The following is a 515,266-nucleotide window of genomic DNA, read 5'->3' on the forward strand; positions in this document are numbered from 1 at the left end:
AGAAAAGCAGTATGCTAGAGAATAAAGTCCATGCATGGCAACATGTGCTACAAGAAGTCACTAGGAAAATAACTCTGCAGTAGCATAGGAAAAGCATTTATGCCACATATTACACAGTAGTATATAATGGGAGACAGTGGCTACAGAATTCAATCTCAGGAGTAAAATCAAAACTAGAATCACCCCAACACTTGTATGGTATAATATTCATTATCCCTTTCCAACAATTCAAATTTTATTTATAATATTTTTTTTGTTGAAAAATTCTGAAATTTTAATTTGAGCATTAATACTAATAGCTTCTTGGTCTTTGAGGGGGGTGTATGCAATCTAAAATGATCAATGACTATTAGCATGACTGGTCAAAACATTAACATTTCAGAATTTTTTCACAAAAAATGGAGCACAATTTTTACAAAAAAAAAGTTTCCACGTTTCAATCACATCCACCTACTGAAACTTACTCCTTTCCAGCTCTAAATTCCATAGTTCTAGTCCAAGTTCCATAGTCCAAGACAGAGACAAACACCTACAATATCGTCATCAAGCATTCTTAAAACTACAATACCCACCCGGGGCAGTGAGGAAACAGACTGACAGAGCGAGACGGGTACCCAGAAATCACCTACTACAGGACAGGCCCAACAAGGAAAATAATATAACACCACTGGCCATCACGTACAGCCCCCAGTTAAAACCTCTCCAGCGCATTATCAGCGATCTACTACCTATCCTGGAAAACAATCCCTCGCTCTCACAGACCTTGGGAGGCAGGCCAGTCCTCACTTACAGACAACCCCCCAACCTGAAGCAAATTCTCACCAGCAACTACACACCACACCACAGAAACACCAACCCAGGGACCAATCCCTGTAGCAAACCTCATTGCCTACGCTGTCCCCATATCTACTCTGGCGACACCATCAGAGGACCCAACCACATCAGCCACACCACCAAGGGCTCATTCACCTGCACATCTACTAATGTTATATATGCCATCATGTGCCAGCAATGCCCCTCTGCCATGTACATTGGCCAAACCAGACAGTCCCTACGTAAAAGAATAAATGGACACAAATCGGACATTGGGAATGGTAACATACAAAAGCCAGTAGGTGAACACTTCAATCTCCCTGGACATTCTATAACAGATTTAAAAGTCACTATTCTTGAACAAAAAAAACCTTCAGAAACAGACTTCAAAGAGAAACAGCAGAACTAAAATTCATTTGCAAATTTAACACCATTAATTTGGGCTTGAATAGGGACTGGTTGTGGCTGGCTCATTACAGAAGCAGCTTTGCCTCTCCTGGAATTGACACCTCCTCATCTATTATTGGGAGTGGACCACATCCACCCTGATTGAATTAGCCCTACCAACACTGGTTCTCCACTTGTGAGGTATTCCCTTCTCTTCATGTGTCATTATATAATGCCTGCATCTGTAACTTTCACTCCATGCATCTGAAGAAGTGGGTTTTTTACCCACAAAAGCTTATGCCCAAATAAATCTGTTAGTCTTTAAGGTGCCACTGGATTCCTTGTTGTTTTTATAGTTCTAGGATTATTACACTCCTAAAATATTAGGAGATATAAAAAAATTCAGCCACTCTTATCCTAGAGAAACAATGGGGCCTGAAGCAGTGCTGATAAGATGAATGTTTTGGAACATGGTCTTTAGAGTTGCCAACACTCCAGAATTGGTCTGGAGTCTCCAGGAATTAAAGATTAAGCTTTAATTAAATATTATGTCATGTGATTAAATCTCCAGGAATACGTCCAACCAAAATTGGCCACCCTAATGGTCTTACTTATTGCATCATATATATTAGTGAATCAAACTTCATTTTAGAAAAATAAAGTCCATCATAACCAGAATAAGAATAACTTTCAGAACACTAACACCGTCATCTACATATAACTGCCCCTCCATATATCCCCTCCCCCCATACACACACACACAAAAGAAACCCTGCTCCAGAGTTTCTATAACCCAAAAAGGGAGCAGAGCCAGAGACTCCATTAGGTACACTAGAGGCTTTACTATTGTCAATCTAATTTATGTGGAAGGTGCTCAGAAAATACAGTGATGAGTGACAGTATAAAACTCTAAGAGATAAGATAGATAAATGCTTTCAGGTTAAAAAGAGCAAAGTAGATTATAGAACTGTGTATTTCAATAAAAGGAAGACTTAAGAAGTATGACAGTCAGTTCTGTGGACTTTCCAAAGACTGAAAATATATACAATTCCTCTTGTTCCCCCACCCCACCCCATTAGCAGAGTCAGACTTAGTTGTGTGCTTATGCATTTAGTAGAAGTGCTGTGCCTTCCCTCTAGCCAACCTGACTCCTGACTGCTTACTAAACATTACAGGTCAGATTCCACCATCAAATTAGGAGTAACTTATTTCTCAGGTGGTCCCACTGAAATCAGTAGCAAGCCCAAAAATGCAAGACAAATAATTCCCATAAAAATGATGATTGATGTTTCTTTTGCAACTAATTACAACACAACCACCATGGCTAAGTAGATACTTGTGTTAATAAACAAATTCTCATCTCTGCCTCATGTTCAACCTCCCCCGACAATAGCAACAATGATGCCAAGTGGAATTTGAAAACCCCCAAAAGAAAATTGGTCTTAAATTCCCTCCCCCAAAGGAATAGGGAAGTTCTCTGCCTGGAAAGTCACTGGTAATAACGAGTGGCTATGGCTATAATTCTCCACTTCATCTGGAATATGCTAAACATAGAATTACAGTGTCCCTCCAGTGATCAAATGCACAAATTAAACTCTAAAACAATAAATAAAAATATTTTTTTTTAAATCTTCATTTGTACATTTACTTCTAGTTTGTTCTGCACTTGCTTATATCTCAAAACAGAATCTTACCTCAAAAAGTGAAAGGAATAATAAAAAAAGTATTTTACAGCTTTTGGCTTTCCTGTGTTATTTAAACTCTGTGGTAAAAGTTTACATATTTAGGTTTAATGATGTAGCTTAATTCTAGAAAAAAAATCTAGTTTTAGGAGACAAATTCCAGAGCACTGAGATTAACAATATCCAGTCACATAGGAATATAACAGCAGATAATATGGAAATCAAAGTATTATTATTACTACAGCACCTAGGAACCATGGTCATGGCCCAGGACCCCATTGGGCTAGGTGCTGTACAAACATAGAACAATAAGATGGTCCCTGCTCCAAAGAGCTCACAATTTAAGAACAAGACAAGATGTGCTCAAGTGTTTTGTAGGCAACATGGCAAAGGAGGGATTTGAAGGACAATGAATAGCTTTGCTGATATTTATGGGGTGTGTAGCGGTGTGGGACTTACCCATGCGACGCCTCCTGCTGGTTGTCTCTGGGAATTAGTTTGTCCAGCCTCCGGAGCGCCCTCTGCAGGCCGGTGTCCCACTCCTGCTTGGCCCCCATGTCCCTCCCAGACCCAGTGCCCCGTTCCTGGGGTCCTGCCCCTTGGAAGTAACCCCTTTCTCTCAGGGTTCCCCTCCCCAGGGAACCCCCACCCACTATCCCCACCTCGCCTCAGTATAAGGCTACGCCAGTCATTGTCTAGCCCCCACGCCCTGGGGCAGACTGCAGTATCAGCCTACTCATCACTGGCAAGGTTGCGTTTGGACCTGCTGCCTTTGCCTACCCTGGGCTGCCCTCTGCAACCCCCAGTACCCGTTGGCCTTCTGCTAGGCCGCAGCCTGGGGCTTTCCAGGCTGGAGCTCCCCAGCTCCTCTGCCTTTCCCCAACTCTGATCTACTCAGGTACTCTGCTCAGGTCCCTGCAGCCCAGTCCCTCCCTCTCAGAAGCTAGAGGGAGTCTGCTGAGCTCCTGGCTCCCAGCCTCTTATATAGGGCCAGCTGAGGCCTGATTGGGGTGTGGGCCAGCTGCAGCTGCTTCCCCAATCGGCCTAGTAGCTGCTTTCCCCTGCAACAGCCCTCTCCCAGGGCTGTCTTTAAACCTCTCAGGGCAGGAGCGGGTGATCACACCGCTACAGGGTGCTCCTCCCAAGTGTGAGGGGCAACCTGGGAGAAAGCACAGAGGTGCTCGTTTGGAAATTTAACAAATGGGTGATGAAAACTGGCATCATAGGTCAATCGGAGGCAGGAGATAACATCTCAATAGTGATTGAGAGAGGACAGGTAGTGTTGAGGTAGGTCATAAAGGGCCTTGAAAGTGAAGACAAGCAGCTTATGTTTGATGGAACAGAGAAGGGGAAGCCAATGGAGGGATGCAAAGAGAGAGGTGACATAATCAAAGCAACATGTTAGGGAAATGATCTTTGCAGTAGCATCCTGGATGTATATGACAAATACAATCTTGCAAGGCCAGAGAACAGGATGGTGCAGTAATCAAGATGTTAGATGAGAACTCAGTTGACAGTTTTACCTGTGTGGTTGAACAGAAAAGGCCATATTTTAGTGATGCTATGCAGAAAGAACCTACAAGACTTAAGGTATGTCTACACTACCCACCGGATCGGTGAGTAGTGATCAATATAACGGGGATCGATTTATCGCATCTAGTGTAGACATGATAAAAATCGATCCCCGATCGCTCTGCCATCGACTCTGGAACTCCACCGCAGTGAGAGGCGGAGGCGGAGGCGGAGGCGGAGGGAGCGGCAGCGGTCGACTCGCTGCTGTCCTCATGGCCAGATAAATTGACCTAAGATATGCCGACTTCAGCTACACTATTCACGTAGCTAAAGTTGCGTATCTTAGGTCGACACCCCCAAACACACAGAGTGTAGACCTAGCCTTAGACACAGCCAAGATGTGAAGACCTAGAGAGAGCCACGACAAAGATGACACACACACTCTACAGGCCTGGGTGTAGGGCAGGCTAGTAGTGTTGACCACAGTGATCAAGAGAAAGGAGGGAAGTCTTGGGGGAAAAGATTCAGAGCTCTCTTTTAACTATGTTGAGCTTGAGCTGATGGCTGGACATCCATGAAGAGATGTCAGAGAGACAGGCTGAAATTAGAATTTGGATAGGAGGCAGTCTGATGTAGAAAGGTAGATCCGTGAGTCATCAGCAGAGAGATAATCTCATCCACAAATACAAATTCAGTTACTAGAGATAAGGTATAGAGGGAGAAGAGAAGGGGATCAAGAACTGAGCCCTACAGAAATCCCACAGAAAACTGGAGAGGTAATGAGGAAGATCATCTTAAGGACACTGAAGGAATGATTAGAAAGGTCAAAAGAGAACCTGGACAACATCACAGAAGCCAAAGGAAGGACAAGATTTCCAGAATAGGAGGCAGCTGCCAGGTCAAGGATGAGGATGGAGTCCATAAATGTATACTTTTCCACATCATGTGTGGGAAAGTGTTGCTTTCAAGAATCTTATTTTGTATTTCTGGTTAACACTTGAATAATTCTGTAGCTAAGAGATATGTAAGCATCTTCCCCCAACTTTGTGTTGCCAAGTTATTAGTAAATTAGCATACGTGTTAAACTGGTCTAATATAAGCCTTGGAGGTGAATGAATACAGAATTGTTAAATTCTTCAGAGATAGGTGTTACAGCTTACAGCATGCTTTAGACAAATGCAAGGGAGATGCCTTTAAAGGTATACGAAGAAAGTACTGTTGTTACTAATCGTTAACGTTACTCCTTATGAGAGTGGAAGTAAAGCTAAGATTTTCATCTTGAGCAAACCAGTTCCTCAGCAGCATGAGTGTCACTCTGGACTCAAGCAGTCCATTGTAAATGAAAATCAATGAAATTTTGGAAATGAAGAATTACTTAGAGACAGATTGTGACTCCCTTACTCGTATTAATGGAAGACAAATCAGACTCCTGAAAGGAGTACAGTAACTCCTCACTTAACATTGTAGTTATACTCCTGAAAAATGCAACTTTAAGCGAAACGATGTTAAGCAAATCCAGTCTCCCTGTAAGAATTAATGTAAATGACGGGGTTAGGTTCCAGGGAAATTTTTTTCACCAGACAAAAGACTATGTATATATCACACACACATACACACACAGTATAAGTTTTAAACAAAATTTAATACTGGTACACAGTGATGATGATTGTGAAGCTTGGTTGAGGTGGAGGAGTCAGAGGGTGGGATATTTCCAGGGAATGCCTTACTGCTAAATGATGAACTAGCAATTGGCTAAGCCCTCAAGGGTTAACTCTCACACTCTACTGTACAAGGTAGCAGGAAAGGAGGGAGGGCAGACAGAGACACACACCCTGTATGTATGTGTGAGAGAGAGATGCGCATTTCCCCTTTAAGTATGAAGAGTGGGGTCAGAAGTACGCTTGTTAATTAGATCAGCAAGCTGAGACCGGACAGCAGCTGCAGCTGCTGCTGCCTGGAAGCTCCCTCTGTCGTGTGTCCCCCCTGATCTATGGAAGATGGGGTAAGCGGGGTGCAGGAGCAGGGGGACACCCTGACATTAGCCCCCTTCTTCCTCCCCCCCCCAGCAAGCAGGAGTCTCGGGGAGCAGCTCCAAGGCAGAGGGCAAGAGCAGCACATGGCAGTGGGGGGAGGGACAGCTGCAATTGCTAGCCTGCTGGGCAGCTGCTGCACAGAGAACTTAGGGAAGCGGGGAGCTGATAGGGGGGCTGTCGGTCCACCCTGGTTCCAACCACCCACCAGCTAGCTCCACCGGGCTGCTCTTCCTGCAAGCAGAGGACAAAGCAGGCAGCTGCCAAACGACGTTAGAAGGGAGCATTGCGCAACTTTAAACGAGCATGTTCCCTAATTGATCAGCAACGTAACAATGAAACAACATTAACCAGGACGACTTTAAGTGAGGAGTTACTGTACTGTAGTCTGGAATGGTTGAGAGCCACTGGGCTAGAACTCTGTGTCTAACTGCACACAATGGGCAGGTTACTTTCTGTATAACTCTCCCTGAGTACCTTCTCTGACCTGCAAGGGCTTTGGATCAGTCCCTACTTTTGACATCCTTTTGAGACAGGTTCCAACCCACTGAAGTCAATGATCATGTCCATAATGCCAGCTGGGAGGGACTATTGCAATGATGGAGAACAGAACTTGGAAAAAATGGTTACCTACCTTTTCATAACTGTTCTTCAAGATGTGTTGCTCATGTCCATTCCATTTTAGGTGTGTGTGGGCCACGTGCACAGTTGTCGGAGATTTTTTCCTTAGTAGTATCCGTAGGGCCAGCTGTGGCACCCTCTGGAGTGGCGCTCCCATGCGGCAGTATATTAGGCACCACCTCTCAGTTCCTTCTTACCGGCACCTCCAACAGAGGGGTAGGAGGGCAGGAAATGGAATGGACACGAGCAACACATCTCAACAACAAAAAAGTTCTTTCTTCAAGTGCTTGCTCATGTCGATTCCATTTTAGGTGACTCACAAGCAGTATCCACGGAGGTGGGCTCGGAGTTCACAGCTTTGTGACTTGCAGTACTGCCTACCAAAGCCAGCATTGTCCCGGGCCTGCTGGGTCTTTCCATACCTTTACGTCCCACTATCCACGGACGACAAGGTGGCCACTTTACAGATGTCCTGGGTAGGCATATGGGCCAGAAAGGCTGCCGAAGAAGCCTGTGCCCTGATTTGCCCTGCATTTCCTGTTTTGCCAGGACGTGAAGAGATACAACTGGGGAGTTCACCACCTGCGAGAGAGGAAACTGACCACCTCCGGATGAAGGGACCACTCGTGGTGAGATGAGAAAGTCCTGCTGAGGTGATCTGCCAAAGCATTCTTAGTCCATGGAAAGTGAGCGGCTATGAGATGGATGTCTGCAAGATGGATGTTGTGCTAAAGACAGAAGTTCCAGAGCCAGAGGGCTTCCTGGCAGAGGGTGATTGACCTGGCTCCGCCCTGCCTGTTGATATAGAAGGCTGTAGCTGTGTTATCTGTCAGGACCTAGACCACCCTCTCTTGAACCTGAGTAGAAAGGCTTGGCAAGCTAGTTGACCCACCTTGAGTTCCTTGACATTGATATGCAGGGAATAATTGTGACTGGACCAAGGACCTTGAGTGCTAAGTGTGCCCAGGTGGGCTTCCCATCCCAAATCCAAGGCGTCGGAGACAAGGGTCACTGACAAGGCCAGGGCTGTGAAGGGAACTCCTTCCAGCACTGACGTGGGATCCTGACACCAGATGAGGGACGATAGTATGCTGTCCGGAATCCTGACAACCTGGTCTAAGCTGTGCCAGTTGGAGACATAGACCGATGCCAGCCATGCCTGAAGAGGTCTGAGGCAGAGTCGTGCATGCCAGACCACGCAAGTACATGCTGCCATCTGGCCCAACAGTCTCAGGCACATGTGGGAGGTAGTGAGCGGGTGGGCCCACGGGCCTGTGATGAGGTCTGCCATGGCCTGGATCCAAGTCTCAGGGAGGAAGACCCTGGTCCGAGTGGAGTTGGGGACCGCTCTAATGAATTCTATGTGTTCTACTGGGGTTAAGGTTGACTTTTTCCTCATCTATTATCAACCCCAAGTCGCAACAGGTGGAATATACCAGATTGAGATGCCTCTGCAACTGATCCGGGGTCCGGCCCCTTATCAACCAGTTGTCGAGGTACGGATATATTTGGACTCCCCGACATCTCAGATAAGTGGCCACCGGCGCTATACACTTTGTGAACACTCTTGAGGACGATGAGAGACCAAAGGGCATTGCAGTGAACTGGGAATGGCACTTGTCCAACATGAAGCGGAGGAAGTGCCGGTGACCCAGGAAGATGGAAATATGGAAGTATGTGTCCCTTAAATCAAGGGTGCCGTACCAGTCTCCCAGATGCAGGAGGGAATGATGGAGGCTAGGGAGACCATGTAAAACTTCAACTTCTCGAGTGACTTGTTGACGCGACACAGGTTTAGGATGGGTCTGAGGCCCCCCCTTTGCCTTCGGAATTAGGAAGTAGTGGGAGTAAAATCCTCTTCCTTCCATGTTCTTAGGAACCGTTTCCATTGCCCCCAAGCACAGGAGATTTTTGACCTCCTGAATGAGGAGTTGCTCGTGAGAAGGATCCCTGAAAAGGGACCAAGGAAGGGGGTGGGAGGGATGGTCAGCTATAAACTTCAGGGGGTAGCCTGACAAAACTGTAACAAAAACCCAGCGGTCTGAGGTGACGCAGGACCAGGCTGACCGGAAAGGGCGGGATGGATCCAGTACTTTGGCTGAGGCACAGTCCTCAAGCACACCCTCAAAAATGACTGCTTCTCTTAGTCCCCTTAACCTGGTCCTTCCTCCTGTAGGAGCGAGACCTGGGAGCCCCCCAGGACTTAGTGTCTGGGAGAAAGCCACAGAAAGGACTTGAGAGAACTGTCGTGGGGCTCACTGATTGGTACTGGCCTGCTGCATGCCGAACATGACTTAAAGCCAGGAGTGTGGGGCATGCCCCGCTTGGGGCAAAGTCCCAACCGGGACTCTAACTTAGCACTATAACTAACTACTATGAACTATATACAACAACCAAAAGAACAAAGTCTATGAGGAAAACTGCTACTGCTCTTGCGATGCAAGAAAAGGCGCTCCAACCAACATGGGTGGTAAGAAGGAACTGAGAGGGCTCTGGGCTGGTGGCATCTGATATACTGCTGCATGGGAGTGCCACTCCAGAGGGTGGTGCAACTGGCCCTATGGATACCGCTATGGCAGAAATCTCCGACAACTGTGCACGTGGAATCAACATGAGCAAGCACTCAAAGAATCAGGAATTCTGGGCTACGACACAGATTTGTTTGTTAGCACAAGCAAATCACCTAACCTCTCTGGGACCCAAGAATACTGCTTATTTGCCACATTTATAAAGTACTTTTCATTCAAAATTCATTTCATTCATTTCAAAATCTCAAAGTGTTCTATAAATGCAAAGCATTATTATTATAGCCGTGATTTTCAGAAAAGCCTGAGTGAATTAGGCACCCATCTCCTATGGAAATTCCATTCCAAATCCTTTAGGCCCCTTTGAAAATCATAGTCTCTCACCATAGGTCCAAATTTACCAGTGGTATAAGTAGGTGTATCTCCATTCACTTCAGTGCAGTTGGCACATGTTTATGCCAGTCGTAAATTTGGCCCACACTTTATATCGGATTATCTGACAGTGTGTGAACTGCATTTTCCCATGTAACTAATTTCAATCTGAATTGTTAAACTGAATCCAGGAAGCTATTATCTAACTAGCTAGCCATTGAGCCACATAATAACAATGCTTTCCAAAAGTTTGACATGACATCCGTCATTTGAGTGGCTTTTAGAAACAATCCTGTTTTTTAAAAAAATGTTTAGAGAAAGTTTTTAAAATATCACATATACAACATAATTTGTTTTGAAGGAGTTATACTTTTCTGCCTCTTTAAGCTCTTTACTACTCCCTCATCTCATTTGCACTGCTGGAGATCTTTAAACCCACTCTCTTCAGAGTTAAAAACAACATAACAAGATTAGGCTGAGAGCCAGCAAATCAACTGTGTCAATGAATTTTCTGAATTCTAATTAGAGTGTCAGTTTTTAAGGCCTCCATTTTTTGAGTACACACAATGCTATTATTTTTCTTACCAGATCAGCAAAATAATTCACTATTTTAAAAGTATATTGCAAGATAGGAACAGTAAAAATTTAGTAATGATTAAATAGGCTGTGGAAAGTTATTAACAGACAGTTCTTCCAGAACAATATACATTCATTTAAACAAGTTCAAAAATAGATATGCTAAAAAAAGATAGCCATTCATACCAAGTAACAGAGAGGAATTTGATAAACAAGAGAGCATATACTTTGTAATCTAGTGAGAAATCCTTAAGCTAAGTAAGGAATTAATGGTGCATTCAGCTGACACTGGCTTTATCATCTTCATCATAATCGGTTCTTCGAGGAAAATAGGTTTCTTGGTCATGTCTTACACAGCCTTGTAAAGCAAATATTTTTTCAAGGCTCTGATTTGCCATAGTGGCAAGTGTGCTGATTTACTTCTCTTTATGTTGTTGGTAGGAAGCAGATTATCTAGTTTGTGTGCTCTTACCTGTACACATGCTAAGGTTCAAGCCTTTTCTACATGCAGAATGAACACAGATAGTCTCCTTTCTGCCTTTATCCCAGTAGGAAAGACATCAAATGTCACGTTGTTAACAAGGTACAATTACACACACAGCATCAGTGTGTGGGCTGCAAGTAGAATGAAGTTTTTATGTTAAGTGCATGCTGTAAATATAAGTTAGCATTAATCTATCTACTTTCAGAAACATTCCCTAAAGGAAAAAAAATCTAGTTAACTGTTGATTAGATGCGTTATGTGCTTTAAGCAAGTTCCTCACTTGTTTAAGTTAAGTGTACAACCTCTATTATTGTATTTATGCTTGTACGTGTCACATTACATATATCGCTATTTCCACTTTCTGCCAGAGCATTACACAGGTCACTTTTGTGCTGTGTTCTGTTCAGTTATTCCATGGCCAAATGAGGTTTCAAATGCTTACTCTACTATAACCTCTCTGTCCTACTCAAGAAGTGTTTCTCCAAATTTCTCCATCTAATATAGTATGAGGCTTAATCACTTAGCAGTGTAGTGGTTGGTTACCCAATAGTTTGGGGAAGAATTAGGCACAGAATAAGTCAGCATTCAGCCACATTCCATAATACTAAGGATAGCGGGAGAGTGGAGAGTTTAGTTAGGGGCTGACTTTTGTTGGGGAATGGTAGCTATTAGACAACAGTTGGTTAATGATCTCTCTAAAATATGTCTGAGGAACCTTGAGTTTTACATGGGGTAACTTTTTTAAATAAATCACAATACATTTTAAAAAGTAAAATTGTGTTTATAGATTTTTAATTAAGCACTAACTCACAAAGCATAAATAAATCAATGACAATGTTGCCAACAAAACAGTGAATATTGTTAGTAATGCTTTGATGTCCATTAGTTACATGACTATTTGCTGATAAGCAACATTTCTTCTGCTAGGTTGAAGGAACTATTAAAATACAGTTACAATAATAACTTGCTTAATTGTATATGGTGAAATGAAAATGTATCCATATTTTTCAAACAAAAGGTGACCTGACTATACCTCTTATAAGTTGTACATGTTTCTTCCACTCAAATATGATGTATAAAAGAATGAAGCAAAATTATGTCTTTTTAAAAAATTATTACACAATACCTGGGCACAGTCTGGCACATCTTTAATTAAGCATGCGGTCCACTGAAAACAATGGGACTATTTCCCTAAGTATCTACACATGTGGAGCATGCATGATAAACCAAGACTTGTCATTCACATTATCATTATCACTTCAAAATATGAAATACTACTGTGAAAACAAGAATGGCCTGCTGAGTTTTCACCATGTATGTTCCATACATACATGGTGAATATCTCCATATCTGTGGAGATACCGTGGTTTAAACAAAACATCAACTTATCAGACTTTCTGGAGATTTCACAGCCTGCATGAAGATTTGCAGAAGTCCTGACTATCAAGGCCAACGTTTTCAAAAGTTATTGACTTTGGGTGCCTCAATATTTGGATGCCCAAACTAAGATACTGTAAAAGGGGACTTATTTTCAGAAGGCGATGGTCAGCACTGTCTGCAAATAAGGCTTCTTTAAGGTGTCTTAAGATGAGCACCCAAAATCATGTGTCATTTTTGAAAATTTAAACCTGGGTCTTCTCTGCAGAAGGGAAAGTTAAAAACTTTCCCTTGTTCTAGCAAAGATGTTTCATATTGAAAATTCAAACAAAATACTTTTTTGGATATTTATCAATTGTGATGTTAAAATCATATTTCATATTATATTATCTAATCCTAAAATCACTTATCAGATAAAATGCAAGATGTATTCCCAAAGATCAATGCCCGAGCCATTAAACAAACAATGAGGTATTCAGTGATTTTTTTTAATCCGGTACTTTAGTAATATGTCTTACTTCTTTTCCAGTTACCATGACTTTGTAGTACAAACATAGAACATCAGCTCTAGCCAGAAATAGGAGGAGCAGAAGTAGGAGAAAAAGAATGTCACGTGATTGCTTTACAAACAAAATTCAGCTTCTTATAGTTAGCAAAGCAATGCTGTATCCCAGTTTCCTTGCTTCAAAACTTGGAAAGACATTACCAAATTATCTCAAAAACCAGTTATTTAGCTTTAATTATTAGTAAATAGAAGCCCTGTGGTTTTGACTGTTGTAAGCTATCTTTTAAGAAATGCTAATTTGTATTCTTGGCCAATCTGTAATGGAAGATAAATGTGTATGCAGCTACCTGTATGGAAATCATTCTCTAGCACAGGGGTAGGCAACCTATGGCACACGTGCCGAAGGCGGCATGCAAGCTGATTTTCAGTGGCACTCACAATGCCTGGGTCCTGGCCACCAGTCCGGGGGGCTCTGCATTTTAATTTAATTTTAAATTAAGCTTCTTAAACATTTTTAAAACCTTATTTACTTTATATACAACAATAGTTTAGTTATATATCACAGACTTATAGAAAGAGATCGTCTAAAAACGTTAAAATGTATTACCGGCACACGAAACCTTAAATTAGAGTGAATAAATGAAGACTCGGCACACCACTTCTGAAAGGTTGCCGACCCCTGCTCTAGCATTACTCCTCATATGTTATCAGGAAATATTAGAGGGAAGAAACCTTCCTTAGAGCAAGGCATTGTCAGTTGTCCTGGGAATAGTTCAAAGCAGTCTTAGTATTTTTGGATGGGCCTTTGAAATAATTCCCCCTGCCACCATGTAAAGGGCCTGTCCCTGTCCCTTGCATGGATGCACAGGATGAGGGTACATGGAACTGAGATTAGCTTTGATATTTCTTTGTCCCTCAAATGCTAGCTCTGGAACTGATCTACTAGCAAAAGATTTAAAAAAAAATGTGATACATTTGAGTATTACTAGCTGCAGTAGCATCAGCAGTACATTTTTTCCCTGATGATCTTTTCTCTAAGCTAAAGATTTCTTTTAAATTGGGGACAGGAGTGGGGTGAGGTGGCAGGAATAAAGGAGTTACAGGGCAAGAGATTCAGAAGAGACAATGGGAAAGGAAATGAGGGATAGATAAAGAGAGGTATGAGGGGAACATGGATGGCAGGGGGAGCAAGGCAGCAGCAGGACTGCAAGAGAGAACAACAGGAAGATGGGGCAAACAGCCAGACAGCAGAGACTAAAAGCATAGGGAGTCCAGATTGCTTATTAGATCTTTTAGTCCCTTTCACTGAACTGGTAAGTGGAATGTAGGATCTAGTCAGTTAAGGCTGTGCCATGTACAGCAGTAACAGTATTTTTAAGCTATTTTGAGAAACTTGCAGTCTTATTTTCTCTTTTACAAGTCATTAAAGCTATACTTCAAGGACTTTAACATCTCATTTGTTTTTTTAAATGACCTCAAAGACAACTGCTTTTATACAACTTTCACTAGATGTCACTAAAAAGTATGTGATTTCTCCATCTAATTTTACACTGAGCAACTTGATCTTAGGTTTCTTAATGCATTCAGAAGTAGCTAAAGTTCCTTATACAAGGAAATATGATTGACTGTTACAGTGACAGTAATTGCATTTTAGCAAAAGTAACCATTATAGTAATTTTCTTCAGGGAAGAGACAGCTAACTAACTTGGTAGCTTGTTACTTTGTAACACATTAACTTTGGCAAATTTAACATTAAAAAAATGTAAAAGGTTCACAGACACAACAATATGCAATAACTGCACTTGCAAAGTGTTTTTCATGCTATGTATGCTGTGGTACTTCGGAATATTACATATTAATAACACCAAACCATATAAAAATAAAGCATTGATTAAATCATGGACAGCACTGCTATCTCTATTGCCAAGTGTCTCACTTAAAAATTCTGTCTTTCTAGTATCAGGTTTCAGCACATTTTGAGACATTAATTTCTATATATCCACCAAGACAGGATATCAGCACTGGAGACAGCAATGACAGAATATTCTGGTAAAGCAAAGTAAAACAACAATGGCTCACGTCCTACCATTGAAAGATTGAAGCTAGTGAATTACAGACCAAAAAAAGTATACATATGACAAAAAATATATAAACATATGACATAGATATAGCAATATGATATATAGGAACAGTCATTCTTATGATAGATTACATGTTAAATCAGAATAATATTCATAAGATATTAATGAAACAGCATTAGCATTTATTTTCATGTATTTCTTCTAGGCACCACCTGAATACTAATTAGAAACTAACCCACTGAAGAGAATGTGGTGCTGCATGTATTGAAAAAATCTTTGCTCACTGCATTCTGGAAACATTGATGGCACAGTTTGCTGGGCATTTGTATGAAGGCAATATCTTTTCTGATAATATGAATTTTACCATTAAATTTGAGTATTTAATTTATATCAGATTTGTTTTAAAAAGCCTACCCAAATATTAAAAAATAATTCAAATATGATGCTATTTGGATTAAAGTACAGAGTTAAGAAAACTAATTCAAATATAAAATAATGCTTTTAAAAACAAAGCATTACATTACATGGTACCCGTATGCTAAAATTTTGGTGCTCATTACAGAGTATGGTACATGTGCTTATATTATATAATATTATAATATGCATATAATATAATATAATATGCTTTAGTCCATACATATTCACTATAACTCAGGTTAAACCAATTTATATTACAGCGTAGCTGTTCAAAACGAAGGACCAACTTTCATGGGAAATCCAAGGGCTTGAATCTCCTCTCACTTAGGGCATGTCTATACTACAAACTTTTGCGGATGTAAGTTATGTTGACATAAAGCTGGTACAGTTAGAACCTCATTCATACTTGGCTCTTTGCTTTGGTGTGGCACGTACTCACCAGGAGTGCATGTTTTGATGCACAGTGTGGTGCACCATGGGTAGTTATTCCAGTGTGCAACTCACCACCATCCAGCACATGGTGTTTTGGGAATTTTGGCAATGCATGGTGCAGCAGAAATGACAGGGGTGACAGATTGCGGGGTCAAGTTCCCATAATGCCATTTCCAACCAATAATTTTTGCACTTTTTTTGAAAATCCTACAAACCTGTGTGGGACTTGTTGCTTTTTGCCACGTCTTACAGAAGCCTGGAGCTTGCGCTATTGTCAAGTGTTGCAGACATGTGACACACAATCTTCCAATATTTGCAGAGCTGCAAGAAGAGGTGCAGGGAACACGATGCTTTCCTGGAGGTCAGAACGCTGTGAGACCTAGTGCGAACCTATTCAAGATTGTTGGTGGTGTTCACAGACCAGCTGCAAATGGTGGAGCACTGCTTCTGGCCCTTAAAAAAAAAAGAGAGAGAGCAGTGACTGGTGGGATCACATCGTAATGCAGGCTTGGGACCACAAGCAGTGGCTGCAAAACTTTTATATGCACAAGGCCACATTCCTGGATCTGTGTGCCAACCTCACCCCAGTCCTCCAGTGTAAGGACACTAGAATAAGAGAAGCACTAACAGTGGAGAAGTGAGTGGTGATTGCACTGTGGAAATTTGCAATACCATATTGCTACCAGTGAGTGGGAAATCATTTTGGAATTGGAAAATCCACTGTGGGTGGCCATTGTCATGCAAGTGTGTAGGGCCATTAACCATCTCCTGCTATGCAGGACTGACTCTCGACAATATGCAGGACATAATGGATGGATCTGCAGCAGTGATGTTCCTGAACTGTGGTGGAACAGACAGCACACATCCCTGTTTTAGCGCCAGACTACCTTGCCACAGAATACATCAACAGAAAAGGCATTTCTCTATGGCTATGCAAGCAGTAGTAGATCACCAGGGATGCTTCATAACATCAGTGTTGGCTGATCAAGGAAAGTGGATGATGCTTGCATCTTTAAGGACAGAGGACTGTTCAGAAAGCTACAAGTGCTGATTTTCTTGCCCAACTGGCAGATTATCACTGGCAATGTTGAAATGCCAATAGTGATCTTGGGGGACCTAGGCTCCCCCTAACTCCCCTGGCTCATGAAGCCATGCTCATCATGGCTCACCAGCACCAAGGAAAGATTCAACTACTGGCTCAGCAGGTGCAGAATGACAGTTTAATCTATCAAAAGCACATTCAACACCACCAGTGCCCCTTCACTCACCAGATGGGATTTTTTCTCATTGAGATCCAAACAGTTGTAGCTGCCTGCTTTGTCTTGTATAATATCTGTGAAGCAATGGGGGGAGAAGGGGGGTTGCTGCCTGGATGGACGACAGAGGTAGCGTGGCTCTCGACTGAATTTGAGCAGCCAGACACAAGGGCTATCAGAAGATCTCAATGTGGAGCTATACAACTCAGGGAGGCTTTGAAAGAGCACTTTAACAGTGAGACACAGTAATGCACTGGTGGACTGTGCTCCACCTGGCCCTGCAATTTGGGGATCTGTTAGGAATTCTGTGGTGCTTGGTGCACATCTATGAATATAGCACTTACAATGCACCTATTAATTTTATGGTGCCTGCTGTACCTTTATTATTACACTGTTTGCCAATTATCTTAAGAGCTGTGTCTCTGTGTACACTAACAAGTAAGTGGGTCCTTTCAATGCCACCAGCATATGTTGGGAACAAACTGTAAGGGACTGGGATGTAGGTGATCTGGTGTAGCACCAGTCACAGCTGGTCTGGGGTTCACACTTCAAGGACAGTAGTCAGTGAGCAGGGATCAGAGGAATCACTAGAGCCAGGTTCAATAAGCAAGAGTCAGAGTCAGGCCAGGGTTAGAGACTGGAAATCAGAGGTACCTCCAAGCTGGAGTCTCCACAATGCTCCCTGGATGTGAATCAGCATGCCCTCCTGGTGGCACTGTGGGAATGTCAGCCATCCCAGTCTCTCCAGACCCAAGTTCTAGTCCATGTCCATAGATCCTTACACAGCCCCCTCTTTCAGGGTGCCCTTCCTCTAGCTGGGCACTGGGTCTGGATTATCCAGGTGGTCATGATGAAACTTTACATGGTCAGCTGGTCCCCCGGAGTGCTCTTCAAGACTATAGCCCTCCCAATAAATTAAGTAGTACAGTCTCTCCCTCTGTAGTTTAGAGTAGAGGATAATGTGGAATATGTATTCCTCATGCCCTTGGACCTGGAGGCAGCTGTTAGGACTGATCAAGAAGGGTGTCCTCTGCATAAGGCTTCAGGAGGGATACATGGAAAAAACAGGATGTATCTTAAGGAAGCAAGGGAGCTGCAATTTGAATTTGCTGACAAATTTGGAAGGGTCCAAGGAACTGATGGTCTAGCTTGTGTGGTGGCCTGTTCATACAGAGGAGTTTTAGTGCAAGCCAGTTCTTTTGACTCAATGAGAACTTGGCCTTCCTGGTGTCGACAGCCTGCATACTGCTTGTAGTCCCTTTGTGTGTCTTTGAGGTGGTCCTTGGGCTCCTCCTGGATATGGTGAACTCATTGGATCTGGTTGGTGGCTGCTGGGTTCGGGGAGACTGGAAAGACCAGGTAGAAGAGAGGATAGAACCAGTAATTTGCAAAAAAGGGACTTCCCCATGGAGGCATGGTCAACATTGTTGTATGAGAACTCAATAGAAAGAAGGAGGGAGAACCAGTTATCTTGATGGTAGCTGACAAAGCACCTTAGGTATGGCTCTAATACTTGGTTCACCCTTTCCATCTGCCCATCTGTCTGGGGATAGTATACAGAGGAATTTAAAGTGAAAATGTCCATTAACTGGAGTGCTTTATGCCAAAAGCACGAGACAAACTTTGGGCCTTGGTCTGAGGTGATACAGTCCAGAACCCCATGAAGATGATCACAAGCACCACTAGGAGTTAATCCATTGTTTCAAAAGAGGGCAAGCTATTACAGCTAATGAAGTGCAACATTTTGGTCATTTGGTCTACAACAGTCAAGACCACTGTGTGGCTGTCAGAATCAGGAACTTCCACTATGAAATGTCATTACTGTATACCCATAGTTTCATGCAAACAAGAAATTCCCTTCTCATTTCCTCATGCCTGGCAGCCCATACCTACCATGACGAGCTGTGAGCGGCACCTTGCATATGCACTCCAAAACAGAAGTGTCAATAAGTGTCTTGTTTAAAATGTTTGGGGAGCAAGGGAAAGGAGTTCTAAATCTTAACTATCACATTCCATTGTAACTATACTGAGAATGACATCTCTGCATTTTTATCTGTACCTGCTGCTGTTATGGCCTTCAGGGGTTCCTCCTCCACTCCCGTGGAACACCTGAGCCAGATAAGGAGGCTGAAGTTGAGCTGTACTCTGAGCAAGCGATGGTCACTACTGGTGTTAAATCATGGTACTACTGAGATGTCTTAGACTATATTCTGATCAATAAGTGGCGCATTGTACATCTCCGTTCTTGTTCTTCACATTGGGCATGATCCCTGTCCACTTCCTCTTGGCCTTCTTCTTAAACGAGGTGTTACCAATGAACACTTCTTTCATTTCCCCGGTGTGTCTGTCCTGGGTTTTGGTACTTGAAGTTATACTCTTGTATCAGCTGTTGGAAAAATTTAGATCACACTTTATGAACTATTTGGAACAAATCATCATGCCTTATTTTGAAATCACCAGTTAGGAAAGTCTTCAGTGCTAGTAAGTACCGATGTGCTCTGAAATATCTGTCACCCTGTGGGAAAGATCTGCCAATGATTGATAACTCATTTTTCAGAATCAGAGGAATTACCAAATCCTCCTACTTCACAATGTTGTTGGTGTTACAATAATTCTTAAAGGCCCAACTGAGATCAGGGCCCTTTTGTGTTAAGTAGTGCACATGCACAGGAAGACAATCCCTGACTTAGTTCACTGTGCAACCACGAAGAAGAGAGGATGGTGGTCTTGTGGCAGATCTAGGACAAGAAATTGTGAGTGCTTAGTCCCCCAGATTGCAGTGCCCTTTTTTTCCTGGACAGAAGAGCTCTAGCTGTTTCACTGTGAACAAGGATTACTGGTGGCCCAACCTCCTTCCCCGCACTCCCCCTAAAAGATAGATTCTTACTTTCAGTAAGTTGTTCCTTGAACTCTCCAATACAAATGTAAAAAAACTTCACTCAGTCATGTCCTACAGCCTCTAACAATTTACCTTGACAGAACACAGGCACTCAGACATTTGAAACAGCTATTTGTCTTATATGGAAGTCAGAAGCTGGGTGCCAGAGTGTCTAGCATTTCAATATCAAGGTGGATTAAAGAGTATTATGGAAGCTTAAGTAGCTCTCAGGAAAGAGATTCCCATGGTTTTAAGGGCTCAGTCCACCAGAGCAGTTGCTCGCCTGCAATTTGGGTTGAAAGATCAGGGTTTCTCTTCTGGAAACTTTTATGGTGACCACCTGGGTTGTGCTTTACCCATTTGACAAGACATGCACACCTTGCTGAATGCTTCATTTGCCAGAAATATCAGATGACAATCCTCACCCAATTTCATGGGTACTGCTTAAAAAGTTCCCAAACATCTGATGTAGGCCAGCAAAAGGAGAAATGTTTAATAAAATATTACAAAACTTTCCACTTCATTGCAACCTATGTGTGCCTCAGCTTCCCACATACATTACATTGTTACCCAGTGGGGGGGAAAAAGGAAATAAATTTGCTACCAGGGCAGACTAAGGGAAGTGATACCCACCTATGGATCTTTCTGGGTGGAATGAAGAATCATTAAGGAACTGCTTGAAACCAACCCAGATTGAGATGGGGGTCAGAGAGACAATGCAAGCTCCAGTGATTCATGCAATTCCCCTACTTCCAGCAGGGAGGCTGAGCAAAGACCCCAACTCGAGAACAAAAGACAATTGTGAGGTGGGAGATTAAGTTTGGCTTCTAGAGGAAGCTGGGAGCGCTCTCACCTGGTAACTGACTACGGAGGTCAGACTAAGGGCTTGTCTTCATGTACAGCGCTACAGCTGCACTGGTCTAGCTGCACTGCTAGAGTGCTTTAGTGAAGGTGCTACTATGCTGATGGGAGAGCTTCTCCCCTCGGCATAGTTAAAACCCTCAGAGGCAGCAGCTATGTTGACGGGAGAATGTCTCCCATCAGGATAGTGCTGTTTACAAGGGATTTAGGTTGACATAACTGTCGCTCAGGGGTGTGGATTTTTCACACCCCTAAGCGACAAATTTATATTCAATATACTGTATATACTCGTTCATAAGCCGAATATTTTTGGTAAAAAAGTGACGTGTCAAAGAGCGGGAGTCAGCTTATAAACCGGTCTACACCAAAATTTGATGATTTCAAACTCTATGGAATCATTGAATTGAATATCTAATACAGGGATTGTCAACCTTAGGCCTGCGGCCCGCCAGGTGGGCCAGGCCGGTTTGTTTACCTGCTGCATCCACAGATTCAGCCGATCGCGGCTCCCACTGGACGCGGTTCACCGCTCCAGGCCAATGGGGGCAGCTGGGAACGGTGAACTGCGGCCACAGGGAGCTGAGGGGCTCCATGCCTGCAGACGCTCCAAGTAAACAAAACGTCCCAACCTGCCAGCGGCTTACCCTGATGGGCCGGGAGCCAAAGTTTTCCAACCCCTGAAATATAGGGTCGGCTTATGCAAGGGTCATACAGTTTTTGCTATTTTTACCTATCCATTTTGGGGGGTCGGCTTATAAATGAATGGGCTAATGAACGAGTACATACGGTAGGTCTGTAGTGTAGAGCTGGCCTATGAGAGAGGGACAGAGCCTGAAAATGGAGTTTCATTACATCTAGACTGGGGCTCTGGACTGACCATAACAGACTAAGTTTTAACCTTCATTTCTCTGTGCTAACCTAAAGGCTTCTCATGAGGTGTTCCTTTTCCCCTTCCTCTTATCCTAGAATAGTAAAGATACAAATGAAATAAATAGGAAGGACGGTCCAATGGTTAGGACACTGGCTTAGGACATGGTAGATCTGAACTCTAATTTCTGTTCCATGAAGGAAGTCCTGTGGGACTTTGGACAAGTCACTTAGCCTTTTTGTGCCTCAACTCCCCATCTGTAAAATGGAGATAATAATGCTTCCCTATCTCACAAGGATGTTGGTAGAATAAACATTGAGTGGTTTGCCGGCAGCATGCAGGGATCTTTCCCGGGGACAGCCATGACGGGGGTGGGACAGGGGCAGAGTTCATGCTGGCCAGATCGCCGGCAGCAGGAGCATTGCTTGGAACGAGAAAGGAGGGCACTGCTGTAAATTAAGCTTTAAGCAGCCAAAAGTCTACGGCTTACCATGGCAGCCTGCTAGCAGAATTCTGTTGTCTGGCCCCGCTTGTGTGATCTGTTCAGCAAGACCCCAGGCACTCAATGTGAAGACAGAAAATTCGACCTTGTACTGAGTGCACATGTGATAGGTATTATGCATGGTCTTGTTCACAGAGAAAGACTATATTCATTGTTTGTAAAAATGTATCTTTTTGAGGAATTCACTCCTTTTCCCATCCCACAGCTGCAAGTGTCTCCCAAGCTACCCCGGCATCCCCCTCCCAGAGGCTGGCGCAGATCAGGCTGCGAAAGAAAAGGACATGGGACGAGATGTTCTCAGGAGAGTTGGCCAGTTCTGCACAGCTTCAAGTTTCTTTTTGTCAATGGAAATTTCCACCTCACTGATTGTGTGCCCAAGTAAATTACCTCTTTTTGAAACAGTTCACATTTGGATTCAATTTCAGATTGGCAACCTTAAGGTTATCACAGACCATTTGCATCAGTTCTTGGTCAAAAGTTTTAGCATGCACCAGGACATGATCTAGGTATAGCAAACAAGATGAGAGGCATGTCATGCAATACTCTCTCCACTAACCTCCCAAAAGTGGCAGGTCCACTGCACAACTCAAAAGCTGTCACTACAAACTGCTACAGGCCTTATCCTGCTGTGAAAGCAGTCTTGTCCCTGTCCTTTGGATTTACTTCCACTTACCAATACCCCTTTTAAGATTAAGTGAGAAAAATCAAATTGAACCAGCTACAGCATCCAGGTCATCTACATATGCTAATGAATTCTTTAAAATGACTTCATTTACTTTTCTGTTGTTCACATATAATCTATGCTGCCACCTTTTGCCTTAACCAGCACTATGGGTGAGGCCCAACACCTGGTTGAAGGCTCAGATATGCCTTCCGGATACAGTTCTTCAATGTGATATAATGCCTCTTTCCCTCTTGGTTACTGGTAAATGGTGAGGCTGATATTGGGGTAAGCCAGCACATTAAATGCCTATCTTGTGCTGGACCAGTGCAATACACTTTCTGGTTAGGAATCAGGAGTTGTTTTCATCAAACAGAGTCTTAGATTGTTCTGCTGCCCCTAATTTAAATGTACAGCACTCACTGGAATAAGCCCAGCAGAAACTCTGGGAGCTCACCTCCATCTCCTTCCCTTTGTAGTTTTCTTCTATAGCAGCATTTACTGATCCACTGGTTCACATTTTACAATTGTGCATTGCCAGAAACGTTCAGCAGATGAACAGGAATCTGTTAGACTCAGATCCACAAGGACAGCTAAGACTCCCCAGAGACACTGGGTCTCAAAAGCAGGTTCAATTACTTCAATCTTTCCTTAGCTGCTGTTACGATTTCTGCCCTTGGAGGCAGGACAACTTGTCCACTGCAAACCAACTGCCTACAAATCATTTGTTTCACCTCAGCCACATCTTTAAAGGGAATTTCCACATTGTAAGACATTTCTTGGCACTGGCTACGTACGTGTTAGCCAAGGTAGTGAATGAGCTCATAATTGGTTTGGGTTTAATTATGGCTATCTAGTTCTCATGCTCAAATTCTAGCAATCCAATTTTCAAACCCAATAGTCCCAGTTTCTTGGATGGGTGCACATTTCCCAGGGACTGTCTCTATTTGAGACCAATTGAGTGGTTCTGTTTTGAGTGCCCTCTTCCCTAGGCTTTTTAGCATATCTGGTCTAATAATTGTTACATTTGACCCAGTATCCACTATTCCAATGAAGTTCACAGATCCTACTACACACTCAATAGCCAAAGTCCCATTACTGTTTAACTGTCCAGATTTAAATAAAAACCGTAGGGCTGATCTTTGTAGTGTCAAACTGTCCCTTCAGGTTGATGTCCCAGTGTTTCCTGAACTGGGAGAGGGAGCTTTCACTAGAAATTTGTGACACTCTGTTCTGGACACCTTTGTATTTATAATTGGCCTTTTTGTGACCAATTTTTTCCAAATATCAGCATTTAAATCAACTGCTGCCCTTAATTTTGTGTTATTGCCAATTTCCCTTGTTTTACAAGTTGTATGTATCACTTTTATCCTTCAAAAATGTCAGATCATATTAGATTCCCTTTTCCATCATATGTATTAAACAGTTTTTATTTGCAAGGGCTTATGATGATCAGCTTCTGTCTTCCTCACTACCAGTTGTTTCCTCTTCTGCTGCAAAGAATAATGCAAGTACCATGGCAATTTCCATAACCTCCTGGAGTATCTTGGTTCTCCTTTTGCTGAACCTGATCTGCAAGTCAGAGTCCAACTAAGCATCTATAAACTGATCCATTGTCAATTTATCCTGAAGTTCTGGTTGGTATCTGGATAGGCCAGGAACACAAGTCTCCTCAGTTCCTCTGCCAATTGAGTTGGAGACTCTTCTTTCTCATTCTAGCTCATAGCTGTGCCAGCTCAGATTGACGGCTGGCACCACACTGCATATTAAGGACTTTTATCCAGATCTGATACCCCCCAGAAAAGAGACTAAGGTAAATTCTGTAGCACTATCAGAGCTGGACCACCCTCTTTTTCTGCCCATCTGCTGAGCATACATTTGGGCTATGAAGTTGAAATAAGCCATAAGTGTTTCCCCTCTGAGAGTTACAAATGGAGTAGAAAACTGTTGCGATGTCCAGTCTTTCCCCTGTCTTTGTCTGCTCCAATTCCATATCCAGGCAGCTGACTTCCACTCTGGCCTGTGACCCTTTGATTTACTTCTCAAGGTGATTTCTCAGCTCCTTAAGTCATTATCGCAGATCACCTCTGCTGACAAGTTCCAAGGTGGCCAGAGCTTTACCTTACTTCATGGAAAAACTTCTGCTCTATGGCAGTCAGATGGCTGGTTACCTCATTGGTTCATCTTGTCATTCCAGATTGGGAGTTTTGCAGGTGTGCTTCCCAGTCTGTCCAAATCCTTTGTAGTTTGCTGCTCCAATAGAGATTTCATCTCCACCTGCAAGTCATCTCTCTGACCCTTCTGAGAAACCTCCAGATGCTGCTTTAATTCCTAAAATATCTGGCTCATGGTTTTAAATCTTGTTTTAACATCTTCTGTCTTTTTTTTATTCCTTTTGAAGATTTGATTTCTGCAAGCACCTCCATTATTTGTTCTATCTTTGTTCACCTTGAATGCCAATTCACAATTTCTTTCTTGGAAACAGGATCCCACCCTTGACAACAGTATTGCCCCTTCTGACTTGAGCAGTTAGCCAATTTAGGGGGTCTTGCAGGTTGTTTCCATTAGGAGGAAAATGACTGATGGAGTCAACTATTTCTCTGATGCAATCCTGTTTATTTACAGAGAGTGTACATAAAGTCCTATTTCCTGGTCACACTAACCTTGCCATTCTGGCTGTGTCCTTGGCTTTCATCTGCTTCTCTCCCATCTTCTCTAAAGTGTCTCACTACTTCTCTCTCACACACACAGCTCTACCAATCAATGCCCTAGCTCCTAAGATTGCTATATCAATCCTGAGGGAAACCCCTTGAGCCACACAGTTCAGATTCTGTTCAAGCCTTGCCATGTACTTGTGTTTTGGATGATTCTCCTATTGTGTCAGCTGTCCAGTTACTTAAAGGAGCTCAACTGCTTTTTACAGTTATCCTGAATGAAAGGCAGCTGGTATACCCACCAACTTCAATGAAGTTTAAACCAACCCATAACACCCACAGACTTTCTGCTGCAGAGGACCTCAACAAGGATCTATGCATGCTGGGTTATTCTGTCATAGATTTTAGGAAGAAACTAGGGTTATGTCTACACTGCGCCGCAGTTCTAACTTTGGGGGTGTGAATAGCAGTGTGCACAGAAGTACTGCATTGTAAGGGTATGTCTACACTGCAAGTAAAAGACCTTGGCTGGCCAGTGCCAGCTGACTCGGGCCCGCAGGGCTTGGACTAAGGGGCTGTTTAACCGTGGTGTTAACACCCAAGCCCCGCGAGCCTGAGTCAGCTGGTTTGGGCCAGCCACAGGTGTCTAACTGAGGTGTAGACATGCCCACAGCATCCACATAGAGGAGTTAGGGTATGACCTAAAAAGTTGCCTAGTTTGCGTTAGTGTAATTCTGTTTGAAGGGATTACATTAATATGAACTAGGAACCTTTTAAGTCATGCCCAGTGTCCACATAAGGGAGTTACAGCTCAGACCTTTGGTCTGCATTGCTATTCACACCTCTGTAGTCTGAACTGTGGGGCTGTGTGAGACTCTGAAGTGCAGTCTCTGTTAGGCTGGCAGTATAAATATCATACTTTTTGGCTAACCCCAAAGCCAAAAATACATACCAAAGCTTTCAAGGTTAGCATACCATCGTTACTGTGACATGGGATATCTATCCTAATGGTCGGAGCAGGAGTAAGGCTGGGTCAGCTACCAGGATGTCAGAGTCTGAGGCAGGCCAGAGGGCAAAACCAAGAGTCAGGAGACAGGCAGGGTCTGGTTATCAGATGATCAGCAGCACGTAATAGGAGCAGGTATTGCAGGGAAAACAGTCCAAAGCAGCATGAACCCAGTTACATAGACAACTGCCTGCTCCTCTGCTGGGTTTAAATAGGAGTTGTGAACCAATCAGGATGCCCAGCATTTTGTCAATCAGGTCCCAGGACTGGGGTCCTGTTTCAGTGTTCAGCTTCTCTTCTGACAACAGTGAGCAGATCAAGCAGGTAGTATGCTGGAACTTACTAAGTCCAAAGAGCCCTGTGGATCCGAATTCAAGACCTGTAGTCTGTAAAATATGCTATCCTGCTCTTGCCCACTCACAAAAATGCATAAAAAGGCTGCAATTTCGTTTCCTGTGACATCATAAATATATGTACAGTAAAAGCTGTTTTATTCAGCACTTCACCAAGCGGAAAGCTCTATAAACCGGCATTTCTGATCTGCATTGAAAGTCTGGTTTATAGTCTAGTTGGCACGGGGCTGGCAGGAGGGGTTACAAGGTGCTGGATCTGGGCGGCACTCACCTTGAGCAGCTCCCCAGAAGCGTCCTGTCTCCACTTCTGCCCTGAGCACTGGCTCTGCAGCTCCCATCGGCTGGGGACTGTGGCCAATGGGAGCTGTGGCGGTGGAGCCTGCAGGCGGAGGCAGTGAGCAGAGCCGCCTGGCCACGCCTCTGCCTAGGAGCAGCTGGGATGTATCGCCACTTCCGGGGAGTCACACGAGGTGAGTGCCACCCAGATCTAGCACTCCGAAACCCCTCCCATGCCCCAACCCCCTGCCCTGAGTCCCCTCCTGCACCCAAACTCCCTCCTAGAGCCCACGCCCTGAACCCCCTTCTGCAACCAGACTCCCTCCCTCTTAGTTAACCAGCATTTTGAGTAACCGGTACCCCCCATTCCCCCAACATGCTGGATAACAAAGCTCTTACTGTACTAGAATAAAATTGAAGTATTTTCTTCATGTCACCAGAACCAAAGGTAGAATTCTAGTCTTAATTTATTATTTTTGAAGGATACATTATTTAACATAGCATGTGTGGAACAGTCCCCATTCTCATATTTCTGATCTTTATCTAATTATCAAGCCAATCTGGCAAACTAAAATGTACAACTATTTACACTCCAAACTATACATTAACATACTTACGCTATTCTATCAATTCTTTGTCTTGCTTCCTTATTGTAACATATACAACTACAGAATAATAATAAGCATGCACACACCCATTATTATAAATCTGGTATAGTTCCATGCATTCCAAGGCTTATCTATAATATTGACAGGCTACTGATGGAAGACAATCTAAAACAGTTTCTACCAATTTAATAAGTTTAGCAGAGCTGAAAAGGAAAAATAAAAATGGAAATGTTGTACTATTTCTTATCATGATGAGTGCTTTTAATTTTTTATTTCAAATGAATGATTAACAGTTTTTATTTATGAAACAGTATAAATTACATGATGTATTGGTTTGTGAAGAAAAAACCCACAACAATATTCATTTCAGTTAATCACAATAAAGATTAAGCATTAAAAGAAGTATCATGGACATACTAGAGACCTTTTAAAAAGAATTGCGGGCTATAAATGCCAAAATACATGACAGTATTTTGTAAAACTTAATATTGCTACATTATACATGCTAAATGTCACACTATTAACAATTTTGTTTCAAAACATGGCTATGATCCACAATGAACTTTGACTGCAGCAGACAACATAGTGTCTGAAAGCAAAGAAAACTCCTAACTGCACAATCTGTTCTGGTAAGACAACATGAGTCCTAGAAAGAAACATCACTTCGCCTTTAACAAACTAGGTTGGATATTGTTGAAGCTCTAGAAAAATCTCAATAATAATAACAACTCCTGTGTATCATATCAACAATTCATAGATGAGGCTAGAGGGGATCACTATGATCATCTATTCCAGGGGTCAGCAACCTTTCAGAAGTGGTGTGCCAAGTCTTCATTTATTCACTCTAATTTAAAGTTTCGTGTGCCAGTAATATATTTTAACATTTTTAGGAGGTCTCTTTCTATAAGTCTATAATATATAACTAAACTATTGTTGTATGTAAAGTAAATAAGGTTTTTAAAACATTTAAGAAACTTCATTTAAAATTAAATTAAAATGCGGAGTCCCCCGGACGGTGGCCAGGACCTGGGCAGTGTGAGTGCCACTGAAAATCAGCTCGTGTGCTGCCTTTGGCACGCATGCCATAGGTTGCCTACCCCTGATCTAGTCTGACCTCCCGTATAACACATTTCAGAGAAGTCCTATGATCTAATGCCTGTTTGAATGAATACATCTCTTCTAGAAAAATATTTTAAAAAGTTACCAGTAATGGAGAATCCACAACAACCTTCGGTAAGTTTTTCCAATGGTCAATTACCTTCATTGTTAAAATTTGCACCTTATTTCCAATATGAATTTGTCTGGCTTCATTAGGGTGACCAGATGTCCCGATTTTATTGGGACTGTCCCGATTTTTGCTTCTTTGTCCAACCGATGTTTGGTCGGGACACTGGATATGTTGCGCTCCGCCCCGGCTCCGCCTCCCCCTCCCCCATTGGCTTCCTCCCCAAATCCCCGCCCTGGCCCCCCCTCTTCCCCAACCACACAGCATTCCTCCTCCCTCCCAGGCTTGCAGCATGGCGGTGGAGGGGGTGGCGGGGGTGCCTGGATCCTGGAGCTGGTGAGTCAGCTCCGGCACCAGGGCACCCGGCGGGCAAAGGGGGGCTGGCAAGGGAGGGAGACGGGGGGCTCAGCTTTGAGCCCCCCACCGCAAAAGAGGGCTCCTGCCCAGGCCGCTGCACCTGGGGCCGGGAGTGCAGCCTGGAGGCTGCTCCAGCCCTGCAGCCCGCGGGGTAGCGCGGTGGGTCTGGGCGGGGGGCAGCGTGGAGCGGGCAGGGGCCGGTTGGGCGGTGTGGGCCGAATCCCTGCTGCTGCCAGGGAGCCGTGTGCCTCTCCCTCCCGCTCGCGGCTGCGGCTCCTTCCTGGCGGGATGCGCCCCCCGGCCTGCTCCGGCCACATGCGGCACGCGTCCAGCTGCTCCTTCCCGGATGTGGCTGGGGCGGCGGGAGGCACGTCCCGCCAGGAAGGAGCCGCAGCCTTGAGCGGGCGGGAGAGGCACGGGGCTCCCTGGCAGCAGCGGGGATTCGGCCCCTGCCGCCCACCCGGCTCCTGCCCACTCCGCGCTGCCCCCGCCCGGATCCACCATGTGCCGCATATGCCCGTGGCGGGCTGGGGGGCGGGAGGCTCCGCGGGGAGGGCAGCGCGCGGGGCCGGGGCCTGCTAATGCCCCCGGCCCCTTTTAAACGCCTTTTTTTTTTTTTGCTCCACCCTCCCCTTTTTTTTCCCCTCCCCCCCATCCCGATATTTTGGACTGCTGATCTGGTCACCCTAGGCTTCATCTTCCAGCCACTGGATGTTGTTATACCTTTGTGTGTTAGACTGGAGAGCCACTTATCCTTTTTAAATATTGGCACAGTAGCTTTCTTCCAGTCATCTGGAATCTCCCCAGTTTTCCAAGAGTTAGTGAAAGATCAACATTAATGGTCTAGCAATCTCCTCGGACAGCTTTTTAAATGGATGCAAGTAACCCAGACCTGCTGATTTGAAAATGTCTAACTTTAATAGCTGCTGTTTAATATTTTCCTAAGTTACTATTGGAATGGAGAGAGTGTTTCACCATCACACAATATTTCTAACACATCTAGCTTCCCCACCCCCCCAAAGTACAGGACAAAAATTTATTGAGCACTTCTACCTTATTATTGACAATTTACCATTTCCATCTAGTAATGGACCAATAGCATTGTCAATAATCTTTTTGTTCCTAATATACTTTAAAAACATTCCTTTTTATTGTTCTTAACTTTGCTGGCCAGAGATTTCTCCTGGTGTCCTTTTTGTTCCCTTATCAATTTTCTACCATCTCTAGCTTCTAATTTATATTCATTTCTATCAACATCACTTTTTTCCATTTGTTATATACTGTTTTTTATTTTTATAGCTGCCTTCCCTTTCCTCTGAGCTAGATTTGTTTCTTAAACCAGTGCGTTCTTCTTTCTTGTTTGTGTGACACTGGCTATTGGAGCTTCTAATAAAATGTTCTTAAACAATCCAATTATTATTCAATTTTTCTGTGTAAAGTCTCTCCCCACTGATCTGGCTCATAATGTTTCCAACTTTGTGAACTTGGCCCTGTTAAAGCACAGAGACTACAGCAGACACTAACTAGTACCCTATCTTATACTTTAACTGAGAGATTAGCTTCAAAACCAAAAATTATCTTTCACATTTTGATTAAAATTATTTGCTACTGTTTAAATATTCAGACAAAATTTTGATACATGCTTGTTTTTAAGAAAGAGGAGAGTAACCAAATTTATCTCAGTATAACTCCTGTAAACTTAGTGAAATCACACTATGGAGGGATTTGACACATGGAAATTTAGCTTTAAAAGTGAAACTTTGCCCTTAATTTACTCAATCATCTTCAAGGATTGCATGGATCTCTAGAGATAGTTTAATACAATGTAATACAGGCCAAATCCTGTTCACTTGAAATTAATGGGGTTACTCACACGAGTAAAACAAGCAGGATTTAGCCAAAACACCTGGGCACAAACAGAGGCTAGCGTTTCAGCCTATTTTTGTTTTTATTTTTATCTATATATTCAAAACAGATATTTTTTGACAAAAATCCAATTTTTCATACAAATAATTTAGAATTCATGAATCATAGGTCAAATTAGGAACATTTCAGGTTACTTTAAAAAAAATATAATAGTGAGGAAAAACAAAGCAGGCCTCTTGTATTTGTATTTCAGCATCACTAGAGGCTAAATAGTCTCGTGCTTGGCTGGTGTGAGGGAAATGACTTGGAAGTGGGATTAATTCCTGCTGTTTAGACCATTTATCTTTTTTCACCAAAAGTCACTGAAATTTGTTTCTCATTTCTTCAGAATCTAACATTAAGAATTTCACACAGTGAGGGGAAGATATAACCCTCTGAATTATTGGATTAATCAGATAATAAATCTTGGATTGAAATTCAATACAAAAATCACAGGAGCCCCATGTTTCCCACCACATCTTAGAAATACCTCTGTGGAGACTGTAAATTAATTTTGCAGCACAGGATCCTGCATATGCTGCTGCTCCTGAGTACATAATGCTTGTTCAGTGATAAGTGTAGAAGCCGCAGAGGCACAGTTGAAATCTTCTGTGCTCCTGTTATGAGTGCTCTGTTGTGGAAAAAGGAGACAGCTCGTTTTCCCATTGTTCTCCTTATTTCCTCAGAAGGAATGAAAAGTGTTATCCACGCTCGTCTCCAGAAAAAGTGCTCCCCAACAGGAACAGAAGAACAAAACTAGGTATGATCAGATACATTTCATGCTGCTGCTGCTGCTCCTCCTGCATAACTGGGTAAACTCTGTGTAGAAGCACAAGTCCCCGGTACTATATCTTGCATGCTCACATAACACAGGGAAAGATCCATTAAAATGCTTATCAGATTGATTGACCCTGGAAGAGGGAAAAGAACCAGAAGTGTATAGGAAGAGGAGAATGGAAGGGAAAAGCCAGGAAAGAAAAAAAAAAAAAAAAAAAGAGAGAAGGGGCAACAACATAAAAGGGCAGTGGGAAGAGATGCAAACAAAGGGAGGAGACTGACATTGCATTGATGTTCTTCACATCTATTTGGGACAGAATTCAGCACTTTGCAACCGCACCGTAATGGCTACAGCCCTGAAGAGACAGCACTCAATCCCTGAGGCACTTTGCAAACACTTTCAAACATCAGCAGTGATCATTTCTGAGGGCTGCTCCTCATTCAGTTTTTGCATGGATTTAATTTATTTGGTAGAAAAACCAACTTAGTTAAATCAGTGCAACATTCTAGAGCAGATGCATTTATATTGATATACATGTATTTGTCAGTATAACTGCATCCATATTGGAGATGCACTGATTTAGCTAAATTGGTTTTATATATAAAAAAGTGTTTATTAGATTGATACAGGGCCGATGCAACCCATTAGGCGACCTAGGCGGTCGCCTAGGACACTAGCATTCGGGGGGCGGCATTTTGGGTCCTTCAGCGGCGGCCGGATCTTCGGCCACCCTGGTCATCGTCGGCATTTAGGCAGAGGGAGCTCGGGTAGGGGGTGTGTGGGGAGGGCCGCCTGCAGCAAGTGTGGGGGGGGGTGGCACGCAGGGGAACTCCCCGCCCCAGCTCACCTCTGCTCCACCTTCTCCCCTGAGCACACCACCCCGCTCTGCTTCTCTCCCTCCCAGGCTTGTGGCGCCAAACAGCTGATTGGCGACGCAAGCCTGGGAGGCGGGAGAAGTGGAGCGGCGATGGCGTGCTCAGGGAGGAGGCGGAGCAGAGGTGAGCTGGGGCGGGGAGCTGCCGCACGGCTCCCCGGGCCAGGGGGAGCTGCCGCTGGGGGGGCGCCTCAGGGCGGAGCTGCCGTGGAGGGATGCCTTAGGGCGGGGGGGGGGGGGGGGGGACTGGAGAGCTGCCACAGGGCTCGGGGAATGGGGGAAGGGCGCAAGATGGAAGTTTCACCTAGGGCACGAAACATCCTTGCACCCGCCCTGGATTGATATAGTTTGTTTTGGAAACTTTACAAAACAAGGTATGTGATATAAATGCCTTCATGCTGGTATAACTGCATCCACACTAGGGGATTGCTCACATTTAAATAAATAACTTCTTCTACTGATTTAGTTAAATCAGTGCAAAAAGGGAGTGTAAAGCAGCTCTGTCACGGGGTCACTCACCACACTGGTGGCTCCTGGTGGGCGTTTCGGGAATTAGCTTAGTACCAATGGGTGCGCCCTTGGCTAGTGGTGGCTCTCCACCTGCAGATCCGTTACGGCTCCTTCCTCTCGGTATCTTTGTGGCACAGCCCTCCAGCCATATCACCATCCACTTTCCCCCCTTCCGGGATTCCACAAAGGGATGCACGAGTCCTTTGCAGGACTGGGACCTAGGATCAAATTAATCCCTGGGGTTCCCATGCTGACACACTATCAGAGGGGAGGCAGTTTGCGTTCACTTGATTATGGTTGTGTTAAGGGGCTAAATTAACCCCAGGCAACGATAGCCATTCTAATCTGTACCAGTCACCATGGGCCCTATGTCTCTTGCACAGCTGGGGAATAAAAAGGGCATAGGGAGGCTCCAACTATGCTTGATTCTGCCTTGATAAGCCCCATGACTGCCCAAGATTGCCCTGATTGAGCAGCTCATGAGTTAGTAATATTCACTAGGTGGGGCCTTATGACTGTGCAAATAAGCCTTAGACCAATGATGAATCAGACTTTAGGATTGTAAACCCCATAAAGCAGGAACACAATCTTCTTTTAAGTTTGTAATACGACATGCACAGAAATGGCATTGTATAAATTATAAGTACAATAATGTTTAATCAGGATATATTGATCTTTTTTATATTTGAAATTGTTGGCAAAAATGTTGGTCTAAACAAAAATCTACTGAATACTGTCAATAAAAAATTGTTGAAGATATTAACAACCTATTTGCAGCTTTCTAAAATCTGAAGTCTTCTGGTTTTAGGGTAATAAAATAACCGCACTGAAGCAAACATTTGAAATACATTTTTATAGTATATAGAAAATACCTAATTATTATTTCTGCAGTGCTGACGTCTGTTTGAGGATCCCAAATAATCTCCCACACTTATTGTGAACATATCCTTAGAAGAGGCCATGTTTCCATATAATTCAAGAAAAACAATTTAAAAACATTAGTAAAAAGCCTTTATTTATTCCTAAAAATGGGCTATAACTTGCCTAAAAATAAACAAAAACAATCTTTAAAATAAGGTGATATCGATCTCTCTTTACTATAATTTTCAGCTCATGTGGCAATGTGATTAATATTTTGAAGAAGCTGAGCCAGGTGAAAATACAACCTGCAGAACAAGTTGCTTTTGAATATTGTGTTCTAGGAGACTATAAAAACTACAGATTAAATAGGGGTGTTGCAAAACTTAATTAATTAATGTTTGCAAATCATTCTGAAGTCCTTGAATAAAAAGCAACATACAAGGTGTTGCCACATGTCCTGATATTTCCCGAGTTGCACGATCTCATATTCAGTTTTACTTCTGAGGGCCTCCAAACAAAATGTCATCATGTGAGCTCTTTGGGGCAGGGAATGTCTCTTTAATAAGTGTTTATACAGTGTTGAGCACAATGGGATACACCAGTCCTTATTTGGGGTCCCTAGGAGATACCACAGTACAAATGAATAATTTTTTTTTAAATTTGTGTGCTTGTGCCCTTGTTAATTTAAGTAATGGTGATGGTTTGCCAGCTCTGTCCATTTAAATCCTTTTTATCGACAAAATGGATACAACTCAGGCAGTGTTAGTTAACTTTTCCTGCAGATTGATGGACACTGTTTCTCAATTCTGACCTGGAGATACCACTTCTGTAAGCGAAGGGGTAACCCTTAATCATCATGTTCTTTCAAACCTTGCTGCTCAAGTGGCCCAGAGCCTGGTTCTACACCAGGGGTCGGCAACCTTTCAGAAGTGGTGTGCCGAGTCTTCATTTATTCACTCTAATTTAAGGTTTTGCGTGCCAGTAATACATTTTAACGTTTTTAGAAGGTGTCTTTCTCTAAGTCTGTAACATATAACTAAACTATTGTTGTATATAAAGTAAATAAGGTTTTTAAAATGTTTAAGAAGCTTCATTTAAAATTAAATTAAAATGCAGAGCCCCCCGGACCGGTGGCCAGGACCCGGGCAGTGTGAGTGCCACTGAAAATCAGCTTGCATGCTGCAGGTTGCCTACTCCTGTTCTACATTATCAGGAGAGCTGGACTGAAGACATCCCAGAACACATGGCACAACTCCACAGTCAGCCTGTGGATACTTAGGGACTCATTACAAGGCATTAGATGTGTGTTTTCTCAGAGTTTGGCCAGAGTAAAAAGGATCTCCAGCTAGTCCTTGTTGCTTATGTACACGTTGGTCTCTGGAGTAGTGGACTCTGTACAGGGTCCTCTGGAAGGGCATCTCAGAGAACTATTTCACAGTTGTCATCAGCCAGATGGATACCTAGCATTAGGAGGAGAATACTGGTGATAATCTCTTTGTTCTCCCTATCTGTCTGCCTGCCTGTATCCACCTGTTGCCTCTTATCTTATACTGTGGGCTGGTCTTCACTACGGGGAAATTGATGCTGCTGCAATTGATACAGCAGGGATCGATTTAGTGGGTCTAGTGAAGATCCGCTAAATTGATGACAGAGCGCTCTCCAGCTCTCCTAGAAGAGTAAGGGAAGTTGACTGGAGAGTGTCTCCTATCAATGCAGCGCAATAAAGACACTGGGGTAAGTTGACCTAAGCTACGTCGACTCCAGCTACATTATTCATGTAGCTGGAGTAGCATAACGTAGGTTGACTTATCCCCGTAGTGAAGACAAGCCCTTAGATTGCAAGCTCTTAGGGGCAAGAGCTGTCTTTTTGTTCTGTGTTTGTGCCTAGCACAATGGGGTCCTGGTCTGTGACTGGGGCATCTAGGCCCCATCACAATACAAATAATAATAACAACTGGTGAAGGCCTGGGTCCTTCAAGCAAAAAGGAAGACGAGTGGTTAGAGTCAACAGTTTCCCGAGGGTACAGAGGAGGATCAGGAAGGCTGAACTGGAGAAGCAGCATAGACAAGTTGTGAGGACCAGCTTGGCATCAGTGGAGACATAGATACTATCCACTGGGATCCCCATTGCTGCCACCTCTTGGGTTGCATCACTTGATAGTAGGAATTACAGAGACTTGCCAGTACCACACATGTTGGAGGCCGCTGTGACAATAGCCACCTGCACACATCCACAAGGGGCAAGGCAGCCAGGCTTCACAGAGTATATCTTCATTGTAAAAAAGGTGTGTTCTTAATTTGGATTAGCTAACTCAAGTTAGCTATCTTGGGTTAAAACAGCAGTGAAAAGAAAGCAACTTGATTTTTTAACTTGGGTCAGCAGCTTGAGTTTGACGCAAGTTCCCTTACAGAATTTAACTGATGCTGCTAACCTGAGTTAAAAGTCAAGTTGCTGTGTCTTGATTGGTACTTAAACAAAGTTAGATAACCCAAGTTAAGAACACACCACTTTTTTTCTTCAGTTAAGACATACCCCCAGTAAAGTTCAGGCCCTGCTAGTGGAATGGGAGACAGTGACTGCTGAAGATTCTGCAGCCACTTGGGCATATGCCCTACTCTGAGAAGCAGGATCCTTCATGCTGGTGAAGGATTTGGTGGCAACCACTGTAGATAATTTAGTGTTACTAACTCTCACGATTTTATTCCAAGTTTTGATATATTTTCTGTTTTCCTTGAACCCTCAGTTCTTGGAGTCATGTAATTATTGGAATGTGACGTGAGCATTTATTTTAAAAATAGAAAGTTTCTAGCTCTGTGACTGCAGAGAAAGCTTGAAATCATGAACCCTAAAAGGCTCAAGAAGAATAAAAATAACATTTATTATTTTCTAAAAATCCATGATTTTTAAGTCAATATCAGGATTTTGATTCTGTGGCTCTAGCAGCTTTCTAGGGATCTTGGCAAGGTAAGGCATGGTGGGGACAGTAGGTGGGTGACTGGGGACAGATTATTGTTCCTTACAACTGACCAGGAGTAAGGCCTCAGAGGAAAAGGGTTGAGGACTGCTATGGCCTTTTTTGATGAGAGGAAAAACTGAAATGAATTAAAAAGAATAAAGCAAAACAAAAATAACGGGGGGGGAGGGGGGGGGAAGAAAAGAGAAAACCAAGCTACCCTCCTTCCCCTTTCTGCTGCTCCTTCCCTCACCACTCTCAAACCAAAATGGCACTGGTAAAACCCAGATAGACAGGTTTAGGATTAGATTTTTACTGGTAAATGTCAGTAAACATCAATTTCACCATACACATGCAACCCCCCCAAAAGAAAATATATCCATGAATAATAATAGAAATTTACAGAGGGTCAAACGTCAAAGTAAGAAGAATGCTGCTTGAGAATTTATTAGAGTTTGATTTTAAGGCTATTTACTTGATATATTTTGACGGGACATTGACAACTTGTGTTTTAACTGCTACAAATGTTAACTTTTTGTATCTCAACATCTACGGTAATTAAAAACCTATTGTCTGACCCCCCCACCCCATAATCAGCAACTGCAAACATTTAAATGGATTTTAAAAAGCTTAAAAATAAGCATTATTATCTGCCCAAACTATTAAAATAAAAATTCAAAGGATCCCTGGGACAGCACACCAAGGCTGAAGAGTCTGGGCAGAGATCTGACACCAGACAAGTTGACACCCGAGATAAGGGGGAGGAGGGAAGTAATAATTTAGTTGGGCTGGTCCTGCTTTGAGCAGGGGGTTGGACTAGATGACCTCCTGAGGTCCCTTCCAACCCGAATCTTCTGATTCTTTCCTCTGACTGCACTTGAAACGGCAAACGGGAGATAATCTAAGCGGGGGTGGGGAACAAGTAAAGTCGGGGCGGGGTGACGGGTGCAGCACCCAATAGAACATCCCGTGCAGTCCAGGGGCATGAAGGAGCGAGGGGAGGCGGTTAGAAACAGGCGCGGACTCACTCACCAAGGAAGGGGGCGCGCGCAGGTACGAGGCGCGGGAGCGTTTCTCCTCGCGCATAGGGGCGCCAGCGCCCCGCCCCAGCTGGCAAGGCGAGGTCTTGTGCTCCGCCCAGAGTGGTTCCGAGGGCTGTCAATTGGGGACGACTCGCGCACGCACCAAGTCGCGCGACAGGCCGCCGTGATTGGGAGAAGCGGGGGAGGGGAGCCAGGAGAGGAAACAAAAACAATCGCCCGGGCGCCGCCATCTTGGGTTCGTTCTGCACACCACACAGTGAATGGGTAGATATGAAATTACCACAGGCGAGCAGCAACAGCAGTACGGTACGAAGGACCGTTCGGGGCTGCCAGCCGGACGCTGGGGACGATAAAGCCGGCTCCTCCGTCCGTCGTCGCCTAGAGAAAAGCTACGGGCTTGGCCTTTCACTATCGCCGACCCCTAAACTCCGCTCCTGGGGGGGCCAAAGTTGGTGTGCGTCGCGCCGCCCGGGAGACGAGAGGGTCAGAGCCTGCAGCAGTTTCCTCAGAGCAAGGAGTGAGCTGGGGACAGAGCTAGGGGAGGGGGAGAAGAGGGGATTCCCCTCCCCTCTTTCCAACCCTCTGCCCAGGGCTTGCCTGGTACGTGGTGTGGGAGGCACAAGGAGAATGCAGTAAGAGTTCACCAGGCTTTCAACCCCTACCCATTGGGGGTTTTTTCTTCCTAAGACAGCAAAAGTTGGACTGAGTGGAAGATTGTCCAGGTTTCTCTCTTCTAACCACGTTGGGGGCAGGGAGAAAAATGTATCCGTGAGGAGTTGGGAGAGGGGTGTGCATCAAAGAGAAGAGCCACAAGTCCTGCTCACAGGAGAAAGAAAGCTGTCACCAGCCCGGTAAACACGGAGCTACTGGCCACATCCAATCATGTGTATATAATATTGATACCCTCTCCACCTCCATAGAAGCGGAATTCTCCTAGAAACACAGCAATCAAGGAAGAAGAGACTTGCCACGAGCCCATACATCACCCTCCTCCCCAGCGGCTGGAGACTGCATTTTTTTCAGTCATTCTTCACTGTTTAAACACCAAATATAGTCTCTTGGAGGGAATTCTTAAAGGAGTTTGAAATTCTGTGTAGAGGCAAGAATGTCTGAAATGTACAGCCTGTGTTGAACGGACAAGGAGAGGATCGTGGAAGTGGGAGGGAGGTGGGGGGAGAGAAGGGGAAACGTGCGGCTTTCTTTGACTGCAGGGAAGCCCAGAGATTTACCTTTGTGGAACTGTAAAGGCTTGTTTGTTATAAAGCTGTTGTTTCTCTCCCCGTCCTTCTGGTCACTACATCTCCCAGCATTATTAAAGTAAACGTTAATGCTGACCACGTGTGGCAGGTAACTTATTTTAGACAATTTTATAAAGAAACTGACAAGTTTACTATTCTCTCTATCAGTGGCTTACTTGTTTTTGAGTTTTGAAACGGAGATGGAACTACTTGCTCAAACACTACATGTATAACGGGAGTGAGGCCGAAAATATATTGTTTACTAATTTCAGTACAACTTGCCCGGTCCAACACGACGAGGGATACTTTACAGAGCTTGACGTGGGAAAAAAGCTGAACTGTGCTCTGAGACTCGGTTCTTTTCCTAAAAGACGGTTTCCGCTGTTGACTTTTTATGGATTTTTAACCTTTTTTTTTCCCTCCTGAATTGCATTTTTCCACCATTTGTACAGAAGCCAAATGACACGTGTATTTTGAAATGCGTCTCCAAACATATACACCCCTGTATCGGGGATCTCACTAGAAGGAGCTGGAGGGGTCGTCAGTATCTAAATAAGTCTGATTTTGTTTTGTGAACACTCTAAACTCCAAATATGTTGACTTAGATTGCTTTATAACGGTTAAATTTAAAGGTGGGATTTTTCTATTTGGAAGAACCAGGAAACAAGACAGTAGAAACACCACCTATATGTTCTAACTGTATTTCGAAAATGGGAGCTGCTACCAAGCTGGCGTTCGCTGTGTTTCTGATCTCTTGTTCGTCGGGTAAGTAAACTTAATTTGGTCAGTTTAAAGGTATCGTTGTGGGGCCAAAACTTGTGGGGTTAGCTAAGATTTACAAACTTCGATTAGCTTTCCCTTTTTGAGGATATTTGACTTGGAATATAGTTTCTCGTTGACCGTGATTAATTGTTTGAAGTGATAAGGTGGTTGAAGATGACAACTGTGGTGATAGCAGCTATTGTGTTCATCTTAAAATACCACAGTTCAGCACTTCTAATGTATGCCGTCTGTAAACTTAACATTAGTTTTAAATTAGTCCACTGCAGAGTCGATTGATGGAGTAAATTTAAAGCTAATCATTTAGACTAATACTGTAATTTAATTGAGTGGTCTCATGTTTAAAATGGTCAGGAAAATATAACCAAGTCACATCTCTAACTTCATTTAGATCAGATCTTATTTTGGGGTACTCAGTGGTGAGCTTCCGCCTCCATTAGTGTGTTTAAAAATAGTTACTATACTGAAAGCACTAACATGCTATATGGAGAGGGAGCTGTGCATTTGTGTATATGCACAGTACCAAGAGAATGAGGTAAGCTTCAAATCACTATCTAGATATTTTGCAAAACCTAACTTTTTCTTAGCTATCTAATACATGGTTCTGTTTTATAACTTTTAGATACAAAAGTCCAGTTTTAAATTTACTATTTTTAGTTACAGGAAATAAAGTGGTCCAAGAATTGTTTAGGCTTGTAGAAGCATTTTTCATGGTAGCAACCAGTGTTTGGAAATTGTTAATACAATTGTATTTATTTGAAACTATCCTTTTCTCAGAGCTACTGTGATCCACTGATCCTGGGTCTTGAAACTGATTTTCATTGTTTTTAGTTTTACAGCTTGTTCTATTGCTTTTTTTTTCTTATTCCTCTTTACTTATGTAGTGTTGTGTGAAAAAGTAAAATTACTTAGTATTCTTATAATTTTGATTTGACAACTGGTTTTATCTGATCATTTTCATTTTTCCCCCCATAGCTGCGTGGCTAGTTTTCTGTAACAACAAAGCTTTTTAAAAAAACTAGACCCCCTGTAATATATAGAATTTTGCTGAATGATATATTTCCTTGTGGTTATTAAATGGATGCAGTCTAGTCTTGTGTCTGTAGTGTTATTGATCAGTTCTGTGTGGGCTGAATTTGCTGTGAAATGGCGATCACTGCCAGAGATTAACCAAAAGAGTTGCATCTGTTTAAACAGCAGAACATGTTAAAGACAGCATGACACTTTTTAATATAAGAAAAATGATGCCAGATTTTTAACAAAATCATGATGGCTTGCGTTGAAGTAGGTAAAGCCCTTCTTGAGAGCCTCTCTATGAAAGTATGACCTTCAATTTTAATAAGGCTATGTGTGTGTGTATATATATATATATTTAAGTGAATTTCTCTTGAGTTCAGGAACACTTTCTACAGGGGACTCTTTAGTCTTGTTGCATTTTAAAGCACCTTTTATTTTCATTAGGCCTCTGCTTCTTCTCTTCACCCTGCCTGATTAGAGGACAGGATAGTACAGCACAGTGCAGTCCTTTCCTAGGAACCTGCCTATCCTACTTGCTACTCAATCAGAAGCATTCTTGACCCACACAGGGCAAACCTCCCTAGAGTACTTCTAGCCTCTATTGGTCTTGGTAACAGTAGACCTGAAACTGAATGTTAATTTTGTCCATGACAATGCAAGTAACTTGTACTAGGCCAGCAGGAAGCTGGTTAAAATATTATGGAATGCATTTCATAGCCATTGTAAAATATTAATGTCTTTAGTTATTCTGAAGTGTCATAGCAAATATTTCTGTTGAGTACTTCAGAGTTCATAAAGTATTCCTGATCTAGCTGTATAAATGGTTAATAATACATCCAGTCGTATTGTAACTCTTTTTACAGTTCAGAGTTTCTAAGATTACTTAGGCTTCTTAATGTGAAATAACATGAACACAGAGGCAGATGCAGTGTTTCTTCTGATCATGTTGATTTTATGTAGCATGAAATCTAGAATGGCAAAATTATAAATATATATTTTTTTAATTCTGAAGTTAGAATAAAATTATTTTCCCCACTAATCTGGATTTCTGCCTGAGCCTTTATTAAGTATGTTGGCCAGTGTGAAGAGACGTTTACAACTTAATTCTAAGGTTGCTATTTGATATTTCTTCATTGTGGTTGCAAGTCTCCAGCTCTTCTTGTGTGTTCAGTCAACGTCTTGGTCTACAAGCAATTGCTAAAGTTATGTGCACACCAATTCATCATAATCATCTGTCCTTTTTCAAATGAAAAGGTCACATTTCTTCTTGCAAGAGCTGGGGCTGGGGGCTGTAATTTTGGGGCATTTTGCCTTACTAAATACTGTTTTCAGATTAATTTGGGTTTCCTCACCTATTCTAAATCAATCAAAATCCAGCCCTTTTAACGGAAGAAACAGAAATATCTTTCACTCTAACATGAGTATGGAAAAGGATTAATGCCTTTTCCTCATGCCACCTTCCCCTTTAATACTCATTACTAAATCACAGTGACTACCCCAAGAGACAATCACATGTGGAAATGTATGCATCAATACAAACCACAGAGAGTAAGATGGAAACTAAATAGATACCTCATCAAAGCTGCCAGTGGTCCTTTAACATGCTATACATATAAATATATGTATACTTAAATTCAGCAAGTGATTTTTTTTTTTTTTTTTTTAAGGAAAACAAAGAAAAACAGGGCCCTATGGCTCTTGGATACACTTGCTATGCATCTCAGTATTAATGGTACAAGAAATAAAAAGCTGTACTCTGGGAACAAACTTCTCATTGTTAACTTGGAGGTGATTTAAAATTTCTTCAGAAAAGAGGGAAGTATGCTTCCTCCTGCCCCTCCTTTTTGCTAGAGTTTATACCTTAACATCAGGAATGCCAGGACTAGTCTTGCTTGGTTTTCTGGTATGTCTTGAAGCATGTGTATTGTGGTGCCTTGTCCCTCATCTTTTTAACTGAAGGGGAGTGGTTAAAACTTTCTGCAGAATTTCTTGACCATATGCAGTCGTTGGCAGTGTTAACAAAAAGGGTTTTTTTGTTTTTGTTTTTTTTTAACACTTAAACTAAAAAAGAAACCTTCCTCACCTGTAGCTTAGCTTTCACTGTCTTGATACTTGTGAAGTTGTCATTTCAATAATTCTCTAGCTTTGAGTCTTGTATCTTATTTAAATAAAGAAAGCGAGAGAGACTTCAGTTGCTAATGTTTTCTTTTCTTCTTTTTAGGCTGCCTTAAGCATGCCAAAGAAGTAAGCAAACAAAAGGGTGCTAGCCCAATTTTTCACTTATTTGAAGGTCATCCTCAATTTACTCAATTTTTGGAGAGGCTTTTGTGTTTCAAAGAAAATGGTAGATCGAAAATTATTCTGTAGTAAAAATATTTTCTATGCCCTCTTACAGAGACTACTCTTTTCCCTCCCCTTAGTAAAAGTTCGAATTTTTCAGATATCCGAGAAATAATTACTAAGAGTCTAATACCCTTAAAGGTTTAGAGGTACAATGTTAGCTATTCTTGAAGACCAGAAGAAAATGAGGATGAGTTCTTTATTTTACTAGTGAATAGAATTTTTCAGGCTCTCCTCCCCCTCCCTCCCCCCACAAGTAATCATGGCAGTACTTACGAATCCTGCCAACAGTTCAGGAGCATCATTTATGAACTTGACTCCAACCGTGTACTCCCAGTAATCAAGCTGTGCTTAGTGGTTGAACCCCCTAAGCACTTTCTGTAAAATAAAGTGATTAAACACTTTAAAGATGTACTGTACACACTTTTAAAAGTAGTACCAAGTTCCTATTTGTACATAAAAGAACAGTAGCAGAACAATTTTGGCTTTTCCATTCACCATTAGTGACAGATGCTCTTAACACGATCTCTGCAGCACTGTTGATAGTAGCCTTTTATGATAGTTTTCAAACATGGCTACAAACAGACAGGTGTGACTATAAATTAGGTTACAACCCTCTTGTGGCCTTACATTAATGTTATAGCTATGCTCAGAGTACAATAGAGTTCCTGAGGGGGGGTTTCTCTAATATTTTTGCTAATACACCTCTACCCCGATTTAACGTGACCCGATATAACACGAATTCTGATATAATGCAGTAAAACAATGGGAGGAGGGGCTGCGCAATCCGGTGGATCAAAGCAAGTTCGATATAACGCGGTTTCACCTATAACGCGGTGAGATTTTTTTTTTTTTTGGCTCCCGAGGACAGCGTTTTATCGAGGTAGAGGTGTAATTTTAAAAAATGTTAATATGGGACATGAAAGCAATATTACAATTGTGTTAACAGTTGTTTGAAAACTTCAGTATTGTTTTGGAAGAACTGCTTGGCAACTGTTTAATGAACACAGTTTTAGCTAGCAGAGTTCTATTGCTGTATATCTTCTACAGACATGTCTTTTTGTAAGAGTGGCTTAAGAATTACTGTTTCATATGCTCAGTGCTGTGGAAGCTTCTCTGTTTGAGGTGAAGGATACTATGTTGCAGCTGCAAAAGGATGACTGGCAATCCTGATATATAGGTCTTAATAGCTTTCAGCTGTTTTTAATAGCTTGCTTCAACATCTAAGTGGCATTCCTGCTCTTTATGCCAAAAAATTCCAAAAATTCCTCAGGACTTCATCTCAACTTGCATACGAATAAGAGGAAAAACAACTTTGTTTAACCTTTCCTAGCATATCTGACTTTGCTGCCAACCTCAAAAGTTAGAAATTAGTATGGGTGTCTTCTAAAGTGATTGATTGCTTTTCCTACATCTCACTTGACAAGGCCCTCACTTCCATTTTAAATTTCTGTCATATAAACAATGACCTGGTTCTCATTCTTTGCAACTTATTTCACTCTGTGTGAACTAGGTGTTCTTTCTGAAGTAACATCGCGCTTCTCTTTCTGAGTCCATGAAGCCACACAGTAGCATCAAAATGTTTTAATTTACACAGAAAACATGGGGAGGGGGGGGCAAATTTATTGGGAAGAAATAGTCAAGTCTAGTCATTTGGAGAACTATCCGATTTGGGATTAAAGTTTAATGTTTTTTCAAGGCAGCAATGTCCAGACCTGAAAGAAGAATTGAGCTAACACGGGGTGGAAAAAGGCGTAATAAACTGGGATGATAGAGGGTTCTGCAGGACACGCTTCTCTACCCTTTAAATCTGCTTTCTGTTAGTGCTTCTGAATGACAAGTTGATTAGTCAGTTGTTAGACCATGGGGAAGTAGCCAAAAAAAAAAGGGAGGGGGGCAGAAGTTTGTGGTCTAGCATCCAGAAAGTATTCTTGAGTGTTCCTGTTAAATGAGATCGACAGACTTCAAGTGCATCATTTTGTGTTTATTGTGCGTTACTTCAATAACGCCTTTAGATTGTGCACCGAAGGATTCCTTACAAGGCACCTTTCCTGTTCTTTCCCTCTGCAAACACTGTGATTTAAAATGGTACTGTAGGACTTAATTCTCAGTTACTTTCTTCCTCCACAGTGCTGAACAAAATTATCTTTTTTTAAATCTCAGGAAGTGCTATCCAACTTGGCAAGATAGAAGCTATCCCACAGAAAATGTAGGGTTATTACCATAGTGCTCAAATCCCAAACCCCTATAGCTAGACATGGAGGACATATATGTTAGTTAAACCAAATACTTTTTAATTCCTGAAAATGTTCCATGGCACATACCTACACTAGCTTGTTGTGAAGATACAACTCTGAAATAGTTTCAGTACAGTAGAATACTACTTGGCTACAAGGAGAAAAACTGCTGGAATTTTCATGGAACAGGGTTCTATAAATTGCTTATTTAGAGCAGTAGCTGGAAACACTTAAGTGTGGCTAGGGGAAAAAATGAACAGTTTGTTTACTACTGGAAATCTAAATCTTTTGGGTTAAGTATGAAACAACTGGAGATGATGGGAGAAGGCAACAACCTAGTGAGAAGCTCATTTCTCCCGCTCTGCCTTCCCTCAGCTGATGACATGGTGCTTGTTGCGGTTTGTTTGTTCCTGCCTTTTGGAGAGAAAAGGCAGTATCTTTTGTATCCACTTCTAGTTAGTAGGTGTCAGACAAGTTTTGAAAATGTATCCTTTTCTAGTAGCCAGGAGGAAGGAGCTTTCTGTTTTTTCTTTCAGTTCAATCTTCTTTTGCCTCCTTACCCCCAAAGTCTTGTGGAAGCTGTACCCACTTCACAGGTAGGGGGCTCTGGAAAGATGGGGCAGGATGGTTCTCATCCATTCTAAGCCCCCTGCATCCTTATTTATTTATTTTCAGGCTAGTCCTTTCCATCAGTGACACTAGGGCTCCCTTCTTTTAAACTTTTCCATGCAGCAGCATGGATGTGGCATATTTACAATTTTATTGTCAGACTTTTTTGAATAGCAGCAATGTAACCTGGAGTTCTTTGATTTTATCCACATCAGGAGAATGGAATTATGAGCAGCAGCAGATAGTTGAAACTTTATGCAGATTCAGGAAGCTAATGCTGCATGGGTTTGTAAGGTTACTTCAGCATTCCTAAAGGCTAGACACTCTAAAATCAAAGATGAAGTTCTGCTGAAACTCAAGTGGATGAGGTTTTTTAGGTTTTCTTGTTTTTTTTTTTCTTTTCTCTTTGAAGTTGAGGTTCCTCTTTTAACCTCGTTAAAATTAAATAGGATGTTCTGTGGTTCCCATACTTTTCCTTCTTCCTCAATTTCTGTACCTCTTCTCTTCCTCTTCACCCCCACCCCCAAAGTGATTAGTTATGAGTTACCGATGGTTATATAAGTTGGGGTCTGTCCTTTTTAGATATAGGTGAGTGCCCTTCCTGCCTCCTCTCAAAACAGCCTTAGGAAAAAGGAGTAAAAGCTACGAAATCCAGCCTCTTAAAGACACTAGCTGTCTCTTATGAAGGAGAGGCTAAATATATGGAACACCAGAAGCTGGAAAAAAATTTGAGAAAGCTCTCACCCATGGTTGCTAAATGGATGCACAGTTGAATAACCAGTACCATGTTTAGGGAGAATTTGTATTCATTGCTGTTAGCCATGGCCTCTTCTTTTCTTTAATAAAAAACCTGCAGCCTTGGATTATAGAAGTGGGCAAAAATCCTATACTCTTCTATTGTTTTACATAAAACACAATATAGGCTTCTGATGTCCTCTTTGGTTGCAAAATTTACTTCCACTCAGGAACCTGACTCCCTGTCCATCATTTTGTTATTTTAAGTCGGTCACTTCAGAATGACAGCTTTGACTTGGAAGGGTAACTTCCTTTCTGAAATAAACACTTAAAACAGTGAACCTAGTTCACATCTTAACTTTTGTGATGGTCCTCATTTCGGTGATTCTATTCATGCCTGTCAACTGGTGTAGCTCCAAGCTAAGTCCTGATCTACTGATCACATAATGTGAAATCGAGCTCAAAAATGTTTGTTTATTTTCCAATCACATTTTCTTTTACAAATTTTTGATTAAGAAACTACACATTGATTTTACCCAACTAATACCATTGGAAATAGTCACTCCAGACTGAGGCACCTGAATCTCAAAAACATAAATTATTCATAGGGCATTTTTTTTCATTTGGTTATCTCTAACCTTGAGCCTTAAAGCCTGCCCAAGCTGTTGTAGTTTGTCTTTGTATTTTAAAACTGCAGACAAGTGTTTGTTAAAGCATCCCTGCAAATGTGAAATCTAGTCAACTTTTGAAGAGTGATGATTTAGATATTGTGTATGCCCCCATGTTCCCTGGCCAGACCTTGTGGTTTTACAATCACTTTGCTAGTTTTAAAAAATAAAAATAAAAATTTTCCCACCTCTATTGATGTGGGAAAGAAACACACAAATAGGAATGGTTTGACTGACTAGAATCACTGTCATCAAATACATTACATAATCAGACTTAAAAATGGGTGCAGATATCTTAGTTGTACTAATCTTGGGTGTTAATTGGTAACACTAAATACTTTACACTGATATTATTTAAGTTGATATCCATTTTAAATGGCTGAAGGGTTTTATTTGTGATTTCATATCTCTCAGTTGCAAAGCACAAGCGTATTCATTGTTTCACAAAATTACAGAACTTTAAAGAGAATTGACAGATCTGAAATGGAGCAGAGATTATCTATGTAATTTAGCCAATAATATCTTCACTGCTTTTTCCTGTGGCGATATTTTAAACTGAGATTAGTGTGGGACAGGTTCTTATTCTTTTTTTCCTTTATGCTGCTTTTCCTGGTGAAGGTTGCCGTGGCAGCATGGAGAGTAGAGAGGCCCAGATCTCTTCCTTTTCCTCCGCAACAGGTTCCAGCTTCTCCTGGCAGATTCCCTAGCATTCCCAGGCCAGCTGGGAAATATAATCCCTCTAGTGTGTCCTGGGCTAGCCTTGGGGCTTCCACCCAGTGGGACATGCCCAGTATAGTTCCAATGGAAGCCTCCCAGGGGGCCTCTTTATCAGGTGCCTGAACCACCTCATCTGGCTCCTCTTGATCTGGAGGAGTAACGACTCTACTCTGAGGCCCTCTCGAATAGCTGAGCTCCTCACCATATCTTGGAGCAGTGGTCCTCAACCTTTCTGTTGCAATAGCATATTCATGTTCCCAGAAGAGTGTGGCAGGCGCCGGATGACCAGCCACCGAAATGCCGCCAAGAGGCGGCGTCTTTGAGAAGCGGCCTCGCCGAAATGCCGCTGAGAAGCAGCAGCATTTCAGCAGCGACGCTTCTTGGTGTTGCTGCTTCTCGGCGGCATTTTGGCGGTTGGTTGTCCAGCGGCTGTGCTCCTTGGCGGTGGGTTGTCCGGCAGAAGCGCTCCCTTGTCAGTAGGCAGGCGCACATAAATGCCCTGGCGGGCGCCATGGCACCCCGTGGCACGGCATTTGGGACCATTGTCTTGGAGGGTAATCCCAGCCACCCTGCAGAGAAACCTCATTTGTCACTTGTACCTGTGATCTCGTCCTTTCAGTCGTTACCCAAAGTTCATGATCATAGGTGAGGATGGGGACGTAGCGTGACCAGTAAATGCAGAGCTCCGTATGAAAACTCAACTCCCACTTCACCACCATGGGTCGGTACAGGGCCTGCATCACTGCCACCGCCACACCAGTCTGCTGGTTAATCTCTCGCTCCTGCTTGCCATCACTTGTGAACAAAACCTCTGGATACTTGAACTCATCCATTAAGGGCAACTACTCCCCCTCACCTAGAGAGCAGTCCACTTTCTTCCAGTTTGGGCTTCCCATGTCTACTCGGTCAGCGTCCCGTGCGTTAGATCCAACTCACCACCAAGTGGTGATCGGTTGCCAACTCTGTCCCCCTCTTCATCCAGTGTACAGAACAAATGGCCTTAGGTCCAGTGAGATGACTCTAAAGTCAAGGATTGATCTTTGGCCCAAGGTGCTCTGGTATCGAGTACATTTATGAGCAACCTTGTGTTCAAATCCATGAGTAGCACAGAAGTCCACTAAATCACCTCTCATCTCCAGATCAGGGAGGCCGTTCCTCCCAATCACTCCCCTCCACGTATCTCTATCGTTCCCTACATGAGCATTGAAGTCCCCCAGTAAAACTATAGTCAGTATGTGGCACTCGGTTGAGCATTGATTTCTACCATTTTTAGAAAGGCAGAGTATTCTGAACTGCTTCTTAGGCATGTAGGCGCAAACAGGGTTTTCTTCTCTGAGGCCCAAGGTCTCATTGAGGCAACCCTTTTTTCAACCAGGAAAAACTCCAGCTGCAGAGCACTCAGCTGGGGACTTGAGTATCTTCACACCCACGCAGGGCCTCTCACGTAGGGCCATTTCTGAGTAGGAAAGAGAGCACCCTTGATCGAGAAGTTTGTTTCGGGAGGTGAGGCCAACTATATCTAGTTGGTACCCTTCCACCTCTTCCACGAACTCTGGATGCTTTCCTGCCAGCGAAGTGACATTCTATGTGCCCAGAGCCAGTTTTTGTTGTGGAGGGCCAGTCTGTCGTGGTCTGTCCCTCTTGCTGCCTTTCTGGCACTGCACCCGACTCTTACCCTTTGCCTTGTGGGTGGTGAGCCCATGAGACAGGTCCACGTTGTCTTTTCAGACTGGGCCTGGCCAGGTTACATGGGATCCCCGATCACTAGATGCTCACCTGATACCACCCCCAGGGATAGGTCCCTAGTCTAGGCGAGGTTCGTATGATCATTTTGGGGCTTTCATGAGGGTCTTGAGGTGGATTATTTTTAGACTTGAACCTCCCCCCAGACTTTATTCCCCTAGGAGTGACCCTACCAGGAGCACGAGGCTCCAGACAACATAGCCCTGGGGTTCGTTGGAACACGCAAGCCCCTCCCACCATAACAAGGTAATGATCCTTGGAGGGATGTGGGACAGGTTATCAATTATAATTTTCATTAAAGATTTGATTCTTGAGTTTTGAATTTGGCAGGGAGACCAGTTCTAATTAGCAGCTTAACTAAAAATATTTGTGCTATATTAAATTTGATCCAAGAACTTGCTTGCAAGGCTTATACCACTGATTGCTTTTTAAAAGTCTGCTTATGTATTTACTTAATGGAAACGGGTCTTGTACTGATTAACGTAAATTTTGTTTAATTCATAGCTTGTGGCATACACTAAGAAAAGTGAGTTAATACTCATAATCCATCCTTAATTTGTGGTGTTCTGTGTTAGCATTAGTAAAATATCAGATTAATGCATTGAGTAAGACCTGATCTGAATTGTGGGATGATCTTCGCAATTCAGCTGCAATTATTTGAAAAAGACACGGAAAAGTAATAATGGACCTTTTATTAATTGTGGTAATTTGGAAAAGCCACAGCAGAACTATTTAAGAAAAATTTGCTGGAACAATGTAAACACTCAACTATTATGTTATGCCTGTACACTTTTTTTTGATAACCAGACAGTTTGGTGCAATTAGAAGGCTGTAACCAGAGTGGGACAGCCACCCGTGGTTCAAAGTCAGGAGGAGGAGCAGAAAAATGGCGGGGGGGGGGGGCAGTAGGGGTTAGAGCTTTGTAGCAGGCATGGTATTGCCATCCTTATTTCTGTGCTGCTGCTGGTGGCAGCACTGCCTTCAGAGCTGGGGGCCCGGTCAGCAGCTGCCATTCTCTTGCTGCCGAACTCTGAAGGCAGTGCTGGCGCCAGTAGCAGTGAGTAACGGTGGCAATATCCTGCCCGCTGCAGGGCTCTAACCGCTACTGTTTTTTCTCTCATCCCTCTCCCCTGCCCCCAGGCTTTGCACCCTGGTTACATCCTTGCCCAAAACTCTCCAAGATGATTTTAATGTATTACTGGGGGGGAAGTGTATGGTGGAAACATCAAAATGTATGCAAAATTCTGGACTATGCCAAGTAAGCCAATTTAAAACAAAAATTGCTGTGCAAGCCTAATAGTGCGAAATCTGCAACTTCTGCAATATTGTGAATGAAGTAGGACCTTAATTATGAACCATGTGTGCATGAAGAACAACATTTGAGACCATAAATTAACTTGCTTGCAGTTCCATTAAAAAGCCAAGAAATATTTTGATTCTTGCCAAACAAATGTTACTAATACTTCTCAAACTTGCAAACTGTACCACTTAGAACGTTAGGACACTTGATGTTCTACCACTCCTTCCCCCCCCCCTCAATCTTTAATGACACCTAGTAATATTTATAGACTAGGATTTACAAATAAGCGGAAAGGAGTTATGTTCCCGGTACCCCTTTTACTTTTACTGGGATTTGGGTATTTAGATCGCTCAGGCCCCTTTTGAAAGTTAAAGCTGTGATCTAATACATAGGGCTTGTCTCCACTTACTGTGGATTGACGCTGCAGTGATCTATCCACCGAGGATCGATTTAGCGCGTCTAGTGAAGACCTGCTAAATAGACTGCCGATCGCTCTCCAGTCTACACCAATACGAGAAGCATAAGGTAAGTCAACGGGAGCCAGCGTGGTGTAGACACAGCAATAAGTCGACCTAAGGTATGTCAACTCCAGCTATGTTGTTCATATAGCTGGAGTTGTGTAACTTGGGTCGGTTTAACCCCGTAGTGTAGACCTGCCCATAGTTTTCTTATACAATTAGAAGACTCTCATTAGTGGTAAATGAAACAGCACTTCTTTTGCTTTGATGCTGTTCACTGTATAACCAGGGTCTTGCTGTACTCAGAGAAACTGGGCCTAAATTCTGCAGCTAGGCCCTCATTTATGTGGCATAGTGATTCTTGATTGTGTGGTGCACAGATTTTTCTGCGCAAGATTCAAATTTTAAAGTTTGTATTGACTTAACTAACATGTAAACAATGCAGTTAGTACAATACTCAAAATGCATTGCGGAACTCCATTCAGTTTTATGTTGACAAATGTTAAATTGTTGAGTGTCAGGAATTGTATGTTGATGACACAATTGCATTGCAGATTTTACTGGGAGAAACCTACAAGAGTTGGTAGCTGGTAGTGGGTTTGTTGGAGTACCCAGATGGTATGTGCAAACGGCTCAAAACTTGAGAGATGAGGCTTCTGACACTGGAGAGGAGGGGATGCATCTCTTCTCCTTACAAAAAGAATGTGGGCAGAAGCTGGTTTTCTGCGCCAGCAACCCTTGAAGGACATGGGCTGCATGCCCCTGGAATCAAAGATTGCTGAACCAATATGCCTACTGGAGACATTTCAAGATGAAGTCTATAAAATGGTGATCCTGCCTTGCATTCCAGAGGATTTTTTGATCCTGAGTCGTCTCAAGGAAACCAGCCTACACGTTTCCTGGGGTGGCCTGCCACATCACTATTACCTTTGATTCACTCATCCAATACTATGCTTGTCCATTTGGATTTTCAACATTGTGAAAACTATTTACAAAAGTGGCCGATATGTGTGGTGGTAGAAAGCCAAAGATGGGGGTGAAAAAAGTAAACAAGCTTCCATTCTTGGTCTGAAACAATCCAAGGTTACTGACTTCAGGGAACATGATGTAATTTTTATTTAATTTCTTCCCCAGATTTGAAAGAGTGGGACTTACTGGGACAACTGTTGGGGATGGGAGTTTTGAGTGGGGAAAGTCCAATCTATTAGGTAGTTTTAAGGGTGGAGAAAGCTAGAGTTTCTTGAGGGCTTTTGCTACTGCTTTTGATTTGATATTTTAAAAATAAACATTACACAGTCAGTCACCCATAGTAAAAAAAGTCTCATGAATGTTTTATAAATCCTGTTTCTCAACCTTTTCCCATACTGGCACCAGATAGGGAACCCTTTTCATTTAGCAATATGACACTGATACTTGTTCATGACCTCCGTATGAGAGCCTATGCATCTGAAAAGAAGCTTTCATAGCAAGCCAGTGCTGATCAGTGACTGATTAAGCGCAAAGCCACATTTACCAGGAAAATTTTTTGCATGCTGTCTTAATTCAAACTATGTGCTCAGAACTTTGCCATAGGAAAATCAATGAACTTCAGTGTGTAAAAGGAGTTACTAATATCAAATGCCTATTTCTTCATGTAAAATAGTGAAGAGGAATGCATTGGTTGGCTTACCTCTGTTAATTTTCATAACGTTTAGAAACTCATTAAGTGCCTCTTTCAATTCCACTAGCATCTCTTTCCCCACCAAAGCTGCTTTGTATTGCTGGTCAGGAAAAAAAGGGACACAACTTTTACGAAAATTAGTATGAGCTTTTTTTTTTTCCCCTTCTCCAAAAATTGCAAAATTAGAAACTTTTCAACGAGCTCTAACTTCCTGGTGAATTGAATATGCCCCAATGGCTTCAGGTGAAAGACTGGATTCTAGTCACAAGGGTGCTGTTTTCCAGTTGCAACTGGGGCATCATCAATGAAGATACCAAGAGTGATGCCTGCAAGAACTGATTCTTGGAAAACTTCAAATTTCTTTTCTTGTTTAGCACACCTATCAGTGGACAACACAACAGGCAGTTCTATTTGAGGGACGATAAATGAGGACCGATCTTAAGGGAATATCTGTAGTTTCTGTCCAGTTGTACTGGCTCTTCTGAACAGCTGTTCCTGGATGTCTGCAGTTATATCATGAATTTATCTAATTGCATTACTGGAGAGGGTAATTATCTTGGCTTGACTGGCAACAGTAGATCCTAGCAGAACATTAAATAGCATCCAAAGCACATGGTACAATCCGTGTTTCCCCAATTGAGAAGCTTGGCAGTTTTTTCGGTTTACAGTGTCACCAAGTATGATGCTCAGAGGTTTGTGTGTTATAGCATGGCAATACTATAACACAATAGTCTTCTGAATTTGTAAATACATAAGCTTTTCTTTAATTCAGTAGTTTAATAATAATTTTATAGAGAGATGCTTGTCTCCAGTTGACCCCTTTTAGTGGGAATATGCATGCCCCAGAATCCTTTCACAATTACTATGAACACTTCTTTGAAACATTATGGTAGCTGATGTGCATTCTGGTTCTGAGTCCCCTAGAGAGGACCAGCAGCTCCATTGAAAAGAGAAAAAGAAGGTGCTTGGGACTGTCCTGCTTACCTGGCTTGGAGGAATAGTGCAGGGAGCATGCAATGCAATGCAATCCAATTAGCAGGGGCACAAGACAGTTGCAGACAAATTTCAGTGTGGCAAGTAAGGGAGATAAAACAAAAGGTTGAGCACTTGGCTGTGGTAAAATGGCAAATAATGCTCCATTCCATGGCATCATGGAAAAATGTCAAATTCCACAGCTGCAGAACGGCAGAAACCACATTTGAGATTAATGGGACAGTTAACACCATTTAAAGATTATTTTAAGCTATCTGAAGATTTAGTTGGGTCTGCACATTGATTTTATGCTTGGCTCACGTTTTCAAAGTTATTTTCAAGTGTAAGGATAAGATATATAATTTTTTTGTTTTTGTTTTAGTGAAAAGGTAAGAGTTTGCCTACAGCCACCATGAAACCTGTTTGCAGCCTTTTGAATATGAGAAACTGAACCAGAAAAAAGTACTTTTATTCTGGAATAAGAGTGCTTATGCAGGGAGTTATGTAGCCGTATATTTATACTGGTATAGTTGTAGTAATTGTCCCCGTGTAGACCAGTCCTCAGTGAGTGGCTAATCAGACCTGGATTGTCATTTTGGTAGCAACATCTGCAGTGTTGAGCCTGGTTTTTTTGAAAACTCGGAATTGTGGGGAATCAACACACGCTAATCTAGAAAATGGAACAGCAGGAGAAGCTTTCTTCTTTGATACCTAGTCGTTAGCTCAGCAGCGATGGTCAAATGATCTCTCTCCACCACATTCTGTCTTGTATTAGCTTCATGGCTTCATCCATCTTCAGACTTTTTGTTGTATGTTATTCTTCACTGTCTATCCAACTCATCCTCTGTTTTCTAGTTGTTTGCATTCTGAGTATTGCCATATATGGCATCGTTTCTAGGTCCATTTTTGTCATGTGTCCAAACCACTGCAATCTTCTTTCTTGAATGTTCTGTAACAGTGTTACTTCTTGCCCTAGCTGTTTTCTCATCACTTCATGTTTTTTTAGAATAAAAAACAAAACAGGGATACACAGTAAATGAACAGTTTCTCCTTATAAATATTGATTCACAAAAATTTAAAGGAAAGATTGTATTCCTCTGAAGAAGCGTCTTCAGAAAAGTGCTAGCTTGTCGAGGCCTCGTAGTAGTTCTGTGGGTCTTAATACATGCCAGATGTCTCATGTTTCTCCTAGTGCAGAGGCACAGCTTTAAAATTTTTTCCAGTTCCAATATTCATCTTCCCACCTGGGTTACAAACTAAAGGGTGAATGATCTTCTTGCAGAGTACCAAGAGCAAGGAAAGTTAGGGCAGATCTACAGTTAAAACGCTTCTCTAGCACGTCAGTGAAGATGCTGCTTCTACCAAAAGGAGAGCTTCTCCCGTTGGCATAGTTACCACCTCTTGCGGAGGTAGATTAACTATGTAGAGGACAAGCCCTCCCATCGACACAGCGCTGTCTAGACCAGAGGTTAGGTCGGTATAACTGCATCACTCGGGTGTAGATTTTTTTCATACCCCTGAGCAACGTAATTATGCAGATTGTAAGCTTATGGTGTAGACCTGACCTTGGTTCTCAACAGGGACATATGCTTTTTTCACCTATGAAACTTCATTCTTAGGCTGGCATGTAAAACCTACCTCAAGACTTAAGTTCTAGCATATTATTATGGAAGAATGCTTATCAATAACACTCGGCTTGGCCAAAAATACTATGGAGTAGGCACCTTAGGCGTGGCCTACAATCAGCAGTTTTACTGGCATAGCTATGCCTGTTAGGACTTCATACCAACATAATTATGCTGTCAAAAGCCCTGGTGTCAATGCAGATGTACCAGTTAAAAAAAAGTCCTTTTGCCAGTATAACTTTTTTCTTTTTTCTTTTGGGGATGTAGTTTAAGCTATACTGGCAAGAGTTCCTTTGCTAAAATAAGCTGCATCTCCACTAGGGGGCTGCCAATATATATCTATACTAGCAAAATTTTTTAATTATCAACACCGCCTCAGAAACACTTTGGAGGGAGAACAGTCCACGTAAGATCTGATGACCCTAAAAACTCCAGTTTGCTACCCTGTAGATCAGTGGTTCTCAAACTATTGTGCTGGTGACCCCTTTCACATAGCAAGCCTCGGAGTGTGATGACCCCCCCACCCATAAATTTAAAAACTCTTGTTTATATATTTAACACCATTATAAATGCTGGAGGCAAAGCAGGGTTTGGGGTGGAAGCTGACAGCTTGCAACCCCACATGTAATAACCTTGCAACTCCCTGAGGGGTCCCGACCCTCAGTTTGAGAACCCCTGCTGTAGATCAACAAAACAATTGATGACTCAACCAGAAACATGTTGCTCCTTGGCTGGGCGGTAGTCTCTTTGTTGTTGTTTGTTATACCAAGTCAGTTTCCATTGGTTTGTTATGGAGTTGGGTATATTGTAACTTGTTTACACTGTGTATCTTATCTATATTTTATATACATAGACTTTAATTACATGCAGGCAACTCAAGGAAATTGGCTAAGTCACACCAAGCAGCCACCCAGGAGCATCTGCCTTCATTGCTGTCTCTCTAGATCTTGAACTGTCCTGCCGCTACCACAGAACCTCCATTTTATGGCTGCCATATCACTCTCCACTCTTGAGCCAGAAAAGTAGTAGAAGTTTCATTGCTACAGTAATCACACTGTCCTTTGCTGATGTATTATTGGTCAGCCAATTCAGTACAGTGTGTGAATTGTGGAATAAACTTTCACACTACAGAATACATGAGCAGTAGTGTTTTTCAAAGACTCAGTGCTCTTAGTACCCAGCACACTTTTTAGTTTATATATGGAGATATTTGAATCCCATCAGTTAAACTGCAGAACAGAAAGTAACCAGCTGGTAATTGTTTCTTCATCTTCAGTATGATTCCCAAAGAGAGGCTTTTGGGCATTGTTATGGGAAGAATTATTCATATTTTCTTAACGTGAAGCTTGTTCTCTTTACTCTGTAGTTAAAATGTCTGGTTGGAAGCTTAAAGGTCAATTTTAAAGACCATTTTTAACAAGTGAATATTAGAGATTACAGTTCTTTAGAATACCAGCTGGTGGGGTGACCAAAGGACTTGCAATTAGTTGTTTGCTGCTGCCTGATAAGCTGAATTACCAACTCATAACTGTCAATTCTGAATTAGAGTATTGAAATATTTATAAATGCATTTGCCAAATGAAACATTCAACTGTTGTGATTGGAAATGAACTGGCATTGCATTAATATATTAAGATGGCTTTAATGTGGCATTGTTTTGTAATACCCTTGTAGAAGGATGAAAATACTTCTTCCTCCTTCCATTCTCCAATCTTTTCTTTTTATGAAGGCTTTTTTTTCCTGACTTGATTGCTCTAACATATATTTTTGTCCCTTAGTCTCATAGTTGAAGTTACTCCATCTTGGTGAAGTAACATTTAACTGTGGCTACAGAGCAGCTTTATAAGTAATAATACCTAGCTCTTATAGTAAATATGAAATCACTTCTCCATCAGTCTAACAGTATTAAGGATTAGTTGATTTTTTTTTTAACCTAAAAATGTGCCTTTTTAACATTATGTAACACAAGAATGATGTATCAAAGCTTCAGGTAACATCACAATTTGAAATATTTTACTCTGTTGCCTACTTGAAAGTGTAATACATGGACTTCCTAATCTGACGGTCTTTCTCCCTTGATTTGATTATCTCCTGACTGAAAAGATGCTTTGTATTTGACATTGACCATTTAAACTTTAACTAAATATTACATTAATATCTCATTTAGGGGTACTTGGTTTTTCTGTTTTTACTTGAAGCAGTCTTGTTATAATAGAAATCACAGTTGTTGTAGCGGGGTGGACACCTGCTCCTGCTTGAAAGGGCCTGAAACAGCCCTGGAGGAGGACTTGGGCTGATTGGGGAAACTGCTGCAGCTGGGCCATGCTCCAATCAGGCCCCAGCTGGCCTGTATAAGGAGGCTGGGAGCCAGGAGCTCAGCAGTCTCTCTCTGCACTGAGAGAGAGAGTGAGACAGAGTATCTGGGTGGAGCAGGGCTGGGGAAAGGCTGAGGAGCTGGGGAGCTCCAGCCTGGAAAGCCCCAGGCTGCGGCCTAGCATTGGGCCAAAGGTACTGGGGGTTGCAGAGGGCAGCCCAGAGGTAGCCAAGGCAGCGGGTCCAAACCCAACCTTGCCTGTGATAAGTGGCTGATACTGCAGTCTGCCCCAGGGCATGGGGCTAGATGGTGACTGGCAGTAGCCTGATACTGAGGTGAGGTGGGGTTAGTGGGTGGGGGTTCCCCTGGGAGGGGAGACCCAGCGTGTGTGGGTACTGCCAGGGGGCAGCACCCACAGCAAGGGGCACCAGGGTCCTGGACGGGACACGGGACCCAGTAGAAGCAGCAAGGCGGATCACTGGCCTGCAGAGGGCGCTCCGGAGGCTGGATTGAGCTGATTCCCCAGACGACCAGCAGGAGGCACCGCAGGGGTGAGTCTGGCCCCTTACAGTTGTATATTTCCGTTGTCACTCCACACTAAATAAGGATGAAGCCCGAGGTAGTATAATACAGCCAAATACCTCCAAAACCAGAAAACATCTTGGAACTATTCAAGATTACAGAATGTAGATTTAAGTCCAAAAAAACATAATTTAGTAGCAGGGGAGGAACAAAGACCTCATCAGTCTCTTAATTCTTATGAAACGTAACTTTATAGAAGGCTGTGCATTAGGGGAAAAGTAGACACTGATGAAGATAAATGAACTCCAACCGCTTCTAATGAGGATCTTTTTTTTATTTTTATTAAACTAGCAAGTAAAAAACCCTCAATTTATTAATTGACAGCGCTGAATTAGGCCTGTATTTAGGGCGACTAAACTGCCTATCTTTTATGGAGGCATTGATGTCACTGTTTAGTTTTACAAGTGTTTGTAGTGCATGCCCATGAATCTTCTATTATGCAAAGTATCTCCTCTTTAAGTACATAGAAAAAATAAAAAGCATTGTCCTTTCATATACACTTAAGATACTGCTCGTGGTGCTCTAAAAATTCAGACCCTTATACTCCACATGCACCCAGATTGCCAAAGGTAAGTGCCACAAATTTAAATAAACATGAAGTGTACAAACTATTTTTTCCACTTATCTTCTGTTGCTTTCACTCATGACAAACATTTTGGTAAAGCGCATATAAAATTTCCCAATCTGTATCTCTAATGAAAGTGTAGTTTTTAACACCAAACTAAACACACGGGAAAACAGAATCCTAAAGAACAGTAAATACTGGAATGGAACATCCAGAAAACATTTTAGGATAAGTACTTAAAGTTGTCTCAGATCTGGTTGGTAATTTAACTTTGCTGTGCATTGCCAATTTTTTTATTTGAGAAACTGCATGAAATTGTTTATTATACAAGATTTTAGAACTACTAATGTTCAGACTTGTCTGTGCTATGAGTGCAGTAGAAAAAGGTATACATTTTTAGCAAACTGGTCTTATATTTGTCGTCTTCACGTTAATGACTTGTTTCCAATACATCTTATAGCAGACATGAGTCAAATTTGATCAGATCGTTAATGTCTTTATTTTATTTGCTGCTTTCTGTCCAATGGGACTTTCACCATAGTGCAGTCTCATTGAGAATCTAATTTATTTACTAAACTTTTAAACTAAGCAGACTTGAAGCTTAGAAATCATTCTTCTGTTGTGCTGTTTGTAGAATTTACTTGATGGAAATGATAGATGACTTCACTGTTTCTGCAAAAAGAACAGGAGTACTTGTGGCACCTTAGAGACTAACAAATTTATTAGAGCATAAGCTTTCGTGGACTACAGCCCACTTCTTCGGGCTGTAGTCCACGAAAGCTTATGCTCTAATAAATTTGTTAGTCTCTAAGGTGCCACAAGTACTCCTGTTCTTTTTGCGGATACAGACTAACACGGCTGCTGTTCTGAAACCATTCACTGTTTCTGTTAATTCCTCTTCATCCAAAGTATTTTTCCTCTGCCTGTGCTTGAGTTGAGTTGAGGGTTATGTTTCTTCTGTAGTAGCGGATGACCTTGCAGACGATTAAACCAGTACTGTAATGGGGCAGTCACCCCGCTCCAGTTAGGAAGGGGTTAAAAGCAGCCAACGGAGGCTGGTTGGGTAAACAGCCACAGGTGTGGCTGCACCCAATTAGGGTACAGCTGGCCCTGATAAAAGGGCAGGCTCAGGTGGTCTTCACTACCAGCCGGATCGTTGGGAAGCGATGGATCCAGCAGGGATTGATTTATCGTGTCTAGGCTAGATGGGATAAATCGAACCCTGAGTGGTCTCCTGTCAACTTGTGTACTCTAGCTTGGCGAGAGGTGCAGGCAGAGTCGACGGGGAGCGGCAGCAGTCGACTCACTGTGGTGAAGACACGACGGTAAGTCGATCTAAGTACATCGACTTCAGCTACGTTATTCATGTAGCTGAAGTAGCGTAACTTAGATCAATTCTCTCTCTCTCCTACCCCTCACTCCCCCCACCAAGTGTAGACCAGGCCTGAGGGAGTGAGAGAACACTCTCGCTATAGTTGAAGAGCAGAGAGGACCAGGCTGCCTGGGAGAGCAAGCAGGGTACCTGAGGCAGAGCATGGCTGGGGAAAGGCAGGCAGAGCTGAGGCGCTCTGGCCTGGTGAGTCCCCAGGCTGAGGCCTTGCTAAAGGCCAGGGGAGGTACTAAGGCTGCAGGGAGGCAGCTGGGGCTGGAAAGGCAGAAGGTCCAAACCCCCTTGCTAATGATGTGTCCACTTCAGACTGCAGTTTGCCCCTGAGGGAACGGGCTAGATGAGGACTGGCAGTGGGTCACTGAGGCAAGGTGGGCTTAGGGGACTGGGGTTCCCTGGGGAGGGGAGACCCAGAGTGTGGGGGCACTGCTGTGGGACAGCACCCCAAGATAAGGGGCACCGGGGTCTAGGAGGGACATGGGGCCTGAAGTGATGTGGTGGAGATCGAAGAGAGCAGGTACCAGTAGGAAGACACCAGCCAGCAGGTGGCGCTCAGTCTGGAACTGAGCTAATTCCCGGATGACCAGCAGGAGGGGCCACGGCGGTGAGTCCCACTATGCTACAAGTACATAAAGATATGTTTGTGTGAAGTGTCATTAACTAATGAAGGGGGGAAAAAAAAGTGCCCTGAATTCTAGCCCTAGCAAGCAAGTTAGTGAAGGAAAAACTGTTTTCTAAAAAAAAAAAACCAAAACGCTTTGTTTTAAATTTTTACAGACATTACACTTTTTGCCACCTGTTCAGAAGTAGCTGATGGTACCCCAGTTTTTACAGTGGGTGACTTGCTCAAAGCCATACAGCAAGTCAGTGGCAGAGTACCCATGCAGACTACATATAAGGAATGGCTATTCCTTTTATTTTCCCTCTAGCTCGGGGATAGGCAACCTTTGGCACGTGGACTGTCGGGGAAAGCCCCTGGCGGGCCGGGCTGGTTTGTTTACCTATCATGTCAACAGGTTCGGCCGATTGCAGCTCCCACTGGCCACGGTTTGCTGCTCCAGGCCAATAGGGGGTGCAGGAAACGGCATAGGCTGAGGGATGTGCTGGCCGCCTTTCCCGCAGCCCCCATTAGCATGGAGTGGCGAACCGTGGCCAGTGGGAGCTGCAATTGGCCGAACCTGTGGACGTGGCAGGTAAACAAACCGGCCTGGCCGTCCGGGGACTTTCCTTGACGGGCCATGTACCAAAGGTTGCCGATCCCTGCTCTAGCTGCTGTTCTGCTCTATGTCCACCACTTCTTTTGGTAGTTGTGGCAGGGTTAAATATGTAGTTTATCCAGGAAGACCTTTTTCCCCAGCTGATGTAACAATTTTACAGGCTAACTTTTGGACTTAACATGCTTCAATGTTCAATTTTTAGTTAGTATTGAAAAATATACAGTGTTTACATAATGCTGTTATAATAAATGTTGAATACCCTTTTAAAGCAAAACACAATGTGTTTGTTCAGTGTCTTTTACCTTCAGTCTCTTACAGAAAGAATACCATGAAGCTTTTATTTTCTACCTGCACACTTCTCTTCCAGGAAACATTATTTTTTTTCCTTTTCCCCGTCTTCCTACCTTGTTAATCTAAGGCCCTGGCTACACTCGAAACTTCCAACGGCAGCACTTTGAAGTGTGAGTGTGGTTGTGCGCCAGTGCTGGGAGAGAGCTCCACGAGGGGATTAGCTTACAGTGCTGGGAGCACGGCTCCCAGCGCTGGGGCACTGTTTACACAGGCGCTTTACAGCGCTGTAACTTGCGGCGCTTAGAGGGGTGTTTTTACACCCCTGAGCGAGAAAGTTGCAGCGCTGTAAAGTGCCAGTGTAACCATAGCCTAAGAGTTACCTAAATGTACATATTGAGAAGTAACTTTGATTTTCAGACTTCTACTAATGATGTGTCCACAATGAGACCGTTTAAGAATCTTTGCCCCACAAGTAAAGTTTTATTAAATTCTTTGGGAGGATTTTTGTCTTCTAATTTTGTTCCAACAAATGGGGTATGGTGGGTTTTTTGTTTTGTTTTGTTCCCCCCCGCCCCCTTAAGAGATGAAGACAGGGACAATTAAAGCCATTGACAATATTGCCGCTATAAAAGATTGCTGACTGCTGCAGATCAGAAAAAAACCGCAGTTAGACTTACTCAATGCTTGTCTTAAACAAAATCTTGTCTTTTATGTTTGGCTTGAGAGTTAATGCTTTGGACATCTAAGGAGTAGCTTTGTTTACTGTGAAGTAGCAGGTCTTGTGTAGATGAACAGTTAGTGCGTGACAAGCTGGCATGTGAAGCTACAGTGCATTAACATGCTGCACATGAACTGTCCATGTGGACCCTGCTACTGTGCATCAAGTGTCCTCATCTGCATTGACCTTCTACCATTTCAAAGAGGAGCATTTTTGTACTATGCGTCTTTTTCAGTTTTTCCAAGTGTACATCAGACTGGAGACATGCACCACCATGTGGAGTAAGGAACCACTAGCATATGCAATCCCATGGTTACGCCTATACTTCTCAGCAAGCCCTCAGATAAACTTGGTAGTTGACTTCTTTGCTTGACCTTTGTTATGTTCCTATTGTATTCACCAGTGGCATGAGTTAGTGAGTTCATAAGGTATCCCAAAATGGGGATTTTGAGGTAAAACAAGTCCTTTTTTGGTGGAAAAGGACTTGTCCATATATAAATTAATTAATATACACTAGAACCTTGGAGTTTACGGACCCCTCGGGAATGGAGGTTGTCCATAACTCTGAAATGTGTGTAACTCTGAACAAAGCACAGTTTGGGCTTCAGATCTAACAACTGACATTCCAGGCCATGCTTCAGCAGCAGTTGAGCTCCTTCCTCAGCTCCAGCAGGCAGCATCTTTCAAGCTTGTCCCCTTCCCAGCTCTGTGTGTGTGTGTGCACACGTACAGTGCATCTCCCTGCTGGCTCCAGCGGCCTTTGGCTGGCAGCCCCAGTGTCCTCACCTTTCACTGTAGCTTTAAGTGGCTGCCCTGCATATAGGGATGGCATTGGAAACAGGCAGCCCAGATGTGTCTATCTTTAAGATGCAATACAGGCACAGCACAGTATTTGCTTTTTTTGGGGTGGGGGTAGTCTCTTTTGCTGTCTGTTTACTGCCGGTTTTTACATCGTGTGTGGTTGACTTGTCAGTTTGAAACTCCGTTCATATACTTGAGGGTCTGTACCATTCTAATTATTAATGGTGGCTGTACTTAAGGCAGTGTGATTTATTTACATCCAAAGGGGAAGACATTACTTCTAGAAGTGCTTTGTATATGATGAAACTGAGATAATACTAACGACTTCAGGAGTAAACACATCTGTTAGTTACTACACTATTTCCAGGAAAGAGAGCTTGAGATTGCTGTAATTGGACTTAATGCTTTGTTTCAAAGAAGTAGCTTTATATTGTGATGTTCCTCTGTGTGCATTTATTTCAGAGTAGTAATCTGACTATAAAAGAAAATCCCTTGGATTAATGCCTTGGATATTTTCTATAATGTCATGTGGGTTCACTGCAGCCTCTTATTCAGGGATAGGCGACCTATGGCACGCGTGCCGAAGGCGCGAGCTGATTTTCAGTGGCTCTCACTGCCCCTGGCCACCAGTCCGGGGGGCTCTGCATTTTAATTTAATTTTAAATGAAGCTTCTTAAACATTTAAAAAACCTTATTTACTTTACGTACAACAATAATTTAGTTATATATTTTAGACTTGTAGAAAGAGACCTTCTAAAAACGTTAAAATGTATTACTGGCACGCGAAACCTTTAAATTAGGGTGAATAAATGAAGACTCGGCACACCACTTCTGAAAGGTTGCCGACCCCTGCTCTTGTTCTGGAATGGATTAGCTAACTTCAGGGCTTACTTGCTCCTAGATGTTAATCTTGTGGACCTTTCTTTACCAAATCAGTTTATATTAAAAGATGACAGTGAAAGAGACCTTGTCACCCTTCCTGCTAATCTAACCGGATAAAAGGAAATATTTATTACATGTAACCTGTCAGTCTGAAACTTGCTGCTACACAATTATTATTGCATTTAGTAAATTTCAAAATTGGGTTAGATATTGTTAAGGAAAAATGCACCTATAGATGAAATAAAATTTCAAGAACTATCATTTTGTCAGGACATAAAGTGATCACTGAATACTTAGGAAGAAACTTACGCAATATATGATGGAGAATTAGGAGCATTATAGTGTGTTATACATCTTCCTGAAGCCTTTGTCATTGGTGACTGACCGAGGATACAGGATTAGATGACAGAATTCTCATTGGAACAGATTTTGTATTAAAGAGTTGATATTGATGTAGTCTCCAAAATATAATCCTTGGATCTGAAGAATATGAACTAGATCTTACAACATGAATTTCAGGGATAGTTAACAACGTGATAAACCTTATCTGTAACTTCTATATGACTGACTTACCCTCTGTATTCTCATCTTCCAAACCTTAACAAAAGTATCTGAAGTATCACGTTTTTGGCTAACACTAGCAATCCAAACTCCTATTTATTTTGGCTGTGGTAACTCCAGAAAGGCAGAAGTACTACCAGGGTAGAAGTTTTACATTTTGGTATTCGTTTATTTCTCTTGTTACGGCTCAAGTCAGTGGATGTGATATTTTCTTTCCCCTCAACTCTTCAGTGTTGGAAAGGAAACTAATTATTTTGTTTTTCTCTACTGTGCTCCCTCCCTTACAGCAGAAGGCTCTCTGGTATACTCTCATGACTTGCCTCCACACTCCCCTTTCAGCTATATCTGTTAGGTCTGTCTTCGTGCAACACTGTTGAGATAGCTCCTTACTACTTTTCTGGTGTCCTTTAAATGTCTGCAAACAGTCTCCAAGAACAATCCAGTCAAACTAAAATTCTTGCTCCATCTGTCACATAGTTCCTAATTCTTTGAGAGTACGTGTCCTCCTTGTTGCTTGTTTAAGCAGGCATGTAACCACCCTGCTCTTTCAGCACCAGGACCTGCTTTCTAGCTTGTCAAGGAAAAGTGATCCTGAGTGTTGGATAACACTGGTCTACACTTTTTGAGGAGTCGTCTGCTTCAGAGATAAAATGTTATTTATTATGTATTTTGATGTGCTGAATTCAAATATGACAATTAAAACAACTGATTGGCTGCTGTTTCTAAGATACTTAAGTTTTTACATTTTATGTCTATGTATATTGTGTAGATTGTAGAGTTTTAATCATAAATTGTAAACCTAGGTCTTTTCATGCGTTTATGGTTGCTTTACATGATATTTCACCTGTCCTGTTTATGTAACACTTTAAAAATCAGCAAAAGGTTTATAGAAATAAAATTTATTATGAAACAAAAGGCAAACAACTATTATGTACATAGTTTAGTCCTATTCAGTGTCTACTCGGCGCTTCTTGGCTTGTCTCTTGTATTCATTAAATGGAGCATCTCTTGTCACTGTCCAGCAATAGTCTGCAAGCATTGATGGGCTCCATTTGCCCTGATAGCGTTTCTCCATTGTTGCAATGTCCTGGTGAAATCGCTCGCCGTGCTCGTCGCTCACTGCTCTGCAGTTTGGTGGAAAAAAATCTAGATGAGAGTGCAAAAAATCACTCTTTAGTGACGTGTTGCAACCAAGGCTTTTGTATGCCTTGAGGAGGTTTTCCACCAACAACCTGTAGTTGTCTGCCTTGTTGTTTCCGAGAAAATGTATTGGCACTAACTGGAAGGCTTTCCATGCCGTCTTTTCCTTGCCACGCTGTGCATGGTCAAATGCATCATTTCAAAGCTCACGAATCTGAGGACCAACAAAGACACCTTCCTTTATCTTAGCTTCACTTAACCTTGGAAATTTTCCACGGAGGTACTTGAAAGCTGCTTGTGTTTTGTCAATGGCCTTGACAAAGTTCTTCATCAGACCAAGCTTGATGTATAAGGGCGGTAACAAAATCTTCCTTGATTCAACAAGTGGTGGATGCTGAACACTTTTCCTGCCAGGCTCCAATGACTGTCGGAGTGGCCAATCTTTCTTGATGTAGTGGGAATCTCTTGCACGACTATCCCATTCGCAGAGAAAACAGCAGTACTTTGTGTATCCAGTCTGCAGACCAAGCAAGAGAGCAACAACCAAATGGCCACAAAGCTGCCACTGATGTTGGTCATAGTTTATGCACCTCAAAAGTTGTTTGGAGGAGGTGCAGGGAAACCCTGAAGAAGTCAATTTAGGGGGATAGCCTGCTCATAGGGAAAGTTTTTCTCTGCCAATAGTGTGGCTTTTGCCCTAATCCTAAAGCAAATAAATGGAAGTTTTGGCAGATGTGCATGAGGCTTTCGGGTTGTAGTTAGAAAAAAAACTATTGTTTCAGGTGTGTTGAATACCTTTTTGTTCTCTTCAAAGGCTTTTCTTTTTGACCTTTTAGGCTTCTATATTTGTGATAGCACAGAGATGGGCACACTACCCGCGGGACCCTCCTGCCCGGCCCATGAGCACCTGGCCCGCGAGGCTAGCCCCCAGCCCCTCCCCCACGGCCTCAGCTCGCTGTGAGCTTCTTGGGCAGCGCAGCTGCAAAGCCCAGGCTGACCCAGTGCTCTGTGCTGCGTGGTGGCAATGGCGTGGCTGGCTCCAGCTGGGCAGCGCGGCTGTAGTGCCGCCAGCCACAGGCGCTCCAGATAGCGCGGTAAGGGGGCAGGGAGAAGGGGAGGTTGGATAGAGGGCAGGGGAATTTGGGGTGGTGGTCAGGGGGTGGGGGTGTGGCTAGGGGTCGGGGTGGTCAGAGGGCGGGGAACAGGAGAGTTGGATAGGGGAGGGGTCCCCGGGGGGCAGTCAGGAATGAAAGGAGGGGTTGGATGAGGTGGCGGGGGCAGTCAGGGGCGGGCGTTCCGGGGTGGTCAGGGGACAGGGAGCGGGGGGTGTGCGTGTGTGGATGGGGCAGGGGTCCTGGGGGGGGGGCTGTCAGGGAACGGGGGGGGTGGGGGGTTTGGATTGGCAGGAGTCCGGGGGGGGGAAATGCATAGCATACATAGCAGAGGGGCATTGCTGGCATATGATGGCATATATAACATTGGTGGACGTGCAGGTGAATGAGCCGGTGATGTTGTAGCTGATCTGGTTAGGTCCTGTGATGGTGTTGCTGGTGTAGATATGTGGGCAGAGTTGGCATCGCTGTTTGTTGCATGGGTTGATTCCAGACTTAGAGTTGTTATGGTGCGATGCGTGGTTGCTGGTGAGAATATGCTTAAGGTTGGCGAGTTGTCTGTGGGCGAGGACTGGCCTGCCTCCCAAGGTCTGTGAAAGTGAGGGATCATTGTCCAGGATGGGTTGTAGATCACTGACGCGTTGGAGAGGTTTAAGCTGAGGACTGTAGGTGATGGCCAGTCGAGTTCTGTTGGTTTCTTTTTTGGGCCTGTCTTGTAGCAGGAGGCTTCTAGGTACACGTCTGGCTCTGTTGATTTGTTTCTTTATTTCCTTGTGTGGGTATCGTAGTTTTGAGAATGCTTGGTGAAGATCTTGTAGGTGTTGGTCTCTGTCTGAGGGGTTGGAGCAGATGCGATTGTACCTCAGTGCTTGGCTGTAGACGATGGATCGTGTGGTGTGACCAGGGTGGAAGCTGGAGGCATGAAGGTAGGCGTAGCGGTCAGTGGGTTTTCGGTATAGGGTGGTGTTTATGTGGCCACCGCTTATTTGTACGTTGGTGTCTAGGAAGTGGACCTCCCGTGTAGATTGGTCCAGGCTGAGGTTGATGGTGGGGTGGAAGCTGTTGAAATCATGGTGGAATTCTTCCAGGGTCTCCTTCCCATGGGTCCAGATGATGAAGATGTCATCAATATAGCGTAGGTAGAGAAGGGGCGTGAGTGGACGAGAGCTGAGGAAGCGTTGTTCTAGGTCAGCCATAAAAATGTTGGCATATTGTGGGGCCATGCGGGTGCCCATAGCGGTGCCACTGGTCTGGAGGTATATATTGTCACCAAATTTGAAATAATTGTGCGTGAGGATAAAGTCACAGAGCTCAGCAATAAGTTGTGCTGTGTCATCATCAGGGATACTGTTTGACAGCTTGTATTCCATCTGTGTGTGGGATGTTTGTGTAGAGAGCCTCTACATCTATGGTGGCTAGGATGGTGTTTTCTGGGAGGTCACCAATGCATTGTATTTTTCTCAGGAAATCTGTGGTGTCACAAAGATAGCTGGGAATGCTGATGGCGTAGGGCCTGAGTAGGGAGTCCACATATCCAGACAGTCCTTCAGTGAGAGTGCCAATGCACGATATGATGGGGCATCCAGGATTTCCAGGTTTGTGGATCTTGGGTAGTAGATAGAATAACCCCGGTCGGGGCTCTAAGGGTATGTTGATTTGTTCCTGTGTTAAGCCTGGTCCCCACTAAGCCCCCACTTCGGACTAAGGTACGCAAATTCAGCTACGTTATTAACGTAGCTGAATTTGAAGTACCTTAGTCCGAACTTACCGCGGGTCCAGACGCGGCAGGAAGGCTCCCCCGTCGATGCAGCGTACTCCTCTCGGCGAGCTGGAGTACCGGCGTCGACGGCGAGCACTTCCGGGATCGATTTATCGTGTCTTAACCAGACGCGATAAATCGATCCCAGAACATCGATTGCCTGCTGCCGAACCTCCGGTAAGTGAAGACGTACCCTTAGTGTCGGGAGTGTCCTGAGTAGATGGTGCAGTTTCTTAGTGTATTCCTCAGTGGGATCTGAGGAAAGTGTCCTGTAGAATTTGGTATTGGAGAGATGTCTGGCAGCCTCCTTCTGGTAGTCAGAGCTGTTTATGATGACAACAGCACCTCCTTTATCAGCCTCTTTGATGATAATGTCAGGGTGGTTTCTGAGGCTGTGGATGGCATTGCGTTCTGCACAACTTAAGTTATGAGGCAAGCGATGTTGTTTTTCCACAATTTCTGCCTGTGCACGTCGGCGGAAGAATTCTATGTATAGGTCCAGACTGGAATTTCGACCCTCAGGAGGAGTCCACGTGGAGTTCTTCTTCCTGTGTTGTTGGTGGGAGGGTATCTGTGTATCAGTGCGCTGTTCAGTGTTATCTTGAAAGTATTCTTTGAGTCAGAGGTGGCGAAAGTAGGCTTCCAGATCACCGCAGAACTGTATCATGTTCGTGGGGGTGATGGGGCAAAAAGAGTCCCCGAGATAGGACAGACTCTTCTGCTGGGTTGAGTGTGTAGCTGGATAAATTGATGATATTGCTGGGTGAGTTAGGGGTACCCCTGTTGTGGCCCCATGTGGCAGGTAGGATTTTAGACTCTGCCCACATATCTACACCAGCAACACCATCACAGGGCCTAACCAGATCAGCTACAACATCACCAGCTCATTCACCTGCACGTCCACCAATGTTATATATGCCAGCAATGCCCCTCTGCTATGTACACTGGCCAAACTGGACAGTCACTATGCAAGAGGATAAATGGACACAAGTCAGATATCAGGAATGGCAATATACAAAAACCTGTAGGAGAACACTTCAACCTCCCTGGCCACACAATAGCAGATGTAAAGGTAGCCATCTTGCAGCAAAAAAACTTCAGGACCAGACTCCAAAGAGAAACTGCTGAGCTCCAGTTCAGTTCATTTGCAAATTTGACACCATCAGATCAGGATTAAACAAAGACTGTGAATGGCTATCAAACTACAGAAGCAGTTTCTCCTCCCTTGGTGTTCACACCTCAACTGCTAGCAGAGCACCTCACCCTCCCTGATTGAACTAACCTCGTTATCTCCATACTGATTTATACCAGCCTCTGGAGATTTCCATTACTTGCATCTGAAGAAGTGATGTTCTTACCCACGAAAGCTTATGCTCCCAATACTTCTGTTAGTCTTAAAGGTGCCACAGGACCCTCTGTTGCTTTTTACTGCTCTATAGGTATACCACACTTATCACTAGCATTTTGAAGGCTTTCCAGCAGTGTATTAAGCAACGTGACTGATGTCTGTTCTCTCATCCTCTCCCCAGGGGAAGAAGTATATGCAGTGGAATGTTGTCTTGGAGTTTTTTATAACAGCATGTGTATGTATGTGTGCTAGAGAAGGTAAGGTGAGGCTTGTGATGTTCCTTGGTTCTTATGGGAATTCATTCCTCATTGCACAGTCTGCACATCTTTAACCTTTCTAGACTCTTACTTTTGCTTCATAAATTGTGATCGATCTGGTGTTAGAACTTGGGTTTTCATGTACGTTGAACTAACGTGCTAAAATCAGTTGGTTCATCTTTTAATCACCAATCCATATTCCATAATGTATAAAGGTTTCAGCATGATTAATAGTACATTGATGGTTAACATTTATTATAGTTCCTGCAATTGCTGAGAGGGTTTAGTGTTGGTTGAATTGTATTACTATTTTTGATATTTTTCTAAATCAATTTGGAATATAAATGTTTATAAATTTGCCAGTTTCTTCTTGTACACAGTGAAAGAACTTTGCTTTGCAGATTGCAACATCCTGTGCATATCAAAAACATTTGTGAGTGAAAGTTTTATCACCTAAACGTGAACAGTTATAAATCCATTGGATCTTCTCCCTATGAAGTATTAAGGCTTAAATTTGTCATATTTGTTTGTTTGGGTTATCCCAAAATCTAACTATAGGTTAGCATCTAAACCGACCAATATTAACTTACAATATCTGTGAAAAAGATGATTTCCCCCCCCAGTTTGAATGTAAATAGAAGTCGTTTACATATGATAAAAGACTTTAAACTACATGAAAAACAGCACCAATGCATTAACTAAGGCCCTGATCCTGTAAACATTTACATATGCTTCGCTTTAAACACACGAGTTCTTAAATGAAATCCCATTTCAGTGGGACTACTCAGGTACTTAAATGTTAGTATATGAGTAAGTGTTTGCAGGACTAAAACCTAAAATAGAAGTTATTTAAGGGTAGGTCTACACTTACCTCTGGGTCCGGCGGTAAGCAATCGATCTTCTGGGATCGATTTATCACGTCTTGTCTAGACGTGATAGATCGATCCCGGAAGTGCTCACCGTCTACACCGGTATTCCAGCTTGGCAAGAGGAGTACGTGGCATTGACAGGGGAGCCTGCCTGCCGTGTCTGGACCCGCAGTAAGTTCGAACTAAGGTACTTCGAATTCAGTTACGTTAGTAATGTAGCTGAATTTGCGTACCTTAGTTCGAAGTGGGGGGTTAGTGTGGACCAGGCCTTAGATACAAACTTTTAATTGTGCTTCAGTTGTCATCAACATTGGTAGACTGGCAATAGCTTCCAGAGTACAAAACTTGTATGAACCTTTCCCTCTGGTATTTTATATTTTATTAAATATAAAAATCATTAAAATAATAAAAATAGAGAGACAAGAAAATTAAAAGGTGTCAATTTTCTCAACTCCATCATGTGCCTTATGTGAAATGCTTTTAGTATTTCAGTGCTTATACTAGCAGGTGGCCCAAAACCGTTGTTTTAACCTAAAATGAGTTGCAGTGATTTGTGAGATGGACTCTGAAAATAGCTTATTTTTTTTAATTAGTTGAGTAGTATCTCATTACCTTACAGCTAATTGGGAGGCAGCTTACTGACTTGGAGCACCTTCAATGCTGACAGTACCTTCCAGGAGCCACAACAGGTTCTCCTGTTCAGTGAACAGGCTTGCAGCCATCTGTAGATAGAACAGCCTGCTTTCAAGGGCTGGATGACCAAGGAGGCCAGTGGAGATGCTCCCAGTCCTTTCTTGGCAAACTGCCTTTCCAGAGCGCTAGAGTCAAGAGAAAAGTGAACACCAGGATGTCTGGCTACCTCCTCAGTTTCTTCTGACCCTCGTTTTCCTCCTTAACATTACATTTATGGAGTCTGGAAGAAAATCTCCAAAGCTGTAGGGCATTAGGATTAGACAGTGCTAGCTAGTTTTCCTTTAGGCATATTAGGTCTCATTTCCCCTTCCTGTGTGCACTGTGAATTCTCTGTAAGAATGGGGTCCTGGGGGGGGAGAGGGGGGAGGGGAGGAGGAGAGGGGTGTGTGGGCTGGAGGAGGGAGCAGGGCGAAGGTGTCCATACTGAGGCATCTTCCTTTTATCTGTTCTCCCATTCTTACTCTTAGGCCATGGTTAGTTATTTGCTGTTTTAAGCTTTTTTGAGAGCTTGGAGGAAGTGCTCCTTTGAGAAACAGAAGACCTTTTCTCCTGATCAAAGAGCAAGCCAAAGTCATATACCAAAAGTCCTGGATCTGTTGTCAAGACTTTACCTTGATACATTTTGCCATGTCTATCTAGCTTTAAGTTATAGATTCAGAGGCACTGAGAAATCTGAAGGCCTACCTCTGCCTTTTGGTGGATTTTTCAGTGTGTTTCCCTGAAAACTTCTTCCAGCTCACCAATAAACTCACTGGCAGAAGAACTCTGTTGGTACTGTTCTAGAGTAAGTTACAGACAAACCATAATCTTACTGTCACCCTATTTAAGGGCAAAAAGCTTTTGATCAACGCTGGCATGATGGAAAGAAGGTCTTATCAGAGCCAAAGAAATCTCTGCTCTTCCCCCTTCTGGGATTGCTCCAACTCCCACTGGTTTCCTAACATGTACTGTTACAAGACACTGTTCTGGATATCCCACCAGCCGACTGCCTCCAGGAACAGAAGTAAGCTTGTAGAGTATGCCAAATTTTTCTTAACCTCCAGGAAGGAGGCTGCCTCCTTTTCTTTCCTAGGGTTCATGTATAGTGACAGCCTGCTTGAGCAATTGGTGGAGTTTGAACCTGGGATCATAGTGCTAAAAATATAACTTAAAGCATTAGAGCTCAAGGAACAAGTTGCTTAGCTGGCAGCTGGTAGGAGTGACTTCCCCTGTGTTATGGGCAAGCCACTTTCCTAGTATGGGTTACTTTGGGTCCTGATGCAAGGAGAGCCAGTTGTTTCCAACTAAGGCCAGATCAGTCATATCTTGTAAATTCATCAGTATAAATAGTAGCTTTTCTTGATACTGTTGTATCCATTAGAGGGTCTAGCTAATAAATTAGATTTTGATCACCAAACACACAGTTCTATAGACCTTACATTATCCTTCTGAAGATTGAATGATCTCTTCATTCTACATTTCCTGGCTTCAAAGGGCCAGAAGGCTTCAAAGTCATCACACTCCAACCCAGCCATCTGAAAACTTGGAGGCTTGTGGAGTTTTCTCTCTCTTTTCAAGAGACAGAGCTTATTCTCTAAAGGCAACAGCAATATCCTGAGCAGAGAGTCTTCATTGCAAAATGGAGGGCGGCTGGTGGGGGAGGATATCGATGTAGGAATAAATTCTCCAAGATAGATGTTGGTGTCTCTTTTGATGCATGCTTTGGTAGAAGGATGCTGCAGTTCCAGAAAGCTGAGTAAAATCTCTGTATAACTATACATACATTAAGAGTTTTATTTAGGTTGCAAAGGTAAGCATCATAAGTTAGGAAACAATAGTTTCATGACAGAAGTTCCAAAACTGGATTGTGACTGCATCAGCAAAGGTGGTTGCAGCAATCCCCCAGTGTGTGGAGGATGCCATTTTGCTCCACACAGCACACATGGTGTGTATGAGGCCATGCTGCATGGGGATGCCATTTTGCTTTACAAAATGGGATTCTCCACACAGCTTGATCTCGCATGCACCATATATGCAAGGTCATGCTGTGTGGAGAATGCACAGCACGACATCACCCACATGGTACACGTGCAAGGTCACCCTGAATGGAGAACACCATTTTGCTCTGCAAAATGTCGGAGGATGCCATTATGCTCATCAAAATAGTGTTGTCATTGCTGCTTGGGGTCCTGAGAAGGAAATAAAATTGGGTCATGTTGGCAAAAAGTTTGGGAACTGCTGTTTTATGGTTATCTGTACAACCTTACTTCTGCTCCTTGTGCATATGCATTCTGGTAGCTGGCAGCAGGAGAAATTGCCTGCTAGTCCCATGTGCTTGCCAGAGAGATTAGCTCTCTTTTTCTTTGTTCACTACTCCCTCTATCTGCTGCCTAGTGCCCTTCCTCCTTGGGTGAACTCCTGCACCATATGGTGTCTCCTGAAATAGAAATAAGATGTTGGGGCCATATGCCAGGGCTGCGGTGGGAATGGAGTCTGTCCCTCATCTCTCCTCTTCCCCCAACCCTGCTGTTACACATATTCTGGTGGTTCCCAGAAGCTTGCTGCTAATTCTGCTTTGGCTGTGGTGTGGCCCTTAGTTTTAAGTTTCATGTGCAGTTGACTTTAGCATAGTTCAAAATTATAAGGAACTAAAGTGAGAAGGAAAATGGTGACTTTTAATAGTTCAGAACTCTTCTATTCCTGAATGGAATTTCATAGGACAAAGAAAACTGCGTGTAAGCTCTCAGGTTGTCATATCTGAAAGGCAGTATAGTCTTGTGGACAGAGCACTAGACTGGGATTAGGGAGACCTGGGTTCTTTCTGTTCCTGGCTCTGCCATTGACCTCTTCAGTGATGTTGGGCAAGTCACTTAACTGCACTATCCTGTCCTCTTCACCATCTGTACAGTGGAGATAATGTTATGAATATCCTTTTTGTGAAGTGTTTTGAGAGCTACTGATGAAAAGCACTATATAAGAGCTAGATATGTTTGTTTTATATTAATAAAATTTAAAATACTTAATGGGTGTACTTCAAGGTAATTAGGTGTTAGAGCATCTGAAAAAAAAAAGTAGGAAGAATCTTTTTATAAAGGAAAGTATTAAGTAGCCTAAATATATGGGAATCTGCTAGCTGTCCATATAATATTGGTATGTAATTGTTCTTGCCTACACATGGTTCTTAAAATGCCATTTTGGGTATGTATGCATGCACACACACACACTCTCATACTTACCTGAAAAATTCCATTACAAAAGTCCACATCTGTTGCCTCTACCCCTACTCTTTCCTGGGCAACATTTTAAAAAGTGGGACAAAGATTGATAGCTCTGTTGGAGAACATATGCTATCTTGTTTGGTTGTACATTAGAAGAATGAAACTAAATCCTTTTTTTTTTTTTTAAAGTATTAATGTCTAGATTAAAACATCCTTGGAGTTTCTAAAAAGTATAGATGTTACTTTGTGTGTTTAGTTATTCTATGTTGGATAATATTCTAGATAGAATATCTATGTTTATTGATAAAGAGAAATTGATGGCTGCCTAGCTGCAAATAATAAAAATCTAATTTCACTTGCTGTGTGCAAACAGAATACACCTTTACCCCGATATAATGCTATAATGCGACCCCCATATAACATGAATTTGGATATAATGCAGTAAAGCAGTGCTCGGGGGGGGGGGGGGGGGGGGCGCTGTGCACTCCAGCAGCTCAAAGCAAGTTCAATATAATGCAGTTTCACCTATAATGCGGTAAGATTTTTTGGCTCCTGAGGACAGCATTGTATTGGGGTAGAGGTGTATATTCTCAGCAATATACATATACACAGGTTTTAAATGGCCATTTTTTCCAAAGATGAAAACAAGTAATTGTAAAATAGGGAATTTTCATCTAAAGGGGGTATTTGCAGTGAGGTCCCATAGAAATCTGTTCTTGGCTCAGTGCTTTTTAACATCTTTATTAGTGATAGGGAAGAAGATATAAAAAAAATCTACAAATTGGTGGAGTAGTAAATAATGATGTGGGGAGGCCAACTAAACAAACCAACATGGATCACTTTGTACAATGGCTCATTTAAACATGAATTTTAATACAGCCAAATGCAAGGCTGTTATTTTATATAACTAGGGCAGTCTAGTAAAATTAGGGTAGCTGAAAAAAGTGACAGAAAGACAGTAAATAATCAGTTTAACATGATCTCCCACTGTGATATAGCTCAGAGGATGGATATATAAATGGGAATATTAACTAGGAGTAGGGAGTTGGTAGAATCTCTGTATAGGGCACTAGTGTGATTGCTACTAAAATAGGGTGTCCAGTTTCAATGTCCACGCTTCAAAAAGGATGCTGACAAATTGGAAAGGGTTCAGAAAAAAGTTAAAAGGATTATTTGACGTCTGGAAAACGTCTTGAGCTTCTTTAGTCTCTATTCACTTTATCTAAGAGAAGGTTAAGAGTTGACTTGAACACTCCTACAAGTACCTGTATATGAGAGATACTTGATAGTATATGGCTTGCTTAATCTTGAAGAAAAAGGCATAATGAGATCCAATAACTGGAAGCCAAAGCTAGACAATTTTAGACTAGAAATAATATGTACGTTTTTTAACAGTGAGGGTAATTAACCATTTTAACAGCTTACTTAGATATGTGGCGGTTCTCTATTACCTGCAGTGTTAAGACTATGTATAGCTCTGTAGCAGTGTCCCTGCCGGGCCCTCCTGGGCTGAGAAAGTCACACAGAGACCTTTTGGTGCAGTGCCCACCTGGTGATTTTATTTACCGGCTGTGCTCCCACTACCTTTCCACCCTACAAGTAGTCCCCCTTCTTGCAGTCCACCAGCAGGAGAGAGGGGGCAAGCGATCTCTCTCTGCTTCCCCTCACTGTCTTTCCTCTACTGCAGCTTTCCTATTTTCAGTCCCCTTCCCCTGGGGCTCTTACCCAGCCCCAGCCTGATGAGGCAGCAACTGTTCAAGCTTCCCCAATCAGGGTCAGGTGGTCTACCCAGCTCCAATTCACCTCCCTTAATTGGAGCTGGGGTGACAGAGGATTGGCTAAGCAGTTTTTTGCTTAGCATCCCATCACAAGTCCCAACAGAAGTTGTAGGCTGCTGCGAAAATTGCTGGGTATGATTCTTTGAACTATGTTGTATAGGAGGTCAGATGAAATTATTGTAATGGTTCTTTCTGGCCTTAAACTATGAATCTATACTTACTGCAGCAGCTATGGAATTAGTCAATCTGAGGGGTTCTGCAGGGGTAGGTTACTCCCACCATGCTAATAGTGGACAGACATAATTCTGTCCCTCTATGCTGCAAACCGGCTGAAGTTGCATGGTTAATTTGTGGGCCTTTCTAATGAATAAAAGGAAATTTTAGGCAAGCATTGATAAGCTGCTCTGTTTCTAGCCCTATTGGCTTCAGTATTTGTCCTTGCACCTGTTACTGGTCCAGAACTGTTGTAGTGTACTCGAGGCTCAATCTTAAATCTTTAAGGACCTTCTTTTTTGTCATCATCATCAGTTCAATTTACTAGCTACAGATACTTCCTTTGTTTAATAAATTAGTTGGCTTTAAATTCAAAATATTTTGATTTCTTATGTATCTGCACACTTAAGGTAGTCTTAAGTAATTTTTAAAATGCTGTCTTTGTGCATTTCCAATGGATTTTCAATTTCCATACAAATAGAACTTGACACAAATGATGAGGTTTTTAAAAATTAATCTGGTAAATAAGAAATACATCAGTCACCATTTTTAACATAATACATTTATTCAGTTTATTTACTTTACTTTGAGTTCTGCTGTATAATTGCTAAATAAATGTAGCCCTTGTGGCTTGCGAAAAGAAGCATCGTATTTAGTGTAAAGGCTATGTTTAGTTGCAAATTGCGTTTTAACGGTTACCAATGAAAGAATCAATATTTCTTTAGGAAAATAACGAAAAAGTACAAATGGAAAACAAGATTAAAATCAATCCATCTTGTCTAAAGGTAAGTTATCTGGATTCTGTGGTCTCTTTAATAGAGACATTGCCTGGTAAAAGGAGCATTGTATCCATGCATTTTTCCATGCTATTGCTGCATACTGCATTATATGATATGAATGTTCTATGTTCACTAGAGTAAATCTGTTTTTATGATGTTTAACCAATTCTTGTACTATAGTGCAAAAATGTTTTCGTAGTAGCTTTCAGATGATCTCTTGCTCCACCCCTCTAATCTCCAAAGGGAACTAATTTTTCCAGATTTAAATTTTCCATTAAGCATACTTTAAATCTTAACTATTTTAGCCTTTTTTGAGTCCAGATAGATAATTATTGGTCATTGATTACAGTAACATAAGCATACCTTTTTATTTAAAAAATTGGCTTGTCATATGTACATACGATGTTTTAAGTAAAAGTTGTTTCTCTTGATTTAGGAGGTGGTAAGATTGTGGACTAAAATGTGATTAATGTTCTTTGCAGATGTTGTTTTATATGCTTCAGAGGCTTTCTGAAGTAGACAGTCTAGACTGTCTGTCTGCATTCTGTTACAGCTTTGATCCTTAATTAAAACAGTTGTACTACATTTATCATGTTCCGTTTTTAACCTCAGAAAATTCTTAACTCTGATTTTATATATATTTTATTATATTTATGTATGTGTGAGGGCAATTGTCCTAGTAAAAACTGCTATTTAGGAGAGCTTTTATGCTTCATATATTCAGCAAGTAGCAAAAAATAGTCTTCTGCATCCCAAAAGCCTTGAGTTGAACATTCAGCTCTGTTTAGATACAGTAAAGTTATTCTTAAAGTAATAAGCGGTCACACACACACACACACACACACACACACACACACACACACACACACACACACACACACACACACACACACACACACACACACACACACACACACACACACACACACACACACACACACACACACACACACACACACACACACACACACACCAAAATGTTGCCATTATAATGTTTTTGTTCCTCCTGTGCTGGTAGTATGCCTAAAGAGATATTTGACTTTTGGTTCAGTCTCTGATGCTTTGGTTTCTCCCCCTCATTTGGGTCATCTATCCTTGTGGGGTTTTTTTGGTCAGAGCTCAGATACCACTGACCCACTTGCCTGTCACTTCTTCCAGCACCACCAAGACTATTTTCTAGCCCCTATTCTTGTAGTTGCGATGACTGAACAGCACTGCCTTCAGGTTTTAACAGGGTAAAGGGATTATACTGCAGCACTGCACATGGTGTAAGAACCTAAACAAATACAATAAACAACATCCGATTACCTTTCTGAATTGGGGCTTGGTGTTCTGCTTATGTAGAATTCATATTCCACCTCTATGTTGGGAAGCAAGAGACTTGGATTGAAAATGGAGTCAATGTCCCCCAACTAGCAGAACAAAACAATTTTATTCTATCCCTCTATATAAACTATCACTCTTGGTGATGCTTCATTAAATGCACTACGGTTGGAAATGTAGTTTGTCATCTTATGCCAAAAAAAATGAGTGTTTCTAAATAAGCAGCTAACCAAAAAATTAAACTTTCAAATCAGTAGCATGCAAATTCTCAATTTTAAAAAGGAACTTTCAGTACTCAAAATTAGTATTTGAACTTCATTAAGGCATTGAATAGTCACATGAAAAATTAAAACTTCATATTTGACTGTCAAACGGTTAATACAAGATCACTGTAACAGTGAAAATAGTGTGTATAAAAGTGATAAAAATGTATATCAGGATGCAAAATATATATATTGCATCCTGATATACATTTTTATCACTTTTATACTATATATATATATATAAAAATAAAAAAAATTGTTATAGGCCACACATTGCAGTAGCATCTAAACATCCCCATCAGTGATCAGGGCCCCATTGTGATAGATGCTATACAAACACAATGACCATTCTTGCCCCAGAGCGCTTACAATCTGTATGTATGGCAAGATGCAACAGATGGCTAAGACAAATAAATGACTATTTAATTTAGAAAAGGGTATTGTAAATGCATTCAAACGAGGGAGGAGAGTTAAGGTTGCACATTCGTGCTAGACTTTGGTACTGCCTGCCTTTAGTGTTGAACCATGCAACATTAATACTGAATTAAGTTATTAATTTGTATTTATTACATATAACGTTGAATTCTGTAACAATTACTATTTTGGCATCTTCTCTCTCCTCCCCTCCCCCCCCCCCCCCCCCCCCAAAAAAAAAAAGACCCAGTGTGTGGAGAGTCGTACTGAATGGGCAGAGCACGAGTCTGCATCTTAACTTGTATATCTAACCATGCTAGAAAAACATAACTGGCTATTTTTACTTCAGTGATCAAACAAGAAAATTGTAGTAATGAAATGCCAATATTAAGTTTTGTGGTGTTAATCTCAATGAAGTGAATGTGGCGGACACAATCCCCTGCAGATTTAGGAAGGGAGCATTATATCTGTTCATACATGGAACAATGTAAGAGCTTGAATTTAAACTTATTTCCAGTCTCTCTGGAAAGTCTAGGGTAACCAGAGAAGTGTCTAAACATAATATGTTGGCTTACTTTGAACCCTAGTTTGTGTGGAAAAGTTAACTTAGGAGCAGTTTCTTCAAGGGAAATGAGAGGAAAGATTGTCCTCTGTATTGGGGTTGTGATGAATCAGTGCCACCACTTTGCACCCTGTCACTGGGATGTGACTGAACCTCTTAACACACATGTAGGGCAAATATAGAAAAACTGGCTTTGGCCTTGTTGGATTGCCACACCTGAACTCTGATTATAAGCAGCACTCTCTTATCTGTTTTGTTATAGAACAGCCCCTCTACATGAACCATAAAGGAAAAGAAAAAGGTTGTTTATATCCTAAAATTCTCTGTGAAGAGGGTTATAGGTTTTGTGGGTGGAGAGAGGTCTTTGAACAGTGGGACATTGGGCTGCAAGCAGATGTCTTGAGGTTCTGTTGTGTATCTCTAGGGAAACTTTTACTCCTGGGGGAATTCTGCCGCTAAAAATTCTGCACACAATATTTTAAAATTCTGCAAAATTCTTCATATTTTATTTGTCAAAACACAATATAATCATGCCAGTTTCAATTATATTGGTAATTTATTTCAAAATATCTGTCCGCAAGTATGTATGTACCAGAATCTTTTTTTGGTCTGTATTGTTAATTTTCTTTTGACAAATAGATTCCTTACTAGACATATTTATATAAAACTTTGAGGTAATTCATTTAATTTACAATACTGAACTGTATTTCCAGCACTGTATTTTCATCAGAAGCAGTGCAAAGGCTTGGGACTTTCACTCCAGGCTCCTTCCCTCTCTCTCAGCACCTTCATTGCCCGTGAAACTGGAGGGTGGTTGGGTGAGGGGGAGAAGTATGGAACAGGAATTTTTGGTGGGGAGAGGCAGAATAGTTAGGGAGCCTCCCCCATGTAGAACCTGGCTGATCACAAGCCTCTCCCATTCAGTCAGGCACATCTGCTGACTGTCCCTGTATCCCCCACCATCCTGATGGGTCCCTCCAGCTTCCTTCCCCATCCTCATGGATCCCTACAGCCCTCTTCCGTGGTCCCCATGTGGACATTCACCCCACTCTTGTTCAGCCCCTGGCTCAACGCTGTCCCCCTCTAGCTCCTGAGCCCACTAGCATCCCCAATCTGTCCCTCCCGCTAGCCATTCTGAACCCCAGTCTGACACCCCCTCCCCTCCAGCAGTCCCTTGTGCCCCACTCTGTCCTAACCTGGCTCCACGGGCTAGGTGCTGTGATGAACTTCTAGTCTGGGCACAGAATTTTTTTCCCTGCAGAAAGTACATTCTGCCCCAGAGGTGCTGCAGTTCTCCCAGTCTGTTGCATTCATGCTGTTGGCTGTTTTGGCACCACAGTGGTCTCTGGTGGGTAAAAGGCAGAACTGCAGCACTTCTGGAGCAGAATGAATTTTTTTTATATATATATATGATAGAGCTTGATGCTCTTTCTCAATAAACAGGAAGCTGGTATTTCTCTGGTTTTTAGTAGACAGCTGAATTCCCAAGCCTTTTGTTTGTAGAGAAACACTGTATAGTCATGGACTTCTGTGTAAGTATTCCATATTAGAGAAGAAATCAATAACTTACCTAGTTGGTCAGCCCAGAAAAATGATAAAATAATTAGACCTCAGTGTAATAAGATAATTAGTCAAATCTTGATATAATTTTTTTGAGGCAGAGAATCAGGCGGAACTCTTTTCGTCTCTCCACACACATCTGAGTTTCCTTGGAAGCTTTCATTTCAATAGAATCATGGTAAAATATTAACATACAGAAATTAGATCATAAAAGCTGTTTGTTGGTTGTGGGTTTTTTTTTTTTTTTTTTTTTTTAAGTACTTAAACTGTATTTCAGGGCTCTCCTGTAAGGTTAAGTAAACAAAGCCAGCCTAGTAGTTGAATAAAAATAACTTTTTTTCTTCAGATAGGCCAAATTCTTCCTTGATTTGCACTCTGTAAAGCCAAGCCTTGTTGTATCTAATGGGGTTGTATGGAGTATCATAATCCTAATTAGATCTTGTATAGCTCAGCAGAATTTGCCATGACTGATTCTTTAATAGAGACCAGGTAGGTGAAGTAATATCTTTTATTGGACCAACTTCTGTTGGTGGAAGGGACAAGCTTTCAAGCCTCATCATTTTTTCCAGGTCTGGAGAAGGAAATGTGTCCAGGGTAAATACAAGCTGGGACAGGTTAAATATCAGCGGCTCACATGTTTATAGGAGAGCCCTTAAAATGAAGTTGGCACTTAACACCTCCGCAGTCTTGGATGGAGGGTTAGTTGGTGGCAGGGTTTGTTACAAGTTGCTGCAATGTGCCAAAAAGCCCAGTGTCAAGTCCATGGTTTTTAATGTCTAGTAGAGTTATGAATTTAAGTTCTCAGGCTCCTTCTTTTGAAGGTGTGCAGGTTTCTGCTGAGGATAAGGACTGAGAGGTTTATTAAGGAGTGGCTGTTTTGTGAAGTGTTGAGCTACTATTCCTCTAAACATTCATATGGTACTAGAATGAGCAAAGCAATATAATCCTGAATTTATCAGCATTATGTTCAGCAAGATTCTGCACAAGTTTAACTTCAAATCAGGAAATCAGTTTAGAATATGTTTAAGACCATCCATCCCTATTTAAGACCGCACTTAAGTGCATAAGTCCTGTTGACTTCAGTGGAACTTAAGCATGTGCCGAAGTGCTATCCAAAATAAGGTTTTCCTGAATCAGGGCTTTATATTGAAAGGGACTTCTTGGCTAATTATGTGTTTGTGTTTGTTTTAACATTAAAGATGTTGAAAGTATAGTTTCTACATCTTTATACCTTTTTATTTAAGACCATTAAAATCTGAATTCTGAACTTTTACAAGAAAGGTCTGAGGTGGTGATTTGTAAAAGAGGAATATTGTGTTGATTCGTTAGTAACCAACTCTAGTGTCTCTTATACAGTGCATACTTGTATTGCTGGAGAATTTTGGCTGAAGCATGTGGTGTGCACTCCAAATCAATTTATAATGTCTTCATTTTTCATCTTCTGTCTGTAAGAATCACACTGAAGTATCCAGTCTAACTGGAGTGGAGAATGTTGGCTCCTCACCTTTTCCTACTCTGTTTTCATTGTAGGGAATTGGGCTGTAAAAAACTACTATTTACCTTCTGTTGGTGGGTGAGGAGAGATGATGAAATTCTGAAATGTTCACGAATGTGCAAGTGTCTTCTCCAGAGACTGTCTGGAAAGAGTGATAAGTGTCCATCACTTGTCTGTGTCATTGTTATTTGTATGTGTAGAGAAGTAAATCACATTTTCAATTTTTTTTTTAACACTGAACATGAGAAATATTTAGTGATTTATGTTGGAACTTGTGGTGTACAGATTGTGATCTGATGATGAAACAGGAGAAATGTCGGTTAATAATTTTGTTTAACAGAATTGCAAATGGTGGTAAAAGGAACTTAGTTTCAGCCTTCAATTGGATCTACTTGAAAGAATTTGGCATGTCTTCACACATGGCAGCATGTGGTGGCATGGAAAAGATGTTAAGGTCCTCTATTCTAGAGTACTTTTATGTGAATATGATAGGTTTTACTCTAATTCTTATTTATTCATTTAATCTGAAGACTGGGAAATGACTTCCACTAAAAGAGAACTTTTAAACCTTGAAGGTCTTCTCTACAAAATATACTCCAAATACCTAGGTAATGCTCAGGAACTGCCTGAATCAGAGTTGCCAGTTCATGTACTTACGTACAGTTCATAAGCTCAGAATGCTAAAACAGCAGCTACCAAGCAGTACTAGGAAGTCCTCAAGAATGTAGCAAAAAACCTAATCAATCAGTTCCCTTCTGGTGTCTTAGGTAGGCTAGCTTGGTTTTTTTTCATTTCTGCTTCAGGAAGACTATATCCAGCGAGTCATTGCTCTTAATATTTGTGGAGTTTTTGCTCTCCTCATGCTTGTTTGTCTACCTAATAGTCAGATCATTTGAGAGTAATTCACTTGCATCTGAAGAAGCGAGGTTCTTACCCACGAAAGCTTATGCTCCCAATACTTCTGTTAGTCTTAAAGGTGCCACAGGACCCTCTGTTGCTTTTTACAGATTCAGACTAACACGGCTACCCCTCTGATACTTGAGTAATTAGTTTATGAAGCTCAGTTTATTCTGTTTCAGGGGAATGTAAAAGATTCTAGTTCCCATTTTACAGTGTATGAAAGTAAACAAAGCATCATTTTGCTCTGAAACATTACTATCTTAGTTTTATACTGCCACCCATCACCATAGTATCTGAGTGCCTTCCATGTAAAATCAATAGCAAATTCCATGGTGGACTTCATGGAGCCTCTGGCATGTCCTCCTTTTTGGGGTCAAAACTCTGCTTGGGATATTTTTTGGGGGGAGGAATGGGAGTTTGAATTATGTCACTTATAGTGGACAGGCCTTTCCAAAGAAGAAGCCATTGCAACATTTTCTAAAGATGGACAGACTCTAGATTTGCCTGATCTCTTCTGGAAGATTGGTGAGAGGATCTAGCTATGGAACAGAGAATGTTTTTGTTCCCAGCTTTTGCATGTTTCATCATGGACTTTGAGATGTGCATTGTCCCTGAGTGTGGCTGTAATGGTGTTCAGTAGATCAATGGGTCTTGGATATAGCTGGGGATTCGTGCATTACTTACTTAAACTGCATTGGAAGCTGATTGAAAACCAGTGGAGGAAAATATTACAATCGTTGTTCAACTGATGCTGCCAAAACGCCTCACTCTCACTATCCTGAGGGGATACTGCTTGCCGGTCACCTACAGTGGAATCCAAACTCTCTCTCACTCAGTGAGAGGGGTTACTTACCCTTCAGTAACTATTATTCTTTCAGGGTGGACCCCTCAACCCAACTTTCATCTCTGCTTTTTGGAGTTCTTGTCTCCTGTAGACTTTGACTTGTGAGGGGACTGAGGGAGGGTTGTGGCCACTCATGCCTTCACGCAAAAAGCATGAGGAGGCACAAGAAACATGCTGACAGATATGGCTCTTTTAAAGTAAGTGTGTGTGTGTGTGTGTCGGTCGCACACGAGGCATAGGCACACCTTCAGTCTGATCCACTCCAACCTCTCAATCAAGTGTTATTGTTGGGTAAGTATAGACATGAACTGAGGGTCAGTTATATTAACTTGCTGAGGTACCAGTTAGTTTTTGTTGTTGTTTTGTTAAAGCTGAAATCCAATAAATTAGATTTGCCCATTTGGGAAGTATAATAGACCAGTATTGGAAAGTAATATAATTAGGATAACCCCTTTTTGAGCCGGGGAGCCCTACCTTATTGAATTTACCTCTTAGATTCTTTTCAGTTCTGTTTCTATCTTGGACAGTATTTCTCAGATCTCAACCAATCGATAGTTGACTTAATATGCCCAGAACCACATAATCTGTGAATTGTTGATTTACATAAGTGTAGCTACCACAGATGTTCCAGGCACATATTGAACACACAACATGCATGTAGTCTTGTAAATGATTAGCATAGACCAGTGTTGCAGCTCACCAGCTATATGAAGGAACAAAAACAAATAAGGATATTTTTATTTAATTGCTTATCAATTTTTCATCTCCAATTCATTTATCACCCTTCAAATAATTCTCTAATGGTGTAAAGATGCACTTCTCTTAGGGCACTATTATAAATGTGGTTTCTGCTATTTCTTGTTTGGTTTGCTAGAGACTAGTTTAAAACAATTGTTTAAAGTATTTTAAAGATCTTTTAGGGTAACAAACTTGAACTAAAAATGAGAAATGTGGCTTGCCTAGTTAAAGTCCAAAATATGGTTACTTGAGGTCTTGCTAGAAAGAGTGTTTCAGTTATTTGCATTAAACACATACAATTTCTGAAATGAAAGCTTGTCACTTCTCAATCGTGGTAATCCTAGGAGTGGGGTGAGTCCAAGTGTCTGGTGACACTTCTGTTTTTGCAGCTTTGATGGATTTAGCAACTCCAGGGTCCACAGCTTAGACCATGTTCAATATCATGGTTTCAGGATTCACTGAAGGGGGCTGCTCTCATTTCTAGTGAATGGTTGCTAAATGGCTCTTGACTTTCAGCTGTTTCTCTACTACTACTACTACTACTACTACTACTTGATATCCAGTAGATGGCATCAGTGTATAACAGATTTCTTGTGTCTTAGTTGGAGGATTCTTTTTCATTTAAAAGACTGTATTTTTCTATATTACCCGGACTATTAATTGGAATTTCCCCTATTCGAAGCAATTTCTTTTTAATATTACAGAATTCTACGCCAGGTTAGATGCTTGTATCTATAAATAGTCTTTCCTCCTTGTGCTATGTAATCCGCATTTCTAGAGAGTGACAATCATTTGGAAAGGAAACCAAACAAATCCTTTATAGGTTTCAGAGCAGCAGCCGTGTTAGTCTGTATCCGCAAAAAGAACAGGAGTACTTGTGGCACCTTAGAGACTAACAAATTTATTAGAGCATAAGCTTTCGTGGACTACAGCCCACTTCTTCGGATGCATATAGAGTGGAATAAATATTGAGATATATACACACACATACAGAGAGCGTATGTGTGTGTGTGTGTGTGTGTGTGTGTGTGTGTGTGTGTGTTTATATATACACATATATATAAAATCCTCAATATTTATTCCACTCTATATGCATCCGAAGAAGTGGGCTGTAGTCCATGAAAGCTTATGCTCTAATAAATTTTAGTCTCTAAGGTGCCACAAGTACTCCTGTTCTTTTTGCAAATCCTTTATAGTTCCTATAAACTTAGAAGACCTAGTCATGCATTCTTTGATTTTATATATAAGCACTGCACCTCTTTTTTACAATAGAACAAGACATTATTTTGAAGGAAGAAGACAGGTTAACCATATATGGAGAATAGTGCCTTTTGGTAAGAGGTGTGCACAGCTTCACATCTGGGGTGAGAACTGTTGGTTGGGATCTTTTGAGGTATCAGGAAGTTTGATCTCTGGAAACTTTTTTAGTTTTGTCTGAGTCACACTGAAAATTATTTCCTAAACAGCTTATTTGACTTTGCATGATCTGTGAGAGTAAAGGATCATCTTTCAGGATAGGTTGTAGATCTCTGATGATGCGCTGGAGAGGTTTTAGTTGGGGGCTGAAGGTGACAGCTAGTGGTGTTCTGTTATTTTCTTCGTTGGGCCTGTCTTGTAGGAGGTGACTTCTGGGTACTCGTCTGGCTCTGTCAATCTGTTTATTTTCACTTCAGCAGGTGGGTATTGTAGTTTTAAGAATGCTTGATAGAGATCTTGTAGGTGCTTGTCTCTATCTGAGGGATTGGAGCAAATGCGGTTATATCTTATAGCTTGGCTGTAGACAGTGGATCGTGTGGTGTGTCCTGGATGGAAGCTGGAGGCATGTAGGTAAGTGTAGCGGTCAGTAGGTTTCCGGTATAGAGTGGTATTTATGTGACCATCACTTATTAGCACTGTAGTGTCCAGGAAATGGACTGCTTGTGTGGATTGATCTAGGCTGAGGTTGATGGTGGGATGGAAATTACTGAAATCCATGGTGGAATTCCTCAAGGGCTTCTTTTCCATGGGTCCAGAAGATGAAGATGTCAAGATGTCACAGATCTTGGGAGACAGACCTGTCCTCGCTCACAGACAACCCCCCAACCTAAAGCAAATACTCACCAGCCACCACACATCACTGAACAAAAACACTGACCCAGGAACCTATCCTTGTAACAAAGCCCGATGCCAACTCTGTCCACATATCTAGTCAAGTGACATCATCATAGGACCTAATCACATCAGCCATACCATCAGGGGCTCGTTCACCTGCACATCTACCAATGTGATATATGCCATCATGTGCCAGCAATGCCCCTCTGCCATGTACATTGGCCAAACCGGACAGTCTCTATGCAAAAGAATTAATGGACACAAATCTGACATCAGGAATCATAATACTCAAAAACCAGTGGGAGAACACTTTAACCTGTCTGGCCATTCAATGACAGACCTGCGGGTGGCTATCTTACAACAGAAAAGCTTCAAAAACAGACTCCAACGAGAGACTGCTGAGCTGGAATTGATATGCAAACTAGACACAATCAACAAAGGATTGAATAAGGACTGGGAATGGCTGAGCCATTACAAACATTGAATCTATCTCCCCTTGTAAGTATTCTCACACTTCTTATCAAACTGTCTGTACTGGGCTAGCTTGATCACTTCAAAAGGTTTTTTTTCCTCTTACTTAATTGGCCTCTCAGAGTTGGTAAGACAACTCCCACCTGTTCATGCTCTCTGTTTGTGTGTGTGTATATATATCTCCTCAATATATGTTCCACTCTATATGCATCTGAAGAAGTGGGCAGTAGCCCACGAAAGCTTATGTTCTAATAAATTTGTTAGTCTCTAAGGTGCCACAAGTACTCCTGTTTCTTTTAACAGTATCTTGAAAACTTAATTAAACATCAGCCTGGATCCTGTGAGTATGTACTTGGACAGCTAGCCTGAGTTGCTGCCTATGCTACCATGGCTGTACTGCTATGTTTAGCATACTTGCTTGAGCAGAACTAGCATGGGGACATCTAAATGAGCTAGGAAGCATACCTCTTAGCTCAAATGTAAGTGAACACTATGCCATTAATTGGGTTATTTTTTCAAGCTTTTCTTCACAACTGCAAGGGTTAGCCCTGGTCTACACTATGCGTTTAGGTCGAATTTATCAGCTTTACATTGATTTAACCCTGCACCTGTCCACACGACAAAGCCGTTTTTCTCAACTTAAAGGGCTCTTAAAATTGATTTCTGTACTCCTCCCCCGACGAGGGGATTGGTGCTGAAATCGATCTTGCTGGGTCGAATTTGGGGTAGTGTGGTCGCAATTTGACGGTATTGGCCTCCGGGAGCTATCCGAGACTGCTCCATTGTGACCGCTCTGGACAGCGCTCTCAACTCAAATGCACTGGACAGGTAGACAGGAAAAGGCCTGTGAACTTTTGAATCTCATTTCCTGTTTGGCCAGCGTGGCAATCTGCAGGTGAGTGCAGATCTCATCAGCAAAGGTGACCATGATGGAGTCCCAGAATCGCAAAAGAGCTCCAGCATGGACCAAACGGGAGGTACGGGATCTGATCGCTGTATGGGGAGATGAATCCGTGCTATCAGAACTCCATTCCAAAAGACGAAATGGCCAAACATTTGAAAAAATCTTCAAGGGCATGAAGGACAGAGGCTATAACAGGGACCTGCAGCAGTGCTGTGTGAAACTTAAGGAGCTGAGGCAAGCCTACTAAAAAACCAGAGGGGCAAACGGCCGCTCCGGTCAGAGCCCCAGACATGCCACGTCTATGATGAACTGCATGCCATTCTAGGAGGTGCAGCCACCACCACTCCAGCCCTGTGCTTTGACTCTGTCAATGGAGTAACACGCAACAGGGATGCAGGTTTTGGGGACGAGGAAGATAGCCCACAGCAAGCAAGTGGAGAAACCGTTTTTTCCCTGACAGCCAGGAACAGTTTCTCATCCTGGACCTGGAGTCAGTACCCCCCGAACCCACCCAAGGCTGCCTCCCAGACCCGCCAGGCAGAGAAGGGACCTCTGGTAAGTGTACCTTTGTAAATATTATACATGGTTTAAAAGCAAGCGTGTTCAATAATTAATTTGCCCTGGCATTCGCGGCCAGTATAGCTACTGGAAGTCTGTTAACGTGTCTGGGATGGAGCGGAAATCCTCCAGGGACATCTCCATAAAGCTCTCCTGGATGTACTCCTAAAGCCTTTGCAAAAGGTTTCTGGGGAGGGCTGCCTTATTCCGTCCTCCATGGTGTAGGACACTTTACCACGCCAGGCCAGTAACACGTAGTCTGGAATCATTGCATAACACAGCATATGGTCCCGCTGTTTGCTGGCATTCAAACAACATCCGTTCTTTATCTCTGTTATTCTCAGGAGAGTGATATCTTTCATGGTCACCTGGTTGAAATAGGGTGATTTTATTAAGGGGACATTCAGAGGTGGCTGTTTGCCCGTGGCTGAACAGAAATGTTCCCCACTGTTAGCCACGTGGTGGGGGGAGGGGTGAAGCTATCATCCCAGAGAATTGGGTGTGTGTGGGGGAGGGGACGGGGGGGGAGGCTGGGTTAGTTGGATTTGTGCTGCACGTTAATCCGAAAACCGCAGCCCCTCCTTTTAAATTGCCAACCCATTTTAAATGGCCAACCCAATGGCTGCTTGGTATGGGAAATGAGGGTGCTGCTGTTTGAAACCATTCCCAAATGTTATGAAGGTTAAAGAAGCCAAAAGATTGTGTCTTCCCATGGCTGCCTGCAAGCCGAATTCTGTTGCCCGCCCTGCGTGAGTGATCTCTCACACTAAACTGGCATACCCTCAATAAGAGGCAAAATGCGACCTTGTACCGAAAGCACACGTGCAATGTAATGTTAACAGCAAGATTTACCGTGAAAGTCTACCCATTGTTCTCTAAAATGTCTTTTTAACTACCACTCTCCCTTTTGCAGCTGGTGGAGGGGGAAAAAAAATGTTTCAGCGCTCACACTATCTTCTCCTTCCCAGAGGCTAGCGAAGATTAGAAGGCGAAAAAAACGCATTCGCGATGAAATGTTATCTGAGCTCATGCAGTCCTCCCACACTGAAAGAGCCCAGCAGAATGTGTGAAGGCAGACAGGGTCAGAGACCAGGAAAGCCCAATATGAACACGAGGACAGGTGGCGGGTTGAAGATGATAGGTGGCGTTAGCTTGGTGACAGAAGGCAAGAGGCAATGCTGAGGCTACTGGAGGAACAAACTGGTATGCTCTAGCATATGGTTGAGGTTCAGGAAAGGCAGCATGAGCACAAACCGCCGCTACAGCCCCTGTGTAACCAACCGCCCTCCTCCCCAAGTTCCATAGCCTCATCACACAGACGCCCAAGAACGTGGTGGGGGGCCTATGGGCACCCAACCACTCCACCCCTGAGTACTGCCCAAGCAACAGAAAGCTGGCATTCAATAACTTTTAAAGTGCAGTGTGGCCTTGTCCTTCCCTCCTCCTCCACCCCTCCCGGGCTACCTTGGCAGTTATCCCCCTATTTGTGTGATTGAATTAATAAAGAATGCATGAATGTGAAGCAACAATGACTTTATTGCCTCTGCAAGTGGTGATCGAAGGTGGGAGGGGAGGGTGGTTAGCTTACAGGGAAGTAGAGTGAACCGGGGTGGGTGGGGAGTCATCAAGGAGAAACAAACAGAACTTTCACACTGTAGCTGGCCAGTCATGAAACTGGTTTTCAAAGTTTCGCATCGCACCACGCCCTCCTCTATTCTGCTAACTGCCCTGGTGTCTGGCTGCATGTAATCAGCGGCCAGGCAATTTTGCCTCAACCTCCCACCCCGCCATAAACGTCTTCACCCTTACTCTCAGATATTGTGGAGCGCACAGCAAGCAGTAATAACAATGGGAATATTGGTTTCACTGAGGTCTGTCCGAGTCAGTAAACTGCGCCAGCGTGCTTTTAAACGTCCAAATGCACATTCTACCACCATTCTGCACTTGCTCAGCCTATAGTTGAACAGCTCCTGACTACTGTCCAGGCTGTCTGTGTATGGCTTCATGAGCCATAGCATTAAGGGGTAGGCTGGTTCCCAAGGATAATGATAGGCATTTCAACATCCCCAACAGTTAGTTTCTGGTCTGGGGAGAAAGTCCCTTGCTACAGCTTTTGAAACAGACCAGAGTTCCTGAAGATGTGAGCGTCATGTACCTTTCCCAGCCATCCCACATTGATGTTGTGGTCCACCAGTGCTTGCAGCACCATTGAAAAGTACCCCTTTCGGTTTATGTACTCACTGCTTCGTTGCTCTGGTGCCAAGATAGGGATATGGGTTTCGTCTATCGCCCCACCACAATTAAGGAATCCCATTGCAGCAAAGCCATCCACTATGACCTGCACAGACTCACTACCCTTGATATCAGCAGCTCTTTGATTGCGTTGCCTACTGGGATCACAGCAGCCCCCACAGTAGATTTGCCTACTCCAAATTTGTGCCCAACTGACCGGTAGCTGTCTGGCGCTGGAAGCTTGCACAGGGCTATCGCCACTCGCTTGTGAACTGTGAGGGCTGCTCTCCTCTTGGTATTCTTGCTCTTCAGGGCAGGGGAAAGCAAGTCAAAAAGTTCCATGAAAGTGCCCATACACGTGCAAAAGTTTCGCAGCCACTGGGAATCGTTCCAGACATGCAACACTATGCCGTCCCACCAGTCTGCTTGTTTCCCGGGCCCAGAGTCAGCGTTCCATGGCATGAACCTGCCCTATTAACATCATGATGTCCACATTGCCGGGGCCCGTACTTTGAGAGAAGTCTGGGTCCATGTCCTCATCACTCTCGTCACCATGCTGCCATCGCCTCCTCGCCTGGTTTTGCTTTTGCAGGTTCTACATATACTGCAGGAAAATGTGCGTGGTGTTTACAGTGCTCATAATTGCCACGGTGATCTGAGCGGGCTCCATGCTTGCCATGCTATGGTGTCTGCGCTGGAAAAAGGTGTGAAACTATTGTCTGCCATTGCTCTGATGGAGGGAAGGGTGACTGATGACATGGGTTACAGGGAATTAAAATCAACAAAGGGGGATGCAAACTGTGGGTTTGCATCAAGGAGAAACACACACAACTGTCGCACAGAATGGCCCCCTCAAGGATTGAACTCGAAACCCTGCGTTTAGCAGGCCAGTGTTCAAACCACTGAGCTATCCCTCCCCCCACTATTCACAGAGGGAGGGAGCGGGGAGCAAATGAATACAAATAAATACAAAACAAATCTGGTCTTTCTTGTTTTGATCCCCTCCATCTCTCTTATGAATCTTAGGCTGGCAGCAGACAGTGCCACACGACTGCTAGCCATCGTCGTCTCCTGGCTGCTCGCCAGAAGATGGTGCAGTACGACTTCAGGCAACACTGAATCTCCATGATACAAAACTTAAAAAGAGAATGACCTGGAGTCACTCCCATTTATGTCCAGGCGCCGCTGACCAACCTCACCGAGGTCGACTAAAAGAGCACCCAGGAGACAATGATGATGACTACCAGTTGTAATGCACCATCTGCTGCCAAAAGGCAATGAGCTGCTGCTGTGTAGCAATGCAGTACCACGTCTGTCATCACGCAGGAGATGTACGGTGAGGGTGAGCTGAGCGGACTCCATGCTTGCCATGGTATGGCATCTGCAGGGGTAAGGCAGAAAAAAAGGCTCAAAACACTTGTCTGCCGTTGCTTTCACGGAGGGATGGAGGAAGGGGGGGCCTGATGACATTTACCCAGAACCACCCGCGACAATGTTTTTGACCCATCAGGCATTGGGATCTCAACCCAGAATTCCAATTGGCAGCGGAGACTGTGGGAACTGTGGGATAGCTATCGCAGTGCAACGCTCTGGAAGTCGACGCTAGCCTCGGTACAGTGGATGCATTCTGCCGAGTTAATAGTCTTAAGTGGGGGGACACACAATCGACTGTATAAAATCGATTTCTAAAAAATCAACTTCTATAAATTTGACCTAATTTCGTAGCGTAGACATACCCTTAAAAACTTTTTTAAGAGCTGAGCTAATGAAGTAATCTCGTGACCCTAGGTGATGGAGGGGATGCTAAGACAAGGAAGTGAGGTAGCCTTTGAAAACTGGGTAAATTCTGCTGACTAATGCTGCTTTGGAATTTAAGACCACCATTATTTGACTAATACTTACTGATTAAGCTTTATCCTTTAGCCAATAAAATCTTTGGTTACAGCCAGATAATGAGAAGCTGTGCCAAAATTTGTTACTTATTTGGTAAGATATTTTCTAGCCTTTCTACAAATCTTGACAAGCTATGCGTCGTTCGGGCTACATCATTAAATTTAACAGAACCTTTGTTTTAGCTGCTATTTTATGTTTCAGCACCTGTTTAGAATGCATGCTAACTTTAAATATAAAAACAAGTAATGAGAAGAGAACTTGAATATTAATAATGGTATCAATATAAGAAGCTTATATGCAGCCTGATTTTTAGTGTTCAAATGTGCTTCAGCCTTCAGAATCTAGTGGTTTAACATTACATTATTTTTAATTCCAAATAGGTGCCATACTAGGCAGATCGGAAACACAGGAGTGCATCTACTATAATGCTAATTGGGAAAAGGATAAAACAAATCGCAGTGGCATTGAACCTTGTTATGGCGATAAAGATAAAAGACGACACTGTTTTGCTACATGGAAGAATATTTCTGGATCAATTGATATTGTGAAACAAGGTTGTTGGCTGGATGATATCAACTGTTATGATAGGTGAGAAAATTTTAACTATCTTATGTATAATAATGTTTTAAACCAAGTTTACCAGAAACAAGGCTAGTTAGGAGACACATTACAAGATACCAAACAATACATTGTTCACTATATTAGAAGCCAGTATTTTTGAATTTAGGTGCCTACAGTCCCCACTTAAATTTGTTAACAAAGCTTTTATTGTAGTTAAATATTTTATCTGGCATGTTGGAAGAATGGAGGGTGCCAGTAAGTAAAACAAAAACCTAAGAGGTTAACTAAGAGGGAGGGAGTTTGGGTGTGGGGATTAGGGCACAGGGTATGGCCTCTGGGAGGGAGTTTGGGTGCAGGAGGGGGCTCGAGGCAGGGGGTTGGGGTGCAGAGTGCAGGATTTAGGCAGCGCTTACCTGGGGTGGCTCCCCACAAGCGGTGACCTGTCCCTGTTGCTTCTAGGCAGAGGCACAGCCAGGTGGCTCTGTGCACTGTCCCCACCCTGAGCGCTGGCTCCGGGAACCACAGCCAATGGGAGCTGCAGGGTTGGCGCCTGCAAGGGAGGAGTGCGCAGAGCAGCCTAGCCACGCCTCCACCCACAGGCACTGAGGCCAGTGGCAGCTTCCGTGTGCTCATAATTTCTGAAAATCCTGGCCTTTTTTTGTGTAACTGATGACCAGTCAAATATGGTAAGCAATAACACACACAACAGGGTTGTATTGGGATATCAGTACGCATTGGTTGGGTCCTAGGCTGAATGCTAAAGATTACAACCATCTAATTGATCACTGTATGGTACTCTGAAGAATTCTTTTGGAACTACAAAATGTCTTTATACCACTGTTGGGAGAGGGAGGAGAAGGAAGAAAAGAATGCATTAAATTTATAGTATTGTCTTCGCATTACTAAAATGTTTCCAAAAAGCTTGAACAAAACTTAATAAAAAACCTAAATCTTACAAATCTTCATATCTTTAAAAAAAAAAAAAAAATCAACTTGTATCAGTGGAAGAAAGTGATATTCATTATAGTCCTCTTTACCTCATAAAGAGGTTTTATAGCTTTAAGTTAATCAGTAAAAAGCAGTTTTAGGAAAAATTGTAATTCTGATTTGCAAGTTCCAACTTGAGGTTTAATGTTATTACTATCAAACTTTAAAACTTTGAGGGATTTTCTACAGTGCTTATTGTTGGTCTAATTCTCACTGGAAATCCATGAGAATTTTGGCACTAATTACAAATGAGAGCAGACCCAGGAATTTTCGAGAGTGCTTGGAACTGCCTCACTCAAAGCTTCCTACGAAGATGAAAAAAGATTTGGAAGAAGTGAAAGGGTGTGGGAGCAGTGAAAAGTTGAAGAGGAGGAGGAGGAGTAAGACTTTTTGTGAGTAGACAAAATTGCACTAGCATAGTTAAACTGGGACAACCCCAGGTGGATAATCTTATCTCGGTGTAAGAGTGGCTTGTTCTTTTAAGACAGGTTCAAATTGCCCCATGTGAACATTCAGTTTTTGTACCAGTTAGTCTATTTTAGACCAGATGAGTCAAACTTAAGGGCCTGTCTAAACATGGAGTTATTCAGGAATAGTTGTTGCACTTCAAATTCATACTCTACCTTGATCCAAATTAACTTTCAAGTGTAGACAAGCCCTAAGTTACATGGAATTGCACCAGTTATGTTGATTAAACCCTAAATTTTCTAGAGAAAATAAAGGGAACTAAGGAAGTAGGATAGAATGCTAATCTTTTCTTTGTAGCATACTATACACAGCATTTAGGGAACAAAAATATTAAGATGTTAAAACTTTATAAATATTAAAAGACTTCACTCTGGTTCTTAAATAACCATTGCTTTTGGTAATCAATATTATCTAGTGCATTTCAGTAAACAATTCTTTTTTGTCTTTGTGCCAGGACATCACTGTTTTATTTATTATCGGAATACAAGATTTCTGAATAGTGTTCTAATTAGAAACATTGTAATATCTGTTGTTTATAACTTTGTTAGCTGGTGAAGGACTATTGCAGTTCACTGAACTTTTAAGCTTATGGTATACCAAACACCAAATAGTGCCAGACAAAGAATATCAAGCAATGAATACATTATGGCAGAAACAGTTGCAATTATAATAAGCAAGTCTTCAATTTGTATATAAAACAGCAGCCTTCGGCCATTTCTCCAACAGATTCAAACTCTTCCTAGAATTCTTCACTGTTTTTTGTTGTCTTACCTTCCCACTCCTGAGTTCTTAGGGGTTTCTTTGGTGGTTTTTCCTCACCAATTTATGGCATGTCTTTTCATGCATCATAGTTCTAGATTTTTACTGCAATGAGCTCTGGCTCTGGGCAAAGTTAATGTTTGGCTGCACAGAAATTTCCTGTATTCTTCCTTTTAAAAGGTGTTTCCCCCACAACAGCCTCACACTGAAGGATTCATGGATAAACTCAAGTCATTCAAAGTACTCATTTTATTTATTATGCCACATTTAAATTGGGTTCATGAATTGTTAAAATCTCCACCTATACTGCCCCCTCCCCCTGCAAGAGGAATTTTTGAATCCCAGCTTGCTGGTGTCTTTTTTGGGATGCTAGCATGTTTGCAACTTGCAAGGTTAAGAAGACTATCTCTGCATCAAGGTTGATCGATGTTATATTTCAGCAAATGGAAGTAGACCTGTATTGAAATATATTTTCTCCTCAATTTAGCATGGTATTCTGATAACACCATCTTAGTCTGGTGCATCACAATTTTCAAAAGTTCATTTCCAAGGTTAACTTCGTAGCTAATATATGCAATTATTTGCTCTTGTACAAAGGAAGTCAGTTTTAAATTAACAAAAATGACTTTTCTGGTGCTTTCTTACAGGACTGATTGTATAGAAAAGAAAGACAGCCCTGACGTGTTCTTCTGTTGCTGTGAAGGCAACATGTGTAATGAACGTTTTTTCTATTTTCCAGAGATGGAAGTAACACAGCGTAAGTTGGTTTAACATTCTAAAGAAATGGTTCTGCAGTATTGGCCAGAATACAGTTTCTGTATGTTTAGGAGAGAAGACTTTTTTTTCCAGAATATTCTGGATAGCTTCTGTTAGTTTCCCCTTTTCCAAACATATATGTGGAAGTGGTTTTTTGGTAACTATAGTGGTTTAGAGTTGGTTGTATTAGTCTATTGCCCAGATCAAATTATTTACACTAACTTTTTTTTTTCCAGCTTGAAATGAAAGGTCCATATTGTGGAACAAAACCATTCAAATTGCTAAAGCTATTCTAAGCTAGTAGGGGGCGTCTATCCTTGGCAACCTGTTCAGAAAAATCTGACCAGGAGGGCTAAATAGAATTAATTCATACTCTTTTGAAAATCTAAACAAAAATCCATTATTTTAAATCTCATCTTAGATGTAAGTAAATGCAACTGGTTGTGTTCGAACTGGCCATAATGCCATAGCACACCAACCTGTGCATGTACTGCTTTACAGATGCATGCCCTGGAGTAGGTATTTACTTTCTTGTAAAATGGTCTGTTTAACTTTGTAACTTATTAAATGAACTCATTATCATTGCTGGGCACACATGTAATTTAAAAAACAAACAAACACAAACAAACTGAAAGTCTGCTAAAAAGAACACACAAAAGTCTACTAAGAAAACTGCCTGGAAAGCCATTGAGCGCGCAAAAAAAAAAAAAAAAAAAATCCAGTGCATGATGTTTTTAAGTAATAACTTTAAAAATTTGCCAGGCTATTTTTCCATGCCTTCCAACTAAGGCGCTTAACTTGTTAAACACTAGTAGGTCTCCCTAACGATAAATATCGATTTGAAAAGTATGGTATATAAATAAATAAATTTACAACTCCCCGACCCTCCCCACCCCACACACCCTGCAAAAGCATCCATTAAAAGGGTGAGATGATCTGCATTCATCTATGTGAACAGTAGTGCTGCTTTATGGGTTATCCATAGAGTGAGTGGGTGTATAAGTAATTACTTTAAAAAAATTTATTTATATTAATTTTGTTCTCTTAAATATTTCAAATTAAGTTTGAAATTATGACAATGTTAGATGAAACTTAATATCTATTCATTTAAATGATTCCTCTCTCAATTGGTGGTTTGGATGTGTGGTTTCTTTTGAGGGGTTGGGGACGGGGAGTTAGTTCTCTTCCAGGTCCTAAAACAGTACGACCTCCTGATCACAGCAATAAAGCAGGATATCCAGCCAAAAAATTAATTGACCTATCACTTTGGTACTGACACTAGGGACTCATTGCACTCTTCCCCCGTCTCCCAAGTACAAAATATAGTAGAGATGCTCTACAAACTCCCCAAACCCATGTCATCCATGTATGCCTCTGAAAACAAAAGACTTCATCTTGAAGTTACTAGTAAATCCTGGGATAAAGAGCTAGAGCATCGTTTAAAGGCATTACAGTGGTCCATTTTATTACACAATGCAAAATGTGCTTCTGTAGATTTACGCTTATGTTTAATTCAAGAAAAAAATTATTTAGAATGAATTTGGTATGGAAAAGACTACAGAAGATTATTTTTCCCTTTGGATACATGCTGGCACTATGGTAAAAATAGGCTATAGTAATGTCCCCTTTCTATAGAAATAGGTAGACATTAGAATTAAAATTATTTTTGGATTTAACAATCAAACATAGTTTGAGAATTGCATATTAGAATATTTTGCTGCAAATTTTGGTCTCATTGGCACGGCATTCGTGGTACTTGAGAGGAATCATGATTACAAAGCGAATGATTTTACAGAGGTGGTAAAGTAAATCCATGTGCTCAGTAGGATAATGGTATTCAGACCTACCAGCCAAAGAGAGTCACTTTCAGCCACCCGGATCAGTGATGTGAATTTGAGGAAATCTTTTTGCTCTGTTAAAAGAAACATTTAACTAGGGAATGTCTAAAGGTCCAACAGCCTGTCCAAGCCTCCTTCCCCTGGCCTTTTTGGCTCTGCTTCCATGCTGCCTGACCCTATCTAGTCTGCATTGTTCTTCCCCATGACTTTGAAAGTATTGATTTCTTTGGTTTTATAGTTTAAGGTGAAGGTTTTTTTGCAAATTCATGTTAGCACTATGCTGCATGTTACAGAAGGTAATTATACATTTTATAATTTGTTTTCATGTATTGTGATGTTTGTATGAAAAAGCAAAATCAATAAATACTTTTGTAAAAAGATAATGCAAATTAGATAATAAAATATTAAGCAGTACATGTTTTGCTGAGGAAGTTTTAAAGAAGGTCAAACAATTGAACTTGTGGAAGTCGCTTGCTTTTCCACACCGCTTACTTAAATTACACCAAAGGAAGTGCTAGGGTGTACAAGCTTTCAGTGACCAGAAACAGTCAGTTCATTTCGCTTACTACAGATAATTCCTTGTATAATAAAGTAGTTGGCTTTTAAATGCAAAGCATGTTAAACTTTTTTTTTCTTAAATATCCAGCATATTGAAGCAACAGAGGGTCCTGTGGCACCTTTGAGACTAACAGAAGTACTGGGAGCATAAGCTTTCGTGGGTAAGAACCTCACTTCTTCAGATGCAAGAAGTGAGGTTCTTACCCACGAAAGCTTATGCTCCCAGTACTTCTGTTAGTCTCAAAGGTGCCACAGGACCCTCGGTTGCTTTTTACAGATTCAGACTAACACGGCTACCCCTCTGATACTCAGCATATTGAAGGTAGTTTGATTTTAAAAAACGCTGTTTTTGTGCATTTTTAATTGATTTCTGATTTTCGATTTCCATGCAAATGGAGCTTGACACAAATCACAAGTCAATTAATCATTTGATAAATAAATACGTTAGTCACCTTTTTCTAAGGTTTAAAAAAAAAAGGAAAAACTAAGAATCTGAACGCATGCATCTTAAGCTATATAATTGCTTAAATAAATGTATATAGATATAATGTAGCCTCCTGATTAGGAAAGAGAAGCATCACAGTGTAAAGGCTTTATTTCATTCAAGTCAGTGGTTTTTTATGGTTAATAACTGAGAATCCACTTTTCTTTAGGAAAATAACTAAAAAGTACAAACACAAAAGAAGAATACAATTGATTTTAAATTAAGATTTCCTTTTTGCTGATTTATATCCTGATTTAAAATTGATTTAAATAAACCCTGTAAAATCGTGCCTTGAGATATAGTTCCCAAAGTTTGAGCATCCACGGTGTGAATTTATTTTTCTTGGAATGGCAGTTTTGAGGATTTATTTTAGGAACTGCATGAATATTAAACTGTTTCTGATGGATAAGAGGAAGATTTTTCAAAAGCAACCAAGGAATTTAGGAGCATAAGTCTTTTCAATTGAACTTTAATTTACATGTTTTTGAAAATCTGATAAATCTTGAAAATCTGTATCTGGCTATTAAACTCTGTTGTGTTGAATTAGGTTCCGCCACTGTGTTCTGCTACTTAATAAATATGTTTGTTTATTTTGGAACTTAATAATCAAGTTTAGGTATTGGATGAGCTTGTTAAAATCTGTAATCACAGAAGATTAATTGTAACTTTTGTTCTTCAGCCACTTCCAATCCTGTTACACCTAAACCACCCTTGTTCAATACCCTGCTTTACTCGTTGGTGCCTATAATGGGAATTGCGGTGATCGTATTGTTTTCATTTTGGATGTACAGACATCATAAACTAGCATATCCTCCAGTACTTGTACCAACCCAAGTAAGTTGCTATATTGTAATCTTAATGTTTTAGAATCACTATTTTTAAAGCAATGTGGTGAGGGAGATGGAGAGGATGTTTTTAAATGATGTGACTGAAATCTGACTTCCTTTGCGTACCGAAGCAGGTACTTGGTTTTCCTTGCGTAAGGAAACTTATCAAAATCAAGTACTAGTAGGACTAGGTTCTGATAATTTTAGAGCCTAACAAGATTCAGTTCACCTTTTAACGTTTTAAAAAAATGAGCATATGCTTTCAAAAAACAAAAATTAAGTAAACATGTACATATATCTATTTTAAACAGTAAAGACTCAATATTATGGGAATATTGTGAAGTCATGTTCGAATTGTTTCCTTGATGTGAATGGACTACCTACTCGTCAGAGGGAATAAGGTGCTCATGATCTACTCCTGTTGGGGGTGTGTGTGTGTGTGTGTGGGGGGGGGGGGGCTTAAAAGTAAAAAAGAAGATAAAAACTGGTAACTAGCAAAGCAGAGGTTTAAAAAAAATCGGCTTAGACAGCAGTTTTGAAAAGTAAATAATTGAAGTGCAGTCATTGGATTGTGTACTAGTTAGCGTGGCTACTGCACAATTTGACTTTCCTCCCATTTTCTCTCCTTTTGTTAAACAAGCATTTTGCGTCTTGTTTTAAATTAGGTCCAAATCCTGCAAACGCTTCCGTATGTGCTTTAAATGGGAAGTGGTTTGAAGAACATGATCTTGGACTGTAAGTTATTCAGGGAAGGAGGCTAGCTTTTTAAAAAACAACAACTTTGTATAGTCCTAGCATGATGGGGCCCCAATACCTGATTGGCACTCTAGGTACTATTATAATATTAATACTAACTTAATTTATTTTATTTTTTTAGCGTGTGTGTAATAAATATATTCTGGTCACAAAGGGGCCACCTGAGATCAGCACCTCATTGGGTATTATAAAAACAGTAAGACCATCTCTCCCTGAGAGCTTACATCTCAAAAGACCAGACAAAGAGGTGAAGTGACTTGTCCAAGATCAAACATTGGATTGCTTTGCAGAGCTGGGAATTGAACCTGTATCTCCTGACTCCCAGTGCAATGCCCTATCCGCTAGAACAGTGGTTCTCAAATTGTGGAGTTTTGGCGAGCTCAAGCTTTGGTCCCCCCTCTGGGGTCGTGTATTGTATTTCTGTTGTCAGAAGGGAGTTGCAGAGCAATTAAGTTTGAGAACCCCTGAGCTAGAATACATTGCCTCCCGGGTAACAATATTGATTGATCTGATTGTAAAACAGACTACTTTTTGATCAGACCTAATCAAAACTTTACATATGCTTGTGCTCTGCTGACACCACTTTCAGTTGTACTAGAATTCCTACAGATTTTAGTGGTTCATACACTGAATGAGATCTGTTGGTTTGTTTCATTAGTAATAGATTGGGGGGGGGAAATCAATATTTGTCAAATGAGAAATTAGGAGGGGCCAACTTCTAATTCTAAAACAAGAATGTTCATTTTCATACTTCAAAAAGAGTATTGCGAACACCTCAGGATAATACCTATTGATACTTGGGCGGGTTTCATCATTGGGATCTGCTAGCATGTATCCTTCCACCGAATCTCATTGTCCTCAGTGGACTCCACACAAGTTTAAAGGTCCACTCTTAGCAGATCTCAACGTAGGATCAAGGCCAGAGGTGATAATACACTTAATGATCATTCTCAAAATCATTGCAAGAAAACCATTAGGTATAATAGATATTTGTACACAATATGTCATGTTCTCTTTATGCATGATGTCTAAAAAATTTGACAAGAGTCCTCAATGAATCTTTTTGAAGAGTAAAGTCAAGCTTTCAACAAAATGAGAATGCATCAAATTAATTTGCCTCTTCAGTGTACACTAACTTTGTAAATAGAGCACCTGTTGGATTTTTAAATTTGGTCTCTGCAAAAATTACCAAGGCAAAAAGGTATACACCTTAACATTTAAACACTTGCTCTCTTTTCAAGTCTACCATGCCAATGCCTTTTCTTCATCCTCCCTGAAGACACACATTTCTTCTACAATGCCCAAGAGAAGTGAGTCTATGGTAATTAATAAGTAAGCCCTGACAAATGTTATGCTCAAGCTCTCAGTGAGAGTGCACCTTTGTGTCGTGGATTGTCTGTTTTGTACAGCACTGGACACAACAATTCCAGATAGTGACTATTTGCATGTAAACGTCAATGTTTTAAATTGATATTGGTTGAACAACCTGTCAGTGCTCAATATTGACATTAAGGATTGCTGTATGATTTAGATAAGAAACTGTAGTGTTGGTTGATTAAAGTGCCTGTGTCAGCAAAATTTACGTGGAAATCTCATGAAAATAGAATTTATCGGAATGTTGTATTTCTTATCACTTCCAATCTCGCTGGACCTGGAAGAACAAAGACATGCAAAATTGGGGATAGAGAGTGAAGAAGTAGGAAAAGGAGGGTGAAACTATAGGAAGAGGTAGGAAACACAGTATAGGGAAAAAGAGAAGTAACTATAAGGTTGGAAAGTGAAAAAGGAACAAACACAGAAAACAATTTAGGAAGACATAATTGATGATAAGAAAGAAAAGGACAAAAATAGAAAAAGGCGGCAAACCACATTTAAAAAAAAATATTAAAACTTTGTTCACAATAAACAATACCTGACTGTTTTTAATTGGCATGCTTTTGGAGAATGCTGACAGCCTGGGTTTTTGTCACCCTGGCTGGTAGACATATGTCTTGCCTAGTATGACCATGTCAATGAACTGTGGGGGATGGGTGGGTATGGTTAGAATTAAGATTGTCAGTGATCTTAACTTTGTTTTCAAAAGGTGTATTTATATAAATGTAACCAACAGTTGTTAGATGAAAATTGTAATGACAGAGATGAAGGTTTTTCTCTGTAATGTTAGCAATACTTACATTCTGAACTTTGTTAAACCTGAGTTAGTTTTGTCTTGTCTGCTGTTGCTGTGCACAGATGTGGTAAATTGGGAAACTGGATTTGTAATTGTAAGCCTTTCTCTTGTCATTCAGTTGTCAAAGTAGGAATGCTCTTATCTACTGAAATAAATATACTACATGTCCATTTATAGTTACCTTAAGTATTTACAACTTGTTTGGAACTACACCGCTACCCCGATATAACGCGACCGGTAAAGCAGCACTCCAGAGGGGCAGGGCTGCACGCTCCGATGAATCAAAGCAAGTTTGATATAACGTGGTTTCACCTATAATGCAGTAAGATTTTTTTGGCTCCCGAGGACAGCATTATATTGGGGTGGAGATGTATAACTGTGTCAGGACAAATCTCACCTCAGTTAAACTTTGTACAACTTTTGGTTCAGGGGTTTAATTTTGGAAATGAGTTAAAGCTTTTACCTTTTCGCTTTTGGTTTTTACCTTTTTTGGTATTCGTATCTTACAATTAAAAGTAATATGTTTGTCGGGAGGGAAGGAAAGGTAGCATACCTAGTATAACACTTCTTGCCCATGTTTGAGCCACTAACACTTTAAATTTCATATTAATTATATATGGGACTAAAATGTAATTTATTCTCGGAGATATCCCCATATATAAACTGTTTAATATTTCATCATCTGGGTTTATTGTTTATGCTGTTAACTTCATGCCATAGTGTGGGTCTGCAGTGTAACCAAGTTAAAGCTTCTTTAGTTTTTAACTTTCTGATTTTCGTCATTGCTGTGCCTTTTAAATTTTTTAAATACCACATGAATGTAGCTTTTGCTACATTTTTTGTAAAAACAAAATCTAGAAAGGGCTGGTGCATGTGTGTGGGTTTTTAAATTTTTTTTATTCATTTTTATTTTGACAGTTATACCGCAAATGTATATTTATACAAGTGCTTGATCACACTGAACAGGAATTTCATTGACACTTTAGATTAGGCGTCAGTTTAAAAATTGTTCATGTAAAAAGCTTCATTTTTAGTGTTTAATGCTGGCGAAAATTGCCAGAGGTATAGCTTTGGAGAGTGAAGTCCTCTATCCACAGAACAGGGTGTAGAAAAAATGGCAGTTATCCAAACTTCTTTCCACTACCCTGCTGATTCCTCTGTTCTGGGGAGAATCACCTCTCTAGATAACCAAATAGTTCAATCTCCATACTCATTCAGTTGAGACCACTGTCAAGGATGTCAAATACCAGTTGTGGCTGTGGTGTGACTAGTGTCTGATCTAATAAATCTGAACATTTTACAGCTGAATAAAATGTCAAAAATTAAACTTTCTGCAGTAATGTAAAACAAGTTTCTCCATTCATTTATACTAATCCAGACATTTCACTAGGACTATTTCATACCTTTACAATAGCCCCGGAAAGTAAACATTGGAATTTTTTTATAGTTGTGTCCAGAATAAGAACCTCCTGTCTTGGAGCACAGGGTTTATTACTTCAAGATTAATACTTTTAACTTAGTCAGAGGACATCCTCTTAAAAGCTAGTCATTTAAGAGTTAAAAGGGTCAAGATCCTTGGATAACTGCACTTAAATACAGTAGTGACAAGTCAGAGCAGTAGGGAGGAATTTCTGATTACAGGAAGGAAGTAGTTAAGAGGTGAATTCTCCTTTAAGCTTAAAGTTTGTACAGAAAGATTCCCTAATTTAAAAAATGTATATTTATAACTGTTCTGTAGTTTTGTTGAAGGACTTAGTCTAAATTTCAGAGTAGCAGCCGTGTTAGTCTGTATCCGCAAAAAGAACAGGAGTACTTGTGGCACCTTAGAGACTAACAAATTTATTAGAGCATAAGCTTTCGTGGGCTACAGCCCACTTCTTCAGATGCATATAGAGTGAAACATATATTGAGGCCACACACACACACACACACACACACACACACACACACAGCATGAACAGGTGGGAGTTGTCTTACCAACTCTGAAAGGCCAATTAAGTAAGAGGGAAAAAAACTTTTGAAGTGATAATCAAGCTAGCCCAGTACAGACAGTTTGATAAGAAGTGTGAGAATACTTACAAGGGGGGAGAGTTTCAATGTTTGTAATGGCTCAGCCATTCCTAGTCCTTATTCAATCCTGAGTTGATTGTATCTAGTTTGCATATCAATTCCAGCTCAGCAGTCTCTCGTTGGAGTCTGTTTTTGAAGTTTTTCTGTTGTAAGATTGCCACCCGCAGGTCATCAATGTAGCGCAAGTAGAGTAGGGGCGTTAGGGGACGAGAGCTAAGGAAGCGTTGTTCTAAGTCAGCCATAAAAATGTTGGCATACTGTGGGGCCATGGGGGTACCCATAGCTGTGCCGCTGACTTGAAGGTATATATTGTCCCCAAATGTGAAATAGTTGTGGGTGAGGACAAAGTCACAAAGTTCAGCCACCAGGTTAGCTGTGACATTATCGGGGATAGTGTTCCTGATAGCTTGTAGTCCATCTTTGAGTGTAATATTGGTGTAGAGGGCTTCTACGTCTATAGTGGCCAGGATGGTGTTTTCTGGAAGATCACCAATGGATTGTAGTTTCCTCAGGAAGTCAGTGGTGTCTCGAAGATAGCTGGGAGTGCTGGTAGCGTAGGGTCTGAGGAGAGAGTCCACATAACCAGACAAGCCTGATGTTAGGGTGCCAATGCCTGAAATGATGGGGCGTCCAGGATTTCCAGGTTTATGGATCTTGGGTAGCAAATAGAATACCCCTGGTCAGGGTTCTAGGCATGTGTCTGTACAGACTTGTTCCTGTGCTTTGTCAGGGAGGTTTTTTTAGCAGATGGTGTAGTTTCTTTAGGTAATCCTCAGTGGGATCAGAGGATAATGGCCTGTAGAATGTGGTGTTAGAGAGCTGTCTAGCAGCCTCTTGGTCATATTCCAATGGCTGAGGTTATGGGGCAAGTGATGTTGCTTTTCCACAATTTCAGCCTTTGCACGTTGACAGAAGCAATCTATGTAGAAATCCAGTCTGTTTCGACTGTCCAGAGGAGTTCACACAGAATCCTTTTTTTTGTTGGGCTGGTAGGGGGCATTCTGTGGGTTCGTATGCTGTTCAGAGGTATGTTGGAAATATTCTTTGAGTCGGAGACGTCGAAAGTAGGATTCTAGGTCACCGCAGAACTGTATCATGTTCGTGGGTCTGGAGGAACAAAAGGAGAGGCCCTGAGATAGGACAGGTTCTTCTGCTGGGCTAAGAGTATAGCTGGAAAGATTAACAATATTGCTGGGTGGGTTAAGGGAACTACTGTGGTGGCTCCTTGTGGCATATAGCAGTTTAGATAATTTAGTGTCCAGAGACTTTAGGGCTTGTTTACATGCACATTTAGTTCACGGTAACCTGGGGTATGAGTTTTAGCCTGCCACAGACTAACTGTCCATGTGGACTCTGATGCTTGTAACTATTTGTTAATGCTTTTTTATCTAGTCCTCTTTGAATTGGGATTAAATCAAAGCTCTTTAACAGATTTAATGGACAGGAGCAGGGTCCACATACACAGTTCGTATGTGGCAATCTAGTGAGGGGTAGATTAACAGCCCTGTTTGCCACAAACTAATTGTTGATGTAGAGAAACTTAGGCCTTGTCTAAACTGGCAAGTTTCTGTGCGGTAAAGCAGCTTTCCTGAGGTGTACAGACTGCCAAGCCACTTAGTGCACAGAAACTGTGCAGTTGCAGCATTGTAAAAAAACCACCTTGACGAGAGGCGTACAGCTTTCTGGGCCGGGGCTACAGCGCTGCGGTGCCAGTGTAGACGTTCTGGTCAATTACAGCACTGCTATTGGCCTCGGGAAGGTGTTCCACAATACCTGTTCTCCCCTCTCTGGTCATCGGTTTGAACTCTACTGCCCGGCCCTCAGGTGACCAACTGTCATCCCCACTCAAATTTTTTGGGAATTTTGAAAGTCTCCTTCCTGTTTACTCGGTGATGCGGGCAGTCGTCTCAGTGAATTTTTCCAGGTGACCATGCCTGCTCCACATGCAGGTGATCCCCTGTTTGGAGCAATGCTGTGCTGCTGGACCTCATCAGCTTGGGGAGAGGAGGCTATGCTCCAGCTGTAGGAATTATGACATCTATGGACAGATTTCGTGATGCATGACAGGCCATGACCGGGACACACTGCAGTGCAGGGTCAAAGTGAAGGAGCTGCGGAATGCCTACCACAAGGCGAACTGCTGCTCTGGTGCTGTGCCCATGTGTTGCCGGTTCTACAAAAAGTTGGACGCAATACTCTGTGGTGACCCCACATCCAGTGCGAAGGCCACTGTGGATGCTTTGGTGGTTTGCGTGCCAGTCGAGAATGGACTGAATCAGGAGGAGGAAATCTTGGACGAGGAGGGGGAGGGTGACCCAGAGGCACAGGACGACTTGGAGGTCAGAGATGCATGCAGCCAGGAGCTCTTCTCTACTCTGGTGAAGGCTAGCCAGCGACAGCTGTCGGAGCCTGGCAAAGCGCAAACAGGAGAGGAGGCCCCTGGTAAGTGGCTTTGATTTTTGGGAATCGCTGAAGTGGTGTTGGGGACAGGAGGGTTGCAGAAAGCAGGCTTGTCTGTATGATGCGTGCCTAGTCTGAGCAGCAGAACAGGGTGTTGATTGACTCCCTCACTTCACGGGAATCTGCCTCAAATCTCCACGAAACTCTCATGGAAATATGGGCAGAGCTGCTTTTCTTGCCCCATTAAGGGTAACTTTCCCACGCCACTCTGCCATAACAGGGGAGTGCAGGGGGACCATTGCTGCATACAGGCGAGCCACATAAGGGCCAGGGTGGAAGCCGCAGTTTTGGAGGAGACTCTCCCTTGATTTCCTGCTCACCCTCCGCAGCGAGATATCTTCCATAAGGAACACAGCCTGTGGAAAATGTGGGAACGGTAATGATAAGGCCCCCCCTACAGAGCTGGCTCTCCCCAAGAGCCACATGCCCAGTGTACAGTACAGTCATGGAACACTGATTTCCTCTGCCCCTGTGGTTACTCACCATTTTGCGAGTCTTGTGGCTCATGTGTGCTTGACTGGGGTCAGCCAGTTAGTGATAGGTATGTGAATAGTGGCTGTGTTATAAATCACTGAATCAGTGGTCTGTGTGTTGTAAACAATACTGTTTCTGTAAAAGATTGCATTTTGGCTTCACAGATATGACCTAAGGAACCCGGCCTCCTTCTTTGTTATCGCTGGCTGAACAGCAGCACAGAATTAAAAAGCGGCCATGAAGAACTAAAGAGGACTTTCTACATGATGTCATGATGCACTCCACGGCAGAAAAACAAGAATTGAAGGAGTAGCGGGACAGCGAGAAGGGGGACCGAAAAGGAAAACATGGCGCGCCAGAACAAAGTGGCGGCTCATAAACCTGGAGCGCCAAACACACTCTCACTCCAGGTGCTACTAGCACTGCAAACCGAGCAGCCCCGCGCCTGCCCTCCCCTGCAGCCGCTGTCACAAAACTCTTTCCCATGCGCCCCCTAGACACCACAAACACCCTCTTATCAACCTCCTGGCTCCAGTCTGTACCTGCGGCATTCCATTCCTCTCCCATCACAGTCCTGCGCTGCAGACTCCCAGTACCCACTGCACTCAACACCTGTCTGTCTGCAGTTCAGTCCTGATGAAGTACAGTACCCACTGCACTGTACTCCAAAGGAGAAGGTTGGATATGATACCTGGACATACACAAATCTTTAATTGTTCTGGGTCCCCACCTCTTCCTGGGACCCTCTCGTCCCCCCCTCCCCCCCCCCCCCCCGCGCGCTCAGTGCTGACGTGTATATTTTGTTTGTCTTCCCCCCTCCGGTGGTGGTAGTTCTTTAATAAAAGAATTGTGTTGGTTTGAAAGTAATCTTTATTCTATTAATTGAAAGCAAACAGAGCCCTGCAAAGCAACAGGCAGTTTTCTTAAACCTTCATAGTGCATAGTCTGCACCAATCACAATCACCTCCTAGCTTTACAAGCACTGCACTCTCGAGCATAGCAACAAAAATTAGTGGCTTTCAGCTTCAAATTGCTGCCTCAAGGCCTCCCTCTAATAGCCCTGGTCTCTGGCTGTTCAAATTCAGCCTCCAGGTGCTGAGCCTCAGCAGTCCAGCCCTGAGTGAAGCTTTCACCTGTCCCTTCACAAATACTATGGAGAGTACAGCACGCAGCTATAAGCACAGGAATATTGTCATCAGCCAGGTCTAGCCTCCCATATAGGCCATGCCAGCAGGCCTTTAAAGAGCCAAAAGCATACTCAACCGTCATTCTGCACTTGCTCAGCCTGTTGTTGAACCACTCCTTGCTGCTGTCAAGTTGCCCCATATATGCCCACAGTGGGCATTTCGACTTCCCGTACGGTGATCTTCTGATCCGGGAAGAATGGCCTGTTCAGGAAGCTGCAAGCAGGGACTGTGTTCCGAAAGATGCATGCGTCATGCACCTTTCTCGACCAGCCTGTGTTAATGTTCATGAAAGGCCCAAGGTGGTCCACAAGCTCCTGGAGAACCATAGAGAAATACCCCTTCCGATTAATGTACTCGGTGGCTAGGTGGTCTGGTGCCAGAATTGGAATATGCGTACCATCTATCGCCCCTCCGCAGCTAGGGAAGCCCATTTGTGCAAAGCGATCCACAACGTCACGCATGTTGCCCAGTCACGGTATTTCGGAGCTGGATGCGATTAATGGCCCTGCACCCTTCTGTCAAAACGAGTCCAACGGTCGACTTTCCCACTCTGGTAACCAGTTCAATCAGTAGCAGTCGGAAGTAGCCAGCTTCCCCACACTTCTCCAATGGCAGGGCAGCTCTCATTCTCGTGTCCTTGCGCCGCAGTCCCATGAATGTGGCTTTCCTCATCCGAAAGTTCTGCAGCCACTGATCGTTATCCAGACGTGCATGTTTCCTGAGCCCAAAAGCAGCATTCCACTGTGATCAGCACCTTTGTGAGTGCCACAAGCAATCTCGTGTCGTAGCTACTATGTGTGGGGAAATCAATGCCTTTTGTAGTTTAAGGAATAACACCACTGCCACTTGTGACATGTTAGTGAGAGCCAGCAGCATACTGATCAACAGTGCGGGATCCACTCCTGCAGACTGAAGAGGCAGAGTGCACAGTACACAAATGGTTGAAAGATGATGCCAATTGTGGACGGAAGCACAGGGATTTCTGGGATGTGAAGCAGTGCATCACGGGGAATTTGGGACAGGACAAGGGGTGCCCTGCAACCCCCTCCACCTTCCCACAACTCTTAGCGGCAGAAGAGGAAGAGATACTCTGTGGGATAGCTGCACAAAGTGCACCGCTGCAAGTGCCACAAGTGTGAACACGCTATTGCACAGGCAGCTGACAGCGGTCTCACTTTCAGCGCGCTCTGAGTGGCGCTGTAACTCTGCCATTGTAGACATACCCTTAGTGTTTGTAGTTTAATATGAGTTCATTAGGGAGGGTCTAATACTTTTACAGATTCCTGTATTGTGTCACATCAGGAATTCTGCAGAAACTTCTCCTAATGTGTTTTATAAACCTATACAAAATCAGAATTAACTGGCTAGGCATAGTTCTGCAGAAAGGAATCTGAGGGTTATAATGGATCACAAATTGAATATGAGCCAACAGTATTACACAGTTGTGAAAAAAACTAATGTTATTCTGGGGAGTATTACCGGGAGTCTTGTATGTACGACATGGGAGGTAATTGTGCTGTTCTACTCTGTTTGACACTGGTAAGGCCCTCAGCTGGACTACTGTGTCCAGTTCTGGGTGCCACACTTCAAGAAATATGTGGACAAATTGGCAGGAGCCCAGAGGAAAGCATCAATAACGATAAACCGTGTCAAAATCTGAGCTCTGAGGAAAGGTGTGTTGGTGGTGGTGGTGTTGTTGGGTTTTGTTTTTTTTTTTTAAACTGGGCATGTTAGTCTTGAGAAAAGATGAGTGATTGGGGGCTCCCGATAAGTTTTCAGCTGTGTAAAAGGACAATGATCAGTTCTTCTCCATGTCCACTGAAACTAGAACAAGAAGTCACAGGCTTATTCTGCTGTGAGGGAGATTTAGATTAGGATATTTGGAAAAAAATTTCTAACTAGAAGGTTAAAGTTCGGAAACAGGCTTCCAAGAGAGGTCATGGTGTCCCCATTACTGAAGGCTTTTAAGAAGAGGCTATAAACACCTGTCATGGATGGACCTGCCTCAGTGAAGGGGGCAGGCCTAGATGACACTTCAAAGTCCTTTCCATTTATACCCTGGACTTCAGAAAAGCAGACTTTGACTCCCTCAGGGAACAGATGGGCAGGATCCCCTGGGAGAATAACATGAAGGGCAAAGGGGTCCAGGAGAGCTGGCTATATTTTAAAGAATCCTTATTGAGGTTGCAGGAACAAACCATCCCGATGTGTAGAAAGAATAGTAAATATGGCAGGCGACCAGCTTGGCTAAACAGTGAAATCCTTGCTGATCTTAAATGCAAAAAAGAGGCTTATAAGAAGTGGAAGATTGGACAAATGACCAGGGAGGAGTATAAAAATATTGCTCAGGCGTGCAGGAGTGAAATCAGGAAGGCCAAATCACACTTGGAGTTGCAGTTAGCAAGAGATGTTAAGAGTAACAAGAAGGGTTTCTTCAGGTATGTTAGCAACAAGAAGAAAATCAAGGAAAGTGTGGGCCCCTTACTGAATGAGGGAGGCAACCTAGTGACCGAGGATGTGGAAAAAGCTAATGTACTCAATGATTTTTTTGCCTCTGTCTTCACGCACAAGGTCAGCTCCCAGATTGCTGCACTGGGCAGAACAGCATGGGGAGAAGGTGACCAGCCCTCTGTGGAGAAAGAAGTGGTTCGGGACTATTTAGAAAAACTGGACGTGCACAAGTCCATGGGGCCGGATGCGCTGCATCCGAGGGTGCTAAAGGAGTTGGCGGGTGAGATTGCAGAGCCATTAGCCATTATTTTTGAAAACTCATGGCGATCGGGGGAGGTCCCAGATGACTGGAAAAAGGCTAATGTAGTGCCCATCTTTAAAAAAGGGAAGAAGGAGGATCCGGGGAACTACAGGCCAGTCAGCCTCACCTCAGTCCCTGGAAAAATTATGGAGCAGGTCCTCAAGGAATCAATTATGAAACATTTAGAGGAGAGGAAAGTGATCAGGAACAGTCAGCATGGATTCACGAAGGGGAAGTCGTGCCTGACTAACCTAATTGCCTTCTATGATGAGATTACTGGCTCTGTGGATGAGGGGAAAGCAGTGGATGTGTTATTTCTTGACTTTAGCAAAGCTTTTGAGACTAATAAATTTGTTAGTCTCTAAGGTGCCACAAGTCCTCCTGTTCTTCTTTTTGCGGATACAGACTAACACGGCTGCTACTCTGAAACTTTTGATACTGTCTCCCACAGTATTCTTGCCACCAAGTTAAAGAAGTATGGGCTGGATGAATGGACTGTAAGGTGGATAGAAAGCTGGCTAGATCGTCGGGCTCAACGGGTAGTGATCAATGGCTCCATGTCTAGTTGGCAGCCGGTTTCAAGCGGAGTTCCCCAAGGGTCGGTCCTGGGGCCGGTTTTGTTTAATATCTTTATTAATGATCTGGAGGATGGTGTGGACTGCACTCTCAGCAAGTTTGCAGATGACACTAAACTAGGAGGCGTGGTAGATACACTAGAGGGTAGGGATCGGATACAGAGGGACCTAGACAAATTAGAGGATTGGGCAGAAAAAAACCTGATGAGGTTCAACAAGGACAAGTGCAGAGTCCTGCACTTAGGACGGAAGAATCCCATGCACTGCTACAGACTAGGGACCGAATGGCTAGGTAGCAGTTCTGCTGAAAAGGACTTAGGCGTCACAGTGGACGAGAAGCTGGATATGAGTCAACAGTGTGCTCTTGTTGCCAAGAAGGCTAACGGCATTTTGGGCTGTATAAGTAGGGGCATTGCCAGCAGATCGAGGAACGTGATCGTTCCCCTTTATTCGACATTGGTGAGGCCTCATCTGGAATACTGTGTCCAGTTTTGGGCCCCACACTACAAGAAGGATGTGGAAAAATTGGAAAGAGTCCAGCGGAGGGCAACAAAAATGATTAGGGGTCTGGAGCACATGACTTATGAGGAGAGGCTGAGAGAACTGGGATTGTTTAGTCTCCAGAAGAGAAGAATGAGGGGGGATTTGATAGCAGCCTTCAACTACCTGAAGGGGGGTTCCAAAGAGGATGGAGCTCGGCTGTTCTCAGTGGTGGCAGATGACAGAACAAGGAGCAATGGTCTCAAGTTGCGGTGGGGGAGGTCCAGGTTGGATATCAGGAAAAACTATTTCACTAGGAGGGTGGTGAAACACTGGAATGCATTACCTAGGGAGGTGGTGGAGTCTCCTTCCTTGGAGGTTTTTAAGGCCCGGCTTGACAAAGCCCTGGCTGGGATGATTTAGCTGGGAATTGGTCCTGCTTTGAGCAGGGGGTTGGACTAGATGACCTCTTGAGGTCCCTTCCAACTCTGATATTCTATGATTCTATGATTCTATATTTCTGGGATTTTGTGTCAGGTGCTGCCAGGCTTTGCTTCAGGACTTCGGGGGCAAGAAAGGAGACCACCCATTGTTTTTTGTTTTTAGCAAAGGGATCATCGGGAAATCAGTTGGAACTTAGTCATCCTTTCAGTAGCAATAACCCCTACTGCAGGATTCATAAGTCTGACTTTGACTAATCTAGCCTTCAAGAAATACTTCATCTGGCTTGTTATATAGATATTGCTCAGGGTCTGCTAGGCAGTTTCCAAGCGCAGTTGAAGACCTGGTGCTTGGCCCTGCAGTGTGTGAACTATGAGAAGATAAAGACAAAGGGTGGTGGATAGGGATAGTTGCCATTAAGAATGAGTACCCTAAGTGTTTGAATTTTGTGCAATAGCACTCATTTAGCTGATGACCTGATTGATGATGCTGATGTCCAGATATAAGGACCCAGTCATTCAGGGCAATTAAAAAAACAAACACCATATAAATTAACGAAGTCTCAAAATTAATGCTTAATGAGTGTAGTGTTAATCGCAAGTGACATGCCATTTGGATCAAGAAGGGATGTGTGTGTGTGTGGGGGGGGGGGGGGGGGGAGGGCGTTTAACCTGGCCAAACAATCAACATTAATTTGAATCATTTTCTAAATTCCAGTAATTGAGTTCTCTGTTCCTCCTTTTTTACAAAACTTTTCAGTGAAAAATCCATAAATAACTATTTGGGCTTATTGAAAGAACCCTTAAGTATTTTCAAATGTCTTACATCTGTCAAACATTGCATTTCTAGGATCAGTTATTTAAATTGTACCCCCAGAAATACATGCACACATCTTCTAAATTAGTAGTACAAATCTACCATATGATGTGCTATTAAAGAAAGGTTGTTTCATTTCATACATATGGTTTTTAGTTACAATATAGCTTCTTAATTTTAGAAAATGCAACACTGCCATCTGGTGTACTCTTGTGACCACAGTAGAAAATAAGTTTTAGCAGGAATGTGAATGTTTTTCTAGTAGCATAAATCTTTCACATTGAAAAGTGGCAAATAGACTAATTAACATAATGCTGTGTAAATATGTGGACTAATGAGCGGTTGAACAGATGAGTAACAGTTGTGAAATCAGAGTAGCATATGAAAAAAGTGGATGGTGGACTATGTCCCATGCATGTTCTGTAAGTCTTCTATTTCAATACTGTTTAAAATATCTTTTGAAAAATAATTTTTTTGTCAAACTGGTTCTTCAGATACTTTAAAAAAGCAATTCTATGTTTAGTCATTTCTACTAACATCCTGTACTATTATTCTTTTACCTGTTTACTTTACTAACATGGCGTTCAGTGACTGATTTTATTATTCTAAATCCGTTAATTATCCAAGCAAAAATTGATAGCCCCTTAGATATTCTTTGTAACAAATTGTTTTATACAAACTAATCTTCTGTGTCACTTTTCTTATAAGATGCTTTTCACCTTGTTCTTGATATAATTAGTAACTTCCTTTGCCTGTTTTTTACAAGCACGCCTTTCATATAATGATTGAGGTAAGCTGTATTGATTTTTTGTTTGTTTGTGGAACTTTGTGGTCATGTAAGACCTTCTATTTCTTGTTGCTTTGATATAAATTAAGTTCTTTGCAATACTTTGTAGCGGTGCTCTCTGTAAGCATGCTGGGTCAAAATATAAACTTATTCTCCTAAAAATTACTAGAATTTCTTGTGCAATACAGTTGAATGTCTGTGGAGATTGATAATGGAATACACCACCTTTCACTTTTTTAGGTTCTAGGTCTGAATTTGGCATTTGAAATTTCAGAGGCTTATATGAAAAAAACAAATCACTTTAAAATGTCTGCACATAAAACTTCATTGACAATTGGCAGTTCCTTATTGGCAGTCTTCAGAGAGCCAAGTTCTAAATTGTTGTGGATACTGAACTTCACTCTCTTATAAGTGGTCTTGCTAATTCATAGTACAAACCCATTGGAAACATGATTTAGAGAAAATGGCACATTGCTTTTCACTGTTTTAAATAGCTTTCCTGCAAATTTTAAATTTTGTAAAAAGTTGGTAGAAATTTCCTTCCACTTACACCACTGTTCAGCTTAAAATGAAAGTCTTCAGGTTCAGAAGAAATTAAAATAGGAAACTTATTATTACTTACCATGCATACATTTTTTCAGCATTTACAGATATTTACTAATCTTTATTGCACCTTTGCCAAGATGCAGGGTTTGTTGTCTAAGCCATCTAAGACAGATGGCTATCCAGCCTCCTCTTGAAAACCTTCAGCGAAGGAGCATCCGCTACCTCCCTAGATGGTCTGTTCCATAGTCCTACTGTTCTTAAAGTTACAAAGTTTTTCCTGAGTTTAATCTAAATCTGCTAGACTGTTATTTGAACCCATTGCCGCTTGTCCTGTCCTCTATGGCAAGAGAGAACTGTTATCCATCTTTTTTTAATGGCAACCTTCAAGTATTTGAAGATTGCAGTCATATTCTACCCCCCCCTCCCCCCACACACACTTAATCTCATCTTTTCCAAACTAAACATAACCAGTTCTTCCAGCCTTTGCTCATATGGCTTGCATTCTATCCCTTTGATCATCTTTGTCATTCTTCTCTGGATCCTTTCCAGTTTGTCTAAGTCTTGTCTATAAATTGATTACCAAAATTGGACACTACTCCAGCTGAGGCCTAACGAGCGCCAAGTAGAGTGGAACTATCAGCTCTGTAACTTGCATGCTGTGCCTCTGTTAATGCAACCTAAAACTGCATTTGCTGCCCCCCCCTTTTTTTTACATCACCTTGCTAACTCACGTTGGGGGTTGTGATCCGTCACATATTCCCTGCTCCTCCTTTCCTCCTTTTTAAAGATGGTACTATGTTAGCCCTTGTCCAGTACCCATTTGTTATCCATGAGTTTGCAAATATTCTTGCCAGTGGCTCTAAGATTTCTTAAGCTAATCAGCACCCTGGGGTGAATAACATCAGGCCCTGCTGTCTTCAATTCATTCAAATTAGTAAGAAGATCCTATGTGTTTTTTACTTACCTTGATCTGCATCTCTTCCCCTTTTATTCTCTATGGTAACTTGATTAGTCATCTGGTCACATCATCATATTTTTTGTAAGAAGGCTGAGGGCTTGTCGATGCTACAAAATTAAGTCAATTTAACTAACTTAATTTAGGTCGACTTACAGCCACGGCAATTATTCAGTTGGCTATTGGTGTCCATGCTACCCTCCTTCTACTGGTGGAGAGTGGCTTCAACAGTATCACTTGCACAGGCTGAAGTGGAGTATTATGGGGCACTGACAGCCATGCGGGGCTGACAGCTGGAGCCCCCCACCGATTCGGGGTGACAGCCCCAGCTGTGAGCCCAGCACGGACTCAATTTCACAGTACTGGAGCCTACCAGCAATGAAATTGAGATTCTTGTCAATTAAATGGCTCAGGACCCCAGGCTGCTGACAGAATTATAGCCAACAGCTGAAGTAAGTAATGCAACACGAGCACTGCGTTGCCCTAACTACACCGCGCTATGCCTCTTGTAGAGGTGGAGTTATGTTGGTGTAGCAGACTACTTACTTCAGCCAAAGCAGCATACTAGTGTAGACACTACAATTATGTCAGTGTAGACTAGTGGTTCTCAACTTTTTTTTTGTGGACCACTTGAAAATTGCTGAGGGTCTTGGCGGAAAAGATCTTTCCAAATGTTGTTTGTACCATTAGTGAACTATTATAAAGCGCTTTGGATAAAAGCATTATATTTAAAAAAAACAAAACAAACAAAAAAAAACTTAATAATAATGTTTTTTATTTCTACAAATAAAAGCCCACAACTCCTAAGTTCCCGACCACCTTCATTTTTTGCAAATAATTAATTCCTGTTGGTCAGTACCAGATCCAAAATGGATGACCCTGTACTTGTTTCCTCCACATTCCGATTCAGAGCGTTGTCCCCTATACATGCTAAAAACTTGCAAGACATACTGTGTTTTTCTGTAATAGTCTTCCAACAGATATCAGGGAAGTTAAAATCCCCCATTAATACTAGCTCATATGTGTTAGCTAATCTTGTTACCTGGTTGTAGAATGCCTCATCTACTTCCTCTTCTTGATTTGGTGGTCTATAATAGACCCCCACCATAACATTGTTACTATTCTTTTCCCTTTTTATCCTCACCCAGTGACTCCCAGTAAGTCTGCTGCTCACTTCCTCTTGGACCTCGTCACAAGTGTAAACATTCTTGATGTACAGCACAATGCTTCCTCCTTTTTTCCCATACCCATCCTTCCAGAACAAGCTATATTCTTCAATACTGGTATTCTAACCAGGGGTGTTGTCCCACCAATCCTCTGTCTGTTTGCTTCTCTGGTGTTTGCTGCTCCCTAGGTTCGCAACCATAGTCTGGTGCAGTATTTAACTCAAATTAGCTTTACGACTTATGGGAAAAGTGGAGCTTAAATGTCTGAGCTTTTTGCCTCCTAGTCAGTTCATCAACTTTTGTCTTCTGCTTACTAGGTTAGCCAGTCAGTTAAGCTTTTCAGAAAATTTAGAGCCCTTAAGGCTACAAAGATCTTTTGAAAAGATTATTTAGAAATAATTATGCCTGTGGCACCTAAATGGTTTGCATAAACTAGAACTAGTTGGGACTCTTCCAATGGAACATTTGTCTATTTGGAAAAAGTTGATTTTTTCAAAAAGTGAAACACTTCATGGAAATATAGATTTTGATGAAATTTTGCTTCAGGAAAAATTAAACTGAGTGTTCCATTTTGAACTCTTCAGAAAGGAATGTTTGGATTTTTTTTTGTTCAAAATTATTTATTTTCAAATTTTTTTAATACCCAAATAAAATTCTAAATTGCAATAAAACTTGTCACTTTTGTCAAAACAAAAAATTTCAACCGAAAACTACTATTTTTTTCAGAATTTTGTTGTGTAGGAAACTGAATTTATTTTTTGTTTCAGAATGATTTTTTTTTTTTTAATTACAGAATTTCTTGGCACAGAAAATTCAGTTTCTGCCCTATAGAAGAATTGTATGTGTTCCACTGTGAAAACAAGAAAACATTTAATTAGAAGTTTAATTAGTTTTTGTTGCGGAAGAAATACTCTGTATACTGTGATTTAATATAAATATCACAAACAGTGTGGAGAATACATTCTCCTATCTGTGTACTTTCTGAATTTTTTAAGTAGTATGTAGCATTTAGTGGTTAGGAAGTGAAGTATTGCAGTGGAATTGTTTTTAATCACGCTTAGTAAATGGGAAGTTTTGAACATTCGCTTGCTATATGGTAAAGAGCGAATTCAGAAAATCTTAAATACTTCTAGATTTGGGAGAGGAACATTGTTCTAATGTCTAAACAAAGAAAGCTAGATCTGTGCGCTATTGATCGCTTGGTTACAGAGCTGCTTTAATTTGGGCAACTCACTAGGGCCAAGACTTCAAAAATGGGTGCCTAAAGTTAAACTTGTAAATCCATATTTAGGCATCCATGGGAACTGCTGAGTGCTCAGAACACTTGAGATAAACCTACTAAATTGGTACGAAGATTTGGATTTACAAATAATTTCAGGCTTTAACCCCTCTGCCTTAATTTCTACATCAGTAAAACTGGGATAACTTCTTCAAAGGTGTTTTGTAAAGGGATTTGAAATTATATGGAAGCCATTATAGGAGTGAAATTATACTTCATTGTGTTAGTGAATTTATCAATGAGACATAATTATTTCATTTTTAATGTCACATAGAAAATAATGTTAATGCCTAATCTTGGTGCTCTGTTTTTGTATTTACCAGGTTTATTTCTCTAATCAGCATTGTTTAAGTATTTTAAACATTTGTTTTAAGCATCCCCCTTTCTTTAAAGGTTCAGATTCTTACATGAAGGGTAACATTTACATGACTTAAGTGCTTTTGAAAATGGGACTTAGGTGTGTGTGAAAATTTTACCCTTAGTCTTTATTAGGGCTGTAGTTGTTCACTTCATTGCTATTGTAAAAATACTTGAAATTCTATCATAATTAAAGCTTGATTTTCATTCTCTTCAGTGCCTCTCTGCCTTCATATCTCAGAAGAATAAATATTAGAAATAGGTTAAGTTTCTATTTGTGTATTAATTCTCGGTGTGTCTGACTGAGTCCTGTTTCCTTCCTGTAAAAAAGGGTTAAAGATGGTTTGTTTTTGGCAGGATTTGACACCAAATGTTGTTTTAAATGTAATTGTCTTTATTTTTCTAATACTGTAGTCGTAGATCTCACACAGACTAGCTAGATTTTAATTATACACTTTTATCTGTTTTCAGGACCCTGGCCCACCACCACCTTCACCCTTGATGGGTCTGAAGCCTCTGCAATTGTTAGAGATAAAAGCTAGGGGAAGATTTGGTTGTGTCTGGAAAGCTCAGTTGCTTAATGAGTATGTTGCTGTCAAAATATTCCCAATCCAGGTATGTCAATGTTCTTGTTGTCCTATTGTAATGTAAAATATCAATATACAAAGCAAACTTTTCTGTATACAATAGGAAGTTGTCACCTCCCCAAATGTCAGTAACTATAAAAAAATTAAGTTCTCAAATACAGGAAATGTTTGCAGCTCAAAAGTGAACAAGGCAGATGATGGCATATCTTTTAATTGAACTAAAAAGTTATAATTAAATGCAAAATATGTGCTCTAATTCAACATTGGGGAAATGGAGTTAAAAGTTAAGAAATTCAAAAGACTGAGGTTCTGGTCCTGCAAACTCAAACATATTAGTAATTTTAAGCACTTTACTAGTCCCATTGCACCTGCTTCCATCCTCCTACTGGTTTTAGTAGTATTTAGCTGTTAGGTACTGAAAAAATGTGAACTTGCTAAGGAGAATTTTTGCTAATACTGTCTAAATTAAGTGGTCGTCATAATGAATGGCAATTGTTAGAGTAAATTGGTATCCTGAAAGAGATCCCAATAAAGTGGCTGTTCCAATTAGGCATGTCTCCATTAAGTGAAGTATACTGCAGTACTGGAAATGTTGAGCCATCAGCTGCATTTAGCCCTGCAGCTCTGGGGGGGTCCTGTTAAATTGTTAGAAGTGCAATCTCACTGGAAGGATCTTAAAGCACATTGAATTACGTTAATCGGAGTGTTACAGTACTTAAAAATACACTTTACCAGTTAAGGAGGGGTGAGTTGTACTTACATTTTCTAATAGGTAGATCCATATTGACTTGCTGATAAAACACATCTGTGGAGATCATCTTTCTCTAGTAGGAATTTCTCACCCCCAAATAAAATCCATTACACCTGGAACTTTGCTTAACTCAACTTAATGAAGAAAAGCCTGTTCCCACTTTTAAAAATTATATAATCATCTTATTAAAACTTCTATTGAACATAATTTTTGAGCAATGATCTTCAGCGTCAGGGTGGTTAATATTGCTAGCATTATCAAGAGCCAAGCATTATATCTGGTGGGCAATATGCAAACCCTTCACTCAGCTGACAGTGCCCCAGGCCTGACCTTAAGCTTCTCTGCTATTCCAGTGTGTGGTATCTATGGAGATTCATGCTGGTGCCAACCTGCATAGTAATGTTACAATAGACAAATTTCCATGGGAAACTACCAAATATAGTTTCCTTGTAACTTAAATTAGGTACATAAAGATTTATCCTATAATTTTATTAACTTTTTCTTGTTTTTGCCTGAAATATGTAGTGCAGATTTTAAATTACTTACCTAAATTTCAGACAAATACTTGTAATTTAAAATAATTTATCCAGTCTGTCAATATTAATATTTTGGAATGTGCCTTTCTTTCCATTGATTCAAATTTATACTGGGTCAAAACAGATTTTAATCTGTTATTCTAGAAGGTCAGTTAACTTTTCAGAATGAATTACAGTAGCAAACTTGTGACTTGTAGAAGAGTGGTTTTTTTTTTTTTTTTAATCAGAATATAGTAAATGTACTAACCTAATATCTGTGCTTGATTAAGGACAAACAGTCATGGCAAAATGAGTATGAAATTTACAGCTTGCCTGGAATGAAGCATGAAAATATCTTACAATTCATTGGTGCAGAGAAACGAGGCACCAGCATTGATGTAGATCTGTGGTTAATTACAGCATTTCATGAAAAGGTATGGTCAGTTTTGACAACAAATAATGTTTTTATCTATTTAGTTTCATTGTAATTTTATTAAAATCCTGTAGCCTATGAACAAGCTTAAAGAAAGGAAGGCTGTATAATTTGGAATTCCAGCCAATTTTTAAAAAGAACTGAAAGTAGTTTCACTTACCCAGCAAGCCCTCCCCCATTTTTGTAGCTTCAGAGATCATTATTTTCCTCTCACTCCCTTCCCCATCCAAAAAGCTAAGCCAAACCAAAACAGGTTTTGTCCTAGTAGAGAAGCTGAAAAAGTCACTGGCATTGATCCTTACCAGAGGAGGAAGATGTTTTCTGAAACAACACAAAAATATAACTTTATCGGTGTTTCACTCTGATTGTGGACCTTCCTAATGAAGTAGGTCTTCAAAAGTTTTTTTAACCAATGCCCATCAATTGAATTGAGTCATATATGAAATTTTTCTCACAAATTTAAATGGTTTTCTGTATGGAAAGCTCCCTACAATAAGAAATATCAGTGTGTGTGTGTATATATAGCAAAATAACAGCATTATTGTTACTACTGCCCCATCTAGCTTTTGTGATGTAACTTACATTTCTTGTAGTAGAATAAAAATATTTTCAAACATTTTTAATATTAGGACTTGTAAAATTAAAGCAGTGGTGTAATAGCATAAACAGCTAAGGGGAAATTTAGTGCTTTGCTATGACCCACGTAAAGTTAGGAAAGTTATTTCCTGTATCAGTCTTGTAAAAATCACATTTTTGATACCGATCTATTAAATTTATTTATGCATGTTATATCATACTAAACCAACAGATAAACATTTCCCTTTCTAAAAGGATATGGTCTAGTTAATTGCTCATGTCTGAATTTTTTTAAACTACTGCTGTTCTCTCTTAACAACCAAGATTACTGTCATTGAAGAACAGGAGAGAAAAAATTATCTTTTTCCCCCCAATTTTTGTACATTTGTCAGCATTTGGTTTGTTAGCAATTCAGTTCTTCTTCGAGTGATTGCTCATGTCAATTCCATTCTAGGTATGCACGCACCCATATATGCGGTCATCAGAGATTTTTGCCATAGCGGTATCCAGAGGGTTGGCTGTGGCACTCTCTCTTGAGTGCCGCGCTCATGCATTGGTATATTAAGTGCCGCCAGCCCTACGCCCTCTCAGTTCCACCTTTCTGCCTGTGGTGGTTAGTCGGAGCGCCTTTTCCTTGCATAGCAAGGACTAGCGGTTTTGTCGTTATTGTCTTCAAGCCGTAGGGCCTTATAAATAGTTTATTTCTAGTACAGTAACTCCTTGCTTAACATTGTAGTTATTTTCCTGGAAAATGCTACTTTAAGCAAAATAATGTTAAGCGAATCCAATTTCCCCATAAGAATTCATGCAAATGGGGGTGGGTGGGTTAGGCTCCAGGGAAACTTTTTTGCCAGACCCTCCCTCCCCCCTCTACATATACCCGATATAGATATAGAATAAGTTTTAAACAATTTAATACTGTACACAGCAATGATGATTGTGAAGCCTGTTTGAGGTGGTGGAGTCAGAGGGCGGGATATTCCGAGGGAATGCCTTACTGCTAAATGATTAACTAGCACTCAGCTGAGCCCTCAAGGTTAACACGTTGTTAATATAGCCTCATGCTCTACAAGGCAGCACAAAATGGAGGGAGGGGAGACAGCATGGCAGAGAGAGACTGAGAGACACACCGTGAGAGAGAGAGAGAGAGACACACATTGTCCCTTTAAGTACGCTGACCCCACTCTGAGTACACTCACTTTTTATGTAGATTAGCAAGTTGAGACAGCAGCTGCTGCCAGCAAGCTACCTCCTTCCTGAGCCTTGTCGTGTCCCGTCCCCCCAGCTCTGTGGAGATGGGGTAAAGGAGTGGGGAGGGGGACACCTTGACATTAGCACCTCTTCTTCCCTCCTCCTCCCCCCACAGCAAGCAGGAGGCTCCCAGGAGCAGCTCCAAGGCAGAGGGCAGGAGCAGCAGCACACGGCAGTGGGGGGAGGGACTGCTGAATTGCCAGGCAATTGATAGCCTGCTGGGCGGCTGCCACACAGGGAACTTAAGGGGGCTGCCAGTCGACCCTGGTTCCAAGCCCCCACCCGCTAGCTCCAACAGGCTACTCTTCCTGCAAGCAGTGGACAAAGCAGGTGGCTGCCAAACAACGTTATAAGGGAGCATTGCCCAACTTTAAACGAGCATTCTCTCTAATTGATCAGCAATGGGACGACGTTAAGTGAGGAGTTACTGTAACTAGTGTTTGAGTAGTGGTTAAGTAGCGTTGTTAGAAGTTAGAGTCCCAGCGGGGACTTCTCCCCAGTTGTGCATGCTCCAGGTTTTAAGCCCTGCTCGGACTGTAAATGTCCTATGCCTGTTAGTGACCCCCATAGCAGCTGCCTGAAGTGCTTGGGGGAATCGCATATGAGGGACAAGCATCGCATCTGTAAAAACTTTTGACCCAAGAACCAGAAAGAGCACATCACCCATTTGAAGGCCCTCCTCATGGAGTCTGCTTTCTCTCTGGCTTCCGAGCCTTCCCGGCTAGACTCTACCCCCAATACTTCGGCCTTGGTGCATAGTGCACCCCCAGCACCAGGCTTTGCCTGGCATCACTTTCTGTTGCCAGTGCCCCAAAAAAAGTCCAAGAAAGGCCATGGGGTATCGGGCAAAGGACCCAGTTTAGGCTGCCAGCCAACACTGGAGCCGTATGGGCCTGTCCGTCCCCCGCCCCCCAATGGGGGTCGCAGTCCTGGAGCTGCTGATCCCCAGAGCCGAGACAAAGCGCTCTGTCTCCACGCTGCAGATCTCCGGCTTCACAACCCAGGTCCTCTGCAGGTATTCCTAGATAACTAGCACTGTGATCGTGGTCTCCGCCCTCTTGATGTGGATCACCCGGGGGGAGATGCTGGTCACTGTATCCCCAGCACCATTCACCCTCCCGCTGGTCTTATCGGCACGGATCCCTATCCCCCGCACCATGGGAACAGTCTTCGTCCCACCACCCTGTACTGGTCCTATTCAAAATGCTGGTCTCTAGCAGCAACGGTTAGTTGCCAGATGCAGGCATCGACAGCCCCACCGTGGTCACGGGAAGAGGATTCCTCCAGCATGGAAAGGGAATTCAGCCCCTCGTTGAGACATCACGAGTGTGATTGGGCACTCAAGGCTGTGTCGACCTCTGTGATGTGAGCTTCGCAACATGGCCATTGGCCAGCACAGTGGCCCTACTGGAGTACATGGGGCATGTCTGTGATGCCAATGCCCTCTCTGAAGCCTCAGAGTAACAGCTGACTGCACCATTGGCACCAGGCTCGGTGCACAAAGTGCACTCAAAGGTCGGGGTAGAGGAGTGAGTGCCCACCCCAAAACCCCGCACATTCCTAGAATAGAATGGACATGAGTAACACATCTCAAAGAACAACAGTTACGAAAGATAGGTAACCGTTTTTTCCCCTTGAGCAATCAATCCATTTTCTCCTTTTGTGTGGGCTTTACTCACAGCCACAGGTGAGACACAGACACTTCTCTGGTTTTTAAAAAGTGATATTTAAAACCCAAAAAGTTGGCACAGGGAATTCAAGAGTAGTGTAGTATCTGAAAATATTTTTAACTCGTTTATAATTTGACTAGACTTTTAGCTCATAATATGAGAAAAGGTAAAGAAATGATCTCTCGCATAGATCCCCTCACTCTAAAAAAGGGCTCTGAATATCAATGTAATGCTTGTGAGAAAGTACATACATAATTCAACATTATGCTTGGGGGTGGATCCACAAAACTCTTGACTTTGTGCCCAGAAAATCGAATCACCCTGTTTTGAAAGCAAAGAAATTCCAGCATTTATCTCCAGCAGTGTGTTTAACTTGTAATATCTAATTTTTTTCTTTGACTGTTCTTTTACAGAATAGTTTCTTAATATCTATTATAAATTGTCTTCCTTCATCTCTATTCTTTTTTAGTTTAAAAATTTTCACATTTGACTCCTATTTATTTAATCTTCTAATAAATGAGGGTCAATGCCAAAGAAGACATTTTCACATCTTTTTAATTTTATTAAAGTGTTTGGTTATTGTATGAACTATAGATATATCCTGTAGGTGTTTGTTTGTTGTGTTAAGAGATGACCAATTGGATTGGAAATTATACCTTTTTTTCTAAATACCAACAGATTATACAGTAGAACCTCAGCGTTACAAACACCTAGGGGATGAGGTTTTTCATAACTCTGAAATGTTCGTAACTCTGAACAAAACATTATGGTTATTTCAAAAGTTTTTACAACTGAACATTGACTTAATACAACTTTGAAACTTTACTATGAAGAAGAAAAATGCTTCTTTTAACCATCTTAATTTAAATGAAACAAGCACAAAACAGTTTTCTTACCTTGTCAAGTCTTTTTTTATACTTTCCCTTATTTTTTAGCAAAAAGAACGAGGAGTACTCGTGGCACTTTAGAGACTAACATTTATTTATACTCAAATAAATTTGTTAGTCTCTAAGGTGCCACAAGTACTCCTTGTTCTTTTTGCTGATACAGACTAACACAGCTACCACTCTGAAACCTTATTTTTAGTAGTTTAACACAGTACGTATTTGTGTTTTGGGGAGCGGGGGGGGGGAAGGTTTTTTTGTTTTTGTTTTTTGGCTCTGCTGCTGCCTGACTGTGTACTTTCGGTTCCAAAAGAGGTATTTGGTTGACTGGTCAGTTTGTAACTCTGAGGTTCTACTGTATATGTAATCCTGCATGCTATGTATATAGGTTTATGAAACAGATATGATTCTTTGTATCTGTGTTCTGGGTACAGTTTATCATTAAGAAAATCTCTCCTTAAGGGGAAATACTGAGATTTACTTTAATTGTTTTTCCCTCCGCTGTACAGGGTTCATTAACTGACTTTCTCAAGGCAAATGTGGTTTCTTGGAATGAGCTGTGTCATATTGCCGAAACTATGGCTAGAGGTTTGGCTTACCTTCATGAGGATATACCAGGTCTGAAAGATGGACATAAACCTGCTATATCCCATAGGTATACTATATTTCAGATATTGCCTATTATCTCATGTAGTAAGCTTTAGCTTAATCGTGTGTACAGACATAGAACAATATGGCTATGAAATACTTTATAGTAGCTAAAATAAACATTTAAAATCAGATTAAGTAAAACAGCACTGCAACTTTGCACTTTCAAGAAAAATCTGTTCTAGATAACTTAATATTTTTATAATTTTGAAATGCAGCTGTTTTAAACTGCAAGTTAATGTGTCTGATTTAAAGTGTTCTGTGATTATAAATGTAAAGTGAATTACTACTGAAAATGACACAACTCTCAATGTGAGATATCCAGTAAACTGCTTAGGAAGCAGATCTCCACATATTTCATCTATCTCTTCATGTCCAGATGACTACTCTGTATCTACAGGCTGAGAATAGATACTTAATGCCAGTATTTCAGTATACAGTCAACTCTACTTTGCATTTACTATAGTACCTATTCAGTTCCCTGTGCTTGAGGTTATGCATATACCTGGATCTCAAAAGTAATTAGGCCTTGTTCTGTACCACTGATGTCTAATGTGAGTTTTATCATGGACTTATGTGAGTATCAGAGCCTTAAACCACCACCTGAGTTCTGTATGGGTGGAACCCTGAACTTGTCTGGAGTCAAATTTGACTTAGTTATTTGTGCTTATGTGCTTAGTTGGGTAGGGAAGCGGTTGGGAAACTTCTTGTAACTGTTAGAGGCATGTTGACTCTACTCTCTATTCCTAGTTAATCCACCTTCATACAGTTGTGAAAGCAAATGCGTGCTGTGATTATAAATGTAAAATGTTAGTATTTTCTGTAGGTTCGCTTTATAATTATACCCAGACAAATAACTAAGTTACTGCTTTGTATTCTAATTTTCACCATAACTAAAAGATACCTACATCCCTATGCTTGAGGTTAGAATAGAATTAAGATATGACTTAAACCTAAAAATATGAAAGTACAGAATTTCACAAAGTACCCCAAAACCTTAACTATACCTCCTTTAGTGATATCAATTAACATTTCATTTTTCCTCTAGTCCTTTAATGCCTGCTTTGTAAGATGTATTTTGGGATCAGGAGGTTGTCCCTCTTGTTTTGTTTTGTTTTTTTGTTTGTTTTTTAACTTGAGTGCACAGTTCATGACTCAAATTTTGAACAGTCACTATCTTTGTACAGTTTGTAGGTGAACTGCTGAAAATGCGCATCACCATTGGTTTACTATCCCCATTGTGTACACGCTAGCTCCAAGTATGACCTGTAGATTGTCTGATATTACAGAACTGTGATCTAACTGGAAGACCTTCTAGAGAGTGATGAGCACCTCAAAGAATCAGGTCCCTATTTAGCAGTTGGAATGACTGCCCATATTATCCTATTTCATTTAATCAGGAATTTGGAAAGTAGGCTTTATGGAGTGACAGTAACAGTTGGTGTCCTGGTCCATGAATAGGGCTCTTAGGCACTACAGTAATAGAGATAATAAAGCTAAAGTTGGTACAACCATTTAATTTTATTTATATCAGTGGGACTATTCAAAGTGTGTAAAGTTAAGCATGTGCGTAAGGCTTTGCAGCATCTGGGCCCAATGTCTATGGAATAAATATCCTGTGAATTTCATTTTGTTTGTTTGTTGTTTTTTCAAATGTTTGCAGTTACTGGAGGTTTATTCTAGCTCTGGATTTCCTAGCTCTTAAGGGTTTTTACCCTGAAGTTATTGAAATGTACTCTTCACCTTCAGAAAATTGGGAGTTTTGAGGGGCTAGGGAGTTGGTGAGAGTGGGATGCAGAGAAGGGGGGAGTTGGTCTGGAAAATCACTCTTAAAAATAGTGTGAATATGTGACTGGTGTGAGGTGGGAGATAATTAAGACACGGCATGAAGCTAAAATGGATTCTTGCACCATTTGTATGATGATATACTCCCAGTGTAGTTACTATGTACCTATTTACATGAGTAATGTCTTAAACCAGTCTTTCCCAAACCCTTGAAAGTGACACCCTGCTTCAGGAAATAAAACCAATCCCATCTCACTGTATGATGGTATGAAAGGGCTATACATTTTCTGTCTGCCATCCGCTTTGGGAAACATTGATATAGGTCTTCATCATGTATTTCCTCCTCCTTTCTTGCATGGTTTCAGCAATGAAATAGTTAAGTGTTGGTATTTAAAATATTAACAGGGCACCTGAATTGCCATCAACTTAAATGGGCAGTTCACACCACAGAGCTATTGTTTCAGACATTCTGGCAGATAGATGATTTTATATCTGTTACAGCTTACTTCACATTTTGAAGATTTTCCTTGCAATCTAAGACTGAATTTAAAATAAAGAAAACCACCACTCTGGAGATCAAATGAGATATTAGAGTGTTCCCCGGAACTAGTCTTTACCTAGTTGGCATGCTCCAAGCTTTGGGGAATCACTGTCTTAAGAAGTTTCTTTCGGGTAAATAAGAATTTTCAAAATCGGTACATGTCTCAAATATATAAAGATGCTATTTATTATCCAAACACTTAATTTTGATATATTTTAATTTAATAAAAAGTACTGAATCAGTTCCATATATAAGCAGGACATTTGCGCTGCTTTTATGTGCCAGCTAATACATGTCTAACATGTCAGACTTGTGCATTCTAATCTTTAGTGGTCCTATAAGATTGTAGTATGTGGAGTTCTTTGTTTGTCAGACTTAATTATTGAGTTAAAGGAGAATGGAAAAATGATTGGCGATCCTTTGATTCGAGGATGATCTCTACCATGGATTTTCATATGGGTCCTGAGATGACTCAGGAGTCCGATCCTGGAACAGCAAATCCACCCACAGTAGGTACAGACATTTTGTGGCAGGCCAGTGGCCTGCTGGGAGAAAGTTTATATTTTTTCTTTCCTCCCCTCTCTCCTTTCAGCTTCAAGGGCCACGCACTTCTCGAAGCAGGCCACTGCCTGATGGAGGATATTGGGGTCGGCCACTGCCTGATGGAGGTGCCATTGGGGTCGGTTGGTGGCTTGCTCTTCCCAGCTTGTGATGTCCACATCAGTTTTCTTAAGATACGCTTTCAGTGTGTCTTTTTAGCGTTTCCTCTGACCATGGGTGAGCTGAGAGTAGAGGACTTGTTTTGGGAGGCGAGAGTCTGGCATCCGCACACAATGTTCACTTCAGTGAAGTTGGTGCATGAGGATCATTGCTTCAATGCTGGTGACATTCGCTTCAGGGAGGATGCTGGTGTTAGTGCAGCAATCTTGCCACTTGACGTGAAGGATCTTCTGGAGACATCACTGGGGATATCTTTCTAAACTCTTGAGGTGCTGTCGATAGGTCACCCAGGTTTCACATCCATAGAGGAGTGCAGGAACAACAACTGTAATATAGACCTGGATCTTGGTGTCCTGCCTCAGGTCACAGTCCATGAAAACGTATCAGAGCAATTTCCCAAAGAAAGCACTTGCACACTGGATCCTGTGCTGGATCTCACTGTCAATTTTTGCAATTTGGGAAAGTTGGCTACCGAGGTAGCAGAAGTGCTCAACTGTCTCCAAAGTCTGACCCTAACTGGTGATTTGTGGTGGGTCATGTGTAAGGCCTGAAGCAGGTTGATAGAACACTTTAGACTTCTCAATATTGAGTGAGAGTCCTAGGCTTCGGTAAGCATGTGCAAGAAAATCCAGTATGGTCTGAAGGTCATTTTCCGTGTGTGCGAGGATGATAGTCATCAGCAGACTGAAGGTCAGTAATGGATGCCCCGAAGACTCTTTAGACTTTGAGCAGAGATGTTGAAGATTAAAGAGACGCTCATCCATTCTATATTAAATGTCAACTCCAATGGGGAGGTGATCTTTAACAAGGACCAAAATGACTGCTAAATGAATGGAAAACAGGGTTGGGGCAACAACACATCCTTGGTTAACCCCAGTTTTGATGACAAAAGGTTCCATCTCGGGTCATTACAGAGAACAGTGGCAGTCATCTGATCATGGAGAAGCCTTAGGACAGTAATAAATTTTGGAGGGCAGCCAAATCTGGCCAGCACCTTCCACGGGGCTTTGTCAAATCGATGAAAGCCACGTACAGGTCATGATTTTGCTTTGGAGATTTTTTCCTGGATTTGGTGTGCAACATTGGTTGTCCCGTGGGATGGTCTAAAACCGCACTGAGATTCCAGCAATATTTCCTCAGCAATGGGAAGTAATTGGTGTAAGAGGATATGGGCAAGAATTTTCCCTGCTGTAGATAGCAAGGCAATGGCTCAATAGTTTCCACACTCCGACTTATCTCCTTTCTTAAAGATTGTAACAATGTTAGCGTTTCTCAAGTCTTTTGGAATCTTCTCATTTTACCAGATATGAGGAAAAAGTTTGTGGAGCTTCCCTACCAGTTCTTCACCTCCAAATTTGTAGACTTCAGCTGGTATGCCATCTGGCCCTGCTGCCTTGTTGTTTTTAGTTTGCATAATGTCTCGTGTTATTTCTTCGAGGGTGTGGGGGGAGGAGGGGAGAATCAGCAAGAGATTCTCTTTCATGTCTTTGAGCTATAGATTCGATATTGGCATCAGAGACAGTTGACTCACAGTTCAGGAGTAACTCAAAATGCTCTTTCCATCTGGCTTTGGCTTCGCTGTCCTTAAAATATGTTGACCCAACTTGGGCTCCGAGTGGTGTGGGTCCATGGGATCATGGGCCATAAATGGACCTTATTGCCTGAAAGAAACTCTTCATGTCATGTTTATCAGCATAAAGCTCAATCTCCTTGGCCTTTTCTCACCACAACTTATTTTTGATGTCATGGATTTTCCTTTGGGCTTCAGCCTGGAGTTACTTATACAACTTTCTTTTGCTGGTGTGATATGTTGTTTTGCCACATTGTGATGAGCTTTTATTTTCTGGTCAAGCAGGCCCTGAATCTCAGCATCATTCTCATCAAACCAATCTTGATGATGGCGGGTGACCTAGCCAATGGACTCGGCACATGCTGAGAGAATGGCACTCTTTAATCCCTTTCAGAGATTTTCATTGTCAGCTGTAGGCATAGCGGCAAACTTCTCTTTGAGACACTGCTGAAGTTTCTCCTGAGTCACTATATCGTCAAGGGACTTAACGTTGAATTTCTTTTGTACTGATTTTGCCTGCTCATGATTCCTTGAGGCGATCTGGAAATTCATGATTGATCGAACAAGGCGATGGTCTGTCCAACAGTCACCAGTTACATGCATGACCCTCATGATGTGGACATCCTTCCAATCTCAAGCTCTAAAAGTAACATAGTCAAGATGGTGCCAATGCCTGGAGCGAGGGTCTCTCCAGGTGGTCTTATACTTCTCACTTTGTCTAAAGAGGGTGTTTGTGATCACACCATGTTCTACGCATTTTCTCAGGAGGAGGATGCCGTTGGAGTTAGCCTTTCCTACTCCTTTTCCGATAGTGCCATTCCAGAGATCTGAGTCGTGCCCGACTCTAGCGTTAATATCTCTGAGGAGAATGATCTCCTCCTCCTCCTCCTCCTCCTCGGGAATGCTGGTCAAGACTCTGTCAATATCTGTATAGAATTGTTCCTGGATATCCTCGATAGAATCCAGCTTTGGGGCATATGCACTGATAGCAGCAGCAGACTGGTTGTTGCTGAGCTCAAGACGAAGTCATAAGATGTTTGATTCCTAAAGGAAATTTTATAAGCTGACTGACAAATTTATTCCTGATTGCAAAACAGACACTATGAATGCACCTGTCCTCTGAAGATTTTCCTTTCCAGAAAAAGGTGTAGCCTCCACCTTCTTCTCTCAGTTGACTTTCATTTGGGTGCCTTGTCTCATTCAGGGCAGTGATGTCGATGTAATATCTCACAAGTTCCCTGGTGACAATAGCAGTTCTTTCTGGCTGTACATTCTTTGTTATCCATCAGGGTGCGAACATTCAAAGTAGCAAAAGTCATTCTTTTTATAGCTTCACAGGCAGAGTGATCCCATTGGATGCGGTAATCCAGCCAGGAGTGTATGAGAGAGCCTAGCTTTAGGGCAACTTTTCTAGTCCTCTCACCGTGGGGTGAGCAGAGGGGATCCTAAAGTAGGGTTACCATATTTTAATTTTTAAAAAGGAGGACACTCCATGGGGCCCTGGCCCTGCCCCAACTCCGCCCTTTCCCCGCCTCCAGCCCTGCCCCAACTCTGCCCCCTCCCCTGAACGCTCCGCCCCCTGCTCCTCCCCCTCCCCTGCTTCCCGCGAATCAAATGTTCGTGGGAAGCCTGAAACAGGGAGGCAGCAGGTAAGCTGGGGCGGGGTGCGGCGCGGCCCAGTCTGGCCCCCCTGGCCGAGCAGCTCCCTCCGGCGGCCGGCTGGCCCAGGCCAAGAGGCTCTGGCCCCGGCGTCTCCTGCCCGGCTCAGGCCCTGGGGCCCCCCCCGGCCCAGCACTGTGCCCCCGGCCCCAGCGGCCGGCCCCAGCCCCAGCAGCCCCGGCCCCGCACCGCTGGGCCCTCCCTCCCTATTTTCCCGAACATGTCTGGCTTTTAGGGATTTCCCCCCCAGACGGGGATTTGAGGCCCAAAAAGCTGGACATGTGGGGGAAAATCCGGACGTATGGTAACCCTATCCTAAAGAGGACTTCTCAGTTGCAACAGTAGCTGCCGAATTGCACCCATCTCAGTCCAGGTGCCAGACAACCATCTAACTATCACTGCCTACGTGCAGATTCGTAGCTAGGGATTGCCAGATTCACTAATCCTGTCCCCGTCACCACTAGTCCATTGCCGCAGGGCTTGAAAGATTGGAAAGATATTATTTCCCATGGTAGAAGCCTGCGCATGAGTTCCTTTTAATGTGGGGAAGCTGGTGCGGCTACAGCGACCACATGATCATGACAAGTTGGAGGTCTGGGACCCAGTGGCAGGGAAAGTCCGGGACGAGTGAAGATCTCCACTTGCTGCAGCCTTCATTCGCTTTCACAGCCGTTGAGATCCAAGGACCTTCTTCCACCTGATCCACTGTTGAGGACTTGGGGGAATTGGACTGTGCTTTGTCTGGGGTCTCCCCTCAGACCTGTTCCCCTTGAGAGACCCTACCAGGAACATGAAACTCCTGACAACTTAGCTCTGAAGATCATTGGAACACGCAAGCCCCTTCACCACAACAAGGTGTGACAGTCCCCAAAGAAGAATGGAAAAATAAAACGAGTATGTAAATGCTTGTATTTTCAAAACTTTGGGAATTTGATGACAATTAAAAATAACCTTGTCCCTTCAGTCTGTCTCTCCCTTATAAGATTCTGTTTCCCCTGTTATCTTCAGCGGATGTGCTGTTTTGAAGTTGTGATTTTTTTTTTCTATTAAAAAGTTTAGCCTTTTTAAGATGCCAAAAGCAACCTAGATGCCTGCGAGGACATGCTGAAACAATAGCCTGAGGGCCGCAGAAGCCTTTTCAGAAGCAGGGGGTTTTGTTTGCCCCAAGCAAGTACTCTAACAATTATTACCTTCAACAGTCTGAGTGCTCTTTTCAAAAAATTATATACACACTGTTTAAACAGCTCCCATTTTGAAGAAATAAAAAATTAAGTTCCAGGACTGTCATGGCAGCATTGAAAAAGAGAAAGGTAAAGAAAAGAAGGCTGAATTTTGAGGAGGGAAGAAATCCACATTAGTTTCCTGCAAATCAGATACTCCTAGAAAAGCAGTAGAAGGATACTTGAGGGCAAAGGGCGATGTTTTACGATCTCCTTGCACAACATACATTTATGTTCAGTGTGCCCAATTTGTTTTTTAACGGTAATAGTGTTATAATTGAGATTTTAATTACAGAAAAAAATCTCCTTATTCTGCTCCCACATTCAGACAGAAATCACCACTTCTAGTCTGAGAGCAAGCATGAGAATTTTTAGCTTCAAAGGTTGTTTTTGCTCCTAGTTTTCAGAAAAATCATTAATCTGGAAAAGGTCTGATAATAGAAGTATCTCTACCTAACCAGATGATAAGTTGATTACAGGATGTGTTCTGGTGACCATGGTTGGTGGTGGTGATATATTTTCTATTTTTGCATATTTAAATAACGACCCTATTCAGCTAATCAGCATGGTGTAATCAGTATCTGTAGCTATATTGTAAAATGTTCTTAAAATTACCTAAATGCATGTTTACACAAGCCCAAACATACTTTTACCCTTCAAACAAAATGAGTACCTCTCATAAGTTTGATTTTTAATAGGCACATCGATAGAAGAAAATGTGACTAGATACTCGAGTAAATTTCACCCTTGGAGTTCCTCTATGTTCGCAGGAGCTGATCATCAGTCCTGTGTCCCCATTGCTATCCTTCCAAATTGGAACGAGTAAATGGGTCTCTCTTTAGAACTGATTGCTGAATTGTAACCCCTTGTATCAATGAAAGATATTCTCTCCTGTTGCAGAATTCAGAGTTACCGCTGCAGTGCTCCTAGCTGCAGTTGACCCAGGTAGTAAAAGCCCATAATTAAAAACTGAACATGGATGAAAATACCACCGTGCTTGTCCTTTTTTTTAAGTCATCTGTCTTTAGTCAGAAGAGTAGTATCACTCTGTCTAACACATCTGCTTTCTAAGAATTTTCAAATCATGTTGGTTTACTTTTTGCCAAAGTTTTTTACTACTGATAACACTACAGAATTGATGGAGGTATGGATAAGTGAGTGTGCAGTCTGTCTGGATCATCATCAGATTTTTCAGCCACAATAAGTTCTGATTGTATAATGTGAAACTTCTTTGGAAGTGGTATAATGAGAGAAGAGGTAGTTACCCATTGAGCTCAGTTCTGGGAAGGAAGAGAGCTGCCCATTGGGGCTCAGGGAGAGCAGTGTCTGAAAGGTCTAGGCCCCTCGGGTGGGGAGTAGTGCTGGGAGCTGCTGGGAGTCCGTGCTACTGAGTGAATAAGCAGCAATTTCTTCTCTATGGCAATATTGCTCTGTAAACTTGGAGAATCTGGAGACTTGTAACAAGTGGCGGATGAAGTGAGCCACTCTGAAGGCAGTCATATCATCCAAGTTGGACTGAGGCCTGACTGACGTAGAATCATTCCTCCTTGGTAGGAGTTTGTGAAGCTTAAATAGAACTTTTAAGATGAAAGCGTTGATTGTTTTGGAGAGGAGCTCACTCTCTCCCCTCTGTAGAGAGTTGCAGTATCACTGTAGTGATCGCTTAGTGGTGAATGAGCTGGGAAGGAGCTCTTTCTTCCGCTCTTTTGGGATTAACAGAATGGCCCTAAAGACCGTGAGCTCTATTCCACACTTTCCCCAAAGGTGAGAAATTTAAAAGCATGTAGGCATTCCCCTTGAAGATGGTCTGCTCTCCTTCTCCCTCTCCCCCATTCTTCCCTCCCCTCCCTCCCTCCCCCCTCGATTGTCCTGGGTATCCTCATCTATTGCAGTCTAAATTAACTATCTTCTCTGAGAAGCAAACTCTCCTACTCTCCGTCTGGGGTTTGGCTCACACGAGTTCTGATTCTCTTGATACTTTGAATTCTGAGGGAAGGAGACCCTTGGAAGTATCTTATTGACTAAGGAACTTGTAGATAAGGATCTTGTGAATAGCAGGAGCAATATCTGTGAACCTGTATCATCAGACTTGGTGGATTATGACCATCTTTATTTTAATTATTCACAGTTCCCATTGGTTTTCTTTGTTGAAACCTCTTGTGGAGGCATTAGCAAGTATTAAGAGCTCTTTGAATGAAAAATTCTGTTGGGTGGATTATGAGAGGATTGGTCTAACAGGCAAGCTAGATGCCCCCCACTGGAGAAGGAAGAACCTAAAATTATAAATAATTTCTCTCATATTGATGATAGGAATATACAGAGCTTTATTACTGAGTTAAGGCTAAACTAAGAGAAATTGACACCTTCTTTTTGTCATCGTCGTCCTCTTGCCTTACCATACACAGGTTCTCTGAGGTTTCAGAAATCCTGTTTCTTGGTTTAAATACTTCCAAGAATAAGTTTTTTTTGTTTGTTTGTTTGTTTGTTTTTTTTGTTTTTTTTTTTTTTTTCCCAGGGGGATTATATTCAGGCAGACAGCCCCTTACAGATATTGATCTAAATCAGTTACAAGTTGATAAGGTTCATTTGGCATTTACTATCTAACTCTTAAGTTTATAAGGCACCTTTATTTTTGAAATGTGTATGAGGTGGGAGATGGAATTTTTTTATATTGGCACATAGCTTCTAGAATTTGGAATTTGAGGAAACCGCTAAAGCTCTGAGGTGTCTTCATCTCTAGAGTAGAAAACACGCTTGAGAGATTATTGCTCTATAGGACATTCTCAAAAATATAAGGTATAATTCTTCGGATCTACTAGAAGAGTCTGGTTCTTATTTATCTTATGAGAATACATCTCAAAATTTTACATCAACTTTTCCTCAGCTACTTCCTAGAACTTTTTTTGTACTATTTATTTAACTGGGTCTCCTAAGTTTGACCCTCCAGTCTTTTTTAGACCAATGAGCTTTACAATTCCCCTTCCCCAAAATAGTAGTGTTTTTCATGGAAGCCTTGAGATGGACTTCCTTTACATTCAAAATCTCCCACATAGATTACTCTTTAGAATACAGTGGTATTTGGAGATTAATCAAATTCTTAGTCAGATTGTTGGGTCTGTTTCTTATGTCTGACTGGATTGTCCAATTTCTCCCTTTACCCAGGGAGAGCTTTTGCCAGAACAATTTACATATTTTAGTTTTTTAAATTTTTGGAAACCTTTTGAATTGATTTATTTTTAACAAGAAACATGGTTAGTGAGTCTGAAATCCTAATCTTTCTTGGGTTTGAATCCTTTCTTCAAGGAGGAAATTGATTGTTAGTAAGGGGTCATATAGCTGGAGTACTTGCAACCTTAGTTTCCTTATGCCTGAAATCCTGGATTTTACCTTGGGAATCAAATTGTCAGGGCATTCAGGCTGTTTTTTTTTCTTCTTCCTGATCTCCAAATTTTAGTATTTAATATTCTTTTCCCCTCATTCTCCTCATCTTATTGGAGTAATTGTGGGAATGCCTGGATGAGCAAATTGATATAGCTTGTCTAATTTTGGGAGATTTTAATGCTTGAATAGGTCCTTCAACAAACTCAGTGTAAGGGGAAGAAAACACTGAGGAGATTTTTGAACTTCCCTCTCCGCTCTAGAGATCAGGTGGTTAACATTGCTGGTCAAATATTAAAGGCTTTGTTACACAAGTTTAATCTGATACCTGTAAATGGAAAAATGTGGCAGATAGGTGGACAGTTGGCCTATATTTCATCAAATGGTTCTAGTAGTATTGGGATTTCTGTAAATTTTCTTGCCCAGATAGTGACTGCCAACCTCTCTATAATTATGAATGATGTACCCTTTTTGGAGAGAGTTTTTATTTCCGATGGATGATGATGCCTTAATTACTCCCTTTGGAACAATGTGGTTGTAAAAGACTAAAATGGACTCCAGCCATTAATGACAAATTATCTAGGAGATTGGAGGACTGATGTTAGATTTTTCAGAGACATAATTAAGTCTGAGAATTCTTCTCAAATTTGTGAATCATACGAATTGCCGGTCAAGTCCTTACTGCCACTTTTCTCTAAATAAGTAGACTTTGGTTTTAATTATCCCAGAAATGCTTTCAAAGCTAAGCACACTTTGGTTTGACGTGGACTGCGTGAAGGAAAAGTCTGCTGTTGCATATATAGTTAATATCCCTCTCCTAATTTACTTCAGAAGTTGTTAGCTGTCAGAATAAGATATCGAGGTTTATTATGTAATGAAAACCAAGAATATCTGAGATCCTTATGTAACAATTTTGAAGCAGTAGCTAAAGCTAAAAATTATTCCGTGTTGTGGAACATGGTGGGCTCAGGCCTTGGTAGATATACTCCAGATGAACCCTATATTAATGATGAAGTCTGGATAGCACATTCCAACTCTTTTTTTTTTTTTTTTTATCCTAATTCTTCTATAGTTGGTGCAATGAGAAATCCCTTCTTTGATTTATAGACTCATAGGCATTAAGGCCAAAAGGGACCACTGTGATCATCTGGTCTGACCACTGCACATCACAGGCCATAGAACCTCACCCACCCACTCATGTACTAGACCCCTAACCTCAGACTGAGTTACTAAAGTCCTCAAATAATTATCTGAAGGGTTCAAGCTACAAAGAATCCACCACTTACTTTAGTTCAATCCGGCCAGTGACCTGTGCCCCATGTTCCGGAGGAAGGCCAAAAAACCAACCAACCAAACAAAAACCCCAGGGTCTCTGCCAATCTGACCTCGAGGGGAAAATTCCTTCCCAACTTCAAATAAGCCCTGAGAGTGTGGGCAAGATCTATCAGCCAGACACCTGGAAGAGAATTGACTGTAGTGACTCAGGGCCCTACCTGTCTAGTGTCCCATCTTTGGCTGCTGGAGATATTTGCTAGTTGCAAATGGGCCATGTACCATTGTAGGCAACCTCTTCATACCAATTCCCTCCATAAACTTATCACTCTGTCCTTCGATAAAGGACAATTAAATCCCGTCATTTATTTTAGCCCAACAATGGAAAAAAGTCCAGAGGAAGACTTTTTTTCCCTGTTGAAGTTATTCAGGAGACTCTTGATTGGTAATCACCACTTGGCTAAATTATTTACTGTCATTAATCATCTTGGATGGATTCCATCTGGGTGGAAGTCTAGTATTTAAAAAGAGGACAAATAATCCTGTTACCTAAAGAATTCTGCTTCATTCACCCTATTAGTCTGTTAGCTGTGGCAAGGAAAACTTACTCCAAATTCTCACTATCTAAAGTTGAAATGGGCTTCAGAGGCTAATTTACTATACAAAGAGCAGTCCATCTTTAGGGCAGATAGAGCCACAATTGATTATTTTCTTACATGATTTATAAATATATTGTGGTTCAGGGTACTAAATTATATGCTACTTTCATAGATTTAAAGATAGCATTTGAGTCTATTAACTGAGACAAACTTTGGGTGAAATTAAGAAAGATGGGTACCAATCTAAGACTGTTATATATTTTGGAGGTTCTACACCAGAGCAGTATGAAGTAGGAACTCCTGTTCGTATTGAAGTATGCCAGGGATGCCATCTAGCACCTTTTCTTTAAATTTAAGTATTAATGATGTGGTGGATGTTTTAAGGAAGAGCATTTCTCCCCATCACACATTACAGGTAGATCTATCTTGGTGTTATGTGCCTATTACATGAGTTTGTGATAAAGCCAGAAAAGGCCTGTGCCGATTATCTCGTTTTTCTTTTTGTAATTCTCAAGACCTAGTTTTCAACAAGATGAAGGTCATGATTTTTTGGAACGAACCCTCTGAAAATTGAGCGGAAGATAGACTGCCACCTTGTAAACAAGTATTTGCTTTAACTTATTTGGGCTATTGGTCCCCTTATCATAAAAACTTTAAAGGCCCTTATCTCTGCTCAAGGGGTTCTCTCCTTTTCCAATTCATGTGGCAGGAAGAGGCTGAATTTGAAGCACAATTTCGTTTTTAAAAGTCAAGAAAGTGACCAATAAGTACATTCTGTCCTGTATATACTGATACTTCCACATCAGATTTACTTATTTTACAAATTAGATTTTCTTAAACCAGAAAGACAATAAATTTATATTTCAAGAATGTACTGTACTCAGTTTTTTAATTTATCACGGTTTTAAAAATATTTAAACAGCATGATTTTAAGGTTGGACAGCCACACTTAACATTCATTGTCTCTTAGCTTTTGTTGTCATCCCTTTAATGTTGCTTAAATATACTCTTAGACCATAACTATGTTTTCAGATTATTATGCATCTGCAAGATCCTTTGTTTTGTTACATTAATACTTTTATTCTTAGACCTTTTAGATGTTGTAATATTTGGGTAATTTTTTCTTTTGTCCCCTTAATTTGAAGGGACATCAAAAGCAAGAATGTGCTGTTGAAAAACAACCTTACAGCTTGTATTGCTGATTTTGGTCTAGCTTTAAAGTTTGAGGCTGGAAAGTCTGCAGGTGACACACATGGACAGGTAAATTGATTTACATAAAAATTAAATAAATACTAACAATGCTTATATTTAAGTTTGTAGCTTGGAAGGTATTTAGTTACAAGGTGGTCACACACTTGGCTGCATCTGTAGGCTGAGCTGCTTGCACAAACGAGGAGCTCTTTGCATCTCTCCAACACCTCCCCATAAACTTTGTGTGCCACCCACCCATCCCCCTCTAAGTCTGGGATACCCTGCAACTCCTCCAATATCCTCCCATCCAGGTATGTGTGTGCTCCATTCCAGGGTCCCCCATTCTCTCTGCCATGCTAGAGGCTTTATCTGTCCCCCATACTTGCACCCCATGTCAAGATCCCTCATTCTTCTCTCTGTTCTGAGGGGCTGAGCACTTGCTACTGAAAGGCATTAATGGGTGCCATCAACCATAGATAATTAGAAGTCCTTGAAGCTATGGTTTTGCTAAACAGATGGCAGAGGCTTCCCCTTTTGATTTTCTAGTTTCCCCTAAAATTAGTAGGATTCCAGCCATTGATGCATAGAATGTTAACTGAAAATTTTGAAATGGATCAGATACGGTGTTCAAAAGGTATTATGTTACAGGCACAGAAATGCCCTGATGTTGTGTTTAAGGCCTTCACAATCTAAGCCAATTAAAACTCATGACAAAAGCATTGTGGAAAGGGCTTAAGTTGTGAATGGTGCCTTGTCTTGGCCCTTTGTACTAAATGAATTTTAACCAGAAGAAATGTAGCTTTCTTTTAGGTCTAATTCAGTAAATTAATTGATGTGATGTTTCAATTTCATAATTCATCATGGCCAACTAAAATAATTCTGTCTGAAGATCTTCCTTTCTTCAGTGTCATCTGCCTTCCCTCAACTGTCTTGGAGGATTTACTTATAGGAATCTGTGTGTGACACCTTTGATATTAATAGCAGAGGAAATGATGGTTTTCCAGCAACCAGGAAGAAAATAAGATACAGGGGAGGGGAGGGAAAGACCAGGTTTGCTGAAGGAAAATTAATGTTAAATTATTTATAAACATACATGCAGACTTTTATGCATTGTGGAAATCCACTGTGGGGGCCCAATCTGTCAAGGTGTTGAGCATCCTTAACCTCTCAACTCTGAGAGCTGAGGGCATGCAGCATCTTGCTGGATTGAGTCTAAAGTAAAGGCAATGACTACAACTGTGTGTTTTTTTTTTTTTTTTTTTTTTTTTTTTTAATGGGGGCGGGGGAGAGAATTGTACAGTAAGGTCAATCTGTCTTTTTGCTCATCTTGAAATAAACAATTTTTAGTGCAGTAACACTTTATGCTTGAATGTCTTTAAAAGGTTGGTACACGAAGGTATATGGCTCCAGAAGTATTAGAAGGTGCGATAAACTTCCAAAGGGATGCATTTCTGAGAATAGATATGTATGCCATGGGATTAGTCCTGTGGGAACTGGCATCCCGATGTACTGCGTCAGATGGTAAGCAAAATGTTTAATTTATAAAAATACATAGTTGATAACGCAGTATTTAAAACTTTGAATCAGCCGGGGGATTGGAGGGAAGCGGGAGTTGTGTGTATGTCTTTCATTGTCTTTTTTTTTTTTTTTTTTTTTTAAAGCTCTGAATTTCCCAGGCTTAAAATGGTTGATTTTGTAGGATACATGCAACATCCCTGTAATATGTATTACCCTAAATTACTTATATGTATCTCAGTCTTAATAAATCCTTTTAACATACCTTTTGTCTGAATTTTTTTTAAAGCATACATGAACCCTAAACAAGAAATTCAAAGAGAATCTCCCATGTGATACTTCTAATAAATCACAGTACTCTCCGGCTATTTTATGCCCCTTTGCAGCAGCATAAAGCAGCCAGATCATGCTGGGTTTACAGCTGCTTTATATCGCCAGACCAGTGGAAAGCAGCTGCTGAACACCGCAGTTTCCCCCTCACTCCTGTTCCCTACCTTTCCTTGTGCATACGTTCCCCCTCCCTCTTGTCTTCTCCACAGTCTATTGTGCACAAATTCTAACTTTTTCCCTCCTGCACCCTTCTGTTCCTCTGCGCATACTTTGTGCTGGCTCTTGCCCTCTTGCACCATTTTGTCCTCTGACTAGGTAAGGGGCAACAAGTAATTTTTGTAAAGAAAAATATTAAGGATTAAATTTAACCTTTTGTTGTTTTTTTCCATAATTGAAAGCTTGCCCCCCAGTGTACACTGGTGCATGAAATTTTCTTCAGAGAAACTTATGAAGAATTGCCCTGTCAAAATGGCCACTGCCTCTGTTTTATTCACAATAGGAATGAAGCCAAGCTCCTTGCAGGGAAGATGGTATTCCCTTAATGCTGTCAGAAGTCAGAGGGGAACATTGAGGAGCAGATGAATGGCAATAAGAGACAGCAGCTATTTTTCAAGAGGGCAGTTCTTCATGTAACTCCTTGAAAATTATCCTTCAGCTTAACCTGAAGCAGGAACGTTCAGTTATGAAGAGTAACACCAAAAAGTGTCCATTAATCTACTTTTTTTTTTTTTTTCAAATGTAACTTATCCAGAAGATTTCAGCAAATTTTAATTATATGGGAAGTTTGAAGAGTCAGTGTTGTTCTATTAAGATATTAGGGGAACAAAATAAAGGTCTGACATAGGGTTCCAAATTTCTTAACCTATTTTTAAAATTAATTTAAATTCATAAACTAACCATTTACTTCTGAATTCTCACAAAATTCATTGTTTACTCAGAGTAAGTGATGTAACTTTGGAGAGGAAAGGGTGTAATTTTCATATGTAACAGAATTCCTGCTCTTACGTGCAAAATTTCTTAGCCTTTATTATGGAGTCATAATTGGTGCTTCCTTAATTTAAGTTAGATGAATAGACAGTGGTTAGGAGGAATTCTATCTGTCCATCCTTCATATATTGTAAGAACTTTGAGCCAGGGAAACTTCTTTCTCGTGTGCTGCATGCTTTCCAGACAGACATTTGTTTTATGGTAGTACTCAGTTAATAATAATAATAATAATAATAATTAATAATAAATCTTTTTTTCTAAAAAGTCATCAGAAGTGACTTCAATACATACAAGGAACAAATCCTGCACCCTAGGATGGAGCAGGCCTAGTTCATTGCATTGCATGCACAGTCTGATCACATGTAAGAGTTGAGGGACTGGAGCATTCTCAGTACAGACAATGTTCAGAGAATTTACTAACCAGATTCTAAGTCTCGACTGAGCATGTGCAAATTGCATTTTTTTTTTTTCAAAGTCCAATTATTTGGATAAATATAAGTTTTGTGTTTTTTTTTTTATTTTTTTATTTTTTTAAAGATAAGCAGAAAGTGTATTCCTGACAGCATGGCTATCCTTCCCACCCCCCAAGTCAAATATTAAGATACTGTTCCAAAGGAAAACGTATTTTTCTCTAATCTTGTTCTCAGAAATGGCTAAACCATTTTTGCTGAAATTTTCCTCAAAAAATTTAGCCAGACACACACTTGATATAGAAAAATTCAGCCTGAATGATATAAATTTGGCCAAGTTTTATAAGTTGAGTTGTTCAGGCAATTTTTCCAAACCAAAACTTTTAAGAGGAAAAAGTGGGTTTCAACAAAATTTTCACCTTGAAGACATTTTGAAAAATATGTTTCAAAATTCTTAATATCGATGTTTTCTAAAGAATTCCAGTTTTGGGGTTCTATATAACTTTATTTCAAAATTTAAGCTAATCATTATTTTAAAAGTTAATCAGAATGGGTTTTATAATTTTGTAATCTTTCAAACTTTTTGATGGACTCAGACCAGGATGGTGGGGTTTTTTTTGTTTTTGCTTTTTGGTTTCTGAAAATGTGTGATTGATTTTTGTCAGTATTTGGAACAGGAAATTTTTTCGACATCTTGAAAATTGTCATAGGTCCAGAAAACTATTTCTTTTCTAGCTGTATAAGTAAATGGAAACAAGGTCTTAACATGGGAAGTGTTGGTCAACCCTAACTGTAGGCATTGCTACCTGTACTCCGTGTAATGCCAAGTTCATTTGTATACTGCAAACTTCTACTGCCATACCTATGTTACTTAGGTGTGTGAAAAGGTATGATCCCTGACCGACAGTTGTGCTGCCAAAAGTCCCTAGGGTAGACCTAGTTACACTAGTAAGAATGCCCTTGTTTCATTTTGGGAGGGGAGAGGATAGACTAGAATAGGCTCCATATAAGCTGCGTCCACGCTAGAAACACTTTGCTGGTATAGTGTACCTGCAAAATGCTTGTAATGTAGGCTCTGAATTTTGGTGGTGGGCCTACAGAGGTTACATTACAACCTGGTTTTGCACCTTTCTTTATTCTGAGCTTTCGTTGTTGCTGTTGTTTTTTTCCCCTGGATATCTTTTTACAATCTAGTTGCCCTTTGCCGTCAGCTTGAAGGGGATAAGTTACTATTAACGTAACTTCATGAGTTGAATGGTAGAGTTTTTTTAAGAACATGGCCACGCTCTTGATATGTAGTCTAGCATCCATTGCTTCTCAGGCTTCTCACATGGCAGCATCTAGTGTTGCCATTTTGGCATCATATGAGTTTTTCATGGCAATAGTGAGTAAATGGCTGTACAGTATTTTGACATAGTTATTAAATTTGTGGTGTACCAATTGTCTGAAAAGCAAAATTTATTTTCTTAAATATAGGACCAGTGGATGAGTACATGTTGCCATTTGAAGAGGAAATTGGCCAGCATCCATCCCTTGAAGACATGCAGGAAGTTGTAGTGCACAAAAAGAAGAGGCCTGTTTTAAGAGAGTGCTGGCAGAAACATGCTGTAAGTAGTAAAATAACCAAGTTCTGAAAGTATTACTGTGCTTTAACTGTAAAACTTTAATGAAATGATATTTGGTTTAATGCTTATCTGTGGACATTTTTCTTCTGATGCAATATTTTTATATAATTAGCTCTATTGAAAAATTAAACTGTATACTAATATGTTTTACAGTACTTTGTTTTTAAATGCAGCGCTCATACCAAAGGATTCCGAAGTATTTCATAAAAGTTTTAAACATCCTTGGTGGGTGAAGGGACTCTTCAACTTTAGTCCTAAGCAGTTCTGTGTTTTTTTTTGTTTTTTTTTTTCATATAAAGATGCATATTTATCCCCTTCACTTATTACTGAAATGATGCCACCTTTCAGGGGGTAATTTGGTGGCTGCCTTTAATACCACAGCAACAATCTCAGAAAGGTAGAGTGTCCCTGAAACTTCAAGGATAATTTAGGTGGGCAGAATGAATTGCCTACATTTGGGTTTGGGCTAGCTGTTGAGCGATGCCTCCACTTTAGGAAAAAGTGGCATGTCGTCTTCAGAATTCTGAATATTGTGACTCTTTTTTTTGTCTCCTAAAAATCAGAACACCTCATACCCTAGCCTGCTATTAGGGAGCAGCGTGCTATTTTTAAGTCATCATGGAATGAAGCATGCATCCACTGCCCGACTATATTAATACCCTGCTTGTACCCTTGTTTTCCTTGGAGTTATTTCGTTCAAATTTTGAACAGGACCAGTAGTTCTTAGATCTTTCATTATATTTTAAGATGGCAAAGTTACTAAAATATAATATAATATATATATGAGAGAATATTCTGTACTCGGGGCAGGATTTAAGTGCTTTGATGTGAATAAGGCATGGACAAACCTCAGTTCTGGCATTTCTTAACTTCTGAGTTCTTGACTTTGCCACCCTTAACATTCTTTTACTGTAGCTTTTTGTCATGTAACTTCCTGAAAAAAACAAATGTGATCATTCAGAACCATATGAACCTCCGCATGGTTCATCAGCAGGGTTGGGACTTTTAGATTCATAGCACAGATCTCATGCCACCTGAGCTAAGAGTAACTGATAGCCGGACTAGGTTGTTGCCCTCTGTGTTCCAGCTGCTACAGGAGAATGAAACAAACACTTTTGTCAGTGGACATCACAGCTATTTGCTAGACAGCATGGAAATGTTGAGACTCAGGTGTCCTGGGGTCTGTTTCAGATTCTGGAGAAGAGTTTGTGATTACAAGACTCTTCCACCCAGTCATCTTTCTACACTTGTACCTCCTTCTGGGCTGTATCCTACCCTTCTCACCCCTCTGCATTCCATTCAAGTTGGTTACCAGCAGAAGGAGCATTGAGAGCATGGGAAAAACAGTCTCTTTGCACTATTTTGGTGTCACAGGAGTTCTCAGGCTGCAGGAATTGGAGGAAAAGTCCTGCTTAGTCACTCTGAGGATGGTTCATGTTCTGTCCATTTGACATATAGGAGCTGTGAGGGGATGGAGCATACTCAGTGCAGACAATCTTTGTTAGAGACTTGCAGTTAAATTCACCAAACTTCTAGTGAACATGTGTGATCCCCTTGCCCAATTCAAGTACCTGCTTCAAAACATAGAACCTCTCAGACGTAAGATTTATTCAACATGGACAAATCAACATATTTTGCCTATCTTCATTCTGAATCAGTTGAACTGATTTAGCTGAAACTTTCTGTGCCCCCCCCCCCCCGAAAAAAAAAAATCTGAGGCATACAACTGGCATAGAAGATTTCAGCTTGAGTGGTTTAACTGAAAACAGGGCCTTATAATGAAAGTATAAGGCAACTCAGTTACCAGCTCCACTTATATATTACTTTTTATTTTAGGGAATGGCAATGCTCTGTGAAACAATAGAAGAATGTTGGGATCATGATGCAGAAGCCAGGTTATCAGCTGGCTGCGTAGAAGAACGGATTATTCAGATGCAAAGACTGACTAACATTATAACAACAGAGGACATTGTGACAGTGGTCACAATGGTGACAAATGTTGACTTTCCTCCCAAAGAATCCAGTCTATGATATTGCACTGGTTATGCATTCTGACCAACAGGATTCTGAACTGGAGCTGCTAAAGCTAATGAGACTGATTACGGTTGTTACTTTCTGTGTGAAATGAGGAATGGTAAGTTTTTTTGGGAATGTCAATAAGGAGACTTTTTTTCCAAACATGAATACATGAGACTTTACTGCATTCCCGTCCTGAAGGACGTTGACCTGAGAAGTGGCAAAATATTGTTAAGGAACTTAAATGAAGAATATGGACCTATCTGGGCTAATCAAGTGTTTTAAAAACTGACATCAGATTTCTTAATATCTGTCAGAAGAGACTAATTCCTTAAATGAACTACTGCTATTTTTTTTAAATCAAACATTTCATTTCAGATTTTAAAAAAGGGTAACTTGTTTTTATTGCATTTGCTGTTGTGTTTATATAAATGACTATTGTAATGCCAATATGACACAGCTTGTGAATGTTTAGTGTGCTGCTGTTATATGTATATAAACAAAAGTAATCAAGTGGGATATAGCAAAGAGGCTTCCAAGCATTACTTTAACCTCCCTCAACAAGGTATACCTCAGTTCCAAGTCTGCTAAATTATGAGATTGACAACACTAACAATTTGAATAATAAATTGATCCATGTTTTGTAAATGCTGTATTACAAATTCACTGTTATTTAAAAAAGGGTAAGCTATGCTTCATGCCAAGAGTAAATGGCCATTCCTAAAGCAGTGTTTTTAGCCCTTTCTTGTGCTAGCTTGTGTATAAAAAGTGCTGGGTTTGAAACAAAACTTTCTTCCTGTTTTTAGTTTAAAGCTTATCTCACGTTCAGTTCCCAAAATATTGCATACATTTTATTTTTACTATTTAGGTTTGCTGTGTCTGAGGAATATTTGAGCATGACTTTTTTTAATTTTATGTGAGCTATGACACTGGAAAGCTCTTAATTCTTATTCTTTCTAAAGAAGGCTTTTTCCTATTTATGTATGTAAAAAGTTCTGCATAGTGTACTTTGTTTCACTAACAGTATGCAGTGTGTTCTGTATCACTGTTTCAGGATCACCTCAGGAAGCTTAATTACCCGGAACTCCTCACTCTCTCTGCTTTGAGATTTGCAACTTCTCTACACTTAAGCTTGGTGCCATCTTGTCAGAGTGATATTTGATGTCTGTGATGCATAGGTTCATCCTGGAGTCATGTTAAAAATGATAGCCACAGACTTCTGATGTAACTGCTTAAAAATATTCAGGGATAACTTTAGTTATTATGCTATAATTTCAAATATGCAATGACTATTTAGAGGTAACTAATACCAACATAGGTAGCACAGTCTAGCAAAAAATAATAAAATTGCTTTCACAGCTGACTCCAACATTATTTTAGGGTTTAGGAGATCATGCCTTATATACTATGTAATGTAAAAAACCTGAATTGACTGTAGGTGCCAAAGTGCTTTTCAAAATTAATATTACATTAGTTATTTGATCCTTTACATTTATACAGATCAAAGTAAAAAAATTAACTTTCTAAAGTACTCAAGTACTGAACCAACAATAGCCAGTATTATGCTATGTATTTTGTCAGGTCATTTTTTTTTTTTTTTTAAATCATGCATCAGATTTTTAAGGAAGTTTTTAATGTCACAATCAGGAGCTCACTGTGAATGTTATCTTTAAACAGTTATTTGTAAAAACCACAGAATACACTCAATTTTACATATAATATGCACTTAATCTCTGGGAACAATACAATTATTTATAAACAAGACCTAGGTTACCATATTCTAAGCAGGGAGGGGGAAGAAGGGTAATAGTAACGTTCATGCATAACATACCACTCAATTCTGTTCTGCTTGCTGTTTTTCACTCTTATTCCTAGGGTTTCATGGTAGCCATAAGAATCCCTGCTTTAATGGGTTATTGGTACTGGTAGAGCAACTTGCTCATTTTGTTTATAAAACAAACTACTCATGCACCCATTTTCTTGATCTGGATTTTCATTTTGCTTCCACCTTCAGTGCAGGGATCTTAAACGTACATCAAGTGATCATGGCTAAAGAGATATGAACAAAACCAGTCATATTTTACTGAAAAACTTGTATTGCTTTCTGAAGTTTAAACCCCAACACTGGCAAAAGTAGGAGGAACAGCATGGATGATATAAGGATCAGTTATTCAAGATTCAATGCAGAAGTCATACCTAGCTACGGACATATGTCAGTATGAGCCTTGCATCCTGCATGCATGATCCTTGAACTTTTTGCTGGTATGGGCCCTGGTGGCCATGCTGTTTGGGGGCGCCTTTGGTGTTGCTAGTGCACTTTGTGTTTGCAAGTGATGTAGGTGAATCACAAAGCCTGACAATTTAATGGGATGATATTTATTTTCATAGAAATCCCCACAGGTGTGAATATTGTACTAACTGTATTTTCTGGATTTTTTTCTTCTTTTTTTTTTTAAAACAGCATAGTATAGTATCACACCCAAAAGGATGTTCATGGTAAAAGTGTTTTTATAATTGGTGGAATAACTAAACTTTGAGCTGTTCTTATACACAAGACTTCTGTTTTGCAGGGCATTTTAACCTGTGTGTGTTCCACTTATAGTACAGTAAATATAGATGTGTAAGTTAAAATGCTTGAGCCAGACTCATGAATGAGGATAAGAATAAATAAGAACTAAGCTAGTGAAAATATTCTGGCATTACTTACTAGCAGAAGTAGTGACCGTTGTCCCTCTTTGTACTTACAGCATGTGTGGTGGTGTATATGTACATGTATGGTCTATTCCAGTGGTTCACCCTGTATTTTGGCTTGTGAAGAAAAGTCAGTCCCTTGGCTCTCACTTCCAACTTGTTGGCTTTGCCTGTCTATTTAAATGATTGCTGTATAACTGCCACAGGACTGATGGATTAGCCAGTTTTTGGCTTTACTGGAAGTCCAAGCCCTGCATTTTTTAGTTTGTGTTAGCTACTAGGAAATTTTTATATCACATGATGCATGACTACTCTTTGTACACCTACTACATGTACCTTAGCATTTCAGAAGAAACTGTGTCTCAATTGTTGGAGTTACTGAACTAGCACTGTCATTCATGGTGACGTTCTGAAACAATAAATCAGGATTGAAATTCACCATTTTTTATCTATTTGAAATAGCAAAATTCATGTAGAGTAGCTTTTAAAGAGTCTTGGAATTCCAGCTAAAATGTAAGCAGTAACAGGAGTGAATATTTCTTGTTTGTACCAGGTTTCAACAGCATTGCTGATTATAGTTTAACAAGTGGGATTACCAGTTTCATCTTTTTCCAATTTCTCTTTTTAACTTCTAATGCATTTATTTTTATTAGGAACATTTGGTACAAAGTGCAGAAAGCTATATGCAGGTTTATGGGCAAAATGATACAAGTAGCATCCTTGATGGAACATCATTTACCTCAGATATTCAACCAGCAGTACTATTTTTTTTTAAGCAGTCTCAGTTCATATATTATTCGTTACCTCTCAAGATATTGGTAAGCAATTATTTTAGCTTTACTCTCTGTATTTGTCTGTTTTGGGCACAGGTTGTTGTACTACTGTCAGATTATACTTGCTATTTTTCTGCAAGTATCAAAAACAAAAACCCCAGCCCAGGATAAAAGTGATTGTTAAATATTGTACAAATAAAAATGTATGCTCTTTCTGCCCCTACCCCAAAAGTTAAATAAAAAAAAAGTGACTACTGTATGACTTGCATATGCCTTTTTTCAACTTTTCATATCTTCTCTAGGAAAAAATAAATCTAGGGAGCATTTTGTGTTGACACTTTACCTTCAGAAACCTTGCAGCTTGAAAAGGTTAAAGAAGGAAAACCAATTCTCTCCCCCCCCCCCTTTTTTTTTTGCGACATTTACAGCATTCCAGTGGAGAAGTAGAGCAGAGGCAGACTCTTATCTCTTGCATTTCTGACGTAGAAGGTAATCCTTCTCATGCATTAGTTACCATCCTTTCCTCACAAGAAGGACAAGGGAGAACTGAAGTGAATTCAATCAGGATATTTGTTAACCGAACTACTGCTAGGCATTTTCCCCCCATGCATAAGAGCTGAACCCAAGTGCTGTATAAAAGTGAAGAGCCCAAGTCCTAGGAGGTGGGGTCAGCAGAAAGTAGGTAATACCTTTTACTACAGTTGCTTGATATTCTTTGATATCCCCTTCTATCCACAAATGTTGGTTTTACTGCCCCTCCCTACCTAGGCAGCAACACTAACAAAATAGCACTAAAGAACTGTTGGTTTTTTGGATCCCTATGGATGTTTGGAGAGTAGGGTACTTCTGGTATGGCACTCCTGCATCAGCCTCAATCACAGAAAAACTGCTAGAAAAGTTAAGGGTCTTAGGTACTGCTAGTCTAATGTTTATCACCATTTCCCTTTTCTGGCAACTTTATGTGAAGGCCAGGTGCACCAGCTCTTTTTTGCTTTTGTCAGATTATTCCCATTCCTACTTGGTAGAAAATTGCAGAGCTGATAATTTGTAGGAGTGATGGTGTACTACCACCACTGGTGGAGCAGCTCTGTGATTATGATACTGAAAAGAGTTGCATCTTACTTTCTGGAAGTATTATCACCTGTAACTTCCCTAACTATTCTTTAGAAAAGAGTTCAGACTACAGCAAAATTGAAGCTTTTTATAAGGGAATAACCAATCCTTACTTAGAATGGATAACTCTTTTTCTAACTGAAGTTAAATGATCATTCTGGTGGTTATTGGAGCCTTCTTGCCATCTATGAACCAAGTAAACTGTCTCCAGCCTCCTAATTATAGGTTTAAAGAGTAGGGCTCTGTTTCATAACTTGAGTTGGGATATGAGTCAAAGGTGTTATGTAAATTGTGCATACAAAAATGTCCATGCTTCTTGTAGTTATATCCAAACAGAACACTAACTGTCAGCTTTTGTCTGAAAATGCCAAATGTGAGAATCAAATCAAGCCCCAAATCTTGATTTTGCACATAGTCTTAAATCTAGCACTGAATGTCTTCCTCCTCCCTAATGCTTGGGGCTTTGAGATGAATGCCATGGTCATTCCAGCCAAAGACCAATGTGAACTGCTTATACCCAAATGGATGAGAGATCTGAAAGGTAAAGATTCTTTGACTTTTTTTTTCCTTTGTAAGGTGCAGGCTACCTTCATCCAGGACTTTCCTCTCAGTTCTGATTCCTTCTTACATTTGATTCCCAGTTGAAAATTTCCAAAACTGAACATTTTGAAATGACATAACTGAAGGGATTTCATGGGTTTCTGCAAGGTCCAAGCCCTTCCACTGTAGCAGTGCTATAATTCAAGTGTTGCTATTGTACACACACTAGGTTTTATTAAAGGGGAAAAAAAGCCCCTCAACTCTAATCTTTCCTCATAAGCCTTGTGCATCAAATACACATCATTCAGTCCTTTAAAATTTTATTTGTCAAAGGTAGGTAGAAACTCTAGCATAGGGCCTCTGCTCCCCAGTCCTGTAGCCACCTTCCCTCAGACTCAACAGTGAGATTGCACCTGAACCTGCACTAGTGAAAAGGCTGGGTCTGCCCCAGAAACAACATTGGGCCTTAACCCTCTATGCTAGCCACACTAGCAGGTGTGGGGTGAGATGGTTCTGCAGGTGGTGCTCAGTTGGGGGTGCCTGGATGCAGAGGGACTTGTTTAGGGGTTCTAGATACTAGGGAGAGGGATTGAGGTGGCTGTAGCTCAAGTAGGGACTCTACATCTCAAGGATCTACTGCCACCCATAGAATTTATAATTTTCTTAAAGTTAATGGCCCTTAATTCTTGCAAAAGGATTTGTGCTAGCTGCCACTATCCCTGTATTTCTTCTATTAAGGATTTAAGCCAGAGTTTGAAAATATCTCTACAGTCCAATAGCTGGCTAGTTTATAAAGTAGAAGGAATAACAATTCTTCAGATAATAGCCCTGCATCTTCCAGCTAGAATTAGCAATCACAAGCAATAGCTGTAAATCATAGTGTGGTCATAATGTAGTGCTGGACCAGCATATAAGGCATACTACTTCCACTACCATCCTTTCTGTGGGGTGTTTAAATTGAAATGTTGTGGTGGTCTAAGATCTCTAGCAGTAGCAGGTGTTTGATACTGAATCACCTTAACAGATTTCAGTTTGAAACCAGACTTCACCATCCCTCTTTTTTTAATATAAGGATACAAGTAATAGTAGTGACTAGGTATGCACTCAAAATTAATGAGAGCTACTGTAGATTGATAGTTGATGCAACTAACTGTCTCACCACCAAGCAGCTTGCTTCAGTAGAAGGTAGACAGCAGTCTTAGTGAAAATGGAACTGATGGACACAAGCACTAACACCCTAGAACCAAAGTTTTTTTTCCCTCCCCCTCTCACTGGAAAGGAAGACAACAGTCCTTACTAGCCTCCAATCCCCTCTGAAAAGTCCTTTTACAGCTGGGAAATTCTATCAATTTGTCCCTCTAAGGCACAAGTATCACAGTAATAGGATGTACAATCATTCTTACATTGTTGAGCTGATAACTATTAAAGGGATTTAAAATGAGTTGAATAAAATTCATTCAACTCAAAATGAGGATTAATGTGCAAGTCAAAACTGGTGGGTTGTTCGTGTAGTTTAACTAAAATCCTGCTTGGTGCTAGCCAAACATCTGAACAGATAACTTAAATCCAGCTGAACTACAGCAATGAAGAGAGAAGTGTTTTTAATTGAAGACTAGAAAGTGTTTTAATCTGAGCCTGCTGTTTATATTCCCTGAACTAATTACCAAGGCATTAAACACATTCATGTTTATTTTCAGTATCACAACACTTCAGAAAAGTATACCATCTTTAAAAAAACATGCTCTAACTTCAAGTGTGATTCTGTATTCCAGTGAAATTATGCTGAAACCAATTTATTGTATTTCACTTCAATGTGGTTTTAGAAGCTTCAGAAAGTTCACAACCAACTCAATGAGGATGTTGCCCACTGTTTCACATCTGTTGGGCAGTTTGGGTACACCTGCAAAGCATCCATTATTTGATTATTGTCCAAAAGTAGCTTCATTAGTAGGTATTCTCTCTGAGCACGCAGAGGCAGTCCTTCTATTGGTTTTATTAACTCTAGTTGTAGCAAGTGTTCAAAAGCCTAAACAAAAAACCAAGCAGGTCTGAGTTAAACTTTTTCCAGACTACAACCATTGTGAATAGCCCACATTACAGAAGTAGTATCAACTACTATAGACAAATACAGTTGCTTATACTCATTTCAGTTATTCAGTTTTTGCAGGAACCAGGGCATTTAAGTTTTCTGGGCTTGATATACTAAATGGGATTTTTCAAAAAGTCTGAGCAGGATACACTAAGGCTATTCTAGAAAGTTCAATATGTTCCCATCAAATTTTGTATACACAACTCCCTGGTTGAATGGATTTTGTTCAAACCTGACTGGCTTTCCAGATCTCCAAAGGATCAATACAAGCTTGAAAAAGTGGTTTACTAGTTTTGAACATGTCATTTTTGCACTACCTCACAGTAAATACAGAATATATAGCCTTTTGTCAATGTTTTGGAGAATCATTTAGTAACTTATAGCTATGAACTTGGTTAAACTGAACAAAAATCAACTAAGACAAAGCTTAGGTAAGATTAAATAGTGAGTTGTCAGTTGCTTGAGCTCATCTAGAAGTGGAGAATTGAAAAGGGTGGTCCATCTTGAACTCTAGGCCATGAGTAGCATTTAAATTATACACATTTGAATTTCATTAAATGTTATATCTCAAACTTAAAACAACCCAAGCCAGATTGATAGAATTTACAGTATTAAAGATTAATAAACCAGATAGTTTAAAGGCATATAATGTACCATTAAACTTAATACAAATTATTTCTAGAGGATTTTTTGCATAACTCAGGAAGGAAGGAGATACTACACTTATAAATTGAACTCTGCATTTCATGACTTGTTTGATTTCTGGAACTTGAATGGCAATAGCTAGATTTATCATCTGATATAGACTACACGGGTAGTAGAGACGCCTTTCAGTTTGGGGCAGTTATTTCCCCCAAGAGTAGCAGCAAATGGATGAATCAATTGTGAAGGTTATCCCACAAGTAATTCACCCACCACAACTTACAAGAATTTCAGAAATCTGAGTAGTTATTTTTAAACCTATAAAGCCAGGCTCCCTTAATAAGGTGAGACTAACAGTACAGTCTTGGAGCAAATAAACTTAATCATCTTTTCATTCCCCAGGGGTAATGAATATATAAAAAACAGTTCAGTCAAGGGCTGCACCCTTATGGAAGAGGAAAAAATTTGTACTTACATGTACTTCCTTTCTCCCAAGGACTATGGTCCACAGATCTGTTATGAGGGCTCTTCAGGCAACTTGCACTTTTCCAGGCACAGCCATACCTGTCTGTCACTGACACAAAGGGGTGTGGCCACACTTGAAGGCCAAGTCAGTTTTCTTTTGACCCCCAAATTCTCAATCAGTTTATCCACCATGCTGCATTTTTGTGAAGGTGAGCAGGGGGACTAGAAACTGAAGATGAAAGGCTGGAGTCTCATACAACTCTAAAGAAGGGCCAGAGAGAAAGTAACTCATTCAGGGGTTGAAGTGAGGAGTGGCAGCTTCCCCCCCCCCCCCCCCCGCTCTGGTAGCAGAGAGGTCTGGATCTGCCAGAACAGACAAACTGACAGGGTCTTCAGGGGCTGGACCACACCCTTTTCTGCTAGTGAATGATAGGTCTAGTTTTATGTCCAAAAGATGCAGGCATGAAGAAGACTCACTGACAGACCAGTACACCTTAGTTCAAGACAGAAAAGGGAGTTTCAGCTCTTTACTGATATTAAGCTACTTTGAGTCCTGTTGGTTTGAGAAATATTGGAACTTAAACCTGTGACTGATTCAGGACTAAATACTACCCTTGTATCAGAGTAATTTGGGGGCAGCAAAAAAAACCCTACATGCCACAAAAAGGCAACGCTTTAGAAGTCTGCCAGGAACCAGAATATGGTCTCTGAATAAAAGGTTCTATATCAAGTGAAACATTTAATTATTTCCATTGACTAAAATAAATGACTGTCTAAATGGTCAATACTAAACTTATTCCTTGATAAATGGGCAACAGGTGCTTGTGTTCAGCTGTTCAACTCCTTAAAAAAAGTCCACTTTGGTAAGTATGTAATGCTTCTGTTTCAGTAAGTCAGATATTAGCACCCCCAAAATTTTGCCATTATATTTAACTATGGATAGTGAGATACAACACCCATACAGCAGATGGCAGTACAAGTACTACACAAGTGTGTGATTATTATAAGAGACTTTCTGATCTTTTCATTATAGAATATCAGGGTTGTAAGGGATCTCAGGAGGTCATCTAGTCCAACCCCCTGCTCAAAGCAGGACCAATCTCCAGACAGATTTATGGCCCCCTCAAGGATTGAACTCACAACCCTGGGTTTAGCAGGTCAATGCTCAAACCACTGAGCTATCCCATCACTTCATATAGCAAAATCCCTTAGATCTTTAGCTATGGAACAGATAAACATTTTTAAAAGTAGTTCCTAGGAAACTATACCCCGTGTACAGATCAGTATTTAGGTATGCAAGGAAACAAACTAAGGGTTTACCTTCATAACAACAGGTTTCTCAAAGTTGTACATCGAATGTGCTTTCCGTTGTATGAACTTCTGAAATTCTGTACCAAGGAAAACATTACTTGAGTAACAGAAAAGTGATATTTAGAGATTTTTAAAGTTGATGATACTTTCATCTCACCATTATAGACCATTTGAAAATTAAATGGCTCTCCTTCATAAACATCATTTAAATGTTTCATAGCTATAATTAGGCAGATTTCCAGCACAGACAAACCTATATGGAGAAAAAGGAAGATAGTGAGAACTTTCACACACACACATATATATATATATATATATATATATATATATATATATATATATATATATATATATATATATATATATATATATATATATATATATATATATATATATATATATATATATATATATATATATATATATATATATATATATATATATATATATATATATATATATATATATATATATATATATACACATACACATACACATATATACACACACACACACACACACACACACACACGGTTCTAGGCACATTAAAAATACAGGCATATTTACAATATAGAATTACTTTGATATTAAGAAGCACATCAACAATTCAAAATTGTTATATAAATTTTCAGGGTTGAACAAGAGCTGTGCAAACTGACTAGATTAAACTTCCTGCTTTCTTGTTAAAATGTGAATAAAATAGGTATTTAAAAATAAATTGACTTGCCTTTTTTTGCTGTTGCTTCAAGTTTTGTTTTGATTCTGATTACTTGATATAGTCAGCTTCACACAAGTTTGGGGAGAGAGAAAAAAAAGCCTCTCCTCACTTTTGCCCCAGTGAAACTAAGGGTAGGTCTACACAGCTGAATAAAGCACTGCCACAGCAATGCTTTTACATGGACTGTGTAGTTGCAGCTCCAGCACTGTAATAAAACCATCTCCGCAAGGGACATAGTAGCTACCAGCGCTATCTACGCTGCCACTTTACAGTACTGAAACTTGCATTGCTCAGGGCTGTGTTTTTTCACACCCGTGAGCAAAGAAAATTTCAGTGCTGCAAGTGGCAGTGTAGACAAGGCCTCAGACTTGTATGCTATCGAATGTAGTGCTATAGGAGTTAAATTCCAATTCTTCTGAAAGGCAGACAAATCAGCTGGCCCTGGATGCCTGTTGTAATGCTTTAATAGCTCAGGAAGTTTAGGAAAAGCTTTTTAAGATACCAAACAAGAGGCCTTCAATCTTAAGCCCTAGGGAAGATAAATGTCAACTTAACTTGCCCATTCGACAATTTCTTAATCATTCCTTTGATAAGCATATCACCGCCTCCTAATTACATTAATGAATTACTATATACACCAAGGTAAATGTGTCATAGTTGTGGCCACAGCAGTCCCAGCATATTAGACCTTCTCACCCACCTTGTCTCTCTTTTATTGGACCAATGTCTGTTAGTGAGACAAGCTTTACGGAGCTGAAGAACAGCACTGTGTGGCTCAAAATCTTCTCACCAACACACTGGTCCAATAAAAGACATTACCTTACTCACTTTGTCCCTCTACTTTTACCTCAGTAATAATTTTACATTGGGACATTTTTCTCAACTTACCATTTGTACATTTTCTGGGCTAGTTCAGCCCATCTCCTTAAAAACAAGGTAACTTCTGATTGATATTTGATATTTGCAGTTCACATTCTTATAAACAGGTATCTGTATTAAAAACTATCACCACTAGTAGTATCTCTCATGGAAGTCTCCGAAGGTAAGCCAAGGCCAACAATTTTGGGTTTATATAAACATGTATCTTTCCTTGTCAGACCACTAAACAAACGAGCATATTAAAAAAAGGAACTTCTCACCCATAAGCCAAATAGAAATGAGTATTACAGTGTGCTCCCTGAAAGTTTAAAAAACCAACACACACAAAACCTAGAGTGTCAGGCCACTAGGGACAAGTGAATGCTAGAGCTATGGCCAAGGTATTTTTAGCTAAAGTATTCCTCGACTTAGGTAAAAGCATAGAGAAAGTCAATCTTTTGAATATCCAGGACCTAAAGTTTGTGCATTTTAGATCAATCAGTGCCTTGAATTGTATCAGAAACAAGGCAGTGCAGTTCCAGAAGCACATCTGTAATATGCACCATTTATGAAATGCAGGGAAATATAGGAGCAACTGCATTCTGCTGTGGCTGTAGTTTTGAGTAGGCCTTAGTTATATCTTCAAGAGCAGCTCACTGCAATAATCCAATGGAGGTGTCCAAGCTATAGATTGTTACAGTGCCCACAACAGAGAAGCACTTTGAGATACTGAACATACAGAAACAGTTGAGGATCCAAAGAGACTTAGGTCACCAACTTTGGTAGCAAAAGTTCAGCACATGCCCTGCTGCTGCCGCCCTGTCCCCACAGCCCAAAGGACAGGAACCAACTCTCAGTTCAAGTTGATTCTTTAGTGTAGCACTAGCAGCTGTTTTATTTAAAGGAAGCCTCAACCAGCTCATTCATTTAAACCCATTTTGTTTAGACACTGGAAGAGTATTTACTAGACCGAAGAAAGGGAGAGAGAACTTCATATCATCAATATACTAATGGCACTATACCTCAAGCCATCTAACTCTTCCCTACTGATCTGACAGTGAGTGCTAAAACAGAATTGCAACTTATGGTCTAGGAAAGTGCTCCTCTGCCTCAAGGGTTACCACCCAACACTAACCTGGCTCCTTTTACAGAGAACATTGCTTCCTTCTCCAGCCATGAGGGAAGGCAGATGATCAGGGCAAGGAGCCTTCCATTGTCCATACTTTTTTTTTTCTGTAGATAGGGCACAGACAGAAGTACCCTAACTACAGCACTTTTGACAAGACCTACATTCTCATTTAAAAAAAACAAACCCCCAACTGTAAAAGTTCACTCATATCCAGAGACCAGGAGTGAAGATCTGATATGAAAGCATGGAGTACTTATTATATCAACCAACACTTAGACTACAGGACCAAAGACACTTAATTGTTTCAAAAGTAAGGAACAGGATGTAATGGGAAAGTAGTGGGGGGGAAGCCTACCCAGGGGCAGAGATGTTCACTTTAGTTCAGCTGCCGGGGGTGGGGTGGGGGGGAGACGACGGACTTGTGAGGAAGACGACACTGTTTCCTGAACAGTATTTGTCCAGTGCAAGAGGGGAACTTATGGTGATGGGAACTTAGCACCTTCAGGGCTTCTATATTCACAAATTATTAAAGTAAAATACTGGACTTTACCATGTACAATGTTTGCTTTTGAGTCCATTCTGCACAATTTGCTTGCTTCAAGAAGATCTGATCCAGTCATAAATGGGTGAGATATTGTTATGCTACTTAAAGCAAGCATCTGAAAATAAAGCAAGAAGTATTTTATTGAAATATTGATTACATTCCATACTCATGACAGTCGTATGTGAAAGTGGATATGCTTCCTAGAGTAATCAATTGGAAACATTTATAAATAAAGTTGATATATGCATTATTTTACCATGGAAGTTACAACACTAAAGGCAGCTAATAATCTGGCAGTTACTGCTAGGACAGTTCATTAATACAACTGACTCAGCTTGAGTTATTTGTTCTGAAAACGAGACTGGAGGAAGAAAAACCTTAGATGTGGGTAACAGTACAGCCGAGCCACATTTAGATTCCAAATGCAACAAGACAATAAGACACTAATGGCTCAAAAATTGATACAATGAATGGCTGAAACACAAATTTCAAAGAAGAACTGGCCTTAAGTGATACTCCTAATGAATTAGCTTTAGCTTGACCTTCAAGTGACTACGGGCTTGTCTCCACTTACATTTTATAGCGCTCTAACTTGTTGGCTCAGGGGTGTGAAAAAAAAAAAAAAAGTCACCCCCGAGTGCAGCAAGTCTCAGTGCTTTAAAGCACTAGTGTAGACAGGCTCCAAGCACTAAGAGCCAATCTCCTCGTGGAGGTGGATTACCAGGGAGACAGGTCTCCCAGTGCTCACGCGCAACCACACTCTCACTTCAAAGCGCTGCGGGAGCATTCCCACAGCAGCGCTTTGAAGTTTCCAGTGTAGACATACCCTATTCTACTAAGAGAAAGCTACTATGAACATTTCAGGATACTACTTTTGTACATTGGGAGGAGCAACTTGCCCAATGCACTTATAGAAAATTAAAGTTAGCTGATCCTGTGGAGCACAGAGACAAGGTTCCCCAATAAGTTTATATCTACCCCGCATGATACAAAAGTTATATTACAGTTTATATTTAATGTTTTTGTGGGCAGAACCCACTTGTCAGTTTAGAAGACATCCCAGAATTTTTAGAATGTAGTATAGAACACGTAACACTAATTTTAGAAAATTCAGAATACACTAAACTGATAGGCTTCAGTTACCAGCCATAGAAAAGTAACATTAAGAGGCTATTTGAGCCAGTAAGAATACAATGAAAATAGAAATTAATTTGTTTCAGACCAAACTGGTATCCCATACCACCACTGTACATTTGTTTTGATTTCAGAATGACAGTAGATGTACTTACTGATAGGCATGGTGCATGGCGGCAGTCAGATTTACCTTCACTTCTATTTTATAGAAATTCACAAGGCAAGTATTTAAGAAAGTTGCTGATAACTTACTCTTAAACACACAGCCAAGCAATATTCTTCAGTGGAACAGAAACCAATTTTAATATGCAGAAGATTTAAAGAATTAAGATGGTAGAGGGAGGAAACAGGCACGTTAAACAGGAGATTAAATCTCAGCCATAGTAGAGATTTACTTTTTTAAATTATAATACACACTTGCAGTTCTGTCCTGTTGCGTGAGCTATGGGTTTTATTGCAGTCTCCCACTGTGGATCCATATGAAGGAATGCCTGGTTTCTACCCTATTCAGTTAAGTGATAATCAAGAATATTCTACTTAATGTTATCCAATCCCATATCTTTCAGGTTTTGTCCCAGTGCAAGAATAGAGCATGGTGCTCTAAGCAAAGATAACACCGACAACTGTGTCAGTCCTTTGCTCCTATCTTCTCTGGTAGCCACTATATTCAGTGGCAGGAAGAAGGAACCAGAACTATCATTCATTCAAGGTATACAGGCATCAGTGCCTCTTTCTTGCCAGTTGAAGGACTGAGTTAGAGAAAAATCAGAGTGAGAAACAGCCAAGACTTCACAAATGACAACCTTAAAGTGAAATGGGAAACATGTAGAATAGAAAGAAGGCTATAAGGTAACTATACCAAAAGTGTTGTGAGACCTTTTCACTTATCCTACATTTATACCAGTGGAATTAGTGAGCGGTATATCTATAGAGAAGGGCTTACCTAGAGTGGAGTTTGGAGCATTGAATGACTGCACTGCAATTCTGCTATATCAATTTAGTAAATAATCACAGATGAAGGCATACAGAGACAGCCCCACGACTGCCTTGCAGCTGGTGGATACTTAAGTCCTCCAAACTCCTGAGGTGGTCATGAGGGAATGGGTCTTGGTAAAACCTGACTAACCTGCAGTTAGTTAAGTTTTACCAACAGGGTTAGACATCTAGGCTACAATCCCAAATTCAGTCATTTACTCTAGCCTTAAACAGCTTTACCGTTCTTGAAGTACTCAACTTTTCTGAATTCCTGAGTGAGCAAGACAAAACTTCAGGGCCCGTTCCACATTAAGGGAATATAAATTCCATTGAAGGGAATTGAAAGGTTCTTGACATAATTAAGTAAAATAATTTCTGAATTAAACTTAAGTAACAAACTGCAGGGGTAAGTAAAAGTGTGCTGATACAGGAAAAGATTTAAGGTAGAAAGATAACTAGCAAGGTCACCTCTGATTCTTTGCACTGAAGTCAGCAATTAACTAACTTGAGAGAAAGCAACCTCAGGGATACTTCTCCTACAGGTTCAAATGGCAGACAACTACATTCAAAATTAAGGGAAAGTCCCATTAAGGGGAAACTGGGCTGTGCTTGGGGTGCTGTAATGAGACTATCAGCCAAAATCTGTATTCCAACCTCCTCCTATTGCCAAAGAGTAAACTCAGGGCTCACCTTCAGTCCTTTCCCAAGGAAAACAAGACATTCAGGACATGCTAGAGAACAATCCGGCACCTCAGCATTTTTATTTTGACTAACTGGTAAAGGTATTCTAGAACCAGGTAAAGTTATGATATGAGGACAGCTTCCATCTCAGAGGCAGTTAGTTATTTCTTCACAGAAGCCTTTCCTCTTGGAGTGGAAACCACTTAGGCCCCAGACCTCAAAAGCTAGATGTTCCAAGCTGCAGAAGATGCTTTGGCCTCAGGATAACAGGTCAAATTTCCAGGGGAATATCAATATAGAGGACTGTAGCCAGAGCTCATGGTGTTGGACACTCAGAAGCAATAGATGCAGAGAAATTCTCAGCATGGTCCTGTTTAATTGTTCTTAGGCTAGATACCAGGGAGGCAGTAGCTCAATTCTCTGTCCCTATCCCCTGAGAAAGGATCTTTTCCCAAGGCAGTTGGGTTAAGTTCCTGTAGTGAAATCTGCGCCGTCTACCCTCGCCTGTTGACACAGCAAACCAGACCATAAAACTGTTGTTCAAAAGTGGTTCCAAACTCAATATGGCTAAGCAAATAGCACTTGGAGATTTAGATATTGAGGAGGGCAAGTTTATTGGGCTGACAAACTGCTAAAGTGAACTCTCCAGCCTGATAGGATGGTGGCATGTATAATGCAGAGAAACTTAGCTACCTGGCATCCAAAGGGAAGAGTAACACAGAAAGGATTTCTGGTTGGGATATGCACAGAGTTCCTCAGGTAAGCATGTGTACCATCTCTGGAAAATAAAGTTCTGCAGGGGCATAAGCAGAGTCTGACCCCCTGTGCCAAATCCATTCAGAACAGAGTGATTTATCTGCTGAAAAGTGTGGCTGACACAGGTAAGGAAAGATTCTAATGTCATACCTTGATATTTGGTTACCAAGGCTGAAAGCAGATAGGAATTCCCTGCAGAAGAGGTGTCTGTGGTCTGTAAGAGCGAAACTGTTCATGGACTAGAGAGGAGATTGAGGTTTCAATCACATTCTGGTAGAGATAAAATGTGAATACTTTTCCTCATTCAAGTTGGTTATGAAGGTTAAGGATTTTACAGAAAACCCACAAGTCAGAGGCAAGACCAAAGGGAGGGGCAGAAGTGGAAGTTCTGGTTACATCGTAAAGTGTTGGTATTGCCAATGTGTTAGCATGAGGGTGAAGAAAAGTGCAGATCCTACAGGTGCACAAAGCAAAGGAAGTTGCAAGGTGAGATGGCTTGAAGAATAGACAAGAGGGGTGGTTCCGATTCAGAATTTTCTACAGCACACCAAGTAGTTGAGTTTCAAAGTGAATAAGAAAACCTGTGCACTAGCAGACGATGGAATATCAGGAGTAAAATCCCGAGTCTCTGGTCAGGAAGTGGAGGTGTAGGGTAAGTGACAAGACAGATGGCCTTTTTGTTCAGAAGATCTCAGCTCTCTACCTCTACATTCCAGATCTGATGGGCAGGAGGATATCCAGGAAGGAACTGTGGCATATCCTAAACTAATCACTTCTTGTGTACAGGTAGTGAAGATTCAGAATTCCAGGCCTAAGAGAAAGATCTGAATTGACCTTCTAATGCAGTGGGGAGGCGGGGTTGGAAGTCTGCACCCCATCAGGGTAATCACTGGTGGGCTGCAAGACCGTGTTTACCTTGACCCTCCACAGGCACAGCCCCGTGCAGCTCTCAGTGGCAATAGTTTGCTGTTCCTGGCCAATGGCAACTCTGGGAAGCCGCGCAGGCCGCAGGGACATGCTGGCCGCTGCTTTTCGTAGCTCCCATTGGCCGGGAACAGTGAACTGCAGTCACTGGGTGCTGCGGGTGGCCATGCCTGTGGGATCGTTGATGTAAACAGTGGCTCGTGGCCCGCCACTGGATTACCCTGACTGGCCGCATGTGGTCTGCGGGCCAGGGGTTGCCCACCACTATTCTAATGAGATGACTGAAAAAGGGGTAGGGTGGTGGCCAGTAAGGCTTTATTTGGGCTGCTTGAGGGAAGCGTTCAGCAATGCAAAAAGGAGTTCTGGCTGTAGGGAATCTTCTTCAAAAAGAAGTGTGAAGGACTCCTGGACTGCCATGGAACAAGACTGCTTCCAAGAGGAGGACTGGTGTAAGCCCCTCCCCTCTGAAAACCTTGAGAACACTAAGAGGAGTTGGTCAATGGATATTTGAGCTTTGGCCAGATACTTCCCAAAAAGCTGCTTAGAGGGCAGCTCTACCAATTTGGTTTATGTTCCTCTCTCTACTTGATAATTAGGAAGCCAGATGTTGTGACAGCTCACCAGGGAAACCCACGCATCTGGCAGGAAAAGCCAGGATGGCTGAAGGCCACGTCACAAAAAGATACGAAGCCACCTGAATGGCCCCAGATAAGCCCAAGCAGAAAGCACTGGATGTTGAGGGAGACCAGGAAACCAAAACACCTTCAAGTCTACTTAGAGATCAAAATAGGCCTGCTAATCACATTTGAAAAAAACCTATCCAATAAGATGTTTCATGTAAAGCTCAATTAAACTTGTATGAAAAATTATAGCTCACAGGCTACTGTATTAGCAATATCATGAGATTTAACTTTTAGAAACATATCAATATGTAACATACCAATAGCATGTGAAGTGATCGCAGGTCTTTGCTGCAGTGGAAATGATTTCGTAGCACATCTTGCACTGTTCTGTCTTCTGAAAGAGACTAAAAATGGAATTTTTAAGATACACTGGTAAAATTAATGCACTGGTTCTTATCCAACTGGAAAATTCTTGGTCAACTAACCAGATCTATTTTTATTAATCAGTATTAATATTTATTGTGGAATCAGAACAAAATTCTGAAAAAACCACTGAAATTTTTCTTTAAGGGGGAAAGACAGGCTAAGCTCTGTAGAGAAGATTTCCGCAAGTATAACTTGAAAAGAGTGAAATTACAGTCCATTTGGTATTAAACTAGGCAGTAATACTAAATATGTTGAATCCTCTTCCAGCTCTGAAATACATATGGTGATCATTGTAAAACTTCCAGTTTATATATACACACACACCTATTGAAAAAATTTAGTGAAAGAAATTCATGGATTTTCTCATTTGTAGCCATATTTTAATGGTTTTAAAACCACATATGATTCTTAATCATTTAACTAGCTGTACACAAAGCAATTCAGCTTGCCTTTTCAGAGTAAGCTACCTCCTCTGGCCAACACTTTGTATATCAGCCTCTCAGCAGACAAGTTTATAGTCTCTTTAAATAAGAAATACTCCATTGTATTTCCATACTATTGACTCTTCAAATGGATCATTCAAATGCCACTCCCTCTCCTGAGATCTTACTTAGGCCTGGTCTACACTATATGTTTATGTCAACATAAGCTGTCTTGTGTCGAAGTAGCTGTGGAAGTGTCTTCACTTAAATTTGGCTCCCAGATGCCTCTACACCAATTTAACACCGCCTTGAGTGGCACAGAGTCATGGTTGATGTATTCAACATACTGTCAGCGTAGCTATTGCCTTGCTTAGGTTGACTTACTTTTTTCAGGAGCCATCCCATAATGCCCCACACTGACAATACAATTGATACAAGGAGTCAAGTGTGAGCACACAAGCAATTTAATAACCGTGGTGGCTGTATGCCAATATAAGTTAGGTCAACATTTTTGTAGAGTAGACATGGCCTAAGCGGTAGTTATATTTCAAGTCTGTTAAGTATAAACTCCAACTAACAAATTCTCCCTCAGCCAACTCTTTTGTACCTGAATCCAAAAATAAAGTAAACCTAACCTGAGAAGTTGCCATGACTATTTGATACCATGCTGCAATGTTTTGACCAGCTTTTCAAGCAGTCATCATTTTAAAAAAATTGCAACACAATCTAAAATATACAGTGTTGTAGCAGTGTTGGTCCCAGGATATTAGAGAGACAAGGTGGGTGAGGTAATTTTTTTTATTGGACCAACTTCTACTGGAGAAAGACAAGCTTTCGAGCTTACATGGAGCTCTTCTTCAGGTCTGGGAAAAGTGGAACATTGTTTAGCATACAGTAGTTAACACATTTCAAGGGACCATTCAAGGCTAAGTGGTCTATTAACACCCCGGTTAATGGAGGGGGTGGGGGGTTCCAAAGAGGATGGCACTAGGATGTTCTCAGTGGTGGCAGATGACAGAAGCAGTAATGGTCTCAAGTTGCAGTGGGGGAGGTCTAGGTTGGATATTAGAAAAAAACCTATTTCACTAAGAGGGTGGTGAAGCATTGGAATGGGTTACCTAGGGAGGTGGTGGAATCTCCATTCTTAGTGGTTAAGGCCCAGCTTGACAAAGCCCTGGCTGGGATGATTTAGTAGGAGTTGGTCCTGCTTTGAGCAGGGGGGTTGGATTAGATGACCTCCTGAGGTCTTTCAACCCTAATCATCTTCTATGATTCTAAGAAGACTGATAGGTCAGATACTGAGTGATTGCTTTATGAAAAGTGTTCACCCACAGGTGATGTGGGGTTTTTGTTTGTCCCCTACAACAGTTCATTCAAGAGCATAGCGATTGGTTTCACCCACATAGTTGTTGTGGGAGCATTTAGTGCACTGGATGAGGTACACCACATACGATAGGCATTTGTAGGACCCATGAACCGTGAAAGGTGTGTTGTGGAGGGTGTTGATCATTGTAATAGTGGAGATAGGTCAGCAGGTTTTGCATCTGTTGTGGCAGAATCTGGGGCTGCTTTGAGTTAGTGTGTCCTGATCTGTGGGATGGGGCACCAGAATGGAGGGACCAAGGGGCCATGGCCCTGTCACTTTTTGAAAATGGATAGGCATGGCCTGTCCACTTTTTGCCCAGGCCTGGCTCCTTGCCCCCCCTCTTTCCTCTGAGGCCCTGCACCCCAGCCAAGCTAGAAGCTGGAGCCTGGCCTGGCCAAGAGTGGCCTGGGGAGCCTAAGCAGCTGTGGGGAGCTATGGACCTGCCCTCTGCCCAGGGTTGGGGAGCGCGTGTCCCCCCCCCCCCGAACAGCCCCCTGGCAGTGTCCCTGCCTCCCCACAGCTGCCTGGGTGGCTTTTACCATGGTCCAGCTGCTGCTCTTCAGTCCCACCACGAGGCCAGACTGGAAGCTGGAGCTGGGCTGGGTTAAGAGCCGCACAGGCAGCTGTAAGGAGCCACAGACCTTCCACCTGCTCCTCCCCCACCCCCCAACCCCTTCCTTTTAGGCAGGATCTGTTACCAGAAGCAAGCTTCCCACAGTAGAGTAAGGAAGAGGTTGGAGGGTTGTTTGAAGGCCAAAAGAGGGGTTTTAGGAAAGATTTATTTCAGGATGGTGTCCCCATTGCATATGGGTTGTAGTTTGATGATTCCTGAAAAAAGCAAAGACAAGACAGGACACCATATAACCTATGGGTGAATGCTTTTCACAAAGCAACTCTGACTTATCAATCCTCATCTTTAAAGGAAATCTGCACCCTTTCCAAAGATGAGCATGGGATCTTAAATTCATAACTTTACTAAACAGTAAAAACCAGACTGAATAGACACTGGATTTATGGCTTATAAACAACCATCTATAACCCAGTAACACCCCCCTACAGGTCCCTTTCTCCTCTCCCCCCCCCCCCCCCCCCCCCTTCCCCGAGATGTAACAGGCATCTTCACCTTGAAATGTGTGTTAACTACTTATGCTAAACAATGTGTTCTGCCTCTTATTTAGCTGTGACACTTCGTACCTTTCCAGACCTGAAGAACAGCTGTGTACATGTGAAAGCTTGTTTCTCTCACCAATAGAAGTTGGTCCAATAAAAGATTACCTCATTCACCTTGTCTTTAATATTTTAGAGCACCATTCACCCCCAAAGAATCCAAAAGTGTGTGTTAATAAACCCTGCAAGTTGCTTATATTGGAATAATTTTATCCACTACTGCAATGCAGCCATCTTTGGGATGGAACTGAGACTTTTAAGGGCAAAGAAACATGACCACAATATCAAAGGGGTAGCTGTGTTAGTCTGGATCTGTAAAAGTAGCAAAGAATCCTCTGGCACCTTATAGACTAACAGACGTATAGGAGCATGAGCTTTTGTGGGTGAATACCCACTTCTTTGGATGGCCTGTCCACCACAATAAGAGGCGATATCAAGCATATTTAAATCGATCCCATAACAGATGCCAAAAATGCCCAGAAGAAGGGGCTAAAACCAGGTACTAAAGGGCTTTGTAATGTAGCCAAGAAGAGCATAACAAGATCCAATGGCTGAAAGCTGAAGCCAGAGAAATTCAAATTAGAAATAAGGCACTTTTCCTAAAATATATCAAGGCAAGAGGTAGATTCTCTATCAGTGTCTTCAAATGAAGATTGTTTAAAGCATATTTTCAGAAAAGACACAAACAAATAATTGAACTGGATACAGGGGTAACTGGGTGAAATGTAATAGTCTAGCCTGACCATGTGAAAATTATAGGCCATCTAGTGATTAGATCTGGCCTTAAACTTTATTAATTTAATATCTGTTCTTCATACAAAGTGCCAGGGGTTCTTTAATGGCCAGAAAAACAGGACCTCTAAGTTTCTTTTGAAAGACAGCACAAATCACCCTGTGGTTCTACTGCTATTCTGGGGCATTCTGACTCAATAGTTCAAAGTGCTATAAAGTCACTAGCACCATTACAGTTTCCAAATTTGTTTTCCCATCCACGTGCTGCTCAGTACCTAATTGCCTTGGGCTGTGTTAGATCTGTCAGTTTCAGATCACAGATGGTGAAATACAGCTAGAGATATACACATGTTAACAACAGCTTATTAAACAAAGTTCAAGGTTTAATTCACAATACAAGCTATATTATATGTACAGTCTCTCTGGGACACATGGTCAGTATAAACTTCATTCCCTCTCAAGGGAACTTCAATTCAAGCACAACCTGCTCAGCATTATTTCAGATGGCACATGATTCACTATTCACATGATGCATCATATCATCCTTTACTCAGATTAATAAAATTACTTGAAAATGGGCTCAGCCACTGGTCTGCTGACCAATATTGTTCTATTTGACAATGCCTAGCACAATGGGGACAGGGTTACTAGGAGCTATGATAATACAAACAGTTATAATCTGACTTTCTAAAAACTAGAGGTCTTAACTTTGAAGCAAAAAGAGAAAACATATGCTATTTCACATTTTATTTCTTTCTTAAATACTGAACACCAAAACCAAACAGGATGGTAAAGACAAAAAACACTATTTTAAACCACAGCAATTTAGCAAATTTATAAATTTTAACCTTTTCAAAACACTTCAGTGAGACAAGTTAATTACTTCATTATTACTACCTTTGTTTCAAGTTACCTGAACATTCTTATTCCATTTCTGTATGAAAGGCTTGTATAGAAACTCTGCAGGTAGATATAACTGTTCTTTAAATATTCTAAGATATTGTTTAAAATCAAATGAATTCATCAAATATATCTGTCGGTGGGAGAACCTTGACTTCACTCTCTTTTCCAGGAGTTCCAGAATATCCTTGTAAAAACAAAATTGGAGATATTCAGTGAAACAGTCTAAGATGAAAGTACAAACAGCATAAATAAAAAAACTGGATTAACAACATTTTGTTTGAATAATATAAAGCATGATTAGTAACAAACTTGCTAATTTGTAATATAATTGACAATGTTCCTTTTAAATGCCCAACTACAAGCTATTTACGTAAGTCACAGTAATTAGTGGCTGGGATACACAGTAATTTTTCCATAGATTAAGTAAATATTTCAATTACTTTGGGTTGTATTCAAGATACTTCAGCCACTGTACCAGGGCCGTAAACATGTGTAGGTTGGTGGCTGTCATTTCACACGTCTTTTGGAAGGCTGAACCTGATCTGGCCAGAAAAATTTCCAAGAGCCAACATTTCTCTTTTAGAAGAATAATTCTCATGTACCACACAAATATTAGGCTGCTTTTGAGCAGGAAGAATAATCTGATTTTTCTCTAGAGAGGTAACAAATAAGAGAAAATTGGCATTTGTCTATTAAAAGAAAAATTAAATACTGCTTCCCTATTACAGTGACATTTGGGTCAGAGAAGGATTACTTTGTTTCCAGTCTTTTTACTTTCCCTGAAATCAGGAAGGTTTAGGCTTGGTTAAAAATGCATGAAATCATCTCCCGAAAGAGAATGAAATCGAAACAAATTACAAGTACAGTAGTAATAGGACAAACACAATCTTTTGGACACCATCTGATGACCCACTGTATATCGGCCTCCAATTCCCATGAAATCTAATGAGACTCTACAAGAGATGGAAGATTTTTATAAAAAGGCTGATTTTAAACAGATGTTGCTCCTGAATCCAATTAAGATAAGTCACTGATAGAAAGTGTAATGGACTCTGGAAACAGTAACCTTTATAACAGAAGAGATTCTGTACATTAATAGGTCTAATATTAACGTGCCCATTAGACAGTGCCTTGAAACAAAAATCAGAAGCACCCTAAACTTGTTCTATTGCAGGCCCACTGTTTTTTGAGACAGTCTCCCCTTCCTTTTCTTGTGACCTAGTCATCTTTAACTGTTGCTTTAAGAGCATTGAAAAAAAATTAAAACCTTTAATAATATTTTTCTAGATTGTTAATGTTATGATCACATGAGTGTTTGATTGAAGTAATAGTTGTTTAACCAGCTTTTTAAATACACATGTAGTTTGTATTCCATGAAGACATACTGTATTGTAGGAATTCAGAGACTTAGTGTTTAATGATAATGCAAGACTGCTGTATAGTTTACAAAGTGAATGCAAGAAAAGCCTGAAAGATTTTACTCTCCTCCCCGCCCCTTCCCAAAATTAGTCTAGATCAGAAGTCTCTTCTTTAGTTAGTATGGCAGTGTTATAGCAGCAGTTATTGGTGAAAAAGGTTTGCTTTTTAAAAAGCGTTTGTCATATTTCATAGTGTGGTAGGAAGATAGAGTAGAAACTTGGATCAAACTACACTTGCTCATTAGTGAACAAGGAAAGAAAGAGACTAGCACCCTCTAGAACAAAAGATAGGTAACAATGTTAATCCTGATATTATTTTAGATGGAAAACTAATGAGAAATGGATTAACATGGCTCCTGCAAAGTAGTAAAAGAAGTCCAAGTTTACCCTCGTCTCAGGAATGTAACCATTTTTAAGTAGTAAAATTGAAGCTAACAGGGAACAAAAAAAGCAGAGATCCCAAAAGCCTAATTACATAATGAGGAAAGCCTGAAGATTGACAGCTGACAATTACTACTATTGAGTTTGTGGCCACATACTGTATGTAATCCCCGCAAAATTTAGTTTGTCTTACTTTTTAGTAGTTCTTTATATTATAAAACAACTATCAAAACAAAAATGTAACACTGGGTAATGCTTATCGTTATCCTGTGTTCCCCTATGTCTTAAGAGTGTTGAAGTTTATATATAGTTTTTCTTTAATTATCTGAAATGAAAGGGCATTCTTCTTTGACCGTGTCAATGTGGTTTGAGGTCATTTCTAGTGCTTATTCTAAATCTTTTTTGTGGGGGACACCAGTGATAAGTTGGTTACTATACCCTGAAGATGACCCTGTCCTCAATTCCATCTTTAAGTCTAGACATAGGCAACACACACATTAAGTGGGGTGACCACTGCTTTTCCTCCTGAAGTACAGTCTGGTTAAGACATAGGAGAAATTGACATAGCATTGACATTGTTTCTATGGCATTAGCTTTAATAGCTTATTGTGTTGTCCTTCTCTTTTTATAACTTTTGGTACATGTTTTGGTGAGATGCTTAATCTTTAAGACAGATATGGATTATTCTAAGATACAGGAAAAATTTGCTTCCTATTAAGTCTGAAAGAACCTCCTTCATTTTCTTAGTAAGAAAGGAATATGCTCCAGTAACCTGTTTTCCTACTTCTGTTCCCATTTGCTCTGAATATGTAGCATTTCGTGTCACTTATTTTGTATCTGTACTGGAATCAATTTTTAAAGTAAGCCAATATAACACTAGGTAAGGAGGAGAAGTTTCCAAAATTAGCAGAATGGTCTCCTTAAGGCATGAGTCTTAATAAAAATATGAAAAGCATATGAAACATTACAGATGTCAGCAACATAAGCTCTATAAAACAAAAAACCCAAACTTCTTACTTGTCTGCATGTAAGTCCAATAACGGTTACTGGAGTCTGTGCTGACTGGGATATATCAAAAAGGTTATACAGTAATGTCTGGTTCTTGTGATGAACAAAGAGGTCAAATTCATCCAGTATAAATAGCACTGGACAACTGCTATCTCGGTCACCTAAGACAGGCATTAAAACAGTCAGTATTAGTGAACTGGTAAGTACAGGACTATTCGACTTCTTACCATTGCAGCACTTTTGTTCTAGTGTGCCCTCAAGTTTTTAACCTGTTTATAAAAATCTTTGCTAATTCATAAGGCCCCCCCCATCTCACATATATTTGCTACACACCAGGATTATTGAGGATTATTTAGCTTAAAGTAGTGCGGAGGTTAAATTAGCTTGTCAAGATATTTTTGGGTTGCAAATAAAAACCAAAGTGAAAATGACAGACAGTTAAGACACCCATTTATCATTTTAATATTTTAAAGGCTATATCAATTCTCACCATGGGCAGACTGATAACAGCATTGCAAAAATCTACACAGACATCCACCTGAATGCATAGCAAATATCTGCTTTGGTAGGATGAACAATAAAACCTGCAAAATCTGACTGCATTCTGTTGGGGGGGGGGGGGGGGGGGAGGAAGGCGGTGTGAAGGAGACCAAAAATAAATAAATAAAAATAATAGTAACTGTTAAAAACCAACAGGAAACAGTTTAATACTATTTCCAGATTTTTTTTTTAAACCTGCCATCATTAGCCATTCTATAAATAGGAGGAAGAAGTCTTTAGTGCTGCTCCTGTAAATTAAGCTTAAGTATTTGATTCAACTATCACAATGCTTAATATGACCACAGTACTGTTCGTGCTATTGATTTTACAACCAAGGTTCGTTCTCATGCAGAAGTGCCTTGTACTATGGTCTAGAGCAGTAGTCACCAACCCATTGATTACAATCGACTAGTCGATCCTAGAGCATCTCCCAGTTGATAGTGATCTCCGGTGGTGCAGTGTGGCTGCTGCTAAGGCACACTCCCTGCCTACCCCAGCCCCATGGGTTCTCCCTCTGCGCACAGCTTCTGCCTGCAAGCACCGCCCCCATAGCCCCGATTGGTTGGGAGAGCTGTGGGGACAGTGCTTGCAGAGAGGGGCAACACACAGAGCACACTGGCCCCTTCTGGGAGCGGTGTGGGGTCGGGTAGGCAGGAAGCCTGTCTTACCTCCGGTGGCTCCCAGTTGGCAGCAAGCGCAGCGAGGCTAAGTGTTGCCCGGCAGGAGCCTGCACCCTAATCCCCTCCTGGAGCCAGCACCCCATACCCACTCCTACACCCCAAGCCCCACCCTGACCCCCCTCCCAGAACCAGCATCCCAAACCCCAGCCCTAACCCTCTCCTAGAGCCAGCATCCTGTACCCCCTCCTGTAGCCCAACCCCCTGCCCTAACCCCCCTCCCCCCAGAGCCCACACCCAACACTCTGCCCCAGCTCAGAGTCCCCTCCTGCACCCAAACTCCCTCCTAGAGCTTGCACCCCTCACCCACTCCTGCATCCCAACCTCAGCCCAGAGCCCCCTCCCACACTGCAAACCCCTCGGCTCCAGCTCAAAGCCTGCACCCCCTCCTGAACCCCAACCTGGTGAAAGTGAGTGAGGGTGGGGGAGAGAAGTGACAGAGTGGGGGGAATGGAGTGAGCAGGGCGGGGCTTTGGGGAAGGGGCAGGGTAGATCCTGGGTTGCCTTTAGATTCAAAAAGTGATCTTGGACATAAAAAGGTTGGAGACCACTGATCTACAGTGTGAGGTAATCTTTGATTTCTCTACAGCATTTGGGTGAAAGTTTGTTAAAACTCACCTGGGGTTTAAAGTCTTATACAAAATATTTACCTTTCTTTAAAGCGTCAAGAAGAAATGCAAGGTTTTCAGCAAAACTGCCCTAAAGGAAAGGAAGTCATAAAACTATATCAATGTAGGATAGGAAGGACCACAAAGGTAATTTAGTCCATTCCCTTGTGCTGAGGCAGAACCAAGTATAACTAGACCCATCCGTCACAGGTGGCTGTCTAATTTGTTCTTAAAAATCTCCAATGAGGGGTCCCTTGGTAATCTATTCCAGAATAGAACTATCCTTATAGTTAGAATGCACGAATATTTAGGCTAAATCTCCCTTGCTGCAGATTAAGCCCATTTTGTCTTGGTTTGCCTTCAGTGGACATGGGAAACAAATCTATCATAACCATCTTTCTAACAACATTTTACACAAGACTAAACATGCAGAGTTTTGTTTTTTAAACCTTTCCTCATAGGTCATGTTTTCTAAGCCTTCTGTCCTTTTTGTTACGCTCCAATTTATCCACATCTTTAAATGTGGTGCCCAAAACAATACTCCAGCTGAGGCCTCACCAGTGCCAAGTAGAGAAGAACAACTGTGTCCTGTATCTTACATCTGATACTTTTGTTAATACACCCCAGAACATTAGCCTTTTTTACAACTATCACATTGACTCATGTTCAAAATGTGTGATCCACTATTCTCCCCCAGATCCTTTTTTGCAATACTACTGCCTAGCCAGTTATTCCCCATTTGATTTTTCCTTCCAAAGTGTAGTACTTTGCACTTGTCATTACTGAATTTCATCTGGTTGATTTCACACTTCTCTAATTTATCAAATTCATTCTGAATTCTGATCATGTCTTTCAAAAACTACATGGTAGATTTCCAAGGTTACCCTTAAAAACAGAAAACTTCATAAGTTCAGACTACAAGAAAGTTTATCTTTTAAAAACTGTTTTGAAATGAAGCTATCTTTTAAGTTCTATGTAATAAGGAATAACTGCTTACAACATTACATGTTGTATAGCCATCTTCTTCTAAGCAGGAGACAAAAAATCTAACAACTGTTGTTCCTTCATAAGGACTTGTTCCATCCACCTTTTACTGCATGAAAGCTGAAAAGATTGACCCCAACAGAAAGATGCAAGAATGAAGTGAAGTAGGATAGAGAGAAAGAAAATTACAATAAACCAACTTGCAGCAGAACCTCACAGTTACAAACACCTCAGGAATGAAAGTCGTTTGTAATGGAAATGTTTGTATCACTGAACAAAACGTTATGGTTGTTCTTTCAAAAGTTTATAACTGAAGATTGACTTAATACAGCTTTGAAACTTTACTATGAAAAAGAAAAATGCTGCTTTGATTTTTCAGTAGTTTAACACTAAACAATGTGTTTACTATATTTGCTTTCCCCCCCCCCCCCCCCCTCTTCCTATCTCTGCTGCTGCCTGATTGTGTACTTCCAGTTCGGAAAGAGATGTGTGGTTGACTGGTCAGTTCGTAACTCTGGTGTTCATAACTCTGAGGTTCTACATACTAAGCAGTTTTCCTTTGTCTCTTCCTCCTCATACTACATACATAAAATATTAAAATTATAAATTCCTTGACCTAAGTAGATTTTACTTAATTAGCAACACGTGCACATTTAGCATGCAGTTTTCAAATCAGTTGTACCACAGGGGCTGCAGGAACATAGTACTTTTCAAAATAGTCAAAGAGATGAATTGCTGGAAAAGGTGCTCTATCCCATTGCCACCCCTCCCCTTACCCCCTTTCTTTCTTCCAGGGCACAAAATTGTGAAGGGGTAGAAAACAGATTATGGCAGCAGCGTTCAGGTGGAATGTCCAGTTACTCCTGGAGGAATTCGCACCCACTGTGCAATGCAGAATTTGCACAGAAATTAATGTTCTGTGTAGAATTTCTCTCCCCCCCCCCCCCACAAGAAATGGGCTGCAGAGCTGCTGGACAACATTAGGGGACTGCTGGGCTTGGGCGGGGGGGTGTAGGGTGTCTGGGCTGGGGAGAGAAGGGGTAGAGAAACAGGAACCGTGTTGGAGGGGTTTCTTTAACCCTTTACTCCTGGGGGAATTTTTTTGTCTGTATTGTTACAGACTAGTTGCTGACAGGTATTTTAAAATAAACTACCAAAATAAATTGAAATTGGCATGATTATATAGTGTTATTTTGACAGATAAACATGCAGGATTTTGCAGAATTTTAAAATATTGTGTGCAGAATTTTTAATTTTTTGGCACAGAATTAACTCAGGAGTAATCCAGTGAAACGAATATGGGTGAGAACTAAAAAAAAAAAAAAAAACTTGGCACAAGGACAAGACTATAACAAGAAAAGAAGGTCTCTTCCATTTAGTTACAGGTTAAATCAACAGGGTTAAGTTAATGCAAGTCACGGGGAAGGTGTATAGAAGGAGGGTGGGAGCAATCCTAGAAGGGAGTAAATTGCCATGTGTAGGGGGAGGGATTGGATGGTTTCTTAGCCCAAGGCTGGTGTATTAATGGTCTTTTCCCTCCAATGCGGATGAAGAATGGGATTTTATTTCTCTCGTTCTCTTGTCCAGTCCTTTTGCACTAGTTGTTTTTACTTATTATGCAGGGAACAAAAACGGACTAGAAGTACAGTGGAGAGGGTAAAGCTGTAGTGTCCCTGCTGAGGAGGCAAAGAAAAAATTAGGAAGGAGGGTTGAAAAAGTCCTTAGGTTGAGTTAATGACTGAGGTCTTTTTGCCTCCTGCTTCCTGGTAGGTGCAGTTGTAGAACTTGATATAATGGTGTTTTATTTCAAGTAAGTGGAAAAAGAAAGATGGGCAATGTTGCAATTGCTGTGTGTGCGCTAACATTAAATACTTTTGCTTTGGGCTCTTCCCACTATATATTACTCCTGTCACGAAAACTGCCTTGTGTTGGGGTGGGGGGAATTCTTTTTTCTGAGCTTCATAGATCATTTAGGTTAAGATACTCACTCACTAGTAAGGATACTAGTGTCAGAGCAAGAAACAGACAAATTAAGAAGGGTTTCCTAAAGGCAATATAGCCCAACAACAAGCTCACACATTTGGAAAAAGTTCTCTAACAAATAATCTTAACTTGTTTACTTACTGCCTCTCCCCCTCCCCCCCATCCCTAGTCACCCAAGAGAAGAAACTTATGGGTTTTAAAACTGATTAAGGGGGAGAACATTTCCAGGGCTGAAGCCCTTTATGGATTCCCAACCTCTTACCTTACTTCCCACCATATAAATTGGATTTCCATCCTTGGGAATTATAGTGGCACATGATTAAGTATGCAGCCTTGCCAATCTCAAGTGGCCCATCAGGAGGGATAGTGAGATGATCCTCTGACTGATCTTCTATTATGTCATTATATACTAGAAGACAGACCTTGGAGCACACACACCGAACAGGCCACCAGAGCAGCTCAGAAAGCAAAAGCATCACTGACTGAAGGAAGATAGCTGCAGTCTACAATTTGAGGCATTGTTTCAATTGTTCAATTTACACTGCTCTGATATTCTAATGTATTAGGAAAAATGGCTTTCCTGTGTAAGCAAAATGCATTCAGCTGAATATCTACACAAGATGAAAGCGCTTAGAGTATGTCTATGCAGCAGCTGAGAGGATGCTTCCCAGTAGAGTTAGACAGACACGTGCTAGCTCTGCTCAAACTACTGCACTAAAAATAGTGTGGTTGTTACTGCACAGATTGCAAACTCAGGCTTGCCACTCAAGTAGAAGCCCGCCCAAGCCACCACCTGTGCCACTATATCTATATTGTGGTTTTTAGCATGCTAGCTTGGGCTGAGCTACTGTTTGCCTTTTTACCCATGCTGGAAGACATAACCAACTGCAGTGTAAATATACCTTTAAGGGCCAATACTTCCAGAGGAACTCATCTAATAGACACAATCTAGGCTATGGGCAAGGAACAGGGGAACTTCTAAAAATGACAAAAGGAACAAGTTATAGTAACTGGGCTTAAGCACAAAGCAAGTATGCTAATGAACCTTGGGGAAACCAATCTGTAAGAATGTTTGACTAGCAAAGGACAAAGATTTGTTGGAACTCTGTCACTTGTCCTTTCTGGGACACAATAATGTGGACTCATGGGCAGAGAAGTTGAGACTGCAGGAGACTGCAAGACTGAGATTGTATTGATCAAACGGCTGGACATTTTAAAGTGCCCACCTAGCTAAGTTTTAACCGTATTGAGACCCCACAAATACTAGGTCAAAAGCCAGGAATCTACCACACTATCTTGTCTCCCTTAAGGTCAGAAGATAAGGGGCTTTTTTCTCCTCTGTAACGCACCCGGCAGACCTCAAACCCACTGTCATCATCCAATTCAGAATTTAAAGCCAAGCTTACTAGAAAGTAGTAAACTACAGTTTAACATGCTTCAGACTAATACTGCTAAAAATATTGCTAGTTGGTCAACAAATTTAAAATACTTAGTAAGTTATTGATCAATCCTTTATTTGTAAATAAATATTGTAGCTGATATTATCCAGAGCTCCAGTCCGTTAGTGGCAATACATTTGGAACTATCAATTCTCAACTCCACGCCTCATCTAGTTAGAGATTTTAAGACTGTCTTTTCATTATTTTGTGATGGAAATAGTTAAAATTTCTGATTAAAGATTTTTTTCAGAACAACAAGTTAACTGCATAAAAGTTACTATATATTGAGTGTAATACTGTCTAAGGGGGAAGGTGACCATCTACACTAATATGGTCACCACTGTTGAAGTTGTGATAAATCTTGTATAAAGTATGCCTTGTGAGATATCATTGGAAAAAGTTATAACCTGCTGAATACTATTATCTTGTTATAATGTGTATATCTACAGGATGTATAGAGTTATGAAATTTTGCTCTGTGTCTAACTCGAACATGTTGTAGGTCTGAGAAATGCCCACGTTAGCCACCTCTTTTCTACCCCATCTCTGGGCTGGGAGTTCTGACCAGGGAAATTTTGAACAAAAAGGACTGAGGTCCCCAAAGTTATTTGGGCAACCCAGAGAGACCTATAGAAAAAACTAGTAAACTTAACATTCCTGCAAACAATCTGAACTATATACTAATCCAACTGTAATGTGTTTTACCTTAAAGTGTCCACCTAGCTAAGTTTTAACCTTTTAATAACTCGTTTTCTTAGTTAATAGATCTTTAGTTGCTGTAGCCAATACTTGGTAAACTATCATTTTTTGTGTAAGGTCCTGAGCATCTATTCACCTGGGTATGTGACTGGCCCCCTGGGTCTGGAAGAACCTAATGTGTGGTGATTTTTGGTTTTAATAACCTTTCACTACAGAAGTCCAGTTTGTCTGGATGGTAATATAGGCTGGAAGGCTTAAGGGGACTCCCTGTGGCTCTATATTAAGCTGGTTCAGTGATCCAGAAGCACACATTTGTTGCTGGTTTGGTTAAATCTGGATTATAGAATAAACCATCAGTGTGGGAGTGTCAACCCAGTTTGTCAGTCTGAGCTGAAACTGGCACTCTCAGCTGTGAACAACAGGTATGGGGACACTGAGCATACATTCATAAATGCTGTCTGGTATTTTTTACTGTCAAGACAGACAGAGGCTTAGGAAATACTTTAACAGGTTAACATCCTTCTAATTCCATAAATCTCATAAATGATCTTGAATACTATTGATAAATTTTGAAAAGACAATTATGAGACGAGTAAGTCAGTCCATCAGAGTTTTGCAGTAAGGCCCAAACCCATTCATTTTAGTCTGGTCAATGGCTGGAAAAAGTTACTTATCTGGTGTGGTGGTTTTTCTGAAGGGAGATCTTTTGTTTAAGACTTAGAATGCTCATTTTTTTAAGTGGTGCCTAAAAGAGCAGCAAGAAGTTCATACTCACAAAAACTTTGTCTCCAACCACATTTTCCATTTGTAGCTGTCTTGTGATCTCCTTGAGAGCTATTTTATCATTTGTCTGTAAGAGTCCTAAAAGAAAGTGGTGATTATACAATCGAAGACTAAATTATCTCTTCTCTCTTCACCCCAGTGGTCATACCATTATGCAGCCAGTGAAGAGACTTATTCCAGCAACTTTTCCCCCCCAAGTGGAGCTTTCTACTATTTTTGCAGTAAGACTATCTGTACCTCTTGAAATGTTGCTTCAGACAATCTTTCATAACTGAACAATGGATAGCAGGCAAAGATTTTTATGAGAGCAAATATTTTGAAACATCTTTAAAGGCACTGTTGGTTGAAATTTACAGTAAATGAAAACCCATTACAACAAGCAAATATATAGTATATTTAATTTAAAGGAAAGAAATATTACTTGCCATTTAGATGAACTTGCAAGAGGTTCTCCCTCACTTGCTTTACTTCCATGAGCTCTTTTAAAACATGATTTAATAACTAGAAAAAATAGCATAATTCACATTAAAATAACTCCAGTATATTTTTAAAATTAAAAACAGTAAAATGAAGAAACAGAAAATAAAACAAGAGGATCACACATCTACTAAAATTGAAGATAATGCTTTGTGACTGAGCGAATCAAACTATTAGTTTGGGTTGAGGATATTCAAAAGAACATGAGTACTTCCTGTGTTAACTACATTCTTGACATCTAACATTCGCGTCAGAGGAAAAACATTTTCCAAGGAATTTTTCCTCAGGTTTTGAAAAAAATCTCAGTCTTTCAAATCAGATCAATGACCCCTTCTATATGGGCTCATCACTCCTTTTATCTTTAAAAAACAAAATGCAAAGATCCAGAACTTTGTGGCATAAAAGAAACTTCTTGAGGCACATGCTGTTGGCAGGAAAGATGACTGATACTGTGGTATTTGGCTAAATTAACTATTCTAGAACTTTTGTTATTTCCATGTTTCATGAGTTAAGTGGATTAGTAGTAGTATGAGTTCTTTGTGGGAGAATATAAAAAAGTATTGCCAATAATTTTCTAATTACAACATGCAGACTATTTTGTAGCTGTATCTAAAAATCCAATAAGGGAAAAAAGCTTTTTGAAAGATTCTAAAATGGTAGCTCTACCATTGTCATTTAGTAAATTACAGTAGCACCCAAAGGCCCCAATCAGGACTGGGCCGCATTGTGCTAGATGCTGTAAAAGACAAGGTAAGGACCTTAACTACTTGTGAAGAGTGGAAAATGTTATAAAAGACATATTACACACTAAGATAGGAAAGGGTGCACGAAATTAATGGCAGCATGCAAGGACATAAACCAACAATGTATATAATGTGATGATTCCAAAGAACAACTTTTTAAAAATCACCATTTTAAAGACTTATCTATGCTCTCAATTTTCTACCCAGCCCTTGGCAAGAACGGACCTTAAACATAAGAATTTTTATATTCTAGCATGAATTTAATATTCATTCATTAAATCTCCTCCCCCATTGCCTCCTCTACCCAACATCATTAGTTCCTTTTAAACATAGTATAGCTCTCCTGAAAATGCACTTCTTCCCTTTCACCTTCAAGAAGCTAACTAAATATACTTACACATTTCATTTGTCTTATGAATTAACTACTCACTTACGTAGCAAAAATGGGTTATATACTGGGAAGAAGGACCATAAGAACACTGAAGCTGGAAATTGTGATAAGGAAGAGAAGACTTTAGGGCCTTTAACTTTACAGAGCCCCAAGACACATAATTTAGACATTTGTCTGTCACAACCATGATCACTCTGCTTACATGTTGTATCCCTTTCCTCCATCTCAGCTATTTTAAGGCTGCTCTATGCAGAGTTTTTGTACTGGCCACATTTAGCTTACTTTCAGGTCTGAAGAGTGAGCCCAATGGTAGTGAAAGACTACTACTATTTAGCACTTCAAAAAGGTAAAGTGCAGTAGACAAAACCAATGACATGTTTGTATAAGCACTTTTATATAGCGAAATGTTTGTAAATATCCCCATCACAATACCATCTGTTAAAGGACTTTAGAAAAAAAGAAAGGTACTTTAGTTGTTAACCATACCAATTTTTTAAATGTTAGTATTATGAAAATTCAGCTATTTTATAGCTTACCAGTTTGAGACAAGTTATATTACAAAAGGTGTGTTTTTAGCCAAAAAGTTACAGTTTATAACAAATATATAATATAGCCTTTTCAGCTTTGTTACTCAGTTTGGTAAAACTGTAAATGCATGTACATAGCAACCACTTAAGTGTTATTCCACATATTCTGACTAAAGGCTCCCTATGAACATGGTGACATGATATACGTTACAGGAGATGCATCTATTAAATATGTACGCTAATCAAGTCCTATAGCCTATCGTAGGCTCCATCAAGCCCTTCCTGATGGATAGGACTGTTCTTGTGGGACTGCAGAACTCAAGGTGTCAAATAGTTCACAAATATTCTCTTGAATTGAATGGTTTCAATATCCAAGGTATCCACAGTTCCTACAATGCCTGAAAATCATCCATGAGTAGCCACAGTGACTGCCCCATCGGGGGAGAAGAAGAAGATTCTTGGGGATGGGAGGGAAGTTGGTGTCTCCCCCAGGCTTGTTTTGGCAGCTTGCCCAACTGCTCTTCTGGTTCTGGCAAAGGGGCCCTACTGGTGCCAAGGAGAACTGGTAATCACCTCCTCCTCATGGAGATATGTGATGGGAGGACTCTGGGACCACTGGGATAGCAATCACCATGATGGCATATTGTACCAGTGTTGGTCAGGTTGTGGATAGCCCATCCACTGCCAGTCTTATAAGAGACCTTAGTACTGGGCATCCTTAGGGTGGTGTTCCATCTCTCCTGTCTCCAGCAAATCCCCTCCCAAAAAGACTAGAACAGCCTGATGAGGGATAGAACACCTCTAGGACCAGCAATGCCATCAGGCACAGTTCCTATTAAAGTCAGTAGTAATGATGTTAATGCCAGGAAGAAAGGTAAGGGTGGATCCTCAAAGGCGAACCCCTGCATCTGGAGTGGTTCCTCAGTCAGTGCTGGTACCAGAGCCAAAGTCTCTGGCCTTATTGGATGCTAGTACTCTGTTATCTCTGAAACTGAATGGCCTTGATGAACTACCCGTGGACTGAGTCCTCCTTTTGAGGTGGACGTTATGTCAAGCACTACTGCAAATGCAGCTCTGTGCACATACTTAATGCAGAGGGTTTTGGGTCACTGTCCTAGAGCCAGCAAAGACATCAGCGTTGAGGTCATTGGTATCGAGAATATATCGGATTGTGCCATGATTCCTTGTGCTGATTCAACTACTTTCTTTGGTCTCTTCTCCCTGCTGAAACTGGAGGTTTCTGGGGCACTATTGGAGGAAAGCCTCCTAGGTTCCAGACAGGAGGACGTTTCTTCCTCTAGATCTGATGCCACCTTCAGTGGATTGTTCCAAGAGATGCAATTTGAGACTTGTGTCCCTTGATTTCTGAGAGCGCAAGGAAAAGAAGCATTCACTGGGGATAAGAGCTTCCCCGAGGCAGAAGAGAGACAGATTGTGTTCAACGGGGCGTTAGACAGTAACACAGAACAGGATTTAAACTTTGAAGGCTTAGAGTTTGCCATATTTTAACCATTGTACAACTTTGCCCTGCTATACAGGGGTGCACAGACAGGTCTGCAGAGGGTTTTCCACATCATGTCTGGGCTATTTTGGAATGTCCAACTAAAATGAGAAACTTTATAAAGTAAACTAAGAAGTGATGAGTGTTTTAGATAAAGCTGGAGCTTAGACAAAAATCCAAGTGAGTCAGACACAATCCAAGTTCCATATTGCTACCACAGGTAGTAAGAGGGAATGGAGGGAGAGCCAAGGCCACTCTGCCTTTATGCCCTTGCATTGGAGCACAAGGTGCATATGTGGCCCCCATGGACACGGATAAGCAAAAGATTCTGGCCTCTCACATGGTGCACATGTGCCTACAGTGGGATCCACACTGACACCTCTAAGTAGAGCTGCAATGACTTCAATGGAAACAAATCTGAGTTACAGATTTAACAGGCATCAGGGAGCTTCACAGATATTTCTGTAAAGAAAGCACAAGAATGAAAGACAGTTAAAGCAAATTGAAACTTCATAAAGCACGACCTGCTTCCAATGACAAAAAAAATCCTTTCGGTAGGAAACACCTCAATCTATAAAGGGAAAAGTTAGTTGAGTAGTAGGTCAAACATCAAAAGCAGCCACTCGAAGCCAGATCAGAGAAACACCACTAATGCAGCAGTACAAGTTACCTCTGTTCCTCCCTATAATGAATTAAGAGACTATAGTTTGAGGTAAGAGAAGCCTATAATGCCTAAGGGCTGGTACATTCTGCTGGTGGGGTAGCATAGCATTCAGAGAATTTCAAGATAACAAGTTTGTCAGTCACACTAGGAATTTGTTCTACTGTGTCACAGGGTGGATGCACCTTTAAAGGAAAATGGGTCTCAGCCCCAGCTGTGTCACAAGTTCACTCTCCCACAGAGGGGAGCAGTCATCCCAGAGGCCTGATCGAACCATATAAGACGAAGCCCAGGTGGACAGAGACAGACACTTCAGCAAAGAGCATGGAGAAGGTTGCAGAGTAGCAAGGCTCCTGCAGGAGACCAAGATACCAGGGGAGAGCAAGAGAAGGTTTGCCTGATGACCTCTAAGCCAGAGAAGACAAATCAGGGAGAGTTTTGGATCCCTCCTGGAGAGGGAAATGATAGAGTGGGAGTGGCTGTTTGAAGAATAGGGAAGGACTCCTGCTAGAAAGGGCTGGCAATGGCTGCTGGATAAAGGGCAGATTGGAATGAAGATGCCAGAGTGAGTATGAGCTTGTGTTACAGTGATGACTTTACTTTGGGGCACTGAGTGTTCTGTACTGTTTATTATTAAAACCAGGCCCATCCAAGAGTATCATTATCCACAAAGCTTTCTTGTGGCTCATTTCCAAGACCCCTGAGAGAAACTGAGGCGGGGTGCGTGCAGAGCCACCCTATACCACAAGGGGGCAGGCTGGAGGCCACGTTCCTATTACAGGTTTTATTGTGTACTGCACATAAAGTCTGACTGAAATATGAAATTCTGTATTTGAACTACAGACATCTGTATATTATCATTTCCAAAAGACAGAAAGGGAAAAGTAAATAAGGTTTTTCTTTTGACCAGCCTCATGAATACATCTCAAATGCTCAAAAATAGGCATTAGCAAAACAAGATATCTTTAAAAATAAAACCCTACAAAGACAGGAAGTGACCAACAGCCAAACTCTGCCGTGGTGCAACTTCAGGGACACCAATGGAGTTGCACCCATTTACACCAGGGTCCAACTTGACCCTACATCAACTTGTATTAGGAGCTTTTACCATAGTCTTTCCTGATCCCCGGGGTCCAATAATGAGTGCAGAGTTACTTTCTCCATGGATAGTAGTTCGTTTCAGCAGCTCCAGTAGATGTCTATAATGACAGTGACAATAGGTTAAAACTTCAAGAACAGGAGTATTTGCTGTAGGTGTAGAAGAGAATTCCAGAGAAGAAAAGAAGAAGCCTAATACAGGATGGCCAGTTAACTGCAGTCACAGTAACATCCACTGGGTGCAAAATGTAATACAATCCAAGATGATTACTCAGATTTCATAAACATTAAAATGTGTATGTTATAAAAGTATCACTAGTTCTTTACAAGTTTTCTAAATACCATGTTAGGCAGCAGTATGCCATACATGGAAGGCAAATTTCAGAGAAAAAAAAATTTCATTCAGTTCTTAGCTCCTTCCTTCCAATAGGAAAGGAACTAACCTCAATTAGTATTAAGACTTTTAAAAGCAACTAACAGGTTGACAAATAGTGTTACAACAAAAGGGAGAAGGAGAAAAAAATGCTTCAAAATGTGTCAGCTAAGAGACCATTAGGACAGATGTGGAATCATCGACTAAATAATTTTAACCAACTGATTACCCATACTAAGCTTCTGATGCATTCACTGAAACTCAGGAAATAGTAAGTCATTTATCACAAAGTGGTAAACTTATTCTATATTATTCTGGTATGAATATTGAACTATGGATTCTTCACACAGGTTTTTTATGTGTCACTCAAACTTCACACCAATCTACAGTTATGGGAATGTCATTTGGAGTTCAGACAAAAATACTTGGTTAGAAATTTAACCAATTACTGAACTACTATAGTGTCTGTTCTAGATGCCCTTCCTTAAGCCAAAGCGATTTTCCTTTAGGATATTGTTACTGTATATTAAGATAATGTAAGTGATTCAGTGAAGTATTACTTTAAGACACTAAAATGGTTGTAAAGAGATTCTAGTAACTACAAGGGCTTTTTCAGTTCTCTGCCATAACTGAGGAATGAAAACTGTCCTGCTGATTTTCAGTTTTTAATCATGTTGACTCTCCATAGCATAACACCATTAATGCCACCTTTGTTGCCATGGAGGTCATCCCCTGTGATTGGAAATTTTTTCAAAGACCCCAAAAGCATATAGAAGGGGTCCATCCACATGAGATTTTTTTTTTTTTGGAAACAATGAGGATCAGGCTTTATATTCTACATTTCCCCCAAAAAACAATTCAGTGAAGAACGTGTGCATAACATTTATTTTATTCATTATTTTAAAGTCTGTTACAATATGCATTTTATAGCAGGAACACTAATTTTCCTACTTTTCTCTCTTCTTTCCCATTGTCAATGTAAGGGAGTTAATGTTAACTGAAAGTCTTCCATTGAGAGGGAAGAATACACTTGGAAGAAAGGAGAAACAAGTAACTCTTACTGCATCTTGGATGTCTTTCAGCAATGAGTGATCAATATTCAAAATAAATTCTTTATCAAAAGAGGAAGACAAAAGTTAACATAAGAACGGCCATACTGGGTCAGACGAAAGCCCATCTAGCCCAGTATCCTGTCTTCCGACAGTGGCCAATGCCCAGTGAGATGGGGCGACCACATTTGCACACAGTATTCAAGATGTGGGTGTACCATGGATTTATAGAGGCAATATGATATTTCCGGTTTTATAATCTATCCCTTTCTTAATTATTCCCAACATTCTGTTCACTGACTGCTACTGTACATGGAGTGTATGTTTTCAGAGAGCTATCCACAATGATTCCGAGATCTGAGTGGTAACTGCTAATTAGACCCCATGATTTTATATGTACAGTTGGGATTATGTTTTCCCCATGTGCTTTACTTTGCATTGAATTTCATGTGCCATTTTGTTACCCAGTTTTGAGAGATCCTTTTGTAGCGCTTTGCAGTCTGCATGGGACTTAATTATCTTGAGTAGTTTTGTATCATCTGCAAATTTTGCCACCTCACTGTTTACCCCTTTTCCCAGATCATTTATGAACATGTTGAATAGAACTGGTCCCAGTACAGACCCCCGGGGGACACCACTATTTACCTCTCTCCATGCTATTTTTTGGAGTCCTCATTTATACTAGCAAGTGTTTCATTATTAGTTCCTGTAACAGGGTGACTCACCCCTTAAGGCTGGAGCTAGCCACTCCTGATTACAGAATAAGCCACAGCTAGGCAAGATCAGGGTGACGGTCCTATAAAGGGCAGCAGGAGGCTACAATGAAGGGGAGAATACTCAGGAACTAAACTGCTAGGAGTGTGCAGGTTCCTAGCAGAAACTCCTTGCAGTGTTCTGACAAAGCAGGAAAGGCTCCAGGCAGGAAGGCTTGGGAGAAGAAGGTACAAACCAAGGTCTCAACTTCTGGATGACTTAAACATTCAAAAAATTAAATAAACAACCTGAGAAGGGATGGGAATGGACAAAATGTGTGAGTTCCTTGAACAGCGCAAGAGGGAAACTGAGGCAGGCTGCCTATCACATGACCCTAGGCCATGAGGAGATGCACAAGAGGCAGCCAGCCTGTTTAGAGTGTAGCTAAGGATACCATATTATATTGAATCACATGGAAATTAATAGCTAAGGGACCTAACTACATTTTAGAATAAACCTTCTCTTATTTCCTCACTATTTGACTTTTACCCCTAGATTTTCAGGCAATTATTTGTTTTAGACATTATAGCATCAACTAGGCTTTCCAAAGATGTGAGTCTGTCTTGCACAATCCCATAGGACTTATGAGTCTGGCATCCAAGATCCTAGAGTTGCTTTGACCTCTCAAGAGACTATTCATGAATGGCAAAAGTTAAGTGATCCAAGAGGATTAAGAAACAGAATAAAAGCAGAGTGTGAGATCTATTTAAGAGCTTTCCTACTAAGAATGGAATTTTACCAAACTTTCCAACCCAAAAACTTTTAGGCTTGAAACGTACATGAGAAAAATTCAGCCCAGAAGGTGATTTTCTTTTAGAAATGTGTTCCTATTTTTCATGTGTATACAACAAGTCTTTCTAATAATCTAATTTTAAAACTAAGTTTAAATGAGTTTCAAGCTCTACTAAAAAAGAGTTTTAAGAAGTTGCTTCTTTTAAGTGCATTTTAAAATCACTACTTAACAGAAAAAAGATCAAAGGCATAACAAGCCCTGTATAAATCAGAATTTTCTATGTTTAACCTGAGGTCAAAATAGTAAGGAGCTGCCCACAAAGTTATGAAGTTGCTTACTCACTTGTACTGAAGTTGAACCCCAAACAGTTTTCCATTAGGGCACTGGTGACAAAATCTTTCACGTAAAATTCTTTGTACCTATTGAGAAAGTAAGATTGGCACAAAATACTTAATGCCTGTAACATGGAGACATATACATTAGTACCCTTAGTCAACTTCGCTGGATTGGTGGAAGATTCATTAGTTATTTGTACAATAGCGACTTGGGCATCATGCAACAAGACAGACAAACTGGAAATAAACACTAGCTGTCACTAAGGACACAGAATGGAAACCAATCAGAAAACCTTCTTTAGTGACACAGTCAGAGACCAGGAGCAGAGAGAACAAAAAGAAGCTATCCAAGAGAGAAAAGCAGTGCTATTTCTGCAGAGCGTCGGTCTCTCATATCAGGTGGCCCTGATATTCTGTTGTTGCTTCTCTCCTCATCCCAAAAATACATAATGTAGCAGTCAGTCATTGCCACACTGGATTAAACCACTAGACCAGTGGTCCTTCTAATCCTGTATCCGGTCTCTGAAAGGTGCAAGAAAATCCATTTTACACAGTTAAAAAAAAAAAATAATAATGGTTAAAGATGAAGTTTCTTCCAAAGACCTGAGGAGTGAGGGGTTATACAACAAGATATACCAAGAGTGTTATGTAATGCAGGTTAAAAGAATGTTATTCAAGCTGAAAACTGAAGCACTCAAGGTTAGAAATTGACAAATTTACAGTTGCCCGAGCAACTTAGTTCTGCCTCCTTATTCATCTACTTTGTGCAGAGATACTGTGGGGGAAAAAAAACAGCATGGGATCATGTCATTAAAACTATATCATAATGCACACACACAGCGTGACAGAATTAAGATTGCATGGACAACCTCAAATCTACTATTTCCTAACTTTTGAGTGCTTGATTTTGCAACCGCTACAATGAAAGCTTTATTTTGGATGTAATTCCCTAGATTTCTAGGGACAAACAACGTCACACGTCATTTATCATTGGTAGGTTTTGAAGCCTCAATCTTCAGCACTGAAGCTGAGCCTTCCAACTGCTTGAAGTACAGGACATTAGCTACCAATAGAAGGCTATTATCCCACGAGAGGGACAGGAACCTGCAATATGGAGAGGGTTCTTCTCTCCAACTTATCCTGACACTACAACTGCTCTGGCAGCTCCCTGACCTCCCCAGGGCAATGCATGCTGCTGCTTTGGCAGTAGCATGAACCTGACCTTAGAAAGTCCATGTCTGGCATCAAAATGACTTTCCTCTCATCTGAAGTGAGTAGAATTGGACAGACTGAAGAAGAGTTGCTTGTTTAACTGGAGGGTTTGCTTCCCTGTGAATTTCAAAGGCCTGTTGCAAAGACTGGAAGCATTAAAGCTTGCCAAAAAACTTTCCAAGAATCTTTTATAATGGCAAGTGTTAAGAACATAAATACAAGGGAAACCACCAGCTCTCAGTAACATAATATATAATCCTAGTGAACCTTAGATTGATGAAAACTCAACCTTTAAAAAAAAAAAATCCTATTAAGCTCTTAGTCAGAATTTTATTTTGGAGCAATGAGTTCCACAGACTAATTACACACTATCAACTAGTATTCCCTTTTTAGCAGCAATAAGTGTTGCCTTTCAATTTAACTGAATGCCCCTTTGAGTCTGTATTCTGAAGATTAAGCAGAACCACTTGATAGTGATTTACCTTCTTTAAACCAATAGTTGTGCGTCTATCATATCCCTTTATCCTTCTCTCTAAAATGAGCATCCCAAGTCTTTTCACTATCCCTTCACATGAAAACCTTCTCATGTCTTCTTTTATCCCCTTTCTCTTATGGATTCTTCTATTTCTACTTACTCTTTTGAGATTGTGTCCAGAACTGAGTTTATTACTCCTAGTGAGGGAGTACCAGAGATACAAATAAATAAATAAATAAATAAAAACCAAGCAAACAAACCCCTCCCATGTAGCTCATCTTCAATTTTACTCGACAGTCTGGCATATACCCCACCATTTCTTTCAAGCTTTCCATTTCTGCAACACTTAAGAAACATTTAGTTTCTTTTTATGTCTTTAGCTTTTTATTCTTAGTATTCTCAACTTCCATGCCATTTATAGGCTTTGTTTGGGTGAGTTCCCTCACTCCCAGAAGAGTATGAATATGGTTAGAAGAGTGTCTTGCAATTTAACCAAACTTCCTTGATCTTCACTTTAGCAGTATGCATAATTTCTGTGACAATGTATGCTCAAGTATAAATGCATAATTGCTTCAAGTTGCCGTCCGAGATGGAGTTAGCTGTTCTCAATGAGAGTGACAGAGACAGACAGACACCTCTCTCTCTCTCTCTCAGAATGCAAGAAGTTGGCTTCATCAAGTTAGCCAAGAATGTGATCCATTTCCCATATGGCCAGCCACCTCTCCCAAACAGCCAGCATGGACATAGAAATTGAATACAGGAGCTGCTGTGCCAGTACATCTTTTGGAAGACTACTCTTCAATGATAGGGAACTTCAAACGAGTACCAAGCTCTTGGTTTACAAGACAGTTGTCATCCCCACCCTTCTCTATTTGTAAGAGACCTGGGTAACCTATAGACGACATCTCAAGCAGCTGGAATGGTTCCAGCAGTGCTGCCTCAGAAGGATTCTCAGTATTTGCTGGGAAGACCAACACACTAATAGTGTTCTCTCTGCAGCCAACATCAGCAGTATAGAAGCACAGGTCATGAAATACCACTCCACTGCACTGGCCACTGTGTACATATGCCTGACACTCGCCTCCCGAAGCAAGTACTCTTCTCTCAGTTAAGTCAGGGAAGAAGGGCTCATGATGGACAGAGGAAGCGTTTCAAAGACATACTGAAAGTACATCTTAAAAAGATATCAACCCAACAAACTGGGAGGACTTGGTGCAGAACAGAACAGTGGTGCCACACCATACACCAAGCCACAGCTCACTTTGAGGAGAACAGATGTGCTCATGAGACGGAGAAACGACAAAGGAGGAAAGAAAGGGCACAACACTCCAGGTAACAACTATGTCTCCTGCAAGACTGTCACTTCTGTGGGAAAATCTGAAGGGCAAGAATTGGGCTCCTCAGCCATTTAAAAACTCACCAATTAACTCCCTTGGGGGACATTATCCTCGCATCGAGGGGTAGCTGAAGAAGCAGTCAAGAATGGCACTCTGAAGATATCTCCTGAGGGCTTTATGCGCCTAACTTTCAGGAATGGTCTGTCTAGCAGTAGCCATGCCCACAGACAGGGACACATACTGAAAAAAGAATGTCCTACTGCAAAGAGTAAACTTTCACGTGCTTGTGGGCAATGGGGAGATACAGTTGCATTTCTATAAATGTTAAGTAGTCCTAAGGATTGAGGGCCCCCAAGCTGACCTGAGGATCTTCATTTTGAAGATGTGACGAAAAAGAATATGGAAGAAGGGCTGTAGAGATAGTTGAAGAAAAACTCCTAGGGCATGGACAGTGCTGGAATTATATGAATAGGCTTGAGCCACAATGAAGAGTTTCTTAAGCAATCCTTATCCAAGGATGAAAAAACTTGTAAAGCCACCCCTCCAACAGGCGTTTGGGTGAAGCAGGGGCAGCAGCACCACAATTTCTCTTGACCTTTGCTGGGCAAGATTTTGCAGGTTTGGCCAGACTTCTGAAAAGCATTCTTTTGGAATGTTTTTTGACCTGTGTTTAACAGAAGATCTACAAGGAGAAGAGTAACAAGAAAGGAATCCAGTAATCTTTACGGAGGATTTCTTGAAATAAGAAAGAAGGGTCAGCAAAACCCCCAGGCAGAAGACACTCAGGTTTTTTTTAAAATGTCTGTCAAATTCATCCCCCAAAAGCCTAGAGAAATCAGTGGTGGGTGGAGCAGATCACTTTTAATGCCTGGTCCATCAGCAAGATAGGAGCCTTTGTGGTACCCTCCAAGATACTAACTTGCTTTCAGAGGGCTACATTAGTCATATATTAAGCTTTTTTCAAAGGTCTTCAGTATGGTTGAAGTGGTTTTAACTTTTATTCTTCTAATTTGAGAGACTTAGCCAATAGTCTTATTGGTAAAAAAAATTTAACCTTTTCTTTACCCTAAACCATTTACATTTACCATTTGCAAGACTGACAGCTGAACACAAGCAACTTTAATATTTTTTTCCTTAGAGTCTTGTCTGAATTCCTATTTCCAACTCCCCTATAGCTGCCCCTTTAGATCACACTCCTCTCCACCTTTCCTGTCAGAGTTGAGGACTGAAAGGGAAATGGACTTCCCTGCCTTGTGTGTCTCTTTTCTAGCCCCTTACTAGTCAGGGAACAGAATATAAAGGAAGAGTAGGGTAGAGCCAAGGAATAAGGTCAGGGAGCTGAGAGGATGAGAAAACTGAAGAGCAGAGCCAACAGGGCATGAGGTAGTTCACTGGTGTGGGAGAGGAGGTGCTGAGTCTCCTAACACTGCCCCCAGTAAGCTAACCCCTGCAACTCCCATCCTTTTCTCCACTTCCCACGCTCCTCAGACAGAAGGGTTACTAACTCTAGGTGATATGCAAACTAGATACAATCAACTCAGGATTGAATAAGGATTGGGAATGGCTGAGCCATTACAAACATTGAAACTATCTCCCCTTGTAAGTATTCTCACACTTCTTATCAAACTGTCTGTACTCGGCTAGCTTGATTATCACTTCAAAAGTTTTTTGCCTCTTACTTAATTGGCCTCTCAGAGTAGGTAAGACAACTCCCACCTGTTCATGCTCTCTGTATGTGTGTATATATCTCCTCAATATATGTTTCACTCTATATGCATCCGAAGAAGTGGGCTGTAGTCCACGAAAGCTTATGCTCTAATAAATTTGTTAGTCTCTAAGGTGCCACAAGTACTCCTGTTCTTTTTGCGGATACTGACTAACATGGCTGCTACTCTGAAACCTAACTCTAGGTGCTGTCCCCACGCCTCTCCAATGTCTGATTTATGAGGTAGCAGGTCTAGCAGCTGCTGTAGATCAGACTTCCCTTGGGAGGGAAAAAAATTCAGTAGTCTCTAAAGGAAAGGTCTTATTTCACAGCTGATTGGATTGGTCTGTCAGTAACAGTGAGGAGAAAGTCCATTTGATTTGGAAATCCAGGCAGTTCGGCTGTATCCTGGGATAGCTGCCCTTTTAGGTTTGCACATCCCATAACACTACACAAACACAGAAGGTAAATCCCTGAGAAGTAAGTTCAGTAGCAACATACTAAAGAGACATTTGAATACTTATAAAGTGTAATCACAGCAAATAGATGAACAGAGCACATGATGATGCATCATTGTTGTTTTGCTTGCTTACTTCTAAATGTGCTATTCAGTAATTGTTCTTCCTATCCTTAGTACAAATTAAGGAGATTCTATACTTCTCATGTCTGTTAATGTGAAAGTGTGTTATGAATCTAAGGCTCAAATTATTTTGAGCCTTACCCAGAGCCACCATTTGTTTAAAAGTTCCTCAGAGAAGCTTAAAATTATCTTAACAGATTTCTCTATTAGACAAACCGATTATTTTCCTGATTTGAATTAACATAGCTATTTACGCAAGTCAAGAGTTGTGAGACAGTGCTTTAAGACAAAAATCTGTGCGCGTCAGCAAGGGCTGCAGAGTTCTGAGACCTTAGTATTAGCTAGCGCAGCAGCATAAGCATTTTAAATACAGTGGCCCTTCTGATAATGAAGTGCGAAAGCTGGAATATAGATGTATACTCGAGTGACCTAATTTTATTTTAAAAAATAGGTCAACAGCAGGATTGCAAGTACAATCAATGGCAAAACTCAGTTTTAATAGTAGTCTCATTAAGTTCTGGCAACATATTCATAGGAAAAAAGAGTCCTTCTACCATGGAAGACAGTGTATCTATAGCTGAAGAGAAACTGAGGCAGCAATACCAGAAATGTAAGAAGCCTATTACAACCACTGAATGATTAATACACTACAAGTATGTTGGATAATATCTAGACAGTCAGTTTGAGGAGTTGAAGAGCACAAGTTTGCAGCTGCAGCCTCTTCAGAGAGCTGATATCCTACCTCACCTGGCCCCTGCAGTGAAAGAGGAATTCACCTGGGTTGTGACTCACACTGCACATAGAAAGAGGATAGAATCAATAACCTCAAACATGCGAATTTGAAGTCAGGTCAGGATTTGCTATTTACTTACCCTGAATGCTTACTTTTATGAAGTGTGATAGACTTGTCAGTGAGCTAATTGTAGACTGCCCTCAAAATTTGACTGACAAAGTACAGGATTGTCCAAAAGCATTATTATAAAGGATTGAAAATAATTAGACCAATGGTTTGAATACCTATATCTAACCAAGTGAATCAAGTGGAAACCTGATGCAGGTACAGGACTGATGATGCATGGACATGTACAGAGACACCAGTCATCGAAAGATCAAACCTAGGGTCTTCTGGACCAGATAATGTTTGACAAGAGGACTCCCTTAGTTTTATAGGGGAAGGGTAGAAATTCACTGCAGCTAAACACTTGAAGAGGTCAGTATCACCTACCCTACACCAATGAATTAGAATAAAAAAGAAGACAGAAAAATGTTACCCACCTGTGAGATGCATTCTCCATTTACAGAGCTTGTCTCCTTTGACTTACGTTTACTCATTGCAGTAATTCACATCTTAAATAAAAAAAGGAAGATTCTCTAAGTTTTGCTTTTTGTTCAACTGTATACTTATCAAAAAGAGCAATTTGAGATGTTAGCATACTGCGCTTAATATAATACCAAATCAATATTAATGGCAATGTTTACACACACAAACAATTGAATTTGAGTAGTCAAGTTTTTCATACGTGATAAACAGGTAAACATTTTTGGTTACAGCATATTACTGGAACAAACTACTAATACTGAAAGAAAGTCTTGCACCACGCCAGCTTAGACGAAGGCTTTGTCCACACACACAAGCTGTATTGCTATAACTGTATTAACATAGTTATACCAGCATAAAGTGTTTAACATTGGTATAACTGTCCATACTTTGGGGTTGTATTGGTATAGCTTATTCCTATATATATAGGAATAAGCTATACCAATAAGTGATACCACTATAAAGAATCTTTCTACAAATATAATTGTCCACCCTAGGACACTGCACTAGCATAACTACATCTGCTTAAAAAGAAGTCATACCACTGACAGTTATACTGGTACAAAACTGGTGTTTAGACCAGGCTAAAGCTTCCTACCAGGAGCCCAGCAAGCAATTCCATACTAATGAAAAGTAAGGCACCTAGTTGCAATGAAAGACTGAGTTCAACCCACAGCAAAGTGAAAAAACTACAGTCCAGAAAAGTGACTCTCAGGTCTTGGCTACACTTGCAAGTTAGAGCGCATTAAATCAGCCCCGGGCGCCCTAACTCTTGAGGTGTCCGCACTGGCAAGGCACTTAGAGCAACTGGACTGTGCAGCTGGTAATCTACCTCCACGAGAAGCATAGAGCTTGTTGCACCCTGCCTGAAATGCCGAGGCGTCAGTGTGGACAACCTGTTGCATTACTGCGCTGTGATTTGCCTCCAGAAACGTCCCATAATTCCTTGAAGTGGCCACTCTGGTCATTGTTTTGAACTCTGCTGCAGGCATGCAGATATCCCCTTTCAAAGCTCCGTTTCTGACAGCCAGCATGCTTATCTGCTCTGGGACAAAGCAAACCATTACTGTGGAATGCTCCTGCTGCAGAGGCAGGCGTTTGTGCACGTGTGAGAGACAGAGAGGGGTGTGGGCTGATGTTGGGGTTTCCCCCTTCCTCCTGCCGCTGTCTGAACTTACAAGACAGCATGCTGACGCACGCTGCCCCCCCAAAACACACTGTCTCTCGCCCCACATACTCAACACAATCCGTCACACTCCACCCCCCCGCCCTCCATTTGGGAGGCACCCTGCAGCGACTTGCACACTGGGATAGCCACCACAAGACACTGCTCTCTGGGGCGTTGCAAGAGCTGCTAATGTGGCCGCGCTAATCCACTTGCATCTGACAGTGTAAACACACGGCAACGCTTTCCCTGCTGCAGTCTCTGAGGGCTGGTTTCACTCCCAGCGCTCTACATCTGCAAGTGTAGCCATGCCCTCAGTGAGGAAGGCTTCAGTAGTAGTCGGATAGTGACAAAAAGGTATGCAAACTCCCCACCCCACCCCCAAAAAAACAACCCCTAGAAGAGCTAACAGTTATGGTTATGTTTCAATGACCAATTTTTAAACCAAAGAAACCAATTGAAGAATATTTTTTTCTTCTAGAGAATAAGGTCAGTTTCTAGCTTCACAGGCAGTTACACAACATCTATAAGTAAGGATTATTTTTAAACCACAGAAGCTAGAACAGCTTCATCAAAACCTGTCAGCAGAGATATGCCACATAATAGATAAAAGTTGTGTGGAAGAATAAACACAAAACTGTAAAAGGTGACATGCAGTTTTTTCCTTTCAGCGATCTCTGAATCTTAATTAGCAAGTACGATCCAGAACCTTACAGGGATAACCTAGGACAATCCATTTAGATAAATTTTACAAGCCTCAGGCTTTTTTTCCCCTGACTCCATGAAGTAAACAAAACAACATGCAACAGAAGTTCACAGAAGCCTTTGTGGCCCTTGTAACATCGAGGAAGTGAAGGCTTCTTACTGTCAGAAGGCGATTTACATAATATACACTTCAGATTATGACAGGAACTGGAAGGGCATTGTCAACAGAGAAAGGAATAGTAAACAAAGTGTTCTTATCCTTATGAAGGGGAATAAATGGGCCAGGACTTTCAGCATAGAGATGGAGACTGCAGCAATTATAAGATTCTGTGTAAGAGTGTGTTTTATCAGGAAGGCACTCCTGTCTCTGATCTTCCAGGGGCAAGTAGGAAGGAAGTGTATCCTTTAATTGATGTGCTATTCCTTGGTATGGCTTACACAGTTTCAGGAGCAGAGGAATTTATCCAAAAAAGATTCTGATTCACATTTGTCTATAGTTTTGGCATAACCAGAACAGCAGTAAAACAAGCTAGCTGTCAAGCAATGCCCAGCTAGATAGTGAGCATCAAACTTAGGCTGTCTTCTCAGTGCTGATCTTGGACTCCTCCTGTGTTGAAGACCTGAACATCTCCCTACAATGAAATCACATCATTTGACACTACAGAGAGAGGAAAAGTCATACCTAAATCCTGAAATGTCTATTACAACTCCTTTAATGTTTTAAGAGATAAGGTGAGGGAGACACTATTTTTTATTGGACCAACTTCTGTTGGTGAAAGACAAGCCTTCCAGCTCTGGGAAAAGTACTCAGACTGTCAACTAAATACAAGGCAGAACAGATTGTTTAGTATAACTAGTTAACACACATTTTAAGAGTATTCAAGGTGAAGTGACCTGTTAACACCTAGCCAGTCATAGGACAAAATGCGGGGGGATTGTAGATTACAGATTGTTGTAGTAAACCAGACACTGGATTTATTTTAAGACTGATTTTAGAGTCTAGCAAAGTTATGTATTTAAGCTCTTAGGCTTGTCTTTTGAAGGTGTTGTGCAGGTTTCCTTTGAGAATGAACACAGATCAGATATGGAGTGACTTGTGAGAAGTGTTTGCTCAGGACATTATTTCAAGGCTAGAGAAAAAAGTCAGCCCCATTTTAACAGATTTTAAAACCTACAATGACCTTAGAATATAGAATCTTATAGTGTAAAAAGTGAATTGAAATCTAAGGCTTTAAAGTCTGTACTGTAGCCATAGTGGCACAGCTATAACACTGCAGCTGCACTGCCGCAAGGTCTCCTATGCAGCCACTCTATGCTGGAGGGAGAGAGCTCTCCTGCCAACATAATTTAACCAAGTCCAACAAATGGCAGTAGCTATGTTGGCTACTGCGCATTTGTCGTTATTTTCCACACACACACACACACACACACACACACACCCCCAATCAACAAAAAGTTTCGCCAACAAAAGTGTTCCTATAGATAAAACTTAAGACTAGCTTTAACTCTAAACTAGTATACCAAAGGATTAAAATTATGCCGGACAACCACTGATCTGTAAGCTGCTTTATAAGCTTCAGTAACAGTGAGGTATTAGCTTACTTGAGCTTGAGACAGCCTCTACCCTACTGCACATGCATCTGTTGCAAGCCACAGTGTTTGCAGGCAGCCTGACTTCAGACATGCTGTGGATGCTGAACCTGAGCTCAGCCCATGTACCACAAGTTTGAATCTTGCTGGTGGCAGCTCTGAGAATGTGCGTTGCACACATTAGGAAAGATGGACAAAACAATTAAGTGAAATGTTTTGTTTTTTAAAAATCAGAACACACCACTTGGCTGAAACCTAAAGTATTCATGGGAAAGAGCTGCTTTCAACAAATCTCAGAATGAGAAATTTTTAAAAAAGTTTCTATAATGAAATATCCCACTGACATTTTGAAAATGAAATGTTTTGGTCTGACATGGCTGTGTTTAGGAATTTGAGTTAATTTGTACTAAGAGGGGGCCAGGAGAGAGATATGGTCAAAATGAAATGTTTAGATCCAAAGAGTCTTTCAGATTGTCAGTTCATGAAAATTTGACATTTCCTTTCTTGATTCTGGATAAAAAGTCAGTTTTCAAAAATTGTGAAAATTTTTGGACAAAAAAAGTTTCCCCACGCATCTATAGACATTAGTTGCTCTCTGTCTCCATTCTTTAGGGGCTCCCTCTTGAGTTTTTGCTCTAAGAGCAAAGCTTTGTTTTAAGAGTCAATAAAACAGGGGTCAGCAATCAGCGGCAGGCGTGCCCAAAGGCAGCACACGAGCTGATTCAGTGGCATACTGATGCTGGCTTGGGGTTCCAGCTGGGGTCCCAGGCGCTGGCTCCACTCAACCTGCTGCTGGCCTGGGGTACCAGCTGCTGGCCCCCTGCCAGATGGGGTTCCGTCCTACCAGCCCCACTTGACCTGCTGCTGGCCTGGGGTCCTGGCCGAGGCCCAGGACTCTGCTCCTGGCCTCAGCCTGGCGCTCTGCAGCCACCCCTAGCTGTGGCCCACAGCACAGCACCCCACCTTAAAAACTGTTCCAGCGCTACTGGGATATTTTTAACTCCTGAATTGCTGCTTATACCATGCTACGTGGAACAGCGCATGGTGTTTGAAGTTGTGCGTGCCATCTGTCACAATTTTTTCCCCCTGTTGTGAGTTAAGGAGTACATTTGACAATGTCAGCTCCTAAGAAAGCAAAGTTAGATATCTGTTCATTTCCACCTTTTTGGACAGACATTTGGATTTATTCAAAAGAAGGAGTAGGCTGTTTGTGCTTTCTGTTGTGAAAGTGTTTGTTGCACATCAAGTGTTTGATAGCATTTTGAAATGAAACACAAGAAAACCTCTTGATGAAAGAGAGAAGACTAATCGATCAAAAAGGCAGTAAGAGGATATGAGAAGCAAAAGCATTCTTTTTAAATGCTTAAGTTAAAAAATCAAAACTACAGAAGGAAGGGAGTTACAATATTGCACAGTGAACAGCAAAAACCGGAAAGCCATTTACAGATCGGGAATATATAGAAAGTTTCTCTTAGCAGTTTGGAGGTTTTGTTCAACGAATTGCCAAATAAAGATACAATTGTATCTAGAATAAAAACTGCTTGTCTCTGCCAGAACAGTTGAGAGACACAAGCGAAATGGTAGAAAACTTTAACGAAAAGCAGACAACTGCATTAAAAGACACAGCAGTGTTTAGTGTTGCAGTTGACGAGAGCATGGATATAGACGACGTTCCACGTTCGGCAGTTGTTGCAAGATATTGTGCTTCCGATGAAATCCAAGAGGAACTTTGTTGCCTCAAACCCCTGCATGGCACAACAAAAGGGGGGAAGATATAGTGGAAAGTTTTGTAAACCATTTTGAACAAGGAGTTGACATCAGAAAAATATTGTGTGTGACAACAGATGGTGCTCCTGCCATGGCCAGAAAACAGAAGGGATTTGTAAAGTTACTTGAAGATCAGATTGGCTGCCCAACAGTCAAATTTCACTGTATCATCCATCAAGAAAAGCTGTGTGCTAAACTTTCTAGTTCAGAGTTTAATAATGTGATGAATACAGTGGTGCGAATTGTGAATTTCCTTGTTGCTTGACCTGCTTTGACTCGGACAGTTTCAAGCACTGCTAGAAGAGATGGACAGTGCTTATAACGACATTCCACTTCACAGCAACATTCAGTGGTTAAGTCATGGCAAGGTTTTGGTGTGCTTTGTAAACTGTTTTGATGCAATCAAGGTCTTGTCATCAGAAAAAGCACCCAAAAAAAAAAAAAAATAAACCACACTTACCCCAAACTGGATGATGACAGATGGCTGTCTAAGCTTGTGTTTCTAACTGACATCACTGTTCAATTAAACAATCTGAGCCTCTGTCTCCAGGGTGCTGGGCAAAACGTTCTGGATCTTTATGAAGCCTGGAAGGCATTTGTTGTAAAACTAGCAGTTTCTTCTCGGGATATTCGAACTTCGACTTTCCGTTACTTCCAACACATAAAAGAGCTATCGACACATTGCACTGCCAGTGTCAATGAGATTGGAATGTACATGCAAGAATCAGAATTTTGACAGATTTCAAGATTTCCAGTGATTTGGCCCAATGCTTTCTTTTCTAATTAAACCTGAAATGTTCAACGAAAGCAACTTGGATTTGTCTGTATTTCAGTGGATGCATGTTGAAGATTTCGAAATGCAGCTCGTTCAGTTAAAAAGCTCAGAATTGTGGGCATCAAAATTTGGAGATCTGCGGAGTGCACTTGAAGCTACCGAGAGAGATCATGGGGGCCTCTATTCTGACCTGCTGGACATCCCTGCCAGTGAAATGTAACTGTTTGAAGAAAATTGCGTTTGCAATGCTTTCAGCATTTGGATCCACATTCCTGTGTGAACTGGTATTTTCCACACATTAAATCTGTCCTCTCTCCCTCTTGGAAGGAGTTAACAACTGATCACTCAAGCCTGTGTGCAGCTTAAACTATCCAAATACGTGCCAGACATTGGAAAACTCAGCAAGAAAAAGCAAGGGCAAGGATCATACTAAAACTGATAAGAAGCTTCTGAAACATTTTTAAAACCTTATTTACTTTACATACAACAATAGTTTAGTTATATATTATAGACTTAGAGACCTTCTAAAAACATTAAAATGTATTACTGGCACACAACCTTAAATTACAATGAATAAATGAACACTTGGCACACCACTTCTGAAAGATTGCCAACCCCTGCAATAAAGCATGCTCTAAAATCCACATGCATACTCAGATTTTACTTAAGAAATATTGTCAAGGAAGACAGTATTAATGTAAGAGGGGATAAGACTTGAAGGGCTTGTCTACACTTAAAATACTGCAGTGCTTCAGTGAAGACGCTATCTACACCTATGAGAGAGCTTCTCCTGTCAGTGTAGACAGGCTACCTCCCTGAGAGCCACTACTTGATCTTGCACCGTCTACACCCGGGGTTAGATTGGTTTAAATTGAGTCACTCAGGGATGTGAATTTTTCCTAATGTAGACCAGGCCTCAAACAACAACATTAGGGTAAAGTCAGGGCCGTCCCTGTGGGGTGCGGGACCAGGAACAACCCCTCCCATTGGCCCAGGCCCACTCCAACCCTTCCCCCAACTCCTGCCCTGCCTCTTTCTGCCCCGCCCCATTCCACTCCTTCCCACAAGCCCCTGCCCTGCCTCTTTCCTACTTCCACCCTCTCCCCCCGAACGATGCTGGGAGCTGGCAGGGTGGACAGGGGCCGGGTTGCTTGCTGCTGCCAGCACCAGGCCCCCTGCTAACCCTCCAGGCTGCCTTGGACCCCGCATCCATCCTATGGATGGGACGGCTCTGGGTAGAGTAATCATGCCCCATGCTATTAACCCATTTCCTGATCAATGGGACACTAATCAAAGAAAAACAAGTAACTGCAACTCTCAATGTCAGCATTAGCAAAAGCAACTAAAACCAGAAAATTCCCTCAGAGAAAGCCTGAATCTAAGGACAAGTGTAAGGTCAACATTTAGATTGTACCAGCATACCATTCCCAGTCAAAATATTAACATGTTTATCATGAAAAATAAAGATAAATTTCAACTGTCTACAATAACTCATACAGCCTACAAAAAAAAAAAAAAAAAAAATCAAGCTTTATTCTTCCAAGTGCAGTAGTTTCTGGGAGAGACATTGGATTCTAGAAAATTTTAGGTGTGTGGCCATTTTAAAATCTGTTACAGCAAACTTTAAGTCATTTTCTCTACAGAAACTGCTAGAGCAAACTTAAGCAGTGCGCAAGCGACAATCAATTTTTAAAAGTTACATTGTAACCGATGTTAAAATGTAACTCCTGATGCATCCTTGACTGTGGTGGAGCTAACACCCTACCATAATACTGCTGGGCCACATAAGACCCAAGTGTAGAACTACTGGTGCAAGGTGTTCCTCAGCTACAGTCCCCCTCTAGAAGGAGCTGGTTTTAATATTCAAGCTCCCAGGCATAGCAAGATTGTCTTGAAGTTCAGTATGCCACAACACGCAATAAGGTAGACATTGGGAGAAGGGGAACACCAGCCTCCCACTGAGATAAATGGGTCAATTATCTTCATTCCTCTCCAGGGTTCCTCCAACCTACTAGGGCCTGGAAGTAACCTGGTGGAAGAACATGGGCCAGAAGAGTGACAAACTGTTTTCAAAATGATTTTCTAAACAAGTGGCCATTCCACAGCCTAGGATAAAACCCAGGACTCTCAGAGGTGGCAAGGAGGCACGGAGGGGGACCGCATTTAAGGGTTTGTTGTTGTTTTCCTAAGATCTGTAATGCTGGGGTTACTTAAGAGTGAAAACTTGTGTGATTAAGAGATTCCTTTGCTAAGCCTGAGTTTGAGACTATAGGATGCTATCTTCTAAAGAATCATACCTGGGATTTCCATAAAAACCTTATCTGCTTGACCATATATAACAGATGGCTTCTTCTGTTTCACATTCCCAGTCCTTGTGCTCATCTCATATTTCTTTCTCCCATGGTGTATAAGCCAGTGCCTAGACTATGAATTTAACTTGGCTGCAACACAGCAGAAGAGTAGCATGTGAGTGAATCTTAGCACGGGCTTTGGCAGTGTGCAAGTGACCCACTAATGTACCATGTCAGTCAGCACCTTGTCTGGCCCCAAGCTATTGGTCATCTCCTGCTACTTAAAATCATAGAATTGTAGGATTGGAAGGGACCTCGAGAGGTCATCTAGTCCAGTCCCCTGCACTCATGGCAGGACTAAGTATTATCTAGAGCATCCCTGACAGGTGTTTGTCTAACCTGCTCTTAAAAATCTACAATGATGGAGATTCCACAACTTCCCTAGTCCATTTCTTCCAGCGCTTAATCACCCTGACAGGAAGTTTTTCCTAACATCCAACCTCAACTGCCCTTGCTGCAATTTAAGCCCATTGTTTCTTGTCCTAGCCTCAGAAGTTAGACCATTTTTTCTCCCTCCTCCTTGTAACAACCTTTTATGTAAATTTGTATATGTATTCTATGTTAAGTGATTCCACTACACCAGGAATGTTCTCATATTATAAGTCAGTTTCATCCTACTGTCAGTCAAATTTTCTATTATATTTTACCTTTCAAGAAGAATCTCGTTCTCTAGTTATCTTTTAGTAAGGCAGAACACCTCTGTGGACAACTGTCAATACAGGTCTACTTCTAGTGAAGAGTATTTCCAATGTACATGGGGATCACTTTTAAAGGCACAGTGATTTAAACTAATTATATGGAGAAAAGTCTCCCATTCCTGCTGACAATCTGCTGTCAGTTAAGTCACCCCTCTTACTGTGTAGAGTAACAATCTGCACTTTCATAACAAAAAAAAAGTTAAATATTCACCTATCTTGCTCACCAGTGTGATGTAAGATGACTGAATTCTTCCTCCCTCCATGCCCACATCCAGCTAAAAACAGAAGTAGCAGCAGACCAATCATAGCAGGTACTTAGAAAAGCTAAGATGCACAGTGAACTCCACCAGTTTAAGATAGATTTTACTACTTTTTAGAAACAAAGAAAGAATGTAGCCTTCTGCAAGACTGATGTATGCTCAGATTTTCTTTAGTTACAAAGCTTCTTTGTAACATATTAATGAAATTAAGATCTAACACTTGTTTTAGTCCTCAGACTGCCTTCTTAATAAATCTGAAATATCAATTCAGATATACTTAAGTTAATAAATAATTAAAATTAAGGGCTGGAATATGGCACCCTCTCACACTTGGTAGTTCTATTGAACTCATTGGATTACCTACTCACTGAGAATAAAAGTAGCAGAATCAGGCCCTGCATGTATCATTATATATGTATGTTCTCAGCAAGGTTAATGCCTGATTTACACTATACATATTATGAGTTTGATTCAGAAATTACTGGGTGAAATTCAGTGTCCTATGTTACACAAATCACGGTAGGTGATCATAATGGTCCTTTCTGTCTTTTGATAAGATTACATAGAAACTACTAGTCAAAAAGTTTCAAATTACCTCCACTGTAGCTAAAGCTATGTCCACACTAGGAGAGCTTTTTCAGTATAGAAATAATGGTATACTGTACCATCAAAGTGTATTGTAACAGGGATCCACATCCCACCCCTCTTCTGGGGGCCTGCTTTCTGCCCCCAATAAGACTCAGAGAGGCTTCAGGGTTGTGAAACACCTGTGTCTTTATTTATACCAGGTTCTCCCACCACCAGTGTCTATATCAGGGGTCTCAAACTCAAAATGACCACTAAGGCCACATGAGGACTAGTGCATTGGCCCGAGGGCCGCATACTCTGGGATCGAGTTTGGGGGCTGGGTGCAGGCTCCGGGCTGGGGCACAGGCTGGGGGGTGCAGGATGGGTGGAGGGGTGCAGGCTCTGGGAGGAAGTTTGGGGATAGGAGGGGGTGCAGGGGTGAGTGTTGTGGGGCTGGGGATGAGGGGTTTGGGGCACTGGAGAGGCTCAGGACTAGGGCAGTGCCCTGGCCAAAGTGGAGGGGGGCAACTAGGACCCTGCGGCAGCAGGTGATGCTGGAAGCCAGCAGAATAGAGTGGAGTCAGCCTGAGCTGCAGGCTCCGAGTGGTGAGAGGGCAGCAAGCGAGGCTGGGGGACACTCTGAGAAGGCACGTGGGGGCAGCAGGTGGGGCCAGGGGAAGAGACCCAGCCCCAAACATTGGGGAGCAGCACCCGGGGAGCTTAGCTGCCACATAAAATAACTCAGGAGGGGAGTTTGGTGGCGACAGGAAGTAACTGGGCGGGGGGGAAGAGGGAGCTTGGTAGGCCGCAGGGAAGAGCCCTGCAGGCCGCATGCGGCCCGCATGTTTGAGACCCCTGATCTATATAGAAGTCTTGCAGGATTAGTCAGAGGCAGAGGCAGCCTTCAGCTAGGAGGCCTCCAGTTCCCTCCCTGACTAACTAACTTCTCCCTGGCTGCCCCCCCTTCTGGCTCCCTCCCAGCCTTTACAGTCCTTGGCTTGTCAGGCCAGCAGATGTTGCCAATCCTCAGGCCAGCATCAGGCCTTTTCCATCAGCCCCAATCTGTTCCCCCTGATTGGAGCTAACTGGGCAGAGGCTAATTAGGTGCTTTTGCACCAGCACTCTGCTACAGTACCTACTGTGGATGCAGCCAAAACGGCAAACCACACTCTGTACCAGTAAAAACAGTTTTACCAGTGCAGCTGAATCTACACTATAACATAGCTGTACCGGCAGAAGTCTGTAGTGTAGACAAGGTCTAACTTCCCTTAATGGTACCTATAATCCAGGGGGTAGCAATGTTTGGCACGTGGCTCGCCAGGGTAAGCACCCTGGTGGGCCAGGCCAGTTTATTTACCTGCTGATGTGGCAGGTTCGGCCGATCATGGCCCCCACTGGCCGCGGTTCGCTGTCCCGGGCCAATGGGGGCGGCGGGAAGCCGCGGCCAGCACTTCCCTTGCCTGCACCACGTCCCGCCGCCCCCATTAGCCCAGGGCAGCGAACGGCGGCCAGTGGGGGCCACGATCGGCCGAACCTGCCACGTCAGCAGGTAAATAAACTGGCTCGGCCCGCCAGGGTGCTTATCCTGGTGAGCCGCGTGCCAGAGGTTGCCAACCCCTGCTATAATCAATAGTGTGCAAATTCAGTTCATCTCCAGGCCTCAGAAACAGCTACTACATGCTCTACTCCTGAGGGCATTCTGAACCAAAAAGTTAAAAATTCTGCAAATTGTATTTGTCAAATTAACATGGAGGCTCTAGCATGGCATTGGGGAGCACAGGCCACTGGCTGCACAGTGGTAGATCAGCTGCCTCCAGGACATGGACTCAGTGGTGAGGCTACACCCAATCTTGACACATTGCAAGGACTGGGCCTGCCACAGAAACATCCTAGGTCCCTGACCCTCCATGTGGGCAGCCAGGCTCAGCAAGGCAGGATCCAAGCGTGGAGGGGCTTAGTGTGGGGGACCCAGGTGTGGGTTGAGAGGGTTGTGTGGGGCAATCTGGGTGTGAGCAGCTCAGTGGGGAATCTGGCTGCAAGGGGGGGGGGGGGGGAGATCAGGATGCACAGGGTTTTGTTGAGGGGGGGGGAAGGTTCTGGGTGCAACGGGAATGGGACTCTGCATAGGGGTCCAGGTGAAGGTGGTAGGGCTCCAGGCAGGGAAGTCTGGGTATGGGGGATAGAGCTCAGCAGGGAAGTGTGGGGAGCTCAGTGGGGGGGTCCAGATGCTCAGGGAGTGGGGCTCTGTGGCGTGGCGATCCATGTGCAGCTGGTTGGGGCTCGGTGGGGTGGGGATAGCTCATTGGGATGGTCTAGATGCAAAGGGAGTGGGGGTTCTGAGTGAGGATGGGGGCTGAGGCTTGGCAGGAGGATCTGGATATGAGGGGGTCTGGATGCATGGGGGTGGGGCAGATGGGGGAGCAGTCCCCTGTACAGAGGTCAGGGGGGAATTTGCAGAGATTCCTGCAGCCAGGGAAGAAATCTGGGGTGTGTCTGACCCAGCCCCAGATGCCATGCAGGGGAAGAGAAAATCCCATCCTCCCCAACCCAGCCGGGACCAGCAGCTAAGCCCAGTGCAAGGTAAGAGCCACCAGCGGGTCTTCCCCAGTCCCGCCTCCTACCCCACAGTGATTTACCTCTCTGCCAGCTGCCCTTGACACCCAAAACATACTGATGGGGACAGTCGCATGACTGCACTTCTGGCTGCCTTTTGCTTCCCCACCAGAGTAATGCCAATACGGCCTTACTGACATTTTTCTGAAGCTACTATCATGCTCTACAGAATTTCAGCTTTCACTAAAAACTAACTGTTATGGCTGCATAGAATGTCTCAAAATGTGAGCCAAGAAACCAGCAAATATGTCTATGGGTAGTCTTCAGTGGACAGCTAACCCTGGGTTTTAGCCCTGCCATCCACCCAGAAAACCATCTGTCCAGGCTTCGGAGGGGCTTTAAGCCTGAGCTAGCTTACATGGCTGGGTGCCAAGGTCTGTATCCCAGGTTTGGCTGAAACATGCAACTTTGCAATGAGGAAGCAGGTAAAAGTCAAAGTCACTCTGCTGACAGTCCTCCCATGCACATCCTGCAGTTCCTCACGAGGGTCAGGCAAGTTGTACAATTGACAGGGAAAGAATCCTAGAGCATCTCAGCACAAAGAAGCATGGGGTCTGATCCCAGATGTACACTGACAAGTGCAGAAGCAATGAGGACATATCACAGGTAGTGATTTGCTATGGGGATGCTCACAAACGGACTGAACTAACCATCATGCCAATCACCCAGGTTAACAGTGCAGTGAAGACCTGTCCTATGTGACTCAAACAGTAGCTCTAAAATATGCGACCTGTCCTACCCTCTTCCTTTCATTAAGGTGTTACAATTTCCTTTGTCATAAGAAAGGAGAGGGAGTTTTACAGATCTGTAATGACTCATTTTGGTGCCATAAGTGGTTGGCATTTGAGAGAGGACCCTCGATTACTTTAATCCCATTAAAGAACCAAATGCAATTAAAGAAAGTTTAGTTGAGTCCATCAGCATAGTTAAAGGCCACATCTACACTAGCGAGCTTACAGCAGTGACACTACAAGATCCACTCGACATAATAAAACCACCTCCATGAGTGGCAGTAGTTATGTCAAAGGGAGACGCTCTGTACACTCCGGCGTTTCTGTTGGTGTAACTTATGTACTGGAGAGGTGGGGTGTGTGTGTTTTTTCACACTCATGAGCAACATAAGTTATACCGACAAAAGTGCTAGTGTAGACAAAGCCTAAAACTAGCTTAGTGGTAGTGTAGGCATGGCTGAAGACTGACAAAAGGGGAGCCTAGCTCAAAGAGTCCAGTAGAGCTCTCATAGGATGCACAATCCACAGTGATTATGGCTTCTTATTCTGGTGATCCACATGGGTGAAGTTTAGAAAAGTGCCCCCACCTTTTTTACACTCAAATTCTGCCCTTGTTGATCACATTAACTCACACAAACATACATGAACCAATTTTTAAGGGCAGTTATTTATGTTCAAGACAAGACAGTTATAACCACCTTTGTAAATAAAATTAATTCACAAATTTGAGCTACTGTAATCCTTCAATTGTAAAATTACAAGAGCTTTCATCTTCAGTGCTTAAGAAACAAAATTAGTTGTAATGTTAAAGAGCCTAGTGTGACTCAGCTTTAGTTCCTTTACAAAAAAGTAGAAATACAGCAAAGTCCCAAACACTTAAGCAGCAACTACATTGCTTACAACAACGTGCCTTTGACCAGCACAAGTAAATGCCCAGGAGCAGAATTAAGCTCCATGAAGTCCGAGTTAAAGTCTAAGCTTTCTTCCAAAAATTCCCTATACATCACATTGCGACACAGAAGGCATCTGTTAGCATCTGTAAGCACGGAACAAGAGAGTTTCCATGGAAAGCGCTCTGGACGTGGACACACAGCAGACACCAACGCGGCTCTGCTAGGAGGTCACTGGGGACGAACTCCAGAGACTCAGGTTTTTTTCAACATGCCAGAGCAGGTAACCCGGAGTTGCTCTCAAGACCCAGCACGGCCACCCGGACCAGCGCCGGGCTCACTAGGCAGGAAGCGCTTGCGGTCTAGGCAGTGAAGACTCGCCCGGTGCCTTTCAGCGGTGCCTGCAGGAGTCCCACGACGCCTCGCTGGCGCGCCTCCTTGGACCTCAACTCCGAGCCTCCATGAGCATCATCCCCCCCCTCGCGCTGCCGAAGGGCCCCCAGCGCCCCGGAGCAGGGCACCGGCAAGCGGCCTTCCCGCCTTATGACACCTGGCCCCAACGAACTGGGGACGGGGCACAGCCACCCCCCTGGGTTCCGGGAACACAGCGCGGCTAGGGGGAGGCTGCCCCCAGGGGACCCCGCCGCCCTCCGCCCGCACCAGGTCAGGGCTCTCGTCCGCCTGCCCGCTCTCCCCTGCCAGGTCATGTCACCGCCCTCCATCGCCTTCCCACCCCCGTAGCCCCGGTCCCGCGGAACCCTTACCTAGGTCGGCTCCCTCCCGCCTCAGCGCGTGGTTCGGACTCCAACGGAGTAACCCTCCTCTTCGCCCGCTAGCGCCTCAGAAACCTTCCCGGCACCCCGCGCGCACATCGCTCCTGGTCACATGGCGATGACGACACCGCCCCTCCTCCCTTCCCCCCACCCGCTCTTGACTCGCCTCAACTCTGCCCCTTTTACGCCCACTCACTCACTCACTTCCGCTCCACTTCCCTCCCCCTCCCGCAACTTCCTTTCCCTCGACGGCATCTCTTTCCGGGTTCGCCAGCCGCGCGGTGCATTGTGGAGAGCAACCTCTTTCCCTCCCCCCCCTTCAACCCACCGAGCCCTCTTCGGGCGCCTGCGCAGTCTCAGCCTCCCATCTTTCTCCCAAGCAGAGCCAGAGCTTCAGCAGCAGTAGCAGCAGCAGCTGATGATGAAGAGAGAGGGGGAGACTGGGGGACCTTTTATTTATATTGTTAAAGGGACAGAGCACTAATTCCATCTTGAATTGGTGTGTGTGGAGGGGGAGGGGGTTGGTGTGAGGAGCCTGAGTTTCTCCCCCCCAGCCCAGCCCAGCTAGAGGATCCCAGGGAGACACAGGGAGAGAAGGAGAGTTTCTTCCCCCCCTTGGCCGTCAGAGGAGAGAGAAAGAGACCAAAAGCCTCTTAGCAACACAGCCCCTTCTCTCTCTGCTAATGCTGCTTGGCCCTGGCTGGAGACACCTCACCACACACACACACACACAGGAGCAGCAGCCAGTTCACCAGCTCCCCCACCCCCTGCTCTCCCCTCCTCCCCCTTTATTACCCTTTGTGTGTGTCTCTTTCTCCACTGCTCCAGGGAAGGGAATAAAAGTGGGGTGCAGCCAAGGTAAGTGTGTTTGTGTGTGGGGAAGCAATACCTCCTCCCAGCTCTGCCTCTCACTCTAGGTCAGGCAGATTTGGGGGCTGGGGGTTGGGAAGGTGTTTGTTTTCTGGATCCATCTTTTAGCTTTGATGATAGTTTGATTGTTTACTGGTTTGGCAAAGTGGCTTATTTTTCCTGCTCCAAATGAAACACTTCAGTTTTGTGTCTTACTCTAACCTTCCTGCCCCTCTTTGGGAAGAAGATATTATAGTGTTCTTATCTGTCACTTTTTACTCACTCTTTGAGGAAGTGGAAACCTTTCTCTGTGTCCTGCCTCAGTTTTATTTATTTTTCAGTGTATGAGCAAATGTCATGGAGTAGATGATGATCAAGCGTTGCTAGTGGTACTCTCAAGTGTGTTCCAATATCCCCCTCTTTTTAGAATTGTTTCTTATTTGGGAATTTGCTGTTTCTGGGAGCAGTATTTGTCTTTTGGTTTTCACTGGTAGTTGTCTTTTTAATAAATAGTTTTTCTGTGTAGAGAAGTAGGTGAAGTATTAAAAGGTGTTTGGGCCACGGTTTGTTTTATTTATGATTTCTTTCAAAAGTGCTTGTATTTCCTATGTCAAAATAGGAAATTCAAAAGACAAAAAGAATAATATGGAGCTGGAAACACTTTGGAATTTATCATCTGTCTTTGTTTTGTGTAGTTGCATGTTGCTATTGTTAACAATCTGAATAAATAAACTTAGTTACATAATCATTAAGGCCCTGATCCTACAAAGATTTATGTACTTGCTTAACTTTAAGCATCTGAGTAGTCCCAATATGGAACTACTCTAATATGTAAATATTAGCAAGATCAGGGCCTGTGGAATAAATCACCTCAATACTTAGTTAGAATAAACAGTTAGCTCTTGTTAAAATTTTTATGTTAAATTTTTTTCATGGTTTTCTGATAGGAAGGCCAAACCTGTCCAGCAGTATTTGTGCTGCACTAAATAGTTGTCTGGCTTAGGTACCACTTTCAGTTTTAACTAACCAGTTTCTTTATTAATGTAAGATTCACATGTCAAAAAAATCTGAGTTTTGTACAATTTAGAATGACAATAAAACTTCTGAATATATTTTCAGAACAACATCAGAAAAGTCCTTTTAGAGTCCTAAGAATCCAGAAGAAAGAGTTTAGGAGTTAATGATAAACTGGTTTTATATTTCAATGTCATCTCTTTTACAAGAAGGACACTTGTTTAAAAAACACTGTTGTCTGCGAATAATTTGTGTTTGTTTTTCATGTAACTGTCTTTAAAAAAGAGAACTATGTGCTATTAATTTAGTAAATAATGCAAGGTATTTCTGAACTGTGAGGTAGGCCAGGGACTGTGCATTTCAGTGGGGCATCTCAGCAAAATGGGATTCAGCTTGATATATGCATCTTTATCCTGTATTTGAAGAGGAATACACAAAAAAGCCTTCACTTGTAAATGCTTTAGTATCTCTGATCTCATAATTTGCATCAGCAAAAAATATTTTGTGTAAAGCAGCAATTTCATGATCAAGCTGGCAATATGAAAACAACAATTTGATCAGGTTGGAAAGGACTGTAGGAAAATAAATTTAGAAGGATACTTGACAAATATTGTTAGAAGAGATTGGAGTAGCAAATGTTACTATAGTTCTGTAGAATTGTCTTGCTTTTAGTTTTCTATTTCGCTTGTGAAGACAAAACAACTTGCTGTATTCAGAATAATTTAAAAAATCAAATTTGTAAAGTAATATTTCTTTTAAAGATCAGCAAATATGTATAGGAGTTCATTCTTGAAAATTGTGGTTATCTATTTATTTTATTACAAGCAACACTTGAAATGCACAACTAAAAGCTTATCCAGGAATAACATTTTTTCATGTTTCATACCAACCTGCTATCATGTAAATAATTCTTTTCTTACTCTGAGTTACCGTTGATGTGTTTCATCTGCACATAGAAACCTATACTATGTTCAAGATTATGCCCCCAATATGAGTGTTATTTCAAGTCCATCTGCAATTTATTGTGCAAACACAAATATTCAGATGGAAAATTTGTTATTTATTACATAGGGCAACACTTTTTTTACTGGTTTAATGTTAAAAAATATGTAAATTAGACTTTTTAAACTGGTTTCTCAATAAAAAATTGAGTAAAATTTCTAAAATCCCAGTTTTGATTTGTTAACCCAATATCTTGACAGATTCTTCTCCATAGAGAGGAACTGTGTTTGAAACCTTAGATTTCTTAGGCCCTGATCCTACAGTCAGGTCTCTGCTGGCAGACCATCACTGATTTCACTGAGGCTTATCTTGTGGAATATAGGTCCAAGGCCTTAGATGATAATCCATTCAGAGCAGGGACAGTCTATTTCTGTGGCTTATAGTGCACTATACTGCAAGAAGGCCTTAACTCTAATTGGGGTTTTCAGGATGCTGCCATAATAATTTTCTAAAAACTGCATCTATCAACTGGAATTATGGGAAACTGTTAGGAACCAACAATTATTACTAAGTAGCAATTTTTTTGTTCTGTTTTTAAGTCTTTATGCTAGTATCATAGGAAAGTATTCAAGATTTTTGATTGATTTTTAGGCATTGAGGAACATTTATGTATTTTTCCCTATTGCTTAACTGGATCATTTATATATCTGACATTAGTGATTATTTTTTGTCTCTTATTCATTTTCTTTACCAAAAATGTATATCTAGAAAGTTAATTTTGAATTGATAAGGACTCTACAATAACTATATTTAGGCTATACTAGATTAACAACAAGGAAAACATTTAAAGATCTTATTCAGGCCAGACCTGTACCTCGGTATTTTTAAATTAAAAATTACCTGTCTTTTCTTGCTTATCCAGTACTAATTTCATGATCAGTTTATTGGTTTGCTAGTTATTTTAGGTAAGCATGCTGATCTTTATTTTAATCAGGTATAAATGTTTTTGTAAAGCAGTGTTATTGTTCCCCTTAAACAAAACTTGTTACCTTTCTGCGGTCCTGACCCTTGCTCTCTTCATTGGGAGTTTAGTGTTCTCTGCATCTCTTAGGAAAAACTGAGCCTTTGTGGGATCATTAACAACTTTACTAACAAAAAAACTGTCTGTCTTGTTTTTCACTCAGGCTTTTTGTTACTAATCTGTCAATAGATGGTTTCACTATATTCTTCACAGTGATTTTATGTATGGGAGATCAGCATTCAGGAACTAGTTGCTTGAACACAGCCAGTAACTACAATGTTAGCTTGTGAATCAGCATCAAGTCCTTGACCTCACTCCTGCAAGTTACTCTTTGGTGGTAGACCCCTGTGCCCATGTGGCGTTCCATTGACTTCAGTGGGGCTTCATGCAGTGTAAGAGCGCACAAGTGCAATTCTCAGAATAGGAGCTTTAGTTATAAATGGCCTAGGGTAAAATTTTCAAAAATGCCTACATCTCATTTTCAAAGTGACTTAAAAGCCAAAATCTCATTGTCTTTCAATGAGACTTAGGAAATAAGAGCTTAAGTTACTTTGAAATTGAGACTTGGGCCCTTAGTCACAGAGGCTTTTGGAAATGCATTCCCCAGTTTTGGTTCCACTGAAATCCATGAGAGTTTTGACAGTCACTTCAACAGCTCATAATAGAGAGCCTTCTTTACTTTTCATTTGTTAGTGTCTGTAAATATTTTTTTTCATATTGTTACCTGGAGTAATGTTATTCATACAGCTGCCAATAAGGTTAATTTAGCCTGTATAAGAACCAAAATACACATTAGTTATTAAAAGGAACATGGAATGAAATTTTACAAAAAGGTTGGAGCCTCAGATCTACTCTCCTGTAATACATAAAGAGTTTCAGTGTTTAAGTACAGTTAATGCAAATAAGTTGTGCTAATATTTTAACTAACTTTAGCAGTTTTGACCCCAAATCATTCTTTGATTGTTAATTACAATTATATAGTATCTATTTTTAGATTAACCACCTAAAAGTGAGAGGGAGGTTCAGGCCTCATACTCATGAATTCATTAGCTTCTTTGCTAAGGCTGCCTAAACAGAGTGAAGTGTAAGATAATTATGAAGGTGTGTGTGTGTGTGTGTGTGTGTGTGTGTGCATTTGTGTGTATATAAACATGTCTTAAATTATTCTTAATCTAATATCGGGTTATGTTAGCTGAAGTTTTTTTTTTTTTTTTAAAAAGGAACAGTATAGCTCAGGGAGTCGGTAATGGAGCACAGGGTCTTTCACATCTAGATTGTTGACTTGAATCCAGCAACAGGAGCCAAAGTCACTACCATGTGATAACTAGTCATTGATCTTTCTGAAATGTGTTGACCATCTCAGTTCAGCTCCTAGATGACAGATGTCCACATCACACAAATCTCCATTACTTCCTATCTTTCTCATCTGAGTGACTAAGGAATAAATTGTGGGAGGTGGCGTGAATGCCCCTCTCCTCACTAGGGGTGGTTCATCTGAAATAGGATTGAGGCACATTGTCACGGCGGTTCAGAGACGCTCTTGAATTGCTGGCACTACTTCAGTTTTCTGGAGAGAAAGAGGATTCAACCCTGTCAAGTTGGCACTCTTTTCATGAACATTAATGTCTTTAAAAACTGAATAGGTGAGATTTTTTGAAAATTCTTTTAGAAGTTTATATTAATTTCCATTAGAACAGAAAATAAAGGATTAATTCATTTCTCTGGGATTAAGATGTGGAATGCACTGTGATCATTTTACTATAGCTTAGTTAATTTTCCTGTGCAGAGATGATTTAAACATAACAGTACAGTAAGTTTAAAAACGATTATTAGTTAAAACTAAACCCTGCAGAGCTGATTATTCATTTTATTTGTTTTATTCCAGAGTGAGAGGAGAGTCAGGTCCAGTATTTTTAAAGATTAAAATTCTCAGGTTTTCAGACAAGTGTAGATTTTCATCAACCTAAGCATTTAAATCAGAAGTTGCTTTTGTGATTTATCAAAGAACATTACAATTATTTGAAATGAAAATAGAAGCTTCAGTTTTAGGGTCTTTCAGTCATTGCATAACTAGCCTAGCTGCTCTAAGAGTGAAGAGAAATTCCCAAGTGGGGGAACCAGAACAGTTGTCAACTGTTTGCACAACAAATCCTTCTGGATCAAATGGTGATATTCTCAACATTTAAATAAAGAGAAGCTTGCAATAATTTTGCCACACACATTGCTGCCAAAGGAAACAAATATAAGGATAGATAGGAGAAAAATAGAACTGATCAGTATAATAGAATTTAAACATAAATCTATATAATTAGTTTTACTATCTTCATTTATAATACTTCAATTTTTTCCATAGGTTTCAATGAAATTTTAATTTGCCAATAATTTTAATTAATAATTTTAAGCTACTGTGGAGTATTAGTAACTTTTGCATTTTGTTTTTCTTTAAATGAAGTGTGTATGCATGTGTACAATTCTTGATCCTACAGGGACTTATACCTAATTTTACACATCCCACTGAATGATACATGTTTATGTCTTCATAGGCTTGTGGCCATACCAGGTACCAGCTACATCAAACAACTAATGTGTTTCAGCCCTTTCTTACATATTCTTACTACCAAGAATGTGATTGAGATTAACATATGTTTAACAGTTTTAAATGATATTCTAAGGTTCTTGTCCTGTAGAGCCTTATGGTTGTGCTCAATTTTATTGACTTGAGTGAGATTTCTTATCTATGTGAAGTTAAGCCTGCAAGTAAATCTTTGCAGGATCAGGGCCTAAAATCTCTAAATACTGTTTTAATAGAAGGAAGAATTTTTATGTATGTAGTGCTTTTACAAAGATAACATCATGTTATAAAAAGTAGATGAGCAGAGTCATCCATGACGAAGGTTATAAAGTTTTCAGATGTTTGTGACAAACTCTGGATTTTGTCAGTATAGAATTTCCTGTTTGGGTGTTTCAGAGTTTCACTATGGCGTGGGAAGGTTGTTTCATGGGATAAAACATGAGTTTCGTTTGACAGTGAATATTTGAAAATGTCGATTTAAATTGATAATGACATATAATTTAAGTATGTTGTACTTGACTCAACACTATTCAAAATAAGAAATTATTTCAAAACTAGGCTATGTTAATATTTCAAAGTTAATAAAACATTCCATTTTGAAGTATAGAACAAAGCATTTGAAAAATGTTTTGTTTTGCAGTGCTCTTTTGAAAAGTTTTATTTAAGTTTTGAAGGATTAGATCAAGTTTCTCCAGGATAGTCCTTATTGGAAAACTTAACAGTCATTTTTCTCAGAAAATGAAGTATCATCAAACTCCAGTTTAGAACTGTCTTAGTAAAGGTTAGAATTAAAAAACAAAAACAAAAAAAACTATTTCAAAATATTTTCCTTCTTTTAACATTTTGTCACACAGAAGTTCTTGATGAAGGGTTTCTTGGCCATTTTAGAAGCTGTAATTAGTTAAAAGGTTTGTTTATACTTCCCATCTCTGTTCTGCTGATGGTATTAGAATGCAGGCCAGAGCCAGACATCTAACTGTTTATAACATTCAAACTTCAATTAAAGCTACAGTGTTCAGTTTACTGAATATCAATATGTTCATGCCGGTTTCAAATAATTACCAGAAATTATGGAAGTAGTATGATAGCCTATGGTTCCTTTCCTCCTCAATACACTACTCGTAAACTCTATATTTTTTTATTTGTATTTCAAACATAGAAGGCCTACATAAATTTATTGGGTTTCAAAAATTTTGGTTTACACTTGGGTGTAGTAGTTGGTGGTATTCCAAAAAAAAAAAAAAAAAGAAGAATTGTTGTTATGGGTCAAGTCCTTTTTGGGGACAAATTTCCACTGACTTGAATAGAAGTTTTGCCTAAGTTAGGATTGCAGAGTATTTGTTTTTAGCAGATGTCAAAATACATTTAACTTAGTCAGCACATAGGCTATGGTCCAAATATAAACTGGCTTTAACTGTTCTCCGATAAGATGACTTAGATCTTCAGAACTATGAAGTACCTCCTTCTCAATTCAGCATGAGCATATACTGTAGCTCTATTTTTAATAGAGGAGAATTTAACAATTTACAATTAGTTTGTTACAATTTTTGAAGTTTATAAATTAATAATATTGATTATTTTAATTTAATACATTATATTCCAATCTGATAGTGCTGGTAGTGAGATATGTTGTTTTTAAATGTTAAATTGTTGCAATGTTTTAAAAACCAGTAAAATCACTTGCAAAGTGGTTCATTCTTAAACTTGCCTATAATTCTGTGAGGGATGTACTGGCTAGTCTGCAGATGCTCTGTTAATTGTGTTTTCGTCTGTCGGTTGGTATACTTATAGCATCTCCGTTATGGCATGTTTAAAGAAAACTTTGTTCATTATAATATCCTGGATATGTAGAATAGCTATTACTGCATTTCTATAGAATGTACTTTAATACTGTTGCTATTATTAATATGGCATCTTCATTTGAACATTGTACTTGATATTGTGTACTAAAGTATATGTATGTGAAATATTTATACTAAGGAGAAATTTAAAAGGCCTGATCTGCTCTCATTGAAGTTGGTGGTAAAATATTCATTAACTTAAATGGGAGATTGATCAGGTCCTAAATCTAAATTTGCATGACTTCTGACTTCAAGAAGATATTGTAAAATAAACTGTTCTTACCATGAAAAGATCCAAAAAGTAGGGAAGCAGACATTCCATTTATATTAAATAGCATCTACTTAATCAATTTATAATCTGTTTAGGAAAATATTCACACTTCGAATATTTAGCTTTGCACCTATACATAAAATAACATCTCTGTTGCTCATACTGTCATGTGTTTTTTTTTGACACTGCACTGTTCCGTAGCTAAGACTGAAAAGTTATCGATCAGTCTTTACCATTTTTTATGATTACAAATATGTATTTGAATTAAATATTGTACTAGGAAACTGTTCACACAAGTTAATATAATTAATCAACTTGCTCTAAGCAGTAAAGACTATAAAAGAAATGAAAGCAAAAAATAATTGTAAATCTGGAGTTTAATAAGTAATTTGTAAACACTTTTATCCCAGTAAAGTGATAATAGTACACAGGAGGTACCTGTTTTTCATAAAAAACTTTTAATTATCAGGATGAATAATATAATATTCTACCCCAAGAAAATAAATTGGTAAACAACCAATAATGTATTGTTTACACCTATGTTTCACATAAAGTTTGAAAATTGAGTATTATTGATATTTGAAGTTATTTCCTACTGGCTCAGCATTGGCAAAACGTATGCTTTTTTGTTTTGTTTGTTTTTCAAGCCTTGGAACAAAGATTCAGGTTCATCAAAATGATCCTGAAATACATTTTTTCTTTGGAGAATTTTAATTAATATGACATGCCTACTTTTTTATTTTCTGTTGAAACCAGTAAAATGTAAATAAGAATTTGAGTGGTAATTTACAGCTTTTGCTGTTTACAGGAAACCAGTATAGTACTTTATAAACCCCGGATTTTCTTATTTATAGTATCTATATTTCCTGAGTGATTTTTGGTTTTCTATTAGAAGAATGGAAATTGAAAAATATTTCACAAACTTCTTAACTACCACTGTTTCTGTTGAAATAATCAAAGTTTAGATGTAAAGGACATGAATGCAAAGTCATTAATATCTCTCCAGTGACAATCATGTAAGATGATGAATCCTTTTGTTGAGTCTATACCTTGAATTGCAAAAGTCTTAAGGAAGGGCACTTCAACTTGTCATTAATTTGGAAGATATTTCTCTTACTTGAGAGGAAATTATGTTTAAAGCCTCAATGCTGAACCCTAATGACAATGGGATTCCATCTGGAATAGGGGTCCTCGCCAGTAAATCATAATGCAGGAGCAGGTCCTCTACCAGTATATCATCATGCAACTTTTCTGCAAGGAATTGCCATGCTAGGACAGACCCCTTGGTCCATCTAGTCCAATATACTGTCTCTGGCAGTGGGCAGAATCAGATGCACACAAATTCCAACAGTAATTGGTTGTAGAGCAGTTTGACCATAGATGTAGTTTCTACCTAATCTATGTTATTAGGGGTTGACCTGTGCCCTGTAGCATTATTGTTTATATCCCGTCTAAACCTCTTGGGGGTTTTTATTATTATTTTTAGCTTTTGTTTTGTGATCACTCTCTGAACTCTGAATGTTTGTATTTATCCATATAAATGTCCAGTCCTCTTTTCGCCCTGCTAAGATTTATCTTAGGTGCTTATATGTTCCCCATTATTGCGATATCTGAGCAACAAACTTTAACTGGTCAAGTGAAGTGAGGTCTAATACTCAACTCATTTTGTTTGCCTTAATATGATAACTTTTGAGCTCTGTCTCCATCCAAAATTTCAAGGAATCTTCTAGACATCAGTGGGCACAATCCAACTGATTGTGGTGCAAATTGGCACACTGGAAAAGCCTGATTCACAGGACTGCCTCACTCCGCAGGCAAAGGATTCCCCCTGCCAGCCCCTGTTGCTACCTAAGCATATCAGAATCAGCAACTTAACTTGCTGCATGGGGAGATTGTCCATAGACTGGAATCCAACAGAAATAAGAGAACTTTACAGAGAGAGTTTATTTGAGGGTGGGGGAGCAGGAAGCAGGGACCCAGAGGGGGCAAGAGTGGGTGGGTGGAAGCAGCAGGGATTGTGTGGGGTGGCAAGCATAGACCTGGAGTGGAGTATAAGGGAGAAAGTGGACTTAGTGATGGGGAGAAAAGCACGAACCCAGAAGGAGAGTGGGTGCAGGTGTGAGGGGAGCAAAGCAGGTATCCTCAAGGGAATGGAGGGTTGGAAAGTCGTGATGATGAGGGAAGCAGGGACCTCTAGACAGCAGGGAATTGGGTGACTGGGTAGGCATAGCAGAAGATGCCTGGAGTGAAGATGCGGGAGGGGCAGAGACCCAGAGGAGGGGGAATGGAAATGGGGAGGAGTCACACAGCACCTCTGTCATGGAGATGGAGAATGAGGGACAATGATATGGGGAGAGGGACACGGGGGGCATAGATTCCTTGGCATGGTGGATGGGGTGGCCAGGGGAGGGTGACACACACACAGTGTGTGGGGTGGGAAATAAGGAATATAAGGGAACCCCTGCTAGGTGCAATTTGCTTGGCCCACAAAAGCAGCAAAAGGTGTCCCCTTTTCATGTTTATCCTGATAACACCCTTTGTGAGCTAGGGAAGTGCTATTTATTCCTCTATTACAGATTGAGTCAGTAAGTGAATTAAACATGGATTTCCAAGATCCCAGGCTAGTGCTGTCATTACTGGGCCACTTTTTCTTATGGCCTCATCTTGGCCTCCATGCTGTCTTGTGGCAATGAACTCCACATGCTACTTGTGTTAAAAAAATAAAATAAAATTCTAGATTTGCTGCCTTTTAGTCTGCATTATTATTGTGCTCTGAGAAGGGGGAATAGATATACAGGAGAACCTCAGAGTTACGAACACTTCGGGAATGGAGGTTGTTTGTAACTCTGAACAAAACATTATGGTTGTTCTTTCAAAAATTTACAAGTGAACATTGATTTAATACAGCTTTGAAACTTTACTATGTGGAAGAAAAATGCGGCTTTATATTTTACGCAATACTGTATTGTATTTGGGCTGGGCTGAGCTGAGGGTTTGTTTGGGGTTTTTTTGGTTTCTGCTGCTGCCTGATTGTGTACTTTTGGTTCCAAATGAGGGGTGTGATTGACTGGTCAGTTTGTAACTCTGGTGTTTGTAACTCTGAGGTCCTACTGTACCCAGTGTAATTCCTCTGTACTATCCATCATTTTGTATATTTTCCCATGTCGCTTCTTATTTGTCTTCCCTAAAGTAACAGTCCCAATCTCTATTCATATGGAAGCTATTTCATACCTCTAAATCATTCTTGTTGCTTGTGTCTGAACCCCTTGTGTTTCTGTTGTATCCTTTTTGAGATCAGGTGATGAGAAATGAGTACAGTTTTCCAGGTGAAGGGATACCGCTGATATAATATACCACTGATCTGACTCTGGAACAGTCCACCTAATAGTTCAGAAATGCACAAGGTTACCAAATATGTTAGTATTTATTGGCTTCACGGTTTAGCAAAAGGATTCTGCTAGAGAATTAAATCACTTAGGCTATGTCTACACTGCGCACCTTACAATGGCGCGGCTGTGCCGTTATAGTGACCATTGTAAGGTACAAAGTTTACTCTGTCACCAGGAGAGAACTCTCCTCACAACAAAATAAAGCTATCCTCAAAAAGAGGCAGAAGCTTTGGCGGCAGGAGAATGTCTCCCGCTGACGAAGCACTGTCCACACAGGAGCTTTTTGCGATTAATACTTTTTTGTCGTTCATGGGAGTGTTTTTTCACACCTCTGAGCGACAAAAGTTTTAACGACGAAAGTGCAGTGTAGACATATTCTTAATTACTTGTGATATTTTTTACTACATTCTGACATCTAATAAAATTTAAAGGCCAGAACTTCTGATAGATAGAATTACAGAAATATGTTTTCAAATATAATGCCAAGATGAAAAGTCAGATTTCACACTTTTAGCTTATCAATTGTATGTTTCACTATTAATATTTCTGGGTTCATATGTACAGGGATGCACAGAGGAAATGTGATTCTGTGAGTACAGAGTGCAGTATTTTCTAATTGATTAATTTCCAAACAAATTTCATACTGGAAATTTTAAATGTGGCTAAATGAACTTTTAAATACATAGCTAATAATTAAAAAAGTAATTTATTTTCTTCTAGGAAAACATGGCTGTGTCATTGCACCTAAGTTGACTTTCTTTATTGTAAACAAAAATTTGCAGTACCTTTTATTTTATAAGTCTGGTAAATATTTGTCAGGTTTGATGCTGCATATGGCCTTGATACTATAAAAGGATCTGCAAAGACAGAGGCCTGGTCTCCATTAGGAAACTAGGTGGGCATAGTTGCATCGCTCAGGGGTGTGAAAAACCACACTCTTGAGCAATGCAGTTAAATCAACCTAGCCCCTGGTGTAGACAGTCCTAACTACGATCCCTTGGGGAGGTGGATTATCTGTACCAACAGGAGAGGCTCTCTAATCAGCATAGGTAGTGTGTTCCCTGAAGTGCTACAGTGGTGCAGTTGCGCTGCTGTAGCGTTTTAAGTGTCGACAAGCCTGGACCCTTATTCCCACAGAGATTTCAAATGAGGTCAATGGGACTGCAATTGGGATTAAGGGGTCCACTATGGACCTGTTTGCAGGATTGGCTCATGTATAGGGCCCTACCAAATTCATGGCCCATTTTGGTCAATTTCACGGTCATAGGATATTAAAAATTGTAAATTTCATGATTTCAGATATTTAAATCTGAAATTTCACGGTGTTGTAATTGTAGGGGTCCTGACCCAAAAAGGAGTTGGGGGGGGGGGGGATAGTTTGCAAGATTATTGTAGGGAGATTGCAGTATTGCTACTCTTACTACTGCACTGCTGCTGGCGGCGGTGCTGCCTTCAGAGCTGGAAGGCCAGAGAGCAGCGCCTGCTGACCGGGAGCCCAGCTCTGAAGGCAGAGCCGCTGCCACTAGCAGTGCAGAAGTAAGGATGGCATGATATGGTGTTGCCACCTTTATTTCTGTGCTTCTGCCTTCAGAGCTGGGCGCCCGGCCAACAACCACCGCCCTCTGGCCGCCCAGCTCTGAAGGCAGCACAGAAGTAAGGGTGGCAATGCTGCAAACCCCCACTTCCCGCACCCCCCCCCCCCCAAAAAATCTTGCGACCCACCCACTCCACCCCACAGCCCCCTTTTGGGTCAGGACCCCAGTTTGAGAAACGCTGGTCTCCCCCTGTGAAATCTGTATAGTATAGGGTAAAAGCACACAGAAGACCAGATTTCATGGTACGTGATGCATTTTTCATGGCCATGAATTTGATAGGGCCCTACTCATGTATTAGTAACATATACCATACAGTTGTTTTTTTCACCACTTGAACCAACCTTATGGGTTTGCTTAGCAAACATGAATTAGAACTGTTTTTCTTTCTCAAATATTGAAGGATATGTCCTACAAAGTGTGTGTGTGTGTATATATATATACATATACACAAGATTTGTGTGTGTGTGTATATATATACATATACACAAGATTTGTGTGTGTGTGTGTGTGTGTGTGTATATACACACATCTTGATAGGATGGGGAGAAGCTGGATAAAGATTTGGATAAAATAATCGCAACCACAGTTATATAATGGGCAGGAACTGATTGTAATGTGGTAATGTAAAGGAAGACGTATAACTTTCTATATTTTTAAACTAATAGTCTTTCAGTTTGACATGGTGGCCAAAAACATGGCCTATGCTATGAGGCAAAATACCTCAGTGATGGAATAAGTCCCTTTGAAATAACATAGGTTTTGTTCATTTTTGCGATATTCAAATAACAAAAATTGTAGAGGGAATTAAATACAGATATAAAGCTTGGATGTACTGACATATGGGGGAAAAACTAAAGGAACTAATATGTGTAATTTGAGTAACTGACAAACAATTTGCATGATAACTGTTTTCTGCATGCCTTGAAATTGATGGCTAACTAAATTAATTTATAAACACCTGTGGGGACTGGCTTCCTGGGGATTTGTTTCAGTGCTGACTGGAGTATTATTTTTACCTTAACACAAAATAATAAAATAAGTGATATTTTTCATTGGCTTCTACGGGAGTGGGCCTAATGTAGTTGGATGATTTTTAATATGGTTCAGAAAAGAATAATTGGAGCTAATGGAATAAAATTGAGTGATAATTTAGAATTAACATCAAGAAAAAGTTTTTAACAATAATATAAATTTGATTTATAGAACAGTGAATTCCCATTGCTGGAGCTACTCAAACTTATGTTCTGAAAGAATTTTTGGGAATGTTTTTTCTCGGGAATAATTTTTGCTTTGTTAAAGAAATAGGCTTAATGATTTTGTAATAGATCTTTTGCATCTCTACATTCTATATTTAATACATTTTTAAAAATGTTTTACAAAACTCTTCAATGCCTGGTTTTTGTCTAAGTTCCAAGAGCATCATTCGTACTAGTAAACTAACAATCTGGTTCAGTTTTGCTAGATGTATGCAAAACTGGATACGGGGTAAATCTGTTCAATCCATTTAAATAATGTTATTTTAAAAGTAGCAATGAGCTCATTTGTGTCAAAAAATAGTTATACCTTTGTGTTTTCCCCATGGCCCTGCCTGGAATGAACATTATGTTCATAGATACTTTTATCAAGGTATTAAAGGAGCAAATTCACATTTTACTTTCTCTCGCATTTTCTGTAGCATCATGTAGGTGGGGACTTTGATGACTGCAGATTCATGTATAAAAGTAAAACACACCAAAGGGAAAAATGCCTCTTTTGGCCTGAAATACCAATGGTATGGTTAGCACCTATAATGTATGTGAACTCTGATGTCACTGAATAATAACTTCCTATTCTCTTCACATACTGCTGTCAAAACTAAAGGGAAATTGTAACAATTTGATTTTTGTTAAAATTTGTATTTAAATACAAGTGAAAAATATACTGATTTTCTGTAGGTTATGTTTCTCATTCTAATTCTTAAACAAAAGTGTTCAAGTTTTGCATGGCTTGGGTGTGCTTAATTAAGAAGGTATTCTGCACCTCATTCACACTAAAAACAGTGTAAAGGGACCTTATTGTAAATGAGAGAGTGTATCAGTTCCCTTATGTAGCAGTTTTTATGTACTCTTATCTATAATATTCACTAGTGGTGAATATTATAATACATACCTATGTTGTGATTTTTGGGTTGCCACTTTAAATACTGGATATCTGTTTTTTTAACTGAACTTTAGAATACGCAATGGATAGAATCTGTATGTATATTGGTACACAAGTTACTTCTGCCATAGAACTTCAGTAGCTCATGTGTACGCACTTTTTTGAGTAGGTAATTCATTCATTATTAGTGTTTCTTTGCCTTTTTGGAATTGCATCCGTGTTAGATGAGTGCTGAAGTGCAATGTATCTTCCTATGTGCAGAGCAAAAAAGGGGTTGTGAATTAGGGCTTGTCTACACATAAACTGCTTCAGCAGCACCACTGCAGCTACTTTCCTGTAGTGTTTCAGTGAATACACCTGTCTATGCCAATGGCAGGGGTTCTCCCATCAGCATAGGAAAACCACCTTCCTGAGAAGTGGTAGCTAGGTTGATCGGAGAATTCTCCCATCGACCTGGCACTCTACACTGGGGCTTAGGTCGGTTTAACTGCATTGCTCGGGAGTGTGTATTTTTCACACCCCTGAGTGGCAGAATGATACTGACCTAATTTCCTAGAGTACACCAGGCCTTAGACAAAACAACTCCACACTTCTGTGTAAGCTGTAAAGACTTGTGGGCAGAGGGTCCAAAGAAAGTTTTATGAACAGCCGTAGAATTCCTAAGGCTATTCAATCCACCCTTTCAAGGTCAAAGTGTTTTTATATCCTTTAGATTAATTTTTTGAGAAAAGTAGCTGTCAGAAGTAGCTTTATAGTTCTTGTGTTGAACTGACACTATATTTAATTTTCTTTCAGCAAATTTTGATACAAGGAGAGGGAAGAAAACCATAGACTACAAGTAGGGCAAACAAGAAAGTCCTAGGTTATTAAATATTTTCAAGGAGAAAAGGAAATCATACAGTATGTTTACTGGGGTTCCTATGTCAGCATTTGGGAGTCCTGGAACAGATTATCTTGAACCAACAGTAGTTAACTATGGAAAAGACATGAATGGAATGCTGTTTGTCCTGTTGGCAAATAAAAAGATATTAAGATATTAGACCATTATGAAACTGCATTTGCTTTAGATATTTTCTTGGTTCTTCAGTTCTTGACCTGCAGTGTGATACAAGTTTGAGGGAAGCAGAGTAATGCTTTGAAATAGATATTTGATTAAAATATACTAGTTTTTTGTTTTTAGAGATGAATTAGTGATGATGGAGGAGCAATAGCAACTTCACAGTGAAGGTCTTGCAGGGCTTTCTGTTTAACACACATTTTCCCAAAGTGCTCTGAAATCCATGTGCATGCTCAGGTTGTCTTGAAAATTGCTAGCCTCATCAGGACCCAGCACAGGGTTAATGGTACATATTTAGGGTCTTTCGGTCAGGGGATTCCTGAGATAAAGTGGTAGGAAACAAAGCTCGTGTAAAATTTTATTTATTTGTTTGTTTCGTTTGTTCATCCCTATGACTCAAACTATGGCATTGATCTGCACCAAAATGAGACTACCCAGTTGGATATGATCTTGGCTACTGTCCAGCACCCAGTTCCATGTCAGGGAAGCAATATTTAATAAATTATTAGATGATCTGTCTAGCTCTGTAAATTGGCATGCTTCTGTAAAGTGAACTAGAGAAAGTGATTTGTGCATACACTGAGACTGGGGCACCTTGAGCCTGGTGTGTTGTTCTGTGGCTGTGAAATATGTGAGCTCAGCTCATGTCACAATCGCTTGGAGCAGTACTGACTCGAGTGTTGCCCCTAACCTGGGTACTGTCCACACGCAAACATCTCTAGCTAAAATTAAGTAATGCTTTAAATTTGAGCTAGCTGGCTTGTCAAGGGGTATGGGTTGAAGCAGGAGTGCTGCTGATGCTCTATCTAGTAATGTGTGGGAATGCAGCTACAGGCTATATCTTAAATTAGTTCAATTTATCATCTGTTAATCTAATGACTCTGCTAATCCAGTCACTAAAAGTAGCTTCTGTTGTTTGGCAGTGGGACTACTCTCACTCTAACTAGGTTGAATGTAGTAACTAGGGGTACATCTCCACTTTGTAGAACTATCAGTCCAGCTACAAAAAGCTGAATTGTGATAAGCAAACAGATACCAGCAACCATCTCAGATGGGTCTCCGTACATCCCCATCATTACATAGACGATAGACTGACCAATTGTAATAATCATGCCAAACACTTTCTGCACCCCATTGAAGAGAGCTCTGTCTTTTGGAGTTTAGGAGATGTACCCACGCTAGTAGTGGAGGGGGATGATAGCTCCCTAGAGTACCATCCCATCAGAGATTCTGGTATGTATCTGTGCAGCTAATCCCCACCACCACCACACACACGCATGGTGGGATGGCTATGCTGCTATTATTTGTACACTAGCTCAGTCAGAGCTAATGCAAGTATGTCTCCTTGACCTGAAAATCACAGTTACCACTCAAACTACAGCTGTACCCTAGAGTGTAACTTGAGCTAACTGTTGCAGTGAAGACCAGTCTTAGGGTCGTATTCCCCTAAGCCATCAAGGATAATCAGTTCAAGTTGTGCCCTCAGCGAATGTCTGGCAATGTCTGTTATGCAGATTTGCCATTTTGGCTTGCTTTTGGGACTTCACATAGGCTCCTTTAGGAAGTTTTGCCCCAAGTTCACACAGTATTATAGAGAAGCGGTAGTGATTTCCATAGTTAAAGATGATCAGAGCTTTCTACACAAGAGCTCTAAAATCCACATGCATTGGAGATTGTCTTGAATGTTGGTGTACCACAGCAGGTATTGGGGTGTACTTTGCAGTTTTGGGATCATTTGGTCAAAGGGTTCCTGAGGAACAGCTCCTTTTTCCACATCTTCCCAAAATGAGTTGCTTCTAAAATTTTTAGGTTCTTAACAGCTATTTTTTCTCAGCCTCAAGGGAAAAACTGTTGCTTTGACCCTCCAAGTCTCATCATTAGACTGCCCCTGGAATCATCTATTCAAAGATATCAAAGTCCAGTTTACGAATATTTCAAAAGTTATATTGTACTATGAAAGCTTGAGCACTTCTGCTTACAGTCAGTTCACACCTCTGCAAACTTTTTTCCCCTCAGGACCTCCTTTGTGAGTGACACACACGGAATAATGTACTCATTTGATGGCTTAGGGCAGAAGTTCCCTAACTTTATTTTGCTGTGCTGCCCTTCTCCATGGGAATCATGTAACAGTGCCCCTTCCAATCCCCAACCTCCACCTGTCTGGGACAGAAAGTGACTTACTGAGAGGAACAGGCGGTTCACACCCAGATGGCAGCAAGACCCAGCTGGCTGCATCCTCAGGGGAGGCCTTGGTGGCATGGAGTGGGGTGGACAGGGGTTCCTCACCTTCCTGCCCTCCTGCCAAGAGTCTCTTGCTTTTGTAGGCCCCAGTGGGCTTGCAGCTGACCAGGTGCCCAGGCCAGTCAGTGCAGCAGTAGGGAGAGTACACAGGGAGTCCACAGCATTCAGGAAGGGGAGGAGAAGGAAAGCAGCAGGCTGCAGCTAGGGGTGGACCAGACAGTATGGGGCTGTTCTCTCACCACCCCTGACCACTGAGGACACACTGTATTTTCTCTCATCTGATCTGGCCTACCACAGCCCTGTGCCCCACCTGGCTCCCCACCTCACACCCTGCAGATAACCTCATCACTACCACTCCCCAAAGGGGCACTGCCCACAGTTTGAAAACGAATGGCTTGTGGAAATAAGAACTACCCCTTGAGTCCAAGGACCATGAATTCAAATTCTTTTGTTGGGAGATTTTCATGCTGTGCACGTTTCTGTTCTCAACCTGTCTTTAGCTTTATGTCTGGAACCATAATGGGGCTCTTCTTGGAAGTGTGAAAGGTTTGTGCAATCTTGAGGAAGTTCATTGTCCCCACAAATGTACCTAGAATGTTATCTGCCTAAGTCCCATCTGGGATAGTTTGGGACCTTGAGAATTCATCAAGTCCAGTCCCTTGTGCTGAAGCAGGACCAAGTAAATCCACAATCTCCTGTGGAAACCTATTCCAGAGTTTAGCTACACTTTAAATTATAAGTTTTTCCTAATATCTAACCTAAATCTCCTTTTCTTCAGATTAAGCCCATTACTTTTAGTCCTACTTTCAGTGCACATAGAGACCAAGTTATCAATATCCTCTTTGTAACAGCCCTTAATATATATAACAACTGTTGTTATGTCCCATGTTCAATCTTTTCTTCTCAAGATTAAATGTTTCCTTTTTTTAACCTTTCCTCAAGCTAGGTTTTTTAAACTTTGTATGTTTTTTGTTTTCCTCTGGAGTCTCTCTAATTTATGCACTTCTTTCCTAAAGTGTGGTGCCCAAAATTGGACACTGTACTCCAGTTGAGGACACCAGTACCAACTAGAGAGCAACAATTCCTACTCGTGTCTTACATATAACACACCTATCAACACACCCCAGAATATCAACCTTTTTTTTTCAACTGCATCACATTGTTGACTCTCATTCAATCTGTGATTCACTAAAACCCTAGATCCTTTTTAGCAGTACTGTCACCTAGACAGTTATTCCCCGTTTTGTAGCTGTGCATTTGATTTTTTCCTTCCTGAGTGAAGTACTTTGCACTTGTCTTTATTGAATTTCATCTTGTTAATATCAGACCTATTATCCAATATGTCAAAATCATTTTGAATTCTATTCCTGTCCTCCAGAGTGCTTGCAATCCTTTCCAGGTGGTATTAACACATTTTATAAGCATACTCTCCACTCTATTATCCAAATCATTAATGAAAATATTGAATAGTACCTGACCCAGCACTGACCCTGTGGGACCCCACTAAATGCACCTTCCCAGTCTGACTGAGAATCATTGATAACTACTCTTGGGCATCCACCTCATAGTAATTTCATCTAGATCACATTTCCCTAGCAAGGGCTTATAGTCTGAGCTAGAAAGGTAGAAGGCAGGATATATATTGGGAAAACCCGGAGGAGTGTTTTGATGGGATTTTCATACTGGTATCTCACTTACTGTAAGTGGGGATGTTGAGATTGATTTGGTTAGCTGAAATATCTACTATTTAGTCTTAGCCACGCTCTTCTTTAAATTGACAGAAAAGGATTTTTTTTAATGTCACTCTTCTACCTGCCAGAGTCCAGCAAGTGACCACAGATTATCTAAGGTGGAAACAGATTGCATTGAGAGAATACTGCAAAAGACAGACTTTTTGTAAATACATCTGTGAGGTGGAGTATACCCAAACTGGACTTCTCTCACTTCTAGAGGGAAGTACACTTTGGGGGGTGTTGTGTTTTTGTTTTCTGTAGATGAAAATTCTCGAGACCCAGCACTGAAAGAAATTCCCTCCCACCCCTTTGATTGTATTGAATTTCTTTCTGTCCTAGTCAGGATTCACTCTGTAGAACATCTTAAGAGTGATACTCTGATGAATCATTTATCCTTCTAAAGTCCCAGTTCTTGGTTCTCAGAATCATCATTGTGTTCTATGAAACACTGATGGTCCAATGGGCTAAAGTTTGAGAACAACCTCTTCTGCCCATACTTTCTCACATTCCACTGAAAAGTGTGTTTTGGGGGGGACGGGGGAGGTAGGTTTTGTATTTTAAATCAAGTGATTTGCTATTGGCCTAGATACTACTGGTATGCAAGCGTTTGTAAAATGGCAACTCTCCCTCAAACTCTTCCCTGATCCCAGACTTATTGTATCAAAACCTCCCTCCTTCATTAGATTCCAGTCGTCTTTGTCACTCTAGCTTGTGAGCAAGGAGTCATAAATAAAAGAGAGAGATAAGACAGAATTCTCTCTACACTTCTACATTTTCACAAGAAGAAAAGGGACTTAGCTTACTATATGCAGGAAATATCCTGTTTGTTCTTCCATCATAGTATAGAGTAACCAAGGGAAATCAACCAAAAGACTTTTGTCCCAAACATCGTGGAATTTCTCCAATAACAGTGAGGCAAAAGTTTTGTCAATAGCACCCACTTGGTTCTGGTTTCTAATATTAGTGTATTACAAGAGAGGTCTAATGTATGTCAACCCTTTGGTTGTAAGTTCTGTAATGCTATCTTGCATTGAAGTAGTTCAGGTCAGTTTCCCGTGGACAAGTGATCAGATTTTTTTTTCTCCCTCAACCTACTTCTTTCCCTTAATTACTTGAATCCCCAGGTTCCCAGAATCCTCATGGCTTGTCTATATTCCAGCATATCTAACAAAGAATACTCTAGCTTCTTGTTGCTTCATAGGTCTAACATACATTAGTAGGAGGCTGCAACTGTGTGCGCTCCTCAGGGTTCTCCTGAATTCAGGAGCAAAGAAAAAGAACAGAATGCTGAGAGCTGCCGAAGTCACTTCCTGATTGGCTGCCTGCTCAGTGCTCCTGCCACTGCACCTGGGTCAAGGTCATGACTCAAGAGCAGATAGGAAAGTAAGAGTTCTGGCAGGGGCTTTTAGGGAGACATCTGCTACTTTCGGCCCAACACAAGAGTGGCTTTTGTGGCAGACTGACAATAGCTTGAGGACTTACTGTAGCTTTCCTCACCCTTCCATTAGTGCCACAAATTTCCCTAATCTTTTTAGGGATCTTAGCTTTCTCTAGCACCAGCAACCAGGTGACTATAAAACTTCTTTTTCCCATTTGAAATGTCTGAAACCACCAAAAATATTTGTGGTTGGGGAAGAATTTGTTGCTTTGTCTGAGGACGTTACAAATCAGAGTCGTTCTTCATATTTTGTGCTCCCAGCCTGCGACTCTTGCCCCTGGAGCCAAATAATCGAACTTGAGGAAACCTTTGTCCCGACTTTTCCCTCCTTCTTGCCTACTTCCTTCCCCAGCACATAGCCAGTTAATTAAAAAATCACCCTTTAATTCCCTGATTCAAATCCATTCCTCTAATTTTACATTCTCAAAGAATACAGTTAAAAAAGTAAGGAAATAACATGTAAAAGTAATAGACTGTCATACACTCTAATCCTTCCCATTTAGGGCATTCACTGAATAAACATCACATTTATGTTAAAGCTTCTGTTCTCTGTTTTATGGAAGCAAAATCTAAATATACCAGGGTTCCTATAGCCATACTGTAATTAAAAAAAAAAGTTATATGTTCAGTGGAGCATAATTTTAAATAGCTCTGAATTCTTAAAATATATATGTGTATGTATATGTATATATCAGGGTGGATTTAATTTAAATGAGATTGATTTAAAGCATGATTTAAATCACTAGGAAGACTTGATTTAATCATGGATTTCTACATAAAAGTGCATTCTTATTGGTTGTTATAACCTTAATACATATTCTTCACAACTCAGAGATAGATGTAGGTTTCATTTTTAGAAGATACACACTATACATTTTTAAACAGTGATTTATTTTGAAAACTTTTCAGATTGGTTTTACAGCTATATCAGAAAATGAATGATTGTTATTTCATTTACCAAAGGCAATTGAAACAGATAGTTCACCTCCCAATGACTTCATAAATATCTCCAAATCAACAGGTTAATCATTAATATTTGGAGGATTTTCTTGCCATCCTGTATTAGGAGGAGAACATCACCAGACAGACATTTAAATTGTTTTATTTAACTAAAACAAAAACATTATATATGCTGGTTTTTTTCCTTCAACAGCAAACATATAATATTTTAACAAAACAAGCATACGAATTTTTGAATTTAGTTAAACATTCCAAGTTTTTTTAAATCAGGTTTGTTTTTCTTAAAATTGTTTTTAACTAGAATAGTTAAATGAAATATTTAAAAAAAAAAATTAAATAGACTATGTCAGCCAGCTCAACATGAGAAACTTAAAATATTGGCTTCTGCAGCTAACTCATTCGTTTACACCACATGTGTCAAACTCAAGGCCCGCGGGCCACATCCGGCCCGCCATACAATTATATCCGGCCCGCGAAATCGTTTTATATATCTGTTTTTAATGGCCCTGTGATATGACGCCCCAATAACACACACTACAAATCCCATGATGCAGTGCAATTGCCGCCAACGGCAAGCCGCGGTTCAAGTTCGCGGTCTGTTGATGTATACAACGCTAATATCAAATCAAAGCTAGACCCCAACAATGGCCAAGAGAAAAATTGATTCTGAAAACCGAGGCTTTCAAAGCCGGTGGGAGAATGAGTATATGTTTACTGAAATTGCAGGTAAACCAGTGTGTCTCCTTTGCGGGAGTAATATCGCTGTAATGAAGGAGTATAACCTAAGACGGCACTACGAGACGAAACATGAGAACAAATTCAAAAACCTGAGCGCAGGACAGAAGCTACAAAAGGTAGAGGAGTTGAAGAAGAATTTGACATCCCAGCAGACGTTTTTCACCAAAGCAAAATCACAAAGTGAAGCTGCTGTGAAAGCAAGTTTCATTGTGGCCGAAGAGATCGCCAAATCAGGACGGCCGTTTACCGAGGGGGAATTCGTAAAGAATTGTATGATGAAAGTGTGCGACGTCCTTTGTCCAGATAAAACACGAGCGTTTGCAAATGTAAGCCTCAGCAGAAACACTGTTGCTAATCGGGTTTGTGAGATGGCGACTGATTTGAAAACACAGTTGACTGAAAGAGCAAAAGATTTTGTTGCATACTCCCTTGCCGTGGATGAAACTACTGACGCGACTGACACTGCACAGCTGGCGATATTTATCCGTGGTGTGGATTCCAATTTGTGCGTAACAGAGGAAATACTGGACATTAAATCGATGCACGGGACAACGAAAGGAGAAGACATCTTTGGAAATGTATTTCAAAGTGTAACCGACATGAAACTGCCGTGGGAAAAACTCGTTGGACTTACAACAGATGGCGCACCTGCTATGTGTGGTGAAAAAAATGGACTGGTGGGAAGGATGCGCTCAAAGATGCGGGAGGAGAACTGTGCCGGTGAGTTGACAGTGTATCACTGCATCATACACCAGGAATCGCTGAGTGCTAAAGTCCTAAAAATGGATCATGTGATGAACACTGTAACACAAACCGTCAACTTTATCAGAGCCCACGGTTTAAATCACCGCCAATTCCAGTCTTTTCTGCGGGAAATAGATAGTGAGTTTGGCGATATGCCATATCATACGGAGGTCCGGTGGCTAAGTCGGGGAAAAGTTCTCAAAAGACACTTTGAGCTGCGAGAGGAAATCTGCCAGTTCATGGACAGTAAGGGGAAAGACTGCACAGTTCTGCGGGATGAAAAGTGGAAATGTGAGTTGGCGTTCCTGGCTGACATAACGTCGCATCTTAGCGCTTTAAACCTTCAACTCCAGGGACGGGAGCACATAATAACCGATATGCATGATGCAGTGAAGGCATTTCAAGTGAAGCTGCGCTTATGGGAGACACAAATGCACCAATGCAACTTGTCTCACTTTCCCTGTTGCCAAGTAATACGGAACCAAGAAAGTGCCACAGTTTTCCCAAATGCCACCTTTGCTGAAAAACTCAGCGCGCTGCGCACTGAGTTCGCACGGCGCTTCAGTGACTTTGAGGCACAGAAAAGTAACTTCGAGCTGCTTCGCAACCCATTTGCAGTCGATGTGGAAACCGCACCTGTAGAAATGCAGATGGAGCTGATAGAACTGCAATGTAACGGGACACTGAAGGCAAAGTACGACACTGCGGGGCCAGCACAGTTCACTCGCTTCATTCCTGAAGCGATGCCGCAGCTCCGCCAACATGCGGCTCGAATCCTGTCCATGTTTGGCAGCACATATCTGTGCGAGCAGCTGTTCTCTGTGATGAAAATTAACAAAACGTCACACAGGAGTCGCCTCACTGATGAACACCTGCAATCGATCCTGAGAATCTTCACAACACAGAACCTAACCCCAAACATAAACGAACTTGTTGCAAAGAAAAGACTCCAAGTATCAGGCTCTGACTAAATAGGACAAGAAAATGGAATGTTATGATTTGTTATGATTATACTTTTGCTTTAAATTCAATTTTTTATTTATATTTTCAGATTTTTTAATATTCCAGCATGTACAGATTTTGAATGTATTGTATTGACAGGATATTTTTTTATGAAGAGCAAAATATTTTAAGTTGAAATGTATTTATTTTGGAATGATATCCTGTATTTTGGTTCATATTAATGGTTAAAAAACATAAATATTTAGTCTGTTAAATAAATGGTTATACTGTTCGGCCCGCGAGTTTTGAGTTTTGGCCCCCTGTGCAATTGAGTTTGACACCCCTGGTTTACACCTTCATTTTCCTGTTTGCTCATAATCTGGAAAAGAAAAACAAGCTTTCGTGCTTTTTCAGGGCCCAAACTGTTTCTCAATTTGGAATGAATTCGTCCAAAGGAAGAAAATATTCTTTCTACATCGGCAGAAGGAGCTACTGCTGTTAAAAGTGACATTATCACTTCAACAGTCTCTGAATCCAAGTGCTTAAGTAACTTCCATCAGTTCACTGGTGTGACTTTCTTTAAAACGTCATCAGCAAACACATATTTCTTGAATGGTTCACCCTTGGCTCTGAAGTTTATTATAGTTGGCATTATGGAGGGATGATTGCTGGATGTCCATGTCATAACCAACTCCTCTTCTTCAGCAGTTAAGGTTTTATCCTGGTACTGCGTATTGAGAATATTTGCAAGAAAATGAGCTGGAGATAGTACTTGTCCTATTCGTTTTTTTAATGCTTGTAATTTAACTCTGTCATTGCATATTTCTCTTTTTCAGATCTCACTCAGTTCCTTCCAAATTTCAACAGCGTGAGCAATAAAACAGCTATTTCCCTGCATTTTGTTCAAGGCTACAGAAATAAGCTTCAGGGTACTCAGCATGTGTTCAACATTTCTCTTAACCCCAATGTTGAGAACTTTGGCTGTGATAGTGCCATCTATTTTTTTTCAGGATTTTGTTCACAGACTGTCATCAGATTAGGCCAGTTCTTGATATAGTTCTCAAAACAGTCCACTACCAAGTTCCATCACATGTCTTGTGGGAGAGTTACTTTGGTTCCTCCCACTTTTTTCAGAGCAGCTACTGTAAAATGGTTGTTACGGAAGTATTTTGCAATTTCAACATTAGCCTTTATTTCTGGAACACTGAAGTCTTTGGCTAGGAGGTGCATCAAATGAGCACTGCAACCATATGTTATTAGTTTGGGATTCTCTTCTAAATAATTTCTTCTCATCTTGGATACATTTGCAGCATGGCCTGTGACCAAGCTGCGGAATAGACATTTGAATTTTTTTTTCCACAGTTTGTTATAGCTTTTACTGCTACTTCTTATAAGTATTCTGCTGTGTGTGCATTTCTGTATAAGTATTCTGCTGTGTGTAAGGAAGATATTCCCTTCTTCTGTTGTCACACAAGCACATACAACAGGATCATTGTGGACATTGCTCCACCCATCAAGACTCAGGTTAACAATTTTACCCTCTAGACCTTTTGCACACTGCTCAGTTTCTCTTTTATCCAGCAATTTGCCTGTGACATCTGCTCTGTTGGGCGGACTGTATCCTGGTCTTAATGACTGAACCATGTTAATGAAGTGTGGGTTCTCGATCATCTAGAAAGGAGAGTTTGTTGCATAAACAGACTGGGCAATTTTTTCATCAATTACCTTTTTGTAATCTGCTGGTTCTTATCACAAACTTATCTATGGTTCTTTCTGGATGATGGAGATTTTTTTTTTTCTTTTTGCTACAGGTGATATATTGTGGCTATGTGACATATATGATGTGACTGAAACATTATCATTGGCAGATAACTCTGAAACTATAGAAAATGATGGTGATCTTGAAGGTGGATAGTCTTCAGAATCCTGTATGTTGAGGATGGATTTTCCTAAACAAAATAAGTCAATGCAGTTATTTAATTATTATTACCAAACTGCTCATTTAGTATTACTCATTGCATTCACTGACACTCAGTACTACATTAAAGGTGAAATTGTAAAAGGAAGATCTGCCTATTTCAGCTATTTATTTTTTATCACAACTGCATCTAAAATGATAGTACCACAGAGTAACAACTATATTTTTTGCTCAAACATGAGAATTCAAGAATAGTCCAGAAGGAAGACGGGCAGTCCTTAAGAAAGAAGTATGAAATAAAAAAGTTTACCAACCTGAAGGTCCTGCATGTTCAGATATGTTCCTTTCATCATCTTCAATGCAGCTTACTCCCGAGAAGGAAAACTCCTCATGATGTTATTTCATTCGGGCAACCAGGCCTTGCATTTCTTTGTTGCACTGTTTGCATTTTGTATGCATGCCTGTCTTACCCACAGGTAGAGGAACTTCATTAAAATATTCCCAAACTGGGTCTCTTTTATGGCCTGCTGCCATTATAGGTTTTCCGTTCTAGTGAGAGAATGGTATGATGGATCTCAAATCAATGAAGGCTACGCTCAGAAAGACCTCAAGACTTCTGGAATATGCTGCTCAAACAGTTTCACTTTTGTTTCTACTGCTTGTCCCTCCTTCTCACATTTATCTCCAGACGACTTCTTCTTGTTCAGATCTATTAGGGTTACCATACGTCCTCTTTTTCCCGGACATGTCCGGCTTTTCGGCACTCAAACCCCCGTCCGGGGGGAATTGCCAAAAAGCCGAACATGTCCGGGAAAATGGCGGCTCTGCTCCTCCCCGACTCTTCCGCTCTGTTTAAGAGCCGGGCTGCCCGAGCGCTATCGGCTTCGGGCAGCCCCCGTGCCTCCGGACCCTGCGCCGCCGGAGCCCGGGAGGGGAAGTGCCCGGCCGGGGGCGCAGAGTCCGGAGGCATGGGGGCTGCCCAAAGCCCGAGCGCTACCGGCTTCACGGTTTGCCGGGCAGCCTCCAGACCCTGCACCCCCGGCTGGGCACTTCCCCTCCCGGGCTCCAGCTGCGCTGGGGAAGCGCCGGCTGGGGGCGCAGGGTCTGGGGGCTGCCCGGCAAACCCTGAAGGCGGTAGCACTGGGGCAGCCCTTTCCCCCTGGCTGGGAGTGGAAGGGAGGAGGGGGCGGAGTTAGGGTGGGGAAGGGGTGGAGTTGGGGCGGGGCTAGGGGTGGGGAAATGGGCGGGGCCAGGGCCCGTGGAGGGTCCTCTTTTTTTATTTATGAGATATGGTAACCCTAGATCTATTCTGCCCCCAACAAACTTCTATTCATTGAACTTTTTGAAACTTTGCACTTTTAGAGAGAGATAAGGGATTGACTCTGTGAACACAAATTTGCAGAGGGACAATAGGGTTGAGGTCTGTTATTTCTCAGCTCTATATATTATTTATTTATTTAAAAACATTTTTGCTGTTAACAAACATGTTATCTCTAGAGAGACACATCCACAGTTTGAGAACTGCAAAACTAAGCATCTCTGATGGTATCTTCTAGACTGAGCACAGAGTCCCATTGTATAGATAGAAAGATTAACCTAAATAATCTATATAGAAGCCCCTGAAACCCCATAAAATTGGGTCTCTAATCCATGAACTATTGGAACTCATTTACAAAACTTAAACATTACATGAATATATTGTTTCATACTATAGAATTAGAATTTATAATCCCTATTCCATGATGAGATATCTCTGAGCTATAATGTATCTTAATTAAAACTATCTTTAGATAGGTTTTTTTCAAAAACCTTTTTATAACAAAAATCCGATTTTAAAAAAAATTAAAAAATCATTGATTTTTATCCACCCTGTTTACAAGTACCACGTGGAAGAAACTGACTGAAAAAGTTTCCATAAATTATCAAGATGTGCTTTTGGAGAAATAACTAACAGAAGCATAGTAGTAGGGAATCCATAATTTCTGCTTTAGTTACACTTTTTTTTCAATATCCTTGTGCTTTAGAAACAAGACCAAATCAGTTTGAAAACCAAGTTGGTGTAAAACAATAGTTGGTTTTGTGTTTTATTTATAAACGCAAAGGTGGAATTGGTGCTCTAGGGCAACAGAATAGGTGCTTTACAAACAGGAATTGAAAAATCTACTTGCCTACTTCCTAGCTGTGAGTAGGAAAATTTCTCTGGTGAGCATAAGAGTGTATGCTATGAAGTAGAATGCAACTGTTAACTTTAAAAGGTCCATTTCTGTCCCTCATAGTTACAAAGATAACCTTTCAAATGTAAACCAATGTAATATAGTCTTCCTGAGACTGCAGAAAGACAGTTCCAGTAGCTTTGCCCTGCTCCTGGCTTTATTAAGCAGCAAAGTAGCAGCAGAATAAAATGAACAAGACTGGTCTTCAGAGCTCAGTACAGAAATTGTTAAAGAAAGAATCATGTCAATTTCCTGCTGTTTGGAAAAACTATGAGCAAGAGTAGAGACTTCTTTTCCTCCCCCAACTAACTCACATGATACTAGAGTGAAATATTTTGTTTTATCATTCCCATGATTAATACTAGTGTGTTTTTAAAAAGAGAGATATAATATTGGCTGTTAGCACAGTATCTGATCTTAATATATTTTAACACCTTGTTTGTTAGCAGCTCCAATGCTTAGTTCTTGAGTTTGAGAGCTCTTGAATGCATATTTGGTTGCAATTTAAATTTGTTTCAACATCTCTCTCTCTCTCTTCATACCAACAACTCTGATGTCTCATCTTTTTTTACCTAAAAAGAGTAGGTTTGAAACCATGTGTCTCCCCAACATTCATTGTGAGAGCAGGAATTCAAATAAGTTGTATTGTTTTCTCTGGACTGTCCTTATACTATTTGCTTGCTTGCTCGTTCATAGTTTAGGTGTTTCACTGGTTTAGTTGCAAGTTCTCTGCTTCCGATATTAAAGAATTTTTTTTTTTAACTGTAGTTATTTGGCTTTCAGATTGCCCTTAGGTCTCCTAATTTCCATTTTCAGTTTTAACTGCTTTACACTGCTGGGTCAGACCCCCTATTTGCTCAGTTTGCTCTTGATTTCAAAGCTGCATACATTAATATATTTTTGCCACACCCTGTGAAGTAAACGAAAATTGACATCTGGGAAACTAGAGTTAGAGAGGTTAACTACTTGTTATGTGTATTTGGGCAAGTCAGGATCAGAGATCTTGTTCCTGACTTCAGGGCTACGTACTTCGTAAATATTGGGTGAATATCTTATTCTTCCTATTACAAATTATGAGATGCCAAATGTAAGAGCATTTAGAAGGTGCCAAAATGCTTGTATCCATTCTCTGTTGTCCAAATCTATGGCTGTTAGGCTATGTCTACACTAGAGACCTTACAGCGGCACAGCTATACTAATGCAGCTGTGCCGCTGTACGATCTCCTGTGTAGTCGCTTTATGCCAACGGAAGAGAGCTCTCCCGCCCGTATGTTTAACCACCCCCAATGAGTGGTGGTACTTATCTATGTCGGCGGGAGAGCTCTCGCCTACATAGCACTATCCACACCGGAGCGTCTGTTGGTTTAATTTATGTCAGTCAGGGGTGTGGGGTTTTTTCCACAACCCTGAGCAATATAAGATTTACCCACAAAAGGGCTAGTGTAGATACAGCCTTAACCACATCTGTTTACTCTTTGAAGAGCACAGATCACCACTCTTACCTTGCAACTACACAACCGTCCTTCATATTTCAGATATTAAGCTCCTTTAGGTGTAAATATGCACCCACTTAAATATTTCTAAAGCTACTGGTATCAAAATTTACTTAAATAATTGATAAACATTTGTACTTTGGGATGAATAAATTATGTGATTTTTATATGCACACAGATATTTAGAGAGAAGTGTTTGGTAGAGAATGCGGCTGTCTATGAAATGAGTTTCTGCTTAAAATCTCCTACCCCTACTAGAGCACTGGATCAGATTAAGTGGTGCTGGCAATTGTGAGAGCAGTAATACAAGTTGGCTAATGCAGGTTGGCTGTCATCCTTTTTACCACTGTGTCAACTAACACTGCTTAGGCCAGGTGTACACTACAAACTTATATCAGTATAACTACCTCATTCTGGGTGTGAAATATCCACACTCCCGAGCAACAGTTATTCTAACCTAATCCTACGTGTAGACAGCACCTCTCGTCGATACAGCTACTGCCTGTCCTGGAGGTGGATTAACTATGCTGACAGGAGAAGTTCTCCCATCAGCATAGTAATGTCTTCACTGAGGGTATGTCTACACTACCCGCCGGATCAGTGGGTAGCGATTGATCTATCGGAGATCGATTTATCGAGTGTAGTGTAGACGTGATAAATGGATCCCCGATCGCTCTCCCGTCAACTGCTGAACTCCAGCTCGGCAAGTGGCGGAAGCAAAGTTGATGGGGGAGCTGCAGCAATCGACCCCACGCTGTGAGGAAGCGAGGTAAGTTGAACTAAGATACGTCGACTTCAGCTACGCTATTCTCGTAGCTGAAGTTGCATATCTTAGGTCGATACCCCTCCTCCCCGCCCCCCCCCCCCCCCCAGTGTAGACCAGGCCTGAAGCACTACAGCGGTGCAGCGTTTTAAGTGTAAATCTGCCCTTAGAGCAGATCTAGAAGGCAAAGTGGCAGAAACAGGAGGAAGTGGTCTACGTTAGCATTCCCACCATACTTAGTACTGGTGAATCTGTACAGTCGGAGATTTTAAGACCAACATGATTCCGCCCCAGACCATTAGGGCGGGAAGATTTAATAGAAGAAAGGGACGTGGAATTATCTTGCTTCTACTGAAGTCAATGGGAGTTTTGCCATGGACTTTAGTAGGAATAGTCACACCTACATTGTGTTGGAGGCAATATATAAGTCCATTTGTAAAAGAAACAATAAAAACTTTGGACTAGGAAAATGACTTTGGACTAACAGGACAGTAATGAGCTAGCAGATGTGCTAGCAATGACCCCTAACATGTTGAATGGAGGGAGACTGTTCTTTGTGGTTTTGTTCTTTAATTTGTCACAAAATCATTATTTTTTACATTTAAGAATGAGGTAAGTACATGGTCTCTTAACTATCCACGTAGTTGCATTTGTAAAGGAAAATATATATAGAATAAATATAGAAAAATAATGCCAACTTATCCTCTTACTGCAAGGCACTGCTAAGACCTCATTTGGACTATTGTGTACATTTCTGGTCACCCATCTTCAAGAATGATGCCTTCAAACTGGAACAGGTACAGATGGGCTACTAGGAGAATCATAGAATCATAGAATCATAGAATATCAGAGTTGGAAGGGACCTCAAGAGGTCATCTAGTCCAACCCCCTGCTCAAAGCAGGACCAATTCCCAGCTAAATCATCCCAGCCAGGGCTTTGTCAAGCCGGGCCTTAAAAACCTCCAAGGAAGGAGACTCCACCACCTCCCTAGGTAACGCATTCCAGTGTTTCACCACCCTCCTAGTGAAATAGTTTTTCCTGATATCCAACCTGGACTTCCCCCACCGCAACTTGAGACCATTGCTCCTTGTTCTGTCATCTGCCACCACTGAGAACAGCCGAGCTCCATCCTCTTTGGAACCCCCCTTCAGGTAGTTGAAGGCTGCTATCAAATCCCCCCTCATTCTTCTCTTCTGGAGACTAAACAATCCCAGTTCTCTCAGCCTCTCCTCATAAGTCATATGCTCCAGACCCCTAATCATTTTTGTTGCCCTCCGCTGGACTCTTTCCAATTTTTCCACATCCTTCTTGTAGTGTGGGGCCCAAAACTGGACACAGTATTCCAGATGAGGCCTCACCAATGTCGAATAAAGGGGAACGATCACGTTCCTCGATCTGCTGGCAATGCCCCTACTTATACAGCCCAAAATGCCGTTAGCCTTCTTGGCAACAAGAGCACACTGTTGACTCATATCCAGCTTCTCGTCCACTGTGACCCCTAGGTCCTTTTCAGCAGAACTGCTACCTAGCCATTCGGTCCCTAGTCTGTAGCAGTGCATGGGATTCTTCCGTCCTAAGTGCAGGACTCTGCACTTGTCCTTGTTGAACCTCATCAGGTTTTTTTCTGCCCAATCCTCTAATTTGTCTAGGTCCCTCTGTATCCGATCCCTACCCTCTAGTGTATCTACCATGCCTCCTAGTTTAGTGTCATCTGCAAACTTGCTAAGAGTGCAGTCCACACCATCCTCCAGATCATTAATAAAGATATTAAACAATAATCAGAGAAACTAAGAGCCTATTGTCACACTGTCTGGAGTGGTTCATGACCATGAGTGCCAACCTCAGGGCAGACTGTAAAGAAGCAGGGCAGAGACCCCAAACTGGTTGTGTATCCTAAAATTTAATTTCACCAACCAAGTAACAAGTGTGAACTCTTAAAGCACTATAACAACCTTACCATGGAGTCACAGACTGGAATGCCCAAGGGGACAGTCTATCTTGCCACTCAGGAAAGCTGGATTTAGTGATAGTTGGTAGCAGTATATAACAAAGATCACAAAAGATTCAGGTTGTTTCCAGTCCCAAGAGACCAATTACCTATTCCATGTCAACGTGTACCTTAGATCTCTCACCAAAAATAATGCTTGTAGCCAATCGTAAAGTAAACTATGGATTTGTTAACTAATAAAAGAATTGAGAGAGTTATTACAAGGTTAAAGCAGGCAAACATATATACACAAATGAGTTGCAGCCTATGGTTTCCAAAAGGTGACAGAGTTGTAGTAATCTGTCAGCTCTGAATGTCTTTTAGTGCTAACGCAGGCTGACACTGGTGATCTCTGCTTCTGTTTCATGGCTCTGGCCCTGTGAGAATCCAAACAGCAGAAGATGAAAAATTTTCTTGTCAGCTATTTTTATTTCCTTTTTCCAGAATTCAAACTCATGAGATGAGACATTTTGCACATAGCCTCTTCAAAGGTGTGAAGGGGCAATAAACCAAGTCTTTGTATTGTAAAGTCTCACAATGGCCCATTTAATTTTGATAGCCTTATTAATGAGCAAGAGATGATCCCTCCTGATAGGTTCACATTTTCAGAGCAAACTTTTTAACAGTTATAACATATTTAAGTTTTTCCTTTATTGCATGTGATAAAGGTATTATAAGTGAGATGAATGCATGCAGCAACTTACAAGCCTTTCATGAAGTCTAAACACTAAGTGCATTGTTATAAGTTCAATATCTGTTTTAATTATATTAACACAGATTAAACAAAAAGAACAGGAGTACTTGTGGCACCTTAGAGACTAACAAATTTATTAGAGCATAAGCTTTCGTGGGCTACAGCCCACTTCTTCGGATGCATATAGAATGGAACGTATATTGAGGAGATATATATATATACACACACCTACAGAGAGCATGAACAGGTGGGAGTTGTGCTCTCTGTATGTGTGTGTATATATATATATATCTCCTCAATACATTTTCCATTCTATATGCAACCGAAGAAGTGGGCTGTAGCCCACAAAAGCTTATGCTCTAATAAATTTGTTAGTTTCTAAGGTGCCACAAGTACTCCTGTTCTTTTTGCAGATACAGACTAACACGGCTGCTACTCTGAAACAGATTAAACAGACTTGTTTCTAGCAATGAATTTGTCAGTGCTTAGCTGAGGCCTAAAGCCTTAGCAAGAGCTAGCACCAGGTTTGCCAGTGTCACACCTATCTTATGAGAGGAAACTAAAAGAGTTTGGCTTGTTTAGCTTAACAAAAAGAAGGCTAGAGGGGGGAGGAGTAATATGACTGCTCTCTATAGATATATCAGGGCTGTAAACATTAAGGAAGGAGAAGAGCTATTTAAGTTAAAGAAAAGTCTTGGCACAAGAACAAATGGCTATAAACTGCCCATGAATAAATTTTAGGCTGGAAATCAGAAGATAATTTCTAACCATCAGAGATGTACAGCCTTCCTAAAGAAGTAGTGTGGACAAACCACCTAATTATTTTTAAGATAGATCTTGAAAAGTTTGAGTGGGATTGTATGACGTGTTTGCCTGCTATGGTGGGTGGGCTGTGCTCAATGCCCAGGGAGTCCCTTATGGTCCTAAATTTCATGCATCAGGTCTTCTGCCAGTCTCCTGCAGGACTGGTTGGATTTTTTCCCTTTCCTCTGAAGCATCAGAGATGGCCATGATCAGAGATGGCTAGGGATCAGGGATGGCATGGTATTTACCAGCGGTGGTTTTTACCACCCTGGGAAAAAAACTAGTTATTTCAAGTTATCTATATTGGTCAGGGGTGTGAAAAATCCACACCCGATAGTGACATAATTATACCAACCTAACACCCCATGTAGATAGTTCTATATTGACAGGAGGACTTCCCCCATCGACACAGCTATCGCCTCTCGGGGAAGCTATCGCCTCTCGGGGAAGATTATCTATGCCGATGGGAGAAGGTCTCCCGTCGATATAGAAGTGTCTTCACTAGAGCGCTGCAGCTGCACCGCTATAGCGCTGTACATGAAGACAAGACCTTAGTTTTAGTTACATATTCAAATTGTGGTTACATTAGGCAGTAGGTTCATACATTAATTTAGGGTTATGCAAATAAAAAGTAAAACCGTTCTTGGCATAACACTAACATATTATAATACTGAACATACAATGTCTGTATACATTTTGGTTTGGTAGTTTTTCAATGAAGTTATACATGTCATGACGCATTTCAGTTTTCAATATTATATAAATAAAAATTGAAACATTTGATTATATGAAAACAACAATAATGTAGAGCTGTAGGCTTGAAGCATTAAGCAATCAGAAGAATTTAGAGTTGCAGATTACCACCCCAGATTCATTTGGTCATGCAGAATTCTGTAGCAGAAGACCAACTATAGATTGAGGAGTAGGCTAGTTCTGTTTTGAACTGATGTATTCAAAGGTAGAAAAGATTAATTCTAGGCTTGCTGAACTTATTGGACATTTATGCAATTATTTTTCCAAGTTTAAACTGGGTTTAAACTGGTATTTACCAGTGCCCTGTCCTAAACTAGTTTTTCCTGGGAAATTACCAACCCTGCTAGAAATGGGATGCCAGTTGGGGTGACAGCTAAGTAGGAACCTTGGGAGTTTTTTGCCTTCCTCTGCATCACAGAGCATGTGTTGCTTGCTAGATTGATCTGGGTATATCTTACCAAATCAATTCCCTGCCCTGGAGGTTTTGAAGAGCTTTCTTGTAGTCCTCAATGATGTGCCATGAGATCTGAGTGGGAGGAGTATAGTATTACGGGTTTGGATGTATGAGGACCGCTAGTAGCAAGGATTGTGGTATACTTGACTCCTTTGCTGTCTCTTGCTCCAGGGTGGAGCACAGATCTGACTTGACTTTCTAAGAGGGAAGGAAAGGCTTTGTCTGAGTCTCAAAAGGAGGAGATGCTCTAGTCCATGGCGCTCTCTCTAGGAGTTCACAAATAAGCATCAGGAGGTCATGATCACCTTTCCTTTTCTAAATGGAAAAAAGGGGAAGGAGGGTCCAGATGGGAGAAGGGGCTAGACAGGAGTGGGGTCTAGTATGTAAAAAGTTGGGAACCACTGATCTAGACAATCTATGGTCTTATTCTGAGAGAGAAAGGATAGAGTAAGTGTTTAAGGCACAGGTCTATGACTCCAAAGAGCTGAGCAATATTCTCAGTTCTTCCACAATCTGGGAAACCACACTTGCCTTAGGTTTCTGTTTATAAAACTGACAGTGATACTTCCTTGCTTCACAGTGGTAGTGTGAGGATATCACTAGTACAGTTTTACTTTAATAAGATATATGGCAAAACTGGAAATTAAAATAAAAAATCCTCACTAGTTTAAATCCCAAGGATTTCAGTGGAGTTACTCCTAATTTACAGCTGTGTAAGTGAGGTCAAAATCAGGCCTATGGCATTCAAGGACAGTTTTAAAATAAAATAAAATGAACACGTAATCAATTCAAGCTACATGCACCCAAGTGATAAGTAGAAGACTAGTGGGTTCAGACCATTTTTTGAGCCTGTATGACTCAGATACATTTGTGGCGGGTGTGGGGGAGATTGTTTGTTTTAAATTGGCCATCTTATGGTCTCATTACTTTTGCCATTTAGAAAGGGGAAAATTGGTAAATTGACATTTAGTTAGAAAAAATAATATGCTATGTCTGAGTAGAAACTATTTTTATGAATTTTCATAGATTTTTACTGTATCTGTGTGTGTATAATAATTATGGTTCAGCCAAGGTCCATTATCATAAATGAATATATAAAATTTGAGGGTAAAAATACATTATTTGATTAATTAAAAATAAATTCCTTAACTGAAAAAGACATTGAGATATTAAATCTGTCAGACACTTAAAGGAACATCATAAAGGTTGACAAGTTCTAAAATATAACCTCTTCAAAAATAACAGTTTATTTTCTGTCTGAGCTGTTCATGAGACTGAAACTAACACAGCAGCTACTCCGTGCAACTCTGGAACAAAAAGAATATTCTTCATTTCAGTCTACTCTGTTTACATGAAAATAGACCTTCATGGCAGACAGAGCAATGATGTGAGGTATAAAAGTACCCTCTGAGTAACAATGCACCAGGTAATCTGAGCTTGTTGTAGGTTACCTGATGTATAACTGAGATTTAAACACTATTATAGTCCTCATTATGGAGGTTGAATAGAGACAAACTTTCTTAAGGTGTTTTGAAATAGATAATATTTTAAACTATTAAATCCTGAATCTGTCATTCTTATATGATTAGTGGATTCCCTCTCCTTTCCCCCCCCCCCCCCCACGCCACACAAAAAGTAGATTTTTATTTTTATCATATTGATGCTGATCCTGTAAATACAATCAATCAGTTGTAGTGGTTACTACCATCAGTAATTCCATGTGAAAGTAATGAAACTATGGTGTTGTGTATACTACCATGGTACTAGGTGTTTTCAGGGGTCAGCGCTTCCTGGGTTTGCTAACTTTTCAGTGTAGAACTTGTGTTGATATTGTTTGTAGTATAGGTTACACATTTTAGAAACTATTATTTATATGATTTAAACTTTTTTTTTTTTTTTTTTTTTTTTAAACTACTGCCTATGTTGGTGGTGGTTGTTGATTCTCTTGTGTCTTCAGTGTCTTGGAAGGGACAGGAAAAGTACAGCTGTTGAGGAAGTTATTAACAACTTTGTGCAGCTATTGGCGTGGCCAGGTATTAGCTTGGTAGGGGTTTGTAGACTGACTACCTTAACTCCACAGGGTCAAGAGGCAGCACCACAAGGCTGAAAAATCATCACTCCTGTGTGGAATATGCAGAAGAAACTCTGCGCTGTTACACTCACGGAATTTCCTGGGTTCTGATTTTCCCCCCTTATCCCTTGCAGGCTCCTCCACAGAAGAGTATGAAATGGGACTTTTTCTGTAACACTGTTTCAGTACAAAGTATTTTTATTATTTATTATTTAGAAAATCATTATTGTTGAAACCTTAGTATTAAGTCTCTCTTTTTTTTTTTTTTTTTTTTTTTAAAGGTAAATTCCATTCTTAGCCTCAAATTTCAGTATCTGAGGATGCCTTCCTAAGCACCTCCTTCATATGATAGATTTTGCCTATTGTGTAGTATTGGATGTTCTCCTTAAATCTGAATCTTTTTTTAGCTGTCTTAATTTGTTTTTGTGGCAGTCATTTAACATTGTTTGTTTGAGTCATAGAAGAAGTAGAGAAGTATTTGTATGATGTGGTCTAGTTACTATTTTCATTAGGATGATAGTTTCCTATCTTTTTTTTGTTTTCTTTTCCCTGGTCACATAATGTAGATTCTGCAACCAGTGAAAAGGCTAGCATAATGGTAGTTTCCATACTTTTCATGAGGAAGTTAAGTTATGCAAAAACATTGGACAGCAATTTTAGTATTTCCTGGTTTGTAACTGGTTTTGGATATACAGAGGTCAATTACTTTCTATTTTTAAGTAGGTTGTGACCAACAAACTCAGTTTAGTGCTGGTGAAATCCATGGCTGAGTCAGAGGAATAGCAAGATTTAAAGTGAACTAAAATGCTTAAAAAAATAAAAATGTTCAAGATTCAAAATCCATTACAGAGTATTTACTTATGTTTGACTGACAAATAAGTAGAGCCCTCCGCTGGTAAACCAAAGGAGGGTGAAGGCAATACTATATCAGGGATCGGAAACCTTTGGCACAGTGGCCGGTCAGGGAAAGCCCCTGGCGGGCCAGGACGGTCTGTTTACCTGCTGCGTCCGCAGGTTCGGCCGATCGCAGTATGCCATTCCAGGCTAATGGGGGCTGCGGGAAGGGTGGACAGAACATCCCTCGGCCTGGGCCGCTTCCCGCAGCCCCATTGGCCTAGAGCAGCAAACCGCGGCCAGTGGGAGCTGCGATCGTCCGAACCTGCAGACACAGCAGGTAAACAAACCAGCCCGGCCTGCCAGGGGCTTTCCCTGACAGGCCACGTGCCAAAGGATGCCGATCCCTGTATATATATCTACAGTGTTTACATGGTGATGTTTCCCCAAGACTTCTTCAGTCAGGGAGGAAAGGTTCAGTCATGGTGTGTAATAACCTCAGAGATCCACTGCAAATAAATTCCTTGCTTCCTACTGGCTATAGGTCTTCCCCCTGCCCTCCTCTTGTGGCTCCATGGTAGCATTGGGTCCATTGAACTCATTGCTACAAACCAAATCCCCCTCCCTCACTCAGGGAGAGCTCTGAGCAAAAGTAAATGTAGCTTGAGACTGCAATAAAGTTTCCATGAGTTCCAGGGAAACTGCAATATCGACAATTAACTTGTGCACATGAAGGATCCCCTGCAAACAGCTCTGGATTCCAAATTTCTAAAAAGAGTACTTGAAATTAGTTCTTCCTTTGTATACCTTTCAAAATGTGAGTTCACATTTCTGTTGTCGTCGTCCCCCCCCCATGAGATTAGTGTCATCTCTGTTGAATGATGGCATTAAAAACAACTAAAGCTATGTGTCACAATGCAAATCTGCAAATTTTAAGTTGGTTGAATCAAACTTACTCTGCATACACATCTTATGTATCCATTGCTTCGACTACATAATTTGAAAAATATATATTATTCTCCTTCTGCAATGTATCACCCACCTGTATGAGTTAGAGATTTGCAGAGAGATTGACGTTAGAACATGGTCCTTAAGTAGTAACTGAACTTCAATTAGTAAATTTACTCTTGCATTCATTGTAGGGAAATATGCCAACAAACTTTTAGGACCACTGTTGTTATGGTCTTTTGTTGGATTAATTACCTTCCTTGCGCGCGCACACACACACGCAGACACAGTGATTGTGTGCAAACTGCGCGCCTAAGTTATTTGAAAAGCTGGCCGATGAAGTATTACCATTAGGCTTTAGAGCTTATATTAAATTAAGAGCAATGAGAACAGTTTGTGCCTCCCTTAGAACTGTTGTTACAGGCTAAAACTGCATTACATCATTTCACATTGAAAACTTTAAAATCATAAATCTACAAGTTTAATTTTCTTTTCCTTAGCAGTACAAATAATAAGTCTGACACTGCAGTTTAGGTGTTAGAGGTGACATTTACTGCTGAAGGAGAAACACAAAATCCTAACTGTATTTAAGGACCTTAGTAGCCAGTGGGACAAATTAGGACCATTTCAGCATAAACGCACTGAGGGGGAAAAGGGTGGTAAGGAGAGGGTACTTTGAGCACCATGCTGGTGTACATCAGCACATGGAGTCTTAATTCATCTATGCTGGGGAGCTTGTCTAAGGAAAGGGTGTAGTAGTAAGAGAAAAGTTAGCAGCTTGTGGCATAGGTTTGTTGAGTGGTACTTTCAATTATGTACAGCCCATTGGTTTGCTAATTTTATTTTGGACGTTACAACAGAATTTGTAAGTGTCTGTTGTTCTTTCTGAGCCTCCCACCTCTGTAGTAGTATTACTGTCCTTTGCTCTCATCCCTCATGTTCTCAGTGAGGAGTCTTTTGTAATAGGAGGATGAGAGGAACAATGGTCTGCTGGTTAGGATGCTAGCTTGGGATGCCAGGTATAGTTCCTTGATCTTCCAGAGATGTCCTTTGTGACCATGGACAAATCACTTAGTCTGTCTGTGTCTCGGTTTAACATCTGAAAAGTATGGATAATAGCACTTTCCTACCATACAGTGGTGGTGTCAGGATAAATACATTAAAGCCTGTGAGACACTCAGATCCTATGGTAAAAGGAAGCATATAAGTACCATTTGTGCAGTTTAGAGACATCTTGGTTGGCTACCATATTTGTTTGCCTTTCTTTTGACAAGGGTGGACGAGTCAGGAGATTGAGAATTGGTGTTGGGTGGGTTTGTTTTACCTGAGTGGGAATGGATGTACCTTTTACTCAGTTCTGGGGGCATCTGCAGGAGCACCTGTTCATGCCAACCCCTTAGAGGCAGGTAAGACAGTGCAGGTGCCATGTTGGCAGCTGAGTTTCTATCATGATGCATGGCAAGATCTAAATAATACGGTTTGTCCCACCCAAGAGCAATGATCTATTGAACATGTGCCATCCTGCTGTGCTTCCAAGAGGAACTTTTGCTTTAAGATTTTGTTGGTGTACAGACCTCTGCATATAAATTGAGTCACCTAGGATGTTAGTCGCTGAATACTTCAAATACACAACATTTCGCTTTTGAGGGTATATCTACACTGCAATAAGAGACCTACGGCACAGCTGTGGCTGACTTGGGTCAGTTGATTCAGGTTCACGAGACTCTGGCTGTGGGGGATAAAAATTGCCGTGTAGGCGTTTACAAGGCGGTCCAGGCTCTGAAACCCCTAAGGATGGAGGATCTCAGAGCCCAGGCTCCAGCCCAAGCCTAAATGTCTCCACTTCAGATTTTAGCCCCACACCCTGAGCCCCCCATGAATCCTACTCAGTTGACCCAGTTCTGAGACTCCATGTCATGGTTTTGGACTACCATATAGACGTACCTAGAGATAATAGTCTATGGTTGTCATTAATTCGCTCAGGTGATTGCAGGGAATAGGCATAGAGATGGAACACACATTTGCTTGACTTAATTATATGATTTAATTTGAAATTCTTTTTAGGCACAGTGTATGCATACAAGTATCAGGGCATCCAGTTTTCAGAAGAAAGTTTGTTTTTACTTTGTACAACCTAAGGTCATCAGTCTCTTGCTACTTGGTTCTATGTATCATTTCTGATTGATCCATGATAGACTGTCATCTAGCTGTTTTTATTTTTGAGACATTTAGTTTTGGATGAGGGACAAGTGGCTTAAATTCAATATGGATAAGACTGAAGAAAGCATTTTGAGAAACATATGTATTTTTTATGAGAGCCTGTTTATTCATGGAATGAGGCAGCTGCCTGTGAGACAGGTTCATAATTTAGGAGTTATTTTGGATCACCGTCAGCATGTTTCAGCAGTTCTCTAGAATGACTGTTATCACTTCCTGGTTGAATGTAATACCCATTTTTTTCCTCCTACCCAGATCACTCTTGTCATTCATGATTTGGAGAAACCTATTTCCTTAGATGTGATGTAATGCTTAAGCTTGATCATTTCCATCCATTTTTTGAACAAATAGAGCAGAGATCAAAATTAGTAGTGACCTGAGGCTGTCACTCTACATGGCCATTGAAAATGTATTAGTTTGTAGTCCAGTGGTTTAGAAGTAAATATCACAGCTATCACTGAACAATTTAAGTAGAAAATTTAATCAAAAGACCCCCAGATCCGATTTTATGCCACAGTCAGAATATTTGCAATAGTGTCAAATAGCAAGTTTAAGTTAACATTGTTTCATTTGCGTAGGAGACAGAGTTTGGAGATCTGTTGCATTATAAATAGTATTAGCTGGCTAATATCTTGACCATCACATGGCATGTTTAAAATGTTAGTTTTGATTATACAGTGCTTACACCTGTATTGTAAAATGTGTTGATTAGCATATCAACTTCTCATGATTGATTATTGTTTGAAGACTGAAATTTTCACATGGCTCATAAGATTGGCTCAAAATTCAATGTTGTTTTAACTACTAACAGAAGATCTACCTAGGCTGATAGCTGTGGTTGCAATCTTCTCACCACATTACATAGATATCTTGGTAATACTGATATTATTCATAAGGACTCCCTCCAAAAGGCTCTAGGCAATGTACAGCCAATTTAAAACTCCTCACAGTACAATAAAAACACTTAAAATTCTCCTTTTAACATTCATACATGGGGGGAAATAAATGAGGAAGTCCAGTATAAAAGAGAGAGGGGAAAAAAGGAATGAGGAAGAAAGGTAATAAAGATGGACTAACACAGACTTCACCTGGAGCAAGTTCCACCAGCTACAGCCAACCAAAGTACATTAATGATCACCTAAGGAATGAATATGGGATTCCTAAATGGTAGATAGTGTATGAGTACAAGTAATTATTAGGGTCAGGTTCAAGGATGTCTCTAATACAGAAAAGGTCTATACCATTATGGGCTTTGTAAACCAACAATGCCAGCTTTATAGTAATGCCATTATTTTATAGGCAGACAGTATAAGGAAAACGGAAAGGCCAATATGCTCATAGTACTTCAAGTCTGGACACAAATGTGCTGTTTCATTCTGAACAAGCTCAAGCAATTAAAAGACTATATGAAGTAGGAATTTCAAATATTTTTCAAAATTTGAGCAAAATCCATTGACCTTTTTTTAAGTTTTTAAGTTTTTAAGCCATTAATAACTCAGAAACATCTGAAAGAAGACATTCTAAACTTGGTTTGACTTTGGTACATCTCATTCAACCTTAAATTGCTAAAGCACCTTTCCTGCAGACCTCCTAAAAAGACTAGGATTGCAGCCCTGTTGTTTGACTGTGCAAGAAGGTCCACAGATTCTTTCTAGTAGGTCTTCAGCCTGTTGTAACTCAGGGTCTGTGTTAGACTTGTCAGTGTCTGGCAGACAGACTTTCATTCTACTTCTTCAGCTACATTCACTCTTTCCCCTATCTGCACCTACAAAAAAAGATGCTTTTATTATTTAGCTTGATTCTAAGCTTCTTACTGGAATGGAACTTGCAACTTTTTCCAAGCTGAATAGATGTACATTTCTTTCTTTTCTTTTCACTTTTCCTGTTTTTAGTTTTGTAAAGCAAGAAAACTAATGATAATGTGACGTTAAGGTTGAATTATCAGGCACTCGAAAGTCAGGAAGTTCCAATTGCTTCTGCAGTATTAATTCAGCTGTGTTTCATGTCCTGCATTTTTATGGTGTATACCTTTCACGGTAGAAACATATTTACTTTAAATCAAGAGAAACTTTGAAGATATTGTCTCTATATATGTAACATAGCAGAGTTAATGTTGTAGGAGCAATGGTGTGTGTGTGTGTGTGTGTGTGTGTGTGTGTGTGTGTGTGTGTGTACACATGCATATATATGTACTATTTAGGAGGGAGGTGTTCAGATACTATGTTGATGGAGAACATTATGAAGTCCCCTAAGATAGATCTTCTGTTTCTCTTGGTTTAATTTTCCTCTTTTCTCTACTTTTGAGTTCTTGATATTTCAGACTTAATATTAATTATTATTTCATTTTTGTCCTTGATTAAATGCTATGTATTTTAAAGGAAACGGAGATTAAAACAAACATTGTCTATCACAGCATAGTTAGCATTATGAGTGCCACTTTTATTGGGAATCTCAACTTCTTTTATCCAATATAGAACTAACACATTTACACGTGCCTCACTGAGCCAGAGATGTGGTACCTCAAACATAAATCTCCAACCCCAAATTTTATCTTTGGGGGATAATTAGGTACTTAGTGGAGTTACCTTATAGTAGTGTCCAGTAACAAGGCCCCCAACTCCATCAGTAATTGCACCAACATTTGGCTTGCTCCAATCGCTTCTTATTAATTCAGTGTCAGATTTTATGGTGCTGGGCTAACATTTTCATCTTCGTAAGACAAGGGACCCTGCTAACAAAATTATGATGAAAAAAGATAAGCGATTCACTAAGATTCTTCTATAGTGTCAAACAACCAGCCAAAGAGTCAGGGATAAAACACTTGTTATTAGCAGCCTGCCAGTTCCCCAACTAGCATATCCAAACTAAATGATACCCATACTGGGGCACAGAGGACAGGGATGAATGTGGGAACAAGATCTGATTAATTTTCCTTGAGAAAAAAATTCCTTCTCAATCTCAAATGTGGCATTCAGTGATATATCATGTGCAGCTGAGCAAGGATTAAATTGACTAAACCTTAGCATGCAATGTGCCTCTGAACCAGTCTCCCATTATGTATGCTAAGAGGACCAGTATGGTACCAGCAGAAACCTGTGAAGAAGAATGTTCAAGGAGGAACTGGGGTGAAGGAGAGAGATATTTTACTGCTGACATCAAGGGAGCAATTGGCCATTCAGTCCTGTGACAGACCAGTGGTCTCTGAACCACTATTTGCAGGCTGGCGTATCATGTGCAAAATATTTCCTTTCTTATGGATTGTTATGTTGGGAGCTCTTTCTAGTGCCATCCTGACAGAGGCCACATCAACTCATGCATTCAGCATAGGCAAGAACCTACGTTTTGTCATTTCATTAAGCTCCATAATATCACAATAGCTTATAGCCTCATATAGAAATGTTACACCTTTTCTCTTGCATATGATTGGACATTAAGGTCTATAGACAGAATCCAACTTCTGTTAAAATCTAGGGAAAGAATCCCGTTGACTTGACTTCAGTGGGAGTTGGTCAGGTCGTATAAAAGTAGATAGCCTAGACATATTTTTGTTAAAGACGATAGAGGCAAATTTACACACTACTTAAATCAATAATTAGCACTTCATGTTTTTAAAGCCCTCTACAAATATTAATTAATCCTTGCTAAACTTGTTGTGAAGCAGGTAAGAAAACATCACCTTATTTATTTGATGGGTAATTGAATCTGATTAGTTGTGGGTTGCCCAAAGCTGCAGAGGGACTGCTTAACACAGCTGAGATTTATAACTTAGGCTGGTTCTCAGCCCTGTGTTTTTAACACTGTACCCAGGCCTTTATAGACTTTAAGGTCACAAGGAACTGTCATGATCATCTTTCAGAAGATGTAGTATTTTATTTTTATTAGTATCTTACTATAATCTGCTTATGAGTAAAACTGAATAGATGTATACGTGTAGCTCAGGGGTTCTCAACCTTTCTGACCCTGCCCCCCAACATGCTATAAAAAACTCCATGGCCCAACTCTGCTACAACAACTAGTTTTCTGCATATAAAAGCCAGGACCAGCATTAGGGGGTAGCAAGCAGGGCAACTGCCTGGGGCCCCACGCCACAGGGGCCCCCAGGAAGCTAAGTTGCTCAGGCTTCGACTTCAGTCCCAGGTGGAAGGGCTCAGGGCCCCAGGCTTCAGAAGTGGACTTCGGCTTTCTGCCCTGGGCCCCAGGGAGTCTAACACTGGCCCTGCTTGGAGGATCCCCTGAAACCTGCTCCAGACCCCTGGTTGAGAACCACTAGTATAGCTGACTGTATTCTTTTCATGAGTTTGTATTTAATCTAGTAAGAAGAACATGAAAGAAAGCCTTTTGGGGGTGGGGAATTAGACTAAAAGGAAATATCATGATGTAGACTCAATAATGGCAAGTTTTATTAGTCAGAGAGATGATACAAAATGTTTTACTGGACCATTTTTATCTTTTTGGGAGCTGCTGTTCAATTTCAGAAATCAGTCATTTCCATTCATCCTTTTAAAATACAAAATACCATTATTTTCTTATATTTTTAGAACTTTTAAATTTTCTGTAATAGTTTTGATTACTCAAATGTGATGAGTATAGACTTATTATGGGGAACTGATCAACCTTTGGGTTGATCAGCTGGCATCTACCTAGGGTGAGCACCTTTTCAAAATGCAAAAAACAGGACATATGCAGGAGCCCCACCCCTTCCATGGCCCGATTGCCTGCTCTTCTCTTTCTCCTGAGGCCCTGCTCCCTGGCCAGGCTGGAAGCCAGAACCAGGCAGTGGTAAGATCTGCCCAGGGAGCCTGGGCTGCTGAGAGGAGCCCCAGACCCCTCCGCCTGCCCTAGGCGGGGGCTGGAGTACCCAAGAGCAGCCCCTGGCCTGTGTCCCCACCCCACCAGGGCACATCACCCAGGGCAGGTGGAGGGTCTGAGACTCCAGGGCTCCCCACAGCGGCCCGGGCTCCCTGAGCGGCTCTTACTATTGCCCGGCTCCAGCTTCTGGCTGGGCTAGGGGCAGAGCCTTGGGAGGGAAGAGGAAGTGCAGGGGGCAGGGCCTCATCATGAGAGGGGGCTAAGGTCCACCTCAGTGTCTTCCCCCCACCCACTAGGAAGAGGCTAGCGCCACGCCAAGCATCGGACAGGTGCAGATCAGCACCGCAGAGAATGTGAGACAACTGCTGTCTCTGTCATCCATCCCACGCCCTTGAAATGTACGTTTTGGGACTGTCCCACCCAGTTAGGGACAGGTAGTCACCCTACAACTATCCCAGTCCTCAGAAGTTCTGGAACCCAAATTATTTATTGAATGAAATGATCAATGCGCTAGTCACCTTTCTTTCAAAAGCGAACAGTGTTCCTGTTTGGGCACCAGTTATGGAAGGACTATCACTAAGTGGTCACAGAGTTGCCTTTTATTTACCCTGGGACTCCTCAGGTCCAGAACCAGGACATCTGAGGACAAAACAGCTGCATATGCACATGTCCAGTTTTACATATTTTATTAACTAAACTAAGGCAAGCAAAAGCATAAAATAAATACAAATCAGATAAAAACAAATCAAATAAAAATAAAGTGGATTAATATAAAATCAACAAATTAACCTAATTTTCAATTTGATGAAACAATATCAAACAAGCCTACAATACCTTATAAGCTCTCTGTAATTTGGGAAAGCAACAGTGTCATTTAACTGTCGTTCCCAAAAGTAACAGAGCACTCTCAATCTGAATGCCCTTTGATTATATTTATGTTCCAGTCAAATAGGTGATGAAGGGTTGGTCAGATCACTTTGAGGTTGAAAGCTAATGTCGACACTACTGCTCTGATGCCAATTAAGACATCATACCCAGATTATTGGTTGTTAAGAAATAGCCAATCTCCTTCCCCCAGCATAGGGTAACATGTAATATTCCAATACAATTCAAGATGACATAGCTTATTGCACCTAAAATACAAATGACACATTTAGGTGAAAATAACATAGTTTTTCAGGATTAAACATAAAACTCCTAAATCATGAAATACATGCTTGTGTGATCTTTTAGGCAGCAAAGTTGTTTAACCTAAGGCTGTTTTAGGTAATTGAGGAACAATTCTATAAGAGCCTTTCTCAGATTCTCTGGGTTCTGTCCACGCACTGTTCTAGACACACATGCATGCACACATGCTTACTAATAACGATTTGGTGGAGCTTTTAAAAAAAAAGTGTGAATGATAGGGTAGAGCTGTCCTTCTACTATAAAAATTGGAAAAGAACACAAAACCAAAAAGGTTGATTCTTCGTGTGGTTATTACTTTTGTTTGTTTTGTTTCATTGAGATTCAGGAAGATTAGTCAGTGGTTTTTATCAACTCGGATGTTTTAATGCTGGCTGGCTAGAGGTTACTTGCTTGTAGATGTCAAATATTAGACTTGCATGTGATGGACTCCCACCCCTCTGTAGCTGTAAGGGAGGGTGGAGAAAGTAGCAGTCTCCTTGTCAGGCATGGTGGCATTGCATGGCCAGCAACCAACTGTGGTAGCAGCATAACATAGGAAAGTAAGCAATGGCTTATTTTTCATCAGTTTTTCAAGATGATTGCCTCACTGGTTCTTCCCCTCTCCAATTCTCTGGGTGAATCAGAATAGGGTAATTCACTTGGCAAATCAAAATGAGGCTCATTCCTTCTGATGTTATTGGCAAACCCCAGTAGGGGGTTGATTAGATCACCTTTTGCAAACAAAGAACCTTACTACTCCAATAATTTCAGGCTTAGAAAGTCAGTGGATCCAAAAATATATCAAGTCAGTCAGCAGATACATAGGTATGTTGAGACTTTTGAAGTAATTGATGAGTCGACATCCTACAAAACTCTCAACTCCAGAAATAATTAAAACCTTGAAAGCTAGCAAATAGTATTTTCCTATGATTTCAGTTATATGTTCACTCAGTCATGCACATAGAGGGTTAGGGTTCATGCAACTGTTCCTTATTCTTTAACTATTCATGTTTTACAGACAGATGCCTATAGCGTCACAATATTATGATTCAATGGTTCTGTTTTGATCAGCATTTTTTGACTGACAAAATTTGAGTGAAAGGTTAAATTTTAACTAGGGCAGAGCAAATATTTTTTTCCTAAAATAAAAATTTGAGGGTTCAATTTGTATACACAGACCTGTCTGCCTCTCACAAATGAATACTTTTAGTTTAACTTAATAAGAAAATAGCGCTACAGTAGTGACACCAATTAATATTTCCCTATTTAACTCTTTTTTCCATTGCTAATAAAAAGTCTCAAAAAATACTGGTTATGACTAGAGTCACTAAATGCCTCAATTTCTCATGCCTAATATCATCCCAAAAGTTATATTGTTAAAAGTATTATGACACTCTAGTAACATGTTTGAGTTATCTAAAAGTTATTAGCCTTTCATCTAAGAATTTTATTTTTTTTTCATTCAGCAGCTGTAAGCACTTTGTTTTTAAAGCTTGACATGTACGGAGATATGTTTAGGTTTTAATTCAAAGCCTACAGAAGTCAATTGGAGTTTTTACCAGAGCTTCAGTGGAAAAAAGCTCAACAGGTTGTGGTGTTTTAAATTTAAATATTTGCAGATATTTGAAAGACCAGATTTGAGTTTGTTTCTTTTTCGTTCTGAGAGCTGAAAATGTTTTTGTTCACAAGGATTGAGGGGACTTTGATAGCTATCATTCTGGAGTTTTATAGACTTTCTAAATAATTTTTGATGGCAAGATCTTGTACAAAACACATTTTGATTAGCTAACTTTAAATAACCAATTCTCATTGAATTTCTTGCTGCTTAAATTGCAAACTCTGTTAATCAAAATAGAGTTTAAACAGGAAATGTACTAAGTAAAATATATTGGTTTTATGATATTTACAAAGTTTATAGTAATTGATGGTTTCATGATGTTTACAAAGCTCAAATAAACAAATTTAACATAGGAATGTTCATTTAAAAGGAATCATTCAATTAAATCACAGTAAAGCAGTTTTCTTAATCATGGTAAATGTATAAAAAATTTATACTATCACAGGGAGATGATTCTTGTGCTAATATGGAACACTGAATCATTAATACAGGCCTTTAACAGTTTGTCAGTCAAGTGCTGTACCAGTTAAAGTTATGTGACTGTCAGTGACAGTTCTAGCAGTAGAGATTACAGAGTTAAAAATTTTAGAAATATAAACAGGGATTTAGCTATTGAAATGACAATTTAATTTTAAATTTCCTTCTCAGACAATAATACATAACCATTTATTTTCCTTTCCAGCATATACACACATGCATAATATTACTACCAAGGACAGCATTAGTGCTGCTTATACTGTTAAAGTAGTGCTATTCTGAACTACTGTGATGAAGCTTCTGCCCCACTTTCAACCCAGTTAAAAGTTTACTTCTCTATTGTTCATATAACTTCTGTACTCATATTGACAGCTTGCAAAGGCTGATCTTTCAAAATAGGCAGAAACTTCAGTTCAGGGTGGTATTACAGTAGTAGGCTTTTTCTGATATCACCATGGTCTTCCTTTAGGGGCTCTTCAGAAACAGTTCAAGGAGCTTATATGTGATAAGTCTTAGTTACCAGTAGGAGGAGCGCTTGTGTCTAGCCAAAAAATCTAGTTATTGATCTCTTGTTCTATTTTGATGTTTTCAGTTTGTGTGAAGTGATTTATTGCAGACTTCCAGCTTCTTTTGATTTAGTTTTGATGGGCAGTCCGTTGACTGATTGGAACATCACCATTTTTTCAAAAAGACAATCACAATTAAAATTGTGATTCATATCATGGCTTCAGTCCAGTTAAAAAGCAGATATCTCTTCTTGTGGTTTTATATTTGTAACTGCATGCCATTATGTGGGATTCAGTCCCAGAATTCAAGGTCTGAAATCTTCTTGTCCAAACCTAATTAGAACATCCCAGCTCTGCTTTGGAATTTCAGCAACTTTTAAACAGCTGATGAGCAATTGCTCTGTGCTTCTTCCTGGTGCCTTCTGTCCTACCATAATCAGTTCTACAGTCTTTGCAAAGCTTCTGCTTTCCTTCTGATACTGTAATTTCTCCTCTTTCCAAAGTCCATTTTGAAGGTTTCTAGTGTTTATGTAAAGTATTTCCACTTTCTTTGAAGTATTTTTTATAAATTTATTTAATGAGTCCATTATGCAGCTATACAGTCACTTGAATCATCTGTGTTCCAACAGTCTTAGTTTTGGTTCAACACCACTAGGATGAAAGTGGTGTGAATCTTTAATCTTTGTTATAAGCATCTGTTTCTTCATTTTTCATTTATTCTTATTTGATTTATATGCTAGAAGCATTTTTGTGTTATCAAATATCAAGCATTTAACCAGCCTGTGGAATAAGGTCTTTATCTCCATCCTTCTGTTCCTTCATAATGCTGGTGGGAGGGGAATGGGGATCTGAGCATTGAAGGAGAGTGTTAGAAAAGTGAGGTAAAAAGGAAGGGAGTCAGAGCTGTGCAGTGGGTGACACTTCAGCTCTGTTGCCCAAAAAACCCCACATCAGTCAATTAGTAATGGATAATTATATGTCCCCTGTCACTGTAGTAGCTGAGTGCCTAACAGTCTCACGACATCCCTGTGAGGTAGGAAAGTACTATTGTCCCCATTTTACAGCTGGGGAACGGAGACACAGAATCATAGAATCATAGACTATCAAGGTTGGAAGGGACCTCAGGAGGTAATCTAGTCCAACTCCCTGCTCAAAGCAGGACCAATTCCCAACTAAATCATCCCAGCCAGGGCTTTGTCAAGCCGGGCCTTAAACACCTCCAAGGAAGGAGATTCCACCACCTCCCTAGGTAACGCATTCCAGTGCTTCACCACCTCCTAGTGAAATAGTGTTTCCTAATATCCAACCTAGACCTCCCCCACCGCAACTTGAGATCATTGCTCCTTGTTCTGTCATCTGCCACCACTGAGAACAGCCAAGCTCCATCCTCTTTGGAACCCCCCTTCAGGTAGTTGAAAGCAGCTATCAAATCCTTCATTCTTCTCTTCTGGAGACTAAACAATCCCAGTTCCCTCAGCCTCTCCTCATAAGTCATGTGCACCAGACCGCTAATCGTTTTTGTTGCCCTCCGCTGTACTCTTTCCAATTTTTCCACATCCTTCTTGTAGTGTGGGGCCCAAAATTGGACACAGTACTCCAGATGAGGCCTCACCAATGTCGAATAAAGGGGAACAATCACATCCCTCGATCTGCTGGCAGTGCCCCTACTTATACAGCCCAAAATGCCGTTAGCCTTCTTGGCAACAAGAGCACACTGTTGACTCATATCCAGCTTCTCGTCCACTGTGACCCCTAGGTCCTTTTCTGCAAAACTGCTACCTAGCCATTCGGTCTCTAGTCTGTAGCAGTGCATGGGATTCTTCCGTCCTAAGTGCAGGACTCTGCACTTGTCCTTGTTGAACCTCATCAGGTTTTTTTTGGCCCAGTCCTCTAATATGTCTAGGTCCCTCTATATCCGATCCCCACCCCCTAGTGTATCTACCACGCCTCCCAGTTTAGTGTCATCTGCAAACTTGCTGAGAGTGCAGTCCACACCATCCTCCAGATCATTAATAAAGATATTAAACAAAACCGGCCCCAGGACCGACCCTTGGGGCACTCCGCTTGAAAACGGCTGCCAACTAGACATGGAGCCATTGATCACTATCCGTTGAGCCCGATGATCTAGCCAGCTTTCTATCCACCTTACAGTCCATTCATCCAGCCCATATTTCTTTAACTTGGCGACAAGAATACTGTGGGAGACCGTATCAAAAGCTTTGCTAAAGTCAAGGAATAACACATCCGCTGCTTTCCCCGCATCCACAGAGCCAGTTATCTCATCATAGATAAGAATACTAAGAATACTTCTATGCTGCAGGTGTAATTTCTATCTTGGGTAGAAGTACATGTACTAGCTTTGATCAAGTTAGCGCACTAAAAAGAGTGTAAATGGGTGGTGGCTCAGGATAGCCACCTGAATACTATCCTGTCTGAGATTCTAGATATGTATATGGGTGGATAGCCTGGGCTGCTGCCCATGCTGTACTGCTGTTATTAGCATGCTGTCCTGCTGTTATTAGTATGCTGTCTCAATCAAATCTAGCACATGTAGATCTTCAAGCTGGAGATGAGTCCTCCAAGGTGATGTGTAGACATATCCTAGTGACTTGCCCAAGGTCATGCAAGAAATCTGTTCCAGAGCAGGGACATGAACCCAGATTTCCCCAGTCCTAACAACTAGGCCATCCTTCCTGTCATGCCCCAGTCCCCACGTCTGTCCCCATTCAAAAAATGTCCCCGTGACTCCAGGTTAGTCTCTGCACTATTCCTACATCCTGTTCCCAGCTCCTCAGTCTACGGGTCCCATGTTGATGGGCAGGCAGAGTGAGGAGAGATGAGAGGTGATGCAGAGGTAGTGTGAAGGGACTAACACTCAGCTAGTACAATCTGTGGCCAAGAGTAAACATTGTCAAGGAGCCAGAGGCAGTGGAGGGAGAGAGTCGAGCTTGTGGTAAATGGGAGTGCTGAGAATTTTATTTTTAAACCAGGAAAATGGCATGCCTAAAAAAATTTAATGCAGAGTTAAGATTGCCCTTTGGTGCCTAGTGGCCTTCCAGAATGTGGAGAGTAGGAAATACAAAGTTAAGGTAATTGCCAATGGCACATGGGGCTGGGGGTGCTGGCCGGAGTGAGGAGAGCATTGGACTAGTTTGGGCAGAGTCATGGCTGGGGAAGTCTGATTGGAGGGAGGGCAGGCCCCAGCTGGAGTGGGGGGAGGGACATAGTGAGGGTGTGGGACTTGGCTGAGTGTACAACTCGGCATACGTAATAAAAGAAGAACACGACCCTCTTGTAAGCTGTTGTCTGTGCTATGAGTATCAGCTTCAGAAGGTGCCAGACAGCAAGGAGTAACTTTTATGTCCTAACACCTTCTAAAGTGATAATGGCTTAATGGGACAGGAAGGAAGAAGGTTAGCTGGAATTGTTGGTATGGAGGGAGACAATGGGAGAGAGAGAGGGTGAGATACACAAGTCATGGAATAAAACTGTCATGGTTTTGGGACATAGACTACGTCTGTGATTTCTCTCTCCCTCTTGTCCACAACTGCACTTTCCAAACATTTCAAAGCACAAACATTATCACTATTCCAGTATAACAAAGTGTATAGGAGTGGGGAGGACCGATTAAGAATCACATAGCATCTTTTATCTTTAGTCTGCCACTGTACCCCTTCAATCACAAACATATAATTGCAACAGCTTAGATGATCACAAACTACAAACAAACCACCTTCTTTCTGTGGGGAAAAAAAAACGAGAAGATTGACAAAATTTATAATCACAGGGTTCAGGTTCCTAGATGGTATTTTGTGCCCTGTCAGCATGTTGGATTCAGCAAAACTCCAACTTCTGAAAACCTGCAAATACAGAGTTAACCTTAACACCAATATAATCTTAACTCCGTCCTCTTAGAATAATGATCCAGTTCACCTATACTCACACTCCAAGTACATAACACTCAGTGAGTAGGGCACATGACCACTGTAGGACAGAATCTAATTCCTTCTCTTTACTAAGGCAAAATGTGTGTTTCGGTAAGTTGTACTAAACAGAAGCTACCTATACCTAACCTACTCTACAGAAACAATACCACACCCACTGAAGTTTACAACTTCCTCATCCTTTTTTACAACCTCTTTACCTGTTTACCACTGTACTTCCACTTATCCATTATTAAACCCACAGACCACTCTTGCATCATGTCTGGCTATTGATAATCCCCTTGGCAAGAAGATCCCTGTGTATCACTACTGCCACAACCTATAGAACTCAGTGCTGAAATGAGGCTAATCCTTCCACCATTCAATATAGCTACACCTAAAACAGTGAACACAATTGGGTTCATGCAGTTAATTGCCGGCTCCAGGAAGTGGGGCAGAGTTAAGGTTGTTTTGGCATGCATCTTTGCTCTGGAGTTCCTGGTTTTCAGAGGTTTGAGTTTTGCTGAGCTTATTTATGTTCCAGAAGACACAAGATACCACTGGGCAACCCTAGTTTTATGTTAATGAAGTATCTGGTCAGTTGATATTGTTTTAATTGGCATGGTAACATTACTCATCAATGGCAAAGTTACATGAGAGTTATTATACGTTTGTTGATACACCTCTACCCCAATAGAACGCTGTCCTCAGGAGCCAAAAAATCTTACCACGTTATAGGTGAAACCGTGGTATATCGAACTTGCTTTGATCCGCCAGAGTGCGCAGCGCCCGCCCCCCCCCCCCCCCCCCGGAGCGCTGCTTTACCGCTTTATATCCGAATTCGTGTTATATCGGATTGCATTATATCGGGGTAGAGGTGTACCTTATACCAAACCATGCAATCATATATTTCCTCTGCCATGTATTTCACAGAAAAATTATTTTAGCAATATTAGGGAGGATGAGGTTTTTTGTGTACTGTTTTTCAGATCCCTCAACTTTGAAAGCCATGCTCACATGGTACCAGCTGTACAAGGCTCACAGGACTCCTAAAAACTTCTAAAATTTACTTAAAATAGCTTTTCTCTAAATAATAAAATTGTAATTTTAAAGCCTAATATCTCAAATCGTACTAGAGCTAGCAACAAGTGTTTCAATCATGTGAGCACTGTATGCTGGGTTGGTCCCCCTAACTACTGGAAAGGCCACTATTGGGGCTTACAGCCATTTTTGCACACATACCACCTCTTAAAAGTGATCTTCAGTCACAATTGAGGATCAGGGCCTACATTTTTAATATTTTACACCAGGGACTGAATTAGTATTATGCATTATTATATGGTTACCTGTAAACTCTTGTCTTGACTTATGAAGAAAAATTTAAAGAGATAGTTTGGCTAAGTAACTGAAATGGGAAGACACAACAGCCTACACATATAAAAAATTGTAAACACTGAAGATAACGATGAAATATTTAGGGTGATATAGGGGGTTATAGATAGAAATAAAGGGATGAAATTACATAAGGTTAAGGCTGAATGTCAGGAAAAACACTACTAACTTTTTCCAATTTTGGTGCCTACAATTAATAAAGTAAATTAATATTTAGTTATGTGAATAAGTGGCCTGATATTTCAGGTGCCTAGATATGGATTTAAGGGCTTAATTCTATACACCTAAGTTGGAAAATATTGTCCATACTGCTTAAATTCTGCTAAGCTTTACAGAGCGAATGGAAGTCACAATCTTTGTGCTTGAAGAGTTTAAAATATATAGTTCTAATCCTGTAATCTGATCTGTGTTGTGTACATGTTGGATCCTATTGACTTCTGTGACTCTACGTGAGCATAAGGGTCTACCTGTCCAGATCAGCTCAATTTTAGACATGATGCAATGAGTAAGAGCAATGAATAGTTAAATTGAAGGTGAGGGGAAGAAAGGGAGGACAAGGTTGAAGGTGTTAAAATGACCTTGTGGTTTTCTTGGTTTTCTTATATGCATGTCTTGACCATGCTAATGTTTAATTTACTGTAGGGAACAAACCTTCACCAGCAGGAAAATAATCTGGGTCTTTCCTATTTGTAACTTTTATGATTCTGTTAAGGTTGGGGTAATTTTAGAAAGGAAAGATGTATGGCAATACATTGAGGATGTGCCTGTGGCCTGTTGAAGAAACACTTGTCCACAGATAACAGGCAATGACATAATACACTAGCAGAACTGTTAAAGCTCTCGATTAAAGTAATATGTTTTTTAGAACTGAACAGTTTATTTTTTTCAACAAAATATTTTCGACTGTAGCCCAATCTATGAGCTGTTAATTAATTATATTGATTACTTAATAATTTCCAGGTATCACTCTGAGGTTTGACAGGTTCTTGTCCCAAGATCAGACCCAGTATTTTTTAAACTTATTGTTTAGTTCGGAAGCTTGATGTGCACAATTGCAACACTCACACTTTAGGAACCCTTATGTATTTATAATAGTTTATTAATACATTTAGCAAAGTCACAAACACTCTAACCCAGCAAGGTAAATAGAGATAATACAGACTGTACATCTGAACGTCCATATACTCAGACCATCCCTTGCAAAACAACCTGAAATGTTAGCCATTACCTTTCTCATCGTCATAAGTGGCAATCATCCTGGCACCTCCCAAGGGCTACATCTCTTCTCCTGCTCACAGGCTGGGCTACAACTTTTATAATATGTTACGCTGATGTCACTGTGTCTACTGCATATTCAGCAGGGGTTTCTCCCCTGCTCCTTATTTGTATTTCCTCACCCTACTAATGTTGGGGTGCCCTTCTCCTATAATTTAGTATACTAATGATCTCAGCTTATCATATACGTCAATTTGTTGCCATGGCACTCTTGTGGTCAAACATCCTCAGATGTTCCCATCCTAAGATAGCCAGAAGTTGGTGTTAGCTCATGTTCCTGTGATTGGCTGGTGTCGTTTTGGTCAAACTTTCCCCTTAAACACTATTGTCAGTTCCTCAAAATTAGGGGTGATCATAAGGCCATTTATCTGTGCCAGAGTTTTCATAGGCCCCAAGCCTTATGCTAGCTGCTGAAGCCAGTGTCTTACAGAATACAGACCTGTGGGTGCCTTGCATTACTGTTGAATAAAATAAATGCTAAAGCTAGCTCTATGGGCTACAGGACACATAGATGCTTTTAGATCTATAACTCTCACCGTCTGCATCTCTGTAATTTTTTTCTTTAAAAATCGGTGATATCAGCATTTAGCTATGTATCTCCACCGGCATAAGATTATTTCAAATCAAGTTTGCTGTGGTGTTCAAACTTCGATTGTGAGCTAAAATTACAAATGTTTGCAAAGATATTGTCCCTTTGAAAAGTTCTTTCGGCACTCAGTCTTGATCTATTGGCCATCTTGGTAGGATTTTTTTTTTTTTTTTGCCATACATCTCTTTCCTTCCCATCCCTGATCAGCAAATACTTATTAGAAATGCTGGCCAATAAATCTGAAAAGATTCATAATAAATTGAAAGATATATTTTAGGTGTTAATGATAAAAATGGACACTTGTATCTAAATTTAGTATTTTAGTTGATGAGGAGTTGTCAATGGTGCTCTGACTGACCTAAGTAAAGAAGAAGGTTATCAGCTCAGATAAAATGTCATTAAATACTTTGTTCATTAAAAACAGAAAAGCAATGTTTAGTTGTAGATCATAGAATGGAGTACTATGAAAACCATGTCAAAGCTTAGAAACATTTGGATCCTTTGAGTCCCTGTAAAAGGAAGCTTCCTGAGCTTGCAGATCTTATTGAAAACAAAATTCCTTCTTGACAGGCCTTAAATACAAAACAGGGTCAATGTCCATTGAATGCTGTTATCAAATCCAAAGAGGGAAGATGGACATCTTGGAGTAAGAGCATAGGGATCACAATATTATCTGAGAGAATCTAAGTAGCAGCTAGCAAAAAAGAGAGAGATGATAGTGAGTATGATATTTGGTGCTTGTTTCATGGATTACAATTTCAAAGAGCTGTATAAACATTAACTAATTAGTGGTCGAATATCAATGCTGTTTGTTACTTATCTCAGCCCCGTGAGTCTTCAGAATATATTTTTAATAATCACATAGTGTAAACAAACTGTTTTTTCCATTCCTCCACCCCCCAAAAAAACCCTTATATTTGGATAGAGATGAACATTAAAAATCATACTTAATTGTAACATATATTAATACTGTATTTAATATAGTTAATATATTTCCTGCAATATATTATAAATAGCATTTTAGAATTTCAGTTTTCGTAACTTAAAAGTGGAATTTACACTATTTGTTTATCTTTTGCAGTTCTCTGAATTTTTGGTCAGTATGCCAATTAGTTTAACCTGAAATTTATAGTCATTGTCTAGTTAATTTAATTCTAGGTTCTCCTGTACTAGTAACTGGGTATAATTGTGCAGGGTAGTGATGTAACTTTTGGTGATAATACACTGCATTTTTCCTACTTAAAAAGGTTGAATCTGCTTTAAGTGCAAAATTCAATTTTACCTTAACTATGGAACTCCAGCTAAATCCTCTATAACATCTTTTGGTGGTCTGCTGTAATAAAGACATTCAGTCCAACTCTTCCCTATAGAAATACATAAAGAACGGTGCAGATACATTTCTTTGTGCAATCCATACATCACAAATTTGTACATATTGGAACATTCTGTGGCTTTGTGCATATCTCCTTAGAATGTTTATACTTGAATTTCAAAAGTTTGATTTTTTTTTCAAACACTTATCATTCTCACCCAACACTATGCAAATTTTTTTTTTTTACTTTTCAAAAAGGTAACATTTGAAGAGTAGTCATGGTTTTATATTTAATTTTTTATCTGGTTGAAAGCATTCTTTTTTCACTCTTTGATACAGTGGTTATTATTTAAATGCTAAAATTTACTGTTTGAACGTAATTAGTATTAGTGTGCTTTCAAACAATAAATGTCAGCACTAAAATGGTAATCAGTATATCTCAAAATCAACCAAAAATTAAAACTTTTACCATTTGGGCAGCTTTTAAAAAAGTTTAAATGCCTGAAAATGGAGGATGAAGTTGAAAATAGCCGCTCAGCAGCTAAAGTATTCATTACCACAACTGTATTAAACAGTCTTTAATTTGATCCCCGGTGGGGTGGGGGGTTATTATTAAAAGAACTGATGTCAGAGTTGTTATAGGCAGAGGCTGCCTTGGAGCTATAAAATACTGTTAGGATGATATCAGCTAACACAAGTCAGAGGTGAATGTACTTGAAACCTTCTAAACAGTGAAAAAGAGCATCATATGTATCTAGAGAGAGACATATTATATTGTAGATCACATGACACTTGTATAATTTGAAAGTAATTTCCTGTATCTTGCTTGTTCCTAAAAGTAAAAATTAGCTAATTTCCCTCACCCTTCCAATTATTTCTTTATCTGTGTGCCAATTTTCAGAGGAGCATCCCAAATTATCACAGGATTTGGGTTGGTGGTTGAATCATAAAGTTGGGAAACACAAGTTCTAGGTTTTTTTCCAATGTCTGCCACTTGCTCACTGTGTGAGATTAAGTAAGTCATTTAACAGCTCTGCCTCAGTTTTCCCTCCCTAAAATAAGTACAATATCAAACTCACATGATTATTGTGAAAATTAAATATCTAATGTATTTCAGATTACTCAGAGATCCTTGGGGGGGAAAAGGTGAGAGAGAATGCCCAGGTTTTTATTTTACAGATGGAAATTCTACGGGAGAAAGTAACATCTCTTTGGAGCAGTAGTTTAGAGTGTTGGTGTGTCCTCTTCAGGAAATGGTGTCAGTGTTACACCATAGATTTTTGTTGTTGTTTTTGCACCCACCATTGAGAAATACCTAAAAATTATGAAAATGGCTCATTGTTTTATCCTGTGGTCATTTCCTTAAAGTCAACATGGTAGGACACTTTCGTAATAAACCTTCCCAGCTTTCTATGATTCCCACAGCAATGGAAAATTTGGTCAAATTAGATTTCTGTCAGTATGTTGTTGGAGTAGGAATGTCAGATTCATAACTCTGAAGCCTCTTTTGAATCTTTAGAACAAAGATTTCACTAGTGCAGGACCTTGTAGAGTCTCATTTACTTCATTAGATAGTACATAGGAGCTTGGAGGTTGTCCAAATGGATCCTTATGTAGAATCTGGACATAAGTCTCTACCAAAAAAATTACTGAAGGATTAGCTCTCTGAAAATTTTTCTATTTTAAACTAATTTTGAAAATATTTAGCCATTTGATTAATTTAAATTCAACAATCCTAATATTCTCTTCTGATAATGAGGATTATTTTAAATGTAAGTATTGCAGTTGTATTCTTCTGGTAAATCTATAGATCTAATAGATCGTGTTTATGCATAAAAATATCAGTATGCAGCATGTGTATTGTATACTGTTAGCTAATGGAATGCATGCTGCATATTTGTATTTTTTATAAGAGAAGATTTAGAGGTTCCATTCTTAATTTAGCAACTGCCCTCAGATTTAACTTTGGGACAAATTGCAGATGCTTCAGCATTGTCTTCATATTCATTTTTGGGATGTGTGTTTTAAAGTCTGAGTAATGTTTTTGAATCTTTAGAAGTGGAATCTCTAAAATTAACTTTTTTTAGCTTTGTTAAAAATAACCCTTTAGAAACTTTAAACTCTCTTCAAATCACATGAACCTTTCTACATTTTGTAACCATTTTTCCCTTAGAAAAATGTGAACATGGAGACAGTTGTTGATGTCTTGATACTCTATTGGTCATGTTGCAACACTGTGCACTAGCACAGTGATGTCATGATACTCGCTCTGCCCATGAAAGCTAATCTGCACTCTTTTCCTTTGGGCTCCTTACATGTAATGCAGTTTGATATCATTTAACAATCTGTCTTGTGAAAACTATAGACAAAAAGGGTGAGGTGTTCAGTCTTTTAGGTTGATTGGCTAGTAGCAACCCAGTCTGGACTCATGTTGCTTATTGAAAGAAATATATCTCAGTATTAGTTTCTATTTTACGTTTTTATTGAAATGTAGGCAAACTAAGACAAAATCAATAAAACATATCACCAGAATTGAACTATTTTTAATTATCATAACTAAACTAAAAATAAAACACTGTTGAACAAGGTCAAATCAAACCAGTCCATCTCAGTGTTGGATTGAAGTTAAATCATCATATTGGTTCCAAAAACCCTCATGCAATTTAAGGGGGTGTCTGTCTGTCAGGTTATGAATCCGAACTAAAGAGTTTTGCCAAAGGCAATCAAATCTGTAATCTGAATCTGGCTAAATAACACCTAATAATAAACCCAAATTATTATCTAATGTCTAAACTACCCAACCTCAGAGCCACTTATAAACATTGCTTCTTAGATTTCAGTTCTTATGTGATGACTAACCCTTTCCTACATCAGCAGATACACTTCTACCCCGATATAACGCTGTCCTCGGGAGCCAAAAAATCTTACCGCATTACAGGTGAAACCGCGTTATATAGATCTTGCTTTGATCCACCGGAGTGCGCCCCCCCCCCCCCCCCCGCTCCCCCCGAGCGCTGCTTTACCGCGTTATATCCGAATTTGTGTTATATCGGGTCACGTTATATCGGGGTAGAGGTGTATTATAATAAAAACTTTAACAGAACATTCCTGATAAAAAGGTTAACAGCTCTTCTTTACCAGTATTTAACAGGTGACAATCTCAAGTCTCTCTCAAGACTTTTAAATGCAGAACACTTTAATGAGTGTTTGAGACAATATTTAGGGATGTTTAAACCTTGAGAACTTTTTTCTGTCTGGCATCTTCTCCTTGTGGTCCTTTCTGGGTACTTGTATGCACATAGTCACATTATCACTTTCGCACCCCAAAATAAAGAAAATTAAAAAGGTGACATCTACCAGCTTATAAAAATTATGACAAAAATAGAAAAAGTAAAAGCAAGATTTTTAAAATGGTAGGAGGTTCACGTACACTTCCGCACAATCAGTCTTCCAGACTCTTGGGCAGATGGAGCTGGAACAGCAGACGAGAGTCAGGCAGTGGTGTTTGGGACTTTGGCTTTATCTTTACCCCAGCTTACTCCAGGTTTTCTTGAACAAGCTATGAGTCTCTCCAGCTCTCTCAGCTTCCTGAATTGTAGACTACCCTCAGCAAGACAAGATTCTTTCTTTCACTCCCCCATAACAACTCTTGGTCCCCAGCCATCTTATTTCTATTTTGCTTACATACACAATGATCCTCCTAAGCTTTCCTTCAAGACCCTCAAAATCACTTGTTCTCTCCCTCTTCCCTCCCAGAATCCCATATTCGATCGTCCTCTATCCCCAAAATTCTGTATCTTCCAATTGCCCCTTAAGTTCAAATTGTCATTGGACAACCTGGTACAGAAAATGTCTGGGGAGAGAAGTAGTCTGGTACCAAATCTGATTGGCATGATCTCATGGATTGAGTAATAGCTTCTGTTCTCCATCTTATTGCAGAATATTAATATCAGCCACTCTGAACCTGTTGCTTTTCTATCTAGTCAAGCCTAGGAATAGCTAATAGATACCATAAAGTTGAGTACAATACACACATTTTTTACATCTTGATTACATAGAATCACATGTCAGTGGATGTTGTTGGGCTAAAATATATATGTAAAATAAACACTGAAGTGTATGTTTGTTTGAATCTTTTTTGGGTGCTGTGGACTCAATAGTTTTTGTGGGGTCAGGGTTGTTGATGGTTGGGATTTTTTTTAATGCTTGTAGATGGCTTGATTATGTGTGTTCGGTTTCATGTTTAAATTTTGGGGCCTAAAGCACTGTGTCACTCTAAGAACCATTTAGATTTTAGACAATATGACGTGCTTAGATTGGCAACCCAAAGTGCTAGGCTTTGTGCTTTGAACAGATGAGAGACTTTATCCATTTCTGTCCCAATAAGTCAGGTTTTTCTCAAAGATAATGACTGATAGCTTCTTCTAAAATTTAAAAATATTCATCTTTGAAAACATTTTTAGACTGAAAACAATTAAACTGCTAGTTAAGAGACTTTTGTTAAAGTTGACCTGCAAAGAAGAGAGAAATGTTTGTCTTTTAGGGGCAAGGGGGATAAAGGGGAGTTCTTTATGCTGTAGCTGTATTTTGTCTCTGCTTTGTGATCTTGTATTCTCTATGAAAGAGTTGTTGTTTTCATGTGGAGCTATCAGGAATACTAAGGTTCTGTCTACATTTAAGAAAATTCACACCAATGTGACTACATAGAGGTACAAACTGCCTAATGTAGATAAATTGCACCAGTGGCACAGTGGCTTTACATTAGTGCAGCTTAATCTGGTAACATATTAAAGTAAGATGCACCATTGTAAACCCTGCTTTGTACAGCAAAATTCAGGTGTGAATTGCCTTAATATATACTGGTCCCACATATTGCTTGTTCTTTCTGGAGGTTTCTTTAGAAAAAACGCAGTGGGAGCTTTCTAAGCCCTTGAATGAAAAAGTTGGTGTCTTTAATCTTTAATAAAGAGCTGTGTATTTCCCACATGTTCATCAGATGATTGAATTAAAATAGATGTTAATACAAAAAAATAAAATAAGTTAAAAATAGGAAGGGATTTTTAGTTAAACTCTCTCTATTGCTGAGGTTTCATTCCCTTGTCTATTTTCGTGTCATAATCTTGCTAGTTCTCCAGTCTCATATAGCATTCTCCACCAAAAATAAGTTAGACAAGACCTGATGATTTTAAATGAGTCAATCTAAAGTAACTGTTCATTTAAAACAGTGGTCTCCAACCTTTTTTTATGCCCAAGATCACTTTTTTGAATCTAAGGGTAACCCAGGACCTGCCCCACCCCTTTTCCAAGGCCCCGCCCTGCTCACTCAATCCCCCCCTCTCTCCGTTGCTCGCTCTCCCCCACCCTCACTCACTTTCACCAGGCTGGGGTTGGTGTTCAGGAGGGGGTATGGGCTGTGGGCTGGGGCTGAGGGGTTTGCAGTGTGGGAGGGGGCTCTGGGCTGAGGTTGAGATACAAGAGGGGGTGAGGGGTGCAAGCTCTAAGAGGGAGTTTGGGTGCAGGATGGGGCTCCAGGCTGGGGCAGAGTGTTGGGGTGCAGGAGGGGGTATGGGGTGCTGGCTCTGGGAGGGGGATCAGGGCTGGGGTTTGGGGTGCAGGAGAGGGTTCAGGGTGCAGAAGGGGGTATGAGGTGCTGGCTCCAGGAGGGGGCTCAGGGCTGGGGTGCAGGAGGGGGTATGGGGTGCTGGCTCTTGGAGGGGTCTCAGGGCTGGGGATTGGGGTGAGGCCTCCCACCAGGCAGCACTTACCTCCCGTTGGCAGTGGGCGCAGCGAGGCTAAGGTAGGCTCCCTGTCTACTCCAGCCCCACACCGCTCCCAGAAGAGGCCAATGCGCCCCTGGGTGGGGGCAGGGGCCACATGGCTCTGTGTGCTGCCCCACTCTACAAGTGCTGCCCCTGCAGCTCTCCTGGCTAATAGAAGCTGCGGGGGCAGTGCTTGCAGGCAGGAGCAGTGCGCAGAGGGAAACCCCTACCCCTGGGGCTGTGAGGCCACGCTCGCCGCTTCCGGGAGCAGCGTAGGGCCGGGGTACGGAGTCTGCCTTAGCACCGCCAGAGATTGCTATCGACTGGGTGATCCTCAGTCGACAGGTTGGTGACCCTTTTCATCAAACATTTGTGCAGTTTTAAGAAACTCACTTTTTGGTGTCAGGCAATGCCCAGGGTCTGGTGCCAGCCTAAAGCTTATGGTTATCTTGGCATCAACATGCAAACATAATGTTTCACGTTTACCCATATTCATACACATACTGAAATTATTTTTTCGTATTTGAAAAGCAGTTGGATTCAGGAACAAATAAGTAATATATGACCTATCTGTTCATGAATCTAACTTAATGTTGCTGTTTATTTGTAATATCGTAACATCTAGGAGCCCTAGTCATTGACCAGAGCCCCATTCTGCTCGGTGTGTACACAAACAGAACAAAAAGATTGTCCCTACCCCAAGGAGCTCATAGTCTAAGCATAAGATGAGACAATTGGTAGATGGGGGAGTACAAGTGAACAGTCATCATGATAGGCAGTGATCGGGGCACACGAACAGCCTAGCCGGAGTCAAGTGTTTTGTAGGCATCATGGCAAAGGAGAGTTTTGAAAGTGGATAATGAGGTAGTTTTACTGATGTTTATAGGGAGCACATTCCAAGATTGATGAACAGCATGGGACAAAGCATGAAAACATGCTTGTTATGACCATTTTAACAAGTGGACAGTGGAGGATGACATAATGGGCCAACTGAAGGCAAATATCAACATGTTTGGCCATTTGTTACATCTTTAGATTATTTTTAAAATTTAGTTTAGAATGTGTATCCTGTTTTTATGTTGATTAGAAATGGCTCTTTCTTTATACTGCAGCAATGGAAAATCTGTGGATAAGGTCCATCAGTGGCTATTAGCCAAGATGGTCAGGGACTCAATCCCATGCTCTGGGTATCCCTAAATCTCTGACTGCCAGAAACTGGGACTGAATGACAGGGGATGATCACTAGATAATTGCTCTGGTCTGTTCATTCCCTCTGAAGCGTCTGGCACTGGCCACTGTTGGACGACAGGATACTGGGCTAGATGGACCATTGGTCTGACCTAGCATGGCCATTCCTATGTTCTTATGTGCCCACATTCCAGCAGCATGTACCTTTTTTTTTTTTTTTTTTTTAAGAATAGTAAAATATCACTAATTGAGCTTATTTTTCTTATAGTAAGAGTGAATTAATTTTTTTTCCAGCTGTGTTTGTAAATTTTTATGATTTAATAAGACTTACAATCGAGTCGTATACTGTACAGTAGACTTCAAGAGCAATAGTAACCCAAAATCGTTTTGATTAATTTTTATTGATTTTTCTACAGAAACAGATAACGTAAAGTACAAAAGAGTAAATGATATGTTTCCAAATACTGTACGCCTCAGGGGATGGCCAATAGAATTATCCAATTACGCAGTTTTACAACATATCAAAGCTGCAAGACCAGACAAAACAAAACCAGACAATCTTACCATAGACATTAAATGTTAATGGGGGGTAATAGAAATAAAATAGCAAAAGATGTACATGAATAGTGAAAGGAGGGAACGAAGGGGTTGGCAGCGGGGGAGGAGTTAAAAAGAAAAAGGGTTAGGAATGTCATTCTTTCTAGAAACATAGTCCAAATTTAGATAGCTGCTCTCTGTGGAGATAACCCAGCGTCAGCAGCCAGACCTCAGCCGAAAATTATGTCCTAGATTATTAATTGCTAATCTAAGTTTAACTCTGCCACGAAGACTTTGGTTCTTGAGTGCTCCAATGATCATTTTACAAAAATGGAAGAGTAGGTTTCTGCTCAGAATAGAGCAGTGGTATTCAGACCAGTCTGAGTAACCTAGAATTTTTTTTTAAGAATTAAATCTATTTAATCGAAAACCACCAGTTCTCAAATTTTTAAACCTCTGTCAAGTGAGTTATATATTCATATACCATAGATAAACTTGTCTGTTTTGTTTATTTGTGGGGCTGTCTCATAATAAAAAGTATAAATATATGTAATGTACTATGGGGGAGCAGAGGATTTGTTTTTAAACAACAACTATGACAAATCTTATTCTTACTATTTTTGTTGTATTTTTCATGTAGTCCAGAAAGAATTGTCACTAAAATGCACTTTAAAAAAAATAGCTTAATTCAGTGCTTCTTTTTCTACAAACATTAGAAATGCGGGCATACAGTAATTAAAATATATATAACATATATAATAAATAGTTTTTCTTTGATACTTCGTTGGCAGAGAGTCTATTTGAAAAGTTCATCTTTGGAAACTGATGGAACTAATTTGGTTTAGGAGCCCTTCAGAAGAAAGTTATTTACCACCTAGTCTTGCACCACTGAAGTTACTGGGCACTTTACCATCAGCTTCAGTGGCTACAGCATAAAGGCCTCATTTACTTACTTTTTATTGAAGATGGGGGGAAAAAATTGACTGTATAGATCAAATGTTGGCAGTACAGATAAAGCCATACAACAAAACTGAGATAGTATAGCTTCTCAATTATAGCAGGCATGCTACACAGATTTAGAATTTTTGACAAAAAACAGTTGCCATTAAATGTATTTAATCACTGTGGCCTTGATCCTGCTTTGGGTATCCTGTGGGTAGGCTACAGTGTTCATGTGCAGTCTATTAATATAATTAATGGAGCCTTACACAGGTGCAGCTGTCCACCCACAAGCTACACATTGCAATAATAGACTGCAATCCTGCAGTAACAACCATATTTTACTGTAGAAATATGGTTGACTACAATAAAAAAAATTAAAGATAAATGAAACTACTTACTTCATGTGTTAGACTGATAGCTGAACTATTGACCTGATCATGCTCCCTTGGCAGTCAGCAGGGCCGGCTCCAGAATTTCTGGCGCCCCAAGCAAAAAAAAAATCGGCGGCAGCAAATGGGAAAAAAAAGCCGCGATCGGCGGCGGCAGTTCAGTGGCAGGTCCTTCGCTCCTAGAGGGAGTGAGGGACCTACTGCCCCCAAATTGCCGCAGGTACCGCCCCTCTCCCTTGGCCGCCCCAAGCACCTGCTTGTTAAGCTGGTGCCTGGAGCCAGCCCTGGCAGTCAGCGTAGTGTCTTTCCACTGGCATTTTAACATATAAATTAAATTCTAGATGAATCATTATGTCATGTCCCACCACAGTTTGAAAATGTAATTTGATTACTGACATGTAAATGTATATAGGTACAGAAAATTCTATCCATTGTAATAAATGAATCCATATTTTATTTATTTTTGAGAACAGAAATACTAACAAATGGCATTTTATGATTAGATTTGTTCTTTAACAAAGTTGTCTGTGAAAACTGCAACTTTTAATTCCAGGGTTTCTCTTCTGAAAGTTCTCTCTAAACAATTTTAATTCTCCAGAGTTGTACTGGATATAGTTTAATTTTCTTTCAGTATTCTTGTTTAACTTCCAGTCTGTATGTTCAATATTGCTTTTATGTATTCTTTAACATATTAGGTGGTAATTTTAATGGTGTTATTGCTTTGGGAACCATAACTATGGATTTCTTGCATTTGGTGCGTTTAAAATCTTAACCATAATATTTTATTAATATAGTTAAAGAATTAAAATAAAAGGGAATGTATTGTAAGATAACAGCATTATTCATTTTTGTATTTTTGTTTCAAAGAGCCCAATTATGCTAAAATCAGTCTGAATTGTGTACTGTTTGTGTTTTTAGATCGTGCTGGAGAATGTTGGTTTTTGGATACATAAGTGTTGAAGAACATAGTGTTTACAGACAAAATCCTTAAAATCTGGTTTTTTAGACATCAAAGGTAGGTAAAAGTTTGTCTATATTTAAATACATGTATACAAACTAATACATTTTGTTTTTTATCTCAAATATGTCCTATAAAGAACAGCACAAAAAGTTAGGAATCCCAACTCAACTCCTCAGACATGTGAATGTCTATTATAAGGGTAATCATCATAGTATTAATAAGAAAGCACAGCTTCCTTTTTACTTAAGTTATAAAAATAGGAAACTTTATTCAACTAGTCTTCCTTCTGTTTAGTTTTCTATAGCCTCCCATAACTGCACTATCTATGTGTAGTGGCTGTGATACCTAGAATGTCATGTTTTGGAATATAAAAAGCAGGTAGATAATATATTTGGAAGATTACAGTTTATATATGGAAAAGAAATGATAAACAACATATAATGTAAAATATAGTGATACATTTTCTTAGATTTTTGTGTAGGATTTTAGGTGTCTGACTCTCATTGATTTTAATTGAAGTTGTGTAGCTAAAACCCAGCATGCACTTTGTTTTTAATATTTAACTTTATTCTGAAGTGTACGGATTCTGGCCACCAAAACAAATGTCAGACATTCAGGAGACTTCTCGTGTGTGATTTTTCTATGCATTATACTTATTGGTAAATTGAATAAGTAATGAAAACTTTAGATATTGTTGTAACATGAAGAATTAATCTATTTATAGTTAACTTAATAAATGGAGATTTGAAATGTTATTGCCCTCCCCCAACTCCCTTTCCGTTTTTGTAAAATTTAATCTGAGACATCATGTGGAATTTATTGATGACTATATTGTAAACATTTGATTATCAGTACAGCTGATCAATAAGCAAAGCAATCAAGAAATAATTTTGTAATATAGTAAACTCCTGGCAGGCCAGTTTAATTCACGTGTAGCTTAGTTAGATGAGTCTAAGAATGGCTTGGGGCTTCTGCCCAGGCTCAGGGTGCCAGTTTTTCAGGGGGCCCCCAAATTGGACGGGGCCCCTGGGCACAGGCCCTGTGGGTCTTTGCATTAATCTGCCACTGGTTGTGACTAGCAGTTAGGAGTCCCTGGCTGGGGTGCTCCCAGCAGCATGGCGGGGATCAGACTCACTGCCACCTCCAGGAGCCTCTTTCAGCTGCAGGAAGCTCCGCAGCTGCTGCTTTCAGTTCCCAGCTCTGAACACAGCACAAAAGTGAAGGCGGCAATTCCATGATCCCCCTACAACAGCATTTCAACCCCCCACACCCTTCTTTGGGTCAGGACCCCCGCAGTTAAAACACTGTGAAATTTCAGATATAAACATCTGAAAATGTGAAACTGACTAATTTTCAAATCCTATGGCTATGAAATTGACCAGAATGGACCATGAATTTGGTAGTGTCCTAATTATTGCTTGTAAACTGAGGTTATGTCTACATTACAGACCTTACAGCAGCACAGCTATGCCACTGTAAGGTCTCCTGTGTAGATGCTCTTTGCCAGCAGGAGAGAACTCTCCTGCTGACATAATTAAACCACCCACAATGAGCGGCCGTTAGCTATGTTAGCAGGAGAGCCTCTCCTGCCAGCATAGTTCTGCCCACACTAGCACTTTTGCCGGTGAAATTTGTCAGTCAGGGATGTGTATTTTTCATCTCCCTGACCAACAAAAGTAGTAACGTAGACAAAGCCTGAGAAAATTGATATGGAAGTCATTGAGAATATATGTACACACACATACATACATACATACACACATATTTTTACAAAGTCAGTTTTCAGAGTGGAACTGCATGTTAAAGAGTGGGGGTCAGTTGCATACAGTTCAAAAATATGATTTGCCCAGGAGGCCTTTCAATATCAAATTAAATGTTCTGCACATCCCCTCGAAACACTTTCAGGTATGGACTGACACACCAATTTTTCCTCCCATTCATTCTCCCTACTTTCCTCAGAAGTCCCATGCCTGTCTTCATCAGAAAGGTTGCAATATGAGGCAGTCCCTGCCTACTACAGGAGCTTATTTGGCTGTCTCTCCATTGCTTCCAACCTCTGCTTGCCCACAGAACAAGGGACCAAGTGAACAGCCATTATTCTTATAGTTATTGTGCTATCAGAAGATTCCTTAGCCTGGATTCGCTATTGTTTTAACATGTCTTTGCAAATGTTAGTTACACGTTTCAGAGCTTTTTGTTTTTATTTTTAGTTTTGTGATAGAGATTTAAAATATATATATCAGTTTTGGGTCTTTCCCATGCAAACTCTGTGCATATGGAGGATGTATTTTTTTTTTTAAGTGCAGATTATTAGGATGCACAACATGTGCTACAATACCAAAATCCTAAAAAGTAATTTAGTTCTTGGACTCTCTCTTTCTACATGGTAGAATAAAAGTATCATAACTGACTGGTCTATTGTGTGGTTGTTTCTTTCAGGTAGTGCATTTCAGACTACAAATAGATGTGTGGTATTGCACCAAAACTTATTTCCTGTTTTGCATCTTGGGATGGAGAGCTACCACCCTTGTAAAAATTTCTTGGCTATACTGTAATTTCTGTTGTTCATTTATTTTCTTTGAAAAAGTTTATTAAAAAAATAGATGTAGTTTAAAAAAATAAAACTAGTTTAAATGGCATTTCTGATTAATTTACACATACTCTATAGATCACATTTCTTAAAGTCTTCTAAACTTTAAGATTAAATTAGGATTTAATTACATAATTCTTTTTGTTAATTGAATGTATAATGAAACCTTGAAACTACACGCTTGCTACTTTAATTCCTCTTATCAGTCTTCAGGTATCTGTCTGACATTTAATGCATGTTCAGTAAATATTTGTACAGATTGTTAAAGCTTGTTAATAGTTCCTGTTAGTAGGGCAGTACTTTACGCTCTTTTAAATCAGATTATATTACAGGAGCCACCTCTGCTTCTGAAATCATTATGCATTTGGGTAAATACTTCAGAATTCCATTTGATAGCCATATGTTTCAGGATCAGAAATTATACCCTCCTGTACAATAAATGGGACTAAATTGTTTCCATCTTTGAAACTTTCATAATGCTTATTTTGTTTTCCTGTTTTCTAAGTAAAGCATGAATCTACTTCAGTTAACACACACACATTTTAGGAGGCATTTTGTTTGTTACATATTTTATCATCAGTACATATCAAATGTGTAGAATAATTTCTATGCCTACCACAGTAAGGAGGGCATACTGTGCTTTCCATGTTGAAACTCTGGATCAAATTCATGTCTGGTATAACTTTGTACCTGGTAAAACTCCATTGAAGTTCAGTCCCTCCCTAAAACATACCTATACAGTGATATTTACCAATAAGTGCTCTCTGGTATTTGTTAGGCAAGTGACAAGCTGAAACTTCTGTTTTTATGCAATACTGTTTTTTGTTTGCTTTTTTTTTAAATTGTTACCTCATCCTCCCAGCCTCACATGTTTGTCTCATCTACCTGTTCTGTCCTGTCTGATGCCTAGATGGCAAGAACTCTGAGCCAAGACTTTCATCTTGGTTGCTTGTTTGTGCAGGGGAGGAATAGCTCGGTGGTTTGAGCATTGGCCTGCTAAACCCAGGGTTATGAGTTCAATCTCTGAGGGATCACTTAGGGATCTGGGGCAAAATCAGTACTTGGTCCTGCTAGTGAAGGCAGGGGGCCGGACTCAATGACCTCTCAGGGTCCCTTCCAGTTCTATGAGATAGGTATATCTCCATGTATTTATTTATAATATTTAGCACAGTGGGGCCCTGATGGTTGACTGAGATTCATAGCACCACTTTAGTAGAAATAGTAATAATAATAATACTTCTATATGTTGCCATGTGAATTTAGCTCATTAACTAATTAATGTCCACCTCTGTGTGAGAGAGAATCCTATTATCTCCGTTTTATAGAAGGGTTTATCAACGAGTGTGTAACTTGTCTAAGGCTATTTAGTATGTCTGTTTGAAAACAGAAATTATGCTTTAGGAGTTCCTGCTCAAACAAAACCTCACCTCTTTTGTGGCAGGCAAGCTGATCATGTTTTATTTTATACCAAATTTGCATTTGTTTAAAATGTGAATACACACATGCTCTTGTACCTAATATTCATTGAGTTGTAAGCAACTATTATTTTTAGTTTGCACATCTGCATTTTTTTAAATTGTAGGTAAAAATTTAGTAATTTTAGTACTGCAGGCGTTTCCTTGTTTTCTAAAACTTGTTTTGTGGTAGGATGCTGCTCTTTTAATCAGCAATACAAGACCATTCAGTGCAACCCATTGAAAACCGATCTATTTAATAGAAAGTTTGTCCAGCCTGTAGAACTAATATTCTTCTTCTTACACATTTGGGCAGCAATGATGTGACAGGGAAGAGCTCATTCTTCAGAACTTTATGCCTGATTCAAGCAGTGTAAAATTGTGAATTTTGGATTTTAGTAGTGGGCCAGACCAAGGCTGATAGAGCATCAGGACTAGACTCAAATAGGGGCACAGCTCAGTGACCCAAATTTGGATTACTATTTAGTTAGTACTGTTGGAAGAGTGTGGAGTGTGTTTGTGTCTTCAGTTCTTTTAAATATCTGTCCTGGTTAAGTAACATTTTTCTTATTAAAGGTTTTTCAGCTTCTTGGCTCTTGGGCCAAGTTCAACTGTAAAGGTGCTAACTGCCACCTAATATCATTCACCTCTCTTCTCCTATGTTAAGGGGTGTAATATGCATCTGAGCCAAATAGGCCCCTCGTTTATTAGGTCTTGGATCCACTTGGGCAACCTCAGTTCAATACTTTGTTTCCCTGTCAACTCTGCTAGCTGAAAGCAGACAAGAAATAATTAAAGGGTTTGGAATACACACAGCTGAACGTCATGACTAGGGCCCTACCAAATTCACAGTCTATTTTGTTCAATTTCACGGACATAGGATTTTAAAAATTCTAAATTTCATGATTTCATCTGTTTAAATCTGAAATTTCACTGTGTTGTATTTGTAGGGTCCTGACCCAAAAAGGAGTTGTGGGGGGTGTTGCAAGGTTATTGTGGGGGGAGGGGGTTGCTGTATTGTTACCCTTACTTCTGCGCTGTTTCTGGTGGTAGCACTGCCTTCAGAGCTGAGCAGCTGGAGAGCGGCAGATGCTAGCTGGGAGCCCAGCTCTGAAGGCAGAGCCGCCGACAGCCGCAGCGCAGAAGTAAGGATGGCATGATATGGTATTGCCACCCTTACTTCTGCGCTGATGCCTGAAGAGTGGTAGGCAGTGTCTCCCAGGATCACAGTGTGCATTTCAACTTCCCCTACGGTGATCTTCTGGTCCAGGAAGAAAGTCCCTGCTTGCAGCTTCCAGAACAGACCAGTGTTCCGAAAGATGCCTGCATCATGCACCTTTCCGGACCAGCCTGCGTTAATGTCTGTGAAACGCCCATGAGGATCCACAAGCACCTGGAGAACCATAGAGAAATACCCCTTCTGATTAATGTACTCAATGGCTAGGTAGTCTGGTGCCAGAATTGGAATATGCGTGCCATCTATTGTCCCTCCGCGGTTAGGGAAGCCCATTTGTGCAAAGCCACCCACAATGTCATGCACATTGCCCAGAGTCATGGTCTTTCGGAATAGGATGCAATTAATGGCCCTGCACATTTCCGTCAACACAAGTCCAACAGTTGACTTCCCCCCCCTGAACTGGCTAGCGACCAATCAGTAGTGGTCTGGAGTAGCCAGCTTCCAAAGTGCAATTGCCACGTGCTTCTCCAACGGCAGGGCAGCTCTCATTCTCATGTCCTTGTGCCTCAGGGCGGGGGCAAGCTCATCACACTGTCCCATGAATGTGGCTTTCCTCATCCGAAAGTTCTGCAGCCACTGCTCATCATCCCAGACATGCATGACGATGTGGTCCCACCACTCAGTGCTTTGTTCCTGAGCCCAAAAGTGGCATTCCACTATGGTCAGCACCTCCATGAATGCCACAGGCAATCTCATGTCATAGCTACTAAGCATGGAAAGATCAATGTCGCACTCCTCATGCCTTTGTAGTTTAAAGAATAACTCCATTGCCACTCACGACGTGTGAGAGCTAGCAGCATACTGGTCAACATTGCGGGATCCACTCCTGCAGATGGGAAAAGGCAGAGCATGCAGTACACAAACCATTGAAAGATGGCGCCAAATGCGGACGGAAGTAGAGGGATTGCTGGGATGCAAAGCAATGCATCACAGGGCATTGGGACAGGACCCAGGATGTCCTGCGATCCCCTCCGCCTTCCCACAACTCTTAGCGGCAGAAGAGGAAGAAATGCTCTCTGGGATAGCTGCACAGAGTGCACCGCTCCAAATACCACTGCAAGTTTGAAAACGCTATTGCGCAGGCATCTGACAGTGTGAACACACAACAGCAATTTCCCTCTCTGAGCGGCGCTGTGACTGCCAGCACTGTAACACTGCCATTGTAGACATACCCTAAGTAAAATCAAATAAAGTGAAACTTTGGGGGCAAGTCATTTGCCAGAATTTTTTTAACCTTTTCTACAAAAAAAATCCTGAAAAATGTGTATTAGTAAGCTCTCTTGTGGGTTTGGTTTGGTTTTCAGTGTACATACAGTACTGTTAAGGTGAGCATCCTGGGTTGTTATATATGTACAGTGAGATGGAACTTTGTGTTTACTTATGTTCTCTGTTAGATCTGGTTTATTTAAAGTGTTCAGAGCCTTAATTAACATCATGAGTGCTTTAACATGTTTTAGAATTCAGATAGAAGAGGCATACTTGTAGAAATTAAGGCTGTTTTGTACAGAGTAGAGTACTATGTGACATGCCATGTCTAGTTTGGGGATTTTATTATTTTCTTAGCCATCAGTGTTACTACTTCTTTATTGACCAGTAAAGGTCTCCCAGGAAGCCTTAAGATACTTTTTTGCTAAGCTAATACAAATAAATTAATCAAAGCTAACAGTCCACCTGATCCATTTATCAACAATCATTTTGACACTTTATTTTTACTACTGTATTATAAATGCATAACTCACACATAGGCTGGATTCAGAGGACCATGATTAAGGACTGTGCAAAATAAGTGTCCCAGGCACTCTGATTCTTTAATGGATCTATTCTCTCCTTGATCCATGCGTGGTGGCTTTTTTTGTTTTGTTTTGATTTAACAGCTTTCTGTAGTGGACAGTATATAACCCTAAATAAGGACTCAATCATTTACCCGTTTGGTAAATGCCATGATCAGGCCCTGTGTATGTAAATATAGGATTGATGGACAGCATATACTGTTAAACTTTTGTATTGGATTTTAACTTTCTGAAATTGTACATGGAAGCTTGAAATAGTACATTTTTGTATTATTTATTTATAATGATGATAAAGCATAGAATCAAGAAAAGCAGGTTGCCAAACCAATCTGTAACCTGAGGGAAGAACACAACTTTTACTTTTCTTTCCCAAATTTCCAGAGCAGGTGAATGTCCTCTCCAGCTTGCAAGACATATACAGTCTAGGGGGTTGCCAGGCATCCGGTTTTCACCAGAACATCCGGTCGAAAAGGGACCGGGCCACTAAAAGTCTGGTCGGCGGTGCAGCCAGGGCTAAGGCAGGCTCCCTGCCTGCCCTGGCTCTGCACAGCTCCCGGAAGCAGGTGGCATATCCGGCTGCGAGATGCAAGAGTGGTCTGGGGGCTCTGTGTGCTGCCCCCACCCGCTGGCGCCACCCCCAAGCTGCCTGCCCCAGCCCTGAACACCTTTCCGCACCCCAACCCTCTGCCCCAGCCCTGAACTTCCTCCCACACCCATACTCTGTCCCAGAATCTGCACTCCAAATCCCTCAGCCCCAGCTCGGTGCCCCCCCTTTGTACCCCAAATCTCTCATCTCTGGCCCCACCCAAGAGCCCACATCCCCAGCACTGTACACTTTGTATTCTGTGTTTGTAATTGAAATCAATGCATTTGAAAATATAGAAAACATCCAAAAATATTTAAATAAATGGTATTCTATTATTGTTTTAACAGCAATTAATCGTACGATTAATCTCATTAATTTTTTAATCACTTGACAGCCCTAGTTTCTAGTTCTGTCTCCAGTCTAAATTAATAGGTAGTTTCTTCTGATCTGTTGTTAAACCCTTTGCCATTTTTGATATGTTTCATGTCCTTATAGCAGCGACCCCTTTGTGTGTGGCTATCTGTGTCTCTAATCTTTTCCTGTCTTTTGAGAAAGCAGTTGTTTCATGAAGGTCTGAGCCATTTTTCTCCACCCATAGATTAGATCTTATGGTGGGATTTTCAAAAATATTTAAATTTGTTAGGAACTCAAGACTCATTGACCCTGAATATTACTTTACTTGTGATTATTATTTTTTAAATTGTTTTCTGGTAAACAGTAGTAAATGTACCCCCTTTGTAGTATCAAATCTAGGGGATCTTTTAAATAATGCTTGATTGAAATCTTGGATTAAGCAAAGAAGCTAAAGACTGCCTAAACAGAATTCTCTTACCATTTTCACCAAGTTCAAATTCCCTTTCCATAGGAATAGGAAGGTTAAAACCCATAACTAAACACACACAATTCCTATTTAAATTTAATGATCCCCAATTATTCTACAGTTGCATCATGCTGAGGAAAATCTTTATCAAGAATGTAGTGAAGATTTCAACTCTCTCTTGAAGCAGTTATTGTAAATAAATTGCAAATTAAAGTGGCTTCCAAGCTTCAAAATGAGAAGATGGTGCAAATAAAGCATATTTTTGAAGGGAAAATAAAAATTCCCATACAGTTTTTTTCTGTTACCTAATTGATCAAATTATGTTGAAAATTGTCTGCTTGTTATTTTTATTGCTAACTGGCAAAATATTGAAAAATGCTGTGGTACTAAAGTGAATTGGTTTTCTATCTCTAACATTGACATTTCTGTGGCAGAAACTGGTAAAATCAATGTGTTCTTTTAGTATCAACTATTTCCTAAAGACCTTGTGGGATAAGCAGTGGAGGCTTTTGTTTGCAAAGCTTTAGCTTTATTTGCATGTCATCCACATGTTTCAATCCACACAAACTCAGCAGTTTGGATAACTCTAGAACAAGTACTGTTTTTCTAATTCTAATATCCTAATTCTGCCAGGAAGTGTTTGCGAAATCTTGTCTTACAGTTTCACATACACCCCACCCCGATATAACGCGACCCGATATAATATGAATTCGGATATAACGCGGTAAAGCAGCACTCCGGGGGTGGGGCTGTGCACTCTGGCAGATCAAAGCAAGTTCGATGTAACGCGGTTTCACTCTAATGCAGTAAGATTTTTTGGCTCCCGAGGACAGCGTTATATCGGAGTAGAGGTGTATTTTGGATGTAGTACATCAGAAGATTTCTGTAATTAGGGGCTTACCAAATTCATGGTCCATTTTAGTTAATTTCACGGTCATATGAAATTTACAATTTTTAAAATCCTGATTTCAGCTATTTAAATCTGAAATTTCATGGTGTTGTAATTGTAGGGGTCCTGACCCAAAAAGGAATTGGGGGAGGGGAGTTTGCAAGGTTATTGTAGGGTGGGGTAGCTGTACTGCTGCCCTTACTTCTGCGCTGCTGTTGGCGGTGGCACTGCATTCAGAGCCCCCCGCAACTCCCTTTTGGGTCAGGACCCCCATTTTGAGAAATGCTGGTCTTCCCATGAAATCTATATAGTATAGGGTAAAAGCACACAAAAGACCAGATTTCATGTTTGGGAGACAAGATTTCACAGTCTGTGATGTATTTTTCATGCCATGAATTTGGAAGGGCCCTATCTATAATCCTTCAGTTGGTTGCATACAGGGCCGGCTCCAAGCACCAGCTTGCTCAGCTGGTGCTTGGGGCGGCAGATTGAACGAGGCGGCATTCCGCCCAATCCTAGGGCGGCACGGCCGCTCTTTTTTTGTTCCGCATTGGCCGCCCTGTAGGGGGCAGCGGCGCGGAGGACAGGAGTGCCCTGAAGTGTCCTTCCCTCCCCTCCGAAGGTGGCGCAGCGGGAGGGGCCGCGTGGCAGCGCCCCTGCTGTAGCCCTGGCCGACCCCTTCTCTCTCTCTCTCCCTCCCTCCCGTCCCCCCAGCCGGTCCCCCTGCAGTTGTGCTCGGGCCACGCTGCAGGGTTTTTTTTTTTTGCTGTTCTGGCCACCCCATTTTTTTATTTTTTATTTTTGCTTCAGGTGGCCAAAAAGCCAGAGCCGGCCCTGGTTGCATATCAGCTTTTGTTTTTCCTAGAAGAGCACTCTGGCTAAAATAATGGAGCAGGATCTACTTTCATTATTTAGCTTAATTGCACAAACTTTTTAAAGGGAAAAATGTATTTAGAGAAATACTGGAAATAGCGTGGAAAGTAAAAGAAAACTATTCATCCCTGCCATATGAATAAGCCAAATTAAAATATTTTAGTTTGTCTCCAACTTAAGTATATAGAACAATTCATAATGAAAAATTCAAAGGTGTTACTCTGTTAAACCTAGCAGATTTTCTTCTAAGTTTTAATTTTAAAAGTGACCAGCAAAGGAAGAAAAGTAAGTTGTTGTTTTCATGATACATAAAGAAGGCCGAAAAGGTTATGGGGTTTGCTATTATTTTAAAATTTTGCTTGTTCTTTTCCTCTTTAGAAATTTAGGACCTGTTTTGGCTTGAAGAGTCTCAGTCATAATGCAGAATTAGAGAAATGGTGACATCACAAGAGACGAGAGTGAAAGTTAAACATAAGAGAAAAGAGGGATTTTTACTCAGTGTTTAAAATTCTTTGGCTGGAATATTCAAAAGCACTTATCGCATTTTGCAGCCATAAGTACGTTTGTTTTGACTAGTAATTAACTGTATGGTTTTAAAAAGTAGTAACAAATACATTAAAATCTGCAGTGTAGACAAGACATTGTAGACTTCAGCTCATCCAGTATAGCATGCTTTTTGTACACTAGTTTTTTATAACATGCTAGTTTGCACATGTTACTTAATATCTTCTAACATGTGTTTTTATCAGAGGTGGGCAAACTACGGCCCGCGGGACCGTCCTGCCCAGCCCCCTAGCTCCTGACCCAGGAGGCTAGCCACCGGTCCCTCCCCTGTAGCCTCAGCTCGCTCGCTCCACTGCCCGGTTCGATGCTCTGGGCGCCCGGGCTGTGAGCTCCTGAAGCAGCGCAGCTGCAGAGTCCGGCCTGACCCGGTGCTCTGTGTTGTGTGGTGGTGGCGGCGGTGGCGTGGCCTGGATCCAGCGCCGTCCGCCACTGGTGCGCCAGGCAGCACGGTAAGGGGGCAGGGAGCAGGGGGGGTAGACAGAGGGCAGGGGAGTTTGGGGTGGTGGTCAGTGGGCGGGAGTGTGGATAGGGTTTGGGGTGGTCCAGGATAAACGGGTTGAATGGGGACAAGAAGGAAGGTGGCTCATTAGCAGGGCCTGCTAATGATGAGCAAGAGGAAAGGTCTCTTTACCACTTCATTCTGCTTTGATCAAGGGATAGCTCTCTTTTGGTGTTACTATATATGTTTTTGGTTGGAGAATAAGCTGCCTTGAAGGAAGGGCTTGAACAGTCTCTTTTTTTGCCAGGCATTTAATCCTGCCTGGTCTGGGGAAACGGGCCAGCAGGTCTACAGTCAACTTGAACACACACTTTTAACGCAGGGCATATTTAACACAACTAAAGTCATTCAGAACAGTTCATTTCTGTGTCCAAGATAGGGGCTGACTGTCTTTATTCTGGGAGCAATTACTCAAGAATTTGTACAACAATTAAGCTATATTTTAAGAGCTAGTCCAGAAATGGAAGAAAAGAAAAGTAGTTGCAGCAGTACAATAAAAAAAATGGATGTTCAGGTTTATGGTTTTAAAAATGGCTGCTAACAGAAACTTCCTAGCTACCTCTTTTTTTTATTGCATAGTAAGCACAATATAACTGCAACTTCTCTCCCCTATGATGAACAGTGGAAGTGCTGAAATGACAGTTTTTGACATTTTTCTTAAAATAAGTTATAATTGGCCAGATCCTTCATCTGGTCTAACTTGGCATAGCTCCATTGATTACACTAGAACTGCACCAACTTACACCAGTTGTTCTGGCTCAATTGACACAGATGATGCTTTTAAATTCAATCCCATGTAAATATTTCTGAAGATGACCATTCAAACTAAAGAATTGGTATGATATTCCCTAATTGTTGTCCTGTGTTGAATATGGTTCTTCCAAAGGTGCAGCATTCTGCTTTCTTTGCTGGATAATGTACTACCACATTCCTGGAACTATAGGGATGATTTTATAAGTAGAGGCAATTGCAATTGGTAAAATCCAAGTGAATAAAAAGGCTTTCACCATGGCTAGCCACCCCAAGTATGTACCTATTCAAGACGCTAGGCTGGGGTGGCTAACCTGAGCCTGAGAAGGAGCCAGAATTTACCAATGTACATTGCTAAAGAGCCACAGTAATACATCAGCAGCTCCCATCAGCTCTTCCTCCCGCCACCCCCAGCACCTCCTGTTTGCTGGCAGCTCTGCCAAGCAGCACCTCTCCCTCCCTCCCTCTGCCTCCTGCCTGCCACGATCAGCTGTTTCGCAGTGTACAGGAGGCTCTGGGATGAAGGAGGGAGGAGCAAGGCTGCAAGAGGCACGGGGAGGGGGCGGGAAGGGGCAGGGGTTCAGCAGTGGAAAGTTGGCAGCCGTAGCTCCAGCCCTGGAGTCAGCACCTATGCAAGGAGCCACATATTAACTTCTGAAGAGCTGCATGCAGCTCCAGAGCCACAGGTTGGCCACCCCTGCCCTAGGCAGTACTTGTGAGCTAGACCATCCTACCGCTCATGCTGCATGGCTCCATTCTGTTTTTAGCATGTTAGCTCAATGAGTGCTAGTATGTCTCCTTGAGCTGGGAATCATGGTCACAGCTCAAAGTTTAGACATAGCCTTATAGGCATGAGAATAAAAGATATGGCATTAGCTGACCTCATAAAAATTACAGAGAAATTAAACTTTCCATTTAGTGTGTGCAATGAAAACAACAGTAATGAAAATTGTCTTTAACCAATTTTGTTCAGTATTTGGACACGTTGTTCATTTATGCAAGAATTCCTGAAGTCGGCCTGAAAGAACAACAACTATTTAGGATACTGCCCAGTATGAAATGATAAAAGTAACTGAGAATGCAATTCAGATATGTATTCCAGCATCATGAAACAGGCTGTGAGTTTTGTCATCTTGATATGTAAATTATGATTGGAAGATGAAAGAAAACTTATAAAATAAAGGAAGGTATAGTATAGTATAATGGATTAATTGCTATTCGCACAAATGCGAACTGGAAATGAAAAACAAAGCTGGCTACAGTTACAATTATGAGACACCAGTGGAAGGATAGTACATGAGAGTCTCTCTAAGTGAACCTCACAAATTCTATGTCCACTGCAGTATGCATTCACTTAACAATCTTACTAACTCTTGTTGATAAAGTCTGATGATTCTTAATATCAAGTGTGATAAGTTTTACTTTTTTCATACATTCTTCCTAGAAAAGCAGAGATGATATTCCATGTACCTAAACCACAGATATTTTAAGGATTTGAGTGAAATAAATAGACATTTGTAGAGCATAGATTCAGTAGGCAACTAAACAATCAATAGTGGCATATCTGGCTAATCCGATACATATCTACGCATGGTGACTGAAAGACATTTCCGGTGTTAAATGGATTGAGCATCAAAGCCTGTGGCCAGGAAAATTGATATTGAACATTTTTCAATCTCCAGATCTTGTGTGCTTGATCTTTGTGATACTTTATGCCATTGTATCCCTAAGATAAGAAGTAGTGACAATGTATGCAGAAAGGATAGCCTACAGATACTAGGATCAAGCTGCAGCAGTCAAGGTCCTAGGTTTTCTACAATAAAAGACATTCCTACTACACAGATTATGATAAGTAAAGAAAATTCAAAATATATTTATTTTTTGTTGTGGTTGATCTTGTGATCTCAAGTGCTGACCCTTGATTTAAAGGCCTATAACTCATGATCAAGAGATTTGACTACAGTTTCTGAGTTTTCTGTATGTGTCAGATGATATAAGTGAAGAACATGAGTGAAATCCTGGCTCTATTGAAATCAACGGCAAAAATTCCATTGACTTGAATAGGGCCAGGATTTCACTCCATGTTTGTCCATTGGCTGAAAGATATGGCACATTTGATGTTAACACAGGTAATACAGGTGAACAATTTCAGTTATGTGGAAGACTGATCAATATGTCATTTTGCTCAAATTTCGCCACTCTTGTCTGCTGCAAGTCCCTTTAAGTATAAGGATATTAGTACATGATATTACTGCTTTGGCTCTAGTTGTTGCATGAGCTGAAATAGATGCATGTGAATTCATCAGGTTTAATATTTATTAAAAGCTGGCTATGATCCATGATGAAAGTAAAATGTGATGTTCCTCCAAGTTTGCATATTAATACACTCAGATCATTCAAATTGGAAAACCTGAAACATCTTACTGTGTCTGACAGCAAATCACCAACTATAGAAGGAAAATATTCTAGTAATCTGTTATATTTTTTTAAATGCCATATTACTAATGTTTGGTGTGAAATACAGTATGTCACACACAATTTCACTAATATGGGATTATTTCTGATATAATGTCTGTAGTGCCTGTAATACTGGCAAAACAATTATTTTTCCAATTTTTTTTAAGTTAGTTTTCTGTTCAATAGTTGAAGGAATCGAGAAAAATAAAATTCTTCTGAGCCTTGTCAGGCATTTTCTTTGGTATGACAGTGTAAAATTCAATTCCCCTTTACCAAATGGCTTTCTGTAGCATAATCATCTTTATATTTAAAAAGCTTCTTTCTGATGCCTTTTTTCCCCCTGGAAGCCATTAAGAACAAGTAGTACATACCTGTAAACATAACCTCTCAGAAGTTTTCATTTATGAATACTATTTTTTAAATTATTTTGTTCTAAAATGTTAAAAAAAGATGCTGTTTATATCTAAAAATGCATGTCACTTAGAGACCCCATAGCTTGATTGGTTTTAAAATTCTGGGGTGCCAATTTCAATGCCCCAGTTTTTGTTTGTTCCCCTGTTTTAGAAAAGAAAATAGTGCCATGTTCAGTGTGTGAGGAAAATATTGATATTTCATCTTGACTGTACAAAAGACTTTTGTAAAATGGTTTCTCTTTGTCTTGTAGGAAGGACATAAGAAAGGGTTTTAAAGCTTCTAGGTTCTTGTTATCAGAATGGATCATTGCTTTTCTGTATTGTTTTTGAAAAGTGCAGTTCTGATACATTTTATGGACTTTGTCATTTCCACTTTGAAAAAAGAAAAATAAATATCCAGCACAAGTGAGTGAGGCAATGTGTCTTTAAGATATATTGTCTGATATCTAGAAAGTAACTCTGCGTTATAGAACAAGTTATTGGGCTTGAAATTTTATGGACTGTTTTAGGCAGGTCAGACAAATGATCATGATTGTCCCTTTTGGGTTTACATTATGAATTTTTAGTGAATGGCTTTGTTTTGGGGCACAGGACTTCAAAGCTAAATATCTTTTGAGAGACTAATTGATGCCTTGTAATTAAAAACTAGGGCTGTCACACAATTAATCGCACGTTAAACAATAATAGAATATCATTTATTTAAATATTTGTTGATGTTTTTTACATTTTCAATTACAACAGAGAATACAAAGTGTACAGTGCTCACTTTATATTTATTTTTATTACAAATATTGCACTATAAAAAAAAACAAAAAACAAAAGTATACTTCAATTCACCTAATACAAGTACTGTCGTGCAATCTCATTATAATGAAAGTTGAACTTACAAATGTAGAATTGTGTACAAAAAATAACTGCATTCAAAAATAAAACAATGTAAAATTTTAGACCCTGCAAGTCCACTCAGTCCTACTTTAGCCAATTTCTCAGACAAACATGTCTGGTTACAATTTGCAGGAGATAATGCTGCCTACATCTTGTTTACAATGGCACCTGAAAGTGAGAACAGGTATTTGCATGGTATTGTGGTAGCTGGCATCTCAAGATATTTACGTACCAGATGCGCTAAAGATTCATATGTCCCTTTATGCTTCAACCACCATTCCAGAAGACACGCATCCCTGCTGATGATGGGTTCTGCTCAATAACGATCCAAAGCATGCATGTTCATTTTCATCATCTGAGTCAGATGCCACCAGCAGAAGGTTGATTTTCTTTTTTAGTGGTTCGGGTTCTGTAGTTTCCACATCGGAGTATTGCTCTTTTAAGACTTCTGAAAGCATGCTCCATGGGCTGAGTCATCATCCGAGACTGCAATAACATGAAATATATGGCAGAATGTGGGTAAAACAGAACGGGAGACATACAATTCTTCCCCCAAGGAGTTCAGTCACAAATTTAATTGATCCATTATTTTTTTACCAAGCATCATCAGCATGGAAGCATGTCCTCTGGAATGGTGGCCGAAGCATGAAGGGACATATGAACGTTTGGCATATCTGGCACGTAAATATCTTGCAACGCCGGCTACAAAAGTGCCATGCGAACACCCGTTCTCACTTTCAGGTGACATTGTAAATAAGAAGCAGTCAGCAGTATCTCCCGTAAATGTAAACAGACTTGTTTGTCTTAGCAGTTGGCTGAACAAGAAGTAGGACTGAGTGGACTTGTAGGCTCTAAAGTTTTACATTGTTTTTTGGGGGGGGGTTTTGAGTGCAGCTGAGTAACAAAAAAAAATCTACACTTGTAAGTTACAGTTTCACAATAAAGAGATTGCACTACAGTACTTGTATGAGGTGAATTGAAAAATACTAAATATTCCTAAAGCATATTTTTGGTGATAAATAGCAGTAGCCACTTCTTACTCACATAGCTTCTTTGATTCTCCCTTTAAATTATATCTATTTACTTTCCTGACCAAAACAAGTTTTTACCACAGCTGACAGTGCACAGCCCATACAGCTATGGAAGAGCAAGCTGGATTCTGCCTTCCATATATACAACCTTAAATCTGCACCCTTGTGTATATATTTTTAAATACAACTTGTAATGGTATTGTTGCATATTATTTCTGTTATAGTACAATTATACATTTGTCATCTCCCTTATCTGCACTTGAGAGACAAGGTGGGTGAGGTGATATCTTTTACCGAACCAACTTCTGTTGGTGAAAGAAACAAGCTTTCGAGCCCTTGTATCTTGCAGTACTGTTTAAAATTGTGTTGTTTATATGCCAGTTGGTAGAATACATGAAAGTCACTTATTTATAAATTATATCGTAAACTGTGTTTATTAAACATAATACAGTACTTAAGTGTACAACAGAATAATGTGTACCAACTTATATAGGCCACCCAAATTTGCAGCTATATTACTTTCATGCTTAACTACCTTATCCCCTAACTTGCAGCTATGAAATAATGTGCTACTTGTTAAATAGAAAATAGAGTATATAGATGCTGAAAAAATTATTAAATACATTCCTCAAAAGAACAGCAATATAAAAAACCAATAAAGATGTACTGAATGAATATGACAATAACATTAGTTTATGTAGAAAGGAATGGTAAAAATGTTACAAGATGCTAAACATATATCAAGGGATATAGACAGGCATCACAGGGTGCTATGGACAGGTATCCCAGGATACTTACCACTGCTTCTAGGCTTGATGCATTCTGGGTAAATTTTGCAGTGCATTATGGGGTACCACCTGGAGGCTAGGAACCATGGTAGTCTGAATCAAACTTCCATGATCTCTTCCATATTATCCTAGGATTCATCTGTTGCTCTCTTGCCTGTACTGTTTTGAAAACTACTCACTTCCAGCATGAAGGACTCCCAGGTGAGTGCTGTGATCCTGTCTGTTGAAATTAATAGGATGATCCTGTTGCACTGGAAAGCTTAAAGTGAGGCATCAGTGAAGCACATTGCAGATTATCATAGCCAGTTTATTTTGTGCGCTTGCTGGAGGAAGCAGAGAGACATTCCAGTCACTCTTCCGTATGATCTACTGCTTGATCATCTTTGATCAATGGAGCACTGGGCCAAGGCCTGGCCAACTGGCACAATCTAGTGGGTTAGGATAGTAATGCAGACTTATAATGACCAAAAGTGGCTTCAGAACTTCAGGGCATAAAAGGACAACTTGTCTGGAAGTCTATGCTAAGCTCACTTAAACTCTCCAGTGCCAAACCAACTCTGAGATTTTCCCTCTCTTCTCCCCCCTCCCATCCGTGCTTGGAACAGTGCATGAGGATTGCCATTTGGAAGTTTGCCACCCTAGATTCCTGCCAGTAATGATCTTACTTATGTTAAATCAGCAGTTGAGGCTGTCGTTGTGGAGGTGTGCATCACTATTTAGTGAGTGATGCTTCCTTGGATAACATAGGCAATGTGCAGATACTTACTAATGGCTTTGAATGCTTAGCATTCCCAGATTATGTTAATGCTGTGTTGGCACATGGGTTCTGTCTACTATTTTCTCCTATCCCACCACGCTTCAGAGTTGAACAACTGGAAGAGCTATTCCTCCATGGTTCTGCAAGGCTTAGTGGCTCACTAAGGAGGCAGATTCTCCAGTAAGTCATAATTCTCAGATCTTTAGAAATTAAACAATTGTCAGCAATGAACAATGGATTTTTTTCTACCAACTATATCATGGACATTAATTGGCTGCAAGTGCCAACTAGGATTCTCATGACTCAGGATATGTCTACACTGCAATAAAAACCCCACAGCATTAAGTGTCAGAGCCAGTCAACTGATTCAGGCTTGTGGGGCTCTGACGATAAGGCTAAAAATGACAGTGTAGACATTCAGGCTTGGGCTGAAGCCTGGACTCTGAGACCCTCTCACCCAGGGTTTCAAACCCCAGGCTCCAGCCTGAACCCAAATATCTACACTGCAATTTTTAGCCCCATGAGCCCAAGTCAGCTGACCTGGATCAGCTGCAGCCATGCTGAGAGTCTTTTATTGATGTGTAGATTTACCCTTTGCTTAATCTCTGCTTCTTTAGCTCCTGAATTTATACTAGAAATCTGGATAGGAGAAAGGAACTATAATATTTAACTTCACTCTGAGTACCTGTAGGATATCTGTGGGGTGTGCATTTGGAACATTGAAAGGCCCGTGGAGAACTCGTGACCGGACTTCAGAGTGATGTCTGCGTGTATTATCAGTGCAGGTTGCATGTTGCACACTTATGAGACCAAAGGTGAGGTGCAAAACTAGATTATCTGTGCCAGTGCTTTCTATAATCATGCCAACTGATGTGAGAAGATTACACCTTAAAATAAATAGGCTGTTTAAGTCTGTGATACATATGTTTAAGTACCTTTAGCTTATAAATCATTGAATGACTTTTCATTTGAGGTACTGTTATGTATTGCAGTGTCTTTACAATAACATGAAATACTTGAAATCCTGAATTTCTTGTAATGGCCACAATGCTGTAGCTGCTCAGATACAACATGATGTGATGTACTGTCATTCAGCTTAACCAAAGATGTGGTTTCAGTAATGTGAAATAATTTAATCCTGAAATGCTATAGCGACTCAGAATTTAAACAAAAAGTGATTTTTAAGTGCTGTGGCCATGGCTCCATATTATTATTTATTAATGAATTTGTATTTCAGTAGCACTAAGGATCCCCAGTTACGGACCCCACACCCCACTGTGCTAGATGCTGTACTGACCATTTAACAAAAGACTGTTCATGTCCCAAAGAGTTTATAGTCTAAGTATCATACTTTCTCAGTCACTTTCACGTCAGACAGTCTTCACAGTGGGCTTTCCCCATCTCCAGGGCAGTAGGGGGACAGATCACATCTTTTTCTTTGAACCTGGACTCAAGGTTGCCTCTCAGGATGAATTCCCCAGAATTCTATGCCACGTGGCAGATTCCAGGTTTCTCTTTGGAGCAGAGCTTGCACTGGATTTTTAGTTATCTAAGGGTACATCTATATTTACCGCCAAACCCGGAGGTAAGCAATCGATCTTCTGGGATCGATTTATTGCAACTTGTCTAGACGCGATAAATCGATCCCGGAAGCGCTCGCCGTCGACACTGGTACTCCTGCTCCGCGAGAGGTGTACGCGGAGTCGACGGGGGAGCCTCCCTGCCGCGTGTGGACCTGCGGTAAGTACCTTGTAGTTCGAACTAAGATACTTCGACTTCAGCTACGTTATTCGCATAGCTGAAGTTGCGTATCTTAGTTCGAACTGGGGGGTTAGTGTGGACCAGCCCTCAATGTCTTTAGTTTCTTCTTTGGCTTTAGCAATTTTGAGGAGAAAAACCACATTCTACCAAAAAAAAAAAAATAGCTTACTGAGGATTGTTTGACAGACAGCAACCTCCTCTCTCATCCCCACTCAGAAAAGGTAAATCGAAAGCTCCCAGCCAAGATGGTTGAGCAGACCACAGTGAAACTAGCTCCCAGCTGACATGTGGGTAAGGTCTAAGCTGAGACAATTGAGCAGGATGCTTGGATCTCCCTTCACATAAACCAGGCCAGAACCAGTGGCATGGAAATGGGGGGGAAGTTTTTCAGAACCCCCTTGCATCTTCCCTATTCTCACAGCTTGCAGAAGAGAAAGGAGCAGCACAAAATTTTAAAATCTCTGATAAATCTTGCATCTAGACTTTCTAAAGAGCAGGAGAAATCTGTAAATTTTGGACTTTGTGCAAGAGACCACAAACTTTCAACTAAGCTTCCCAAAATTAGCATGAGGGGTGGTCTAACTTCACAGGTGCTTATGTTTTTAGAAAATAAAATGCAAACAAAAAAAAACAAAAAACTTGCAAAGTTGCAGAAAATTCGTATAATTCTTCGTCACTTGCTTGATGAGGGTGTGATTGAGGTGGAGTGGGATTTCCCTATCAAGAACTAGTTGTATCTAAGGGACTGAAAGGTGTTCATTACTCTGCCTAAGCCTACCTGCTGCAGCCGCCTTAGTGAAGAGCATAGTCATATCAACTGATGGAATATTCCTGCCAAACACAGAGAGAGGAAAATAAGATCATCATTTAGACTAAACATGGATTCAGTAGCCTCAGTTCTGAACATACTGGTTGTAGTCTCTCATTGTGGAGGACTATTCTCAACTGGGAGTCCTTTGTGAGCATGCAACAAACACTCCCTCTCCTTCCCTAAAATCTACTTTAAACTAGATTTTCCTAACAACTTTTTCAGGACTGACACTTCACGGGACTGTGATCTGCTGTACATTCAGAACTTCCAAAGACATGTTCCAGGGGTAACTAAGGCTTGACCAAATTGGCATTGCAGGCTAAATCTGATGGTATTCCAAACATTTTGTTGGTAAGCTCTTTGGGAAACATACACACAAAAAAGTCCCTGAGGCTTTAGACAAGGAAATAAATCCTCCCGCCTTTCAGGGAGAGAATCTTCAAATTATCTTATCTCAGCAGGTGTAGAGATTACACATTAGAAGGCCATTGTTGTCTTAACTGTCAAAAGACCAAGGCTGGAATTGTCTGGAAGACCATCCAACTCCTAAAATGTATCTTGATTTTCAAAGCCTGGGTATATTTCTCTCTTTCACGCACACATGCTTTAAGGGGCACTTAAGTCTGGAACCTCATTTGACACTGAACCGATGCAGAAAATGGGTGCTTGAGATAATCAGGTAAGTTATAGAAGTCACTCATTGTTCCAGGGGCAAGTTTCTTTTCCCCAGAGTAAAGTAAAATACACCAGCACTGTCAGCAAGACTCTTCATAGCATCAGAAGATGAATGGTGCAATAGGCCATCTACACATTGGAATGACAGACTCAGGTCTGGAAGGGGAGATTTTGGAAAGGGCACCAAATTCTTTGTCATATAAAGAAGAATCATGGCATGCAGTCCATTTTAAACCTCCGGTCTCTCAGAGATTCCATATATGGCTCAGTATTCCAGACAGAAATAATGAAATCCGTCATTACAGCATTGTCTTCCCAAAACTTTGGAATATAAAAATAAAACTCATGGAAAGCGATTGAAAATGTGATCAGGGAAAGTCACTCTGAGATCCTTCAGTTACTACTGCAGAAAGAAGCATTTTCAATATAGAGTATTCCCCTTTTGGACTCAGATATCTACATGCCTTCACAAAAAAAAGCTTTGAGCAAGGAAGTGGAAGGACCAGTTACAGCCCTCACAAAACTCCAACATCTAAGTTACCATCCACAGCAATCTTTACGTCAGAAGAGAGAGAAGAATGAGATGGTGTCAGATTTTCAAAATGTAACCACCCCTCTCCTAAGATAAAATCTGACACATCTCTTGGGGTAGTGGGTCTCATGTGAAAACCCAGCATAATTCTTGCTTTGCTTCCAGCCAGCAATGGCAGGAAATGTATAAAGATCTCGGTTCAGATCCAGAACTAGCATCTCTTAATTAACTGAATCTTAATATTATTTAACGGCTATCTGATGTCAGATCCAGAGAAGCCGTTCATCAGTACAGATGCCAAGCCCCATGTAGGAGGAACACATCTGGACTCCTGTGTGACTTGGGATGAGGGTATGGCCCAACGAGAAGACTTGGAGTATAACCTATCTAATGCAAAAAATAATCCAGTTCACTCCTCTGTCTCCAGCAGATGATTCTTTAGAACCATGGTGTTTATATATCTTTCAGCTTTGCTTAGAGAAGTAGCCTTATTCAGGTCTTGGGCAGAAGCTCTCGCTGCTCCTCAGGGGTCTGCACCAAAAAGGAAAGTCAGGATCAGCTGGCTGAGTAGTATACACTTAGTCAATAGGATTCAGTCTAGACCATCTATCCTTTCAGACCATCAAAGATCTGGTTGGAAGCCTAGTGAGGCATCTATTTGCATCCAAATGCAGCTGGAAAACCAAAAGAGGTACTACATGAGGCAGAAACACTTGGTAAAGAAGATTGTGAAGGGACTGGCCACTGTGATTATCATCACCTTCTCATTAACCTTCCGGTCTTGGTTCTCAAACCTGATTTACATGTTAATGGAACCTCATCTCTAACTCCCAAAACACACAAACACAAAATATGGTGCAACAGGAGCTGAACTTATATCCAATGTTCCCTAACTTCTCAGTTGGGAAATTAAAAGGAACTACAGTCACTTATTCTAAGACTGTTACAAACACCCTTCTAGCATCTTGGAGGAATTTTTGCAAATGATATCTATGAGGTTTAGATGTTGGTATTGCAAGGAACACAGACAAGGGCCAAGTCAGCTGAAGAAAAGAGTGGACTGGTGTTTTTACAAGATGGCCTGGCCATGGGGCTCAAGGCCAACCCTTATTGGAAAGTAAATCAGTGACTGCAGACGTGAGAATCTCTCATTGCTGTCACATAAGATTCCTGAGGACTACTAATATTATCAATAGGCAATATGTAGTTTCCTGTCATGATATTGATCTTTGGGCTACAAGTCCTAATAAAACCACCTTTTACTTCACAGGTGATAGTTCCCTTCCATTTCTTACTGCAAATATCTTGCCTACTCACTGCCACTTTTGCCAATGGGGTTTTGGAGCTTCGTGTGCTCTCAGTGAAACCACATTTATACGTTCTGTGAACTAAGTAGTCCTCCATCCCCAAACTCATCAGTCTTCCTCATATAATTGGAATATAATTGTCCTTCTGGTTGAATCCAAATACCTTAAGGTATTAGATATGCTTAAGTTAGGTATGAACAGAGACATCAGGGGAATGAAGTTGTATGTAGCAGAGGCATTCAAAGCCACAGGTACAACTCCTCTTTGTATCACACATTCCTGGAAAAGAAACAGCAATTGTGGAGTGGACAGATAACACATAATACAAAGAAGTCTGAAAGGTCTCCCATTTTCTCAAACACTGGACATCTTCACCTCTGCTATTACATCATTTGATAGAACAGTGTTACAGGACAGTATGCCCCAGTAATCCTTAAATTCCTTTTCATCCCTCCACGGGTAGATTTTTATATTCCTTCCACTTTAGGGATGATGTACTGCTCTCTAAACTCCATTTCTGGACTGTCTGCCGGACATGAGGGGATTGAGAATGGGAAAATTCTATTTTACCTGTGAATTTTTATTCTGGAACCCTCCATGTCCAACAGTCTGATCCTCCTTCAGAGGATTGCTTTGTGACCAGAGTTTTCTTGCTGTTATTTCTCACTTTTAATTGATTTGAAAGGGAGCATAGTGTTCCTCCAGGAAATACCTAAATTTCACATGCAGGCTTTACTGCAAATGGTTTGAATTGAATACCAGACCTAAACTTTTATATAGTTCGTATTTTTCAGCTTTGGAAGCTATAATTCTGGAGAGTTCTTCCTGAGGGACAGTCCTAAATGCAGGCTCAATACAAGTATTTGGTCGGTCTCTAGTTGTCATGGAGACAGAGAATGCCTCACTTGTAGGCTAATGTAGTGAGTCCTAAAATGAAAATTTCCAGGTAAGACAGAATTTTCCCTTTTCCCACATGTAAACATATTTCTTATTTTATTCAGTTGCTGTTTTTACCTCCCCGCCCCCCCCCCCCCATGCCATTTGGACATAATTTTGTGACTTACCACTCAGTTGGGGGTGGTGGGGTAAACAGGAGAGAGAGAAGGAAGGGAAAGGGAGAAAGCAAGGATGTATGAAGCCCAACTGGTGTGAGGGAGGGAAAGGCAGATTGGGGTCTGGTGGGTAATGGTTACAGAGGGATGGAGGGGAAAGAAAATGGAGATTCAGAGGAACTGCAGTTTGGTACTCGAGGGCAGACACTTCAGTGCTTTCCTGTAGCTAAATCCACGGAATGTAATCTGTCACAGCAGCACAGTCAGACATTCCCTTGTGCTTTTTTGCTCTGTGACCACCCAGATTTCTAGATAGCTTGGCATTTCGAAGAGATCCTTGCTGTCTGCTGGGAACATTTCTGGACTCTCCTAAGGCTTGTCTACACTTGAAACGCTGCAGTGGCACAGCAGTAGTGCTGAAGCTGTACCGCTGTAGCGTTTCAAGTGTAGACACTGACTATTCCAACAGGAGGGGATTTCCCATTGGTGTAGGTAATCCACCCAAAAAGGCAATAGCTAGGTCAATGGATGAATTCTTCCATCAGCCTAGGACTGTCTAGGCTAATGATTAGGTCAGCTTAAGTACATTGCTCAGAGGTGTGGATTTTTCACACCCCGAGCGAAGTAGCTGGATCAACCTAACTTTTTCGTGTAGACCAATTGCAGCCCCAGCTCCTCTCCACCCCCAGTCTAGCTTTGCCCTCATTCCTTCTCCGTCCCCAGGCCAGCTCCATTGTCATCCCCATTTCTAGCCCCAGCTCCACCCGCAGCCCAAGCGCCTCTGCTGAGCCAAATGTGCAATAATGCAGGGGGGGCACAGACAGATTCCATTACTGGGGGGAGGGGGCGCATGTTAGGAAAAGTTTGGGCACCACTGCATTAGAAACAAGAGAAAGTTGAAGGAAAGTGTCCTCTACTTAGCAAGGGACAAGCACTAATAACAGATGACATCAAGAAGGCTCAGGTGTTTAATGCTTATTTTTCTTCAGTCTTCACTAAAAAAGGTGTCCAAATACTTAATACACTTAATATTAACAACAAGGGGAAAGGAACATAAGCCAGAATAGGGAAAGAACAAGTTAAAGAATATTTAGGTGAGTTAGATGTTTTCAAGTCAGCAGGGCCTGATGAAATTCGTCCTACGGTACTTAAGGAAGTAGCTGAAACAATCTTGGAACTGTTAGCAGTTATCTTCAAGAACTCAATGAGGTCCCAGAGGATTGGGGAATGAAAAACATAGTACCTATCTTTTTAAAGGGGAACAAAAAGGCCCCAGGGAATTGTAGACCAGTCAGCCTAACTTCAATACCTGGAAAGATACTGGAACAAATTATTAAACAATCATTTTCTAAGCACTTAGAGGGTAAATTGGTAATACGTATTAGCAAGCATGGATTTGTCAAGAAGAAATCAGGCCAAACCAACTTAATTTCCTTGTGTGACAGGGTTACTGGTTTAGAGGATAGGGAGGAAGCTATAGACTTAATTTATCTTGATTTTTAGTAAGGCTGTTGACACTGTCCCACATGACATTCTCATACGCAAACTAGGGAAATATGGTTTTGATTATATTACTATAAGTTGGGTGCACAACTTGTTGAAAGACCGTACTCAAAGAGTACTTATTAATGGTTGACTATCAAACTGGGAGTATGTGTATCTAGTGGAGGATCTATCCTGAGTTTGGTAATATTCAATATTTCATTGATGGTCTGAGTAATGGAATAGAGAGTATGCTTATAGAATTTATGAATGACACCAGGCTGAGAAGGGTTGCAGCATTTTGGAGGACAGGATTAGAATTCAAAATGATCTTGACAAATTGGAGAATTGGTCTGAAATCAACAAGATGAAATTCAGTAAAGACTAGTACAAAGTATGAAGGAAAAATCAAATGCACAAATACAAAATGGGAATAACTGGATAGGCAGTAGTACTGCAGAAAATGATCTGCTGGACCACAAACTGAATATAAGCCAACAGTATAATCTAGTTTCGAAAAAGGCTGATATTGTGGGGTCTATTAACAAGAGTGTCATATATAAGACACAGGACGTAATTGTCCTGCTCTTACTCAGCACTGGCGAGGCCTCGCTTGGAGTATTGTGTTCACTTTTGGGAGCCACACTTTTTTAAGAAAGATGTGATTAAATTGGAGAGAGTCCAGAGGAGAGCAACAAAAACATTATGTATTCAAAAAAAAACAACACAGAAAATCTGATCTACAAAGAAAAGTTATAAACAAAAACAAACTTCTTTATGTTTAGTCTTGAGAAGAGATGATGGATTGGGGACCTGATAACAGTCATCAAATATATTAAAGGCTATTATAAACAGGATGGTGATCAGTTGTTCTCTGTGCCCACTGAAGGTAGGAGAAGTAATAATCTGCAACAAGGGAGATTTAGGTTAGATATTAGGAAAAGCTTTCTAACTATAAGGATAATTAAACAGTGGAGTAGGTTACCTAGGGAAGTTGTGGAATGTCCATCACTGGAGGCTTTTAAGACCAGGTTAAACTAACACCCATCAGGGATGGTCCTGCCTCAGTGCTGGGAGTTAAATGAGATGAACTCAAGGTCCCTTCTAGTCCACCTTTTCTATGATTCATGCCTGCTAAAAAAGGAACACATCTATCATGTAAAGATTTTGATATAGTTTCTAATCTCATGCATATCATGGATTGCAATGTATCAGAAAAAGAAAAGCAACTCAGCAGTGTCTGAGATTTAAAATCTGGGCTTTTAAATTGACCTTATTTTTATCTAGACTTAAATAAGACCAATAGTGTTGCAGATAGAAGTAAAATTATCGATGTCAAGACATGCTTTATTTTTTTCCTTATCTAATATTTAGCGTGCTATCTTTCATATGAAGTCATCAGCTTGATTATAAGAATATGCTTACTGTAAAGCTTTTGTTCTAGAATTCGATGTGCCAAATGCAGCCATGTCAAAAGTTAATGCAGTGACATTTCCTTCAAGTTTTTATAAGTTATTAGTCTGTGTGTAATTATGGTTTTGCTGCCTCAAAAAAAAATTCTAAATACTCTTGTTTGAAATAAAATGTATAACTATGTTAATAAAATGGATAACTGTATTCCAGTGGGACTTGGAATTTCCCAAGGCTTCAAAACACTGATGAAAATGAATTATTGCAATTATCAGGATATCCATTCTAACTGTTTTGTAAAGAGCTTTTTAAAATCTCAAGGTAAAAAGGTGTGCTACAGTACATATCTTTTAAAATGGTTCATCACACATGTCTGTGTAAATTTAGTAACTGATATTCCAAAGTACTCAAGCACATTAATGGGCAAAGCTAACCCCTAAAGCAGTCGATTTTTTAAAAATTTGATACCTCAATGGTTTGTTTTAGAAAGTTAAGTTCATAATGTTGGGTTTTTAAATTGACTTTTAATAAGGAAACTCATAAACCAAATGCCAATCAAAAGGAATCATAAGAGGGATTTTTACACGTATTGTCACATTATGTGTGTCTAAGTACAGTTAGTTTAGTACCTCACCCTTCTTTCACTGCTATCCAATGAAAATATGTACCTCTGTTCTTTTACAGGAAAGTTAATTAGATTATATTGAAAATAGTGCCTTTTATGTGCATCATTTTCAGTCCTAAGAAGTATTAAATTAATAGATATTTTAATAAATGTTAACAAACTTAGGCCCCAATCTGGCAAATATACACATGCTTAATTTTAAGCACAAGTAGTCCAACTGAATTAAATGGGCTGTTCATCTACTTAAAGTTAAGCATCTGCCAAGGGTTTGCAGAATTGGGACTTTACAGTTTGAACTTACAAATATTGAAATGTAAAGGAGACACTCCCAGACCTGCCAGTGGCCTCAGATTTCATAAAGGAAGGAAGGAAGGAGAGTCCTGTATTTAATATCCTTTGGCCTAAGAGAAATTGCACTATGGTTCTGGTCTTTTGCTAACTGGCATTAATATATTTGTGCAGTTCACAGCCCTAATTCCTGGCTAAGGCCTTGCGTTTCTACTTTAAAGTCAAGCAACTATCATTCCACCCATTTTACAAATAGGATAACTGAGAGATTACACAAGGCCACTTCAGGCAGAACTGGGAATAGAACCCAGATCTCTAATTATCACAGAACCAATCATCATCTGCTTTTGACATATTTCCTTTGAGTGAATGTATTAAATCTTTGTGCTTGATTATGCTTTCTGTAATGACTACTCTAACCACTAGACCAGTTGCTCTTAACCAGAGGTATGTGTACACCTGGTAGTTCACAGAGGTCTTCCAGGGGATAGATCAACTTATTTAGATATTTGCCTAGTTTTACAACAGGCTACATAAAAAGCACTAGCAAACTCAGTACAAACTAAAATTTCATACAAACAATTACTTGTTTATATTGTTCTATCTACTATACACTGAAATGTAAACACAATATTTATATTCCAATTGATTTATAATTATATGGTAAAAATGAGCAAGTAAGCAATTTTTCAGTAATAGTGTGCTGTGACACTTTCGTATTTTTATTTCTAAGTTTGTAAGCAAGTAATTTTTAAGTGAGACGAAACTGTGAGGGGTACGCAAGACAAAACATACTCCTGAAAGGGGTACAGTAGTCTGGAAAGGTTGAGAGCCACTGCACTAGACAACATTTGCATCCCAGAGCCAGGTCCAGAACCAAGGAATTCTAATATCCAGTGTTGTGCAACTTTTTCACAATTATTTTTTATTTCACTGGCAAAGAGTGTTGTCACCTGTCTAGGCAATAGCAGCCTACTTCTGTTAGTAGTATTCCTTCATCTCAAGGTCTGTGCTTTGGATCTGAAGGTCCTGGGCTCATACCTTGCTGTCAGCCCATGCAGAAAAAAAAAATACATGAGCATGTAATTAAAGGCTTGATCATAATGCACATAGGGGCAAAATTAAAACTGTACAGCTAACCTTAATTTTGATATTTCCTGGGATTTTGAGCGCTGGATGTTGAGACCTTTTGACATTTTTCTTAATCTTTTTTTTTTCTTACATTTTTATATGTAGATATAGACATCTCCTCTTACCCACCAAGTTAGCACTTATTAGGGGAAATGAATGCTTTGGGACATTGGTAATGAATTACAGAGCCTTTTACCTCTGAGTAACTAGTTTGAACCCAGCCCAGCTCATCAGGGATTTAGAAGTTGTTCCTATCTAATGGATATTTGGTGGCTGCCATGTGAGATGAGTCTGACATCTCCATTCCAGCTGGCACCCATCACTATGTTCTTGCACTAGCTGGCAGACTCAGCAGAGAACACGAGAAGTGTATGAGCCATGTAGACTTAACCTAGCCCTACTACATCTCTAGACAGTCTCCCCCAACACCAGATCAGTGTTGAGGTATGCTGAGAGGGCAACATGAATGAGAAGCATTATTTGTAGATAAACAGAGGATTTCATTGACCAGAGTTGACAATCTGATGATTAAGACTACAATTTAGTCATGGGTATTTTTAATAAAAGTCATGGACAGGTCACTGGCACTAAAAAAAATTCATGACCCTGTGATCGGTCCATGACTTGTACTATAAATACCCCGACTAAATCTTAGCTGGTGGGTTCCAGGGGGGAGCTGCTGCTCTGGAGGGCCTCCTGCTGAGGGGGGCGGGAGGAGCTAATGCTCTGGGGAGGGCTCCAGGGGGGCACTGCTCAGAGGGAGAGCAGGGGGCCAGAGGCACTGGCTGCTGGGGGCCTCAGAGCAGCATCTGCTCTGGCTGCCCCCTGGGCCGCCCCCCCCCCACCACTGCTCCGCCATCCCCAGGACTGCTACTCAAGTGGTCCCCAGGGCCAGCTGCATCACCCGCTGCTCAGGCGGTCCCCGGGGCCGCCCAATCAGATGCCAGTGTCACTAGCCCCGGGGTAGCTCCACCAGCGGCCAGTGTGGCTGGCTGCGGGGCTGCTCCAGCAGTGGCTAGTGTGGCTGGCCCTAGGATGAGCTGCTTGGGCAGCCCTGAGGTCAGCTACACTGGCCACTGCAGAGGTCATGGAATCTCTGATTTCTGTGACCTCCATAACAGACACGGAGCCCTATATCTACACAGTTTTTAAAACTATATATTATATCTATGTGTATATCATTATTTATTTATTATTCATCATAGCTTTGCAAATGCAAAGAAAGTTTGTTTTTTGCTTCTTGTTGATGAGGAAGGGCAGCCCCCAAGGATTGCATTTCTTGTTTCTTAGGTCTTCGTGGTTATATATTAGAAATTGTTTTGGTTATTTGTGGGTGGTGGACGGAGAGTTTGCATAGATCCACAAAATCAAAACCAAACATAGATCCGACTTATTCAACTCTTTGTTGCTAGAAATTAGTGTTCTGGGAGCAATTTTCTTTGGACTCTACGTTAATGTGAACAGAAGTTCAGGACACAACACTCTAGCTAAACTGGATCAAACTGGTAAAATACATTTGTTTGACTTACTGTATGTGGTACATTAAATTCACATCTGTCTTGATCTCGCTCTGTCAGCTGATTTAACAGTACAGCATTGCATTATATTACTTTTGTGAAAGATTCTTTGCATGCAGAAAATCTTGACATTTTGTGTGTTAAATTTACTTTGTTGGTTCTTGGGAATATAGCAAACTCTGTAGGAAGATGCTAAATCTGTGGTTTTGGTGAATTTCTTTTCCTTCAGCTTATCTATCTTTAAGTCTTGCACATTTGTTTGTATATTTTCCTTTAGAAATTTCTGGTTTTACCATATGACTTCAATTAGTGTGATGTTACTACTAAATAAGTTGACAGCCTTAAATCAGCCTCTTTAATTCTCATCTTTTTGTCCTCTAATAATGCTCGAAGAGTAGATGTAGGTAGAAAATCAATTCAAGTTTTCCAATAGAAGGACTTTTTCTTTGCCAAGGCATTTTTCTCTCGTTTTAACTTTATTCCCTTCCCACAATAATTATGCACTTTATTTAGTGCCCATTCACTTCGGTGAATTTTCTTTTCTTTGGACCACATGATCTGGCTTCCTAAAATGTAAATGGCATACTCTTTTTTTTTTTTTTTTTGTAATAGACATTTTTGTTTTTGCTGACACCTCTTGATATATTAGCTCCTTTAATTACTGACTTGAGATCCGGTGCTGTTCTTTCTTGTGTAGATTTGTTGATGCTATTTATACTTGCTTGGTGAGTTACTTGAAGAGCGAAAACTACAAACATGGATCTTTATTTGATGAAAAATCATCATTGCTCTTCTACATAATAAAATGTATAAATCAGACTAATCAGTTTGTGAAATTTCCACCCTCCCCCACTCATTTCTTATTGCTTATGCAGCATAGACATAAAATCACAAAATACTGCATTAAAACAAAGAATTAGAAGAATCATGTTTTTTTATCATACAAATGCAGACAATGTTGTGGAAGTTCAGTTACATTTAGAGTAGCTGGACTAGCAGGCTTTTGTAAATGCAACTCTTTCTATAGTTCTCAATGAGATTTGCGTGAAGAATGATTAATTAGAAATATTTTATGTAGCATTTATATTTGATAGTTAACTGCTTAGAACAGCAGCTTAAAGCATTGTTGCTGAAAGTGTAACAAAACAAACCTAGTAATAGGTAAATTACTGGGGATGTGGGAGAGTCTAGTTCCCATTACTGAAGTGAACTGAACAATGCTTTATGAATATTCAGGTTTAGTTCCAGCTGGGCGTATCTTTCTTTTGTGCTACTTCAGTGGCCCGTGGAGGGTACCATATAGGAGTACCTAGAGGATGGAGAAAGGCCCCGTTTTACATACCTGGGCAAGTGCGGCATGACTGTATGAATAGAAGCAATGCCTGGATGCCTTCAGGAAGGGGCAAAAGGGGAGGCTAGTCTGACTGATCAGGCACAAGTCCAAGCAGAGCTAAAAGCAAGAAGCCATTTATGTAACTAGCTTACCCAAACTGCTGAGTTTTGCACTGAATTAGAGGGTTGCTTTCCTGTGGTAACCCTGGTGCTGTTGTTTTTCTAGTTACTGAGAACTTTGTTGCAAATGTTCCCTTGACCTCTCCATCAATATCATCATGCCCAGGAACTGGAGATCAAGAATTGTCAGTTAAAGATGTGGCATATCCCATAGGATTTTGAAGCTATGCAGGATGAAACAGGAAGAGTCACACTTGTACCAGTGTTACCTATAGACAATCCTTTTGACTGATAGATTAATTTTAATTGATTTTCATAAAGAAACAGACAATAAAAAGCACAAGGAGGTAAATGACTTACAGCTTGTATATGTTTCCAAACATTGCACACTTCACAAGATCTCCAATAGAGTTGTGCAGTTTTACAATTTGTCAAAGCTGGAAGACCAGACAGTACCAAACCAGACAATATTATATAGACATAACTTGTTAGAGTGACATGAATATAAAAGAGGAGAAGATATACATTAATGGAGGGGAGGGGAAGGAAGGGAAAAGAGGAGGAATAAAGTGGACTAGAAGTCTAGCATTCTTTGAGCAGTATCAATGTTTTGCAATGACAACAAGGTTGAAATTGGTACCTCTTAGCTAGGATAGCCCAGATCTTTCACACAGTCACCACACCACCATAAACACCTTATTTTTCTCTGTTGGTTATAAAGAGGAACCGAGGATAACAACAACTTCTATTGGATGCATTAATGCACACTCAGTTTCCATCCTCATGGGTATAAGGGGTTTAGCATGCTGAAATCCATTTGACATCTATGACCTGATAAAAGCATAATAGTAACTGTAGATGTGGAAGCCCAGTAGTCTTCTCCCCCTCCCCCCCCTTCCCTGTACGGAGTTAAAGGTTTTTAAATTATAGTCATGAACATTGACAAGGGTCCCATAGGAAGGCAATAATAATGCTACCAAATTTTCTGAAGTAAAACAGAGGGAAATATATAGGTAGGCAGCTTAAAATATAGAGGTATCTAGGCGGAATATTCATTGTTATTGTGTAAAAACTTCCCCACAGGCTCAAGGAAAGAGAATACCTCTTGTTTGTATCACTGTTTGAGGGTGTACAGGATCTAAATTTGTCTTTGCTGGTTTGTTAATATTTCATGGTACTTTTATACCTAGGTACTTAGTTGCATCCATTTACTTATGGAAATTCCATTGCGAGAGTCCCCCACTAGATGATAACTGGGAGATTTCCAATAATTCCAATTTTCCCAGTTTATTTTGTAACCAAGTATTTATTGAAATGTTTGAATTAGTGATAAGAGGGCTGGAATTGTGCTTTCTAGCCTGGCTATATGCAAAAGAGCGTTGTCTGCATATAACGTCAATTTATACTCCATGAAACTGAGTTGTATGCCCCAGATATCTGGATGAGCCTGTATAGCTATTTCCAGGGGCTCAAAAGCTAAATCTAAAAGTAATGGAGACAGTGGGCATCCTTGCGTGATACTTTGAAGAGGCTAAAGATATTTGAGATCATGACGTTGGTTGGGATGCAACAGAAATATAACTATTTAATCCAGGAATGTAAAACAGATCAAAATCTGAATTTTTATTGCATATAAAACATATATTTCCAGTCTACCCTATCAAAAGCCTTTTCTGCATCTAAGGCTAAAATGGCTTGTTGTTCAGGTTCATTGTATTTCATTGCTTATAATATCAAAAAGTTGTCAAAGGTTAACAGAGTCATGATGGTCTCTGACAAACCCAACTTGATTTGGGTGTATGACAGATCCAAAAATTTCTCCAGACTCATTGCCAGGACTTTTGTCAGTATCAAAAGTACAAGAAGGGAAATGATTATAATATAGTCCAAAATGTTTAATGTACAATTACAGGGCCATTTGTCAGGAGCACAGCAAGCACCTAGCATGGTTGCTAGGCAACCCAGCAAGCTCAGCTGGGCCCAATGATCTTCCTCCAAACAGTTGTTCTTTCGGATTAGGCAGAGTCTGCCAATTGAGCCTTGCAGCTGAAGCAGGCCAGTGGCTGCTCAATGCATACCATGCCTTCAACTCTCCTTGACCAAGCTGCAGATCAAATGCCAAATTTGGTAGTGTAGTTTTGCAACCATTGTTCAGCTAGTGGCATTCAGGACTCCTCAGTCCCACCATCCAATAGGAGTTTCTTCATTAACTTTAATAGAGTTTGAATTGGGCCAAATGTTTGGATCTCTATCCTAACACTTTACTTACTAAAAAGTCTCCTCTGGGTATTCTCAGGATCAAGGTTAAGTCTCTCTTAAAATTTAGTCTGTGGCTAAACTGCAAATTTATTCTACCTTTTTTTTTTTTCTCTTTTAGTTTCTATGTATTTTGCTGATTTGGGGTTATTGATTGTACTGTAAGGTACTTTATAGTGTTAAACACTAAAGCATCCGCTAAACCAGGGATGAGCAACTTTAAGATAGTGGAGGGTCACAAAATCCCGTAAAACCTTTTGGCGGGCCATACAGATTTAAAAAAAAAAAATTGAGCTGGGTCACTGAGGGGCTCAGTCTTTTTTAGTAAAGCAGCTGATGCCTCATACCATTCTTCTTGGGTCTGCTTCCCCATCAACACTGGCTCTGACTGCCCCCTTGCCATCCAGCTTCAGTTATTGCCTTCCCATTGGCCAGTTATTTAGAGCTGAGAGACAATCAAGTTCTGGCCAATTCCCCTGCCCCAGAAGTGGGCAGGCAGGACATATCTCTGCCAATAGGCAGGAAGTAATCAGAACTGTGTGGTGTGAGATGTATCCAGAGCCAGTGTCTATGGGGAGCCCATGTCCAAACAAAGAGAAGTTAAAATATATATATTGAGAGAGAGAGAAAAGAAAATCAGATTTTTAAATACTTATGTTTTAAAAATCTATTTATTTGTAAAGAACAAAACAACTAAACTAAATAACCCCATCTCAGAGCTGGGGAGAGTTGTGATTATTGGGCCTACAGACTTACCCTAATTATAAGAGCAACTATTTAAAAAAAAAAAAGTGAGTGGAATTTCATAAATTGCCACAATGACGTGTTATACAAAATTATTATTAAAATGTAAAATAAAAGACAAAGACTGAATTAATGTAATTTAAATTAAAATGGTTTTATGCGAGTCAAGGACTCTGTTAAAGTTGTCATAGAATCCTAGGATTAGAAGGGACCGCAAGTATCATCTAGTCCAGCCCCAATTAAAAGCCAGCCACCCAGTCGGGGGTTCGAATCCTGGACCCTCAGTTTAAGAGTTTGATGCTCTGCCGACTGAGCTATCCCAGGCTGGCTAAAATAAAGGAGTAGAGAAGTGGAAATCAATTAACCAAAATCAGTATTGAAAATTATGTCTAATGATGGACAATATAATGAGAGGATGGACTATTGTGCCCAACACTCCATTTTGAGATTCTTAAAAAAAAAAAAGCTTCACCATCGTGGGTGCCATCCCCACTGTCTGTTGGGACCCCAGGCCTTCTTCATCCTGAGAGATGTCCTGACCACAGCAGGCCAGAGAGAGAGACCCAGATGACATCGCCATCTCCACCAGCTTTGTACAAATCCCAAACAACACCTGAGATGTGAGACTTCATATCCCCTCTGCTCTCCCCATGTGGCCTTTATCTTCCAGACCTTATTTCTTTTCATTTGTATCTTTCTCCTTTTTCTTTCAGTCTAATAAGAGACTGAATTAGCCAGCCAAGACTATGTTTTGCAACACTGCTGTAAGCCTGTGACCAGGCAGCTACATGCAGTGCCCTAAACAACCCAATGCTAGTACCAGTTTGCCAAGTCTTTGAGTAGCTGATAAAACCATGTGCTGGGCCTGTGTTTTCTAGCAACGAGGTTTCAAATGAACACGGCCGACAAAGGCTGCATTTTCTATCTTTGCTGTTCTTTTCTCTCTCCCCCCACCTTTTGTGTGTTTGACTTGTTTTGTCATCTTGGGAAGCAGGATCAGACTTTAACAACAACAGCAATAATAGCTCCAGCCAGTGATGAGCTGCCAAAATCTTAAGAACCGGTCCCTCCTCACTCCACAAGGGGGTCGTGGCCTGTGCCCGCTCCCTGGGACTCCTGTCCCATCCAACCCCCCCGCGTTCCTTGACACGCACACACCCCCCGGGACTCCTGCCCCATTCACCCCCCTTCCCTGTACTCTGACTGCCCCCCGCCACACCATCCAACTCCTCCTCTCATTCCTGATGGCCACCTGGGACTCTGCCCCATCCAACCACCCCTTCTCCCTGTCCCCTGACCGCCCCTGGAACCCCGGCTCCTGACTGCCCCCTGCTGCCCCATCCAACCCCCCCTCCTTCCTGACTGCCCCCCCCCCGGGACCCTTGCCCCCATTCAACCCCCCTGTTCCCCACCTTCTGACCATCTGGACCCCTATCCACCCCCAACCACCACCCCGAACTCCCCTGCCCTCTATCCAAACTCCCCCTTCCCCCCCCCCCGCTCCCTGCCCCCTTACCGCGCTGCCTGGAGGTGGCTGGCAGCGCTGCCAGCCATGCCGCTTGGCTGGAGACTTGCCATGCCACCGCCGCGCAGCACCAGATCAGGCTGAGCTCGCAGCCTCCCTGCTTCCCGCAAATCAGCTGTTCGCGCTAGAAGCCTGGGAGGGCTGAGAAACAAGCGGCGGCTTCGCGCTCTCCGGAGGCAGAACGGAGGTGAGCTGGGGTGGGGAGCGGTTCCCTTGCGCGCGCACACACCCCAGGTTACCTGCTGCGCCACTCCATCTCCGCCTCCCTGGGCCTGAGCGCGAAGCCGCCGCACCACTTCTCCGCCCTCCCAGGCTTCCTGCATGAACAGCTCATTCACGGGAAGCCAGGGGGAAGGGGAGAAGTGGGGCGGAGCGTTCAGGGGAGGTGGCGGAGCGGAGGTGAGGTGGGGCCGGGGGGCGGGGCAGAGCTGCACCCAACAAATTTTCCCTGTGGGTGCTCCAACCCCGGAGCACCCACGGAGTCAGCGCCTAAGGAGCCACTTTTGAATAATGTGCTCAGGGGGAGCAGCCGCTCCCTCTGCTCTCCCCCAGCTACACTCCTGGGTCACTTCCACTTACCGGTTGTTAAATTTAGAAGCACTTTTAGAACCGGTTGTCTCACGCAGGACAACTGTTTCTAAAAGGGCTTCTACATTTAACAACCGGTTCCCGCGAACCAGCTCCAGCTCACCACTGGCTCCAGCCCATCTCAACTCACTTTCTCTCTTTTCCTCAAAAAGGACAGCTATTACCATCTTTAATTCCAGCTAAAAGACTGTCAGACAAGAGTTTTTTTCTCGATGAAAAGAGAGGGAACAAGGGAAGTTGTTAAAATAAAGTTTTATATAATACTTCACATTTCAGATACTTTAACTGTTTTTCATTTTTTAAATCTTTTTATTTAAAAGATTTACAATTATTTTTAATGGTGTGTTTGCCATGGTACTGAGCAGGCTGAGGTTTCTGTATCCTAAACCCCGAACCTTGTTTAACCCAGTCACTGTCCAACATTAAACAGTGTTATGTAAACGCTGTTGGCCCGTATATTCTATCTAAATTAATACAACAGAGGCAAGAACACTGAGTGCCCTGGCTTTCTGCCTTTCCAGCCCCTGAGCGAGGTGATTTAGAGAGTGAGTGCTCAGCCTTGGAGCATTCCTTGGGTTTTGTAATTTTGCAGTTGACTCTAGCCTTTCAGACACACCGCTGGGAGGGGCGGGGTAGGGATCACTTAGATTTTCCTAGTGGTAAATTGAAAATTTTCAGCAAGATTGAAATTTTACTGTGGGAAATTTTGATTTTTGCAAAATTCTCATTTTTCTATTAGAAACTCATTCTGACAAAAAACTCCTGACCATCACATATACAATGAGAAAGTACTATGAACCAAAACAGTAAACTGTTAATGTGCTTTTTTGATTGATTTACCTCACAGTCCCTTTGGAGAATAGATTCACCCTAGAATCCAGTTTGCTCTTTGCTCTACTACTTAAATAAACTACTTTTGTAATACATTTCTTTTAGGGCTTGTCTACACTACCGTGCGGGGTCGATCTAAGATACACAACTTCAGCTACGTGAATAGCGAGGCTGAAGTCGACATACTTAGATCTACTTACCGCGGTGTCTTCTCTGTGGTAAGTCGACAGCTGACACTCTCCCATCGACTCTGCTTGCAATGCTCGTTCTGGTGGAGTACCGGAGTCGACAGGAGAGCCCTCAGCAGTCGATTGATTGCATCTATGCTAGACGTGATAAATCGACCCCCGCTGGATCGATCGCTGCCCACCGATCCGGCAGGTAGTGTAGACAAGCCCTTAAAATAGCTTTTAGGAATCCCACTCAAGCATCAGCATTGTGCCAGGCACTATTCAGACAAATTAAGAAAACAGTTCCTGCCTATGACAGAGTGCAGGGAGTTAATAGATGAGCCTGGACTCTGATCACTCTGATACTAATTAGTCCCCCTGGAGAAAGCTGATTGGCATAATTAGAGGTAATTAGCTAATCAGGCTGATGGCCTGGGTGAAATGACAAGCCAGTTAGCCAACCAGCTCAAGGCTGATGAAGTCTAGGAAGGAAGTGCTGAGGAGAGAGGAACTGCTGATCTGAGTCTTGTAAACCCATCAGGGAATGGAGACCTCTGCTCCTCTCAGCTCCTGAGGAAAGGGCCTAAAGCAGTGATACTCAATAGGCAATACTCAATGTGTCGCACATCACCTCCATATTGGTGCACATAACAAAATTAATTCCGCACATGTTTGGGAAAAATTAGAGGGAACACGGATCACTAGCCTAAAGCATAGGTGATATTGTAGATAGTACTGTTTGATAGAATTGTAAGGGTATTGGTGGAGGGATTTCAAATAAATAGTACGATGGATACACTACCTCTAGAGTCTCGGCCAGTTTCTGTGGTGCAAAGAGGCAGGAGCGTACTGTGTCCTGCTACATGCCCCATAGAGTTTAATCCAGAAAAAAAAATCCGACAAGATAGATGAGAGGGGGTAGTGTTGAGAGGATGAGGTTATAAAATGAAAAAACTAGGAACCTCAGCTCACCACTTGCCTAACTGATTTTCAGGGGTGGGGTTGTCTTCAAAGGAGTTACATCAAGCATGAATTTGGTCCAGTGTTTGAATATGGAAAAACTGTTCCTCATTATTATTTTAGGCAAGGAAATCATTCTGTATTTTTTGAAGAACATTATTTAAAAAATACAAAATACCTCTTGAAATGTCTGTGCAATGACAAAAATATTGAACCTGTTTCAGTTAGAATAAAAATATTACAGTGTGCTCATGTTTTCTCAGACATGAAACTTCTTTATTCTACAGTATGCTGCAATTTCTGCTCCTGAATTCTAAGGCTGTATGATGGAAATGTATTCAAAAAAATCAATGTAATCCAGTTTAGAATACAGTGAAGGATGAAGTAGCCAGTATCAGGTTTCTGGGGACATAATTCTGATGGGAGAACTTCTGCCTTGGTCTAGCTGTGAAGAGAAGATTTTTATTCTGTCTGAAGACACATCTAAGAACCATGGTTAGTAGAGAAGCTAGAAAGGAAATAAAAGTATTTTAACAAAACTGTACTCTCTCTACAGTATTTAAGTGCCCTGTATCCCATTTATGCTAAAGTCATTCAAGAATTATGTATGGTTATATATAGGGATCTACCAAATTCACAGTCCATTTTGGTCAATTTTATGGTCCTAGAAATTGAAAAATCATAAATTTTATTATTTCAGTTATTTAAATCTGAAATTTCATGGTGTTTTAATTGTAGGGGTTCTGACCCAAAAAGGAGTTGTGGGTGGGTATTGCAGTACTGCTATCCTTACTTCTGTGCTGCTGCTGGCGGCTGTGCTGCTTTCAGAGCTGGGCAGCCGGAGAGCGGCAACTCAGGGCCGCCCAGAGGCGGGGGCAAGTGGGGCAATTTGCCCCGGGCCCCGCAGGGGCCCCCACGAGAGTTTTTCAGGGCCCCTGGAGCGGGGTCCTTCACTCGCTCCGGGGGCCCCGGAAAACTCTCGCGGGGCCCAGCCCCCCGGAGCTTCTTCCGCTCCGGGTCTTCGGCAGCAATTCGGCAGTGGGGGCCCCCATCGCTGAAAACCCCAGGCCCCCTGAATCCTCTGGGCGGCCCTACGGCAACTGCTGGCTGGGATCCCAGCTCTGAAGGCAGCGCCCCACCAGCAGCCCCGCCAGCAGCAGTGCAGAAGTAAGGGTGGTATGGTATGGTATTACCACCCTTACTTCTGCACTGCTGCTGGCGGGGCGCTGCCTTCAGAGCTGGGATCCCAGCCAGCAGTTGCCGCTCTCCAGCTGTGAAGGCAGCACAGAAATAAGGGTGGCTATACCGTGACCCCCTTAAAATAACCTTGCAACACCCCCTCTCCCGCCCCCCACGCAACTCCCTTTTGAGTCAGGACCCCAATTTGAGAAATGCTGGTCTCCCCTGTGAAATCTGTATAATATAGGGTAAAAGAATACAGAAGACTAGATTTCACAGTGGGGGACCAAATTTCACGGTCCCTGACGCGTTTTTTTTAATGGCCGTGAATTTGGTAGGGCTCTAGTTATATGAACAGGTTGCCCATATAGTGTAATATTATTCTTTACAAAATTTATAAAGCCCTCTTTGAGACTTGATTTTTGCAAGCTCAAATAAACTGTCAAATCCAGGAGAAAAACCAGCAATAATCCAGGACTGCTGATGCAAAAATCCCTTTAATTTTATTAGTGTCTGAATGGTAAGCAATAACAGAAGTGAAAGCTACAATTTAGGGGTTGTGCAGTTCCTTTAATAGTACATGTGGGCAGGGTGTATTGATTTAAATCAAGGTGACTTAAATCATGATTTAAATCACTGAGTGGAAAGCCTCAATTTAAGTAATCAATTTTAATCAACTTTTCCATTTGTACTTCAGTCAGTTTCTAAAAAAAAAGTATGTTCTCATTGGTTGATAAACCTATTAAAACACGTTGATTTACAACTAAATAGAGCCTTTACATTAGATTTGGTACTTTTTTGCTACCTACAAGGGTATGTTATTACTATATATATTTATTTAAGCAATTATGTGCTTAATATTTTCAGATTCTTATTAATTTACATTTTAGTATGTTAATAAATGGTGAATGAGATTGCTTATTTACTATATATTTAACTTTTTGCTCATGATTTGTGTCAAGCTGCATTAGAATGGTAACTGGAATTTAATTAAAAAGAACAGGAGTACTTGTAGCACTTTAGAGACTAACAAATTTATTAGAGCATAAGCTTTCGTGGGCTACAGCCCACTTCTTCGGATGCATAGAATGGAACATATATTGAGGAGATATATATACACACATACAGAGAGCATGAACAGGTGGGAGTTGTCTTACCAACTCTAAGAGGCCAATTAAGTAAGAGAAAAAAACTTTTGAAGTGATAATCAAGATAGCCCAGTACAGACAGTTTGATAAGAAGTGTGAGAATACTTACAAGGGAAGATATATTCAATGTTTGTAATAAGAACAGGAGTACTTGTGGCACCTTAGAGACTAACAAATTTATTAGAGCATAAGCTTTCGTGGACTACAGCCCACTTCTTAATTTGTTAGTCTCTAAGGTGCCACAAGTACTCCTGTTCTTTTTGCGGATACAGACTAATACGGCTGCTACTCTGAAATCTGGAATTTAATTAAACACACACAACAGCATATAAAATGTATTCTGATTAAACATAACAGCCTTAAATATTTTGGATACATAAACTTATCAAAACATGTTTCACATTTACCACTAAATGATTTATTAAACAGAGACATTAACTGTAGTCAGTAAATTAAACTGATTATTTCAGGTATGTCTAGGAAAATTTTCAAATATGCCTAAGTGAAAGTGACTGGAGCTTCATCCTCACCTAAGTCTCTTGAAAATCAGCCAGTCTCCTAAGGGCTGGTACACGCTACAAGGCTAGATTGGCTTAATTACATCCTTCAGGGCTGTGAAAATTTTCATGCACTCTGACATAGTGTCAGTGTAGACACCACTAGGCTGACAGAAGAATTATTCTCTTGGCCTAGCTACCCCTTCTTGGAGAGGTGGGTTTGCTACAGTGATGGAAGAACCCCTTCCATTGCTGTACTAAGTGTCTATGCTACAGCAGTGCAGCTCAACTGTGCCACTGTAGCACTTCTACTGTAGACATACCCTAAGTTAGGCTGACTTATTGTGCCATATTTATAGGGTTGCCTATTTAATGGCTGGTAACCAGACCACTGAGGCCCTGCCCCCTGTCTCTTCCTCCAAGGCCACACGTCCTTCACCGCCTCTTCCCTCCGACCCGCGGCTTTGCCTCTCCACCCCAGATCAAAAAAACTAGACACCAGGGCTTGTCAAATGACACCTGGACACACAAGCCAAAATCCAGACTGGTCGGGTGAAAACCAGACAAGTGGCAACCCTACATATTTGTAAGGCTTAGCCTCAAAAGTTATGTTTTCCCCCTGATTCATTATATAGAAAAGCAGCCATTAACTCTAACTCAAAGTTTTTATAGAGGCTCATGGATTCAGCATATTTATTTTGTATTTAAAGATTTTAAGAAATTATAGTAAATTTAGGCCTTAACATATGTTGTATTAAATTCAGATTTCATTTTAAAAAGAATAACTTATTATAATTTAAATAATAGAATGAAAAAAGTCTGATTTTTATTCACCTTTCATGCAGGAAAGGATAGGGGATGCAGTCACTTCCTCATATTAAAAAATCAACCTTCAGTGCATAGAAAAAGCTCCCTTTGCCTAAAATATTAAGACAAATGTCTTTGACTACTTGGAAGCTGTGTCTGGAATTGTTCTGATATCTGGGCTATAATGTGGCCTGATGTGGTTTCTTGATTTGGGAAGTGGATTGAACTATTTGTTCTTCCTTTGAGGTATTAATCATGCCAAATGTATTTGCTTCTGCATATTTATATTTAGTACATCATGGTTTTGTTATAAGGTGTATGGAGCAGGCATTGGATTAACATCATTCTGTGCTCATTAGAATGATTCCTGTATATACTGGTGATTAACCATAATACCTTTCTAAAACATCAATATAATTTTAAATGGAAAAACATGGAAACAAATTAGGATAGTCAGTTGTATTTGCTTACAGTCGTAACCATTAAACACAAAATATATTAAGGTTAATTGTATTTATGGTACTTTTCATATGTAAATAAGTGTTCTAAAAAATAAGACAACTCAGTATGATGGAGAAACTAAATTTCTTTGTTGATCATACCGGCTTTCATCAATCCCAGAGTTATCTCCATATTAAATTAAAGCTCAGTGAAGTAGAAAAGTAGATTTCATTTCCATTGTTTTTATTTTGGCCTAGGAAATGGAGAGATGTACCATCACAGATAAGCAAAGCAGCTGGTAGAAATAAATCACTGGTTTCAAATATGCTTTACTTCAAAATTTTTACTTGTGAGTAGAGATTTTTTTTTGTTTTTTGTTTTTTCAAATAGTTGCAAAACCCTTCCACAGAACTGAAATAAATTGAAATTTATTTTATGGTTACTTCAGAAAGCCTTTAATTTCCATAAGAATCCAATTTCGGTCATTAATTTCTTCAAAATATAAAGAACAAGGCCCCTAAGCACAGAGTTAGGAGGATGTTTTGTTAATATATAGGCAGATGCTTGCTACGACAACTAACAGTTAGAGATGAGTGCTACAGTATATGGAGTTTCAATATTCTTTTCTCTTTACTACAATAGGTTTCACATGTGTATAGTTTTCTTCCGTATTGTTTGAAGCTGAGTTATTTGTCGATATCATGTTTTCATTCTGTTTTTAAACTGTTGGGTAAAGGATGTGCGTATGTCATTTCTGATCTGTAATGTACTTGTCAAAACCAGGATTTTTTTTAATAAAATGAGTCTGTTCACATTCATAAAACGTATTATTTGAGCTTGTCATTTCCTTTATGAAAAGACCAGATTGGTATTTTACTAGTATTCAGTTTATTGACTAAATTGATGTTTCTGACTCTCTCTCTTTGTGAATCTATAATCCTTTCCTTTCTATTTTTATAATTGTGTAGAGAAGCAGATGCAAGGAGAAATACTTTATTGGTGTCTCTTTAGCGCAGAAGTTGACACCTACACAAAGGACATCTTTGCCAAATTTGATAAGAATGGTTGGTTACCATTATATTATTATAACTAGTTTTTAAGCTCTCATGTTTTGATTTTGATTTTCAATTCCTTTTGATTCTTAACTTGTATTATTGCCTCATATTATAGTGTTCATCGGCCCACAAAACACACTGCATAAAAGATGTAATCCTCAAAATGTTAAGGGAGACAAGAATGATAATAAATTTACCAAAGACCACAAATCCACTCCAACATGGGGGTTTATTTTAGATATATCTTCATATATGCTTTCTCAGTGTGGTATTGCGCCTCATTGTCTGAGAATAAAATCTTTCCTAGGTGAATTCTTGTTAATGTATGTCTATTGCCAAGATGCAATGCAGTAGAAGAGTGTATTCCCAACAGCCTGATGACAGTGTTAGTCAGTTACTCAAAGCTGATTTTAAGAAGTGCACTGGTACCCCTGGATGTTATAATGGCTAAAATTAGAAATAGGACTACAAGTTTTCAATATGCAAATAGCTGATTATTCTTTCAATTAGGAAATGGAATAGTATGCTAGAATCTTTTTACTTAATGTTTTAAAAGTAAGGTTAAAATGGCTTTTATATTGTAAAATTGACTGTGCAAACTGAGTGACTTGCAGTCCAAGAACGGTCCAAGTTCCATGAAATGCAACAGGTTAGGAATGTGTTTTAATTATCTTAACTTCTAGTTAGAAATAAATGTAATTACATATCTTTATAATAAAGTCTTAATCTGTTCACAGTTATTTTTATTCTTTCTTTCCTGGTACTGACAATAAACTTGTACCTCTAATTATTTGGATCGACAGGATCTACTTTCTTCAAGAATAGTAGAACTACTGCCTTTAGCCAGTCATCTGGTACCCTCTTGCTCTCATGCCTGCTTTTACAATTTTTTATAGCACTTGTCATGCCAGCTTTTAGCAGCTTTGCTGTTATATTGTCAATACCTGCAGCTTTCCATTTTTAAACTAGTTCACTGCTCTTTCTGTTTCTTCTTTTGATGGTGGTTCATTGCTGATATCCATTCTGCATTGCAAGCTGCCCCATTCATCTAGCAGGCAAGTAGTAGTAGGCAAAGAACGGGGAAGCCTTAGACCAGGCCAAAGTTGCATTGATCACATATTCACGCGCCAACTGTTGATAGAGAATGGGGATTGAAGATGACTGCTGTTTTCATTGACTTTACAAAGGCATTTGATTCTGTTTGGAGGGAAGCATTATGGAAAGTAGCAGTTATATGGAGTTCCAGATAAGATTATTACAATTATAATAGCTATGTAGGAAGACTCTTGCCGTGCTGTAAGAATTAGTGGAAAATTAAGCAACTGGTTCAAGTCAAAGTTTGATGTAAGACAGGGGGGCATGGAATCACCATAACTTTTCATCCTGTTCTTAAAATGGATGTTAAGAATATTAGACAAATTGGAGGGTGTGACATCGGATGATCTAAAGTTAAGCTCCTTAGTTTGTGCATCATACAACTGGCAGACACGTTGGAATTAGTTATGATAATATTATTACCTTGGAAAACTGGTGTAGTTGACTTGGACTAACAGGCAATGCCAAGAAGTCAAGTGGTTGTTTCTTGGAAAAGGGAAACTAGATAAAGCATTGAAAGGCAGCAGCAATGAACTTTTAGAACAAATAGAATCTTGTGTGTACCTAAGAAGCTTGAGCATAGAATCATAGAATATCAGGGTTGAAAGAGACTGCAGGAGGTCATTTAGTCCAACCCCCTGCTCAAAGCAGGACCAACACCAACTAAATCATCCTAGCCAGGGCTTTGTCAAGCCAGGCCTTAAAAACCTCTAAGGATGGCGATTTCACCACTTCCTTAGGAAACCCATTCCAGTGCTTCACCACCTTCCCAGTGAAATAGTGTTTCCTAATGTCCAACCAAGACCTCCCCCACTACAACTTGAGACCATTGCTCCTTTGTTCTGTCATCTGCCACCACTGAGAACAGCTGAGCTCCATCCCCTTTGAAACCCCCCTTCAGGTAGTTGAAGGCTGCTATCAGATCCCCCCCTCACTCTTCTCTTCTGCAGACTAAACAAGCCAAGTTCTTCTTCGAGTGATTGTTCATGTCCATTCCAAGCAGATGTGTGCACGCCGCGTGCACGCCAGCCGGAAGATTTTCCCCTAGCAACGCCATAGTGTTGGCCTGTGCATCCCCTGGAGTGGCACCTCCATGATGCCCTATGTAGGGGCCCGCCGACCCTCCACCCCCTCAGTTCCTTCTTACCACCGGTGATGGCTAGCTAGAACTTTGCTTGCTCTCACAGCAAGCCTAGCAGTGTCTCTATTAAGGGTATATAGTTTGTTTTTTCTTATAGTTCAGAGTTAGTGTTAGTTGTAAGATAGTTAATAGCTGTTTGGGGGCTTCCCCCCTACTTAATCATCACCCCGTCCTGGGGCATGCCCGGGTCCCCAGGGTTTAAACTCTGGCGGACTGCGGGAAGTTTATGCCAAAGAGTGACCCGTACTCTTCCTGCTTGAGATGCCTCGGGGAGAGCCACCAGAGCGACAAGTGCACTGTCTGCAAGGGGTTCCGTCCCAGGACTCTGAAGGACAGAGAGCAGAGACTTAGAGTACTCCTGATGGAGGGGGCCTTATGGCCACACTCGGACTCCGAGCCTGCCGACCTGGCGCTCACCACCTCATTCTCGGTGTGCAGCGCTCCGGCACCATTAGCAAGTGAGGAGGCCTGGTCTAAGAACTCTAAGTCCCGGCACCGGAGAGAATCAGGGCATAGAAAATCGGCCTCTATGCGGCACCGATCACCATCTCCGGTGCCCGTGAAAAAGAAGAGGCCAGTGAGGGGCCGATCACCCCACCAGGACCTTAAAAGGCTGGCGGCGTCCACAAGTGTGGTGGGACAAGCCGTGTCACAGCCACATCCTCCCACGGTCCTGTTGACTCCTGCCCCCATGGGGGAGCAGTCAAGTCCGGACCAGTCTAGGACCCCGGATCTCAGCGAGGATGTGCGCCTCCCATCAACGCCAGAAGCGTTTGAGGCGGCCTCAGACTTAGTAAGCCTCCCGGTGCCAGCCTCTCCGCGCCGGAGAGAAGAGCCGCCAGGGATGACCCGACCCCCGATTCAATCGAGGCAAGCTGGCCATGATGACGCCACAGTCCCCACCCCGTGCCGCTCTGGCGGTACCGGTGCAAAGAGAGAGCGTTCCCCGGCCTCACAGCACCGCTCGCCGGCGACAGTGGGTACTGCCCCTCCTCGGTCTTCATATTCAGAAACATCGGAGTCGGAATCCTTCTGCTCCTGTAGATCAAGGAGCAGGAGGTCGGCTTCACAGGCAAGCCAATGACCTAACCCATCGCTGTGGCAGCAGCAGTGGCAACCGCCCTCCCAGTGGCCGTTCTGGACTCCTTGGGCTTACCATCAAACCCTGGGACAGGTGCACAGTTCACACTCCAGGTCTTCTTGGAGTCGGTGGCTCCAGTGCAAATGCTTCCACCACCAGCACCGCCATCCGACGGGAGTGTACCACAACAGAATCCGGCACGGCCTAGTCAGACACCGGCACCGATAGGGGCCATGTTTTCGATGTCGCAGGCACCGCCCAGCACGCCTCGTCGTTCGGCGTCGACCCCAGTACCGGTCGTGGTGCCGCATCCTATATCCACACCGGCCACGCAACCAGAGTAGCTTGTGCCGCAGGACCCTGCAGCGGCTGAGGGTAGTGAGGAAGGTCCCCTGCAAGTGATCTCCTCCTCTTCCTCGACGGATGAGGCGGACAATACCTCGGCGATGTTCTATATCAACAAACGGGCGGGGGGGTGCATGCTTCTCTCCCTTTTGCCGGGAAGCCCTCTTATTATGGGACTTTTGCGTACAGAATGCAATTCACCTAATGGCATCCTACCTCCCGGGGGGTGCAGAACGGCCTAGTGGACGCCCTCAGCCACTCTTTCCATGGTCATGAGTGGTCCCTCCGCCAGGACGTGGCACGTTCAAACTTCTGTCTCTGGGGCTATCCCCAGATAGACCTGTTTGCCTCGAGGGACAACAGGAAGTGTCAACGGTTCTGCTTCCTCATGGGGCACAGTCCAGGGTCTCTCACGGATGCCTTCCTCCTCTCGTGGGAAGGTGGCCTGTTTTACGCCTTCCCTCCTATTCCGATGGTCCACAGGATACTCCTTAAGATTCGCAGGGATCATGCTCAAGTCATACTGATAGCGCCGGCATGGCCACGCCAGCATTGGTTCACGTCGCTACTGCAGATGTCCAAACAGGCATCCCTCATGTTGTCCCTACTCCCGGACCCGATCACACAGGATTGAGGCCACCTCCGGCACCCGAACCTGGAGTCGCTCCACCTCACAGCCTGGGTGCTCCATGGCTAAACCTGGTAGAAAGGTAATGCTCACAGCAGGTTAGATAAGTCCTGCTTGGTAGCAGGAAACCCTCCACCAGAGCTACATACACAGCCAAGTGGAAACGTTTTTCCATTTGGGCAGAACAGCAGGGACAGGCTCCATTGCTCGCCCTGATCCCACTCATCCTTGACTACCTACTTCATCTGAAACAGCAGGGGCTTTCCCTCTCTTTGGTTCGGGTCCACTTGGCGGCCATCTCCGCGTTCCATCCAGGAGCTGACGGTGGTTCAGTCTTTGCAAACCCACTGGTCAGTCGCTTCCTCAAGGGCCTGATTAGGCTTTTCCCATATACTCGACAACCTGTCCCGGCATGGGACCTTAATTTGGTCCTTTCTGCCCTCACGGGGCCGCCCTTCGAGCCCCTGGCTACATGCTCATTACTGTATCTCTCCTATAAGGTCGCATTCCTCGTGGCTATCACCTCGGCCAGGAGGGTATCGGAACTCAGAGCCCTGACGTCCGAGCCTCCATACACTGTTGTTCACAAAGACAAAGTCCAGCTCAGGCCACACCCAGCGTTCCTTCCTAAAGTGGTTTCCCAATTCCACATGGGTCAGGACATTTTTCTCCGTGTTCTATCATAAGCCCACACTCCTCCAGCACGGAGCGTAGGCTGCATTCCCTAGACGTTCGCAGGGCCCTGGCATTCTCTATTGAAAGAACCAAACCGTTCAGGAAATCAATCCAACTCTTTGTTGCTGTGGCCGACAGGATGAAGGGGTTCCCCATCTTATCACAGCGTATCTCCTCATGGATCACGGCCTGCATCCGCGAATAGTACGATCAGGCTAAGGTGCCTGCCCTGCCGATCACAGCCCACTCCACAAGGGCACAGGCTTCCTCCACGGCATTCCTGGCTCAGGTCCCAACAGAGGAAATATGCAGAGCTGCCACGTGGTCTTCAATCCATACATTCATGTTGCCCTATGCCATCACGCACCAGGCCAGAGATGATGCAGCCTTCGGCCATGCAGTGCTCCAATCCGCAGTGAACTCCGACCCCACCGCCTAAACTCAGGCTTGTGAGTCACCTGCTTGGAATGGACGTGAACAATCATTTGAAGAAGAAAAAACGGTTACTCACCCTTTTGTAACTGTTGTTCTTCGAGATGTGTTGTTCATGTCCATTCCAATACCCACCCTCCTGCCCCTCTGTCCGAGTGTCGGCAAGAAGGAACTGAGGGGGTGAAGGGTCGGCGGGCCCCTATATAGGGCACCATCGAGGTGCCACTCCAGGGATGCACAGGCCGACCCTATGGTGCTGCTAGGGGAAAATCTTCCGGCTGGCGCGCACACACACCTGCTTGGAATGGACACGAAGAACACATCTCAAAGAACAACAGTTACAAAAAGGTGAGTAACCGTTTTTTCCTCAGCCTCTCCTCGTAAGTCATGTGCCCCAGCCCCCTGATCATTTTCATTGCCCTCCACTGGTCTGACTCTCCAATTTGTCCACATCCTATCAGTGTTGATAGTTCCATTAAGGATGAAGTTAAAAGGAAATGTGCGTTAGCTGCACAGAAATTGACAAAATTATGGACTGATGAAAAACATTTACATTTGGTCCTAAATTGAAAATTTATCAAACCAGTGTACTAACAGTATTACTTTGGGGTCTGGAAGCAGCTGCGTTAAACGAAATAGCCATCAGGAAGCTGGAGGCAGTAGCGATGAGAGTTCTTTGAAAGATGGTAGGTGTAACATGGAATGATTTTAAGACAAATGAAGTTAGAAAGAGAGTAGACTGTGTAATCAAGGGAACAGGATTGGCAATAGTCAAAAAGATTACAATAGTGGGAACACAGCAAAAGACAGATGATAAGATGCCAAAGAACACTGCAAACACAACTAAGGTCAGTCCTACTGAGCTAACCATTGACTAGATGATGGAACATAATACTCAGAGACGTGATCAGGCTGGGCTTAATGAAGGCACAAGCTATGGACAGGAATGAATATGGAAGTTGTGCTGCTCCCTGTGCCTCCAAAGATGCTATGGGATGAAAGAAGAGAAGAGATAATAATGTCCAAAATAGTCACGCTGAATATTTTACTATTCAAGTAGTCTCATTGATTCCCATTAGAATACTCACACAGTAAGGTAACACTCAACATGAGTAAAGGTATTAGAGTAGGGCCCACAACAATACATAATATTTATGTAGCATTTATACATTAAGGGCCAAATACTCATCTATTGTACTTTGTTCACTTTTGTACCTTACTTTTCAAATAGTCCCACTAAAGGTAATGGGATTACTTGTAGAGTAGGGCACTACTCAGTCTGAGTAAGGGTATCATAGTCTGGCCCTCACTAATTAGCCTCCTGACAGCTTTGTGATATGGGGAAACTTCAGATATAGAGAGGTCTATTTGCTTGTCTGAGACCACATGGTAAGCCATTAACTAAGTGAGGAATAGGAGCCCTGGCTCCCACTCCTATGGACCATAGAACTAACTATGCCTCTTCCATGCAAGGAAATTAGCCAAACTGCTTTTGTTTTTTACTTTACCAAAATATTTGTGTAGTTTAAATGTAATGCATTTGCAAGAGAATAATATTTTGCTTTACAGATTTAAAAGTCTATATTGCTCCTTTTTCTTTGTAGGCATGAGAATAGCTTCATTTCATTTTGATGTCTGCTCTCTAGTTCTGTTCTCTTTTGTCATAATCCTGTTGCAAAAGCCCCCAGAATACTTAAAGGAACTATATATGCCCACTTGTACCACCCCTTATTTCACAGGTGGGCAAACTTTTTGGCCTGAGGGCCATATCAGGGAATAGAAATTATATGGCGGGCCATGAATGCTCACAAAATTGGGGTTGGAGTGTGGGAGGGGGGGCAGGTTCTGGGGTGGGGCTGGGGATGAGGAGTTCGGGGTGTAGGAGGGTGCTCTGGGCTGGGACCGAGGGGTTCAGAGGATGGGAGGGGGATCAGGGGTGTAGGGCAGGGGTGTGGGAAGGGGTGCAGGTTCCGGGTGGGGGGTGCAGGCTCTGGGCTGGGGATGAGAGGTTTGGCGTACAGGAGGGTGCTCCGGGCTCACATTGAGGGGTTTGGAGAGCGGGAGGGGAATCAGGGCAGGGGCTCAGAGTGCAGGATCAGGGGTGGCAGGCTCCGAGCGGCGCTTACCTCAAGCGGTTCCCAGAAGCAGTGGCATGTCCCTTCTCCGGCTCCTACGCATAGGCGCGGCCAGGCGGCTCTGCACACTATCCCATCCACAGGCACCGCTCCTGCAGCTCCCATTGGAGCACCAGAGGAGGACATTGGAGCACGTAGGAGCCAGAGTGGGGTTATGCCGTGGCTTCCGGGAGCCACGTGGTGCAGCCCCCATCCCAGCGCCCCTGCCAGAGCGGGGCTGAGCCGTGTGGTGCAGCCTCCGACCCAGCACTCCGGCCGGAGCGGGGCAAGCCCCAGTCCCTGCTCCCCAGCGGGAGCTCTCTGGCCTGCCTTATTCCATATAATGCACTTCTCAAAAAATTACTTTTGTTTCATTCCATACTTTTGAATAACTGTGTGTTTGACAAGTTAAATCCACTTCATGAAAAAGTCTATGCCTCTGAATAATCGTAATTGTTAGTGTGCATGTATTCTGTAAACCTGGAAAGCACTTGTATACAGGGTTTATTATAATCACTTGAAAAACAAATGCTTCCAGCATAACACTGAATACAAGTCTGTCATATAACAGCTATGAAATCTTTCATGTAATAAATTAGAATACAGTAGCCTGAATAGTTTCTTCATGTCTTCTTTTTTCAACATTGTTAAAACATAAGAGACATATTTTTTAAGGTATTTGGCAACTGACAATAATTATAAACCTCGCTAAAATGAATCAGTGCGTTCTAGTATGTCAGTTATTTTATTGAAATAAAACACACAAACTTGCTGTGACAGATTGCTTTATGTACACCCAAAGCCTTGAAACCATGGAAATAAGTTAAAAGGGAGAAGTTTCCTGCATTCTTTATGGACAGCTCAGAAATGTTAAGGTATAGTAATTTCCCAAAAACATGGAATGTGTGACTGACAGATCTGCCAATCTGTGGGTTGAGGCAACAGCATATGAGGGTGCTGTTAAGCTTTTGCATTGGAGTGTATGCTTGATGAAGCAGGTTACATGTTGGTTTTTTGCACCTGTTGGAGATAGAAGGGAAAGCCTTATGGAATATATGTTGTTGACAACTTTGTAGATAGTATGAAGGAGGCAAAGAATGCAGGAAACTTTTTTCCCTTGACTTCTTGTTTAATCTTTTTAAGGTTTTTAGGTGGGTGAGGTGTTTCCTGATGCAAACTTGTCACTAAAAGTTTTTGTTTGTATTAATTCCCTAGTTTTTTCATACTGGATTGGTGTTCCTCAGTGGGTAGCTCCACAAGGTCAGGGAGAAGAGAGCAGAGAGATGCATCTGGGTTGGAGTCAGAGGAATAAACTGCAACACTAAATCCACTTCTGTCAGTGATGATCCTCCTAAAACATGTGGTATGTCTCAGGAAGATCTTTGTCTCTATTTTGGCACTATTTAAAAGTTACTCAAAGTAAATATGCTAAAAGCAACCACCAGCATATATCAGTGATGACATAACCTGTCAGCTGGAGGGAACCTCCATGAAGGAGTCTGTATCTTCACTCACTTCCCAAAACATACCATAACTTCTCAGTTTCTAGAAATTGGACACAGCAAGGAGCAGCTGTAGCCACAAGCTGCTGGAGTGCCACCATGTACCAGGTCTACCTACTGTGCAACCCCTCATTCTGGGTCCCCTATCCCTGCCATTGGGAAGTATATCACTTAACTTTCAAACTTTGTGATATGTGACACCTGCAAACAAAACTGTGAAAAATAATTGAAATGTGAAAAACCTGTATTTTGTTGTCATGCCATAATTTATAGATTATAATGGTTTTTAAGTTTAAAAAATAACTGATTTTAAAGGATGTTTTCTGATTGTGTGAATTAAATAAACTAGTTTTTCAAAAATAAATTATATTGCATGCATTCATAACATCCTGTGATCTTGGCTGACAGCAGGATTTGATCCCTGTCCCTGTAGATCCTCAGCTCAAACCTCAACCACTTCAGCAACCGGAGTAATTGCAAGTCTCTTTCTAGACCAGTCACCAGAGAAGGAGTTGACACACACATTTCTAGTACATTATATGTCTGTTTGGTAGACAGCACTAGACAATGTGGAAATCAGGAATCCTGTCTCTTGGAGGGCTGTGTAGTATACTAGTTAGAGCAGGGATCTCAAACTCAAATCACCACGAGGGCCACATAAGGACTAGTACATTGGCCTGAGGGCAGCATCACTGAAACCTTTTCATACAACAATACAAAAGTATAGTGAAAAATGAAAACATCAAAGAGTAATATAGTATGCTATTAAAAGTCAATGTATTAACTTTTTTAAAACTGTAATGTGAAAAGTCAGTGCTAATTTTGACAGTCATTTCATTTTTGGTCACTTAGCTGGCAGCGTTTTGCATCAATCAGAGCATCAATATTAGGTTTGATAGCCTGAAACGAAACCAATCTCAGTGTTGCTTGCAAATTGTATCCCATTTGTCAAGGCTGCTTCCCCACTCTGAACTTTAGGGTACAAATGTGGGGGCCTGCATGAAACTTCTAAGCTTAACTACCAGCTTAGATCTGGTCCGCTGCCACCACTCCCAAAGTGCTAATTCCCTTCCCTGGGTAGCCTTGAGAGACCCTTCACCAATTCCCTGGTGAATACAGATCCAAACCCCTTGGATCTTAAAACAAGGAGAAATTAACCATCCCCCTCCTTTCTCCCACCAACTCCTGGTGGATCAAGATCCAAACCCCTTGGATCTTAAAACAAGGAGAAATTAACCATCCCCCCTCCTTTCTCCCACCAACTCCTGGTGGATCAAGATCCAACCCCCTTGGATCTAAAACCAAGGAAAATCAATCAGGTTCTTAAAAAGAAGGCTTTTAATTAAAGAAAAAGGTAAAAATCATCTCTGTAAAATCAGGATGGAAAATAACTTTACAGGGTAATCAAATTTAAAGAGCCCAGAGGACCCCCCTCTAGCCTTAGGTTCAAAGTTACAGCAAACAGAGGTAAACACTCTAGCAAAAAGGTACATTTACAAGTTGAGAAAACAAAGATAAAACTAACACACCTTGCCTGGCTGTTTAGTTACAAGTTTGAAATATGAGAGACTTGTTCAGAAAGATTTGGAGAGCCTGGATTGATGTCTGGTCCTTCTTAGTCCCAAGAGCGAACAAACACCAAAACAAAGAGCACAAACAAAAGCCTTCCCCCAACCAAGATTTGAAAGTATCTTGTCCCCTTATTGGTCCTTTGGGTCAAGTGTCAGCCAGGTTACCTGAGCTTCTTAACCCTTTACAGGTAAAAGGATTTTGGAGTCTCTGGCCAGGAGGAATTTTATAGTACTGTACACAGGAGAGCTGTTACCCTTCCCTTTATAGTTATGACACGCCCCGCAAATCACAGATAGTGTTGGACAGCCGGTTCCACACTGGCTGTGATTTCTTCCTGGAGCTCTAGGAGAAAACAGAGTTAATAAGACACATGCACCTTTAGACATACTACTGATTATATAAAAACTACCAATATGTTCCACATTCCAAGAACAATTTTTAACCAGTTGATTCTGGGAAACTTTCCCAGGAGAGTGCATCAGCCACTTTGTTAGAAGCTCCTGAAATGTGTTGTATTTCAAAATCAAAATCTTGGAGAGCTAAACTCCACCGAAGAACTTTTTTTTATTATTCCCCTTGGCGGTATGAAGCCACTGTAGCGCAGCATGGTCTGTTTGTAGTTGGAAATGCTGTCCCCAAACGTATGGGCGTAGCTTTTCCAGCGCGTACACGATGGCGTAGCATTCCTTTTCGCTGATTGACCAGTGGCTTTCCCTCTCAGACAGTTTCTTGTTGAGAAACACGACAGGATGGAATTCTTGATCCGGTCCTTCCTGCATTAAAACTGCTCCCACGGCCTGCTCCGACGCATCTGTGGTTACTAGGAACGGTTTGTCAAAGTCTGGGGCCCTTAGCACAGGGTCAGACATGAGTGTCACCTTAAGCTGGTTAAAGGCCTTATGACACTCATCAGTCCACGGAACTGCATTTGGCTGTTTCTTTCTGGTTAGGTCTGTCAGCGGGGTGGCGATTTGGCTGTAGTGTGGTACAAATCGCCTATAATATCCAGCCAAGCCTAAGAAGGATTGGACCTGTTTCTTTGACTTTGGAACCGGCCACTTTTGGATAGCATCCACTTTGGCCTGTAGGGGATTTATAGTTCCTTGACCCACCTGGTGCCCCAGGTAAGTCACTCTGTTTTGGCCTATTTGACACTTTTTAGTCTTAACAGTTAGTCCTGCCTGCCTGATGCGCTCGAAGACTTTTTCCAGGTGCTCCAGGTGTTCTGCCCATGAATCAGAAAAAATGGCCACATCATCGAGGTAGGCAACTGCAGAGTCTCCCAATCCCGCTAGGAGACCATCTACAAGTCTTTGGAAGGTGGCGGGTGCATTTTGCAGCCTGAAAGGGAGTACGTACACCCCTGCCTGGGTGACGAAGGCTGACCTTTCCTTGGCGGGTTCATCTAGTGGTATTTGCCAGTACCCCTTGGTTAAGTCTAAGGTAGAGATGAATTGGGCATGTCCCAGTTTCTCCAATAGCTCATCTGTGCGTGGCATTGGATAGTTGACAGGACGAGTTACAGCATTTAGCTTACGGTAGTCCACACAAAAGCGTATTTCCCCATCTGGTTTGGGAACTAGAACCACTGGAGATGCCCATGCACTCTTAGAGGGGCGGATTATACCCATCTGTAGCATGTCCTGGATCTCCCTTTTTATAGCAGTTTGGGCATGAGGTGACTCCCGGTAGGGTGGGGTTCTAATTGGGTGAGCATTACCTGTGTCAATGGAGTGGTATGCCCGTTCGGTCCATCCTGGAGTGGCTGAGAACATTGGCACAAAGCTAGTGCACAGCTCCTTGATCTGCTGCCACTGCAGACGTCTAAGGGTCGCGGAGAGGTTCACCTCTTCCACGCCACCATTACTTTTTCCTTCATAGTAGACACCTTCAGGCCACTCCGTGTCATCTGTTTTCTGGGCTGTAAACTGGGAAACCTTTAATTCTCTGGAATAAAAGGGCTTAAGAGAATTAACATGGCATACCTTAGGCTTTATGTTGGAGGTGGGGGATGCTATGAGATAGTTAACAGCTCCTAGGCGCTCCTGGACCATGAATGGTCCTTCCCACGATGCTTCCATTTTATGAGCCTGGAGCGCCTTTAAGACCATGACTTGGTCTCCTACTTTGAAGGACCGTTCTCGGGAATGTTTATCATACCAGGCCTTTTGCTCTTCCTGAGCATCCTTTAGATTTTCTTTAGCAAGGGCTAAAGAGTGTCGGAGGGTGCTTTGTAGGTTGCTTACAAAGTCTAGAATGTTAGTTCCTGGGGAAGGCGTAAACCCCTCCCATTGCTGCTTCACCAACTGTAATGGCCCCTTAACCTCGCGGCCATACACATTTTCAAATGGTGAAAACCCTAAACTGGGATGTGGTACAGCCCTGTAGGCAAAAAGCAACTGCTGCAACACTAGGTCCCAATCATTGGAGTGTTCATTTACGAATTTACGTATCATGGCCCCCAAAGTTCCATTAAACCTCTCCACCAGACCATTGGTTTGATGGTGGTAAGGGGTGGTAACCAAGTGATTCACCCCATGAGCTTCCCACAGGTTTTTCATGGTCCCTGCCAGGAAATTAGTTCCCGAATCTGTAAGGATGTCGGAGGGCCAACCTACCCTGGCAAAAATGTCTGCTAATGCCTGGCACACACTTTTAGTCTTGGTGTTGCTTAGAGCTACTGCTTCCGGCCATCAGGTAGCAAAATCCATGAAAGTCAGTATGCACTGCTTTCCTCTGGGTGTCTTCTTTGGGAAAGAACCCAGAATATCCACAGCTACTCGCTGAAATGGGACCTCAATTATGGGTAGTGGCTGGAGAGGGGCTTTGACCTGGTCTTGGGGTTTTCCCACTCGTTGGCACACCTCACAAGACCGGACATAATTAGCAATGTCCTTGCCCATTCCCTCCCAGTGGAAGGACTTCCCCAACCGGTCTTTGGTTCTGTTCACCCCAGAATGGCCACTGGAATGATCATGGGCTAAGCTCAAGAGCTTTACCCGATACTTAGTGGGAACTACCAACTGTCTTTGAGGTCCCACTAAGAAAGAGTCTCCTTGTATAAAAGTCCTTGTTCTACAACAAACTGGGATCGGTTAGAAGAGCTGAGAGGCAGTAGGGTGCTCCGTGCCGCCGCCCAAGCTTTCTGAAGGCTGTCATCTGCTTCCTGCTCGGCCTGGAACTGTTCCCTTGATGCTGGAGACAACAGTTCCTCCTTGGACTGTGGACTTGGGCTTGGTCCCTCTGGAAGTGATGCAAGTGCTGGAGCTGTTTCCGTTGACTGTGAACCGCTGTCCGTTGGTGCACTATGTTGTATTTCAGGCTCCGGCTGAGCCTCTTGGGTAGGGTTATCTGCTGCTTCTGCCAGTTCAGGCTCACTGGTGCCCTCTGGTGTTGGAGTTGTAGACGGGTTTGCAAGCGCTGTACTCAGTGCTGGCAATGGTTCTGGCACTGGTTGTGTTGCCAGTTCCGGTTCTGGGACTGGCTTTGGCTGGGTCTCTGGGATAGGATTCACTACGGCTGTTGCAGTCATTGGCAGGGGATCCGGTTCCACCACCTTTGTCTGAGTCTCTGGTAACCCAGATGGGGCCCTGGTGGACGGCTCAGGAACAGGGATGGGGGTGAAAGCTTGCTTAGCCTGGCTGCGCGTGACTATTCCCACCCTCTTAGCTAGCTTCACCAAGATTTGAAAGTATCTTGTCCCCTTATTGGTCCTTTGGGTCAGGTGTCAGCCAGGTTACCTGAGCTTCTTAACTCTTTACAGGTAAAAGGATTTTGGAGTCTCTGGCCAGGAGGGATTTTATAGTACTGTACACAGGAGGGCTGTTACCCTTCCCTTTATAGTTATGACACCATTCCATACAAAAAACTACACTAAGAGAATATTAAGACTGCACAGTTAAGCACACATGCCAAAATTAGGGTTGCACTCACAACTTTTTCTCTGCCCCTTTGAGACTGTGTTATCATGTAATCTTTAAATTACAGGGTCACATACTGTTTCTCATATAATATATACCTTTTTTCTACACCCTTAAATTGTATAGCATCTTACAGTAATTTTTCTACTGACTTTTATTGTGTTGTCACAGTAGCCCAATATATGCTTACTACCAAAAGACTTGCCACTTAGTTTATGGGAAGTATGAGTGAGGGTGGGCAAATGTGTGTTGTGATGGGAAGCTGAGTTGATTTGTGCCTGGGTTGTTTTGTGCTGGGAAATTTTGATGGTTTTGTGTTGGTGGCAAATAAGGGGTGTGTCCTGGGGTGAGGGGCTATCTGTATTTGGACTTGCTGGTTGTGTTGTTGTGTAGGTGGTTGTGCTGATATGTGAGGTGGCAGCTAGGCACAAGGGTGTAATCCACCATCTATGAAGTCTCCCTCATACAACCAATGAAACTGTAGCATGCAAATTAGCTATTGAGTAAGGGTGGTGATTGGTTGAGTTATCTCTCATATCACAGTGGTCTAGTACTCTTGGCACAGCACAGATGTACACCAATTGTCAAGTCAAAATAGCTGAGAACTTCAAAATTGGTTGGTAACAGACTGCAAAACCCCCACTCCACCCCTTCCATGGGGCCCCGCCCCTGCCCCACTTCTTCCCACCCCTTCCCCACCCCCATTCCAACCCCTTCCCCAAAGTCCCCGCCCCAACTCTGCCCCTTCCCTGCCCCTATTCCAAACCCTTTCCCAAATCCCCTCCCGGGCCCCACTTCTTCTCCGCCTCCTCCCCTTAGCATGCCGCGTCCTCCCTCCTCCCCCCTCCCTCCTGGAAAGTCCTAAGTGCTGGTAGGTAGGTGGAGGAGCGGGGATACGGCGTGCTGGGGGAGTATGGGGGGTGAGGTGAGCTTGGCTGCCGGTGGGTGAAGGGAGCATCCATGGAGTTGGCGCCTATGGCGAGCCGCAGGAAATAACTCTGTGGGCCGTGTGTTTGAGATCCCTGAGTTAGAGCTAGGGTAACAAAAGGATGTATGTTTTTAAACATTGTTGCTAAGTGGGTAATATTTGGGGCTACTAGAAACCTGGGTTCTATTCCTAACTGTGACTTTATGTAACCTCTATGTTGACTTATTTGTAAAGAAGTATGTGGCAGTGGCTGCTTGACATCTAGGACTGTAGCCATGGCCTCAGTTGATGAAGAGAATTGGCATGTAAACCTCCATTAGTATAAGTGAGATTTAAACTGTATCTGTCTCTCTTTTTATGCTGTGTAGCTGCAGTTGGAAACATTGTGTGGTCTGAAGTCCTATGCAGACAACACTTTATCATATAAACTGCTATGGGGATGATATTGTTGGCAGAATTTAATATTTTTGTTTCATATCAATGTATTCAAAAACAGTGATTGGAAAATTGAAGAAAAAACACAAAATAGAAGGAGCTCCTACTTATTGGTACTGTCCTACTTAGCATATGTAGAATAACATGAAGTAAAACTTAGATCCCAGGAGCTTAAACATTTTCGTAAAACGTGATTCAAAGAAAGATGAGGCTCAAAAGTGGTCTTTTTGGACATTACTAAAGTCAAGTTATACTTTTTGGCAAAGCTTTTTATACTGTCTTGCATGACCTTCTCATAAACAAACAAGGGAAATGCAACATAAATGGAGCTACTATAAGATGGGTGCATAACTGGTTGGAAAACCATTCCCAGCGAGTAGTTATCAGTGGTTCATAGTCATGCTGCAAGGGCATATCAAGTGGGGTCCCGCAGGGATCAGTTCTAGGTCAGATTCTGTTCAATATCTTCATCAATGATTTAGATAATGGCATAGAGAGTACACTTATAAAGTTTGCGGACAATACCAAGTTGGGAGGGGTTGCTAATGCTTTGGAGGATAGGATTAAAATTCAAAATGATCTGGACAAACTGGAGAAATGGTCTGAAGTAAATAGGATGAAATTCAATAAAGATAAATACAAAGTACTTCACTTAGGAAGTTATTATCAGTTGCACACAAACAAAATGGGAAATGACTGCCTAGGAAGGAGTACTGCTGAAAGGCATCTGGGGGTCATAGTGGACCACAAGCTAAATATGATTCCACTTTACTCTGCGCTGTTTCGCTTCAACTGGAGTACATCTGTACCCCGATATAACGCTGTCCTCGGGAGCCAAAAAATCTTACCGTGTTTATAGGTGAAACCGCGTTATATCCAACTTGCTTTGATCCACCAGAGTGTGCAGCCCCGCCCCCCCGGAGTGCTGCTTTACTGTGTTATATCCAAATTCATGTTATATAGGGTCGCGTTATATCGGGGTAGAGGTGTATTATGTCCAGTTCTGGGTGCCACATTTCAGGAAAGATGTGGACAAATTGGACAAAGGCCAGAGAAGAGCAACAAAAATGATTAAAGCTCTAGAAAACATGACCTATGAGGGAAGATTGAAAAAATTGGGTTTGTTTAGTCTGGAAATAGAAGACTGAGAGGGGACATAACAGTTTTCAAGTACATAAAAGGTTACAAGGAGGAGGTAGAAAAATTGTTGTTCTTAACCTCTGAGGATAGGACAAGAAGCAATGGGCTTTAAATTGCAGCAAGGTTTAGGTTGGACATCAGGAAAAACTTCCTAACTGTCAGGGTGGTTGAGCACTGGAATAAATTGCGTAGGGAGATTGCGGAATCTCCATCAGTGGAGATTTGTAAGAGCAGGTTCGATTAACACCTTTCAGAGATGGTCTACTTAGTCCTACCATGAGTGCAGGGGACTAGACTAGATCACCTCTCAAGGTCCCTTCCAGTCCTATGATTCTATGTGTATCAACCAGTCTGCACCAAACCAACATGAAAAAAATCAAATATTCTGACTTCTTTGGGTTTTTTTACTACATTTCTATAAAATAAAAATTAATTTACTGCAGTAAAAATTAAAATTTTGCTACAACTTTAACTATATCATTTACCGCTCAACATAATGTAGCTTTCATCACATATTGATTTATTTTTTATTTCAACTTTTTAGTAATTTCAGAAATTATTGGTAGGTAAATATGCAACATTTGCATATGTAAATATGCAACAAGGAAGAAAACGTAAATACTTCTTTATCAATAAGTTTGTAAATTGTTTATTAGCCATTATTGTTTTTCAAAAGTATATAAATGACTCTGGAGCCTGAGGCTCATTTTCAGAAGGATCTAAGTCCATTAAAATCACTTTTGCACTTCTAAAACTTTCACCTACGTATATAGTTAACTTATAATGTACACGGCAAAGACACCAGAGATTCAAGAAAGATGACTATGGTGGTTTGGACACATGTCAAGAATGGACCTGGAAAGAATACCATACATGGTGAGACACACCATGGAGTGCAAGGAACTAGAAATATAGGAAAATCAAGAATGCATTGTATAGACATGATAAAGAATGACACAACAAAAATGATTAAAGATTGACAAAGCCGTGAAGCTGGTACAAGACGGACAGGAGTGGGAAGAATTTATTTAGCCCCATTGTTGCTGATGAGCTGACGGATGGGAATCACAGTACAAAAATTTTAACTCTTCTAAGCTTTATTGGTAGTTCCTCTAAACAACATGATAAAAAGCAGTTGTCCCTCTTCTTGCCCTACGAATAAATGACCTCCATTTTTTTTTAAAGGTCTCATTCTACAAATTCCCATTATATAGCCATCACCCTTATGCTGTGGAGCAGTTTGTCAGAGACACATCACACATATTATATGAAGTACAGCTATTTGATAATTGAAGTAGTTTGTGTCTCTGTAAAGATGACTTTAATACAATGGATGTTTTGTTATAGGAAGAAGAGGTATCATCTCAGTAAAAAAGACAAGGAAATATAGAGGCTTCTTGGAGCATTATAACACTAATTCTCTGCAAGGGTTCAGTGAACTTCCCAAGGTTGGTGGATTTTTCCACCAGTTTACCTAATCTTAGGTAAGTAAATTCTCTCTCTCACCTTTATCTTCTTCCCCCTCCCCTGACCCCCATCTACAGATACTTGATGCATCTTTCAGAATTATTTTTAAGTGTTCTCTTCTGTTTTTCCTTTTCTCTTAAAGATAACCTGAATATAATCCAACAACATTAGATTTTTGTGCTGAGTGCCCCAGGTAACCAGGGTAAGAGGGACAATTCAGCTCATTAATTTAATAACTATATGTTTTTTCTTTCTTGGGTCCACCATATATAGCACTGCTATGGATGGCTCTTGTTATCTATGGCATTTCAGGATGTATTGTTTTATTGATGCGACTCCCACCCTGGAACTCCACTGGAAAGTATAGCCAGCCTATAGCCATAAAATAAAGCCTGTTTGGTTATAGTCTTGTGTAAGAGTTTAATCTTTTTTAATATTCTTACTTTGTAATTGATTTATTTTAATAACTCTCTAAAAAAATAAGAATATTAAGTGTTCCAAAAAATAAATAAAAAGAGGACTTAGGTTACCTTTGTAAATAGAAGCCACAGAATTTCACCATGTGTCAATCCCACAAATTCTGGTTGAACTGGAGCATATCTTCTAGAAAGATGTCCACATTTCAGCACAGTGCATGCTGGATATTGAATTTAAAATAGTCTTCAAAAGCTAAATTCTAAGCTAATTTTCTGAATGTCACTCTTACCCTGGTTACTTTAATGCTACTTGTAGATAACATTTTGGCATTATTTGATTCATGTTTATGTTTTCTGAAAATTGTGCTGACTTTCTCATTAGTCAAACTGTGTTAATCTAAATAGAATAGAATGGGATAGGAGGTGCTTTTTAAAAAAAAAAAACTGCTTGAACAGTGTTAGTAAGCTAAACACACAGTACACAAAGCAAGTAGGAAAGCAGATTTGCTGAAATGCCAAACATTTCTCCAGAAATTCTCTTCACAAACAGGTTACTCAGTCATACGCATTTTTACAAAATGCAGAATGATAAAAGTAAATATAAAAATCAACTTTCCTTCTAGTTTTCCATTGTGTGTATATATAGTAGAAACTAATAAAAGGTAAACATTTTGCCAACCATCACCGCGTAATTATCATAGTTATTTTCTAAGTAGAGGGGAAACTGTGGTAATTTCAGATGCTACCACGTGTGATGCAATGCCAGCTAGTTAATGGTGACAATTAACTTATAGTTATAAAGTAACTTATAGCGATCACAGTCTGGCGGGGATGGAACTCCCTGCACTGATGTAAGGGAAGAGTTTGCATAACTACCTCTCTCCAGGCATCATTAGAGAGAGAAGCTCCCTGTCACAAGTTGGAGTGGTGATGTTTACATAAAGCAAGGCAACCTATTTCCATATCTTCCCTGGTGTTGGTCTGGAGTTTATTGCAGCCCCTAGCCAGTAATAGCTTTCCTTAGTAGAGGAGAAAGAACCAGACGCAGAATTGCAAGCAGTTGCTGACTGGATGGCAGGGAGCTTATTCACGAGAACTCATTCTCCTTACTAAATAAACCCTATTTCTTACCTTCCAATTCTGTGGTTGCTTTACTTGTTTTGTTTTTGTTTTTGTTCTTTTTTTAAATATCTGGAGAAATGGTCTGAAGTAAATAGAATGAAATTCAATAAGGACAAATGCAAAGTACTACACTTAGGAAGGAACAATCAGTTGCATACACACAAAATGGGAAGTGACTCACTAGAAAGGAGTACTGCAGAAAGTGATCTGGGGGTCATAGTGGATCACAAGCTAAATATGAATCAAAGGTGTAACACTGTTGCAAAAAAAGCAAACATCATTCTGGGATGTATTAGCAGGAGTGTTGTAAGTAAGACACGAGAAACCATTCTTTCTGATTAGGCCTCAACTGGAATATTGTGTTCAGTTCTGGGTGCCACATTTCAGGAAAGATGTGGACAAGTTGGAGAAAGTCCAGAGAAGAGAAACAAAAATGATTAAAGGTCTAGAAAACATGACCTATGAGGGAAGATTGAAAAAGTTGGGTTTGTTTAGTCTGGAGAAGAGAAGACTGAGAGGGGGCATAACAGTTTTCAAGTACATAAAAGTTTGTTACAAGGAGGAGTGAGAAAAACTGTTCTCCTTAACCTCTGGGGATAGGACAAGAAGTAATGAGCTTAAATTGCAGCAAGGGCAGTTTAGGTTGGACATTAGGAAAAACTTCCTGTCAGGGCAGTTAAGTACTCGAATAAATTGCATAGGGAGGTTGTGGAATCTCAATTTTTAAGAGCAGGTAAGACAACACCTGTCAGGGATGGTCTACTTAGTCCTGTCATGAGTGCAGAAGACTAGATTAGATGACCCCTCAAGGTCCCATCCAGTCCTACGATTCTATGCTTTAATATGCTTCCTCTCCAGTAACACAGCAACCCATTCACCAACTGGAAAGTTAAAATTCATTACTTTCTCTAAGGCAGGCTTTCATCAATATATTTATATGAAAATGCTGGAATGGTAGGTAGAACTGGGTGAATACTGATTTTTCCATTCACTGGCAGTTCTGCAGAAAAAAATGGTTCTGATTAAATTAAACCTGAAAATTCCAAAATTGAATTAAAAAAAGTTCACAAAAATTTCATTTCGGGTCAACTGAAATATTTTGTTTGACCCAAAACTAAATGTTTTGTTTAGTTTTTGGACACATTTTTAACATAAAAGCAAAAGGGTTAGATTCAGAAAACACAGAATCATAGAATCTTTAAATCTTCCCTCATAGGTCATGTTTACTAGACCTTTAGTCATTTTGTTGCTCTTCTCTGGACTTCCTCCAATTTGGCCACATCTTTCCTGAAATGTGGCATCCAGAACTGGACACAATACTCCAGTTGAGGCCTAATCAGCGCGGAGTAGAGCAGAATTATTGCTTATGTCTTGCTTACAACATTCCTGCTAATACATCCCAAAATGACATTCGCTTTTTTTGCAACAGTGTTACACTGTTCACTCATATTTAGCTTGTGATCCACTGTGACCCACGGATCCCTTTCCACAGTATTCTTTTCTAAGCAGTCCTTTCCATTTTGTATGTGTACAACTGATTGTTCCTTCATAAGTGTAGTACTTTGCATTTGTTCTTATTGAATTTCATCCCATTTACTTCAGACCATTTCTCCAGTTTGTCCAGATCATTTTGAATTTTAATCCTATCCTCCAAAACATTAGCAACCCCTTCCAGCTTGGTATTGTCCGCAAACTTTATAAGTGTACCGATCACACGAGATATGCCCTTCCAGTTTGACTGTGAACCACTGATAACTACTCTCTGGGAATAGTTTTCTACCCATTTATGCACCAACCTTATAGTAGCTCCATCTAGGTTGTATTTCCCTAGTTTGTTTATGAGAAGGTCATGTGAGACCATATGAAAAGCCTTACTATAGTCAAGATATACCACATCTACCACTTCCCCCCAATCCAAAAGGCTTGTTACCCTGTCAAAGAAAGCTATTAGGTTGGTTTGACAGGAAATCCATGCTGACTGTTACTTATCACCTTATTATCATCTAGGTGATGGAAAAATAAAATGCTTAATTATATGCTTCCATGGAAGATAATTGCTAATGGCTCAGATATCTCCTCAGTCAGCTCTTTGAGTATTCTAGGATGTATTTCATCAGGCTCTGGTGACTTGAAGACAGCTAACTTGTCTAAGTAATTTTTAACTTGTTTTTTTCCCTATTTTAGCCTCTGATCCTACCTCATTTTCACAGGCATTCATTAAGTTAGATGTCCAATACAAAAAAATGGAGTTATTAAATCTTTATAGAAATTGATTTTCCTATTGTTACCAAGGAAAGTAACAGCTCCTGATCACCAGCGGAATCTTTAGTCATAAGTTAGATGCTGCTCAGTGTGCCACATTTCATGGGGAGGTCATTCTGGGAGAGTTGTATTGCATGAACAAGCCATCCAACCAAAAGACTGGTCTAGAACCCAATCCCTGAGAACGCAGATCAGACTAAAGCTAAATCTTTGACCAAGAGAGGTAGAGGAGAAGAAAGATAAAGAGGCTGGATGAAAGGAGACAGAAAAAAAGGGAGGCCTTTTTGGTAATGGAGAAGCAAAATAGTTGGGAGTGTCTGTTTGATACCTGTGAACAACAACAATGCCCTTAGCCAGTGCACATAGGATGCTCTCTTTATCAACTATAGGTGGGCAATGTGTTTTATAAAATCACACATCATAGCTGTTCAACGGCATTTATAATGCTGATGAGCACGTGTACATATATGTATAATGAATATGAATGTCTGAAGTAATTAACATTACAGTTTTTATTGCAAAATAACCTGTCTTGTACATTTCCATTTCCATGTGTTCAAAAAGTCACTTTGTATAGCATAAGGCATTATCTGGTTTAGAAATTATTAGTGGAGAAATCATGTATACATTCAAGCTGAGATTAGAAAATAATCTGCTGCAGAATTCTTGGTGACTTTGAGACTTTTTATACTTAAGATTATTGTCAATTGTCCATGTGATGTAGGTACTGAAATCCTAGGTGGAAGTAAGCTGTATTCATCGAAATACACTGTTCCCAGTAAATTTGTTCTGTAATATGCACATTGATTAGACTTGTATGGTTAAGGGAGGATATGTACATTTTTTGTAAGTAAACATTACTTTTACTTCAACTGTACATTAGGAATACATTTAAATACGAAATTAAGAAATAAGTTTTACTCTAGTGTATTGTATTCATAGTATAAAGAAGGATGGCTTAAATATTTTGCATAATAAATTTTTAAACACTGTTATATCATGTTTTTTAGAGCTTTATTTATTTTGCTTGGGTAAACAAATGCTGTGTTGTTAAACCTCTGGTGCACAGGGTCTTTATGCGTGATGCAATGGTTTATTTAGATACACCAATTTCTTTAAGAAATTTCAGTTATTTCAGAGAGTGTCTTACAATAAAATGCCATTGTAAGGTTAAAGTTTCATTCTTTGAATGAAAAAGATATTGCATGTAGCATATACACAAAGGAATGAATTTGCCGTTGCAGATTTCAGATATTTTCTCTCGGGGGAAAAAAAATCCTTATGTAGTAAAGTGTGGTGTCTGTATTTAAGATTTGAAAATTCTGTATTGAAAATTCTACAGTATTCATTTTCTTGGATACCCACAAACTAGCAGTTAAAGTCCACAGCTGAGAGCCCAATCCTGTAAAACCATATTCACACAAGCTTTCATTGGAACTGTTGGCATGAGTTAGGGATTGAAAATGCTTAATGGGTAGACAGCTACCTATGTATGAAATCTAAAGAGTCCATATGACAAAAGATGCTACCATATTTGATTGGTATCATCTGCCGACTCAATAGAGGCCGTGGGCTTAAAAGCTGTGAAGAATGACCTGTTTTTAGCCTTAGAGATGATCTTTTTCTTAGGTAAGGTTTCAGGCATATTGGAGGGCCATTATCTTGTCCATACCTGCTTTGTACATGGATAGAAGCATCCAATGTAAACAGATTTTAGCCTATCACCTTTCATGAATAAATATATATATATATAAGACTGTGTCCCATATTTTAAGAAAACCTAAATGTTAAAGCCCTACAATAACATAAATTTATAACATACTGTTTAGATGAACACATTAAGCTTATATTTAAATCCTCTGCCTGTGAAAGACTGTAACAGCTCCATAAGAGATTCAGTTGACCTAGTAAATAATGTGATTCTTCTTTAATATATTGATGCCTATTTTCCAATTAAACGCTGACTCAGTTTTACTGTTACATTGAGGAAGTACTATTTTCAACTAATAAAATCTCATGATTATCAATTACCAGCACTAATGAAGTTAATAAAAACTAAAGATGAAATATTCTCCAAGAAAATTGAAGGGTTTTGTTCACATGCTTAATTAAGACATTCAGTAATAATATTTAATATAATGGATTAAGTTTGTAATTTAATATATTCAAGATTTGGTACCACATTGTACCTTCATATTCCAGTGAAGATCCAGTAAACCTGATAGATTTTTTGTTTTATGGGAGTGGGATTGGGTATGTGAGGGTGGGTGTTACTTGTTGATTGTAAAACCCAATTGTACCAGCTCCCTCCTAAGATCCTAATTATATAGTCTATAAACTAGAACTGATTCAACAGACATTCTTTAAAATCCCAAAAATATGTGCATTAAAGCAGCCCTGGACGCACTAGCTCACTCCCTGTCCACCCTGGCAAGGCACGGAGAGCGCTCTGACTCCGCGGCTACAGCGCTGCTGGTACTCCATCTCAGTGAGTGGAATAACGTTTGCTGTGCCCCCGCTGGAGCGCCACAGCGCCAGTGTGGACGAGGTGTTGCATTACTGTGCTCTGATCTGTCTCCGGAAACGTCCCTTAATCCCCTTAAGTCAAATGGCCACTTTTCTCATTGTTTTGAACTCGCTGTAGAAATGCGGATATGCCGTTTGAAAGCTCAGTTTCTGACAGCCGGCTGCTTATCTGCTCTGAGACAGATTAATGTGGAATGCTGTGTGAGAGAGAGAGAGGCGGGGGGGGGGAGGGTGGGTCTGCTGCTGTCTGAATTTACAAGACAGTATGCTGACATGCTCTCAGCCCCCCCCAAAACCCACTCTTTCTCCCCCCCCCACATACACACAACACACTCCCTATCACACTCCACCACACCCCCCCACATTGGAAAAGCACGTTGCAGTCACTTGCATGCTGGGATAGCTGCCCATAATGCACTGCTCCCAATGCTGCTGCAAGTACCACAAATGTGGCCACGCCAGTGCACAAGCAGCTGTCAGTGTGGACAGACTGCAGCGGAATCCCTACTGCGCTCTACGAAGGTGGGTTTAACTCACAGTGCTCTACATCTGCAAGTGTAGCCATGCCCTACGTTAGCTCTCCTTTCAATCTGCCTTCAACCTGATTGGATCCAATGCCTTTCTCCTTTAAAAGAAACCAGCTAATTGAATTAAAGGGCTATGCAATGACTCCTAGTTGCTCTCCGTGGCAGAGAAACTGAAACTGCCACATTAAAAGTCTGCTCTAGAGAAACTTATGGATTGCAGCACACTATGTTGCAGCTAGGGTAAATACCTCAATGACAATGCAGTGCTGTCTTCTTTAAAGAGATGGCAGCATTGAGTGCCATCCAGGCACTGTTTCTGCAATGGAATGTTCCAGCATTCATGTATCTGCACAAAATCTCAGTGAATGGTTCACAACCTGTATTGGCAGATCGCTTTGCAGAATTGAGGCCATTCAGGTTTGCAATACACAGAGAGAGAGAGAGAAATACTACTGCATGATGCATATTTTTTACATCTTTTATCTTGTGATATTAACTGCAGTATTGTCTTTAAATTATTAGGATTATTTGCTGTGATACTTAAAACCTAGAGTGTTTAGCTCATATCAGCGATGGGTAATATAACTGAATTTGTTTGAGAAAGTGTTTCTTTAAATGTACACCTTTTTATATGATTACTATCATTGCACAAACCTTAATTACCCTTTTTTAACAGATCCAGTGTTTCTGATTCTTGGATGTAGACTGTAATAGCCTCCATGATTTAGCAAAAGATATCTTTATTTCTTTCTCCACCCCTTCCTCTTTTTTTTCTTTTAATAAATAAAATTATGGTACAGAGTATAAAGTAGTTTGAGAATTTTTACAGAACGGCCAAGAAAAGTGAAAAAGTGAAATCAAAATATTTGATTTGTGGTTTAATGTAAACAATATTACTGACTCAACAGATGTAACTTGGGGTGCAAAGAGTTCCACAGATGAGGGGTATAATAAGAAAAGGACCTAGCCCCAGTGACCTTGGTCCATAGCCAAACTACAGACAGGAGAGTCTCGGAAGCAAAGTTGAATGTGCACCCAGAAATTTAAGAAACCAAAAGGTCCCTAAGGTAACTAGAAGCAAGGCCATGAAGAGCATTATAAGTAAGTATTTCTTTAAAAATCAATACATTTTTATACTGAGACATACTTTATTTTATTTTGATATTAGTATGCTATGATGAGAAAGATTATTGCTAAATATATTCCAGGCAATAAAATTCTACAAAAGATTGAGTTAATATTAGAAAACTAATCAAGAGAGCAGCATAGAGAAGAGAATTTCAGTATTTAACCAAGATGAATTGGAAGTGTAAACAATTTTGCAATTCATACTCTTTGTTTAAGACCAGCAGGGCACGCCTTCCATGTTTTTGCTGCTAATTAAGTGAGGGGGAAAATACATTCTTGACCTGGATTTAATTGATTTCATTCAGATAGTATATGAAGCTGAATATTTTCATGTGATAGAACTTAACATCTTTTGTGACAATGTGATTCATATAGGCATTACTCATAAATGGTTATAATATACTTTGACATAATTAAACAGTGGAATGCTACTTATTTACATGAGAAAAGCCTCAGCATTATCTCTGACCTAGATTATATTTTTGATGCCAGAGTAGCTGACTCGCACTAAGAAATGAAGCCAAAACTCTACTGTAATTTTTTTTAAAAAGCTCTTTTTGTACATTTGTATAATCAAAATATAAGGTTATGCCATATTGACAGTTAGCAGATGGAAAAAACAACACGCTAGGAAGTTCAAAGAATGCACTCGGAAGCTATGCTATAAATACCAGGCTAATTCTGGAGTTTCAATATTTTTCCAAAGCTTTCTTAGAGCATTCCTGAATCTTTTCGGGAGGGAGTTATTGGTAGTACCTTTTTTTTTTTTTTAAGGATTGTCTTAGTCCTCCATAGGCCTATTTAGGGTACTACCTTGAGATATTGTCCCTAAAACGCACCTACTGTGTGAAATCATTTTTCTATATCTTTGTTCTAGATTTCTCCTTGCTCACCCATTGTTTCCTCCTTTGGTAGTTTCAATCAAACAATCCATAAGATGGAGGGGAGGAACAAATATAGAATGTTATGACTATAGTACATCACTGTATATAATCAACCATCTCTGCTTGTGTGAAATGCTCCACCAGAAAACTCAGACTCCTGTGTTCCTCAACTCACTTTGAATCTGAGATTCAGTGGTCAAGCTCTCTCTTTATAGCAGGGGCGGGCAAACGTTTTGGCCTGAGGGCCGCATCGGGTTTCTGAAATTGTATGGAGGGCCGGTTAGGGGAGGCTATGCCACCCCAAACAGCCAGGCGTAGCCTGGCCCCCACTTCCTATCTGACCACCCCTCCCTCCCCCGCTTCTTGCCCCCGGGAACCCTGCCCCATCTACCCTTCCCCCACTCCCTGCCCCCTTACCGCGCTGCCTGGAGCACCAGTGGCTGGCGGTGCGGCTGCACCAGGACAGGCACCGCGCACCACAGAGACTGTGTCAGGCCGAGGCTCTGCAGCTGCGCTGCCCCAGGAGCTCGCAGCCCGCCGCCCAGAGCATTGTGCCGGCGGTGCAGTGAGCTGAGGCTGCGTGGGAGTGGGAACAGCAGGGGAGGAGACAGGGGCCAGCCTCCCGGGCCAGGAGCTCAAGGGCCAGGCAGGACAGTCCCGCTGGCCAGATGTGGCCCGTGGGCCATAGTTTGCTCACCTCTGCTTTATAGGTGATAACAGCTAGCCTTTTGGCTGAGTTTCATGAAGACTTGGGTGGCCCATAAAGTCATGGATGTTTTCTGTCACAGTCACTGTTGTGGCAAGACTCACCAAAGCTGCATGGTTTTCAGGTTTCCAAACTCTGATGCCTCTACAGTGTAGTATGTTAAAAGTAAATGACTGCTTGTCTTGTTCCAGTAGAAAGGCCATGCTAAGTAGTGTATTACTCTACTGTTGTAGCAGACTTTAGCCAGTTCACAGAATCATTATAATAGTTAATAGGCCCTAAGACAGGATGTCACTAAGAGAAGCCCTGAATTCAGAGCTAATTTTATTTTTGTATGTGTATCCAAGAAAGAGATTTTATGGGCCTGATATTTAACTGCAAAAAGCATGAAATTGTAAGGATGAAGAGTCTCTTAGGACTCCCTATTGAAGTTAGCAAAATGCAATAGTCATTGGAGAGTGATCAGACAGAATCCAGACTAATTAAAATGTAAGAACTCCCCACTCATAAAATGTCTTTTTGATTCCTGCACCTCTGTTTTGTTTGAGTAATACTTTTAGGAAATTGTACTATTTCCAGAAATCTTAAACCATGTGTGTTCATGTTCGTATTCCTTGAATACCCAACACTGGAGGAAACTGAACCGAGCACACACAAAAATCTAGATCACAGGTCTTCCAATCCTAGTAGATTCTAATTTTGCATAAGCACACAAATTGTTGGTGTTGTTTTATCCTCACTGTGTGTTTTCCTGAAAGTTATTGCTATTGTTGATTACGTGTGAAAAAAGTTTTCAATGTGTGGTACAGGTATTTAAAGTCTATCTTCATTGATGGGAGTTTTTAATATATAAAAGTGAACTGAATTTTTTTTTTCCATAAGTAAATGAACATTGTGAAAGGACACTACATCCAAAACAGGGTGAAATTCTGGCTTTGTTGAAGTCAATGGAAGCTTTGCCATTGGCTTCAATGGAGCCAAGATGCCTGGGTAGCGAAAACATTGGAAATGCATACATTTTAAAAATAACACTGAAAGGTGTGTTATCTGAAAAAAGCCTGAGTTCAGAGATCTTTATTTTTCCTGCAAGAGTTGATGACCTCGCAAAAACCTAAAATGAAGCAGGGAGCTGCATTTATTTACCTTTATTTGTGTCACACAGTACACTTCTGTTACTCCATTAATGTCTTTATGGTGTATTAAACATGTTAAAACACTTTTAAATTTTAAGAAATACAAATATTCCATATTAGTATTTATTAATAGGACTCATGTACCATTAGGTACAAGGGCACACAAGATGTTACATAGTCTCAGATATCAAAGACAACATAACACAAGGAGAAACAAAATATCATCTCTTTTATGTACACATCTTTGGAGCTCTCTGGTCTTGCTGAGAGTTTGGACCACAGCTTTTCTCAGCTTCGTTCATAGGGAAGACTCAAACCAGCTCACTTGAGTTTTAACTTTGTTTCTGGCAAGAAGTATAGTTCTTAGATTGTGACAAAGCAATCAGATTTCCAGGTTTTCCATCCTTTTGGGGCGGATTTAGCAGCTTCCTCACTCTATTGCCTCCAGAGAGAGAGAGAGAGAGCACACTTCTTCCCTCCCTCCCTCTGCACATCCATATGCTCCTTACCCTCCTTTTTGTCTTCACTCTCTTGATGACCCTAGGTAGATTGCTTCTTTCCAGTTGGTAGACTGAGCAGTTTTTCTGGAGTGGCTCAGGCCCTTGGCTTCCTTTATTCCTTATGAAAAGAACCCTTTCTTGTCTGACCTAGTGTACTGTAGAGTATATACGTTCTATCTCACACATGCTGAAAACAGGATATCTGGGTACTCCTCTCCATTTTTTCTTGACACAGTACTTCCCCAAGGCCAATTAGGGACTAGAATAAAAATGCTTTATTAAAATTGTATGATGCTGGCTGGCAAGACAGTTTGTGTGTGAGATTTCAGATGGCTATTTCATGAGGACTCTTTAGTAAAACAGTTAATAGACTTTTGTGGTTATGTTGTCCATAACCTAAAAAATGAAGAAAATATGATTGTTCTTGGCTCTCTCTCCCAACTTTATTCTGAAATCATGCCTCTGAGACCTCAGTCTGAGTACATTTTTTTTCCCACTGGATGTAAAAATATTTCAGCCTTCTCCTCTTGAGCTTCCTTAGTAGAAAACTCTTGTATATTGCTGCAGTAGCAACACATCTATTCTGTTCATTATACTTTGGTAAATGTCTGTAATACCACATTTGCAAAGTTACTTTTTATCCTTATTATACACAGACAAGTAGATACCTCATGTTAAATGTTATGTGATTTCTCAAAAAATCATATCTTCTTTGATTAAATTCATCCCTGTAGAAAGAGCCAGCACAAGGTCATTGCACCAATTACTTCCCCCTTATACCCTCACAATAAGGCTTACTTTTTAGTAATCTGTCCTCTGTTGTCCAGTCCGAGCATCTGGAAGTCAGAGGGTTAGGGACACGCAGAGCATGGGGTTGCATTCCTGACCATCCTGGCTAATAGTCATTGATGGACCTATCCTCCATGAACTTATCTAATTCTTTTTCGAACCCAGTTATACTTTTGGCCTTCACAACGTCCCCAGTAATGAGTTCCACAGGTTGACTGTGTGTTGTGTGAAGAAGCACTTACTTTTGTGTGTTTTAAATGTGCCGCTTACTAATGTCATTGGGTGACCCCTCGTTCTTGTGTTATGTGAAGGGGTAAATAACACTTCCTTATTCACTTTTTCTATACTACTCATGATTTTTATAGACCTCTATCATATCTCCCCTTTAGGCATCTCTCTTCCGAGATGAATAGTCCCAATCTTTTTAATCTGTCCTCTCATGGGAGCTGTTCCATACTTCTAATCATTATTACTGTTCATTTATCAATTTATTCCAAAACCACCTCTATTGACACCACAATCTGGGACAATGCCTCAGATTTGTCACCTAAAAAGAATGGCTCAGGTACTGGAATCTCCCTCACATCCTCTCCAATGGAGACTGTTGCAAAGAATTCATTTAGCTTTTCCACAGTGGCCTTTTCTTTCTTGAGTGTTCCTTTAACACCTCAGTCACCTAAAGGCCCCCCTGGGTTGTTTGACAGGCTTCCTGCTTCTGATGTACTTACAAAAACTAACAGGATTTTTTTATTATTATTATTATTATTAATTTATTTTTGTCTTTTGCTACTGGCTGTTAAAATTCTTTTTTAAGGCCAATTTTCAAAAATTCTTGATTGGCCAGTAATCTGACTGGTGATTGGATAAAAGAACACACAAATGTAGAGTAATCTTTATTTAAAATTCCTTCTATTTAATAGAGAGAGGCTGTGGAAGTGATGCAGTTAATCCCATGAATTTATCCCCAAGAGTCAATAACAGCACTCTGACCTAGAGTCCTACCTCTGAGTTCTTCTTTGTTTTATACAAAAAATGATTTGATTAAATATTTATAAGTATGACAGAGACTTCTGCAGCTTATAAATATTTATTTGCCAACTGGGGACTTGATGGGGTAAATACCCCAAATAATTACTATATGGGGCCAAATTTTGCCCTGGCTTGAATGCAGCACACGAGAGGAATGGAGTGCAAAGTGTGTCTTTACAGTACAGCTTTGAGAATCCCCTCATGGGTAGCCTCCTGAGTGGGTAAGCAGAGACCAAAGAGCTGCTGCATCCCTCCCTCCTGCAAATGAACAGAAAGGGGGCCCAATGAGTGTAGTCACTGGGTGGAGCCTTGAGTCTGTCACCCCCACTGTCAATACACCAGGCAACAGAGAGTAGGAATAAACCTGGCATAATTTTAATCCCTTGCTGGAATAGGAGAGAGATTGCGATTCAGGGAGCACAAAACTACACTGCCCCTTACTCTGAAGTAAAGGCAAACCCACAGTTGAGCACTTTATTAATATTATTGCTAAAATAAAAATAATCTTGATTAGAACAGATTTAAACATCAGATTTATTTTGCCATGCTTGTGGTGTTTTAAACAAAACGATGTGCCTTTGTGTTAACAAGCAGGCAGTTGCTTCAAAGTCATTTGCTAGTAGAAATAAAAGACTACGAAATTTGTCTACCCAAGTGAGTTTATAAAATTTTTGGGCAAACTGAGAATTATTAAAGGTTAAACTTTTATTATAATATACATTTGTGTATCTTCTCTATCAACTAGTCCTTTGTTTTTCATCTTAGAATGAACAGGATGAACATACCCACCTTATGTCTAATCCTTAGCAAGGAAAAAGGTCAGTTTTTGCTTCCTGCTACAATTAAATACTGTACCTTACTTTGTTAATTGAAAAGCAATAAGTACTTTTTAGTTGGACCACTTCTGATCACATGACTTGTATAATAAACCAAAATAATGCATGTTGGGATGGGGAGAGAGAGACTTTTCTAACTGAGAAGTGTATTCCCTAAACAACTCACTCAGGTTGAATAATGTAGATGGAAGAGCTGGTTGAGACTTTTCTTTCTGAATAATTTTCCAATAGAAAATGCCCTGATCAGAAAATCAAAATTTTTCACAGGAAAATTTCAATTTTGCTGAAAAGTTTGTTTTCCATGAGGAAAATCAAAATAATGGCTTCCAAGCAGCCTGCCAGAGGCTGTGTCCTAACTCTCTGGCTGAGCATCCCCCTCTCTGCATCTTATCAATTTCACTTTATCTGCTGTGAGAAAGTGAAACTGACAAGTCTTCCAGATGGGAAATGGAAGAATTCTGTGTTGGTTCTTCCAAAACTGAATTTTTCTAGAAATCCCTTCCTGGAAAAAAAGGTTGCCATTTTGGCTTTTTGTCCCAATTTGGAATGATCCCCCCCCCCCCCCCACACACACACACACACACACACACACCTTGCAAAATTTATTTGCTGAAGGGGTTTCTATTTTCTGACTGGCTCTAGCAGATGGAGAAAATAAAGATATAAGAAAATGTCATATATACAAAGATGGTTTATTTATTGAATTATTACCCCTATAGTTAATGGGCTTCATGGGCCAAAAGAGATGTATGTGTGGTAATTGTTCATGGAGTGGAGGCAAATAAAAGGGGTAAAATCACCCGCTTTTTGTTGTTATAGAAATGCTTGAGCTTCTGGACCCCTTTTCAGGAGACCATCTGTCAGGTGTAGAGATAACTAACTAAGAATGGGAAAACTTAATACAGAATACTTTATAAATGTTTCAGTAGGGCCAAATCCTGCAAATCCTTATGTACACAAGTAGTTCTTTCTTATGTTTATTAATGGGATACCCATTAACTGAAGTGGGGGACTACTCATGAGTGAGAGAGTTTGCAGAAGTTAAAATGGTTTTTCTTTTGTTTGCTTGTTTATTGACAGTTACTTTATATCCATATTTTCCTACACAATTTAAGAGCAAAACTTTGGTCCCAAGAAAGTAAATAGAATTTTTTGCCATTGACTTCAATGGGACCAGGATTCAGTCCAAAAAGTATAAGAGCCACATTTTAGTCCCACATGAGTGACAAGTATTGCCACGTATTTTAAAACATAAGCTGTCATACTTAACTGAGTAAGTGCAAGAACATTTCATACCAATGCAAGTGTACCTGCTACACATCTGAAATACTGTCCCTTAAAGTGATGATAATCAGATAATACTGTAATTGTACCCCAAAAAAAAAAAAAAAAGCCACAGCCACATATCTCTGAGAAGAAATTATATGGCATACATCTTAATATATAGAAACTGGAGCAGGAGGAAGGGAGAGAGGGTGGCATGAATGGCTCTACGCCCTTCTTGCACTGTCCTAATCCCAGGACCATCTGTGCAACAGTCAAATACCAAGCATAAATTAGAACAATGTAAGTAGAGGCTGCTCAAATTTGCACTGACTGTCACTGCCCCAAAAGGTTGTTCCAGCAATTATTGATCAGCCAAGCATGTTCCATTTTGCCCTGGCATAGCCCTCACAATGGCAGCTCAGGAAGGTGGGAGGCGACATTGGAGCCCCTACAGTACCTCTATGCACCCAAGGATTTCCCTACACTGTGGGGAATTCTCCATATGTATGGCTAAGTAGACTGTAAGCACATGTGGTGTGAAGTTACCCCAGCAATTTTCTATAATTTATCATCCACATCTGGTCTTTCGTTTATATCTAAATTGCCTATTAATGTAATTTTAGTAATAGTAAACTGATGTTACATGTCAGCTCTTTACCACACAGTACAAAAGTAAGCTGAAATTGGTATATGATATTTGGCTTGCCCCTAATATTTCAACATTGACGTAGATTAGGCAGTTGTTTGTTTGTTTTTAATTTACCTTTAAGGGACCAATCCTGTGCACATTTAATCCTATGAATACCCTTTGATTGCACATGCAACTCTGTTGAAAACAGTAAGAATATGTATGTAAGTAAGTGTGTGCAGGATCATGTCCAAAAATTGCAAACATCTCTTCAGGGCTCAGAATCACTCAAATTCAAAATATAAGAACTGATCTTAATGTCTTTATCTACGTAGATTAGAATCCTAAAGAGACATTCATTTTATTTTAGTGCATGATAGTTGCAGGTTGGCACCAAAACACCATTAAACGTTATCCTAAATTATTTAAAAAAGAATGCCAAAACGTCTATACTGGTAGCAGCTAGTTTTAGTTTTCAAAACATGCTATAAGTGGCTCATCCACCATGTTACAAATAAAATTGTTTGAAATATTGAATCTGCCATAGGTTTTTTTTCATAAAAGAAAAATAAGTCAAAGAAACTTTTCCCTGAGGGGAGAAAAAGCATTAGGGTAACATTTTTATCTATCAAAATAAAGAGCATTGATTTAGTATCATTTATCTTCACAACTAAATGGAACAGAGATTTTGGATATAGTCTTTCTTCCATCTGCACTCACAAGTCCCATTAATGCTAACCAAAGCATTACATGCACAGAAGGGAAAAATATAGTCTTTTGGGAGTAACAACTTCATATGTGTTTGAAGAAGTATTTATTTAAACTTGCTAAATGCTAATATTACACAAAAGTATAATTAGGTCTATGGCCTATTTAAAATAACTCTTATGGTTGGGTGGTTTGAACACATACTCAAATGCTGATTTACTTCCTTCTTTCTGATTCTTGTTGCTTGTTCATAGTGAGCACCACATTATCTAAATACTTGAATTTAATTACAAAAGTTTTCATCTACAAATGCACATTGGACAACAAGAATCATTTAAAGCATTCATGACCAATATGGCTGATCCAAAAATATTAGGATTTCAACTTCTGCTGTTGTACTTAAACATATATTACTGAGTTGCTTCAATATTCAAACCAAAAAATTCAAATAAAGTTATCAAGGGGTTTTTATCTTTTATCTTCTTACAATAAAGGAAGGTTTGGTCTTCCATTTCAGTCTATTGAGAATCACTTTTTTTGGGGGGGGAAATCCACTAGAATTAATTGTTAGATTTTGTAAAACAATGAAAGATGTTGTATTATTGCAATAGAAACATTCATAAATCATTCTGTACAGGTCTGCAGCATACTACATTACAGACAGCCAGCATGAGCTCACTAAACACTGTTTTATTAGACCAAGTAATGATACAGAGCTTGCATTAAGGTGCCTGAATATTTAATTTTATGTTAACATAGTTTGTTATTTTAAGAGTATTCTTCTCAAGAAAGACTAGGGAAATTGTTGATTATTTGCTGAATGTTTCAGTAAACAATTTTAAGAACAGCACTTGGGGAAAAAAACATTTCATGTCTCTAAAAATAGCTTAGTCACATGACTTAGTACTTTAGCACAAAAGCATAATTTACAGGTTTAATTTGCAATCCCACTATATTTTTGACATTCTCTTGCACAGAAGCTCAGTCTGAATGACTCAAATGACTTAATATTTCTCTGCATTGAGTGCTCGGTTCCTAGTACAAAGCAAGATGATTTAATGTAATTTATACAATTTGGATCTCTGCATTCTTTCTGCACAAGTGTGATTTTTTTTTTTATTTTTTATTTTTTTTACTCTCAAATGCTTTGTTTTTGAATTCACACATTGCACAATTAATGAACTTTTGGGGTCATCTTAAGCAAGGGATGAGTGTCGTACCAACAGATCATATCCACTGACTATATTTCCAGCGGGCTGATTTTTAAAAAAGCATGTAAGTAAAAACTAATGGAAATTTTGAGTTCCATTTTTACATTAGTTTTTTAATTATTATTCTGTATTTTATCACAACTTAATGGCCTGTGTGCAAAATGATCTATTGAGAAGCTGTCAGATAAAAGCAAAATTTACAAATAGTTAATTTGATATTTATTGGGTCAGTATTTTCTGCACTTACTTATCAAGTGCCTCTAGAATGTACAGCAAAAAGGTACTCGTTTAATCGTTTGGCCATATAGTCTATAGTCTAAAAATACTGATGAAAACTGAGTTCACCTTAAGTGATTTGGCCTTTGGGAACCAAGGGTCTGGAGTTTGGGTGAATAAATTTGATCTTTCTATGTTATGTCCTTGGATCAACCTTTGAACTCCTAGTTCCTGTATTTGCAACATTGTTCCGGTGCTTTAAAAATATTTGAAGCTGAATTAGATGTGAGGTCATAATCAGAATGTGACCTTCAAAGATTTTCTTAACTTTCTTTTCATTTCCTTCTCTCTTGATCTGACAGAATTCAAAAACTACATTGATAATTTTCGGTGAACAGATTTATTAACTTAGGTCAGCAAGAGAAGCATTTAAGCCTGTGACATGTTGAATACATTTTTTAAATATTAAAGGTCCTTTCTTGTGCCTATTGCACTTTGGAAGTTCAAATTCCCTCTCCTTCAGCTGCACAATGTTGTGTTTGGCTTTTTGAAGCCTCCTTGTTTCTTGGTCTGGAATCTGTCTTTCTTACTAGTATGTAATACCATCAGTGGTGGGGTCTTCCAGAGCTAACTGAATGTCAATGAGCTGTGGGAAAGTTTTGCTGAAGCCGTGACCTGAAATAAGCTCTTATGAACTGATAAATCCAGCTCACAGATCAGCCACATAGAATTAAGCTAAAAGCCATGCAACCAGAAAATCAGCCACTCATTCTCGCCCCAAACAATTAAGATCTAGAGGGAAACTGCTCTTCCAGAAGTTAAAGTGTGGTAAGGGTCAGGAAATTCTCCCATAGCAAAGTAAATATTGGGGGAGACAGAAAAATCCTCTCCAACAGAAGCAAGAGAGAGGGGGGAAAAAATGTTCCCCAGCCATTTGGAGGCTTGTCTTCGTTAGCCATGGTGTCTGGGTTGTTGTTGTTTTTTTAAAAAAGGAATCTTATGAAAGAGAGTTATAAATATTTTTGCTCTTTATGTGCTAGAATGTCTTAAAATATTTCAAGACATCTAAATAACATTATAACAATATTTTGAAATGTGTGACTGGAATCTTTATTATGTAGACAGGTTCTTGCTATATAGTACTTTGTTTTTTTGCTTCTTTAAAGTTCGAAAACAAGTTCTATCAATTTTAATTAGGAAGTGGGTTCATTAGAGTTTCGTGTTTTTGGATTGAAAAGAGGCCAGTTATTGAAAATAATAGGAATGGCTTTCAGCCATTTTAAAACGTAGACGAACCATTGTGGTCCTGTCCAGGTCACCTTTGGTGCTCAAGCCAGAGGCACTTGGTAATGTACATTGAGTCCATCCTGAACGTGACACAAGTGGATTGTATTCATAATAATGACTTAAAATTCCATTCTACAGAGTAAATTCACTGTTTTAAATTGCCTCAGGTTCATACTTGGAATGTAAATTGTTAGACTGAATACAAATTTTATTTTTAAAAAGAAAAACAAACCTAAACTGATGAAATTGTTCTGTAGCTCTAATGTATGCATTAGAAATATATATAAGAATTAATTTGTGGGTACTTATTTCTTGATATTGAGTGATACTTTTCTAAGTATAGAATATATAATAATTTTTTAAAAGAAAGAAGGAAAAGCTGTTACTTCTTATCTGTTCATAGCCAGGGCATATCTCTCTCTCTCTCTCTCTCTCTCTCTCTCCCCCCCCCCCCCCACCCCCTAAAGTCTAGACGTTGTGGGGTGTATGAAAAGGTATCTTAAGTCCACTTTGATTCTTGTATGGAGCATACAAAAGAACATAATTATAAGAATATTGATCACTTTACAGAGTAGCATTTAGTTCTTTATAAGAAAACTACTTATGGTTTTGCATCTTCATTTTCCATTGAGATTGTCTGGTTACTGAAATTCAGGTGAAAAGTTCTTTTATCAGAGGTATGTCAGTGATGGTAGCAGCCAACAATTGTCACCAGATCTCCAGAGGAATTACATGCAGCTTTCTCCATTCTTTTACTGTATATTGTTGTCTAGACATTGTGGGCCAGTTACTGGCCCCCACTAATTCTGCTTTTCATTACTCTGGCCAACTGAGGATTCATAGATTCCAAGACCAAAAGGGACCATTGTGATCATAGAATCATAGAAGATTAGGGTTGGAAGAGACCTCAGGTGGTCATCTAGTCCAACTCCAGCTAAATCATCCCAGCCACGGCTTTGTCAAACCAGGCCTTAAAAACCTCTAAGGATAGAGATTCCACCACCTCCTTAGGTAACCCATTCCAGTTCTTCACCACCATCCTAGTGAAATAGTTTTTCCTAATATCCAACCAAGACCTCCCACACTGAAACTTGAGACCATTGCTTCTTGTTCTGTCATCTGCCATCACTGAGAACAGCCTAGCTCCATCCCCTTTGAAACCCCCCTTCTCCAGACTAAATAAGTTCCCTCAGCCTCTCCTCATAAGTCATGTGCCCCAGCCCCCTGATCATTTTCATTGCCCTCCGCTGGACTGACTCTCTCCAATTTGTCCACATCCTTTCTGTAGTGGGGTCCCCAAAACTGGATGGAATACTCCAGACGTGGCCTCACCAGTGCCGAATAGAGGGGAATAATCACTTCCCTCGATCTTCTGGCAGTGCTCCTAATAATGCAGCCCAATATGCTGTTAGCCTTCTTGGCAATAAGTGCACACTGTTGACTCATATCCAGCCTCTCGTCCTCTGTAATCCCCAGGTCCTTTTCAGCAGAATTGCCACTTAGCCAGTCAGTCCCCAGCCTGTAGCAGTGTGTGGGATTCTTCCGTCCTAAGTGCAGGACTCTGCACTTGTCTTTGTTGAATCTCATCAGATTTCTTTTGGCCCAATTCTCCAATTTGTCTAGGTCACTCTGGACTCTATCCCTACCCTCCACCGTATCTACTTCTCCTGCCAGCTCAGTGTCACCCACGAACTTGCTGAGGGTGCAATCCATCCCATCATCCAGATCATTAATTAAGATGTTGAACAAAACCGGCCCCAGGACCGACCCCTGGGGCACTCCACTTGATACTGGCTGCCACCTAGACATCGAGCCGTTGATCACTACCCGTTGAGCCCGAAGTTCTAGCCAGCTTTTTATCCACCTTATAGTCCATTCATCCAATCCATACTTTTTTAACTTGATGGCAAGTATACTGTAAAAGACTGTATCAAAAGCTTTGCTAAAGTCAAGATATATCATGTCCACTGCTTTCTCTATATCCACAGAGTCAGCTAAGGTGAACAGGTTGGTCAGGCCTGACTTGCCCTTGGTGAATCTATGTTGACTGTTCCTGATCACCTTCAAGTACTTCAAAATGGATTCCTTGAGGACCTGCTCTATGATTTTTCCAGGGACTGAGATGAGGCTGACTGGTCTGTAGTTCCCCAGATTCTCCTTCTTCCCTTTTTTAAAGATTGTCACTATATTTGCCTTTTTCCAATAATCCGGGACCTCCCCCGATCTCCACGAGTTTTCAAAGATAATGGCCAATGGCTCTGCAGTCACATCAGCCAGAACCCTCGGATGTATTAGATCTTGACCCATGGATTTGTGCATGTCCAGCTTTTCTAAATAGTCCTTAACCTGTTCTTTCACCACTGAGGACTGCTCACCTCCTCCCTATACTGTGCTGCCCAGTGCAGCAGCCTTGGAGCTGACCTTGTCTGTGAAGACAGACGCAAAAAAAGCATTGAGTACTTCTACTTTTTCCACATCGTCTGTCGCTAGCTTGCCTCCCCCATTCAGTAAAGGTTCCATCCATCATCTAGTCTGATCTCTTGTAGAACACAGGCCATAGAAGTTCCCACAAAAAATTCCTAGAGCATATCTTTTAGGAAAACATCTAATCTTGATTTTAAAATGGCTGATAATGGAAAAGCCACACAAGCCTTGGTAAAATGTTCCAAAGGTTAATTACCCCTCACTGTTAAAAATGTACGCCTTATTTCCAGTCTGAATTTGCCTTGCTTCAACTTCAAACCTTTGGATCTTGTTGTTATGTCTTCATCTGCTACATTGAAGAGCCCATTATCAAATATTTGTTCTCCATGTAGGTACTTATAGATTGTAATCAAGGCACCCCGTAATCTTCTTTTTGTTAAACTTATTAGATTGAGCTCTTTGAGTCTATCACTATATAAAGCATGCTTTCTAAACTTTTAATCATTCTTATAGCTATTCTCTGAACCCTCTCCATTTATTAACATCTGTCTTGAATTGCGGACACAAGAACTGGACACAGCATGGTTCCACTGGTTGCCCCAGTGCCTCATACAGAGGAAAAGTATCTTCTGTACTCCTGCTTTTGCATCCAAGGATCACATTAGCCTTTTTGATCATAGTATCATGTTGAGCAATATCCACCATGATTCCCAAATCCTTTTCAGAGTCACTGTTTCCCAGGATAGAGTCCCCCATCCTGTATGTATAGTCTACATTCTTTGTTCCTGGAAGTATATATTTACGTTTAACCATATTAAACTACATATTGTTTTCTTGCACCCAGCTTGCCAAGTAATCCACATTGCTCAGTATCAGTGACCTGTCCTCTTCATTATTTACCATTCTCCTGATTTTTGTGTCATGTACAAACTTCATCACTGATGGTTTTATGTAGGGTTACCATATTTCAGCAAGCAAAAAAGAGGATGGGAGGAGCCCTGCCTTAGCCCCACCCCTGTCCTGCCCTAGCCCTGCCCCTGCCCCTCCCACTTCCTGCCTCCCTCAGAACCCCCAACCCTTCCCCCGCTCCTTGTCCCCTGACTGCCCCCTCCTGGGACCCCTGCCCCTAACTGCCCCCCAGGACTCCACCCCCTACCTAAGCCTCTCTGCCTCTTATACCCTGACTGCCCCCTCCTGAGACCCTCCCCCCATCCTAACTGGCCCCCTAGGACCCTACCCCCTACCTATACCCTGACTGCCCCAACCCTTATCCACACCCCCACCCCCAGACAGACCCCTGGGATTCCCACGCCCCATCCAACCACTCCCCACCCCCTGACAGCCCCCCCCCAGAACTCCCAACCCATCTAAACCCTTCTGCTCCCTGGCCCCTGACTGCTCCGATCCCTCTCCCCACCCCTGCCAGCCCCCCCCAGAACTCCCAAACACCCCCCCGCTCCTTGTCCCCTAACTGCTCCCTCCTAAGACCCTCCTCACCCTAACTGCCCCCCAGGACCCTACCCCCTACCTGTACCCTGACTGCCCAAAACCTTATCCATCCCCCCCAGAAAGCCCTCCCCCGAACTCCCGACCCCCCTTCCGTCTCTTGACTGCCCCCTCCAAAACCTCCCTGCCCCTTCTCCGACCCCCTGGCCCCCTTGTTGTTTGCCTTCGCCTAACTTCTCTGTGAACTAGCTCAGGAACGGCCTGAGCCGTTCGTCCCGGCATGCTGGGCAGCAGTGGAGGAGGAGCGGGGAGGAGCCGGAGGCGATCTGCGAATGCAGGGAGGGAGGGAGTGATCTCTGCTGTAGGGGAGGCGGAGGAGGTGCTCTCTCTGGCTGTCCGAGCCCCATGTAAGTGGCACCATCCGGCCGGCTGCCCTGTTAGCCGCGCACGCTCTGCATGGGGCGGGGGGGAAGTCCGGACATTTACAAATTCCCCCCCGGACGCTATTTTTAGCTCAAAAAGCCGGACATGTCCGGGGGAATCCGGACGAATGGTAACCCTATTTTATGTTTTCTTCCTGGTCATTGATAAAAATGTTAAGTAGCATAAGGCCACGAACTGATCCTTGCGGGACCCCATTAGAAACACATCTGGTTGATTTATGATTCACCATTTACAGCTACATTTTGAAACCTATCTGTTAGCCAGCTTTTAACCCATTTAATGTATGCCATCTTAATTTTATATTGTAGTAGTTTTTTAATCAAAATGTCATACGGTACCAAGTTTTATACTATAAAGAGAGTTGCATAGTTGGCCCTATGTTAAACCCCACCTCAGCAGTCCCTAACAAGTGAATGAGACATGGTCAGAATACTGCTGCCCTCCAGCATTTGCTAGCTGCTACAACAACCCTTTGGGTCAGAGGCTCTGAGACTGGAAGTGTAAAACTGGCACACAGGACCCTTTGCTTATCAATTCAGATCCTGCATGAACTGAAATAAATCTGGCCCTGATTGGTGACTTCTTCACAAACTAATAATACACCAGCTCTGCTATTCTTATTTAGTTTATCAGTGTACGCCTGTTGCATGATGGGAACCTAGTTCTTTCCCGATAGTTCTGAAATAGTGTTGGTACAGGTGAATATTTTACAGACGCAGACTGTAAATTCTACATTTACAGTGAATTTTCCAATGGTTCAATCTTTGTCATGGATTGTTCAGATACAACCTCTTGCTTCATTATATTTTTAAACTCAGTTTGGCAATATGCGGTGATAACTTAATTTTAAAGAAAGAGTAAATTATGTAATTGTTGTTCACTGACTATAGTGCTAGAGTATGAAAAATAAATTGCCCTGAATAAAGGGCATTAGAGAGTCACAAACTTCCTCATTGCTCCACAGGAGGAAACTCTCTGGGGGAATCTATACCTGGCACAGTGTATGCTGGCCAGTTCACAATCCTGGCTACTGCATGGTTGGAGGGACACCACAGTTCTGTGGAGACTATTTCTCCTCAGACGCGGTGAGCATTGGTAGGAAGATCAGGCATAAGGCTTGGCTTACACCATTAAATTCCTTGTACTTGCACGTAAAAATTCATCAACTCTTCCTCCCCACTCAAAACAGGCAGTATTATTAGTTTATCATTTTAGTACCTATAGTATCATATGTTCAGTATTCAAAGAAATTGATAGGTAATGTACCCTTCACATTATCAATCACATTTTTTTAAATATTTTTATCTTTTTTCCCCTAGCCATCATTGAAACAAGATAAAAAACTTTACGCTTTCGTTGATTCATGTATTTTAAGGCCAGAAGGGATTTTTGTGGTCATTTAGACTGACCACCTGCATAACACAGTATGACAGCAGACTATCCTGATGCAAAGGAAACATAGGAGGAAAAGTAAGAGGCCAGAATGTGAAACCATGGGAAAATTATTAAGGATGAGAACAAAAGAATAGCACAACCATGTAGGGACAAAATCCAAAGACTAAGGCACAAAAGAGTTACTCTTAACAAGGGGCATAAAAGACCATCAGAAGAGGTTCGCCAAATACATTTGGAGCAAGAGAAAAATGAAGGGAAGTGTAGGTCCACCACTTGAAAGAAGAGCCAATAACAGATGAGGTGTTTAATGCTTATTTTGCTTCAGTCTTCACTGAAAGTTAATTGTGACCGGATACTTAACACAATTATTATTAGCAACAAGGGGGAAGGAACAGAACCCAGAATAGGAAAGAAACAATTTAAAGGATATTTAGATAAGTTAAATGTAATCAAGTCAGGAGGGCTTGAGAAAATTCATCCCGGGGTATGTAAGAAATTAGCTGAAGCAATCTGTGAACCGTTAGCAATTGTCTTAAATTAAAAGAACTCCTGGAGGACAGATGAAGTCCCAGAAGACTGGAGAAGGGCAGACATATAGTACCTGCCTTTAAAAAGGGGAGCAAAGAAGATCCAGGAAATTATAGACCAGTCAGGCTAACTTCAATACCTGGAAAGATACTGTAACAAATTGTTAATCAATTATCAAACAATAAATTAGTACCTAGAGGATAACAGAGTAATAAATAACAAGTAACCAACATGAGTTTCTGAAGAATAAAACATGCCCCAAACCAGCCTAATTTCCTTCTTCAACAGGGATACTGGCCTACTGTGTGGAAGTGGTAGGCGTGATTTAGCTTTTGACACCGTCCCACATGACATTCTCGTAAGCAAACTTGAGAAATGTGGTCTAGATTAAATTACTGTAAAGTGGATGTAAAGTTGGTTGAAAAACCACACTCAAAAAGTAATTATCAGTGGTTTGTTTTCAAGCTGGGAGGATATCTCTAAGGATCTATCTTAGGTCTAGAACTGTTCAATATTTTCATTAGTGACTTTCATAATGGAGTGGAGATTATGCTTATAATATTGTCAGATGATACCAAGCTGTGAGGAGTTGCAAGCACTTTGGGGAGCAAATGACCGTGATATATTGGAAAATATATTGGTCTGATGTCAACAAGATGAAATTCCATAAAGAAAAGTTAAAAGTGACAGGGTGTCATCCAACTCTTATCTCTTTTCTAACCACAAACCACTCAGAAACGTTTTTCTGGTCAAACACCTTTTGCAATTTATTTACAGTGTTCTCCCCACCATCCTTACAAATTGTGCAGAATTGTATTTATAATAGCATAGACCCCTTAGCACACACAGCCTAGGAGAGTGGAGACAGAAGGTATCTTCCCTTTCAGAGATATCTCCTGGCTCTGACTCTCAGAAGCCGCCAGACTCCCCCCCCCACCCTCCCTTTCCTTCCTATGCCTTTCTACTATCTGGGCTAATAGGTTAGTTAGCCTTGGAGTTCTCTCCATCCCATTCCCAATCTGTCAATTTGGCACAACTGTGCCTCTCAGGTTTACTCTGGGGCGATGTAATTGGTGACACAGTAATGAGAGTGTTGGTACAGCTGCTGTTCCTCAACACCGTCTCACAAATACACTTAAGGAAAAGTCAAATGCACAAATACAAAATATGAAATAACTGACTAGGCAGTAGTACTGCCAAAACCATCTAGGGGCTATATTATAGTGCAGAGGTTCTCAAACTCTGGGTCAGGACCCCAGAGTGGGTTGTGAACCCATTTTAATGGGGTTGCCAGGGCTGGCTTAGACTTGCCCGGGCCTGAAACCCGAGCTCCAGTGCCTGGGGCTGTATCCGAAGCCCAAGGGCTTTGACCCTGGGCGGAGGAGCTCAGGTTCCAGGCCCCCTGCCTGGGACTGAAGCACTTGGGCTTCAGCTTTGCCCTCACCTGCCTCCCACCCCACCAGTAGCAGTGGGGCTCAGGCGGGCTCAAGCATTAGTCCCCCATTCTGGGGTCAGACAGTAATTTTTGTTGCCCGAAGGGGGTCGGGGTGCAATGAAGTTTGAGAACCCGTGTTACTGTGGACCATAATTAAATGAGAGTCAGTAATGTGGTGCAGTTGTGAAAACGGCTAATATAATTCTGCGGTGTTTTAGAAGTGTCATATGTAAGGCATGGGAGGTAATTGTCCCACTTCAGCTGGAGTACTATGTCCATTTTTGGTGCCACACTTCAAGAAAGATGTGGACAAATTGGAGAGAGACCAGAAGAGAGCAACAAGAGGAAAGGTTAAAAAAAATTGGACATGCTTAGTCTTGAGAAAAGAAGAATGGGAACGGGAGAGACCTGATATGTTAAGGGCTGTTGTTAAGAGGATGGCGATCAATTGTTCTCTAGGTCCACTGAAAGTAGGACAAGAAGTAATCTGCTTAATCTGTAGCAAGAGAGATATAGAATGGGTTTTAGGAAAAGTTTTATAATTTTAAGGATAGGTAACTACTGGGAGGTTGTGGAATCCCCATCATTGGAGGTTTTTAAGAACAGGTCAGACAAACATTTGTCAGGGATGGTTAAGGTGTACTTGGTCCTTCCACAGCACGGGGGAATGGACTACATGACCTTTTAAGGTCCCTTCCAGCTCTACCTTTCTATGATTCTATGAACACAGACAACAGAATTTCACGCCTACTTCCTGCACCAAGTCCATAACTTCTGGTTAACATCACATTTTTTGGAAGATATCCCATTCTTGATTTAAAGACATTATGAATACCATGTACATTGGAAAAAATGTATTCTATTATATTTTGCACTTCTATAGAACCTTTCATTCAAGCATCTTGGAATTCTTTATGAACATGAGTGAATTAAACATAAGACCCTTCTGAAGCAGGATGTCATTATTGCATTTTACAGAATGGTTAAATCAAAGTCTGTCTGCTCTAAGGAAATTCATACCTGTGCAACTAGGCCAATGTAGTTACACTATTGCCCCTTCCACCCCCAGTGCGGAAATACTGCACCAGCACAAAGCAGAGCTCACACACTGATACAGTTGAGGCCAGTATCATAACAAAGTAAGCAGCAGTAGTTCAAACCTTACGCCAAGCTGGTGCAGTTTAAAAATGTATCATTTCAACTCCGCAGTTCATCATAGCTCAGATTTAAGATTGCCACAGTCTAACCTTTGTTTTCCCCATTTATGGGCCGGTTTGCGCGGGGGGGGGGGTCTCCCTCAAAATAGAAAGTAATGTATTATGTCATTATATGTGCAGCAATACTTTACTCCTAAAATTCAGTACAACAAAGTAAGATCAGGAGAGAGAGGAAACCTTTATCCTCACATTTGTTGTGATTAAGTTAATTGCTTAAGTGAAAATAGCACTTCACAAAATGTTCAATATTAATCTCATTAGTCAGCAGAATACGGAGTTTTAAAAATTAAAAACACTCCATAAATTAAAGCAACAAGCATTGTTGTCTAATTAGATGACAGTTGAGAATCCTAATTAATTGCTTTGAAATACTTAAACAGAGATTAATAATTAGCAAGTAATAGCCAAATGAGGTCTCATTTTAACTTTGCATAGCCTGAACATCAAGTTATTTACTGTGGGAAGCTAAAAATTGCTGTTGTGCTTCCATCCCCAGAGCTATGCTTTATAAGAGCATTTCCTATTTTGTTAGCGTGTAGTTAGTCTGTTTGTTTGTTGTTCTGTGTTCTTATGTGACACTCATCACTGTGTTATCTAGAATTATTCCAATGTTAAAAATAAATAAATTGACTTTCAGGCAAGTCAAATTTTTCTCTCAACTTCTCCCCACAGGAAGGAAAGGTGCATGTGGTGTTTGTTTTTAGTTATAAAGAAAACTAATAAGTAATTCTGTAAGGGAAAGCAAAGTATAAAAAAAGTGAGGTTTGTCTTTGGATCATAAAGTGGGAGTTTTGTGGATGCTCTTAGTTCTTGCGAAAGTTAAGTCTAGAGTCTGGGGCCCTTCTCCAAGAAAAAGCAAGCCCTGTTTCCTGCACACACACAAGTCAGCAAACATCCATCAAGTCTTATAAGTATCCTTTCTCTGGCTGCACAGTAGATGCTTTGGACATTCGTGGAGTTATTAGTTTTTTTAAATTGTATAGACTAGTTTGGATATATTAGGTCACCAACATTTAATTAGCTGAGTTTATCTCTTACTAGTTGAACTCAGTGAAATAAATATTATGTTTGTAGTTTTGTGATAATGCACAAGTTTAGACTGTTGTTTTTAGTTTCTAAATTACTTTTTGTTTTGCACTAAATTTTCCCATTTTACTATGGGTTTAAAAAGAACTGATAATGTTTTATTTGGAAGCATTGACTACATAGCATGGAGAGGGGCAGGTTTCGTACATCCTAAAATGCAGAATTACAAAAAAGTAAGAACATGGATTATTAAAAACTAAAGCACATAAAGTAATAATTGGAGGAAGCTTTTTTTAGAAAGTGATAACACAAATACCAGTACAGTGTTTTTATATGGTGTTTACATGAATATCTTTTAACATATTTCCCTGAGTTAACTTCAAAACAAAGCTAAAAAGAATGGTTTAAAGCACAGTATAAGGAGAGGCAGTGACTTGGTGTGGGGAGAGGGAGAGAGCATTCAAGATAGATAGGACAGCATAAACAGAAGAGCAACTCCCCATCTCTTGATTTGCTAAGAGGTTACGCACAGAATATGCATATTAGAATGGGTGGCCCTGATGTCTGAGAGTCATTACCTTAGGATAGAGCGAGTATATGGAGATTTTTGACAAGATATTTAAAAAAAATTGCTAGTCAGGAGGAGCAATCATTTTTTTGATGTTGATTTAGTAGAAGACCCTGAGTTGGTGAGAAAAGTAGGGATCTCAGAAGCTAGGTCGAGGCCACGTATTCTGTGGGTGACACACTTTCACCTTGGAAGCTGTCATTCTCTTTGATTCCATGATTTACTTGTTGATCCTTATTGGCATTGAAATCTACATTGAACCACCAAAATGTTCACTAACTTACTGATGTGGTGATGCCACGCCACTGCCCTTCTTTCCCCTCCTTCAGTTCTCTCCTAATAACTTACTGCTTTTGTCTAGGTCTGCACAACTAACTATCCATCTAGAATCCTTTGCCCTGTGCTTTCATATAACATTGATTATAAAAACAACATCATGAAAAGTAACTCTTTCACTTTACTCAGCACTGATAAGGTCTCAACTGGAGTATTGTGTCCATTTCTGGGCGCCACATTTCAGGAAAGATATGAACAAATTGGAGAAAGTCTAGAGGAGAGCAACAAAAATTATTGAAGTTCTAGAAAACATGACCTGCAAGGAAAGATTGAAAAAATTAGGTTTGTTTAGTCTGGAGAAGAGAAGACGGGGTGGGGGACATAACTATCTTCAATTAAATAAAAAAAATGATATAAAGAGGGTGATAAATTTGTTCTCCTTAACCACTGAGGACAGAACAAGAAGTAATGGGCTTAAATTGGAGCAAGGGAGATTTAGGTTAGACATTAGGAAAGACTTCCAAACTTCAAGGGTAGTTAAGTGCTAGAACACATTACCTGGGGAAGTTGTGGAGTCTCTGTCCTTAGAGGATTTTAAGAACAGGTTAGACAAACACCTATCAGGGATGTTTAAATAAAATTGGTCCTGCCTCAGTGCAGGGGGATTGGACTAGGTTCCCAATCAAGGTCATTTCCAGTCCTACATTTCTATGATTCTATAATTCAGTTGTTGTTTTTTATTAAACGCATCTATGACCAAAAAAGTGTGCCATGATTAAACAATTTGAATTATATCTCTTCCCCCATTCCTTTGTCTGTCATTGGACTTCATTATCATTTTTTACTGCCTGCCTGAAGGCTTGATACTAGGGATATGCTGAGTGCTGCTTTGGCAGTGATCAACACTTTGTAAGATCAGATGTTTAAAATGTAAATTTCTGGTATCATGCATATCTTATTATAGGTTCTACATAATAAAATAATTGAAGATTGCCACCACACCAATGTGGCTAATGAAAGATTTGTACAAAAATGTTCATGTCAGCTGCTTATTTTTATTAATTATACATTGATAGTAATGTGTAATGGCTACAATAAATAATTGTTGATAATTTATCATTACAGTTAATATAGTGGAAATGCATACAATGCTGCTGTAGTATATTACACTTTCCACTAGCATTCCCCAACATATACATGCACAGACATATGCATGTGACTAGTCAAAGATTGAAATTATAATGTTATGTGCTCCTGTGTATGAGATCTTCTAGACAAGAACCAAGGCCCTATTCCTGCAATTCACTACATGTGGAGTCACTGGCTTCACACGGGTGCAGTAAATTGCAGGATCAGAAGCCCATGTTTGCCAAGCTGAGTAGCACAGTTCAGTGTTTTCTATTTAGGGCCTTCACTGCAGTATGTTGTATGCAATACTTGTATCTGAAAAAAACTAACATGTCAATGCCATGTGGCCTATGTATTTAAATCATACATATGCTCCTATTTTTGTGTTATTAAAATCCTACTGTTGCTGTTTGCATATCCTTCAGCCTTGAACATTTCTCAAGGTCAAAAGGCTTGACAGAAAGAAGCCTTAGTCTAAAAAAGATATTCTTGACTGAAACAAGCATTTTGTGCCTCCTTACTGTACACGCTAAAAATATTTTTAAAATTTCTATGCAGGCAGTTATGCAAATTACTCTCACTGTTTATACATGGCTTGAAAAATATGATAATAGGAAATGGCTGATCTGATCAACACTAGCTGTTTTTAAATAGCATGGTATTGATCAGTGTTAGCTGATACAATACATTGCAAAACCAATAAAATAGGGTTACTTAAAAATAACTTGAACTATATCTTCAAATATTGTCTATAATTTCCTGGTAGTGGATCCAATATGGTTACATTCAATAGCAACATGAGGAAGCGAAGTAGTCCTATTAGCAGGGTGAGAGATGGCAGTTCTCCTTAATATTTATCCCATGTGCTTCAATGTGGCAAATAAATAAATAAATGGAGATATTCCATCTCCTAGAACTGGAAGGGACCTTGAAAGGTCATCAAGTCCAGCCCCCTGCCTTCAGTAGCAGGACCAAGTACTGATTTTGCCTCACATCCCTAAGTGGCCCCCTCAAGGATTGAACTCTCAACCCTGGGTTTAGCAGGCCAATGCTCAAACCACTGAGCTATCCCTCCCCCCAATTAAATTTGGATGATTTTTTATGTTATTATACAAAGTTAATTCTAACTGAAATAGACTTATTTCACTGTCTAATACAGAAGCTATAACAAAAGTACACATAGTAATAATATACAGAGCTAAAAACTAACTCAGTCTTGCTCTTCATAAAAACTGACTTGACCTAAGACATCCAACTAATCAGAACAAAGCAAACAAACAAAAATAAAATAAAATAATGTTCCGCTAAATCTTGACTGCACAAAAAAGTCTTGCGGTGTGACCTGCACTTTGCCAAACTCTATCTAGTCTATCATATCCATGTATTTCTAATGTGCCTATCACCATGGTTTCTGATTGCCAAATACGGAGATTAAAAGATAGGTCTATTGTTGTCTGACACTAGGCAAGTTGTTTGACTATATTTTAGTTGTTTGACTATAATCTCTGCTGCTCCCTCAGTTATAGCATTTAAAATTGCAGTGAATGAACTCTTGGAGAGAGAGAGAGAAGTGTCTTCATGCTCTTTGGTAGCATCCTGTATTGGTGGGATAGGAAGGAAAGATCTGTGAAAAGAAGAGAGAAGATATTGAACTCTGAAAGTGACAAGATATGAGTTCAATCTGATCTGTGGTGGAAGAGAATTTTATAGTGCAGAGCTCTGCTTCTGACTTCCATGAAGCTCATCTTAGGCTCCATCAGCTGCAGTATATTTGTCCATCATTGCAATGTCAGTAGGTTATATATGTAGCTTCCAAGTTATTTCTCATTGAGGGACTTGTAAAGGAAGACCAGGATCTTGAAAAAGGTCTGATATCGGGTGGTAAATCAGTGTAGTGCATGGCAGGACATGTAATATGCGCTTGTTGACATATAGTTCTGAAAGAGACATGAGGCTGCATGTTGTGTCAGCTGAAGTCTCTGTATGACCTTCATGGTGACTCCTAGATCAATTCCATTGTAGTCCTCCACCTTCAGGCTTGTATGGGCAGTGGCAGGTAGGAAGTTCCAAAGGCAGAGACGTTCATCTGAGAGTGCACTGCTGAAGATACCGGACACCTAAATCCTAGGCTTCTCCCTATAATTTGAATATCTGTGGGTTATTATTCATCAGATAAATTAGTATAAAATTTTCCACGTTTTTACATTTATTTCCTGCCCATGTATCTAATCTCTCTATTCCTTTGTATCCTTTCTCTGTGTTCACTGGCGCTTGTAAGACCTCGCAGTTTAGTAATAAAATAAGCTATGTTACTTAAAAGGCATGCATTTACAGTTCAAAATGTAAACTCAAGAGGCGCATGCTTCAGGCAAGATGCCCTGCATATGTTGGGCAACTCATGAGGTTTGAAGAAGCAGTTTGATTTAGCCTGACTTTTGTCTTTTAACCAGGACCTTCCCTGACCAATCTTTAAGCCCCTTATTCTCCACCAAACTTGTATTTATTTAAAATTCTGTGTGTTTTCAAGGCTTAGATCCCCATAAGGGACCTCCAGAGTGGGGGAAATATTAAATGGATTCCTTCAGTGCAAGATTACAAGCTATTCCTTGGGCCTTCTTCATGGCTGAGGAGCAAGTCCCAAAACCAGCATCTGGCTCCCTTATCCCAACTGAAGGTTTACTCCCAAGTCTCTGCAACCTTAACCAAGACAGTGTCCAGCCTGCATCCTTGTCCTTCTAGATCACGCCATTCTAGTAAATATCACACAAGGGTCTTAGAAAGAAAGAAAGAAAGTGTAAACTTCTTGATGTTCATATGTAAAAATAGCACAGTTCAAAGAATGTGCATTGCTTAAGTAAACCCATATGATACAAGCAATGTCTGTGTTTCTATAGGATGTATATGCTCAATGTTCTGTTTGTGGGAGGTGGATTGTTCTGTTTTTCTTGTTAAATCCATAGCTTAATATATAACTGCTTTGCTTTTAAGTATATATCACAAAATATTTGCATTATAGACAAGACGGTGTTGGTGTAGGAAATTTTAATTTTTGCATTCTCTCTCTCTCTCTCTCTCTCTGTAACCTTAATGTTGAACTAGCATAGGATGTTTTAAATGCAGTACATTTGAAATCTCTCTCTCTTGAAGCACATTCCCTGTTACAATCAGCTGGTTCAATAGACAAAGTATTGTATTTGAAAAATAATAGTTAGCAAGAGGAAAGATAGAGCAGATATAGCATTAAACTAATTCAAAATAAAAGCTCTAACAGCATCATTACTGCTATGGAGATTCATCAATGTCTTACCTTTTGATTTCTAGAACTATTTTTATAGCTTTTACAGTATATTTTGAACTAAATCTTTCCTATTCAGCTTCACCTTAATAAAACTTGCTTTCTAGAGAGTTAATTCTTTTTGAAATACTTGTATGTCTTCATTTTGGGGAGATAACAGGAGTTCATGTCATTGTGAACATATTTAATAGGGCTTACTCATACAATATAATGTTATGCGACAAGTTTATTACTTTCCTGTGCCAATCAGGCAGTTCAGTAGGTGCTCTGATGAGATCATGCAGAAGAACGTGCAAACTAGGATACCACATCTGCACTGAGAAATCAAGTGATGCTGTCTTACTTTTTGCTATGATTTTTTTTGGTTTGATTACCTGGGTAGAATTAAAGCTCAAATATATTAGCCTATTCTGCAGTAATTTTTCAGTTTAAAAACATTTAATTAAATTCCATTTTAGAAATAAGTTTTTTTAAGTCATTAAGGCAAATGGTTCAGTTGTAACTTATAGTAGAATACTTCTGTACTACCATTGAGTTAAAGTGGGCTATTTCATTGATCCAAATTGCGTGTTAACCTTTTAGTGACTAACATCGCACACTCTTAGATTTAATATGTGAATACTTCAGTAGCATTTATATGTAAACGATATACATTTGCAAGTTTACACTTCCTCTAAGGTTTACTTGAAAATTTCTTTAAGTGCTAAAGGTTTGATTCTGAGCGCCTTAAATAGATGGGGTATATTAGTGAGTAACAGTTTCTCTCATCACCCAAGGCATGATTTTGTGAGTAAATAAGTGGCTTATGGTATTTGAATTTTCAGATCATTTTATTGCACATTTGTTTAGCTGCATGTGTTTTACACAGCTATGTGTTTTTTCAGGTTGTTTCATTGGAATTGTGAAGTCATGAAAGAATCACAGGAAGATACCCTCAGCACCTTGGATAATGAGTGGAAGATAAAGAGAAAGCAAAAAGAATGTGGCATATAAAGGGTGTAATACCTGGAGGTATTAACTCTGACTCATATCTGTAAAAATGAGACTAGCTCTCACAAAATACAAGTTATCTTAGACAGTCATCAAGCTTGGAGTCATGCTGTCAAACTAAAAAATTCACCCCCCCCCTCCCCTTTCTGACAGGTAATAGAGCATTGGTGAATTATGATTTTCCTAAATTGGAAGCATTCATTTTTACCCATGTAGTTCATCCTTATGAATACATAATAAACATTGCATATTTAATGTGCATTATAATGGGAAACTGACTCATTAGCAAAAAAAATGGCAAATTTTAAGGCCTTGGTTCCAAATTGAGCTGGAGCCTCCCAATGCACTTTGTACAATCTGGGAAAAGATGTATTGAATGGCCTTCTTTTGACGGCCATAATGACATGTAATATAAGGATATCATCTTACTGTTGATATCTTTGAAGAGTCATAAGCAGAAACAGAAAAATGAATGGCGGAAAGGAGTGTGACGGAGGGGACAAAGATGGAGGTCCGCCAGCAGTACAAGTTCCAGTTGGCTGGCAACGTCGAGTGGATCAAAATGGAGTGCTCTATATCAGGTGAGGATTATGTAAATTCTGTGCTCTTTTTATTATTTATTTAGTTATTTATTTATTTTGATAATGACAGAAAGCTGGTTTAAGGCAGTGACTCTCCTGATGATATACAGTAACTTTATGTATTTTTCCTTCTGGAAATATTAGACCAAATGTTCTGCTGGTGTTAATTGGTGCAGCTCTGTCTAAATCAGCTGAGCTGTTCCAGGTTGGACCAGCAGAGAATTTGGCCTATCGTTCATTTTTTGTTGCTGCTTTGTTTTAAAAATTCCAGTATCCAGTTTTAATTACTGTACTTTTTTAACTAGGGCTGATATAAAGTAGCATGAATAATTCTATGCTGCTGCTTATTTTTCTGTGGTTTTGAATTGTTCACATAGATTTTTATAGCTGAAACTATGTCAGATATAACATCACATACATTTTTTATTATTCAGACCACTTAATACAAACTCAAAATATTTTACATTTACCTCTTTTGCCTTAGTCTTCTTAGATTTATCATAGAATCATAGGACTGGAAGGGACCTTGAGACTTCATCTAGTCCAGTCCCCTGCACTCATGGCAGGACTAAGTATTATCTAGACCATTCCTGACAGGTATTTGTCTAACCTGCTCTTAAAAATCTCCAATGGTGGAGATTCCACAACCTTCCTAGGCAATTTATTCCAGTGCTTATCCACCCTGACAGGAAGTTTTTCCTAATGTTCAACCTACACCTCCCCTGCTACAATTTAAGCCCATTGCTTCTTGTCCTATCCTCAGAGATTTAGAAGAACAATTCATCCCCCTCCTCCTTGTAACAAGCTTTTATGTATTGGAAAACTGTTATCATGTCCCCTTTCAGTCTTCTCTTTTCCACCCTAAACAAACCCAGTTTTTTCCTTCTTCCCTCATAGGTCATGTTTTCTAGACCTATAATCATTTTGTTGCGCTTCTCTGGACTTTCTCCAATTTGTCCACATCTTTCCTGGAATGTGGTGCCCAGAACCAGACCTAGTACTCCAGTTGAGACCTAATCAGTGCTGAGTAGAGCAGAAGAATTATTTCTTGTGTCTTGCTTACAACACTCCTGCTAATTCATCCCAGAATGATGTTCACTTTGTTTTTTGCAACAGTGTTACACTGTTGACTCATATTTAGCTTGTGGTCCACTATGACTCCCAGATCCCTTTCTGCAGTACTCCTTCCTAGGCAGTCATTTCCCTTTTTGTATGTGTGCAACTGATAGTTCCTTCTTAAGTAGAGTACTTTGCATTTGACCTTATTGAATTTCATCCTATTTACTTCAGACCATTTCTCCAGGTTGTCCAGATCATTTTGAATTTTAATCCTATCCTCCAAAGCATTAGCAACCCCTCCTAGCTTGGTATTGTCCACAAACTTTATAAGTGTACTCTCTCTGCCATTATCTAAATCATTGATGAAGATACTGAACAGAACCAGACCCAGAACTGTTCCCTGCAGGACCCCACTTGTTATACCCTTCCAGCATGACTGAACCACTGATAACTACTCTCTGGGAATGGTTTTCCAACCAGTTATGCACCACCTTATAGTAGCACCATCTAGGTTTATTTCCTGCGTTTGTTTATGAGAAGGCCATGCGAGACAGCTTTACTAAAGTCAAGATATACCACGTTTACCGCTTCCTCCCAACCACAAGTCTTGTTTCAAATATCCATTGTTTTTACATCTTTTCTAAACTTCCTTGTGCAAGGAAGTTAAGAGGATAATCCCTGTAATAGCTGTAAACATCAAGAACTGCTTCTGCAGCTCTCCAGCTCCTGGCCACAGTTGTCCCAACTTTCTGTATGCCATGTACAATACTGTTTTGCAGATCCAGATGTTAGGTGAGTTAATACAGTGCAAGAGACCACAGCCCCAGCCACGCTAAGTTCCTTTCCGTCAGCCATAAACAGGAGGCATCCAAATTTTTGCTGCTGCTTCACGTGCTTGTCCATTCTGGGGGTGCATACACTCCAGGCATTTGAGGTCAGAGTGTTTTGGCCAGCAGTCTCCTTTAGGGCCACTCATGTAACCTGACTGTCCTCGTGCCCCCATACCAAGGTTAGAAATGCTGGAGTGGGCTCAACCATCACTCAGTTCCTCTTACTTCCCATGACTATGTAATGGAACTTCTTAGTGTCTGCATCTGGGTGCAACATTTTTCACAGTCTCTTGTAGATGATTCTGTATGTTATTGAAAGGTATGGTTAGTTAAGAGAGTTACCTCTTGACAGATTTTTGATTATTTTTTAAGTTTTGGAAGTTTTACCTACCTTCCATCCTTCCTTTTTTTTTTTTTTTTTTTTTTTTTTTTAAATCTTATCAGGAACGTCTTCCCAGTCCTGGGGCTTAGAGATGCCCCATACAAAGTTGTCCAACTCTAAGTATTGTGCCATTCTTGTGCTGTGGCAATTCCATTAAACAATGGGAAATATCAGTTCCCATTTTTGTCTTGGGGAGCCTATATCCCTGACAAGGCTTGGTGTGCAAGTCCTTTTCTAAGAAGACTTCAAAAGGCAAGAGGGCATGTCTAAACATTTTTTTGTTTTTTGTTGGTCTGGGGTCTGATCTGGGTAGGGCAGGCAACTCTCAAGAAGTTTCATCTCTGTCCAGAAGTGCCTCTGTGAGTTCTGTATCAGAGGGGTAGCCGTGTTAGTCTGAATCTGTAAAAAGCAACAGAGGGTCCTGTGGCACCTTTGAGACTAACAGAAGTACTGGGAGCATAAGCTTTCGTGGGTAAGAACCTCACTTCTTCAGATGCAAGAGTTGTGAGTTCTGGCTCCCAGGCTTCATTTCAAAGACCAGCTTTGGATGTAGGTAGGACTGTTAAAGCTAAGTCTTCAGAGAAGAAGGAGCATCACCCCTCTGAGAAAAGCAAAGGCAAATGCCACCTGGGAATTTCCAGTAAAAACGAAGTTCAGGTCACCCCACTGCTCCCAATGAAAGGAGTCTCCACACGCTGAGCTCCCTAGGAGCATGGTATCGGGACTCCTTCACCGCTTTAGGATTGAAAGTTAACCTGTGTCTGTTACTGAGGCCAGAGCAGCAGGAGCTACCTCAGCGCTGAGCACTTTAGCACTGGCTATTATGGTACCAGTACCATTGGTACTAGTCTCTTTGGTGCTGCTCACTTCAGCATGAGTGTGTGAAACTAGACTCATCAGTACTGTGAACCCCAGTGCTGTCTGCTCCCACCCCAAGGTTTACGGGATCACTTCTCTCAGTACCAAGGAAGTATGTGGTACTGAGGGATCTTCAGGTCTTAGATGAGTTGTGTTCTCCACTGCACTCCACAGATCTAAACATTGCCACTATGATAGCAATGCCCTCTACCTCATCAGCACTGAGCTCCTGGCTAAGCATTGTTATCTCTCAACTTACTATAATGCAACCTACAACCCCAGCTTTGGCAGCTCCTCACTGCCCTTCAGATCTACAATGCTTTTTTTCATCTTCAGATTCCCAACACAGCATGGAGGGATCCCCTGTATATTCTCCATGGGACCCCCTTTTTTGAACCTTATGAATACGAGGAAGTGTCAAGGGCTTCAGACATGTTTAGATCTCGTAGGGGGTATAAGTGAAGGCATATACCCTAGTATCCTTCTTCCTGGTCCCCAGACTCTTTTGCTTGTAGTGTTCCAACATTGTCCTGTCTTCACTACTCAAGATGTCTCACTTCTGCATGACTTCTGTGGGTGAGAACCTCCTCCCTTACACCATCCCAGGAAAGCTACAGAGTCTAAGTTTTCAGCCCATGAATCTGATCTCCCCGAGGAACTATTTGAGGAGGAGCAGCCTCAGGCTCAATATCAGATGATGCCAGCTACTATCATCCCATCTGTACCTTCTCACCCAGATGATTACAAGAGCTTTCAAGGTCTGCTAAGACATGTAGCCAGTTTCCTTAAGATACCAGTGGAGGACCTACAAGAGATCCCACGTAAGCTCTTGAATGTTTTCCTGGCCTCCATGCCTTAGAGCTAACTCATACCCCCAACTGTGCCAACTAATCTGTATTTAAAGCACCACTAAACTCAGGTGAGAGGGTTTTGTATATGGACAAGAGTGGGGGTTGGGGCAACACATGAATAAGAACCTAAATTAACTCAGCAGTGTAGATGTAACCTAAGTGACAATTTGTTCCGTGGTGTGCTTATTCAGAACAGATTGTAACGGTTCCATTTAGCGCTACGTGACTAGTTAGTTCTGGAATTCCAGAGACAACATTGAAAACTAGGGATAATACTTGTTGAGTGAAGAAGTAATAATGAGAGGATCTTGCTTTAATCATCCTATAGTAAAATTATGCCTGAGTCTTTTCAGAGGAGTAAGAGCTGTTTTAGAGTGTTTCAGTTTAGAGGCGGAAGCATTTTTCTTTCCAACCTAACTTTTATACCTCATACCTTTGTTGTATGCTTTTTAAATTACTGTTTAATTTTATTTTTCTTCACATGAAACTTTAATCTAAAAGTTTAACATCCCATGCACTTCAGATCTTATATGATTGTGTTATATACAAAAACTTAAAGTATTGTTAAGTTTAATTAATTATTTCATAAATAAATTGGAATGCTCCAGTCAGCTTCAAAAGAAAAATTAATGATTTAAACCTCTGTCATATAGAAATGTCATATGCAGTTGTTGACCCTGAGTGTAGCTTAATATTTTTATTGTCTAAAATTAGTTGTTCATGTATCTGTTTTAAATGTTTGAATTCTGGCTGTCTCATAGATCCAAATATCAATGTTGTAGAGAGGGTTGGTTTGTTGGCTTGTTCAAAATAGGAGTTTTATTTATAGTTGGCTCTTTACTCTTTTATTCACCAAAAATTCAGCCATCCCACTCTAGTAATGTTAGTCTTTTCTTAATAAAAAGCTTAGACAACCAAGTAACAAAGAGCAGCCTGGGAGCAGAGACCTCAGTCATACAATCTTTCCTCCTTTCATGGATTACTGGTCTGGATAGAACATGATTTCTTTTTTGGTTATGGAAACAACGATCTTCTTTAGAGAGTTATAGAACCCCAAGTGTGTAGTAATTGTCCAGTTTATCAGAAAAAGAGGTTTGGGCCTCCGTGTTTAATAAAAAGCCAACCTATAATAAGCACAAAAAATATATAACGACTGTCCTCCTGGAGTAACATCGCTTGCTTGTAAACTTAGTTTCAGCAAAATCAAGATGTACACTTAACTGGCCTATGTATCCTCTTGTGACATCCATCCTTAAATTAGGGTCTGATCAGGTGAAGTACAGTGTGCAGGTGTACTGCTGCACCTTCTTGGAGCTCTATTGACTTCATAGTAGGGAATCTATGTGGTTGCTACAGTCCACCTGTGGATCTTATATTGTAACAGGGCCATAAGTGTGTTTGTGCAATGGGACCCTAATTCTGCTTGAGGCCTTAAAGTATTACTGCAATATGAATAAATAAATACTGATAAATTTGATTACCTTGTGGGGGGTAGGGCCACCTTTTTGTTATTGCATTAAAATCAGGGGGTTTCTAAGAAATAATGTGGCTGGCACAAACAACTTTGCATCTGCATTTTTTTTCTGAAGTGTGATTTTGACCAATAAAATACTCCTGATGGAAAAACAAGCTATCAAACATAATAAAAATGTAAACCATTTACTATCTTAATTTTTTTTATTTTTCACATAACTGTACATTGAAACCATTAACTAAAAATATTAATTCATTTATATTATTCCTTTACAGTCCCAGTGGGTCTTTGTTATCCTGCTTGGAGCAGGTTAAGACATACCTGTTGACTGATGGAACCTGCAAATGTGGCTTGGAATGTCCTCTCATTCTTCCCAAGGTAAAAAGTAGCTTTAAATGTGTATGCTACAGTGCCTATCAAATAAATTATTATGTCATTATTTCTGCCATGCCATAATTTTATTCCTATTTAAATGGTACGCTTATGAGGACATATTATGCTGTTTAGATCCAAAATATAGGATATTTTTGTTTTTGTACAGAGGTTGGTTGGTTGGAGGAAAGGAGTCTTGGCAGTGGGAGTATAAAACCTAATATTAATACAAATATTTTTCATGATTTTATTTTTCTTTAAATTTTTCATTTGTTTAAACATTTGCTTGTAGTGTTGGAAACGTAACGCAATAGCATTGTTCTAGTGTATGAGAACCAGGAAATGAAACTGACTAATATAGTAGTTTCAAGGCAAGCTGATGACACTCGGCACCTTCTGTAGGATTCTCAACACCTTTGGGTTCTGGCCCATAATTTATTTGTTTTCTGCTTATAAAATATAAATTATTAATATACATTGAATGCCACCCCTCTTATATAGCTCTTCATTATATTCATTATATATATATATATACATGCAATAAAGAGCTATATAAGAGTACCTTTCATATAGTATCTGGAAATTAGGTCAAGTAATGGTAAAATCCTGAAAATCATAATACTGATATTAGTGTATGATTGTACACTATTGTCCTTAATCCCAGCCACCTATGGGATCTCTTTTTTTTTTTAAGCTGGATATATAGTGCACTAAAGCTGTTTTCTTTAAAATTATCATTGGTTTAACAGTAATCAATGCTGCAGTGCAGTTGGGACATAGATTCTTTCTCCTTCCCCACCACCACTCACTGAAACACACACCTCAAAAGAGAAATGTGGTAAATTATTTCCCTCCATCTTCCCTTACCACGTAGCCTCATTACTACTGCAAGCAGCCTTAGGCATCCACTCATTTTTTTAATCATTCCAAAACTATGGTGCTCTTTCATGTGCCCTCTCTAACCCAGTCCTCTCTTGATTAGTGGCTGGCTAGTTGAACTGCTTTAGGAATTCATTTTCTCGATCAGTCTCCCCTAGTTGGGTGGACAGAGAAAGGAGGAGATGGGTGGAAGTGAGAGAGGACCCAACCCTCCATGGTGGAAGCAGGAAAAACAAGAAGGTGTGTATCACCCACCACTGTCTGGATTCAGCAGGCTCTTTCTGCAGCTGGAGTGGTGGGATCGCCAGCAGCATCCAATAAAGGAGATGTTAGGACAGTCTAGGGGTGAGGCAAGAGATCCTCCAAAACATGCTAAAAGGCTGATGTACCATGAAATGTAAGACATGTGAGGGAGATTATTTAAGGAACTAAGGCACATTTAGTTTTAACCTGATTGCATTTCCAGTTTAGGTATATTTTTGGAGTTTGCTACCTTTTGTTATGAATGTATCTAATATTAGGATTATTTTTTCAGGTATTTAATTTTGATCCTGGAGCTGCTGTGAAACAGAGAACTGCTGAAGATGTTAAAGCAGATGAAGATGTCACTAAGCTATGCATCCATAAACGGAAAATTATTGCTGTGGCTACACTTCATAAAAGCATGGAAGCTCCACATCCTTCACTGGTTCTTACTAGTCCTGGGGGTGGAACAAGTGAGTAATGTTATTCAAGAAAAAAAAGATTAATTTGACTACATGATTTTTAAAAATTAGAAACTACATCTCTAAAACAGTAAATAACTAATTTCAACCCCCTGTGCTGATGAAACCTTAGGGAGGAGAATTTTAAAGTAGAAAAGTAACAAAAAATCCAAATTTAAGATACATACAGAGATGTTAACAGACACAACTGTACATGGTACATATGTACTTTAGTATTTTTGGAGTACCATTTATGATTTTAAAGGTCATATATATATGTGCAATGTAACTAATGCTATTAGGAGCCTTAACTTTGGAGTTTTGTCACTGCTGTGCATTTCTAGTTTCAGCTTTATCATTGCATAAATGTACTGTAGCTTTCTTCATGTAGTTTTTATATTGTATTTCTATAAAAGGAAAGAAGAAAGAAAATGATATGCTTATCCCCAGCCAACTAATCCTAGCTGCCCAGTTTTCCCTACTTTCCTTCCTGACTACACTCTTATCCATCTCCCAGTTGAAGAAACCTTTCCAATACACAGCTCCTCCCAAAACTAAGTGCCCCAGCAAATATAAGAAGATTGCCTCTTTAGATAGGCACACTTCCATACATGTTAATATATGACTATAGGCCACATTCCATATTATGTACTTGCATAGATTTGATTTTGTAATTTAGTCACAGAGTCAAATGCATTTGAATGAGCCATCTGATTGCTGTTGAAACATACACATTTATGTATATTTTATGGGGGCTGGATTAGTTTCTGCAGCTGTTAAGGGGTAGTGGAAGACAGTTTGTCATAGTGGTGTAGTGGGGAGAGACTGGCAACTAGGATGAAGGCCCGGCCTGTCACTGCAGAGTGTGTGTGTGTGTGTGCTGGCCTTGGTGTGTGTGCTGGCCTTGTCGCTGGTAGGGTTGCCAGGCATCAGATTTACATCTGGAACGCCCACTCGAAAAGGGACTCTTGAAGCTCCAGTCAGCACAGCTGACCAGGCCGCTAAAACTCCGATTGGCTGCAGTGGGGCAGGCAGGTTCCATGCCCAACTCTGTGTGGCTCCCAGGAAGTGGCCAGCATATCCCTCCGGCTACTAGGCGGAGGGGTGGACAGAGGGGCTTTGCGTGGTGCCCTTGCCCACAGACGGCGCACTGAACGCTGGCTCCACAGCTCCCATTGGCCAAGGAATGGGCCAATGGGAGCTGAGAGGGTGGTACCTGCAAGGGGGGCAGGGGGCAGAGCCCCTTGGCTGCCCCTCTGCTTAGGAGCCACAGGGACATGCCACTTCCCAGGAGCTAGGCAGACTTCCTCCGTCCCTGGGAAATGCCAGGGTCACTTGATGTTAGCACCACCTAGAACCCGAACCCCCCCCTACGCCCCAACCTCCTGCCCCAGCTCGGAACCCCCTCCCACACCCCCTGCCTAAGCCCCCTCCCGCACTCTGAACCCCTCAGCCCCAGACCACAGCCCCATCCTGCACTCCAAAACCATCATCCCTGCTCCCCCCCGAGCCCTCACCCTTCCAATCCTATCTCAGAGCTAACCCTCCCACACTCTGAACCTCTTGACCCCAGCCTGGAGCCCCCTTCTGTACCCCAAAATTCATCCCAGAGCCCTCACCCCCCCCACACACACATACACCCCAACCCTCTGCCCCATTCCGGAGCTCCCTCCCACACTCCAAACCCCTCGGCTCCACCCCTCAGCCCACACTCCATGCCCCTTGACCCCACCTCCCAGCCCAGAGCGCCCTCCTGCACCCCAATCCCCTGCCCCAGCCTGGTGAAAATGAGCAAGGGTGGGGGAGAGCAAGCAACGGCGGGAGGGGGGATGGAGTAAGCAGGGGCAAGGCCTCGGGGCAGGGGTGGGACAAGGGTGTTCGGTTTTCTGCAATTAGAAAGTTGGCAACCCTAGTCGCTGGGGAGGTGGGAATTTACTACTTGTCAATGGGGGGATTTATATTCACCTTTGCATATATTTGAATGTGCAGTCTCTCTTATCCAAATTAAATTTTGCATGCCAAGAATGCAGTGGTGCTCTGTAAGGTGAAATGAATGCAGTCTGAGGTGCAAATACCTAGAGTAAGCAAACTTGGCAGAAAGGCGTCCATACCTGTTTCTGCTGTTTATGATGCCATCCCTAAGGCAAAAAGAGGAAATAGAGGATTTAGAAAAAAATAGATATTGGTAGGTAGAAAAGGAAAACGATCTTTATCTATGTGTGAGAACTAGTACTGAGGCTGAAATTGGGACTGCCTAATTTATTATGCACTTACAGTATATCTGTAATGCAAAAGTACACAGTTTGTATATGTACACGTATACACACTTTAAATAAGGCCCCCCCACCCTGAAAAAAGAGAGAGAGAGAGTGCCCTTCCAACCCCCTACCTGGAACTCAAATCCTAACATATTGACCCTGTAGAGCAGAGATCGGCAACCTTTGCTGTAGAACCTTAATAAATAAATACTACGATGACAACAACAACAACATCATATCTGCAATTCAAAGGCAAAATAAATAATTTTATATTCACTTAATTGAAAGGATTTTTTTTAAACTTTTCAAAATTAATTATCTTTTTCATAGTAATATATCCATTCATTCTAAATAATTTGATCTGCTTTTTTTCTTTTTGTGTTTTTGGTATTCTAATGTCATATACTCAAAGTATTGTTTAGTCCTACCATTGTGTACTTTCAGCATATTATTTTTTAAGAGCTAATATTGATATATATGATTGCCTAGAATTAAAATATAAATATTAAAAACCCATATGGTTTCTCAATTACAATTAGAAACAGAAAAGGTGACTTCAAATTTTAATGAAAAAAGATGATACGTTTAAACTTATCATTTTAATTTTACATTTAATAATCAATGTAGAAGGACTTTAAGAGCCAAATCATATGGCCCAAATAAAGGCCATGGAAAGCCCTGGGTTGTTCTGCTACATAGACATGTCTGCGTTGCAGCTGGAAGTTTGCCTCCCGGCCTGGGCAAACATACTCACCTTTGTCCTGCTTGAATTAGCACGCTTAAAACAGCAGTGTGGATGTTGCGGCAGGGATGCAGCTTAGGCTAGCCACCTGAGTTCAGACCTTCAGGGTTGGGCAGGCTTGGACTAAGGCAGCAAGCCCAAGCCGTCACTTGTGCAAGAACATCCACATTGCTATTTTAATTGAACTAGCTTAACCAGCGCTACCGTGAATCTGCCTACCTGGGGAAGGCACGCTTCCAGATGCTATGTGGACATACCCCAGGAGCAGTAAGTGTGGAAAAGGGCTTTTAGATGATTGGCCATAGTCCCTTACAGAGTGTGATGCAGCGCTTCCATGGGTTATTGCAGCTTGGAGATCAGCCAGATGCGGGACTGGGAAGATTCTATATCCGGCCTAGAGACTTTCCAGAATAACGCCCACTTTAATCAAGCTGCATATTGGCGAGAGAATTTAGCCCTGATTGCCTGTGATGGTTATTTTCATGGTTTCTTGTTTTATTTCAGGGGGAGCTGGAAGCAACCCATATGATTAGTTGCCTAGTGCATTATAAAAGTTGCTTGGGTTTTTTTATTTTTACTTTTTTGAGACGCTTGAATGTCTGTTGTTTGCAATAGGCCTTTGAAATTTCAATCAGGTTTAACTGACTTATAGACTATTTAAAAATCACCATTTCCCTTCAGTTGTTTGCGTTCCACAGGAAAACTTTGGCATCATGGCAAAATAATAACTGCACACAAACATTCTAAAGAGTTCAGCCCAAGTCGCCGCTGAAGCAGCAACACAGTCATACACTGTACTGGGAATGCCTAGGAGCTGCAAGAGCAGCTATTGTGGCAACAATTGTGGAAGAGCTGGACTGGGAGCCACCACTTCCAGTATACTCCCAGAGCTGGCACATGACTCTGTCCCATATTTTTCCCTCATCAGCCATGAACAACCCTTACTTTTAGGGGAACACAGAGAGAGATGCAGGGACATGCCGGTGGGAGCCGGGTAGCTCCCCTCCCCCAGATAAGCGCCACCCTGCACCCCAACTCTCTGCTCCCTCCCACACACCCAAACTGCTGCTGCTGGCCGCTGTAGAAGTCATGGAGGTCACAGAAAGTCATGGAATCCATGACCTCTGTGACAGACACACAGCCTTAATCATCATCAGGGTAAGCCCCTCAGGCCCAGTACATGGCTCCAGCAGCCCATCCCCTACTCCCATATGGAACAGGAGCCCCTCCTTTCTTGCGGAGCGGGGTGTGAGAGAGAGAGAGCAGAACTGGGCACAGCATAGCCCACTGCACCCAGCTCATGATGCCAGATGCCCATTTTTCCTTTGGAATAACCACCTTCTGCTGCTGCCAGCTAACCTGCCTGTAATTAGAGTCATGGAATATCAGGGTTGGAAGGGACCTCATGCGGTCATCTAGTCCAACCCCCTGCTCAAAGCAGGACCAATCCCCAGACAGATTTTTGCCCCAGATCCCTAAATGGCCCCCTCCAGGATTGAACTCACAATCCTGAGTTTAGCAAGCCAATGCTAACCCTCCCCCCCCCCCCCCCAAAGGATAGTTAGTCTGGTAGCTGAAGTGATAGCAGCCTGTGCTGAGGTGCTGAAAGTTTGGGGGTCAAACCCTGATGATGATTAAGGCTGTGTGTCTGTCACAGAGGTTACAGAAGTCATGGATTCCATGACTTTCTGTGACCTCCATGACTTCTACAGCGGCCAGCAGCAGCAGTTTGGGTGTGTGGGAGGGAGCAGAGAGTTGGGGTGCAGGGTGGCGCTTCCCTGGGGGAGGGGAGCCACCCGGCTCCCACCGGCATGTCCCTGCAGCTCCTAGCAGAGTGACCAGGGGGTCCACGCACTGCCTGCGCCCACAGGTGCTGCCCCTGAAGCTCCCATTGGCTGCCGTTCCCAGCCAATGGGAGCTGCAGAGCCAGCGCTTGTAGCAGGAGCAGCGTGTGGAGCCCTCCTGGCCTCCCCTCCCCCTAGGAGCGTCAGGGACATGCTGGTCAGAGACGGGTAGGGAGCCTGCCAGCCCCAAAAGCCCTCTCCCCTGCTCCCGGCACCAGCAAGGGTCCCAGGACGCCGTTTTAGTTAGGGGTATATTGTAAAAGTCAAGGACAGGTCACGGTCTGTGAATTTTTGTTTACTGCCCATGACCTGTCCATGACTTTTACTAAAAATACCCGTGACTAAAAGGTAGCCTTAATGATGATGTGTCATAGGGGGAGGGTCGTTACAGTTGCACAAAACATTGTTTTTACCTATCTTCTGGGGGCGGGGGATTATGAAACGATGTAGTTTTTTCTATGCCAAAAGAAAGTTATTTAAATAGTAGAGTCAAACACTTGAAAGTTAGGAAATGACTCATGACTGATTGCCCATGCAACTTCAGTTTTGCTTCTTTTGTCTTTAATTATATGATCGTGTACTATTTTTGAACAGGCAACCGTAAATCTGGGATTTCCTAACTTTTGAATATTTGCTTTGGAATCTAAATAACTTTTTCTTTGTTTTTATATGTGATAGCTATAGATGAATATGAATGTGTAAAACTTAATTTTTTAAACAAATTTCAAAATAGTAATTACTGTTTCTTTAATATCAGGTGCAACTCCAGTAGTACCTTCTCGAGCAGCAACTCCAAGATCAATGAGGAATAAGTCACATGAAGGAATTACAAATTCTGTGATCCCAGAATGTAAAACTCCTTTCAAGTTAATGATAGGGACATCCAATGCCATGGGTAGGCTTTATGTACAAGAAGTGACTGGAAGCCAGCAACAAGATCTTCATTCTGTCTATCCTAGGCAGAGATTGGGCAGTAATGATCATGGACAGAAGTCTCCATATCGTGGCAGTCATGGTGGAATGCCTAGTCCAGCTTCATCAGGATCACAGATATATGGAGATGGTTCAATCTCTCCTAGGACTGATCCACTTGGAAGCCCTGATGTTTTCACAAGGAACAATTCCAATTTTCATGGAGCACCCAACTCTAGTCCTGTTCACATGAACAGGACTCCTTTATCTCCACCTTCAGTAATGCTACATGGTTCTCCAGTTCAGTCATCCTGTGCAATGGCTGGAAGGACTAATATACCTCTTTCCCCAACCTTGACCACAAAAAGCCCAGTAATGAAAAAACCCATGTGTAATTTTTCAGCTAGTATGGAACTACCACGAGCAATGTTTCACCATAAACCACCCCAAGGCCCACCTCCACCTCCTCCACCTTCTTGTGCTCTTCAGAAAAAGCCATTAACATCAGAGAAGGATCCACTTGGCATTCTTGACCCTATTCCTAGCAAGCCAGTTAATCAGAATCCTGTTATCATTAACCCAACTACTTTCCATTCTAATGTCCATTCTCAGGTACCTGTAATGAATGTAAGCATGCCTCCTGCTGTTGTCCCTTTGCCAAGCAATCTCCCTTTGCCAACTGTAAAACCTGGTCACATGAACCATGGAAGTCATGTACAAAGAGTTCAGCATTCAGCTTCAACCTCCCTCTCTCCTTCACCAGTGACATCCCCAGTTCATATGATGGCATCTGGGATTGGAAGGATTGAGGCGTCTCCCCAAAGATCACGTTCATCTTCCACATCATCAGATCATGGAAATTTCATGCTGCCTCCAGTAGGACCACAGTCATCTTGTAGTGGTATTAAAGTTCCTCCCAGGTCACCAAGATCAACAATAGGGTCTCCAAGACCATCTATGCCATCAAGCCCTTCCACCAAGCCTGATGGACTTCATCAGTACAAGGACATCCCTAACCCAATAATTGCTGGAATGAGTAATGTACTAAATCCTCCAAGCAATGCAGTTTTTCCTACTGCATCTGCTGGAAGTGTTCCCCTGAAGAGTCAGCCTGGTTTGCTGGGAATGCCTTTAAATCAGATCTTGAATCAGCACAATGCTGCCTCTTTTCCAGCAAGTAGTTTACTCTCAGCAGCAGCCAAAGCACAGCTAGCAAATCAAAATAAACTTGCTGGTAACAACAATAGCAGCAGTAGTAATTCTGGAGCTGTTGCCAGTGGTGGCAACAATGAAGGACATAGCACTTTAAACACCATGTTTCCTCCTGCTGCCAACATGCTTCTACCAACAAGTGAAGGGCAAAGTGGTCGAGCAGCACTACGAGATAAATTGATGTCTCAGCAAAAAGACCCTTTGAGGAAAAGGAAACAACCAACTACCACAGTATTGAGTTTGCTTAGGCAGTCTCATTTGGATAGTTCTGGAGTTCCTAAACCTGGATCTGATTTGATAAGAAAGCAAAATCAAGGTTCATTTCCCATCAGTTCTATGTCTCAGTTACTTCAGTCCATGAGTTGTCAAAGCTCTCATATGAGCAGCAATAGTACCACTGGTTGTGGGAGCTCAAATACTGTTTTGCCTTGTTCTGCTAACCAGATGCATTTTACAGACACCAATATGAACTCTGGCACTCTTCAGAATTCATTGACACAGAGCTTACCTTTAAGAGGGGAAGGTATGCACTGCCAGAATGCAAACACTAACTTTATCCATGGTACTAGCCCAGGCCCAAACAATCACCTTGCAGGCTTAATAAATCAGATGCAGGCTAGTGGGAACTGTGGGGTGCTCAGTCAGTCAGGAATGGCTTTAGGAAATTCATTACATCTGAACCCACCTCAGTCAAGAATCCACGCATCCTCCACTTCACTGATACCAAACAGCATTGTTAGCAGCTGTAATCAAACAAGTCCTGAAGCAGGTAGGTTTCCTTTTAAAAGAGTACCCGAATGTCTGACAGTTTTGCACTATGTTATGAATTGTTTCTAAATGTATATTTTCATTTAACCATATAGGCATAAAATGTATGCCTGTCTCAGACTGATTACCAGATAAAAACACAATCAGACTAAGACAAAAACAGCAGTAGAATAAAATCAGCTTTTCTTTACACCAAAGCATCACCTGGAGTGCCCCCCGCCCCATTAACTCCTACAAAACTCTAATCCTCCCAGTAGATAAAATCTATATACCTGTCCAGGCTGATAAAAACCTCAGCTGTCCCCAGACATATGCCCAAATAGATCCGTTTTGTAGCATATCCAAAAGGTCAACAGATTTGGACTATTTAAGACCAAGGGGAGTGAGTTTCTAATTTATGGGGCTGTGGTAGTATGGCACAGGAGGCAGAGAAAGTTCTCAAGTGATCAGGTCTCAATATGATTAGAGTTTTATATGTCCTAAGCAACACCTTTCAAGTCTACCCAGAAATCCACAAGCAGCCAAAGCAGACTCTGGAGCACTGCTCATGGGCATGGCAAGATACGCTTAATAAGCAGACCACTGCCTTCTACACCAGCTTCAGTTGCTGGGTTGATTTAAGAGGAAGCCCCATGTAGAACACATTTAAGTAGTCTAATCAACGAAAACTTGAATAAAGGTAGCAAGGTCCATATCCAAGAGTGCAGGTTGTAACCTCCTGACCAGACACAGATGGGAAAAAATACCATCATGGATGGGTAACAAGATCCCAAAATTGCCGTTAACTGACAAGCGGCACCCTCAGTAACAGAAGCCAACATAATCATTTTCACATTCTGTGGCTGCTTCTCCCAACCTACCAACACCATCTGAGTCTTCTTTGGATTGAGCCTCTGTCAATTCATTCAAATCAATGCCCAGTAACTACCCAATACTGCAAAAGAATCTCAGCCACATCTTCTGTGTTGGATAAAATGGAGATAGAGAGCTGAATATCAGCAAACTGAAAACACTTCCATCCCTCCCTTTCAGTAACATTCCCTGTATGTATTGAGCACTGATGGTATTAAGTCCTTTGTCTAATGATTGACCAATTCCAATCCTCCATAACGCGTTGTTTCGCTAGGGGATGATAATTATCTTTTGATTTTGAAGTAATTCCGTTTCCTCTAAGTTATTTAGCAGACAGGCCTTGGAATTATACAGACCTGAACTTTCTAAACATGTTTTATAACTAGTAAGCTGGTACTAAAAGTTAGTAGTCCATCTGCACTTCTGTGTTATTTTTAGGATCACCCACTACCATACCATGCCACTATAGTTTTTTGTCAGTCACAGCAGGATGATAGCTCTTGTATAAGAAGTTAGGAAGTGTCAGACATATACAGTCTATACCAATGTACAAGAGAGATTTAGCCAAAGAAGTGTGCTGTGGATTTTGGATACTCTGCTTTATTTGAGTTTAGTTTTGTGGGGGATTTTTGGTTTGTTTTTTACATATTTTAGTTGCTAATTCACTGTGAAACAGTTAGTCCGAACTTGGTTTTATATGCCAGTTTGAGTGACGAGTAGTCCTAATGTTTACTAATCAGAAACTAGTTACTGTGGTAAACAGTTGGAAGAATCAACAAGAACTAGATAGCTGGCTATTTGCCTGTGCTTTTAATAATACTTTAGATCACAGAGGGTCAGCTTTTTCCACCCTAACTCATGTTTTCTTATTCCACAAATAGCACCTTTTATTTCAAGGTACTCTTAAGCATAAGGATGACAAAATTTGGCTCTAAAAGTGAAATAAATGTAAAAAAAATCCAATTTAATATTCATGCTGTTTCCTTTTTGCATTTCTCTCAGCTTGAGCAATGAAAATCAATTAAGTCAATTTCATTTTTCTGGTTCTCAGTACTGTAATATTTTGATTGCAAACACTGTTCAAAAGCAACTGAAGTATAGAGGGAGCTGGCAAAAACCCCTACATATAGATTATCTATCACTTTCCATTACAAAAGTTCCTAACTCCTCCATTGCTTGGAGCAAGCCTTTGAAATTAGGTCATGGAATTTCCTTGAGGCTGGGGACAGGCCTTTTCTGTTCATCCCTTGAAATCTTGTTTAAATTTGGCTGTTATAAGGTGTTGAAAATTGTCATTTCCCATCTCTGATTTGTGGTGCTCAGCATAATTTTGCAGCCTAACAAAATCTCTGTATAATCTAAGACTGGGCCACTACAGCCACCCTCAAGCAGAAACTGCCCAGCTGTGGCTGAAAGAGCGGAGGGATGAGAAAGGGGAAAAGTGAGCTGTGCTAGCTGAGCCACATCCTGGAAGGCTGCAGCACATGCCCCCTTTTCGAGGATACCATTTGGAGCAGGAACTCGCCACCCCTTGCCATGGACACTAGAGTTCTAGATTCACTTTTTCTGATCACTGACGTTAATATTTCCATACCCTTCACATCACATCTCTCACTATTAATCAGTGCTTCCTACCCCATTGCGAGTTTACACAAGTTGCAGATAGATCCCAGCTCTCTAATGCGGCCGCTCCAAATTACAGTCACTAAGCCCCACTGCCTCTCAGAAATAAACTACCATATCTTTGTCCTTGGCTATGGTGCCTGTAAAACATGGCATAGATAACCCACTGTATCGCTATGTGGTGCATCCTCCTATAGTGGCTGGTTCACACAGGCTAACAACTTTCTCTTGCTGCTAGCTAATACAGTTAGTCCAGTAGCTCTAGTTGTGGACCTCTGTGCTGCAGTACTGAAGATGCAGGGTTCAAATCCTGATCATGATGCATGTGTTTGTTGTAAATTGTGGATGATAATACTTTCTTATCTGCCAAGGGAGTTGTGAAGCTAAATTTATTATCTCTTGAGGGAATTGTGAAGATTAAATTTATTTGGGGAAAAAAAAATTATTACATATTCAGTATGTGGTTTGGATGGTGTGCAGTGAATAATGCATCGGGCTACATATTGACTGAGAAAATATAACTGCCTTATTTCCAGAGCCCTGTCCATCCTCTGCACTGATTGAGGCTGGGGTCTTGTGGAAAAAATTGTGTGTGATCGTATAATTAAAGACTGCATCATAGTCCATGTGCATAAAGGGGCATTACCTAGTTTCTAAATGGTTTTGCTACCCAAATAACTTTCTTTTAATGTAGTTTTTGTATGCAGTTGAAACATAACAATTAATGGAACATTTTAAATGGCTTTAGGTTTTGAAAAAGTTTGAGGTTTGAAATAGTAACAAGGTGGAAGAGACTAGCATCCGGGGGGGAGGGGGTGGAAGGGGAGCGTGCAGTCCGTTACGTGAATGCACCAAGAGATTTATATAACAAATTAAAGAAAGCAATGTGCATAATATGATTCTAACCAGGAGGAACCATTTACACTCATCTAGAAAGGTGGTGTTACACATTTTTAACTCTTTTTCCACATTTTGTCATATATTCTCTGGTTAGGATGTTAACAGGTCATATTACTGTCCAATATCCTTAACAAATGAGGGCTGAAAGATTCAGGCAAAACTTCCTGCTTGAAGGATAGAACAAATACTTCCAAAGTTAACCCATGTCCATCAGGTCAATGTTGTTATTCATTTACTCTTTGTGCAACAGTCTCACCTAGAGGTCCTGACTGAGTTCAGGACCCTGTTGAACTAGGCAATGTCCAAATACAGAGTTAGAGATGATCCCTGTCCTAAAAAGCTCACAATTTAAAGAGACAAAGAATAGTAGAAAACAATATTATTTTCATACTCATTTTACAACTGGGACTGAGGTGCAGAGATGAAGTGACTTGCCTATAGTGGTGTTTGATCTCAGAGTATGAGAGAGACAAGGTAGGTGAGGTAATATTTTTTATTGGACCAACTTCTGTTACTACCTCACCCACCTTCACTTGCCTGTAGTCATACAGCAAAACTCTGGCAGAGCCAGCAATTGAACACAGAGCTCCTAAGGTTCAGTCTAATACCTTAACCACAAGACCATCCTTCCTCTCTGAATATAAAGGTGTTATTAATTGACTTAATAATCACCACATCAATCGTCTACGCCATTAGATGTGGCCACAACTCTTAAAAAAGGAAGGCCTTGATAGGGTGAGCTGGAAGCACTTATTTGTTACTGTAAAGTTTATGGTAGGTGAAGAATTTTGCAGGTGGGTTTTATTTCCCTATATCGATGTAGGTGCCTCTGTTCTTGAATGTTCGTTCCTAATAAGCGCTAACAAATTTTAAGGGACTCAGGAATGCCAGCCCCCATCTCCCTGAGTTGTTGACTGAGGGCTTGTCTTCACTACTCGGGTAACTCAACCTAAGTTACGCTACTCCAGCTACATGAATAACGTAGCTGGAGTTGACGTAGCCTAGGTCGACTTACCGCGATGTCTTCACTGCGCTGCGTCAATGGGAGAGACTTACCTTACTCTTCTCAGAGAGCTGGATTAACGGGTTCGACTGGAGAGGGCTCTGCCGTCGATTTAGCGGGTCTTCTCTTGACCCACTAAATCGACACCTGCTGCATCGATTGCAGCAGCATCAATCTCCCCGTAGTGAAGACAAGCCCTCAGACCTCTCTCTAGGTCCTCACATCCAGACTAAGTCTTTCTGCATAACATAAGATACAGCCTTTCCTATCCATACACAAAATATAAACTCTTGTCCAGGCTCTCATCATGTTGCATCTTGATTATTGCAACATCCTTACCTCTTGACAAATGCAATCTTGAACCACTTGTATCTATTTCAGAATGCTGCTGCAAAGATCATTTCCCTAGCCCATCTCTTTAACCATATCACCTTCTCTTTGCATCTCTCCATTGGCTCCCTTTTTGCTATCATAGCAAACTTAACCTCTTTCTCTTCACTTTAAAGGCCCTTCACAACGTATCCCCATCCTAGCTATTATCTCTTATTTAGTATCAAAAGGCCAGCTCTCAACTGCGATCAGCCCCTGATGCCAGTCTTCGCTGTCCACTTGTTAAATTTTCAAACAAGCACCTTTGTGCTTTCTCCCATGTTGCCCTTCATGCTTTAAAGAAATTCCTCCATTAGCATCAACCAAAGTAACTCATTATCCTCCTTTAGATCTCTTCTTAAAACTCTCCTCTACCGTGAAGCCTACAAAATACTGACAACAGTTAGGTTGCTGGAGTGCAGAAACCACTGCCTGTGATGCTGACCAATACTGTCTCATTGTTACCTTGTACTCCCCTGTCTCTCTGTCTATCCATCCATTTTCTCTTATAATTAAGAGAAAGCAGGAAAAGAACTATTTGTCCTGTGTTTCTACAGCACCTAGCACAGCAGAGTCCTGGTCTATGGCTGGGGCTCCTCAGTGCTATTATAATACAAATAAATAATAACAAGGCAGCTGAACGGAGAAAAACTGTTATATCAGTAGAACTGGAGGCAAGGAATGCAAGGATATTCATATATATAGATATTACAGTCATGTAATGCAGATTTATATTTTTAAATCAGGAACAGTAACTATGAAAGTGTGTATAAGCCCTTTTAAGGTTTGCGAGAGGAACTCTCCTGGATCTCTAATACCTGTGGGAATGAGGACATGGTCACTGAGTCCGGGGAGAGAAATGGGTCTCAGACAAGATTTTTGTTTAAAAAAAAAAATAGAAAGAAACAAGAAAAAGGCCCATGCTACTGACTCATGTTACATGACCAGAATGGGCTAAGATTGCCCTCAATAGGCAGTTCCCAGTTGGCTTCTTTCTCAGATGTAGGAGCACAGGTTTACTGGGTGGCATGTAGTCCTTGCCAAGAGCAAGGCTCTCTGGGAAGTATTTAAACCCTGCCTTTTGGCCTATTGGAGAAAGATCGGGAAGGAAGCATACCTTACTGTTGGATCTCTCCTGAAAGCTATGGGCAAGAAAAACTCATTTTCCTTAGGGTCTTTTGGTATAATCCTTTTGATTTATAATGGGGTTTTGAGGCAGACACCTCTAATAGGTGTCTGAGCTAAATTCTTATATGCTGTGGTAACGTTTTACTGCTTTTTCATTAGTGAGTTGAAAAAAGCCTCAGACAGGGATCATAAGAACCTAAGAATGTCCATACTGGGTCAGACCATCAGGCCCAGTATCCTGTCTTCTGACGGTGGCCTGTGCCAGATGCTTCAAAGGGAACGAACAGAACAGGGCAATTTCGAGTGATCCATCTTCTGTCATCCAGTCCCAGCCTTTAGCAGTCAGAGGTTTAGGGACACCCAGAGGATGGGTTGCCTCCCTGGCCATCTTCGTTAATAGCCAGTGATAGACCTATCCTCCATTAACTTATCTAATTCTTTTTCTGAACCCAGTTACACTTTTGGTCTTCACTACATCCTCTGGCAATGAGTTCCACAGGTTGACGGTGCATTGTGTGAAGAAATACTTCCTTTTGTTTGTTTTAAACCTGCTGCCTATTAATTTCATTGCGTGATCCCTGGTTCTTGTGTTATCTGAAGGGGTAAATAACACTTCCCTATACATTCTCTCCACACCATTAATGATTTTTTTAGACCTCTACTATATCCCCACTTAGTTATTTCTTTTCCAAGCTGAATAGTCCCAGTCTTTTTTATCTTTCTTATTTATGGAAGCTATTCCATAACGCTAATCATTTTTGTTGTCCTTCTCTGTATCTTTTCCAATTCTAATATATCTTTTCTGAGATGGGGTGACCGGAACTGTACACAGTATTCAAGGTGTGTGGATGTACCATGAATTATATAGTGACATGATGTTTTCTGTCTTTTTAGCTATCTCTTTCCTAATGGTTCCTAATGTTGTTAGCTTTTTTTGATTGCCACTGCACATTGAGCAGATGTTTTCAGAGAACTATCCACAATGATTCCAATATCTTTCTTGAGTGTAACAGCTAATTTAGACACCCATCAGTTTTAATTCGATTTAAAACAAAGCAAAAAGGTAAAAGAGAAATTCCCTCAATGTTACTTTGGTAGCTGTTTAAGCTTATTATGAGTGTGATGAAGGTAGACCAGTTTCCATGTGGTCCCTTGTTTCATGTCAGGCTTGATGCCTTTGAAACCCCTATTTAAAGAGTCTTCAGTGTCCTGGGTTATTAATGAGGTCCAGACTAAACTGGGGAAAGCTGTTTTTATCTACTCTATACCTGTGATCTTACATTTCTTGTATGGAAGTTCATTTTCTTAGTGGCAGTGAGGTCAGTTTGTAGAGTGAATATGCTTTGAGTTCCATTGACTGATGTAGAGGCCTGCAACGGGACTGGAATCCTGTGGATCCCACACAACCCGCTGCCATAATAGTGGGAGCAGATAAAATGTTTGTTGTGGGCTGGATTGGGTAGGGAAAAAAACAGGCTGCAGTAACTTGCGGGAAAACACTAAATTTCCTGTCAGTTTGTTCATAAATAGAATTTCAACAATGTAAAGCAAGTTTTTTTTAATAAAGGTTTTATTAACTATATTTTAAGCGAGGGATAGAAAGAGATTTGATATCTATTATAACGGGCTAAAGTTTTTTTTTGTTTTTTTTTTACATAGTTTAAGCAAGATTTGTTTTATTCTTTTACTGGTAAAAATTGTGCCTGAATTCCGTTTTTATATATATATATATAAATAACCGACCATGGTGTGGTGGGGTTGTTTTTTGTCTGTTTGTTTTTGTATCATGGAGGAATCTGTCTCTTGTGGGATTTGTGGGATCTATGTTTTTTGCAGGTGGGAGCAAGATAAAAATGCAAGAAACAATGCAGGAGGCAGGACAGGAGCAGGATTAAAAAAATAGATCCATGCAGGGATCTAGACTGATCCACCTTATACCAAATTGTACAAAGAGGAGTTGGGGCTAGGTACCGCTGTTCAACTGATAATCCTTCCAAGCATACTAACAAGAGTTTTATTTCAATAAGCTAATTATCTTGCCAACCTTTTTAACATACCTGTACTGTATTCCCATCAAGGTGAGTTTCTTCTCCACAAGCCTGATTTTAGAAGGTCCCTTTTTTTTTTATATGGAGTGGATAGGAGTCCACCCAGCTTTTTGTTTCGTTTGGCACTAGTATGATAAATACGAGGGGGTCAACAAGCATGTGGACCAGTATGATCCAGTAGATAAAGTGTACTTAGATTTTCAGAAAGCCTTTGAGAAGGTCCCTCATCAAAGGCTCTTAAGCAAAGTAAGTTGTCATGGGATAAGAGGAAAGGTCCTCTCATGGATCAGTAACTGGTTAAAAGATAGGAAACAAAGGATAGGAATAAATTGTTCTCGGAATGGAGAGAGGTAAATAGTGCTGTCCCCCAGGGGTCTGTACTGGGCCCAGTCCTATTCAATATATTCATAAATGATCTGAAAAAAAGGGGTAAACAGTGAGGTGGCAAAATTTGCAGATGATACAAAGCTACTCAAGATAGTTAAGTCCAAAGCAGACTGCAAAGAGCTACAAAGTATGGCTGTCGATTAATCGCAGTTAACACACGCAATTAACTAAAAAAATTAACTGCAATTTTAAAAATTGCGATTAATCGCACTGTTAAACAATAGAATACCAATTGAAATTTATTAAATATTTTCGGATGTTTTTCTACATTTTCAAATATATTGATTTCAGTTACAACACAGAATACAAAGTGTACACTGCTTACTTTATATTATTTTTGATTACAAATATTTGCACTGTAAAAATGATAAATACTATAATTCAATTCACCTCATACAAATACTGTAGTGCAATCTCTATCTTGAAAGCGTAACTTACAAATGTAGATTTTTTTTTCTTACATAACTGCTCTCAAAAACAAAGCAATGTAAAACTTTAGAGCCTACAAATCCACTCAGTCCTACTTCTTGTTCAGCCAATCGCTAAGACAAACGTTTACATTTACGGGAGATACTGCTGCCTGCTTCTTATTTACAATGTCACCTGACAGTGAGAACAGGCATTCACATGGCACTTTTGTAGCCGGCGTTGCAAGGGATTTTTGCGTGCCAGATATACTAAACATTCATATGCCCCTTCATACTTCAGCCACCATTCCGGAGGACATGCTTCCATGCTGATGATATTCATTGAAAAAATAGTGCATTAATTAAATTTCTGACTGAACTCCTTGGGGGAGAATTGTATGTCCCCTCCTCTGTTTTACCCACATTCTGACATATATTTCATAGCAGTCTCGAATGATGACCCAGCACATGTTCATTTTAAGAACACTTTCACTGCAGATTTGACAGAATGCAAAGAAGGTACCAATGTGACGTTTCTAAAAATAGCTATAGCACTCAACCCAAGTTTTAAGAATCTGAAGTGCTGTCTAAAATCTGAGAGGGATAAGGTGTGGCGCATGCTTTCAGAAGTCTTAAAAGAACAGCACTCAGATGCGGAAACTACAGAACCCCAACCACCAAAAAAGAAAATCAACTTTCTGCTGGTTGCATCTGACTCAGATGATTAAAATAAACATGCATCAGTCCGCTCTGCTTTGGATCATTATTGAGCAGAACCCATCATCAGCATGGATGCATATCCTCTGGAATGGTGTTTGAAGCATGAAGGGACATATGAATCTTTAGTGCATCTGGCAAGTAAATATCTTGCGACGCCGGTTACAACAGTGCCATACGAACACCTGTTCTCACTTTCAGGTGACATTGTAAACAAGAAATGGGCAGCATTATCTCCTGCAAATGTAATCAAACTTGTTTGTCTGAGCAATTGGCTGAAGTAGGACTGAGTGGACTTGTAGGCATTAAAGTTTTACATTATTTTATTTTTGAATGCAGTTATTTTTTTGTACATAATTCTACATTTGTAAGTTCAACTTTCACGATAAAGAGATTGCACTACAGTACTTATATTAGGTAAATTGAGAATACTATTTCTTTTGTTTTTTTACAGTGCAAATATTTGTAATAAAAGATAAATATAAAGTGAGCACTGTATACTTTGTATTCTGTGTTGTAACTGAAATTAATATTTTTGAAATATAGAAAACATCCAAAAATATTTAAATAAATGGTATTCTATTATTGTTTAACAGTGCGATTAATCATGTGATTAATCGCGATTATTTTTTTAATCATGTGATTATAATTTTTTTAATCGTGCAATTAATCGCGATTAATTTTTTTAATCGCTTGACAGCCCTACTACATAGTGATCTCACAAAACTGAGTGACCGGGCAACAGAATGGCAGATGAAGTTCAATGTTGATAAATGCACAGTAATGCACATTGGAAAACATAACCCCAACTATACATATACAATGATGGTGTCTAAATTAGCTGTTACCACTCAAGAACTATCATTGTGGATAGTTCTCTGCAAATATCCACTCCATGTGCAGCAGCAGTCAAGAAAGCTAACAGAATGTTGGGAATCATTAAGAAAGGGATAGATAATAAGACAAAAAATATCATATTGCCTCTATATAAATCCATAGTATGCCCACTTTTTGAATACCTCGTGCAGATGTGGTCGCCCCATCTCAAACAAGATGTATTGGAATTGGAAAAGTTTCAGAAAGGGCAACAAAAATAATCAAGGGTATGGAACAGCTTCTGTATGAGAAGAGATTAAAAAGATTGGGACTTTTCAGCTTGGAAAAGAGACGACTAATGGGGGATATGATAACGGTCTATAAAATCATGACCGGTGTTGAGAAAGTAAATAAGGAAGTGTTATTTACTCCTTCTCATAACAGAAGAACTAGGAGTCACCAAATGAAATTAATAGGCAGCAAGTTTAAAACAAATAAAAGGAAGTATTTCTTCACACAATGCACAGTCAACCTGTAGAACTCTGTCAGAAGATGTTGTGAAGGCAAAGACCATAACAGGGTTCAAAAAAGAACTAGATAAATTCATGAAGGATAGGTCCATCAATGGCTATAAGCCAGGATGGGCAGGGATGGTGTCCCTAGCCTCCGTTTGCCAGAAGCTGGGAATGGACGACAGGATGGATCACTTGATAATTACTGGTCTGTTCATTCCCTCTGAGGCACCTGGCATCTGCCACTGTCAGAAGACAGGATACTGAGCTAGATGGACCTTTGGTCTGACCCAGTATGGCCATTCTTATGTTATGTTGATAGGTTCTGCTGTTAAAAGAAAACCATGTGAGAATGTCTTTCTCGTAGTATTTCTCAGCCTGGCCTTCAGGACTCCTTCTAATATTCACACCCTCTGAGCAGCATTAAATACTTAACATTTTAAAAAAATAGAAGTTTTTCCTTTTTTCCAAATATGGAATATCTTCTTTGAGTGCTTGCTCATGTTGATTCCATTGTAGGTTGTGCGTGCCCGGATGTGCGGTCGTGAGAGACTTGTCTTAGCGGTATCCATAGGGTCAGCTGTGGCACTCTCTGAAGTGCCGCGCTCATGCAGCAGTATAGCAGGTGCCGTCGGCCCAGCACCCTCTGAGTTCCTTCTTACCGCTTGGGGTGGTCAGTTGGAACCCCTCTGTCCCTTGCTTTGCAGGCGGTCAGTGGTTTTTCTTCTATCTTAGCCTTGTGCTTCTAGCTGTAAATAGTTTAATCATTTGTTAATTAGTTAAGTACCTGTTAAGCATTTAGTTAGATAGTGTCACTGCAGGGACTTAGCCCCAGGCGGGGCATGCCCCATTTTCCAGGTTTCAAGCCCTGCTCTTCATGTAACAGGCCCATGCCTGTTTGTGACTCACATGAGAGTTGTCTACAGTGCCTCGAGGAATTCCACATAAAGGAGCGCTGTTGCATCTGCCAGAACTTTCATCCTCGGACACAAAGAGAGCGTGACATACACCTCAGGACCTGCCTGATGCAGGCTGCCCTACGCCCAGCTTCAGAGTCATCACGGCCTGAACCGGCACCCAGCACATCCACTTCGGTGCATAGCACATCCCCTTCGCCGATGCCAAAGAAGAAGACGCCACTGAGCAAGCCTGACCAAGGGGCACTGGGCAAAGGACCCTGCTCGGGCCTTACGCCCACTCTGGCCCCGCAAAAGGGCTCAGCCCTGGGGAGTTCCTCCCCCCGAAAGGACCTGCCACTGACTCCAGGGAGTGATAAAGGGCCCAAGCCGATAGCGCAGTCAATGCCCTCTGAGCCCCCGGCACCTGGTGAGCTAAGAGCGCCTCTGCTGCAGCCAGCGCCACATGCGGCAATGGAACTGGCTAAGACTCCCCACGAGGGCAAGCCCACCAGCAAGGCCTCACACAAAACAAGCAAGCGCCACTGGTCTCTGGAGCCAAGACAGAGCCCTGGGTTGCCACATTCTTGGTCTCCACGTCAGCCCAGGTCTCTGGCTCGCCGCTACGAGTCGTCATCACTGCCCTCCCGATCCCTGTCTTCGGGCCAGGTGTTGATGATCTCCCTGGCACCGGTCTTCGTCGCATTGTTGGTCACCGTTGCTGAGACCTCGAGGTCACTCCCTGACATGGCGCTGCTCACCCTACTCCCAACGCCGGTCGGACCATTCCCGGCACCGGTCACCGGCAGCAACAGTGAGCTGCCAGACCCAAGCCTCCACAGCCTCATCTTGTTCACCAGAGGGTGATGACCTCTTCAGCTCGAAGGCACAGTTCAGCCCCTCGTCCGGACAGCATCGTGATTGGGCTCCGGAGGGCGTGTCCGCGGCATTGGTGCTGATCTGGCAGCTGGGCCAGTGACCGATCCAATGGCCTTATTGGAATGCCTAGGACATTCCCATCATGTCATTGCCCCACTCCCACCAGCCCTCGGTCGCCAGGCATGCCAAAGTCGGCACCCATGGCACTGATAGCAGAGGGTTTAGTGCAGGATGCTCCAGCAGCCACTGCGGGTGAGGAGCCGATATCCACCCCAAAGCCCTCTCTGACAGGTGAGGACACTGCCAGACCTCCCCTGGTCGTCCAATCATCCTCCTCCTCTCCAGATGAGGTGGTGGCAGGCCCTTCGAGAGCTAGTCCACTGGACGATTTTAAGTGGCTTCCAACCTGGGCCTCAAGGCGGAGGAGATGGCGGAGTAGTCGAACACATTGTTTTATGTGCTCTCAGCGTCCGCCCCAGCCCATGTCATGCTCCTGGTACACAAGGGGGTCCTGAATGTTGCAAAAACCATCTGACAAACCCCGTCCTCCATCCCGCCCACCTCTAAGAGGACGGAAAAGAAGTACTTTGTCCCTGCAAAAGGGTTCGAGTACTTGTACATCCACCCACCACCAGGATCATTGGTCGTCTCGGCGGCCAATGAGAGGGACAAACAGGAGTCCACCAGTTCCACCCATAAAAATAAGGAGGCCAAGAGGCTGGATTTGTTTGGTCACAAAATTTATTCTACGGCCAGCTCCAGTTTCGGGTGGTAAATCACCAGGCCCTCTTAGGTCGCTATAAGTTGTGGGACTCTCTCCTCAAGTTCAAAGAGATGGCCCAGGAGTGCTCCCTCCAAATGGCCTGGGACATGGCCGATTCAGCTGCCCGGGTGATCGCCTTGGCGGTGGTCATGCGATGCAGTTCCTGGGTCCAGACCGCTGGCCTGTCCCAGGACATGCAGGCCTCTATTCAGGACCTCCCATCTGATGGTGTTCTCTGATCAAACAGATGCGCATCCGCATGGCCTGAAAGACACACAGGCAACCTTCTGCTCTCTGGGGATGCACACTCCTCAGGTGTTGAGACAGCCATTCCGGCCTCCTCCGCCACCTCGACAATGGCAGCCTCTACAAGGGCCTCTAAGGAAACGGGACATTGGGTTCAGCCGCCGCCACCCTTCGTAGTCCCGGTCTCCCGCACATCCTGGCCCAAAGAAGCACCGGGGGGGCAGAAGTGCTCATTTTGAGGGTGCGCTCGGGAATGACACACCAGTCAACTGCCCAGATCCTTTCAGTTTTTTCCTCAACAGCCTTTTCCCCTACTGCTCAGCCTGGTTGTGGGTTATGTCAGACTGCTGGGTCCTGGACATAGTGGCTTGGGGCTACACCCTGCAATTCCTGGCCACCCCTCCCTCCTATCCCCCCACTTCCCCATCCTTCTTCAAGGACCCTTCTCACGAGCAAGTCCTCATTCAGGAAGTCGAGAAGCTCCTAAGCTTGGGAGCTGTGGAGGAGGTTCCTCGAGACACGGAAGGAAGAATATTCTATTTCCGCTACTTCCTAATCCCAAAGGCAAAAGAGGGCCTCAGACCCATTTTGGACCTGCGGGGCCTCAATAAGTCTCTCAAGAAGTTGGAAGTTCCACATGGTCTCCCTGGCCTTCATCATCCCTTCCCTGGATTCGGGGGGAACGCTGGGGGCGGTGGTGTACGCCGCTCTTGTCTTAAAGGATTCTTACTTTCATGTCTCCATATTCCCAAGACACAGGCATTTCCTGCATTTCATAGTGGCTGGGTGCCACTTCCAGTTCACTCCAGCACTACCCTTTGGCCTGTACTTGGCCCGGGGTGTTCACAAAATGCATGGCGCCGATGGTGACTTTCCTGAGGCGTCAAGGGGTCTAGATCTTCCCGTATCTTGACAACTGGCTCATTAAGGGCAGGTCTCTGGAGCAGGTGCATAGGAGCCTTGATTTGTTGTGCTCCACCTGCAGTGACCTGGGCCTGTTAATAAATACAGGAATATCCATGTTAACGCCAGTCCGATGCGTAGAGTTAATCGGAGCAGTTCTCGACTCTACGCGGGCCATGGCCTTCCTGCCAGAAGTGCATTTTCAGGCTATGACAGACTTGATCTCCCTCATAAAGAGCCAACCACTCACCACAGCTCAAATATGCCTGTGACTGATAGGCCACATGTCCACATGCACATACGTGGTCAGCCACGCCCGGCTTCATCTGAGGCCTCTGCAAGCGTGGCTGGCCTCAGTCTATATTTCCAGCAGGCACCCCCGGACTGAGTGGTCATGGTGCTGAGCCACGTCCTCTTGCCTCTGGACTGGTGGCGGGATTCCAAGTTGGTGCTGCAAGGAGTCCCCTTTGTAACCCCATCTCCGTTGTTCACCCTGGTCTCCAATGCGTCGGCTCTGTGCTGGGGAGCCAATCTGGGCGAGCTCAACCCCCAGGGCCTCTGGCTACAACACGAGCTAGGCCTTCATATCAATGTCAGGAAACACAGAGCAATTCACCTGGCCTGCCAGGCTTTCCTACCCCACCTGGAAGGCAAGGTGGTGCAGGTCCTGACAGACAATACTGCTGCGATGAATTACATCAACAGGCAGGGTGGCGCCTCTGGGACTTTTGTGTGTCATGCCATTCATTTGGTAGCCACCCACCTGCCTGGAACCAAGAATCTGCGTACAGATCACCTCATCAGGACCTTCTCGTCTCTCCAGAAATGGTCGCTCCATCCGGAGGTGGTCAGCCTAGGTTTCCACAGGTGGGGAACTCCCTGGGTGAACCTGTTCACATCCAGGCAGAACAGAAAGTGCCACGTGTTCTGTTCTCTGCTGGGCAGAGACAAGGGCTACCTGTTGGATGCCTTCCTGATGCTGTGGTCAGGAGCGCTAATGTACGCCTTCCTGCCGATACCATTAATCCACAAGTTTCTGCTAAAGGTAAGGCAAGACAAAGCGACGGTCATCCTCAAAGCCCCAGCGTGGCCTCATCAACACTGGTTTGGCATGCTGCTGAGTCTTTTGGCACCCACCCTGCTGCAGCTGCCTCTTCAGCCGGATCTGCTGTCCCAGATCCATAGCGCTCTACTGCATCCAAACCTGGCGGCGCTGCACTTGACCGTCTGGCTACTGGGTGGCTAAGTGGGGAAGAATGCTGGTGTTCCGCTGGTGTCCGCAGGAAACCCTCCACCAGGGCTACCTACGTTGCAAAGTGGAAGCGATATTCGTGTTGGGCCTTGGATCTTCACGTTCATGAGGAAGAGGTCCCACTGCAGGACATCCTGGACTATTTGCTGCACCTTAAGCTCCAGGGGCTGTCGCTATCTTCAGTCAAGGTACATCTTGCGGCCATTTCAGCCTTCTGCCCTCTGTTTCAAAGCAGGTCGGACTTTGCCCATCCCATGACGGCGCAGTTCCTGAAAGGTCTGGAGCACCTTTACCTGCATGTCCGGGACCTGGTACCATCTTGGGACCTGAATCTTGTGTTGTCAAGGCTCATGGGGCCCACCTTCAAGCCCTTTGCTTCCTGCTCCCTCCTGCTTCTCTCCTGCAAAGTCTCCTTTTTGGTTGCCATAACTTTGGCCCATAGGGTGTCCGAGATCAGGGTGCTCATGTCAGAACCACCTTATACGATCTTCTATAAGGACAAGGTCCAGCTGCATCTGCACCCGGCATTTCCGCCCAAAGTTATCTCCCAGTTCCATACTGGTCAAGACATCAACAGGCCTTTGTCCAAAGCCTCATACGACTGATGAGGAATGCAGGCTGCATACCCAGACGGGCACTGGCCTTCTACATAGAACAAAGCCGTTCTGTAAGTCTAAGCAGTTGTTTGTTGCTGTCGCGGTCAGGACGAATGGTTGCCCAGTGTCTACCCAGAGAATCTGGTCCTGGATCATGGCCTGCATCCGCTACTGCTATGAGCTGGCGAAGGTGCCCCCACTAGCGATCGTGACGGCTCACTCGACTAGGGCACAGGCGTCATCACCGGCCTTCCTTGCTCAGGTGCCAATCCAAGAAATTTGCCGTGCCGCAACCTGGTCATCCGTCCACATGTTTGCTTCGCACTGTGTGCTGACCCAGCAAGCTCAAGATGATGCTGGTTTCAGCAGAGCAGTACTCCAGTCTACAAGACCATGAACTCCGAGCCCACCTCCAGGTATTCTGCTTGTGAGTCACCTACAATGGAATCGACATGAGCAAGCACTTGAAGAAGAAAAAACGATTACCCACCTTTTGTAACAGTTGTTCTTCGAGATGTGTTGCTCGTGTCCATTCCATTACCCTCCCTCCTGCCCCTCTGTCGGAGTTGTCGGCAAGAAGAAACTGAGAGGACTCAGGACTGGTGGCACCTGATATACTGCTGCACGAGCGCGGTACTTCAGAGGGTGCCACAGCCAGCCCTACGGATACCGCTAAGGCAGCAGTTCTCAAACAGTGGGTCAGGACCCCAAAGTAGGTTGTGACCCCATTTTAATGGGGTCGCCAGGACTGGTGTTAGACTTTCTGTGCTCTCGGGCCAAAGTTTGAGCCCCACCACCCAGGCCAAAATTTGAGCTCTACCACCCAGGGCCAAAGCCCAAAGGCTTTAGCCTTGGGTGACAGGGCTCCGGTTACAGACCCCCCCACCTGGGGCTGAAGCTCTTGGGCTTGGGCTTTGGCCCCGCCCCGCCTGGGGCGGGCTCAGGCTTCGGTCCCCTCTTGTGGGGTCATGTAGGAATTTTTGTTGTCCGAAGGGGGGTGCGGTGCAATGAAGTTTGAAGTCCCCTGCGCTAGGGCAAAAGTCTGCAGCGACCACACACGTGGGCGCATGCACACCTACAATGGAATGGACATGAGCAACACATCTTGACGAACAACCGTTTCAAAAGGTGGGTAATCGTGTTTTCTCCTTCACCATTCAGTCCTGCACTACTAATAGATACCAATATTTACCTGACACATCAGAGCTAGAAATGGGAGTTTTATACTATTAGAAAAAGAAATTTCCCTGCTTTCCAGTGAAATGCAAGTAACTTGCTTCTAGCCCTGGAAAGTCCTTAAAATATGCTACAATATGTTGTAGCATATTTTAAGGACTTAAGTTACTTAAGAATGTTTTCAGAGGTTTCTAAAATATAGGAGTTATTTCTGGTTTCTGTTCTCTGGGACCTGTACAATCAAACTCTTGGTATTAAGGATGTCTGGCTTATAGGTATGAGAAATGAAAAATAATATCAATAAAACATGCTAAAATTATTTCTAAATTATTCATCCCACTCATTTGGGATGAATTACACATTTCATGCATGTTGTTGCCTTTTGGAGCCAATACGACCATGCCAAACTCTCATTAAAAAGAAAAAAAACCCAAACCTCTAACATACCATTCCATTATGTTGATGTGGTCATGTTCCATGCAAGTGTGTGTGTGTGAGAGAGAGAGATTTTTTTTTCTATGACATTTTGTTTTAGAGACTTACTCGGAGACTTTTAGTCTGCAGAAACAGGTACAATAGGAGAGTTATCTTGACAGAAAACAAACTTACTTGACATACTTGTAATTCTCATTCTCTTACATGTCATTCTGTTGCCACTCAACATCCTCATCATCTCAGTGTTTGAAAGGTTCCTTATGAACTAGTTTTATTTTCAGTTTTTAATTAGCTTTTTGGGGGAAGCTGCCTACCACTTTGGATATATATTTCCAGACCACATATTTCTTCCTGCGTACTCAGCCATGTGGAGAGGAACAGTTTGTGTTTTGTTTTTATGTTTTTGTCATGGGTTCCAGACTGCTGCCTGGAGAAATTTACTAATCATGAAAGCATTTATACAAGTCTGCTAACATGCTAGCCCTGGGAGCTTGTGAAATCCTGTTCTTATGATTACCAACTTGATTTCTGTCAACTTCAGCTGCAACATTTTATTTATTTATTTATTTATTTTTGTTTCTTTATTGTGCCATAATATTGTAGTTGCTTCCCAGAAAAGAAGGCATGATCCTTGGCCCAAGGAGCTCAACAGTTGACATCTCATGTAATATATATAACTATATGTAATGTTTAACTGTCAATACTTTACACTTCTTGAATGATGGTATTGTGAGGTGTCAGATAAAAAATTGGATTCTGTCTTTAACAATTCTCTGAAGGTAGTTGAACTCCCAGTTTCCAATAGTATTTGTTTCTGGAGTTTTGCTAAATTATAATTGATGCTCTCTGATTTTTATCTGATCAGCGGGCTACACAGTGGAATTTGCTGCAGCTTTTCAATAGAAGATAGCAGAAAAAATGATTTATTTTATCAAATAAATCTGCATTTTTACTATTTATGTTTTCCGAGACCCAGGGCATCTCTTTGGTCACCATATAAGGTTGAAAAGTATGGTTCGAAGGTGGTTACATTCTGTTTTATTTCTCCTGCTCCTCTGACACCTCTTTTGCATACAACTACTGTCAATTCAAATAAGAAATCTCCTTCAGGTAGGGGAAAACAGATCATTTATTTGTGGAGTTCAACATTGTTTAAGGCTGATAGACAGATATGCAGAAACAGAAAAAGAATAACCAGTCTTGAATAAACAACAGCCTTTATTGTAAATCCACTCAGCAAGGAAGCTTTGGACTTCTCTGCCACTCTAAGCAAAGGATTCATCCAAGCCACCCAAATGACTTTACCTTTTCCTTCAAGAAAACTTCTGTTGTTTTCCTTGGCAACTTGTATTTGGCTTTAATGTTTTCTGGAACTTGACAGTTAAATTTCACAATAATAATAATAATTAATAATTATGCTTTCCTCCAAAGATGACAGAAATGATGTTTTACAAACAATAATTCACAAAACATACTGTGAAATGGGAAATGTTCTGATCATTTTACAGATGGAAAAAGCAATACAGTGGCAGAGTTGGGAATAGAATCAGGAAACTAGGAGCCAAGATTCATGGATCTAATCTTGGGACCATACTCTTTACCATTAGGTTTTAAGGCCTTCGCTGATCATTTTAGTAGTGGATATAGTGTGGGTTCAAGACTGAACATAGTAACAAATGGGTAGTTTTCAGTCCTAGACTAATCCAAAATACATTAAATAAAATAATGAAATCCTCTTACACAATTCTCTGCTGAAGGAGTTTGAAAAGAAACGTAAGTTTTTCATTTAAGTAGGATTCCAGTTGTGATGTGGCAATGGCATTTCTGTGTAGTATCTGAAATAATTCATTACAAATTGTCTTTCTTATTAAAAAATGTTAAAATCATGCTGTTTGAATTTTCTTCATCTGAGTGTTGAATATGGCTAAATTTGGATGAGTCTAGTTATTGTTGCAATTATGATAGTATTTGTCCTTCAATAAACATTATTAATATATGTATTGTTTTGTGTTACAGGGGGTTCAGGACCATCATCTTCCATAGCCATAGCTGGAACCAGCCAACCTGCCATCACAAAGACCACATCCGTTCTTCAAGATGGTGTTATAGTCACTACTGCAGCTGGAAACCCACTTCCGAGCCAGCTGCCCATTGGGAGTGATTTCCCTTTTGTTGGCCACGAACACACACTTCACTTTCCACAGAACTGCGCTTCAAACAACAATCTTCCGCATTCTTTGAATCCAAACCTTCTCAATTCTCTACCTATCTCTTTGCCAGTGAATCAACAACATCTCTTAAACCAGAATCTATTAAATATACTACAGCCTTCAGCAGGAGAAGGCAAGTCTGAGGTCATACTCAACCCTTTAGGTTTACTCAACCCAAGTGTAAATGCTGCGCTAGCTTTTCTCTCCAGTGACATGGATGGGCAGGTATTACAACCTGCTCATTTTCAGCTTCTAGCAGCCCTACTTCAGAATCAAGCCCAAGCAGCTGCCATGCTTCCCCTACCATCTTTCAATTTGACCATCTCAGATTTGTTACAACAGCAAAATAACCCTTTACCCTCAGTAACACAGATGACAGCCCCACCAGACCATTTGCCAAGCAATCAGTCAGACAGCAACAGAGCAGAGACCCTTTTAACCAACCCCCTGGGGAACCCTATACCAAGCTTTACAGGCACTGACACTACTTCTAACCCCTTGCTCCTCCCAGCTGTCACTGGGGCCTCGGGATTAATGGCCTTAAATCCCCAGCTGTTGGGAGGTGTCCTGAACTCCGCATCGGGCAACACTGCTAATCATCCAGAGATATCCATAGCAACCTCCTCCCAGGCAACCACTACCACAACCACTACATCATCAGCAGTGACAGCACTGTCTGTCTCAACACTTGGTGGGACAGCAGTGGTGTCAATGGCAGAAACATTGCTGAACATATCTAATAATGCTGGGAATACATCTGGTCCAGCTAAACTCAACAATAACTCTGTGGTGCCACAGCTACTTAACCCTCTACTGGGGACAGGTCTGCTTGGTAAGTTAAATTTTTTCACAGATTTAAAAAAAAAAAAAGGTTGGGGGGAGAGTTTCTGATTCTATTTTCTATTATTAAAGACTCCATTTCATTGCACTATTTCTAAAAGGGTTTTGTATGTCACAGGTCATTGAATACTTCTAGAGAAAAACAACCATTACTGTCAGAAATTTTAAATAGCAATTTTTAAAAATTCAGCAATATTTAATACTGTTTTTGGATATAATTTTATTTTCCATTCCCTCATTCTGATGCCACCAAACCTACTACATACACTTAAATACAGTCAGGCAAATTTAACTCCTTTTATTTTTCATGTAACAAAAGCACAGGTGCATCTTTGGGATGCGGTGTTTTATTTCAAATATATGTGGCATCACAGGGTTAGTACGAGTAGCTGTGCGGTCCATTAAAAATGGCCAAGTGCATTTTTTCCATTTAAATTCAAAAATATGCCAAAACCATAGCACATGTCCTATATGTACATAAAGCACTCCAAGTAAAGCCTTGCACAAGTTCAGTGAAGTAGGTTGCCCCTTCTAGCCCTTGATTGTACATTTCTGTTTTCATATTTCTTTGTTTTTCATTTCTTCATTGTAGTTTAGAAACTGACGGTATCACACCTGACAAGTCCTTACATAACTGATGAACTCTTAAGCCTAAACTGTTCTCCTAAATCTCTAGTCTCTTGATGAATTTACTCAGAACATGTGATACTTTTTGTGTTCTGTGCTGTTTGGACTCAATAAGCAAATAACTATACCAGTAGGATGACCAAAATATTGTGTCAAAGAGCTGGAATGCATTGCAACTCTGTTACTTATGTCAAGCTACAACATTGTTACTGTGAACTCATCCCTACTTTTATAATATCATTTAATTTAGCATTAGGATTGTTACTGAATTAGGATTAATTTTTTTTTCTAAAATAAAATGTCTGTTGATTTTCATCAGCTGATTCCACAAGCATAAAATTTAGGAAAAACATTAGTTTGTGTTAACTCAAGAGCAAAATCCTCTTTCAGGCTTCTTTTATTTGATAATTTCATAGGATCAGGGGCCGCAAAGTATTTATTTTCCTATTGTTTGTGATATTGTTCTTTTACATTTTAATTTACTTAGGTGATTTTTCTTTTGATACAAAATGCAGATTTTTTTTAATTATAGCTTGTTTTTCCTTATGAGATTTTTCTCCTGTATCTAGAAAAGAGAGGACTAGTAGAGTTAGCTAGTGTATTTTTGTGTTCAAGAGGCCTTGGATCATTGTGTAGTCAAGTCAAACAGCAGTGCCATGGTTATCAAAAAGTTGGAGGAGGGGAGGATGTTGGTATGGTCTGAAGCAGTCGCTCTTTGGAAGCTAAGAATGGATTTCTAAGAAAATGAATACCACTGATGCTCATTCTACTGTACCTGGCTGTGTGCTATTCCATAATGAAAGACAGTCATGTCAGAATCCTTTAGAAAGAGTCCACATATAGATGTAACCTGAAAGAAAGAATGCTGAAGAAATGAAGGAATAAATAGTAGGAGACATGTTCCTTGAGATCGTGGTACAGAAGATGTCATGGGAAAAGTTTTGTTGTACAGAGAGTGTCAGTATTTGTTTACCATTCAGTTAAAATGTGACTCAAGGAAACTCTCACAGACTCTTGAAAACTATGCTGACTTACTTTTCCATATGTTTGGAATTGCAGGTGACATGTCGTCAATAAACACTACTTTGAATAACCATCAACTGACTCATCTCCAGTCACTGTTAAACAACAATCAGATGTTTCCTTCAAATCAGCAGCAACATCAGCTTCTCCAGGGGTACCAGAATATCCAGGGGTTTCAAGGTCAACCGACAATTCCTGGACCAGCTAACAACTCAAACCCCATGGCTTGTCTGTTTCAAAATTTTCAGGTAGAAAGCATACTGAAATCAATATTGAGTGAATTTAAAAATTTCTAATAGTACAATTGGTATCTATATTCTGCTTTTTCATTGAATGGTTAAAACAATTTGTTTTATTGCAGTTGGTTGCCCTTTTTTAGTATGGATTTTGTATTTCCAAATCAGAAACACGTTACTGAAATTATATATCTTTTACTTATAAGTTTAGTGTCATTTTTATTTTATTGGAACTACTTATAATATGCATCTATTGACAGCTGTTATTAACTTTCAGGAGTTGTTAATTTGCTTTTAAAGTGTGATCATAAACTCCTGGTTGAGAATAAATTGTAGAGACTGAATGGTAAAAAGTTAACATACAGTAGTTGTCAGTAAGAGAAGCACCGAAAAGAGCATGGGTATTGAAAAATGTGCTTACTCTTCTTAGCAAACTCAGAGGAGGACACCTTCACAGCCAGCAAGCCATAATCTTTAGCCAGGTTCTACTAACCTGATCCTGAATAAGGAACGTACGATGTAGTAGAAAACAATAGCCCGATCCTCACTAATTATTTAGATGCAATAATGAATAAGTAATGTAGATATATTACAAAAGAATAGCACAAGCATGTAGGAACAAAAGGAGAGAGGCTAAGGCACAAATTGAGTTACATGTTGCAAGGGACATAAAAGGCAATAAGAAGAGACTTTATAAGTACATTAAGAGCAAGAGAGAGACTACGAAAATGTAGGTTCCCTACTTAGTGGAGAAGGAGAGCTAATAACTGATTGGTCCTGCTTTGAGCAGGGGGTTGGACTAGATGACCACCTGAGGTCCCTTCCAATCCTGATATTCTATGATTCTAATAGGAAATAGGAGGTGATTGTGAGTAACTGACTTTTTCTAATAGTGCCCATTAAAGTAAATGGAAGGACTACCATTGATTTAGGGGATGTTGGATCAGGCCCATAGTGATTAGGACAGACATATAATAAAAAAAATTTTTTAAACGATATCTCCCTTTCACATTTCCATCCAAACAGACAATTCTATTGATAATGTAAATTCAGATGTTAAAGTAACAGAATGACAGTGAAAGTATCAACTGAGATAGAGAACAAAAATAGAGTTACAGTGTGTACTTAACATTATTATAGTGCTGCAGAACTGAGAACATGAAGGCAGCAGAAATGCAGGTGATAGTGCCAGAAAAGCTTTTATTCTTTAAGAAAAAAAAAGACAACATATCATTTTGTCAGTCTAGACAACTAGAAATGTCCCCGTGTTTGCAAAATCACAGTAATCATTAGCTGTATCTTATATTTTCTCTTTGTGTCCTGAATTATGTAAGTGTTTAGTAATGGTAAGTATTTAAAGCAGTAGTTACAAATATTTGGCTTCACTAGTTAAAGCATCTTTTCTATTCAGACTTTCACAAGTATTAATATTGCTTATTATCTTTACTTCATTCTCATGACATGTACATGACAAATACAAACATAATATGCAAGGTTCCTCAAAATGTAATTAAGTTTATAATAGTGCATGAAATAATAGCTACAATGCAAAGAGTTGGCGACATGGTTGATGTGGGATAAAAGTAGGAAGACTTCCCAAAAGAAGTGTATAAGAAGGGAAAAGTAAGGTCACTTGCACATGACAAATAGGAGGCAGTTTCAAGCCTGTGGGTTGCATTCAAGAAAATACAAAGCAGGGTGTGGGTAGAGACAAAAAGAGCACTTAAGAGTGAAACTGGGGAGGAAAGTAGAGACTGAGGGAGGAATAGGAGGAAATAGATTTGGGTACCGTGATATGAGCATGGATTAAGTTGTTTAGGACTTTTAATGTGAGAATGACTTCATTCAGAAAAGGAGAGCACTCAGAAAGATGGGTGGAAATGTGGCTACAAAAGGAGAGATTTGAAAGTTTTATCATCTCAAATACCACCTGTTATTACAAAGCTTTGCCTTTTTGAACAAAGTGTGAAAGCTAGTGTTATGTGTTCATATGCATATTATTTTATGCTTTGAGTTGCCTTTTCATTTTATGATTCTCTTCATTGAGTGACAATCTTTGTCACTTATGTATAGGGCCCTACCAAATTCATGGCCATGAAAAACATGTCTCACACCATGACATTTGGCTATTGTGTGGGGTTGTGATATTGCCACCCTTGCTTCTGTGTTGCCTTCAGAGCTGGGCGGCAGGAGAGCAGAGGCTGCTGGCTAGGGACTCAGCTCTGAAGGCAGTGCCACTGCCAGCAGCAGCTGTAGGGAAGGTGGCATGGAATATACTGTATGAACACATCTGCGCAATTTTTCTGATTATGCCAATCAGAGAAAAACATGTGATTTCTCCACGATTTAAGTAGCCCTCTGCTTATGTACAACGATGACAAAATGTGTCATTGTTGTGTAACCATCACAGTTACTGAATTAAATGAATGTGTCTTCTGAAATATAGCATTCAATGAAAACATACATTTCTATAATTTTTCCTTCCTATTTTTAAGGTGAGAATGCAGGAAGATGCTGCTCTTTTAAACAAAAGAATGATCACTCAAATGGGTATAACATCAGTTCCTGAGAGTTCCAACACTACCCTTCCTCCTTTTCAAGATACAGCTTGTGATTTGCAGCAAAGGACTGAACCAACTCTAAGACAACAGGCAAAGGATGGCCTCAGTGTAGCTGCTCAGGGTGATTCTTCAGTCGATGCTATCTACAAAGCAGTCGTAGATGCTGCAAGCAAAGGAATGCAAGTAGTAATCACCACTGCAGTTAGCAGTACAACACAAATGAGTCCTATTCCAGCTCTGAGTGCCATGAGTGCCTTCACAGCCTCAATTGGTGACCCATTAAATCTTTCTAGTGCTGTCAGTGCAGTAATCCATGGAAGAAACATTGGTGTTTCTGATCACGATGGTAGGATAAGAAACACTAGAGGGGCACGAATACTGAAGAATTCAGAACACAGTAAAAATTCAAGTGAAGGGGATGGATTTGAATATTACAAGTCAGCAGGTTGCAACACACCCAGAAAACAGTGGGAAGAGGAGCAAAACCCTGGAGGAGAGATAAATAGGTGGAAGTGTGAGGAGTTTTTAGACCATTCAACCCATGTCCACAGCAGTCCTTGCCATGAAAGGCCCAATAACGTCTCCACACTGCCATTGTTACAGGGTGAGCAGCATCAGATACTGTTACCACAGAGAAACTGTCAAAGTGATAAAATGTTGGAGGAGCATTTCAGGTATAACAATTACAAAAGAACTATGATGAGTTTTAAAGAGAGACTGGAGAACACTGTGGAAACATGTGCACACATAAATGGAAATAGGCTTCAACAAAGTAGAGGGTTTGGAGAGTTGCTGAACACTTCTAAACAAGACCTAGTCATGGAGGAGCAATCTCCAAGTTCCTCAAATAGTTTGGAAAGTTCTCTAGTTAAAGACTATATCCATTATAATGGAGACTTTAATGCCAAAAGCATTAATGGGTGCGTGCCTAGCCCTTCAGATGCTAAAAGCATCAGCAGTGAAGATGACCTAAGGAATCCAGATTCCCCTTCTTCAAATGAGTTGATACATTACAGGCCGAGGACGTTTAATGTTGGTGACTTGGTCTGGGGCCAAATAAAAGGACTAACTTCATGGCCTGGAAAATTAATAAGAGAAGAAGAAGTTCACAATTCATGTCAACAAAACACTGAGGAGGGGAAGGTATATATACACACGCATATATATTTTGTGTATATATATATATATATGTATATATAGTCAAAGAATTATCTTGGTCTAATATTTATTTTGGGGTTCTGTTCTTATTTTAATGGTATGAATTTGGTATTTTAATTGGGCTTTTGATCCCTGGTTCATGAGGATAGCTTATGAAACTATTTATTTCACTAAAAATATTGTTGTAGTTGCACAATGGAAACTTATACAAATCCCATAAGGAAACATATTAGGCTGTATTCTGGCCTGAATTATGTCCTGCTAAGTCACTTGTTCACATAAGACTTTTATTATACAAAAAATATTTTGCTTTAATGCACCATTGTTTAACTTATGATTTAGAGCCTTCTGAACTTCTGGCTGTGCCTAAGGTTACTGACTTGATGTGCAAGGCATGAGTTGGGTATCTACAAATGGCAGAAATTGCAAAATGTAAAGCTGATCTAACCAAAATAAGGAATTTGAAATAAGTTAAAGCAGTTTCACCCTATCTCTGACTTGCCCAACTGATACTTCTGGTATGCAGCAGAAAAACTATTAAAAAAATTTGGCCTGGACAATAGAACATGTAAGATCCTTTTCTAGTGATAGTGGTTTTAGTTTGCTCCTTTGAGCATTAGTTTAATGTCCCCTAGCACAAGGTATAATGTTGGCAGGGAATTCTTATTGTTACCAATGACTTAACCGTGTATTCTGTTTTATTAAGGAAACTATTTCAATCCTTATTTTCTACTGTTTGCAAAACTTTTTGTTTTTCTGCAGTCCTCATAAATACAAAACTATTTCATACTGTATGCCCCTCCCCATCCTGAGCCACTGCAGAAACCACTCAGACTCCCTTCTTTTAGTGTCCACTCTGTGTAATTTATTCAAGTCCTCTTCACCAGCACTTGTACTTGCAGTATAGTAATTCTATTACCTATGACCCTGTTGCCTTTAGCCCCTGTTCATCAGGGCCCTTGGAGGAAAAGGGATCTCCCTTCCTGGGGAACTCCTTCAGTCTGGGCTCAGCTAGCCTTGTCCTCCCTCCTCTGACCCTTCATTTCTTTTATCAAGCTATTGTGCTGATGAGCTAGTTAGTTCCTTAACTCACCCACCACCCCCGTGTCTGATTAGCTAATTCCTCCTTATTCCCTCAATCAACCATCGCCAGAGAAACTAATTGAGTCAGAGTATTGACCCATCTGTTAGGCCTCCTCACTGTCTCTCACACACATTCATTATATAATAAAAAATATTTTACTAAACATTCATTCAGGAAATAATACTGCTAGTATCTTTAAATTAACAAATCAAAATCTAGGTAAAGAGTTTTTAATTTCTGACATTAAGAAATTAATCCAAAAACTATTATCGATTTTCATGCCCCCATCTAATTTACTTCAGTTGAAACTATAATAGAAACTATCATAGTTAAGCACAGTTGATCCTACTGCTAGTAGGATTTCTCTAACCAGATTGTACATGGATTTTTCCTCTCAAACTGTTATAGTCGTGTTATGAAACTGTTATAAATTGTCTGGGATGGTTTGGCTAGCATGGTTTTAGCCAAAGCTTCTCATTCTTCAGATGGCTTGTTCATTGTTCTCTGCTCCCCACATAGGTTTTGAAGAGATGCACACTGATCTTCAGAACAAGATTATATACTTCAAATAAATGAACTTGTTTTAACAATTATAATTCAATAAATAAGAACTTACTCAGCCACAAAGTTAGATCCCAAAATCACTAGCCCATTTTGAAAATGTAAGCCTAATTTTTCAAATATTGTTGACCACATACTTCAAAAGAAAAGGAAAAAATAAGTGGGAAATGAGGGAGAGGAGAGTATGGTACTCTCCATCCGAGTTCTGCTGTGGTGCCACTCAGTACCTTTATGAACGTTATAGTACTAAAGAACACATTATTCAAAATACATCGATGTCCAATATTTATTTATTTGATAACTTCACAACAGTAATTATGTGTTCCTTTTTGTAAGATTGTTTCAGTAAATTTTTAAGAAGTTGCTCTTTGTACCCTTTATAAACAGAGGAAGATCTATATGTCATCAGTTGCATTCCTTAAGAGTACTGCATCAATTAGCTGAACAATATCAAAAGTTAATTTCTTATCTACCAAAAGTATATTTGTTTTTATGCAGGCCTCAGTGCTTTCCATTTTGTTTTTCTTAGATTTTTTTTTTTACTTTATTGCACATTATTATATTAATTGACTTGAAATATAATGTATGCAGAAGCCCAAACAAAATTAATGAAAATTGCATATGTTGCTGAATACCTTCTAAACTGTTTCTATGTAGTTCAAAATTTTGCTGCTCCCAGAATGTTGTCAACAGGGCCGGCTCCAGGCACCAGCCCAGCAAGCAGGTGCTTGGGGCGGCACGTCGGGCTCTTCGGCGGCAATTCGGCGGCGGGTCCTACGGTCCCTCTCAGAGGGAAGGACCTGCCACCGAATTGCCGCCAAAGAAGAAAGCGGTGCGGTGGAGCCGATCGCGATCGCGGCTTTTTTTTTTCCCGCCGCTTGGGGCGGCAAAAACCCTGGAGCCAGCCCTGGTTGTCAAGGCAGCTCATATCCCTGCTAAGAGAGAGTCTGTCCCACTGTTTGTCAACAAGCACTATGGCTGACTAACGAAGCTTTGGATCAGAAGGCCCTCCATCTTTCAGTAGGATGTTATGTATTTAGCTTCCCCAGCTGGAAAGATGGTGTAAATGGCAGTTAGAAGGATAGGATAGGGATTGAGATTGAATACTGGAGCGTAGAGGAATGTGAAAGACAGAAGAGAAGACTTAAATAAAAAAATGACTTACATCTTCCCATTTCTGGGTGAAAATAGAGAGGAACTCTGATGTTCATAATCGCATTTCTCGTTCTTTTGTGCATTTGACCAACCACTTCTATAAGCTGCTGCACAGCCACATATTTTGAATGTTTTGGCAGTTTAGTGTGAAGCCAGCAAAGTCAACTCATTTTGCAGTGCAAAAGATCTTCAGGAATGATGTGCACCAAGAAATCCTGGAATTATGGAACTCTTAATATGGTTCCCTATTAGTAGTTTTGAAAATTTATTGTATGAGGAACATTTAAATTATCTTTATACGCATTTGTATTTATGGTATGTTAATTTTTTCACGCTATGGCAATAGTTTTGCTATGTTGCAAAGAGTTCTGTTGTATATTACGTAGAAAATGCCTGTTTGACTTGACTTCCATTTATAACACTATTTTACTACTTTTAAAGGGATACATATGGAGTGGCATTTTTTTCATCTGTTTCTATTCAAATAGCAACTGGAAGCTTTTGGATGGTGTTCCTCTATCAGGAAAGAAGGAATGTTAACCAAAGTTTTCTGTTTTGTTTTGGGCAATTGGAAAATTAAGGAGCAAACTGAAGAAAGTGCAGTGGGAGCAGCAAAACCATCTAGATAGGGGAAATAAAGGAATGATCATGTAGATTAGGTTACTAGTGTCTGAGAAAAACAAAGGAAGTGGAAAGCAAAAGAAGATGTCAGCAGAATAAGAATGAAAGTGAGAAAAGAGAAAAAAACTTTGCTGAGAAATCCACCTGAAAAGATCATGCTGCTGGCTGTCTCATGTTGCACTGATGGTCTAAATAGGCTTGAATATACAATTTAGAACTTTTCTTTATGCCTGATGAGTAACATCTTATCACTAAGGCAGCACGAAGCTGCTTTGCAATATGAGGTTACTGACACAACTGCCAGAATAGGTCATTCTCATACACAGGAAATTCATTGTTCTGAAAAGAACTATTGTGCTGGCCAGGCTCACACACCATTATTCTATCATATGATGATTTGCATAGTGGAAGGTTCCTTCTAGAGCTTGGGGAGGCGGGATGGGCGTGGAATATTGAATTAGGTCTTTTTAAAAAAGGATTACAGTACCATCCCAGTGAGCCACTGCTAATACAGTTCCTGCACTGGTGCAGGGCAGAGTTTGATTCTCAATTCTGATTTTTTCTCTCAAACCCAATTAGGCCAGGAGCATGGTGTAAGCTGCATGCACAGCCAGTGACAGGAGGGTGTGGTTTTCACTAAATAGTTAAAGGGCAGTGATGAAGAATGTCAAAGTGAGTGCTTCCAGACCTAAACAGGAAGGATGATTTTCAGAACAGGAGGGTAAAAACAAAACAGCTCATGGGATCTAAAACTTGTTTGAATGTAGAAAATCACCCACTTTCCACCTAAAAGTCCGGGTGTAAACAATAGCTAGCCCTATGGTAGTGATTTGAAGAAATCCAGAATTGAATTTGATATTGACGTTACTACAGGATGAAGATGGTTTACTGTGTTAGGACTCTCAGCTGCTTAGGCTCTAGACAAGCTCAAAAGCTTATCTCTCTCACTAACAGAAGTTGGTCCAATAAAAGACATTACCTCACCCACCTTGTCTCTCTAGGCTCTAGATTCGTGTTTCTGACCTGAGTTTGACTAAGGCAGGATGTAATCAACCAAATAGTTAATTGGAGTGGGCCAGATTTAATGTCATCTGGCATAAAAAAAATAGAATCCAACAAAGTGTTTCAAAATTTGAATTACTGTGTAATAGTCTATGCCAACATACCAGGATAATAATCAACCTGTCTTAAATGCCTTATTGCTTAAATACTACCGTAATTTATTCTGTTTCAGATTACTTTCAAGTTCTTTGCTAATAAGTATTTGACAGTGAAATGTTTGCAGTCTCAAAGAGCAGAGGTTTTTAAATGCTATTTATTGGAACTTTCTAGGAAATTCAGTTTACTGATCATCGTAAAAGCTTTGTACAAAACTGTTTGATCTGCTGTTAGGCTATCATAAATATTTTCCCATAGATGTGTACAATGCTTGATTTTTAGAGGGGCTGAGCTCTCCCAGCTCCAACTGAAGTCAATAGATGTGATTTCTCAGTACATATTGTTTACTAATGTAAATGGTTATTTCAAGGTAAAGGTATCTGACACTAATAACTTTCTTTCCTCACTAAACATAACTTTTTCTTTAATACCAATTAAGTTGACCATATGTTGATATTAACTGTTCTTCTGAAAAGTAAACGCTAATAGATTTCACATTTTAATATTTACCAGGAAGAAACTCCCTCACTAAGGAGTTTATTCCAATTAACTGTTTAGTACAAGATCTATTACTATTCAATACATGTTCAGGTAAATCACTAAACTGAATAATAGTGCTTAATAATAAAATAGCTTACCATTAAAGTAGTTTACATTTATACTGGGAGACATAAGGTATACAGTTCTCAGAAGGTTGTGTATACCAAACTATTTCATATATCCTCGGTACAAATACTATATCTCTCAGCATCCATTCTTTCCTCTATAATTTAGTAAAGTTTTAGGAGATGAAGGCTCAGACAAAATACAATTTTACCCGGTAATTCTGTTAAATCTGAAAAATGCCAGATTTTTTTAGATAGCAATTCTTCAAATGTCTTATAAAATTAAGATTGAAATGGTTAATTTGATCTCCAGTTAACGTCATATTTAGTAACATTGTTTCCATTAGCATTATTAAACATTTTAAGCATTATAAATATAGTACTTAAATTTAACCCCTTTGGTGTTGCTGGAGCTGTTTTTTCACTAGTAAGTGTTTTATGCCTTTTGCATTAGCGCATCCTTAGAAATATTTTTGCTCACAGCTCCAGAGAGTTAGTTCTTTGATGTTTCAAACTAAAATTAAGTAATTTATGTGTGTTTATATAGAAATTTATACTATTATAAAGTTAGATTGTGAAATAAATTCTCTTGAGCAATTTCCTGATGGAACATTAGTCTTATAGTAAAAGAAAAAGCAACCTGAGGGGTTTTTTGTTTAATTATTTGTAAGTGTCCAAAGTCTAGCCTATTGTACAATTTAGTCTTGCTTCATGGAAATGAGATCCCCATGTGCAGACCTCACCATAATGGCTCTTATTTTGTCAAGTTCTGGATCTGCTATATCCCCAGATTTCATTTTTAGATATATAAGCTTAAGAAATGTTATACTTGGATTAAAAATATATCACATTTGGCTTTATGGTGGTGAGAACCTTGCAACGTCCATTAACTTCAACTTAGCACTCCGGAAAATCAGCTTCATAGTGCATTTAAATAATTTTAGTGATTCAGTTAAGTTGTTTTAGGAGGGAAATTTTGAATTTTCAGAACAAATTTATTCAAGATCTTTCATGTCATTCATATCAGTGCTTAATTTCTGTTTAATGATTTATTATGCTTTATGCATTCATAAAATCTTTATATTTATCATTAATTCAACAAACTTTACAAAAAGCTCTTGTTAAGTGAGGCACCGATAAAAATTAAGAAATACAAACATAAAACTATTAATAAAGATAAGAAAATGAATGTTAGATTTTTAAAAATCATGTTTTAAATGTGCTTTTGTAATTTAAACTGAGCTCAAAGCTATTTTGCTAATCAGAAGTGAAGGTTAGATGGTTAATGTTTTAATATCATTTGAAAATGTGCAGCTCTAGAAAATTAGTAGTAGTGGTAGTATTCGTATTAGTATTATTTTATTTCAATAATTGTTAGTACCTGTGAAGTGGTACCGATTTTTATATCCAGTGGCTTAAATTCAGTAGTGGATATGAATACATAATTTCAGTTCATTTTAATGAGAGTTGTATGTGCAGTAGTGCAGATATTTTTTTTCATTATTATTCTTTTAGCACCTGATTCAGCAAAGCCCTTAAGTTCCATTGACTTTAAAGGGACTTAAGCACATCCTTAAAATTAAGCACATGTTTAAGTGATTTGTTAAATAGGGGTAGACTTGAACATGTGCTTAACTACTTTTCTGAAATTGGGCTTTAGGGACTTAAATTTAAGTTTAAATATATTAGATTATGAAGTAATATAAAATTCTTCGAGTGCTTGCTCATGTCGAGTCCATTCTAGGTATGCGCGCACCCACGTGCACAGTCGTCAGAGATTTTTGCCTTAGTGGTATCTGTAGGCTCGACTGCAGCACCCTCTTGAGTGCCGCACTCATACATCAGTATATTAGGCTGCCCGCCCTATGCCTTCTCAGGTCCTTCTTACTGCCCATGACGGTAGGTTGGAGCACCTTGTCTTGCATTGCAAGAGCGTTAAGTGCCCGTTGTTATTCCCTTTGTATATAGTTCTTAGGTACTTAATCAATTTAAGTAACTGTTAATTGTTGTTATAGTAGTTAGTCATGGCTGAGACGTCACCCTGGAGCGGGGCATGCCCCGTTCCCCGGGCTTCAAGCCAGGTTCGTCATGCAACAGGCCAGTGCCTATCAGTGACCCTCACAGCAGCTATTTGAAGTGCTTGGGGGAATCCCATGTAAAGGACAAGTGCAGGATTTACAAAAACTTTCATCCCAGAATCAGGAAGGAGAGGGACATCTGCCTGAAAGCCCTCCTGATAGAGGCCATGCTTCACCCAGCGTCTGAGCCCTCCTCTCCGGACTCTGCTCCCAGCACTTCAGCATCAGTGCGGAGGACCCCACCAGCACCGCAATCCTTCCGGCACCGTTCCCCACCACCGGTGCCCAAGAAGCGGCAGAAGAAGGGTTTCTCGGCACCATCCACGGAGGGGAAGGGAGCTCTGGGCAAAGGACCTAGTTCAGGTCACGTGCCCATCCTGGAGCTAGAGAGGAGTACCGCTATGGTCGGACCCCCTAGCCCAGGCAGGGATCCACCTCCAAATCCCAGGAGCCGTAGGGAATCCCGGCTCTGACAGGGAGCTTCATTGCCCGAGACAGCCCAGGCGGCCAAAGGCTGGGTGGGCCTGTTGGCACTGCAGATGCCTTGCCAGGCCCTGAATGTGGCTATGGCCCTGCAATCCAAGGGCAAGCCAGCCATGGGACCTCCCCAAAGGGCAGGGGAGCACCATCAGTGCCTGGATCACAGGCGTTTGTCCCTGTCCCCATGGCCTAGGACCCTAGTCCCGCAACCTTGGTTGCCGGCTAGAAGGCCCTGGGCCCCAGCACTGCGGTCTCCTTCCCAAGGCACAGAACGCCAGAATCAAGGTATTGGTCCCCTCATTCCCAGCACAAGCCAGCCTCCCACCTACGATCTCCTTGGTGCAGATCTGTATCGCTTAGGCAGTCTCCTAGGCATCCGTTCCCGTCCACCATCATGGCACTGATCTCCACTGCCCCGGTACCGGATGAGGGTAGGTGGCAATCCCCTCCCTCTAGACATGGATCTCTGACAAGGGTTACTTGGCAGACGCAGGTCCTCTCCACAGCCCCACCATGGTCACCAGAGCGGGGCTGGTCCAAATTGGAGCCAGGGTTCAGCCCATCATCAAAAGAGTATGAATCCCCATCAGCCTACAAGACCAGCATGGCGGCGGCGTGGCAGCAGGGCCAGTGGCCTGCTCAATGGCCGTGTTGGAACCCTTAGGGAGTACCAATGATGCCGGTTCCATATTCCCAACACTCTTCCCTGGCCGCTTCCGACAAACCCCCAGCACTGCTGGCACCAGGTTCAGAACATGGTGCGGAATCCATCGCGGGGCAGCACAACAGGTGCCAATGCCCAAGGAACTATCCCCAAAAAGGAACCCGCCCATCCCCCTGCGATGCCCTCATCGTCTTCGTCAACGGACAAAGTGGTGGCATGGACCTCCCGGGCTGGCAGTCCTCCTGACAACTTTAAGGAGCATCAGGCTCTTCTTAAAAAGGTGGCTGCCAACTTAAACCTTGAAATTGAGGAGTTGGCAGAGCAATCAGATGACCTGTTTGACGTCATACCATCCTCCATCCCAGCCCGCATCACGCTGCCTGTCCACCCAGGGGTCCTAAAGATTGCTAAAACGCTCTGACAGACCCCAGCTTCAATTCCACCCACATCCAAAAGGGCGGAAAAGAAGTATTACGTCCCCACAAAGGGATTCGAATACCTCTACACACACCCACCAGCAGGGTTACTGGTTGTGTCCGCAGTTAATGAGAGGGACAGGTGAGTGGCACACTGAAAAATAAAGACGCCAAACAACTAGACCTCTTTGGCAGAAAGAATTATTCTATGTCCAGTCTACAATTTCAGGTGTCCAACCACCAAGCCTTGTTGGGCAGGTACAATTTTAATTTATGGGTCTCCCCGGGCAAGTTCAGGGAGGCCCTTCCACAGAACCTGGCCCACTAGTTCACCATGATCCTGGAGGAGGGCAGAGCGGTGGCAAAGGGTGCCTTCCAGGTGGCCTGGGATCCTAGAGACTCGGTCACCAGAGTGGTTGCCTCGGGGGTGGCCATGAGGCACAGCTCTTGGCTACAATCTTCAGGGTTATCCCAAGAGATGCAGGCCACGATCCAGGACCTCTTGTTTGAGTTTGTGAGGCTCTTCTCTGAGCTCATGGATGCAAGGCAGCATGGCCTTAAAGACTCCTGGACCACCCTGCGATTGCTGGGCCTCCATACTTCGCAGCAGGCCCGAAAGCAGTTCTGGCCTCCTCCACCTTCTCCTCCTAGGTCCTGGGGCTCTTCCTGGCAGGGTGCCTGCAGGAGAAAGGACAAAGACAAAGGATTTAAGCGATGACGCCCTTCGTCCTCTCCCTCGCCGACTCAACCTGGCCTTTTGAAACATCACGGGGGCCAGAGGCAGGAGTTTTGAAGCTGCACCTAAGGATGGCGCCCCAATCAAGTACCTGGATCCACCCTCCTATTCTTTCCTCAACTGCTAGCACCCCTTCCAGTTGGCATGGTCGCGAGTAACATCAGACAGTTGGGTGCTCAACACAGTATCCGTGGGCTACAACCTACAGTTCACAACTGCCCCTCCCTCCCACATCCCTCTTCAGGGACCCTTCTCACGAGCAACTCATTGCTCAGGAGGTGGAAAACCTAAGGCTGCGGGCGGTAGAGGAGGTCCCTCAGGATAGGAGGGGAAATGGATTCTACTCCCAATATTTCCTAATCCCGAAAGCAAAAGGGGACCTAAGACCCATCCTGGACCTGCGTTGCCTCAACCAACATTTCAGAAAGTTGAAGTGTAGGAGCAGGATTTTATAATTGTACTATGAGAATTAATGTATGATTTGGTTTTATTTTGTTAGCCATTTTTTTTAAATAGCAGAAAGAAATTACCCTTTGGGACTATGGGATTTTGTTTTTTATAGGCATTACAAATTGGGCTTTTTTAGTTTTTTGTTTTAAGGTTTAGTTAGTAAGAGACAGAATTTTGTATTGTATTTATGTTAAGTAAATTAAAGGAACGTTGAAGGCCTGGGCCTTAATCTGAATTGTTTTGGTTATAAAATTTAGCAAGGTTTAATTTACAATATTATTTTGTTTGATATAAAATATTGCTGTTTGTATTTTTAAAGATTTTTGTAAAAGACTGTTTGTGTGAATAAAAAATGCATGCATTTAAAAAAAATAAGGTGTAAAGGCCATTATTAATCAAATGGTCCACACATAAAAATGCAAAAACACTTATCAAAACTTATTAACGCCAAAAAACCATCAATGCGCATCCATGATTGAAGAAGGGCAGATTGATGACCCTGAGGTAGAGGCTGGCACCCCAAAGATAATTAATTAAATCAAATCTGTTACAGAATGACCCTCTCAAAGGTGTTTTGGAATGTTAACATCAAAAAATAACACCAATTAAGGAGTAACCGGTCATAAACTGACATAGCAAAATCCATAAATTTCAACAACAACAAAAACTATAAAAACAAGGTGCTTTGCCATAGGGATTTGGGTTTGCCTTGCCACTACTCCAGGAGCATTGGATCGCGACCGACGGAGCCCGGCTCCCCTTTGCAACCAATCTGGCTGACCACTAAATTAATCCAGACTCCGGTCTGGTAACTATAAACATAGACTGGCAGGATTTTGTGTGTGTGTGTGTGTGTGTGTGTGTGTGTGTGTGTGTGTGTGTGTGTGTGTGTGTGTGTGTGTGAGACTAAAAAGCATGGTCACACATACTACAAGCATATGCTGGACCCCGCATCACTGCTGGAGGAAGTCCCCTTCACAGCCCCATCCCCATCGGTTACCCTGGTCTCCGATGCTTCGGATTTGGGGTGGAGAGCCCCTCTAAGTGATCTTGGCATGCAAAGACATTGGTCGGGTCACGATTGCTCCTTACACATAAACTTCAGAGAGCTCAGAGGGTCTGGTTGGCCTGTCAAGCTTTCCTGCCTCATATAAAAGGCAGGGTGGTTCAAGTCTGGATGGACAATACTGCCGCAGTGTTCTATATCAACAAGTAAGGCAGTGCCCGGTCCTCTGCCCTTGGCCAAGCAGCTCTCAGGCTCTGGAACTTCTGTGTGTTGTGGCCGCACACCTCCCCAGGGCCAGGAACACTTTGGCAGATCGCATCACAGGACTTTCTCATCTCGCCATGAGTGGTCACCATCCAGAAGTGATCAGCCTAATCTTCCAGAGGTGGGGGACTCCCTGGGTGGACTTGTTTGCATCCAGGCAGAACAGGAAGTGCCACGCTTTCTGTTCGATTCGAGGGATTGACAGAGACTCCCTGTTGGACACTTTTCTACTCCTGTCGTCGGGACCCCTTATGTATGCCTGCCTTCCAGTGCCATTAATCTACAGAATCCTTGTGAAGATCAAGCAGGACAGAGAAAGGTAATCCTCATAGCGTCAGCTTGGCAGCACCAGCACTGGTTCGGCATGCTGCTGGACCTCTCAATGGCCGCCCTATTACAGCTACTGCTTTTGCCGGACCTGTTGTCTCAGAACCATGGCAGACTGCTGTATCCGAACCTGACGGCCTGACTGTTGCATGGTTGAATGCAGATGAGCGGGAGAGTTCGGACAGTGTTCAGCAGGTCCTACTGGGCAGCAGAAAACCCTCTACCAGAGCGACCTACCTGGGCAAATGGAAACGGTTTACATGCTGGACTTCAGATGAAGGTATTCAACCTGAGCAGGCCTCACTGCAGTTAATCCTGGATTATCTCCAGCATCTTAACTTCCAGGGTTTGTCCTTTTCATCTTTTAAGGTCCACTTGGCTGCTGTTTCGGCCTTCCATCCCCCGCTCGAGGGCAGGTCGGTTTTTGCCCAGGACATGACTGCCAGGTTCCTCAAGGGCCTCGAATGCCTCTACCCTCACATCAGGGTCCCTGTTGCTCCATGGGACCTGAATCTTGTGCTGTCGTGGATCATGGGGCCCCCCTTCAAGCCTCTGGCTTCATGCTCCCTTCTCCACCTCTCCTCGAAGGTCGCTTTCTTGGTTGCAATAACATCTGCCCGCTGGGTCTCCGAGATTAGGGCACTTACCTCAAAGTCGTCCTACATGGTGTTTTACAAGGACAAGGTCTAATTCCGACCACACCTGGCCTTACTACCCAAGGTTATTTCACAGTTTTATAGGAGCCAGAACATAGTCTTACCTGTCTTCTTCCCTAAACCTCATAAGTCGGAGGAGTAGCACAGGTTGAATTCTCTGGACATCAGAAGGGCGTTAGACTTCCACATTGAGAGGATTAAGCCTTTTCGTAAGGCGACACAGTTGTTAGTCGCAGTGGCCAACAGGATGAAAGTTCGTCCAGTGTCGACTCAGAGAATCTCGTCTTGGATTACTGCCTGTATCCGCTGCTGCTATGACCAGGCCAAGGTGCTTCCTCCGGCTATTGTAATTGCCCATTCAACCAGAGCACAAGGATATGTGCTAGGCTGCCACCTGGTGGTTTGTCCACACATTTACATCGCTGTACACAGTTACCCAGCAGGCCCAAGATGATGCTGGCTTTGGTAGAGCAGTATTGCAAGCTGCATGACCATAAACTCTGAGCCCACCTCCATGGATGCTGCTTTTGAGTCACCTAGAATGGAATTGACATGAGCAAGCACTCAAAGAAGAAAAAACAGTTATCTACCTTTAGTAACTTGTTCTTGAAGATGTGTTGCTCATGTCCATTCCATTACCCACCCTCTTCCCCCTCTGTCGGAATTGCTAGCAAGAAGGAACTGAGAGGGTGCAGGGCCGGCGGCGCCTAATATACCAATGCATGAATGCGCCACTCAAGAGGGTGCCACAGCCAACACTACGGATATGGCAAAGGCAAAAATCTCTGACAACTGTGCACGTGGGCACGCACACACCTAGAATGGAATGGATATGAGCAACACATCTCTCAGAACAACAGTTACAAAAGGTAGGTAACCGTTTTTTTTTTTTTTAAAGGTTGATGGCACATATTAAAAATATATTATATTGTAATAACAGAGTACATAAAAGGTTGTTATGAAGCACAGCTAACTTCAATAAGAGTTAAATGTGTGTGCAGTCAGAATTAGGATCTGTGAGACTTTGACAACAGTAAAAACATAAGAATGGCCATACTGGGTCAGACCAAAGGTCCATCTAGCCCAGTATCCTGTCTTCCAATAGTGGCCAATGCCAGGTGTCCCAGAGGGAATGAACAGAACAGGGAATCATCAAGTGATGCATCCCCTGTTGCCCATTCCCAGCTTCTGGCAAACAGAGGCTAAGGACACCATCCTTGCCCATCCTGGCTAATAGCCACCGATGGACCTATCCTCCATGATTTTATCTAGTTCTTTTTTTAACCCTATTATAGACTTGGCCTTCACAACATCCTCTGGCAAAGACAGTGTTTATATTGTTTATGGTATGAAGAAAACAGGATTATATTTTTTTAAGTAACATTCTAATTTTAGTCCCTAATTCTAATATTTTAGGACTGTGTCATGGTTTTACTTTTTGCATTTTTATTGCTATTGGTATGAGCATACAGAGGAATTGTAAAAATATTTCTTTTCTTCTTTTGGTAGGGAACAGAAATGTTTTGTGGATGCAGTGAAAATTAGGCTCCATAGCCTAAACAACTGCATGTCCAGCAGTAAAGTAAAAGTAGCGTTTAATAATTGACAGTCTGGGTAATGTAGTTTGATGTTCATACCTTTACGCAGGTGGAGCCCGAGAAGTTGAAGACACTAACAGAAGGTCTCGAAGCCTACAACCGAGCCAGGAAGAGGAACAGAAAGTAAGCAAATGCTTATTCATTTACAAATTAATTAAAATCATGAAGTTCTCTTGTCTACCAAGAAACTCTCATTTCACTCCCAGAAGTATCCTTGACATCAGTAGGAATCTTGGCTGTATCAGGATTTCAGGATTAGATTGTTAGTTATTAACCTGCAACATATATGGAATGCATATCTTTCTGATACTACAGTAAGCTTCTGAAACCTGTGGCAGCACATGTGACAATTTAGGCTCAGTTTTCTTACAAGGGGAAGAGTGGACGATGGTAGCATAAAAACACAGTGGCAGCTTCTAACTATTCTAGTGTGTTTTATATCCAGATAATTTGCCTCTTCATTTTACTGCATGTCTGTCTGTCTGTGTGTCCTGGAGGAAAGAGGAAGAGAGAACAATATGATATATACCGCAATACTGTTTTTTCTGAAATCTGATGATCCAAAACTCTGGACTGCACTGACTAATGCACCATTCCTGTGGAGCACCTCAGCTCTGCAGGGCTGAAGCTAGACTCCTGCAGAAGTCCACACAAGAAGGTGATGCTTTACAATTATTAGGAGGAACAAAGGATCCTAGCTTCAGTCCTGAGGAGCTTAGAAGATCTGCAGAAATAGAGCGCCTAGTTTCTGAATTCCTGATTTTATGCAGGTTATGGATTTTGCAATTTTATAACTTTGTAATTTGGGGAGTTGTATGTATTCATTTTCTGATACACCAGCAATCTTTGAAAATGCCAGCACACCCATATGAATTTTCAAATGTAGATTTGAAACTTACACCTAAAATCATTCATTGCATTTTACTAAGTCAAAAGTATTCTGAACAAATACTATATGACTTTGTGACAAGCATTTTTTTTTCCCACACAGCACCACGTTGGTATGGAAAGGGTTACTTCAGATTAGTTCAGTATATTTTGTCATTGCTGGCAAGCTTTTCAGAATTCCTTAATCCCAGCTACGTTTAGTTTAACCAGACTGGCTGCCATATGCAAAGCTTTTATTATACAATATAACAAATGATGTATATTTGAACTAGTTGGTTTTATCTGTTTTTTTTTTTTGGACTTTATTTAAGATTTTACAAAACTAGGGGAGATATTTTGAGAGATGTAAAATATGAGAAGAGGGGGAAAATATGGAAGAAAAGAGGAGAAGTAAATTGAGTTTAGGGGAAGAAGACCTAGACAGCTATAAAAAGATACAGAAATTGGCAGGGTTGTAGTGTGCTATTGTTTACTTGCTGTCACAATGACAATCTGTTGGCTTGTATCTGAACAGGAATTTGAAGTACTATAGGCTTATAATTCTTGTCTTCAAAACAACAAATACAGACTTAAAGGAATCAAATAATTACAGTAGAGCCCTGTTTATCCTATCTGGCCCTGGTTCCAGTTGGATCGGATAATCAAAAATTCAGATAATTAGGAGAATGGGCAAAGAGTTTTCTATATTTTGTTTTAAGATGCAGAGTTGCTTTTAAACTAGCTGACCCCTCCCGGAAAAGCCGCCTTCTTTATTTACAGCTTACATGAACCATTACTTCTAGTAAAGAATACCAGTTCCTAAAAATGCAGAAATGATAAACTCAAGCATTAAAACATAGCCCCCTTCTTTACAGCGTACACAAACCATTATTGATAAATAGTGCCAGTTTTTAAAAATGCAGACATGATCATTTTAAGTTGCAGCAACCCCAATACTCATGGTAACAACTAACAACAATAGCAATACGTAATATGCATAAAGTATTAAATTAACATACAGTATTGTATATAGGACAATGGTAAATACAGCAACACTCACATTTATAATGGCTGGGGAAAATCTGACAGTTTGTGATACTGTGCTTTTTCCAATGTTATAATCTTGGGCTATTTTTTGCCAGTGACTGTCCTTTATTTATTTTATTAATAATCTCTATTTTAGCATCCAATGATAGTACTATGAGATTTCACTTAGTAATCGCAGTCATTTTACAAGGCTGAAAAGATGGGATGGTTACAGTAGTGTTGCCATGCAGATGATGTCAATTTCCCATATTCTTGTGTGTGCACTGGTGGTTTGGTTAATAGAGAGAGCCGGATAATGAAACTCAGATAAAAGGGTTTCTGCTGTACTTGTATTTAACGCCTTTTAAGGTGTAAGCTTTTCTTGTTCTCTGGTAGAGTGGTATTTCATGAGCAATATTGCTGATGCCAGTTAAAAATGCTATCCTTTCAGCACCATCCTGAAACATGTCTCTGGGTTTTTTATGAGTGCATGCTGCAAACATAAAAATGCCTTTGACAACATTTCAGTTATTTGCCATTAGTTGTCCCTGAAGCAAAATGTCTAGCACTAGGAAAATGACTCAATGAACAGCTTTAAAGATCTTATGAAAAAATCAGTTAAAAGTAGAGACCTTGCTGAATCTGGCTCAATATTTGTACATATGGAAACATTAGAGAATATTAAATGCAAAAATGTGCATTGGTGAAATGCTGTGGTTATACAAATGTCAGGAAATTCAAAGTTACAGTTCGCATAACAACCATGACTCAGCCTACCACCTTTCATGAATGTAGCAGTTTGTATTACTATCTATGGTGTTATCATTAATACTTATATATATGGAACACACAAAAAATCCATGTTAAATTAACATAATTATGCGACCCCCGAGCATGCCCAAATAAATTTGTTAGTCTCTAAAGTGCCACAAGAACTCCTTGTTGTTTTTGCTGTTACAGACTAACACAGTTACCCCTCTGAAACATTGCAAAATCAAGCACTCAAAAGTTAGGAAATGCCAGAATTAAGGTTGCCTGTGCATTCTTAATTCGGTTCCCTTGTGCATATGCGTTATGATACAATCTATATATTACATGATCATGTTATTTTTTCCATAGGACTGTCTCTTTCAGTGCATGCTTAATAAGTGGTTCTTCAATATTTTGTTTCCTCCTCATTGTTCAATAAGTGGCCCCATGCCTTGTTTACTACACACTATTCAAACCCTAGTCTGAAGACAGAATTTTTATTTCTCATTGGTTTTTTTCTATGATGCTCATCACAACAGTATCTGATTGGTTCACAAACATTAATTTATTTTCACAACATTCCTGTGAGATGGAGTATTATTATCCCCCTTTTACAGATTGAAAGCTGAGGCACAGAGAGATTAAGGTCAAAAGTGTCCCCTCATTTTGGGTACCCATTCTGAGATGCCTAGAACCAGGTTTTTCAAAGTCCTTGGCATTGTATAGCACTGTGTAAGTTAAAAACTCAGTCTCATTTACTTCAGTTGCAGCTGTGAGTGCTTGACATTTCTGCAAATCAGACTCCAGAGTCTCAAGTCAGGCACCCACAAAATGAGGAACATACAAGTTTGGTTTTAGTGACTAGCCCAGCATCACGTAGGCACTGTGTGTTACAAGTAGGGATAGAATCTAGTTCCCCAAGGCAGTATTCACCTGCCTTAATCATGAGATCATCTTTTCTCTACCTGCAATCCACTGTCTCATTCACTACATACATTTCAGCTTTTGCAACAAATGAGGCAGGAGTCCTACAGACAACGGTCTCCTTCACTACACAGCCCCAATTCATTCCCAGAGCAGATCCATTCTGTCCAATAAATGAGGCAGGGGTCCTGTGCAGAAAATATTAAGTCATCTTGTAATTAAAGACTGTATCATAATTCATATACAAAAGGCCAAATTAAGGTTGCACAGGTGCCTTAATTAGGCAGTTGTTACTTTTCAGTACTTGACTTTAGAACTGTAATGTTCTTTTAATCAAGTTTTTGTGTATAATTTCCTAGGCTTTTTAAAAAAACAAATGGAAAAAACAGAAATTCCATCATGTGACATCATATTGACACCCACATGGTTCATCAGCAGAGTTGGAACCTTTAGATCAACTGCACAGACCTCTATCAATCAATACTAGAGAAGGATGATACACTTTGTCCATGGGTTTCACAAATATTTTCTGACAGCAATGGAAGAGTGAGACTCAGGAATCTTGTGTTCCATTGCAGGCCCTGGAGGGGAGTGTGCTGTACTGGTCACAAACCCTTCTGCCATCTCCCCCCTCCAAGCTTGACCCTTTCTGCCCAGTTTCCCCCAACATGTCTCCTTGTCACCTCTCGTTCCTCACTCCATCCCAGGCTCCTCAGCGGTCCAGTCCTAGTCTTCCCTTCCGGACTCCCAGTCCCAATCTCCTTCCACTGTCAGCATCCAGTCCCAGTGTTCCAGTCCCAGTGTTCCACCTACTCTAGGCTCCTTGTCCCAGTCTACTCTTCTACTTTCAAAGGTCTTTCTCTTGTCCCCTCTACATTTGAATCAGTCATTTCCCTCCTCCACACTGCCTGAGCCTACCAGGGAGACATTTAGAGCACAGGAAAGACAGTCTCCCTGATTTCAGTTCCATTGCTGGGACTTGCACCCAGAGCAGCAATTTCAGGGAAAGTCTTGCTTGGCCCCAGGCTGGAGCATGCCCAATGTGGATGAACTCTTCTGAGATTTTAGCTGTTAAACTAGCATGTGTACTCTGCAGTTTTTCAAATGCTTCTAACTTCACCAAATTTGAGTGGATTTTCACAGGGACAGCAAAAGACACCCCTGACACAAAGGACACCCCCTGTCAAATTTCTAGTTCCTGCTTCAAAGTATGGAGGCACGAGAGGTTTAAAAAAAAAAAGATAGCCAAAATTTTTTAACATGGGCAAAACAATGTATTTGTCCCTAGCGTGGTGTCAAGTATCGGGGGTAACCATGTTAATCTGTATCCACAAAAACAACAAGGAGTCCAGTGGCACCTTAAAGACTAACATATTTATTTAGGCATAAGCTTTCATGGGTAAAAAACCCACTTCTTCAGGTGCAACCTGATGCGTCTGAAGAAGTGGGGTTTTTACCCACAGGAGCTTATGCCCAAATAAATCTGTTAATCTTTAAGGTGCCACCGGACTCCTTGTTGTTTTTGTTCCTAGCCTCATTCTCGGAAACATTTGAAGCATTTTGGCTGAAATTTGGGGGGGATTTCAGCCTAAAATAGACACCCCAACATGGAAAATTTCAGCTCAAGAAGTTAGTTTAACAAAGTTATAAGCAACTCAAAATAGGGCCTTATAATGGGAAGTGCCAAGCAATGTTAATAGGTGGTGCTGCCAGCTTCACCAATAGCATGAGCCGTAAATTTAGCCAATATGGCCACGTTATAATTGTAGGGAAGACTATAATTTTCAGTTTCTCGATGAGTGCATAAGTTAAAACTGCAACATCAAAATTGAATGATCAGTAATGAAAATGCCATAATTGTGCATTAATAAATATACCAAACTGTTCATTTTTCTTCAGTTTTTCAACATTCTCTAATAACTAAGTTATAGTGTGATTTGCGTTAGATGATTGTTGGTTCACTTCTTCAGTAGTGGAAAGCAGAGGGTTTAAATACACCCAAGGCATTCACTAGTAGTCCAGTAATATACCCTGTGTTGTAATTAATTTGTAATATGGTCTGTCAAGTTAAGGTAGACCAAAGCTATTGTGGTCTATTACATAGCTTCTCAAAAGGGGGCACTTAAATTTACATACCAGAATAACAGGTTTCAGCACCCAAGCACTGATTGAGTCCCCTAAATAAACTATGATGATGATGGTAACATTCATAGGTTGATGCTCAAGTAGGGACTTAAGTGATCCAGCCAATACTAAAGCACCTAAAATGGGTATTTTCTTATTTTAGGCTCCTAAACTGAGATTGTTCCCAGAGTGCCCAGGTACTACACTGATGGGCATTTTAGAAATAGATATCTATTAAATTGGGGGTCCCCGGTATATGTCTCCACTTTATCCGTCATTTCGCATATCCATCGCTCATCAATAGGAGAACGTGTTCCGATTCACATCGGTCCGTAGCTGCATCTCCGTCGCTTCACCTTTTGCATGGCTTTTCTTTGGGTGCTTCCCCCGGCATTCAGGAGTTGCTGGGAGGGAGGGGAAGGAGCAGGGATGGGGCGTGCTCAGAGGAGGGGGCGGAACTGGGTGGGAAGAGGCGGGGTGGGGGTCGAGACGGGGGGTCAGGAAGAGGCGGGGCGGGCAATTATTTCTTATGGGGAAAAATTTCCCTGTATCCGTCGTTTCGGTATTTGTCGCCCTTTTCAGGAACACAACCCTGACATATACCAGGGACTCCCTGTAATTAACACTTTGTTTGTCATCAACATTTTCATAGTACAATGAGGATAACATCTTTTAGAATTGTAATTCAAATTATTGTATTTTTCATCTTATCCTCTTTCAACTGGCTAGATTGCCTTACAATAATGATTTTGGTCTATTATGATTTAAAAAAAGATCGTGGAGCAGTTTTTAAACTAAGGGCTGGGGGAAAGCCGTCAGGTGCAGAGGAGCACGTGGTTTGGACAGAGACATCCCTTAGGGGAGGATCTTTTAATGGAGATTCTCTATGTCCTAGTAAGGAGGAGAGGATGGAAGATGATAAAATACAGATAGGATCTGATGAGAAACAGTCAAATGAAAAAAAAAAAATGTCCCATTCAATTACATTAGCAGACAGCTAAAAAGTGACAAGTTTTTAAAGTGCTTATATACCAATGCTAGAAGTCTAAATAATAAGATGGGTGAACTAGAGTGCCTCACATTAAATGGGGGTAGTGATATAATAGGCATCACAGAAACTTGGTGGAATGAGGATAATCAGTGGAACACAGTAAAACCAGGGTACAAAATATATCGGAAGGACAGAACAGGTCGTGCTGGTGAGGGAGTGGCACTATATGTGAAAGAAAGCATAGAATCAAATGAAGTAAAAATCTTAAATGAACCAAACTGTGCCATAGAGTCTCTATGGATAGTAATTCCATGCTCTAATAATAGGAATATAGCAGTAGGGATATATTACTGACCACCTGACCAGGGTGGTTATAGTGACTATGAAATGCTCAGGCTGATTAGAGAGGCTATTCAAATAAAAAAATCAATAATAATGGGGGATTTCAACTATCTCCGTATTGACTGGGTACATGTCACCTCAAGATGGGATGCAGAGATAAAGTTTCTTGACACCTTAAATGACTGTTTCTTGGAGCAACTAGTCCTGGAACCCACAAGAGGAGAGGCAGTTCCAGATCCTGTGTTCCCCTAAGTGGAACACAGGATGTGGTCTAAGAGGTGAATATAGCTGGACCGTTTGGTAGTAGTGACCATAATATAATAAAATTTAACATCCGTGTGGCGGGGAAGAAATCCATATAAGCACAACACTGTAGCATTTAATTTCAGAAAGGGGAATGACACAAAAATGAGGAGGTTAGTTAAACAGAAATTAAAAGGTACAGTGCCAGAAGTGAAATCCCTGCAGGCTGCATGGAAACTTTTTAAAGACACCATAATAGAGGCTCAACTTAAATGTGTAACCCAAATTAAAAAACATAGTAAGAGAACCAAAAAAGTGCCATCATGGATAAACAACAAAGTAAAAGAAGCAGTAAGAGGCAAAAAGGCATCCTTTAAAAAGTGGAAGTTAAATCCTAGTGTGGAAAATAGAAAGGAGCATAAAGTCTGGCAAGTGAAGTATAAAAATATAATTAGGAAGGTCAAAAAAGTATTTGAAGAACAGCTAGCCAAAGACTCAAAAAATAATAGCAAAAAAATTTCTAAGTACATCAGAAGCAGGCAGCCTGCTAAACAACCGGTGGGGCCACTGGACGATTGAGATGCTAAAGGACCACTCAAGGATGATAAGGCCATTGTGGAGAAACTAAATGAATTCTTTGCATCGGTCTTCATGGCTGAGGATGTGAGGGAGATTCCCAAACCTGAGCCATTCTTTTTAGGTGACAAAACTGAGGAACTGTCCCAGATTGAGGTGTCATTAGAGGAGGTTTTGGAACAAATTGATAAATTAAACAGTAATAATTCACCAGGACCAGATAGTATTCACCCAAGAGTTCTGAAGGAACTCAAATGTGAAATTGCAGAACTACTAACTGTAGTTTGTAACCTATCATTTAAATCAGCTTCTGTAGCAAATGACTGGAGAATAGCTAATGTGACACCAATTTTTAAAAAGGGCTCCAGAGGTGATCCCGGCAATTACAGGCCAGTAAGCCTGACTTCAGTACAGAGCAAACTGGTTGAAACTATAGTAAAGAACAAAATTGTCATACACATAGATGAACATTTGTTAGAGAAGAGTCAACATGGTTTTTGTAAAGGGAAATCATGCCTCACCAATCTACTAGAATTCTTTGAGGGGATCAACAAGCATGTGGACAAGGGGGATCCAGTGAATATAGTGTACTTAGATTTTCAGAAAGCCTTTGACAAGGTCCCTCACCAAAGGCTCTTAAGCAAAGTAAGCTGTCATGGGATATGAGGGAAGGTCCTCTCAGGGACTGATAATTGGTTTAAAGATAGGAAACAAAGGCTAGGAATAAATGGCCAGTTTTCAGAATGGAGAGAGGTAAATAGTGGTGTCCCACAGGAGTCTATACTGGGACCAGTCCTATTCAACATGTTCATAAATGATCTGGAAAAGGGTGTAAACAGTGAGGTGGCAAAATTTGCAGATGATACAAAACTACTCAAGATAGTTAAGTCCCAGGCAGACTGCGAAGAGCTACAAAAGGATCTCTCAAAACTGGGTGACTTGGCAACAAAAATGGCAGATGAAATTCAATATTGATAAATGTACAGTAACGCCTCACTTAAAGTCGTTCCGGTTAACGTTGTTTTGTTGTTACCTTGCTGATCAATTAAGGAACATGCTCATTTAAAGTTGTGCAATACTCCCTTCTAACGTCTTTTGGCAGCCGCCTGCTTTGTCTACGGCTTGCAGGAAGAGCAGCCCATTGCTCCCCTAAGTTCCCTATCCTCTGCCTTGGAGCTGCCCCCCAAGACTCCTGCTTGCTGTGCAGGGGGGAGGGAAGGAAGAGGGGGGCTAATGTCAGGGTGTCCCCCTCCCCCGTGCTCCTGCACCCTGCTTACCCCATCTTTCATAGAGCAGGGGGGACACACCAGGGCTCAGGACGGAGGGAGCTTGCACCAGCTTTGGTCTCAGCAAGCTGATCTAATTAACAAGGCAGTGTACTTAAAGGAGAAATGCGCATATCTCCCTCCATTCCTGCTGCCTTGTAGAGTGAGAGAGTTAACCCTTGAGGGGTCAGCCAATTGCTAGTTCATCATTTAGCAGTAAGGGAAATATCCCACCCTCTGACTCCTCCAGCTCAACCAAGCTTCACAATCATCATCACTGTGACCAGTATTAAATTGTTTAAAATGTATACTGTGTGTGTGTGTGTATATATATATATATATATATATATATATATATATATAGTCTTTTGTCTGGTGAAAAACATTTCCCTGGAACCTAACCCCCTCATTTACATTAATTCTTATGGAGAAATTGGATTCGCTTAACATCGTTTCGCTTAACATCGTTTCGCTTAAAGTTGAATTTTTCAGGAACATAACTACAATGTTAAGTGAGGAGTTACTGTAAAGTAATGTACATTGGAAAATATAATCCCAACTATACATATGAATGATAGGGTCTGAGATCTTGGAGTCATTGTGGATAGTTCTCTGAAAACATCCACTCCATGTGCAGCAGCAGTCAAAAAAGCGAACAGAATGTTGGGCATCATTAAGAAAGGGATAGATAACAAGACAGAAAATATATTGCCTCTGTATAAATCCTTGGTACGCCCACATCTTGAATACTGCATGCAGATGTTGTTGCCCCATCTCAAAAAAGATATATTGGAATTGGAAAAGGTTCAGAAAAGGGCAACAAAAATTATTAGTGGTATGAAACGGCTTCCATTTGAGGAGAGATTAATAAGACTGGGACTTTTCAGATTGGAAAAGAGACGACTATGGGGGCATATGATAGAGGTCTATAAAACCATTACTGGTGTGGAGAAGATAGATAAGGAAGTGTTGTTATTTACTTCTTATTATAACACAAGAACTAGGGGTCACCAAATGAAATTAATGGCAGCAGACAAACAAAAGGAAGTATTTCTTCACACAACGCTAAGTCAACCTTTGGAACTCTTTGCCAGAGGATGTTATGAAGGCCAAGACTATAACAGGTTCAAAAAAGAACTAAATTCATGGAGGATAGGTCCATCAATGGCTGTTAGCCAGGATGGGCAGGGATGGTGTCCCTAACCTCTGTTTGCCGGAAGCTGGGAATGGATGACGGGGGATGGATCACTTGATGATTACCTGTTCTGTTCATTCCCTCTTGGGCATCTGGTATTGGTCACTGTTGGAAGACAGGATATTGGGCTAGATGGAGCTTTGGTCTGACCCAGTCTGGCCGTTCTCATGTTCTAGGTTTTTAATAATTTGATTTTAAAAATATAAACAGTATATTTAAACAGCAATGGAAAATAGTATCTTGATGTTATGTAATCTATTTGTCTTGAACATGTTAAATTGCTTGTATTGTTTCTCTTCATAAGAACAACACACACAATTTAAAATGTTCAAAACAAATAGATTACATGATAGTGTCAAACAGATACTATTTTCATAAAAAGATTAAGTCAGAATCATTTAGCACTTTGGGTCTCCTTATATGTTCATGGGGGAAAAATGCATTTTATTGAGGAAGAATTGCAGTTTTATTATTCTGATAAAGTAATCCTGCAAAAGTGCTGTTCCATTTTAGAACAAGTGATATTTCAGAGAATTGATTATTTCTGCAATTGTAGTCCTATCAAGGCAGTTCTACTGTTCATTTCATATATAAACATAAATTCAAAATGAGTGATATTGAAATAGAAGTTCAAACTTATGACTTCAGCACATAATTTTGGAAGTTGTAAAATATACTACATGGCTAGGTTTGTTTGAGGGAGTATTAAAAACATTTGCATCTTGTCTTTATAGTATGCAAATAAGGAGTTATAGTGGGGATGAATTTGTCCAATAATGTTTTTAAAAAACTGCAATGAAACTTAACACTGGACTTTTAAAAATATAAACACTATAAATGTTAGGAAGTGTTTAGTTTTGGCTGTGCATCCACTGTTTGACTAGCCACCTAAAGAAATGGGATTATGTGAATTAGTAGAGAGAATTTAGGAAGACACATAAATATGCTTATTGTTGACTACATCTATTTTATGATCTATTGAGATGTAAGGAACTTGAAATCGGCTACATATTTTTAAAATAAACAACAAGCCAATAGTAATAGCACATGATCCTGCAAATCCTTAGTCATATGACAACAGTGGTTCTATTCATGTGAGTAAACGCTTTGTAGCATCACAGTCTTAGTTAGCTGTTACATTTTAAAATGGCATCTAAAAACACCGTTTTTTAATTTTAGTTTCAGATTATACTAACATTCATTACAAAACCACAGTTGTAAGTTACATTTCCAAAGACAAAACTGCATCACATAAAATTAATATTTGTACACCCATACTCCATTTCTAAATTGAACTGTAAACATAAATACTTTGCTCTCATGTGGCCCTACATCTTTCTTTATACCTCCATTGCTCTGCCTGTCTACGTAAGATTGCTTTTAGTTCAGCCTCTACATAAACATGACTGTTGATGTGTGTTTATCTGAAGATTAAAAAAACAAAGAGAGAAATAAACTTCCTGAAGTTTAATAGCAGAACTTTCAAAAGACTTCATTGGCCTAACTTTGTTCCCGTTGAAATCATTGGTAAAACTCAATTATGAGAGTTTGGGTTTTTTTTAAATCCTACCTTAAGTGTCAGATACACACACTGTAAATCTTACAGTGTGATATTTCTCTAAATATTATCCTGATGTGTTGGCTACCGTAGCTGTAAAAAGCACACGATAGCATAATTAGAGAACTGATCATCACATACATATCTTTTAATGATGTTTTACTATGATTATTCAAATACAGTGGCATGCTAATCAAGTAGGTTGACCTCTGTGTGGCCAATAAAACATTAGATTGTTTTATTTCATTTGTAACATGTAAATTATATGTAGAAAATTTCTCAAAGTGAATACATTTTGGCAGGTTCTCTATTATTTTCTAAAGTTCCCAGACTCATGGCCACAAACTGCAAACACTGCCAGAGGAATTGCTGACTATTGGGCTTAGCCTCACTGAACTACCATGGGTTTACTTGTACCTTTTGGCAAATGTAGTTCTTTGATTAAAGCATTAACTACCTTCAGGAATTCAAGAGAAATAAAAGGTTACTTCTCATTCAGTCATCACCTTCAAATTTTAGTGTAACTCTGCCCTTTCCTATTTATCTGAGTTTGCCTCATTTTGTATCACCCTTCACCCCTTCTACTCGGCCCAGGTTCTCACCCTTTACCACTCATTTCTTAGCTTCTCACATAAACACCTCCGTGCTTTCTTCCATGCTGCGCAATGCATGATTATGACCTTCTTGAACGCATTCACAAAGCGTCTGCCCTCTACAGTTTATGCCTGTATGAAAGGCCCACATCTTCTGGAGGAGCTAATCTAGTTGACTTGTATATTATGACATTAATAAAAGAGAGAAAGTTATGTTGTTTTCCATTTCCCTATACCCTCTATCTTCTGGTCTATCTGTCCTTTCATTGCAAGCTCATTGGGGAAGCAGCCATTCCTTCTTATATGTCTGAAAAGCACCCACCACCTGGGTTACCATAAGCAAATATTTAATAATAAAATAATAATAGTTCTGCAGCTTTAAGACACAGAATTAATTAAAATTGATGAGATTTTTAGATGAGTTTTATATTCCAGGTCAGATAACTGTCTCTTCTTCTTTATGTGATGATCCCTATCTGTATTTCACTGTGGGTGGGTTCACATGCGCTCCATGCACCAGAGATTCTTAAGATTTTTGCTAGCAGTATCGGTTGCCTGAGAGCCCAAGATCCCAGGAGTCAAGAACTGGGATTCCTGCACAAGGGCCTTCCTAGTGAGCGATGACCACCTAAAGGGCTTCTAATGCCTTGTAGAAGCTTCTATTCCCTCGAAGAGCAGCATTTGCCAATACTTTCCCAGCCAAACCCATCAAACGTATGAGTACAGGGTTAAAAGATTCCTTATGGATCAAGCAGTGGGGCCCCACTCTGACCCAGGCTAGGTAAGCCTCCATGTGCAGTGTGCAGCAGCATCGAGAAGTGTTCCTCCAAGCATGATGACCTCCAGTTCTGGGGCTGACAGGAGTAGAGCTAAAGACTCCTCCATTCAGGGACATGAGGAAGGTAGGAAACACTCTCGGAAGAAGGGAGAGAAATCCCTTTCCAGGTCCATTTAAAAGACGAACACTTCCCCAACACCATCGAAATTGTCTGAGACTCCATGCCTCAGTACAGGAGGGTCAGGAGCTCATAAGGGGCTTGGTACTGATCTCCTGGCTCCAAAGAGAAAAAGTATTCTGAGACTAGCACCTTGTGCAGAAGCATGACCATCCACAGCATCAGCAAAAAAGAAGCAATCTACAGTTGAGGATTTGCCCTTTGAAGGAAACAATCTCTGTTAAGTGAGAGAACAGATGACTTATTACACTTGTTGAAGGTCTCACAGGCAACCTTCCATTCACTGGGGATCTATACTCCAGTGCCAAAGAGGAAATACCACAGGCCACAACTTTACAGTGAGCAGAATCTCAACTCTTTTTTTCCATCAGAAGGGATATGAACCATCACGGAAGAGGGTGCAGCAGAACAAGCACAGTGGGACCTTTGAGAGCTGTGAATCACTCCAGTTATTGCATCCATCTACCCAAGACCCCAAGACCCAAATTGGTGGCTTTCTAGCTCATCTCTCCCCATTCTCTCAAGTCTGGCAGATGAAACACAAATGGGTTCTCAACATCATTCATACCAGCTACATCTTCTCCCCTCGTCCTCCAAAACCCCCTTCCTCATCCATCTTCAGGGACCACTTTCATGAGAGAATGTTCATTCAAGAGGTATACTCCCTCCTTCATCAAGAAGCCATAGAGTTGGTACCTCCTCAACACCAGGGAATGGGTTTTTATTCTAAATATTTCTTTATCCCCAAAAGGAAGAGAGAATGGAGACCCATCTTAGACTCAGAAAGTTCAGTGTATCCACAAATTGAGTTTCAGAATGGCTCACCCCAGTATCCTTCACTGAACAATGGCAACTGCTTCACAGCTGTCAATGTGAAAGTTGCTTACTTCCACATAGACATCCAGCCTTCACACAGAAGATTCCTGAGGTTCACTGTAGGTCTGAACCACTGTCAACAGAGAATGCTACCTTTTGGCCTTGCCACAGTGCCCAGGGTACATACAAAGGTGCTATCAGTTGTGGCAGCTCACTTCCGTTACCAGGGATCATCAGCATACCTTCCTCAGGGCAGATTCCAATCTACAAAGGACCTTGTCAGTCAAAACAGTTGAGCTCCCAGATGTGAGTCTGCTCATGTCTTGTCCTTCTAGGTCATATTGCTATTTCTCAAGCTAAATGCAACTGAAAATATGGTGATGGCTGCTGATGACACTTGGTGATCCAGGAATATACCTGTTTTATGAACTCCCTTGATGAAGAAAGGAGTACTGGTACTCTCTCCCAGTGATTCATACTGCTTTACTACCATCATCTCCATCTTGTGTATTAAGGTTCAACAGACTTGCTCTTGTCGAATACACAGTCTCCCCCAGGCATTGAGAAATCAAAGAGAACATATATAGCTACAGCTAGAGAGAGAGAGAGAGCACATGCAAGGTTAAGATAACAAGTCTAATTCACAGTTGCTTGAACCTCTTCCACCACATCCAGAATCTTGGTGAGCAAAGCAGACTGAAACATCACTGATAATATAGTGTATTTGTCTCCTATCAGCATAGATCCACTACCAGACCGGTAGCCAATCCGATCAGAATACAATTTATCTTATCCATGAACAAAATTGAAAAATGTTTAGTGTTACGCCTTTGTTCTGTTTCATAGTGTGTATCACTAAGGTTTCTTTATAGCAGAAACTGATGGATTAAAAATGATTATTTTGGAAGTCTACAGAGTCATAACATTTTATATGAGTAAATAATTTAGTCAAGCAATAATCATTATTTTAAAAATGTTTCCAGATTATAACCATGTATCTTGCATGCTGGCCTGACAGCCATGATTCATGATCTCTTAAAAATGTTGATGTTAGACTAATGCCGTGCTCTCTGATGTGAACTACCTAAAAGGTTGATCTACCATCTTCAGTTAGAGCAGAATATGACAGCTCAGTTGTCATAGTGGTGAGGGTGAACAGAGGGGTCTGTCTAGCTGTTACTGCATTCACTTCATGAGCTGCCTGTGTAGGCACATATTGAATTTAAAGTTTTGATTTTAACTCTTAAGGCCCTTAACAGAGTGTGTCCCTGATTCTTTACTGAGCTAACAACTTTCTGCACTCCATTATATCCTCTGAGTTCTGGCAAATCAGGAAGTTTGTAGCCTGGCACATCCAAGGGCAGGAAGTGTGAGGATCTGCAGGGCTAGAACCTTGGTTGGTGAGTTCCTTAGTGACTGCCACATCCACATTTCCACCCAACAGCCCTGGTAGAGCTACAGTTGACAGGCTAAGAGCCTTGTGAGGCCAAGCACCACTAGCTGCCCTACTCACAGAGGCCCTCGTTGGTAGAACTTACTGCATTCTCTCCTGGTTGGCCCAGACATGGTAAGACCTAGGGGAAACACCTAGAGGCAGTCTGTACAATGAGACACATCCCTGAACCTGCTGCTGAGACAGACCCTGCCTGATTCATTTGTCCTTGCCTGGTTCCTGGTTCCTCTCCTTGTTCCTGGTTCCCAAGTCCTCACCTTGCTCCTGCCTTGGACCCATCTCTGCTTCTGCCTTCCCTAACTCTAGGCAACCTGGTTCTGACCCTCTACTCCAATTCCTGGCTCAGACTCTGATTTGACCCTCAGCTCTGGCATCCAGCTTCCAGTTCTGGTCCTGAGCCTCAGTTCGGTTTCCTGGCCCCTGACTCCTGCTCCAACCACTAGGCCTGAATCCTGCTCCAACCACAGCACCTGGCCACCCATGCCCCGGTTCCTGACACGAAGGGATATTGTCCATCTGTTTTATTTCTATAGCCCCAGAGTTATGGGATGCCTTTTCTTTTGGTGTGAGATGAAGTTTAGTCTCTGTGTTAAGCATAATTAAACCTTTTTTTATTTTAATAAAAAGGCTTTTAGCACAGCAGATTGGTTTTATTTATAATTTTAATCTGATTTTAATTATTGTATGTTTTTAGTTTTTTAATCTGGACTTGTTTTTATTTGTTTTTGTTTGTTTTTGGAAACACCTAGGATATTTTGTTGATAGGTGGTGGTATACATTTAAGCAATTTATTTTTATCATTTTATTTTAAAAAATCCGTCATTCCTTGACTCTAGTGAATAAACTTAATTTATTCTACAATTCTTTTAATCAGCCTCTGATATAGTAGTTACCTAAGACAATGACAGCTTTCTCTAAGAAAAAAACCTTTTTTTTACATTAATATATATTATCCAAGTCATAAAATCATAGAAATTAGCTGTTGAAAGTGAATAAGTCATCTAGTCTGCCCCAAGGTGGCAATGCAAAATTGAATGTTACTTGTTTGTTTAACATTTTCCAAGATAATGTCCATTCTTTTAGGCAAAGGTAGACCGAAAGAAATACAATGAATGCCTGTTGGTAGCTAAAGTTGCATAGTTACCTATTAATATCTTCCTATGCTAATCTGCCTTCTAGACAGAAAACATGTTATTACCTCTCTAGGAAGTTCTATAGTTAATGAGTGGTATTCTGGATAGAAAAAGATGCATGTCTAGGAAGGAGTCAGCCTATTGATGAGAGACTGCCTTTGAGGGAATCTTAAACACTTATCTTTGAAGTACCTCCAGATGCTGATCTACCTTCCAGGCAGAGAAAACAGTTATCTGCTGCAGCTTTGGTCAAATACTTGCTTTCCAAGCCAGCTTGAAAGAACACATTGTTTGGAAACCTAAGATCTACCATATAGGTAGATTTCCTATTATGAATTCAAGATTGTATCAGTGAAAAGGAATATTCGTGCTTGACACTTTTTAAAAAATTATTGCTATATCAGATTGTTTAAATGCCAAATGATTTAGCTGGTGTTCATTGTAAAACCATTAGTCCTATTAAGAAATTAATTTAAAGGCTCACAAGGTCTGTTCCCACTTTGGCAGAAGGTGATTGAGAAAGTGGTCACAGAGCAACCCCAGAGGCACTTGAACCATCATAATGTTCCTATGTCTAAAATGAACAACATGGTCTTGTTTCTTTAACCCTCGCTCTTCCTTTCCCCATTCTCTCTGTGCATGTTTATTGTAAATATTAATTGCATCATGTCTAAGGGCTTGTTTACAAATAGATGTTACACCAGTTTAAGTTAAACTTGTTTTTTAAAGCAAGTTAGTTAAACCAATTTCAATCCCTGATTTAGTAGTTCAGTTTAAAAGTGGCTTATTTCAGTTGCTTAAATCTGTTCCTAATCAATTTAAGCTAAATCAATATAAGCCAGATTTATATTAGTTTAAGAATTTCCACATAGCTTTCTGCACTGGTTTAACCAAATCAATTTTTAAATCAAACATTTAGTTAACTGGTGTAACTTTGCATGTAGATAAGTCTTAATAAGTCTTTCAGGAAGGAGTCGTGTTTTTCTGTCTGTTCTGTAAGGTGCCCAGCATGCTTTTGCATACTGCAGAATAATAAAAATGGGTGGAATGTGGGAATTTTTATGCGTTCCATTTGGTCCAAGCCCTGGGTATAGTACAGAGAAGATGTTAGTATGTGTCATGGAATATTTTCTTTAGGTAATGGATGAGACACAGCTCTCCCTGCTCTTTATATGGGATCTAGCAGTTGCTTTTGATAGTTACTGAGCTCAATATGTGGATTAGCTGGGGTGGATGGAATTACTGTAGAATAGTTCTTTTTTTTTATTCCTTTTGAACCCTTGTCTGTCTTCGGTTGGGGTGGGGCTTCCAGTCATGGCCCAGGTAGCATAATTATCTTTCTTAAAGCGCAAAACAAACAAAACAAAACAAAGCGAAACTTTTTAAAATGCTGAAATGTAAAAGGGGATTGTTCCATGGATTATGGGCTTGGTCCTGCACTGCTGAAATGAAGAAGGATCATCCCAATGCTTAGGGCATTAGCTAGGGCCTCAGACTGCCTGGGCGCAGTTCCCTGCTCAGCCACAAACACCCTATGTAACGTGGAGCAACTCAGTGAAGTCTCTTTGCCCTAGTTCTCCATCTGTAAAATGTGGAAATAATAGCACCTCCCTACCTCATGGGGCTGTTGTGAAGATAAATACATTCAAGACTGTGAGGTGCTCAGATACTACAGCAGAGGGGCCATGTAAGTACCAGAGACAGATAAACAATAGATCAAGTGGCCAATCTCCAGGGCTATCAGTCTGCTACCTCTCAAATTCACTTAATTTTTTTTTTCCAGCTAGGAATGCAAAGTGCAGTGTCTAGATTTCAATTTTAATTTATTCCACTGGATACTAAAAATAAAGCCCAGCTGAACATATAAGCCTAGAGCTTAAAAAGTTATCGTCAAATTATGTTTGGTGCAATGCGGGAATGACCCTAATAACGTGTTTGAAATACTGTTTGATAATTTGACACTTCTGGGAGTGGCAGTCACGAAGCCACAAAAATATGACCCAGAATGCTGAGTGTGGTGTTTAAAATGGAAAACTACTTTTAATAAATATAATGCACATAAACTGAATCAGTGAGTGTAATATTCGGAAGTGAACTGAGCTGCACAGTGATTTGGCTAAAAACAGTGGGCGGCAGTGGGTGTGACTGCCACGATTCAGCGACAATGGGACTTCTCTCCCATGGCTAACTAAAGGTAGAGACACATTCACACTTAAGCTCCAAGTATTTGGAGAAAAATGAAAACCTTGCAGAACAGTGTCATTCTCCAGGTGGATGTCAGCCTGTATTATTTTTCAACAGCCCTCTTGTGAAGTATTAATGTAGCCTCCAGCTACAGAGTAAATGCAGTATGGGAGGCAGGTAAAGGCAGGCCAGCATTAAGGGTTAGTCAGTTACTCTGTCATTCTGTGAAGTAGCCCAAAATAACTCAATCTTAAGGTAATGACAGTTCTTTGGCATGCATAATGACTGCTCAGGGTCAAGTTAATGAAAGAGAGCCTGTTCTGTAATACCTATTGCTCGCTTAACAAAACAAAAACAAAAAACAAACTTTAACGCTGACAGCTAAGTCAAATAGCACAAAATGCTACATTTTGCATTTAAACACAGAAAATCAATATAATGATGATATCATGTGCTTTTGCATTCTGTTTATAGATATGTTTTCTCTTGCAGAGATTATAATTCCTGTTTAATTTATAAAAGTCTTATCTTTAAAAATAAAATAAATAAAACAAAGTGATAACACAAGCCTTTATTTTAAAGGAAAACACATATATGGGCCATAACTTGTTATTTACAAATGGTTCCTTGGCTGTCAATGGGAGAGCTATATGCTGAATGAAGTTAGTAGAATATGGGCTATTTATGTATGTATTTTGATTATCTACAGTCTTTGAAAATGGGGTATTTCCATGGTAAACAATCGTTGACAGTAATTTTTTTTTCACTCTAGAAGCGGAAAGCTAAATAACCATTTAGAAGCTGCTATACATGAGGCCATGAGCGAGCTGGACAAAATGTCTGGGAATGTAAGTCTCTTTGCTGTCTAGTTGTATAGTTTTTATTGTGTGGGGTTTTTTGTTTTTTTTTTCATTTTTGTGGCGTTTTCAAGCAGTCACTCTTTTTGTAATTATTATGATTTAACAACTTAAAAGTTGAAAAAGATTTATAATTTCAGTTAGATTGTAACTACTCTGCATTATTGCTCTCCACCCAGAATAACTATTGTACATATCTTTCATGTGTGAGGCCTACCAATATTTTGAACAGAGCCTAATCTCCCACTAATATGCCTGGAGTTTTGCCCTCAGTAAGGAGTGCAAGAATTAGACCCAATTGTTTTCCAAGTTTGTATATCAAGATGTTGAAAGTATATTAAAAAAATCTTTTGACTGTAACACTCCATTGAATAATCTAACATGAAATGAAAAATATTATAGGAAGTAAATTAAGATGAAGATCAGAACCTGACTGTGGTTGTTTTATTTTTTGTTTCCACTTTTATTTTGTGGCATACGGACAAAATAAATCTCTGATAATGTAATACACTTTTAAAATATATTTGGAGATTTTTTTTGTACTCTTATTATAACAGAAATCCATGCAGATGATTAAAAATTAAGTGCAATACATTAAAATACTCAAACTTCTAATTAATATTTTATTAAGTATTAATGGTTTAGCTTTTAAAATAAAATTGAATTTTTTCCTGATATTATAAACCTCAACCCTGAAAAGACTTATGCACATGCTTAACTTTACACAATCAATAAGGCTTAAATGGATCTATTTATGGTGCATAAAATTAAGTATATGAGAAAGCTTTGCAGAATTGGCACCTTAGACTTGGTTTTAGTACCATCTGGAAATAATATTAGTGATACTGTCTGTATCTCTTGCTGTCTGCTTTGAATTGTTGATAAAACTGAACATTTTGATTATTAGATTTACTAATACAGAATTCTGGGTTTTCATCTAAATCAATGGCAGTTTTGTAACTGACTGCAGGGGAGGTAAGATCTAATCATAGGTCTCTATAAGACCATCTATCCTACAAATATAACCAAACCAGGTGATCTGGTTATGATACAGTTGGCCTTTAACCCTGTTACATCACAGTTAAAAATGTTTGCCTGGACAGTTTCTATTGTATCCATGTCATTTCATCCAGTTATGCAACCCAGTTGCAACAGATACATGCTACAACTCTTAACTATGATGCAAGCTGGGTCAGGAAGAAACTGTGCTGTAATCAGGTTCCCTGACCAGGTTGTTTTTGTTGTGTTGACAAGCCTGATGTAACAAATTTTGTATCCTAAAATAATCTCTCATGAGCTGCATGACAGGCTTTGTCACAAAATCCTTAATCAAGATGAGGTTTATTTTCATAAATACTATGATGGTTGGGAATAATAGGGTCAGAAAATCATAGGACACCAAATGTAGTTCTTACAAATTTTGAAATAAGCTTTTTTTAATTATCATTGTTTAGGCAGGACTAGTACATTTAAAATTTAACACATGTACAGTACAATTGACATAGAGCATAACTGATGCTAGCAATAACATCTGTTGAATATATGATAAAATTCTTCAAGACCACTAGAATTTAAGATAGATGACCATGACAAGAACAATATGAAAAAATGTCTAAGGATTTGTAATTTTTGATTAACTGTTGTTTGTAACCTACTGATTGCTTTTTTCCAGAATACATAGCCTCACTTCTACCAACAGATGGTGGTGGTATTCCATATAAAACAGCAGTACATTGTTTTGCATTCCATCTCTCGTAGCTGTGTTAGAAATGTTTTTAATAGTTTTATATGATCATGATCTTTCCTCCCAGCTTTGAACTTGGAACTAATAATAGACATTGAATGAAAAATAATTGATTAAAAACATTTTCACATGCTAATTAATCTACTGTTCAACTTGAAATTAATGATGTTGGATGAAAACAGTTTGCTCAAAATAGTTTATCCCTTAAATTCATGTCTCTGGTAGTGCTGTAAGTCTCTCTCAGTTTCCACATTCTATTTTCCCAGTATATCCCCTTCTTTCTTTCTGCAGTTATCCCAGTTTTGTAAACAATTTCCCCTGGAGCTTAACATCATTACCACTTTGTGCTTCAGTTCCTTGTATACTATATAGTGATATGTAAGTGGTATCTTTCTCCTGAGACTTGAGGTATCCACCCTGTAACAGCTATGTTCAACTCCCTTCAGTCCAGAGGTTAATGTTCTTGAGTTTACTTCTAATTCTGCTTTTAATGTGGAAATTAAAGCTGTATCACCAGGGAAGCATAATAACTTTTCAAACAATACTGTAATTGATTGATCACTAACAGGTTGCTTTATTTAATTTTCTATGCTAACCTTTTCATATACTTATTTTCTAGGTACACCAAATCCCACAGGGAGACAGACAGGTGAAGCCTCCAAAACCGAAGAGGAGGAAGATCTCTAGATAACATTGAATGTCTTTGTTACTGGTCCAGTACTTATCAAATTGAACATGCACATAAATCAGTATATAGGTATTGATATAGATATATCAATATTTATATCAAGGACAGATAGATACCATCAAAGGGTGCTATGAGAAATAGTGGTACAATATTTTTGTTGATAGAGTCAGATAGTTATGCTGGATAAACCAATCAGCTTGAAAGCTTACAGTAAAAATGTCAGATGATTACTGAATTTTTTCTATAATACTAAAATTATGATTATAAAAATAGTCCAAATGTTTCTGATAAATTTTCATTGTGTATATAGATAATACAGAATTTCATGGTGATATCTGAAATGTAAATATTGTACAATATTGTCATGTACAAGCGTACCTAATGCACACTTTATCTTTTATTGTACAAAAAAATAGTGTACAAAATTCTTTGGTTTCTATTGAGTACACATACAAGAGACTACCAGTGTAAAGTGATAAATAAAAATACAGCCTAAATGCTTTTATATGATAATGTAAAAGATGCTGTTTTTGTATTTAACAGCAGAGAAAAGGCATGATTATGTAATACCTTAATTATGACATACACTTCACACCACTGAGTGTTCATTTATATTGTCTGTTTGGAATGAACCTTGCCTGGAAGTACTGTACTCCATTTCAGGTCTCTGTAGGAGAGTGCAACCTTGCAGATTCCTAAAGGGATGTGGGATCACAGGTCTAATTAAGAATTCAAAAGCTGCAACAACTGGTTGCATTTTATTTACTTAAGTTTTAAAGTAGAATGCTGTAGATTTTTTATTTAAAAAAAAAAAAAAAAAAAAAAAAGCTTAGATGGAATATTTTAGTCAGCCATTTCTGTAGTTGAAGTTTCATAGCCACCTTCTAAACTAAGCAATTTATACCACCATTGACTTTGAACTCCCCCCAAACCCTATATTTGTTAACCGAGGTTGTTTAACCTGATTAAACATACTGTTTACATATATGAGGGAATGGCCGTATTTTGAAAATATGAGTGTTAATGTTGATTACAATTTGATTTTGCAATGGAATAAAAGGGCATGCTCCACAGCGTTCCTAAAAAATCTAGTATCCCTCTTACAGTATTATTAAACTAGAAGTTAAAGGTGGCTTACAAAACTATTAGCAACAGTAATTTTATCAGTATTATGTAACATATCAGATTTATTTTATTTAAAAAGAATTATTTATACCATTAACAGATTCTTATATATATTAATGTGGCTGAAATGTGCAGGTTAAATCTATTAACCAAATTATTTATGTTATATTAAGTGAATAATGTGAAACATATGTAGAAAGGAAGTAATACACTACAGATATACAAGCCTAAAGCTGTGAGCCATTGTAAAAATAACAGAAAGTTAATAAGTGTAGCACATCATCATTTTTTTCACGTTGTGGTGATGGTACACCCTCCTTCCCAAAGTAAATTCTCATTGTGCCCTGCCTTGTTCTGAGATGGAGGCCTTAAAATGGACCTCTTCATCTGGGAATCACCACGTCTTTAACCTGGAATTCCTTTTTCCCTGGAGTGGCAAATTCGCGTCCTCTAGTTAAGACTGTTAGTAATCAGCATCCTCTGAGGCTGATGACATTGCCACTCTACTGATAACCACCAGTTGGCACTTGTACTGCAAGTAACTATTCCTCTCCCCATTGACTTTCCCCAGAACCCAAACTCAATTATCTGTGTGACATGACTGAGATCCATTGGCCCAGAGGATAAAGAGACCTGAGGACATTTCCAAACTCAGCTTTCTTGTGCCACAGCACATAGCACTACCACTGGGCTAACCTACTTTTTCATGTCTCATACAGACAGCTCTTATTTCTTTTTCCCCCCACCCCAACCTGATGGAATGCAATTAGCTACACTAAGCTACAGTGGCCTGGAGGCAGGAACCCTTCCTTCTACTGGGTAGGTTCATTTGTCTTTTGTGTAATGGCAGGACAGACTGCCATGGTCCTACATGCAAACTCATGTGAAGTGATCTTTTGTGTAGTTTAGTTAACACTTTTTTGTTACAAGTTGATGTGTTTGTTATGTTTAAAGAGTTAATGTTGTCCATTTTTCGTATCAGCCTGCTTTTCTGCTGTTTTGTCTACACAATGTTTTTATTCATAAATACACGTGTGTGTGTGTGTGTGTGTGTGTGTGTGTGTGCGCGCGTTTGTTTATATTTAGTTTGGTTATTTTACCTTTTGCTTTTCTGTCCTAACACTGAGTTTGTATTGACCAACCCTTCTTTTGGCATTTTAACTAATTAGGTTTGTACTTTCTCACCAATGTATACTTTACATTAGTAGACTATGTAAAGTATTTTTGTGCACTTGATTTCATTGGTTAATAATGGCATTGATGTGGGTGCTAGGAGTAGTTTGTTTCAGTCCATACAGATTTTTTTCTCTTTTAGAGTTTTTATGGTTTCATGTAAGCAGTTAATGTAAATATTGTGAGCATTACAGGTCATGCAGTGTTGTAACATTTTAAAAAATGTTGCACCTACTTTACAATTAAAAAACTGGTCACTCATACTTGAATTTTGCCCATAGAGCCATTTCTTTCTCTTTGCATTAAAGCATAATATACTTTTTTGATGGAGGCCCAGACCTTCTTTCTACATCATTATTTTTTGTTTAAAAAAATCTATATTTTTTCTAATAGAAGACTTAAAATGAAAAATTTTTAAAATACTTTTTGCCTAGTTTCTAATTTAAGAGAGTACTCCTATATTTAGAGGGTGACAAAATACTCCATTGTGGAAAGTGGAATAATATTTTAATTGTCATTAATTTGGCACAGTCACGTTATTCTGTGAACTTTAAGTGACTGATGAAAGTGAGTCCACAAGAGGAATTAGTTTTTAATTACTGGTAGCTTAATTATTTAAAATTTGTATTGTCTTTTGAGGATACAAAGTATTCTCATTATTTATTTATTTATGTATTTATTATGCCTTATTTATCAAATGGGTTGTAGAATGTTGAGTCATTCCAAATGAGATAAAAATCAAAGGTATTATTCCTCTTTCTATCATGGTGCATTTTTAAACACCATTTAAGAAAAAATATTTTCATTCATTTCAATGGACTTCCTTCGTATTCCTGCTTCCGACAAAAAAGTTATTGCTGGAATCAGCTATGAAAATAGCTTCCCCATAGGCCAACAAACACATACATTTGGGATGTCCCAGGTCTGTTATATTCAGTCTAAGATTTAAAGTGCTGCTCTTTTTTAAAAAAAAAATTTGAATGTTAAGTTATTTACTAAGTCAGTTTTACAGAAGGTTTAGAAGTAATGCGCTATCATCTGAGTCCCGGAGTTTGAGGAAATAGAGGGCTCATGATGGACTGAATTACCTTAGAAATACTACCTTTCTTAGTTACAGTTTGTATTTTGCTATGTAGGGTTGTAATGTGAGAATTCCAGCAGAGCACTAGCATAAAAATGCTTTTCTATTTAAAAAAAAAAATCAATTCTAGTCTTACTAAGAATTAGAAAAAAATTTAATATCAGTTTTGTAATTTTTGATAAAGTTGTCAATATGATTAAATCACCAAAAAAAATTACTGTGATGTTCTCTTCGGGGCAGGGACCATGTCTTCCTTTATGTTTATAAAATTCCTAGCACAGTGGGACCCTGATCTTGAATGGGGTCACTGGCTGCTACCATAGTATTAAATATTAGATAATAATGTTACAGTTAAGTAAAATACACAAAACCAAGATAATTCACAAATGAGAGTGAAAATCAGATTCCTTATCCTTAGTTTATCTGTTGTACCCAACTATTACCACAAAGATGTAATATCATCCAGGTAAGTTTAGAAAATAGGTGCCTGATCAGCTATTGATTCTTTTACCCACAAAAACCAGGATATTCTGTCTTAAGTCAAAGCATAACTGCAGCTTTAACAGAGTTTTTGGTTATTTCCCTTTGCTGTGTTTTTAACAGTACTAACTGAAATCTTTAATTCACATTTCAAAATTCCCTCAGTAAGTATCTTTAACCAATAGGCATTAGCATCTGATGATGTGTACTGGTAAAATATAAAACATATATAATAGACACACTGTCAGATTCAGTGCAAACACAGTTCAACTCAATGGTGTTATTTACACAATGTGTCAAAAACAGTATGAGGAGTTCTCCACAAAGATCTCGTAATGGAATTGGTCACTGATCATCCAGGGTTTACCTACACATATCACACAAGCCATGGTGGCCCCTCTGCCAATCCTATCAAATTTCTAGCTCTCTGTGGGAAACAGCTTCCTCAACTGCTAGATCTGGGCACCCCACCCCTCCCAGTCCCTGCCAGCATAGTTCCTATGGAACTGTACTACCAATGTTTCCCCTGGCCTTAGGGGCAAGGTTTGTCTGTGGAAAAGATAATGGAGCTCTGGCTAAAAAAAATGTTTATGACAGCTCTCAGCTATAGAGACTAGCTCCTTTGTTACTTACCTGGTATATATCCATCAGTCCTGTATTGTAAATTTGGGTTTATTCAAAGGAGATTATGAGAACTTTGCCCCTAAAGGACATCACCCTAATAAACCTTGGCCAGTTAGAAGTGCAACAGGAGTTCTGCCTTTGTGGTTTAAAGGCAAAGAGCCTGATTCTCAATGACCTGCACTTTGGGCAGTCATTTACACTAGTGTGCAAGGTAGTGTAAACCACTACCCAGTCAGAATGGGAGGACATTGTCCTTGCATTCCACTAGTGTAATTGAGTATACAAGAGGCAAGGCAATGGAGAATCAGGCCCAGATTCTTTGCTTCTCTCTCTCTCTTCACCAGGCTTTACTTTATTAGTTCATTTTGAGCAATGAGAACAACAACAAAAAATGGAAATGTTTGTGGTTTGTTTTTGTTTTTTTTCCCCCTGAGAGCACAGCCTTGAGAGGTTTTTCTCCTTTCAGGTCTAATTGCTGTGAACTCAGTGCTTGCCTACACATTGAAGTTATTCTGGATAACGTAGGAAGTGAATTTAAAGTGGAATAATTATTCTGGAATAATTCCAGGTATGGACATTCGTATTTGGAGAGGGCCTTTTTCCATTTTAGCTTAATCCACTTTGAAAAAGGCACTATTATTCCACACATGGAGTTATTAGAATATCTATTCCAGAATAACTCCGTGTGTAGGCAAACCTTAGAAAGACGGGCTAATGGCCATTCATCAGAATAGATCATCAGTAGATAAAGAAGAGCGCACACGCGCGCACACACACACACATTTTGTATTAGCTGATACTTTACAACCTACCAGTAGAAATCCATACCAAAGGATGTTGGAACTGAATTCAGAGTCTGGGTCCAGATTTGAATAGCACTTATAAGACTTGTAGTAACAAATACAAAGGTCTCCATTCCAACCATTTATATAGGTCAAGACCTGTCAATGAGAGACAGGGTTATTGGATGATGAAAACATTTGCAGGTAAGTCCTAGTGGTGTAGATTATTTCAGTGAGGAGATAAAATTACAATTATGTATTTATTTATAAACTGTTTTATCTAGAACCAGTGGTGTCCATAGTACTGTGCAGACAGGTAAGAATTCAATGTTCCTGTCCTGAGGAAAGTGTTGGGTCAACAAAATTAGAAATGGCAACAGAACTGGCAGCAGAACTTGGTGGTGCGACAGCAGAGAGAACACAAAAACATGGGAGAAAGGAAAGCTACTTTTGGCAAAACATAATATGATGATAACCTATGAGTCAGTGGGTTTCTGTTTCACATTTACCTGAGGATCTGGGAGGTAGTTTTAATCTGCCTGAGAAAGGGAAGCTCACTGCACCAAAGCTGAGATGAGTGATAGAAAGCTGGTCAAAAGAAAGATTTGTGATGACCCTGTGCAAGGAACTGGGTTTAGAGAGGGCATATTAGGTTACCCCTGCCAATTCTAGAAGTTTGCATGCATGCAGTATCTATCAAGCTCTAAACCAATTTGTATTTCTAAAGCAGAAGCATTAATTAATTCCTGTTGGTATAAGGAAAAGAATTTATGGTTCTTCTAGTAGTATCCATGTGGGTGCTCCATTGTAGATGTAAATGCGCCTCTAATCAGAGATTTTAGGTAGCAGAGTCTGTTTGGCCCGCACATGTGCCTTCCCTCCCTTATGGACTGCCCTGAGACTATCTATTGCTGCGAAGACAAACCACCCTCATTTCCTTCCAACCACCCTTGGTTTGGGAACATAGAGAGTAGCAGTCCAGCTTGCTTACCTCTTTTCATATTGATAGTGTTTAGTTTATAGTTTTAAGTTTATAGTTTTTCTTAGAATTTTCATTGCTTTTGTAGTGCCTATAGAGCTTCTGGGTTTTTTTTTTCAATTCTTTAAAATAAAAAAAATTCTTTCAACTCGTTTTCCCACTTTTTGTTGTGAGATCTTCCCTGTAGGGGCATGCCCAGCTCCCTCGGCTTCAAAAGGTGCTTTTTGTGCAGGGAGGCAATCCCTGTGATGGAAGTACACTCGTATTGCATCTGATGCCTAGGAGAGGCACATATTTCACAGAAGTGCACCTTCTGCCAACAGCTGAAGGCTAGATCCTGAAAGAACCAGAAACAAGAATTGAAACTATTCCTCATGGAGAGTGCTCTTAAACCAGCATCTGACCCCAGTTCCAAATCCTCTCCAGGACCAAGATTGTCCTCAGAGCCTTCAACTTCTAGAGAGGGAGAATTGCAGAGAAAGTTGGCTGATTCCCCTCTCAAAACTTCTAGAAAAAGGGCTGCAAGCCCTGAAACCGAGCTCTTGATCAGCCAGAGGGGATCCCCTGTGCATTTGGTCACCTCAGAACCAGTGGCACCAATGGCTCTAAAGCACACCACCCAGAGCTCTGCAGTAATAACCTAAGACCCCATAGGGCACAGGCTCAGGAGTGATGGCACCACCTGCCAAAGATAAGAATAGAAACCGTACCATTGCTACGAAATTGGCACTGACAAAAAGATCCTCAGCACCGGGTGCTTCAAAGCAGCCCCCAATGGAATGTATCTTCTGTAAAAAGCCCTCAATACCGACAGTCCCTGGCGGCAACTACCGCAACATCGGTACCACAGGCGTTCCACTTCTCTGGGGATCCTACAGTTGTGGAGGAACCAGATTTCCCAGTACTTGGTACTGGGGCTCCAGTACCAAGCACGTCTCAATCCCCAAAACCACCATCAGCACCGGGACATTTGCCTCCAGCACCCCTATCAACCCCCCTTACACCAGGGGGACTCAGATAATGACCAACATGACAACTTACCGCTGGTCTCACATCACAACACTCCGTTAAAGCATCTGGGATGCTCCAATCCCCAATCTTCCTGGTATGGTCACCCTTGGCGACTGGGATCTGTGGGTAGGCTATCTAGTATCTCCCTCAGAGAGCCCACCAGATGATCCCCGTAGCCTCTTTATCCAGAGCCCCAGGAAGAAACTTTCTAGGAGTAGGAGGCCAATTGTAGGTGGAAACTACTCCACCGACGAACACCTTCTCTTCCTCACTTGATAAGGTGGTGATGCCCCCTCCTCCATCGTTAACTGATGATTTCATGATCTTACTAAGAGGGTGTCTGAGGCTCTGCATATTCTCCTTGACGAAGTGAAAGACTAACACCACAAATTGTTGGACATAGTACATACCTCTTCCTCTTTGAGAATTGGCACTCGCACTCAACAAGCACTATTCGACTCTGCCAAAATCATCTGGCAGACACCTATTGCACCAGCATACAAGATGGCAAATAACGAGTATTATGTGCTCCACAAGGAGGCAGATTTTCTTTTCACGCGCCCTCAGCCCAACTCTCTCATGGAAGCTGTTAACACGTGAGGAAAGCAACATCACACCAAATCCACCCCCCTATGATAGAGACTGGAAGTGGCTCAACCTGTTTGGGAGGAAAGCATATTCATTGGCGATTTTAAAATTCAGGGTTTCAAACCAACAAGCTCTAATTGTCAAATATGACTACGTGAACTATGGAAAACTCAGCGCCTTTATTAACCACTTGCGAGAAGCACAAAAGGAACAATTTCAAGCCATGATCCAACAGGGCCACTTGGTAGCGAGAACAGTGCTACAGACTGCACTGGGTGTGACTTTCACAGTGGCCCATTCAGTCTCAATGGCAGTGGTAATGAGACGGGCATCCTGGTTACACTTCTCAGGGTTGCCGAAATAAGTGCAGATGATGGCTGAGGACCTCCCATTCAACAGACCCAAACACTTCGCTGACAAAACAGGTGCATCACTCCACACCTTAAAGGACTCTGTAGCCACACTGTGTTCACTAGCAATCTATACACTGGGACAGAAGAGGAAAATCAGTTCACAACCACCTCACAGATTCTGTCCACCTCAGTTCCCTCCCATCACAATGGTATTATGAGCCACAGCAAAAGAGACCTAGAATGCGAAGTAGAGTTGTCAGCTTCCCAATCCTCATTCTCTCAACCCTCGTCCTCCAAACGCCAGTTTTGATGCGTTGATCAAGGCCCCAAGTGCTCCTTGCAACAACAACAGCTACTACATAGACCTTCCACATCCCTTTGGAAGTCACCTGACTCTCTTCCTCAGGAGTTGGGAGAACATCACCTCTGACAAATGGGTCTTGGAGATTATTTCAAAGGGTTATTCCATCCATTTCACATCCCTCCCTCACCCACTCTCCCCATCCCTCTTCAGGGACCCTTCTCACAAGAGACTATTACACCAGGAAATAGATCACCTGTTATGCCCAGTCCCTACTAACCTTAGAGGCAAAGTTTTTTTATTCCCGATACTTCCTGATCCCCAAGAGAAAGGGAGTTTGGAGATCCATATTAGATCTAAGAGCACTAAATAGATATGTGAAGGCACAAAAGTTCAAGATGGTCACGCTAGCAGCCATTATTCCATGACTGGACCAAAGAGATTGGTTCTCGGCCCTTGACTTATAAAATACCTACTTCCACATCTGAATCCAGCTGTCTAACAGAAATTCCTCCAATTTATCTTTCAGCAGGACCATTATCAGTACAGAGTGCACCCATTCAGCCTCCCATCCATACCCAGGGTGTTCTCCAAGATTCTCTCCATCATATGAACATCAGGTATTGTCATCTAGCCATACCTGGACGATTGCCTTCTTGAGGCTCGTTCCTTCGAAGATGCCCTGTGGCCACCAGAGGGCTATGTATATATTTGCGCAACTAGGGCTCCAGCTCAATATCCAGAAATCTACCTTGACCCAAGTACAACATCTAGAGTTTTTTGGGGACGAACTCGATGGAGTACAAGAGAGAATGTTCCTCCCGCTGCACAGATTCAGCATCCTAACGAGTCTTATAGAGACCGTCCAGGCCAGCCCACAAACTCCAGCCAGGAATTGCCTCCAACTTCTCGGGCACATGGCGGGATGCACATTTGTGACTCCACAGTCCCAATTGTACATGAGATGTTTTACAAATATGGCTCAGATCTGTTTACTCTCCGAACAAGGACAGGCTAACCAAGCCGCTGTTGATGCCCTCCAGGGTCAAACACTCCCTGGTCTGGTGGAAAGAACCAGCCAACATGCATGCAGACATTCCATTCGTACAACCCCCATCAACACAGATTCTAACAGCAGATGCCTCTTTGATAGGCTGGGTCGCCAACCTAAATGACAGCAAAGTGGCAAGTGGTCTCCCACAAAGTTGTTCTCGATATCAATCTTTTGGAACTGGGAGCTGTCAGAAATGCCTGTGCACACTTTCTCCAACTAATCAGGGATATTCACATGAAAGTCATGACAGACGACAACATGTGCATGTTTTACATAAATCACCAAGGGGGCACTAGATCACCTTCCATTTGCATGGAAGCACTGACACTTTGGAATTGGCGCATCTGCCACAATGTGCTCATTTCAGCCACTTGCCTACCAGGGGTACAAAATGTGACAGCTGACAGTCTCAGATGGAATTTCTCATACAATCATGAATGGGTAATGAACCCAGCAGCGCATCATGGTATATGGGGAACCCCGACAATAGATCTGTTTTGCTACTTATTGGAACAAGAAATGTCTCCATTACTGCTCCAGGATCAGACTAGGAAAACAGTCTCTAAGGGACGCTCATCTTTCCATGGGGCAGGGAACTGCTATATGTCTTTCCTCCATTCCTTCTGATATCAAGAGTCCTATTAAACTTACAGTGAGAGAGAGTGAAAGTCAAACTGATTGCCCCCTCCTAGCCGAGGCAAGTGTGGTACCTATACCTTGCACAGCTGGCAGTAGGTCCTCCGATTCCTCTTTGGCCATTCCCCACTTACTCTCCCAAAATGATGGATGGATCCTTCATCGTAATTTACAGCTCCTCTGGCTCCAGGCTTGGCTCCTTCATGGTTCCAATAATTAGAAAGTGAATACTCTGAAGAGGTGAAAGAGATCCTACTGCACAGTAGGAAATCTACGACTTGTCACACATACCTGCAAAAGTGTAAATGCTTCCAAAGTTGGTGCAATTCCAAACAAATGGCTCCCACATCTTCCTCCCTCCCTTTGATCCCAGATTACATTCTAGACCTGAAGAGGTCAGGTCAGGTCTCTCTCTTAGCTCACTTAATGTGCATCTAGCGGCCATAACAAAAAAAAATAGATAAATTCATAGAGGGGATAGGTCCATCAATGGCTATTAGCCAGGATGGGCAGGGATGCTGTCCCTAGCGTCTGTTTACCAGAAGCTAGGAATGGGCCACAGGGGATGGATCACTTGATGATTCCCTGTTCTGTTCATTCCCTCTGAAGCACCTGGCATTGGCCATTGTCGGAAGACAGGATACTGGGCTAGATGGACCTTTGATCTGACCCAGTATGGCTGTTCTCATGTTCTTACAAAAGCCTTCCACCATCAGGTGGACAGATACTCAGTATCCACCCATCCAACGACACAGGTTCCTCAAGAGCATGGGAAACCTCTTCCTGCACATCAGACCACCCACTCCAACGTGTGAAATCAATTTGGTGCTGAAAACCTGAACTAGACCAGCCTTTTGAACCTATGGCCACTTGCTCCCTCTTACACCTGTCCATGAAGACAGCATTTCTAGTGGCTACTACCTCAGCAGGACAAATAGGTGAAATAGCACTGCAGATGGTACATCCACTGTTCACGGTCTTTATTTTTAAAGACAAAGCCACATCCCAAGTTCCTCCCCAACGTAACCTCATCCTTCCATATGAGCCAACTAATTAACCACCCCACCTTTTTTCCAAAACCACATCATGACAACAGGGAGGCAATACTTCATATGCTGTATATTAGGAGACCCCTAGCATTTTATTTAGACAAGACTAAGGACATTAGAAAGTCTCCTAAACTCTTCCTTATGTTTGCAGAAAGATCCAACAGCTCTACAATATCAGCTCAAAGACTCCAAATGGGTCTCCAATTGCATTAACCACTGTTACCATTCATGTAACCTGCTGCCCCCATCAGGAATCTGCATGCACTCCACTAGATCTGTTTCTACCTTGTTAAAGATGTCCCCATCTCCTAAATCTGCAGGGCAGCAACCTGGGCTTCTACCAATACTTTCACAGAATACTACACGATTACTCTTTGGTTCCACAGTACTATCATCAATAACTGACTCCATTATGAAGCCCCAGCCCTACATGGGGGATACTGCTGTGAAGTTATCTACGGTGGAGCACTCATGGGAACGCTACTCGAAGAAAAGGAAGTTACCTTGTGCAGTGTAACTATGGTTCTTTGAGATGTGTATCCCTGCGGGTGCTCCACAACCTGCCCTCCTCCTCTCTACTTCGGAGTTCTCTATAAGGGGCTCTGCAGTACAGAAGGAACTGAGGGCAGTTTGCCTGCGCAGTGCTAGATAGCCTCGAGGCAGACCACATGGGAGGGGGGCACGTGTGGACCGAACAGACACTGCTAACTAAAATATCCAATTAGAGGCACGGGGTGCAGATACACCTACAGTGGAGCACCCATAGGGGGACACATCTCGAAGAACCATCATTACTGTACAAGGTAACTTCCTGTTCTCATTTCTCTGATTTTTCTCTAGTTAAATAAGTCATTGAAATCTAAGGACTATAAAAATCAATAAAAAAAAAATTTGAAAAGTTTGCCATTATTCACTATCAACTGAGGAAGATGAGCCTACTTCTGAAGAAGAGGATTAAGCTCCTGAAATTCAAAGCAAGCTTTTATGCTGTGTTTGTTTGTTTATTTGGTGCCCAAAAGTGTGCTAGACATGAGAAATGACAGATCCACGCCTCAGAAACCTTAGTCTTCATAAAGCAATTTGTCTCTACCTCTTTACAAAGGAATACAATACAAGATGCATTTATTTTGTATTTGACCTCACATCAAAGTCCCAATTTTTCATTGTTTATTGATCTCGTGCCGGACTGTCATTTTTTTTACTGTGTTCTTTCCTTGCTCAATATCTATTATTTTGATGCTAGTTACTCATTTAAAAAAAAAAATCTTGCATCTATGACATTATGCGTACCTGATATGTTTTCCTTACCTGCTTTCCACTGAATCTATTCTCAACTACAAATGTAAATGTTTCTAAAAACTTTTAACTGGTCTAATATCTAATTCCAAAACTAACAGTCAGGTCAGGAAAAGGATATAAAGAATTTGGATATAAAGAAAGATCTTTTTCCAGTAAAAGCTGTGATTATCCATTCAGTCTCCCCATTGACAGAGAAATAAATTAAACAGAAGTAGCTCAATAATGGATGTAGACAAATTGGCAATAAAAGTGTGTTAGATTCACCTAGGTGTTATAATCTCAAAAGTTGATGTGTCAGTGACAGCTGTAGCCAAGTGCACATTTGTTCCATCTGAAGAATTTCCCACACACACACAAAAGATTGTGGGAAATAATATCTTTAAGAAGACAGAGAAATGGTTTGAGCATATGATGGAGGCAGGAACTCATTTATAATCCTAGCTGACACTGGTTCCCTGTGCGCCTTTCAGGTGGGACCCTAGTTTCCCATGTGAGAATAAGCTGTGTAGGGAGAATAAATTCTGAGGTGATACTGAGAGCCTGAAAAAATAATCATTGATGTCATTGGAAAGGCTCCCACTGACTTTAGTGGGCATTGGATCAGGTCAGGCCCTGAGTTTTCTCCCAAATTCTGCAGTCAACGTGAACGGTTGCCGGCCCACCCCATGGAAGTGTTGGGGATTCTGGCCCTTTGATGGGTCTAAGGATATCCAAAGAAGCAGGCAAAACAGGATCTTGAACCCGGGTCCACTTCCCAGATAAGGGCCCTAACCACTAGGCTATTCTGTTGGGATGGGTCTCCCAATCTTTGAAACCTTCCAACAAACATCTAAACTGGTGTGTTTCCTCAAAACAGTTTGGTTTCAACTGAAATGTTTCATCAACATCTTTTTGCCCAGGTTTAGCTAAGAGTATGAATTAGTGATTGTAAAGTGCTTTGAAGATAAAGGCTGGCCTTTTCAAATGAGCTTGAGAGCTGTGCTCAGCTCCTACTGAAATTCAATGGGAGTTGACCTAGCATCCCTTTGAAAAGCCCAGCCAAAATTGTTATGTATATACTAAATACCATTATAAGTCCATCTTTAAGCCTTATTTTATTGTCTTTTAATATCCACAAATAAAATGGTAACAAATAGTATGGCCCAAGATCTTCGGAAATGAATGCCTGAAGTTAGGCCCCTAAATCCATATGTAGGTACCTGACTTTAATTCTATGGGAGCTGCTGAGTGCTCAGGACTTGTAAAAAGCTTTCCTTATTCAGGTGCCTAAATATGGATTTAGGAACCTAACTGTAGGCACTCAGATTTAAAGCTGTTGGCCACAATTTGTTACATGAGAATATGTGTGCCTAAAATGATAAATATGTTTGATTTTAATTAAGGTAGTTACCTACCAGCTAGATATTAGTTTTAAAAAACATGACTGCATGTTATTATGTACAAAAGAAAATCCACTCAAACTTTGCATTCTAAGAATGAAATTATGTTTTTAAGCCATAGGGGGAGACAAGGAGTGAGGCAATATCTTTTATTGGACCAACTTCTGATGGTGAGAGTACATAGCCTTATACTATTAAAAGGAGAAAACATTTTCAAGAACTGCACCTTGGAATGAAATCAATAGAACTAAGAAATAGTTGAGGTTTGGGGAGCATGTTATTTCCTAAATGCCCAACAGTGAGTGTATCCTGAAGAACGGAAGTAAGCTCGGGAGAAAATCAACACTGTTACAAGCAAACTACCATGTTATAAATGTAACAGAAAGAAGGGAGGCAAAGGAAATGAAAAATGTTCCAAGATATTGTTATATTCCTTCTTCCCTTTAATCAGAACAAGAGAAAATATATACAACTATGTGAACAGAAACAGGAGCTTTAGAAAAGCTCCTGGAATTAAAAAAAAAAAAGTCATTTTCCATACTTGTCAAATGTCATCTTTTTTTATAAATGAGCCTAATCCCATGAAAACCCTCAAATGCTGATCCATTCATCACATTTAAAACATCTCATTTTGAAGTTCTCTGTCCTGAGAAATAAGATCTTTTTTCACCTGGTCTGTTGAGTATGACGAGGTCAAAGAGCATTGCATAGATTCAAAAGAGATAGGTCTGTTCCTTCTTCAGAGAAAGACAGGTTATTTCAAGTAGTGGGTAGTTTGCAAGTTGGAAGATGAAAGGATTTTTTACTGTCTCAACTCTCAGCAATCTGACTCATTCAACATGGAGACAATATTCAGAAGATAGGGAGCAATGTTTGGATCAAGGAGCAGAGGGTAGTAGTCTTCAGGAGCCACAAATTTGAGGACGATTTTCCCCCTTCTATTCCTAGGGGCAAGCACAATGTTTTCTCTAATTTCTGTGGGTTTCAGAGACCTCTGGAAAAACAGACACTTTTAGATGAAGCAGTCCTGCTTGGAAGATAGGAAAGACCTGGTATCTTCTCAAGAAAACAGAAAGAACAAAAGAGCTGGAAAAGTTCTGATATGGGATTTTCAAAAACACTCCGTGTTGGCCTAACTGTTCCCATTGAAGTTAATTGGAGTTTTACAATTGACTTTAATGGGAGGAGAGGTAGGCTACATGGAGCCATTGTATGTTTCAAAAGTGTCAGATTGAGGGAAGAGTCAGTCAGGAAGACTTACCTTTGATGAGGAGAAATGGACTTCTAGTATCGAAGGAAAATTTGAGAAAATTGTAAGCGATCTTTTAGTAATCCACTTTATCTTGCATGTGACTATCAATTGAGAGTTTGTATTAGAGTTCTAAGTCTGAATTCATTATATGTCTCTAATATTCTCAAGACTATTATCCACCTTTTTGATGACCAAAAAACGTATTTCTACAGGAAATGAACTGAAAATTAAACTGGGGAATATGGATTGGCGCTGCTATTAAATGTATTCTGGCATTTGAAGTTGAAGATGTCTAGCGCTCTAGACAATGTGTCTGCTGATAAGCAAAATGGTCAGACTGAAAAGTCTTTCTATCTATTTGCCTTTGGGTTTATGAAGAAATATCTTCTATGGGCAAGTTATTAAATAATTACCCATTACAGCATTTCTCACACATTCCTCTCAAGCATCAGAGAAACTGGTCACAATCAGAGACAGAACAGCAAACAAGGATCAGTTTTTAAATGTTCATGTTCCGATTTTCAGGAGACCAACCATCATGATGCCTAAACATCAGGTGGACACACTTTGCCAAGGTAGCAAGAATCCTCAGATTTTTATGGGGTTATGAATTGATCACTCAAGAAATTAAGTTGAGATTAATTTTGTCTGTGCAGCATAGATAAGAGCCCTTAAATCTTCAAAAGTCCTTAATTTTGAAAACACACTTTTATTAAACCAAAATACCTCCAGCTCTGGAGTCTAGCTCATCAACTGAACTCTTCAAAGTTCAAGACAGAAGGATATTCTTCCTACATCTAGAGGATGCAGGTTTCGTCCAGTGGTGACTAAAGGTGAGTATTCATTTGAGTGACCAATAGAAAAAAAATCGAACTGCAAAACAGCCCCTCTGCTTGCTGCTACCAGCTCAATACCTAAGGCAAGCAGGGAGATTGCAATCCTGTCTGAGTTTGTACAATCTAATAAATCTGTTCTATTAATTGGAGAAGGGGTAAAAATACAATTAATAAAGAATCTGGAAAATGCAGTAAGGCCCCAGGAATTAAAATGAGATCAAAATCTGTTGCAAATTTTTAAATCAGGACATTTATAAAACTAATCATTTCAAGAGGAAGTCTTTACAAAGTAGTTCTGATCTGAAATGTTACTGCAAAGTGCTTCTGTTCCAAGTTTGTTTCAATGAATTCCATATCAAATCTGCTCAGTTTACAAATAAGATTTTTTCCAAACTGCTATAAATGCAAACTCAGCCTGGGATCTGAGAGTCAAACTCAGTTCTTTCCTTCATAAGTATCATCACCAGAAACAAAAATTCTACAGGTTAAATTAAGCTCTCAGTTATACCCTATGCAACTCCATTCTTTTCAATTGGTGTGCACAGGGGTCACTGATGGTAATTTAGGGCCAGATTATGAACCTCTTTCTCACATTGATAAGGAGTCCATTAAAATCAGTGGAACCAACACAACAGATTTGGGGGGGGGCGGAGGGGAGGAAACCTGTTTGAAGCCATAACAAGCATCAGTATTTTGTTTTTTAATTATTCACAAAACTCAGACTTCCAATTTTATAATAAAGAGGTGATTTTACAAAAATGTCAAGCAGTGTTATAGTCCAAAAGTCTCTCTGAATGGGACATACCTACTGTGATAGCTTCCTTATTAGTTTAGTTGCCAGCATGTCTAGCAGAAACTTGACGTGTCCAAATCCTTTAATATTTACCATTGCCTCTGAGAAAAAATGGATTCAAATTGGGAAAACTCAGTTGTTCTGACTTCAGAAGCCAGTTTAGCATTAGATTGGGAGATTTAGAAAATGTTATGTTAACCCTGCCTTTCACTTATCTCCCTCCTCTGTTTGTTTGTTTTTTAGACAGATGCCTCGAAAGGTTCCTCTTTTCCAGGCCATCTTCATCATGGCTTGAGACTCGCATTATCCAACAGTTTAGGAAGGTATATCTACTAACAAAACCGCAGGAACAAATTTCTGTAAAGAGGCATGTTCTCTTCTGATCTTGTGTCTTTTACAAAATAATTGTTTAGAGGTCAGGACTTTTAATGAGACAATTGAGTTATGTAAATCCTGAACAATTTCCACAAATTCTGCATACAAGATAAGTTATAGAAACTTTACCGAAGGTGTCCAGAATTTAGTATTCAGGTCCTACTTCAAATGCTAAAAAGCATTATTACGCTATTTGTCATTCAGGTTTCAATCTGGTGTGGAGACTTAATCTTTGAAAAATCATGCTTCTGCCTTCAAACTCTATTTTTCCCCATGAAAACTCTGACCTGGAATATCCTGTTTTTCAATGAAGCTGCTATATTGTTTTAAGTGAGATTTTGTAATGAATTAACAAATAACAGCATATTAAATGTTTTATGGGGAGACCTGAATGGATAGGCAAGGTGTAGTTGGAGGGTGAAATGTTAGCCACTGAAGTCAATGGGAGGTTAGCCATTGACATCAATGAGGCCATGATTTCACCCAGAGTCAAAATTTGGAGAGGTAGGAGGGTTCTTAGGTTTTGAATGTTGATCTAGTTTGTATACTGTAGAGTTATTAATGTTTTGTACTTTTATACCAGAGCTTTGGCTGAGATCGTGCTTAAATAAATTGAAATATATATATTCTGTATTATAAAAGTATGGGAACAACAAAAGTGAGTATCTAAGCCCTCTGGAAACAATCCACTTCACTCACTCACAGAAACAATCTTATTGATAGAGTATATGAAAAGAGGAAGAGAAGGGAAGGCTTGTAGCAGGGACAATCTATTTGTTCAGTGTTCATACAGCCCAGGCTGTTGTGTCACTGTATTTCGAATAATAAAAAGTGACAAGAAACAAGAATCTTCAAGAGGGTGTGGTTCTATGCAAATAACAATTGCAGTGAATAGTAAACAATAGTGATCTTAGAAGTGAATTGTTGTTTGGAAGGTTTTGGCATTAAGCGAGTCCATCTGACCCCAAATCTGTTGTTTCTCTCCATCTTTGTGGCAATTAGTAAGTATGATTTTTATTTCTACATCAGAAGTTTGGTAGTTCAGTTTTCCCCATCTCTCTTACTTAGTGCTGATTTGATACTCAAGAATATAGGGATGATTCTTCTGGCAGTAGTTAGAGTGATCAGCCAAGATAGGTGTAGTAAAAATCCCAATCGTCTGAAACTTTTATTAAACTGAAAAAATGAAATTTGATCTAAGGGAGACAGGTGTAATTTTAGTACTAAAGCTAGGCCTCCACATATTGAATCCCACAAAGGCAGATAGGTTTAAACTAGCTGCTGCTCCTCAGTTCAAGAAGTGCAGAAGTGCTAGTATTTTACTGAATAGCTTCAAAGAAATTGATATTTCTTCATGTGTTAAGTTAATTGTCTTCTAAATTGGCATCTGTGTTGTTATGCTGGCTAGCTTTGAGTTTCATTCCATTAGAATTTCTTACATCTGCACAGGGAAAACTCAGTCTGGATATAAATGTCTGTTAGACTCTAGATACAAAGCTCAAGTTAGTAATACTGCCGTATTATCCTCTCTGAATGGAGATAAAGCAATTGAAATAGTCTTTGCTCCTGCCTGGACAGGAGCAAGAATGAATTTATTTATTCTTACTAAAGAAAGGTATCTTCTCCATTACCAAAAAGCATGGCTCTGTTAAGTTTAGTCCTCTTGACACTACAACTTTTAAATAGTGTTAAGTAACACAGTGATTAGTGTAGTTTACAACCAAACTATAAAACATTTTACAACTATATTACTTTTTGGTTCTGATCTGTATTGACTCGCCCAGACAAGGCAATGGCAATTTATTCCAATTTGGTAGATTTTTTTTCTTTCATATTAACAATGACCAAGTATATATAGAGGACTGAATTACTTATTTGTTGTAATGTGTATCATAGAATCATAGAAGATTAGGGCTGGAAGAGACCTCAGGAGGTTATCTAGTCCAACCCCCTGCTCAAAGCAGGACCAACACCAACTAAATCAAATCCAAATATCCAAGTATGCATATAGTTAAATTCAGACAAAGCCAGATTTAATATAATACAGAGTCTGGGGACATCCAAGTGAGAACCCAGCCAGAAAAGTTCTATGTCCAATATTCTGCAAATACCTCACTGAATAAGGGGGGAACCTTATCTATTTTATGTAATCTGTCTAGGTATTTATACATCACTCATCACTGTGTGTGTTTCAAGGATGAGAATTTAATGGGAATTGATATAAAGCAACTTTGTTCATTTTTCTCCAGTAGAGTTCATTTTTAATTAAGTAAATTTAAATTAATTATGGAATGGGCACAACAGGGCACTCTACCAAACAGAATTCCTCTGCTTTGTTCCACAAAAGTCCTAGAAGCCAAATCCCATAAAACAAAAAGTGTATCATTAGAATGAGTCTTTGGCCTGTTGATGTTGCTTTGTGCAGGCTGAAGGACACAATCTCGTGAGAGCCTGAGCACTCACTATTCTCTTTTGTTTTATTGGGAGTTGAGAGAGCACATGGCCTTCCTGGATTGGATTTATAGGCCCCACTCCTGCAAAGATTTATGCATATGCTTAACTTCATGCACTAACTTTAGTCAGTGAGTCTAGTCATAGTGTATAAAATTAAACATGTGCATAAGTCTTTGCAGGATCAGGGCCTCAGCGCTCGTCTCTGTTTTACTTTTGGAAGTGACCGCTGAGTATACTGAGCATGCTATATGAAGATTCGGTAAGCACAATTAGCACTTTCTGAACATCAAAGAATCTCTGAATATCTTTAATGTGATTTCTTGTGCTTCCTGAGCATGGGCCTTAAATTGAGCCGTATCACACTAATGCTGAAAGACGTGAATCTTTCATGCCAAGAAATTAATTTTCAAGTGATGTTGCTGTTAACCATTTGCAGTGATCCTGGCAATAACTATCTGGTGAGTGCAACTTAACTACTTTGTAAAACAATTGGGCAGACAACAAGAGAAAATAATCTGCGTACCTGAAGGATAATGGAACCAGGAGTATAAACCACAACAAGTTTATTTAAACAAAAACAAAACAAACACAGCTGATGAACATGGTAATTTTGAAATTTAAATCAAAACAACCAGATGAAGACCATGCAGTAAGATGTGCTGTGTTTACATGAGTAACTTTCTTGTACATTAAAATGGTTTGAGTAGGAATATTACCACACTTACTGAAAATTGGTTAAAGGAGCTCTGGTCAGAGAGGTCTCACGAAGGGAAGGGAATCAAGCTTCAGGGAATGTGCCTGGTGGAGGTTGCCACAGAGGCCAGTGTATAGGGTGCTGATGAGCCCATATTTAAATATATAATGGTACAGGGTTAATTTCTGACTCTTCTTACTTGAGGGTTTAGGGGACAGGGATCTGTAGCCACAAGCAGGAGCGCTCAGAAGAGAGCCATAACAGGTTGGCTGGTGAGGGGGACACATGCCCCACAGTACAGGGGCACTAAAAGAACTCTGGAGGGATTCTTCCTGCATTTTATGATTGTGTTCAATGGCGCTTCCTTTGTCTGGCCCAGAAAGACACGACATGTGTAGTCTCCGGTGCCTGTTTGTGTATGGGGTATGTATGTGAGCATGGTCCTGTCTACATAGCTAACTGGCAATAAATACCCTTTGGGCTGAGAAACACTGCTATGCATGTTAGCCAGACCATCCACCTAACAATCAGTAGACTGCTAGATCACTGATCTCCAGGGTTGCTAAGTAGGTGACACTGGTAGGGTGAGGGGGAGAGAGGTCTTCTGCACTGCCTTATCCTACAATCTAGTGTGCCTGAGTAAGATGGGACTGAATTTTAGCCTATATTACACAATTAAATTTCATAGCTATTCACAGTTTGAATCCTTTTTAAAAACGACTCGCACCTGCAGAGCATGTTAAAGCAATCTTAATGGGCGGTATCTTTTGTACTCTCATTAACAAAATTAATTCCCATGTGGTCATGATTGTATGTAAAGGTGTAAGCATTGGTGTTAAGAGCTCAGATCTTAGACTCTTAAAGGCCTTTCTTTATTATGTCTGCCTAGCTTTTTCTTGAGTTGTTTTCTTAATGGATATAATATTTTATGGGAAAGTCAGGGACCTGGGAGCCTCATAAATCAAAGTGCCTTATCTGAGATTTCATGCTGAAACAGCTCAGAAATTTCCACCAGCCTCATACTGACCAGAAATTAACATTCTGGTCCCTGTTTCCAACTCCAAAGAAGCAGTGAAAAGTTTCAAAGTTCTGAATTAAAAAAATAAATAAATAAAAAGGGCAAATTAGGAAACAACGTTACTATTAAAGCCTCTGAAATTGCTATAGTAAAACATTCGAAAACTCACTGATGCCAAGAAAATGAATGTGTGAATGAAGTGAAGATAATATGGTTTTTAGCACTCATCATCCATAGGAATTGTAGCTTTTTAGCTACAACTGCATAGAATTTGTTTGTTTGAAGTTTTGGATGAGCCTTCATAAAATCCTTAAATAATCTATATGTATTTAATGTTTCCAGTTATCTATAAAGATTTTTTTTCTTTTCATTGGCTTCCAAATATTTGATCCATAGAAATAGGTTAAATAAAAAAGCTATTTAAAGCCACAGTCTAATCTCCAGTGTAAACTGAGTGAAATTCACCCCGGTACAAAGGACAAGCACAAGGGTCTATGTAACACTTAAGCCCTCAAGATAGTTACGTGCCTGTACACTGACCCACATTAGGGTTTAATGGACTTAAATGGCCCATGGGTCTTAGGCTGGCCCTGTGAGGGGAGTGAATTTTACCCAGTGTGCATTACTTGAACATTTACTTCAGTGTTAAGTCCCAATGGCCTGATCTTCAGAACTGCTGAGTAACCCCGTCTTTCATAGGAGTTAAGAGGAGCTGCAAGTGTTCTTCACCATTGAAAATGAGGCCATACATTTTTACTCTCAGGTCTGTTGTTCTTAGAGCCATTGCGCACACAAATCCATGATGATGATTTCCTTCCATATTTAGTCTTTAGATGCTAAAACAAATACCCTTTGCAAACAGAAGATATGAAGTTCCTATGGAATGATATCTACAGTCCTATGATGAGAACATAGATGCTTACCATGACAGACTGTAACAGAGCGCAGCTGGCCCACCTGGCTTCTGCCTCTGCTAAGCTCAGTTAGTCACTCAGCGACCCTCCGGTTCAGGAACCACTGGTGCTTTTATTTACAAGTTTGTGCTCCCACCACCTTCTCACCATACAGCTTATACAGCTCTGAGTTCCTTGTGTCTGAACCCAGGCGGGAAGGGCTTTCTCCCTGTCTGCACTCCCTCGCTCTCCTCCATCCCACCACCCTGGCATCCTTCTTCCCAGCCTCTCCTATAGCCTGGGCTAATTAGGCTGGCAGCTGGCTCTCATTCCCCAGTTGGGGCAGGTTCTTTCCAGCCGGCTCCACTTTATTCACCTAAATGGGGCTGGCATGGCAGGGGGCTGATTCTGCAGTCTTTCTGCTGCGTGCTCTGTCACACACCTCCCACCCTTCTCTAACTGCCAGGTTCGCCCGTCTGCATCCTCTTCTTCCCCTGATGGGGGGGGGTGTCCTCTGGGGGAGCCCTCCACTATCTTTCCCATGACCCACCGTGTCCTCTTTGAGGGGGTTCTGCCATCTGCAGAAGCCACATTGCGTGGATGTTGGGTGGCCCCATAGCTGTGCTGCCACTCAGAGGTCCTCACACCAGTCACACCCTGGGGTGTGTTCCCCTTTCCTTTCTGCCTTTGTCCCCACCAGGGGTGCAGATCAATTGCAGCTCTCCCCTGGACACCGGCCTGTTAAGCTCCCCGAGGGGTCCTGGGGCACATACCTCCTCCTGCCTTTGTTCCTCCAGTCCTTCCTGGCCCGGGCTCTGTTGTCTAGGGTTGTTGACCTCAGGGACCCTCTTCCCCTTCCTCGAGGGCTGTCCCCCCTTTTCCATCATGGGTTCCCCCCCCCCCGACCTCCCTTCTTTCTGGGGAAGGGATCCCAGTTGGGATGGATAGGGAGTTCTCTTATATAACTGCAGATGCTATTCTGATTAATAGAAGAATATCTAATCATTTTGAAATTTATAATACCTAGCTTTCTTTCTCCTCAGCAGTTTCCTGAGGCATTGAGTTCCACAGGCCAATGCATATCCTCACTCAAACCAATAAATGTGTGCCGAAATTCTAAATCAACAGCTAGAGGCTTAGCTAGAGCATAGACAGGGCAGTTCAGCTACCCAATTAGCTCACTGGATAAGGGGTGAATGGTAGGATTAGGAGAATGCTTTGTGGGGTTAGGAAAGCATCAAATAGGATAAAGTGGGAGTCAGAGCCAATACAGGGGAGTTTTGAGCAAAGGATTTATTTAGTTAGTTTGCAGCTAAGGCTGTTTTATACAATGCTGGGGTAGGCCCTTGAACCCCTTCCTTACCTGTCCCTGGGTTACCAGAGCCCAAGAGCTACTGCTGGGTCAAGTAGAGCTTTGCAGAGGGCCATGCCTATCCTGACTTCCCCTCCTGTGCTCCCCACCCAAAAAAGCTCAAAGAATTGCTCCCTATATCACCTAGGTGGGAAGGACACTCCAGGCTATAGCTGGGTCAGCTGGCAACTTGAGGCATGTGGGTTCACCACCCTCCTGACTGCCTAGAAGATGAATTGGAGGAGGCAGTAACAGGACCTGATCCAAGGTTCAAACCCAAAAGTTCTGGGGTGGCAAAGATTCATGCTGTCACATAACCTCCTTATCCCCCCGTGTGTATCCAGCTAGTGTGATCTAAAGGGGAATATATGTGATTGTTCTAAAACTGCTGTATAGTATTTTATGCAAACTGTATGTTGTTTGGTGATGGAAATGTCTGCTGGTCCATCCAGATGAAGGGGAGGAGGAGGTATGGAATGCTTGATGAATACTTCCACTCAGTTCTTTTCTTAAAGGGGAGAGATTTGGAGAATGAAGGAGTTATCTGTGTTATTTTTTTATGCACCTTGGTTTGCTAGTTTGATATTATTCTACCTGACTGCATGGAATTAAATCAAAGGAGGCTGCTAAGTGGAATCAAATAGAAAATGATGACAAAGATAAGGTACCACCAGAAAGAATATCAAAGGACCTTAAGGAAACGGGGGGTGGGTGGGAGCTATTAACCGGGAAATGTCCACTTGCGTAGCTCCAATCAGGCTACCAGATTAATTTTTCCCAAGACTAGAATCAAAGAGGCACTAAACCATTCAGGATACCGGCCTAAAGAGGAAAGATATGAGCAGGTAGCAGCTGCTCAGGGGGGACAAATATTGTGAGTCTGAGAAAGAGAGAGAAAACTGCAGTGGAACAGTCTCTCTTCCCACAGAGCGGTAGTTGGGGTAAGTGGAAACTACCAAAACTTACAAGGAGTTTATTAAATATAGGCAAGACCAGCTGCTGCTGCTGTTTTAACCCTTCTCTCTGCTTGCTGTGTACCTTTAGGCAAATAATATGTTTCTTTTGAAGAACCGCTTTAGTCAGTTTTATCAACCGCTGGTCACAGGTTCCAGAGGGACATTTCTTACAGATGCCAAATACAGTTCAAACTGTCATGTTAACACAGGAAACAGCAAGAAGGCTGCCACCTGGGATCCAGTCTGAGCAGAGGAACTGCTGGGTTACACCCAGAGAGAGGTAAAGATAGCAAAATCTGTCACTTGAGGGGGTACGCGCAAGAGGCACTGTAAAGGGGGTCTAGGGCGCCCCTCGCCCTGAAATCATGATAGTACAGTGGGAATAGGGGATGTTGTAGCCTAGTGATCCAATCTAAGTGGATTGTACTGTGGCGCTCCACTCTGGGAAAAGTGCAGGTGGAGGCCTGTCACTTGGAAGGAGTGACAGAGATTATAGGTGTGATTCACTCCTGAACCATGACAGCTATCCACATTGGTATGTGTGCAATTGGCATATGTATCTTAGCTGCACACAAAACTGCACAGGCGCTTTAGCTCACAAAAGTGTGCCTGCACTTTTAAAAATGTAGGCCTAGACCTTGAGGAAACAATACCTTCCTCTTAAGAAGATAAATACAAATGACGAGAGATGGGGGAGCCATGCCATTGGATACAACAGTCTGGATTTAATCACGCATTGTTCATCCAACGTAAGATGAAATACAACAGAATTGTTTGTAATCATTATAGGAGACCAAGACTATTGCTCTGTGCTGTGATGCTGAAGTTCTGCATTTGGGTCTGGTGGGAAGTGTATAATTATATTATTGATTACGCATGTATTTTATTATTGTTGTGTTTATAAGATGCCCATGATTGTGGTGTCTGGGTGCACTTTACATACTCGAGGGACTCAGTCCTGCAAGGTGTTGGCAGAATATAGCCCTTGTGACAGATATTGCAATCCCATTTGGTATCTTTGGGGATCATGGTATTATATTTATGAATGGTTTATGTTTGACTGTTTGCTTCCGGGGGGAAGGTTACCACTGCTCTTCCAGGAATTAAAAACATTGGGGGGTTGTTATGGAGTACAAGCACTAGTTTGTAATGTAAACCTAGCCAGTGAGTGTGTTGACCTAGCAGAGCTGAACTGATAGAACACTATAGAGTTCTTTGTGGAGTCTTCTCTTCAGGAGGAAGATCACGGAGTGTCTGTTCAGTAAGGGTGGAAATCACCCATCATATTAGGGCAGTGGAAAGCTCCCAATGTACTGGAACAGTATAAGGGAAAGAGAGCTGAGGAGCAGGCACAAAGCACTTCATTCCCCCCAACGCAGCAAATTTGGGCTCAGGGGGTGATGGGGATTGGGCTGGGCCAAAGAAGGAGCAGGAACGTGGTCATCAGTTGCTTGTGATTACATCAGTTGAGGACCACAAACCCTCACTCAGTGCAGGCTGTGCTCGGGGGGTTGTGACTGCTACACCAGGTCAAGGGCTAGAACACTGGTCACAGAGAGACTGAAAAGCCTAGCACTGGAAAAACTGGAGACTAAAAATGTCAAAGATTACAAAGCTTTTCCAGGTCCCAAACAAGAGCAGGCTTTAGGAGCAATCGAATGAATAGGAAGATTTCACAATTAGAATTTGAAGGTTGAATTTAGTGTAAAAGTTATGTGCAAATTGACTAAAAAAAGCCATTGAATTCATATGTGATGAAATCTGTTTTGCTAGATGTAGTTTATAAGTTACTTTTTTAGTGTTTTGTAATTAACTAGTGACAGGCCACAACAGGGTGTGGAGATCCTCTAAAATGCCCCCTGCCACTAACCACACGTAGGTGTGGTAGTGATTGTTCCTAGTATCACCACATCCTGTGCACTATTACTGCTGATGTAAAATGGCCTTTTCCTGGGGGCTTTTGAGGTTGTTTGTTTTTTAGTCCTAGAACAACACTGTGGATTTCACAGATTTTTTTTTTCCTGAAAAATAATCAGCAGATGGCTATTTACACGGATTTTAAAATTTCACCGGTCTATCTAGCCACAGAGGAGGAGGAACAGGAGGTATAGCTGAGGTTTTGAAGGAGAAAAAAACAGTGATGTCATCTCATGTAAATGAATTCATTTGTGAAAAAAAATGTTTCAGAGCACCTGTGGCCTCTTGTTAAAGGAAGGCAGAAGAAATTATAATGATTTGTGCATTGAAAAAAGATTTTTCTACATAAGAGATGAATTGTACATTTCAAAAGAGGAACAAGTTGTAATTAATTTCAAACCATTTTGTTTATTCAGAGTTATTCCAGTAAATTTAGACCTGTCCATTTTGGCTATGTCAGACAAGAAATTGGCAGAAGTAACTGTTGCAAGAAAGCAAAATCCTTACCTTTTCCACATTTGTGGAATTTATCATTGCTGGTTGGCCAAAAGAGAAATGTTTGTGTCAGACACAAATGATAGGGTTCTGGATGTATCACAAGGAACTAGCATTTACAAATGATCTGTCGTTTAAAGGGAAAAGACTTGTGGTTCCACAGTCAGTGAGATAGAACATTCCAACCATCATTCACTCAGGACACATGGGTTATCTGCAGGGCCAGAGATTTGCTATTTTGATCTGATGTGAATACAGAAATGAAGAGAATCTAAAAGCTCCAATTTGCCTTCAGCATAGCAAGTTAAACTCTTTAGCCCATGATCCCTCAAAACATGCCATTTCACCCCAGGAAAAGGTGCCATCAGATCTTTTGTCACTGACTAATAAAACTATATGCTTGTGGTGGACTATTATCATTGTTATTCTGAGCTGGAGAGACTGAGAAAAACACAAATTTCCCAGTGATTGGTAAGTATAAAGGAATCTGGCAAACATGGAATACTTGGAGGAGTTGTCAGAAAATGGTCCATGGTACAATTTACAAGAATTGCAACAGTCTGCAAATAGCTATGATTTTTGTCACACAAAATCTAGCCCCCACTACTCACTACTGAATGGGAAAATAGATAATAAGAACAGATCAGACTCTGAAATAGCTACTAATGAAAAGCAAGCAGCATTGAAAAGGCCAATACCTGGATGGTTACCCACACATGACATGGGGTCACCTGCACAATAAATTCGGAGTCATCATTTGAGTTTGTCTTCTACAGATTGGCAGTTAAAGGTAAAACCCATCAGGCCAGCTACAGAGCAAGAAAAACCTATGACCACGGAGGTCTGTCAGTGCCAACTCTACCACAGGAACACGAAAGCCTAACATCTCTTCCAAGAAAAAGTGCATGCATGGAAACTCCTGAGGGCCAGTGGCAACCAGGCTTTGGCTTTAGTTAATGGCTTTGTGATTGGTTGACAGTGTTTGCGTGAAAACTCCAGTCTGTTAGCATGTGAAGTTCCTGCTGGAAAATCTGTAACTTCATTCACTGGCTTAGGTCTGCAATTGGTCACCAAGATAGAAGGTGTGGCAGCCCAGAGCACCACGGCTTGTGCACCTAGCTCTGTATCAGTCTTTTAATAGTTACCCAAGGTTAACTCAAAATTTTACTGTCTGCATCTTTGAACTTGTCACCAAACACAAAATCTAACCACTTGGGCACAGGGCCATGACTCAGTCTAGGGTTAGGATCGAGGAGCTCCTCTCCCAACCCATCTTCACCTGAGATGATGCAGGTGAGCCTTCTTAATTTGCCTGCTGGTTCCTAATTGCTTAGTGTCTCTTCCTGGACCTTCTAAGCTCCTGGAAGACCGTTTTGTTCATGCCCAGGTTCTCTCTTCCTTTTCCCTTTCTCCACTCCCCAAATCTGGCTTTCTTCAGTTGAATCTCTCTCTACTTACTGACTATACTGAAAGAATATTTAAGTTAACATAACTGTTTGTTCTTTTTTTTATCTTGCTCCACTTCGTTAGTGGTGTTCTGGAGAACATAACTGTATAGCACCTATTAACTCAAACACGGTTGCAGAGTGAAATTCTTCTCAAATGTCACCCATCAGTATTTGTTGAAGAAAAATAGATAGGATTATTTCTTTTTATTTTCTAACTGCTCTCCTAATGGCTGTTCATTTGAGAAGAGAGTGTGTAGTTTATTCCACCAGTACATGGAATCTATTGTGTTCATAATACTCTTGTCTGCATGTAACCAGTGTGTATGCATGTAACCAGAGCATAGGGCTGACTCCTGCTTTAGGTGAAACTTCATACTTTTGTTATCTTTGAGAACAGGTGCAGTAGATATGCCCTTATGATCCAAAATGTTTTGTGAGGAAATATGAGGTGTCCCAGAAGATTCACGGTTTGGAGTATTCTTACATGTGATTGATGTGTGGATAAGAGATCAAACTAGAGCCCTAAATACTGTTATGGGTTATATAGTAGCCAACTGGAATGCAATAGTTTCTAGTGAAACAAAGCACATTTCGATGGGAAGACATGATACACATATGCTGTTGGGCACTGATTGGCAAGAATATCTATTTGAATAAATCAAGGCCTACCAATCCATGACCGACAATCCTAAAAAGCCAAGTATCTGAATGAAAGAGCAAGGATTAGGGAATATCTGGAGGTGTTAGAATCCTTCAAAAACAAAACAAGGATTATCCTTCTTTTTCTTCCTGTTAGCATTCCTCATATTCCAGGAGAGAAATTTTTATTTGTCACCTTGTAGGAACTACTTGCTTGCCAGGATGTTTTTATTAGGAATATTTTCTATTTCAGATCTTGCTGTAATTTATATGTCTTTAAAATGATACGCTCAAATTAGTAAAAGAAACATGTAGGTGAAGCCGCACCGAGGAATGAAGAAAGCCTTTGTCAAAAATATACAGACCATAACAAAATTCTGATTACGCCTACACAATGTCATATTATAGGAGACTTCAAAGGCCACACTTCGCCGGGGTGTTGTGTATCACAAATTTCACAAGTAGTAGTTACACACATGGTAGAAGAGCTGTTAAATTTACAGGATCCGTTTTCCCAAGTAGCCAGGGACAGTCATGGAACCCAAAGACTGATTGATTTGATCTTAACTGATTAATCTCATGTTAATAGAATTTTATCTATTTGGGGCAGGTAGAAATTTTGTAGTTCAGGATCTGGATTACCTTTTGCTGAACTTATACTATAATAGACTAAAACCACAGCTGAGTCCATCTTTATAGGAGAAAAAATAGGAAAGCACTCTGACTGCAGAGAAAACCTCTTGAAAAAGATTAAAGCCTGGTGGGCTGCTTTATACATTATGGGCCTGACTTGCAGATAATGTTGAGCTCTCATCCTCTGAAAATCAAGCTCCCCTAAGGTGTCTCAAGTTGGTCATCCCAAAATCAAGACCACCCAAAACACTAAATCACTAGTCATTTTTGAAAAGTGGTAGTATTTGTCCCTATAGAAGGGGACCTTATTTGCTAGATGGCTGTGGCTGATTTTGCAGTTGTCTTTCTCTGGCACAGAATGCTAGGTAAAGTTGATGTGTATTATGGCTTTAAAACAAGAAAAGATGGGCTCCTTTATATCAAGGTGCATTTCTGACTAATTGTAACTCCAAAGCTAATGGCTGGCCACCAAGAATAGCTGACCCATGCTTCCTCAAGCTTCACCTGGTAAGATATGATAATAGAATCATCCCTTCCAAGTGCATGTGTCATGGTGTGGCAGAGGAGGAAAGACGGGCTCACAGTAACCTGGGATCCAGGGCAGTTAATTACTGTTCCCTACATCCCACTCCCCTGCCAAGGGGATGGAGCAGTGCTGACCCATTCACACGGCCCACTGTAGCTCATCCTGGCACCATGTGCCCAGATTTTGAATGAGGCCCAGGTGGAGACCCCAGGGACTGGAAAGAGCTTTGGATGAGCTTTATCCCACCCCATGTTATAAAGTCCTTTTCCTTCTTACACAGGTGTCCTGTGTGTAAGTGGAGCACTGGGAGTCATTTTCCAAAGTATGGATTCTGTTGCATGATTCTGCTACCCGTCTCCAGCCAGGATGATTCTTTGTTCCAGCTCCACAGAATGATCAACCAATTTATCCACCATTCTATCCAGCAACTGTTTTAAATTAGCAGGTTTAAAACAAACAAAAGGAAGTATTTCTTCACACAATGCACAGTCAACCTGTGGAACTCTTTGCCAGAGGATTTTGTAAAGGCCAAGACTATAACAGGATTCAAAAAAGAACTAGATAAGTTCATGGAGGATAGGTCCATCGGTGGCTATTAGTCAGGATGGGCAGGGATGGTGTCTTTAGCCTCTGTTTGTCAGAAGCTGGGAATGGGCGACAGAGGATGGATCACTTGATGATTACCTGTTCTGTTCATTCTCTCAGGGGCACCTGGCATTGGTCACTGTTGGAAGACAGGCTATTGGGCTAGATGGACCTTTGGTCTGACCCAGTATGGCCATTCTTATGTTCACGGTTACAGATAGAAATGCAGTTTGTTTCATTCCATTCACATTCCATTCTTCTACTATATGTGTGGCTATAGTTTCTTTGGCTGATTCTGTTGCATCAGTGTCTGTGACCTTGCAGCTACTGAAACCTATTTGTTTAGTCTCAGAAGTGTCAGTTTGCTCTTTCCCTTTTTCTTTCTGCTTTGGGACAGATCTTAAGCCATGGTACTTTTTTGACTGAAGTTGCCCATTGTAGTTTTAACTACCTTGTAATTCTCTTGACAATTAAAACCCTGTTGTTTGTAGATGTGCTTTGGTTGGATTTGTGGAGATTGCTCACAGTGAAAGTTGTTGTTTACTAGACTAGCTTCACATGACCAATTTTGCTGTCTGGTAAAAAAAGATATTATAAATCGTTTTTCAATGGGTTATCCCACATATAACCTGAAGGGCAAAAATCTTTTAAAAACTCACAAAAAATATATTTCTTGTTCAAATCAAAGGAAAGCTGGAAAAAGAATTCCTTAAACTAACAAACAGTCACCATGAGTTGGGGGAGAGTTTGAAGAAAATAGATTAATTCAGATCCTGGAAAAGCCAAGCATCATAGAGAAATCCTTTGAATTTGGAGACTATTGTAAATTTACTGATTATTTCATTATTCCAAGAAATTTACATATGCATACCATGAAAGTATTTTCCCTTTCTTTATTAAATTCAATTTCAGATGGTGACTCAGCAGGGATACTATCTATTCAATGAGCAGGGCCGGCTCTGGCTTTTTTGCCGCCCCAGGCAAAAAAGCCGCCGGCCGCCCCGGGGGGAGGGCGGCGAGCCCCGGCAGGGGCTCCGCTCTCCCCCCGGCGGCCGGGGGAAGGGCGGCCGGAGGCCCTGGGAGGGGGCTCCGCTCTCCCCCCGGCGGCCAGAGCACAGGGGGCAGGGCGGCGAGAGGGCGGCGAGCCCGGCCGTGGCCCCGCTCTCCCCGGGGACCGGAGCGCCGCGCCGCCCCCCTCCAGGTGCTGCTCCAAGCACAAGCTTGGTGGGCTGGTGCCTGGAGCCGGCCCTGTCAATGAGTCCCAAAACATTATGAAGTCCATTGGTTTTTGCCGTCTGTATTGTCAGCAGTTGAACATGGGAGCACGTCCAGAGATCATTTAAAGTGTGAAGCACCTGGAGATTGTAATCACATTTCTATTTAGTGGCATGGACTCTCTTAGGCCTTACCTACACTTCATGATTTTGGTGTTGCAAATCCCTGTCATGCCTGGAACACACCTGGTGTTCACACACAAAAGTGCTTGCAACAGTGCACAAGTGTTGCCATTCCCTTTATAACTGCACTGCTTTGAGCAAACCTCGTCCTCATATCATTGCAATGTTAATATAGACAGCAAGTGAAAAAGTGTTGTACCTACATTGTTGCAATTTGTTGTCCCACAGTCCAACAATGCTCTTGGAATCGCTCTATGAAGGGTGCTTTGTCTCATATATGCTTAATTACTTTTGAGCTACTGCAGCTTGTGTAATGTTCTGTATTGAGTTTTCTGTTCCGTGGGCTGCAATGTATGCAACCCTAAGGCTTCTCTTGTTTCAAAAAAGAGAATATTTTTATGCATTACTGACACCACTGATTTTTTGTGTGTGCTTTGAACTGTGGGATAGGTATGCACAATGTCCTGCACTACAATGGAGCATGCAGTGTGTGGAAGCAGTGCACTGGTGCACCTGAAACAGGGTGGCTAGTGTAGATGTCAGACACTGTATTACAAGTTGCACTATTTCAGCTGAATGATTTGCAGCAGGACAGTTGTTTAACACACAGATAAGTCTATAGTTGTATTTGCTGCTCTGTCATCTGCAGGATGCTTCCTAGAGCAGCTGTGTAACTGCTTTTCAGCATTATCAAATAAACTAACATTCACACTGAGTCGTGTTATATTTATGTACTAAAACAGGATATTCTGGGCAATTTCCTCTGTAATTCTAAATCTCCTTAATGATTTTATCTTCTGTGTGTCTATAAAAAACTCAGATGATTAATATTAAGACTGTACTGTCTGTTGCCCAGTAGTTTGAATCTCTGTCTCTATTTCTCTGAATGTCTTGATTTAATATTTGTTGATCTATAACTGAAGTTAATACAGAGCAGTCATATTGAAATTCTGAGATGGGAGGTGACCTTTAAACTCAAATAAATGACTTCACCATTACCCACTTGGACATTCTAAAGCATTTTATTACATGTAATTAAATGAGATAATTCCCTTAAAATAACTTTTGACGACTGCTCAAATTATGTCCGTTAAAGTCTAGATGTCCATAAATCCAGAGTGGTGTTTGCACAGAATCCTTAGTGGGAACGATAGCCACCGAGGAACACAAATGTTGGTTTTGTTTATTTTGAACTAGATATATGAGAAAACAAAAATAGCTACAGCAGATAATGAAGTAAACATTCCTATTTAAAGCTTCAGGAAAAAACTGACCTGCTTCACTAAAGAGTTTTCTTCTTATTGATGATAATGAGTTGCCATGATCATTTGGCATGGGTTTGCTGTACTGTTAGTTATCTGCCATGCTGCTGGTAACAGAACAAAGCCAGGTCGACACTTGGAAGGCTTTGCCAATATAGATATGTCAGCATACTTCCTGGCAAAGCGCAGATGCAGTTTTGCTGGTGTAACTGGATCTAAACTAGCAGCTTTTGCTGATACAGCTGTGTCGGTCAGAGATTGTACCACTTAACATTGCTATGCCGACAAAAGTTTGTAATGTAGACCTGGCCAAAGAGCCATTGTGCAGTTCCTATGTCTTCAAGAGAATTCTTTGATTAACGGGGGGGAGGGGGAAGGGATTTGAGCTTATGTTGCTGTGCAGACAACCCTTGCTCCCTGTAAATAAGTGACTCCTGTCCTGTTGCTGAAGCAATGCACTGTAGCACTAGCAAAGGTGTGGATTTCCTCAGTTAATCTTAATAGAACATTAACTTCAAATATCAGTAGTCTCCTCTCCATTAACCCCTTTAATACATACTTGTGTTGGTAGATGTTCTCTATTTATTGCGGGGCAATATTCTGGACTAGTCTGGAGACCAACAAATACTGGCTCTGCACTAGCCTCCAATAGGATAGACGAGAGAGAGGATTTTGCAGACCACTTTGTTGAAAAAGATCTGCCTACAGATCAAAAGTTGACGCATGGTTTTCAAAATGTTTCATCCATTCGTGTTCCACAGACTGTAGTTTGAAAACCATTTGACCAGTTGGTCTAATACCATGGATTTCAACCTTTTTGCATTTGCAGACCTAAAAATTTCAAATGGAGTTGGGAATTCCTTTGGAAATATTAGACACAGTCTGCGGATCCCCATGGGTCTGCAGACCAGAGGTTGAAAACCATTGGTTTAATAAGACCCAATTCTGCAGCTCACATTGAGTTCAGTGGGACTTCTCATGTTAAGTACTACTCGGTGCCAGTAACAGATATACAACTGGGCCCATAGCAATAGAAAAGACTTCACTTTCATGGGTTAGTTTCTGTTTTTGGTTACACTGGTGTAAATACAGAACAAGTTCAATCGACTGACTTTGGGTTTACACTGGTCTAAGTGAGAGCAGAATCTGCCTATAAATCTACTCAAGTTAAGGACTGATAGTTAAAAGTTTGTCTACAAGATACTTAGCTCACGGTTGAACTTATGAAAGGTTTATGCTCTTAACCACTGCTTAAATACAAACACTTTTAAAGATTTGAAGTACATCTTTGGTTACACTTTTAATCACAAAGGGCCAGATTCTGTCACCCCGGAGCTGCTCCAAGCCCCACCCTTCCCATCACCACCACTCAGCTACCATTTCCACCCTCTTCCTTGCATGCCTGTTCTCAGCTCCTCACGCTGCTCTCAGCACTGAGTGCTTGGCGTATGCTTCAAGCCGGCCCATTCTCAACTCACACCTACGATCTCAAAGGGATGTGCTGGGCAGGGCCGGCTCTAGGTTTTTTGCCGCCCCAAGCAAAAAATTTGCCGCTCCAGGATCAGGTGGGGCTGGGGCTCACAGGCGGTGCTGGAAGTGGAGGGAGTGATGTCACCTTCTCCCAGTGCCTGCAGGGGCTTTACCCCCTCCCCCGCCCAGCCTCGCAGAGAAGTCCCGATATAAGGGGTGGCACAAGGCAGCGCAGTAGCCAGTGCTCAGATGAGGCGGTGCAGCCCGGCTCCCCAGCAGGACTCACCCTCTCCTCCCCAGGTAGCAGCTGTGCGCTGGCAGCTCAGCATCCCGGGGCTGGGGCTTCCCTTTCCCGCTGCAGCTGGGGGTGCGGCGCCCTCGCCCCGTCTAAGTGGCGCAGCTCTGAGAGCACAACTGCTCTGAAAAAAAAGGATGGCCGGAATGCCGCCCCTGGAAATGTGCCACCCTAAGCACGTGCTTGCTTTGCTGGTGCCTAGAGCCGGTCCTAGTGCTGGGCCATGCATCGGATATGCTTATTCCTAGCTCCCCGCCCTAGTGTGGCTGTGCCAGGCACCAAGCATGCCTGTTCCTAGGCCCAGCATGGACCTGTTTTGGCATACCAGTTTTCAAGACAATATCTCTATGGAGGTGCATTTCAGAGCAATTTGATTATTCTCAGCTCCTTAATGAGGTATTGGATCTGAGGGAACCCTTTGATGCCAAATTGCACCACTAACTATACCCTAATGTGACACAGCAATATTATAGTGGGGCAGTAGTACCACCACAGTTCAGGTTGCAGCAGGATTTTAACAGGAGTTAAAAAGTCTACAAAAATTCTGTCTTCTGGGTTAGAGAATAATTTAAAAATGTTTATTGTAGTTTGTGCACTGCTTGAATTTTCTCTAGCAGCTTGGGTGGGTGGGGGGGATATCCTAGGAGATTTGCTATGATTGTTTTAGAACGGTCCATGCAACTAAACTTCTGATAGTGTCTGCCATGCCTTTCAAACACCTTTCTCCAAGGAACTACAGCAGTTTTAGGGAGGAAATTGATAGATGTGAACTTAAGGTTGTTAACTTAAGGTTGTGTAGATTGGGTGAATTATTATAGAAAGTTGACATGTGTTTTCTGTGTTTATTTTTCATGATGAACATAAAGTTACTCTTTGGCCTGAGAAGAGTATCCTGCCACTACCAACTTTACACTGGTCCTTAGACTAGGGCTCTCTAGTATGTATTTGTTTCCTGATGCCCAGTGGCCCTTGTGATCATGCTGACAATTGACAAGTCACAGCTACTTGCTTGCTTTGCTCCCACTTGGTCCCACTGGTCAGCAAATGGGTGAGGAGCATGTGTCATGGTCACACTGCCATAATGTTGCTTATTAGTGTCTTCCCGCTTCCCTCTGTTTAATACTATTTTCTATAACAATACTCCTAAAATAAAAATAAATCAGGAGCTTTGTTCTCGGGACAGAAGGAAACCCTGCAGCATGCAGACAGAGAGCAGCTAAAGCACACAAACCATTTGTGCAGAAAGATGCCAAGGGCAAGACTTGAACTCACAGCACATGAGTAATGCTCAGAGTTCCTGGCCACAATGTGTTACCTTGAGTATCAGCTACTCTAACATCAGCAAATACTCACCAGCAACCACACACCATACAACATAAACACTAACCCAGGAACCTATCCTTGTAACAAAGCCCGATGCCAACTCTGTCCACATATCTATTCAAGTGACATCATCATAGGACCTAATCACATCAGCCACGCTATCAGGGGCTCCTTCACCTGCACATCTACCAATGTTATATATGCCATCATGTGCCAGCAATGCCCCTCTGCCATATACATTGGCCAGACCGGACAGTCTCTATGCAAAAGAATAAATGGACACAAATCTGACATCAGGAATCATAACATTCAAAAACCAGTGGGAGAACACTTCAACCTCTGTAACCACTCAGTGACAGACTTGAAGGTGGCAATTTTGCAACAAAAAAACTTCAAAAACAGACTCCAAAGAGAGACTGCTGAACTTGAATTAATATACAAATTAGATACAATTAACTTAGGTCTAAACAGAGACTGGGAATACTTGGGTCATTACACTAATTGAATCTATTTCCCCATGTTAAGTATCCTCACATCTTCTATGGGTCATCTCGATCATCACTTCAAAGGTTTTTTTCCTCCTGCTGATGATAACTCATCTCAATTGATTGGCCTCTTACAGTTGGTATGGCTACTCCCACCTTTTCATGTTCTCTGTATGTATAAATATCTTCTTTCTGTGTGTTCCATTCTATGCATCCAATGAAGTGGGCTGTAGCCCACGAAAGCTTATGCTCAAATAAATTTGTTAGTCTCTAAGGTGCCACAAGTACTCCTGTTCTTCTAACATCAGTCTGTCCAGAAACACTTCAGCTTAGGATGGAACCACAATCCTGCTGTTCATGCACAATGACTTTCTCTGGCTTGTCAGCTTGGCATGAGCCACGTTGTGGTTCCAAATTTTACTCTGAATAACTCTTTAAATATTGACAGGTTTCAGAGTTGCCTCCCCAAAGGTGCAGTGGGTGCTGGGTAGTAGTTAATATCAATCCAAAGCAGGTGATATCAACCTGTGAAAGATCAGAGTCAGGTTTGCGCTCCAGGTGTGTGCAAAAAAAATAGAACTGTAAACTGTTGATGTTGTGACTTTTAAAGGGACTGTATCTGGGGACCCCCTTGCTCAAACAACCCCAAATGTGGGCCATTAACTTTACCCAGGACTCAGAGGTGGCACAAGACAATTCAAGTAAGCATGTGGATTTTAGATAATTTAAACAAATAGTTACAGTTAAACAATGACTGTCTGCCATGTACATTGGCCAAACCGGACAGTGTCTACGCAAAAGAATAAATGGACACAAATCTGACATCAGGAATCATAACATTCAAAAACCAGGAGGAGAACATTGCAGTCTCTCTGGTCACTCAATAACAGACCTAAAAGTGGCAATTCTTCAACAAAAAAACTCCAAAAACAGACTCCAACGTGAAGCTGCAGAACTGGAATTAATTTCCAAACTGGATACCATCAGATTAGGCTGAATAAAGACTGGGTGTGGTTGGGTCATTACAAAACCTAAATTTAATTTCCCCAATACTAATTTCTCCCTACTGTTACTCACACCTTCTTGTCAACTGTCTGTAATGGGCCACTCTCTTACCACTTCAAAAGTTATTTTTCCTCCCTTGGTATCCTGTGGTTAATTGATTTATCTCGTTAGACTGACCTCACACTTGGTAAAGCAACCCCCATCCTTTCATGTATTTGTACCTGCTCCTGTATTTTTCACTTCATGCATCTGATGAAGTGGGTTCTAGCCCACGAAAGCTTATGCCCAAATAAATTTGTTAGTCTCTAAGGTGCCACAAGGACTCCTTGTTGTTTTAGTTAAACAGTAAGTCCATCTGCACCTTAACTAGAGTAATACTAACACCCCACTATATCATTTCAGATGTCTCCTGGTTTGTATTTTCACAAATATACTTATAAACTCATTTGTAGAAAGCATCCTGGCAACCACACTGATCTTAAAGTTCAGCAGAACTCTGCAGGTTTGGGGAGAGGAGAGAGAGCACCTTTTCAGATGGTGGCAGAATTTCTCACAGATTACATTTCTAATTAAAGACATACCCTCTGGGATCTGAATGTGATGACTACTTTGAACATACAACAAAGACACACCACTTTAAATACCCTGTAGCACTTACAGTGTTGGCAACTCTTGTGATATTATCTTGAGTCTCATGATTTTTTTTAAAGTCCCAGCTCCTGGGGACATGTTATTTAATGAGAATCTCAGCTTTCATTTAAAAAAAAAAAATTCTAGCAGAGAAAAGCTTGAAAAAGTGACCCAAGTGTATCCTCAAGACTCAAAAACCAGAAGACAAATAAAAAGGACCCAACTTAAAAACAAACAAATAAAACAACAACTCCTAATTGTTAAGCCAATCTCATGATTTTTGGGGCCTGACTCATGACTTTTGAATGCTTAGAGTTTGAAATATTGCACCTATGCTGTGGGCAGATTCCGTCAAGATCCCTCTTACAGATTATTCATAGCACCTCATTCTTGTCCTCACATTATTTACTGACAATTACCAAGAGCTTTCAGAGTGCCTGAATGAATAGCAGTACTTCAGATAGCTTGATTTTGACAGCTTCATCATAAATCCTAAAAGTGGGAATATAAGCCTATAATTACTTCTGTGAATTGATCTTGCTTTCATTAGTTCCACTTTCAAATAATGGATATGCTCAACTTTATTATTGCAGGATGCTTACCCAAACAATTATGCCCCCTCAGCGTCCATAAAGATCTGTGGTGTCAAAAGCCTAAGTCAGGATAAGTGGAAGGACATAAAAATAGTCAATGTCTAAGGTTTTATATATATTATTTTTCTCTATGGACTTGTTCTTGAAAGGATTATGTATTTAATTTGTGCAGGACTGTTTTTCCATACCACATTTTTCATGGTTTCTTTGAAAGTTTATCACAGACTGGCTGCATAACGTGGAATTTTCTTATGTTTATATCTCAGTAGTACTAATAGTTCACACTTACTTCGCACATTACCTTCAGAGTGCTTACAAACATAAATATACATCCTCAAAACTCTCACGGAGTCAGTGTTAGAGCCAGGATTAAAGCTCAGAGTTTCTCACTGCCACTACTCTTCTCTAGTTTCAACCACTCTGCCTCCCATGTGTGTGATGCACTTTTTAAAAGATGATGATTTTTTATTTAGGAATCAATCATGCAAGTAATCCTGAGCAGAGATCATTGAAATCCCTGGAAGTCCCTCCAGGTGAAATACTTTAAGTCCTTTAATTTGTAAATTAGGTAGTTAGCAGTTCTCTACAGCCAGAACAATTCACCTCAAGACAGGATAACTCTTATAATTTAATTTGATTTTAGTTGGCCAGCAGAGTTTCTGGTTTTGGTTGATCATTTTCTTTGGATCCTAGTTTTTGAGGAATATTGTGACTGTGTGCAAGCAAGGAGGCACTGAATTGCAGATCCATAGAAAAGGAAAAGTGCTGACCTCTGCCTACATACATGTGAGCAGGATTTAAGACATCATCCAGTTCTGGAGACTCCTTCCTGAGCACTTACAACTAGTCTACAATAGGAGATATAATTTTATTAGACTGTATTGCCACATGCTTCATTAATAAGGTCAGTTAACTCAATACTAATATGCTCATTTGGTTCCTGCCCCTCCTGTAATGGTTAATTATAGGGAAGCAGATGAATTGGAGAATTGTTACTAAGGGGTTCTATATAGTAACTCACTTTTTCCATAGTTCCCCTATACTCTTCCACTTACCTCTAAAATAGAATACTAATCAAATAAACAATCTGCCCAGATTTAATTAACTTTTTTAAATATGAAAAAAATCCTTTTTCTGTAACAATGAATATAATTAATAGTAACATACAATTAAAATATACTTTCCAATCAGAGCCTTACCCTGCAAGGGAGCCGAGGGCACTCTGCATCCTTCCTCCAAGAACCTCAGTTCCCAGGTAACTCCACCTGGTCAGTCTGAGTGGAATTGATGCCCCAAGTACAACGGTAGCCACCTAGCTCTGATCATGGTCACTAGCCTTTCCTCTGCAAGTCAATTAATTGTAACAGTTATCCCTTCTTTGTGGACGTAAGCATGTTAAAATGTGATACTTCTCTGAGCTGTGCATCCCTCATGGTAGAAAAAGCTCCAGTGTGACTCATAATGATGGGGAAGAAAGTAATGTAGCCCAGGAAGTGTGATCGCACAACGAACAAGTACACCAAGGGTGGTGGGTGGGTTGGTTGGTTTGGTTAGTTGGTTTTTAAAAAAGCAAAAGACAAAATCTAGTCTGGGGTTTAACCACTGAGAGAGAGGGGGGGGCAATTTAGGGATCTAAAATGTAATACTTGGTATTGATATAACAACATGTCCCTACTTAATGACACAGAAAAAGCCACTGCTTATACTCAGTTGGACAATACTTCAAACATGCATGTAACTGTTCCACTTGATTTCAGTGAGACTGTAAAGTTACTCACATGGTTGTGAGACTGGGCCATGTGATACATTCCTGCAGTCTCCTAGCAAGTTTTACATAACAAACCACAAAAGGTCCAGCAGAGTCACCAAATCCTAAAACCACCATCTAAACATTATGCTCCATAACAGATCCAAAATATTCTTGACTTAACTTTAATTTTGCAATGTTTACAGCTGTTGGTTGGCTTATGCACTGAAGCATGGGGTTTTATGTATCGTCCTAATTTTAATCATATTTAAAGTGAATATTCTATGAATATACTCATTATTGCATACCATATGGGAGGAAGGAAGAGTCCTATAAAACCTTGCCTGCTTCCAGATACATCATCAGCAGGTCATATTTTATATTCCCTTATGTGTTACAAATACAATTCAACTCAACTTCCTTATGCACGCGTGCTGAATTCTTTAAAACACCTAAGATTTTTGCTTTTTTTTCCACATACCATATTGATAAATAGATTCACTTCCAGATTGGTACGCATAAATTTCAGCCTGTAAACTAGAAGTCTGACAATGTTATAAGCATCTGAAAATGCCACTTTCAAAATGAAAAAGCTTTTGTAACCTTAACCATAGATGTTGCTGAGTTCTCCATTTACTTTATATATAGTATGCAAAAAATGCCATTGAAGGGAATAGGTTGCAGTAGTTTTATTCCATGCAGACACACTTTTATGGTATTATAATGAAAAGGCAAACTCATCCTGTGTTATAATTGTGCTACTGTTCATTTGGTTTTAGAGTGGTATAATATAACAGTAGTAGGATAAGTTTGCCTTTTGATGATGACTTCATACACATGTGTAGAGGGAAAACAGTTGTATCTGCTTCATTCAGTGGAATTGGGAACCCCTATGAATAACACCTTGGATTTTGGCTAACACTCAAAAAGCTTATTTCCCCTTTTAATTTAAAAAGTAATTCTTGAAATACATTGTTTGGTGTAAGATTACTGAATATTGCTTGATTATTTTTCATCATATGACCTTCATGCTCTAATTTTGGTATTGGCTATTTCCACAGTTACTTCATTGATTTATGGATTTATGTTGTGCCTATTGCCGTTGTGTTCAGCATTTAACTTAGAAGTTTTCAGCCTTGAGAGCTTTCTGTTTTTTTGGTTCTTGGTTTAAATCTGATAAACTGCATATAAACTACTTCATGGTAGATTTCTGATGGTTTCTGGCTAACTTTCAAAAACAGAGGCTTAATTCAAAAGAGGAAAATGTGCAGAGAGATAGTTACCTAAACTCTTTGCATAATTGAAGTAGAAATGGTTTGGAACAGCTGATATATTTAACTCTGAACATTAGACACTAAGCATGCTTAATATCTACTTTGATCAAGCTTTTTCCCCCTGACAAAACCCCCATTGAAATGCATAGGACAGAGGTTCCATTCACTTCAATGAGAGTTTTCAGACAGAGGGAGAAAGAAGGACTTCATAGCCTTTATAAAGACTCCTAGTCCATTCATCTATCCGCTAGAATGCTCAGCACTTGTCCTTGTGCTGAAGATACGGCACTTGTTTTGTGTCTACTCTTCTGCTACCTTCCAGCGAAGCGCCACTTCAAACACACGATCAAAAAACTGTAAAATGAGTAGCATTCTACCCCCACTAAGAAAGGCTCCCTGAATATATGACAGATGTATCTGTAAATCTGGAGATTGTTTTATGAACAAACAACCATCATCACACCCTCATAATCACATTTCTTCACCTACTCGAGTAGCGTTTACTTAGCATGTTAGAAATATATGTTATTGCAATGTGGGAGATCCAGGTTTAAAGCTGATTCTTACAAGCTTCTTGTCTCTTTATAATGTTTTCTGTGTGCTCCTATCATAATTAAATTATTAGCATCCTTAAAGTCCATTTAACCTGTATTTTAATATGATACAATTAAATTATGTAAACACACCTAAAAAAATGAATTGCAGCATACCTTGTATAGTGTTCATCCATTTTTTTTATATTTCAATCCAATGTCTCTTTACAAGATCACAAACGTGCAGATAAAAATGTAAAATAAGAGAATACTAAATGTTCACAGTTGGGTCATGATGGAATATTGTACACTGAGATAATTCTCAATGTACATATCTGGAAAATTTGCATCAATGCCTTGCTTAGAAGCCTAGGGTTAGGGTGATGAGGTGGAAGATGTTAGTGCTAGTTAGAGGTTGGATCAGAACCTGTTGGTGTGCTTGCTTGGTAGGTTTTCTGTAATGTTTATTTTTTTCTGTTTCTGGTAAGAATGTCATTTAACTCAAATAATTAAATAACATCAAGGATTAGACACCAAAACAAGCACATTCCGAGTTAAAGCTGATAAGCATCCCAAACTATATCTATCTAGGCATTGCTGCATACCTTTCCCTAGTATACATAACTACATCTTCTAAGTTCCCCTGCCTTTTATAAATTAACTCAATCTTCCACAATGTTAACTGCATATATGATAAAATGGGTGGTTTTGGTCATATGGACAAAATATGTCTCAGAAACAGAAATTAGAAAAATAAATCCTATTGAGAGGAAAACATGAATATCCATATACTTACTGTGAGCCATATATTCAGTGTTCACTCCATTCTGACTCAAGCAAATCTTGATTGATATAAGGACTGAGTGAAACCAGAGTAAGTACTTTAGGGTTTGCCCCATATGTAGTAATGTATATTTATCACATCAATTACAAAGAAACAAGTAAGGACAATTCAACTATTGAACAAATGTTTTTGCCTGAGACATTATTTCTTTGATTTTGCCTTTCAGAAGTCAGTTCTTTTATCTGAGGGTCAAGTACAAACAGTTTGTACTTGATCGTTTGGGTTCTATCAAATCTGTAATATTTCACACAGACAGAGAGAGAGAGATGAATATATAATAAAATAAATTAAGGATCTGGCTTCAAGTTAAAAAAGCAAGAATAAGTTCTAATTTAAAGTTGAAACTTTCTTCAACTCATGCCTTCTGCCTGTGCACAGCAGCTCTCAGATTACATAAAATAACCCAGTATCGTAAAGGGCCCCTGATTTAAAAAAAAATGGCATTGCCTGCAATACATAGGCACAATGCGATGGGTTTAGGACCCAGAGCCATGTTGAAGTGTGAATATACTACTCTAATTTTGTTTGCTTTTCTAAGTTTAAGCAGTGAAAAAAGGGAAAACACATACAAAGGGAATAAGGTTATCAACATCTATTGTTTCGCTTGTGTTAATTGAAGACACAAAGAATGTCATGGAAATGTATGAGATGTCTATTGCTTGCTAGAAAGGAAGCAGGGAAAGACAGAAAAATCACTATATTCATTTTACCTCATGGGAGGCATTCAGATATTATGATGATTGCCAAGGGAGCATCCGGCGCTCTGACTACTACCTCATGCTGCTCATCCATGCGGGCCCTAATGATACTGCAGGGTATAACACTGAGCAGATCAGAAATGAGTACAGGGATCTGGGAGTGTGGGGTGAGGGAGCTGAGGTCTCAGGTGGTGGTCTGATTGATCCTTCTGGTCAAGGGTAGGGGCCCAATTGGAGACATACACATCCTGGAAGTGAATGTATGGCGGCATGGATAGAGTTGCGAGGAGAGCATTGGCTTCTTCGATCATGGGATGCTGTTCTGAGAAGAAATGCAGTCCACCTATCAAAGAAGGAACAGAGTATCTTCGAATACAGCTTGGCAAACCTAGAGAGATGGACTTTGAGGTTCGATGGGGGCAGGAGACAAAAGCCCACAGGTAAGTCGAGAACGTGGAGACATGGGTGAAGGGTCACAATCTGGAGGCAACATGGGCAATCATAGCAGGGACAAAGGAGAGACAACAAGGAATATAGAGGGGAAAATCTAATTAACATCCTAGATGTCTGTATACTGATGCAAGAAGTATCAGGAATAAACAAGAAGAACTAAAAATATTAGTGAATAATCAAAATTATGACACAATTAGCATCTAGAGACTAGGTGAGATAATTCATATGACTAGAATGTTGGTATAGAAGGGTATAGCTTGTTCAAGAAGGACAGGCGGGGGAAAAAGGAAGAGGTGTTATTTTGTATATCAAACTTTTGTGTATAAACTTGCACTGAAGTTAAGATAGAAGTGGGAGATGGACTTGCTGAACATCTCTGTGGGTAAGGATTAAAGGGGTAAAAAATAAGGGTGGTGTCATGGTCAAGTCTACTATAGACCACCTACCCAGGAAGAAGAAGTGGATGAGGACTTTGGTGGTGATAGAGGACTTCAACTACCCAGACAACTGTTGGGGCAATAAGACAACAGGGCACAGATTATTCAATAAGTACTTAGGATGCATTGGAGACAACATTTTTTAATACATAAGGAGGATAAAGTGACTAGGGGAGAGGCTGTTCTCATTTAGGGAGGAACTGATTCAGGATTTGAAGATGGAAGGCAGCTTGGATGAAAGTGATCATGAAATGATAGACTTCATGATTCTAAGGAATGGTAGGAGGATAATAAAGACAATGCACTTCAAGAAGGCAGACTTGAGCAAACCCAGAGAATTGGTAGGTAAGATCCTGTGGGAAGCAAGTCAAAGAGAAAAAAGAGTTCAGGAGAGTTGGTAGTTTTTTAAAGAGACATTATTAAGAGCACAAGAGCAAACTATCCCAATCCATAGGAAAGATAGGAAGAAAGGAAAGAGACCACCCTGGCTTACAAAGGAGGCTTCAATGATTTGAAACTCAAAAAAGAGTCGTACAAAAAGTGGAAACTAGGTCAAATTATAAAGGATTAGTATAAAAAAACCCACAAGCATGTAGAGACAAAATTAGAAAGGCCAAGGCAAAAATGAGATTTAACTAGCTAGGGACATAAAAGATAACAAGAAAACATCTTACATATACATTAGATGCAAGAGGAAGACCAAGTATAAAGTAGGCCCATTACTCAATGAGGAGGGAAAGACAATAACAGAAAATGAAGCAATGGACAAAGTGTTAAATGCCTTTTTTGTTTGTTTTCATCAAAAAAAAAAAAAGGTTAGCAGTGATTGGACAATTAATATAGTGAACATGAGTGTAAATAGGGTAGGATCTGAGGCTAAAATAGGGAAAGAATAAGTTAAGAATTACTTAGACAAGTTAGATGACTTCAGGTCAGCAGGACCTGACAAAATACATCCTAGAATACTTAAGGAACTGGCTGAAGAGATTTCTGAGCCATTAGCAATCATCTTTGAGAACTCATTGAGTACGGGAGAGATCTCAGAGAACTAGAAAAGGGCAAATATAGTACCCAGCTATAAAATGGGGAATAAGGATAACCCAGGGAATTATAGATAAATTATCTTAACTTCAGTACCCAGAAAGATAATGGAGCAAACAATCAGTTTGTAAACACCTAGAAGATAATAAGGTGATAAGTAACATCATCATGGATTTATCATGAACAAATCATGTCAAACCAACCTAATATCCTCCTTTAACAGGATAACAAGCCTTTTGTATGGGGGAAAGCAATAGATGTGATATATTTCAACTTCAGTAAGGCTTTTTCTACTGTTTCACGTTACTTTCTCATAATCACGCTAGAGAAATATAGCCCAGATGAACCTACTATAAGATGGATGCACAACTGGTTGGAAAAGTGTATTCAGAGTAGTTATCAAAGGTTCACTGTCAAGTTGGAAGGCCATATCGAATGGGGTGCCTCAGGGATCTGTCCTGGGGCTGGTTCTATTCAGTATCTTCATAATTGATTTGGATAATGGCATAGAAAATACACTTATAAAATCTGCAGACAATACCACAGCTGGGAGGGGTTGCAAATGCTTTGGAGGACAGGATTAAAATTCAAAATGATCTTGACAAAATGGAGAAATGGTCTGAAATAAATAGGATGAAATTTAATAAGGACAAATGCATAATACTACACTTAGGAACAGGGCCGGCTCCAGGCACCAGCCCACCAAGCTTGTGTTTGGGGCGGCACCTGGAGGGGGGCAGCGCGGCGGCTCTGGCCGCCGAGGAGAGCGGAGCCGCAGTGGGCTCGCCGCCCTCCTCCCGGAGCTCTGGCCACTGGGGAGAGCGGAGCCCCGGCCGGCTCGCCGCCCTCCTCCCGGCGCTCCAGCAGGTCGGGGAGAGCGGCCCATGGCCGCGCGCGGCGTCCTCCCCTGCCGTGCGCGGGGGGAGGGAGGGAGGGAGGGAGGGAGGGAGGGAAGGGTGGCGGGAGGCTTTTTTGCCTTGGGCAGCAAAAAAGCCAGAGCCGGCCCTGCTTAGGAAGGAAAAATCAGTTGCACAAATACAAGCTGGGAATGACTGCCTAGAAGAAGGACTGCAGAAAAGGATCACAAACTAAATATGAGTCAACAATGTAATACTGTTGCAAAAAAAGTGAACATCATTCTGGGAATGTATTAGCAGGAGTGTTGTAAGCAAGCCATGAGAGGTAATTCATTCACTCTGCTCAGCACTGATAAGGCCTCAACTGGAGCATTGTGTCCAGTTCTGGACACCACACTTTGTGAAACATGTGTACAACTTGGAGAAAGCCCAGAGGAGTGCAACAAAAAATTATTAAAGGTCTAGAAAACATCACCTATGAGGAAAGATCGAAAAAACTGGGTTTGTTTTAATCTAGAAAAGACTGAGGGGGTGCATGATAACTATCTTCAAGTACATAAAAGGTTGTTATTCTCCTTATCCACTGAGGACATGACAAGAAGTAATGGGCTTAAATTGCAGCCAGGAAGATTTAGGTTAGACATTGGGAGAGACTTCCTAATTGTAAGGGCAATTAAGCACTGGAACAAATTACCTTGAGAGATTGTGAAATTTCCATCACTGAAGGTATTTAAGAACAAGTTAGACAAACACCTATCAGGTGCTATAATAGGGGGAACGGGTCCTGTGGGACCTGCAGGATCCCAGTCCCAGATCAGGACTCTGATGTAAATCAGGAGCAACTCCACTAGTCATTGGCATTACACTAACCAAAATCAGGTCCTCAAGTCCTGTCTACACTAGGAATTTGACCCATTATTGACAAAGGTTGTCAGCAATGGTTTCCCTTGTACTGGAACTGAAAATAGTTTAATGTATAGCATAGAGAAGATAATTCTATTTTCAGTAGCATTCGTTTCTAGAATGCATTCTGTAACGGTGCTGAAAATGGTTTTATCTCATCTACACTAACCATTAAACTGTTTTCTGCACTGGTTCCGGGGGACCCATAGTGACAGCTGGAGCAGAGATAGCATAGCGGGAGCGGGTAAAATGTACTTTGTTGTGGGCAGGATCGGGTGGGCAACAAAACAGACTGCAGTAATTTGCGGGAAACACTTTAACTCCTGTTTAATAGGCATCAAATCTCCTTCTAAACCTCACTTAAATTTAAGTATTAAAAGTTTTAAAGTATTTTTACATGGTTTACGCAAGATTTGTTTTATTCTTTTAGTGGTAAAAATTGTCTGAATTCCATGTATATACAATATATTAGCAAACTGTTTTTTTAGTAGCATGGGGGAATCTCTGTCTCTTGCAGGATTTGTGGGATCTAAAGATTTTGTGGGTGAGAATTGGATACAAATGCAAGAAAAAATGCAGGAGCAGTTGGATATTGTGGGGTGAGAGCTGGATATTGTGGGGTGAGAGCTGGATTAAAAAAATAGTCCTGCACAGGGCTCTAATTTTATATCTGTGTGAGATACAGATAATGAGATTAGTGAGGATGTCTTTAAAAAGACTGGTATAAATAAAAATAAATAAAATATTTATGTAAGTAACTTATTCCTATGATCCTTTGAAAGACTAGCCAGGAGTGACATTAGCAGTACACCTCTCCCCTAGCTTGTGGGTCCTGTACACAGGGAAGTCTTTCACAGCAGATCTGTAATTCACTCAGGGCTGTCCCTGAAAAACACCATGGGGTTTCAGCTGGTGTAGAATGCAGTGACCCATCTTCTACATAGGGCTCAATGTTATGAGCATACAAAATCAGTGGTCAGATCATTGCACTGGCCTCTTATATGCCTTTGGATGCAGTTCCAGATGTTGATTATCTTTTAAAGCCTGAATGGCCTTTTGTTTAGTGTTTTGTTTATTAAGTATATAAGAACGGCCATACTGGGTCAGACCAATGGTGCGTCTAGGCCCTACTGGGTCAGACCAATTGTCCATCTAGTTCAGTATCCTGTCTTGCGACAGTAGCCAATGCCAGGTGCTTCAGAGGAAATAAACAAAACAGGGTAATTATTAAGTGATCCATCACCTGTTGTCTAGGCCTAGCTAATGGCGGTCAGAGATTTAAGGACACCCAGAGCCTGGGGTTGTATCCCTGACCATCTTGGTTAATAGCCATTGATGGACCTATCCTCCATGATCTTATCTAATTCTTTTTTGAACCCACATATAGTTTTGCCCTTCACAACATCCCCTGCCAATGAGTTCCACAGATTGACTGTGCATTGCATGAAGAAGTACTTTCTTTTGTTTGTTTTAAATTGGCTGCCTATTAATTTCAGGTTCTTGTGCTATGTGAACGGGTAAATAATATTTCCTTAATCACTTTCTCCACATCATTCATGATTTTATAGACCTCTATCATATTCTCCTTTAGTCATCTCTTTTCTAAGATGAACAATCCCAGTCTTTCTAATCTCTCTTTGTATGGAAGCTTTTCCATACTCCTAATCATTTTTGTTGCCCTTCTATTATTTCCAGTTCTAATATATCTTTTCTGAAATGGGGCGACCAGACCTGCATGTAGTATTCAAGGTATGGGCATACCATGGATTTAAATAGTGGCATTATGATGTTTTCTGTCTTATTATCTATTCCTTAATGATTCCTAACATTGTTAGTTTTTTGACTGCTGCTTCATATTGAGCAGATGTTTTCAAAGAACTATCCATCATGATGTCAATATCTGTTTCTAGAGTGGCAACAGCTAATTTAGACCCCATCATTTTGTATGTATAGTTGGGATTATGTTTGCCAACGTGCATTACTTTGCACTTATCAACATTGAATTTCTCCTTGTTTTGATTTAGTTTTGTTGTGAGTTTATTCTGTGTTATGTTTACATGTTTTGTTTTGGTTGTTAATTTTTGGCTGTTCTGAATGTTGAATATGCTCTTTATTAAATGTAGACTGGTGACAGCCACTATGGCAGTATAATTAAAAAAAAAATAAATTAAAAAATGCAATTGAATCCCCTATCATAATAGGCAATGTAAAAATTGGTAACATAAATAAAATGAAAGAATATTTTCATATAATAGGTGCTCCAAGGGAAACATTACGTTGTGTGTGTATTATACATACATACCTGTGTGTGTGTGTGTGTGTGTTTTGCTTATATTTATACACCATGTGTGGGCATATGTAATAAATACTTCACACAAGGTTGGTCCCATGCAAGTAATAATTGGTTTTAAATTATTTTGTAAATAAAACACCTTGTTCCTATGGCAATAAGTGCAAGAAATGTGTAATCATAATTGTAAAGAATTTTAAAATGCCTATTATTTACCTGGTAGATTCTTCTATTGGACCTATGCCATTAATGTATATGTGTGAGAATATTTCTGTGTGTGGGCACATTCAAAAAAGTCTCCTCATGTAATTGTGTTTGTGTGTGAAACACACAAGAATGTAATGGTTTTCATGGAGTGGTCTATCAGATAATAAAAAGAACAGGAGTACTTGTGGCACCTTAGAGACTAACAAATTTATTAGAGCATAAGCTTTTCGTGGGCTTCTTCATCCGAAGAAGTGGGCAGTAGCCCACGAAAGCTTATGCTCTAATAAATTTGTTAGTCTCTAAGGTGCCACAAGTACTCCTGTTCTTTTTGCGGATACAGACTATCCGGCTGCTACTCTGAAACCTATCAGATAATACAATCTCCATTTAAAAAGTCCCTAAATATGCATTTAATTTTACAGTGACTGTTGCCATAGTAAGGAGGTGCTTTACGTACAATTCTAAAATACAAAATTGAAAGAAACATACCAACCTCTGGGCCTAATCATGCAATCCCTACTCTGTCAAAACTTTTTGAAGTTTGCAGGAATCTTGCATGAGTAAGATCACAGAATTTGAACCTCAGCAATAGCGTGTGTGTGTGTGTGTGTGTGTGTGTGTGTGTGTGTAATACATGGAACAAAGCACCGGAGAATATGCTGTGAGGAACAGTCCTCCACTAGCTTCAGGGGCTGGAATAGATGTGATTTAATAGATATTTTTTTCCCAATTTTGAACTTGTATGATATCCAGTCATGGTGAATTTTTCTAATAAGGATGATCAACAGTCAAATAATTAACAAGCTTAATATTTATATGGTCATCAACAGAGTTAGCATACCACTGAGATAAATGAAAGCAGTTTACACCTCTGTTGCAGCACAGAAATAAAACTTCTTACAGCAGCTATGGTTTTAGGCATTTTTCCTGTGGCCTCTAAGAAGGCACAAATGTGGGGTTTTACAATTGATAAAATTTACTTTTCACTCTACTATAATAAAAAAAAAGCTCACTTCCCTAAACAACTAACTGGGGAAGGTACTGAAAACAGAACATTTCAGTTGAAAAGGCAAACATTTCAAAATGTTCTGTGCATATGAAAACAGGAAGTTATAATGGAAAAAGTACTGAATTTTAACTATACGGGTTGCTACTAGTGCCTACTGAAATTTATCGACTCTGACACTTATTTAACCTATTTTGTGTATATGTACCTTTGTGTTGGCAGTCACAGTGTGCATCCTATTTTTAAATCTATTTGTTTTTAAAAGGTGAATTTACTCACAAAATGAGGATGTGATAGCTAGTTTTAATAATCAATTAATGCACACACAGTGCAAGTTTCCACACTTGGCAATTATGACACTACCATTTTTACTAGTCAGTATCCATGTTTTTGCTATTCCAATCCTGTACCTCTCCTGAGAAAAGGTTGACACTTATTTCTTTTCTGTTTTTCCCCCCTTGTGATGCAGTATGTGAAAAGTGTCTGTCTCTATGCAGATTGAATGGTATTGGTTCTAAATTCTGTTTGGAACTGTGTACGATTTAAATATTCACAATGGAGGTTAGGGTGACCAAACAGCAAGTGTGAAAAATCGGGATAGGTGGTGGAGGGGTAATAGGAACCTATATAAGAAAAAGATCAAAAAATCGGGACTGTCCCTATAAAATTGGGACATCTGGTCACCCTAATGGAGGTTGAGGAGACTATGTCCACCTGTAGACCTTAAAGGTGATGACCCAACATTTATTTTCTATAAACCCATGCCTTATCATCCTGGGAAGCCTCCATAACCTTTAATTTAATCTAAAGTGATACTATAATCAACAACATCCATCTTCCCCAGAGTATCACACTGAAACCATTCAATCCCTGTCTGCCTCTCTTCCCTAAAATATCAGGTGAGACCTTCTTTCTGGTTGTCCTAAAACCCATTTGGACCTAGATCACCAGAGGTGAAAAGCTAGTATAATAATCTGCTGTTACCCCTATTTTTGAGGAGGTCTTAATATAGGGCAGATCTACACTACAGCCTAAGTCGATATAATTTATGTCGCTCGGGGTGTGAAAAAGGTCCTCTCCCCAAGCGATGCAAGTTTCGTGCTGTCCACACAGGCGCTATATCGGCGGGAGAGTGCTCTTCCATCAGCATACAGTGGCGCAGCTGCACCGATATAACGCTGGAGTATAGACTTGGCCTAATACAGGCTATTTAGAATCACACTGCGGTGACATACAAAACATAGGTTCTCAGTAAGAATGGCAATAGGAAAAAAAAATCCTAGATGGATTACATGTGTCTAGCCATTTATGTTTCTAAAATATACTGGCGCTTACCCTGGTTTTAATAAAGGAGTTAGCTTAACCAGTGCAAATAGCACCTTTGACTATCTATCCTACAAGTTTGCACTGGTGAACCAATGCCATTGGCTGGCTGGGCAGCCTGCAGTGCAGACAAGCCATTAATTTATCTTTGCAACCACCTGCATATGTAAAACTGCTTTAGGGGAACTACAGTCAAATACAGCCTATGCCACTGGTGAGTGGTATATCCTCTCTTCATCTATGACACTAATACATATAGAGTCTGCCCTGGAAATCACTAGCACCTAAAACAGAGTTGGGAGTAATTTTCATGTATAGTATTAAGGATATTTCTACACTTAAAACACTACAGCGTAGACACTACCTACACTGACAGGAGGGATTCTTCCTTCAGCATAGGTAATGCACCTCTCTGAGAGGCAGTAACCCTAACCCTTCCATCAACCTAGCGCTGTCTATACTGGGGGTTAGGTCAGCTTAAATACACCGCTCAGGGGGCTGGATCGTTCACACCCGAGGTACATAATTAAGCTGACTTAATTTTCTAGTGTAGACCAGGCCTAATTGCGTCTCATGAAAGGTCTTATCAATGTTACTAAATTCTACCATGCTGGGAGGCCTGGTAATAACACATGCCTGATGGCTTTAAAACATGGTTTAGTCATGACAACGTAGCTAGAACTGAAAAACTGTGTTTTAACCATGCTCCTATATTATGCTTGCTTCTTGATCTTGCAAGGTTGCAGCACTATTTGATAACACTGTAACTAAACTAAATCAATATCCGCTATTCTTAAACCCATTGAAGAGTGGTCACATAAGGCTGTTGAAATTAAGATAGTTAGATCAGTGCAATTGCTGTGGGAAGACCAAAGCTTAAATTTTGTAGAAAAGTTCTTGCAAATTTTATAGTTCTTATTGTGAATTTTGCATGTCCTTAGCTAAAGATAAGCTTTTCCATTAACTTGTGGCATCACATACAAATGTACATTTTAAAAAATTCCCTCAGAATTGGGGAAAATCCTGTCTGAATTGGGAGCATTGGCATGCCATTTTCTGCAAATATAATTGTCCCACTACCACAATTTTCTCCTCTCCCTGTTTGTTGCATACTGATTACTATTTGAATTACAGTGGTGCCTATATGACTCAGCTGAGATCAGGGATTAATTGTGCTAGGTACTGTACAAATAGAAGAGTTTATAATCCAAACAGACTAGACAGACAAAATATTGGAGAAAAAGTATTTATCCTAATTTCAAAGTTGGGAAATGAAGGGAGAGATTGTGATTTTTCCAGGGTTACACAAGGAGTCTGTTTGGGGGCGCAGGAATTTTAAATTTGACCATTTTTTGAGGGACACGTTAAACACCTGATGTTAGGAGAAAACACAGGACACCCTCGTTATAATGAACTCCTGGCGATCCACGCCATTTGGCCTTTATAGCCAGGGGTTTGTTATACCAAAGGGTGTGTGTGTGTGTGTGTGTGTAGAGCTCCGCCAGCATTGGGGCCACAGTGGGGGCACAAGGCTTCTCTGGCCTCGGGATTGCGGTGGGGGCGCAGAGCTCTTCTGGCCCCGGGGCTGCAGTGGGAGCTGACCCTGCCTTAGCCCCAGACCTGGAGGAGCCCAGTGACCCTGCCAATGTGTTGGGGGTACCATGCCTCCCCAGAGCCAGAGGAGCTCTGATCTGTGACCCCGCTGCAGCCCCAGGGCCTGGAGGAGCTGTGTGGACCCACTGATTATTGGGGAGGCCCATGTCCCTGGTCATCTCCCCGCTTCTGCATGCCCGAGTCTGTGGCAGACCTGGGAAGATCATTCCTTTTATTAGGAGTGACTGACTGGTACTGTTTTTATTCTTCATCATGCCTTCTATTACATTGCTTGATACCTAAATATAACTGCACTTTGTGTGTTAGTAAACATATTCTGTTTTGGGAGTTTAGATGTTCTCCCATCAGTGGGTAGGGTGACGGTGTGCATCACATTAGTTACTTTGTATCCAAATTTCAGATGGCTAGCTAGTCCCCTGAGTCATATTATCAACTACTGTAGGAGAAACATGGAATCCTGAACTCAGATATTTGACAGATACATGTATAGAACCTACAGAAGTTGATGAGAGTTTTGCCTAAGTGCTACATCATTAGAGGCTATGATGAACCTAATCCAAAGCTCACTTGATTTTAATGGGCGTTGGATCAGTCAAAATATGGCCAGATCCCAGTTGAGAATCTCACTGGAGGTAGGCTACCATGAGGCGTTACCTCACATGTAGGTAACTCTAACTAACTCTGAACTATAGACAAACTCTGTGAGTTTTGGGAACCATGTTTGAAATCCTTGTCTCTTTGAAGCTGACAGCCAAAACTCCCATGTGCTTCAATTACATCAACCTCTTCTTTGGAAAGTGTTCCTTCATTTTCAATATGTTAATAATGCATTAAATGACATGGGAACTACATTGCTATAAAATGCCATCTTATATATTTTGGGTATGTAAATCTGTGTATTTGATTTGTGTATTATCTGCACCTGAATGGGTGTAGACCTATAGCTGTATGTGGTGCTGGGAACGGTGCAGCTCTCTCTATATAAAATATATTTCATGCAGGTGGAGAGCTAGCTCCTTGTCTGTTGTGGGTGTTGTTTTGTAGAGTGTACAGGGGGGGAAATGTATTTGTGCATCTGGCTGTACCCAT

At 40.9% G+C, this 515,266-nt stretch overlaps 3 protein-coding genes across 24 annotated transcripts; 2 read left to right on the forward strand and 1 right to left on the reverse strand.

Moving 5' to 3' along the window:
* Positions 1 to 38,179: 38,179 nt before the first annotated feature.
* On the forward strand, positions 38,180 to 153,419 carry ACVR2A (activin A receptor type 2A). Of its 3 annotated transcripts, XM_005296423.5 has the most exons (12): positions 38,180 to 40,247; positions 95,435 to 95,642; positions 98,477 to 98,586; positions 102,145 to 102,299; positions 117,240 to 117,263; positions 122,035 to 122,178; positions 123,707 to 123,850; positions 128,740 to 128,885; positions 142,768 to 142,882; positions 144,196 to 144,334; positions 147,532 to 147,662; positions 149,517 to 153,419. In XM_005296423.5, the coding sequence occupies exons 1-12, from the start codon at positions 40,193 to 40,195 to the stop codon at positions 149,709 to 149,711; spliced, it is 1,566 nt and encodes a 521-aa protein (XP_005296480.1). In that variant the 5' UTR covers positions 38,180 to 40,192; the 3' UTR covers positions 149,712 to 153,419. The 3 variants fall into 3 exon arrangements, with proteins under 3 accessions (XP_005296480.1, XP_005296481.1, XP_065417715.1); XM_005296424.5 differs by lacking the exon at positions 117,240 to 117,263; XM_065561643.1 differs by lacking the exons at positions 147,532 to 147,662; positions 149,517 to 153,419 and adding an exon at positions 145,158 to 146,685.
* On the reverse strand, positions 151,313 to 213,614 carry ORC4 (origin recognition complex subunit 4). 11 transcript variants are annotated; one of them, XR_006176987.2, is made up of 15 exons: positions 213,342 to 213,614; positions 198,423 to 198,494; positions 191,846 to 191,922; positions 188,606 to 188,696; positions 183,623 to 183,698; positions 183,190 to 183,275; positions 177,353 to 177,401; positions 175,495 to 175,646; positions 172,689 to 172,862; positions 167,980 to 168,066; positions 162,576 to 162,684; positions 159,478 to 159,573; positions 159,330 to 159,397; positions 158,020 to 158,270; positions 151,313 to 156,839 (listed from the first exon to the last, which is right to left on the reverse strand). XR_006176987.2 is itself a non-coding variant. In XM_042860873.2 (14 exons), the coding sequence occupies exons 2-14, from the start codon at positions 198,477 to 198,479 to the stop codon at positions 151,740 to 151,742; spliced, it is 1,128 nt and encodes a 375-aa protein (XP_042716807.1). In that variant the 5' UTR covers positions 198,480 to 198,494; positions 213,342 to 213,614; the 3' UTR covers positions 151,313 to 151,739. The 11 variants fall into 11 exon arrangements, 4 of the variants coding, with proteins under 4 accessions (XP_042716807.1, XP_005296479.1, XP_042716808.1 ...); XR_010591554.1 differs by having other exon boundaries at positions 158,020 to 158,502; XR_010591555.1 differs by lacking the exon at positions 191,846 to 191,922 and having other exon boundaries at positions 158,020 to 158,502; positions 213,342 to 213,516.
* An 8-nt stretch (positions 213,615 to 213,622) lies between these two features.
* Positions 213,623 to 470,121, forward strand: MBD5 (methyl-CpG binding domain protein 5). Of its 10 annotated transcripts, none has more exons than XM_042860867.2 (17): positions 213,623 to 214,208; positions 282,788 to 282,884; positions 322,618 to 322,825; positions 327,371 to 327,466; positions 345,813 to 345,949; positions 353,694 to 353,886; positions 359,720 to 359,772; positions 381,173 to 381,859; positions 387,589 to 387,691; positions 389,100 to 389,280; positions 394,870 to 397,005; positions 416,929 to 417,954; positions 419,649 to 419,860; positions 422,344 to 423,552; positions 437,476 to 437,549; positions 457,195 to 457,270; positions 459,643 to 470,121. In XM_042860867.2, exons 8-17 carry the CDS (start codon positions 381,747 to 381,749, stop codon positions 459,712 to 459,714), a joined length of 5,202 nt encoding a protein of 1,733 aa, XP_042716801.2. In that variant the 5' UTR covers positions 213,623 to 214,208; positions 282,788 to 282,884; positions 322,618 to 322,825; positions 327,371 to 327,466; positions 345,813 to 345,949; positions 353,694 to 353,886; positions 359,720 to 359,772; positions 381,173 to 381,746; the 3' UTR covers positions 459,715 to 470,121. The 10 variants fall into 10 exon arrangements, with proteins under 10 accessions (XP_042716801.2, XP_065417712.1, XP_042716802.2 ...); XM_065561640.1 differs by lacking the exon at positions 322,618 to 322,825 and adding an exon at positions 326,660 to 326,751; XM_042860868.2 differs by lacking the exons at positions 322,618 to 322,825; positions 327,371 to 327,466 and adding an exon at positions 300,589 to 300,657.
* The last annotated feature ends 45,145 nt before the right edge of the window (positions 470,122 to 515,266 follow it).

Source organism: Chrysemys picta, chromosome 11 (assembly GCF_011386835.1).
Source record: "Chrysemys picta bellii isolate R12L10 chromosome 11, ASM1138683v2, whole genome shotgun sequence".
Classification (NCBI taxonomy): Eukaryota; Metazoa; Chordata; order Testudines; family Emydidae; genus Chrysemys; species Chrysemys picta.

What these genes read in the sequence shown, in the direction of transcription:
- ORC4 (XM_005296422.5), bottom strand. Translation starts at nt 198,479, where the DNA reads ATGAGTAAACGTAAGTCAAAGGAGACAAGCTCTGTAAATGGAGAATGC. An exon ending in GGGGTTCAACTTCAGTACAA is followed by an intron (nt 188,697 to 191,845) that starts GTGAGTAAGCAA and finishes CTGTCATTATAG; the next exon opens with ACATCTACTGGAGCTGCTGA. An exon ending in GATCACTTCACATGCTATTG is followed by an intron (nt 162,685 to 167,979) that starts GTATGTTACATA and finishes CTTTATTTTCAG; the next exon opens with ATGCTTGCTTTAAGTAGCAT.
- MBD5 (XM_042860868.2), top strand. Translation starts at nt 381,747, where the DNA reads ATGAATGGCGGAAAGGAGTGTGACGGAGGGGACAAAGATGGAGGTCCG. An exon ending in GTCTGTTTCAAAATTTTCAG is followed by an intron (nt 419,861 to 422,343) that starts GTAGAAAGCATA and finishes CCTATTTTTAAG; the next exon opens with GTGAGAATGCAGGAAGATGC. An exon ending in GCCAGGAAGAGGAACAGAAA is followed by an intron (nt 437,550 to 457,194) that starts GTAAGCAAATGC and finishes TTTTCACTCTAG; the next exon opens with AAGCGGAAAGCTAAATAACC.
- ACVR2A (XM_005296423.5), top strand. Translation starts at nt 40,193, where the DNA reads ATGGGAGCTGCTACCAAGCTGGCGTTCGCTGTGTTTCTGATCTCTTGT. An exon ending in GATATCAACTGTTATGATAG is followed by an intron (nt 95,643 to 98,476) that starts GTGAGAAAATTT and finishes GCTTTCTTACAG; the next exon opens with GACTGATTGTATAGAAAAGA. An exon ending in CCTTTCATATAATGATTGAG is followed by an intron (nt 117,264 to 122,034) that starts GTAAGCTGTATT and finishes ATCTGTTTTCAG; the next exon opens with GACCCTGGCCCACCACCACC.